Genomic DNA, 576716 nt, shown 5'->3' with positions numbered 1-576716 from the left:
CCGCGAGATCATGACCTGAGCCGAAGTCGGACGCTTAACCAACTGAGCCACCCAGGCGCCCCTGTAACTTTTTCATTTTTTTGTGCAAAATAGTAAGATAGCTTTTTGGAGAAAATGTCCGGACTGTACTTGTCACACATATATTTGACAATTGCCTTTTATAATAGGTTTGCTTTTAAGTGAATGACTAATGTGGATTGAAGTCAGTTTCATAATAACATGACCAGGTAGATGACTTCTGGAACTTTTACTTGGTGGGGTTTGGAAGCAATGCTTAGAAAAATGAGGTAGCCACAAAAATTAAAATTATAATTCATACATATAAAAATGATATAAGAGGCATAAGGAGTTCCCCTGACAATATTGTCAAAAGAACCCACCTTCAACTAGTTAATGCAGAGCTAAAAAAAAAAAAGAGTAAATTCATGTGATACTAACATAAAAACAAGAGATAAGATTTAACATTATATAATATAGATACTAGATATCAGTGAGAAAGGAAAGGATTGTAAAACAAATAATACCTGGGCAATTAGTTAACTATTTAGATCTACTTTTTAGGGCATGCACTAAAACCACTAAAACAAACTTCTACATCATGAAAAAGTGAAATATATTAATAACAATCATTATATAAAAACAAAGCATAATTTTTCATGGATGTCTTATGTCTCAATGGGCACTAGATAGGGACAACTTAAAGTTAAAAAAAAAAAATCACAAGGAGGGGCATCTGGGTGGCTCAATCGATTAAACTTGAGACTTTGGCTCATGAGTTTGAACCCTGTGTCGGGCTCTATGCTGATAGCTCGGAGCCTGGAGCCTGCTTCAGATTCTGTGTCTCCCTCACTCTTTGCCCTTGCTGCACTCACGCTCCATCTCTCTCTCTCAAAAATAAATATTAGAAAAATATTTTAAAAGTCACAAGGAAAATAATAAAGATAATTTGATTTTACTATATAAAACATATAAACATTCCATATGATGATAAGAATGAGCTAATAATTACTGAGCACTTACTAAATATTCTGAGTGTATTACATGAATTAACTCTTAATTATCAGACCAACCCAATGAAATAGATACATTGTTATCCCATTTTACAGACCAGTCAACTGAGGCACAGAGAAATTAAACTTCTAGCTCAGAGTAACACGATTAGAACTTATTGAACAGAAGATCTTAATGTATTTAAATCTTAATGTATTCTTTCTTCATGAGTGTGTGATATCTAACTAATGCTTTTTGAGTCTTATTTGGACATTTTGCCCTCCCCTAAGTCAACAAGATATTTCCCCACAAGTCTAAAAGTTTCAAAATTTTATTCTTGTCACTTAAGTTTAAATCCCCTTGGAATTGATTTTTGTGTGTGGGAGGACATAGGATCTTATTTTATTTGGAATATGTGTATTATTTATCTCTCACCATTTATTGAAAAAGTTCTCATTTTCCCACTAATCTGCTCTGTCATGAATCAAATTTCTACATGTTTATGGGTCTATTTTTAGGCGGCATGTTCTATTGGTAAATTATCTCTGCACTACTCCCACATTGTCTTAATTACTTGAGCCTCAAAATAAGCACTGATACCAAATAAAATACGTTTCCTCTTTGTCATCCTTCTTCTTCTAAAATATGCAGATTCTTCTTTGCTCTTTACTTTGTATCTAAAGAGCAATTTTCAGAGGACAGATATATTTTGGATAGGTATTCTTTTCACTCATCAGATTACCAAACATTTTTAAATATGAGATGATCCGATCTAAATGATGGAAAGTGAAATGTTTACTCTCGTATCCAGCTTGAGAGAGTTTTAATTGTAAGTATGGTTTTTTGAATAGCAATTTGATAAAATGTATGAGGAGCTTTAAAGATTATAACTTTAATCCAATAATTAAAATGTTGCATATCTGTGTATCGTAAGAAAGTATTTGAGAAATCTGTCATGGTTTTATACCTAAAGATATTTACTGAAGATTATTAATAATTGAAATTATAAGTAATCTAAATGTCCAACAATAGGAATGTAATTAATGAATTGTGTTGCATCCATTTATGGGATAACACGGAGTCTTTTTGAAGGATTTTTTTTTTAACGATATTGGAAAACAAATGATATAATGTTATGTGCAAGAAAGCATGATACAAAATTGTGTATGCTGTATGATCTTAACCTTTTAAAAATTCATAGGAGAAAGACTAGAAAAAATATACTTAAATGTCACCCATGATTTTCTTTGGCTAATAAAATTATGGGCAATTATTTTTCTATTTCTTCTATTTTCCTGTATTTCTAAAAGTTACTTTTTGAAAAAGTATCACAGATGACTTTTCGTTCAAGCAAAAGCAAAGGAAAATTTTTTCTCAGTGGCCACTTTTATTTTGATAATATAAAATCCTAAACTGAATGAATGAAAACTTTGTTTCTCTAACAGTTCAGTTAATATCTGGTATCAGCCACTCTGAAAGAGTCATGGCTCAAAGTTGACCATGTCGATGGCAGGTGCCTGGACTTGCCTTTTGATGTGCCTCTGGAATATCTCAGAAGGAAGCTCATTTCTGTGAAGGTACCTTTTTATGCCTCATCAATATTCCACTGCCCCATTTCTTCCAAGATAAAATTCCTCAGGGTAAAAAAGTTCAAGGCTTTGAATGGCACCAGAGTGTCAGAAAGTGTTTCATTTAGAAATCAGACTTGTAGACCTCAGGTGGCAGGAGCTTACATATATGATGAATTTTTAAGCGATGAGGAGAACCCAAGAGAGAGGGTGTGTGCATCTTTGAAGTTTCTATGCCCATGTCATTATGTGGATAATCAATGACGAATGCTCAGATGTTCATATTTGTTACCTAGTGAAGTGATCACTCCACACTGCCTTGTAATAAAGCCACTCTGTTGAGATGAGTTGGTCATATGGTGAATACTGGTTGGATAAAAATCCCGGAGAAGCTGCTTTAAGCACGACGCAAGCAACACCACTGACATCCGTCAGGCTCACAAAACCCTTCCGGGGACTTCAGAGTGTAAAATGAGGTGTTGCAACGTCCAGCTGGTCATGGGTGAGCATGCTGACAGTGAAGGAAGGTCATAGGGGTTGAAATCCATGAAAAATTCAGTCTCCATGTGGCTGGACGAATGGCATAAAAGCAACGATTGCATTGGTTCTACCTCATTTAAAAAAATTTCCTTATTTAATGAACAAAGCGTGGGCTCACCTTTGTTTATTAGCAATCACGATGTGCTCTCTTAGCTTTATTGCCGCTCATGACAGTAACGCTGGGACTCTGCTGGTCTCCACAGTGTTTGTCATGTCGGGAAGTGGGGGCAAGTAAGGCAGTGGTGACACAGAGTTTCATTACACCTGACACACACCTAACTCCCCACCTCTTACTTTCTGTACTAAACAGTATAGGCATTTTAAAAGCCCAAAGTAAAACCGAAGGCAAAGGGACCTTGCAATACACAACAGGCTTCCTTCCTTTGAAAGAATATATTGAAAATAGTACTTTCAGTGGCAAAAGCCTATAGAGTTGCCAGGTTGTCTCGGTATCACCAGGATCCCTCCTTTGGCGGCGGTGAAGGCTCAAAGCTGGGACAGCTTTTACCTCTTCATGTCGCCCCTCTGGTGTTTTCTTCAGAGGAGTGTTTACAACCCAGGTTGGATTGGATTCTCAAGTGTTTTATTGTTTCTGTGAAAAGACTTCTGGGCTGTCTTATGAAATGTAGGTCAAATTTATCTGCCAAAGGGCCATGCAATCGTCCATAAATTGAATGTGTGATGGAAGTGTCAGAACCATCTTTCATCTCAGAACTATATGACAAATCACACTCCTATTCTTTCTAGGATACCCATGTGAAAATCCAAGAGGAAAGTCAAAGGGGAAAAAAAATCACAGCGAGAAACAAGAGCATCCCCACAATGCTTCCTGGCATTCCGCGGCAGATAATTTTGCTATTTAGTTATGCCCTGTCTTATTCTGGAAAGAACTGAGGGAGAGGAGTTTTCTGCTCTTCCTTTCCGCTCTGCCACACCCTGTTTCATTTCTCAGTGAAACAGTACTACTGTCTTTCTACTGCAGCCAAAATCAGAGCTTCTGTCCCTATGTGAAAGAATAACTTCTGGACGTCCTCAAGGTCTACTGCAGGGAGCCGTCACACAAAAACGCACAGGGCGGATCTTAAGCACGACCATATAGGAGAGAACAGACATGTCAGATCGTTCATTCTATTTATTGCCCTTGTCTATTGGCACCTCCTCTCCAAGATGATTTCTTCTAGTGGAGGTGATAGACTATTGGCACTTTTCTCATTTCTACAAAAATGGAGAGTGTCAGAATTTCCTCAGTATTTTCTCAATAGGCGGGCAATGAGGATTAATCACTTTAGCAAATCACTGGATTTCAGTGCAGCAGAGAAGATTGCAAGACCTCTGGCATAATTCATTAGCAATTATGAGTGTCAAAGCCCAGCATCCGTGCATAGACTTTAACGATTGTTAATAAATTTGGCAATTCATCATTCTATTTTATTCTTTCTTATGGTTCAGACAAAGAACCCTAAGTTGACACGATAATTGAAGAGCCATGTAAAGTTAAACTAGTGAAGAAAGCATTGTCATCATCACCAGCACCAAAGTTACCGATCATTTTTGGGCACTGATGACAGGCACTGTTTGAAGATATATACATGTATTAATTCAATCCTTGCCACAGCCTTATGGGATGGGTGCTATTATTATCTGAATGTTATAAATGAGGCCTTTGCGGCACAGAGTGACCAAGTCATGAACTCAGGCTTCACAACTAGACATGGTAGATCCACAGTCTACGCCCGTTCTCTTGAACACTTTACCATATTGCCACCACAGAACCGAGCACGTCACGGCCACTGGAGGTGATCTCCAAGATCCCAGATTCTAGTCAAGCCTTCATGAGGCATAATCAACATAAAAGAAACTGTGCATATTTGGAGTTCATATTTTGATAAGTTTTGCATATGCATAAACCATCACCGTAACAAGATAGCGAATATATACCCCCCCAAAAGGGTATATGTTCTTGCCAGACTGGAGTCTTTCTCTTCTACGCGTTCCACTGCACTCACCTGTTTTCTGTCACTAGATTCCCCAGAATTTGATTTATTGAGAAAAATTTTTATTTCAGTATAGTTGGCACACAACGTTACATTAATTTTAGGTGTACAATAGAAGGATTCGACAAGTTTATACGTGATACGCCACACATGTAGCTACGTCTGTCCCCTACACACTATTGCAATACCATTGACAATACTCCCTATTCTGGGCCTTTCACCCCCATGACTTATTCATTACATAACTAGAAACTTGTATCTCCTGCCCCCGCTTCCCCCATCTTGCCCATCGCCCGGCCACCTCCTCCTCTGGCAACCACCAGTCTCTTGTCTGTATTTATAGACCTGATTCTGCTTTTTGTTTTCTATTGCTGGATTGTATTCCATCGTTTGAATATACTACTGTTTGCTTCCCTACTCATCTGGTGATGGACATGTGGGCTTCGGACAGTTTTTGACTCTTCAGATAGTTTTTGACATATTTTTGACACACAGACGCCGTAGCGATTTGTGTGTCAACTTTGTCTGGGCATATGCTTTCATTTCCCTTAAGCAAATACCTGAAAATGGAATCTCTGGATCACTGGGCGGGTTGGTGTATATATAACTTTTTAAGGAATTGCCAGACTGTTTTCCAAAGTAGTTGACTCCTGTTATATCCCTCTTCCCCTCACTTCCCCTGCCAAGCAGTGTCTGAAAATTCCAATTTCTCTATTCCCTCACCAACATTTGATATGGTCAGGTTTCTTAATTTTAGCTTTTCTAATACGTATGTAGTGGTACCTCATTGTGGTTTTATTTACTTTTCTCTGATGGGTAGTGATGTCGAGCATCTTTACATGTGTTTATTTGTTATCCATATCTTTTCCGAGGTAGTGTCTGTTCAAATATTTTGCTTATATTTTATGAAGTTGATTTCATACTGTTGAGTTTTGAGAGTTGTCTACATATTCTGGAAAGAATTCTTTTATCTGCTAAGCGATTTGAGGATATTTTCCCCAAATCTGTGGTTTGTCTTTTTATTCTTTTTTTTTTTAATGTTTATTTATTATTGAGAGACAGAGACATAGAGCGTGAGCAGGGGAGGGGCAGAGAGAGGGGGAGACATAGAATCTGAAGCAGACTCCAGGCTCTGAGCTGTCAGCACAGAGCCTGACGCGGGGCTCGAACTCACAAACTGCGAGATCATGACCTGAGCCGAAGTCGGTCGCTTAAGCAACTGAGGCACCCAGGCGCCCTGTGTCTTTTTATTCTCTTTGATGGTCATTTTCAGAGTCTTTTAAAAAGTAGAAGTTTTAAATTCAGATGACATCCAATTTTTTGTTTTCTTTAATGAATCATGTTTTGGGTCTTGTATCCAGGTGATTTTTATCTAACTCATGGTCACAAGAATTTTCTCCTATGTTTTCTTCAGAAGCTGTATAGTTTCAGATTTTATGTTTAGTCTATGATTTATTTAAGCAAATTTTTGTATATGGCTTGAGATATAGATTGAAGTTCATTATTTGGTATTTGAATATCCAATTTTTTCTACCACCATTTTTAAAAATGATGTTGTATTTGCAAATCTGTAAAAAAAAATCAGTTGTCTATGTGTGTGGACCTATTTCTGGATTCCCTATTTTTTCCCATTGATCTATTTGTTTACCTTGACATTAATACTGCAGTTTTGATTATTATAGCTTTATAATAAGTCTTGCAGTCAAGTAGCTTAATCCTCCAACTTTGTTCCTCTTGTTCAAAGTTTTTTTTTCTTTTTGGGGGGTGTGTATGGTAGTCCAGGCCCTTTGAATTCCACATATGTTTTAGAATCATCTGAAAATTTCTACAAACATTTTTACAAAAAAGTAAAATTCTTACTGGGATTTTGATTGGATTGCTTTTATTCTATACATCAATTTCAGAGAATTGTATCTTACAATAGTGAGCCTTCTAATCAATGAACATTCTATATCACTATTTTTTTTTCATTTTTCAGAGACAGAGAGAGACAAAGTGTGAGTGGGGGAGGGGCAAAGAGAGAGGGAGACGCAGAATCTGAAGCAGGCTTCAGGCTCTGAGCTGTCAGCACAGAGCCTGACACGGGGCTCGAACTCATGAAATGTGAGATCATGACCTGAGCTAGAATTGGAGGCTCAACCAACTGAGCCACCCAGGCATCCCTAAGTCTAAGATATTCTTATATTACACACTTTTCTGGAAGAAATTGTATAGAATTAATAAGATTTCTTCCCTAAATTTTAAAAAAAATTTTTTTTTAACGTTTATTCATTTTTGAGACAGAGACAGAGCATGAACGGGGGAAGGTCAGAGAGAGAGAGGGAGACACAGAATCTGAAACAGGCTCCAGGCTCTGAGCAGTCAGCACAGAGCCCGACGCGGGGCTCGAACTCACAGACCGCGAGATCATGACCTGAGCCGAAGTCGGATGCCCAACCGACTGAGCCACCCAGGTGCCCCTCTTCCCTAAATTTTGATAGAATTCATTAGTGAAGCCACCTGGCCTTAGAGCGTTCTTTGGACAAAGGTTTAACACATCCTTGCTGTCTATTTCTTCTATCAATTATTGAGAAATGAATATTGATATCCCTGACTATAATCATGGGTAATCCCTGACTATAACCATTACATTTTGCTTTATGTATTTAGAGATTCTATTACTAGATACATAAACATTTAGAATAGTTACATCTTCTTAGTTATTTGACCCCTTTATCATTATGCAATGACTGTCTTTAACTTTGGTAATCTTGTTTGCTCTAATTCTACTTTGATATTAATATAGTCAGTCCAAATTTCTTTTGAATAATATTACCATGGTTTATCTTTTTCCATTATATTCTTTTAATCTGTGAATTCTTTATATTAAAAGTCCTTTTTTTTTGCATGCAGTATGTATGTGTATTCCAATCTTAGCCTTTTAGTTGGGATGTTTACATCATTATTCTTTAAAGTGATTATTGACATGGTTAGATTTACATCTCCTTTTTTGTTATTTGTTTTTAGCTTGTTCCATTTGTTGTTCATTCCTTTTTTCTTCTCTTTCTTTGTGAATTGAGGCTTTGGGGATTTTTTTTTTTTTGTAATGGCATTTTGTCTCCATTTAGCTTATTAATTACCATTCTTATTTTGTTTTGTTAATTGTTGCTCTAAGGCTATACTATATATGTTTAATTTTTAATTTATCACAGTTCTACTGTTAAGTGATATTTTACAACTTTACCTTTATTATAAGAAACTTACAAGAATATACTTTTATTTCAACCTTTTAAGTCTTTGTGCTATTGTTGACATATATTTTACTTCATATGTAAACACCCACATTTAATAAATACACTATTATTATTTGCTTTAGTTTACTGTATTTAAAAAACTTGAACATTATAAACATATCATATTTTTACCTATGTAGCTAACATTTCTAGTGCTTTTTATTTCCATTTATAGATCCATATATGCATCTAGTACCATTTTCTTTTACTTATAGGACTTTCTTTAACTTCTCTTATTGTACTGGTGATAAATTTCTTCAGTTCTTATATGTCTGATAAAGTCTTAATTTCACTTCTGTTTATTAAAGACATTTCACTTGGAATAGTTGACAGTTTTTATCTTTCAGTTCTTTAAAGGTTTTGCTCTGTTTGTTCTCACTTGCTTTATTTCCAATAAGAAATCTATTATCCTTATCTTTGTTTCTCTGTACGTTATATGTGCATTTTCTCTGGCTGCCTTTAAGATTCTGTCTTCATCATTGATTTTGAGCAACTTGATTATGACATACCTTGGCATAGTTTCTTGTTTTTTCATGTTTCTTGTACTTAGGGTTCCTTGACCTCCCTAGATCTACGTGTTTATAGTTTTCATAAAATTTGGAAAATTTTCAGCTATTACTTGCTCAAATGGTTTTTCTAGTGGGTTTTTTTTTTCTCAGAATAACATCCTGAATAGATAATTTTGGTAGTAGCAATACAGTTCAACTCTATACAGTCTAAATTATATACAATCACACACACACACACACACACACACACACACACCGTTGAGCCTAAATGTCCATCAATTGATGAAATGGATAAAGAAATTATGGTTTATACACACAACGGAATACTATGTGGCAATGAGAAAGAATGAAATATGGCCTTTTGTAGCAATGTGGATGGAACTGGAGAGTGTTATGCTAAGTGAAATAAGTCATACAGAGAAAGACAGATACCATATGGTTTCACTTTTATGTGGATCCTGAGAAACTTAACAGAAGTCCATGGGGGAGGGGAAGAAAAAAAACGAGGTTAGAGAGGGAGAGATCCAAAGCATAAGAGACTCTTAAAAACTGAGAACAAACTGAGGGTTGATGGGGGGTGGGAGGGAGGGGAGGGTGGGGGATGGGTATTGAGGAGGGCACCTTTTGGGATGAGCACTGGGTGTTGTATGGAAACCAATTTGACAATAAATTTCATATTTAAAAAAAGATTCTTGTGGCGGTAGGGTTTATAATAGGTAAGAAATTAAGTAGATCTATTTCCAATTCTGGCTTTGTTATTTGCTGACTTGTTCTAGGGCAAAGTCTTCACCATTTCTCAACTTCAACGTCTTTTTCTGTAAAATGATGACTATCATGATACCTATTTCATAGAATTCCTGTGAAAATTAAATACGTAGCTTAATAGCTACTATATAAATTATGGGTGCTGTTATAAATAATATCATTTGAGAAGTCTACTGTCTTTAAAAATATGCTTTTACCCCATTAGGAACCTGGGAAATTTATACAGGCAATGACTAAATAACATTCAACAAATGACTAGGAGTCTTGATGCTAGTGTGGTGAATGATACAAAATAAGCATAAGACATAGTCACACAGAACGAGACCAGGGTAGATATGACTTCTGAAAGAGACCTCAGTTTCTAGCTGTCACCTCACCTCAAGGAGTGGTTGGAGGGCCATTTAAATTTATGCAAATCATTGACTCTCTGTGTTCTGTTAATGCTTTCAAGTTTTTATATTGTGGGATGTTGGATTTTATGACTGATAGAACAGCTAGTTGCCTTTTCTTGGAACCATGCAAACATGTTCCAGTTCAGTGATACAGCAAGCCACCGTTATTAAAAAGAGAAGATTCACAAAAAAATGATACCATGGATTACTTAAAAGCCTCAGGATAAGGAAGTTTATGAGTAAGAGTTAAAATGCATGAGACAAGAAGGCAAGAAGAAACATCATGAGTTAAAAGAAAGTAACAGGAAGTCACAGGTTTTCTTTGAGTTCTTTCTTCTCTAAAGCAAAGAAATTCTACGCGTCAGGATGTATTTTGAGTTAACGATGTCAGGATGTATTTTGAGTTAACGAGTCTCGCTATTAGAACTCTATCACTCTCAGAAATATCCCACACATGGAGTCAGGCAAAGAGGATTATTTTCCTCGTAACATGAATTAAGTTATTTTCTTGAGACATCTTGTTTGAACTCTTGACAGTTATATTCCACAGAACACATTTCCTATTTCAGACAGTCCAGTGGAATTCTCCCAGTGCTATGTCATTTGGGAAATCTCATTCGAATGAGACATTTCTCACATCAGTTTCTACAGCCTGGTTTTGGGCTATTTTCCTGCTGGCCTTTGTGAGGATCCCAGTGATGAGTCTTTGCTTTGGATGCTGCAGGAGAGAAGGAATTTCAAGGGGTCATGGAATCACAGTAAGGCACTAGTAAGGATTCATTGTCCTAGAGTGAAACAAAACAAAAAAACAAAACAAACAGAAAACCTTAGACATTCAGGATCTAGAGAACATTCCAAGACTTGAAAAACTGTATTTGTCCACATAAGAAAAGATTTTAGTAAATATCCTCTTGAAACTTCCCATGATTAGTTGTGGGAAAATGAACACATTTAAAATATAATCATTTTCTTTCTTTAGTCTACTGTTTATGTGGTGTTGTTCCATGAAGAATAATGAGAATGCAGTTTGTGATGCTAATGTAATAATTCTGCCTTTAATTTTTTTATTGTCCCATGTAGGATTCAGGTGGGGTTGGAATAAAATGTTATACAAATGATGTACTCAATCACCTAATATTTGCTTTACAAGATTCTTGCTTAAGTCATATTTCTAGAAAGAAGTCTTCAACAATTTATATCACTGTATCCCTCTTTAAAACAAAGCTATAAAGACTTTTTCTTACTCTATTCATAGTGTAGTGTTGTATCAGGGTAACTAAATATACTTGGACAGTTAAGTTACAAGGCTCAGCCCCACTCCTATCTGGGGTTTTTCAAAATGGTACCACTATATGTCTATGATGCTTTCATTTGGTGTTGGCACATGAAGAATATTAATGAAACGAACTTTAGCAGGCTTCCACAGTGGTCATGACCTCCCCAAATTCCCAAGTATTCCTTTATCCCCTTTGACCTTACTTCTCTACATTACTTTACTAAGACTTTTCTATCTCAAATTATTAAAAGAAACCATCACATGGAAAATATTGGTGAAACAACAATTCCCCTCTATTAGATCTTGTCATCAAAATCTATGAATTAATCATATTTAATGTTTGGTTATTGGCCATGAGCAACGGCATCCTAATGTTGGTCACAATTTATGGAACATTCCTTTATTAATCTGCATTATGTTTTGAAATTCCTCAATGTTTAATTCCTTCTCAGTTTTACATAATGACTTTATATCCATTGGGAAGACACTGCATCTCAGTCAAGTGGATGAAATTGAATAAGGATGTAAATGTCTTAGCATCATAGCATCACATATCCTTGGCATTGACAAATAACTCTATTTTCTTCTCCAGGGAAAGAGAAGTTTTATAGGCTGCTAGTCACAAAATGAAGAGGCGAACATTTGTAAACCAGGATCACAAGCACATCAGTCTTGGATAAGCATCTATGTCTTTTAAATTTCTCATCCTACATTTTCCAGCTACAATTAACAGTGGTTGCTATTAAAGGAACAAGTAGCTTCTGCTTCCGACTTTGCTACTGTTTCTAAGTTTTGAAACTCAGGGGAGTTTCACCCTAAGTCTTGGCTTGCTCTTGTTTAAATTTGAGTTATTTTGAACATGCACAGTAGTCCACGGCCAGAGAGAATATATTTAGTGCATTCCACTATTGTACTTTAATTCAGCAAGCTTTTAGAGCAATTGATTGTACTCAACAAACGTGGTGGCATCTTTGCAATGACAATAATAATAGAAAGAGACAGAAAAAGAAAGAAAGAAAGAAAGAAAGAAAGAAAGAAAGAAAGAAAGAAAGAAATGTGTCTGTGTGAGGCCAGTACATTTTAAGCAAAATGTCCCTGATATATCCTCTTTTTAGAATGCTTTTCCCTGCAAGTCTTGGTCTCACTACTGTGACCTTAGCAACAGGCAACTTGAATGCTCCAGACTGTAACTTGACAATGAGCTTCCATAGGCATTGTGATCCTTTTGTGCACTGGATTTCTTTCTCTATTATTTAGTGAATCCACAGGAATGCAGAGAGAAACACGGAGCCTTGCTTCTCGTTGGTGGGTTACAAATGGGGCTGAGTGACCTCTAGTACTTGGTCTTAAAATTTTCACAGCAGGCATTTTGGGAGCACGTATATTGGGGGCTGGGTGGGAGGCAGCAGGTCACATGTGGAGATTTTCAATCCAGAATTGCTGCTAATTAGAGTGGCTTCCAAAAATGGGCATTACTGTGAAAGGTTTTTTTCCAGGGTTGTGTGGGCTTTGTTTGGGATGAAGAGGTGAGAATGGGAGAGTATATAGGGGGGAGAAATATAGGGAGAGAAAAAGGGGAAATGCTTCCAACCTAATCTTTTGCTTCCAACCTGGAAGCAACAGTCAGATGCAACACGTCTCACTAGATAATTCCCAAATGCCATGGTAAGGCTGATGCTTCCCATGTGGAGCATATGGCCTTACAAAAGAATGCAGGCTGCTTAGGAATCAAAACAGGGGCTTATTTCTTATCAACTGTTCTGATTTTCAGTGAATTTCAGCAGTTTGATGGGTCTTGAGTAGCAAAGATCGGACTTCAATTTTAACACCTTGCAATGATTAGTGGGGGATGTTCAACTGGGAACGGTGTTCTGTTTATTTTTCTATGCACCTTTGAACTGAAAAATGAATGGATTTCTAAAAATTTTAATACATTTATTGTCTTTTGTCAACATGTGTTACAGTAAAACCCAAAACGGTGGTGTAATAAAACGTGCAGGTTAGTGTTTATTATTAAGAATATAAACGTTCTCATCAATGACATCAAAGCCCACAAAGTATTTTCAGATATAGGCCTATGAGTGAGTTACAAGAATATCATAAAACCAATAAAAGATATTGTAACATGCTTTCTAAATCTCTATAGAACTACAAAGAGCACCATCTGGAAAAGAAGATGTTTCCCCAGAAAGTCAGTGTGAGGCTTTCTGTGCAGGAAGTAGAATATAGCAGTTTAAATAGTAAGCTGAGGGTTGATTAACTTGACCTACACACTCGCTTATCCCGGACCCCAGGTAATGTATTTGCATGCACCTGGTTTCCTTTCTCTGACTGCACATAAAGTGCAATATGAACTTGACCTTGTAGCAGTAACTGTGTATATCGGGAACTGGCTAGGTGTCTTTTAAGCAAGAAAAAGGTAGTTTTCCTGGAAAGGTACACATCTTGAACAAGAGACAGTGCCGGGACCGTTTCATCACCTCCTTTTAAGTTACTCCTCCTTACGTGGGTATCGCTCTGAAGTCCAGAAATAGTTAAAAGAGAATGAGGGTATTTTCTTCCCAACTTCCTGCAGCAAATCTCGTGTCTGTGAGCACCTGCAAATAACAAAGTGTGACTATTCCAAAAGTTAGAGGCTGTTTGAAATAGACTGAAATAATTCTATGTCTTTTGTTGAAAATGGTAGCGGAGAAAATGTGTTAGATTTGAATTAATCAGTAGACTTATTTGGCTATTAATTGTATCTATACTCTAGCATAAGCTCAGTGAATTCTTTCTGCTTGAAGGTAATTGTACATTTACAAACATTAAGTGTATGCTATTATAGGAATAAGTTGTTTGGAAGAAATTCTTCCCGTGGTCTTCATGTATTGGATCGAAGAAAAAGATCCGTTCTACACAAATTCTGGGAGGCAAAGTTCCTGGCTCATGTAAAAACCTAGTAATCAGTTGACCGACTGAATAAATGAATGCCTGAATAAAACTGTATCTGCTGAGACTATATGCAATTTAACACTATGCTATTATCTAGATAATTTGGTCAGTGTTGGATGCTGTACGGAGTAATTTGGAGCTAATCTCTTTCATTACGTTAATAATTAGCTGGCATTACCTGGGAAATTACCACAACTTTGTAATTCTCCTGGCCAGCATAGACACCCTTGAAATGAAATGATCTTGATGGTTGCTGCAGTGGCCCCCAAACCTTGCCATCCCGCATCATCGCCAGTTACGCACACAGTTTATGGTTGTAGGCACTGTATGCATGGCCCACTTTAATGTTTATTGTCTAGACCTGCTGTTGCCGTATTTGGATTGAATGCATTTTCGCTCTGTGGGGCAGCTAAGGGTGGGAGTGGAAAAATTGGTTTCTTGGTTTAGTGAAGCAGGTAACCAGGGAATTTGGGAGAAATGCACATTCCATTCCACACCCAGTCAGTACAGATGGAGAAAAACAGAACCTGTTTGTGTTTTCTTTATCACAGTTTCCTATATTATCATTTTATGGAAATAATTACCATCTTGGCCAACAACTTTGCTTGATTACGTCTGAGTCTGTTTTTCATTTTCCTTAAAGGAAGACATTATCGTTAGAAGCAGCCAAATCCCTCAGAACTCCTCGAGAAGTTATGCCTTTCTCAATCATTTTTAAGGCAGAATCCCAACACCTACATTTTTAAGTATTTTAAGAATTCATGCATCAAAGATTTTTATTTTCAGAAACAAACGTGTATAGCACCAAAATACCTAGCTTACCATTATTTCTGTTAACATCCCTGAAATAGCAAAAACAGTGTCCCTCAATTATAAGATAAGAAGTGTGGAATCTATAGTTAAAAGGAATAACATTTTTTAACAGATCATTTAAAAAATTTCTTTAAGAAGTTCTTGAACTCGGTATATCCAGAACCCAGTATATTCAGCTACTCAGATTCTAAACATCTCTATAGAGAATATTGGATTGTGGTGATGACTAGACAATTCTAGAAACTTATTAAAATTTTTTGAATTGTACACTTAATCTTTTAAAACAATTTAATGTCTATTTTTGACAGACGGAGACAGAGCATGCGCGGGAGAGGGGGAGAGAGAGAGGGAGACCCAGAATCCGAAGCAGGCTCCAGGCTCCGAGCTGCCAGCCCAGAGCCCAGCGCGGGGCTCAAACCCACAAACAGTGAGATCATGACCTGAGCCGAAGTTGGACGCTTAACCGAGTGAGCCGCCCAGGTGCCCCCGAATTGTACGCTTAACCTTAATGAATACGTAAATTGTACCTCAGTAAACACGTTAAAAACTATGATAAGGTTATCAATGTCCAAGTGCTACATGTGTGCAAATGTTCTTTGCACATTTAACTGAATTGATAATTAATGCCATTTTGGATTTGAAATGATTCATTCGGTGCAGAGGCTTCCAAGGCAGTATTTCCACCGCTGCAGTGATTAAAACAAAGGTTCAGCTCCACCCTGCCCCGTCCACCCACATTTTGGTATTCTGTAATGATTCATTAACAGAACTTTTAGTAAAAATATCCGTGCTGGCAATGGTTGAGGGCTGTGATCCATTCTGCTTCATTATATCGGCATCTGATAATGAGGACCATTGCCTTTGGTAGATAAAAAGAAAATCAGATTTGCTATAGTTTAGCAGCCTTTCCAGAAAAAAGTCTAAAAGAGTGGGTAGGACTGAACAGGTTTTTCTGATTATGTTTCTTGTCTGTTTGCGAATTCCACAAGGAATAAAATCTAAAACATTCCCTGCAGTGTCGGGAAAAAGAAAACTGTGTTGTGCAGCATGTCAAAGATTTCCATTTATTTATGCTTGTTTTAAAAAAGAAGAAGGAAGCAACTCGACTTGTCCTGAAGGAAAAATAAGTTGAAGTCGGCTTTCAAGGTGAGCATTCCGACATCGCTCTTACCTCAATAAATTATTTCAAAGAAAACTAGGGAGTGAAATAAATATTTTCAAGCTAAAGATTGCATATTCCTCTATACTCGTGCCTTGTGAAAATAAAGACTTTGTACCCAAAATCTTATACACCATACGATTTTATGGTGACAGACCTGGTCCATACCACGATCATGGACTTGCTATGATCATGGACTTGCTGGTGTCCTTTGTACATTGGTAACCTCACCCTATTTCAAAAGTTCTATTGAGGTGCTATTTATATACCATAACATTCATGTATCTCACAGGTATGATTCAGTAATTTTTAGTCAATTTATAGGCTTATGCAATCACCACCACAATCTAAGTTAGAATATTTTCATCACCATAAACCCGTTAGCAGCCACTCCCCATTTGCCCCCTTCTCCCCAGCCTCCCTCCCCAGGAGAAACCACGAATCTGCTCTCTGCCTCTGTAACATTCTCCTATTCTGGACATTTCATATAAATGTGTTCATACCATATATGGTCTTCTGTGACTGGCTTTGCTCCTTTGGCACAGTGTTCCATAGTCCCCGTGTTGCAGCAGGTATAGTATTTAATTCCTTCTGATTCTATCGTAAGGACGTGCGATAATATATTTATCCATCCACAAGTTGATGAAAGTTTAGGTTGTTTTCCCCTTTTGGCTGTTATGAGTAATGCTGCTGTGAACATTCATGGACAAGTTTTTGTGTGGACATATGTTTTCATTCCTCTCGGGTGTTCAGCTTGGAAAGCAGTTGCTGGGTCATGTGGTCAAAATCTATGTTTAGCACTTTAATAAACTGCCAAACTGTTTTCCAAAAGTCCAAAAGTGATTGCACCATTTACAGTCCCACCCGCCATATATGAAGTTTCCAGTTCTTCATATCCTGGCCAAGTAAGTCTTCGTCTGTTGAGTCATATCTATGCCAGTAGGTGTGAAGTGACGCTTTATTGTCACTTTAATTTGCATCTCCCTATTCATGACTTCGGCATATTTTAAATATTCTTGTATATATGAATGAATATACATGATGCCCCCGAAACAATCCAGAAGCACTTTTCAAATCAAGAGAAGAGTGAAATATATACCCCACAGCTCTTTGCAAATAAACTAGCCCAGTCCATCAAACTGTAATCAAAAGAAGGAGATCTATTTAAATAATAGTATTTTTCCACTATCAGGGAGGCCACATCAGGAGTAAAATGTATATAAGCTGTCACCTAAGTAAAGTCATCTTTAAAATATATTGAGATACATTTCAACTGCTGAAATTTGGTGTAGCAAAGCCATAAACAATTGCAGGGTAATAAACTCCAGGATTAGGTACCATATTTCTTCTTTCCCATTGAGAAGTCACATAAAAAGTTAGAAAATATTCATAAATTTTGCCCTGACTTTCTAGAGGCAAAGCTTATCCCTAATGGATAAATGAAGGAGGAAAGCAATTATGCTGTGTTCTCTCGGGTCCAGAGGGTTCCCACTCTTCATACAGCTGCTACTGTCTCGAATGCTATCAGCTGACCCAGGTGCCAGGACTGGGGGAAGCCTATAAGAACTAGGACTATAGGAATTGGGACAATGACTTTCTAATGTGACTATTGCATAACCTCTAACTATGTGAAGTTCTATACACTTCCACACTGGGGATCCCTGAATGCCCACATTATTTGACTGCTGTTGGCCTCCACCAGACCGATCCATAAGAAATACAGGGACTTGGAAGGCAGCAGGTCAGGGCAGATTATAGATATATTGGGTATACCTTCGCATTTTTTGTACATAAATGTGTGTGTGTGTATAAGATGTGTATGTGTGTATATGTGTGTATGTGTGTGTTCTATATTAAATTAATAAGCCAATACTAAAGAGTACACTGAACAACTAGCTTTTTAAATTTCACTTATTTTAGCTAACATTTCACATCAAAACATCTTTTTTAAAAATAGTTGCATAGGGGCTCCTGGGGGGTTCAGTCGGTTGAGTGTCTGACTCTTGATTTTGGCTCAGGTCATGATCTCACGGTGAGCTTTAGCCCCACGTGGGGCTCTGAACTCACAGGGCAGAGCCTGCTTGCGACTCTTTCTCCCTCTCTTTCTGCCCCTCCCCGGCGCTCACACTCTCTAAATAAATCAATACATACGTAAATAAACAAATGAACAAACTTAAAAAATAACTGTATAAAAAACAAAAAATCAAAAACAAACAAAAAATCAAAAACAAACAAAAAATCAAAAACAAACAAAAAATGATGTATACTATCCATCATTTGAATGTTGTACCTTTTAAAAATTATCCCCCATTGTTGGACATTTAGCACATGTGTCACACGTACATACACATTATACTTAACAGGACAGAATTTCAGAAGTGGAGAGTCAAAAGGTAAATGAGTTTTTCATTTTATTTATCTCTTTTTAAAGTTTTTATTTATTTGTTTTGAAAGAGAGAGAGAGCAGAAGAGGGGCAGAGAGAGCGAGGGAGACAGAGAATCCCAAGCAAGCTGTCAGTGCAGAGCCCAACGGGGGGTTTGAACTCACAAACCACGGTATCATGACCTGAGCCAAAATCAAGAGTCAGACACTCAACCGACTGAGCCACCCAGGCACCCCTGAATTTTTCATTTAAAAATATTTTTTTAATGTTTATTTATTTTTGAGAGAGAGAGAAAGCACGAATCGGGGATCCTCTTGGAAGGCAAGACTGTCTTTATATTGGTCTCATGGCTGGGTCTACTGCTCAGCCTCCCTACCATCAGCTTAACTTCCCAGGAGGCAGTGACCCAATGAGATTAAGGTAAGAGCTTCTTTAGCTTCTCCATGGAGAGGAGAAGAACATGACGTGAGCCTTTTCTGTGAGAATGCTCAGCTCACTGACCGCCACGTGTTTACATTGGTGAGCATGTTATTCAGTCAGTTCCCGAGTTTACCATGTCAAAGGTGGCCTTGTCTCGAATATGGGGTTTTCTTCCACGTGCCGTTCTCTGAGAAAAGGCGAGCTCATACAACAAACGGATCTTGCTCTTTTGGGGAGGAACCCTGAGCTCAGCTCCGTGGGTTCAGATACACTAGACTCTTGCATGTGTGTCCCACTGGCTATGTGACCTGGGCAAGTGACTCTAGCTCTCGGAGCCTCTGAATTGTGCTTTATCAAATAGGCATGACCACACCTCCTACTCAGAGCCCTGTGTGTGCTAAAGAGGTAACGTGTACAGAGAGCTTGGCCCAGACCATGTGAAACACACAATAAAACCTTCACCATTCTCTGCTCTCTTCTCTTCCTGCCTCTTGCGGAGGGGAGCCCCAGATTCAGAGGACAAAAATCAATGCCACTTAGGTGACTCAAGGGAACTGGCAAGGATTTCTAGACGCTGTTTTAGGAATTATTTGGCAATAGTGGTGGTTTGGTTGGTGAAAATAGACGTGGAGTGTGTGTGTATGTAGGTGACAGATTTCAGATAAAAAGACAGAAGATAGATTTTAAAGTGATCTTTGAGAACAGATGGAGAAAAAAAAATTTTAGTTTGCTTTAGGGAATAGAAGCTTTCAGGTTCCAGAAAACATAAACCCAGAATTGATCCCCTGTGAGAGAAAGTGTAGCAGATATCCAAGGTTTAAAGATGATAAGGAAACATGAATTTCCAGTCTCTGGAAATAGAGCATAAATTAAATTCAGGCCAGGTAAGGGTCAGCCAGCGGAGTTAGACAAGCCCCTCTATTTCACTCTGACCATCACTCTGAAACACCATCCCGATGGCGATCAGTTTGGACTGGGGAGCTCTGGCTGAATAGTCAGGCACTGATGTGCTGTCGTCCCCAGGCTGGGTGTTAGCAGGCCAGGCAGGTCAGAACACACCAGGGGAACGAGTGAGCTAATCTGATGGGCTCAGACATCAGATGTACAGCCAGGAAAGACCAGGATGTCAGGAAATCCAAGAACAAAGAGCAAGGATGCCTGAACCCAAGCAGAGATTTGGAGTTAGAAAAGACAAGGTAGGCGTGGGCTTTAAGTAACAAACCCAGTGCACTGTCAGCAAGAAAGGAGCTTGATAATACACCACAGGCTTCCTCAGGGCCAGAGAAGATCACATTAGTTCAAAAAGTGTGTGTTCAAACAGAGTGTACAAACTGGGGGTAGAGAGTATAAATGGAGTAAGAAGAAACCTTCTCTATCTATCTTTCTATCTATCTATCTAAAAATATTGCCCCAAAATCAGAGAGAAAAGAGTAAAGTGATAATGAAAAACATCATGGGATACGTCATAGAATTTTCTGGAAGGATTTGACTCTTGAAATGTGTGTCCTAAGGGGAATGTGAGGGAGAATGGGGGAGGGATGGGTAGAACTCGTTGTTTTGGAGAGGATGAGCCATGCTCACCGGTGCAGGAGGGCATGGGAGGTGTTGTGGGGACAAGTGTTGTGATGTGAGACTGCAGTAATATTCAGAACAGATCCCACAGATCAGGGAGGCCTGGCCTATGGGCGAATATCCAAGGACAGAGGTAGGTACCTAATACGGCACGTGTTCTGATGGGACTTGGGCTCCAACCAAAGCTGAGGCCACTGTCACCTTCTTCTTAGAAGAGCTCAGCCCGAGAGGGTCATTCCTGCCTGCTTACATCAGCAGTGTCCAACCTTCCAACAACATTTTATTTCCCTGGGTGCTTACTTCAGGATATTTTTGAGGGCCTACACATAAGGGCTTAGATGGATGTGGAGTCCTCTGACACCCCAGAAGCTTTTCTTTTTCTATTTGTCCCCCGGGGCTCTGCGTCTTTGACCAGTGTGAGTTCCCCGGGTGGTTGGAAATTTGCCAAGTATTGGCTGAGAGCTGTTCAGAGAAGTCACACATCAGAGTGTCCTTTCTCTGAGGAGTTTTCTGTCAGAGTAGTTATGTCTGATAATATGCATTGTCGGTGGTACCACAAGTATCGCCAAAGACAGCAGCTCTGAAATGCGCCAGGACTTTGTTTCCTTATCCATAAGAGGATGACTTGAGCCTGCTGATCAACAGGTAAGTTTCAATTCGAACATTATTCGCTTTGACACAGTTCACACAGAGGCTGGAAAAGTAGCCGTTGGGCATCTCAAAATTGAGCGAGGCCTCACTGCTCGAGACTCAGGGCCAAGATACTTGTCAGTGGCCAGAGACACTCTAGAAGGAGGTGGGGACTTCTGTTCAGTGGGGGAAGCGAACTGCTTGGCTTTCGAGACCCTCATTTCTTTAGCTTTGATGCTCAATTTCTGAGGCTTTAGGAAAGAATGTCAATTAACAAGAATCTTGAGAAAATTTCAGAAACAGAGATGGGCTATTTCATTAACACACGCATCCCTAGAACCCAGGCCAAAGTCTCCGCTGGTTGGACAAATGCATCGTTTGTTGGTACCATTGATGTATACTTCATTTCTTACCCATCAGGATGTCTATATATGCTGAAATCATCCTACATTTGTCCCCTTTTTTGTTGCTGTTAAATCTCCCTAAATAGGAAGCCTTTAAATCATTTAAAACCTATGATTTGTGCTGGCCAAACTACACTGAGTTGTTTCCTTAAAGGTATGGCAACAGACTTCTCAAAGCCTAAATATTTGAAAATAAAAGATATAGAATATAGATGAGAGGGTGTACGTATGTCTGTGTGTGTGAGATAAAATATTACAAAAATCTTCATATACAGAGTGGGTCTTATTATCTGTGTTCCTCAAGTCCTTGCCAACTTGAAGTTATGTAGCAAAACAAAAGTCATCAAAGTGTTATTAACTAATGAGTGAAACAATTATAAAATTGAAATCACTGAAAATTTCCTCCATACCTAACACTTAAGCATCCAACTAGTCAATGCATATAGAGATTGCAAAATCAAACTGGAAATCCTGTTAAAAACCACAGGATTTATGAATCTGATGAAAAGGAAGGTTGGTGAACTGTTTCAACTACATGCCAAATCATTGACAAGTAAGAATCTGGCATAACTCACCAATTAAATTGAGGAAGAGAAAAAAAAAAAAGACACAAAGATGACTACAAAATCGTTATTTCAAAAGGGAATAATTTGATTACATGTGGACTAGGCAAAACTGGGAAAACTGACGGAGCCTTCAAATATTTTTGTAAACATGACCCTCTCTATAATTATGCCGCAAAAAACAAACACAAAGTGAAGGATGTCATCAAGTAATCATACACATTTTTTCTGAGAAGAAAAAAATCATCACTACTTTTATTTTCTAGAATCTCCTAAGAACAGAATTGTAACAAGGTAGTTACATTTGCCGCATAAATTTAGCAAGAACGATCTACGAAATAAATTAATTTTATAATTTATGTCCTACTTTTTAAGATGAAGACTCAGCCCAAACTGGAGTTTTTAAAAAACTATTTGTTATGAAATTTTGGTTCCCATCCAGGTACCAACTATTGTTATATAAGAAAAACCTCCTATATATGATTCTTGCAGCAAAGTTATAACAAATAAACAATGGCCAAACAGAAAGAGAATGACCACTCAGATAACATACTATTTTGGCTTAGAAACTCTCACATTTTTCTTCCACGCAAACGTGTACGTATAAATGTATAGGCTCCATTCCATTATCAGTGCTATTAATCTTTCTAGGTGATAGAAACTAATTTGTTTCCCTAAATATTTTCCCTATGAGATATTTTTTAGCCCTTCATATTTCACAATAACTGTATTTGTGCTCATTTTCTGATGTTCTCCAGAGGAAGCAAACGATCCTGGGATTAGAAAATTTACTTATTCCAACATTGGTTATGCCCCCCCTTTTATGAGACAGAAAAGCTTGCTTGCTACCTGTCAGACCAATGTTCCTCATTGGTTTTTTATTTGTTGGTTTTTGTTTTTAAGTTTTTATTTATTTACTTTGAGAGAGAGAAAGGGAGAGAGGTGAATTTGGGAGGGGCAGAGAGAGGGAGGGATGGAGAGAGAGAGAGAGAGAGAGAGAGAGAGAGAGAGAGAGAGAGAATCCCAAGCAGGCTCCACACTGTACGCACGGAGCCTGTTGCTGGGCTCAAACCCACAAACCATGAGATCATGACCTGAGCCGAAATCCAAGTCAGACACTTAACCAACTGAGCCACCCAGGCGCCTTTGTTTGTTTTTTCATTATTGCCCTGGTAAGGCACCTTTTCAGATTTTTCTTTTCTCCTAATTTCCCACCAATGACTTTTAATACTTCAGATACATCATACATCTGTTTACACACATAGCCCTTGGGAGGGTGTATTAGTTTTACACTGCTGCTATAACAAATTACCACAGATTTAGCAAATTGAACACATAGAAGTTTTATCATACAGTTCTATAGGAATAGAGGTCTGACTTGGGTCTCACTTTGTTACAGTAACAGGGTTGGTGGGGCCCTGTTCTTCTATGGAAATCTATGGGAGAATCTGTTTTAGCTTTTGGAGGCCACCCCCATTCCTTTGCCTTCCTCCACCTTCCAAGCAAACTTGGCATCTCTCTGTGCTTTTCTTCCATAGCCACATCTTCCCCTTCCACTCTGAAGGACTCTAGTGACTACATTGGACTCACCCAGATAATCCAGGAGTATCTATCTCCCCCTTTTGAGGTCAGCTAATTAGCCACCTCAATTCTACTATAACTTTCATTCCCCTTTGCCGTGTCACATAACACAGTCAGAGGTTCTAGGGATTAGGGCATGGGCTTCTTTGATGGGAGGGTGTCCGGGGTGGGGGAAACATTATTCTGCCAACCACAGAAGATCACAAAACATTGCGGTATCTCAAGTTTTCGTGTCCCCCCCCCCCCAAAATCACTTTTCACCCACTTGGGGGCAGTGTTACCCCCACTGAGAACACATGCCCTAGGGATCAGCCCTCCCACCATCCTCCCTTCTCTCTCCACCTTTGGGCTTTCAGGCCAGTGTTCAGTATGCCTCCAGACAAGAAATTCCAGGTACACATGTGCATCTAATGCACAGTTTTCAAACTAAAATTAACAACACCCATATTTTTTTCAACATGGAAAAAACTCACCGTTGACCTAATTCATCATTAGGTCACACCCTTCTTAAAAGTCTTGTATTTATCCAGTTAGCCTAATAATAAATATTCCTTTGTGCATCATTAGAAATACTATAAACCAAAATTTAGATTGGAACCAAAAAAAAAATGAAACAAAATAGTTTTTCCTAGATCGTTTAGTGTTCCTATCTTCTAAATGTACTTTTGTTATATATCTGCTATCTCTGGGACTTTTGAAGCGAGGACTCTAGAAATAGCAGTTTAAAATGTATAGTCTTGAGGGAAATGATCAATCATAGTGTTTTCTTTTCTTTGCCTTTCCTTTCTTTCTTCTGTTTTGTTGTTGTTATTGTTGTTGCAGGTATCGCTGTTGAAACAGCAAAAAAGCTGACGTTTTAAGCCTGCAGGCTTTTCCCCCTTGACATCTTTTCCTTTCAAAAGGGGACCTTGACTCAAATCATCAGGTTTCTGTTCTCTGTTACATCAATTAAGGCTACCTGAAAATTCAATTGAACTTAATGTTCTTGAAATGGAAACCTAGGGAAAACTCCTTCTCTTTTTCAAAGGAAACCTCCCTGAAAACTGTCCCGGCTCTCAAAGCTGATTGCACTGGGCTTCAGGATGCAAGAAACAGACTCACTCACCGGTAATGGCATCTGGAGAATAAGACAATCTTAAAGCACATTTGTATCTATTCAGATAGTTACTTGGCAAGTTAGGCACTGATTCTGGGTATTAAAAATAAAATTACTTCTATTAGTCTGAGAGTTCTCTCAGTGATAAAGCTTCTCAGGCATTTAGAAGTCAAAGGGTTTGATGAGTCCACACCCCCACCTCTAAGGGGATATTATGGGAAAGTCATGACTTCTGCAAGTAAGGATCAAATTCTTAATTAAATTGCACAATAGATCATGTGAGTTTTCAATAAATTTGGCTTGCCAACCCCCTTAAGCCCAATCTAGTTCGTATGGAGCCCCACCCAGGTGGTCCTGATGCAGGAGGTACCAGGAAATTCCTTCTTTTACTCTGATTTGGTGCACAGACCACCTCGAAAATCAACAGCCCTTTGCTCATCCCCTAAAGAATAATCTGATTTCTGAGACTAGTAAGTAAACAGACGACCCATTAAACCCTCTTACTGGTTCAAATAGAAACAGTCTCCAGGTCCAAAATATCCAACCACTTCTCTCTACCTCCATCACAAACTCCTACTGCTAGTCAGTCACTGCTCATTGGGACTTTTTCTATAGACTTCCAACTCCAATGCCAGCTGCCACCAGTCTTCCCTTTGTAGTTCTCCATGGCACCCAGAGGCATCCTTTTGAAGTGAGATTATGCCCCTCCCTTTAAATGCTTCTCATCTCACTCAGAGTAAAATCCAAAATTCTCATCCTGCCTGCCACTTGCCTCCTGGTCTGCCCACCAAACTTCTCTCTGACATCACCTCCAATCACTCTTGGCTCCCTCCTGGGATCACAACCACCCAGGTATCCTCGCCTTCTCTCAAACACTCTACGTATGGTCCTTCCTGCCTCTGGGCCTTTGCACTTGCTATTTCTTCTGCCTGGAACTCTGTTCCAGGTCTGTGTACTGCTCATTTCCTCTGCTCTTCCGCAGATATCTGAATGGCTCATTCTTCCACTCTGCTGGGGCCTCTGTTTAACGCCGCCATTTTGGACAAGCTTTGTCTAATTGCAATAGCATGTTTTTTATCCCTCTCTCCCTTTGCTCACTTTTATTTTTCTAACAGGTTCTTCTCACTCTCTAATATACAATTATGTGTTTGGAAGCTTCCTGTCTTCACTCACTATAATGGAAAGTCCATGAGATTAGGGGTTTGCTTTGGTCACTCCTGTATGTCAAGTGCCTGACCCATGCCTAGCACTGCAGTTCAGTATTTGTTCTTTATAGAGCAGACATTTAACGAGTGTCTCCTATGTGAATGACACAAAGATGGCTCTGCCATGAGGGAGTCACCATACAGATAGTGACATCTGAAGGAATGAATGGATAAAGAGGGTGGAAGATGGTGGGAGAATGCTGACTGAGCCAGAAATCAGCTGACCTGGCTTCCAGTCCAGTTATGCTACTTAAGAGCTTTGGAACTTTATGCAATGATTTTACTGTCAACCTCAGTGGAGTCACCTGTAAAAATGGAATTAATAATCTTCGTCACATCAAATCATTGCAATTATGAAATGAGATCACGCATACAAAAGTGCTTGTCCTGCTGCCTCGCAAACAAAATGTGTCTGCTTAGCAAAAGGGCAAGCCACGAACCAACATGGAAATACCATGGCTTTGCTTACAAGATACCCTTAATGTTCCTCTATTGCAGGGCCATCCTTAAAGTATTCTCATGGGGTGGAGTATGGAATATACTTGGGGCTGAATTACATTTTCTTTGCTCAATTTGTTTTTTTCCCACTGTAGGGGAAGGAAGAGATCCCAAATGTTTTATGGACTCTGGATGAATTCTTCATTGGGAGTTCCACTGTAGCATATTTAGAAATGGGCGGTGGGGGGAGGATTCTGTAAAGGAATAACTGAATCGATCTTAATTTTTATTTTTAAGGCATAGCATTATATTAGTTTCAGATGTACAACGTGATGATTCAGTATTCGTATACACTGCGAAAGGATTAACACAGTAAATCGAGCTTCCCCATTACTATATAAGGTTACAAAATGTGGAATACAATATTATCTACTATAGTCACCGTGCTGTGCATTACCTCCCCTGAGTTGGCCTTTACTGACATAAGGGAAATGATTCAATGATATAAAAAATTTTCATAGCAGGGCTTCAGTTCTCCTTGATGAAGCTTAAACAATACAATGAAGATTTGGTCAGATTTAAGGAAATCTGAATTCGTACTTACAACTACATTATTCTCCTTTCATTATATGCAGATAGAACCTAAGTCACCCTAAAGAATCAAATTTAGCACCAAAATCATAAGAATTTGAGAATTGAGTAATGTATTCGTTCAGACTACTATAACAAAATACCATAGACAACATGGTGGTTTAGACAACATACATTTATTTCTCACTTGGATTTCTTTGTTCTGGAAGCTGGAAGTCCAAGACTAGGGTATAGGCATGGTTGGGTTCTTGGTGAGGGCACTCTGCCTGGTGTATAGATGGCAGGCCTCTTGCTGTGTCTTCACATGGTGGAGAAAAAGATCATCTCTCTGTGTTTCTTCTCATTAAGGCACTAATCCCAGTCATGAGTGTTCTGCCTTCATGACTTAATTACCTCCTAAAGGCCCCCACCTCCAAATGCCATTGCACTGGGAATTAGGACCTTGACCTATGAATCCTGGGGGGCCCCAAACATTCCGCCCATAGCAAATAACTGTCAAGGAATCCTTGCTCTATTCAGAGACTCTGTGACTTCCTGAGTTGGTAGTCGTGATGTGCTAAAGGCATTCAGTGCCTGACCATTTAAAACACACTCAAGTGATGAAGCTTCCTAGAAAACCCTCAAGCTAGCAAGAGGTAGCATCTTCTGGATCTGAACCCACAACTTGGGGCTCTAAATCCAGAGCTTTTATGACTTCTGCAGGTGTTTGGGAGAATCAGACAACTAAGTCAGCTGAGAAATGGTTGAGTCCAAAGCCCACTTATACTTCACATGGTGATCTCTGTTGTTGACCTGAGTCAACATTTCATTCATTCACATAGCATTTCATTCACAGCATCGCCTTGGCTAATGTCCCACCACCGTCACTACCTGCCATAACATGTTATTTCAGTCATGATTATGGGTTAAGTACAAGGCACATTCCACTGCATTCCTGATCTCAACTCGTTCATGTCTTTACTATGAAGTCTTTACTATCACCTCTCTGTTGCCTTTTGTAGCTCAGAATATAAGGGTTTCAAAGTTCATGCCTTCGATGCGAATTTAACAATTAACATCTTGAGGTAATAACTGTTGTAGATTCTCTTTTTGTATTAGGAACTTTGTCTTTTAGAGTATGCAAATTCCAGTTAAGTGTCATTCTGAAAGATCTAGCTGTCAGATCATGACTAAAAATGGAGGGTTCATATTAAGTGGACATTCTAATTTTTTCCTGAAAATAATTTGAAAATAGCCTTAGAAAGTCTTTATGTAAACTGAATGAAATGTCTTATTAGAAAAGATGGCATGCACCCATTTATTTTCTGTCTTCATGCACATAACTGATTGATGATTTCTTACCTCTGTGTGTGTGTGTGTGTGTGTGTGTATGCGTGTGTGTGAGTTGAGATAGCAATTCCTGCTAAGAATGTAATTCTTTCTTTATTATTTTCTGACACTGGCAATCAGATAAGACTTACAGAATCTGTACTATGTAAGTAATATATATTACTTGGTGAAAATTTAATTTCTGATTTTAATACATTCATATGAAAGGGTTTTATACACTTAGGGTTTTGAAGTTACCTTACTTCTTGAAATGTTCTCAGGCTTTTTGCTAGGTTATAGTAACAAATATTAGCTACATTTGCATTTTAAAATGTACCAATTAAACTATTGTGCTACAAATGAATTTTTCTGAATAGAATGATTTAAAATACATCCGCATGTAATTTTCATATGAGCTGTTAGAAGTATCCAAACTTGTTAATATTAACAAATGGCTAGTTTCTTTTTTTGAAACAAAATAAAACATAACAGGATAAATCAAGAATATCAATTACGTTTAATGCTATCATAAAAATATAAGCTTTGTTTTGAGCTATAATATCTGTTTACAGAAGAAAAACAATACCATGACTGGTTTGTAGAACAAACAGCTCTTATTTATAATTTATTGCCATAATTAATCCTTTTTGTTATATACGCATAAAATAATGAATGGTTCTTTCAACAGCGTGGAAAGAGTGATTATGTAAAATTATTCCAGAAAATTTCAAAGCATAGCTCAGTGTCCTGAGTTTGGAATGGTACATGATTCTAAATAAATTGCATTCATTTTACATTGGTGTCTGTGGTTATAAGGGACGAGAAGGACTCTTAAATTTCTTCCTGCTTTCTCTTTTCTTTCAGACAAGTCTAGTCATTTCAAAATTGTCAGACTGTCACCAAGCATGTATCTAAAACCCTTACGAGTCAGTAATAAGTGCTTATGCGTTATCAGCAGTCTAATCTCAAATGTCTGTGCCTGGTTTTCCCCAGAGTTTTAGCTGAAAGAAATACCAAAAAGCAAGCAAACAAACAAACAAACAAAAACCTTAGACACTTTAGATGGCATCACCAGTCTCGGCGGTGTCTCTTCAGGTCAACATCCGTATCACTACATTCCCATTTCCTTTGAAATGTGTTCTGAATAGTTCTGAGTACACTTTCCCTTTGGGAAATATAAAGTGCATTCACACCGGGAAAGGGGGAAGAAGTCTAGTGAAATGTTCAGGGTTTTGAATCTGTTCCAAGACTGTAGCAACTCATTTTTTATCATTTTTGGGATGCCCTTTATTGCCCTCAAGTCCATTTTAAAACTATACTTTATCTTGGTAATGCCCTGTGGGCAGTTCTTAGAGGAATTAGGGTAATGTGCAATAATACAATTGAGAGAATTGTCCTTTCAGCCCATCATATTCTCTCTCATCTAATTCAATTTTTTTTCAATTAGATGTCAGAGTGGAAAATTCTAGAATTCAAATTAGTTTGGCTGAAGCTGCAATTTTATTGGTTACAAATTGCCCCGAAACGCTAAATAATAATATAATGGAAAGATTTTTTGTGTCAATTTACTGCCACAATTTCACATAGCATTTTGGGGTCCCAGGAATCTTGACACTAGTTTTTGGAATCATTAGCCTGAATCTTTTAACCCCTTTGCTCCTGCTGTGTTTGGGTTGGTGTTATTCTGGCTTTAGAGGTGGTAGTAAGTGGAGGCTAAAATCTATTATTTAATATTTTTAATTATGATATTCCTCCCATAGAATGATGTGAAATGAAGAAATAGGCAAATAACCTATAAAGAAAAGGCTAAAAAAAGGTATGTAATAAAATAGCCACAATTTTTCACTAGAGCAAGGGAATGATTTTTCCTTATCTTCTATTATTCTGTGCTTTCTAAATTTTCTATGAAAAGAAGCAATATTATAACAGTAAAAAAATTATGTAAAAATCATACTGTGTTACATAAGGGAACATCTTTACTCTTTAAAGATACACACCTATATATACATAATCTCTGCATATTCCTCTGAGTAGTGTTTAGAAAACAAGAATAGGAATTTCAAACTGGTGAGCCATTTTAGGTTAAAGTAGATGAGAAGAATGACAGCTAAATTCAATGTATGGTCCTTTATTAAATCCTTGATTTAAAAATGTTAGGACGTCAACTGGGAAAATTTGGGAAATTGGAATATGGCTGAATATCAGAAGGTAGAATTGTTTCAATGTTAAATTTCTTGAATGGGATTAATTGAGTTATGGTTATGTAGGAAAATATCTTTGTTCTTAGGTGATAAAGGCTGAAGTATTTTGAGGGGAAGTGTCAAGATATCAACTGAGTCTTAAAAAGGGCATGACACCGGCACCTGGGCGGCTCAGTAGCTTGAGCATCTGACTTTGGCTCAGGTCATGATCTCACAGTTTGTGAGTTCGAGCCCCGTGTCCGGCTCTGTGCCGACAGCTCGGAGCCTGGAGCCTGCTTTGGATTCTGTGTCTCCCTCTCTCTCTGCCCCTCCCCCACTCATGCTCTGTCTCTTTCTGTCTCAAAAAAAAATAAAAATAAAAATAAACATATAAAAAAAAAAGAGCATGACAATTAGGAGAGAGAGAGAAGGAAATCCAATGTGGCAAAATGTTAATAATTGATGAATCTGGGTGAGGGACATAGGGATGTTCATTGTTTTATTTTTTGCAACTTTCCTATAGGTTGAGAACTTCTCAAAATAGAAAGTTGGCAGGCGGGGGCAGGGGGGTGGTGAAGATGTGTTTTTAATTTTAAATATCTTTGTTACCAAGAAGAAAAAATAATAGCTTGTTTTGTTTAAATTTGTAAGATTGCCTTTCTGTTTGAATCAAGATGGATTAATCCATTAATCTATATTAATCCAGGTGGAGGTAGTTCATTACCTCTACTTATTAGCCTTATTACTTTCAATTTCTTCCCCTGACAGAACAGTCAAATAGCGCTATATTAGTTCAAATCACTGGGTTTGAATATTTAGAAAGGGTTGCTCTTTGAGCACTTTCAATTAAACAGAATAGTTTTGGGAGTGCAAGATCTGAGTTTTGCTAATGGACAGGTAATTTCGGATGCTTTAGATTCAAATTACATGCCCCCTACAATGTAGTTTAAATGTATATCTTCTGAAGCAGTGTTTCACTTTTTAAGTGCCTAGAGGAAGATCAAGAAAAGAGAAATGAAAATGGGGGAATATTGTTTTAAAACACTCCATTTAAGGTAATGTGCTTGTGTGAAACTTGAGAAACTTCACAGAAGACCATGGGGGAAGGGAAGGGGAAAAAATCGTTTCAAACAGAGAGGGAGGCAAACTCATAAAAGGCTCTTAAATACAGAGAACAAACTGAAGGTTGGTGGGGGGGGGGTGGCGGGAGAGAGGGGAAAATGGGTGATGGGCATTGAGGAGGGCACCTGTTGGGATGAGCACTGGGTGTCGTATGTAAGTGATGAATCATGGGAATCTACCCCCAAAACCAAGAGCGCACTGTATACGCTGTATGTTAAGTAACTTGACAACAAGTCATATTTAAAAAAAATAATGTGCTTGTTTCTTCATTCAGCTCAAATTTTGGATTCTGATGCAGGGTCCCAGAAATCCCTGAGCTATGCATTACAGCTCCAAGAGTTGGCACACAGCAATTCCAAAGCTCAGTGGGATCCTCTTCCTAGTTATACACTAGTGTGGTTGGGATTTTTCACATTATAAATCACATACCACATGATAAAAGTACTCCATAAAACTGGTAAGCAGGTTTTAAAAAGTGCTGATGGGAAAGGAAGCTTCTGAAACTTTGAAAACCTGTGCAATGCTCAGAACAAGGGAGAGGAAAACGACGTGCAGCCTTCAGTCCCCAGGCTCCCAGAGGGCGGAGGTGGGGGCTCTGCTGAAAGGAAGGTAGCCCTTGTCTCTCTTTGCTCCTACGTAGTTCTCTGAACTCCCAAGTCACTCAACAACTTCCCTGACCGCTGCAGGGGAATCTGGGTGGCTCACCCAAAGTTTTCTTGCTTCTGATGTCAAAATTTGCCATGCCCCTGGGGAGGCCGAAGTGGTGCCATCTTGGTTTTCATTGTGACATCCCTCCCGATGCTCACAGTTGGGGCTATGGGGGGCTCGGATCAGTGACTACTCACGTTAACGTCCCTCACAGGCTGGCTGTGTGGTCACCATTATGTGGCCCTGTTGTCTTTGTCCTTCCTTGGTTGTTCACAGTGATGGACTTCAGCCCCCATGCCCAGTGTCACAAACAGTTTAGTGCATTTCTCAACATGGCGGCCTTACCTCACTAGGTTTTTGGGGTTTTTTTTAATGTTGCTATAGCTTTTATTCTCTTATCATATCTTCAGGTGAATCCTTTCCAGATATTATGGCGAGGGCCATAGACACCTGAGTGGGGAGGGGGTGCTCAGCGTGATCTCTCAAAGCACTTCTTCCCTGCCAAGGCTGAATCTGCAGTCTAGAATCTAGGCTCAAATATTTAACTCCCTCTTTCCTCAGAATGAGTCATTTTCCCACCCCTACTTACAAAAATTTTATTCTTGGGGCTCAGTAATTATTTCCTTTATTCTCTTATTTTTCTAAAGAGACTTATCAGGAACTCTATGAGCAAAGAGCTCCAGGAAGTCTAATAGTTGCATTTATGAAATGGATAACCTTTTCAGAACTCTCAAGAGCAGCCTAGTAAAATTGCTACGATAATTGTTCTTTTGAAAGGACAGAACTCTCAGGTATATATAAAATAATGGACTTAACAAGGTGAATGTTTTTAAGAGATAAGAAAATGTCTTTGTTGGGAATGCTGTCTGCAATGAACCAGAAGTTGAACTTGGTTGCTCAGTTTCTTTTTTGTGACTTTAGGAAAATACATACATTTTTATATTTCCATGAGTTTTTCTTTCTTTTGTCCACCAGTTTGGGGGTTGATATTATGATGATAGTGAAGATTCTGTCATATAGAAGCACGGTTTTCCCTAAGAGGAAAGAATTGGCTATCAGAATGAGAATTACCTTGGAATTGGAATTTTAAAACATTTTTTAATGTTTATTTATTTTTGACAGAGAGAGAGAGACAGAGCATGAGCAGGGAAGGGGCAGAGAGAGAGGGAGACACAGAATCTGAAGCAGGATCCAGGCTCTGAGCTGTCAGCACAGAGCCCAATGCAGGACTCCAACTCACGAACTGTGAGATCATGATCTGAGCTGAAGTCGGATGTTCAACTGACCGAGCCACTCAGGCGCCCCTTGGAATTGGACTTTGAAAAACGTTGATAACCATTAAAATATAATAAAATTCAACATGAAACTTCAGTGGCAATGTGGCTAGTCTGCTGAATCATGACTGGAAAATTAAGATTTTTATTTCACTGTTTTCTCTTTTCTAATCAGAAAAATCTGTTCTAAGATTTTACTAAAATCTTCAGTTGGAGATCCCCAAACATGCAAAATTGGCTCTGTGTTGTGAATTTAAATCTCCTGGCTCCAAAGCCTATACTTTCCACCACCTTATTTTTATTTCTTTTAGCAGACAAGGAAAATTCCCACTCCACCCCCCACCTTGAATGTCTCACATTTTGAATGTACTATGTCCATGAATACAAACAGAATAAAAGAAGGCTAAATGAACTCGCTTTTGTGTTCATGTCCTTTTCCCATTTTTCCTTTGGACTGTTTTTCTTTTTCTTGATATATACGCATACATGTATTCTATATCTGTGCTGTCCACTCTAGTAGTTGAGTGGCACTTGAAATGTGGCCCGGCCAAATTGGGATGCTTTTAAAATGTAAAATAAAGACAGAATTTTAAAAACAGTATGAAAACAATGTAGACTACTTCATTACTAATTTTTATATGGATGACCTATTGAGCTTCTTATATTTTTGTTACATCGAGGTAAGTAAAATACATCACTACTGTTATTTTTATGGGTTTCTTTTGATCTTTTTGAATGTGACTTTTAGAAAATTTAAACTTTCATATGTGGTTTGCATTATATTTCTATTGGACACTACTGTTCTGGCATTATACCAATCTTTGGAAGCAAATCTGTGTGTGTATACGTGTGTGTGTGTGTGTGTGTGTGTGTGTGTGGTTGGTGTTTCACTTTTCTATGGTGTGTTTCGATGACAAGAGATGACTGCGGCTACAGAGACTGTAGTGATCCAAGGAGGGAAATCAATGAATTCCAGGAAAATCTTTGGAAAAACTGCCGATGGATCAGATGTGGTCAGCAACACATAGAATTTTCAGGGATGACTTCCCTGGTTTCTCCCTGGATCGTGGTGCCACTTACTGTAATAGGGAGACAAAGGAAAGAATAGGTTTAAAGGGAAAAACCAAGTGTTTGATTTTTGACCTGGTAAGTTGGATGCATTCAAGTGGAGTTATAAATTGGGTGAATGAATCCGGAGTGCTCATATTCTCGATTCCGTGTGAGCGAGGGAATGAGGCTTGTCTCTATTAGCTCTCGAGGTATAAATAACAACCATAAAAATCTCCACTGGAGATAACCATAAGCATTTATTTCCCTTGCATTTGCGAAACGGTTGCGGTTCAGCTGAATTGGGCTGGGCTGGGCTTCTCAAGACTGCGCTCTGGTAGATTTCACGTGCTTGTTGTAAGCTTCAGTCTGAAGATACAGCAACGACAGATGACCCTCTTTGTCTAGTCATCATGAATGCTCACGAAGTAACTACATGCTTGTGTCAAAACATGCATTGCCTCATTAACCTCACGGGGAATTGGCACATAGTTGCCATTCCGAGCAACTCAGTGGCCAAATCCAGTGTCAGTGGAACTGGGCACTAAACTCTGCTCACTTGAGTATTGATATTAAAAAGTGAAGTGGAGGGGTGCCTGGGAGGCTCAGTGGTTAAGTGTCTGACTTCGGCTCAGGTCACAATCTCACAGTTGGTGAGTTCGAGCCCCGCGTCAGGCTCTGTGCTGACAGCTCCGAGCCTGGAGCCTGCTTCAGATTCTGGGTCTCCTTCTTTCTCTGTCCCCCGCCCCCCTGCTCATGCACTGTCTCTCTTTCTCTCTCTCTCTCTCTCTCAAAAATAAATAAATGTTAAAAAAAAAAGTGAAACGGCAAAGGTTGTAGATACATAAGGCATCAAGGGATAGGGTGGGGGTGAATAAAGAATTGTGAACAATGATTCAATTTACCACAAGCCTTATCATTGTAATATAAAAACATAAAGGCTCTAAAATGCCTTGTTTAAAAAAGATTATCAAGAGTTAGTAGATATTCCAAATAACTATTGTCATCTGACAGCATATAAAGGTAAGTCTAGATGCGAAGAAGCAGAAGAACGAGATTGAGAATATATTAATAATCAATAGAGAGAGTGCTAACAAAATGATTGATGCTTCTGGGTCTGTGTTTTTCTTACCTCTGTATAATTACCCTGATCGAAGGAACAAAGCAGAACGAGTCTCTGGAATGCTACTCGACAGACAAGAGCAGCTACAGTTTTGCCATCAGGAGGGGATCTTGGTTCGGGTTTCTATTGTGTTACATATTAGCTTTTCTGACATTTTTATAAAGTTCCGTAACTTTCCTGAGTGCTGTATTTCTCATTTGTGAAGTAGAGATAGAAATACCTGGTTTACAGTGTTGTTGTGCAGACTGAAATGAAACAATGTATGTAAATCACCTAAACATGTGCTAATAATGTCTTTCCTTCCTTCATTCCTCCCTCTGGATCCTATAAAACCTCTTTTCCAGGAAGACAGCCATTATATTTATTTATTTACATCTTTCTCCTCACCCCTCCCAAACTATAACCTCCTTGAGGATAAATACCTCACATTTGTAATTGTAATATCGAGCAGAATACCTGACACATAGTAGGTGGCATTTAGCAAAATTCTCTTTAACAAATGGAATGAATTATTCACTTTCATGTTGCGGGGACTTGAAGACAAAAGGGGGCATATTTTGAATTTGCTGAACTTCCCTTCAACTGCATTATGAATTATTTTGCTATGTAATAAAATACCTCATAAAGTACCTGGTACATATTATAAGCTTTGTAATTCTTTGCTTTCTTTCTTTTTTATCTGCAGATTTTTAGAAAGAGCAAGAATATGTGACCATGAGCTACGGGGCCATCAGACACAATAATACTATGACACCCTTAATAATTAAGTTTAATAATTTAATTATTTTGCTTTAAAGATAGTTTAAACAACCTGAAACTTCCCTTTTGTAAAGCTAATTCTCTAGAAAAATCCAGCTAGTGCTTCAGAAGTTGGAATGGCCAGAGAAGTTTTATTGCTCTAGTGAATTCTCAGAAAGGTAACTGAAAAATGACTATACCAGATAGTTACATATAAGCTGTTCCAAAAATTTTTTTCTACAGTGAATTTATTCTGAGAAATATTTCTCATTTTTAACCGAAATTGTCACACTAAGTAAACTCATCAATTTATTGATCATTAGATGGCACAGGCACGATGCCTGTTGGGATGTTATATGTTTCTCTTAACGATAAAGACAAATTCTTTTTTTTTTTTAAGGCAAATTCTTACAATAAAGAAAAAGTATGGACTTCATCAAAATTGAGGACTTCAGTGCTGCAAACTATACCATTAGGAATGTGAAAAGGCAGCCAACAGAAAGGGAGGAAATATTGGCAATTAATAAATCTAATAAGGAAATTATATCTTAAATGTATAAAAAGTCATAAACTCAATAATTAAAAAGACAAATAACCCAAGTAAAACGGGCAAAGGATCCGAAGAGACCTTGCTCCCAGAAGATATAAAAATGGCTAATAAACACATGGAAAGATACTCAACATCCTTAGTCATTAAAACATGCAAATCAAAGCCATGATATGCTAGCAAAACAGATAGACGATAACAAGTATGGCCAAAAATGTGGAGAAATTGAAACTCTCAGATATTGTTGGTGGCCACGTAGGACAGTGCAGGATCTTTAGAAACCGAGTTTAGCAGCTCTTCAAAGTGTCAAACACAGAGTTACCACGTGACTCAACAATTCCACTTTTAGGTATATACCCAAGAGAAATGAAAACATACGACCACACAAAAAGCTGTAAATACATGTAACAGTATTATTCATAATAACCCAAACTGGGAAGAACCCAAATGTCCATCAACTGATGAACAGATAAACAAAATATGGTACATGCATACTATGGAATATTATTCAGCAGTTAAAAGGAATAAAGGATTGGGGCACCTGGGTGGCTCAGTCGGTTAAGCGTCCGACTTCAGCTCAGGTCACGATCTCGCGGTCCGTGAGTTTGAGCCCCGCGTCGGGCTCTGGGCTGATGGCTCAGAGCCTGGAGCCTGCTTCCGATTCTGTGTCTCCCTCTCTCTCTGCCCCTCCCCCGTTCCTGCTCTGTCTCAAAAATAAATAAACATTAAAAAAAAAAAGGAATAAAAGATTGATACATACTTTGACGTGGATGGACCTTGAAGATATGTTAAATGAAAGGAGCCAGTTGCAAAACAACACATGTATGAATCCATTTGTATGAAATGTCCAGAATAGACAACGTCTATAGAGGCAGAAAACAGATTCGTGGTTTTCTAGAGGAAGAAGACCGAGGAGTGACTGCTGCTATATAGAGAGGGGTTTTTCGTGGGTGATGAAAATGTGCTAAATTTGTGGCAATGGCTGTTCAACTCTAAATATACTACCAAACACTGAACTGTATACTTCAAATGCGTCAGTTGTATGGTATGTGAATCGCCTCTCAATAAAGTTGAGAAACTAAGTACAGTGAAAACACATGTAGTGTGGGGTTGAGAAAACCTCAGGTAATTATCTGTGGAAAAGGTCAGGTTGGTCTTAAACTTGTATTCCATTAGTAACATAGCAATATTGCTTCCGCGTGCATTGCTGAGTTCCTATCACGTACCCAGCTCTGCTCTAGTTTTGGGTAGACAGTGGTGAATAAGAGAGAGGAGGTGTATGTGTTTACCCAACTTGCATTCTTATGGTAGCAGGAGGAGTAACAGATGACAAAAATGTCAACACTAATAATAATTTCAGATAGTTGTAAATGATGTGAAAGAAAGGGAACAGGACAGTTGAACACAGTGTGACTAGGGGCTGGAACCGGGCGGAAGGGGGCTGGCCTCTCTGGCACCTGAGCTGAGACACAGGGGCTAAATCATGGGAAGAACAGGGGAAGGGCCCTCCAGACCAAGGAAGTATTGTGAAGGATGTGTGGTGAGGAACATTCCAGCAGCGTGTCTGCAGCAGTGAGCGAGAGGAAGAGACAGGACGGGAGCTGGGGTTGCGCGAGACATCGTAGGAAGTTTGGATTTTATTTTCAAGGCAATGGGAAAACATTGAGGAATGTGAAAGAGAGGAGTAGGATGAGAAACCTGTTAAGTTTTTTTCTAAGTTTATTTATTTTGAGAGAGGGGGAGAGGCAGAGAGAGAGAATCCCAAGCAGACTCCATACTGTCAGCACAGAACCCAATGTGGGGCTCAACCTCCAGAACCGTGAGCTTATGACCTGAGCCTAAACCAAGAGTCAGACGCTTAACTGCCTGAGCTACTCAGGCACGCCAGAAACCTGTTAAGTTTTGTTGGCCAATCTGTACCCAGGGGCCTCTTCTACTTCTGGGTCTGATTTAAATATGAAATTCTGAACTTTGATACTGAGTCTGATACTATAATGGATTCAAACTTTGGAAGGAAACAGAGAGCATAGTTTGCACGTGAGAAAAATGTACTTGTGAACACAGGACAAAGTATAATGACTGAAAGACATGACAACAATATTTTGAAGGTTCTTGCCTTAATCCAGTGGGGACACTGCCCAAAGGGAGCCATGCCAAGGGGAACCCTAGGGTGAAAGACAGAGTGGACAGAGTGGTCCCAGCATCCTACCCACCCCAGGGGAGTCCTGGCCCAGCCGTCCTGCCCACTGAATGCAGCCCCATGAGTGAGACCAGATAAGACCTACAGAAGAACAACCCAATCAACCTACAGAATCATGAAAAATAATGAATTGCTGCTGTTTTAAGCCAGTAAGTTTAGACTAATTTTTTTTAATGTAGTAATAAATAACTGACACATTATCTTTCTAATGGCTTCAATCTCTTTCTCCCCCACCCCTATCTCTGTGTTTTTAGTAATTTGTCCTAATCTCCAGCCTCTTGGGTCTTCCTTTTACTCCTAGAACTTATGATCCATTAGTTCATAAATTCATCAATGGATTTACTGTTTATTTTGCTCAAAGTGACTTTTTCTAACATGTTCCTATACCCGCTCCTTCTTACCATTGATGGTCTCACCCAGTCGTCACCTCCCCAAAGAAGACTTTCTTAAGAACCTTGTCATAAAGCCTCCTCCCTATACCCAATTCACTTTCTGCGGCAATATCTGGTTTGATTTGCTTCATAACAACACTACCTATAGTAACTTTTTTTTTTTACTTTCATTTTGCCCATATCCCTCCGTAGAAACATAAGACTTATGAGAACAAAGACTTTGTGAGGTACAACATTGTATTATCAGTACTCTTATTATTAACTGACTTTTACTTATTAAATAAATGAATGGTGGCTGCACAAATGGATAAAGAGAATATTTCTTATAATTTTTATGTCCAAGAAATTCTGAATTAAATAGGTGCTCAGTGATCCCCTATATACTAGCTATTACGCTTGCCATTTTACAGGTGATGGACCTGAAGTGCAGTGAGATTAAATATTGGAAGAGTAAAATGTAAAGCTAGATCTTTCATACATCAAAGACCATTTGATACATTAAGGTGCTCTTATATTTAAAGTAGAATGTCAAAAGATGCAGACAGCTGTGGCCATTCCTAGATTTTAGTGCTTGGATTGTGAAGAATGCATTTTGTTCAAAGGGTCCCTACTTCTCAAAATTTTCACTCCAGGGACACCTGGGTGGCTCAGTCGGTTAAGCGTCCACCTTTGGCTCAGGTCATGATCTCATGGTTGGTGGGTTTGAGCCCCATGTCAGGCTCTGTGCTGACAACTCAGAGCCTGAAGCCTACTTTGGATTCTGTGTCTTCCTCTCTCTCTTCCCCTCTCCTCAAAAATAAATAAACATTAAATTTTTTTTTTACTCCATGTCATTGAGTATCAGTTATTTTCTGGAATCTAGGTAGAGGTTGGTACCTATGAACTGATGTGTATTGATGTATGAAAGATACCACAAACTGGGACACAGACAAATCAGAGTGATATCAAAGGGGATTCTAAAATTTATATGGAAAAAAACAAGGACTTAGGTTAGTTGACACAATTTGGTAAAACAAAAAACAGAGTGTAGGACTTTCACAACCTGTTTAAAAACTCACCATAAAGCTCAAGATAGTGTGATATTGATGTAAGGACAGAAATACAGATCAACGGAACTAACCGGAGACTACAGAAATAAATCTATACAGGTATGGCCAATTGATTTTTAATGAAGATGCCAAAGTAATTCAATGATGAAAGGATAGTGATTTCAACAAATGGTGCTCTCATGACTAGTTTTCCATATGTAAAAAGATGACTCTAGAATTGCCTAGGTAGTTCAGTCAGTTAAGCATCTTACTCTTGATCTCAGCTCAGGTCTTGATCTCAGGGTCTTGAGTTCAGGGTCATGAGTTCAGCACATTGGGCTCCGTGCTGGAGGTGGAAGCTACTTAAAAAAACAAAAACAAGAGGAATATAGACCATACACAAAACCCCAAGTGGATCATAAATTGCAATGAAAAAGATGTCTATTACACGTCTAGAAGAAAACGTAACAGAAGATATCTGTGACCTCGAATTGGCAAAAATTTCATAGATCTGACACCAAAGTATGATACATCAAAGAAAAAAAAATGGTAGCTAGGAATGGAGGTTTATTTAAAAAATCTGTTTCAATAGGCACCCACAGACCAGAAGAAAAATATTTGCAATTACATTCAAAATGTGTAAATTATTCTTACATTCAATAATAAAAAGACCTACTTGCCAATAAGAAAGTCAAAGATAAAAAATAAGTACATGAAAGATTTCTAACATCACTAGTCCTTAGGGAAATGAAATACCATTACACATCCTTACTATAGCTAAAATAAAATCTACTGACTATATCAAGTGTTGACAATGATGTGGAAAGATTATGACTCTCCTACATAGTTACCGGGGAATGTAAAAATGGTACGATCATTTTGGAAAACAGTCTGGCCATATTTTTTAAGTTAAATGAGCACTTACTATATGACTTAGCAATATTCTTAAATGTCTACCTGTGTTAGATTATTAGTGCTGCCGTAACAAACTACCACAAACTTTGTGGCTTAAAATAATAAAAATTTATTCTCTTACAATTTTGAAATCCAGAAGTCCAAAATCTAGGTGTTGGTAGGGGAATGCTCCCGCTAAGGGGTCTGGGAAAACTTTCTTCCTTGCTTCTTCCAGCTACTGATGCCTCCTTCTATCTCTGGCTCTGTCTTCACATGGCCTTCTCCTTGTTGTCTGTCTTCTCTTCTTTGTCTTAGAAGGAGAGTTATCAGTTTAAGGCCTACCTTGCTAGTCCAAGAGGATCTTACCTCAAGCTCCTTAAGTTAATTATATCTGCAAACGACCTTTTCCCCAATAAGATCATATTCACAGGTTCTGAGTAGACATATCTTTTGGGGGGGGGTTACCATTCAACCCACTATACTACACAACAGAAATGAAAACATATATCTCCATAAGATTTATATGCACCATTATTTATAATATTCCCAAATGGATAAAACATATGGAGTAAAACCTTGGATTGCAAGTAACTTGTTTTGCAAGTGTAAGAGAAGCAAACATTTCTAAAATTTTTTTTAATGTTTATTTATTTTTGACAGAGAGAGAGAGACAGAGCATGAGCGGGGGAGGGGCAGAGAGAGAGGGAGACACAGAATCGAAAGCAGGCTCCAGGCTCTGAGCTGTCAGCACAGAGCCCGTCGCGGGGCTCGAAGCCACAGACCGCGAGATCATGGCCTGGGCCAAAGTCGGACGCTCAACCGACTGAGCCACCCAGGTGCCCCAGAGAAGCAAACATTCCTAATAAATTTTAACTTGATAAACAAGCAATGCCTTGGAATATGAGTAGTACGTGACATTGAGCATCACATGATCACAACTAAGCAAATGCTTTTTCTCTCTCTCCCTTGCTACGGGATTGTGGGTGATCATCTCCCATGCTACAATGCTTGGTCTCAGGCCGCGGTGTTTGGCAGAAACCAGTGACTTTTCAGAACATTGGAAGGTGCCCACAACTGGCACGAGTGTGTTTTTTGTCCCTTCAAACACCTATGGACCGTCCTTTGCTTTTCCATACAAGAGGAAGCTTAGGAATCATTTGCTTGATTCTAGGTCATTGGATAGGTTCCTTGTTAAAGTTGCACAAAAAGAAAAAAATTGAGCCAATAGAGAGCTGTGATTCCATTAGCGATAGTGAAAGTTGTCCTATGTCTCCCTCACACCAGCCATGAAGGTTTTCAAAGGTAGGTGCAGGTTAATTTGTTTATATATATATATATATATACACACACACACACACACATATATATATATATATATATGTATGTATGTATACATGTATATGTATGTATATATGTATGTATATGTATGTATGTATATGTATACATGTATGTATGTATGTATGTATATGTATGTATGTACATATATGTATGTATATATATACATGTATATATGTGTGTGTGTATATATTTATATTTATTTATACGTTAGGTATATATTTATATTTTATATTTATGATTTTGTATTATAATACAGTATTATAATCATTTTTAAATGAATATTTTTGGGTTGTGGAATGAATCATGAGTTTCCATTATTTCTTATGGGGAAATTCACTTAGATATACAAGTGCTTTGGGTTACAAGCATGTTTCTGGAATGAATTATGCCCTCAAAGCAAGGTTTTACTGTATGTTCCTTTGCAGATGAATAAGTAAACAATGGGGTACATCCATAGAGTGAACTCACATTAAGAAAGAATGAACTATGGATACACACAAAGCCATGGATGAAATCTTGAAACATTACATTATGTGGTTCCATACACATGAAATTTCTAGAAAAGCCAAAACTATAGGGACAGAAACATATCTATGGTTTTCCTGGGGCTAGTGGTGAAAGCAGAGATGACTGCAAATGGCACACAGTGCTCACTGGGGTGATGGAAGTGTTGCAAAACTGGACTGTGGTCATAGTCGCACCACTTGTAAATTTACTAAAACTCGTTGAACTATTTACCGATAGTGGGTTAATTTATGACTTGTCCTTATAAAGTTGTTAAAATAAACTGACAAGAGGTTGTGAGCTAACACACCAGTACCCATTCTCTTTCATAGCCATGGCTCCTGGTCCTGGGATCACATAAAACAAGACAGATACTTGACTGAGTCTTGGGACAGTTGATTGCACACATACATATGTCACCCCAGGGCAATTGCTAATGTGCACTCTCGTATGTGGGACCATAATTTTACCACCCACTATTCAATCCCATCAGTGTTTGGGTCTACTTGCTTCCTGTCTTCGATCTTTATGTTTATACTCACAACCATTACACAAATAATATATACTTATATAATTTTTCTTAACATACTACATACTACAGCCAAATAAAGCCCTTCTTGACTGTAAATCTGGTCCTGCTTTCTTCTCCTGTTCCTTGAAATCACGAGTCTAGTGTGTTAAACTTTATATTTATATATAAATGTAAGTATATTTATATATGAATATTTATATTATTTTATTATATTAAATATTATATAATAAATATACAAATTATATAAAATACAAATACACATTAATATAAATATATATTCATTAAGTATTAAATAATCGATACATAACTGATTAATAATTAATATATTGTATATAACATGAATATATTTATGTAAATATAAAGTATACATTTCATGTTTTTTAATTTTTTTTTTTTTTTTGAGAGACAGAGAGAGACAAAGCATGAGTAGGGGAGGGGCAGAGAAAGAGGGAGACACAGAATCCAGAGCAGGCTCCAGGCTCCAAGCTGTCAGCACAGAGGCAGATGCAGGGCTGGAACTCACAAACCGTGAGATCATGACCTGAGCCGAAGTCAGATGTTCAACGGACTGAGCCGCCTAGGCGCCCTACCCTTCATGTTTTTACATTCACATTTAGTAAACTATAAACACTTTCTTTTGTGTACGTTTGTGTTTTTAACAAATGGTATCGTAGTTAACTATCCTTTTTTGCGACTTGCTATTTTTTCCCACAAAAGCTCAAGGTTTGGTGCTCTATTCAAGATAGTACGTAATTATTTCAAAGTGCAACATATACAGTTGACCACTTTTAAACTGCTGTCTGCTATTGCATCATATGAAAACATTATGTTTTCTTTATTCATCCTCATTACAACCAACACGTAGGTGGTCCTAATATTTTGCTGCTGCAAACAAGGCTGCAGTGGGCAAGATCTCGCGCATGGCACCGATGTTGTCCAGGAAGCACCCAGACGTGAAATTACTGGATGGCAGCATATGTCTACTTTCAGTTTTTCTCGATCTGGGCACGTTGTTCTCTACAGTACCTGTTAGGTTGGTAGACTAACCTGATTAGATCCAAAGACAAGAGTCCATCCCTTCCTGATCTGTGGTTCACTCTTGTTTCTGACCTGTGCTTCACTCTTCTTTATGCAGTAAATCAGAAATCTCAATTCTTGGGGTATGTGGGTGGCTCAGTCCGCTTAGTGTCCAACTCTTAATTTTGGTTCAGGTCATGATCTCACGGTCCTGGAATCCAGCCCTGCATCGGACTCCCTGCTGAGCGTGAAGTCTGCTTAAGATTCCCTCTGCCCCCACCCCAAAAGAAAAAAGAAATCTCGACTCTTGACAACTTGTGGGTCTGCTACCATTGCATCCAGCTAGTGGAATGGGAACTGAGAGTGCAGGAGGCACACCTGTTTCTGAAAGGTTTTGTCTTTGAAGTAGTACTTTCTGACTTCAGCTGTGAGAACAGTTCTGAGGGCTACCCTCAGCGGCTAGAAAGGCTGGAAATGCAGTCAATGGCTCATTGGCCAACGACTTCCATGCTAAACCAGTGTATTCTGGGGGAAGGCAAGGAATTTGGTCAACAGCTAGCCACATCCTCACGGTTTTGTGCCAACTCTTAATCCCATCAACGTCCTCACTAACACCGGGTATTGGCAAAATATGTTTGCCAATTCTATAGTAAATCAGTGCATCTCATTGGTGTTTTCCTTCGTATTTCACTGATTTTTACTGAGTCAGGGAAGAAACATATTTTTCCTCAAATACTGGAAGACAAAGAGCGCAGATGAAGATGATATTAAGAACTGAATGTTGGAGTCCCCCTGAAATTCTTATGTCAAAATCTAATCTCCATTGTGATAGTATTTTGAGGTGGGGCCTTTGGGAGGTGACTAGGATGTGAGGGTGGAGCCCTCGTGATGAGATTGTCGCCCTTATAAAAGAGGTTAGAGAGCTAGCTAGCAATCTTGTCACGTGCCGTGAGCGGATAAAGATGTCCACACCGAATGGCATTGATTATTTAGTGAAACTATGACAGAATGTCTGTGTCTTATGGACGCCAGCACATGGTGCCATTTTATTTTTTCTCTGTCATGGTAGAAAGAAAGCTCCTCAGGTGTGTGAAATCCTAGAAGCAAAATGGCTGCCATCACGTACCCTGGAGTTTGCTGCTGTGGCTACTGCCTTTTGAAACACAAAGTATTTCTGGTTCCAAAGATGGAGGGCAAATTGGAAACTACAATTGTACTTGAGAGTCAATATGCATCATCCACAGTTTCACTTGAAAAATTAATCCATCTTAACACGCAAAAAAGACTTCGTCATAAATAATAATCAAGCAACACTCAGGCCTCTAAAACAGACTTTAGGGGAGCCTGGGTGGTTTAGTCAGTTAAGCGTCTGACTTCAGCTCAGGTCACAATCTCACAGTTGATAGGTTCAAACCCCCGTGTTGGGTTCCGTGCTGACAGCTCGGAGCCTGGAACCTGCTTCAGATACTGTGTCTACCTCTCTCTCTGCCTCTCTTCGCTCGTGCTGTCTCTCAAAAAATAAAGAAAAATGTTTAAAAAAAATTAAAAAGAAATAACAGAGACTTTAATTGCCAAAAACTAATTCTACCCTAAATCATAACAACAAATGCCCAAGAAGGCTTCCAAAAACAAAACAGTAACTACAGCACTTCTTGGCATTCAGAGTCAACCCAATTTGCCTCTGTGGTGTTGTACTCAGTCAAGGGGGCATATTTGACTGCTTAAATACTATGCCACTTGCCAATATCTATAAATAGCTATTTATTATTGAGTCTTCAGATCACTATCCACACTTCTACCTCATTTCCCCTTTTTTATTTCCCAGTGTGCCATGTAGCAGAAAAATAAACGTTTCTTCAAGTTTCTCGAAGATGTTAGGAATCATTACAACCTGGAATTGGGATTCTGTTGTTTCACTTTTGCAGCATATAGCACATCAAATATTAATTCATGATAATGATCCTCTGAGAAACTTTAATTAAATTAGATTGGCCCGTCTCCTAGATTGCTAATTACTATAATATCAACTATAGTCGAATACGAACACTGCATATGCCAACATAGACAAAGGAATTTTTGGAATACAGAGCATCTCAGGTTTACAGTTCCTGTTTCTATATTTAAATCATAGTTCTATTCCATGACACTTAAGTTCTATTGACAATTTTTACTTCATGCTTAGTTTCTTGCCCTGCTATTCTTTTAAAGGGTAGACTTTCACTCCTACTTTTCATTTTGTGTGTGTGTGTGTGTGTGTGTGTGTGTGTGTGTGTCTGTGTGTGTTTATGTGATTTTTATTTCAGGAATAGGTTTGCTCTCGCTCTTTTTTTGAAAAAAAAATACACTTTATGTTTCAGTTTTAGGTTTACAGAAAAATTGAGTAGATTGCTGGGAGTTCCCATCATACCTCCTCCCTCCTGCCAGGCTGTCTTCCAAAGTGGCTATACCAGTTTGCATTCCTTCCAGCAATGAACGGGAGTTCCTGTTCTCACCAATATTTGGTTCTGTTAGTGTTTTAAATTTTGACCATTCTAATGGGATCTCAGTGTTGCTTTAATTCACAAATCCCTAATGACATATGATGTTGAGCAACGTTTCGTATGCTTATTTGCCAACTGTAGGTCTTCTTTGGTAGAGCTGTCTCTTTAGATCTTTAGCTGATTTTAAATTAGGTTTTTTGTTTTTCTGTTGTTGACTCTCGGAGCTCTTTGCGTATTTTAGCTACAAGGCCTTTATTGGATATGAATTTTGCAAATACTTTCTCCAAGTCTGTGGCTTGTCTTCTCATTCTCTTGACAGTGTCTTTCGTGAGGCAGGAGTGTTCAATCCTAATGAAGTTCTACTTATCAGTTGTTTCTTTTATGGATCTTACTTTTGGTATTATATCTAAACACTCATCACTAAACCCAAGATCACCTAGATTTTCTCATGTGTTTTTTTAGACTTGTATAGTTTTGCATTTTATGTGTATGTCTGTGGTCCATTTTGAGCTAATCTTTATGAAGGGTATAAAGTCTGCCCATAAAGTCTGAAAAGATTCACTCTTTTTGCTTGTGGATTTCTAGTAGCACCATTTGTTGAGGAGACTATCTTTTTTCTCCATCGAATTGCCTTTGCTCCTTTGTCAAAGCCCAGTTGACTATATTTGTGTGACTCTATTTCCAGGCAGTCTATCTGTTCCATTGATCTGTTTGTCTATTCTTTTGTCGATACCTCACTGTCTTGATTACTGTAGCTTTATAGTAAGGCTTGACATTAGGTAGTGTCAGCCCTATAATTTTCTCCTCAAGTATTGTGTTGGCTACTCTAAAGCTGTTGCCTTCTACAAACTGTAGAATCAGTTTATTGCCATCCCCAAAATAACTTGCTAGAATTCTGATTCGGTTTCTTTTTATTTTCTAGTCCTTGCAATTTAAATCTCCTCTTCCATTCACTCCTGTCATGATAAGTAAGTCCCCAACTTTTTTCTCTTTTGTTACTCCATTGGAACAGAAAATTAGCACACATACCCTTTTCTAAGATATTTACAGTTCATTTGGGAGAGGCTTGAGCTTTTCAGAGTTCTACAAATGAATTTGAAAGCTACCCTTACCTTGCTCAAACAGACCATGAGCTCTTTTCAGGCTTACTGTTCACTCTCTATCAATGATTCATTTATTCCAAATAGCTAAGGAATCTGTAAACTTGGCAGGAGTCAAAAGTCGTTGCTTATCAATGTGCCAAAATATTGACAAATTTCCCTTATAATGTTATCTCATCAAACCATTTCTGTTGAAAACTCTCACACACAGAGATAGCTCTTTGCCTATTACCTAAGTCCCCACATGGAACATGGTCATAGGCCTCCATAAACATAACTAAAGGCAGAGGTTTGGAGTCCCCACCCCCCCAGGCATAGTTGAAATTACAGGTCACCTTTTCCAGAGTATCCTGTTTGCCTGTATAATCAGGTGCAAGTAGAACGGTAATCAGGAAAGTATTTTAAATTGGAAATACAAGGCTTATATGGAGCCTGACGTTAGGGGCACGTTCACAACATAGCCTGACGTTAGGGGCACGTTCACAACATAGCATGAAGTGGCATTCTCAAGCCTTGTCAGCTGTGTGTGTGAAGGTGAAATCAAATACGTCCTTTAAAAATGAAACTCTTATTAAGTCAGTACCTGTACAACCTCTGTGCATGTGTTTGTGTGTGTGTGTGTGTGTGTGTGTGTGTGCATGTGCGTGTGCACGCATGCACTCCCATGGGCATGCAGGCACATGTGAGCAGTGTTTCCTCAGCATCTAGCTCCCGAGGGCAGAAAATGTATATTTCCTGTTCGCATACATGAATGAATGAATGAATGAGTGAATGAATGAATGAACAGCTCATGTATGAATGATACAACTGCATGAATGATGAGTTCTATTCACTGTTCTATTTTAACGCTAGTCCTCAGGGTCTTGTTGGGAAAATATTGGTTTTTCTCTTGTTATTCTGCGAATCTCTTGAGGGCAAAGACTGTGTTATTCCAACCTGGATGCCCACAGTCTCTAGTACAGTGCCTGGAACACAGCACTCAATGAATCTTTTAAAAATTAATAAATAAGGGTGGCATCAAAGGGAAATTCATTTATCTCCTACTACTTACAACTAGTTAGCACCTAAAAATTGAAAGCCTCAAGCAGAACAGAAATAAAGAAATGTTTCTAGAGAGTCACATGCCTCTGTGTGTGTATGTGTGAATGTGTGGGTGTGTGTGTGTGCACATATCTTGCTTTACCCACCCTCCATGTGGATAAAATGTTGGGAAAGCCCTCTCTTATATTTTACGTTTTATGAAACTGAAGCAGGAGAAGCAGAGGCAGAGATATTTGGGGTAAAGGGGAAGCCAACGGAGGGAGAAAGGAAACAATGTGAGACAAGAGAATGGAACCAACAAGAAGATACCTTTATTAAGGTATGAATATTGAAATCTTACCTCAGTAAAGTCCTTTTTAGGGTGTTTTGTTTTCAAAATGGACCTGATTCTAAACAAAGCCCAGAGGAGTCAGGAATCATTGCCCAGTTAACCTAAACACACCCAAATCAGGTTAGGCCTGCTTGCCATGATCAGTGGCTCTGAGGAAGAGAAAGGTGACAGCTGATAATGCCACCTGGTTGAAAAGACAAAACAGTTCTTTCAAGGTGACTATTTAATAGAGTCCTCTGCAAACACTTTCAGTGCTTTGTTTGTTGAATTTCATTATAGAGCTTTGAAAACTCTTGTTAACTTCAGTAAGATCATCATTAGTTAGATAAATCCTTGCCCTGGCAATAGTTATAGCGGTAAGAGTAATCTTAAATTTTCACTAAATGGAATCTTGGCATAACAAAGGAAATCTTTTCCTGCGTTAAACCACCAGCCAAGGCCCAAACAACCAAAAATAAGCTCTGTGAACATTTGGAGAAATACATCTTGAAGTACGGAACACAACATCACCAATCACCTGCTATCTAATAGGACTATCGTTTCAATTTTTACAGTGAGAGACACCTTTTTAAAGAGTCACTGTGTTAAGGCTATTTCCTTCGTACATCATTGCCAAGTGTAATTAGAAGTAAGCCTCCCCTGGGAGATGTAAGCCACGAGTCACTGTAGATATTTACACCCAGGTCATAATCTCTTTGGGATTAATTCCATCATGCTTATTACCATCTTTAATCCTTTCTATTATTGCCCAAATTATAATTTTTCTCTTATCATTCCTCTCCCCATTATCCGTTCAGCAGTATCATTATGTTGAGAGAGCAGTTTCTCTAGCCACAGAAAGCATTTATTTTAACTTTAAAAATCTAGTTTTTAAATAGTTTTTAAGTAGAGAATGTTGGGGTATTTTTCCATTATTTCAAAATTTCTCTGCTACTGAATATTATTTGTCACTATCGCTCACTAAATTCATTCACCTAAATTGTTCGGTATGAACAGAACATCATGTGCATGAGCATGAACATCATGCTATTTGCCTTACAAACTAATACGCCAACTCAATAAAATTAAAATAACTGTACCATAAAGTTATACAAATTAATATTTTTCTCCTTATAGAAGCACTTTATTCTAAGTACAGATAGTTTAATACCTACAGTTACTACATTTGTTTCCAACCTTGAATAGATTCTGTGAAGCCAGTATAACACATATAACACCATAAATATATATATATACACATAAAAGAGTTGTGTTAGTTGTGTTATATGTGTCACACATATAAGTCACACGTATAACACAACTATTTTAGCTTTGTCTATCAATTTCTATCTTTCTGTAGTCTATTCATGAAGTATGGAATTTTGGAATTTTAATATAAAAAATCATATCCATGGAATTTGGGAATCATAGCCCTATCTCATTTGACCATGAGAGAAGATATGAGGTTTCTTTCAATATTTAATCCACTTGAATCTTTGCATGTTATGCCTGGTGATGTTCACCTACATTTCTTTAATTCTCAATGACCTATTTCCTATATATTTCCTGTATATTTTTTACTTAAAATTTATTTGATTCGAATTTCAGTGATGGGGCCCTTGGGTGGCTCAGTCGGTTGAGAGTCCAGTCTTGATTTCGGCTCAGCTCATGAACTCACGGTTGTGGGACTGAGCCCCACGGTGGAACTGGGAAATACCACGGGCTCCTCGCCGAGCGTGAAGTCTGTTTAAGATTCTCTCCTTCTGCCCCTCTTCCCTCTCGCACTCTCCTTTCTCAAATTAAAAAGAAATTTAATGAATATGTATCTTGTCTTGAGAAAGCTGTAATTTACTTTAGTGTAGCAACTTGCTTCATTTATTAAACTATTTATATTTTCAATTTACTTTGTTATTACATTCTCTTATATATTATGTTCTGTATCATTATCTTTGCTTCTCAAGGGTTTGTCTGGACCCTTTTATGGACTATGGCAATGTCCTTAACCAGCTAGACAGCATTTCACAGACTTTTCCAACTAGAAACTTACCTGTGAATAACTGCGATGCTTCAGATAAATCTTTGCAACAGTAAATATTTCATTTCAAAGTCCGAGTGGCTCAACACTCCACAGAAAAAGTGATGAAACCCTTCAGCTGTAGAAACCCAAGGCAAAATCCCTTGACCTTTTAAAAGTGTAGGCAGTGTCATTCTATTTCATGAGAAGTTTCTGAAAGTAGAAAACAACTTTCACTCTTCATATGGAAGAGTGGTCCTCAGACTACCAGCATCAGCCTATGTTGGGAGTTTGTCAGAAATGCAGATGCTCAAGGCCAAGGCTAGAGCTACTGAGTTAGAATTTACTTTGTACCAACATCCTCAGGTTGTTTACATGCACGTTACATCTTGAGAAGCACTGGCCTAATCATGAAAATTCAGGCAAATCAAATGATGGACTTTGCGGAGGGTTAGAAACAGGCAGTTAGAAAAAAATTAACGAAAGCTCAAATTTGTTAGTGACACCAGGCCAGTTTACATACATGTCGGAGAAAATGGGGAAGTTTGATCTTAAGAAACATTCCCAAGCGAGGGCAATTTAAGACCCATGTGGGTCTGTCCGATGCCAGGACATGCAGATGAAAAAGGAAAGACTGACAAGTCCTGCGGATGTGCTCAATTCTAGACATCTGGTCTACTTCCGGGACATCCTGGTGACTTGATTTTAAAATAATGTATTTTCATCAAAAATGTTGATGTCCTATTGATGCAGCCTAAACTAGGTCCATAGCTCCCTTCCAGAATTCCCCAGATGACACAACATTTACATATCAACTGCTACATGTGCAGGGGGTGGGGGTGGGCGGGGCTGTTTTCCTGAGTCATTGTACATTTCCTGACGCTTTGGCATTTGACCTCTGAGCAGAGAGTGTCCTGTGCGATCCAGGTGTTAAGCTACTGAATAATGGATGTTGCAGTGGTGCTTTCTGATATAGCACTTCAACTGAAGCATATTTTGCATTTTTCACCGTTGCATTATTTCCAGAAGAACTAGTTGAAAGTTGCACCTCGAGAAGAGACACATTGATTTTACTTTTAAATTTTCGTACTGGAGGGAAGAATAAGTCCTGATCCCGGTTACATAATTGGAAGGACCTAGTGCATCTGTTCCGAAGCAGATAAAGAGCAAGAGTTTCTGAATCGAATTAAGTCAACCATTATTTTGTCACTAAATTACTGGAGTCATCTGTTTATTCTTCTAGCTCCAGCTGGAACATTTTAGGATTAGAGGTGACTTCCTGATAAAGTAAAGAATTATCTTCATTTTACTGATCTAATTTGTTTGTTGTTCCAATAAAACCCTGGCTTATTTGCCCTGCTTTAGATACAGTTATTGGAACTTTCATGAAACCAGGTGAATCCTGATCCAAATTATGTATGAACTGAGCTCTGTTTCTGTGAAAGACAAAGATCACTACCAATTAACCTATTTTCACTGAGACCACATTTCTTCGACTCAGATTTAGCTTCCATTTTGAACCAAGAACTTAGAAATGGTGAGAGGGACAGTCCATCTCATTTCCCAGGGAAGCAAAGTTATTAAAGGATTATATAAATGTTGGGATTGTAACAATGATACTCTCAAAATAAATCCGAATTGTTAAGACTCATTAATAATTTTCTTGGAGGAGAAAAAGTACTCTTGGAAATATTTTTTTCCTCACAACTTTGAGAGTGTGACGATGTCACATATGTATGTTTTCAGAATTTGTATGGTTTCAGAAACCTCTCCCCACTGTTTCTTTAAAATGCACAGATTTTCTCACGTCTTCTGTGAGCTAATGATTAAGGAGAATGTACTTCAGCAGCTTTGTGCATAATCACTCAGAATCCTTTGTCAGGCATGGCGCTAGGCTCTTGGAGAGAAAGTAGTGCCCTTTTAGAGTATGCGTTCTGCTTAATTTCTTCTGGGACTGCACTCAGGTCTCCCCTCTAAGAGCTTGCCTACATGTAAGAACATAAGAATCAGAAGAGTGGATGGGACTTACTGTCCACCTCCAGCCCAGCATTCTAAGATATGGACCCCAAGAGACGTGTTTCTGGAAAATGGATGCTCTTGCCTCCAAGAGCATCCCCTATAAAGGCAAGAAAAACCCTGTGATCGACTAATTGTCCTCTTATATGATGAACTTGTTAATTCCTGAGTTTACTTAAATCATTTCATTTTCCTCTTCCGGTTAGACTCTACGATGCTAGCTCACATTGAAGAGTTTTCACTATGAAGAGTTATATCTCTAATATCAACTGAAAGCTTTCCTCTCTGAAGATGGAAGAGATTTCCTCTTTGCTTTAATATCCCAGGATATGATGAACTAGCTGTTATTCTCCCCTATTTTCGCTTTTTGCAATTTTTAACATCAAAAATAGCCTCACTCAATCTTTACCTTGCCAGTATGGTTCTAAACTTTTTCATTTGTCTTCATTGACAGCTCTGATCATTTTACTTGTCTCCCCTGGACCTTTTTCCAGGTCAATTTTATTTTACCCATTACAAACCGATATATTAAATTTTGTGTTAGTGAGCAGAAAAAAAAGGGGGAGAGATCTTGGCATGTAATAAGTCCCATGGTTAATTTAGGTCAATGATGTTTACATTTGGTAAACTTTTAATATTCGGCTTTTTTTTTTTTTGTATTCTGACACATTTAAAAAAATTTTTTTACATTTATTTATTTTTGAGAAACAGAGTGAGACAAAGCGTGAGCGGGTGAGGGCCAGAGACAGAAGGAGACACAGAATCTGAAGCAGGCTCCAGGCTCTGAGCAAACATTCAGCACAGAGCCTGATGCAGGGCTCGAACTCACGAACTGTGAGATCATGACCTGAGCCGAAGCCGGGCGTTCAACCGACTGAGCCACCCAGGCGCCCCAACTCTGACACATTTTAAATTCCCTTTTAGTTTAACAGTGTTTTTATATTATTTTATAGTACTATTTCTACAATTAGGTATCTTAAACTTCACCTGGTGATAAGTTTTAAGTTGTTAACACTGAACATAACATTCACTAACAGTTGAACATTTATTTCTGATCTCCTACTAATTTTGATGTGTTTTTCCGATTTTTCACATGAAAATTTTTATGCGTATTTTCACCAAAATGTTTTAAGAGTTCATACTACAGTATTGTTCATGTCTAGCCTGAAATATGAATAAAGGGATTTTCTTTTTAAAAAACCATTTCTGATGCTTTTGTTATTTTTTTTAATATTTATTTATCGCGAGAGAGCGCAATCAGGAGAGGGGCAGAGGGAGAGAGAGAGAAAGAGAGACAATCTCACATTGGCTCCGTACTCACTGTGGAGACTGACGTGACGCTCGATGCCATGATGGTGAGATCGTGACCTGAGCTGAAAACAAAAGTCGGATGCTTAACTGACTCACTCACTCAGATGCCTCTTATGATGCTTCTAGTAGTGAGATTTTTATTACTTTCAAAAAGTTGTTTTCCACTGAAATGGACCTTATGAGATGGCAGGATCATGTACATCCCGTAGTTCCATATTTCAAGCATTTTATTACAGGACTAGGTATGACTGCTCCAAAATTATGGTTAGGTCACCGGATATTTTCTGGCATGTTCGCAAATAGACTTCCTATTATTATTTATACTACTGTCTTTTTTTTAAAAAAATTATGTGTCTAATATAATAAATCAGGTGTGGGGAAAACATATTTAGTCACTTATCCTGGGTCATATTTGATAAAGTACAACCGACACATTAAAAACCATTTTTTTAGGATGGATTTTTATTTATTACTAGTTCATTAGCTTTGTCAATACTCAGTTGGAATCTATTAGTCATTTTTGTTGTTGTTGTCCATCCACAAAGCGTGGATCCAAGTGTGGTTTCCTTCCTGGAAGAATTGATTGGCATATGCAAACTTGGGGATTTCCTCATATACGTTCTCTATCGCTTTATGTAAAATATATTTAAAATAGGACTGACCTTAGATCTGATTTTCTAAAGAATTCCATTCTTTACACTCTTTTTTTTCTTATAAAAGTGTTCCCTTTATGCCCTACACAATTTATTTTATTCTTTGGGCTTCTTTTCCCGTGTGGATTTGGGGGAATATATCTTACTTTGTATTTTCCATAGTTCTTAACTAAGCATGTAATAAATATTCATCGAATTAAATGTCAATTTTCTATAACGGTAAAACAGTTTGCTCCTATTTCCAGCGCTATGGTGATTTAATTAAAACATAATAGCCTTGGTGTAAAACTTGCTCCAAGACATTTTCAAAGTTTAAACAAGTCATATTTGCAGTGTCTGTTTTTCCACATAAATATGTATCACCTCAAGAACTCTATTGGATTAGTCAGGCATGATTTATGTTTAGGGGAACCACATTACCTTTTTCCAAATAGATTATGTTAGGGAAAGGGTTCAGTGATTCTGCCCTTATTTTGTATATATGCAATTCATTCCAACCAATCTTCATTGACGCTGGACCCTGGGAGGCCCATCCTGGGATGCCTGGTTTTAGAGAATTTGCAATTGCAGGGGACTCATTCTGTATGTGCTGCTGATTGCAAAGAGTCTCTGGCCACATGGTCCACCTCCCTCCCCCCTTGAAATGTCGTTCAATTGACTTTTGTCAATCGAACACAATAACCAAAAGGTCCAACGACCCCAAGTGCCTATCACTGGATTAATGGATAAACAAATGTCATATACACATACAATGGAATGTTATTCAGCCATAAAAGGAATGAAGCTCTGACAGATTCTACGATACAGATGAACCTGAAATACGTTATGCTGAATGAAATCATCCGTACAAAAAAGGGCAAATATTGTCTGATTCCAGTTACGTGAGCTATCTAGAACAGGCAAGTTCATAGAATATAGAAAGTGGATGGAAGGTTACCCAGGGTTTGTGAGAGAAGGGAATGGGCAAGTTTTGCTTAATGGCCACAGAGTTTCCGTTCAGGGGTAATGAAATTGTTCGGGGTGAATAGATAGCAGTGATGTTTGCACAACGTTGGGAATGTAATTAATGGCACTGAATAGCACATTTTAAAATAGTAACAATGGCAAATATGTTTATATGTATCTTACCACAACTTAAAGAAATTAATAATTTAATAAAAACCATGACTGCACACTTTAAATGGGTGAATTATATGGCATATGAATTATATCTCAATAAAGCTCTTTTTTTTAAGTCAATGAGAGATTATAGGTGGAAGCATAGGGGCATTTAGTGTCCTTGTTATATTTTCCTTAAAAGAAGATGGGATGTAATCATAATAATGATTACAAAATGGCAAGAAAAGTGTCTACCTCACTATGAAATCCACGGAGTCTGGGCTGATTCTGACAAATGTGTGGGAGTCGATACATGAATGACATTCGTTAATGTCCAATCATCATTTATGCATCTTAAAACTTGCAAAATAAGTTTTCCACTGGAAAGGTTTGTTAAATGCATTCTGTTTCCCTCTCTATCTTGGCAGAATTGGTCATATTTCCAAAATGCCTTTAGGTGCCTGTGATACATCATTTCTTTTTCTTTCTTTTCTCCCCCGCCCCCCCCCACCCCCCCATCCAGGAACTTTGCAAAGTGTGAGAATTGCTTTGTAGTCTGAAGGGCCCCGGAGTCCATGAGCCGCCTGGTTTTGCCAAGATTGCCAGCCTGCCAAATTCTCAGCTGCCAAAAGACTAGCCAGGGCTTCCTTGTATAATGAAAGTACAAAAAAGGCCATGTGCTTGGCGGACTTGCCCAATTCCCTCTGCTTCCTAGAGAAAATAAATCTCGGAAGAACTCCAAGAGACAGCTACCATCTGGTCAGACTCCCGGCTTTCTCAACGTGGCTCCCACCACCCATGGCCAAGTGTCAGGAGGGCTTCCTGTGTTGGATGCAGGAGGCCTGCCGCGTTTGGGGCCGATATGCGAAAATCAGATGGGAGCTCAATGAGGGTGGGGGGGGACTTGGCAGACTGGTTTCAACCTGCAGTCGCATCGTTGCTTCTGGCACATTCACAGAAGGGTCAACATTTCAGCGATAAAAATGGACGCATTTTAAGACCTGGCCCAGTAGTTGCTGACTATCCGTTAATTTCTTGAAGAAGCTGCAACACATCCAAGGAAAAACCGACCCGACAACCACAATGCCGTTCATCCCGATTGACTCGAAGGCTACAGCGTTGGAAAACGCTGCGGAACCGTTTTTACAGGGCCGACCCTTTGCAGCTAGTTTGGCCCACTTTCCGCACGCTTAGATCTTCAGGTCTAAATGCCAGAGCTGACATTTCGTTCATACAGCGCAGTTCACCCTACAAAAGTTCATGTCTTGTAAGAGACCTTTCTTTTATAGTAAATGATCATATGAAACTTGTGCATTTATTGTATCATTACACTGGCCTTGGTCATCTGCTTGGCTTAAATAATAATCATGTTTATTCATTGCATTTGTGCTTTTCACATCCCAAGTCAATGGTAATTCATAAAGTCAAGATATTAAACCGTATTCGTATTTCAGATTTTTTATGATTAGAAGTCACTGATGGGGTGTGCAAAGTTTGAGCCACAAAGAGGATCAGTATCACTTTTAGGGTCTTCATGAGAGAAAGGAATATTTTTTTATTATCGTCTTTTAAGCTTATAAGCAAAGCCTTATAATATTTTTCTTCTCCAATGGAAGGCTCTTCTATAAGTTCTCTCTCTCATATTCCTGCTATTCCTCACATATCTTCAAAATCTGGGAGCCCTCTAAGACACTTTCCTGTCCTCTACCTTCTCTGTCTAGTCAGGCATCAGGTTCTATCGGGCTTGCCCCTGTCCTTCAGAACATACCAACTGGTGCCACTTTGGCGTATTGGTTATTTTGAGCAGAAGGTACTTGAGAAACCACAAGTGCAAGAAGGGCTTTCTGTCCTCCTGTTTTCTACATAAAAGTGGGTCAAGAGATTTCCCACGAGAGATGTACCCTCCCTGCACCAGGAAGAGGAGAACGTTCGTATCACCGGAGACTCAGAGCTGACGCAAAATATACAAACCAACCTGCTAAAACAACCTTTAACTTTCATTAGTTTCCCCATGTATTTCTTAGTCACCGGGACTTGCCCCAGCCCAAGCCCCTTTGTCTTATCAGATACCCAACAATTTATCATTCTTTGTTTAACAAGTATATAAGTTCTCAGCCTTCCCTGCTTCTTTGGATCTTCATTTTCCTTATGAAGATTCATGCATGCACATAAACACATTAAATAAGGTCTGCATGCTTTTTTCTTGTCATGCTATGTCAGTTTAATTGTCAGGCCCCGTCACAGAACCTAAGAGAGTAAAAGGGAGTTCTTCCTCCCTCATGCCATTAGTGTGACCCTCATTATGTCATGTGAATGACTACAAAAATTTATCCTTTCCCTTTATACTTGTTACTTCTACATATTGTCATGTTGAATGTTCCCAGAGGTTGCTTTTACTACATCTGGTTAAAAAGAGAGAGAGAGACAGAGACAGAGACAGAGAGAGAAAATGCCCCATTGCCACTGGTATCCTATAGAATAAAATGAAAATGTATGGACGTGTTTCCAGAATCAGTTATGCACGAGCCTCTTCGCCTTGGCTCACACCATCTCTCCTGCCAAGGGGACTCCCTCTCCGCTTAGCTAAGTTGCTCCATTTCTCTGGTTGTCACCTTTGTTTACCAAACCTTGCTTGGCCATCCCAAGCCACAGCCCTCGCTCCCTTAAGTCCTTGTAGACTTCACTGGAAATACAGATTTTAAAAATGTATTGCACCTTTGGTTATTCTTTATTTCAGTGTTGTTTGTACTTATATTTATTTGTCCTGCATGCCCCAATAACCAATGAGAGCCCGCAGATGGCTTCTAGAGCTTGGGGTCCTCAGTGCGGAGTGCACAGCCCTGCCTTTATTCACATTTGTCAAAATGTTTATTGGATCTGTGATGCACTGGCTACTTATTGGCTGGGCCTGAGGATGGGGCTGGTGACCAAAGTACCCTCTACCCTTCCAGAGGTTATAGTTTCTTGAGGAACAAAGAAATAGGTCATTGAAATGGCAGAATGTGGATGAAAAGTTTACAGCACCGTGTATGTGTGTATTACCCGGTGACCCAATGTGGGCAGCGTTGCCCGGGAAAGATTTACGGAAAGTGATGTTTAAGCTGAGACCTGAAGGGTGAGCAGTAAGGGCTTAACAACCAATAATAATTCTCTAATAACGAAACCACAGAACCCACTTTACTGTGAAGAGCAGACAAGAGGTCATGGGGGATTTAGAGAGTCAACCGATTGTTATGACAACTTCAGTACAGGTGCTGGACAACCAGGGGAAGAAATGGCATTTTATTTGATTCCTAGTTTCTCTAACATCTTCCTCAAGAAGACAAAGAACTTCATGTTGGTTTTTTGGGTCTAGATTTGTTTTCTTTTCTTTTCTTTTCTTTTCTTTTTTAAAGTTTATTTTTTGAGAGAGAGAGAGAGAAAGAGAGAGACAGAGTGCAACTGGGGGAGGGACAGAGAGAGAGAGAGAGACAGAATGCGAAGCAGGCTCCAGGCTCCGAGCTGTCAGCACAGAGCCCGACGTGGGGCTTGAACTCGTGAACCGTGAGATCATGACCCGAGCTGAAGTCAGACGTGTAACTGACTGAGCCACCCAGGCACCCCTGGTTTAGATTTTTTTTTTAATACATTATTCTCTACCCTGAATGAACAACTTTAATTCAAGCTAGAATTGGAAACAGGACAGGAATCCTGAGTAAAGCAAAGAAATGAAGTTGAGGTAACTGGATGCGGAAGTTAAAGGAGAAGGCCAAGCAAAGACCGGGGGAAGAGAAATCCGAGTCAACAGACAAATGGCAGAAGAATCCCATGGCCAAGCTCTCAGTCAGGGCACTTGGAACCAGGCTGGCCTGCAATGCTGATAACTAAAACCAATTGATGGTCAAAAGAACAGATGCTTCTTGGAGTTGACTTCTCTCAAAACAAATTCTTTTTAGTGTAACCGTGTCTGTTCCTTAATAGCATCTACTTTCATACCAAAGTGTTTGTGAATTTTGTGTGAATTGACCAACACAAAAGCTCTTTGAGACTTTGCTGTCTCCAAGGATAAAAGGTGCTTTCACTTATGATCTTCCTTTGCGTGCCGCACAGAGGGAGTCTTCTCTTTACAGAGTATATACTAAAGAGTAATGATTAAGCATGTCCTCAAATAACATCATTGTGCACAAATAAATAACTACTAAAATTGCATGGGGGCTCATGAAGGTATTAGTAAGGGAAAGAAATCTCCAGAATCTTTCCCTATGGCCATGTGAGACGCCCCTGCCCCTTGGAGGTAATGTTGCTTTCCTGGTCTTTACCAAAAGGGCACAGAAAGCAAGGAGAGAGTCTATGGATACGAGTATCTAACAGATGCTAATGCAAGACGAAATCGCGTGATCTCCCCAATAACAAGTTTGCCCCCTGCAAAACGTCTGCAATTAATTAATTAGAGTCGAGAGAAACACAAACTTAGTGACTGCAGTAACTGCTTTGACGATTACAGCTAGAGTTAAAAATGGAAGAGCGCGGGTGAATGTCCACAGATGGATCTAGAAAGTGAGCCATCCAAGGACTCCATGAAAAGCACATCAGGGAATGTTGTCACTGCCTCCTGTTTTGTGAGCTGATTATAAGGCAGCACTTTTCAAAAGGAATCCAAGAATAGGGGAACTCCATCTTGAAATGAGAGAGTAAATGGAACTCTCATGTAAACGGAGATAAAAATAAATATGCTCTGATTGAAGCTGGCGATTAAAGGCAAAAACTGGCTCTCTCCCTGGCCAGTCTCCATGATGATGTCATTGCTCCTAGAGTCTCCCTCTCGGCAAACATGGGCCTTCCTTGGGCGGCTAAACTCAGGTCTGCCTCTATCTTCTGCAAAGCCTGGAGTTACATACCCATGGTCTGTGATGGATAAACTGGGCAAGTACAAAAGGAAACATTGTCTCAGAGGGACAAAATTGGACTAGTGGCCTGATCACATCTGTGGATCCAAAGGGGTCAAAACAGGCAGACAACAGGATTGAGTTTGGTTGACAGGGGACAGTGCCAGGTGGAGCTGGGTGTGACGTCAGCTCAAACCAGCAAACAGCGTTTTTGAACCTGGAGTCAACTTGAATTATAATGTATTGAGATGTATCAGGGTATCCGGATTTCCGTGTTCTCTTTTCAGACATCCGAAAAATCTTCATTTTGTATTTCAGGTTTTGGTTCGCGTCATAATGTTCCCAGACACAGGGTGCGTATTTAGAGTTTGGTAAAAAGACATTAAAAGGTATCAGAATTCAAAATCAGACATTGCAGCAATATTTAGGCAGCGACTGTTAAGAACTCAATGTGGAAGAAGAGAAGATAAAACTTTCATGTGTTCGGGATTTATTTTTAATGAAGAGCATTTTCTGTCTACTTAAATGAAGTACTGTAAATCAGTGGATCATAAATTATGGATGCTGATATTTGAAACGTGCAAATGTAAACTTAGTCCACGAGAGTGGTTGCTATCCTCTCATTATGCAAAACAAAACATAATCACAGCGGAGCATTTCAGTGTGGAACAAAATCCCTAAGATTCATTTTTTTGTCTCTGTCGTTCCAATCAGTTTGGAAATAGGGTTCCAAGTTGACAATATTTTATTCATTAAAGTTTCCTATCTGCTGTATGTGGCTCAGATGCTCATGACTTCCTCTATGTAAATTAAAATTTTAGGGCAAAAAAGGAGAGGGTAGTCCTTTGCTCTCTGTTTTGGTATTTGTCATAGGTGTGAGTTCAGCTCCGGGTTTGGTATAACTGTGTAGATAGATAGATAGATATAGATATAGATATAGATATAGATATAGATATAGATATAATGCCTTATCCCCCAAACCTATGTGTTATTTAGCCACGTGCTGTGTAGCGATCCCATTCCATAGTCCAGAAGTCTGCCTTAGCTTGAAGATGGTGAGAAGAGAATCTCCTGGCTCTGGGATGTTTCGTTCCCCCTCAAGTTCCCCAGTCCTGCCCAACAGAAGGTTGGTGTGGTTTAGGCACTGTTAGGTAATTTTATCTTAATTGGTTTATGACCCCTCACAACCTTGCTGAAGGAACCCAAGCCTTTGGAGAATCCTTGAGGACCTAGCCTGGAAAACATGGCTTGACTGCTATCTAGAGGGCCTTCTGATCTTGGGGATTGGCTCTAGAGTCAACCTACGTGGTGTAGACCTGAACCTAACCCTTCAAGACTGACCCAGTACCAAGACTGGCCAAGCCATAGCTTGAGGCAGAGCTGCTCAGCTGAGTTCACCCTGGATCAACAGAACCACAGCCAACCTGCAGACTTATGAGCATGGGAATAAAAGTATGTAGCCTTAAGCCGCTTTGTTTTGTAGTGACTGGTTTCCAGCATTTATTGTGGCAGGGGCTGATCGACATAGACCTTTAACCCATCCTACTCCATTTCTTCCTTTAAAGCAGGGTCTGAAGGAGAAAGTATTCAATCAAAAAGTACTTGGGTTCAAACATGTAGAAAAAAATAGGTGGCGGCTATGTCATTGAAGAGTGCTTCTATCATCCTGATGGTTGTACTTAAAGCTAAAAAGGAATTCGTCACAGGCATCTAAACATGTGGGCTTTGTTGCTCATAACATATAGGATGAAGATTTCCACAGAAAATCCATAGATGAAGTAACTAATGGAATCTACACTTAGACTAAGATACAAATCTAACTCTATGGTGATCTGAGTTGGCATATTTTGTCCCTTTAGAGGGACAGGTTAATCCCATGTCCTGGCAGGATTATTAACATCCTGACTACATTCCGCATGGCTCATTATTCTTCCCGTTCAGTTGGTAGAAAATATATAGCTTTCGCTACCACACAAAGACATTTCACTGACGGAAGAAGAAATTGCAGACAACGTGTGATGGACCAAAAGGGGGAAAAGAAAGGCAGCAATCCTAGGTTCATGCCTCATCTCCACTGTTCTCTAGGTCCGTGGCCTTGGGTATGGCATTCCTTCTCTCCGCTCATGGATGGGCTAGAAGTGCTCGCTCCTCCATCTACCTCATGGTGCTGGTGTGAGAAGCCGGGGAGGATGCTCTGAAGCTGGGAAGAGCCAGACCTATGTTACTATGTGACACAGATGTTGAGAGGCAACATATCACAACATTGCAAGGCACTGGCCGTGCAATCACACAGACCTGGGTTCGGACTTCAACTCTGCCATTTCCTAGATGTGTGATCTTGAACAAGTGACTGTTCCACCCGGAGCCGCAGGTACCTCTGAAAAAGTTGGGTAGTAGCATTTTAGAGTTCTGAGTACTCAGTGAGATAGGGAGTTTAACTCATGGGTTGGCATAGAGTAAGGGCTCAAAAGTATGGCAGGTGGCTTAATTACCATGCATTGTTTTTTTAACACTTGTTGATGCAGTGGCAGTGGGAACAGGCATTGAATTTCTGCTGTCACACCATCCTCTGCGCCAAGAAGAAAGGCCAGAAATCTGCTGATGTCCTGGGCCTTCCATAGCAGTGTTGCTGAAGACTTGTCCCCTTTTCCCGGGCGTCTGCTATTGATGATGAACTCTGTTTCCCAGACTGGAGTTTCTACCAGCTGCCCTTCGGCCATGTTTCCTCCACCAGTTCTAATCTCCAATGGTTCACCTACATGGTAACCTCTGAGCTAGCCTGAGTCTAGGAGGATTGGCCTTGCCTCTCCCCTGACGACCGTACCAGATCCTGCTCTCCGTAATTCATTACCCCACAGTTTGGTGTCTCTACATGTGGCAGCTGGAATGTGCCAGAACATAGCTACGGTTGATTCATATTAAGGAAAACGAATCACTAATTCTGGACCATGTTTTCAGCTTGTGCGGTAAAGAAAAGAAATTATATTATTGATTGTAGCATGAAAACAGAGAAAACTCAGACTCCACCAATATTGGAGATCAGAGGGGCCTAGGTTTTCTTGTTCTCTATCAATAAATAAACATTTCAAGGAGGATCAGAGAATTTAGAAATTCACTTATAAATTTTAGCCACTTCCTAAGCTAATGTGTTCACTTTAGTAAGGAGCCAACATCTTGTTAGATGTGAGGTAACATTCAATTAGAATGTTTAAATTTTAAACATTTTTAAATATTTTAAACATTTTAAAAATATTTAGTTTTATCTCAATTCAACACCACTCACTTGTTTCATTCCCACTGTAGAAAATTTAGGGAAAAAAAGAGAAGTTGAAGAAGAAATAAAAGTCACACATAGTTCTACCTACAAATGGCAACTGTTTATGTCTTGATGCATTTTCTTCTGATCACTTTTGGGGGGACAGTTTTACCTAGATCTTTTCTGGGTGGAACATTTTTATCCTCCTCTTGTGGAAGGCTGGATTTCGGTAAAGAGGATCTGTGCCAATGTCACAAAGCTAGGCCTTTTTCAGAGTCATGCTGGGTATTTAACGTCTTTTGCTTTGGGTTTTTCCAAGCCCAAAATATCTGGGCTGGCTTTCCAAGGCATCGAGAAAGATTGCTTAAACGTGGTGCTGACAAACACTTGTTGCCTTAAAAATTTGTGTCCAAACCTCAACTATTTAGCTAAAAGATCAACAGACAGGTTTCAGCCCATGGAATTGTGTAGTGTTATTCTCGGTCCTGCTGAAAGGGGAATAATAAATTGGAATTGACCATAGCAAAGGCCCCTTGTTTGGATTTGTTTTTCTGAGATTCTTCCGTTTGGGATTTACAAAATCTACACAAGCCCCGAAAAAGCTGCAATTTCCTGTCTAATAAGGCCCAAATGGAAAAATAACAAATACAATGAAAAACAGTAACCTAGTGGACAGACTCATATATATTAATCCCATCACCATGGTTGAGAGATGGAAAATTATTGAATAAGACTCTTTCATCAAACCAAATATTTCCTAATGCTCCAAAGTACATATCTGGCATTGCTTCTCCTTTACACATCTGCTTGTCTCTTTGATCTCTGCTTTTAAGCTGCAGGTTGCATGCAGCTGCACAGGTCTAAGAGAATTAGTTCTTTCCATTATATCTTACGATTGACGGGGCAGACCTTAAAAACATTCAGAACTTGGATTTGCATAAACTCTGGGCAGTTCGAAGTCTTTCCCAAAATTCAGATCAATCCCCTGGAAAAACTTGTACAGTTTCCCAGTGCCTTCCTGGAATCTTTTCCATATCATCTCTCGCTGAATATTTGCCTTTTAGCCCGTTTCTCCTTACTTTTCTATGTAATTACCAGCAGGACTTCAAGATCCTCCTTGGAATAGTTCTGAGACAACCAATCTACCGGAGGTGACCCCCGGCCTGACAAGTGTGGCAGGGAAGCTTTGGGCTGGCTTTTCATATTAAACATGGTGGATTGCAGTGGCCTTGCCTCTAGAGCTTTGGGAATTTGAAAACACCCGTATAAAAGATGTTTTATAGTTCTCTCCCCCCAGCAAGAGATGAAACCCACCATCCAAGGATGCTGACAAAGCCGTGCGTGTCATGTATTCCAATTTCCTTCCACGGCAGGGCAATCATCCGTAGAGAGGGTTCCAGGGCCTCTCAAGAAACAGACTCTAGATGTTCTTGTCTTATATCCAATGCTTTTTTGTGCACTGAAGGAGAGAGGGGAAGCTAGAAAAAAGGTGAAATGAATCCTGACATCCTGAGTGGGCAGGAACCGGACTGAGGGCCAAGAAGGCATACTAGTGTGGAAGCATATTTTAACCAAATTGCAGTGTTCGCTTCCAATAAATGCCAGTCAGCTTGTACTTGTCCAGGAATACCACCCAGGTGGCATCATTTACAAAACCGACTTTCGCGAACATCGTTTGAGGAGGAAATTTCTCCTTGTCAGCAGCATTCTTACTTGATTTATGCTTAGTGGAAATATATCCTATGTCTGGGTTATGAATTTTCCCTGAAGATTGTCCTTCTCCTTAAAAACGAGGAGGTGAATGGCAAAATGTCAGTTTGCTGTTGGTTTTCGGCTCTTCTTCCTGTTTCTTGCGTGTTGCTCCTGTTAGGAATCTGCTCTGCTCGGTCTGTGAGTGTCATGGCTATCAAGTTCATTGCGTTTTTAATTTTTTCCTCTGGAGATTCACATTATTTAAATATTTCCTTTCTTTTACAAAAACAAATTTCACAGCCTGGCCAAAACCCCGCTGGTAATTTTAACCCAGTAGGAAAGTATGCTGTTTTTTATTTGTTCTAGATGGGCTGGCAGGAAGCCTGATGGGGAAGAGCCCTCGTGGCACTTGACCGCTCTTTCTCACTTGCTCTCTTCTTTGACTTTCATAACACCACACTGGCCTGGCTTTCTTCCTGTCTTTGCGAACACTCTTTGTCTGCCTACATTGTCAGCTGTTCTACCTGAATTGGACTTTTTCAAGCATTCGTGTTGAGATTTCTTCTCCTCTATTCTTCTACTCTCTTTCCAGATCATAGAATGCATTTTCATGGCTCCTAGATTTTTTTCTCCCCAGCTCAGAGCTCTCGTTCGGGTTCCAGAGTCATACCAAATGCCAATGTGAAATACTAAACTTGCGTCTCTTGATTTTGGTATGAACTTCTAACTTGAAACCTGCTCCCCCATCGTGCTTATGTCTGGTAGAGTAATGAGGCCTCCAATTTATATGACACCACTTCTATCAAGAAGTGGCATATCTACGTGCCCTTCCTTTCAATCGGGGGAAGGTTGAGCAGTGAAGTTTCTAGGTCCAGGCTTTAAGAGACTGGCAGCTCCCTGGGCAATCTCTTGGAGTTCTTGCAAGGTTTCTGGAACATCACTTGCTACCTGGAAGCCTGAGGCTGCCATAACCAGATAGCTAAACATGTAGCATCAGCTTCAGGATCAGGTAGCAGGTGGAAGCTGCAAGTGAGGTAATTGGTGAGGATGTGAAGGATGGTGAGAAAAATGCTGGAGATAAGATAACCTGTATTATGTAGTGATAAAAATATAGCAAAGCTGTCACCTGTAGAATTTTCCATGAAGAACAGAAAATGTATCTCATGGGCTTGCAGATCTGGATAAGGAGATTTTCAGGTAGATTTTCAGATAGAATGTCAAAAGGGTCAACTATTCCTTTGATCTGTATACGACAAACTATGAAAAGAGAGAAATGAGCTTTAAAACAAATCCTGTTACGTTTCAACCTGAGTGTAGAGAGACTGTGGGAGTATAGCCAGGAATTTCTGGGTTCAGAAAGAAACTATTTCCCACCTCCATTTTCATCCAGGAAAAAATTCTCAGGGTAAGAAATGGATTTTGGCCAAGACCAAATCCAAGGCTGTACCAGGAAAAACAAAAACAAAAACAAAAACAAAAACAAAAAACAAAAAACACAGTCTCAGGGCAAAGTCTCAAGATTGTGTCTTTAAGATCCTTTGTTAAGATTTTGGAAAGATTTAAGAATATGTCTAGTAGGACTTCTTAGAATCAAAAGGTCTGTGCTTTAGAATCATGGATATTTTACTTTATGGATATCAACACTTTTAGTGTTAAGGGAAATAATTCCATACCTGCCTCACCAGCTACCCAAGATACTGAAGGGTCTGTGTTGGAAAGAAATGTGGGTATGACTTGTGTAATGGAATTGATCGTAAATTGATAAATGCGAAACCTACGATTTTTAAAAAGATTGCATCAATTGCGTTTGAAAGGGACAAACAGTACACAATAAAAAGAGGTATTTGGACCCCCAACCTTTCATAGGAGGGAAGCAGGCTAAGAAAGTACTCAGCCGCCAGTATGGGTTATTTCTTATGGAAGGAAGAGGAAGGAAGACCCAGAAGGTAAAACTAATTGCTCAGAGAGCAGAGCCAATCGCTTTGCAAAGGAATTCCCAGGGAGGGGGGGGTTACCCTAATCAAGAAATCATCATTGTGTGCTGGAGTTAATTGTCAAGGTCAAAATTACCAGTTACTGCTATGGGACTGCATTCTGCTTCTTTTTAATGGGACTACTGCTGTTATCCGATGCCTAGTCCACCATTGGGTGTAGGTCTGTTGAGTGGCAGAGGTCTTCAGACTGAGAAGAACCCCACCCAACTAGCTTCATCTACACCTGAACCGATGATGACGAGATCCTGGAATTTGAGTCAGTGCAATAAAGGCACTGGATTTTTGTGGGCCTTGGAAAGGGATGAGTGTTTTTTTTCACATGGCAGGAATGTAAATCATTTACAGCCAAGGGATAGACTCTGATGGTCAGATTCTTTCATTCCATTGCATCTGATTTAGCCTGATAATTAGAATATGGCATGAGTAATCCTGGGCCAAGTTCCAGGTCCAGATCTCAGGAGACTGAAGCTTCCATTTCCTGTTCCTTGGAGTACTAAGTTTTGCAACCTCGCTGCCATTTTGTAAGGACTCCCCGGTCACATGAAAAGACCCACATGTAACGAGATTGAGGTTCTTGACCAACAAAACCTAGCTTGCTTTGGCTAACTGCCAGAACCAACTTGCCAGCCATGTAAGGGAGCCATCTTAGAGGTAGAGTACCTGACCCAGCCATTGCACGTGGGGTAGAAATGAGCCCTCAAGCTCAAACTGCAAAACTTGTGAGCAAAATAAGTGACTGCTGTTGTCCTAAGCCGCTAAATGTGGGGGTGTTGTGCTATGGAGCAATAGATTATCAACAACATCACAATAATTGGTGCCACAACCAACCCTGTTACTCAAGACATTGGCTATTTTCTTTGAGTCACTAACAGGCACTCCCTTCTTGGTCTGCACAACTGTGGACAATAAACCAGAAAATGTAAAGGCTGGGTTTTATAGATTTCAGACTCAACCATGTAACAGATGTGTAACATTGGGCACAGCTCTGAACTTCAGTTTCCTCACCTATGAAATGGAGTAAACAATATTGAACTTGCAGAAATGTGGTAGACATTAAATGACTTGATGTATTTCGAATGCTTAAAACACTGACCTGAGTATACTAAGAACCTCATATCCAGGAGCTTAAGCAGAAAGACCCCAATCCACCTGGGTGGCTCAGGCAGGTAAGTGTCCTACTCTTGATTTCAGCTCAGGTCTTGATCTCAGGGCTGTGAGCTTCACGTTGGGGTCCAGATTAGTCTCCATGCTGAGCATGAAGCCTACTTTTAAAAAAAAGAAGAAGAAAAAAAAAGAAGAAAGAAAAAAAGACCCCAGCCCCATCCCAGGAGGAGACCAATCTGCCCATAAAACCAGCTGCCCTTTCAGTCAGCAAACTTCATCCTTATCTGAGCCCCAGGTCACCTTCCAGCATCCAGTGCTCTTGTGTCCCATGCTGGGCTCAGTTCATGTGGCCCTCTTGTCTCCAACACATTATTGGCTTTCCTGCTTCATTATTAGCCTCTGTACTCCTGCCTTTCCTTTGCTTGGCTGACTATCTGATGTTTGGCCTGTCTCCTGTGCTAACCCCACTGGAGGACTAAATGATTACAGTCCAGTCCTTCCAGAGCTTGCCCAACTTCCTGTGTATGACCCTGAAATGTCTAGTGTTGGATCAAAGTAGAAACTCATTCATTGCTCTAAGGGGATTTTTTGGAACTCCATTAAAGGGTTATATGATGGAGGTGTATATTGTAGATTTTCCAAAATGATGGAATATGTCCCTTTATGGTAAGTATCTTGGCCACTTGAAATAGCTCACTAGAGTCTGAGATAGCTCAGTGACAGTCTCCTAACATCATCATGTCCTCTAACAGATTTGAACACTAGCTGAATCCAGGGGACCAACCGTGGATTTGATAAAGTGAAGGAAATTGCTTCTTATCAAAAGACATCTGTATGATATCATATTAATAGACCATGCTGATAGATATAAATGGATCAAGATCATCTTTGGGGGAATAAAAACAACCTTTCCTGAGCCCACATGCTCCTTTTTCAATCTCTCCATTTCTCTGCTCCCCTTTTCCGCCAACTCTGGGACCAAGTTATCTATAACACACTGTGTTCACTGTCTCTCTCCTCATCCTCTCCTGAACCCCCTCTAGTCAGGCTCACATTTCCTAATTTTATCCAAAATGCTCTTGTCAAGGTCTCTAAGGACCTTCTTGTTGCCAAATCCAAAGGCCAGTTCCTGGTCTTCATCATATTTATCTTTCACTCCCTCTTCTCTTGAAAACACCTGTTTCGCTTGGCGTCCTCATGGCCATTCTCCCCTGACTGCCCTCTACTTCGCTGGCCATGAGCCAGCAGTCAGCCTCCTTGTCTGGTTTCGCATCCTTCCCACAGCCTTTAAACATCAGCGTTCCCCAAGACTGCGTTCTGCTCTTCTTTTTCTCTGTTCGTATTCCCTCTCTGGGTCATCTCATCCTGTGTCATGTCTTTACGTGACATCCATGCTGATAATCCCCCAATTTTTATCTCCAGCTCAAAGCTCTTTTCTCAACTCCAGACTGATTTATCCCACTGCTTACCTGATGCCTCTACCTGGATGTCTAATAGACATCAAAAACCTAACAATCCCAAAATCAAATTCCTGAAACTCCCCTGCTGCACCTTTTAAATGTGGTTTTTGTAATCTTTCCCATCTCAGCAAATGACAACTTCACTATTCCAACTGCTCCGGTAAACAATATTGGAAAAATTCACGATGGCCTTTTTTCCCTCTCTCGTCTCACCTCCAATCTATGAGCTAATTCTATTGGATTTATTTTCAAAATCAATCTGGTATCTCACCACTTCTTACTTCCTGTACTATGACCATGCTATAAGCCACCAACATTTCTTGCCTGGTTTAGTGCAATAGTTTTCCAGCTGGTTTGTCTACGCCTGTCCTTCTTATCATAGTCTAACATTCTTCCGTGGCTTTCTCTCCAGTTTCACTTGATTCTGCTCTCTCCTTCACTCTGACCACTCTAATCACACTGGCCTCTTTGTTGTTCCTCAAACAAGCTGAGCTCATTTCTACCCCAGGACCTTTGCACTTACTCTTCTGTTTTCCTGGAATGTTTCTTTTCCAGATTATTAACATGGCTCCCTCCCTCAGTGTATTCAGGTTTCTGCTTAAATATCACCTTATTGATAAAAAGTCCATTCCTTATGCAAGATAAAATAGCTAGCTTCCAACTCTGAGCTCTCATACTCCTTTTCCCTGTCTTATTTCACTCAATAATTACCTGGCATAATGTGTAATTGTTGTTCATCTATTTATTGTCTAGAATGAAAGCCCCATGAGAGTAAGGATTTGGACTTTATTTGGTGTTGTATCCCCAGTTCCAAGAACAGTATCTGGCTTCTGGTAGTTGTTCAATATAGAAATGAAGGAAGAAATTAATGAATGAAGATAGACTCAGGGACCATTGGGGAAATTCATTTGGTCCAGAGCTGTCAGGAGCCATTTTGAGATGGTTGAGATGGGAAGAGAAGAGAGTTTTCCTTGTTTTAAGAGAGCATCCTTGGAGATCGGACAGAAAACAGAATTCATCATAAGAAATTGTATGTGAAACCAACCAACCAACAAACAAATAATATTGACCCATCTTTCTCCTCCTGATATGAAATGGGAATGAAGGTAGGTGGGGAGGAGGCTGCTGGCTGTTCACAACCGGAGGAACGATAGCCGACAGCAAGGGAGGGGACGGCAGGTTCAGCAGCTGCCATTTATCACCCTAAGTCGCCATCATCAACAATAAATCACTTTTTGCCACCTTTTGTGTCTGACCAGGATATATTTGTAAGATATAGCCTCTGATCTTAAGGAACTGCTAATCTAATGACAGAACCATGGCTTGATGATAACAGTGTTTTGAAGACATTACTGAACCATTTTTCGTCTTGTTGCTTTGGTACCCAGTCGCCCCCAGGCAATAACAAACAAACAAAACAAGTCTGTTGCAGTAAGACTGGATGTGCTTTTCAATGTTTCTTGCAGTTAGCTTACTTTGATGGCTTTAAATTTTTAATGGAGATCCCTGCCTTGAGCCCCGTTTTTATTTTTAGGGGCATTACCATGGGTGATATTTTAAGGTTACTAGCTTCATAATTGGATTAGCAGTGCCTTTCTTAGATTAACAGTTTCAAAATTGAATTCTTGTCTCCTGAAATGGTAGGAGGTCCCCCTCCTTCCTCAGTGTCCTCAGATTCAGCCAACAGGACACCCAGATTACTTTTTTTTTCACTACTCTTTAAAACCAAATTAATAAGTTAATCCTCATTTTCATTTCTATGCTTTGACCTTCCTTTTTCTCCCAGGCCACTCCACGCTGAGGGCCTTTAAGCTGCTGCTTGTTGATGGGGCCTCTGAGGCCCCTTCAGGTCAACACAGAATTTTCCTTCTCCTAGCACATTTTGACCTTATAGTTACCTCCAACCGGTTAGCACTTGCTTGTCCTCAGTGTCACGGGAGTTAACGTCTGTAAGGTCCTTTAGGATGACATCTTTTATGATCCACAGGGCCAGGCAGAAGGGAACACATTACGTGCGGAATAACTTGGTTGAATGCAGTGTGGCAGAAACAGAGTGGCAAACTGTATAAATGTTCATACCTGGCAACATGAAGGAATTACATTGGAAATGAGAGGGTTTCTTTTGAGGGACAGAGGGAGAGAAAGAAAACACTCGGGTGGGGGAGGGGCAGAGAGGGAGGGAGACACAGAATCCCAAGCAGGCTCCAGGCTCCGAGCTGTCAGCACAGAGCCCAGTGTGGGGCTCGAACCCATGAACCGTGAGATCATGACCGGAGCCAAAAATCAATAGTCACGCTTCACCGACTGAGCCACCCAGGCGCCCCTGAGAGAGTTCCTTTAAATGTTAGTAATTCTGTCTTAGGACTTGACTGCCAGAAGTGAGCATGAGTGGAAAACGGAAGGTGTGCTCCCTTTTGAATGGGGGGCAGTACCAATGGAAAATATCTTCAAGGATGAAGAGTGGGACTGATGGTAGCAATAAGGGGTGAGGCAGACTCTGGGCAGCAATCACTACACTTCACAGGAAGTTAAAGTTAATTTAACCTCTATCTTCCTCGAGGCCCAGCACAGCTCTCAGGAGCACACAGCTCGGCCGTCTTACATGCCTCCTAGCTTGCCTGGTACTGGCGTCACGGAGCCTCTCCTGGGCCACCAACTGCACCCTACACAACAAGCCTGTCGTCCCTGAGGAGATTTGGGAGCAAAACCCCAAGGCAACATAAGTGACAACCACGTGATATTCGTGCGTGAGGCCCCATTTCTTCCCGGGTCCTTGAAATTCCCGGCTCCCCCGTGACTTGTCTAGCGTGAACGTCACACTGCAGTGCCACCCTCACTGGAGCTTTCTGGGGTCGTTGTGGTTTTACTACGGATTTGAGTCATGGAAAAAAAAAAAAAAAAAGATTTAGAAGAGACAACCCAGAAAAACAAAATACTCCAGAATGACATCAATTCAATTTGCAGCTTTTAAACTGTCATGGAAATGAATGAAATATGGCCAGCAAAAGAGAAAGAAGAGAAAGAAAGAAAGAAAGAAAGAAAGAAGAAGGAGAAAGGAAAGAAAGAGAAAGGAAAGAAAGAAAGAGAAAGAGAAAAAGAGAAAGGAAAGGAAAGAAAGAAAAAGGAAAGAAAGAAAGAAAGAAAGAAAGAAAGAGGAAAGAAGGAGAAAGGAAAGAAAGAAAAAGGAAATAAAGAGAAGGAAAAAAAGAAAGAGAAAAAGGAAAAGAGAAAGGAAAGAAAGAAAGAAAGAAAGAAAGAGAAAGGGAAGAAAGAAAAAGGAAAGAAGGAGAAAGGAGAGAAAGAGAAAGGAAAGAAGGAGAAAGGAAAGAAAGAAAGAAAAAGAGAAAAGGAGAAAGGAAAGGAAAGAAAGAAAAAGGAAAGAAAGAAAGAAAGAAAGAAAGAGGAAAGAAAGAGAAAGGAAAGAAAGAAAAAGGAAATAAAGAGAAGGAAAGAAAGAAAGAGAAAAAGGAAAAGAGAAAGGAAAGGAAAGAAAGAAAGAAAGAAAGAAAGAGAGAAGGAAGAAAGAAAAAGGAAAGAAGGAGAAAGGAAAGAAAGAAAAAGGAAATAAAGAGAAGGAAAGAAAGAGAAAAAGGAAAAGAGAAAGGAAAGGAAAGAAAGAAAGAAAGAAAGAGGAAAGAAAGAGAAAGGAAAGAAAGAAAAAGGAAAGAAAGAAAGAAAAAGAAAAAGAGAAAGGAAAGGAAAGAAAGAAAGAAAGAGAAAGAAAGAAAGAAAGAAAAGAAAGGAAGAAGTGCCATTCAGTTGATGAATTAGATGATTGTTCTTCCCCACACTGGTATGTTGGCGAGATCAGAGTAAGTTCTTAATGAGTAATTTTAAGTATGCTTGAAGTGAATATACCCAACGAAAAACACTTGAAAATACATTATCTTCAGAAGGAGCAAATGTGTCTGAGTAGTTTCTACACAAATCAACCGCAAGTTAACAACTTGCCTCAGGTTCCTGCTCTCTCTCTCTCTCTCTCTCTCTCTCTCTCTCTCACACACACACACACACACACACGTGCACACACACACACACACACACACTCTAGAGTGCCTGTATTACTCAGGGCCCCTCAGGTTTCAAAGGTCAGGCACACATCAGGTTCCTCAGATTATGAGGATTTACCAAAGGCTGCAAGTTTAAAAAGGGAACAAGATATCAACAATTAAACTTAATTAAACCTAAGATCCCTTTCTACAGAAACTGGCTTCCTCAGAGACCAAGGTTAGAAGTCTTTGACCCTTACTTACCCTCACCCGTCATTTCCAATCCCATGTTCCTATCAAATTTCCTTGGATTGCAATGATTTCTTAACCCATATCCCTGGCTCCAGTCTTTCTACGTTCTGATCATGTGTGAAGCCACTAGATTAATATTTCTCAAGTACTACCTTAGTTATTAATGCAAAAATTTCTGAGTGCCTGTTATGTGTGGTATTTAAACTTGATACTAAAGAGACAATAGGATCAAGACAAACATTCTGCATTTCAGGAGCTCCCTGTGCAGTGGGTAAAGAGAAATGCGCCAACAACAATTACAATAAAATGTATTATAAATAGAGGTAATAATAGAGACTACGAAACGTTTGAATCTATGCCAGGGGGCTTAAGCACTTTATTTAAACTTTTCAAGAAGCCTATGAAGTAAGTACCGTTACCAGACTAAAATAAAACATTATTTTATTATCTTAATAGAAAATATATTATTATACACACCAGGTAACTGAATCTCAAAGGGCTTTGGTAACATAGCAAGCATGTGGAAAAACCAGGATGTGAACCTAAGTCGCTTTAATGATGAACAGTAACTGTGACACTTTCCAGCTTGTCACTCATAAAGTGCTCCTGTCTTCATGGAAGGCTCCCGAGACTATAACCATCAGTAGTCCAAGGATGAAAGCGGGGACCCCAAGCCCCTCCTTCAGATCACATGCCCCTGGAATGCTGTTTCCATCACTGACTTTGGAATTCTGGAGCATTTCCCAGACATTACTTGGCTCAGGTGGGGCAGGCTCCGTTTTCCTTCCTCAGAGACCCTGCCTTCTGTGTCCACACGTCTGTGAGAAGAGGAAACCTTTCACACTCATGCTTTGGGACGTGTGTCCTGTCTTTGTAAACCTGGAGTCCACACCGCTTATCCATTTACATTAATTGTGGAGCTCATGATGGAATCTGAAAGAATGGGGACTTAGCTTCTATTTGTTTGTATGATGTGCACCGGGATTGTGAACATTTCAACACCCTACGAATGATGCACCAAAGAAAGAATGTGTAGCACTGATCCTCAGGAAAAAGGAAGTTCAGTACTCTGCTGTGTACGTGTATGTGCATGTGTGTGTGTGTGTGTGTGTGTGTTTATGGAGTTAAAGAGGCCAAAAAAGAAAAAATTCCATTAGGTTTCTGACAAATAAGTGAATCAATGCAGACCACCACCTCCAATAAGTATATTGGAATGCTAGATAAATACAATAAATAACAATAAAACTTAAAACCTGAGCTGAATAAAGAAATCTCTAGATGACAGAAACAGGGAATTAGGAGGCAGAATTGTGAACTAGATCTGATACAGAGGTAGGCTGACAGTGGTAGAGTTGGGGGGGAAGATATCGGGGTAAAATTCAGTGATTCTAGGGACAAAATGGTGGGGCTGGGATGGGGTATCAGCCTGGGTATGTTAATCTCAACATTAGCAAGTTTTCTGACATTTTGTAAATTCTATTAATGATAGCTGCTTCGGCAGCAAATGGTAAGCATTTGTTACTTCCTTCCCAGTGACCTTACTCTGTATTTATTTCTCTTGCCTTTTATCACTGCCTGGGCTTTCTAGAACAATTTTGAATAGAAAAGGTGATGTAACTGTTCTTGTTTCTGCTATTAAAGAAATGGTTTAAAATATTTCATTATTGAGAATGATGTTTCAGATATGTTTTTAACAATATTCTTTATAAGCCTTAAGATTTTGTATGGAGTGATAAATTTTACCTTTTTTTTCATTTTTGAGACAATCGTATTTATTTTTCTCCTCTTATGGTTAACATGTTAAGATAAATCAATATATTTTTAATACTCAAGTAACGATATATTTCACATTAATGTAATCTAGCTCAACTATTTTATATGTATGTATATAGAATACTATGACCTCCAGATAGAGGAAGATTTCTTTTTTTTTTTTACATTTATTCATTTTTGAGAGACAGAGTGTGAGCAGGGGAGGGGCAGAGAGAGAGGGAGACACAGAATCTGAACCAGGCTCCAGGCTCTGAACTGTCAGCACAGAGCCCGACACGGGGCTCGAACTCACAAACGGCAAGATCATGACCTGAGCCGAAGTTGGACGTTCAACCGACCGTGCCACCCAGGCTCCCCAGAAGAGGAAAATTTCTTAAGACCAAATAAACCCCTTAAAGCAAGCAATATAAGATTGATAATTTGGCTTCATTAATATTTAATTATTTATTTAAAGATTTTGACTATTAATTTTTTTACGTTTATTTGTTTTTGAGAGAGAAACAGAAGTGAGCGGGAGAGGGGCAGAGAGAGACAGAGACACAGAATCTGAAACAGGCTCCAGGCTCTGAACTGTCAGCACAGAGCCCGACGCGGGGCTGGAACTCACGAACCATAAGATCGTGACCTGAGCCAAAGTCGGACACTTGACTGACTGAGCCACCTAGGCACCCCTGGCTTCATTAAAATTAAGAACTTTGTTACTCAAAGGAGAATATAAAGAGCGCTACAAAAAACCACAAGCCACGTATTTAGAAAAGACACCTGTAACACATACAGGTAGAAATATCAGTACCCAACACATTAGGAATTCTTACGCTTAAGAAGAAAAAGGAAAATAATCCAATTTTATTTTTTCTTTTATTTTTTGAGCTTTAAAATTCCAGTTAGTATACAATATTTGCAATATCTGTTTCAGGTGTACAATATAGTGATTCAACACTTCCATACAGCACCTGGTGCTCATCAAAAGTACCCTCCTTAATCCCCATCACCTGTTTCACCCATCCCCACAGTCACCTCCCTCCAGTAACCAGCAGTTTGTTCTATATAGTCTATTTCTTAGTTTGCCTCTCTTTCTTTCTTTCTGATTTTCTCCTTTCCTCATTTTTATTGTTGTTGTTGTTCCTTAAAATCCCACCTGGGGGGCACCTGGGGGGCTCAGTCGGTTGAGCGTCCGGCTTCAGCTCAGGTCACGATCTCGCGCTCCGTGAGTTCGAGCCCCGCGTCAGGCTCTGGGCCGACGGCTCAGAGCCTGGAGCCTGTTTCGGATTCTGTGTCTCCCTCTCTCTCTGCCCCTCCCCCGTTCATGCTGTGTCTCTGTCTCAAAAATAAATAAATGTTAAAAAAAAAAATTAAAAAAAAAAAAAAAATCCCACCTGGTATTTGTCTTTCTCCGACTATTTCACTTAAGCATAATATTCTCTAGCTCCATCCATGTCATTGCAAATGGCGAGATTCCATTCTTTTTCACCGCTGAGTAATATTCCATCACATACATGCACCCGTGTTTATACCAGCATTATTTGCAATAGCCAAATTATGGAAACAGCCCAAGTGTCTACTGCCTGATGAATGGATAAAAAAGATGTAGTGTGTATGTATATATATACATAATGTATACATATACATAATGGAAAATATTCCAATTTCAGATGTGGGCAATTACATAAATAAATGTTTAAAAGAAAAAGAAACCCAAATCCCCAAGAAACATCTAAAAATGATCAATTTCATTAATAATCTGGATAATAGAAAGGAACATGACAGTAAGACAACATTATGTAGCAAGCAGATTGACCAAAAAAGTGTAAAAGTCAAACGACACTACCTAACGGGCAGTATGTTTAAAAATGGAAGTCTCATACATGGCTGCTGAGAGTCTAAGTTAATATAACTGATTTGGAAACTATTTAGCATTCTATAAAGTTGGTTCGATTTGAAACAATTTTGCATTGAATAGTAACTTTGTAGGTGTTTATATCTTTTGCCCATTGTATCTCTTCCATGTGTAATTCCAAAGACCCTCCTTACATAAGTATTAGACATGACTGAGCAGTTCTCTATTTCTCTATGCCTCTCAATATTTTTCACTAAGAATCTATTAAGGTAATAAACTGCATTAACAGTTTAAAAGGCAAAATTAGTGTCATTATCTATACCAAAAAAAAAGCACTTGAAAACCCCAATACTAATACATAATTAGAAATAAAAGAGAGAAAATAAAGAACTTTTAGTCAACTAAGAAATGAAAGGAAGCGTCCTTCATCTGATAAAGGATATTTACCAAAAATTTATAGTACACATCACATTAAATAGTGAACTACTAGAAGTTATTTAGTTAGTTAGTTAGATTTTAGGCAGAGACAGAGCATGCGGGAGATGGACGGGGCAGAGGGAGAGAGAGAATCCCAAGCAGACGCCATGCTTAGTGCAAAGACTGACGTGGGGCTCGATCCCATCACCTGACCTGAGCCGAAATCAAGAGTCAGACATTCAACCAACTGAGTCACCCAGACGCCCCTAGAAAAGCCAAACCAGAATGAGAAAGGAACGCTGTCACATTTTGACTCACATTTCCCCCCATCGTCTTAGCTAGTATGAAAAAGAAGGAGAGAAAAAGAAAGAAAAGTAGGGAGGGAGAGAGAGAGAGGAAAGAGGAACGTAGAGATGAATTTTATTTTACTGAAAATAGAATTCACAACGCAAGGTCAGTATGGAAATTCAAAAGCACCATTTTTCCTCTAAAAGTATAATAGAGAAAATAATCACTTCACAAATGCAACAAAAATGCTTCAGTACATAGGAATAAATATAACAAAGAAGTACTATAAGTGAATAGATAAAAATATTCAATGTTAGATAAGTGTCTGTTGCTTCTAATACAAAAAGATGTCATTTCAATTAATGACCAAATTCCATCCCCTCTCCCCTTCTGGGATGTGAACAACTTATTCTAAAATTAACACAAAAGAGTAAATTAATATGAAGAATAAAGTAATTGGAGAATACTCCAGATATTTTGAAGAAGAATATGGGAGGATTTGCTCTACAGGAAATTAAGGTTTAATGTAATCCAAAATGTTAACAAGACAGTGGTATTGACAATAAACAAAAGACAAAGAATTGAATGAAAAATAGACCCTAACATATGGAAAATTAACCTACGACAGAGTTGGTATTACAAATCAGCAAGAATAGGGGCGCCTGGGTGGCTCAGTTGGTTAAGCATCCAAGTTTGGCTCAGGTCATGATCTCACAGTTCATGGGTTCAAGCCCCACATTGGGCTCTGTGCTGGCAGCTCAGAGCCTGGAGCCTGCTTTGGATTCTGTGTCTTTCTTTCTCTCTGTTCCCCCACCCCCACTCATGCTCTGTCTCTCTCTGTTTCTCTCTGTCTCTCAAAAATAAATAACCATTAAAAAATTTTTTTTTAAATCAGCAAGAATATAATGGGTTATTCATAAAATCACTTGGGACAACATGTAATCCTTACTAGAAGAAAATAAACATATCCATGCCTCCCAGGAATATATAAAATTAAGCCCAAGTATATAAAAGACCTAAGTTTGGAAAGCAAATGTTTAAATAATTGGAAAAACAATATTAGAAAACAATATAGGAAAGGTTTCTGGGTGGCTCAGTCGGTTAAGCATCTGACTCTTGATTTTGGCTCAGGTCATGATCTCACAGTCATGAGATCGAGCTCTTCAACAGGCTACTCGCTGATCGTGGAGCCTGTTTGGGATTCTCTCTCTCCCTCTGTCTCTGACCCTCAATCGCACTCTCTCTGTGTCTCAAAATAGATAAAAAAACATTTTTTTAAAAAAATAAGAAAACAATGCTATTGTCAAGCTGAGGTGGTAAAAAAATAAATAAATAAAAAATAAAAATAAAAAAAAAATAAGAAAACAATGTAGGGAATATAGCCATGACCTCAGTGTAGGAAGGGATTCCTAAACCCACACATATACACACACATGCTGGTAAATTTAATGCAATAAAAATTTAAATCTCTACATACCAAACGACACCATAACAAAATTTCAGGGTTAGAGATAATACCTGCAATGAAGATAACCAACTGGGGCATTCTGATGACCCCAGAATGTGCTCCAATTCCCTAGGTCCCGGGACATGATTGCCCTGTCAGGGACTACATTTTCTAGTCTGTCTCGCAGCAGAGAGGGTCATATAAATCGTCTTCGTCGGTGCCATGCAAGAGAGAAGTGAAATATGTAACAACTTCAAGGCTGAAATGGTTTTGAGGTGGCTCTGCCTTCTCTATATTCTCTTTCCGCATTCCCTGTGAGTGGCGGGGAGCTCTAGGAGGAAAGAATCACAGGATGGAAAGCACAGGACAGGGGTCCTTGGCTGGATGGAGCAGAACGTTGCCTCCCACCCGGCTCTTAAAGGACACCAATTCCTGAAATGCAGATTTGTAAGCAGGTGGATTTTCTAGGCAGGGCATCTGGAACAGCCCTCATGGGGATATGGGGGAAGCCGGACTGGACACAGGGAGAACAAGAGAGAGGCCTCTCCCGATCCCAGAGATCCTAGACATCCTCAGGTTGGGAGACTCTTCAGAATTATCCCCAGTGGAGACACAGGAGACACAGGCCAGGCCTTGGTACTCTTATATCAGCAGATCTTTGGAAGCAGGATGCTCCTGGGAAGCATCCCTGCTGGTGTGGACCATTCCGGGACAGGGACCCAGCTGGAACAGGACAGGGACCCAGCTGGAGCTGCCAGCAGGCAACCCAGGCAGCAGCTGGGGATGTAAGCGCCTGGATCCTGAAGGCGTGATCTAGGTGGCACCCCACACCGTGCTGTTTCTTTTTTAATGCCGTGAGTAACTGCAAAATAGTCGAAGCCCTGCATCATGACTTGCCTATTTGGCATTGCCATCCACGAGGAACCCCGAGAACCATTCCTGCTGTGTATTCACGGGAATGAGAACTCACCCCATTAGCAGAATGACCCCACCTTAACATAGTATGTCACAGTTTGCAAAGACTCTCTAATTTCCATTATTTCATTGGAGACCCAAAACAAGCCTCTGAGGGACTCTAGTTTCATAGGATAGGACACCGAGACTGAAGACCATAAGTGCCCAAGCCGCAGAAGGTTTTTGGCGTAATTCCCCGGCCAGTTCTCCGTTCATTTGGCCCCAGTCACCTGGTGTTTTCCAGCTTTGTGTCCAGAATACCAGGGTGCTAATAGAGCCTCGACTTCCCTCCATCTCCAATTTCTGACAACCTCTGAAGCTTCCCTACAAAGTACAAGCCCAGAACATCCAATGACTTTACATGTTGAAAAAAACCCACCAAAACTGTGCATCACTGCATAAATGTCTGCTTTATAAGTCACCCTTAATAAGGGAGCCTATTAAATTATGCATTTTAGCACAAAATAAACCGATTAGTGTTGACAACCACTACATCTTACTTACCCACACGTTGTACTGAAAACGGATGAAATGTCATAAATATGAATGAACATGTCTGAGGAAAGTTTTTATGCTTAGTATCTCAAGATAAAGTGTAACAGGTCACTTTAAGGTAATACAGTGGGTTGATGGGGAAAAACTATAGGGAAAAACACCCCAACTTTTGTCGTTACTATTTTCTTCTTCCCATGCACATTTTTCTTACAATATGAAGACTCTGCGTTGAATTGGCACTAGGAACTTTCCAGAAAAAAAAAATGGTGGTTATTGGGAGAATCACAAGCAAGCCAATATGTAAGGTATTTTGTAGGTAGACACAGTATCTCTTGGGCCTTCATTCTGGAAAGATGAATTCTTTGTAACATCGAGCCTATTTCTTTACCTTAGTAGCAGGAACACTAGTCAAGTAATAATTTCCTAGGAGGAAATGCTGAGACATAGCTCTGTTTTCCGAGGTAGGTTACAGGGTATGGCTGTTCTGCGGCAATATTTATCCTTGGCAAAATTCAAGAAAGATAGTTTGATTCTAGCAGTTGTATGTTCTACCTTGAAAAGTCCTCACTTTGGACATTTGGGGGGCATTCAGAAAGAAGGCATATAATTCATATTGGAAGAGGCCACGTGATTCTATGGGAAAGGTCACGATGGGTGAGAAGTCTGTGAGGAGGGGCCCCAAGAGGCAGCATCTGGGTCAGGACAGTTTCTTACATGGGTTTCCAGCTGCCAACATCTGCAGTCCTGAATGCACCTGAAGGCCAGAAAGGGGATTTCCAGGCTTTACTAGGGCTGGAAAGACGAGGATATTGTGAGCCAAAGTCAGGAGAAAGAGGCCTAGAGGCAAGGTCTTATGGAAGTAGTCCATGACCCGGATGCTTGACCTTTTCTGAGGACATCAGGAATTATTGACAAAGAACCCTCGCTGTAAGAACCAACAAATTTTGAGGCTCAGTTAAAAGTTAGAAAGAAAGGGTTTGGGGCCTGGGTGGCTCAGTCGGGTGAGCATCCAACTTTGGCTAGGTCATGATCTCAAGGTGCGTGAGTCAGCCCCACAATGGACTGTGTGCTAACAGCTCAGATCCTGGAGCCTCCCTCAGATTCTGTGTTTCCCTCTGTCTCTCTGCCCCTCCTCCACTTGCTCTGGTGTCTCTCTCTCAAAAATAAACCTTAATTTTTTTTAATGAAAAAAATTAGAAAGAAAGAGGTGCCTGGGTGGCTCAGTTGGTTTTGCCTCTGACTCTTGATTTTGGCTCAGGTCATGATCTCACGGTTTGTGAGTTTGAGTCCCACATCAGGCTCCATGCTGATGAGAGAGAGCCTGCTTGGGATTCTCATTCTCCCTCTCTCTCTCTCTCTCTCTGCCCCTCCCCTGCTTGTGCACTCTCTCTTTCAATAAATAAAGAAACAAACAAACAAACTTTTAAAAAATTAGAAAGCAAAACTTTGAAACCAGAGCCTGGAAGATGTGGGAGGATGTGTGGAGAGTGGGTTCTACTATTCAGTAGGCTATGGAGTGGGGACAGAAAGTGCGGGGGGTGGAGGGAGGAAAAGCACTGTGTGAGAAAGAAAGTGTGGTTCTCTGCAGGACAGGAGGAATAGAGGCCAAGTCCCTGGGGATTACTCATGGAAGAAAGGAAGACTGAGTTGGTCTGGCTCTTGGCTCTGAGCCAAAGGAAATCCCACATGTGGATCGGTAACTCCCGAACCTCTGTCTCGGCCTCGTATGTCACCCCCTTCTCACCTCCCGTCTCCTCCAGGTTTATGTCCCACGTGTCTGCTAGACCTATTTCCATGTATGACTCACCACAACCTCCAACACGGTGTCTGTAAAACAGACCGTCTCCTCCTGACTTAACGATAATGGCGTCACCATTTTCTTCCCTCTTCCCGCGTTCACCATTTCTCATCTGTATCTCCTCCTCTCTTCTCACCTGGATTGCTGAAATAGCCCGCGCTGATACTGTTTCACTGCACTCTTAGGTAATGTCCCTCCTCATGAAACTTCGAGTGAGTCTCCATTGTCAACCTAACAGTTTGTACAGGTTTATGGCGACCTCTAATCCTTCCCAGTGGCATCTTTATCTGCACATACTGTTCCGGCCACACGAGACCGTGCCTCCTCCTTAAAGGACCGCCTGTCCAGTCCTGCTTAGTGCACGTTCTTCTATTGCTTCCTCTTTTCTGGAAGGTCATTCCATCTCGGCCTGTCCACATGTAACCTCTCTCCGGGGAACTTCAAATAGTTTATTTGCTGGGGAGTCTCTCCCCAGGCCTCTCCTTCTAACCCTCGTGGAACTTAAAAAAAAAAATTAAACTGACAACGTATTTATTTATTTTTAATTTTTTTGATGTTTATTTATTTTTGAGAGAGAGACAGAATGTGAGCAGGGGAGGGGCAGAGAGAGAGGGAGACACAGAATCGAAAGCAGGCTCCAGACTCTGAGCTGTCAGCACAGAGCCTGATGCAGGGCTCGAACTCACGAACCATGAGATCATGACCTGAGCCAAAGTTGTATGCTTAACCAATGGAACCGCCCGGGTGCCCCTAAACTGACAATTTATTGATAGCCAAAGCACAACCCCTACCTTACAGGAACAAATATGCATAGATTTGCTATCCAAGGACATTGCTTTCCCAAGACTGTGGTACTGAGAAAGCTGAATTAGAAATCACGATGTGAGGGGCGCCTGAGTGGCTCAGTTGGTTAAACCTCCGACCGGCTCAGGTCATGATCTCACAGTTTGTGAGTTCGAGCCCCGAGTCAGGCTCTGTGCTGACAGCTCAGATCCTGGAGCCTGCTTCGGATTCTGTGTCTCCCTCTCTCTCTGCCTCTCCCCTGCTCTCTCTCTCTCTTTCCCTCTCTCTCTCTCTCTCTCTCTCTCAAAAACAAATAAACATTAAAAGAAAGAGAAATCCTGATGCTGTTTGTGCAGACAGTTGTGCAGTGCTGATGGCTATTCCTCCCAGGCTAGAGTGCAGCCTAATTTAATACTGCTCCCTTGCAAAAGAAGAATTTCTCTTACGACCAGGTGTCTTTTTCTCCCGACAGTGTCCCTCTGCTCTAAACGGAAGCACAAATCTAGTGCAGAGAATTGGAAGGGGCAAAAATTCTACCACGACAGCCACTCCATCCTTCTCATTTCACACCACCTCTTTCCTTTCTTGTCCCAGTTCCTAACAAAAGCGCCTAGACAGACAAACGAAAGGCAACAGATAAATGGCCTGGGGTGGGCAGGTGGGGTGGGGACTCTGCACGAATAACACACAGGCCCCAGCTCAGCTGTTGAAAACAAACGGGTGGACACCACCAAATTCTGTTGTTAATGGCCTCCGTTTCTTTTCCCTCTTTACCATTTAAAGTAGCTGTCGTGCCTTAATACAAGGCGCACCAAAGCCTCAGTCGAGAGTTCCCAAGCCTGAACGTGGCCCCTAAGTGCTGAGGTCCAGCCGGGTTTAGCTAGCTGCAAACTGTATGAGTTCTGCTGGTTGGAACAAACCTTTCTGAAGGTATTTCCCTTCGGTGGTGTGACATGTGGCCTGGCAATTCGACTGGAATGTTCTAAATGGAATGCCAGCCCGGCTCTAAAAATAGAACCCACCCCCAGGAGTTGTAATTAGCAGTGAATCTCCATGAAGAAACATGCTGTGTACAGGCCTTCTTTTTTTTTTTTTAATTTTTTTTTTTTTTTCAACGTTTTTTATTTTTATTTTTGGGACAGAGAGAGACAGAGCATGAACGGGGGAGGGGCAGAGAGAGAGGGAGACACAGAATCGGAAACAGGCTCCGGGCTCCGAGCCATCAGCCCAGAGCCCGACGCGGGGCTCGAACTCACGGACCGCGAGATTGTGACCTGGCTGAAGTCGGACGCTTAACCGACTGCGCCACCCAGGCGCCCCAGCAGGCCTTCTAAGCATAGGCGTTAGCCTGGTGTTGGAAGGTCTCTGCATGTTTTGGTGATTTATTACTTAAGGGGCTGAGTGTCCCCCTATTCCACGTACTTTTCACCCCCAAAGAATACCGGGCAATATTTGATCAAAGAATTACCATAGGAACCTTCAGTCTTCGATGTCGACAGTAGAAGAACAGTAATATTCCCACCAGCAGCAGAGGGAAACATCTACGGTAACCCTGTCGTCGCTTTTCACATTGATCTAAATACTAAAGAAGCATTTTGCAAACATCCGTGTTTGTCAGAATAATCCGTGGGACCGTTTTAAAATACATACTCCTAGGCTGTGTGCCCAGCTTAATGTTGCTGATCTGCGGGATCCGATTCATTAATATCCCAGGTTGTTCGGACACGGCGGTATTCAGACTTCTCTTAGAGCAAATAGCTCTAAAGCTATGGGAAGCAGTGATATCAATTGTCATCTTTTAATGAAAATAATCAATTGCTCCATAAAGTAATGAAATGTACGTTAACAGCACAATTAAGGCAAAGTCAGGTGGTAAGGGGAGAAATACTATTTATCTAGACCCTCTTAACATCAGGTAGTAATATTATCATGTGAATATATGCTGCACCTTATAAAGAAGTATACAAATCAATAGTATTTTCTTTAAAATTTTTTTAAGTTTATTTATTTATTTTGAGAAAGAGAGAGTGAGCAGGGGAGGGGCAGAGAGAGAGGGACAGAGGGAATCCCAATCCCAATCAGACTCTGTTGTCAGCACAGCCCCAGTGAGGGGCTCGAACTCACCGCCGTGAGAGAACATGCCCTGAGCTGAACCCAAGAGTTGGATGCTTAGTGACTGAGTCAGTCACCCAGGAACCCCTCAATGGTATGTTTATAAATAAATAGGCTTTTGCTCTTTACTGGGTGTTTCTAATATAAAGAATTAGATTAGGGGCACCTGGGTGGCTCAGTCAGTTAAGCGTCTGACTCCTGAATTTGTTTCAGGTTATGATCACAGGGTTATGGGATTGGGCCCCATGTCTCTCTCTAAAATTAAAAAAAAATCGATTATTTCCAAGGTTGATGATGTGAAAGGAGAATTGGATATTGTGAAATCCCATAAAAACTTCAAATTTCATATTATGAATTTTAAGAAATGCACCTTTCCGCAACTTTTGTAGACACAAAATTTTATATCTTTTGTTTTTCAAGAGGATGAAAAGGAAAAATTTGGGGGATGCCTTTTACAGACTAGATAGCCTTCATATTGCTTCCTGAATCCTTAGAGAAACGAGGTAAAATGATTATCAATTACTCTTCAATTTTTGAGACCCCACTTTCTTTCAAATAGTCTTTACAGCAAGATAAATGTGAACAGATTTAAAATAGATAAAATAGACAAATGTGAATTCTCTCTGATATCCTACTTGCAAAGATGGGAGAAAAAGAAATCCAGAAGTATTTACTTCATACCAAATAAAGTGGCAAAAATTGAACTCTTGCTAAAGTCTGGCTCTATAATCTATACGCCTCTGCTGTTTTATGGAGGACTGAAACTGGTTTTGTTAGGGGAAAATATTTTATGCACATATGTTCTTCCAGTAGAATGCTTCAGGTAATAGGACTATGAAATAAAAAGAAGAGATTATGGGTAAACACCAGCCTTCACCACATTTCCTTGCTTTTCACTTTCAGAAATATTTAGATTTTAGGTTGTTATTTTTCATGCTTTCTCTCGGCCTAAAGGTGATTTTTTTTTTCTGGAAAATATTATTGAGAGCAATGCGTGAATGAAAAATAGTTTTTTTCCATTTTAATCACAGTGTTTTGGCTATTTTTGTATTTGAGTCACTGAAAGGGCCAATTTGAGGAGCTGACATGTTCCTTGTGTCCAGTTTTACTTAGGAAGAGACTGTTGGCACATTTATGATGGAAAAGCTACATACTATGGTTGGTAAACAATTGACAAAAAATGGCTTTTGCATGTGAACAACACGCAGTCTTGGGTTGTAGAATGATTGACTTGTATATTACTGTGGTTTCTCTAGTGTTTCTGTGTAGAATTGGAAGCTTCCTTGCAGGATAATTGAGTTTCCTTTACTTGTTTTTCCTTGATTATGTTTACATTTTTTAATTAAAATTTTTTTAATGTTTATCTCTGAGAGAGAGACAGAGTGCGAGCAGGGGAGGGACAGAGAGAGACGGAGATACAGAATCTGAAGCAGGCTCCAGGCTCTGAGCTGTCAGCACAGAGCCCGATGCAGGGCTCCAATCCACAAAGGGTGAGATCATGACCTGAGCCTAAGTCAGATGCCCAACCAACCAAGCCACCCAGGTGCCCCTGTTTACAGTTTGATTAAAAATATATAAAACTCTTTGCAATCATTGATTGTAATTTTATTTGTTTTTAATTTTTTTAAACATTTATTCATTTTTGAGAGAGCAGAGCAGAAGAGGGGCAGAGAGAGAGGGAGACACAGAATCTGAAGCAGGCTCCAGGCTCTGAGCTGTCAGCACAGAACCCGATGCGGGGCTCGAACTCACAACTGCAAGATCATGATGTGAGCTGAGGTCGAATGCTCAACTGACTGAGCCACCCAGGCGCCACAGTTGATTATCATTTTAAACAATCACCTAAGAACAGTTTTCTATTCTATTTCTGCTCTTCACTGCGGTCTTTTCTCTTCCAGTACTCCACTTCATTAATGCTTTTTAAAAAAACTATTAAATGTCTTTTGTGAAATGATTTGATTGTAGTATTAATTACCATATTGAAAAATTGAAAATGACTTAAAAGTCCAAACATAGAAGAAAGATTTAATAGTCCCTTGAAATACTCAGAAAAACTTGAGATGTGTTAAGATTACTTAGTGCTATAGGAAAAAAAAAAAACTTGTGTTATTAAATGGAATAGCAAGAAACACAATTATCTCAATTTTTATTCTGAAATATATCAAATATACAGAAAACAACATATAAAATATATTGAACAATATGATCAAATCTAAACGTCATGCTCTATTTTTGTACGATTTTCCAAACACAAAAACAAGATTTCAAATACCATTGAAGGTGCACCTGGGTGGCTCAGTCGGTTGAGCATCTGACTTCGGCTCAGGTCATGATCTCACGGTTCGTGGGTTCGAGCCCCGGGTCAGGCTCTGTGCTCACAGCTCAGAGCCTGGAGCCTGCTTTGGATTCTGCGTTTCCATCTCTCTCTGTCCCTCCCCTGCTTGCACTCTGTCTCTGTCTCTCAAAAATAAATAAACATTAAAAAAATTTAAGAAACCGAAAACAAATCCGGTTGAGGCCTTCAGTATCGTCTTTTTAAATCCATGTTCTTCCCTGAATCCTCAGAGTTAACCATTAATAGGAGTTCTGTGTTTATCATTCACACCCACAGTTTTGTAATTATGATGCATATTTTTATATACTAATCATTGTATAGGACTCTGGTCTAGCATTTTAAACTTTATGTACATTTGATAAATGTGCCTACTCTGCAACTTGCTCCCCGCCCCCAACCTTGTATATATTAGATTTACCCATGCAGTATTTGCAAATTTGATTTATTCAAATAAAACGAAAACATGATTAAATACAGGCATTATGAAATAAGCCGTTGTCAACATTAGCACACTGGTCTTTCGTGGATGCATGTTCTCATTTCTCTTGAGTAAATTCCCAGGAATACAACAGGTGGGTTGTATGATAAGTGTATGTCTAACTTATCAGAAGCTGTCAAATTCTTTTCAGAGCGGCTGTACCACTTTGCATTCCCACCGGCGAGGCATGGGGTTACCATCTGTTCTTCATCATGTCAACACTTGGCATCATCGCCTTTTTTTTTTTAAGTTTTAGCCACTTTAAGAAGTGCAGTTACAGAAGTATAGATCACTGTGGTTTTAATATGTATTTCTGTACTAACTGATGACGCTAAGCATCTTTTCATGGATTTATTTTCCACTCGTATATGTTTTTTCCTGAAGTGTCTTTTCAAATTTGTCTATTTTTTCATGGCGTTGTCTTATTAAATGATAAAGCATCCTCGATATATTCTGGATACTAGTCGTCGATAAGAATGTGTTTTGCAAATACCTCACTGTTTTTCAATTATTAATGAAGGCTGATGCTAATAAATGTTTTTTCTTTAATTCTTTGAAATTATGTTCTTATGTCATATGTTTTTCTCCTTTAATCTACTACTGCGGCTGATTATCTTAAAAAATTTCCAAATTTTTGAACTGTCCTTAATAAATTTATCCTGGGATAGACATGAATTGGTCATACTTTTTAAAATATTCTGTTAAATGTATTCACTAATATGTTTTCTCAAGGTTTTGCAAGTGTATTTTAAAATTTTTTTTTATGTTTATTTATTTTTGAGAGGGCGGGGAGAAGCAGAGACAGAGAGGGAGACACAGAATCCGAAGCAGGCTCCAGGCTCTGAGCTGTCAGCACAGAGCCTGACATAGGGCTTCAAATCCTGAACTGTGAGATCATGACCTGAGCTGGAGTTGGATGCTCAAACCGACTGAACCACCCAGGAACCCAGCAAGTATATTTATAGATGATGTCAATCTGTGATTATATTTTCTCACATGTCCTTGTGCACTCGTTGTGTCAATGCCATTCTTGCCAGGTGATAAGAATTGGTTGATTCTTCTTCATGTTAATTTTCTGAAATGGATTGTATAGTTACCTCTCACATAATCAAATATGTCAGGTTGTAAGTCAGTTCCTTTTATCATTATTATTACTTTTTTAGCCCTGAAGATACCTCTCTAAAAGTGCTAATTCCTTTTTCCAGTCTGGATTGGAGGTACCTTAGTCTTGTGCACTGTTTTTCTTCACCATTGTCGTGGGAATTCTTTTTCTTTTCTGTATACCTCTCTCTCTCTCTCCTTTTCTCTCTCTCTCCCTTTCTCAGCAATCTTCCCTTCTCCCTCTCCCTCTCCCCCCACTCTCTCTCTCCCTTCTTCCGCATTTTGGTGGAATATACCTTCCAAAACCTGAGAAAGGATCCACAGGGAATACATTGTTTTGAGAACTGGAATGTCTGAAATATTCCAATCTATGCTTACACCTGATTTATGATTTGACTGGAAATAGAATTCTGAGTTCTAAATCATGTCTTATTCATTTTGCAGGTAACTTTCCATTCTCTTCTACCTTCTAGGGTAGTTGTTGAGAAACTTGATGCCACTCTGGTCCCTTTGGAATGTGACCTACTCCCCACCCTCTTGTTCCTCCTCATCCCTACAAATCCCTCAAATGTCACCGTGATCGTTTTAATGTATCTGTCAATTTGTTATACATAACGTAATACCTCATTATTCATCAAAATCCTGGCAAAATTTCCACTGAAAGGCCAGGAGCCACCTTCTGGATTCTTCTTGACGTGGGGAAGCAAGAGAATCTGTGAACACTAACGTTCTCCCCAAGTGGAGAAATCCACCAGACGTAGGACACTAGTTAAATTAGACCCATTTGTCAAATAGATTGAATTCTGTTCACATTTACTCCATTTATCAAATAAGACAACTCTTCTCACTTAGGTGTGATTTTGTTCCCCACTTTCATTTACTTCATGCCTTAGAGAAAAGTAGATGATTTGGGGTGAATGCCAGGAAAAGCAAGTGCTCGGCACAGATTCCTAAAATAGAGAATTTATATTTAAGCCAAAAAAAATAAGATGGAAAATTAGAAACTGTTGCAGTCAAAACTGATATGACCTTAAAAGAATATATTTTGGTTTTGAGTTGTAAATTACAAACATGTTCTTAAAGTAAAATTTAAAATTATGTTGAAGTGAAATTGATCCTAGTGTACATAATTTGTTCTAGCAATTAATTTTATCTATTTGTTTATTTTTAAGTTTATTTATTTGAAGAAAGAGAGAGAGAGAGAGAGAGCACAGGCTGAGAGAGAGGGAGAGAGAGAGAGAATCCCAAGCAGGCTCCATACCATTAGCACAGAGCCTGAAGCAGGGATTGAATGAACAAACTGTGAGATCATAACCTGAGCTGAAACCAAGAGTCAGATGCTTAATGGACTGAGCCACCCATGTGCCCCTAGAAATTAATTTTATTTATTATTATTATTTTTTTTAATAATAGTCTCTGACCCAAGTCTCTTTTTTTTTTTTTTTCAACGTTTTTATTTATTTTTGGGACAGAGAGAGACAGAGCATGAACATGGGAGGGGCAGAGAGAGAGGGAGACACAGAATCGGAAACAGGCTCCAGGCTCCGAGCCATCAGCCCAGAGCCTGACGCGGGGCTCGAACTCACGGACCGCGAGATCGTGACCTGGCTGAAGTCGGACGCTTAACCGACTGCGCCACCCAGGCGCCCCTAGAAATTAATTTTAAATAGGATGGGGCACCTGGGTGCCTCAGTCGGTTAAGCGACTGACTTCGGCTGAGGTCATGATCTCATGGTTTGTGGGTTCAAGCCCTGCGTCGGGCTCTATGCTGACAGCTCAGAACCTGGAGCCTGCTTCAGATTCTGTCTCTGTCTCTCTATGCCCTTCCCCTGATTGCACTCTCTCTCTCTCAAAAATGAATAAGCATTAAAGATTTTTAAAACTATAAATAGGATAAAGGTGTCATCGGGTGAAGAAATGAATCTGCTAACCATTTTTAGGCAGAGATAATTACAAATCACAACGCCCCAACAAGCAAATGACAGAGTCACATACCCCGAAGTTCCTACACTTGTCTCCCCCCACACACACCTCACGCCCATGCTCCTCCCTTCTCACCCTGCACTGCATGTTCAAGAACACCGGCCCGTTTGGACTCTGGCTTCCAGGCTCTCCGGGTTCTGGTTGGTTATGTCTGAGGAGATGCCCTGGCAGGAGTTGAGACAGCAGAAGGGGAGAGGGGAGTTGACTATTCCTCACCCACACCGTGGTGGTGTCACTGTCACTCACTCCCCACCTGAAGGTGGTGGCATTCCTCTGCAGTGGGGGCCCCTGGCTCCTCTCACAGGGCTGCAACTCGCCCTGGCTTCCAGTAACAGGATTCCTATCTCTTGCTCCCTCTGGACAGGGAAACTTAATGGCTTCTTGCCCTTGTCAGACCTCAGGGTTGCTTCACTCCATTCACACTTTAAAAGGCCTCTTGTTAAATTCTATTCGCGTAAAGCCTTTTGGGGATGCTAACTCTTCCTCCCGGCACCCTCACTGGTATAGCCCACCTGCTAGCCTCCCCTCAGTCAGGTCTGGAACATACCCTTTAGCCACTTGTAAAGATACCTCAAAGCCTCTAAGCTTTAAGTAAACCATGTCTTCTCATTTATCTTGATATCCGTCTTACGATTGTCATTTAAAACTCCCCCCCAGCTTGACCTTCCCTGGAGACCCTTGCCTGGCCACCCTGTGTGTGGCTTAGATGTACCGGAGCGTATGCATTTTTTTCGCCTTGTTCTTACCATTTTCAATTGCCCCGAATACCTTGAATGAACTTTTCTCCTCTCCCCACTCCCAACCCTTGCATTGGACTGAAATCTTCAAAGCTGAGGCCGCGTGTTGATCTTCTCTGACCCACAGGCACTTAAAAAAGAGTCTGTTGGCTCAGATCAGTTAACGGAGAGAGAACTGTAAGCATCACAGCCAATTGGTAGGTTATTGCAGTAGGCTGAACATAGGGGGAAAAAGATGCTAGTGAATAAAAATAAAGACGGTGGAGAAGATAAGAAGGGGTGCCCACCGCCAAGAAGTTAGGGGGTGCGGAGAGAAAATGGCTTAGGGGGAAGAGGAATTAAGGTGCAGGGGTGAACAGAAACCTGGGGGAGAGTGAACTGGGATACAAATAGGCACATCTTTTTCTCTTAGGGGTTGAAGCCAATAGACTGGCTGAGATTTCAGAAGGAAGTGGCTTCGTGTGAGCTGTGTGAGAGCAAAGGCTGCGGGAGAGGAGCCAACAAAGCAGAACAAGTGGGGGGGGGGCACCATCCCTGAGTGCCTCGGAAAAATGGGTGGAGAGTCCCCAGAAACAGGAGGTCATGGACGAAAGCATCAGGATCCGGCAGAGGGAAAGAAGAGGTCTGCAGGGTTAATACGATGAACCCACTGGGTGTCTTGGAGGTAGCAGTCAGACTTGGGGGGCAGGGGCGAGAAAGGATTGGGGTAAAATGGCAGGAAGGGGTTACTTAGGAAGGCTGAGGGGATGGCAATGCGAGCAGAAGGTACCTTTTTAAAAAGGCTAGGAAACAGAAAGCCCACGGAGATTTCTTGGAATTTCTTTCTCAGAGCATCCAGGAGGAATCATTTTCAATCTCAGTGCTTTTTGATTTGCCATTCGTCTTAGCGTATTGGTCCCCACTGTCCTTTGGCGGCCACGTCGCGAGAGGATCATTGGCAGCGACGCATTCCAGAGCGCATGTTTGTGTGACATTTCACTCGTTTCCTACTTCACTCCTGCGTCATTAGACTTTGCTTCGCTACGTTGTCTTCATCATTCGGCAGAAGGCTTCAGGGTTTCCGTCTTTTGATCTCCTTCGTGCAATGACCTGTCTACTCCGTGCAGAAATTCTCACACCCCTTGGCAGTTTCCGGCCACCTTTTCCAGGGAGGGGATTTTCGCAAAGCCCCTGAAGGCAAGTCGGTATTTGAGGGTCCACTCAAGTTGCAGCTCTGGGAATTAGGTTTTCCTATTTGAAACTCGAAAATACCCACCAAAGGAAGCGTTACTAATGGGAAGAGAAACAGCCCTATTTCCTTGATGCAAAACAAGAAGCCTTCTTCCTAAGAAGGCTTTTTTTGCCAAGTCAAGATCCCCAGGATTTTCATTAGGATAGCTATAAGCTGTTGTAGCTTGGGAGTCCAAAGCTCCCGAGGTTGCTTTGCGGGACTCAGTAATCGTGTCTTAACTCCCTGCAGGAAACGCTAGAAAAGGTGGCCACGGATGCTGATGTGGTGCTTCCTCAGAAAACAGAAAGGCAAGAGCAAGTTGATGAGACACAGGATAAAATAAATTCCGTGACTAGACGCATGTGACAGACACAGCCCCACAGGCGGAAAACGTGGCGCGAGTGTTATTTTAGTTTGGAAAAGGGAAGAAAATGGGATTCTAAAATTAAAAAAAGAAGAAGAAGAAGAAGCTGGGAGGTAATAATCCCTGCTGAAATGGAAGATCTTGGCATCTTGCAAATGTGTGTGGAAAGAAAGGACACAGAAGAAGAAAAGATCTGGAGGTGTGGGTGGGTGTGTGGATTTTTCCCCTTTTCTCGTCTTTGCCTTTAAAGATTCCCTTCTTAGTTAGAAGTGCAGAATCATCTGTATTCTTGCTGTGGAGATAACGATCTGTATTGCACTTCAGCTTCTGCGATCCGGAGGACACAAACCACAGAGATTCTATTATCATAGTCCCCGATTCAGTGATAGAGACGAAATGAAGGGCACGTCTTGTATGGTTAACAGAGTAGAGCAGGTTCCTAAATCTTAGTAGACATCGTATTACATTTTCGAGCACCGAGACATAAATTTTAAAGTATAGTACTTGGATATTTGGGTGTAGGTATATAAGTGGTTGTGGCCACTTTCTATCCCTCAAAACCTTACAAGGGGTGGGAAAGCCTGAAGAGGTGAGTTCTTAGAATTTGCAAAACAGGAAGCTGGATTCTTGCTCCCTAGCGAGGTTGGAGCAGGGGTGTGGAGGGGGGTGTCGGGGGGGGGAGAGAATGAGAGCATGAACCGGTCTATTGTGAAGAAGTATTTTCCGTCGCACCTTTATCTGATTTCTTCTTTACTTTTTAAAAGCGTTTCCACCTGACATTATGCACTTGCATTTTCTGATTCTGAATATTTGAACTTTGTGTGCATTCGCTGCTCAACAGAGAAGAGACCTAACACCTGACAGGAAAGATTTTTCTGCAGAATCTTGCGCTGTGTTTCTTCTCAGAGCCCGAAACTCACAGACATCGTCTCTCCTTAAACAGTAAAAGGTATGCTCCTTGCTGCTGGGAAGTTTACAACACAACTGTTTAAGGAGGGTTAATTCAAATGATGATATAAAGCCCCCTGATTAAATAAATTCATCAGGACTCCCAGAAATGATAGAAATTCATACTCGGTCAGATTTGTCTGCCGTAAAGTATATACATTGATGTGTAATGTTCTTTTCTTTCCACATAATTCTTTACCACAAGCACTTTGACAGAGACCTCTGAAGCAAACCCTTACACTAAGGTAGAATCCTAGATGAAGAGTGGATTTGCTGTTGGTGGGGGGAGTGCGAGGGGGCGACCTGCAGACTCACTGTGCTCAGCTTCTACCTTCAAGTACACGTCTCCGAGAGGCTATAAGGAGGGAGCTAAGCTATCCCTGTGCCCTCCAGGACTGAAGGTTGCACCCCTTCCCTCCATTTCAAGAAAAGCAGCTCTGCCCAGGTATTCTTGACATCTACCGATTGAGGCAGAGATCATTGTTTTTGTTTCCAGTTTCCATTTCTACCCCCCACCCCCAATTTTCCTCTGGGGAACCATCCTACTATGCATCCCAGTCCATGTGGAATTACTGATATCAGCCCGAGCTACGGAGATGTGCATGTAACTCAAGCCTGACTGATTGGACTACTCCATTCTCCCAGCCAGAGTGGTGAAGTTCAGACATGGGCCAGGGTCCCAGTCAAAACCAATGTGATGGAATCTTTGGACACTTGCAGGGCCTGTTGAAAGATCTGTTATCTTTTTCTACTTGCCTTGAAGTTCTGGGAATGCAAGCCTAGAGCTGTTGGCAGCCACTTTGTCAACACGAGGGGTGACTGACTGAGCATGGCATCAACACATGGGACTCTAGTGGCATAATACATGCTTATGAGGAACTGAAACAATTTTCAGAATAAAGTAGTAATCTGGTGTGCTAATGCAGGTCTGACAGTCTGGTTCTTGGCTTCTCTTTTTCTCTGCTCCTGCTGCACTTCTGAGAGTTTGTTCCCTTTTCCATGTCTTATGGCTTCTGCTCACTCATGGCTTTTAATAACTACTTTCTCTTTATACGTATATTGGCTTCTGTGGTTCTCTATTACTTGGGTTCCTATTGTGTGTTTTTCCTCTTCAACATAGTCAAGTAAGAAGGTCTAGTTGGGTTAGTTATTCACTGACCCATATCGAGTGTTCCTGTTAGAAAAATATAAACTACTTTCCTATTCTCACACACACACACACACACACACACTCACACACACAGTAGGGGAGGAAAAACTTCTATCCTCTGAGGTTCTGTGGCTGGGCTTGAGAATTAAACTAACATAAGACAAATTAGCAGGAGAAATTAGCAGGTTTTATTTAATATTTTTACATGTACGTGGGAGTCTTCAAAAGGAAAGTGAAAAACCCAGGAAATTGTTGGGTCCAAAACTTATATATCTTTTTAAACAAAGAACAACAAATTGTGTGGATGTGACAAGACAAGGAGGCTGGGGCTGGGGCAGTAAATTGTAGGACGGGGACTAGGAAATACATGGGGAAACCAATGGAAGATAAGAGTTGTTTTAGTGGGTGGTTTGTCCAGACCCATCTTGGTGTCAACTCTGAGTCTCTGGTGATAAGAATGTTCTCTTCTGGGTGCAGGGAAGGCACATTTCTCATGGGAAATACCATGACGTGCTTTTAGGTAGAAAAAAGGAGGACAGAGAGCCCTTTTTCCATCTACGATTTCTCAAGTTCCTCCCGCTTAAAACACAACACACAAAAGTGGAGGTTTGGGGGGATAGCATGTTCTAAAGTCCTTCAGTAATCTCATTATAATATACCAGTAGAATCTATACTTTTAAAATTATTTCTTGTGCACCTATTATGTGCTAGGCATTTTTCTATACACATTACCCCATATTCATGTACTTTGTTCTCATAAAAACCCACCAGGGAAGAACTGTTATTATCTTCATTCTATGGTTGAGGAAACTATAAAATTTAAATGATCTGCCTGAGATTATAGAGCTAGCAAGCAGATGAACAGTATTCCGATCTCTAGACTCCTGCGTCATTAATTTTTCCTTTATAATGACCCAGGCTTACTTGGCCACACCACATCGTAGGCTGTTGGCTCTCTTTGTGACCAATCTGTATATGAGGCTTCCTTTGTGTCAGGGCCGAACTCAGGCAGATCACCTCTGCCCAGTGTGACATAGGAGTCAGTAGGTAGGAAAGGACCTCTGTCTTCCTGGCGCTCTTCCCCAGCATTCGGGAGAAAAACATAGAATTTCAAGTGATCGTTTCCTCTTTCAACAGGAGTACATGGCTAAACAATTACATCCTCGCCCAGGGTCGAGGGCACATCACAGCCTCCTCTCCCCCCCTTTCCCCTCCCTACCACGGCCAGCCCCGTTCACACTCCCCTTTCCTTTTGTATCACATCCATCTTCTTCATGGCACTTATGACAACGCTTACTTATATCTATTTTCCTGTGTGTGTGTCTCTCTAACCTTTATCTCCTCCATTTCCACCAGGGCAGGAAAATGTGATGTTTCATCAACTGCTGAGTCACCAGCTGATTTTGGCTGTGGTAGGCCATTGCATAAATGAACCAAGAGACGAATGGATGAACCCCTTATCTGGGTTTCTCCTTTAGGAAAAGAAAGGTCTAAAACAGAGGTGAAGAGGGTATTGCTCAAGCACTAAAATAAGTCATCTACGAAGACAAAAAAGATGGCCACGGCAGCCAAATCAAGTTGGAGAGTGTCTGGTTAATATTGCGTAAGATAGATGCTGTACAGATAAGGTGACCGTGTGTCCCAGTTTGCTTGGGACAGTCCTGTCTGCCCCTGCTGACCTGGCATCCTGTCTGGTTTAGCCTTTGTCTGGGATAATTTGATTAAATCTCAATCCTTGATGACCTGTCTGCGTGTTCCTGGCTCCTTCCGGGCCCACAGTAACTACTACCTCTCTTCCGAGGGTAACGTGCATGTGGGTTGGATTTGTTGACATTAACTGTGCGCTCAGACAAGCCCTGGTCCCCTGACTCTCAGCCTGCAGTGGCTGTGGGAGAAGCACCCCAACTTGCCCCCCATGATGGCCACTTGGTCTGCCAGCCAAATGTGCCATAGACACTGCCATTTGCTTCAACACGTACAAAGTTTCAGCTGCATTTGGGGGAGCCCGAGGAAAATGAGGGAAAACTATAGGTTCGGTGGGTGCAAAATATCTGTGGGAAACAACAAGTCCTCTCATTCTTGAAAGTAGGAATTGTGCGGACACCTTTTTTAGAAACCTCGTTCATTTTTTATTTTTAATCTCCTTTTCCCTTTATATTTTTTGTAGATGTTTGCCGTTCTGTGATTTTCATTTCTACATGGCCCGTTAAACATTCAGATTACAGGACTCACTCACAGATGCTGAGATTCAATAGGCCTGAGGTGGGACCCAGGAATCTGCATTTTCCACAGGTTTCCTCCAGGATCCTGACCCAAGTGGTCTATAGAACACACTTGGAGAAAAGCTTGTGTCTGCACAGGTGCACAGCACATTGCCAATGGCTAGGTGTGGTGGTAGAATTTCAGGTGTGAGGAAGGATCTAGGTACCCGAGGGAGAGGAAAGATGCAAACCAAACCCTAGTCAGCTTCCTGAACCTTCTCCTCATTGGTGCAATTCTTGGCTCATTGGTTGCAATTCTTTGTAAAATCAAGGTTCGTGAGAATCAGTTCTGTGACACTCTTCCACCCTCCACACTGATCACAGTTGACACAAGATACAGTCCCTCATTCTCCGCCATCACCCAGGCCCGTCTTCAGCAAAGATCCCGTAAGGCTGGTTCAGCCAGAATGCCCCTTACTCCTCACGTTTCCTTTTAGAAACGTCCCCTCTACTGACGGACACCTGCTCCCAGACTATAAATTCCCACTTGCCCTTGCTGCTTTCGGAGTCACATCTGGTTCTGTACTGAGGTCTCTCTTCCCCTATTGCAACAGTCCCGATAAAACCTGTTTTTGCTGCTTTACCTGATGTCCAGCTCTGGTTGGTCTTCAACAATACTGACATCTCCATTGAGGTAAATATGGGCAACATGGGTATGTTTCATCTCAGCGGTTTGGAAATAAAAAACTTGAGTGTGTGTTTAAATACGTAAATATATATTATAGATTTTCTTTTAGAGGGTACATTTTTTCCCCTCTGAGCATCTGAGAACTTCCCGCTTTAAAAAAAAAAAAATCAACCCATCTGCTGTGTTTGCCATGCACAAAAGAAAACGTTCCAAGTTGGGCTGGATTTCACTGAAGCCATTGTACCGAACTGGTTTTCAGCAATAACAGCTACAAAAATCGACATCGTTCCTTTAAAAAAGACCCGTGTGGCATATTTCTTGTGGCGCCCAGATGGTGCAAAAGGGAAGCAAGACGTACAGTCCCTGGAGCTGGGTGCCACTCAAGCTCTCCACGTGCTGATGCATGTGCAGTCGGCGTGGCCGGCCACACGGAAACCAAACAGGCACACATGGCCAGTGTTTGAGAACTCTGCAACATATTTCTGCCTCAGTCGAAAAAATAAAGCAAACCGACCAGTGGTATTTGCTAAATGTCAGCATTTGAAAAGAACAACAAAGACAGATTTCAGTGAAATTCGTAACGTTCTGGAAGCAGCAGGAAGATGCCCCAGAAAAAGCCTTTTACTGGAAGGGAGAAACTTAAGGTTTCCAGCCTCTCTCCATTTACTTCCCTGGGTGTACGAAAATGTCAAATCTTTGAGGGGAAAAGATGAAGAGTCAAATTATATATTCTGTGCGATTGCCTAATGTTCCGGAATTTTGTCCATAATTAAGAATGACCATACCCCTTGTATATCATTGTCCCACGGGGACAAGTTCAACCCCCCGGGGAACCATTTACAAAAGCAGCCTATCCTAGCACAAAACTTTGGGTTAGGGGTCCCCGAGTCCCCCATTGGAAGGGGGTGGAGTGAGGGAAGAAATAATTTATGTGTTAAAGATGGGTCTCGGGGTCTGAATTCCTGGGTTTTTGTTCTTGGCTTCAGTGGCTTCTAGCTGTGCGACCTTAGGCAAGCAACTTAGACTCTGATTCTCTAAAACTCTCTAAAATGGCGATGAATCATATTTACTTCTTAAGATTGTTGTTAAGATTTAGAAATAGCATCTAAACAGGCTAGCAGAGTACCTGGTACACATTAGCACTCAGCACATGCTGAATGTTATTATTATGATTCCTCTCACTGAGACACAAGATGAAAATCAGCAGCATCACACATACTTCATTCACTCAAAACTTTTTGCTTGGCATGTTCTGGAATTTTCTCTTTTGATTTGTGAGGCTTTTAGAATTGTAATCGAAATGCCCACTGCTGACCCCTCTTTTCAACCTTTTCTTTTGAAATCCTTTGTTAAGAGAGTGGATTCAATGAACTTCTCTCTATGGCAGACTTTTTAAGGACCATTTTGAAACGGAGCTGTCTCAGTGAAAGTTACTGTGGAGCAAAGGAAGGAGTGGGGTGGAGTTGGGTGGGAAGGGGTTTCCAAGGCCGAAGAAAGTTTGCGGACACTCTAGATTAATTTTTTTTTCTGAAGAATCTTCCAGAGATCTTAGCTATATAATAAAGACTTATTTAGCACTTCTAAATAAGTGCCAGGCATTGTTGTAAACAGTAACATACTACTCCTGTCAGGTAGCAGATAGGAGATAGCAGATCCTCATTTTACCAATAAGAAAACAGAGAGGTTGAGTACACAGCCCGAGGTTTCACAGCTAAGGAAGGGAGAGCTGCTATTCTGGTCCCTGGCCTCTGCTTTGAACCCCTTGCACATGCTATTGGGCAGTTAGAGGCTCCAAGAGGAAGCCTGGCTCTGTGACTCTGTAATCCCCTACATGTATTTCTACAGAACCCACTCTCTTGCGGAACATCTACGTGCCTAGTTTTCTCCGTAATTCACGAATTCATTGACCTCAATAGGAAAAAGAAATTTACATTTATCGACCAGCTGCTATATGTCAGGTATGGTGCTGGGGTCTTCCTCCCCACCGTGATGGGTAGTCAGTACACAGGCAAAGGTTTCACCTGAAAATGCTGAAGTGTCTTTGGATTTGATTAATGAAGCCCATATGATAGGCTATTGCTATGTAGCTTGTCCTCGCTACTGGATTTTCCTGGTTACTAGACACAACTACTTATGCTATCAGCCAAAAAGAAATAAACTAGGTGTTGGGATCCTAAACAACAATCTCAAATTAGATCACAAATCATTTCCGAAAGAGCCAAGCCCCCCACCCAGCTGAAGGTGTTTGCATTAATAAACACCCCAGGTTCCCACCTTCTCCAGAGATCATCCAACTGCCTGCTCTAGCCCAGCTCAATCACCTCAGGCCCTTTTCTCCCCAAACTCCTCCCACTGCTCCACAAAAGCGATGCTGACTCTTCTAGAAGCCATCTCTGAACTTATAAGCAGACTTTGTTATCTGTTAGTCGGGAATTTTAATCCAAAGCGTAAGACAGAGTAAAGTCAAAAGAAATAAACATACAGCGGTTACCAAATTCTTTGGAAAGTTAAAAAAAAAAAGGCACAACCTGTTTAAATTTAATAAAGTGTTTTTTCATTGTCACCTTAGAAGCTGTAAAATATGAAGGCATCTCTGAATTACAGTGTTCAGTTGATTAAAGATAACCAAGGCTGAACACAGAGGCAGGAAAATGGAAAAATGATCCATGCCTCTACTCTTTGTTATTCCTCCGAACCTACATGACAACAAAGCCATCCTTCTCTCAGCAACTAAATTATTTTTATAACTAATCTGTGTGTTTTGCGCCTTGTGTTTCGTTCAAACGTGGTTGCTAATGATGACGAGTAAATATATCTCCAAATAGTCCTCAATTTCTATGTATCATTTATTTATCTCTTTAAAACTAAAAATAATTCAGACAGACATTTGCATGTTCTGTTTTTATGTAAAATGAAGGATGGATAAATAAATGTGATTAGATTGAGCTGTAATTTTTATACAACAATAGCTTGGTGCTGTCATATCAGCTTTTAAAGCGTCCTAAGATAAGAGATGGTAAACACACACACACACACACACACACACACACACACATGCAAACAAACAAGCCAACATGAGCATCAGCAAGCCCTGAAGATTTAAAAAACAAAAACAAACCAGAAAGCCTAAAGTGTCCTAGGATGTTCACTTTCTTGGAAAATTTTTCCCTTTAAGAAATACTTTGCAAAGCTAATAGGTCAAGAATGAGTCGAGGCAAATTTTCCACAGAGGTGTAGAACTCCAGGAATATGTTTTTATTAGGAAAAAAAAAAAGAATTAGTTGTACAGAACCACAAGTCTGTGATATGTGATAACAAACTTAGTGTTCACACAGTTACTTGGTTAAAAGAGGTTCATTCCTTCCTTTCTCTGGAAACTCAGGGCCATGCCCAAAGTAATTTCTTTCTGGTGATACCTTATTAGGATAAAGGTGATCATCTAACCAAACTAGGACTGTGTGTATCTTTTATTAATTTGTCTCCTATTTTTTGTCCTTGCTGTACTGACTCTTTGCTTCCTGCTCAGTGGCATGTTGGTCTACGTTCACGGCCTCTCGTCATGGATGAGGCAGAGGAGAAAAATCAAATGAAGAAGTAAAATACTTCCCTTTTCACTCTTGTCTTCCAGAAGCCTAAGCGCTCAAGGGCATTTAGATGATTCTCACAGTGATATAAAATGACAAAATTCCTGATTGTAGATAACCAAAGAATCTAGGCCAGAAACACTAGGAAAGCTTTTCACCAATCTAGAACGAGATTTCCCTCACCAGGAAAGCGGGTAAGAGAGTGGGACATTTGGAGCTTATTAGACTCAGGAAGTCCAGTGTAAGTGACTGCATGGTACATCCAGGAAAAAAAACTGACCATCCCCAAGTACACCCATCTGGGGGCCATTAACAGCCTGGCCAAATCTCCCTTGACCCATGGCCAGGGAAAAGACCACCATGAGGGACCCTGAGGGCTATGAAGTCATGGTCCACAGAACTGTCCCTCCCTTGACCCTAGCGTTCCCTTGAACAGCCTCTACTTATGGCCTCTGACCAGGGGGCATGCCATATATCCTTCTGTCAGAGCCAGTGCTGATTTCTAAATGGCAGACAACAGCTTGCTGAGTGAAAGCTAAGCCAAACTAAGCAGTCTATTCATTCATTCATGTATTCATTCTTCACTCATTCATTCATTCATCCACCTCATTGACTTCATCAAACAATTATTACACACCTACAATTGCTGGACACCCACTCTGCACCGGGCAGAGAGAAAAATGAGTCTCTCCCCTGTGGCTCTTCCATTCCTTTGGGAAGGCAAAGTGCCATGAAGAAAAACAGAGGTTGAGGGATTGGAGAGAGAAGGGAGGCGGTTCTGAATAAGGGCCGGTCTGGAGAGCGGCCTGGAGGAGGAGGAAGAACCTCAGGCAGAGGGACGAGCAAGCACAACGCAGAGAACCCGGGGCTGAGCTAGGGGCCCCTGGGGGGGGCAATCAGGAGGCCAGCACGTGGGAAGAGGGTTGGCACAGGCTGGAATGTGAAGAGCAGCGATTGGAGGGGTCTGTGAGTCTCCAGGACAGGAGTGCCATAGGCAGTGTTTACCATATGCTTAAGTGACGAGGTAAGAGGCACAAAACTGATCTCCAGTCTCAGTGAAGGAAAACAGGTTGAAGCCGCCGGCCTGGGCACACTGACTGGAGCCCTCATGGTATACTCTGCCCCCTGTGTGTTTCAGATAATATATATATATATTTTTAATTTTTTTAAATATTTTTGGAGAGAGAGAGAGACAGAGCATGAGCAGGGGAGGGGCAGAGAGAAGGCGAGACACAGAATCCGCAGCGGACTCTAGGCTCTGAGCTGACAGCTCAGAGCCTGACGTGGGGCTCGAACCCATGAACTGTGAGATTGTGACCTGAGCCGAAATCAAGAGTCTGATGCTTAACTGACTGAGCCCCCAGGCGCCCCTCAAACTGAGATATTTGAAAGGTCAACTATATGGTCCAAATTATTGGGAAGGTGTGTCAAAAAACCTTTCTGCTACTGATACCTTAAAACTCCCTAAATTGGGAGACCCTCAAATTTGGAAGTAAGGACTCCCAGTCTGATTTTTCACCATATGGCAAATTTTCCAGGCCCGTGGAAGAGATTAAAGGCATACTTACTCCTTCCTTTGTTGACTCCCTCTGTAGCTTGAACCGCATACTGAAATCAATAATCTCATTCTTTTTCAAGGTCATTGAGCACTGATTCATTTCTGATATAGAAAAGGTGATATCTGTATGTTAATGCTTAATGTTTGAGAGTCACCGATAGAATTCTTGGAGCATTAGGGGCTCTCTTCTTTCATGACTTCTAGATTAGGGTGTAATCCCACTAAATGCTGGTTAGAACCTTGTACTTTTCCTTCATAGCTCTTACCACTGTTTTGCTCATATATTTGTGTATGAGATAATTTGTTTAATAATTTAAGAGCTGCTCCCTGCTTCTAGACTGTAAGCATGAGTAGGGCAGGAGCAGGTTCTGTTTGGGGATCATTTTATGATCGGCATGTACTCAGGAATAGACACGTAGTATGCCCTCAGTAAAGTGACAAGATTGTTATTAGTGACTGGATGTACTTGTGTATTATGGGGAGGAGGTGACAGGTGTGAAGGTGAATGGTCACAGCGGCTCTCAGGTTACCATACTATGAGGCAGAACATTTGTCTTGTCAAACAATCTAAAGAAATTAGCAGTAGAGTTATCAAGTGAGATGAAATGGTGCTGTGAGCTTATGACTAGAAAACGTCCATATTTAGGTCAGCCTGGGGATGGGTTCAGAAGGGTAACCTCTCATAATGGAAGGAGTGAGGGAACTCTCTGGGCTCCTTTTCATAAGGGCACTAATCCCATTCATGAAGACTCTACCCTCATGACCTACCATGTCCCAAGGGCCTCACCTCCTAATAATATCACACAGGGTGAAGGGGTTAGTTAGGATTTCAACCTATGAATTTGGGGAGGGCACAAACATTTAGTGCACTGTTCTAAGCACTTTATATCTATTTTCGATCTGATCCTTACATCACTATTATAAGATTGTGTACTACTGTTATTAGCCCTCATTTTCTAAGTGAGGAAATTGGGGCACAAAGATTTTAAGCATCTTGGCCAAAGTCACAGAGCTCGCAAGAGGGAGATCCAAGCATCACGTGCTCCTGACCACATAACTAAGTAAACTGTATGATGCTCCCTGCTATATACTAGGGTCACAGGCACTCAAGTAAGATGGCACTTGGATGATATTTCCCATGTTAAACTTGTAGTAACTTCCTGATTGTCAGGTATCAGATGATTTTTAGCATCGCTAATCGCCTTACTTCGACCAGTTATTTCAGCTCTGTTTTGTATGGCTGTATTTCAAGTCACTGAACTAACTCCTTACTATGTCCTGCCCACTCTGTGGCCTTCATGATTCTGCTTTGTTGTGTATTCTGTTGTTCTCTGCCTGGAATACTTTCTCTTGTTCTTTGCTGATAACCATCAGAACACAGTCAATGCCATCTCCTCTGTGAAGTTATCCCTCCTTACCTCCTCTTCAAACATTGCTCTGATTGTTGTTGTTACGTGCTCCTTTGTTTATGGCCCTTGTCATAATTGCATTTCATACACACGTGGTACGTTTGCCTTTTGCCTGGGATAGTTAGCTTATCTGGAACTAGGGCTATGACTTAGGTTGGTTGGTTTGTTTGTTTGTTTCCTTTTCGCTTGTTTTAAAACATTTTTATTTTATTTTTTAATTTTATTTATTTTGCTTTATGATTTCTTTCTTTCTTTCTTTTATTTTCAGAAGTAGAATTCAGTGATTCATCACTTACATATAACACCCAACAAATGCCCTCCTTAATGCCCGTCACCCATTTAGCCTACGCCCCCACCCAACACTCCTGCAGCAACCCTCAGTTTGTTCTCTGGATTTAAGAGTCTCTTAAGGTCTGCCTCCCTCTCTCTCTTTAGCTTACTTTTTCTTCCCTTCCTCTATGTTCATCTGTTTTGTGTCTTAAATTCCAAATATGAGTGAAATCATATGATATTAATCTTACTCTGACTTATTTCTCTTAGCATAATATACTCTAGTTGCATCCATGTTGTTGCAAATGGCAAGATTTCTTTCTTTTTGATTGCCAAGTAATATTCCTGTGTGTGTGTGTGTGTGTGTGTGTGTGTGTGTGTGTGTGTATGTGTGTGTGTATGTCACATCTTCTTTATCCATTCATTAGTTGATGAATATTCAGGCTCTTTCCATAATTTGGCTATTGTTGATAGTGCTGCTGTAAACGTTGGGGTGCATGTGCCCCTGTGAATCAGCATTTTTGTATAGTTTGGATAAATACCTAGTAGTGCAATTGCTGGGTATGACTTAGGTTTTAATCTGGTCTTCCCAAGTGTCTTTTCCAACCATCCCAGGAGCTAGTAAGTCCTGGCACATAGAAGATGCACCACCAACAACATTAATGAAGACATTAGAATGTAAATGAACCAATTTTCTTCACGTGGGGAGATAAGTAAAGGAATAAAGCTCCTAAAGAATCTGTTTGAAAAATATGAGTTACAGAGTGAAGGAAAAGAAGGTTGTGTTAGTTGATTAACCCTGGTCTTCATCAAAATACATTTTCCAAAAATGTTTAACTGCTTCATCCTTTTAGTTTACGATTGATCAACTTAACTGCCAGGGGAGTAAGTATGAGACGTTCCTAAAGTCATCCTTCCCTTTATAGATGAGTAGATAGAATTATGAAATTACAAGAAAATTCTTCTTTATAAATGAGAAACCCAGTGCTTAGAGTTTTGTTGTCATTCCTAGTATCCTCCTGTGAGAGAAACTCATAACTGAAAAATTTGCACTATATTCCATACTAGGTAGTTGAAGCTTCTTAGATGAGGGTAAGAAATTGTAAGATAAGTCATCAGATTTCCTTTTGTTTGTGTCAATGTGTGTGAGAGGGTGTGTGTGTGCATACATGCATATTTGAACATGAACATAATATCGTCAAGTAAATTAACTTTTTGAGCCTTCACTTTCTCATGATAACTACTTTATTGGATTAGAAACAATGTCTATAAATTAGCACAGTGCCCTGAACAAAGTGTGTACCAAATAAATGATAACTACAAGTTTCACTATCAATACAAAAAAGGACAGTATCTTATTTCCTCAATTAATGCAGTATCATGAGGACTTTGATATGTCATTAAATATTCTTTTGAATCATCATTTTCCTGGGCCACAATGTCCACTCTATTGACCACTGACTCATAATTTTTTGGATAATTTACCTTGCCCCAAATGTGATATTTCCCCAGGTTTTTTTTTTTTTTTTTTTTTTGGCTAATATAAATAACCCTGCAGAGAACATCTGTGCCTATAAAACTTTGCCTAAGTTTCTGCTTTTTTCTTTAGGGTGCATTCCTAGAAGAAGAATTGACGAATTTAAGTATATAGACTTTGTGTAGAAATTCCTTTCATGTAATGTTACATTGCTTTCCAGGAAGTTCAACCCAGTTATTTTCCCAATCATAGTCTAAATTGTCATAACCATTTCACTGCATTTTTGACAACATGATGTGTCTATTTTTAAACTTCTTCCTGGTCTACTAGTCAAAATAGCATCTGATTGTCATTTCGATATGCATAGTTGATGGTCAATGATTTTGAACTTTTATATCTCCTTGAAATCCTTTGTTCACTGGCCTTCCGAGACACTCTGCTCCACTCCACTCCACTTTCTTTTGGTCCATTATTTGCTCTTCCTCAGCTCCTGAACTTCTTCATGTTGGAATGTCCCATGAGCCAGTCATTAAGCCACATTTTTTTTTTCTCTAGCTACATTCACTTCTTGGATGATCTCACTGGTGCCATGGCCTTAAATACAATATTTATGTCAGACGCTCCCAAATTTATGTCTCTATTCCAGACATCTCTTTTGAACTTCAGACCCATAAATCCATTTTCTGTTCAACATCTTCACTTAGACATGTTATAAAAATAAAAAAGACATTTCAAACACAAGCTGTTCTACGCTGCGCTTCTAATGCTCCCTTACAAACTTGTTCATTTTTCAGTCTGCTCATCTTCGCTAATGGCCGGTCCACTCTTCCAGATTTAGCCTCAGAGCCTGGACTTGTAGGGGACTCTGTCTCTGACATCCCATATCTAACACATTAGCAGGCCCTCTTGGCTCTCCCTTCAAATGTGGCCACCATCCGGCCAATTTTCCACATCGTCATTGCTTCGCTGTAATATTGTTCCTCCCACCCCGTTCTTAATGCCCCTGACCCATTTTTGAGGCCCTGGCTAGAGGCTGGTCCATTTCCTTTCTCAAGCAGTCAATTACGTCTGCTTCCGTTATAAGGCTTTCACATTCGGGACCACTGTACATCGACCCTAATTGTTTCAGGGCCAGGTATCTGACAACTAGCAACAGCCCCTCTCCCCCAGAACCAGAAAAATTATTCAAACTAGCCAAGCCACAAAGGCCCCCATGGACACCTAGCTAACCCCACCCTGCGTGGCCCATATAAGCTTCTTCTTACAGCTCCAGCTAGCTGTTCCCTTGTCCCTGGTTGCAGCCCCCTGTGTGACCTGCCTGCAGCCTTCTCCCCTTTGAAGATGTGAGTGATAGAGTTCTGCCCTTTATCATAACCTCACGGTATTATGTCTCCCATCCCCAAACATTTAATCATAGAGAACCTCCATCCCAGTCCAAGCCACGTTACCTCTCCCCTGGATGACGGCATCCACCTCTCGTCTGGTCTCTCCCAGAAGCCAGGTAATCTTTATCAGCTGGAGGTTAGATCTCGTTACACAACCACTCAGTACGCTTCAGTGGTTTCACCTCTCCCCCAGGATAACACTGGCCTCATTTCCTCTCTGACCTCTTCCTGTGACTGCCTGCCTAATGTAACTCTTCATAAGCCACGCTGACATGCTTGCTGTTTCTTGAACATTCCAGAAATGTTTCCTCTATGTGGCCTTTGTAGTTGGTGCTCCCTTTGAAATACTCCCTGGTCATGACTCAGATGTTACCTTCCCGGATTACCCCCTTAGAGTGAGAAATCCACTTCTCTGACATTCGTGATCTCCTCTCCCTGTTGTACTCTTCCACTTGCCTATATTTTCTAACTCATTACATTAGGTATTATCTAGATATTGTTTTATTGTCTGTCTTGCCCCGCTAGAATATAAATACATAAGGGCAGGGGATATCTGTCATTCTCTTCACTGTTTTATCTGAAAGGCAGCCCAGGGTAGTGGCCAAGAGCACAGCCCCCAGGTCTGGTCTCTGCCTCTCACTTGCTGGGTGGCTGTCGACCAATTGCTCAACCACTAAGTTCCTCCATTTCCTTTTCTATAACGTGATATCGTAATCCTTTCCCAGTGCTATAACAAACGGTAGTTCCAATGGCTATAACACAATACTATAGATGGGTGACTTAGGAACAAACATTTATTTCTCACAGTTCTGGAGGCTGGGAAGTCATGATCAAGGGGCTCACGGATTTGGTGTCTGGTGAGAACCTGCTTCCTGGTTCGTAGACAACTGTTTTCTGGCTCTGTCCTCATGTGGTGGAAGGTGGAAGGAGCAGGGGAGCTCTTTGGGGTCTCTTTTATAAGGGCGCTGATCCCATTCATGAGGGCTTCATCTCCCCAAATCCCCACCTTCACGTCACATTTGGGATTTAGGTTCTAGCCTGATTTGGGGGAGACATAAACATTGAGTCTGTAGCACATGAGGGTAGTAAGAGCACCTGCCTAAGAGGGATAAATAAGATAATTCGATAATTTAATATTTGTAAGGTGCTTAGATGGGTGCCTGGCACAGGAAAAACTGTATGTAAGTATTTGTGAACCAAATAAATCGCTACGTTTTCAGTCCGCAAAACATTACATGGCTCTTGGAAGGTCATCAGTAAATGTTCATTGAGCAAATCCTCAAAATAAAATACACAGCAAATGCAAATCCCGTTCCAGTTCCAGCAGACCAGAGGTCTGCTCATGAATGTGTTTTGTTTGGTATACCCAGGTGAGCCCATGGTCACATTACAAAGAGACATCTGCTTTGAGTTGCTTCCTGAGCAATGGGCCTCTTTGTGCGGAGGCATTCTTATTATCCCAGGCAGGAGATGCGTGTCCCAGAAGGGGGAAGAGAGGATTGGCAAAGGTCTCTGACTCACAAGGTCTGAGGAGAACTACAGGAAACATATATTTGGTCTTCGTTCCTGTTTCCTGGCACAGAGCCTCTAAATCCTTTGGAATTTCCTGAGCGATAGGAATGATAGGGGTGTCTTTTGTTCTAAGAAGGAGGCTCTGGGTGGGCCCTTTGATAGCTTCAGGATGGGGGCTGGTCACCAGAAAGACCAAGGCAGGATAAGAGGGTTGGAACTTTCAACCTCATTCCCAGATCTCCAGGGAGGGAAGAGGGGCTGGAAATTGAGTTAATCACCAATGGCCAATGATTTAATCTTTCATGCCTATTGTAATGGAATCTCCGTGAAAACTCAGAAACAATGGGGCTCCCGGAGGTTTCAGGTTGGCGAACTCTTCAAAATGCTTGGGAGGGTGGGGGCTCTGTGCCCCCAGACCTTCCCCTACGCATCTCTTCTATTGGCTAGTCCTGAGATGTATCCTTCATGATAAGCTAATACTAGTAAGTAGTGTTGTTTTCCCTGACTTCTGTGACCACTCTAGCAAACTGTCAAATCCAAGGAGGGTGTCGTACGAACCCCTGATTTATAGTTGGTCTGTCAGAAGTTTGGGTGGTCCAGGATTTTCTATTGGTGTCTGATGTGGGAGCAGTCAACTGGGATTGAACCCTTAACCTGTGGGGTCTGCATTAACTCCGGGTAATTAATGTCAGGATGGATCGAATTGTAGAACACCCGGTTGGTATCCAGAAAGTCGGAGAATTGGTTATTACGAATTAAAAGAAAAAAAAAAGCAAACACCACACATTTGACGTCAGAAGTGCTCTGTGGATAGAAACAGTTCAGGGGCTGGAAGCTGTGACTTCGTCTATCAGCATAAAGCAGGTTTGCACAAGCTTAAGACATTTTTCAATATAATTATGAATTATATTTAAAACTATTTTAAGATATGTTGGGAGTATTTGCCTTCCTTTGCAAACAGAGAAATTAGAAACAGACACATAAAAATAGTTTTTTGAACAACACTCAGAAGTCTTACTTGATTTTTTTCTGTACAATCGTTAAATAAGCAAACGAATCCGTTTTTTAAAAGGCAGGTAACTTTTAAAATTCTATGACCAGATGTTCTCCCACCAGGCTCATCGTTGTATTTTGGTATTTAATATTTTATTTCTCATCACTCAGATTGAAAGCTCCTTCCTTTTCACTCCGATCAGTCTCTTGGAACAGGGGAAAGACAAAACTGCTCTGGACTGTGTGGGGGAAGAGAGACATTCCAGAGGAGGAAGAGGAGTGAAGGCAAATAACTTTCCTCCCAAGCAATTTCTAGTTTGAATGGCTTACTTCCCAGTCTCTTTTTCCAGGTAATTGTTCCTCCCTACTTTTTTTTTTTTTTATCTTACATTTATCTTCTTAAGGACTAAGACAGCATTTTTTTTTGGCAACCAAAATCAATGCATCTTTCACAGGCGACAATGATAGCTAAGTTTTGTTGAGGGTTACAGCAGAACACAAAGCAAAACTATTTTAGGTCATTTATTTGTCACAATAATTTTAGGAAGTCAGTACTATTTTAGTTCTCCATTTAGAAATGAAGAAATCCGGGCCCGAAGAGGTCAGTCACATGATGTCACAGGGCTTGTCTCCCTTTTAAAAAAAAAAAAAATTTTAACATTTATTTATTTTTGAAAGACAGAGAGGCAGAGCATGAGCGGGGGAGGGGCGGAGAGAGAGGGAGACACAGCATCCAAAGCAGGCTCCAGGCTCTGATCTGTCAGCACAGAGCCCGATGCGGGGCTTGACCCCATGAACCGGGAGATCATGATCTGAGCTGAAGTCAGAAGCTCAACCGACTGAGCCACCCAGGCGCCCGGAGCTTGTCCCCTTAAATGCTACGTGGACAGGTATCAGCGGGCCTGCTATTTCCTAGTATTGGCGCAGAGAGAAGACCTGTCTCAGGAAACTGACATATGTAAACCTGGGAGCCGATGCTCCTCGGGGATGATATGTGGATCCTGGTTTGACATTTATCAGAAGGGCAGAAAGCAGTCACCACTGGACCTTCCTTCCCATGTCAGCAGGGACTGAATGTTTTCATGTCTCTGGGCCGTGACTGCCCGGTCAGTTATCCGTTGTGGTTTTATGTCAAGGAAATCAAACTGACTGCAGCAATCCGTCCGAAGTAAGTGAATTCCCACCCCAGCGCCTCAATAAAGCTTCATATCGAGGCACAAAGTAAAACAATAGAAAATCTACACGCTCCCCTCCCTCTGCACGCACACTCTCTCTGCCAGTTTACCGTGCATCGTCCGCTGGGGAGTCTCTTGCGATAGCCACGCTCTCCTTCCCACCGTTCTAACAGCTGTTTCACTCCCTTCTTTGCCTTACTACTGTTTAACCCGCTGAGATCTGGTTCTGTTCAAATAACATACGTTTCCTCAAGAAAATGACGTCTAATTAAACTCCCAATGCTACCATTTGACGAAAGGGATGTTTTGACTTTTTGAAAATCACCATTTCTTGCCGGGAGTGTGCCCCTGCTTCTTCAGGATCTCACGCCAAGGCATCTCGATGCAGACTTAAAGCATCGGAGAAGGAAATAAGATGCCAAGTTCTCCGGCATTTACAATAATTTATGCACCCCCCTCCCCTAGGCTTGCAGTCAGGCTGCGGCAGGAGAAATTTGCTTCACGTTCTATCAAGGTTCGCGCCACGTTGAATCCTTTTGGAAGGAAATCTAAATTGCAATTGTAAAAAGAAATGTGGGGAGGAAGATAGCCCAGTGTTATTCTGCAACCCCAAAGTGGTTGTAAAGTTCACCAAGAAAAATGTCAGGACGGTATCTGGTAGACGTTCAAAGGGTGTCAGTAAAGTTTCTTGCAGCTCTTAAGAGTAATGCGCATTACAAAGGGGTCAATTAACATTTATCAGGAGATGCTGGCCTTTGTGAAGTGTATTTACTCTGGGCGGCCAAGCATATTTCTGTGTCTTTAAAGTGGTAACAATTCGCAGAAAAGAAGAAGCCCATTAGGAGGTGGGGGTTGGGGTTCCCACCAGGCCTTGATTTGCAAACTCTAAGGGATTGCCACTGGTTTTCTCTCCTTGAGACATTTTTGAAGTTTCCAAAAACTGTAATTGCCCGTCATGGAGACTTGAAGAAGCGGAAGTGTAGAGAACGTTTCTTTCTTTCGTTTTTTAAAATAAATGTTTATTCATTTTTGAGAGACAGAGTGTGAGCGGGGCAGGGGTGGGGGCTGCGGAGAAGATCTGAAGCTGGCTCTGTGCTGACAGCAGGGAGCTCAGACTCTGGAACTGTGAGATCGTGACCTGAGCTGAAGTCTGAGGATCAACCAACAGCCACCCAGGTGCCCCCTGTAGACGACATTTCTTTCCTTCTCTCCCTCTTTTTTGAATGTTTATTAATTTTTGAGAGTGATAGAACACGAGCGGGAGAGGGAGAGAGAGAGAGAGAGAGAGAGAGAGAGAGAGAAAGACACAATCCAAAGCAGGCTCCAGACTCTGAGCTGTCCGCACAGAGCCCAATGTGGGGCTTGAACCCACAAATCTTGAGATCATGACCTGAGCTGAAGTCGGACACTTAACCGACTGAGCCACCCAGGCGCCCCTAGATGACATTTCTTAACATGCCCACCACTTGGATCAGGGAAGTCAGCACCAGCCAAGGCCACGGTTTCCGGTCAGAAATTCTATCTCTTCGCCAACCTGCACTCTCACCTGCCCTCCTTGTATTCACACTAGGGTAGCAGGGTGCATGTATGAAATCTGGCTACATGCCAGATAAACAGGAGGCGTTACGGGAGTGTAACCAAACTGTAGGCTTCTGTTCTGCCGGCTCCCTACCTCTCCAAAGCCCCAGCTTCGCTCTCCCATAATGAGAATGCACTTAAACTGTAAAGCAAAGCTCTCTAAATGCAGAGCCTCCTTTATGATGGACGTCTTCCTAGGTTCCCTGATGACTAAATCAGGTGTTTATCTGCTTCCTCGGAGAGCTCCGAAATGCTTCCATTGGCTCTCAGATTATCCAGAGGCGTCTGCATTGAAGTCCTCTCGCGCTGGACTGCTTCACATTTCTGAGGCTTTGTCTTCGGTGTCTGCCAATTTTGATTTTATTGCTTCCCCCTGGATCTGAGATCTCGTTCTGCCCTTTCCTGACCTTTGACTCTACCCGTGGTGGAAGCTTCTCCAGGCCTCTGATGCCCACTGGAATCTGAAACCATTTGATCTTTCCCTCCCTTTCTTTCAGTAATTCAGATTGCTGAGTTTTGTAATAGTGATAGATAGTCCTCACTGAGCATTTACTAAATTCATTAATCCTAAGGACAACTCAATGGGTCAGCTAATAACATGACAAAAAAATCATTGGGGCGCCTGGGTGGCTCAGTCAGTTAAGCATCCGACTTCAGCTCAGGTCGTGATCTCGCAGTTCTAGAGTTTGAGCCCCGCATGGGCATAGGGCTCTCTGCCGTCAGCTCGGAGCCCTCTTCTGATCCTCTGTCCCTCTCTCTCTCTCTCTCTCTCTGCCTCTCCCCTGCTTGCACTCTCTCTCTCAAAAATAAAATAAACATTTAAGAAAATCATGTGCTCATTTATTTCAGGGACAGCACCTTAAATTCAGACCTCAAATACTTGAAATATGGAGGTTTGAATGATCTTGACCATAAGGAAATTGATCATATCCATCATTTTCCTGTGTTTCCTCATCGCAGAGGAAGGTTACCCTCTACATCAGGCAGTCTTGGTGGTCTGGGAGGCCCGGGACTTACACAAGATGCAGAAGGGAGTTCCTGTCTGAAGAGTTGGGAATGCCTGGTCATTTCCTGCTGATTTCACATGAAAGGGTGTCACATTGTGTTGCACCATTTCTTGGGGAGAAAGGAAATGTATAGTTGGCTGAAAGGGGCAGCTGTGGGGGAAGGGAGCATTTCACACCTGCTCATGGCCTTGGGTTTTACTAGTAGAGGACCAGTTATACGGAGTGTAGATCTGAAAACTAAGGCAGGATAGTAGTCATGGAACAGTAACCAGACTTGAGCGGTCGCCTCCAGAAAGGGCTCCCAGTTTTCTCCCCTGCCAATTCAGCCATGATTTTACCTCCTGGGTGATCTTTCTAAAATAGTTCGGATTATATGGCCCCTCTGCCTCAAAACTCTCAAGGGCATCTACTGCTTTGAAGACGCACTGTGAGGTCCTGTGGATGTCATCGAGGGCTTTAACTCTCTGGCCTCAGCCTCCTCTCCAGCCAGCCTCTCTGCCCCTGCCTGTTGTTTGCTCACGGCCGCTCTACCCCTGATATGCCTGTGCCGTTCCCTAGTGAAGGCCTACTCCCCTTTCAAGACCAAGTTCAGGTATCATTTGCTCTATGAAAGCTCTCTGACCCCTTTCATATGCACATAACTCTTCCTTCCTCTGTGACTTCACAGTACCATGTAAATATTTCTTCTGTCCTGGGCACTATAATACTTGATTTGCCATATTTGTTTAAATGTTTGTCTCCCCCACTATGATGTGGGCTAATTAATAGCAGGGACCTTGTCTTTTTTTGTTTATTTGTTTTTGTAGCTCTGGAATCAAGCACACCGCATAGCACAGGTTGGCCGTTAACAAATATTTGTTAAGATAAACTGAGGGGGGACATTTCCCAAGTGTATGTCAGAAAACTCTGATTCTGAAAAGAGTGGTTTGGAATAGGGGCTTGTGAAAAGAACACCTGGTCTCCAAATTTATAAGGGATCTACCTACAGCTAATTTAAAAGCCGCATGATTGTCATTAGCATTTTTTCTTTGACATGTTCACCCTTTATTTAAAGAAATGGCACACATAAACACTGGCCTTTAATGTTTTTCTGTTGTTGGGGAAAGTTGCATGATTTGCATGAATAATTTTTGCTTTTTGGCATTAAAGACAATTCCCACGATTTAAAAGTGCAGTTCTGGGGCACCTGGGTGGCTCATTGGTTGGGCATCCATCTCTTGATTTTGGTTCGGGTCATGATCCCAGGGTCGTGGGATCGAGCCCCGTGTCAGGCTCTGCACTGAGTGTGGAGCCTGCTTGGGATTCTCTCTCTCTCCTTCTCTCTCTGCCCCTCCCCTGCTCTCTCTCTCTTTCTCTCTCAGAAATTAAAACATGCACTTAAAAAAATAATAAAATTGCAGCTCTGCATTTACTCCATGTTATCAAAGCTTCACTGATACAGTCCAAAAGATCCACATGGAGGTAAGATTTTAGAAATCACTGTTGAGTTGCACAGAGCAATTGCTCAAGAAATGCCGCTGACTGGAATCTCCCACAGCTTCCAGCACTTGCTTCCTGGTGGTCCTGGGTTCAAGCCCTCTGCATACCTGGAGCTGGGCATAGGATGGTCCAAGGGTGGTGGATGAGAAACAGGAAAAGAAGATTTGGGATTCAAAAACATTCCACTTCAGACGTTCTGCACGAGTTAGCTGAGGCACACATCCCAAAGCCCATGGGTACAATCACTTCCAGGTTGGGACAAGGCGGGTGGAATACTAGAGAACCTTCGGTAACTCATTTGAAACACCACTGGAGCTCATAAACCAAGGCTAGTGACAGAGGCACAAGGTGAATGGAAGCACCTTGACTTACTCCAGTCCTAGGACTTCAACGGGCAGCTAAATCCCGGCTGTCTGATCTAGAACTCAGCCAGAGGTTCTGCGCGTGGAGGGGTGGGGGCGGGAACTAAGCCTCTACCCAGCCGCACACCATGGCATTCTAGGTCCTTCCTTTTCTACAGCTCACTCTAGTTGGTATCAGTGCAGAGTTAGAAGCAAAACGATCTCCTATCATTTTCCTCCACAATAGGTAAAACTAGCAGCGGAAAGGAAACGGAAATACGGCGAAAGACGAGGATAAAAGTGTTTAAGAAATTAAAACAAAATGATCATTTATTGTTTTTAATATGTGGTCAAATATGACAGCAGTATTACACAAATTGTCCCCTTCTCCCCCTCCTAAAACCCCAAATTTGTTGACTCCAACGGTACGTGAAACAGAAACAGAAACAAAAACAAAAACAACCGTGATTTAATTCTGAAAACAGCGATCAACAGAGAGAACACAGGTAACATTTGGTCACCACCAGCTTCCAGACCTTCGATGATGAGCTGTGTCACCATGGCAGTCGATAGACTGGCTTTCTTACAAAATTATTACTAGGAAAAGAAAGTTAGGGGTTCCCACATACTGTAAACAGAAGCAGAATGGCAGAAAAACTGGGTTTAAGAAGCCGCGTGAGGAAAACTTTAATGAGTTATTGCAATCATAATGATTCCCAGGTAAAAGAGATGGCAAATTGATGGGCTGTACGGAAATACATTCAAACTTGGATAATTAATCTTACGGTGAAAATAATCGAGAAGCTTGCAGAAGTACAGAGCATCTGAATTATTGAATTTAAACAGTACGTTTCTATAAAGGTCACACCTCTTCTGCCATCAGACGCCATTAGTGCAAATTCATCTACAATCATTTTTACCTTTGCAGGTTCAGGTACGTCAAGCATGAGGTCATCATGAAGAAGGCGTGTGCGATTTTATCATGCAGGAATGCAGCCTCGCTCGGAATGCCTCCCCGACACGGCCCAGGAAACAGGAATGATGCCCAGAGGGCTGGAGGAAGTTTAAAGTGCTCAGTTTTCCAAACCCTGTGTTACATGAAGTTTTGGAAAACCTCTTCCAAAATTAACCTTCACCTGAAAGACGCGTCCTCGATGTGAGTACAGGGCTTTGGAAAACAGTGAGAAACAGGCTTGCAATGTGCTGTGCTCCCTCACATAGTCTTCCCTTTTGTATGGCGTGGACTGGGTTCACAGGGTCAGATTTTCTCCCAGTGTTCTCTTTCAGGAGCACCACGGTGGGCTTTGCGATTCTGACAAAGGGTACAATTATACCCACTTCGAAATGCGTTTACGGCTATTCTGTGTGCTGGTGCAACTGGCATAAAACACAGACAGTCCCCCGGGTGCCCAACTTCTCCTCCTTTCACACTTCAACGTTGCAGATGACTACAAGCAGAATTACCAGAAACAGTAGTAAATTCCTGGCATCGGAAGTTCCCATGATCCCAGCTGGCATGCGAAAAAGGCTGTCTCTTTTTTTCCCCTGAAAATAATGTACTTCCCAGGCACCGTCCAAACGCCTCGAGTGAGACACACGAGAGGTTTGTTTTGACCAATCTCTGAAAAGGCTTTCCCTTGCTCAGTTAGGGCTCTGAGATTTCGCTGTAATGTACACAAAATGTCTGTGTCTAAAGAACCTTAATCCATTTCTCGAAAATGATTTTAACAGTTCTTACCACGGGACAGCACTGACTTCACTTTGATGGTATTTTCAGAGGAGCCTGGTGGAGGACACTTAATTTGGGTTTTTCTTTCTCTGCTATAAATTGGACACTCCGGGCACGCTTTTGTTCAAACCACCTTACAAACAAACGGTTGCTGAGGCTTGACCACATGTCTAGATAATAGCACATGAATCTGGTCCCGAGATGGTCAGATGTCACACAGAAGCAGCTATGCGTCTGCAGTTGAAAGTACCGTTTCTTACCCTTACTTCAGGAAAATTATTTTTATTTTTATTGTACTTTTATTGCCCGTGTGTGGTTGGCTGTCTCATGGTCTCTGGTACCAGGGAACCAAAGAACATGCCTCGCGGGGGTGAGGAATGGAAAAGCCTCTTTTGGTCCTTACTTGACTGCAAGGAACCCAATTTCCTAGAGCAGAGGCCTTCGTGATTTACGATTGTGCCGGCACAGAAGCACAGGTGGATGATGGTTGAGTTTTACATTAACTGGGGACATCCTCTGCTTTCTGTGTCACATGTTTCCTAGGATAACTTGCAGGATCTATGCCCCAGCGTCTGAATGTCTGAACGACTTAATTGTGAGCTGATCTTCATCGAATATTTATTTGTACATTGCTGTGAAGAAGGTGAGCATTTTGACTGATAGCATGTTTTGATATGCTTTGATAGCATGTTTAGTTTTTCCATGAATCCTATCCATCTACCCACTCATATATTTATACCTTTCCCCACCTAGCAAACTTCTAAAATTAGTTTCATGCTATATATCTATTCAATAGGCACAAAGGTTTATAGCTGCATGATCAGCACGTGATATCTGGGTCATGAATATACAGTTTTTGTAATGCTAGCAAAAACAGAGACTCTTTTAAAAAATCAACACTCCAGTGGGAATGAGAGAAACCACTGAGATTTTCAACTGGAGTCCGAATAAATATATCACTCTCTGCCAACTGAAATTTTTTTGCTTTATTCCATTAGGAGATTTTTTTTAAGTAATTCTCACATGTTAGTAAATTTTAGAAATTAGAAAAAGATGAGGACCAGCATATGACTTACATTACTTCCCCCCCCCCCCACCTTTTTATTCTGGATTTACAGCAACAGAATCTTTCAGTGTCCACAGTGATCTGGAAATTCACTTATAATAACAAGTTTTGAGCATTTATTTCTCTAGACATAATTTGGTCAGTCGTATTAAGTGTGTTACTGAGAAGTCAATGATGATGTACTTGATAAACGTGTTTTAGAGAACTGATTCAAGAAATTATCCCATTTTACTGGAATAATTACCATCTTCTTTGCAATAATCACTGTGAGAGAGGTGGTCAGTGGATGGCTTAGAAGTTATGTCAGGTAATAATCAGGCAGATGCACTCTGATTTCAGCTGAAAGTAGATCGGCTTAATCAAAACGTTAAGTAACATCAAACTGCCTGATAGGGCTGTGATAGAGAAGAAAATTACAGATGCACTTGAGGGTCTCCTAGGTTGAGGCTTTCTGGTTTTCAGGATTGTCTTAAGAGAGCTTGCTCTCTGTGTGCTTGTCAATATTCTATAGCCTTAGACTTTGTAATCAAGGCTTTCAATTGTGTTGCCATAGTAACAACTTGTATTAAATAATTATGAATGCTTGCAAAGTCTGGGTTGGTCTGTTAGAAAGGGAATGAAGGGAGGCCTGATATTCCAGTTGGGGGCTTGTTGTGATTTCTAGGAATACTTTAAAGGGGCTGTCTTTGCACAACTTCACCAAGTTTTCCAACTGGTGCACAATAGACCTGTGTGACTGACTTGATCAGCAGTTACCCACGGGAAATCACTCACTGCCCCTACAGGAAAACTGACGTAAGGCACATCACATCAGTAGGAACTTTGGCTTGACACATTTAAACATTCCGACTCTGAAATTTCCAATTTTCAATGACTTGAGGCAGTCAATTTTTTCTCAGAAGCACGATAAAAAATCAGATATAGAAATAGAAATATCAGAACACAGAAATAGAAAGCTCATCCAGATATACTTAAAATTAGATGGGCCAAACTTCAACTTCTGTGCATAGTTTAAAGGCGAAGGTGAAGGAACAAGGTCTGTACATGTGTGAAATGACCAAAGTAGAGTGTGATACTGAAGTCGAAGCTTAAGTCTCACCAGCGGGCAGCTATTAGAGCAGCGAAGCATAATTACCAATTATGCCAATTTCCAAGTTTCCAGAGATAACCAATCTTCTGATCTTCTTTCAATAAACTGGTAAAACTGAGAGATGGGGATATAGGCACAGATGATGTTGGGTTATAACAGAACTGGTGACTTTTACAGTCCCTTCCAGTTCTAAGAGTTTATGATCCCAAGTCTTATTGTAAGAAGAAGAAGAAAAAAAAAAACACCTTATCTATAATAAAGTTTAAGTGACAAGAGAAAGAGAAACATTTCTTTTTTGCTCCTGATGAATTTTGCTCACTAGGTAATCCGGTAGTTTTCTCGACCCCAATCTAGGGACATTTGGCAATGTTGGGAGACATCTTTAGTTGTCACAGTCTGTGTGTGTGTGTGTGTGTGTGTGTGTGTGTGTGTGTGTGATCTACTAGCATGAAGTCATCAGAAGCTTCCAGCATGCTGTCAGATGTGCCCTGCAACGCATGGGACTGTTTCTACCCCACCCTCCCACAAAGAATTCTGGGACCCAAATGTCAACAGTGCTGAGGTTGAGAAGACCTGAGACAGTCTAATAAATGACCTAAACACCACACACATCTAACGAAAGTGCAAATGCTTCTTTAATACACTGGTGCTTCGGGAATACCTTACAACTATAAATGCTGTTAATTCAGAAAGCCACACCGGGAATACTGGAACAAGAAAGTGAACCACTACATCTAGTCGGAAGAAGTTGCAGGGACCTGGCAAGTCCTCCTGGGCGTGCGTGGGACAACTGTGGATGAGGAACTTTTCACCTCGTGAATGAAGCTGACACACCATTTGACACAGAGCAAACAGTACAGATGTGCAAATGATGCATCGTATTTCCGAAACATTCTTCAGGCAGATACTTGATAGTTCCCTATCTAAGTATACGAGAGAATTGGAATTGGAAATTGGACAGAGTAATATGGATCTGGTCTACTTGCAAGGTTGTGTTTGAGAATTCCATCGTATTGCAGTTATCGGTTGACATGCCCAATCTCTCACTATTTGTATTTATCACTATATATCATAAGATCCAGCATAGGAACTTGGTTCTAGTAGGTGCTCAATAAATATTTAAGTGAACTGAGTGGTCGAATGGATGGACAAATAAAGGGATGCATCAAAGTGCTCCACAAAATGTAAAGTGCTTTGCAAACACAAGGTAATATGAGTAGGTCATAGGTAACGCCACAGACCTCATAATATGTGTTCAAGAAACCTTCCTAGGGCAAAAATGTTCAAATAGTGTCAAAAAGCAAATAAAGATTGTGATAATATATGTTGTAAGAAAATACGCTATGAAGATTCTTTGTTTTTAGGTACATTTAGGAAGAAATGAAACAAAAGTAGAAGAATTTTAAATGACAAAAAAACAAGTAGTATTGCTGACAGATGGCCCCAGGTAGGGTTGCGAGGGCCACACAAAACTACATAAAGACACTGCAGTAGTGAGAACTTGAAATCACTGGTTGTTGTAACGATGGCATTATTCTTTTTTTTTATTAAAAAAAGTTTTTTTCAAGTTTTTTTTTTGAGAGGGAGAGAGCGAGAGAGACAGAGTGCAAGTGGGGGAGGTGCAGAGAGCGAGGGAGACACAGAATCCGAAGCCAGCTCCAGGCTCTGAGCTGTCAGCACAGAGCCTGATGTGGGGCTCGAACTCAGAATGACAAGATCATGACCTGGGCTGAAGCCGGATGTTTAACCGACTGAGCCACCCAGGAGCCCCAACGATGGCATTATTCTTAAGAACATATAGAGGAAGATCAGTCCAATGTTCCATGTTATATGACAGCAGATTTCCAATATCACAGATAAAGTTAGCCTTCAAACAGACTGTCCTCCTAACTTGCTTGGTCGGCCTTCATTGCTGATAAAGGGGTAGAGGTGTAGGCAAGATAAGTGTAACATAAATTCCCAGTCAGGAGTTTTAAGTTCAACACCCAGTTCCGACACTGGGAAAATTACCTTATCTTTCTGGGCACCAGTTTTCTGATCTGTACGATGAAGAGCTTGGGTTAGCTGAGCTGCCATCATTCTGGCATATGGATGCCGATGCCAAAAGAGGGGAGGGATGGGAAAGTACAAGCAAGAGCAATCTTTGGGAATTAGTAAAGCTCATTGTAATAGAATATCTGAAAAATGTCTGAGGAAATATAGAGAAAAATAACATTTCGAGGAGGAAGAAACCCTAACCCGTAGGATCTGTTTCTCAGTGAGTCTTATTTAAATATGAATTTCTTGTCATGGAATGACAGTGTCTTGAATCAAGGCATGGATTTTAGCAAAATTTTTTCTCAAATGGGCACTAGACTAGGAGACATAGCCCAACTTACACTCTGTCAAGGAAAGGTAATGACAAGAATTTTTTGCCCCAGAAGCTAATACATTATACTAATCAGAATATATATTATCTGCAGATTAGTAGAATTTAAAATAATGGTAATCCTTTTTTTTTTTTTTGCTTTTGCAAATTTTTACATTTCAGATGAAGTCCCATGTGTTTTTAGATTTTAATGTGGCAGCCCTTTAGATTTGTGTTACAGGGGTAAAATAAATATTCGTGTTTGAGGTATTTCCTTCTAAAGAGAAGCCTACTGGTTGGCTCCTGGGCCTCCCTCTGCCGTAAAGAGTAAACTGGGGCATCCCAAGAAACTAGAGACACTAAGTGACTAATGTAATAAAGAATCGAGCTAGCCGAAGGATACCCACAGGGACTTTGTCATGGCAGAGAAGTAAAAGTTGGGACAGACGTGACGTAGAGGAAATACGAAGAGAAAGTATTAAGATGGGGAAAAAATTTGAGCAATTTCTCCTTTGGCATTTTCTCCAGACATGTATCGATTTGATTGTCTTTGAATGCTTTTAGGATTGATGGACTTGTTTTCCTCTGAATGCAAATTTGTGCTGATGCTGGACCAAGGATGTGCTTTATGTGGGTTAACATTGACATAAGGTCTTAAAAGTCTGTACATCGGTACCTTTAGCCAATCTGCATAATAATAACCTTGCAAGGGAGACAGAACAAAAATATTTTTATTTTCCAAAATTGTAAATTGAGACCTCATGGAAGTTAAAGTGATTTTTCCCAAGAGAACACAGTGGAGACTCAAAGCTGTGTCAGCTGGCATTCTTTTCTTCATACCATGCTGCCTTTCCGAGATCAAAAACACTTAGATATCCCCAAGAACTTCCAAATCTTCTCTTTTTCTTCCTTCTCCTTTTTGTTCAAGGAGAGGGAATGAAAAGGAAAGACCTCTACAGCACTGAGTGGTAGAGTTTTTTTTGTAATGATGGGAATGCTACGTGTTGTCCAATATAGAAGCCAAGAAGCCACATGTGGTTATCGAGCATTTGAAATATGACTAGTGACTGGAGAACTGAACTTTTTTAAAGTTTAATGTTAATTAAACTTAAGTATCCACATTTTGCTTGTGGAGATGATACTGGACAGCACAAGTCTAGAAGCTACCTGTGAGAGAGAAGCAAATGCCCTAGGTATCTCAAACTAAAATAATAATTGGGGGTAAATTGTACTTTATCATTGAACTTTAGTTTTCTGTTTGTTAGTATATCTTAAAAGTCCAAATGCTTCACAAACAAACCAACATTGTGGTCAGTGCCATCTGGTTGCCTTAAGATATTTTTCCTTGACTTTTAATACCTTTAACTAATCACCAAATATTATTTCCTCTGTAGCACCATCTACCTGATTTCTTCAGAAGTTTGTATGTATCTTTTGCTATTCTTACTTTTTAAAATTGTTATTCTCTCGCTGCTATGTTCATAGTATTTAAGCGATTTACAGATGCATCCTTTCTAATACATAATGTATGTAAAGTCCAAAGCATCAATGTCCATTCTGAATTTCCAGAAACATCATGTACGTTTGCTCTTCCTTTGCAGTAAATGGGCACCAGGATCAAACCAGAAATACAAAACAGAATAAAAATTTCAGGAAAAAAAAGGGATTAGCAAGCCTTTTCCCTTTGCCACTAAAAGATTCATATACAGCAGAAACTTCTTACCACCTTCAACTTCTAGTTTCGGGAGGAAGTTTTCTCAACACTTCCAAAGTTTTCCCTGTTATTTGGTGCTTTAGTTCACTGAACAATACAGAGTTTTATGTTTTTGTTTCGTTTTGGTTTTGGTTTGTTTGTTTGTTTTTTTACAGAATTGTCAATTCTTTTAATAGAAAATGGAAGATAAGCTCTGAAGGGAATAAAGAGAACACTGCTAGTTCAAAGAACTGTGTAAGGAGTTGGATATGTACACAAGATTTATAGAACTGTCAATCAACTGCTGTTGGAAGCCACGCCTATCACAGAAGCTAGTGGAAGAAGCGTCATCTTATCCTAAAAGGAATCGTCTACCTGTTCCTTATGTCTTTGTAGAATACCAGTTGCACCAGTCACATTGGCATGTCATTTGGTTATTGCTAGCCGACCAAACCTACTCCACGGAAATAAGCTGGGATATTTCATAGAGACTGAATGCAGCTACAGCAGAGATTGTCATCACATCCTTCAATCATCTTGCTTGCTAGGTTTTTTTTTTTTTTTTTCAATGATTAACTAAGCAGGTTAGGAAAAAAAGTATCATCCTCATCAAGTATTTAAAAATGTAAAGCAAAATATATGTGATGGGAGATGGCACGAGTTTACATCAGACAGCTGTGAAGATAAACTACGATACTCTGTTAGTAGACTGATGTCGTTCAAGGTAGACACTGGGTACAGATGCTAAGCGTTAGTAAAGTGCTACTTACAATACATCTCTGCTTCCGGATACCTGAATCTGCAAATGTGGGACACTGGACCCTATACGCGCCTGCAACTTCTTGGCACAGGATGTCAGCTTCATGGGTCGAGATGTGGATGAAATTGTACACACAGTACCTGAATTTCAACTTTGGGAGCTCAGTATACATATTAACCACTTTCCTCCTCAAGCGATGCCTTACTGTTTCTCATTCATGGAGAAGTTTCAAAATCTGGATTGTGATGACGGGGCAGATGACAGATCCATCTAAGGAGCATTCTGCTTTATTTAGCCAGGGAGGGAAGGGGTTGATATGAATGAAAGAGTGGCTCAAATAGGCAGGAAAATGATCGGCACTGCGACTAATTGAACCAACCACTTTTGCTGAGCGACATAAAAATATTCTAATATTAAGGATTATTTTACAACTCTATGGAAGTATGCAGTAACGCACTTTGCATTTGTTTTGTCTTGATGACAAAATGCACTCTTTGAGTCACAAGAGCCTGCCTTGTGTTAGTTATAAACAAAAATATATTTATATATATATTTATGTAACTACTATGTGCTTTAAAGAAAATTACTGTATGATTCAGCAGGGTTCTTTCATTCTTTTTATCGCCAGGGATATGCTGACTTGAATGGCTTTCTCAGGCAGGAATCGACAATGAAATGGGCCTTTAGTACTGAACCGGCACAGAGTAAAAAGGAAAAAAAAAAGCCAAAAATCCCCATATGTTTAGAATTCCTTAACATTTTTGCTTGAAAAACAATTAAGGAGGTCTTTGTATTGTTTCCTCTTGTTTCCTTCAGCCAAGAGCAACTGTGGCTTCATAGGATTTCATAGTTGGGAAAATGGAGGCAACGTTTCTTTAAAAAAAATGAAGTGTTTTATTCCGAGGCAGGAGAGCTGAAAACCTCACGTGCCACTCCCTCTCTCCTAATCCTTAGCTGAGTTTGGCAATTCTGTCACAGCCCATAGAAAGGACATTCATTAACGAGGAAGAGGGAGGCATAGTGTGAACGTCCTGCACGGATAAAAGATTCATTCTGTAAAGTAATGAACTTGTTGGGACCATTGGATCTAGACCAGAAAAACAAAATCCTTTTGCCACACGTCTGGTGGAAAGATAGAAAATCTCTCGTTTTATGTTTGTTTGTTTGTTGTTTGTTTTTGCTCCTGCAGGAGTCAGTTATTTTTCTTAGCAATCTTGAAACATTCATCATTGCTCTTTTGAGAGAAAGGGTTCAGGCTTTGGAACACTGTTATCTTTGAGACATTAGAGAAGAATATTTGAAGCAAAGGTGTGTAGATCCCTCATGAACTAAAGCTTTATTATTATTGTTTTTCTCGATCCCTTTGCAACCCTGCACCTAAGCCAATAGCACTGTAATCTTGTCATACTTCTGATAAATCCACAGGAGATGTTCTGAGTGAACTATAGATTCATCCCATTAGGGAATTCTATGTTCAGCGGTCAGTGGTACCTTGCATAAACTTTAGATTTTTTTTTTTTTTTTTCTCCCCTTCCTGGGCTGGGCTGGGCTTGTCCAGAAATCTCCTCTCCTTCAGGCTACAGCAGCTTAGGGCTCCTGTGTGTGTGTGTGTGTGTGTGTGTGTGTGTGTGTGTGTGTGTGTGTGTTGTATGTGTCTTAAAGGTATAGGCAAATTTTTAGTCTTAACACCTGTAAGCCAGCACTGGTGCTGTTCTGTCCTAGAAATTTTAGCACTGCTCTGATACAATGAAACCTTCTTTCTCTCCAACTGGTTCAACTTCAGCATAGGCAGGATGACCAGAACCTCTTCGAAACTTCATCGCAGGCCATCTGCTTGGGCGTCTCTGAAACAGAAAATGCAAAAATAATGAATACCAGGGTGATGGGCATAAGAAAAATAGTTGCCAAATATTTTAGATGAACCTCTGAATTAAATTTTGCATTGCACCGAATTATGTCATATTAGTACCAAAGCTGGAATTACACAGGCTTGCATCTTGATTATGATACTGTTGGCACCTCCCCCATAGGAATGACAGTTTCTCAAAGTCACAGTTTACGCCTCATGCATATTTATGTCTAAAAGATTCTATAAGTATCTAAGTACAACGAGAAAACACTGAACTGTATTAAAAAATCTCCTGAAATATATAGCCACTGACATGTCCTCTTCTCTAGAAAAAAAATCACTTCATTTTATTTATTAATTTGCTCGAAAACACAAGGCCATACAGTTCTGCACCGTTCTTAGAAGTGGGCTTCAACTTAGGTGCTAGACTTTCTGGCAAACAAACTAAAAGGAAAATCACATGATACCTTACGAAATTATTTATAAAGCTGACTTCCCATACGTGACTTTTTGTGCTTGAAAATGAACAGATGTCGTGCCCTGAAAACAGAATCCAACATCAGAGGGCGTAGACAATCTCAAGCCTATGAACCGAATAATTGCACAGGTAGACAGTAATCCTAAAATACGGTTTATTTATTCTGACAAAGGAAGTGCACTTCTCCCCAGCGCTCTGTCCATCAAACAAACCTTCTCTGATTTACAAATAGAAGTGCTGAAATGAATTATTAAGTTATAGCAGCAAAAGACACTAAAACACATGTCACGGCCCCAGTGACACTAGAAACGATTATTCCATTTATCAGAGTGCCTGCCATGTTGGAGTATATGAGACAATGAGTACTGAAGGAGGTTTATTTCTGTCTACAATTTATTTCTACCTAAAGAATTTTAATGTGAAAAATGTTAAATATCAGTGTAGATATACTGGCACTTGGCAGCTTTCTAGATTTGCCAGTTCCATTCCACGGGCAATGATTAATGGGTGTAGAAGAATTTTCACATCAGGTAGGAATGAGTATTAGCTCTACTTTCTGGAAAAATACCAATCAAGGCAATTACATTCCGCCTATTACTAATATTATTTACTGCCTATGTAACATTATGTGGTCAGAATGTTTTATATTTGTTAGCCGATGAAGTCCAACAGTGTAAGTGAAACGGAATGATCCTTATTCTCCAGAAAAAGAAGTGAAGACCAAGAGAGGGTGTCTTTGTTGGAGGTAAAACTCATCATCGATGGAAAAACACTGAACATTTTTAGGGAGATGCACACTGTAACTCCTGATCACTCCGGCATGTGGAAAAATGTCAATCTGCTGCTGTGCTCAGTGGTTAGAACCCCCACTTTGGTTTCAGTTCCTTCATAATTGGGCTTCTGGAGTACGGCCGCCCTCGTCCTTCTCTTAGTCAATAGCACCACTATGTCTTTGCCCTTAATCTCTACCTGTCCAGCTGGCAAGTACAGCCCTGTGAACGAGGCCTAATGTACAACCCAGCACACATAAAGACATTGTGCTGTAGGTGACTTAAAAAGGTGCACAGGGGCACCTGGGTGGCTCAGTCGGTTAAGCCTCTGACTTCGGCTCAGGTCATGATCTCGTGGTTCGCGGGTTCGAGCCCCGCATCGGGCTGTGTGCTGACAGCACAGATCCTGCTTGGGATGCTCGGACTCCCTCTCTCTCTGCCCCTCCCCCTCTTGCACTTTCTCTCTCTCTCTCTCTCAAAACAAATAAACTTAAAAAACAAAGGTGCACAGATGATCATCAAAAAAATAAGAGACAACAGGTGCTAATGAAGACGCACTGAAACAGTGCCTTGTGCAATGATGGTGGGATTGTAGTTTTGCGCAGCCACCTTGGAAAACATATGGAGGTTCTTCGAGAAGTTAGAAATAGATCTACCATATGATCCAGCCATTCCAGTTCTAGGCAGACACCCAAAGGAAATGAAAACAGGAGTTTGACGAGGTATCTGCACTCCCGTGTTCACTGCAGCATGATTCACAATAGCTGAGAGGCGGAAATGACGGAAATGCCCATCAATGGATCGGTGAGTAAAAAAGACGTACGTATACACAAGGGAATGTTACTCGGCCTCGAAAAAGGAGGGTATCTTGCCATGTGCAACAACACGGATGGATCTTAAGCACGTTATGCTAAGTGAGATACGTCAGAGAAAGACAAGTACTGTATGGTAACCCTTCCATGTGGAGTCTAAAACGGGCAAACCTGTTAAAAAATGAAACAGTGGTTAATAGGAGATGGGGCTGGAGGGATAAGACTGATGGTGTTTAAGGGTACAGACTTGTAACAACTGTTAAGCTACAGAGATCTAATGTATAGTATATTGAATATAGATAATACTTACTGTAAGTATAAAATGTGCTAATATTGTGACAACCTTTTATTAATGGATCATAGCAGCGTGGTATACAACTTAAATTTATACAGTGTGACATGTCAAATTTGTCTAACTAAAACTTTTTTTTTTTTAAATAAAAGGAGCACAGTTGTTGAAATGATAATGATGGTGCTTGTGGACGTTAGATTTTATTAAGCTCTTGGCTGTACTCCATACTTTACCCTAGGTGCTTCACATACATAATCGCATTAAAATGCAATGGGATCATTTACATTTTGCACAAACATTGCTGTAAAGATAGCAAATGGCAGGGCCAAGATTTAAAATGAGATTCTACCCACTTCCAATGTTAATTCTCCTTACTATAACATGTGGGTCTTCAAATCCAATGGTTTCTGAGTACAACTCATGTGAAACCTGTGACCATGGTTCTATGTTTGTTTCAGTCTTAAACATATAACATTACCAGCAACTTCAGTATCCCGTTAATAAGTCAGAATCATTAAGTTGATAATTTTCTGTCTTAGGTGAAAGACTGGAGGATTACTGGTCAAGTCTGTCGTGTGCTTTGTGAGCTCATCACAGAGGTACTCAAAATAGAAAGTGCAAAAATGTCGGACAGTGAAGTTTCCACTCGTAACGCGGTACAAACTTATTTTCTGAATTAAATGCATATCGTTAAGAAAAAATTCTCTTAACTTGTTACTACTCATTGTAGGGAAAAGAAAAAGAAATACCCCAACAAGATTTAAAATGACTAGAGAGCTCACCATTTACAAGTACTTTGGTTCAACTATCGGTGTATGTCACTTATATCCATTTCCAGGAACATGAAATCACTGCACATAAATCACAAAGATTTATAAAATCTTTTTTTTTTTTGCACTTAAGCACACACTGAAAAGTATTTACAAACTATCCCTGTACAGTATTATGTTAAATATCTGTAGAGCATATTACCTCTAACTGAATCATTTATATAGTCAATTTGATTCTGAGGCTTCCCCCCGCCCCAATTTTTGGCAACAGAAATAATCTTATAATGAGTATTTTTGCTGATAACCTGATGCGAATATCTCTGGTCAGTTCCTTTTATAAATGCTCAAAAGTGGAATTATTGGGCCAAAAGAGAACACACAAATTATTTACTAAACACTTGAAATGTCTAGTATGGTGCTGGTCGCTGTGTCGAAGGACATGTGACCAAAGAAAGTATAGAACACGCTTTCCATATGGAAGACACAACCATTTCAGAAGAAAGGGACTTTCAATGGAGGTTGAAAAGGTAAGATTGAACACAGGTGTCAAATAAACATCCTAATGATGAACAAAATAGAATAGGTATAATCTAGCCACAAAATTACTCAACACTAGTATTTTATTTGTGCAAAAGTGAAAAAATTATAATTGCTTCTACAGACTTCGATTAGATTAAAAGGAAGGGCATTTCTCCCCCATAATAATACCTTAAAATTTATAACAAAATCCAACGAATGTCACACACCAGAGTCTTAAAAATTTGATCTGATTTTACATTCCTTGACAGTTCCTTGATATCTCAATCTTAGCCTTAAAAACGTTGAACAAAGAGCAGTAACGTCACCACAATTCTGCTTCCTTTCTAAAATGCTTTCACATATCACAAATCAAGTAATGGTCTTTAAAAAAATTTTTTTTTAATCCTTATTTATTTTTAAGAGAGAGAGACAGAGTGTGAGCAGGGGAGGCGCAGAGAGAGAGAGAGACACAGAATCTGAAGCAGGCTCCAGGTTCTGAGCTGTCAGCACAGAGCCTGACTCGGGGCTTGAACTCATGAACCATGAGATCATGACCTGAGCCGAAGTCGGACGCTCAGCCGACTGAGCCTCCCAGGTGCCCCCAATTAATGGTCTTAAATAAATCACTTTGTTTCCTCGTCTGTAAATTAATACCTGAAGGTTTTTCCTCTAAAATCACAGGACCCTTGGGGGGGAGCCTGGGTGGCCTCAGTTGAGCGTCCAACTTCGGCTCAGGTCATGATCTCACGGTTCGTGAGTTCAAGCCCCGAGTTGGGCTCTGTGATGACAGCTCGGAGCCTGGAGCCTGCTTCGGATTCTGTGTCTCCCTCTCTCTCTGCCCCTCCCCTGCTCACACTCTGTCTCTCTTGCTTTCTCTGTCTCTCTCCAAAAATAAATAAACATTAAAAAAATTTAAAAAAAATCTTTAAAATCACAGGATCCTCATACCCGCTTGCCTGAGATAACTCACTTTAACACTGGGGAGACAAAAAGGACTTGAAAAACTTTTCCGTGTCATGGTTCTTCTACCGTTTTCCCTCGTGCCTCCCTCCACTAACTTTCCAGGATTCCTAGATTTAATGGAAATCTATACAAATTAGTCCTAGCTGAAACTGCTTTTTTAGGTCAATCTGCAGTTCAGAGATTTCCTTATGAGTGAGAAAAACAGGGTAGTTCTAGGACCGTAATGGAATGACTGATGACTTAGTTCTCACAGAAAAATCTTGAATGTTGCTGGTATAGTATGAGGCACCTATCCAGAAGACAAGAAGTCTAGAAACCTGGGTATGATGTCTGGCTTTGCCATGAAGCATGATGGGTCACAACCTGGCGTTTATACTTCTTACTCGAGGCTTTAGATATGTCCAAATCTGTGTTCTTTTTAGAATGGCTAATTCACATTGTTATAGAAACTAATAGGGGCCACGGGGTCACTTGCTAACAGAGCTGGATGTACGCTGAAAATTGAAAAATTCAAACCAGACCGTAATGTTAATTCATTACAGGGATTCAGGATGTCGTGCCTTAAAACATTGCTGGGTGTAATGCGTGGGTGATCTCTACTTCCATTTCTGAGAATTATTTATGTGATTAATCACATTCAGGAGTACATGTTCATGTAGAGACGTCGGCACTGGCATGGGCTGTGCGAACAGGTATTTTCCCTAATGACTCCCTCAGAACTATTAATTGAACCGTCATCCAGATCGGTCTCAATGGTCTGTGGCAAGATAATTAGCTGAAATATCCACAAACAAACCTGCAGGGCGCCCTCAGTCAGCAGCGTGTACAGAACTGCACGCAAAGCAGAGAGATGTTTTGTGGGTTAGATGAGCTCTGGCAAGGAGGTTACTAGGTGGGAGCGTTAAAGGAAAGGGGCAAACGTGGCCATTCGAGGCCCAGATAGAAAACACCAGTGATGTGTGATGGCGCTTGACAAGCAGTCGTTCCGAAACTGTTAGTGTTTCGGGCCGTTTCCTTCGGTGAACTGCAGGGAAGGGGACAGAGGCTGGGATGGTGACACTGGCACAGCATCACAGACCTGGCACGTCCCAGCACAGCACTGAGGCAAAGCCGTCTGTTTTCGCTGCTTCTCGGTTTCCCCGCTTGGGAGGTAAAAATGAACTAGATTGCTGTTTCTCAAACTTTTTTTTTTCTTTTTTAATTAAAAAGAAAAAAACCCTTAAGCCACTGAGCCTTTGCTCCCATGAAATGTTACCTGGAAGCCCCACCAGCAGCCTGGAGAATAGGTTTCTCTTCCTTGTGACGACAGCGCCCTGCTTGCACAACCCTCCCTGAGTCCCGAGGGAGCCTCTGCATCCCATACTATCTCAGGGCATGTTCTGGCAACTATCGAACTAAATGCACGTTTCTCGAACTTAGCTCTGCATACAAGTCACAAGGGATCTCATTAAAGCGCAGATTCGGATTCAGGTTTGGGGGGAGCCCTGGGACCCTGCATTTCCAACAAGGTCCTAGGCGATGCTGACACTGCTTGTCGGTCCACACCACACACAGTGAATAGCAAGCGGGGATGACGGTCTACAGGCTCTTCAAACAGGAGCATTCTTTAAAAGTGGGTGGTTGAAGAAATATTGATGTTTGATCTCCTGTGTGTCTCCAGTGGACCTTTGTGGGAACTGAACATGCGTGCACACATCTGGGTCAACCTCTCCATACGTATTTAGCTGTGATAACACCGAACTGTCCAAGGGGAGGGAATTTCTTTTTCTTTTTCATTACTTCTAAATGCAAATTATTCTCTATGCCCTTTAATTTGTGTTGAACGTTCTTTCAACACAAGTTCTATTAAGTTATAAATCTGGGCTGCCAGAGTGGGCAAATGAATATTACAAAACACCAGTTAAATTTGAATTTCAGATAAACGGTGAATAATTTCCCAAAACTATACTGCATCAGGCATACTTCTACTAAAAAATACTCGTTTATTATTTGAAATTAAAATTTATCTGTGTCCTACATTTTATTTGGCAACCCTATCTATAGGGAAACACAATGGCTTCGGGCCCCGGCCAGTAAAACTTGTAATCTAATTAAAATAAACTATTCCTATTTGGGGCTGTGCCGCCTTGTTCCATGAATTGTAAGTCACTTTTTCCTTAAAAAGAGTAACTCAAATTGATTTGTCTGTCTTCTGCTGTGGCCAAGAATTACAAGTAATAACTCTTGTATGAAGCAGAGCCTGGGTGTTCTTTTACATATTTTCAGCTCATTTTCATTGCTTTTCTTCACATGGAAGTTGTCTTATTGTCCTATAGCTGCCTCTTCTCCAACCTATAATCACCACTTTCCATGGGTATGTTGCCTTCATTCTAGAACTGTCCTATGGATGATCCTGAAAAATCGGTTAGTATCCTCATAGTGAGTACATGTCCAAGATGAAAATTATCTCAATGCAGGTAGAGAACAGCTGTCCACTGGGATTAACAAAATCATCATATTACTCACGTCATTTTCCCAAAGCTAAAGTATTTATTTATTTATTATTTTTTTTTTTATTTTTTTTTTTTTTAATTTTTTTTTTTTTTCAACGTTTTGTATTTATTTTTGGGACAGAGAGAGACAGAGCATGAACGGGGGAGGGGCAGAGAGAGAGGGAGACACAGAATCGGAAACAGGCTCCAGGCTCCGAGCCATCGGCCCAGAGCCTGACGCGGGGCTCGAACTCACGGACCGCGAGATCGTGACCTGGCTGAAGTCGGACGCTCAACCGACTGCGCCACCCAGGCGCCCCTAAAGTATTTATTTTTTAAGTAGGCGTCATGCCCAGCATGGAGCCCAACACGGGGCTTGAACTTGTGAGTATGAGATCAAGACCAGAGCTGAGATCAAGAGTAGGATGCTTAACCGACTGAGCCACACAGGTGCCCCTAAAGCTAAAGTATTCTTAGAATAAATGTTACGCGACATCTCCCTCCTCTTGAAGACAACATTATTTTTGGTAATAACCATAAAATGAAATGAATAATAGTAATGGCCAAAAGGGAAACGCAGACAGTTGAAAATCTTCCTGTTTTAAATTTCTTAGATATACTCATGCCAGTGACAAACATTACAGATGAAAAATGAAATAAATGTTACCATAAAAAAAGAGAAAACACAAATGACTTAATGTATTTTTGAAAAAAAGACACATGAAGGAATACTGCCAAATGAGTCAACTCTGCAATGTTCAAGAGAATGATCTGTGCTTTGCGGTAACAGAAAGGAAGCAGCTAAAGTTCCCTGACTTCACCTTCTCAACCACAGTGTCATCCTGCTTCACTTAGAATCTGCTGTTTTATTTATTTTTTTGCGTGCGTTTTTATTTTCTTTTTCTCAAGTTCTTATTTGAATGAGAATCTACCGTTTTAACCCAGACATATGTGGCGCTATATGGGTTGGAGACCCGCTAAGCCTGAACACGCGCAAAAGACTCCAGATTCCCATGAGTTTATTCCCTAAATGAATGCATGTGGCTGAGTCTGCGATCAGGGGTTAGGTGTGTGTAACCCGGAGTTCTTTGAATTAACTTCCATATAGAAGACAGTATTTACTAAAGGATATGTCATAAAACTGTACTAACTGGAAGTTTACATATACACTATGTTGGTAAAACTCGACAGTAACTGAATCAACTTGCTAGCGATGAGATGAGCAAAAGATTTTGACACAATTCAGAATTTCAGGCACACGGTGATGATGAAACACTAACCTGGTTTTAGCCAGGTTTATTATAATTATTCCATTCTCTATAGACCATGCACCCCCTTATTACCTGCAGCAGGGACAGATTGGTCTCAATGCCCTTCCCTTGGTTCACCTTGTGGTGCACAAGGAGACTGAAAATAAGTGTTTGTGCTGACTTGCATAGATCTTGCTCTATTGTTTATGCCCCATGAGGGACACAAGCTTCCAGATTCTTGAGTGACAAGCTTTCTGCTTGACTTCCTTTCCTCCTCTTGACTTCAACTCATTATTGGCCATCTTGTTGCCCCAAGCGAGGATGACGGGAGAGAGTGACTATTAGTTAATGCGTGTGGCTGTAAATGCATTCAGTCAGCCAATAAAATTACTATACAAGCACTGATATGTAAGACACAGCCCTGAACTCAAGGCATTTATAGCATATTCAAGGAAAATAAGATATTTGCCTACAAAAGCTTGAATAGGAGCTAACCAACAGTACAAGCTATAAATGCACGGAGAAGAGGTTTGAAATCAAGTATCTGCTTGCTGAAAGTATCTGACAATGAATTCCATGCATTTTGAGGAAAGCGGTCTTCAACTGAATCTGGGTCATCGTAGACGCTTGTGGGCAGACTGACTATAAAGACAGAGAGCAGAATAAAAGTCCCCATCTTTTGAAAATATCCACTTCTACGTCTTCTATACTGCTCATTCTCTATCTCATCTCTAAACAGTTCCCTCCACAGCCTGGTCTCTAAATCCTTCAGATTGTGGGTCACTGCCTTCCATTGGTCTCATCCAGGCTCTACCCAATTTCTGCCGGCCTGAATTCCATGGTGGCCCGCCAGTCACCTTACTGCCTGTTCCCTCCTCTGACGATCAATCCTCCTTGGTATGACAATCAAACCCAATCATAAATCCTCATCCTCTATGTTTTCCCATTCCAGACCCTAAGCAGTCCCAACTCCTACAGAAAAAGGTCACATGTTCAGATTAACCCAGCCACAAAGAATCACACGCTGTTAACTGGGAAGTCAGTGATTACTTTTCTCTTGTTAAATCCTTGTGATACATCCAAACTCCATCCAACCCCATGCTGCCCTCCCTGAATCTGGTAGATCATCACCCATTTCTTTCCTGAGAAGACTAAGCCTTTAGGAAGACGCTAATCCCTTTCTCTTCATTAATGCCTTTACATCTACTCATCTTTCGTCATCTGAAATGAAAAGACGTTCTTCCTCTGCTGCAGTTAATTGCCTCTCCTACTCCATGTTGTCTGTGCTATGAAGTTACTTATCCCTCCCTCCTCCGTTGGCGCCTTGAAACACTCCTTTCATTGTTTCTTTACCTCGCGCCTACGCTTCACATCAAAAAGCCCTGTATTTGATGTTTCTTTGTATCTGCAGTACTATACCTCTTGAGCGTCTGACTGAATCCACTGCCTTCACGTTTCAAAACCATTTTTTACAGGCTTCATTCAGTCTGGCGCCTGCGCCCTTCCCTGGATCTGCATTCTCTCCTGTTACAAATGATCTCATTGCCAAGTTAGTACCTTTTTTTCCCCCTCATTCTGTGGCTTCTCTAGAGCACTTTAAACAATTCTTTTGTGTCTTGTTTATTTTACTTCCCTTCTTAAACTTTCTGCTTTATTTATCTTTTTAATGTTTATTTACTTTTGAAGGAGGGAGAGATGGAGCCTGGGGGGCAGGTAGGGGAGGAGCAGAGGGAGAGGGAGACAGAATCCGCAGCAGGCTCCAGGCTCCGAGCTATCAGCCCAGGGCCCGATGTGGGGCTTGAACTCACGAATCATGAGATCATGACCTGAGCGGAAGTCAGATGCTTAACCTACTGAGCCACCCAGGTGTCCCCCCAAAATATTTTTTTAATGTTTATTTATTTTTGAGAGAGAGAAAGACAGAGCATGAGCAGGGGAGGGGCAGAGAGAGGGAGACACAGAGTCCCAAATGGGCTCCAGGCTCAGAGCTGTCAGCACAGAGCCCAACACAGGGCTCGAACTCAGGAGCCGAGAGATCATGACCTGACCCAAAGTCGGACACTTAACTGACTGAGCTACCCAGGCGCCCCTCCTTTCCTGCTTTATAAACACTAGCTGTTAACGTGCCCTATCCACGTGTTACCCACACATTTATCCACAAACGCTCTAATCTATTTCCCATAGCATTCTTCTTTATTCTCTTGGGTTTCAATTTCTACTACTGTGACTTCCATTTTTGCTTTTTCACCTGACCGCTTTATGTCAATCCATTCTTTCTCTTCAGTTGATTTCTCTGAGAGGGTCATCTGTGATTGGACCATCAACGCAAGACAAACATGCTTAAAGTTCATCCCCTCATTTTCCTTCCTAAACTAATTTCATCTTCTGATATTTCTAAATCTGTTGCTAAAAAATGTAATTTCTCAGTTGCTCAGATTTTGTGCTTTGGAGTTACCTGTAATCCTTTCTTCTTCATCCCATATATTCAGTGCGAAGAATCAGGATACCCTCCCCACCCTTCCCACTACTCAGCTATAGGGGTTTTGGCAATTGCTTCGTTTCTTAGAATCTCCGTTACCTTATCTATAAAATAGGTTTGGAAGAATGCCTGCATTTGCAGACCTCATCGGGACCTCATCGGGAAGTAGGGAGAATCAAAGATCATTGATTGAAAGCACTTTCTGACACAAAGCAGGTGAAAATTGCCAAACCCTATCTTCTTCCTCCATGTGGCCCTCGAGTTGGCCCCATTCTGTTCCTGCACCAGTACCCTAATTCCACCTGCAGCTGTCACCTGCACGTGGACTGCTGACACAGCCTTGAACTCTCCTATAAGGGCTTTTTTACTCTCCTAGCTTCTTCTCCAGTCCCCTCCGTACCACCATTTTCAACTGCTTCTTTATTACAAAATTGATTCGCGTTGTTTGTAGAATCAAGTACGGATTACATAGCTCTTTGTTATTTATTTTATTTATTTATTTAATTAATTAATTAATTAATTAATTTATTTAGAGTGAGCACATGGAAGGGGAGGGGAAAGTGGGGCGGGGAGGGGGAGAAAGAGAGAGATTGAGAGAATATGAATTTTAAGCAGATTCCACGTTCAGCAAGAGCCCGACACGGGGGGGGGGGGGGGGGGGGCTCTATCCCACAACCCTGGGATCATGACCTCAGCCAAAAATCAAGAGTCAGACATTCAACCAACTGAGCCACCCAGGCGCCCCAGATTACATAGTTCTTTAAAGCTTGTCACATCTAACCTGCATCTACATTAAAGTCACCCCCATACCAATGCATAGATATCAAGGTACAGTTGAGTAATTTGCTGCTTCTTGCCCTTTCTTGATTTAATGTTTTTAAAAAATCATACCACACCTACATCTCTTCTATGTGGAATGCCGTCTTCCCTTCCTCTTTGCTTAGGCCCGGCATAACATTGGTTTTTTTTCAGCATGCCCCTTAAATTCTACCCCTTTGATAAAATTGCCCCTGATTAATCTCCCTCTCTTTCCTGTGAATTTTATAGTAATTGGTTACGTTCTTTATTCAGCATGGAACATACCTTTGATGTTCCTTTTATTATTATTAAATTCACATGTGGCTATTCGGCCTTTAAAGTTTTTATGTTCTGTATCTCTCCATATGTAACAAGCAGGGAATATGAGTATACATAGGGCGACCATATGATGGGTTTATTGTTCAAATTAGGACACTTTTGAGAGTGAATGGGAGTTGCGTTAACAGCTCTATCACACAACAGACATAAACTGGGGCAGTCCCATGCAGACTGGGACGGATGTCTACACCAGTTATAACCCCTCTGCGATATTAATACCATCTACCAGATTGCACTGTGCAAACAGGGGCTCTAGTTTTGATCGATTTTCCGTGACACAAGCAGAGAAGATTCCAGTCTTCTTTTGCATTAGTCTTAATTTATGATACCGTGTTGATACTGCATTTGGCAGTATCTTTTTTTTTTTTTTTTTTTGCTACAAGCGGTTGTTTTCTACTAAAGTAGAGTAATAATTTGCTATGAGATAGGCACATCGCCCTGAAGAAGGTAATTTGCAGTGAGTGTGAAAACAGGCCAGTTCACTGGTACGCAGTGACTTGGTTAAAAGGCGAGATGCTGCTGCTCTGGTCATAAATGTACTCAGAAAAGTGGTTTACAACAATAAGCCTGGCTGGGTTCCTCAAGAGGCTGTTCTCATAAAGTTACTTGTATCGGGAGCATCACTGGGTTTCCGAGGGAGGTCAAGGAAAAGCTGGCAAATTGAGCTGTAATTAACCGTGACCTTAGGAATGGTAAACAGTGAGCTATTTTCTGCCCTAGAGGGGTGTGTGCTTTAATCCACATTTAATCACAAGATTAGGAAATAGCCCAGCGGAAGAATTTATACCGCCAAAGCCAAGAGGGGATGCTATTCATTTGACAATTTAGAGTAATGCTTATCCATCAAACCAGGGCAAAAATAGAACTATAATATTTGACTGGCGTTTTATGACATGTGCTTAATGTGTGTGTGTTGAAATGAAAGGAAAAGTTTTAGAAAAAATTTGGAAGGTAGATAGCATACCTTTTCCGTATTTTAGGTACTACATTGAAAACGAATATCCGTCATGAGGTATCTTTTAAATTTGAGAAGCTTGATCTATTTATTTTGGAATTTTGGATACATACTATCTCTTGTCAAACCAATGCAGAAACTGAATTTAAAAATACTTATGATCCTGAGAAGGGGAACAACATAGCATTAGCAAGGCAGAAAAATAAAAGCTAAGGAGTATGTGCTGTAGAAGATGAACTATAAACGTGTTACAGATGCATTTATAATGACGTTTACATACAGTGTTACAACTGAGTAATATCAGTGTTTTATCCTTTATTTAGGGCCTCCAGCAATGTTCACTACTGTCCTTTACAAAGATTTAAGTAATTTCCACAACAACTTGGTTTGAGGGAGCAAGACACTGATACTGCGACAAGTACTGATCACCAATATGATATTACGTGAGCCAGGTTATAGTCCTGGAAGTAACTCCCATTTTTTTCAGTATTTTAAAAATGAAAAAGAGAAACAAAATAAGATGTCTGAGATATACCCATCAGAACCTATAGAAATGACTTTTTATTGCACAATTGATGATATTGTAGCCAGGGGTCGAGAACATGGTTTGTGAATTGTTTATGACGCTTGTTCTTTTCCCCTTCCTCTTATTTGGTAACTCACCCACACTTGCTTAAGAAAAGAGGGCGGGTATGGGAAATCAAGGAACCTTTCTGATAAATCCAAGAAGGTAGGGGTGGTTAATAAATGGCATTTATGCAACTTTTGGCTGAACCTAATGACTATTAACTTTGTTTTTCTTTAAAAAAAAAAATTCCAGCATAATTAACGTACAGTGACTAGTGACAATTTTTTAAAAAATAGTGCTCACAACACTATGCTGATGGAAGATGAAAGAAAATTTGGTTTCAATTCATGGCTGGGTTACACAGAGGGGTTGAGGAATTGACCCAAATTCACAAAGCTAGTAAATTAAAAGCTAGAACTACACTCTTTCTACCTCATTTCGTTGGTTCCTGGTTCCGTTACCAAGAAACCAAGGTTTCAAGCAAGTCTCTTCCCGTCTCTCGTTACCCACGTTCTCGTGTATAAAATAAGAACGCGGGTTCTCTACTTAGTAAGAGCTTACGACTTCCAGTCTGCTTTAACACCTGATAACTATGGGCCAGTAACTGTCAAAAAGGGCAATATTTTTTATCAACATTATCTTCTGCATTTAAAACACTGCGAATGACTCAACGAAAATATTCCAATAAGATTTGCATTAAAAATGTGCGAATTTGTCAAATCTTGTAACTTCAAAGTTGCCATTTAAAGGGCTGTTTATATTTTCAAAGTATACAAATGTGTTTTCCGGGGAAATGGGGTTTAATTTTTCTTTAGGTGAGACAGATGAGGCAAAAAGTTGTGAACTTGACTTTTGTGCATTTGATTTTTCTTTACGTTTCCCGCCACCTTCAACTTCCTATCATTTCATGATTGTGTTTATTGAAGTTCCACTTGGATTATTTCAGATGAGACTATTTATTCAGCAAGTATTTGCTAAGCATTGTGCTTCTCCTTGGGGACAAAAACAATAAAGAAGACAGATACACTGTCCCCTGGAGCTCCCACATTGTCATTACAGTTCACCAAGAAGTAAAATAAAACAATACTCACAATGAGAAAAGTCTGACTTTGTTTTAAAGTTCCCTTGAAGGAACTGATCGGTCAGTTCTACCTATTAACCAGAGTTAATAGAAAAGAACTTAGGTCTTAATATCTGGTTACTTATCTGTTCCACTGAAATGCCATACATAAATCATTTCATTTGAAAAATAGATGTATAGTAAATTTTCCAATTACCCCAATTTATTCTGTTAAATAGATTTTACAGTTGGTAAATAAGAATTTAAATCCAAAAACATGATAATTGTTTAGGTTTTTAAAATATATTTTCTTCTATGTGCTCCTGTCATTTTTCATAAATATCTTCCTCATAAAATTTTCTGTCATTATAGTTTTTTCTCCAACAATTTCATTTCTTTTGCATTTGGATTTGTCCAATATCCTCAATGGTTTTTAATCCCTCTAGCTCCTATGTTTTCTAAACAAATTCTAATGCAATTTTGTTGGTTGTCAAAACACATCCAGCTCAATGATTTTCTTGGATTTTTCATTATTCTAATGAATTTCTTACATGGTTTTACATGCATTAGATGGTAACCATTTTCTCTATTAATAACCCTTCTTTTTAAATTTTGTCAATGGCTTACTAAATTGAAGTGGCTTTCTTGCTCACATAATAATACAAGACAGTTTTTCTTATAGACAGGCACCTTCCTTCCATGCATGGATCAGGCTTCTTCCATTTTGCTTCTCCATTCCCTAGGAATCACACGTATCCAGTGGTGAAACAGGAGGAAAGGTATGTAAAAGGCACATCCAATTCTTAAAAGCCTTAACTTAAAAGTAGCACAAACCATTTCCTGGTGGTGATTAGTAGTCATGGCCATGCTCAGATACAAGACAGAACAGGAAACTTAAATTATGCAATTACTTACCATTTACCACTATCTACTATGGAATTGGAAACATGAATTACCAGTACATAAAAAAACACTAGTTACCTGTCTGCACCACACATACCCATCCCTTTGTAAGGATTTATATGAGGCTGAGAGATTTACAATTGGAAGACACTTAGTGCAGGATATGCCAGATCAAAAACTATACTAAATAAATGATATCTACCATATATAAATTATGCATATTATTATATAATATATGCCCATTATATAAATTATAATTATAACAATTATAATAATTATGAATGTATTATATAAATTATATAAATTACAATGAGCATATATAAATTAGCAATTCCATTTGCCTTTTAATTGAGGTATAATTGATAGAACATTATTTTAGAGGTATACTAGCAACTGCACTTAAAATATATAAATGGAGAAACCTAGAAAAATATTGTAAACATTTTCTAAAAATTTCCAAAATGTTTGTTGACAGGTGAAGCCAGCTGAAACATGAAATGTGAGTTACAGCAATGGCCACCTTCAAATGTACAAAGCGCAGTCATATTGGGAAAGTATACAGATGCATCCTGAGTGGTGCCAGAAGGCTGAACTGAGTTCGCCAGTGCTTGTTTGATATCTCTGTTGTCATTTTGTTTGTCTAAATCTCTCTAATTTTCTCAGGAAGGTGTCATAAAAACAATATTACCAGAATTCTTGTATGTTGATAATAGTTTATGGCACTTTAGGTTGGTATCGTTGAACATAAAGCCTTGGTCTACATATTCTTTCCTTTAATATTTTTATCCCATTTTCCTCTGGCACAAAAAGTGGATGATGAGCTAATTGATGTTCTTTTATAAATCAGGTGTTCCTTTTGTCTGAGGGTACAAAGGATTTTCTTTCTTTGGAAAAAAAATCACTCACTGATTTCAGTAGAATAAATCTTAACATTGGTTGTTTTGGGTCAGTAATCTCAGGTACCCAGTGAGTATTTTCAACATTTAGATTTGTTTTTAAGATTCAAGAACTTTGAAAAAAAAATCATAGTTCGGGGTATTGCTTGATTGATTGCTTTGGTTTTTCTTCCTTAGGGATTCCTATTATCCACATGTTGGATCTTCTTTGCAAATCTTTAAGATTTGTCATCTATCATGAAAGAAGTTTCAAAATGAAGTCAGCATTGATAAGAGAGCCGCCTACGCACATCTCCTGTTTCACTCCTTGGTACACCATGAACTTTTGACATTCGTCATTTGCAAATTGACCACCTCCTGGAACACATCCTTCTACTTTGGACTGAAACAGAGATGATGTAACACTTGTTAGCTAAATAGCCAATCGTGTATTAGATAATCAGTTTAAGCTCTGCCAGCACCAATCATAATGCTTTCAAAACAAGTTATGTCACTTTGTAGTTTTTGCTTTTATAAGCCTGCACTGTCTGCAATTCAATTTAGAGCACACTTTTCATTTAGGTCATCTCTATCTCCGGGACTGCAATCCCTAAGACCCCCAATAAACTCTTTTTGATGCTTTGTAGACTCGGTCTCTATGGACTCTCTCAAATTCTTTTTATCTCCTTTTGTTCTTTTCAACTAAAGGAGATTTCTTCCTTTTAACCCTTTATTTCTGCTAAGTAATTAAGAATTATGTTTACTTGCTCTTCTTGTTATTCATGTTTTTTTCCCCTCATTTCCAAAATGATTTTTTGATGTCTGCCACGATTTTTATTTTTAGTCTACATAATGCCAATTTGAGTTGTTCTTTAATGCTTTGCATCATTTTCTTAATGCTTTGTAGCTAGTTTTGAAATAGTACTTTAGAATTTTTATTAGATTCCTAAAGCATGTCTTTCTGATGTGCTGTCTTTGTCTTAGGAATAGTATTCTGCCCTTTATTTTCTTTAAATTATAGTATCTTTGCATTGGACTTCCACCTCCAAAATTTTCTTTTGTTCATTTTTATGTGAATTTAGTTTCTCTAGACTTTTAGAAAGAGGGTTGGTTCAAGTAACATTGACAGCTTCAGAGTTCCCTCTTCTGTTTCTCTTCAGTGGTGTTAAAAACATATGCTTTCTGAAATTTCCTGACTCTGTTTCCTTCTCCAACTTTCCTTCTCCAACTTTATGATTTTTAAGAAATCTCTGTTGTCCCTATGCTACTCCATTTTTTAAAATTTTTTTACTTAAAAAAATTTTTTTTAATTACATTTATTTATTTTTGAGAGAAAGAGACAGAGTGTGAACGGGGGAGGGGCAGAGAGAGAGGGAGACACAGAATCCGAAGCAAGCTCCAGGCTCTGAGCTGCCAGCACAGAGTCCATAGCAGGGCTCAAACCCACGAACTGTGAGATCATGACCTGAGCCGAAGTTGGACGCTTAACCTACTGAGCCACCCAGGCACCCCTACTCCATTTTTTTTTAATATGAAATTTATTGTCAAATTGGTTTCCATACAACATCCAGTGCACATCCAACAGGTGCCCTCCCCAATGCCCATCACCCACTTTCCCCTCCCTCTCACCCCCCATCAACCCTCAGTTTATTCTCAGTTTTTAAGAGTCTCTTATGGTTTGGCTCCCTCCCTCTCTAACTTGCTACTCCATTTTTAAATGTTTATTTATTTATTTTGAGAGAGAGAGAGAGAGGGAGAGTGGGGGAGGGGCAGACAGCAAAGGAGTCAGAGAATCCCAAGCAGGCTCCCAGCTGTCAGTGCAGAGACCTATGTGGGGGCTTGAACCTACAAACTGTGAGATCGTGACCTGAGCCAAAATCAAGAGTCAGACACTTAACTGGCTGAGCCACCCAGGCGCCCCCTTATCCTACTCCATTTCAATTCCACTCCCAGACTTTTCTCCTAGTGTGGGTGCTATCGTGGCAGATGGCCCCTGGAAAGTCAGTTTTGAGAGTTCCCTAGTCTAGACCTCTCTAGCCCCTTTAGAAACTTGTACACCGGTCCCTTGCACTCACTCACAACTGGAGTTGGCCCATGCCCTTCCCATTTTCTGCTACTGTTCTTCCATTAACCTGTTGTATTTTCCAGTCAATGCCTATTGGCTGTACTGTGGGCCTCCTGTTTTCAGGTCTGCTTGCCAGGTTCTTTTCTCACCTTTTGTTTCCTCTCACATAGATACTGACAACATTCAGTTCTGCGGATATTGACGGTTTGTTATTATAGGTTGTATTGGGTGGTTCTTATTTATGTTTTGGATATAAGTTATCAGCTAGTCCTGTTGTCAGTGTTGTCCGTAAGGTTTTGGTTTTGACATCCCGTTTGTCCTGTTTGTATCTGGATGTTCTGAAAGATAAAGAATTTATGCTGCTACTGAAAGGGCGGGCCTACGCCCGCCGACTCCATCTTGTTCTGTGTCCTTCACCTTGACCACGCCTCCTCCCCTTGAGTAACCTCCCGCTCACCTGCCTAACAGGACTCGGACCCTTCCCCAGCCAATCGGCTAAGGCCACAGCCATTACCTCACCAACTGCCCCTAGGCCCCAATAAAACCTTTTTCCTTTTGAAACTCGCTCTCTCTCCCCAGTATCTCACCACTGCGTTGGTGCAGGTAGGGGATTGAGCTCGAGCTAGCTCGAATAAAGGCTCTTTTGCTTTTACATCGGACTCGGCTCCCTGGTGGTCTTTGGGGATCACGAATTCTGGGCATAACAGCTACCACCACTACAACTTCCTAGAAACTTCCATTAGTACTATCTTTTGATATCTAAAGGACTCTTTTCGCACTTACTGTTAAATTGCATCATTTATTGCTATACATCTATCACCATATTGATTTGAAGGAAAATATTACTGAGAATAATTTAGTGCTGTGTCTACTTTTCATCGGAAAAGAAAAAAAATACATAAGCAATTGTTCTCTGTGCTGAGATGAATGAATATACAAATACTGCAGTTCCATAAGGGCAGCAAGGCAAGGCAGAGATTTATCTGTCTCTCTATAACTTGGAGATCAATAAGAGATAATGATATACTTCCTTAAGTGGAGATGCATGGAGGAGAGCTAACCAAAGAGCTGCCTGGTCTCCTCCTGGCTCCTCCTGATCCAGAGTATGGATTTACATTCTGTTCTACGTCAGGGAAACAAATTTGCACCTGTCTGGAATGTGACTCAGCTTCATTATTTATGGAAACATGGGAGTTTCAACTTGAAGTCTGTGTTTGCTATAGCTAAGAGAATGGGTGAGAAGGGGGAAAAAAAGCACTTTGCCCTTCAGCAGTGATTATAATATAGAGATAAAAATGATCACAGATTTAAATAAAATAGGAATGGGAACGATGCCAAGTTAACTTTCAGAAAGTTTTCTTTAATGCAAATACTGAAAAACTCCCTCAGGCTGCTTGGCAGAACGTGAGAGGAAAGGAAACGAATAGCAGAAGTGATCTTGAGTGGCCAGGGCTTACACGTTACACCAGAAGTTCTCAGAAGAATCTTAGTCTTCCGAGAAAGGAAGAAAAAGATGGGGATAGAAAGAAAAACCACAAAAGCATTTATTTGTACGTGGAGAATGTCAAGGATGCTTTGCCTCTCCTACCTATTTAAAGAGAGCATATGTATATATTTAACTGTCAACTTCTCTTGGTAAAATTTAGGAAATGCGTTTGCAAAGAGGACTATCGGAGAAAGCAAAGGATAGCACTTTGGATTTCTGTGGCTCTTTGTTAGTTTCTTCTGTTTCAAGTTAACCCTTTATCGGGAAAGATTTGTTTGAGGCACTTTATATCAGTTGATACTTTTCTGACAGATTCCTTTGTTTTTATGCCGACTTTTAAATCAAAACAAACCCATGCCTGGCTCCTCCTTCAGTGACATGAACATGAAATCTAAGGCATCACTCAATGCTATGAACTCCCTAAAAAGACAACAAGTTGAGTTCCCCCTGCAATTATGACTTCATAAAGAATTACATTCTCTGAGTAGAGGAGCTATAGGCTTCCTTGCTGTATGGGTATGTTACTTTTTCACTTTGAGTTACTCAAAAAATAACATGTCTTCAGAAACTGTAAGCATGTACAATCATACTTTTTACTTTACTTTGCTATTTTTGTACTGAAACGTATACAACTTTGGGGGCGGGAGGAAGCCAGAACATCCTAGACTTACGGGGACAGAATTAACTTTAAATTCATTCTAGTTTAAGCACTTCTATAATGCTTAGATACCCTCTACTAAGTCTTCAACAAAGGGCCCCTTGAATGCTTAAATATATGTGGTGATGAAGAACTCATCACTCAGGAGCCTCTGAGAAAAGTACCTTTTCTGATTATTAGAAAAGCACTACCTCAGTACCAGAGTACCTGTGATTAACAGAAGGTGATTATATTGAGCCCATATTTGTATCTTCATAGCTTCTCCCTGACAATCCTCATATCCATCTCTCAGATCCATTTAGAACAAGTCAGATCTGTCGTTCACAGGACAGCCCATTAATATTGGTGGGGAGCTAGAATGCTTCTCCTTCTACACTTTCTCTGCTAGAACTTCTCTGTCCTTCGACCATTCCTGCCATGAATTTCAAGTCCATAATATTCTTCATGGCTCTCCTCCGAACCCATTTTAGGTTGACCGTGTACCTCTACAAGTATAAGGTGAAGAATGAAGCCTACCCTATTTGGTGAGATGCCATCCTGCTTTTCATGAAACATACCTTTTTAAATTGACAGCTACATACTATAAATGATACATTTTGAGATTACTTTTCACTAAAATTCAGCGTTCTTTACTTAACCTCATGCTACATTAAATGTTCTCCATATTAAACTATACATGCTCAAGATTCAAGTCCAATTACAAGCTAATGAATCAGAGGTATTTCAAGATCAACAGCAAGGAAAATTTGAAAAACAAGAAAAAAATGATGTGACTTAAATTCATAAAACAAAAAATCTGACATACAATTAGGAGATTCGCCCTTACTAAAACCCTAGTACTTTATAGTGCAGTGAGATTTGAATAATTATCACAAATTTATTTTCTTTAGAGAAGAAAAAGTTTTCTCCTTTTAATACAACAAACATCATTTCTCCTTCAAAGTTTGTGCCAAGGATGATACTTGGCACAGAGTCAGGGTTCATTAAAAAATGTTTTTTTTTTTAACAGATGAATGGCTTTTTCATTAAAATATAAATATTGTAATTAACTGAAAGTGAGAAGGTACAACAAGAACCAATAATTCTGACTCTATATTCCCTTATTATGTGGTTTTAAAAAAAGCTGTTTTAATTTTGAATTAAAAATTATTTTGTTTATATTGAGAAAATTTTTATAGACTTACCACCTCAAGAAAACAGAGCAAAATAATCTAACGCATTTGCAAATTAAAACTACCTTTGGCTAATTACTTAAAATTTTTTTTTAATGTTTTTATTTATTTTTGAGAGAGAGAGAGAGAGAGAGAGAGAGAGAGAGGGGCAGAGCAGAGCACGAGCCAGGAGGGGCAGAGAGAGAGAGAGAGGGAGACACAGCATCCAAAGTGGGCTCCAGGCTCTGAGCTGTCAGCACAGAGCCGGATGTGGGGCTCGAACTCATGAACTAAACAGTGAGACCATGACCTGTGTGGAAGTTAGCCGCTCGACTGACTGAGCCATGCAGGTGCCCCTGGCTAATAACTTCTAATAGAATAACAAAGAGCATGATTATGTCTATTATTTATAATAAACACATTTCTTTACATTTGTATTCCCTAGATTCTGAATATTTTTAACGTCCTAATTCAAAGAGTTTAATTTTCTTACAATTGCAAGTCATTCTAGTATTATTTACAAACCAAAGCATGTCATAATAATCAACTTACGTAGCTTAATTTTGTATTTTTGTCAGAAAAAAAATTTATACTATGTGAAATTGGTGGGAAAGATCTTATAATACAATAAATTCATTATTATTGTGAAGCAATAATTATAGCTAAAATTAAAGTTCCTATTTTCTGCTTCCAGAAATTGAAAAGACGTATTTATTTTTAACAAAGAACAGTTACCAAAGTCACAAGGAAGAAATTACTCAATAGTTGTCACTGTAAGTGGAATAATCTTTTTTTAAAGAGGTAAGGGGGGGCATGTCTGGGTGGCTCAGTCAGTTAAGTGTCTAACTCTTGATTTCTGGTGAGTCTGAGCCCAGCATTGGGCCCTATGCTAACATTGCAGAGTCTGCTTGGGATTCTCTCTCTCTCTCTCTCTCTCTCTGCCTTTCTCCCACTTGTGCTTGCTCTCTCTCAAAAATAAATAAATAAAAACATTTAAAAAAGTGGTAACAGAAGGAGAGGATTAGAATACCTAATACATATATCTTGTACTCAAAATGACATAATTCAGGTTTACAACTGCCCGTGTGAATTATAGCTCTGCAGGTTTTTATTTATTTATTCATTGGATATGTCCATCTGCTAAGAGCTTCCCTGTGGAGATTTTATGTATGTATGTATATATATATATATATACATATATATACACACACACACACACACACACACACACACACATAACAAACACACACATACACATATATATGATTTATTTCATGGCCTTTTGCACCATTAAAAATAACTTAGGGAATGGTAATTAAGAAGGAATTTGAGCAGAGAATTCAGTGCAGTCTAAAACGTTTTATTCAGTATTTTTAATAATTCTTCCCAATGAAGGGAAGAAAATATTTCATTAAATTAGAAACATTATTTTAGTTTTAGGAATTTAAATTAAAATGTTACCCAGAAGAGTAAATTAAAGATTGACATCTGTTTAAAAAAATCTATATTTTGGTGATTACATATATAAGGGAATCACCATGAACTTGAACTGATGTCTCAGAAACATTCAGCGATGTACATGAAGAAAACCCCAGCGTTTTAGAACAGAAAGTAAGAGAAGAAAACCAAAGACATACTAACAGTGCCTAATTTTTTTTTTTTTTTTCAACTTTTTTTTTTTTTTTTTTATTTATTTTTGGGACAGAGAGAGACAGAGCATGAACGGGGGAGGGGCAGAGAGAGAGGGAGACACAGAATCGGAAACAGGCTCCAGGCTCCGAGCCATCAGCCCAGAGCCCGACGCGGGGCTCGAACTCACGGACCGCGAGATCGTGACCTGGCTGAAGTCGGACGCTTAACCGACTGCGCCACCCAGGCGCCCCACAGTGCCTAATTTTTTAAAAGCAAACCAATTTCACTGATTTTCCCCTATATTTTGCTATATTTCTGGAAAGCCGCCATTTAATAAGGCAGCTTTTTCAACAAGAGTGTCAAACCATCTCAAGTTTTGCCTAATCTTTCCTTCCTCATAGCAGTTCATTAAAAGTGAATGCCATTTTCTGCCCCCTTTACGAAACGAAAATAAGAAGTAGTTTGTTTCAATGAATTCTTTTTCTCCTTGAGTTTTCTTTAAGACTATTGAAATAAGACCAAGGAATACCTGTGGGTAAAATTTAGTTTTAAAAAACATGTGACTTCCAGATTAAAAAAAATACTCATGGGTCTATGAAATAATTTGTCTTTTTACTACATAGATTATTCAAGGGATCGTGTCTTCCTGATCCCCAAGTGCTATCCAGCTAGCAGCTGCAAAGCAAGATGCCAAACTTTCAGTAAACACTCCCCAGCAGCAGCCTTTGAATCCTTGCCTGGCTCCTGTCCTCTGGCTTCTTTCCTGGATGTGCGATCCATTGCCAGGAAAAGTTGAGGGCTACAGCTGCCTGTCTTTCTTTAATCATATTCTCCACTGGTCCTTGTTACTCACAAATATTTGTTGGGATGGGGAATCCCTTGAGTGGCAAACTGCTTAAGAGACTTGTTACCTTTTTGCTGTAGGCAGCACAGCCTGCAGCCCAGAAGGAGGAATCCTGGGTTCCAGTCTTAGCTCTGAAACTAGGCTTTCTGTGACCCCAGCACATTATTTCCCCCTCTTGGGATTCTATTTCTATATTGGGTCTAACTCTAATAAAGGTGTAGAAAGGACACTGCCCACTTAGGTTCCAGGGACAGAGAGTTTTAGTGGTTTGGATTTATCTGGAGGGTTTTTGTTTTTGTTTTTTTTAATGTTTATTTATTTTGAGAGAGAGAGAAAGAGACAGAGCACGAGCAGGGGAGGGGCAGAGAGAAGGAGACACAGAATCTGAAGCAGGCTCCAGGCTCTAAGCAGTCAGAACAGAACCCGACAGGGGGTTCGAACCCATCAACTGTGAGATCATGACCTGAGCTGAAGTCAGATGCTTAACCGACAGAGCCACCCAGGCGCCCCGGATTTATCTGAATTTTATAGTATCAAGAGCTATGCAACTGGGGTGTCAGGGGCACACAAAGTTAAAGAGGAAAAAGAATCATCTTTTGGGATGTTGACTTTGGTTGAAGGTTGGGCAAAGTCATTTTTTTAATATCAAACAAACATGTCTACATTATAGAGGATAATGCAAAATTCATACACATTTTTAAGATAAAACATAAAACCCCAAGGAAATGTATTTGAAGTAGATACTTAGGGAATTCATACACTTTATTCAGGAAAAGTTATAGAATCCTGGGTTTGCACACATGCTGAGGTGTCTTTGTTTTCACATCCTATGATTTTGATGATAAAAATACTGGGTACTTCCGCTAAAGGCAGACATTTTGGTCCTCTAGTAATAATATGAAATTCAAAGTATGATGTGAACATTGACTGGTATTTAGACATTTTGTCTTGGTTTTATTGTGAAAGCTATCATGTGACTTCTAATGCAAGTCAGTATGCACCATTTAAGAATGATGAAAATGTTTTGTCCTTCAGGAACATTAACTGTTTGAGAGAACAGTATGTCTGCCTGCCCTTTCCTTCCTCCTTCCCTCCCTCCCTTCCTTCCAAATATATATCTAGAACTCTATAAAAAGTCTTAAATGATAAAACGATGAGGACAATGATTGGCAAATTGAAAACTCAGGAATAAAGGTCATCACACTCATATCCTTGGTCATTTGGTTAAATATCTTACTGCTCAAAAAATGTAACGTTTTCTTCAAGCATTACATAAAGGTTGCATCTTTTGTAAAACTAAACATTCAACTTGACATCCACACCTAGCTTAAAATATGCTTATCTGTCTCTACCCAGTAGAATGTAAGCTTCATGAAGGCAATGATTTTCTCTTGTCTTTTTTGCTTATCTCTGTGTCTTGAGTACCTGGCACCCAATAGGAGGTCAACAAATTTGACTAAATGAATGAGTGAGTGGACAACGTATCAGATAGCTTTATCAGCCATCTCCCTCTTCAAGTTTCCAACCTTCTCCTCTCCCCTGTGTTAAAAATTACTTGTCTTTTTATGTTCAAAAAAAAATATGGAGAGATCCAGATTTTCTTTCTAATCCCCTCTTCTCTGCAAGATTTCCTCCAAAATCAGCATTGTCCAATAGAAACACAGTGTGAGTCATATACATAATGTTAGAACTATCTAGTAGCCACATAAAGAGTAAAAATAAGTGAAATTACTTTTTATTGAGGTATAAGTGACATATAACGTATTAGTTTCAGGCAGACAACATAATGGTTGGATATTTGTCTATATTGTTAGATGACCACAAGTAAGTCTAGTTATGGTTTGAAACCATACAAAGTTACAAAAAAATTTTTTTTCTTGTGATGAGAACTTTTAAGATTTACTCTTTTGATAACTTTCAAATATACAGGACAATATTACTGACTATCCTCACTTTGCTGTACACTATATCCCCATGACTTGATTTATTTTATAGCTGAGAGTTTATATCTTTTGACCCCCTTTACTCATTTCATCCACCTCTCAACTTCCCTCCCTCCTGGCAACCACTTTTTGTTTTCTGTATGAATTTTGTTTTCAATATGAATTTTGTTTTGTTTGCTCATTTGTTTTGTTTTTTAAATCCACTTATAAGTAAAATCATATGGCAATCTGTCTTTCTCTGTCTGACCTGTTTCACTTAGCCTAATACCTCCCATCCATGTTATCGCAAATGGCAAGATTTTCATCTTTTTTTCAGGGCTGAGTAGTATTTGTGTGTGTGTGTGTGTGTGTGTGTGTGTAATATTGTTCCTTATCCATTCATCCATCAATGGATGCTTAGGTTATTTTCATATCTTGGCTATTAGAAATGATGCTGCAATAAATGTAGGGTATTTTCATTTTCTTTGGATAAATACACAGAAGTGGAATTGCTGGATGATATGGTAGTTCTATTTTTAATTTTTTGAGGAACCTCCACATTGTTTTCCATAGCGGCTGCACCAACTTTTATTCCCACCAATAGCATGTGAGGGTTCCCTTTTCTCCACATCCTGGCCAACGTCTGTTATTTCTTGTCTCTTTTTTTAAGTCTAGTTTTTCAGTTTGAAAGAGAGAGAGAGGGTGCACACGTGTGAGCAGGGGAGGGGCAGAGAGAGGGAGAGAGAGAGACTCCCAAGCAGGCTTCGTGTTGCCAGTGCAGAACCCGACGGGGGCTCAAACTCACGAGACGTGAGATCATGACCTGAGCGGAAATCAACAGTCAGATGCGCTTAACCCACTGGGCCACCCACATGCCTCTATTTCTTGTCTTTTTGATAATAGCCATTCTAACAGGTGTGAAAGGATATCTCATTGCGGTTTTGATTTACATTTCCCTGATTAGTGATGATGAGTATCTTTTCCTGTTGGCCCTCTGCATGGTTTCTTGGGAAAAATGTCTATTCGGGTCCTCTACTCACTAATCCGACTTTTCTCTTTATTTATTTTGGATATTACCCCTCTGGTGGATATATGATTTGCAAATATTTTCCTCCCATTCACAATAGGTTGTCTTTGCACTTTGTTGACGGTTTCCTTTGGTGTGCAGAAGCTTTTTAGTTTGATGTAGCACCACTTCTCTATGTTTGCTTTTGTTGCCTTTGCTTTTGGGGTCAGATCCAAAAAACCATTACCAAGAATGATGTCAAGGAGCTTACCACCTATGTTTTCCTCTAGAAGTTTTATGGTTTCAGGTTTTACATTTCAAGTCTTTGATAAACGAGTTAATTTTTGTGTATTGTAAGATAGTCGTCTAGTTTCATTCTTTTGCATGTGGATGTCTTCAATAATATCATTTATTGAAGAGACTGTCCTTTCTCCATTGCATATTCTTGCCTCTGTTGTTCTAAATGGACTCTATATGTATGAGTTTAACTTTTCTGGCTCTCTAGTCTATTCTATTGATCTTTGCGTCCTTTTTTTTTTCTTTTCTTTTTCTTTCTTTCTTTCTTTTTTTTTTGCCAATAACACAGTGTTTGATATGATAGCTATGTTATATAGTTTCAAATCAGGGAGTGTGACGATTCCAGCTTTATTCTTCTTCCTTAAGTTGATTTGGCTGTTCAGGGTCTTTTGTAATTCCATACAATTTTGCTTTATTTCTGTGAAAAATGCCTTAAAATTGACATCATATAAGGATTGCACTGAATCTCTAGATTGTTTTGGGTAAAAAGGACTTTTAAACAGCATGAATTCTCTTAATCCATGAGCACAGAGTACCGATCCATTTATTTGTGGCTTCTTCAATTTATTCATCAATATCTTATAATTATTAGCATATAGGTCTTTCACCTCATTGGTTAAATTTATTCTTAGGGCTTTTATTCTTTTTGATGCAATTGTAAATCTCACTGTCTTCTTAATTTCTCTTTTTGAGAGTTTGTTGTTAATATATAAGAACACGACATATATTTGTGTATTGATTTTGTATCCTGCAACTTGCCTGAATGTTTATTAGTTCTAACTTTTTTTGGTGGAGTCGTTAGGGTTTTCTATATATAAGATCATGTCATCTACAACTACTGACCATTTTACTTCTTCCTTTCCAATTTGTATGCCTCTTATTTCTTTTTATTGCCTAATTGGTCTGGCTAGGATTTTTAATACTATGTTGAATAAACATGGCAAGAATGGGCATCCTTCTCTTGGTCCTAATTGTAGCTGTGAAGCTTTGGCTTTTCACGTAGAATATGATGTTAGTTATGGGCCTGTCGTATGTGTCCTTTATTATATTGAAAGATGTTCCTTCGATAGCCACTTTTTTTGAGGGTTTTTATCATAAACAGATGTTGAATTTTGTCAAATACTTTTTCTGCATCTCTTGAGATGATAGGATTTTTATCCTTTGTTTTGTTAATGTGGTGTATAATGTTGATTGATTTGCAAATGTTGAACTATCCTATATCTCTGGAACAAATCCCACTTCATGGTGCACGATTATTTTAACATATTGTTGAATTCGGTTTGCTAATATTTTGTTGAGGATTTTCGCATCAGTGATCACTGGAGTATTGGCCTGCAGTTTTCTTTCTTTTTTTTTTTTTTCTTGTGGTGTCTTCGTCTGCTTCTGGTATCACAGTAATGCCGGCCTTGTAAATGAGTTTGGAAGCATTCCCTCCCCTTCAGTTTTTTGGAAGAGTTTAAGAAGGACAGGTATTAAATCTTCTTTAAATATTTAGTAGAATTCACCAGTGAAGCTGTCTTATCCTGGACTTTTGTTTGTTGTGAGAGTTTTGATTACTGATTCAATGTCCTTACTAGTAATTGGTCTATTCAGAGTTTCTATTACTTCATGATTCAGTCTTTGAAGACTGTATGTTTCTAGGAATTTATTTATGCCTCTAAGCTCACGTATAATTGTTCACAGTACTATCTTAGGATCCTTTTTATTTCTGTGTGTCAGTTGTGAATTCTCTTCTTTTCTTTCTGATTTATTTGAGCCCTCTCTCTCTTTTTCTCAAATGATAAAGGTTTATCAGCTTTATTTATCTTGTCAAAGAACGAGCTTATTGATCTTTTCTACTGTCTTTTTAGTCTCTCCTTCATATTTGTGCTCTGATCTTTGTTATTTCCTCCCTCCTAACTTGAGGCTCTGTTTGCTTTGCTTTTTCTAGTTTCTTTAGATGTAATATTAGATGGTTTACTTGAACATTTTCTTGTGTCTTGTGTTAGGCCTGTTTCGCTATGAACCTAGAATTTCCCTCTTATACCTGTTTTGCTGCAGCCCAGAGATTTTGGTATGTTGTACTTCCGTTTTCATTTGTCTCAAAGTATTTTTTTCATTTCTCCTTTGCTTTCTTCATTGCCCCCATTGGTTGTAGAGTGGCATGTTGTTTAATCTTCACACACCAATGATTTTTCCAGTTCTTTGTTAAGGCTGCACCCGAGAGTGCAGGGGTGGGGCATGCCTACCGGCTTTAGTGGGGGTGGCAACAAAGTGCATGCCTGCTGGCTTCCCGGAGGAGTGGAGCACGGGACCGGGACTGGGGCATACCTGCGCACTTTTGCAGGGGAGCGGGAGAGCGCAGGGATTGTGGACCCCCACTGGCACCAAGGAGGTAGTGGGAGAGTGCACAAATGGTGCTTGCCAGTTCTGGAGAGAGTCTCAGAGGCTCCTTCCCCTCCAGCAGATGCATTAATAAGATTAGCAAATTAATCTCCTTCGCATATAGTTTAGGTGCTTTTCAAACTGCTGCTTCTGCACTGGGCCCTGGGAAGGGTCGTTCTGCCCTTGAGCCCTTTAAAATTAGTACCTTAGTACCTACAACCTTTTAGGTCTCCTGGATGGCAGCCCCATTGTTTTCCAAAGATAGACATTTTGGGAGTTGGTCTCTGTGGTGCACCTCACAAGAACTGGGGAGTGGGGGGGCTGATGTGGGGCAGAAACCCCTCACTCCTCAGGAAGAAGCTCCAGATTTGTGAGATCCCGCGTGACTCTGAATTGCCATGTGCGGGTGGGGCTTTTGGCGAGACTGCCTCTCTGCGTCTCCCACCTGTCTCCATGTGGCCTTTTAATCATTTGTTATGAGGGAGCTGTTCCGCTGTTTTTCAGCTCTTTTTCATAGGGAATTGTTCAGTATGTAGGTGCAGATTTGGTGTGTGCGTGGGAGGGGGTGAGTTAAGGATCTTCCTGCGCTGCTATCTCGGACTGCTCCCCAAATTAATTTTAATAATATATCTTACTTGACCCAATATACCCAAGATATTTTCAGTTAAACATGTAATTAATAGGGAAATAATTAATGAGCTAGTATATGCTCTTTTCATGTACTCAAATTTCAAAAACTGGTGGGTATTTTATATGCATCTCATTCTAGACTAGCCACATTTCAAGTGCTCAGCAGTCACATAGGGCTAGTGGCTTTCACACTGACGGCTCAGCCGTCCATCCAGTCTTTTCTCCAGTCATTAGGGTAAGAATTATATCCTTTAAAAAATGTTTTTTCCGGGGGGCGGGGGATACTCCTGGGTGGCTCAGTCGGTTAAGCGTCACACTTCAGCTCAGGTCATGATCTCACAGTTGGTGACTTCGAGCCCTGTGTCGTGCTCTGTGCTGACAGCTCAGAGCCTGGAGCCTGCTTCAGATTCTGTGTCTCCCTCTCTCTCTGCCCATTCCCCACTCACACTCTGTCTCTCTTTCAAAAATAAATAAACTTAAAAAAAAAATTTTTTTTTCAAAAATTTTTTTCCGGTGCAGCCTGGTATGAAATTTTTTTCATACCAGTGGAAACACTGGTATGGAAATCACGGGTATGGAAACCAATTTGACAACAAATTTCATATTAAAAAAAAAAAGTCTTTCATTAAGATTGCTAGTCTAAATTATTTTATTTATAGTCCACAAAGAATCCTCTCATAAGAATTCTTTTCCATTTCATTACCACTTTCTAATATTATTTTCTTGACCTTCAATTAGATTACATTTTATGCATTTTATTTAGAAATCTTAAATTATGATATGTAATAGTATTCAGCAGTATAAATATTTATCCCTGTAACCCATATTCATGAAACAATGAAATTTACACAGAATCTATGCCTAGAAATGTTCAGCAAACATTAAATGTAATGTAGAACCTAAGGTGTATTTGATTATTCCAAAGAGACAGTGGTTTTGTTAAAATCTATCAAAATTTTAAGGAGCATGTGAGTATTTGAATATTTGTTCTCTGCTATTTTATTTCAAGATAATAAATCTAATTTTTAGAAAGATTTTAAAATATGTTAGTTATTCTTGTATGATATTATTTGGGTCAAAATCAGGTATCTTTTTGAAAATTCATGAGAAAAGTCAGTTGGGTAAACACAAAATTAAAGCCATCTGGTAAAACGTTAAAGAAGGGGCACCTGGGTGGCTCAGTCAGTCGGGTGTCCAATTCTCGATTTAGGATCAGGTCACGATCTCATTGTTTGTGGGCTCAAGCCTCACATTTGGCTCTGTGTTGATGGTGCAGAGCCTGCTTGGGATTCTCTCTCTCTCTCTCTCTCTCTCTCTCTCTCTCTCTCTCTCTCCCTCCCCCTCTGCCCCCCCCCAAACAAACAAACAAACAAATAAACAAATAAAAGAAAATGCTCAGGATAAAATCTGAAGAGGATGACAGAGGAGTAAAGAAGATAAATTCATGAAAAATAGACTATTCTGCCAGACTGAGTAAAGACTGAATGTCTTAGGAGAATGAAAATCTGTACTTGATCCTGTATATGAAGACACAGGGGATGAACCGGCAATTTAATTGTCGTTTAATTGCACAATATATAAGGTGCTGCTATGCTTTATCACAAGGTTTCTTGACTCTTGTCTACATTTCTCTTTATTTTTGTCATTTTATTTCCTTTTGTCCCATTCACTTAGGATTCCATATAAGGATGTAGTTGTAGAGTTTTAATTCCCATTGTATCCAATTTTTCACTACAAACATTACATTTAAAATCTAAGGCCCATTTACATATTTTTTATGAGGAAGAGGGTTGGTATCCATGAAATGTACAGTAACTGGTGTATATTTTCTGCAAGAACAAAACACAGAGACAACAGTCACTGTCATTATCTTCACTAAAAATTGATAATAGCAACAATAGCTACATAAATTGGTACACAACTTTGGGCAATGATTTTGGCAATATTTAAGTGCCATTAAATAGTTTATTTCCTTCCATTGACTCTACTTTTGAGAATCCTTAGATATATATCCTCCCATATTTTTACATACACTGCATAAAGAAAGCCCCTTTACATACAGAGAGGTAGCATGGCCCAGTGGTTAAGGCTATGGTCTCTGGAGAACCAGGGCTCAAATTCTGACTCCATCAGTAACTAAATTCATGATGTTGAGCAAGTTACCTAAATATTGTACCTCAGTTTCTTCATCTATGACATGGAGATAAGCTTAGTACATCCTACAATCTTGGTGAGAATTAAATGAGGTAATAAGTATAAATCACTTCCACTAGTGAATGTGATAAATGTTCACTATTACCATTATTATTGCCATGATGGGGCTAATTATAATAGAAAAGAAAAAGGAAGAGCCCCAGTGCTCCACAATATGAGACTGGTTGCATGAACTCTGGTCTATCTATTCAAGGACAAAGTCATTAAGTTTCACCACACTACACACAATGTCTAGCACAGGAACTAATTCCTACAAGTGCCGTATGCAGTCTGGATTTCATCGTGAAACACACAAGAAATACACTGGATCACATCTCGCAATAATTGGAAGGTGTCTTATGGTCAAGGACCAGTTTAATGGGTAGTGTGTGATGCATCTTACATTTGATGCAGGTTGTGGTTGGTAGAATGATAGCCTTCCGATGTCCCCGTCCTAACAGCCAAAGCCTGTGAATGTCACCTCCTATGGCAAAACGAACTTTGTAGATGGGATTAAATTGGGGAGTTTAAGATGGGGAGATTATCCTGGATTATCCAAGTGGGCCCAATGCAATCACAAGGGGCCTTACAAGGAGGAGACAAGGGGTTTAGAGTTGGTAGAAGACATGATGACAGAAGCAGAGGTTGGAATGATTAGAAGGGGCCAGGAGTCAAGAAATGTGTGCAGCCTCCCGTAGCTGAAAACGACATTAAAACGACTTCCCCTGAAACCTCTAGAAGGAACCAGCTTTGCCGACACCTTGACTTTAGCCCGCTGACACTAATTCTGGACTTCTGACCTCCAAAGTTGTAAGATAATAAGCCTGTGTTTTTTTAAGCTACTAGGTTTGTGGTAATTTGTTGCAGCAGCAGTAGGAAACGAATACAGTCAAATTGGGTGAAATAAGGTTCTTTTTTACTTTTGGCAATGTCAGGCCCTCAGTACTTTCTAAATACCACTCTACAGCAGAAGAGGCAAATCAATCTAAAGCTTCTGAATGAACGTTGAATGGAATAGTATACAGCCATCACAATGATGCTTACAAACAGGAAAGTGTTATTTGAAAAAAATACCAGTTTGCACTTCAGTGAAATCACAGTTATACTATGTGGGCAAACGTCAAACTATGCATACAAAAATTTCAGCAGAAAATAAAATAGTAATAGTGATTATTTCTGCGTGTTGAGACTATAAATGATACTACTTTTTCTTCTTTCCATTTCTGCAAATTTTCTATAATGAACAGTATTGTTTTCACAATGGGAGACAGTACATCAACTTCATTTAAAAAGTAGATAGCAGAATAGTGAAGAATATGAAAAGCAATTTACACGATACTGGTAAACTCAATTTCTTTATGTGCCAAAGCCTCTAATTTAATCAGTAATTCAGAACTTTCAAATTCCTGGATCTGGCATGTCAGTAACTGTGCAGTCACCAGGGATCTGTGTTTTAAGTTTGTCAACATTTGTGTTTTTTTTTTTTTAACGTTTATTTATTTTTGAGACAGAGAGAGACAGAGCATGAATGGGGGAGGGTCAGAGAGAGAGGGAGACACAGAATCCGAAACAGGCTCCAGGCTCTGAGCGGTCAGCACAGAGCCTGACGAGGGGCTTGAACCCACGAACCGTAAGATCATGACCTGAGCCGAAGTCGGACGCCTAACCGACTGAGCCACCCAGGCGCCCCAACATTTGTGTTTTAATAATAGTAAAGTTATGATTATCATCTTCAAAAACCACCTGCTGACCAGTCACTGTGAGCTACACGGGGACAGCAAGCAGGGGTGTTGAAGAGGAAGGGATTTGAGTAGGAATTGGCCATTGACCCCAGTGGGAAGGAAACAGGCAGAGGGGAGAAAAACCGAGGAACCTGCAGAATGAGTCTGCTTATCGGAGTGTGGAGAGATAAGAGGGTTCTTTATGAAACTGTGGCGTTTTGACCTTGGAGAAATCACTGCCCCACTCTGAGCTTCCGTCTCTTCCTTTGTTTATGAGGGTATAGAACTAACTTATCTAAAAGATGAATGCCAAATGAAAAAACAAAACACCATGCTTTCGCTATTCTACAGTCTCACCTTGCATCCACACGGGGATTGCTGTGAACTGACGTGAACTAGGCCCTCAGCCCTGTGCAATTTGCCACCAATGCCATCACCATTAGGTATTTCACAGAATCTTGTTTATTACAATGTCAGAAAATAAACTTCCCAGTGCATTAAAAGGCTTAAACATATAAGGGGTTATAGCAGCAGCCTGATATCTGATTAGTCACTGAAGGCTGGCAGCTCATCACATGTCAGGGGTTTGAGGAATACATCCACGACCCGGGAAAGTTTTTGGCTTTCTTCCATGAAAAGCATGTTGGCAAAACTTAAAAACAGCTTTCCAACGAAATGAAACATGTGGCTGTTTCTCAATTATTCTGGTTTTAAATGAGGACACCATTTCTGGAATTCATAATTGTGAAACTTGAACGGAAGTTCGAGATGTCGAAGGATATTTTTTCCAGAAAATATTGATAGAATACCTATTTGAAAGAAACTTTGTGATTTAATCCAAATCTTAAGGAACTTCTAAGTCTGTGGGGGGGGGGGGAAACAAATCATGCGCGTATTTATTTCTAATGTGAAACAGAGAGGTAAATGCTATAGAAAGACACGGATGGATTACTGTGGATGGAATTTCAGAGGAGGACGAGAGATTATGCTCAGCTGTCCAGACAGAGAGATGGTTATGGGCATTGAAGCCTGTTTGGATCCTGAATTTAAGAATTGGGGTGGAGAGGGCTTTGTTGGTGGAGGAAACAGAATGAGCAATGTCTTGCTTATGCGGCCTTAAAAAATTTGAAGTGTGTATGGAGAAGAGCACAACATGAAATATGATGGTATCGTCACCTCCAGGTTGAAGAACCATGAGATAAAGATCGAAATGGTAAACAAGATACAGACTGCCAAGGCCTTGAATGCTGACCTCAGGAGACTGCACTTTATTCTACAGACGCTGAAGATCATGTAGGCCTTTTGAGCAATTATTTAATTCATTAGCACACATCTCTCCCTATTATACAGGACAAAGGTAATTCTTTAGTTTAAAATTTATTATAATTATTATAATTTATTATAATGATATAATAATATAATTTATTATAATAATATATATTTATTTTTATATATAATATAACTTATTATAATAATATAATAATATAATTTATAATAATAATAATATATAATATATATAATTTATTATAATTCACCCAACAAGTGAACAAAATTCTAAGCAACCTTTTTGTACGTCACCCAATGAATTGGAAAAGATTTCAAATTTATAGGTTTGAAACTCTAAGTGGGAATATTTCCTTCATTGCTCTAGTATTTATTTGGGGTTGGAATAGGAGTCGCCCCATTAAGAGGCTGGAATGAAGGCTGCACAGGTGGGGTCCCAGGAATTCCAACTGTCTGGGGCACGGAATGTGACATGAACTTTACCCAGTGGCCTCCTGGCATCCCAATTTCAGGCCTTCTGGTCATCAGAGCTTGGCTTGGTCCTCCTACCTGATTGTTCTTGGGAACTGGAACTAAATCTACATTCTGAACATGAAAACAGAACACCAATTCAGCATAGTGTTCTCTTTGTGTCTGTATGAGCGTGTGTGTATGCACGTGCACATTTATATGTAAATATCTCCATATACACACATTACACAAAATGGTGATGGCACATACCATTATCTTATTGTTATAACTGTTCTTCCGTAGCGAAAGCTATATTTTCCCTAAATGGCTTGGGAGCATCTTGAGAGCAGGCCTACCCTATTGTATTGTACGAATACTCAATTAGTATGGAGTACTAATAGTCAATTAGTATTTAATCATCCACATATTTAAGCAAAGTAAGCACATGCTGACTTTCCTTCTAGGATCAGGAGAACAGCTGGTTAACATACTTGGTATCACAGGACAAAAAAGTTATGGTTTCGATTTTTCTTTAGATCTGTGAAAAGCAAGAGGGCTTATTTCTTTAAAAGCTCCTGAGATAAGTGAACTGATCATATGAAAGCAATCTATGAATACGTGTGTGTGTGTGTGCGTGCGGGCATGCATGTGTGAAATCTGCCAGCTTGCGACTGCAAAACGCGGAAATCAGGAGCTGAATATGAAATACAGGTGGTGTGAACAAATGCACAGAGTTCACCAACCAGCGTGGTTTTCATGTGTCATTCTCGACACTTACCTCAATAAAGAAAATGCTGGCTGCTGACGTTGGATGGTGATACATGTAGACTGTCACAAGAATGGCGGCTACTATAATGAGGACCAGGATGAGAATTCCAACAATGAGGCCAGCGTGAAGGGTTCCCCCTTTCTTCTCGGCTGCACTGTCATCTGTAGAAGCTGAAAGAGCAGCACAGCTGTCAGAACATTCATGTGTTCTCATAGGTTTGCATTTCCATTGGGGGGGATGTTTGTATTTTTAATAAAGTACCATTAGAATTTTTCTTTCACTTTCTGTACAACTTTTCCTCTCCAGAACACCGATTGTAGAAAGTTGGTGCTCTTTATTTGGGGCCATGAAAAGCCGTAGTATTAATGATTAAAAATACATTTGTAACTGTGTTTTAATTTATAGTTCAATAAACAAAATTAATAGCCTTTATTCTGAAAGTACTGTGGAAAATCTAAAACTCTAATTAACTATATAATAAATTTAACTTTGCTTTTTCTCATTAAACCACTGGCACTGTTACCCATGGAAAAACTGATTACTTTTTGAAAGCCTCTGTCATTTTCTTCTGGAAATTTTAAATTGAAGAGTATCACGCTTCTTTTGGTGGGCTAGACAGGCATTTTCAGAAAGTCTATACATGAGTTCAAAGGCTAATTTTCAAAATCTGTTTTAAACTGAAATGCTCTTTAAAAGTGTACCAGATGGATGCTAAATGACCCTCAAATAGTTTTATCTCCATCTGAAGGGAACACACAGCATATCGAAATATTCCATCCACTATGCCACAAACCAATGTCATTTTATCAGACTTCTACTAAGATGTTTTCCACTGTAATACCCATCTTCAGAGAATTAGGAAAAAAAATTAAATTTCTAAAGTAATAATTATCCAACCCAAAGTCAGTCAAGCAAATAAGACAAATCTCTAAAGTCTTCTCTTCTAAAATTCTGCAATCTTTGATGACTACTCAGGTATTTAAATAATGTGCAGCAGGTAACTATGTTTTTTGTGCATACTATGATTGATATTTTGAAACAGTAGAAAATAACTTAATATTCATAAAAGTTCTACAGCAGTGATTCCTAATCTTTTCATTACTAATTTGTGTCTTTGTTTTAAACAATTATTTTTCTCTATTAAATCCCATTTATTAAGCACTGATTTATCTCTCTTATTTTAGATTTTTGTTAATAAAAAGCAAACACAACTGCCTATCAGAATGTGTGGTCAATACGAAGTAACAGAATATTCCAGATAAACCAAAGAAACACGACCTTCCAGTTTTTCCTACCCATCTCTTAAATGTTTGTTGCTGGAGAGCCTGGCTCACTCAGTCGGTTAAGTGTCTGACTTTGGCTCAGGTCATGATCAGGTTTGTGGGTTCAAGTCCTATGTTGGGCTCTGTGCTGACAGTTCAGATTCTGTATCTACCTCTCTCTCTCTCTGCCCTCCCTCTTTTGTGCTCTCTCAAAAACAAAAAAAAAACCACTATAAATAAACAAATAAATAGTTTGTTGCCATTGTTTGTTCATTCTCTGCTTGAGACCCATAGTTGGTGTTTGGTAATTCTTCTCCAAATCTAATAAAGCTCAAAATCCTACAGCTTTCGTTTACATAACTAACATTCATTAAGGAAAGAATATACGATATAAACAGTAATTCATTATATGAAAAATCACTTATAGAAAGGATTCTGGGAAGATGGAAGAGTATGAAGTATCAGAACCTGTCTCTCTACACAGACAACAATTGTACTGGTAGAAGGTGTCTGACAACTATCTTGGAACTCTGGACTCTCCTGAAGGCTTGCAACTTTCAGGAGAAAGGCTTGGACTATAAATTGTGGTGAATTTCAGTCAATTTCAGCTCTTAGCCCAGTAGTGGCTATCCACCCTCCACCCCTCAGTCACGTGGCAGGCAGCTGTACATGGGTTCCTGAAGTAGCCTCCAGGAACCGGGCCAGGTGAAAAGTACCCGTCCTCCAGTTAGCAGGGATCTGTGCACTGGCCACTGATTGGTGCTTCTCATCACAGAGGCACAAAGACGCAGCCATTGGTTCTTTGTCTCTTCCTCTGTTGTTGCAAGCCTCTGCCCCTCTCTGGCTTAAGTGACTTCTAAGGGATTTAAAGAGCCAGTGCCCTTTTCGCCCTCCCCCCACTTCATTTCCCCCTTTTCTTTCATTTTTGGGAGCTAGATAGTAAAGACTAGGACATTCAGAAACAACTGCATGTATGGGTAAGATCAGAAAGTGAGTGTATATGCCCAGGGAATAGCTCAGAAAAGACCTGAAAAGACATTAAGATTATACCTCAGGCTGATCCTCAGCATAGACAGTCTGAAGCAACACAAAACCAAAACAATAAACAAAAATAATATCAAAAAGCAGCACACCCTGGGGAAGGGGGGGTAAGAATCTGATTTCCAGAGTTACCCCTTTATTAGATTCAAATGTCCAGTTTTTAATAAAAATTCACAAAACATAAAAAGAAACATGAAAGTATGGCTCATTCAAGGGAAAAAAAATCAACAGAAACTGTCCCTGAAAAAAGATCTTATGGCAGTATAATAGACAAAGAATTTAAAACAATTGTCTTAAAGATGCTCAAAGAACCAAAAGAAGATGCGGAAAGAGTCAAGACAACAACGTGTGAATAAAATGGAAATATCAGTACAGAGATAGAAAACCCAAGAAGAAAACAACAACAACAAGAATTCTGGAGCTGCAAAACTCAATGACTGAAATGAAAAATTCACTAGGGATTCAAAGGCAGATTTGAGCAGGCAGAAGAAAGAACCAGCAGACTTGGAAAAGAGGACAATGGAAGTCATTGACCGAGGGACAGAAAGAAAAAGGAGCCAAGGGGCCATCAAGCATTGCAGATGTCCCGGACAGAGGGACAGAGAGAGAGGCGGAGAGAATATTTTAAGAAATAATGGCTGAAAGCATCCTAGATTTGATGAAAGACATGAATAGAAGCATCCAAGAAGCTCAAGGTATTCCACTAAGATGAACTCAAAGAGATCCACACTGAGATGCTTTCTAATCAAACCTCTGAAAGACAAAGTCAAAGAGAGAATCCTGAAGATAACAACAAAGAAAATAGGTATACTATAAACAAAAGGCAAGGAGTTTAAATATTCCATTACAAAAAATCAGCCAAACACAAAAGAAGACAGTAATGTTGGAAATAGCAAAAAAAAAAAAAAAAAAAAAAAAAGCTGTAAGGCACAAAGAAAACAAATAGCAAAATGATGAAAATATGCCCTTCCTTATCAGTAACTGTTTTATGTTTAAAGGGATTAAAGTCTCCAATGAAAGGACACAGATTGTCAGAAAGAATAAAAACACATGATTCAACTATATGCTGTCTACAAGATACTAACCTCAGATCCAAAGACACAAATAGATAGAAAGTGGAAGTATGTAAAAGGATATTCCATACACATAATAACTAGAAGACAGCAGAGGTAACTATACTAATATCAGACTCAATAGACTTTCAATCCAAAAGGCTGTGAGACAAAGAAGGACATCATGTATAAATAAAAGGTTTCAATACAGAAAGAAGATATAATAATTATACACATGTATGCAGTTAATGACAAACCATCAAAAAATATGAAGCAAAAACTGACAGAACTGAAGGCAGAAACAGAAAGTGCTATAATAATAGTTGGAAATTTCGATATTCCACTTTCAATCTTGGAAAGAACAACTAGGCAAGAGGTAAGTAGAGAAAAAGACTTAACACAATAAACCAACTAGATCTAACAGACATATACAGAACACTCTACCCAACAACAACATACACATTCTTCTCAAGGGCACATGGAACACCCTTGAGGAGAGATCATATGTTAGGCCACACATTAAATCTCAACACATTTAAAAAATAGATATCATGCAAAGTATCTTCTCCATTCACAGTGGGATGGAGTTAGAAATCAGCAACAGAAGTAAGATGGGAAATTCACAAATCTGTAGAAATTAAACAACATACCCTTGAACAACCAATGTGTCACCATCAAATCACAAGGGAAATTAGAAAGTTAGGTATGAATGAAAACAAAACCGCAACATACCGGAACTTTGGGGACACAGCAAAAGCAGGGCTAAGGAGGGAGTTTACAGCTGTTCGTGCTTACATTAAAAACAGGAAAGATCTTGAATCAACAACCTAACTTTACAAGTTAGGGAACTGGAAAGAAAAGAACAAACTAAACCCAAAGTTAGCAGAAGGAAGAAAATAATCAAGACAAGAGCAGAGATAAGCAAAATAGAGAACACAAAAATAATAGAGAAAGTTAATGAGAGTTGGTTCTTCGAAAAGATCAATAAAACTGGAATGGGGACTCACGCACAAGTAGTCTGTCCCCAGAGTCCACACCCTAAGCCTCTGGTCACTAAGCCCTCAACTGACGCTGGACTGTAGGTACTGCCATTTCTTCTGATTTCATGTTATCAATTCTGGCAAAGAATTCTCAGTAGCCTTGGTAATTTCAAATAAAGAAAAACCAGCCCCCAGTATGGTTAAAGGATTAACATTGTGCCCTCAAGAAGGCAGGGGCTGTGTCTGACTTGTCACTTCTCTGGGACTAGGGCTTCGGTCAGTGTCTGCCATCATATGCACGTAAAATCCACGTTTGTCGGAAGGGAAGGTGGGAGAGAGGAGGAAGAAAAATGAAAGAAAAATAAAGGCTACTGAAAATGGGTTACAGGTATTGGAATGACCACTTCTCCAACAAAAATCAAATGAAGTTATAATAAATTACTTCACTGGGTCTTCAGTTATCTCTACAACGCAATCAGTAACAGTAACTACCCCATAGGGGTGCTGTGAGAATTAAACACCTAAAACATATAAAGTACTTAGGAGAGTGCCTGGTATATAATAAGCACTTAATTAATGTGGCTATTATATTATTCTTCATTTTAATATGAGGGAGGTTGAGGGAAATTATGGTGTCAGATTCACTAGACCATATAAACTATGTGTTTGCCCTTAACATTTGTTGCTTTTTGAAGTTTGGCATTACTATTATTTTCTAAATGTTTGTTTATTTTTGAGAGAGAGAGAAACAGAGTGTGAGTGGGGAAGGGGCAGATGGAGAGGGAGACACAGAATCCGAAGCAGGCTCTAGGCTTTGAACTGTTAGCACAGAGCCCGACGTGGGGCTCGAACCCACAAACCGTGAGATCATGACCTGAGCTGAAGTCGGACGCTTAACCAACTGAGCCACCCGGGTGCCCCAAGTTTGGCTTTATTCTTAAGTATATTGTATTGTTGTACTTGGCGCACTTGGCCTTTTTTCTTATTTGTAAGAGTATGATACATTACTGTCATGGGAAAATAGGATTAATTTAAAATGCTGCTTTGGAGAAAGTGTGGCAAAAAATATCTACTTGAGTCAAGCAGGGAAGCTTTGAATGTGTCTTCCAATCCCATGTGTAATTCCGTTCATCTATTCTTTTTTGTGTGCGTGTGTGTGGCTTTTTTTCAAAACTTGTTTTATTTTTTATTTTTTATTTTTAAATTTACGTCCGAATTAGTTAGCATGTAGTGCAACAATGATTTCAGGAGTAGATTCCTTAGTGCCTCTTACCCATTTAGCCCATCCCCCCTCCCACAACCCCTCCCATAACCCTCAGTTTGTTCTCCATTCATCTATTCTTTCATCCCTCCCTCCATCTATCCATCCCCTGCACCCCCAAATCCATCCATCCAGACAGCATCCGGTTCTCTCTCTGATATCAGTAGGCTTTTAAAAGCAGCATGTCAAGATTCAGCCTCACTTTCTTTGTGTGTGTGCAGAAGAGGGAAGGGAAGAAGCAGACACTTGTGAATTAGCCTCAGGCTGCCACTTCCCACGTGAACCAGAACCTGTGGAGGAAGCAGCAGGCAAAAGACAGTCCTTCCCAGGAAGAAAAAAGAAAGCCAGCAACATGTTTTATTCAGTAAGAGCTCCGGTCAGTAAAATTAGCTTTGACTTGTAGGACATAAATTGTCAATCTTTAGAATATAAAATCATAACCAGGTTGATATCTTGAAACCTCTCTCACTGCCTTTACGTAGGCATAAATGCTTACTTTCTCACTTACTACTTATTTACATTTTCAATAATGGTTTAGTTATAGAATCTCCTTTCTAAAACATTCCTTTGCTGTGCTGGTATAGATGTGAAGACACCATTTCATGTCTAATGAAATCTGTACAGAGTCTAGTCTGTTACTAGCCAAGTAAATATTTTAGAACAGTTTTGGATGATGATTGCAACAAAATAAACCATCTTCACAGACTCTCAAAATATTGCTAGCCAAGAGACAAAGTAAATATTTAGGGATCTATGACTGTGCATATGACTATACACTGTGGTATAATTAGGGCAAACCATTTAAGGAGAAATACAACAAATTAAATTCCAAAATATTACAGAGGCATCTTTGTGTCCCAAGCAAGTGCTATTTCCAAATGCTTCAGAGTGGTCATCTTAATGGAGTGGCCAAAATTGCACAAATATTTCTGGAGAACCTATTTTCTCATTTTCATATTATTTAAGCAAGTTTTCTACTTCTCTAGCTGCGTTCTCTACTAACAAGTATTATGATGGCATATTAAAAGGTTGAATTTGGAGATGAAGTGATCACTCCCTTGATGTGTTTTGATTTTAAATTCTTTCACTATTTGGTTTCCAGTTTAATATCACTGCTCCATTAAATGGCACTGGGTTTGCACACTCATGGGTACCTGCAAACAGGTTTCGGGAGATCATTTATGTTAAAAATGATGATCACCTCAAATACAAAATTGAAATGTACAAAGTGTAAGCAAGTGCTAGCAACTTCCATAATTGAAATTTAGTTCATTCACGTAGAGGGCAGACGGCTGAAATGAGTTTCAATCCTTTAGAAGAGACAATAGGCAAAGATGTCAATTTTAGAAATAGTCATTCATTCCTGTGGTTTGACTGATTGTTATTAGACACTGGCATACAGAATTGGGTCAAAGAAAATCTTGAATCTATTTCAGGTACAAACTTAAACTCATGAGAGCCCATGAGGAGTTGGGAGGGATATTCCAAAAGGTCACGAGAAACCTAGTCTGAAGACTCAAACTCTTACTCTATTCTTAGAAATATCTTACCCTCCCCTCCCCCTTTATTTTGGGAGAGAGAGAAAGAGAGGGAGACAGAGGGAGAGGGAGAGAGAGAATCTCACACGTGCTGGGCATGGAGCCTGATGCGTGGCTCCATTTCATGACTGTGAGATCATGACCTGAGCCCAGATGAAGAAGAGTAGGACGCTTAACTGACTGAGCCACCCAGGTGTCCCCATTCTTAGGAGTATCTTATGCTCTTTTGTTCATGTCCGAAAGTGAACAAAAAGCCAAAGAATTATCCTCACACACATACAGTATTATGCATAGGACAATTCAAATCTTTAGCTTTTTTATCTTTAATTGTGTATTTAAATAAGACAAATTAATGATAAAGGATAATAAGATACAATAAAACGGAGCCTCAGAGCCAAAAAGAGGAAGTATATAGATACATGTGAAAAGCCTATCCAATCAAGGCCACTTTTTGCTACTCTACTGAAGACATAACTTAAAACATAAATGAAGCACAGAAATCAATAGTATCAAAGATAATATACTCTCATCTGATCCACTGAATGACCTATGAGCTCCTAGCTTTTTAATACTTTATAAAATGCAGATCAATATTGGCACACAGAAAAGACTGTGAGAATTGTCCAGTTTATCTAAGCAATCTGCTATTTTGGGGTGTGTTTTAGCTACCATGATAGCAAAGACAACAGATTTTTAAGAAGCATTAAATACATATTAAAAACATTCAAGACCTCATGCAAATGTGTTTCATTTGCTACTCTCCAAGAAAAGTTTATAACCTATTAATAAGAGGAAAGATGAAAGAAAGATGAAGATAGAAGAAAGAAGAGGAAAAAAGAGAAAAAAATGGATAGGTTGTCTCTTCAAAGTGTAGCATCAGATTTTAAACCTCTACCTTTCCTTGTTCTATGACTGATTATTTATTTTTTTTCAGGATTTACATGCAGGTGACACTGATATTTGGTATTTAGAAGTATAACTCTTCAATATGTTAAAAATATATTAATACATTGCTAAAATGAGTTGTACCCACTATTAAATCTTGCCAGTAATTAAAATCCAAGAATAAAGTAAAACTAAAATAGAAATACTCCTGGTCTGAAATTTTATTCACTTTAGAACTAACTATTCTCTTGGCTTTAACATCAAACACTACAGTCCATAAATTCCTCAATGTATTAATATCCTTTGGGGACCAAGAGGCTCATGGGTTAGATAAAGTCTTGCACAAGTTTGTGCAAAGTGCTTAAATCTTATACATGTGAAGTCAAAATGTTCTTTTTTAAAACTTCGTAATAAAGTTAAACTACGAGTGCTTACAATGTTAGTGTTCCATTTTTGGATTAAAAACACACACAGAGACACACAATTTTCCCTGTGGAATATTATCTAACCCATTTATAACCTAAAGCATGTAATGGAAGAAAATCAAGTGATAACATTTTTAGCTAAATTGACTTTCCTTTGGAAATTTCCCTTGTAACTGATCTTATTTTGTAGCTCATATATTTTTCCTCTTAACTCTTTGATATTTCTACATCCATGATCATGACCCCGACTTCATTCAGAGTTTCTTCTGGTGTTACTATTTTCTTGATGCTTGGGAATCTGTCGATACTAGTCAGGTATTAAGAATCCATCAGAACTATTATACAATTATTATACATCATCCACAATATGTGTCACTGGGACAATACATTCAGAATTCACATTATGACATCTCCATAGGAAGGATTTGGGTAAGAACTGTGAAAAGATATTAAAATGGGTGCACAGAACACAGCTAAGTGCATTATGTACGGTGAGGACAATATCTGGCAGGGCCAGCTGGCCCGGCTTCTCTTTTGCAGCCTGTGCTACTACAGGGCAGCTGTGAAATTTCATTCAGGCAAACATATAAAATATTCTGGCCTAAAAGAGCTTAGGGGATGACAATCCTTTTTAAACAATAATCCGCTACCTTTTATCTTAGGAAAAGGAAGCTAAATAAGATTCCCGTGAAATCATATTAAAAAAAAAATGCTTGATTCCATCAAAATGAGGGATTTGGGAAAGCAGTCACCACCCAGTCTGCTTGTAGCTTCATTATGTGATTGGTGCTTTAGTGTATGTATATGTGAGAGCAGCTAAAAAGAGGGGATTTATAGTGATTACAATTGCCATAAGACCCAAAAAGTCAGTCTCTGGAATGATCCATTATCACTTTTCACTTCTTATGTGTATGTACTACTTTTTGAAAACAGTCTGCATATGCATCTAATGCTTTCAGCAACCGAGATCTTTATAAAACCTAACTTTTAAGCTTTTCTTACCATCAGCTTTCTATACAAAGCTGTCTTTGTATAAAGTTGTCTTCTCCATCTAAAAATATATTTAAAAATCATTTTTGAAAAATACAACGTGTCTCTACTTCTACAAAGTAATCCAAAGAAAAGAGATCTTAGCACCTAAGTTGCCCATCCAAATGTTAAACTAAAGAGTTTCACAGAAATAGTTTCTCTTTTAATTCCATGCCAAGCCGTTGCAACGGTTAAGAAATCAGGGTTTTAAATTACAGAAAAAAATTTAGAGTTTTCCTAATGAATGTATTCACAGTGAATACGAAATGCCAAAAATACGGCTGACAAAAGTACTTTTAAGATCGGGGTGGGGGGGTACAGGACAGAGTGACTCCTCAAGCCATTAACCCCATCCATTCCAGAATGAGGTCACTTATGTTAAGAAAGGTCATTTACATACAAACCTATGAGTACCATAATGAATGTTTACTTCCCTACCGAATCCATCAGAGTTTCTCAGCGTGGAGGAAAAACTCTCCTCACCTGGCTCCTATCAGTGTGGGAAGACAAGTGTGTGTATATATGCCACTTAGCTAATATAGACCCTAGGATCTCCACTCCTCTTAATCATGGCTGCACTGGCAGGCCAATGCCAGGCCTTCTTGAAATTATTTACGGAAATTGGATCCATTCTCCCACTGAAGTTCAAGTGTATGAATCCAAGGGCATCTCATCAATAGCTTTTCCAGCGGAGAGATCAAGCTCTACCTCCCATGCACCTGCACTGTATACCCACCACTAGGAAAACAGGCCACCAAGGTCCTTTAACTGTCCATCCCCAGACCACAGCAGTAGCTGGTACATGGGGCATGTAAGATAGAACCTGAAGCCATTATTTGAAAAACAAAAAGCCCGGCTGCTGAGGTACAGTATACTATCTAAATGCACACTATCTAAATAAAATCAACCTTTCAGTGATTATTCATAAGCAACTTCTATTTGTAACAAACGTTTATTTATTTATTTTGAGAAAGAGAGAGAGCACACATGGGCAGGGCAGAGAGAGATGGAGAGAGAGAATCCCAAGCAGGCTCCACACTGTCAACGCAGAGTCTGACGCAGGCCTGCAACTCCCGAACCACAAGATCATGACCATAGCCGAGAGAGTCGGATGCTCAACCAACTGAGCCAACCAGATGCCCCATAAGCAACTTCTTTTCAAAAGTGCTGACTTTTAATTCAATATTATTAAATAAATCCCAAGTTCTTTGACATCTGAGTTTATGCTCAACATTAATGAAAATCTTTGGGTTTCCTAAGAAACTATGTCTTAATTTAGTTGCTAAAGATGTCATTTTGGCCTGTGTGTCTGCCCCAGAATTAATAAAAACCTTAGTCCTTCATGTTCTTTTTTTTTTTTTTTTTTAATTTTTAACGTTTATTTATTTTTAGACAGAGAGAGACAGAGCATGAACAGGGGAGGGGCAGAGAGAGAGGGAGACACAGAATCCGAAACAGGCTCCAGGCTCCGAGCTGTCAGCACAAGAGCCCGACGCGGGGCTCGAACTCACGGACCGAGAGATCACGACCTGAGCCGAAGTCGGACGCTTAACCGACCAAGCCACCCAGGCGCCCCCCTTCATGTTCTTTTTTTATCTTTTTAAATTTTTTAAAAATGTTTTTATTTATTTTTGAGACAGAACATGAGCAGGAGAGGGGCAGAGAGAGAGAGAGGGAGACAGAATCTGAAGGAGGTTCCAGGCTCTGAGCTGTAGGCACAGAGCCCGACGCAGGGCTCGAACTCATGGAGATCATGACCTGAGCTAAAGCCGGAAGCTCAACCGACTGAGCCACCCAGGCACCCCTTAGTCCTTCATGTTCTTAACAACCATACAACGCTTTTGTTATTTGTGGTGGTTTGATATAAACAGTCCTCCAGGAGGGTAAATGGGTGGGACTACAGGTATGTGCTATGTATCTTAAAGAGCCAGAATCAGAAACTGGAAAAAAGGTGAGGTTAAGCCTGGAATTTCATTTTAATTTGTGGTAACAGATCTAATAAACAGTGCCCATATATCAGGTAGAAAGAAAAAATTAAAACCTCTGAGAGCCAGTTTTGCATCAGTGCTTAGCATCCATGTGGACAAAACTTTGCGCACATAATGCCCCTAAGAGGGACAGAATCAGGTAGACTGCTTGGGAAGAAAGACACTATGAAATTGTGTTTACCATAAATGCCTGTTCCTGAGGTCCGGGGATATCAAGTTTCTTGAAATATAAAGTTCCACCTGCTCAATGTGGGGTAGAACATGGTCAGTCCGGGAGGTGAGCTCTAGTCTCATCCTAACGTTTTCCATGAAATCAGCTTTGTAAAATGCCCCCCTCTCCCCGTATTGGTATGTGATACTCCCATGAGTTTTACAGTTGCAAGGACCTTGGTCTCAAAATGTTGGGGACAGAGGAGCCATAACACTCGTTGTGACTGTGATGGGGCAGTTGGTGCTGTTTCTGTTTGCTGAGATGCTGGGTAGCTTTAATAGGGGGAGAATGGCAGACAAATGGGTACACAGCTGACTGTACAACATTTAGACCACTCTTCCCTGCAGGACAGGGGGGGCATTGGGGAGCACAGCCCCTGCTCTGACACCAGATCACTTAGTGGTGAAGCCCAGCTGTGTTCCTTACAAACCACATGACCTAAACAGATTGTGTAAATCCCTACGCTCCCAATGCTTCTTGAGTAACATGGGATTACAATAGTACTTTCTTCATTGGGTGCGGAAAAGATTAAATGAGACTACATGCAAAACCATCAGAAAAGTGCTGGGTATACAGAAACAGCCCAATCATTGCTAGACAATTTTACCATTATTAGCAACTACCTGGGAAGTTTCTAAGAATAATTTAAAGCAAAACATGAATCAAATAATCAGAAGTGTTAAATTTAATGTCTACTAATTAGAGAGGCTGGTTTGCTAAGGGCAAGCCTTTTTCCTTTCTTTAGTTGAGAGTTTCAAGAAGCTGGGAAGAATTTATTCATGAGAATTTTCGGAGAACTGTATCTAGTTTATGAGCAGCATATTAAAATTTCTCTTTTCTCTTAAAGGAGGTAAAACTCGTGGCCTTGACATGCACAGATCTTAAGTGTACAATTCAACAAATTTTAGAAATTTCCATGCTCCCAGAATGTTCTCTTTTGCCTTTTCCAGTCAGTTCTGACCACACCCCATCCCACCCCATGACGGGCAACCACTATGCTGATTTCTATTATTGTAGATCAGTTTCACCCGTATTAAATTTCATATAAACCAAATCATACTATATGTACCCTTTAGTGCCTGGATCTTTTTGCCTAACATGATGTTTCTAAGATGTATCTGTGTCATTGCATATATCACTAGTTTGTTCTTTATTTCTGCTGAATATTAGTCCATTGTATGAATATACTCAATTTATTTATTTTTCTGTTGCCAAACATCTGGATTATTTTCAGTCATTGGCAATTACTTATACAGTTGCTATGAATATTCTTGAAAATATTTTTGTGGATATGTTTTCTCTTGGATACATAGAAGTGGATTTCTGGATCAAAAGGAAGGTACGTTTAATTTTATAAAATTGTCAGTTTTGGGGCACTTGGGTGGCTCAGTCAGTTAAGCATCTGACTTCGGCTCAGGTCATGATCTCATGGTCCATGAGTTCGAGTCCTGTGTCAGGCTCTGTGCTGATGCCTCAGAGCCTGGAGCCTGCTTTGGATTCTGTGTCTCCCTCTCTCTCTGCCCCTACCCTACTCATCCTCAGTCTCTCTCTCTCTCTCTCTCTCAAAAATAAATAATCATTAAACAATTAAAATAAATAAATAAAATGGTCAGTTTCCCAAAGTGATTGTACTATATCACACTGATGAACAATGTAAAAGACTTCTGATGCACCATAACCTCATCAGTATTAATGTTTTGTCTTCTTAGTTTTAAACATTCTCGTGCGTGTGAAATGGTATCTCATTGAGGCTCTTGCTTTTTTAAAGTCAGCCTGATAATCTGTGCTTTCAAATGGAGTTTTTATTCTTTTTTATAGTTAATATAATTATTGGTCTGGCTAGATTTGATTTGTTATTTTTCTATTTCTCTTCTTCGTGTTCATCCATTATGTGATCCATTTTTCCTCCTCTCTTGCCTTCTGCAGCCTAAACGAATATATCTTAGAATTCCATTTACATTTAGTTCTACATATTTTGTACTTTTTTTTTTTTTGTTTTTGGTTGTTGAACATAATGTTCACAGGTGCTGAAGTCACTTAGGGTTGAAATTTTATCAAACAAGTTGTTAACTCATTACTGTAACTGAAATAATAACATCTGGTCACAGCAACTTACTGCACTGTTATGGATCAATGTTAAATAAGGACTCCTATCCTCACTACCCAAGATACATTTAAAATCTTGTATCAAGCATGCAGTATAAAACTAAGGTGAAAATTAGTCTTAATGGAACAGCAAGTCATTGAAAACCTATCTATTGAAAAAGACTGAGCTAAATTTAGTATCTAATGGATTAAACTCCTTTCTTTAATCATTCTGTCTTTTTAATTAATTAATTTTAATGTTTGTTTATTTATTTTGAGGAGAGGAGAGAGAGAGAGTACACACACACACACGCACAAGTGTGCGAGTGGGGGAGGGGGAGAGAGAGAGAGAGAGAGAGAACGAGAAGCCGTAGCAGGCTCTGTGCAGTCAGTGCAGAGCCCAACATGAACCTTGAGATCATAACCTGAGCCAAAATCAAGAGTTGCACACTTAACCAACTGAGCCACCCTGTGGCTCTCAAACATTATGTCTTTTTAAAAATAGCATATCTTTTCTCTTTCTTTTCTTTTTTCTCTTTCTTTCCTTCTTTTCTTTCTTTCTTTCTTTCTTTCTTTCTTTCTTTCTTTCTTTCTTTCTTTCTTTCCTTCCCTTTCTTTCTCTCCCTCTCTTTCTCTTTCCCTCTTCTTTCCTTCTTTCTTTCCCTCCCATCGTCTTTCCTTCCTTCCCTCCCTCCTTCCTACCTTCCTTGCTTCTTAAACTAGATCAGCATATTATAGGAGAAATAAGCATCGGCAATTGAAACAAATGTAAGAAAAATAGTACTTAAGTCACAAAACCTTTAAAATGATAACCAAGGTCAGTGGGCTCCAAACACACTTTGGCGTGACCTTTACACATTAATAGGAGGCCTCTTTTTTCCATCCCCCTTGGGAATGTTTTATGGATTCTCTCCACTCGTAGACACCATACTCTGACCTCTCACACTTACTCTCCCCATGTTACTTTGTCTCCTACTACACTGAGACAGCAGGAAGCACAGATGAAATTCCCTCAACTTCTGCCTCTTCTCATCCATGCTGACTGATCCATCCCTACTTGAGGATACATCAAATACTCTCGATCATCTTTTAATTCCTTTCTTTATGTCTTCTTTCTACTCAACACCTATACCATGTAAATAGGCTCCTAAAATAAAACAACATAATTAACAAAAGAAGTCTCTACTTTCTTTTTCATTAAAACTTCTTGATAAGTAGCTTGTCCTTGTTGACTTCAATTTCTTAATTCATAGTCTTCTCAAAATCTATCTGGGGAGTGTGTAACTGTGGACTGTAGAACTGCTCAACCAATGTTAACATATTACTTAAACTAATGGTCACTTTTCTGTTCTTTTTTCTTTTTCTTTTTTCGTCGTCGTCTTCTTCTTCTTCTTCTTCTTCTTCTTCTTCTTCTTCTTCTTCTTCTTTTTAATTTGGCCTGTCTAGAGCATCACCATAATTCACTACTTCCTCCTTGAAATTTCCTTCTCTTTGGTTTTATGATAGCAAATTCTATTGGTTTTCTTGCTATCTCTTTATCTGTCTTTGCAGTTTTCTTCACAAAACCTTGTGTTCTCCTTTCTGTACTGTGTGTGCCCTTTTCATTTTTATAGCATCCTTCAGTGATCTCATTCACTTTCATAACTTCAACTGTCATTTCTATGAAGATGATGATGCCTAAATTTATATCTTTTGCTTGTACTACTCAAGTGAATTTCAGATTTGCAGGGAAGAATGCCCATTATATATCTTCATTTGGATGTCCCACAGATATGTCAAAATCAATAAGTTCAAATTCAATTCATTGCCTCCCCCACAACCCGTCCTCTTCTGGTATCCCCCATTAAACAGCACCGTCACCCACCCAGATAACTAAGCTCAAGTCCTGGGAGACATCTTAGTCACTTTGTATCACATAAGTCACACATCCAATCGGGTATTAGTTATGTAGCTTTACTTCATTCAAAGTGTTTCTCATGCCCATTTTCTCTTCTTTATTCCTACCGTCGGCCACTACTTTGGCTTCTCAGCATTTCTTTTATGGATTACTAGTACAATCTCCTAAGTAGTTTTCCTGGCCTCAGGTTCACTCCTTTCCCATTGTTCCCCACAACCCCATAATTTACTGTCAAATTGGTTTCCATACAACACCCAGTGCTCATCCCAACAAGTGTCCTCCTCAATGCCCATCACCCACTTTCCCCCTCTCCCCCACCCCCCATCAACCCTCAGTTTGTTCTCAGTATTTAAGAGTCTCTTTAAAAAAATATTGATGCCTGAATCAGCTCCAGAGGTTCAGATTTAATTGGTGTGAAGAACAGTGTGACCACTGGGGTTTTATAAGCTGGAATAATAAAATCAGATGAGAATAATCAGATAATTCCAAGGTACAGAAGAAGTTGAGAACCACTACTCTGGATAAAATGTTACGAAAGCAATTCTTAATTCTAGGGGATATGCAAAATAACATTCTGAAGTATAAGAAATGTTCACTATTATGGCATACATATACTTAGAATAGAGTTAGTGCTACCATGGAAAGTAGCCAAACGAAGCAAAAGATAAAACCAAATGTCAAGATACTTTACAGTTGTAGAGACAGAAAGTGATAGATATTCAATAGCCCGTCAAGAGGAAATAACAGTTTCCCTTTGCTTATGAGACTGTGATCTATGTGAAAGAAGTAGGTGAAAAAAATAGCAAGGGAAGGTGGGGAGAGAAATGAAAGATATGTTACTTTGATGATTTATGTATTAAAGTCAAAAAACAATTCGACTGAATGATAAATGAAACACTAGACACTTGATCTGTCACCAGAGACTAGGTAATAAAAATACAACCTTAGAAGTATTCTAGTGGAAAAGTCAGAATAATGTTGTAACACTTTATCTTTGGCTGAAAAGTCTTGGGGTATGTTCAGAAATAAGAAACTAACACGACCAAATCAGAATTTAGACCAGCCATTCCACAGTAGTTCATTCAACGTGTATCTGTCTTAGCTTTGTGAAATCAACCGCTTGGCAGATTTGTACCTCAGAATGAACTTGATCATGTTGATCATGTTCTGCAAACCGCTTAATGTGGCTATTTCAGCATCTCTGATGGGTGACACCACCTTTCTGACTCAAGGATGCAGCCTTTCAGGATCCAGGTTTAGTAAAATGCCCGGCAATAAGAAGAAATGAGAAACACGGTACCACCTGCATAACACATCAGTGCTCTCTGGAGTGCTGTTACTTTAAAAGCTATTAGCAGCTAAGCACTTATATTCAAATATATTCTTAAAAAGACACTCTATCAAAAAGAAGAACATTTAGAGGAGCCAAGAACAAATGCAGTTTTGGTACTTGGAGAAATCTCAGTCAACAAATTTTATTTTTATTTATTTATTTTCTAAAGTTTGTTTGGATATTTTGAAAGAGATAGTGAGAGCGGGGGAGGGGCAGAGAGAGAGGGCGAGAGGGCGAGAGAGTGAGAGAGAGAGAGAGAGAGAGAGAGAGAGAGAGAATCCCAAACCGGCTCCACCTTGCCAGTGCAGAGACTGATGCAGGGCTCAAACCCAGGAAGCTACCGTATCATGGCCTGAGCCAAAACCAAGAGTGGGATGCTTAACTGGCTGAGTCACCCAGGCGCCCCTCAGTCAGCACATTTTAAACAATAAAATCAAATCACAGGATTTTAGAGCTTACAATAATTTTAACATCTGCAGTGTAGCAGAATGGCACGATTCAATCTGCCAAACTGAGCTGAATCTGGTTGGAGGCTTTCCTTCTTAATGAAGAGACCCTGCCATTGATTCAACTCGCAAACCTCTTTTCAGCGCCGGATATAATTTTATCCAGTTCGCATCTTGAAGACATTTACATTTCTGTTTAGGTGGTGAGTGTCATTTGGAAGCAACCTAGTCAAATGCCAAAGAAGGCATTTAATAGTTGTACCTACTCTAATATATAGCTAGGTCATTCCTTTGAAATGCACTCCTCTAATAAGCTTTAGCCAGGATTTGAAAAGCCAAAGATGTGATTTTAAATGCTTATAACCACCATCCACAGAAGTACATACATTTAAAAAATACATCCTAGAAACCCCTTGATGGTGAATTAAACCTGAATTTCTGGAGAAACCAAGAAGGCTGAAAGGATTTTAAATTAGATTTTGAACATAAACACAGCGTAGCCCTGTAGTTTGGAGAATGCGTGCCAGTGATTCAGACACTCCTCAATGACACAGGACAATCGATGTGCTGTGATTTTCATAGAAAGGATAAGATGGAAACTACTGCATAATTACATGGGAAAAGAAAATAAATTCCACTTCCAAATACTTACAAGTATCATCAGTTGTTAGAGAAAAGGGAAAACAATACGGTAGAAGTAAGCGGAATACTTTAGACTGGCATTTCCTGTTCGAAGTTTGACTGTAAGAGAACAGCCATACTGAGAGGCTGTATTAAGGCCCAAAAGACTCATACCCCCGGTCTGCCACGTACTGGCCATATAACCTTTCTGTACCTTTGTTTTCTCAGCTAAAAAATGAAGATAATAATAGGAACAACTCACAGGGGTGTTGTGTGAATTATACGAAGTAATAAATGACAGCATGTAGAATGGGGCCAGGAACATAGTAAACACTCAACAAATATTTCTTTTTCCTCTTCTTCTTCTTCTCCTCCTCCTCCCAACTATTTGGAGATCGTTGTATAGTTGGAGATAAAAGGTCATGTTTATACTCGCTCTTCTGAGTTTTTGTATTCTATCACTTACAACGGTCACTCAATGTTATACAACTTACTGAGGAGGCCTATGCTCATCAGATACCATTTTCTTTGTTTAGGTTTGTTTACATGTTCTTTTCGCCAAATTATTCTTAGGTCTTAGAATTTCCACTCAGCCCATAAGGCTAATAAAACTTTCCTAAACCCAAAACTATCTTGAAACTTCCAGTAGCTCTACCTAGTCTTACTCTAAATGTAGCAGGAAACTCAATTCACAATTGAAGATGCATCAAGAGTGATTTAGCAGACTGTAACTCAGTTTGGGTCCTGTGAGTGAGAAACCCTGTTGTGTGCCTTCGGTGTCCAACTGCTCAGAAGTATTTTATACTTTCATATCAAAGATGAAGGAAAATCTCCTGGAAAGTGAATGTATAATCATGTCAGCTGTGGATTCCACTAGAAAATCAACTATTTTAACCCACAGAAATGTCCCAGAAAGACTCAGCCCAAGTAATCCAATATCTAAAGCCAGCATCACTGGCTTCTAGCTACATATTGACTATTTTGAAAAATGTCACCCTTTTTCATCAAAAACTACAGATCTCTAAATTCAAATGCTTTTTAAAACCAGCCAATTAAATCAAACCCAGAAATAAAATGAGCTAAATTTCTTTGCAACAATATATAGCAATTTACAAACATTTATTAGCTTGCATTAAAAAAATTAACGAATGCGAGAAAACACTTAAATTAGGCATCCTTTTTCATTATTACCTCCATTTTGCAAAAATGTTAACCTGGATGTGGAGGGGCTGGACAATTCTGAATTCTATTCTCAATATGTTTAATCAACTGATCAAGTTAGATTTAAAATGGCAATCTTTCCTGCATCTTCAAATTCGGTAAGATAAAAACAATGACAAGTATGCTATCTTGATGAAGGTGCTATAAAAAGTAATGTGTAATTTCCCTTAAGCACTGCTTTGAAGGAACATTTATCTGAATACTGGCCAGGTTGGTCTGCTCCAACTCTGTACTTTAAGAAAAAGTGCCCTATAAACAATCCTAGACATGGAAAGAATTCCAGTATATAGACACAATTAAAGTCTTATTGTGATATTTTGGAGTCCTGATGGATTCATGGCTGCATATTAATGATCTACATATCATCTGAAAATCCATCAGTCAACTTCTCCAGTATGACAGAAAAGAAAAAAAAAAACCCTTACATTTACATCAGGAATTTACTCCACTTGGTTTCTCAATATCATAAGGTATTCTAATGCACTGCTTTAAGAAAATCTTCAAAGTTTTATGATCCCTTGATGCATTGAATAAAACTAAAGATTTTCCTTAGGATAATTGGTAAGATTCTAGGGAACTACTTCCCAAAGTGTATTTTGCAAAGCATTAAGTCCATGAGATGCAACTTATAAAAAGGTTTTATGACCAAATAATGGAGAAATGCCAGATACTAAATCTTTATTGCCATCTTGAAATTTCTTTAGAATGCATGCTCCCCGAAAGCAGGGAATTTAGCTAAATCTCATTCACTTATCATGGATCCAAGCCTGTGACAATGCCCTCCAATTAGCAGGCATCCAGCAGGAATTAATGAATGAATAAATGAATGAACATTAAAAGCTTTGAACAGCTCTCTAGCAAAGAGAGCTCTTTCATTTTCTTTCACCCAGAGTATCTCATACCTATTTGATCACAGGATTTTTTCTGTTAGCACTACAGAATATTTATTCTAAATAATTAGAATATTAAAAAGAAAAGAGACAGCATAGAAATAATATAATAAACACACATGAAACTACTACCCAAATTAATAATGAAATGTAACAAATACAACAGAAGCCTCTTGGCGACTCCTCCTCCAACTCATTTATCTCCCACTTCCCTCCCTCAAAATAACATAACACCAAATTTAGGACTTATGTTCACATGAACCTAAACAGCGTCCTGTTCTGAGAAATTCTCAACTGGGGGATTGCTAAAGGCCCTTCAAGTGCTGAGATTTTAATTGATTTCTAGCAAGTATATACAGGCAAATGGTCATCTGTAAAGCTGTCCACTTATAGCATTAATACTATGATAAGTAAGAAATGAACGAAATAAAACACTATTATACAGACACAAGACAATGGAGAATTGATGTAATAATGATATATATGAAGAGGCTAAGCAGCTTATCTTTCAAATGGATTGATATGAAATTAAAGATGCATACAGTATGTATCTTATCATACAGTGACCTAAGAAAACATGGATGTATTTTTGTTACTTAACCTGGACTAATTTAGAAACTAATCTCTACAATTACTTAAAAAAAAAATCCCTAAGAATGTATACATTGGATTTTGACTTACAAAATCAGCTGGGGCTGCAAAAGTAAAACTGTGTCTAGATCAATGTCACAGTAGGGCCACATTTACATGAAAGAGGCTGCTAAGAAGAGGCCCCACCTTCCCCCCCTCCCCCCCCCCCCCCCCCCCCCCCGCCACTTCCTGAGTTGAATAAACAGTTGCTGATAAAAAAATCTCTTTTATCAAGATCCAGCAAGCTATGATAGAGAAGCACATCTGAGCTAATATAGTTTAATAGAAAAAGAACTGTCTTCAAAAATTTTAGGCAATATCTTTCACAATCTTATTTTGGTAAAACTTTTCTTCCTCAAATTTTTAAGTATCAATATAGGTTTCTCTAAAAATTGTCTTAGAAAAACCTGAAGTATGCAACTACTTAAAAGTTCTTTTTTGCATGTTTAATTTTTGTCCCCTGCTTGACATAAGAGACAGAAGGGCCTATAAAATATATTTCCATATTGGTCTAATTCTTAATTTTATTTATAAAGAATGTTGAGTAGTCAACTTAGAGAAAAAAAAAAAAAAAGAAAACATTTGAACCCAATACCTGCTCTGTGTAGATACTCAATACACAATTAAACCAAGGAACAGTACACGAAAAAGGAGAGCAAGGTGTGTGGATAAGTTTTCACGTTATAACTGGTCATTGGTATCCTATAGTTTTATCGGCAAATATGAGGGTTAGAATTTCATTCTACCATTGAAACCATTTCAATTTTCAAACCACCCATTGAATTCTCCCCATGTTAAATACCAACAGGGAGTGAAATATAATCTCACTGTGTATTAGAAGCCCACAAATCCTTTCTCATATATAAATGAATGAAATGAATTAGCATCTGAAAATATTTATAAAAGAAAAGTATCAACTCCTACCTCCATTATCTTTTAGATGTAGTGCTATCTTCGTATCATCTGGAAGAGAAATTCAAAGTTATTGTAACAAAAAAAATTTTAGTGGGGCATAAATATGATGACCAGTCATTGTCTCCTAATGCTTTCTCAGAGGATTCAAACCTCAAAAATACTTCACAGGCTATATAACAATCCAAAATAATATGTATTAAAATGCAGCACTGGTTTCAAAAGCAATCAAATGATTTAGCAGCTTCCTCATCTCATTTTATAACTTTAGTTAACTTTTAATATCCAATTAAATTTCAATTAAAAGTAAAAGTTTCAAGTTTAATTTATTATTCAAACGAAAGCCAGGTTTATGACCATAAATAAGTAAGACTATTTTTTCTCCATCAGAGCCTACTCTTGGCCAACTGGTCTCACATTTCTCCCTAGTGGTGTCATTTAGAATAAGTGGTTATATTTTGGCTAATATACCTTCTTCCCTCAATGAGTTGTCCCCTGCATCAATATTCTCTTGTAGTTTTGTCTTCCCTGACAGAGGAAATGTTTTTCAAAGACAATTTCTGTGACATACACAGTGTCCCTCTACAGATTATAGACCAACATATTTTACTGACTGTATTCAGGTAAATATTAGAATGGCATTTAAATAGAATTATCTATTTTCAGAAGCTGAAATCACTGGACATTTTATATGCATTTTGCCTTTCTCTCCTGTGACTGAAATGTTGAATTGAGTTACGACAAAATTTACCGATATAAAAGGAAGTCTGTATTTCTTTTCTATTGAGGAAAGTAGCCAAGATCGCTAATGAAATCTAAGTCTTAAGAAAAGGTGTCATACGTTACAAGAATCCCAGCACATCTTTTTCTTCTGTAATAATTTTGTCTTTTCCCCTTTAGAAGTCCTTTAGAAATCCAGTTTGCCAAAAGATAACTTTCTCTCTAGAGAGCTACTCCAGTACCTGTCAATACAGTGACTTTCCCCTCCTTCAGAAAAAAGCAAAAATATCCAGAGCACCTTCTGTGGGCAGACTGGTGGGCAGCTGGGATGTCGCTGCTCTTCTGGTGGTTGTTAAGACCCTGAATTTTGTGGTTGTTGCTTGTACAGTTGTGGTGGTTTGAGAAGAACTTTCCATTGCCTCTGTGTTCTCACACATCTTCTCTTTTGACTAATAAGAGAAACAAATAGGAAAACAATTTAAGAGTGATCACACGTGTATTTAAAAAATTACATCAAAGAAGTTGGGCTGTGAAGCATTAAGGGCTTTCATATCAAGATGAGGAATACGTTATTTTTTAAAGAGAACAAAATTTATAGATTTTAATAATTTACAAAGTATATAAAAGATGAGAAAAAATTGGATGCAACAAAGCATTTCCATCTTCAGATATTTGGATTTCATCATTTCTGTTCTTACTCTTTCATACTACTATTTATCTTGCCCTAAATCTTGTATCAATCTCTATATAAAAGACATGATGTCATGAGGAAGAAGTTCATACAAGGAGAAAAACATGTTCATACAGATAAGAATTAAAACATGCTTGGGTAAAAAAAAAAAAAAAAAACAAAAAAAAAACAAAAAAAAAAAAACCATGCTTGGGTGTGTGAAGAAGGCGCTTCACACCAATAATGCCAAGTTCTAAAAATTTGGTAAAGTGCTCCATATTCCCTTATTGTTTCAAAACTAACCCACCACACATTGAATGAGTATTTAATTTTTTTGTTTTCTATTACAAAATATTCAAAATCACCCAAACGAAAGATTGGATGGCCCCCATGTAATCACTTAGCCTATTTCTCCCTAGCAGAGCTAGACTGAAGACACCAGGAAAAGATATATATTTTATTTTTATTTATAGCCCACAAAAATAAATCCTACGACATTCACCAGCAACAATTTCCACCACCCAAACTTTCATGGTTTAGAAGCTGGTGTTTCTCTCTCAACCTCTTTGTTCTCCAAAGGACATCATCCCTCTGGTAGGGTCTCAGGTAGAAGATAATCAGTCTGCACATGGGTGGTAGTCACCCCACTTTAGAAAATTGTGATTAAATAAATTCCTTTCTTAAACTTCTCTTGGCATTAATGAAATACAAGGCACTTATTACTAGTTCAGCAAGAGTTCCTGAGATGGCTTCCTCTTTTACAAAGGGTGAGATACAGATTTCTTCTCCACTGCAATTCCCAATATCCTGGGGGTCATTCAATCTTCAACTGTTGGTTCCCACATCTTCTCAGCCCCAGTGACCTAATGATCTCCTTGCTAGCTCCACATCAGTTCTTGCCCCCACAGTCTGGCCCTCATCTGCAGTTGGAGATGTTTGTGTTTTGAGATCATAGATCCAGTTGTCCTCTTTCCAATCTCTCCATGTATGTGCTCACTCAGATTCTGCTTCTCCTTTGACTATGCACAAAGTCCAGTCTCCTATTTTTCCATCACTTCAACCTCTCTTTTCAATTTCTTCACTTCTCTTGCCCCGTTTTATCTGTTTTCCCACAGCATCCTTTCAGAAAACCCCCAATACTAAATGGAGTAAAAAACCTGCCTTTTCCTTGCCTGCAACAAAGCCATGAGCAGCTGGAGAACGATCACACAGCCTCTGACTGGGAGCTCCATAAATTTACCTCCCACCACCTCAGTAGGCCTTCCGTGCTGCCTGGCAACTCTGTCCTACTCTGCTGGTCTCTTCTCCCATTGTCCTCTGTATCAATTTCAAACCCACTCCACTCTACCAAAAACTATAATGCCTGTCCCAATCTTACTCCATGGGCTCACTTTTATTTCTTTGATAAGAATCATAAGCAAGAATTCTCTACATTTCTTTACAAATCAGCATTCTTGCTTGAATCTGTACTGACCTACCCCTCTTCCTTTCTGTTATAATGGAAGAGGCTCAGTATTTATAGCTATTCTCTCAACCTCTACTGTGGCCCAACTCAGCCCACTTTTCTCAGGCATTGTGAACTTGCTCATTTAATACAATCCTTTCTCTTCAATGTTTACAATCTTGAGTTTTCCACTGCCTTGTTCCCATTAGAGCTTAAACACACTCAAGCATGTCCAATCTTACTTTAAAAACTCAGTCCTCCTTCTCTACAACACACCCTGACATTTCCCCACTTTCTCTTCCATTCAGTCATCTTTCCAGAGAGATAGGTCTGTCCTGGTCTTTGCAGACTCCCACTTTCCCCACTTGTAAAAATCTTGTTTTTACTCAATACAACTTACTGGAAACTCCTCATGCTGGTGGTCCTAATATCTTCTTTTGCATGAAATTGTCTATATTCTTGATATCTCATAGCGAGGGGCACACCTGTCCACTTCCCAGGGTTCTGTGACATTTTTCCTCACCAGTCTTCTGATAGGTTTCTAACAACTCCTTTATTTCCTTTTACTTCTGTCTCCCTGTTGTGTGTTGGTAGTTCTTATGGATCTTTCTTGACTAATCTCTTTGCTATATGCATTCTCACTAGCAATTTCCACCACACCCATGATTTCAATTCACATCTTTATATTAATTTACATAAATCCATACCAACATTACATATGTCTCTCTTGGATTTCTGACCCAAATATTCATCTACTGACTTAACATATGCATGTGGATATCACAGACATCTCCAACTCAATAAGACTGAAATGGAACTTGCCACATACTATTCTCCTCCTGTGTTTCTATTGTAAAAGAATACTATTAGTAAACACCCTGATATTTAAGGTAACATCCTGGAATTGTTTTGCTCAGACCACTAAAGGCAGACTATGGACTCTAAATGGTCTTCCTTCTATAAAACAAGGAGATTCTGGATAAAATACGAATTTTAAAGCATTACTAGGATTTGCAGGACACAAAGAAAATCTCCAAGAGTACCTTTCTGTTGTCTCTCCCCCAAAACAAAATAAAGCAAAAGCTGTGTGCAATGGAGTAGGAGTAATATACATTAGACAAAGTAAAAGAGTAGAATTTGCCTATAGGGCAAAACATGTCAAAAATAAATATTTCTCCAAGGAGATTAAGTCTTGTGCCAGCAGTAGATGGGGGAGATAAATCTAAACCTCTCCTCACATATTAAATAGGGACATATGATATCCCCTAAAACTCTCAGGTTCTCATCATCAAACATTCTTTGGTAGAAAGCACCATCTATTTAGGTCCTAGGGATTCCCATGGAATAAAATCGAATAAAAATGCAATTCTAATTAAAGGACACAAACAGAAACACAAAAAGAAGCAGCACACTCTGACAAAGTTAGCAAAAACAATGAGCCATGTATTTAAACTATGAAAATCTTTAGCTTTGTGATCATCCAATAGAAGACAGACAAAAAATCATATATGAAATATCTTAAGGAATGAAAGATAAAGTTTAAAAATTAGTAATACAGACAATAAAAATGTCTTGGCAGATTTAGTAAAAGGTAAAATTTAAATTTTAGAAATGAAAAATACATTTTTTGCAATGACTACTTCAATGGATATGTTAAATAGTGGATCAAAAAAGATGAAGACAGATTTAATAAACTGGCAAACTGATCTGAAGAAACTCCCCAGGATGCAACACAGAGAAATAAAAAGGTAGATGATATAAAAGAAGAGGTTAAAAGATATAAGGAAGTGATAAGAAGGTAACTCTATCTCCAAAGAGTTCAGAAGGTAAAAATAAAGAGGATGGAGAAAAGTCTGATTGAATAGTACTTAGTAAACTTGATGCCTGATCGGTTAGAAAACACACATTTTTCTAGAGAACACGCAGATAATTTGTACAAATTGTCCATGTACTATTCCATGAACAAGTTCCAACCAATTTTAAAGAATCAGTATCGTACAGAATATGCTTTCTGACAATAATTGAATCAATTATTTGAGGTCAATAATAAAATAAATTTTAAAACTTTTCACAAATTGGAAATGTGCTATAATTCATAATTCAATGTAAATCCAATAAACATATTAACGTGTTGATTGATTACAGATCTAGACATACTGAGTCTAAATTTACTTAAAGAACAAAAGTCCCCTAATAGTCAAAATACTTGTGAAGAAGAAAAAGTAAGACTTGTCCTATAGATAGCAAGATTTCTATAAGAGATGATGATAATTAAGACACCGTGACATTAGTGAGGGTTTTGACAAATTGAGGATTAGAAGAAGAGAGACCAGAAAACAACTCCCTGGTTATGTAGAAACTAGGAAAGAGGTGGCTTTGCAAGAAATTGCCAAAAGGAAGGACTATTCAACACACAGTGCTTGAAATTATCTATAAAGGGGAAAGCTCCTCACAAAATTGGATTCCCATTGTACATCATACACAGATACCAATTCCAAATAGAATAAAGACTTTGATGTAAAAAAAGATAAAGCTTTAAGATATTTAAGAGAAAAATGCATGAAAAATGACTACAAAATTTGGTAGGAAAGGGCTTCTTAAACAAGATAATATACCCAGAAACTAACAATAAAAGACTGATTAATGTGACACCTTAGATTGAGAATAGATGTTAACTAAATAAAAAATGAAGTAAATGAAGAGAATCCAAAATCTGGGGAAGATATATATACCTAGAGAAACTAGCTAGAGCAATAACACAGCAGAAATAAGTAAAAAGGTATAAAGAATAAGTAAAAAGGAATAAAGTAAAAAGGTATAAAAAGTAATAAGCAAAACTCTTTTATTTATAGGTGGTAAGATTGTTTAAGTAGAAAGCCACCAAGAATCTTGATATGTATTTTTTAAAGTAGTAAGATAATTTTATAAGGGGGTTATATATCACATGTATTATGTCTGTTACATATAATCAATGGAGACCTATGGTCTAGAATAAAAAGAAAAAGAGAATTACTCAATAGAAAAATGACAAAAAGACATGAACAGGAATTTCACAGAAGAGGAAAGACAGAAGAAGAAACACAGAAGCCAAAAAGAATATGAAAATAGATTCAACTTCGCTGATAACTGGTGAAAGACAAATGGAGTTCCCAATAAGATACCAAATTAGATAGCGAGTAGGTCTGCAGAAATGAAGAAGTCCGACAAAATCAGGATCTTAGCGACCATGAAATAATGGGAACCTGTAAGAGTTCCAGCGTTGTGCTGGTCGTGTACATGGACACACTGGAAAAAAATTGGCATTATCTTTCAAATTTGAACGTTTGTCTGACTCACATTCAGCAATTCCACTTTTGGGAATATTAGAGAAACTTGTGTACATTTGACTTAGGAGACACGCACAAGGCGCTTTTGTCAGAGGAAAAATCTTGAAACAAATGTCCATAAGACTGAGTGAAGAAAACATGATTGTGAGAATACAAGCTTCAGGAAGGCAGAATTTGGTGTTTTGTTGTGTCAGACTATTTTTTTACCATCCCATTCCAGTACCTAAAAAAGTGCCCGTGACATCATGGGCACCCAATAAATATTTGGTAAGTGAATGAATGACATATTAATACCATGGAATATATAGCTATAAAAGTGAATAGATCACCATCACGGGCACCAACAGGGATAAATGTTATAAAACAAAATTCTGAGTGATAAGTTAAAGATTCCAAATAGCTTTATTTATTTTTAATAGGGAAGGGCACAGATGCAATGGAGCAGCACAGACAACCAGCTTCCTAGTCACGGATAATCTAGTTCATAAATTGGGTAGCATGATCCTGGGTATTCATTTTCTTACTGTTTTTCAAAGGTACATTAATGTTATAAAATGTTAAAAAGATATTCTAAAAGCAAAGGATAACAAGAATTTTAAAACACGTTCACGGGCCTCATTTCCATTCACCCAACTACCTTCGGATCCTTCCACCACCCCAGCTGTGGTCACCATGACCCTTCCCACTGATTTAGGCCAGATCATCAGCATCTTTGGCTGGGTTATAGCTACAGTCAATTTATCGGCCTCCTGCTTCAAGTTATCATTCGCCCCATAGCTAGGGTGATTCTTCCAAAAAGGCCTGATTAAAATCCTTTCCCTTGCCATTATTTTTTAATGGAGGTATAATATATACATATAGCATTATATTAGTTTCAGGTGTACACCATAATGATTTAATATTTCTATATGTTGTGAAATGATCACCACAATAAGTCTAGTTAACATCTGTTGCCACATATAATTACAAACTTTTGCTATTGCTGTGATGAGAATTTTTAAGATTTATTCTCTTGGCATTTTCAAACGCTCAATAGAGTATTATTAACTGAAGTCACCATACTGTACATGACTTCCTCAGGGTGTATTTATTTTATAACTGGAAGTTTGTCCCTTTTGGATCCCTTCTCCAATTTCATCCACTCAACCATCAATCTGTTTTCTATCCACGATGGTTTTTTTTTCCTTTGGTTTTTGTTTTGTTTGATTCCACATATAAGTGAGATCATATAGTATTTGCCTTTTTTGACTTATTTCACTTAGCATAATGCCCTCAAGGTCCATCCATATTGTCACAGATGGCAAGATTTCCTTCTTTCTTTATGGCTAAATCATATTCCAGTGTGTGTGTGTGTGTGTGTGTGTGTGTGTGTGTGTGTGTGTGTGTATTCATACATATATGCCACATTTTCTTTATCCATTCATCCACTGATGGACACTTAGGTTGTTTCCATATCTTGGCTATTGTAAATAATGCTGCAATGAGCATGGGGTGCTATTATCTTTTTGAGTTAGTGTTTCCATTTTCTTTGGATAAATACCCAGAAGTGAAATTGCTGGATCACATGGTAGTTCTATTCTTAATTTTTTGAGGACCCTCCATACTTCCCTTGCCTTTAGCATAAAGCCTAAACTCCTTCAACTTGTCACACTTGGGGGTCTGTTGACCTCGCCAATCTCATCTCTCACCACTCCTCTTCTTAGCTCTATTAACCTTCAGGCATCATCTTGAATATCTCCTCCTCAAGCAAGGCTTCTCTTATGTTACTTAACAAGACCATGTGCTTACAGTTATTCTCTACCCAGGTCATTCTCTAAAAGCAGTCCTTGGTTCAGTGGTCTAACTACCTGTTGGACACACTTCTTCCATTTTTACATTATTGGTGCTTAGAACAGTACATAGTAAGTGCTCATATTAGGATTTGTACTTATGGAGTAAATTTATCTCATAGGATCAGAAAGATTTAACTCTAGTTTTAGGCACAGAAGATGGACTGCAGTTGGTGGCTTTGTTTACTCACCTGTAAAAGAAGGTTAGAATTGCTCACCATAATTAAATGTATGCAATTAATATAATGTAAATGACAGTTTAATTACATAATTGAAAGGAAACACTGGATATTAAAAAATGTACTTGACTCTGAGATACTTGGGAATAGGGGGTCATTTTTTAAATTTTTGTAATTTCAGCGCTCAGCACATTCCACAGAACATACTTAGGATATGTTCAGGGGTGTTTAAAGTAAGATGGATTCTTCCTATTTCCTTGGTTCATGGTGGGCAAGAAAAGTAAGATGCCTGAATTACACTTTTGATCTTTGCACAACTACAGCTATTCAACTGCCATGTTTTCATGGAGGCAAATGTGACTACATGAAAGAAACATCAATTGGAAAATACAACTATGGCTCCAGGAATCTACTTTCATTTTGAATGATGTTGTTCCGTAAGTGAAGTGAAATAGATAGATTAGTGTATATCACTCTAATCCCCCAAATGAATGTCAAAGAGTTGATGAAAGCTGTGTTGGCAATACGGCACTTAAAATTCAAGCATATTCTCAAAGATGTTTGTTTCAAGATATTTATAAGACATCATTATAAAACCTTAATTTTTAAAAAAGGCTTTAGTAACCATTGGTCCCCTAACAGTTTAAAGAGAGCACTTTGACATGATTTGCTTTCCTGAATGAGAAAACGTGTATAATTGCTAATAATCTTCATTCAAAATTCACACTCTAACACTTAACACAGGGAGAAAAAACAAGTACTTTTCTTTGTGAACCTGATAGGATATCTTTATAACCTGAAATGACAATGTAAATGCAATTCACTAGAAAATTATGAACAGGATAAAACTGTTTCTGCAATTGCATGCACTTGCTTGAATCGTTTCATTGCATCACTGTCTCTATCAGGCTTGCCTTGGAGTTACTGTTTCCATGTTATACCATTTCTAACTTATATTACATCAATTTGCTGCAATCAGTCTTTTCCTCCAGACCATCGGTTTTGTTATTTGAGCAAAAAAGATGAACAATGGCTTCCGAGATCTTAGAAAAGCTGCAAGTGTTTAAGAGAACTGCCTTTTGCTTGTGAGATTCAAATTCTGGTTCTATTTCCTAGCCACACACCTAACTCTGTTCCCTCAGGGCTTCCCTCCCCACCCCCTTCCCTCACCCCTCCCTCTTCTCCCCTTGATAATATGGGGGCAATAACAGCTCCCAGGAAGGGAGCTCCCTTGTCACAGGAAGGGTAGGAGAATCAATCGAGATAATACATGTAAAGAGATAAGCCCCCTGTGTGGCATATATTAAGGACCCAACAATTGCTGGATATCTTTGTTAAATTAGATGCCATTTTCATTAAGATGTAGCAACCCTATAGGACAGCTTGGTCTCAGGAATCCTGTGGTTATAAAGCACATGTACCTCTTCAGGGCATCCACTGTCCACCCAGTCCTGCCGATGGCGGTCAAATCCACTGGAACATCTTTGGAGAGGACGCAGTGTTCAGAAAAGAAAATACGGGGTGCGGAGTGCGGGGCAGAAATTAAAAGAAAAAGATTGGCAAGTTAGTTAATTCTCCAATTTTCAGTTTAGCATTAACATGAACTTTCTTCTATAGAACTGTTAACTGGAGTAGCAGGGAGGTATGTACGGGGTGGTGAGTAAGGACTCGTTCCTCAGGTAGTTGTGCAATTAGGATCACTCATGGCAGCAAATTACTCCACTGACGCCCACTACTCTCTGCAGGACACCTGGGTCCCAAGCAAAGGTAAAACCAATTGCTATTCTATGAGGTTAGTTTTCTTTTCACTCATATTTTCTTTTTCTCACCATCAAAACCAATGGTTATACACGAGTTTTTTGCAGGCATCATTTTTTAGGATTTCAGGTCTTTTTATCTGTTTTCTCTAAAAAAAATTTTTTTTGTTTTTAAAATTTCAAACCCACAGTCATGCAAACTCTCTACTGTGCAGTAAAGGATTAACTCAGCAGGTTTGGGGTGTTGAAACTCTCACATTCCAAAGAAAGAACTGGCCCTTGTCTGGCTCCTGGGAGAAAACCTCTAAGCCCTTGGAATATCCCACCTGATAAGAGTGTCTTTGTATATCGTGGGTCTTGGATTATGTAAGATAGTTTATTCTAACAATATGATTTGTGTCTGTTTTGATTCACCTGGAGACTGGGGCCATGCTGTATCAACATGACCTCGTGGAGGGGCTAGAGACTAGAGATGAGAATAGTCACAAAGAAATTCATACCTGCGTGACCGACCTCTGTAAAAACCCTCGACACCAAAGCATGGGTAGGCTTTCTTGGTTGGCAACACTTGGGCGTGTGTTTTCACAAATTGCTGCTGGGGGAATTAAGTGCCTTCTGTGCAACTCCACTGGGAGAAGACAACCAGAAGCTTGTCCCTGGTCTCTTGTGGACTCTGCCCTATGTGTCTTTCACCTGTATTGATTTTAATCTGTATCCTTTTGTTATAACAAATGGGAACCTTGAATATAACAGCTCTTCAGAGTTTTGTGAGTCCTTCCATTGAATCAGTGGACCTGAATATGTTCTTGGGAACTCCTAAAAACACTCCAATTAGGTCTTCTCTAAAAGGTCGATTTCAGCAAGCACCGGGTTAATAAGATTTTGTTCACTCCTACTGTCTTCCTTGACTGGGATGATTTTCTGCCCTCTTTGTCCATTTGTTTTTTTTAAGACCCAGAAATTACTATCTGGTGCCCATTCTGATAAAGCTTCAAAATTGCTGTGATCACATTTTACTTTTATTATTTAACTTTTCCCCTTTATATAAAATTTCATGTGCTTATGTATTATTTACCAAACTTGATTGTGAACATTTGAAAGCTAGGATTGGTATCATATAAAATCATACCTAGTATATCTAAAACATAATTTCTTTTCATATTAGAAATTCAAAGTATTTTTGCTAGTCTGTTAAAATTAAGGATTTGCATAACCCCTGAATTTCAATATCTATGTATATATTTATATATAATATATATGAATCCCTATTGATAAATATTAACATACACACTTACACATTTTTCAAAATAAATGGACAGCATTCAACTTTTGTCATATTTTCTTATAGTACTATTCTGCAACTTTTTTTTTCACTTGCTTTGCGATGAGTTCACATGATGACTTTTTCTAAGAATCCTTGCCAGAGATTATGTACCATGGCATGGATGAGCATAATTTAATTCAAGTGGAATGTGAAAACATCTCTGTCAACAAAGAAGACCGTATCTATCATTTTGCCCAGACACGATCCATTAGAGCTCAGCTATTTTATGCCTACCATCTGTGTTGAATAAGCTTAAGTGTGGAATAAACATCAGTGTGTGATCTGCCATCCCAAGTTTGAGAATCCCTTGTTGGTCAAGGCCATCTCCGGTTACCCAAAGAGATTTGACATTTGGAGTCTGTTTAATTCCAGATGAATTAGATGACTGTTCTTCTTCTCCTTTTTTCTTTCACGTTTGTTTAAATATTGAAACGCGTATTGACATTCTCTTTTGCAATGGGGATTATTGATTTTCTAAAAAAACATATTTTGGGAGTCACCTGATCACAAACCATTTTGAGAGCTATAAGTAAGCAAATGGAATAGATAATTTTTAAAATGTATTCACTTACCTCTTCTAGATGTATTCAAAGCCAGTGGGAATTAATAACTTTTACCTTATATATTAACTAGGCACTACCAGATCTTAAGTTACAGGTCAACTGAAATTTCATCTTAAGTAAGTAGCCCTTTAAATTGTTAAATTAATCCCAGGAAAAGTACAGGAACACTGCATTTTGCTTGATTTATTAACTAAGCCCCCAGTTATATTGTGTGAAATTAGGTCCTACTGAAAATATACGATTCAGTTAAGAAATTCATTCATTGATTCACAATTGATTCCCTATTAACTGATCTGCAGTTTACTAATTGCTAGGGTACAAAGGATTGAGAATGGCAAAACACAAAAACATTTGACTTGAAAAGCCCATGCAGTTTTGTAACTTGCAGTGCCTTAAAAATGAGCACAAATGGACGCTGACTTCTTAGTAGTTTGCATCCACAAGCAATTATATAAACAAAAGGGTATATTATATGTGTATGTGGGCATGTGTGTGTTTGTTACAATCACTAAGAAAACCACCCTTACGTTATCTCTGAATTCTTAAAAAAAAAAACCCAAAACCTAAATATCCCTTTTAAGAACACCTTCCTCTCTCCACTGAGCCGCTGCGTTGTTTTTTCTAAAATCCAATGATATTAACCATATCATGCTCCAGCGTATTGATTTCCTGACATTCTTAACAGTGTTCGCAAAGAGGCTCTCTCCTACCCTGGAATCACCTGGAATTCCTGTTGAAAGCAAATTCCTCAATGTAGCAGAATAAGATTCTCTGGCAGTTTGGGTCCAGCAATTTTCATTGCAAATGAGCACCCCAGGTGATGCTTACTACACCGAAATTTCACAACCGTGGACTTCCTGCATGAAATGTTGATATGGCAGGCACCTTCTTACCCTCCCGCCCATCCTCTACAACCTGTTCTCATGCCCCTTGGTGCCCCTGCCTGAATGTGCTGTGTTCTTTCATCGCTCTGCCTTTGAACATGTTATTACTTATGTCTGGAATACCTTCTTTGTCTCTAATTAGTAAATCCAATTCAACTTAAGCTTATCTCTTCTAAGAAGCATCTCCTTTTTTTTCCCACTCAGAAGAGTTAGCAACCCTTTCTCAGGGCCCTCCCCAAAAATCAAACACTAGTGTCTATTCTTACACTCCAGTTGGCTGCTTTTAGTTCATTTTAGACTTCAGGGGTACATGGGTCAAAGAGGGGTTGGAGTCAAACTGCTTGAGTTAGAGTGGTGGCTTGGGCACAAAATAGGAGTGAGACCTTAGGCAAGTTATTTGTCCTATCTAAGCTTGTTTCCTCATCTGTAAAATGAGGTAAGGGAGGTTATGTATGGGCTAAAAGTAGTGTTTGGTACATAGTCAACATTTAGCAAATATCAGCTGTTTTTAATCCCCCTATATGTTTTTGAAGTAAACATGCAGCAAGGTCGACAACTGTTGAAAATGAGTAAGTGAGATTCTCATTTTAGAGTCAGCATTTTGGAAAATGTGTAGGAGTTAATTCTGTGTCCCACATCAATGTGAAATGTGTTGTATACTTAAAGTCCTTCATCATCACCTTTGGGAATTAGTATTACAGAATCTTATGAGAGAACATCTAAGTTGCTCTCAAACATGGGTCAAATCTTTATCCAATATTTATAAATAGAGATGACGTGGTTTTGCAAATATTCCTCAAAAATTGATTTCAATAAAGTCTGAGCTCCTAACTATGATGGGTTTCCAATGTTTTTATTTTCAAGTTATTCCTCTCTTCTCAGCGTTACTTAATTCTAAAACAAATTGATAGAGACCTGCACTTCAAATTGATTGTACTATTCTCCACACAGTTTCAATGGGGTGCTGATTTCAAAGGACCCAGGAACCGTGTTAAGTGAACCCCATTAAATAAGGCAGCCTAGAAAACACACAATACTCTCCTGGCTTGGTAACCAATCAAGAGATTAAAGAGTAAATCTCATCTTTAATTCATCTCAGTTCTATAGAAAGGGTTTCAGAAATATGACTCATTTTGCAAGGGTAATACATTCAGGCAAAGGAAATAGAGTAAGTGTGAGAATGTATACAGAAAGGCTGAGAATGAAGCACATCTCTTGCTGCACAGTTAAACATGTGCCTTTCCACCACTGAGATAAAACATCTGCAAAAGAGAATTTAGGAAAGAAACTTCACAGAATCTTAAGACTTGGTTAGGAGTCAGTTTCTAGATCAGGAGTCAGCGAATGTTCTCTTGAAAAAGCACCAGAGAGTAAATATGTTAGGCTTTGCAGGCTATATACAGTTTCTGTTCTACCAGCTTACCTCTGCCTTGTAGCTCAAAAGCAGCCACAAATTCCTAAAGAATGGGTGTGGCTGTGTTCCAACAAAACTTTATTTATAAAAACAGGAAGTGGGTCAAATTTGGCCCACTTTCTGTAGTTTGCTGGCCTCTGTTCTAGATTATTATATAAGAATAAGGATCTGTAAAATAAAGATCTGAAAACTAGAGCAAATGCCTCATCAAGCTGTCTCATGATTTAAAGGGTCCTTGCAGCTTTATGCGTATTTAACAGAGTGTGCTATCTTAATGGAAAATTCAATTGTACATTTAATAAATTTTCTTGCCACAGTCTTCAAAAGTGTAAAAAATGATCCTCCAGCCTCAAAACATGGAAAGTTGCTTTAAAAAAGCAGAAACATTTCAGCTTATAATTTCAGCTTATAATTATATGGTTATAACTAATAAGACACTTTATCATTAGATAAAATAGGTGATAGGTAGTATGGAGCTGTAAGAGATGAGGAAATTATTTTATTTTGAAATATAAAAACTTTAATTGGAAAACTAGGTCATAAAATTGAAAATGTTGATTATAATAATTATTCTCAATTAAAAAATAGTAAAAAAATCATATTTTATATCCCATATGGGTCATTCTTGTCGTTCCCAATTGCCTCAAGCATGAGAGGGATGATTTCACTTCTAAAACCACTTCTCCTAAAATTGAGAAACCTGATCTTAAAATTTTCCAGAATTCTCATGCCTGAACCACTCATTGCATAGAGCTCTGGGAATGACAGATGAATCTAACTACACAGTAATCTATTACAGAGACAGTATTGTAAGGCAAATTATGAAATTTTACATCATTCTAATATGCAAGGATGTGGAGTTTGTTGTCCTTTAATGAAAGCTCTTGATATTAGGGGCAGCTCAGAACCATAATCCAATGCCAATAAGAATAGCGATCCGCAAAATGCAGACATTTTGTTTTGTAGAGGAGTTTCAGATGGAAAACTGGGTTCAAGTCCTGTCTGATATCTAATATCCATAATTTTGTCTTTCATACATGTGGCAGAGTAGGTGTTATCCAATGCTAAATTATCATTAATTTTATTTCTCACCCAGTCTTTATTGAATATATATTAACTTACACCTATGTATTAATCAAATTGGAATCATAACATGTGATAGCTTGCTTTTCCACAGTAATAACAGAGTTTGGGCATTTTTCCATGTCTGTAAATATCCCTTGAGAGTTTATTTTTAATGACAGCATATACGCCATCATATGGCTTTATGAAAAATTTATTCAACCTACATATGAGAATACCCATGTCATTTTAAACCTTATAAAAATATTCATCATCATCCTTTCTGCAATTTGATAAATTAAAAATGATATATCTTACTTTAGTGAGCATTTCTTCCATTACAGGTGAGGATAAACTTTTAAAACATGTTTACTGGCTCTATGTATTTCTAAATTTTTGAACAGTATATTCATTTATTTTCCCTATTTTATTTGATTATGTTATTCATTTGTTTTTTTTTTTTTTTACAGGATTTCTATGAACTGAGAGCAGTAAACTCTGTTAAATATATTGCCTGTCTGTTATTCACCTTCCTATTCTAAATATGATTTTTTTTTACAGGAAACAGTTTGTATTTTTACATTGCAATGTTTGCTTTTCAACCTTTCCTTGCGAGGTTTCTTTCTTTGCTTTTAGGGTCAGAAAGGCCTTACTACTTGACTTGGCATTAAGTAAAGTTTGCCATACTCTCTTTTAGTTAGTCCATTATTTATTTCATTCCTTAGTTTTAATTCTCTAATCTATTCTAAATTTATTTTGATACATGGTATAAAGAACCACATCCAAATATACAAATTTTATTAATACAGGTGGCTGAGAGTCCCAGGATCATTTGTTGACTAGATCTTTATCCATTGTTTGGAACTGTACATTTTCTCACATAATAAACTCATATGCTAATGTCTACTTTTGAAATGGTATACCTTTCCATCGATTGCTTTGTTCTTTCTTGTACAATTCCTATAATGATTTCATCATTATGGTTTTATATCATGATTAACACCTAATAGTGTAACTGTTCCATCATTGATCTTATTTATATTATTTCTTGAGTAGTTTCACTCATTTATTCTTCTCTGTGATTTTTACAATCACAGTCTCATATTCCAAATAACAGTCCTATTGTGAATTTGGAAGAATATGGAAATAAGTGACATCTTACTACATTCTAGCTTTCCATCCATTAAGATGTTTTTTTCAGGTGTTCTTTTAAGTGCCTCATCAAACTTATTTTTTTTTTTCCTTATATAGGGACTACATATTAAATTTGTTAGTAATTATTTTATCTAATTTTGCTACTGTTAAAGGGCTTTAATCATTGCATTTTCTAAATGGTTATTTCTGACATGGAAAGTTATTGATTTCTGTGTACTTATTGTGTAACTGGTACCTTTATTTACAGATAATGATGTTGCTTCCCCTTTCCAATAGCCATGTCTTATATTTATGTTTCTTTTCTCTGTGCATTAACCAGAAATATAGAGTTCTATTACAAAATAGTAACAGTCACATCTTTGCTTTCTTCTTTATCTGAACTGGAATGTCTCTGGGCTTCAATGTTCAGTATATTTTTTTCATGGTTGTGAAATAATATTTATTATTGTATTAATACTCAGCCTTCTATGTCAGTCTGTTTTTTTACTTAGGAAAGAAATGTTGGATTTTATCAAATATTTTTCCCATCATTTTCCAAGATGAGCAAGTGATTTTTGCCACTAGCGCTCTTAATAGCATTAATATATATCTTTGAACTATGGAATAAATTTATTATTTGGCTATGTTTTCATTATTTTAATTCTGGGGGTTTTGATTCTTGGGTTCTAAAATTCTGTACTCCTAAATAGTACAGAGTATCTATGAATAATCTATAGCTAACATCACACATAATGATGAAAGCCTGAATGCTTTCTTCTCAAGATCAGAAACAACACAAAACGGTTACTCTCACCACTTCTAATCAACAATGCGCTGTGCCGTTGAAGAGGCAAGGAGAAGTTAGTACGCTAGAAAGTGAAGCTTTGGGAGACTCTCAAATCGTAAATTGCTTCCTGCTTTGTGTTTCCTATAGAACTGCAAAGTAAAATGAGAAGTCAACTTGTAGCTTGATTAAGAGGCAAAAACAAGGCAGCCACCAGATTACAGAAGAATTAGTAAACGGCCGAGACTCATAACAACCCTCATTAGAGATACAAAGCAATATACATCATAATTTTGGAAAGTTTAAAAGTAATGCTTTTACTGAAGAATGACAAAATCCGCTAAAACCCAAAGGGTATCTTAGGGTTAAATGTGTAGAGTTAAATGGGTCAACTTTCTAAGTGGGGTGGAAACTGCAGGCTACTGGAGGTATTCCTCTTTTTAAAACCCTGGGATTAGTACATATTACTAAATGAAAGCAGACATCGATAGTCCTAGAGCATCTGTCCACATGGTCAGTTTCAGAAGCCTGCTCTAGGATTTGAAGACGAGAGTAGCCAGTGGGGTTTCCTTGGTGTTTTCCCTTCTATGAGATCTCACCCATGCTGCCTCCTGAGGGAAGTGCCTGGTTCCTTTTCCCAAGTGCAATCAAGGTTGGAGCACCTTGCCTGATGACACATTTGTTATCCAGTAAAGGTTACACAGTTAAAGATGAAGTCTTCAGTTTACCAGGGGTTATTGACGTTTAAGATCAAACTTGTTATCCCAGCACCATGAAGGCGATATTTCTTCATTGATTGATCTTAAATACAGCTCTGGCAATTAATCTGAGTCTGGCCAAAAACACGTTTTGACAGTTTGGCTCCTTATTTATGAAAGACTTTCAACTCCTTTGGAAATACCATCACTCTTTAAAGAAGATAAATGATAATCTGAGGCTGGGAAATGGTAATTGAAGGAAGGCTATTAAGACAAATAGTTTCAATTTGTTTCCTCAAATGACATATGCACGAATAAGATGTCATGTGATTTTTATTTTAGAAAACAGAGATTGTATTTCTTGGTAATTATTTCCAACCGTGAAATCAATAATTTTACAGCTTTTAGAATGTACGCATTCCATTTAAAAAAACAATGGTATATTCCACCCAACTAAATGTGCAGCTTTGGGATCTTGTATCTGGACATCATACTAGCACTTCCCGAAAAAACTGGGAGCACAGCACATTGCATCACATTAGAAACGAGAACTTCCTTTGCCTTACTAAAACTCTCTTTCTGAATCCTGGCGCTAAGAGCAATGGAGCCTCTCGACTTGCATATTAATAATTAATAACTTGATTAATCATTTTCAACGGCTGAGACACTGCCCGAAAAAAACCGCAGCAACACTGTTTCATTTAAAATGGCTATAATGGGGAAAAACAGGGGAGGAAAGTCGAGGTCACCGACAGTGTCGGAGCAAGTTAATAGTTGACGTGTTTTCACACACTGTCAGGTACTCACCCTAACCTGGCAATCCTCCTCACAATGACTTGCATTTGAATACTGCAAAAAGTTATGGTTATATTATTTCGTGGGAAGAGCACGAGTTTTAGAACCGCATACACAAAACTGGGTTCAGGGCTTGACTCTGACCTTGACTGTGAGCCATGGCAAGTAGTTACCAGAGATTTGGTTTCTGTAAAATCAACCTTCCTTGTGTTTCAGCGAGAATTAAATGGGATAATATGGATGAAGCTCTTCTGGTGTTTGACACAGCAGGTGCCTAAAAAACGTAAGCTATTTTATGCTTTTTTTTACCCTCCATGGAACCTAGCCCTGGTCAAAAGTGCTTATTGGGAAAGAAAAAAAGACACTGTAATCTAACATATAATTGAAAATCTATAGGATATTCTCCAAGTCCTGACCCAGCTTCTTTAGCCACTTCTTTTTTAGCTTCTTAAAAAAAAAAAAAGAGGAGAAATCCCTTCAGGATGCACGAATTTTTTCAGAATTTAAAATTCCTTGCCAAACATTCAACTTTGCTATCTTGGTGCAACAGAAGTGAGAGCTGAATCTTGAGGGAAAGAAAAAAAGCTTGCTCCTCCTGGCTGCGAGCCACTGAAGCCAATAGTCACAAATAAAACTCCTGGATGTTTCAAGGATTCCAATTTTTCACGCCCTTTTAAAAATCTTCTTGACTTCATACCAAATGTTATACTTAAATGGCACCTTCAAATGCATAAAGGTGGACAGAAAGAGCAGTGACTTTTACTTTGTTGTTGGCTCGGGAAAAGGAACATAAAGTCTTGGGGGCTTAGGCGTGCTGTGCTTCTGTAAAATGCTATCCTTTCGCCAACAAATTTTTATTCCATGGTGCTCAGATTAATGGCCTCCTGGTCTTTCAGAGTTGTCTGTCTTCCTTAGGAACATCAACGATGCATGGATCAAGTCACCCATGTTCTGGCAAGATAGCAAAGTTAGACTCTGGCCAGGAACTAGAAATCCCATTGATGAGCCAATTGACTCATTAAAAAAAAAAAAGAATGAAAGAAAAAAAAGGTCTTTATCCTAATTTAACTTTTGATATATAAATAGCTTCAGAATTTTACTTAGGATGCTAACATTTGCAGAGAGGTGGGATAAAGGTGGTATTTCTACTTTCTCAGAACCATAGCATGAACTTTACCCCCGTTCTGAACCATAAACGCTTAGGAAAGGACTATAACGGATACAAGAGACCATTCTGTTTGTCACCACTTCTTCAGAAAGAGTAACCAATAAACTGATCCAAATAAATGCCCTTCTCTCTCTCATATTCTCTCTCTCTCTTTCATTGCATAAGAGATAAAGTGTTTCTAATCACAGTGGATTTGGGTCCTTGCAAACGACCTGTAGAAAGGTCGTTAGGAAGGTTAGCATTTCTAAGTAGGAAAACCTGCATTAATCACAGATTTTCAAGTTCTGCTCAGAGGCCAGGGTTCAGTGTTGGAGAGGGCTGCACTGTCTGATGTCATGGGTGAGAAGGAGTTGGGAAGGCATGGCTGTGAAACCTCTACCAGATATAATTTTATCTGTTTTGTATTTGGAGTTTCATTTTTCAAAACTGTTTCTCCTGCTTGAGAAGAAAAAGGTTGAAAATAATTTTATTTAATCATTTGTATACCTCACCCCATTAATTAATCTAGGCTTGTTATCACTGTATTTTACAATGTAATTAAATCTTTCAGACAAGTACTGTGAGCTCATGTAAAATATGATAACATAACATTGACAGGAACTCCAGAGAAGCAATTTTTTTCTTTTTCTCTCTGTATGCCTCTAGAAGATGTAATTTAAGGCATTATAATATCAGATGATAGTGCCTGAGTGAGTCTTATAATGACCAGCAGAACACTGTTTCTTAAAAGGATTTGTTTAATGATTTTTGGATAATGCACTTTTACTCTTCAAAAAATATTATATTTGTGAGATAACTTTTCCAGGATCTGAGCTAAATTAGAATAGCTTTTATACACCTGTAGTGGTCCAAATTCATTAATTTATATTAATCAGTCAACCTTGAAAAGTGTCATTGTTCCATTTCATCTATTTATTTTGGTTAAAGAACATTATATTTCTCCATTCGTATATTCAGCTCATGGTAAATTCAGTATCATCCTCTAAAGTCTTAAGTGTGATTATTCCAAGTAAAAGTAAATTGATTTTGGTGGAAACACTTGAATACTTCTAGGGTTTGCCGCAATATTATACAAGATGGGTTTTCTTATTATTTTAAAAATACATGTGAAAAAAAGTACATGTGAGAGAATTTTGAAAGATGTATGTATATATATGTTATATAAAATACTATGTATATGTTAAGCAGAGGCTTTTAGAATATAGAACTTTGTTTTCTTTTAAAATTTTTTATTCTCTCCTCATTATAAATCTGTGAGCTCACCTGGAAAGGTCTGTTTCTAAGATTGCACTTGGTCCTTCTAGATTACCAACAATGTATTAGTAAATTCATTTCACTTTAGGGAATGATTCCAGTCATAAAACAGTGTGCTGCTTCCTTATTTCCTTGCCTTATTCTACATCAGATTTGCCAGGCATATAAAATATCAAATTACTAAATGCTAATTCTATTAGAGTTTTATGCAGCTCATGTGTACAAATGTTCTATGTCTTATTAAAGGCAGCAAAAAAAGAAGGATTTTAAGAATTTGGGTGTGAAGCAATTTTCTGCTTCATAAAATACAGTTAGTGTCACCTTATGTTAACAGAAATATTCTTGGATACGTAGTTTTTTCTCCTTCAGATTTGCTTTTAATGAAACTGACAGTATTTCAGAGCACACCCCTTTAAGCCCGATAAAAAATATTTATGGCAAAAGCTATGCAAACATACACAGAATGGATATCTAGACCTGAATCTTCATCTTCTTCTTCCAGATCACAGACCCATCAATTCAATGTCTTTAAAAAATTTTTTTAAATGTTTATTTATTTTTGAGACAGAGGGAGACACAGCACAAGTGGGGGAGGGGCAGAGAGAGAGGGAGACAGAATCCAAAACAGGTTCCAGGCTCTGAGCTGTCAGCACAGAGCCTGATGTGGGGCTCGAACCCACGAACTGTGAGACCATGACCTGAGCTGAAGTCGGACGCCTAACCGACTGAGCCACCCAGGCGCCCCAATTCAATGTCTTAAAAATCTTTTTTAGTATTCATTTTAAAACACTAGGATGTTAGTTTGACCTGGTCCTTTATTTCCTGCCCGTGTTTCCTTAGGTGATAATCATCAGAATTATCTCATTTATCTCAGTGTCGCTGTTACTTCAGTTATATGACCAGATAGTCAATACTTTCTTCCAAAGCAATGTATTAGGAATACATATTTTACTTTTTTTTTCATTAAACGTATTTGTAGTATGTCCTCCATTTATCTGGCAAACCTCTCCTGTTAAAGGCCAGATAATAAATACCTCAGGCTTGCAGGCCATTTGGTCTCTGTCACAGGAATTCCTTTATGGAGAATAATTAATTATTTATGGAGAATAATTGAACTAATGTAGGAATTCCATCTCTGCCTCATGTCCTGATTATACAAATGCAGCCACAAGGACTCCTAGAGCTTGGTGTTAGGTAGGCTGACCATACAATTTATGGGACAACAGCTACGCTTTTGAGAGAGGGAGGGAGAAAGAAATGGTGCATGGGGTCAACAGGCGTAGGCCCGTCTGTCCTGAGAAAAGTGGGTATGTCGTTATTTGGAAATGTACCTGATGGTCACAGTTCACGGACCTCTCTTATTTACAAATTTTGTGTTCGACTACGATCAGCCTTTTCAGTCAAGACTTCTTGTAATTTCTCTCTGTCGTGTGGGTATCTTTGCTCATTTTGTTATTTTAGACAATCTAAGTTTATGCTTGTATACTGAAATTTAAGTCTCTGAAATATTTTATGCCCATGCTTTTGAAATATGGCATCGAGGATTACTGCCTCTTTTCGTAGACTGAGTGCATGAGTCTGAGCACACCCCTTTATATTAACACTTTATATTTATACTCCATCTTTGATATAGGAGTATAAAACTTGACACGGAAAAAAAGCGATACAGGACCGATTTTCCTATAAGAAATGAACACTTTATACACCATTTTTGCTGTATGCAGTTTTAAAGGATTACTCACAAATCTTTTGGTTTTTTTTTTTTCCACATTGGAACTCTGTGTGCTAATTTTATTACCTTCTCCTAATTCATGGTTTTTATTTACTTATTTTTTCTGAGGACTTTATCTTGCCAATCGTGCCCTTTGCGCAAATATAACCTCAATACTTGTTAAAGGAAAGTTTGTATGTATCTGTTGCAACAAACTATTCAAGTAAGTGTTGAAAGACTTTAGTGTAAATAAGCTATTAAGACCCTTTTGGTAGGCAAGGGAAGGGCTTCTTCCCCTGTCCTGGTGGCCATCTGCTTTGGATTACTTGACAAAGCTACATGTGCTAACACTAGGCATAGAACCCTACAGAAGAAATTCCAGCCCTAGCATTTATTTATTTTTTCTTCATCCCTACAAGCTTCCGTCCTTCACAAGTTTTTCATTTTAAATCCTGGCTCCACCAAGTTATTAGTTTCGTGACCACCAAGTTATTAGTTTTGTGACCTTGGCTCAGCTCCTCAATGTTCCTAATTTCTCATTTACTTAATCTATGAAACAGGGAACTGAACACTTACCTCCGGATGTGATTGCAGGGGCTGGATGAGATAAAAGAATTAAAAGACTTTAGGGGAAATGAAGGCTTTCCTGTGATGCCTGACACAGGGTAAATACCAAATAAAAGGTAGCTATCGTAATTACGTTAAGCACCTCCAGATGTAAGGCATTCTCACCCTTAAAACAAACCCTGTGTCCTTTCTTTCAAAGCTCATGGGATTGAGCAGCAGCAGCGGCAGCAAATCTGGGTAAGGATAAAATAAACCCATGTGCTGATGAAGTGCAGGGGACGGAGAGGTGAATTCTGATCAGGGCACGGGTCAAAACAGAGGTCTTCTCTGGTGGTCGGAGATGCTATTTTAGGAAAGTAAAATCTGTACTTTAGGACAACCTATCATTAGAAATCGTTGCAGCCAAGGTCACGATTCATGGAGAGAATCATTCCTCCTTGACTATGAATTGTCATTGAAGGAAATATTCTAGAGCTGAGAGGAAAGAGAAAGTGACTCTAGGAAAGAGGGAAAAAATGGGTCTCGCTAATCCAGAATTGGCAAATCTCTCTATGGTATCCCAGAGAAGGAAATTTTGAATGCTAATCTTGTTTAACCAATAAACCTTATTTTATCCTGAAATACTTTCTTCTTTGTTTTCCCTAATAATGGATAGCAGCTCAGTCAGACTGCCCTAAAATCATATGAAAAGATACATCTCTAGAATAGCATTACCTAGATGTTCTTAGAACTAAAGAACAAGATTATTACACACATGACTGATTTACTGGATTTCGTGCACTTTTCCACCAATGATAGCATTCTTATCATAAAATTTCCTTCAAAACTCTGGGCAGGGTAAACTTGGATCTCTGACTCAGGACTTGATAGTAAATCAACTCTTTTAACATTTAGACAATTTCATAAAAATCTTAAGTAAAGGAGTATGTTTGTATCTAGAAATATGACATAGTTATATTTCAGCTTTTCTCGGGATTCGATTTTAGCAGAAAGCAAAAAATCAGAAACTATCGCCATGACATTTCAATCATTTTCTTACATAAGTCTTTAAAGAGCTAGCTTGAGTATGAACATTGTATTTTGAATGTCCTTGTATATTTTCACATTAGATTCCTAGCAAAACAAAACAATTAAACCACAAACTACTAATGAAAAGTTTTCTCTTTTACCATATCAGTCTTTTCAACATGAATGTTAATCTAAGGCTCCTTGATACTCAGCAGTCATGTCAATTCTTTTTAACAGAAGCTAACTGTGAACTTTGTGTTTTGCTTTAAAATTTTTATTTCCTCGTCCTTTATGCATCATATTTTTGTCATAATAATTCAACACCTACTGTTTTTAAAAAACAAAATTGAACAAAATCAATCTCATTCTTGGACAATTAATTTCTAATTATTTCCAGGGGAACTTGTTATTATATTAGTGCAAGCAAGCTAAGGGAATGGAATATATAATTTAGCACTAACATGCTCCCTTTTTGGATACTCCATACATGTTTTTAGCTCGCATGTGTTGACGTTAATAGTTTTCCAAATTATGACCGTATAAAATGCAGTTGCCACAGTCAGTTAGCACATAAGCAAAACTTGAAAATCACTTGGATACTCTTGAAAAAGCAGCTATAAACAGATGTGATACTAAATAATTCTACAGATTTTATTTCTAGCTTGCCAAGTGGTGCTCAGATGGAAAGCAAACACAGCATTCACTGCCTGGAAAATCAAAGACAGCTAAAAAGAATGCCTTGAGATTTCAGGTGGGACTTGGGAATCAGGAGACTTGGCTACAGCACCTGTTGCTTTCGAGTCTGGAAAAAAGAAAGCTGGTTCCTACTCTGTATTCACAACCAGCTTCAAAGACTGGCAGATGGCCAGTGGCAAAAAGGAGACAGAGGCCAAAATGCAAACTAGATGATTGACAGATAGATGAAAAGATAGATAAAACTACAGTTCAAGACTTTAAAAAAAAAAATAGAATTACATGCAGTTTATATCCAAAAGGCTGACGAATCAACACCATTTCTCCAGAGGAAAGAAATGCAGTCTATGTATTCAGAATTGTTAATTTTCTGCTTGTGAAAGTTTCTTTAACTTCAGAGTTTTCTGAGAGAGTATCCAAAATTTCCTAATCTACTTTAATATATACATTTCCTTTCTTTGTTTTAAAAATATATATTTGCTTGTTTACTGATTGATTCAGTGTAGATACTATGTATGCGTGATAAAAATTCAAATGCTACAAGAGAAAATATGATGAAATGGCAATATTTTCTCTTTCTACCAATTTCCAATTTATGGCAGTTTCCCCAAAGGTCAACTGTAACTAGTTTCTTATGGATTTTTTCAAAATTATTCTCTATATCAGAATTTTTGCTTTCATGTAATGGATAAAATAACACCATAGCTCGTTATACTGTTATAATTAATTCACACAAAAAGAATTAGCACACTTTTGTTAAATCTAGACTTGGAACGCTCAAAAAGAAAAAAAACAGGCTTTAATCTTGTATTCTTAAAACACAACTTTGTTTATGTCGCATTTCAGAACAAGCTCATTAATTGAAACACGAAGATTCTTTATTTAGATTTGAAAGGATTATAAATTGCACTAAAATAAATTCAAAATTCAATTAATCTCTTATAAGCGCTGCACACCTAAAACAATTATCTTGGCTGTATGGAATTTCTAGAAACACCATAAGTTCTTTTAGAACAGTGAATCTCTACTTTGATAGCGTAATTTTAAAAAAATTCAGCAAAGATGATCCGATGATTTTAACAAGCTAACAATGTTCCAAAATCTGATTTATTTTATATTCTGTACTTCTCTAAAAACTTCTTTTCTTTTATCAACATCTCTTTCATTAACTCAGAATACATTTTTTAAAAAATTTAATAACGTTTATTTATTTTTGAGAGAGAGAGAGGGAGACACAAAATCTAAAGCAGGGTCTGAGCTGTCAGCATAGAGCTCGATGTGGGGTTCAAACTCACAACTGCGAGATCATGACCTGAGCTGAAGTCAGGTGCTCAAATGACCAGGCACGCCCTGAATAGATTTTAACAAGAAATATTTTTTATCTTCAAAGCACTTTTTCTATATTTGTCTATTCCCAAGTAAAAGTAAGTGTTTCCATGCAACTTTGGCATAACCATTACAGGTTTACAAGACTCTCAGCCCATTTGTGCAAGATCAGCATTTTCACTGTGCTCCTCTCAGATTACCACAGAATCCTCTGAAGAGGTTTATTAAAAAGTTCAATCCCTTGACTCCACTCTGGACCTACTGAATATGAATCCCTTGGTGAGATTCAGGGAAATCTGCATTTTAACAAGCTCCTGTGGCAATTCTTAACTGTACTAATATTTGAGAACTACTGAACATACGACCACTCAGAATTAATGAATATAAGAATCAAATATACCTAGATGAGATATGTATTTCACATTTCAGGATACAAGGTCAAAGAACTTTATTGATTTGTCCAAGATCAGTCAGCTAATTGTTGGCTGGACCACCAGGTATTCAGAAATCTGGTCTAATCTATCTAGGACAACGAAACATGATTGCCTCTCTACTGTGAATTTTGGGAATTGTGATTCCTTTTCAATCACTCAGGATTGCTTCCTCAGTTCTGGGCTCCTCCTGAACCTTAGCTGGCTAGTACTAACAAGGACCCACTAAAGAGAATCTCATTTGGTCTAGATTTGGGCTACTGTGGTCACCAGTTTTAGACCTATGGGAAATTTATCCATTCCTGCTGAGTGTATAATTAAAGCTTAATGTTTCTCTGACACCTTCAGTCAGAAATGACAGCATTCTCTTCTTCCTGTCTATCATGACCAGGCAGCATACAAGAAAGCATTCCAATGAATTTTTCTTTAATTAAATAACTTTTTTGGATCTGATATTTAATAAAAGACGCAACCTTCTATCAAAGACAAAAATAGAATTATGTTAGTTATAAATGGCTTCATATTTTGCATTTAAACCTTACATTCAGTTTATTGAAATTATTACCGTTTTCAGCTATCAAAATATTACTAATCAGTAATTCTGATAAGCAGACAGAAGTGATTGCAACTTGAAAGAAAGTCAGCATATTGAAACATAGATCAATAAAACTTTATGTAAAATTCTTGAAGCTTGGTGAGTTCTAAATTTTTTCACGTATGTCTATCTCTATCTCTATCTCTGTCTCTATCTCTATATCCATATCTATCTATCTATCTATCTATCTATCTATCTATCTATCTATCTATCTAGTTAAAGCACTAGTCGGGGAAGAAGAGAAAGAGGTAGTGAGAATCCCAAACAGGCTTCTGCTGGCAGTGTGGAGACTGACACAGGGCTCGATTTCATAAACTGTGAGATCATGACCTGAGCCAAAAGAGAAAGTGGGACGCTTAACCGGCTGAGCCACCCAGGTGCCCCGAAGCTCAGTGAATTCTAAATGTCCACCTGAGAATTGGTGCATTTCCAAGTAGAACTTTATTTGAGCCCAATCCACTGAAATAAGCCCACGAGTATAATTAATTTTGAATCAGAGCTGCTGGATTTCCCAAATAGCTTCTATTTATTAGATCTGGACTTCACACCTTATCATCAAAGCCAATGGGTTTTCTTATGTGAAAGAATCATATAAATGTGTAGTCTATAAGTAGCCTCAAATATAAACTTAGGTCATAATGTCAGAAGGGTTATGGCTATGGTTTTGCCCAGGATATGAAAGGTACATTTAAATAAGCACAATTATACTCTACTGATTAATCTTAATTTTACAAATTTCAGAGCGTGTCACATATTCCAAGAATACATGATACGTCATTTGACAGTTGTGCGTTTTCTGATCCTCTCTTTTCAATCTTAACATCTTGGACTAAATTAAGACTTACAACTAAATTAGACTAACAGAATGCTTTATATGGCCCTCTAGGGATTACAGTGGAATTGTACCTTACTTGAGGGCTAGACATTGAGGTGAGAAAGTAGGTAAAAATCCGACTGAATCAAAATATGTTTGGAATTCCCTTAGTACAGTTCTTTCAGAAGCCTTTCTTCTTCCTTAAATGTTTATTTATTTATTTTGATAAAGAGAGAAAAAGAAAGAGTGCGTGAGCAGGCAAAGGGGAGAGAGAGAGGGAGAAAGAATCCGAAGCAGGCTCTGAGCTGTCAGTGCAGAGCCTGATTCAGGGTTTGATCCCACAAACTGTGAGATCATGGCCTGAGGTGAAATCAAGAGCCAGGTGCTTAACAAACTGAGCCACCCAGGTGCCCACAGAAGACTGTCATTCTTTAATAAAACTACTTCTTCCAAAGTCAGTATGGACTGTTGGATTTTGGCTGACCCTAGGTGAAGCTGTTGGCTTCCTTTTAGGACCATGTGGTATGAAAACTACTCTCTGTTTCCTTAAACCCTAAAGTCACACTCAATCCTGCAGATGTGCATGTATGTTTAGGGGTGTATAGAAAGGAAACCGAAGGGGATAGGTATATTCAAGTTTCCTTTGGTGCTTGTATTCAGAAGCATACAATTGCTGGTTGTGGAAATTTGGATTGACTGCATTATTTAAATTTGTTCTCTCCATTTCTCTCTCCTCTCAAACTTAGGTAGTTTAATTTCTGTAAGCTAAATGAACAGATGATAATGAGTACATTCTACCTTCAAAACATTAGCTGTGCCTATGTAAAAAGGATTTTTCATCCTTAATTAATTTAGATTGATAATACATTTTATATCATTAGTGAATTATTAGCGACTATTTCAGACTGGATACACTTCAAAATTTTTGAAGCCTAGTACATGTGATACATTTTTCTACTTCTCTTTTTGTTACTGAAAAGACATCCAGTTCATTCAGTAGAAAATAACAGCCAGTGCCATCGTGTTTAAGGAAATGCAGTAGAAATAACAGGTCAAAATAAATATAGAGCAGTTATGCAAAACTATTTTTCCTCATCTTATACATCTTCTTAAGTAAATATGTGATACTACTATTCAGGAGACACATGCCTTTACCATTAGTGGGGATTTACCTATTCTATTCATTCTTTTGATGGATGGAGTCACGGAAAGTATTCATTCTCCAATTTTTACCAGTAGTCTTATGACTTCGATTGGAGCTAATAAAATGTGGAAAATTCTGGAAAAGTGAGACACCAAGAGACTAACTCCCCAGTATGCAACATGCTTGATTATAAATGTTGACACTTTAGGCCAGGCATCAGCTTAGTTCTTTCTAGAACTATTTGGTTGATACTGAAAAAAGCCAATGGATGAAACAGCCAAAGTGACCAATTAGAATTTTCATGAAAGTGGAAATTCCTGGCCTTGATCATCTTCACGATCAGTTCAACTGTATGTGTTGGATTGTTGTATTAGTCCAGGCATGGTGTGCTGTAGAAGACATTAACATGAGTAAGACTACATTTCTACCCTTGAAACAATTTACGTTCTCTTATTTCTCCTTTGTTGATTCCTCCTTTTTGTCTTCAACTCCGTGTGGCAAAAATTCTAATTATGCACAAGAATACATAATGAAAAATCATACTTATTCTCATGTCTGTGTCTGCTCACTAGAAACAAATATTATTATCAGTCTCTTATGTATTTTTTCCAAGGTATTCTTTGTCTATGCAAACAAACATGTAAAATAATTTTATATGATAAAATTAGCATATTTCATACCTCAGACCTCATTACACTATGCCAGAGGCTAGCTCCTGGAATCTCTTCTTTTTTCTTTTTTAAAAAAAATTTTTTTTAACATTTATTTATTTTTGAGACAGAGAGAGACAGAGCATGAATGGGGGAGGGTCAGAGAGAGAGGGAGACACAGAATCCGAAGCAGGCTCCAGGCTCTGAGCTGTCAGCACAGAGCCTGACGCGGGGCTCAAACTCACGGACCGTGAGATCATGACCTGAGCCGAAGTCGGACACTCAACCGACTGAGCCACCCAGGTGCCCCTCTCTTCTTTTTTCTAAAAACACTTTCTCCACAGTTGATCTCATTCAGCCCCATGAATTTAAATACTATCTTTATGATAAAGATTCTCCAATCTGAACCTCAAGCCACAACTTCTTACTGAAATTTCTGTTTTCTATATTCCCATCTACTCAACATTTCTACTTGAAGTCCGATAGACAACTCAAATTGAACTTGTCCCCAGATAAGCTCTTTACTTCTCTCCACCTCTCTATTTCTTGTGTCATCTTACTTCTCTCAGGAAAAAAAAAAAAATGAATGTCAGCATCCACCAAATTACTCAAAGAAAAGTCTACAAAGCAGCCTTGATTCTTATCGTTCCTTCTTCCTTCACTTCTAATCCATTCATCTCTCCCAATCCCCATAATTATTATCCTTGTCTAAGCAGCTGTCATCCCTTCTATAGACTATTGCACACACTCTCTACTATTCTCTCCCTTTTCAATCTTTCTCCACACACACACACACACACACACACACACACACACACACACAAGCACATAAAAACATAACTATTCTCCTTGGAACAGCCAGAGTTTCATTTTTAATTTTTTAAAGTAAACTGGATGCCACACATGGGACTCAAACTCATGGCCCTGAGATCAAGAGTCGCAAGCTCTACCCACTGAGCCAGCCAGGAAACCCCAGAGTTTCATTTTTAACATATAATGAAACCACATCACTCCTCTGCTTAAGTTCTTCTAAAATCTAAAGGCTTCCCATCACCCTGAGAATGAATAAAACCCTTCCTGGCTTACAAAGCCTTCCATGTCTTGGTATTGTGCAACCTGCCTGACCTCATTTGATCCCATTCTCCCTTCATGCTCAACTCTCAACGCTCCCAACTCACTGCGCTTCTTCCTTTCCTCACCAGATTAAGCTTGAACCCATGGTAGGGCCACTGTGCTTGCCAGTCCCCTTGAAATGCTCTTTGCTTTCACCTTGCTATATGTAGTTGGTCCCAATCAGATCTAAATGTCACTTCTTCCAAGAAGCCTTTCTTGGTCATGCAGTCCACAGCAACCACTGGCTTTTTCAAGCTCAACAGATTACTCATCATCAACTGATTTTTTTGCTTATTCATTTGTTTGTTTTCCCGCGTAGTAAGCTGACCTCTACCCTTTATGAGGGCTTTGGCTTTAATACATGATTTCTGTTCAAACTACCTCAGTGTTTAGACTAGTGCGTGTTGTTTAGATTAGTGTAGAAGGTATTCAGTAAATTAAAAAAAAAAAATTTTAATGTTTATTTATTTTTGAGAGAGAGACAAAGCGTGAGCAGGGGAGGAGCAGAGACAGAGGAAGACACAGAATCTGAAGCAGGCTCCAGGCTCTGAGCTGTCAGCACAGAGCCCGACGTGGGGCTCGAACTCAGCAACTGAGATCGTGACTTGAGCCGAAGCCAGACGCTCAACCGACTGAGCCACCCAGGTGCATGAATGAGTGCATGAATGAGTGAATGAATATTTTAAGAGCCAAAATATATTTTCAACTAAAAAATAGACTTTTGGATGATGAAGGCTAATGAAACTAAGGTCTCTTCAAAAAGGCGAGGTTTCTTAGCATGATACCAGCAAATAAACTCCTGTTATTAAGAGTTTTGCTGTATTTTCCCTTATAATGTTCTGTTTTATTTCTTTGGCCATAGAACTCATCACTAGCAACTCTATTTTCTGCACACCCATTTGTTTACATTCTTTCTCATCACACTAAAAATGTAAGCGCCGTGAGCAAAGTGATTTTCTCTTGTTTATCACTGAATTCACAATTTAGGACAGCAACCTGAACAAAGACACATTCAAAAATTTTTGTTGAATGAGTGAAAATAAAAGGTATTAGTTGAAAGTGGTTGATTCGTGTCCTCTCAATTTTTCAGTGAAGAAACAAAAGCATTCTTATCTAGAAGTAATGGGCCACCGATTCTGTGTAAATAGTTTCGATTATGGATCTCATTAAATGTTCTTATAACTCAAATTCCTTCAGACATGGGGTAAGCCATTACAAATATTTTGCCTTAGTTTTTGCTTCCTGAAAAATAGGAATTAGAGGAAATAAACAAACCAATTAAAATTATCTTATCTTTTTAGAGAAAGCCCAACTGGAGAGTTCAATAATCACCACCAACTGATTATCATTCAGGGGTAAATGAGCACAAATGAGAAAGTAAAAAGGATGGAAGAAAAAAAATCTGAGAGGCACTTTTTGTGCTGCCTAGGATAAGGCTTCTCTTGTTTTATTGAACTTGTTAATAAAAGCTCCAAAGTCTGGGGAAAAGACTTCCGGGCAGCAAAAGCAAAGTTTTGAGGCTCACAGGTCTAAGGAGAAATTAATAAAATGCAGTGGGGAAATTAAATTGAACAAAAGTGCAATGAGCCATAGGTAAAGCAATTAATTAAGCAGGTTTTGATATGTATATAAGTGGGTTGCTGAAGAAGTAAAAATAAATCCGAGATTTTAAACCAGTGTTTGGTATTCAGCAGAACACCAAATGGTCACATGTAGAAAACTTGTAGTTTTTAAAGCAGTGTTCTTTGAGGACTTCCTTCCTTATTTATATGCATCGCCACCTTTCCTTTTTCCATTAATCTTTTAAAAAAACCTATGATTTCAATAATATACAAAAGCCTTTTGCTTTTGCTTGATTCTCTTCCGCATTCTTTTTATGCCAATTTCAAAACCAGGCAATTTTCTTGCAGGCTCAATTATAAAAATATGTACTTTTCGGGAGTATGTCCACTACTTTTCAGGAAGCAATGAAGATTAACTTGGAGGTGTCACGACCACAGGCTGGGAGTCACACAGATCTAGTGTCAATTCATGCTTAACCTTAAGTATGAATTAACCTCACTCATAACTCGTAAGAGCTATGAGACCCTGTACAAATAACCTAGCTCCTGTAAGCCTCAGTTTCCTCCATTGTAAAAAATGTAGTATGAGCTAAATACATTTGCTAATTCCTTGGCACAACGTCTGCCAGAGGAATACTTCAATAAAATGGAAGTATTAATATAAAGCAATTTGCAACTTGTGTGTGTGTTTTGATTGCCAAAATTGCTTGTTTATATATATATGTATGTATTTATATATATGTACTATAAATACAAATTTATAATATAAATATATGCACATAAATATTTGTATATTTTTACCAAAAATGTTTTTTTAAAAAATAATGAAATGATTGGTGGGAAATAGGTTTCTCAGCTAGTGTCCCGAATCTTCATTTACAAGTACATTATTACAGTTGAGAATTCGATTCAGAATCTGTCTGGGGCGGCTAACTCTCCTGGCTTTCCTCTGACTCTCCTGGCTTCAGCACTCAGATTCCTTCATCCTCGGAAACCCTTCCTTCTCAGACAAATCTAGTCATGAGTCCTTCGTTTGGAAGGTAATCATTCATTCATGCATCCATCCATTTTTCTGTAGTACAAGGTACATTCTTATTCTGGAGATACGAAGGCCATTCGGCCTTAATAAAGCCACAGCCTAGAAAAGGAAACAAACCAGCAAGTGTCCATAAGACCTATGGTAGCTGCTGCTGATGGAGGTTTGCCCAGGACGTCTGAGAAATGCAGGTGAGGGGCATCTCACGCAAACTCATGGTTTCTGAAGACTTCTCAAAGGACGTGAGCACTGAACTGGAACTTGAATTAGGTTCACACCCTGCCAGGGTCTTCTACTCAATTCTTGTGGGAGTTTTCAGTATCACTTAACTATATATATTAAAGTGCCATCTTCTTGGATTCATTTTGGCTGTTATCTAAGCAGATTTTGAATAGCTTCTGATATGCAGGCAATGTTTATGGAATGTCAACAATATAGGAATATAAATGACCACAAACTGTCAGTTTGCAAGTAGTTCTTCCCAGGGTGTCTGGGTGGCTCAGTCGGTAACGCGTCTGACTTCGGCTCAGGTCGTGATCTTGCGGTTTGTGAGTTCGAGTCCCGCGTTGGACTCTGTGCTGACGGCTCAGAGCCTGGAGCCTGCTTCGGATTCTGTGTCTCTCCCTCTCTCTGCCCCTCCCATGCTCATGCTCTGTCTGTCTCTGTCTCTCAATCATAAATAAATGTTAAAAAAATTTTTTTAAAGCAGTTGTTCGCAACATGGAGATACAGGTAAGTTAAAATCGACTTTTAAGAGTAGTAATCTCCTGCTTGCTTTATCATTATGTGAAATTCATTGCGCAAAGGAAATTATTGGAACAGGCTATGCTGAAAACAATGCAGCGATTATAATAAATAATATTGTTCTATCCACAATACTGTACTGGTTGCCCCAAAGTTAGCAAGTTGAACATGTTTCCTAAAGCTTGTTATCAGGGAATTGACATTCTATTCTTTATACTTCAATAACTTTTAAAGTATTCCTGAACATGCTGCGATCGTTGCAGCAAGTGCTGCAGGAAGATGATAAGACATAGGAGGCTTTCACAACAGAAAGCTCAGATGCAAACAAGCACAGACGGGTAGCTTGAAGACTCGGTTCTTCACCTGCAGGAAGAAGCAGACTTTTCACAGACTCTGAAGGTGGAAGGGAACTTCCTTCTGAAAAGACTGTAAACTGCACGGGGGGGCAGTGATCACACCTATATCATTCGCTGCTGCTTTCCCAGCACTTGCGACATAATTGGTGCGCAAGATGGTTGAGTAAATAACAAAACACATTCAAAAGTCTTCACCCTGCATTTCCGACAAATGATCATTCATTCTCTGAAAAACTCGAGGGACTAAAAACTCCTCTGCCATTCATGAAAATCAAACCACGCACTCTGTTCATGTGGAGGTCAGTTAGTGTCACTTTATTCCCTAACTTTAGACCACATCTCTAATCTTGGCTGGTAACCTTTGAGATATTTCCTGGAATTTACTAAGAATGTGCATGTGGTCACGCATAAACTGCCCTTGTTATAGTAATGATATGTCATACCACGCTTTCTGAAGAATATGGACCAATGGCATCGATTTATAGACTCCTCAGTCATAATCACCCTCTAGTTTAAACCCCATAGAAACTACAAATATATATCAGGTAATGATGTTATTGACTATAAAGGTTCTTGGTAATTTTGAGTGATCAAAGGAAAATTTTAAAACTCACTAAAATTCTGAGCAGTTTTTGCATTTTGGTCACTTCTGCATTTTTTTTTTTACACGTATACATGTGTTCATATATACCTAATCAATATACCTGACACATCTAAAATTCAATGGAAGAGTTGGAAGCAACAAGTCTGTGAAATTTTTACATTTTCTGCATTACTCTTTTTTTTACCTTTGAAGTTTACTACACCAACTGCAGTTGAAGCCAATCTGAGAGGATACACAGGGGCCACAACCATTAAACTGGAGACATGCTAGGAAACAGGAAGAATAGGTTTATCAAGACTAATTGGCAGCATGGAGAGAAATTAAAAAAAAAAAGAATGCTCAACCAAAATTAAAATCCCCCACCCATCCCTATATACACACAGGATCAAGATACCTATGCATAAACAGATCAGATCATGAAACTTTGCACCTAGTTCTGTTCACATGGTAACTTACTAGGTAATGGGGTCATCTCCACAGCTGAAATATTGGTAATTTTTGACATTTGTAGCTCTACTCGGTGGTATTCATAAATTGTTCTTCTCCGGACATCTGTAAAAACACAAATAGAAAAAAAAAAGCCTTTCAAGATTTCTTTGCCTATAAAGCAACATTTAATAATGAATATAAAATGATATGCTTTTCACCCAATGTGGTTTTAAAATGAAGATTTAAAATAATCCCTGTGAAGAGAGTGGTTATTAAAAACAACCTGAAAATCATGTGCTGATATACCCAGAAGTCTTTTTTTTAAATTTTAATTTAATTTAATTTTATCTTAGAGAGAGAGAGAATGTAAGCAGGGAGAGGGACAGAAAGAGAGAATCCCTTTTTTTAAATTTTTAAAATGTTTTCTTTATTTTTGAGAGAGAGAGAGAGAGAGAGAGAGAGAGAGAGAGAGAGAGATGAGTGGGGGAAGGGGAGAGAGAGAGGGGAAGATGCAGAATCCAAAACAGCTCCAGGCTCTGAGCTGTCAGCACAGAGCCCAACATGGGGCTTGAACCCATAAACCATGAGATCACAACCTGAGGCGAAGTCAGAGTCTCAACCGACTGAGTCACCCAGGCGCCCCAGATAGAGAGAGAATCTTAACTCAGGCTCCACGCTCAGGGTGGAGGCTGATGCAGGGCTCTATGCCATGACCCAGGGATCATGACCTGAACTGAAATCAGATTTGGATGCTCAACCAACTGAGCCACCCAGGTGGCCCTCAGCCCTCCAGAAGTCTTTTTTTTTAACCTGTGGAGTTGAAATGTTGATTCTGGTCTCAGATATCTCACTTTGCTAGTGGGCTCCAACCCACTGTTACCCAGAATATACTGAAGAAGTTTTCTTGATGGATTTATATATTTTGAAAGACTTTGACATAAAATCATATGACTTCACTCATATGAGGACTTTAAGAAACAAAACAGATGAACATAGGGGAAGGGAAACAAAAATAATATAAAAACAGGGAGGAGGACAAAACAGAAGAGACTCATAAATATGGAGAACAAACTGAGGGTTGCTGGAGGGGTTGCTGGAGGGGTTGCAGGAGGGGGGAGGGGCTAAGTGGGTAAGGGGCACTAAGGAATCTACTCCTGAAATCATTGTTGCACTATATGCTAACTAACTTGGATGTAAATTAAAAAAAAAAATTAAAAAAAAATTAAAAAAAAATAAATAAATAAACATTAAAAAAAAGAAATTATTATGCTAAGTGAAATAAGTCAGTCAGAGGTAGTCCGTAATACCATATGATTTCACTCATGTGTTGTATTTACGAAACAAATGACTCATCATAGGGAGAGAAACGAGGAAAAGCAACAGATTCTTAACTAAATTAGAGAAAAAATTGATGGCTAGCACAGTGGAGTGGGCAGGAGGATGGTTTAAATTGATGATGGGGATTAAGAAGTGCAATGTGATGAGCACCAGATGTTGTATGTAAGTAATGAACTACTATATTATACACCCACAACTAATATTTTGCTGTATATTAACTAAATGGAATTTAAGTAAAACTTAAAAAAATAAAAAAAATTTTAAAAAGGTAAGATGATACCACTTCTTTAAAACTCAAGCTAAAATAAGTCTTTTAGGAATGGGTAACAATTACAATTTTTTCACAGCCTAAAAAAAAAAAAAAGAAAAAAAATTCACAGCCAGAATAGGAGTCTGATTGCTTTAAAGGTTTAGATGGGTTTCTTTTAATAAAAGTAAAACAGAACTTAGGTCACTTTAAAAAAATTAGTACTGATATTTATTAAATATGCAGCATTGTATCTGAGAAAGGTTAACAACTGGTACTTAGATTGTATGAAGGAGCTTATAATTATTCATCAGCAAATCCAACAGTCTCCCTGAGGAGTAGGCTAGATGGGAGACTTTGACATGAACTTTAATAATTAAATATCAGATAAATACGGCAAACATATTTTATTACAATTAAGACTGTTGACGAAATATATTTAAAAATATATTAAAAAAAGACCTGAGTCTTATGCTCATGAGCTTGCCTGAGTTTGGTAAATTGTAATGGGTGAAGCAATGTTATCAGCATTTTATTTAGCTCTTGAAATGCTTGTGATGAAAGGAACGCATTTCCTGAATGCTATCTTATCGATCAGGAATTATTTGGGAAGCTATCAGTTTATTTAAAAAATATCAGAGTATCTAATCTTGGGAAGTCATATGTCATAGTGGTTGATAGAACACGCTCTTGAACAATTTCGCGTGGGTCAAATCCCAGTGTTGCTGCTTGTATCTGTGTGACCCTGGGCTCCTTTGTTAGCCTCTCCCGCCTCAGTTTCCTCATCTCTAAAATAGAGATAATAGTACCTAGATCACTGAGTTGTTGTGAGAACTAAAATGAGACAGTAAATGAAAATTGGTTAGAACACTCTCTTTCACACCGCAAGCGCTCAATAAATGTTTAATACGGCAACCAGCGTCACACTGGTTACATGCTGCATATCATGGTCTATTTCTACAGATCTAAACTCACTGAAATCACACTAAGGTTCTGAAATCAGGCTTCTAGGAATTTATCTCCCACCTTAGCTTACAGAAAGTTAAATTTTGATTAACATCAATGGATCCGACAGGATGCGGAGCAGGAAGATGGTGTACGGTAGATTTAGTACAAGTATTTAGCAACTGTAGATATACCTACACATCCAGGGGCAAAGTCAAACATCTACTGAAAACCTACACGTGCCTCTACTTTTATCCACTCCTGTCTTTCCACTCATTTCTGATTATTCCCCGTGAAATACTACTCCAGAAGAGTAAGGGAGGTAGCCCCAAAAGAAATGTTTTGGGGCTCACAGAGGTTCTAGAGCCATTTGCTGAATATATGTTCAGGTTTATCAGACTGGAAAACACTGCTTAAGAACCATAATCCAATTAATTTCTTTTTGGTATAAACGAAAATGCATATATGATTTTCAAAGTGTAAACTTTATCAAACATCAGAGAAAAATGCTAATTTAATGGTATTTAGTAAGGTTTCTCAAGGGCAGGGCACTCTTTTCTTAAGTTGTAAGGCACAGAAGAAGACTCCCCAGTTTCTGCTTTATCTAAATAATACATCTTCCTATATACTGGTTTCCCTTGTTTTTTGCTAAATAATTTAGTTCTTGGAAATAAAGACATAACATGACTTTGCCATGAGATTACTGGTTGGGGTTTTAGAGTCTCCTTCATACTAAAGTTCACTCAGTATCTATCATATTAGTAGCTGCTTATTAAAATACTAGTTTTCTGTTCATTTCATATTATCCTTTGAAAACCTCAAACTACTGACATAATGACCGTGAATCCTCTGGAACTTAATTATTGATTATGCATATGGGGTTAAGGGAAAGTGACCTTTTTTGCTATGCTAATTCTATCACCCACTCGGACCCTTCCTACTACGGGGAGGAAATGAGTTTAACAAAATGAAATTAATGAGAATGAGTTTTGTTTGATGACCTGCCAATTAATGACAGCTTCCAAATGGTCATTTTTGTTGAATTTCAGAGATACCCCTGTCAAAAACAAGTAATTAGGAATGTATTTACTGGTAGCGCCTGCCAATACTAGAAGCTTTCATTTGATTCCAGAAATGTATTTAGCTCATGTGTCTTCTTTAGAAAGTCAGCCAAAACAATGCTGTCCCAAAAATTCAGTCTTAGTAGTGTTGATACAGCTTTAGCTGTTTTCTTGCCACTTTACAAAACTAAGTTTGACTAGAATACTCATTAAGGGCTTTTAAAAATTAAAAACAAAAACAAAAACAAAACACCTAAATCTCTGTGCAGACTAACACACAGAGGATAAAGTTTAGTAACCCAAATCTTGAGGTGATATGATTCGAAGTGTGACTAGTGAATTGCATTTTTTTAGAAAGTCTGAGCAAATTAACAGGAGGGATCATATGGGAACACGAGGAATCCTCTCCAATCAATATTCACTCTGGCTGAAATAAAAACAGTTTAATGAGTTCTTTGTGGCATGATTAGCCGCGATCTAGTTTGTCTTTAAAGGTAGCATTCACATAGAGAATGTGTAAGTAATTTTGTAAATTGGCTGATTCTTCCATTTATATGAATATCTTAATATTGTCTGAACTGTCAAATAAATAACTTGCTAACGTTGCCTTACTTACAGATTACTGATGCCTAATGACTGGTCCCAAATGGTTATTTCTTTTCCACTTCAAGTTGAGTCTGCCACCCAGCACCATTCACTGAATACTCTTTAATGTAAACAGCATGTATTGCACAACTACAAGTTCATTCCCAGCATGAAGACTTGGGGGGAAAAAAAGAGACTCTTGAGAAAAAAAGGGCACCATTAGAGCCGCGATAAGCCTCCCACACAATATGTAAGTCACTAACAGAAAGAGCTGGTTGGCGTTGTTAAATACAGCTTCTACAAAGAGAAGATGTTTTTGCTTCAAACATGTTTTATGCCCTCTGTAATTCTATTCTATTAAATAATAATGTAATAGGTTGGATAAGGCAACATAAAATTTAGAGGATCACGGAGTACTAACCTAAACCTCTTAGATTTTCTTCTCATCATTCTCTTGCGGTTCGTGAAGTTTCTGGACACTGCTACAACTTACATGGTCAGATTTCATAAGTTACCTGAGCATGCATAAAAAAGATCAGAAACTTCATCTAAAACCAAACTTTACTTTTCTCCTCATTCCACGTATATTTACTAATGGCTGAAACAAGATGTCCTGACTTCCTTTAGTAATCCCTTTGCCCAACAAGAGCACCAGAACCAGCACTGGGACAGTAAATGGTCAAGGCAGAGTATCTTAGTGAGCTTGTGCGACATGTAGACAACAGCCCTAACACTATGGCTCCCATTGGCCTAAGGACTGTTCTTCTGGATGTGGTGTTTCTCCCAGGAAAACACATTTCTTTATTCCTGAGACTTAGGGGAGACTTTGCGATGTACATTGGCAATGTCATTAAATCTCTACTGTTTTTCTGGGAGAAAAGAAGATTGTGACTTTATTAAATAAAGTTGGGTGAAATGTAGTAAGATACGTTTTAAAATCAAGTGTTTGAAAAGCTTTTAGTGCTAAATTATGCAGATGTTTGGTACTTATGGAAGAAAAACCCCTCCATTTCCAAGAAACTAAACTTCCTATAAAAAAACTCAACTGGAAAAATTAACATGTGGGCATGTTTATAAAGGTATCCAACCAGTATTTGTTAAAAATAGGAATATTCTCTGTGTAATAGGGAAGTGTAGGTTAAAATAGAAATATTCGTGAATAGGGAAAAATAAAAAATAAGGCAAAGTCTAAATTTGAAGGCAAACGTGAGAGAAAAGTGGAAAATTGAATCTCTGAGGTCATAATTTAAAATAAATAAGGCAGACAGAACTTGATAGAAAACTCAATTTAGGTTATTTTTGAGAACTATTTTGGCTCCTTTCCTAGGCCTTCCATAGTAAGGTGACCATTGCAAAGATGAGCTTTTGATTCACTATATTGAATAAATAAAAGTACATTAAGATGGGTTTCTCTTCCTTAGACCAATAAATCCTGGCTTCATAGGTACTCAATAGATATTTATTGAATAAATAAATTTTTAAGTATGTTGAATTTTTAATAATGTATTGAAGTCCTTTCTGTGACTTTTAGTATTTTATATTAGAAATAAATTATTAAATAAATTGAGAGACTATCTCTATAATGGTAAAATTTTACCTTGCCTGATATTGGTACAGGATAAAAAGTCAATGAATAAATGGATGAACAGATCTAAAAAACAAGAATTTAGCTACAAATACCTCTGAAATATGTTATAATTAACCAATCAGTGATTTCTAATATCCAGAAAACTCCTAAATATTTGCTTCTTTTTAAAAATCCTATCTAAAAATCAATCTTTTTAAAAAAGAAGCAAATATTTAGGAGTTTAAATATCTAGGATTAGAATCAAACAAGGGGTGTTTGAAATGTATGTAAAAGCATAGAGTATCACTTTGCATGATGCTTTCTATTGTGGAAGAGTTTTATGAGAGAATATTTATGGGGAAATGTCATGATTTCTGTTACTTTTTCCTTTTGTTGAGCCATGAGTGGGCAAATGCATACTTGGGAACCAAAGCACCTTATGAAGCTATGCTGTAAGGAGAAGCAATTTTTTATCTTCTGAAAAATGAATAATTTGAAGGGCTTTCCATTTTGAGAAGGAAGGTAGGATTTACTAAAGGATTTGTGATCAATCTGTCCTTAAATGAATGAAAAGATCCCGATAACTTTGAAAATAACAAGTAAGGCTGGTGGCCCCTGGGTGGCTCAGTTGGTTGAGCACCTGACTCTTGATTTCAGCTCAGGTTATGATCCCAGGGACGTGGGATCGAGCCCAATGTCAGGCTCTGTGCTGATCAGTGTGGACATGGCTTGAGATTCTCTTTCTCTCCCTCTGCCCCTCTTCCCTGCTGGCAGCCCTCTCTCTCTCTGAAAACAAAACAAAACAAAACAAAACAAAACAAAACAAAAAAACAAGTGAGGCTCAGTTCTTCTAAAAGAGCTTTAATAGAGTATGAAAGAAAAATATCTTAAGTGTTTTCAAGATTATTCATTTCCTCAATAGTCTGTCAACATGTTTTTTTTTTTTTTTTTTTAATTAGAGTTGCTAAGTAATTATAATGGAGCTGTCCTACAAGCAAACCAAAATTACCAATAGTTTTATTTAGGGAAAACTGGTTATAATGGAATGCTTATATTTGAAAATGTATTATTTAATCATATCTAAAATGCCAAGGCTTTTCTGAAAGGCAAAGAGGAAATAAAGAAAGGATGTTCTGTAAATATTACACCTGAAATTTAGTATTCCATTTAAATAGATGATATAATCTACTGTTACTCTGTCCAAGATGGTAACCACTAGTCGCATGTATCTCTTTAACTTAGAGTTAATTAATGAAATCAATTAAAAATTCAAATCCCCAGTGTCACTAGCCACATTTCAAGTGCTTAGTAGCCACATGCAGCTAGTGAGACTAATACTCAACAGTTCCGATTTAGGATGTCCTATCAGTGTAGAAAGTTCTACTAGACAGTACTGGTCTATGGTATTATGTTTTTGAGAATTAAAGCTTAAGACATTTTGAAGAGTAAAAAAAAAAAAAAATCTCTCTTTTTGCTAGGGGTTGTTTTTTTTTTTTCAGTCTGTAAACATAATTTTGGTCAAGTTTCTTGAAAAATTGCTGCCTGGTCTGTGAAGCTTATAAAGAGACCATATATGATGAACTATATACAATGTTCCTCAAAGAGTTCTTTGACCCTCTAAGTATCTTTAAAATATATCTGTTCTCCAAATGAGTTGAGTTTTATCTTTGAAAACGGTAATGTTTCTTATTGAGCTGTGAATAATAATTAATCAACAAGGCCACGGCACATTGTAGCACCAGTGACGTTAATAGATTTAAAACAGCAGATGCGGATGAGAAATAGATTGACGTTAAGAAAGAAGCAGATCATGTACTGCCGGTGGGTGAGAAGAACCGAGTGGTATGTTCTGAAGGATTCAGAAATAGCTGTTATCATAACTTGTAGAAGAACCATTTGAAGGAAGGTCAGCAGCTTTCCAGGTTGCTTTCTTGGACAAGAATTCTGCGCGTGTGTAAAACTAACTTTCACATGACGAAAATGGCATAGCTTTACGTTTCCCAATAAAAGAACCGCAAAGGCGAGAGTGGATTTTCTGGGTTTTCTTGCTGGAAATGTTATGCTCTTTAAGCTCAGAAGGCGGAGAAAAGGTGAGGCGTGAGGGAGAAGGTCAGCACCCTAGAGATTCAGATGGAAATTCAGACTGTTAAATTGGAGGAGCGGGAAACAAACAAGGAGGAACGGTACTAGTGAGAATTATACATTTATCCAGGAAGACCTTTGCACACCGTGTAAAGGATTTGGAGGCACATAAGCTGAGGCTGAGAAAGGATTACTTAATAAAGCTATTTGACAAGAAATTATGGAAATTACACATGACCTACGAGTACATGACAATGTGAAAACCGTCTGGTAATCAACAGAATATTAAAGCAACAATGAAATATCACGTTCTGCTTATCAAATTTTCAGTTTAAAAAATGAGGACAGTGTCTGGGAGCATCTGGGGAAATGGGATATCTAATAAAATGCTGGGGCGGGGGGAGTAAATTGCTACAACCTTTATAGAAAGCAATCTGTCAAAGTGCATAAAAACCCATTAAGAGTCAATGGCTACATATTCGCTTATAAACAATCAGTTGTGTCAAAATTTGAAAACGAAGATGTTCAGCACTGTTTTACTGATAATTAATATGAAAAGCAACAAACATGACAAACTAATGCTCAGACAGGTTACATAAATTATGAAATAAAGGAATTTGTTGCAGCTATTAATGACCACATTTTAGACAGGTATTCAGCAGTGCAGAAAAAAATGTGTTATATATATTAAGAGAAAAATAGGTGACAAAAATATTTTTAACACAATGCCAATTTTCTTAATGTGCATGTGTCTGCGAGTGTATATACTAAAAACAGAAGTTTGGATGCAGACACACGGAAACATTGTTTTCTCCCTGTGGTAGAATTATGGACCATTTAAATTTTTTTTCTGTGCATTCTCTGTAATGTACAGATTTCTCTGAATTAACATGCGTTATGCTTATAATCACAAGTATGTTCTTCCATTTGGGTTTCTGTAATGAACAATCCAAGTCATTGTATGCAGACCTGTGTTTCACATCTGTACCTGTGGAGACTGAAGCCAGCTGATCTCTGTGTTCTTTTTGTTTCTAAAATTCTACAAAATATTTTATGAAAAATAGAAGGTGATGCAGACACACAGGTACACACAGACAGACAGACACAGCAAGACATCAAAAAGCAAACGCTGCTTAGCTAGGAAGAGTGAGTTTCCGAGTGTCAGGTGTTTCCTGATGGGAGTCTCCTGTGGCCCGAGTCTCACAAGCAATTGTTCTGGGTGTGGCATCTTAGCATCAGTGTCTTAAAGTGATAATGTTGATTATGATGAATAAACAATAAATACATGTACAAATACAGTGCTGACTACCTTGTGCCAAATACTGCATGCAACATACCCATTGTATCTTAGGTAGTAAGGTGACCATTTTGTCTGTAAGGGTATAGGAATTAAATAAAATGCTCAAGGCCTCATTATTAGTATTCCCATTAAGGTAACCTTTATACTTTCTGGACTGCTAACTAATTTTATCTTTTATTTTATTTTTTAGAGATAAGGGTTAATTTCACCATGGACTTTTTTTTTTTGTTTGTTTGTTTTGTTTTGGAAGGAGCAAAGGAATTTCCTTTGTAACCTCAGAACTATTTCCTAACAATGCCTGAATTCCCTTTGCTACTTTCAACTGTCAGATCACCTGATCCCTTTTGAAAGATAAAGACTAAGGTAATAAACTATGCTTGAAAGTTACATTGAAATCATTTATTATTTGGAAGCCTTCAAAAACTGAGAAACAAGTTTTCTGTTGTTGATATTACCATGAAAGGGTGCGGAGAAATCTTCATGATAAATAACTTAAACTTACCTAACAGCTTTACAAATGCTTTACCAAAACTTGACCAACTGATAAGAATGGTGTAACGACCTCCAAGAATGGTGGTCCCACCGGGAAAAATTATTCTCAAGGTTACAGCTTGCACTCCGATGTTGCCATGAGATTAAGCTGAGGATCTAAGTGCTACATAAACCGTGTAACCAAAATGCTTAAAAGAACAGAAAATTGATCTTATGAGAACAGGGTCCTATATAACGTACCTTGCAATAGAGAAGAAATGAAACCACTCATTACTTATGATAATGATCAGTTTTTCCCTGAAATTCACTCAGGAGAAGAAAAAGGGGGAACAGAGATGAATGATTTAAATTCCCTGTGAGGATGACTCCTAATAGTGAGGGTTGTTAAATAAGAGAGCAGAATTTTGAAATGGATTTAAATGTTTTTCTAAATTCTGATTGCACAAACAGGTAACATACAGATCTCTAGGAATCATCTTATAATTCTCAGGAAAAAGTACTCGTTTTATAGCTTGTATTATGCTAATCTTGGGTCAGCCTAATCTCTGGCATATATGTGTGCTTTTTTTTTCTTTTAGGCTGAGAATGCTATGTGAACATATCTTTCCCTTTATACAGAAGTTCATGTAACAGACATTATTACACATAAATTTGGGAACAGATTTTTAAGGAGACTTAAACTTTTCTGTTCCTGAAAAGATTTTTAAATTCACTTTTATTATTATTATTTTTATTTTTATTTTTGAGAGAGAGGGGGTTGGGGAGGAACAGAGAGAGAGGTAGACAGAAGATCTAAAGCAGGTTCTGTGTTGAAAGAAGACAGCCCAATGCGGGACTCTTAACTCTGGAAACCAACCTTGAGATCATGACCTGAGCCGAGGTCAGACGCTTAACTGACTGAGCCACACAGGTGCTCCCTTCCCCAAAAGATTTTTAAATAGGACACATCAATTCCAATTTTCTTATCGAAATATGGTCCCATCTACAGGCAGGGACGAGTGGATTAGAAACTCAGAACCTCCATTCTTTCTCAGCTAATATTCTCAGGATGGACCGGTGAGGTCAACAGGAAATGTGAATGTTAGTCCAGCATGCAGCTTGCCTGAGAGACACTTTTCCCTGAACTCGAAGCTTGTGAAATTGTTTCGGATGAATGCTGAGTCTCAACTTTAGACATAATCTGTTCTCAAAATTCATATGAATTTTGCCAATTTATTCAATAAAATTTATATTTGGGAGGAATATTTTTCCTCAAGACATACTGGTTACCCTATTACATTATAGGAAGGGATGCAAAATCGTAATTTGTGAGCCCAAAATTCTACCGTGCCTCAGTTCTGAGACAACACTTGCATATTAAAATGCATTTGTGATTCTTTTTTTCTTTTGTACTTGGGTGAGTCTTTTTGTTAAAACAGTAACATATCAGAACATCAATATGGACCAAGGAGTCTTCTGAGGAAGCTGCAAACAAAATCCTTCTTCAGAAGAAAAGAACCCACAAATAAACTAAAACTGGTGTTTTCTCTTCCTTGTGTAATAACTGGCTCAAGTCATGCTTGATTTAACATCCCTGAAAGAAGGAATGTGAAAACACTCCTCAAACGGGAATCAACTTTGGCTCTCCCACGACATGGCCTCTTATTAAAGAGGATGTCGTTTTTTGTCTACACATGCTAACATATCCTTGCTTTGTTCATTGTACACTTTCCTTTCTGGAAAATCTGCCTTGATTTAACAGTTCCTTCGAATGTTACTTCCCACTAATTCTCCACTAACAAGGAGAAACCGCCATGAAAGACTCACGTTCTTCAGCAAGCAGAACTCCCACATCTGAATGTCATTCTAAATTGTAGTTGTAAGATAATCCCTATAACGTTTCCAGCCAATCCGCTGCTCTGAAAAATCTAAATAATTTCCACTCCATTTACCTCCTCTGTATTTGAGAGATGATATAATTAAACAGAATTAGTTCAAGGGAAGACCAAATAGCAAACGCATGTGATAAATTAAGTCTACCCCTATAGTGGAATATAAGGACTTTGAACCAAACAGGGAAACACATGATCTAATCTTGGTATTTCATGATCACCCCTTGCTTTACATATGCATGTTTAGGACACAAACAAACATCAGTACTAACACACCCAAGCATCCCTCAGGACTCTTCTAGAATAGTGAAGGTTTAAAACACAGAAACTTACAAATGATGGCTATATACGTGATCAGAATTACTACCAGTGGTGGTTTTCTGAATTTCTAATATGATTAATTTCTAATATTCTGAATTTCTAATATGATGAACAGCTGACTAAGTAACATATATGTATTTATTCTACAAATGTAAACTAGACTAGATAAGTAAAAATGATTTAAACAAACTATGTTTCTTCTCTGGTAGGTATAGTCCCACAAAAATTTTTATTTACTTCACTTTGTACTTTTTTCTGTCATCTTCTTTTAGACTATCAAACACTTTTGTATAAACATGATAGACATAAAACGGCGCAAACTGCTCTTTTGTTAGTAAATTTAAGCTACACAAATAAATAAGAGTCATACACCTATCAGTCAAATCATCTATCATTCCTTTATCTTCTTGTTATTAATGATAAAAATAGAGCTGTGTGGGGTGCCTGGGTGGCTCAGTCACTTAAGCTCAGGTCGTGATCTTTGGCTCAGGTCATGATCTCAAGGTTCTTGAGTTCGAGCCCGCATCTGGCTCTCTGCTGTCAGCATGGAGCCCGTGTCAGATGCTCTCTGCCCCTCCCTGCCTTGTGCTTTCTCTCAAACATAAATAAACATTAAAAAAAAAATAGATCTGTGCAACCAAGCTAACTATACCAAAGAATCCAAAATTACACACTCTTGGCTTAGCTATTTGATTTCACTTTACCTAAATTATTAGTTGAAGAGTAACAGAGAGACAGCGAATACCAATAAGAGTTATAAACCAAACAATAATCTACAAGCAGCAATCAGCTAAGTGGTTCTGTTGTTCAGTCACATCTGCCTAAACTCAATCTCCTTTAAATTTACCCCCACAGCAGGCTCAGACTTTGCGATTACCCTTCTTCTACATACTGGGAATTTGTTGGATCCTGTGGACAACGACAAATGCGTCAGACAGTCCCACTTTCACTGGGTGATTGGTTGAACTTATCTGTGTGACCAAGACGGGAATCTGGAAAAGAAAAAGCAGATTGCTACGTGTTAGATTTGAATTTCATTTCGGAGTGGCGGTGGGGAGCATGATCATCTTGTTTACTGAAGAAAATCAGGTGCTGGAGATGAAGGACCAGGGAGAGTGAGCAGGAAATATTAGAGAAGGAAGACATACAATACCAAAAAATAACATCTGTTTAGCGCTTTTGATGGGCTAACGTGACAAAAGAGCTCCTGGTCCAACAGACAGCTACTTGATGATGAAAGTAAATAGATTTTCTGAGGATCTAACTGGTGCCGAATGCTGAAAACATCACACGTATAGGCACACTGTAAACACATTTAGTGCTGGCTTTCATTTCGGGAATAGACTCTTCCTGTACCATTTGTTTTCCTAAAATACTGTATATTACTTTTCATGGGTTTTTAAAAAAATCCTTGTTTACAAGTGGCCTTATAGATCTAAAACCTAGAGAAGGACAAGTAAGTGCACTGCTAAATATATATTTAACAATATCACTGTTGATTAATAAATAGTGAAACTCGGCAAATGTTAATGGATGTTGAACTATTCTGATTGAAACTTACATGGAAAACTTTATGAATTATGATGGGTCATCTCAAGGTCACATTTCCTAAATTTAAATCTCAGTGGAACCCAAATCTGAATATGACAGCCATTTTTAATATTCACAGTTAAAAAAATTAAAACACATTGAGAATATATTAAGGAGTTACAAATGAGACAAATCCTTGGAGCCAATTTTTCTAGATTTAGAAAACAGTCACTGGAGAGATGATTACTATGTTTATTACCAGTTTTATAGAAATAAAAATGGGCATGAAACTGTCTGCAATAAATAAAGGGACAAGAAACAACAAGGGGAGGATGGATGTACCGACAAATCTTAAGGTGGCATAAGCAGACTGTGGGCCATCTGCAGGTAATTCATTCAAGAACCTATTAGATCTGACCTTGTCTTATAAACCATAATAACCAGGGTAGCAATGAGAAGGAAGGAGAAAAACTTGGAGAGAAGATACAATAAGGGATGTACTGCTTATTTTTGCCCATGACATCAGGGAATTGTAAAAAGGCTATTTGGTCAAAATTAACCAATTAAAAGAGGAAATTTTAAGTATCTGAAATTTATGGAATTATTTCAAGTAAATGGAAGATGACGTTTTCTCTTTATGTACTAACTCATCCCTTTCTTAAACAATGTTAAGGTATTGCCAATTTTATCTCAGTATGTCCAGTTCTTAACCAGCCTTATGAAGTATTCTGATATCTGGACAACAGAAACAAACAAAACAAAGCCAACATTTCTGTCCCTAAAGGTTTATTCACTAAATGAAACTCCGACATACTTTATTTAGTGATTAGTAAGCCATACTCAGTATCATATATGTAACTGCTTTTCTTTTAAAATTTTTTTAACGTTTACCTATTTTTAAGAGAGAGAGAGGAGAGCGAGAGTGAGACACAGAGTGGGAGAGGGGCAGAGAGAGAGGGAGACACAGAATCCACAGCAGGATCCAGGTTCTGAGATGTAAGTGCAGAATCCAACACGGGGCTCAAACCCACAAACCACGATTTCATGAAATGAGCTGAAGTCAGATGCTAAACTGACTGATGCTAAACCGACTGAGCCACCCAGGCACCCCTGTAATTCCTTTTTTAGTGGACTCTATACTATTACCCAGTTTTATATGCCATGTTGAGGTAGAAATGTTAATATAAGTGTCATTTATATTTAAGATGGACACAATTAAAGACAAAAAGACAAAAAATTAGTAAAAACATAGAAAATATTTCCAATTCAAGTTATATTTTGTATGTCCTAACAAAACAAAGTCACAATTGCCAAATAGCATTAGTACACGCCTGATCAGGATTAAGTATGAGAACTTTGCTAACTTGTATTCATCACTTGCTTTCATTCTCCAACATCTGTGACTATAATTTTCCTCTGCAAGGTGAGAACTATTTTACCAGATAATTCTGTGTAAGTGATTGTATTCCTCTTATCCCATACTCAAAGCAAAACTTGAGTTCATAAAGCTCTCAACTGGAAAATCCTATTATATTGCCATGAATATTGTATTTTTATATAAGGTTTATTTTTTAGGTCACACGTTTTGTTTCTGCAGACCTCCTTATCATAGCTTTCCCTTCTTTTTAGATTTTCTATTCCACCTCTTCAATCTTTCTTCCTTATCACCTTCTTCACCTAGGCATCTTTCATTTTGATTTTATTGTCTCTCTCTCTTCCTTTCTCTCCCTTCCTTTATATTTTGTCTCTAAGTCAAACCCTCTCCTCCCGTGCTTTATACCTGTGGTGGACTGATTGTACTAAAGGCCTACATCAATGGCCTCCTTCTTTCCAAACCCTTTGCCTTGTCACTTTTGATCCCCTCCCACTTGGACTCTGGCTCAGTAATATGACAAAGGGAGATGACAGCAAATGTGAAGCAAAAGAGAGGATCGAAAATATATTTGTACATTTCCACCTTCTTTCTTGGCCTCCTGCCACTGCCATGAGAATGTATGCTGTTGCTCTGCTGAAAATATAGGAGAGGCATATGGAGGAAAGTTCCCTTTGCAACAGAGGTCCACTTTGACCAGCTAGCTCCTAGCCAATCCACCAGCTAACAGCTGACACATGAATAAGCCCAGTTGAGATCAAGAGAGTACAAACCAGATCAGTAGCACTGCCAAGCTGATCCATAGGTATCTTGTGAGACATAAGATATGGAGTTAGGTAACTACATTTTCGGGTGATTTGTTACACAGCAATACTAACCAATGCATTTTCTATTAGAGATCTAATAGCAGATACAAACTTCTCTGGTGTTTCTACACAAAATGAAGTAGGATTCTTCCTCCTAGATTTCAGGGAATCAGATAAATATCTCTGCACTTCTAGGTACAATTAAACTTGAAAGATTGGAACGTTCCAGTAGAAAGTTCCATTTTCTACATCTTGCTTTCACTCTTCTAGATCTCTTTATTTCCTAGTTTATTCTTTTTCCTCTCGATTCCAAAAAATGAAGACCAATGTGTCTAAGTTACCTAGATTCAGACTCATTTAACCAAAGGAAAATCCATCTGGAACTAAAATGGGTAACCTAACAATGTAGACAGTGTTCTGTCACTGAAACAATCCTATCATAAATTGGCCAAACCCTTTAGGAAGATAATTGTAGATCACCTGTAAAGACCCTTTCAAACCTCAATTCAATGGTTTCACTCTATTGAATGATCTTGACCTTTCCACACTTCAACAAGTAAACTGTTAACAAGGGTGAAAAATTGTACCTGTTTGTAAGAGAACTGAGGTAGGCAGAAATCTTTGTCTGCTTCTAAGGGTAACATTTTAACTTGCTGCCGGTTTTCTAGTTATACTTATTCATGGGACAGTGACTTCTGAGGACTAGGTCAGACAAACCACCATTACCATAAATAACTCTACTATAAGTCTTAATATAATGTGGAAATATAAAGCAGAAAATAAATTTCTGAGAATATTACATACTATATAAAAATTCTTTTCTCCAAAAGGCATATATACTCTCCATGCTATTTGATAAGATAGAATAAATTTGCTCAGTTACTAGATATTAATTGAATATATTCTGTGTATTACTGTAGGCACTAGAATCATAGAAAGGAACAGAACAAAGACGCTGCTCTCATAGAGCTTACATTCTAGAGGGCAGGGGCTGATATTAAAAAGTGAACGTAAGAATTAAACTATGCTGAGCGGTGGTGAGTGCTAAGGAGGAAACTAAAGTGTGGCAAAGAGACTCGAAGGGCATGGGGGCTTCCTGAGGAGAAGGAGTCACAGAGAGGTTCTGTGATGAGATGATTTTTCTGTAGTAATGAGCCTGCCATGTGGATATTTGAAGAAAATTCTGAGTACAGGAACCAGTACAGGCAAAGGCTTTGACTAAATTGTTTTTGGTGACTTTCAGAATTCAAAGGTTATCACTGGAGCATGAGGAGTAGATAAGATAGTTAAAGGAGATGAGAGGAGGTGGGGGCATGTCAAAGGGAGCACACATTCCCTGCAAGCCATGGCAATGACTCGGAATTTTATTTCATGTTATACAGTGATGGTTTAGAGAGTTTTGAACAGAGGAAGGCTGTTCTTTTACATCTGCAAAAGATCATACTGTGATCTGTTGTGTGGTCAAGACTGCAAGAGGCAAGGGGAGACAGAAAAACTAGTTAGGAAGGTATCACGATCGTCAGGATAAGAGATGGGTGGCATGGACTACACTGGAGTGATATGTGTAGGAGGTAGAAGGGATGGAAAGATGGATTCCAGGTGAATTGTGAAGGCACTGCCATCAAGACATGCCATGGGTGTGAGGAGAGTGGGAGAAATAGGAGAGTCAATGACGTCACCACGGCCTTTGGTCTGAATAGCAGGAAGAAGGGAGTTGAGTAGTTCCTTAGGGCCGCCATTTTGTCCACCCGCAGGGAGGTTTTCACACCGCAGGCCATAAGGAGTTGTCTGCCTGTGCAGGTGGCCGCCTGTGCAGCACTGAAGAAAAGTACTGGAATGTCCCGAGATGGACAAAATGAGAAGAGGAAAGTTTGGAAAAGGACAATTTTATGGCCATTCCACTGGCCTCAAGTGCTTTCCTTTAAAATTTTATAGAGTTCATGAATAAAAGCACAGATTTTCTGAAACTATGGTCTTTTATCCTAATTAAATATTAAAGTGAAAATGTACGAGAAGCTTTTAATTCCCTACATTTTCTTAGAAGGCACCCAAGTCTTTTATGAAACAATTACATATCAGGTTTTTAAAAAACTACTTTTGGCAATTGAATTAAATGCTTAATAGTGTAAAAGATTAATGAGGAAAAGATGAACAATTCTAGGCTTTCTCACAGATTCCTTTCAGAAATAGTCTGGCTCTTTCCACCTGATATTGTCATATCCTTTTTACCTCACTTTCTTGGACTGTAATCTTTTTATTTCAAGACATCAAAGGCATGGGGCTGTTCTCCGAAAGGATTGTTCATCCTCTCACTTACTGCAGCCAAAGGAATTGGGCTGCGTCAGCTCTCTGTGAGCAAGTCAGACCAGTCTGCAGGTTTCCATATTAGTATTTAATTAGAGACCATTAAGATGAATCGGGAGTACTGTTAAAAGCCACATTTAACTGGAACTACTTTGCAACAAAGCAATTGTATGTGGTGTGTGTGTGTGTGTGTCTATGTATAAATAAACCATCTAGAATTATAGCTGATATTACACAGAATTAGTTCAAGAAAGGGTGTGTCATATTGTCACAATCATCTATTCCACAGACAACTCTTAATGCACAAAGATACGAAGTCAGAGAAGCCATGGCCAATGAGGATGTCCAAGTATGAGAACTCTAAAAACTTTGCTGTATGGGCAGCTATATTTTTTATTCATTCTACAAATTTACAGTCATTCTCAAAATATTTCCAAAGTTAGTTTCATGTAGCTTCATTATTTTCAAGTGCCTATAATAGTTGCCTTTTTATGACTGAAGCAAAGCTAAATTTTCACTTGGCCTCTCTATGATTTGTACTGAATCATAAATTTTTGAGAATGAGTTTCACAATTACATTCATTCCACAGGATAGTTATAGGAAAGGAACATTAGCACCCGCTAAAATATGCTTCCATTTCAGCTTACACAAGCATTTCTACATTCTTTTCTTTAGGTGTTTGATTTTTGTTCCATTTTTACAGGACACCAATGAATTTATTATTTAAGTAAGTATAAATTTTTCTACAAGTGAAATAGGGAAGCAATATGAAGTACAGACACAGAAAAGATTTGCAGTCGGCAGACAAAATTAAGGCAGGAAAAAATATCAGGGGCGGGTAAAGGTAGAGCAGAGCACCCTGGTCCTTCAAGGAAGGTTCAGAGGCAAAAGCGGCTCTGTTCCATGCTGTGCTATCATTCTGCAGGACACAGTGGCATAAATGCGACACATACAATGTGAGCTTTTCTGTCTGCCTCTAAAGCAGTAGGGAGATAACAGCATGCTGTTTGAGTCAGAGGTAATGGAACTTTATTTTCCTCTCTCTTCTGCACTGCAAACCTTGCCAAAACATTCATTTGTTTCCATTATGGACCCAGCTATCTATCTAATAGGCAGCATAGCATCTCAGCAAGGGCTTGATTGTTAAGTGTGGTGTTCCAAAGTATGAATCACATGCCTATCACTGGAGAAGAATTACCCTAAACTCATTTTCGTTCACTTGCTAATCAGCCACATGGTGTCTAGTAGCTTAATATATATACATTAAAAAAAAAAAATCCAAAGCTTACTAGTTTACCCGTTCTCACCTGCATTCAACCTTAAGCTTCCTACCTCATCATCCTTAAATATCAGATCTGGCTTCTGTGTTACTCGCAGTAGGGTATCCAATTATAAAAAGCCATACTTTCTTTTATTACTATCAAAACAACACGAAGTCCTGAGTATTAGTGTTTAGTTGTCTGAAAACTGCATTTGAATAGAAAGGCTTTCCATTAAAGTTGACAATATAAAAATCCATTTGCTTTCCTGAATATTGTTAGCATTTTGCACAATTATTTTAATCCTGTTTTAGCTTACAGTTACTGAACTCTTTCCATATGCCAGGCATTGAGAGATAAAGTTGACGGCATGAAAACAAAGGAAAGTCACACGCTAAAGATACATTATTAACATCCCTCCATTTCCCATCTCCACTATCACACCCTATAGAAAATCTGGAAGGAGAGAGCATAAGATAGTTCTTATATTAAAATAGGGGTTTCAGACTTAATCTCTACATAAACTGGCACCAGCCTAGGGTAAGAAAGAAGAAATTGCTGTGGGAGGGAACTGGAGGGAACATACCCTGAGTACATTTCCCAGCCAATTGTTGCTGTGTGGAAATGCAGGGCAAATGAGCTAGGGCTTCCAATTTCTCAAGGGGTGATACAAATCTATATTTTTATTTAAAATCCTCTGATATCTAAATGTTGACAACATATCCATTTTATACACATACACACACACACACACACACACACACACACACACCGCTGTGACCTGTGATTTAAAGACTGCCCCTTACTGAACTGACAAGTAGAATTGGAGCTTCCTATAAAATAAGACAATGAGGCAGATGCCTGCCTGTAGAAGGCTGTGAGACTGGGCTCAAGACAATAAGACTATAGTGAGGCCTTTATCTGGGACTACAGCTAGACAAGGGAGCTGGCATACACATGGCCTGGCAATCAAACACTAGGGGAAAAGGGTGGGGATTGGGAAACTCCTTGGGTTTGGAAAGACATGTAGGTTGCACAGACCTTTTACCTCAGGGAGGGACAAGAGAGCTCTTTGGTCTTGAAGCACCGAGCAGGGAGTCGGGCTGATATGGGCAAGATCAACATCTCAGTGACATCTCAGGGGTGGAAAGGAAGAAGGACTTTGAGGAGAAAGCACACCCAGAAAGATCAAATACGTTGCCCAAGGACAATACAACAGCTAGGGGCAGGGCCGGCATTAGAACAAGTTTCTGTTTCTAAAATTACTTCCTCTAGATAGATCCTTCTACCTTGCTACTTGATTGATTGATTGATTGATTCTTACCCACAGCATTTGCTATAGAAACATTATAAAGGGAAAGCGGGTCAGTCTGTCATCTTCTCACACTGTGAAAAGTAAAAAGAAACTAAAACATCAGGAAGTTTTATGTGTGATATAACTAAACCATCCAATACATCCACAAATGCAAATGAGGTAGATCCTAAATAAAGGCATGCTGATACAATTTTACATTTCATGTATTTCAAATACAGGATAATGCTATAATGTAAAATCATCTGTGTCTCCATTTTTTCGTATCATTTCTTGAGAGTTATAATCAGCATTTTATGTCACCTGGGTTTTCTTAATCTCGTATCATAAATTTATTAAATAGATTTTATTTAAATAAAAAACATAAGTATATGAATATATAATGTGCATGTATAGATGTCATACATATATGTATGTGTATATATATATACACACACATATATATTTTTCTACAGGGAGAACTATAAAGTTTTTTGGATGCAATATATTATATAAACACATGTCCAACATTCTCACACACAGAGCAATAGTCATAAAGGCAAATTACTTCATATCAAAGGTAAATGTTTCACTGCTCAGTTCTTATGGCTTTCTCTTACTCTCTTGAATTATTTTTTTCCATAAATTCCACAAGCTCAGCAATTGTTCATCTTTTAATACTTTCGGGATGATTATCATGAATGAAGAATCATTACAGTTCAAATAAGAGAAAGAGTCTTGAAGGAAATTTTAAGAATGCATTAAGGGTGCCATTTAAACCTATACCAAATAGGCAATGCTGATTTATTAGCTATGCCTTCTTCCATGGAAACAGTGGATGTTACACTAAGGTACATTAAGTTTAAATACTTAAATGGTGAAACAGATTAGAAAGTGATTTTACTTAATAAACAATAGAGTTCTTCTATACTGACCTCCTCTAAAATTTGCTGAGGAGGTAGTAAGGTATTGAACCAAGAAAATGGATAGAATAGGTGGACGTGTAAGTAGGGTATGCATTCTCTGTGATTTCCCCACCACCTTATAGAAGGATTATATGACTTTCTTTTTAATTGTGTTGTCTGAAATTGATGACTACCCTCTTCCTCTCATGAGCTAAATAACTGAATTTGCAAAAGACACAGGAAGAACCATGTCCTTCCCTAGTTTGTATCTAAAATAACAGCAAATTCAAAATACAATAGGAGAAATAATGTAATAAATTCAAAATACAAAAGAGAAACACAAGTCAAAGGAAATGCAACTTCTAAATTTTGATGATATACTAGGAAAGAGAGCATCAGGACTGTAAGATATCTGATTTCAAATCCCTAATGTTTTTGGAACAAAATCTTCTTTATGAATAGGTAAGTTCCTTGGTACATTATCCATGATCCCAGATTTTAGGTCTACATCTACTATAATGAAACAAACAACGATCACTATTCAATAGTAACTAAAATAACATAAAGGGGAGCCTGGGTGGCTCAGTCGGTTAAGCATCCGACTCTAGATTCCGGCTCAGGTCGTGATCTCATGGTTCATGAGATGCAGCCGTGTGTCAGGCTGTATGCTGACATGACAGAGCCTGCTTGGGATTCTCTCTCTCCCTTTCTCTGCCCCTCCTCCACTCAGGTGCACACGCTCTGTCTCTTGTTTATGAATAAATAAACATTTAAAAATATAAAAATAACATAAAGAATATGGGTTCTAGGTCACAGCTGGTTATTGACAGAATAGGAAATAGGAATGTGATTTTCCAAATTCTGTTTGTCTAAGAAAGGGTGCATGTTTTATTTTTATTATTTTTTACCTAGGTACAACCTCTTTTCGTTAAAAAAAATTAACAAAATAAATAGGATAATGCTATGGAAACGCGACCCATTCTTACCTGTGCTCTCAAGGGGGCAGAGCTACAGTATAATACTGACCAGCCAGGAAAGATCATAGAGAATATCAAAGTGAGTGAAGCAGTTCAGGCATTTCTTGAAAAGGAAGTCTGGAGGGAGGCAGTAGGGGTCAGTGATTAGGAATACAGGTTCTGGAGTCATATCCAGATGACTTTGGGTAAATCTTTGTTTCACAATTTTGGGACAGTTATTGAATGTCTCTGGGTGTTTTAGGTTCCCTTTCTATAAATGATAAAAGCAACTACCTCTTGTTTTTTGTGAGAATTGTATGAGATAAATGGTAAACACTTAGGTCTCTGCTTGGCATATATGAAGAGCTCAATAAATGTTAGATTTTATCAAATTAGGGGATTGTTGTTAAAAGTGAATGGGATTTCTGGTTATGGCAGACAAACTGGTACGAGACCATTTCTCTTACTGAGATCAAGCAGGAAAGATAAATAACATATGGAAAGCACCCGTTGAAGGCATCAGGTGGCCATCAAAGAGCAAAGACTTGAAAAGCCAAGATTCCAGAGAGAGGAAATCACAGAAGTGAATGCAATACCACTTTTCTGTCAAGGCATTTGGTAATTTACAAGCAAGATTCAGACATTGAGAAACTGAACAAAACTTCAGACGAACCGTGAGATCATGACCTGAGCCGAAGTCGGAGGCTCAACTGACTGAGCCACCCAGGCGCCCCCGAAGGACTACTTTCTAAAAGTAAGTGCTAACCCAAAATTTAACAGTCTTTACAAGAACTAATGCTCAACTTTGAAAGAGCTTAGCCCTGACAGTATTAAAGTAATATGTTTGGTATTAAGGAGGGCACTTGTGTTGAACACTGCATATTATATGTATGTGATGAATCACTCAATTCTATTCTTGAAATAAATATTACACTATATGTTAATTAACTAGAATTAAATAAAAATTTGGAAAAATTAAAAATGTTTGCCAATTAAAAAAAAATAATCTGTTCCATCCTACCTGTCAAACAAAAAATGTAAACCCTCTCTGGAGGAAGAAAACAACGTCCACAACCTCCATCTATTCCTTTAGAAGTTTGTAAACAATGCCCAACATTCAATCAAAAATTATCTAGCATAAAAGGAGACACAGCCGAATAGACACAAAAGAAGACATCCAGATGGCTGACAGACACATGAAAAAATGCTCAACATCACTCATCATGATGGAACTACAAATCAAAACCACAATGAGATACCACCTCACACCTGTCAGAATGGCTAACATTAACAACTCAGGCAACAACAGATGTTGGCAAGGATACAGGGAAAGAAGATCTCTTTTGCACTGCTGGTGGGAATGCAAACTGGTGCAGCCACTCTGGAAAACAGTATGGAGGTTCTTCAGAAAGTTAAAAATACAGCTACCCTATGACCCAGCAATTGCACTACTAGGTATTTATCCAAGGGATACAGGTGTGCGATTTCAAACATTGGGGAACACGCACCCCAATGTTTATAGCAACACTATCGACAATGCCAAAGTATGGAAAGAGCCCAAATATCCACTGAAGGATGAATGGATAAAGATGAAAAGGTACACACATACAATGGAGTATTGCTCAGCAATCAAAAAGAATGAAATCTTGCTATTTGCAACTACATAGATGGAACTAGAGGGTATAAAATGCTAAGTGAAATTAGAGAAAGACAAATATCATATGACGTCACTCAGGTGTATGAGGAATTTAAGATACAAAACAGATGAACATAAGGAAAGGGAAACAAAAATAATATAAAAACAGGGAGGGGGACAAAACATAAAAGACTCTTAAATATAGAGAACAAACAAAGGGTTGCTGGGGGGGTTGTGGGAGGGGGGATGGGCTAAATGGGTAAGGGGCAGGAATCGTGGTTGCACTATATGCTAATTAACTTGGACGTAAATTAAAAATAAATAAATTAATTAACACAAAAAAAGCCAAGACCAATGAATGAAAATCTAGAGGAAAAGAAAAAAAAAAAAATACAGCTGATAGAAAGAGACCCAGAGGCAATCTAGATATTAGTTATCAGCCATGAACTTTAAAGGAACTGTTATTAATATATCAAGTCAGTAGATGAGAAGATGGTTAATTTTATCAGGTAATTAAATCTATGAACAAGAAACAAATGGATACTGTGAAATTGGAAAATGCATTCATAAAGGGAACAGTTGGTAATCTGACAGGAAATTAAGAAAAAGTATGTTTTTTGTGATTTGGCTTCATCCTAAGTAAACTATTTCTTTGAAGTTAACTACAATAAACAGCTGCGTAACAATAACTTAAAACAGAATTTTAAATCTTTGGTTCCAGAATACAGAGTGACAATCAGGAGAGATAACTTACTTCTTTAAATGAATCCATGCTGCCATGACTTCTCTCACTAGTATGGCTAAGAGAACATTGGGACTGTGGTGAAGGACCATCAAATGCCACGAGCAAATCTGTGTTCACTCTTATTTTAAACATCAGTAGTACTTCCCTATCTCAATCATATTACAAGCAAGATTAGTATAAGTGCGAATATATGTTCTCATTTATTGACCATTATTGATCTGGTTTGCACATGAAAAATTATGCTGTTGGAAAAATGACCATACATGGGACATGAGAGTTGAAAGTCATCTGAGTGGTTAGGATGGGCAGTTGATACATTAACAATTAATACAGGAAACATCATTAGCTACTGACATAAATCACTTGATGCAAATAAAGATGAAATTTGCATCAGTAAGTTTACTTGATGCATTACTGATTTTACTCTACGATTTAAACAAGTCCTCTATTGGTAGTTTCTGCATAAATCAGATTTTTTTCTTCTCATTCACACAAAATGAAATGAAATGAGTAACATAAAATAAAATAAAACAAAGTTGGCCTTAGCCAGTTAGTAGCAACTATTACAGAAAGAATTGTGTTTTACTTCCCTATCTATAATGTTGATTCTGCAAGTTTAAGTTGGACAGGAACACAAAACTATACTCTTATTATGTCTTTACGATTTTGTTAGCTCTATACCTTAACTCAGAATACTTCTAACTTTGTGAGATTGTGATTGTGTCACCTGTTGGAGTCAGAAAAAAAGATTCTTAAACACCAAACATTAACCAATATTTTTAAAAAACAAATGAGAAATAGACATGTGAATTGCTACGCATAGTGTCCTTGAGAAAGAAAAAAATTGTGGAGGTATTTTGAGATTACCAAATTAGAGCCTTTAGTCCTGAATTTGTCCTTAACTAGTTCTGTGCCCACAAGAATGCCATTTAACCTTTCTGACTCAGTCTGCTTAGCTATAAAATAAAGATAATTGTGTATGATCTAATTGCACAATTAAGTCACACATATTTATTATTACTTTCATGTGCCAGTGCCTTTATGAATATTAAGAATATAGGACATTGTTGAAGAATTGAAAACTATACTATATGTGAAAACATTTTGTCAAGGGTAATACATTATGCAAACAACTATTTTATGCTATTGTGATTGTAAATGTTTTTCTAGAAGTGTCAGGAGCATCTAGCTTTCCCTCAAATGCAAGGGAACCCTTACTGTGGCAAATTTTGCAAATAGAAATTTGCATCAACAAAATGAAATTCATGGCAATTATCAGAAAAAAAAAAGGTAGAATATGAAATAGAAAATTGCTTTCTAACCAGGACAGAGAAAGGGCAAGGCAAATAATAAAGTAATGACTTCTTTAGAACTCTGAGTTCAGAAGGACTAATGTTCAGTAGGATAATAGTCTGGGAATATAAAGAAAGCGTTAAAATTGCCTACTGGTATAATGTCACCCATGACAAAACAGGAAAACCGTAGTGGAAAATTCTTCTTTGGTTAAAATAAAGAAAATTAAAAAATATTTTAAAAATACCAAACCCCCTACAAAGAAGGAATAGGGAAAATGAACTGCTACTCTGCTAGGTGAGACACCCATGGAGAAAATGTAAATAAAGATGACAATTTTGATAACAAAGACCAGAGACAGAGACCACAGTACAAACACAAACCTCTGCTTCAAAAATGCCTACAGTTAGTGAGATTTAAGACCCTAGACTTACGGACTCTGCATCTTTCCAGAAAACTTCCCACCATTGGTTAGAATAGTTGAAAACTAACATTCCATAATGTCACTATGCAGTTACAGGATTACACTAGATTACACTATAGATACACCATATATATATATATATATATATGTAATATATATATATTCATATTATATATGAATGATAGACTATGATATCAAAACATAGCTCTGGATAAAGAAGCACCAAGCAGACCAGATCCTATATTATATTCCACATGGAAGAATTCTTCAAAGGAGTGGAAATATTTAAAACGATTATAAGATTTTCAAAGGTTGACTTATGTCATTAAAATATAACTGTCCCTCACTTTATAGAAAAGATGCATTTCACATAAGATACTGAGTCTGTGTTATTATGAATATCCATTAACCCACGGGCTAATAATTGTCCATCATCAATTCACATTGTCAAAATTCCTCTCACGTCTAGTGACTACCTAAAATATCGCACAACTGTTCCTGGAATTTTATTCTTGTATTCTTTGTTTTCTTCCCTAAAAGTTTAAGATGTCTATTAGTCTTTAATTATACTGTCAACAGAGTTCTTAAAACTTAACATACTATAATTCTAATTTAGACATTCTGTAAATTTAAGGCTATAATTTAATACATTTCCATTCTTTACTTTGTTAATTTGGTAAAATGAAGCAAACCGTAAGTTTGAGTTCCATTATTCTTTCTGTCACTTAGACCTCTAATTAATTTTTCCTCTCAGGGTGAAATAAATACTGGCCAAAGGAATTATGGGTCCTGATTGCTTTCAGTACTGGGGCATTGAGCCACACAAGCTTTCATGTATACTAATACTTTTGGAATTAGAACCAAAATATGTCACAGAAATAGACAAAGGAAAAACAAACAAAAAAATAAATATAAATAATCAGATTTAGATGAGAAATCCTTCCAAGTTGGAAATTTTTTTTCTTAGAGATGTTTCATTATAATACCACTAGGATATAATTGTTTCATAATTTTATGCAACTCATTGATCATAATGTCAGGATATAAAATAAAACCCAAAGAATTAACAATCAGTGCAACCTAGTATATTAAAAATTTTTTTGTATGAAGTAAAACAAACCAACACATGAGAAAATGATTTGAGGTTCATGACTGTAAAATGTCCCTTTCTTAACACTTGGAGAAAAAGATAGAGGTCAAGATCAAGGGGAAAGGAAATCATCAATATATTACTTACTTCTTTATATCCAAAGATGATGCGTCCATCCATGAGGAGGGTTGCCTGGAATGTGAAGCTTCCCAGGTTGTAGTTATCCTGGAGATGTACGTGGTCCCACTGGACAACAAGTGCTGTGCCTATCAACCCCATCGAAACAGAAGAAACACATTGATAAAAATATACCAATGAATTTGGGTGAGAGACTTCACAAAACCATGCATATAGTCTTCAAATCTAGTAGTTGTGTTACTTGAATTTTATACGGTTAATTGGAATTCTTTATTGAAATTGTATTTGAGATATTTTTAAACAATTGAGTATTCTCTAAATATTCAGTAAAATCTAATCTCATACTGAGGTTAATATTGAGCCCAGTATGAGGGAATTTTGCCTTAGGAAGTCCATTAATGTTAATGGGTACTGTCTGCTTAAATTTCTATGAGCCACTTTCAAAATGCAGCCCAAGTGGATTGAATGCACTTCAAATATATTTGACAAATGCTAGGAAAAAAACCGAACACATTCAGGAAAGCTAGAATCACTTGTAAAAGACCTGAAAATGTCTCTTCCATACTTAGAATTATACTCTTCCATGCTGAAAAAAATTCCAACACTAATGGGAATTTTCTTCTCTGGTTCACAATGCCTGTATTTCTTTCTTTGTTGTACTGCTTCAAAGAGGCTGCAAGGTAGCTTAAAGGGCCCTAGGCAAAGATTTCTGAAGCCCCCTTCAAGTTCAAGTATTCAGTGGTATGTATCATATTCTGATGAGTCAATCTGCCAGTATTTGCCATAAAACTATTAACACGAAATATAAACTGAAACATTAATAGCCACCAATGAGAATTCATAGTTTTGTTTTAACGGACATTGTGTCTTTTCTTTTCTTTCTTTCTTTCTTTCTTTCTTTCTTTCTTTCTTTCTTTCTTTTTTTCTAAAAGAAAACAAATGAGGAGCTAAGGCTTTTGCTTAGTTCTAAGTATTGGATTTTTTGTTTGGTTAAAAAATAGTCCTGTTTCCATTCTGTGAAAAAATGTTTTACAGAAATGAAAAATGTTTTACAGAAAATGAAATTCACAGACCCAAAAGAGATAAGCTTATCTCCCAGGTCAGTAAACATGTGATTAAAAAGGAAAAAAGAAAAACCAAGATCGTACGACAGAGAGCTTGTGGGTTAGTGAAGACGCAGAAGTGCTAGGAGGGTGGTGTGCCCGGGAGTGTCCTGGTGTGTAAAGCTCCGTACCTCTTCCCACATACCTTGCCCTGTGCACTTCATCCATCTGACTGCTCGTGAGTTAATTCCTGTACCTGATGATTGATGTAAAACAGAATACTGTCTTCACTGTGTTTTTGAGTTCAACTTACTGCTGAAAGCTTTTAACTATGATGGGGACATAGTAGGCTTCTGAATTTCCCTCCTCCCTTGGAACACACCTAATGTGTAGCTACACACAGAACAGTTTCCTGTGGGAGAAATCGAAAGCTGAATAACTGCTTTGATTTGGGCAACTGAGAAAATGCCCACATTGAAACTGCATGCATCTGGGTTCTGTGATCCTCTCCGGAGCCCAAAAGAGCCAGTGGGCACCTTCTCCACCTTCTCCCTTTTGCTCACTCTGACAACAAAACCAGGTCACCGACATCCTTCTGGAAAAGAGCTTGCACACATGTCAGGCACCCAGCTTTTGCGGCTGCAGCCTGAGAGCCAGGCTCCCAGATCACCTAGTTCTTACAGACAACTGGATTTGCATTGCAAGTCCCAAGGATGGTAGCAAACAAAGAAGCAACAGGTGTGCCCTTGGGTACATGCCATGGCTATCCTCCCCCTCCCCCACCTAACCCAGGGCTTAGCAGAGAGAGCAGGCAAAAGTGCCCATCTCCTAGTCTTTCCCTGGAAGGGGTGTGACTACCTACTTTATAAGCTGTAGCATGACTGTCCACCTTCTACTTAGTTCATCTAGGTGCTGACTGTTATCCTCCCATGGCCAAAGAGAGCCAATTAGCACTCCCCCCACCATCTCCCTCCGGATAGCTACAACAATAAAACAAAGTTGCCAGTATCTATCTTGAGAGAAATGTTCCATATATCTAGTGTCCCCACTTTTACAGCTGTCATCCAGGTTTTAGGCACCCAAATCACCTTGCTCTGATAGCCAATGAGGCTTATATTTACAAGACCTAGAAGATGATGGCAAATAAACAGTTTCTAAATGGGTAAAGGAGCACCCCCTTATGACTATATATATCCCAGCTTGGTGCAGAAAGACCAGGAAAAAATGCCTATCTCAGTTTCTCCCCAGAAGTAGTTTGCATACGTTCTTAGCTCCTGCCTGAGGGTCTGGCCACAGATAAACCCTGCAGGTAGGTGTTGACTGTGATCCTGCCCTCTGAAACACTGATGGCTTCTGGGCACATTCTCGACTACTGGGAACCACCAAGAACAAAAACAGTATCAGGGACAATCATAGAGGTTTGAGAGATAACCAGGAGCTTGGGTGGGACTGACTGATGTGCTTTGTGTCCTGCATAAGCCACTTTGACAAGATTCAAGGAGTCTGCTATTTTATCTAATGTGCAGAAACTAACACGGCCAAGAAAAATGAAAAAAAAAAAGTAGGGAAATATGTTCCAAACAAAAGAGCAAGATAAATTTCCCAAAACCAATCTTAATGAAACAGCAGTAAGTTAATTTACCCAAATGAATTCAAAGTAGCAGTCATAAAGATGCTCACTGAGGTTACAAAAGCAATACATGAACAAAGTGAGAATTTCAACAAAGATATAGAAAACATTAAAAAGTACTCAACAGAAATCAAAGAGATAAAGAATACAATAACCAAAATGAAAATTTTAAAAGCGTGGTTCAACAACAGAGTAGGTCAAGTGGAAGAAAGGATTAATGCACTCGAAGACAGGGAATTGGAAATCATCCAGTTAGAGAAGCAAGAAGAAAAAAGAAGGAAAGAGTAAATATGGCTTAAGAAATGTATGGGACACAATCAAACAGACCCATGTTCATATTATAAGAATCCTAGAAGAACAAGAGAGAAAGAAAGGGAAAGAAAGCTTGTTCAAAAAAATAATGGCTGAAAACCTCTCTAATCTGGAGAAATAAACAGACATTCAGATCCAGGAAGACCCAAAACCAAAATAAGATGAATCAAAGGAGACTCCTAAATAGCCATTTTTCTAAAGATGATATACAAACGTCCAACAGGATATAAAAGGGTGCTTGACACCAGGCATGAGGGAAACACTAGTGAAAAGCACAATGAGATATCACCTCACACCTGTTGCGATCAAAAAGACAAGAGATAACAAATGCTGGAGATGGTGTGGAGAACAGGAAAACCATGTAGTCTGTTTGAAATGTAAACTGGCACAGCCACTATGGAAAACAGTATAAAGTTTCTTCAAGAAACTAAAATTAGAACTGTAGTATGATCTCGTAGTCCCACTATAGGGGTACCTACCAGAGGAAACAAAATCCCTTTTCAAAGACATATCTGTACTCTGTTTTTCACTGCAGCATTATTCATAATAGCCAAGTAAGGAAACAACTTAAGTGTTCATCTACAGATGAATGGATAAAGAACAGGCACACACACACACACGCACACACGCACACACACACAGTGAGGAATATTATTCAGCCTTAAAAAGGAGTGAAATTGTGCCTTTGTAACAACATAAATGGATCATTATGCTAAGTGAAATTAAGCCAAAGCGAGAAAAAGAAAACCTACATAGTATCACTTACATGTGGAATTTAAAAACAAAACATAGTTGAACTCACAGAAATATATTTTAGAATACTGGTTGCCAGTTGTTACTGGTTTAGAATATTGGTTGCCAGGAGTTAGGGGATGAAGAAAATAGCAAGAGGTTGGTAAAAATGTACAAACTTTCATATACACTGCAAATAAGGTCTAAGGATCTGATACATAACAAGGTGATTGTAGTTTCTAATACTGTATTGCATAACTGAAATTTTCTGAGAGTCAAACTTAACTGTTCTTACCAAAAAAAAAAAAAAAGGCAAATATGTGAGTTGATGGATGTGTTAATTAACTTCCCAGTGGGATTCCTGTTGCCATGTATACATATATCAAATATGTATATTCAATATAGCAATGTATTTTGTTTCTTTGAGGTAAACATTTAGAATCCCAAAAAAATTTTTTTGGATTTTATCTGGGTGCTTTTAAACATAGGGAACACCACCATGAATCCGTGTTCCAAGTGAAAACTCAAGTCTCTTCTTTTATCGGCATCTATGTATCTATACTACACTTTTTTAAATATTAGAAGGTATGAGGATAATAATAGGCAGGAAACTTCCATATGCATAGAAGTAAAGGGGTTTCTGATCAGGAAATGCCTGCTAACAGTACCATTTTTCCTTCATGCATGTTGGCAACTCTCAAACTCTAGTCTCCTTTTTATTTATTAATTTCTATTAGGCACTTAAATGGTACAGAGAAAACACCAAAATAGAGGGCAGAAGACCTATCCTCTGTCTTGCCTCTACAACTTTTTGCAAGGCCTTGGACACACCTGCGTGAACCTGTTTGTTCTCCTACAACATGGTGGGGGAGGGCAGAATAGTTCTTGCTTTCTAGGGATTTCTGCATTAAATACAAGGAAATACAGTTACCTCAAATTTTGTGCCAAAGAAAGATCCATATAAATGGAGTAATTAAATGTCTTTAATGCAAATTCTGATGAAGATATTCTTATTTATATTCATTCATTCATTCATTCATTCATTCACTCATTCATTCATTCAGAGAGCATGTGTGTGAGTTGGGGAGGGGCACAGGGAGAGTGAGAGAATCATAAGCAGGCTCCATGCTCAATGTGGAACCCGATGCAGAGCTTGATCCCATGACCCTGGTTTCATGACCTGAGGCTGAAATCAAGAGTCAGACGCTCAACCAACTGAGCCACCCAGGCACTCCAAGATATTCTTTCTTTTTTTTTTTTTTTTAAAGTATTTATTTATTTTTGGGAGAGCACAAGTGAGGGAGGGGCAGAGAGAGGGGGACAGAGGATCCAAAGCAGGCTCTGAGCTGATAGGCTGACAGTAGTGAGCCCGATGTAGGGCTCAAGCCCACGAACCCCGAGATCATGACGTGATCAGATGCTCAATTAACTGTCTGAGCAACCCAGGTGTGCCGAAGATATTCTTAATATATTGTCAGCAGGCTTTTTAAAATAACAATACGTTATTTTAAAGTAAGTTTTTTATTTTAAGTGGAACCATTATAGCTCTCCCAACATTTATTAATTTGAATGGTTCTACATACATACTGAGTGGTTCATACACAACTGAAAGATTATTTAAAGTGTAAATGTTATTAAATATAAAGCTAAATTATCTCTATCCTGTTTTGTCAAATAACCAATATTTTAAGTTTCCTCTTTTATTAAAAGTTACTGAGGGGTTCCTGGGTGGCTCAGTTGGTTAAGCATCAGACTCTCTGTTTCAGCTCAGGTCATGATCTCAGGTTTCCTGAGTACGAGCCCCACATCAGACTCTGTGCTGACACTGCAGAGCCTGCTTGGGATTCTCTCTGTCCTTCTCTCTGTCTGCCCTTCCCCTGTTCACACTGTCTCTCAAAATAAGTAAATCAACTTAAGATTTTTTTTTTAAAGTTACTGAAATCTAAAACTTTATGATCTACAGGATGGTGGGAGTGGCTTTTGGAGATAAAATCTATTTCTCCAAGTAGCCCCCAACTCACCTATTGTTCTGGAGGGAGCAACTGGGTAAGTAAACCAGGGAGGCACTTTTCTTGGCCAATTATGATGTGAAAGTATATACTGTCAAAAGAAAGCCTTGGGTTGAAGAATGGAATTTACATTTCTAAGGAGCTGAGTTAGCGTGGTCCATTTCCTAGCCCATGACTGTCAACCCTACACCATTTCTTTCACGATGGGCGCAAGATCTAGTGACGTTCTTCCTTAGCTTAAAGATGAAGGTGTTACTTATGTTCATATATCAGACCACATGAGTTGCTACACTGTCCTATGTGGTTATTGGAGAGACTTACTTATGTCATTATGCTTTATGATTTTGATGTTAATATTATGAAAAGTCGGTCATCAGAATTCTGTCCCCATGAGCAAATGTCTCTAACATCATCTAGTAGGTGACAGAGCTTAGAAAATCATCAACTTTCATCAAATCATTTCCTGTTTACTAAGGTGATTCTGGCTGGAAGGTCACGGAATAAGTTTCAGATAAGTGTCTGGTTATAGTTTTACCCCAAGTATCTTTACAATCTATTTGGACACCCTTGTCTTTAGCACCTCATATTTTTAAGGTAGGATAGCGTTTGATAGCTCTTAAAATAATAGGGGAGGTAATTATTATGGCTAACACTCAGAGTTACCCAATCTTGGAACATACCTTTGTGCTACTCAAATTGTTTGAAATGTGTTTCTCAGAGCATATAGCTAACTACATTTAGTTTCCTTCTTTGTTTGCTATTTTGATCTGTAAAATGGGTTCATCGCACTGGTCAGAAGATTGCTTTTAGCAAAATGATCACATTTCCCCAATGCCACTGTCACTATTAAGTCTATACTACCCACCAGTAAATTTCTTCCTTGGTCATTAAGAGTAGAAATAACTGTTCACACCAAATAGTTCCATAATTTTAAAAGATGAAATCGTCATTTGGGCAGTACAGAAATTTCTATCTTCGATTTTTCAAAACAAACTTTTCCTTTCGTATTTTCTCTACTAAAGTCATGTAGCCTTCCAAAAGATAGAGACACAAAATCCATTTATCTGAAGGTCTTCATAACTCGAAATTCCTCACTTAGATTTCAATAGCATTCAGTGATATAGTCAAGGTTTTCGCTATTTTATACGTCCCCAAATAATAAATAGTAAGGATAGATTGTCAGTATACCTGACAAACCCTGGTAGGCTCTATTTCCTATTTTAAAGTCAGGAGAACTTGATTTTCATAAGTGTATTTTAACTATCCGCTATGCATTTTTTTTTTTTTAAATTTTTTTTTTAATGTTTATTTATTTTTGAGACAGAGAGAGACAGAGCATGAACGAGGGAGGGTCAGAGAGAGAGGGAGACACAGAATCTGAAGCAGGCTCCAGGCTCTGAGCTGTCAGCACAGAGCCCAATGTGGGGCTCGAACTCACGGACTGTGAGATCATGACCTGAGCCGAAGTCGGCCGCTTAACCGACTGAGCCACCCAGGCACCCCCGCTATGCATTTTTTAAAAGGTGTGTTCATCTCATGGTACATATCCTTCATAAGTTTTGGAAATTTAATATCCAAGTATTATGCCACTTGCCTCTATCTGAAGATAACCAATTATCCGTATTTAGTTTTTTCAACAGTAAGGACTTATTGCAAATAGCATTAAATGAATCTATTTGCTCTGTTCAGAAAGTCATTGACAGCAACTCATTTATTACAGTGCCTAAGAGAGGTGTTAATAAAGAGTTGTTGAACCAACAAATGAATGAATAAATAAGTGACATGTGACCACACACTTCAATCTACGTATTAACAGTTACAGTATATTTGTCGACTCAAGGCATTTGCATCAAGCGATTTACAATCCAGCTTACCAGAAAAACTCCAGGGCATAAAATATTAATATGAATCTGATGATCGATGTCTGAAAGTACACATTCAATAAAGAACAGGCTAACCAGTACATACCATTATCAAAATATCTGACTGTTGAATTTCTGGATACACTGGGATCGAAATTTGCCATTAAAGGTGCTATGTACTGTGTGGCTGTTAGCATTCGATGTACGACTTCTCCAGTGTATATGAAACCTGTGGTTGAAAAAAAAATAGGAAATAAGTTAAGGAAAATCCCATATAAAATTTTAATTAAAGTACCTCCAACTCCGTTGCAGTCATATTTTGAAAATAAAATATCAAAGTGGCTAAAAAAAGGAATATAATGAATGTCTTCACGTCTGATCAACAACAGTCTGGATTAAGGAACAAAGTCTCATATGATTTTGTAGTACCTTGCAGACTGGTAAATCAGAAATCTAGAATATGTACAGTTTTAATTGTGGGAAAGTGACTGTGGACTGTGGGAGAGATCATGAGGCTAAAAAGGTAATACAGTATGGTGTGCAATTCAAATATTCAATCTGCCATTATTAATCCCTTGTTATTTTAACACTAGCTGAACATGCAAGTCCTTTTTACAAATGAATGCATTTTCATGATGTTTAATTGCATTTTCACAAAGTTTAATTGCATTTCTTCAACTATAATCTCAGTTCAGGACCTTTTAGAAGCCACACATGGATATCTTCAACACTAAAATGCAGAAAACATTCTAAACCTTTTTGTCAAAATTGAAAGAATGTTAAACACCCATAGAAAAACTTGTACATTGCTCAGTTATTAAAATACTAGCACTCTATCGAGAAGAAAAGCATTATATGTTACAGATAAAAGGGTAAAACACTGATAATGCACAAATGACTCTCTTTAGAAAGTTATCAATGGCAGCCTATTCTAGTGGTTGGATAATGAGAGGGAATTAACTACAAAGAACTTCATATTGAATTAACTTTCAATAGGTCTTATGTTATAACTCTGCCCACTTCTAATTATTCACATTGGCTTTATTTACTTTGTGTATTTTCCATGACACATTGTTAATCCAATACTGGCTTCTTGCCTCCAAGGTCTTTTGCTTCCTGAAAAGACGGTCAGCTCAGTGAATGATAACTAATTTTAATATTAAGCTAAGAAATGCACAATTAAGAACATATATGTAAAAAGGCACACACACACACACACACACACACACACACACAAAGTAAAACCCAAAGCAAATTATTTGTGATAACGCAATTGTAATGTTTAGGCGATCACAACTAGACCTGAGACTACTATAGATCATTTTCTATTTTCATAAGAATTAATGAAATAAAACAAGCAAGAGTTTAAAAAACACACAAAATTGTGTAGATTTAAACCTCTAGAAAAGTGTTAAAGTTTTTGTTACTTCACTTCATGGTCTAAATAAAGCTTTCATTGGCATATTGTGGTCATTATTGTTTCAAATTCTCAGTTATGGTTTCTAGATAAGTTATTGGAAATTTAAACCTGCAGTTATTTACTTGGAAATTAATTTCTTTTAGCAATGTCTTATTCCTTTGACTTCCTTTTCATTTTTCATTAAGAGTATAATTAAATTTTAGCTATTCACTTTAAAAAATGTATTTCTAACTATTAAAATCTTTACCATGTATTTTAATCATTGATTACTTCTTGTTTTCAAATGCCAAGTAATATGCTTCAAAATAAATTTCATTTGTCTTGAGCAGAATTTTGTACAATTGCAATTTCACATATCTCAAGTTTACTAAATGATATTAAGATACAGTGACACAGTCATCACTTTAATTTTATTTCCCTGTAAAATTTGAGTCATCATCAATGTTCAAAGTAAATATCACATTATGAAAATTATAAAGGTGAAGAGTAACTATTTTTCAGGATCTATGATGTATTTGTTTATATTTTCACCATTTAGGTAGATACAAAAATCCTATATGAGTATCATCTTTCTTTTTTTTTTAATGTTTATTTACTTATTTTGAGAAGAGACAAACCACAAGCTGGGAAGGGGCAGAGTGACAGGGAGAGAGAGAATCCCAAGCAGGCTCCATGCTGTCAGCACAGAGACCAACGCAGAGCTTGATCTCACAAACTGTATAAACCGTCAGATCATGAGGTCATGTCCTGAGCTGAAATCAAGAGTTGGATGCTTAACTGACTGAGCCAACCAGGCACCCCTGCAGGTATGATCTTTCAAGGAAAGAATTAAATTATACTCTGAGAATGTTCTGTAAGGGACAGTGGCTCTGAATAGTTATTTCTCTATTCTACATTCTCCATGTGCTAATGGAAGAAACTTTGCGTGATTTAAAGAATAAAGAGGGCAGTAATCAAGGCAATATGATAATTGTGACTCAATACTAAATTAATTTTCAAAAACAAGTGTAAGAAAAGCAGCAGCAAGTTCCCAGGAAAACACAGTTGCAAAATGCAGGACCATAAATGATTTCAGATGCCTAATTCTTACTGTTAATGCTTAAAAGATACATATATGTATATTTTTATCTCTGGATGTTTCCACATAGATTTGGCAGAAAAAAAAAAATCATTCCCCATTCTCCATAACCCAGTTTTCAAATCATACAAATCCTTAACGGCTCCTTGCCTTCACCAGGAAAAAGTTTTCTGGAACTACAATTTCCCAAATTGCAGAGGCGAAGTCTCATCTTGTTCCCACAGAAATAAGTAAAAATATGGAAGAATCTGTTAATGAATAAAAACTATCATTATGATTCTTGTTCTTCTATCTCTGTAACATTAAAATAAGTTATTTTTGCTCTGACTATACTACAGTGCTGCAAATACAATTAACAAGCAACAGCTACTCTAACTGCGAACACATCCACCACTGCTCTTAATCTATTTCCACCATTACCACTGCCACCACCAAGAGTGATGTGTAAAAGAAGTCAAGGGTGCAAAAAACCCCACTTACTCCGCAGCGTAAGTTTCATTTTGCGAATTCTGAGAATACATGCTTGTTTCCCTTAACCATGTTGCAAGGCGGTTCCTAGTTCTTGGTGACCATGGAGTGAAATGGTTAACTGTAGTGATGGGTTCTACTGACTTTTCAATACATTTCTAAATTTTGAAAATGTCCTTTCAGCAGTGGCTAGTACCTGAGGGAGGGAAAAACCTTACAGGCCTACGGATAGTAGGGAAATCTGGTTAGGTGTTGAATGAGAACCAGTTATGCAAATTAGAGAGTGCTGTCATGGAAGAAAACTTCTCCAAAGCTTCAAAGGCACTTAGAGCTGCCAACATCCCATTTAAACATTTACCTCTTTTCTTTAGCTTTTTGAGGCATGCTCTATTGTAGAGAAAATATATACAGTAAAACCTTGGATTGCAAGTAACCTGTTCTGTGAGTGTTCCACAAGACGAACAAACATTTCTAATAAATTTTAACTTGATAAACGAGTGATGTCTTGCAATACGAGGTACGTGATGCCAAACGTCACAAACGTGATGCCAAATGATCACAACTGAGCTAATGGTTCTTCTCTCTCTCTCTCTCTCTCTCTCTCTGCAGGATTGTGGGTGATCATCCCCCATGCTCTGATGCTCAGTCTCAGGTCTCGGTGTCTGGTAGAAATCAGTGATTTTTCAGAATGTTGGAAGGTGTCCAAAACTGGCACTTGTCTGTTTTTTTTTTGTCACTTCAAAGCTCCTATGGACAGTCCTTTGCTTTTCATACAAGAGGAAGCTTAGGAATGCTTTGCTTCATTCTAGGTCAGGCTGCCTGCAGATATAGACCCTTTCCTCTGCTGCCTTATTTCCAGTTACATTAAATATAGTATATGACAAGTTTATTAATACTGTACTGTAGTCAACATCCGTGCGAGCATATACAATGGCCGCCATGAAGAAAAAGATTCCATTGAGCCAATAGATAGCAGTGATTCCATGAGTGATAGTGGAAGTCATCCTCTACAATGACTGTCTTCTCTCTTGTGTCCCTCACACAAGCCATTAAGGTTTTAAGTGCAGGTCAATTTGTTTATTTTTCTTTATATTTTGTATTTTATTTATTATTTTGTATTTATTACAGTATTGTAATAATTTTTTTATGAATATTTTTGGGTTGTGGAACAAATCACCTGAGTTTCCATTATTTCTTATGGGGAAATTCGCTTTGATATACCAAGCGCGTGGGATGACCAGCACGTTTCCGGAATGAATTATGTTCCCAAACCAAGGTTTTACTGTATTTCGTTTTTCTGGTTGTTTACATTATGGAGTAGTTTAAGCAAAATATTTGTATTATTTTTTTTCAAAACAGTTGGTAGCCATATGAAGGGCTAATCATAAAATATCTCCTTCGATCACTACATGCTTCTTATTTAAAAGGAGTTTGAGGGAGAAACAACCTGTTTTCTTGGTGAAAATTCTAACACCTATACTTTGGAGCACAGTTGTAGTCACCTCGGATCCTGTTTCAGCCTCTGTTCTTTTAATTGACAAATTTTATGGATAGATTTACATTGGATTCCTCTATTGCAATCCACCAAATGAGCCTTAAGTCGGTAGGTGGATGATATGATTACAGAATTTAGTTAACGGTACAAGCAAATTACATCCTCGTGGTGTGACTGTTACTTGACATCTTAGTGGCTCAGTTCGCTAATCTGTTAAACGGGGGAGTAATCATTGGGTTGTTGTCGTGGTTGAATGAGTTGATGCGTAAAAAACACAGTCAGTGTTTAAAATAAAAATGTGCAGACAACAAGCAATCCATTAAATTCCTTCCAATTTTTACCTCTTGAAGTCTTTTGTGTCTAATATATACTAGTCGATTGGACTTACACTGGGATGTTTATATGATTTTGAAATTGTGCTTCAGACCCAAATGGTATGATATGTGTTTCTCTGCACTCTTCTAGTTTGGGTCAAGGTATACTGTGGACTCTAACTACAGGGCAACAGATAATTAAAAGCCTGAATGTCCAAAGTTCTACAGTCGAGATATCTTGTCTTACATTCTGATGGAGTAAGCACCTTGTAAAAACCTTAACATCTTATTGGTTGCAAACGGTTATTTCATTTAATTGGAAGTGTCATAGTAATAAAGGCTATGTGAAACATTCTATGAAACTTTAATGTGTAAAGGTCTACATAAAGTATTTTATTTCATCATCTTTCAGTTGGTATTTTTGACCCCAGAGGAAACGCTGGAGCTAATGTGTGTGCCTGCAGGGCATTGAGCACTGATAGTTAAATGCTGCCTTTAGAGTACAAAGGCACCATTGTCACCTTTACGATGTACGAACTTGTCTACACGCTAATCAAAGAGATCCGAAATTCATGGTCTTTGTTCCATGAGGATTTAGAGAACAGATTCCCCATTCGGACTCCTCACTAGCTTTACATGTGATCTGGTCCCTTTCTATTCACGAAAGCCTGAGTTATTTCACTGGGTAGTGTTTGTGGTTAATTGTTCTGTCAGTCACTCGATATTTGTCATCGACAAGCTTGCTTGAAGGGAACAAGTGAAGTCTGGGCATAATTCAACGTACATTGTTCAAAAATGCCATTTGATGAATCACAATGCATTCTCACTATGCTGTAAACTACACCCCTTTCAGACAAATACTTGTTTGTAGTTAAGTCAGTCTTTTAAACAAAACCATATGAGGCAGCAACTGCTAATTCGAAAATTAAGTTGTGGTAAGTTATCTGGTAATGGAACTGTCTGCCAGCTGCAACCGTACAATGATAGGTTTCACGTAACGGGTTTCCTCTGGACAAAATTGTTGCGAGTAGACCTCACAGTTCACTGTGAGGATACTGGTTTGTACATGCAACCTAGATGTTTAAGCAAAAAGAAAAAGAAAAAAAAATATTTCTGAGTTTCATGTGAGCTTGCCAACTAGTGGCTCCTTGGAAGAAACCTACAATATTGTCACTCACCAAATATTTTCCCTTTACACTTCCAACCAGCTGTTAAGGTAAAATATATCAAGTGCATTTTCTATAAATAAAAAAACATATATGTTAAAATATATCACATCTCCTAGACTCCTTTATTCCACTGGCCCGAGGCACCATGGGGGATTACAAATCATAGCAAAGCCATTCCTTGGGGGAAAAAAGGCAACAAGTGACAACTTGGTTATTGGCTACGAATTACGTTCATGAAATTACCGATATAAAAATGTATGTTGACTACATAAAGTGCTTCTCTCCAACTCTAGAAGGAAAGAGCAGGAGCCAGAATTGTGTGGATGTGGAGAGAAAGAGAGACAGAAGTCTGTAACTCTTTCATTTTCATTTTGAACCGGTGACAAAATTGTAGCCTGTAGTTCTTGCCTTCTCCAGCTTGTTTCTCAAATAAATCCATGTGACTTATTCTTAACTCATGTTAATTGCCAGTGGCCCCTGTCAACAGCACCCTTCTTCCCTCTGCTCCAAATGTTTCTCATTATGTAGGATTTGCAGAGATGGGTCCATTCACACGGCAGATAATGAATGGCACCCCCCTGGAGTTGTGTGGTGCATGGCTTCTCATGGAAGCACTGACTGCTCTTGTTTGCTTCAGAAACAAGTTCGTCTCCTCTATTCAGATTGATCCAGGTAACATTTCAAAAGTCTTATTCCGGGGCGCCTGGGTGGCGCAGTCGGTTAAGCGTCCGACTTCAGCCAGGTCACGATCTCGCGGTCCGTGAGTTCGAGCCCCGCGTCAGGCTCTGGGCTGATGGCTCGGAGCCTGGAGCCTGTTTCCGATTCTGTGTCTCCCTCTCTCTCTGCCCCTCCCCCGTTCATGCTCTGTCTCTCTCTGTCCCAAAAATAAATAAAAAACGTTGAAAAAAAAATTTAAAAAAAAAAAAAAAAAAAAAAAAGTCTTATTCCTACATGGGGAGGAATGGGAGGGTTGCATTGAATTATTTATGCCTCCCCCTGCCCCTACCCCGACTGGGGATTCAGAGATCCTGCGTCAAATGCTGGACACACATGTAGCAGAGTTTTAGCTGGGAGTTAGACCCCAGTACCTGAGGTCTGTTTAATTTGGGGTTGGTTATGCTGCTCTATGTTTGCAAAGCCTCTATCTTGATTCCCACCTAATCTCTTGGACCCTGCTCCCTGTGGGTAGTCTTTCTAGAAAACAACTACTTGGCTTCTTGACCTGTGAATATCAGTTGCCCCTAGAATTTCTGCCCATTTATTGGGACTAAGTAACCCCTTTGGGAAACTACCTAGAACAGCTCAAAGTTACCAGCTGGCCTTCCATCCAGGCTCTGTCTTGCTCTAGAGAGGGGAGCACATGACCTGCTGTGGCTTTTATTTTATCCCCAGGGTTCCCCCTTACCCTGAAGAACAATAAAAACTATCCCATCCTTTTCAAAGGACTTAACATCCATTTTTTAAATGACCAGAAAGAGCCCTGGAAGCAAGATGGCCAAATGTAAAGGGAGGCCATATTCAGATAGGGAACTTTTTTCCTGTCTCATCAGACCTTCTTGTATTTATTGAATCATCTGTAGTACTGCATATCTTACTTTCAAAATCAGGTAAATTTGAAGTGAAAATATTAGGTAGCAGGAGAATAAATCCTTTGAATTCTTGCCCTGAATAGTGGTCTATGCAAGCCTATAGTTTACAAAACAAGTTTTAGTCCACATTTTTGAAGTTATAACTATGCTTTCCCACATCCATTCTTCCCCAAATGATTTTGTTTCCCTTCATTGTTTAGACATTCATAGGAGATACAGAGATTTCATCCCTAAGTTTTACCACAATCCTTCCAAGTCGGGTCATGAAAGGTCTTGAATGTACTGACCATGTTTTCATTGTCCTTCCCTTTTTTAGTGCAAGAGAAATACCGTTCATCTAGACCAGATAGAAGCTATAAAAGGGAGTAGAAGCGCTTTGCTTTCTCAAAAACCGCCATCTGCCATGCACAACTAGTTCCAAATCAAGGGTTTGCTCTTTCCTTTTTTTCTAGTGTAAGTAAAGTATCCCAGTTGTTGCCTCAGATGGTCTTGGTTTTATGCCTTAGCATTTAACTTCTAGATCATGTCATATATATAGTGTCATATATGCAATGTTTAGATAGACAGTATGTAAATAGTTTGGGTATATATGTGTGCATATATGTGTGTGTGTATATACATATGTATATACATATATATATGCATATATAATACACACACAATGTGTGTGTGCGTGTGTGTGTGTGTGTGTGTGTGTGTGTGTGCATTTCTCACCATGAGGAGTTCAAGTGGACTGCACAGGCCTAGGTTTGAATTCATCTTGTACAAGAGGTATGATGTCCTGTCTTCACTCTCATTGAGTTGCAATTTCCTCTGGAAAATTAGGTTAAAATTAACCCCTTCTAAACAGCACTACTGTGTGCATTGGTCAGGAAGAAATGCTACAGAAATGTAGCTGCAGTCCAAATTCAACATACATTTGGAACATCTGTATTGCCCTGTGACATCCTTTTACAATCAGGGTTCTGGGGAGACTCACTCTGCAGCTACACTGATTCCTCTCCTTGTCCGCTCTTGATCTCTGCAGCCCTATGGTCAGATTCCAACTGTGATACTTCTGACCTCCTTGAGACATGAGCCCTTTCACAGTCACAGAATTGTGACCACAACTACATTTTCTCTGAAGTTTTAGTAGTCTTGTCCCTTGAGAAGATGAATTATCAGTGAGAGGGACAAAACAGCTTGTTAATAAAAGAGCACTGACCCAATTGTACATTCATGTGACAATTTGCACTTGGTAGTTTCAATATGCCCTACAATTTGAACACTCAAAACATTAGATGCCAAAAGAAAACCTCAGTGTATTTGAGAAAAGAAAGGAAAATATGTATTTGGCTTTGTTTATAATGTATACAGGCGTGTGTATGGTGTGTGTATATACATATATACAAATACACATATACACAAACATGTTATATATTTACTTTTTATATATTTTATAATTATATATTTTCTTCTATTTAATTATGGTATATATTCATATTATGTTAATAATATGTTAACATATTCACATTATGTTATGCATATAATGTTAATGAGAACTAAGTGGAACTCATCACTACAGTTAAGCATTTTACTTCTTGGTTGCTAAGAACTCATGTGAAATATTGATAAGAAGTGGCTTTCAACATGGTTAAGGAAAACAAGCAAGTATTGTCTGAATTAGAAAAATGAAACTCATGTTGTAGAGCAGTGGAGTTTTTGTATCCTTGGGTTATTCTTATATTATTCTCTTTTGAGGAAGAGCAAATCTTACTGTATATGGATTTGTAAATCAATAAAAAATGCATATTGAATATCTTAAATCTGAAGCATCATAAAATCCTTACTCCCAGTTAACAATCCAGTTAGTTTGCTTCCTCTGAAAGCATTTTAGACATATTTTTACTCGTTTATCTGACCATGATGCACCCAACCCATCAATATCTTGGCTAATGCCACCTAGATTGAGCTTTTCAAAGAGGCATTTATTTTCAAAAATAGGTTGTATTCTTCTATGAAATTTATCAGCTCCAATTTAGGAAAGACTGTAGTCACTGAGAGCACTGAGAGATTGAAAACAGCCCTAAGAGTTTCTCCCATCCATGCCTTATGTTTCTTTCACGACTCTTACCTTCACACCAAATGAATAAACAAACAAACAAACAAATTAAGTTTATTCAGTCATCTCCTCCTAGTGTTGACTCAGGGAAGAGTTTGTTAGGATATATATTCTTCCGGGGCACCTGGGTGGCTCAGTCAGTTGAGTGGCCGACTTTGGCTCAGGTCATGATCTCACTGCTCGCAAGTTCAAGCCCTTGGTAGGGCTCTGTGCTGAAAGCTCAGAGGGAGTCTGGAGCCTGCTTCAGAATCTGTCTCTGTCTCTTTGCCCCTCCCCTGCTCGTGCTCTGTCTGTCTCTCTCCCTTTCTCTCTCTATCTCTCTCTCCAATATAAAATAAAAACATAAAAAAAAGAATATCTATTCTTCCAGCACGGCTACCTTACAGAATTCGTTATATGGTTGCATTCGTTATATGGTCCCTGAGGCCGAAAAGAGTAGGATGTGGTTAGTACCACCATTTACCTCACAAATTAGATCCTAATTCAAATGTAGGACATTCTACTTCCTATAATCCTATTTGAAAAAAAATTTGACCAAATACTAAAAAAGCATTTTCCTTGACCTTGAGTCTTTGCAAGCGATATTTAGATTTAAAAATTTCTGAGTACATATTCAAACATTCATACACATTCATATGTGGATATTTTGTGGCATTTGACTAATTGCTACTTGCTTTTATATATATATATATATATGACTATGTATATTAATGGCTTTAAAAATAAATGTTAAATGATAAAATTCATAACATATGCAGAGAATATATGCTTATGCATACATGAATAAGTAATAAACACCCATGTATCACTTTATCTACCATCCAGACTAAAAGATATAGAATAAAACATAAATATGACTTTTAAAATTTACTGCTAACCACTTTCATACATTTTTTAATTTATCACTTCCTTCCTTTATGTTTTTACACTTTTTACTTTAAAAAAATTATTTATTTATTTTTTTTGAGAGAGATAGAGAGAGGAAGAAGGAGAGGGGTAGTGGGAGAGGGAGAGAGAAAATCCTAAGCAGGTTCCGTGCCCAGCACAGAGCCCAACTTGAGGCTGCTTTGGATTCTGTGTCTTTGGATTCTGTGTCTCTTCTCTCTCTGCTCCTCCTCTACTTGGGCTCTGTCTCTCTCTTTCTCAAAAATAAACATTAAAAAATAAAAGAATGTGTGACTATCCTTAGTCTTTCACTCTGTCATACTTCTGAATTAGTTTATCAAGATACACACACACACACACACACATAAAATAACTGTGTTGGATTTTGACTGAAATTGCACTGAAATTTTAAGTAAGTTTAGCAGGAATTCACTCCTTTTGATTTTGGGTCTTCCAACCCATAAACATAGTATATAGATTTATTTAGCATTCTAGATATCTTAAGCTGTTTTTAATTAATTTTCTCAAAAATGTCTTGTACATCATTTCTAGGTTTATTCCAATTTACTTATTAATCTTTTTTGAAGATATTATTATTATTGAAAACTTTAGTTTCAATCATATTTTCTAACAGTTTGTGGTGGCATTCAGAAAACTGCCTTTGTATATTGATTTTAGATTCAGAAATCTTACTCAGCTCCAGAACTAATTCTAATAATCTGTACATTTTGGGGGGCTTTAATTTATTGATGATCACTTCATTAGAAAATAATGAGAATATTTTTTCTTTCTAATCATTATGCCTTTTATTTCTTTTTCACTAGCTACATTTTGTATATTGGTTTAATGCAGAAAAAAATTAGGCTTATTGAAAATAGATATCTAAATGGTAAGTGGAAATCTATAGAACATGAAAGAAATATAATTCAGGATCTAACTAAAACAACTATCACAAAGATATTTTACAAGCCTGAAAAAATATTTTGTGAAACATTTAGATGAAATCGCAATTCTGGTTATTTTTCCTTTCTTTTTCTTCTTATTTCTAAAGAATTCTCTCCACCTTAGAGACAAGATAGATAAACTTCTCGCAAGCCATCGACCTGTAGATACCTGAACCCCTTACTTCTCTTGATATCTCATTTAGAGATGCCATTTTTTTCCATTTCTTTCTCAACACGTCCACTTCAACTAAACCTTAACATCTGATTATACAACCAAAGTAAAGCAGTAGGAAATGATATTCACAAAAGAGCCTCATTTAACTTCTCAATACAGTGCCTTCGACCAGAACAACATGCACTGGGAAGAGGTAGAAATGGCAAACAAAGGACAGGAAATAGAACCACAGTCCTGGGACAACCCCAGAAAGGGAAGGAATCATGCAAACCCACCCTTAGGTTAACTGGTATGACCAGTGAAAAACGACCTTCCAAGTGCAGGTACAACATTTTATTGCCTCCCAGGGAAAATAAAAGAGATGCTTAGATATGCTCCCCCCAACCCCATATTTATATCTGACAAAAAGGCTCGGGGGGCAAAACTATCATATCCTAGGTTAAAAAGAGGCACTCCTCAAAGGACACTGTGGGAAAGCACGGAAGCTATACTGTAATTGATAACTTGGTTTTCTCATATTTTTGTCTTTGTGTTGGAGCAGCACGAGCCCGTATCTCGAATGCACTTTTGTGTAACTGCTTCAGACTAATTAGAACTGAAGGGATAAATTTTTTTTTTATTTCAGTTTATATGTGCTAAGGCACAGAATCAAAAGGTCCACCGTGCTGGGAGGAATTCTTTCCCTGGACATTCATTTGAAGTTCCTGTTCAGTGTGTGAATGGAGCAGCGAGGGGGGCGCAGGTAGCATTTGGCCTCAATGACATAACCGGCCACAAAAGCTCATCTCGTTTGTGTGCCCAAAGCTCAATGAAGCCGAGGCAAGCCTGTATTCGATCAGACACGAGTGCTAACGGAACGCCTCTCTAAGATTTTTAGAATAAAAATTAAGAACATTTTAACCTTTGCACGAATTTGGGATACAGGAGACGTGGGGAGATACAACATTTATGAGCATTCGTCGTTCAGGCTTCCACATTTTCTTCTTCATACAATGCCACTGTCAGAAACCCGATGTAGCTATACAGTGGCAATTAGCTCTCTCCCTCATATTTAAACCTTCACTCAGGAGAAATCTGATGAGTTATTATGTGCTACAGTGAGAATGGGATATAATCTTTACCACGTTACCCACTCTCAGGAGTATTTACACGTTATTAAGAAAGATGACCATTCTTAAGCTAAAGAAATGGTTATTTCCTATTGCCACCCACAGGGGCTGAACTATGTGAACGAGTGTCCCCTCACGGCTGACCTTAAATAGAAGGTGAGCACAGGCCCCCCACCAACCCCATGCCATCCTGCAAAAGGTGGGGGCTAAAATCATGCGAACGTGGGTCACCACAGCCCCTCAGGTGGCTGTCACCATCCTCTGTAGGCTCTGCAACTGTGGAGGTTTTTAAAGACTAGTTACTACAAGGCGGTCACACTGCAAGAGTGAGTCGCAGGCATTGGAGTGTGACACTGGCCCCTCTGGTGTGTGGCCATTCAGCTCCTGTCCGATGACTTTACCAAAAAAGTGTTTTAAAAAAAAAATCCCAATTTCATTAAATACAGCCCTTCCAGAGACACTTCTACTGGAGGCAAAAGAGGGGCAAAAACCATTTGCATTGTGGATTTGTTGTGTCTCCTTATGAGATAGGCTTTTAAGCACAGGTGGGTCAAGTTATTCTTCTTCGTATCTGCTGTTCAGCTTGGCCGGGCAGAGCATCTGCCTCAGACGTAACAAACTGGGTTTCAACAATGACAATGGTCCCAATGCCACAGCTCAGTATACGGAGCCCTCCCCGGTCTGGCCGCTGCCCGGTTCTCCTCCTGTTCTCCACACGGACCCAATGCTTCAGCCACTCCCAGCTCCCCGCGGGTGCCCTGCGTCGTGCTCACGTTTCACAAGCTGCAGTCTTCTGCCCGAAATACGCTCTCCTCCTTCCGTGCCCTGAAAAATTCTATTCATTTTTCAAGCTTCAGTTTATTTTTTTTTAATTTTTTTTCAACGTTTCTTATTTATTTTTGGGACAGAGAGAGACAGAGCGTGAACGGGGGAGGGGCAGAGAGAGAGGGAGACACAGAATCGGAAGCAGGCTCCAGGCTCCGAGCCATCAGCCCAGAGCCTGACGCGGGGCTCGAACTCACAGACCGCGAGATCGTGACCTGGCTGAAGTCGGACGCTTAACCGACTGCGCCACCCAGGCGCCCCTCAAGCTTCAGTTTAAACGTCCCCTCTTGTAAGAAGCTGTCTTTTATCCTCTCCAACCCCAGAAGATCTGATTACACCCTTTGGTGTTCCATCCGTGCGCGCATCCCCACTTCTATTATAGGTCTCAGCCTCACTGGTTTACAATTGTTGATTTTCACATCCACCCCCTGGTCTGTTCCCCTGTCTTATCATCTGTTGCAAACCCTGGAGGACAGGGGCAAGAGCTTTTTCGTATTTGTATCTCAACACAGTGTCTGGCGGTCACTCACGTATTCATCCAACTTGCTAGCAATTATGGAGCGCTGAGTATGTTTGAGTGATTACACCAGGCAGCGAGAGCAGGGAGAGGGCCTCCCCTGACCTCATAGAGGATGGTGTGTGGGGAGGCTGGAGAGAGGCAGCCAGGGGACAGCAATAGCCCACGGGAGGCCACGCCAGCCACGGAATAGGTCTGGGGACTAAAAGTAATGGAAGCACGGTGAAGGGCTGAAGCAGAGGCTTAACATGACAAGATTTACTCTACTGAAAGATTCTGATAAACACCACATTCAGGAGAGTGCTTATGTCCAGGGAAGAAAAGTGGGGAACACGTGGAGAAAGGTAAAATTTAATTGTGTTTTGTTTTATACCCCCCCCCCCCACCTTCAAACTGGCTATTGGGTACACAAAGTTTTCTATATTATTATTATTATTTTTTTTTTTGGTACAGCTGCAATATTTTAAAAAAAGTGTAAAGCTTATTCAGGCAGAGTATAGACAAGGAGTACAGAAGACATACTTAAAATAGGGTGAGAGTTCACTGCCTCTTTCAATAATTTGTGGAAAGATGAAATGGGCGTCCACTAGGAATGAGGTGGCCAGAAGTAGATACATCGAAGGTTTTTGAGAAGTCAGTTACTGTGCAGATGTTTTATTGGATACATGAGGAGAGTGCCGAGGAGGGAGGCAAATGAAAGATGATGGTGCCATGTACCAAGATGGGGAGAATGGTGGAGAGGAAAAGCTAAATCCAGGCTTAACAGCTAGTTTTGGAATACAAGTGTGTAAGCGACCCAATCCCATTCCTGTTGCTCAAGTGCAGCGGGGAGCATCCCAACAAAAGAATCACATGGCTGTTTCCCGTCACTGACTTCATTCCCCTGTTGAGTCCGTTGTTTCTGAGTTAAGCCCTTGTGCACCGAAGCGGGAACCTTGGGGATCTGCCATAATCAGATTCCTCTGAAGGATACACACCATTTCGAGGCTTGCAAACGGAGGGATTACCTGCCAATTTAACCATGAAACTGGATTTGTAGCTCTGCCCCAGATAAGGTGAGGATGCACAGACACACATAGATCAACTACTCTTCAGGGAACTAGAAAAATCGCGTCCAGGGTCACTTATTCCACGCTGTCTTGTCATCTTCTGAGGTCTAAAGAAAACTGGATACAAGTAGAGGCTAGTGTATATGACAAAGGCATTAGTTTCCTGCTGACGACGTATTTGTCCACGGCATTAGTATTTCACAAGTGGTATATAAAGAGACACAGCAAATACATTCCATGTTAAGGATTTTCTTTCCAACTTCCACGCAGACCTCTCTTTGGAATAATCTAAGGCAGCATAAGTATTGACATAATGTTAGATAAATACAAGGCAATGAAATCTGTATACTTAAAAATCTATGAAACAGAACTATATAAATGTTACACTCTGACAGAAGTCTTGTTCTGAGGGTTTCCAACCTAATACAGATGACCAAACACGACAGCCAAAAAAGCTGAAAAGGTCACTAAAGATCCCCATGGGAGATTCTCCCACTGAGTTGGGAGGTAATGGAGAGAAAAACATGGAGTCAAATGCAGGGGAAGATTTCTTTTTCAGGAAGAGAGTAATAGAGACTATTCAATGAGCAGCGGAGCTATTCAAAATCCAAAGTCAGCATAGGGGACTAGTGAAAACCAAAACAGAATTTGAACTTCCTTTATTTTCATAAGTGAACCTTTTAAGTTCATACCTCCATACTGTTCAGTCACTGAAAGACTCAGTGGAGACTGTCAAATAAAATTCTAGTGATAATCAGAAGGTTGTGATAGAGAATTAGAAAACATGTAAAGGTGTATGCTAGGATCTGTGAACTTTCTAGATATCAAATTCTTGTCAGATTATTTGCCACCTGGGAACATTCACTTTGTTATGAGAGAGGGTAAGCATGGGATTGGCACTCTGGGATCTCACGGAAAATTTACAAAGACAGTTGGTTGTTCATTCCGTTTTTTAAAAAAAAAAAAATTGTGGTGAGAATGCCTAACATGAGAGCTGCCCCCTTAAAGTTTTAAGTGCACAACACAGTAGTGTTAACTAGAAGCGTAACATTGTGCAGTGGATCTCTAGAGCTTCTTCAACTTTGCATCACTGAAACTTTTCTAACCAGTGGGCACTTCTAACCCCCTCATCTAGCTCCTGGCAACCACCATTCTACTTCCTGCCTCCGTGAGTTTGACTATTTTGGATACCTAATATAGGAGGAGTCATGCAATATTTGTCCTTCTGTGACTAGCTTATTTGACCTAGCATAAAGTCCTCGAGGTTCGTCAATGTTGCTGCATATGTTGCGTTTCCTTTTGTAGGCTATTCGTCCATCCTACGTGTGGATCACTTTATCTTTATCCGCTCATCTGTTGACGAACATTTAAGTTGTTTCTACACCTTGGCTGTTGTGAACGACTCTGCAATGAACATGGGGATGCAAATGCCTCTTTGGGATTCTAATTTCACTTCTTTTGGATACTCACAAGGGAGATTGTTGGATCATATGGTACTTCTATTTTTAATTTTTTGAGGAACTCCATCCTGTTTTCTATAGCAGCTGTCCATTTCACATTCTCACCAACAGTATGCAAGGGTTCCAATGTTACTACATTCTCTCCAACACTTGTTATCTTTTTTTTTTTTTTTTAATAGTAGGCATCCTAACAGGTATGAGGTGATATGTCTTTATGGTTTTGGTTTGTCTTTTTCTGATGATTAGTGCTGTTGAACATCTTTTTGTGTACCTGTTGGCCATCTGTATGTCTTCTTTCAAGAAATGCCAATGAAGACCTTCACCCATATTTTACATTGAGCTATTTATTACTCTGCTACTGAGTTGTGGGAATTCCTTATATGTTTTGGATATTAACCGCTTATCAGGTATAGAACTTGTAAATATTGTCTCCCATTCTGTAGGTTGTCTTTTCATATCACTGGTGGTTTCAATTGCTGCACAGAAGCTTTTTAGTCTGATGTGCAGTTGACCCTTGAACAGCAGTGTGGGGGTTGAGGGGCACCTAACCCCTGTCCAATTGAGAATCCATGTATAAATTTTGACTCCCCAAGAGATTAACTTCGAATAGGCAACCGTTGACTAGAAGCCTTACCAATAACATACATAATTAATACATATTTTGTATGTTATGTATATATTATATACTGTATTCTTATAATAAAATTAGCCAAAGAAAATGTTAATAATATCATAAGATAAAATACATTTACAGTACCATACTGTAAAGAATCTGTGTATAAACGGCCCCACACAGTTCAAGTTCAAACTCATGTTCACAGTCAACTGTAGTCCCAATTGTTTATTTTGCTCTGTGCCTTTGCTTTTGGTGTCAAATCTGCAAGATCATTATCAAGCCCAATGTCATGAAGCTTTTCCCCTATGTTTTCTTCTAGGAGTTTTACAATTTCAGACCTTATGTTAAAGTCTTTGATCTCCTGACTTTTGTGTATGGCGTAAGCTAAAGGTCCAATTTCATTTTTTTTGCTTGTGGATATCCACTTTTTCCAATGCTGCTTGTTGAAAAGACTATTCTTTCCTCATTGTGTATTCTCAGTACTCTTGTTGAACATCAATTGACTGTATATATGTGCATTTATTTCTGGCTTTCTATTCTGTTCCATTGGCTACAGTCTATCTTTATGTGAGTACCATTACTTTGTAATATATATATTTTTAATTTTTTTAAATGTTTTTATTTATTTTTGAGACAGAGAGAGACAGAGCATGAGCAGGGGAGGGGCAGAGAGAGAGGGAGACACAGAATCCGAAGCAGGCTCCAGGCTCTGAGCTGTCAGCACAGAGCCCGACACGGGGTTTGAACTCACAGACCATGAGATTATGACCTGAGCCAAAGTTGGACGCTTAGCCGACTCAGCCACCCAAGTGCCCCGTAATATGTTTTGAAACCAGGAAGTGTGACACCTTCATCTTTGTTTTACTTTCTCAAGATTGTTTGACTATTCAGAGTCTTTTGTAGTTTCATATGAATTTTAACATTTTTTTCTATTTCCTTAAATTGGCTGGGGCGACTGGGTGGCTCAGTTGGTGAAGTGACTGACTTCAGCTCAGGTCAGGATCTCATGGTCTGTGAGTTTGAGCCCTGTGTTGGGCTCTGTGCTGACAGCTTGGAGGCGGGATCCTGCTTCAGATTCTGTGTCTCCCTCTCTCTCTGCCCCTCCCTCACTCATGCTCTGTCTGTCTCTTTCTCAAAAATAAATAAACATTAAAAAAATCATAAAAAAATGCAATTGGCATTTTTCTCTACCATTGGCAGAGATGGCATTAAGTTTGTAGATTGCTTTAGTAGTATGGACGTTTTATTTTATTTATTTTTCAATGGATATTTTTATTATTTATTTAACAGATCACCAATGTTGTCTCCCTATCCCTCTACAATTAAAATTTCATCTTTTTTCCATGATGAGTAGTAAAACAAGGACAAAGTTAATCAGAATAAGCTACTTCAAAAAGAGAAGCTAACATAGCGCAGTTTCTTCTAAAAGGCAGAATAGAAGTATATGCCCTCTAGGATGCATAATCACCAAGTGATTATAAGTTACTAAGGAATTCAAATGGCATCTTGAAGGATGTAGGCAAATCCAGGGTGCAGTAAAGAGGAGCTGAGATGCTGTGCAACTGCTTAAGGGCTCCCGGCACTGCATCTCTTGGCTACTAGCTGAATCTTGACACAAGGGAAGATTTAGTCAATGCCAAGTGGAGATGTGGCAGGTGCTACACAAGAGATGTGTTGACTTAGGGGCTGTGCACAGGAACCAAAAGGCAGGAAAGTATTAAACACTTCTGACAGCATCCACCCCAGGAAGGACTTTGCCTTCCAGGAGCTCTAAACTGGCACCACCCCCAGTGCTCACATGGCTGACTTTATCCTCTGTGTTCCATTTGGCCCAGTAAGGGGCAGTGTCTCCACCTCCTAGGATGGGGATGCATCTCCTGAAAGCGGCTTTCACCACCTCATCTATGAAGGCTTTGGTTCCTTGGCCAAAAGCTTCCCATTCAAATATGCCCACAGGTCCACTCCACACAATCTGCTCAGCCTGAAGAACTGCCTCAGCATACTTCTTGATCCTCTCAGGACCAAGGTCCAAGCCCATCCCACCAGTAGGTGTGCCAGAGGCTACAGTGGCTTGGCCAGTCTTGGCATTCTCATCAAACTTCTCAGCAGTGACAAAGTCAACAGGCAAGGTGATTTTCACACTGTTCTTCTCAGCTTTAGAGATGAGGACTTTGCTGATCTTGCCTCCCTCTTCATCAACAGAGAAGTGCCAATCTCCATGTTGTTGAGCACCTTAAGGAAAGTAAAAGCCATTCCACCACCAATAATCATCTCATTGACTTTGTCCAGGATATTGCTGATCATGTGGATATTGTCTGCGACTTTAGCTCTTCCCAGGAGGACCAGGAAGGATCAGTCTGTGCTCTCCAAGGCCTTGCAAAGTGGCTCGGCTCCTTCTTCCTCAAGAAATGTCTGGCCTTCTGTGGCATACTGACTCCCACCACGTTGCTGTGGGCTCAGCGAGTCGTGCCAAAGCATCGTTGACATAGACGCCCTAGCTTGGAAAGTGAAGCTTTGAAGGCTTCTATTTTGGCTGGCTCAGCTTTAACCTTATTCCCAGAAGCATCTTTTCCCTTCCCTTCTTTCTCCACATGGAGGTGGAGGTTCTCCAGCAGGATGACAGACCCAGCAGCTGGGTCAGCCCAAGCTTCCTCCACTTCTGGGCCTGCATAGTCCCTCAAGAACAAAACATCTCTGCCCAGCAGAGATCTGAGTCCTGTAACGTCTGGCTCCAAAGAGTACTTGTCAGGCAGGGGGACACCTTCACGCCAGCCCAGATGGCTCATAAGAACAACTGACTTAGCTCCATTGTCCAAGCAGAATTGGATGCTTGGGATGGCAGCCTTGATTCGCTGGTTAGTTCTTATCTGGTTCCTCATAGGGACGTTAAAGTCCACCCTCATGACTATCTACTTCCCCTTCACATCCAGCTCGTCCAGAGTCAGCCTGTTAGAAAGCAACATCTTGGCAATACAGTGGCAATGACGCTGACAGAGCTTAAGGGGTGGAGAAGAAGGTGTCTGACGTGCTCTCGAGATACATGCGGAATGCAGAGTGTCCTGGGCCACTAGTATGGACATTTAAAAAACATGAAGTCTTCCGATCCATGAACACATGGCGTCTTTCCATTTATTTGTGTCTTCTTCAGTTTCTCTCACCAGTGTTTTATAGATTTTAGTATACAAGTCTTTCACCTCTTTGGGTAAATTTATTGCCAAACTTATTTTTTTCTTTCCAATGCTATTATACGTAGATAAATAAATATGAATATATATGTAAATAATAATAATAACAATATATAAATATAAATAGCAGAGGTTTTCCTCCCTCTGGTTATCTTTTCAGATAATTTGGTATTAGTGTCTAGAAACTTTACTTATATTTGTATGTCAACTTTATATTCTGCAACTTTACTCAATTCATTTATTCTAACACTTTTGTGTGTATGTGTGTGTGTGTGTGTGTGTGTGTGTGTGTGTGTGATCCTTAAGGTTTTCAACATATAAAATTATGTCATCTGCAAACAGAGATAATTTTATTTCTGTCTTTCCCATTTGGATGCTTTTTATTACCTTTTCTTGCCAAACAGCCCTGGATAGGAAATGTGGTGAATCACATTAACTGATTTTCATATACTGAAGCATCCTTCCATCTGAGGGATAAATTCCATTTGGCAATGGTTTGTGCTTCTTTTCATGTGTTTGTTTGCTAGTATTGTGTTAATCAGGAATAATTTTCTGTATTTTTCTTTTCTAGTAATGTCTTTGTTTTGGCTTTGATATCATGGTAATGCTGGACTTACAGAATAAGTTTGGAAGTATTCCCTCCTTTTTCCATATTTTGGAAGAGACTGAGAAGGATTAGTGTTAATTCTAAAATCTTTAGTAGTGTTCACCCATGAAGATATACGATCTTTTTCTGTGCTGTGAGTTTTTTTTTTTTTTTTTTGATTACTGAATCAATTTTCTTTTTTTGTGGTTGTTAATTGTTTTAAACATTTATTCATTTTTTGAGAGACAGAGAGAGACAGTGTGAGTGGGGGAAGGACAGAGAGAGAGGGAGACACAGAACCCAAAGCAGGCTCCAGGCTCTGAGCTGTCAGCACAGAGCCCAACACGGGACTCAAACTCATGAACCGTGAGATCATGACCTGAGCCGAAGTTGGACACTTAACCAACTGAGCCACCCAGGCACCCCAGTGATTTAATTTTCTTACTAATTATAGATATGTTCAGATTTTCTATTCCTTCATGATTTAGCCTTGGTAGGGTTCATGTTTCTACGAATTTATCCATTTCTTCTATGTTATCCAATTTCTTGGCATAGAATTGTTCACAGTAATTTCTTATGATCCTGTTTATTTCTGTGACATCAATTTTAATATTTCCTTCATTTCTGATTTTATTTATTTGAATCATTTCTCTATTTTTTCTAGTTAGTCTAAAGTTTGTCATTTTTTCTACTCTTTCAAAAATCACTTCTTAGCTATGTTGATATCTCTATTGTTTCTCTGGTCTCAATTTTATTTCTGCCCTAATCTTTATTATACCCTTCCTTCTGATAACTTTGAGTTTAGCTTGTGATTTTCCTAGTCCCTTGAGATGTAAAGTTAGTTTATCTGAGATCTTCTTTTTAATGTAGGTGCTTAGAATTATAAACTTCCCTCTTACTATTGCTTTTGCTACATCCAATAGTTTTGGTATGTTGTGTCTTTGTTTTCATTTGCCTCAAGATATTGTGCAATTTCCCTTGGATCTTTTTGTTTGGCCCATTAGTTGTCTGAGAGTGTGTTTTTTAAAGTCCACATATCGGTGAATTTTCCAGTTTTCCTTCTTACTATTAATTTCTAGTTTCATCCTACAGTGGTTGGAAAATATGTTCAATATGATTTCAGTCTTTTAAAATACATTAAGACTTCTTTGTGGCCCAATATACGATCCATCCTGGAGAATGTTCCATGTGCAATTTTCTTAAGAAGACTGTGTGTTCTGCTGCTGTTGGGTAGGGTATTCTGTATATGTCTGTTAGGTTCATTTGGTGTACGGTGTTATTTAAGTATACTATTTCTTTATTGATTTTCTGTCTGGGTGCTACTTCCATTATTGAATGTGGAGTATTAAAGTCTCTACTATTATTGAACTGCTGTCTATTTCTCCTTAAATTTGTCAATGTTTGTTTTACATATTTAGGAGCTCTTATGTTGGGTGCAGATTTTTTTTTTTTAATACTGGTTATATCTTCCTACTGTGTTGACTCTCTTACCATGATATAATGTCCTTTGTGTCTTGTGACAGTTTTGACTTATAGTGTAGTTTGTCTGATATAAATATAGCTGTCCCTGTTCTCTTTTGGTTACCAATTATATGGAATATATTTTTCCATCCCTTTACGTGTATCCTTAAATCTAAAATGAGTTTCTTGTAGATAGCAGGTAGCTGGATTTTTTAAATCCATTCAGTCACTCTAAGCATTCTGATTGGGGAGTTTAATCCATTTACATTTATAGTAATTATTGATAGAGAAGGACTTACTATTTCTATTTTGTTAATTATTTTCAGTCTATCCTGTAGCTCTTTTGTCCATCTTTTCTTGTCTTGCTATCCGCTTTGTATTTCATTGATTTTGTAATGGTATATTTTGTTTCCTTTCTCTTTTTCTGTTGTGTATTTTCTATATGTTTTATTTTTGTGCTTACCATGGGGCTATCATAAAACGTCTGAGAGTTTTAATAGTCTATTTTAAGCTAATAACACTAATGTTTAAATCATTCTTAACCAATTTTAAAAATGAAGTAAATATGTCCTTCTTACAATGACTACAGTCTGATTCTTTACAACATTTATTGACAAAACAAACATCTCACTTTGACATTTTTGGTTTAGCTTTTAAAATAAACTAAACCAGATGTTAGTTTATAAGTGTGTATAGTTTATTTGGAGAATATCTACAGTCCAAGTGAAATATATTTTTTTTTCTGAATCACAAGGCAATTGTCTTAAAAAATTTAACACTGAATAAAGAAATTTATCTTTCAAATTACAAAACAACATAATATCAATTGCTGGTTTAAGTAAAAGAATTAATTCCATTTTTAAAGCAATCTGATAATAAATTTCTTTTTAAAATGTCATGAAGAATTTACTATCAAGGCTAAAATGAATAAACTTATGTGAGGGTAACAGAAAATGACAGAAAGAATTTTAAGGCATTTTATTACTTGTTCCATTGTGAGTAACTTAGATTTATGTCTATCACCCACACTAAACTGAATGTTCCCCTGCGGCAGGGAATGCATTGATCATTGTTTCCTCTGCCTACTGCTCTGTGTGGCACATAACTGGCTCTCTGCAAATTTTCACTGATTTCTATTGTGTAACTAAGAGGAGGGATGTAGGAGTGCGAACAACGTTGACTCCATCTTTGGTCCTCCGCCCCGTTCGTGCCCACACAGTGACTTCCCCCTTGGGGCTACGTGTTCCAGGCCCTGTGGAGGTTAATGTACGTCCTGACCAGAATGCAGGAAGGCTCGTTCTGATCTTCCCTAAAGTGGTGCACAAAAGACTCCACTTTAGATAACTAGTAGAGACCCTCTGGTGTGCAGATGGTGACCACACCACCATGCCCCTGGTTTTACAAAAGCCGGGGACTGGAGTCCAGATGAAGTGGAGAATAGCTTTGGAGAATAACCACATACTGCCTGGATCATCTGCCTGCCTGATTCCCTTTATGCCCCTATCAGCAGGTTACCCTGAATAAAACTCTGTGAAAATGAAATGGAATGGCTTGCTCTGTTCTCAGTCTTAAAGTGCCTTCTCAGTCTGGAGGATACATTACGGACCCTCCACCTTCTAACAAGGGAGAGGAATAAAAATACATTTTACTTTAGTTCTGGTAGAATCAGACTCCCTGGTGAGGGAATGACAGCATACAAGGAGCCCAGTGAGGAGCCAGAGGTGACAGGAACAACCAGGTGTGAGGCGATATGCAACCTGACTGTTGGCAGTGAGAATGCAAAGAAACAGGGTCTGTGGGGGGAAAGATGAACAGAGCTGATAGAACAGGAAAAACAAAACAAAACAAAGGTACCTAAAAAAAACGTAGATTCTGCAAAACTGGAAGAAACATGTACAGATTGATGAACATGGGAGGAAGATTTAGGAGGAAAGACAATGAGGACTCAATATGGAAATTCCAGCAGCCAGCGGTGTGGAAGCAGGATGACAGGCTGGGTGTTCCAGTGGGCGGTGTGCAGAGGAAGGCCAGGGACAGGCATGCTGGACCCAGCCTTCAGGATGGAGGAGCCTGAGCATGGGAAGGTGCACAGGAGGCCAGAGAAGGAAATACACCAGGTGAGATGTTGTTGCAGAAATCCACAGGGGTGATGATCTCAAAAGAGGAAGAGTTTATGGTATGAATGCCACCACTGAGGTGAAGGAATAGAACGGATATTTCTGATCAGGCCATTCTCTCTTAATTGCTTATGATAAAGATCACAGGAGAGAGAACGGATTTACGCTGCAAGGTGACAGTAAAACACTTCTAAGTGGCATGGTCTGTCATTCTACTGCCCTCCTTGACCCAGCGCTAATTTATCCGTCCAGTTTTCACTCCAGGGTAGGCAAGGTCAGGTCTCCCTGCATCGTTTTTCAGTTTCTTTCATCTTTGTACCCCCTCCTGGAGAGCCCTTCTTCTGCATAAACTACACCTGTCAGAGCTGCACGTTCTCCAGCTTTATGGTAAACACTTCTTCCTCAACGATCTCCATCCCTGCTAGGCAGATGTCTCGTATTCCTTTGAACTTGCATGTAAGTTTTCAATTTTCCCACAGACTGAGGATATTTTTGGTATATATTTACATATATATTGGTATATATTTGGTATAAATATATCAAACATAGTACCAAAAATATATACCAAATATATATACCATATATATATTTGTTTCCTTTCCTAGACATACGAATTTCCCTTTGAGGAGAGAAAGGTTCAGACTCAGCATTTGCTACACTTCTATGACTGCTTGGAAAAGAAAACTGTGCTTTGCATAGTTCGTTCATCCCCCACCCCGCCCCTCGTGGCAATCTGAGGGTTGACTCAGGTCAGATGCTGTTTTGGGGGACCAGATACAGCAATGAAAAGATGGAGAGGCTCCTGCCCTCTGGGAGCTTACTTTCCATGAATTGGCATTACATTGACTAGTTAAGGATCTTCCGAGTTCTAAAGATTTATTACTCTAGGATCATTTCCTAATTAGAGTAGTATTTTAAAAATATATTTAAATATTCTCCATTGAGGGGTGCCTGGGTGGCTCAGTTGGTTAAGCATCCAACTCTTTTTTTTTAATGTTTATTTATTTTGAGAGACTGATTTAGAGCATGAGGGAGATAGAGAAATCCCAAGCAGGGTCCACACTGTCGGTACAGAGCCTGATGTGGGGCTCGACCTCATTAACTGCGAAATCATGACCTGTGCCGAAATCAAGAGTTGAACGCTTAACTGACAGAACCATCCAGGCTCCCCAAGAAGCTGCTTCTTCACTCAAGGAATAACAATAGCCAATATGCTTAAGTTGTCAATTTGTATGGAACATTTAAAACCACTACATGGCAGTGACTCACACTGAAGGCAGCAACACTGTACTTTATAAAAATAATGCATTATAAAAAATGATGACACATTGTCATTGACACAATGCCCAAAACTCAATAGCTATTGCTAAGTACATCCTGGAAACAGAAGACTGAAACATAATATAATAGTAAGATTATCTAGTGTAAGCAGAAATTTGGGAGAATATGATATTCTATTTCATAAAGACAAACAAATGTAAATATTGTAACATCCCTGAGGGTAGGGGTTAGTCATCATAGATGGGAATTCCTCTTTTTTTTTTTTTTTTTTTTTTAAACTAGGTAATTTATTGTTCCAGGGTTAGGAAAGGTTCAAATTTTTCTTTTTGTCCACCAGAAAACAATCAAGATGATTTCTGATTTCAGTTCTGATCGAGCTTTTCCTCCTTTGTATATACATAAACAAACACAAGAAATCCTCAATACATACAACTTCCTCATGATTGCATTACAAAAATCTTAAAAACCCCTCAGCCTTTTTTTTTTAACCCCTCAGCATTTTTTTTATCCACCTGTGATCTGAACTTTGCATCTATCACAAACTTGATAACCAATGAATCTTTCTAAAAACAAAACAAAACAATAAAACAAAACAGGTTCTGGAGATCTACTGTATTTTAACACAGGGCCTATTTTAACATAGGGCTAATGGTTAAAAATACTATATTGTCTACAGAGAAAAAACTGGGGTTGCCAGAGGGGAGGGGGGTGTGGGGAATGGGAGAAATAGGTGAAGGGGATTAAAAGGTACAAACTTTCAGTTAGAAAATAAATCACAGAGATGAAAAGTGTGGTCCAGGGAATATAATTAATATTGTAATAACGTTGTATGGTGACAGATGGTGACTAGATTTGTCATGGTGAGCACCGAACAATGTAGAGAATTGTTGAATCACTGTGTTGTGCACCTGAAATAAATGGGATACCGTATGCCAACCATACTTCAATAACACATATTTTTAAAAAGATAAATAAGTACTAGGGATGTAATATAAAATATGACTGTAGTTATATGCTTGTCTATTGTCTATTTGAAAGGTGTTTAGAGAGTAAATCCTAAGACTTCTCATCACAAGGAAAACCTTTTGTTTTTCTTTTCATCTTTTGTTTTGTTTTGTTTTGATCTCTGAACTTATTGCGGTGATCATTTTACAATATATGTAAGGTAAAATCTTAAACATACATGGTGCCATATGCCAATAATTGCCTTATGCCAATTATATGTCAACAAAACCAGGGTAGGGGCGCCTGAGTGGCTCAGTCGGTTAAGTGTCCGACTTTGGCTCAGGTCAGGAGCTCATGGTTCATGAGTTCGAGCCCTGCATTGGGCTCTCTGCTGTCAGCACAAAACCCGCTTCAGATCCTCTGTCCTCCTCTGTCTCTATGCCTCTCCTGCTTGTGCGCTTGCTCTCTCTCACTCTCTCTCTTTCTCTCAAAAATAAACATTAAAAAAAACTGGGGTAAAAAATACCATATTGTATACTTGAAATTTTGCCAATAGGGTAGATCTTCCATTCAGTCTTCTTGCCATTAAAGAAAAAAAGAAAAAAAACAAAGAATGAACAAACGAATGAATGAGTGAGAGGAAACTTTAGGTGATGGATATGTTTATGGCTTTGATTGCATTGACGGTTTCATGGGTGACTATTTATCTCCCAACTCCTCATGTTGTATTCATTAAATATCTGTAGCTTGCTTTAGGATGAGTCATATACTTGGGAAGCTCTAAAGGAAATAAGATTAGAAGATTGAGGATGAATGATAATTTGGGAACCTATCAAATGATATAACTTGTAGTAAAAAAAAAAAAGGTGATAATGAGGTTTCCTCCAATTTTAATATTGATACTAGCCTAAACTCAAACTTCTCAAACACTGATGAACTGGTATGAATACTTTCTTACCATTATATGATTTTGTTTGATCTATCACACAGAGATTTTCTTAATTGCCACTAACATCTTCCTTCTTTCCCTCACATAATATGTATGAACCGTGTCCAGTGCACGGGACACTGAAGAGAGAATGAGAGAAACATAGGACTATTATACCTGTCCTCATTGCTTTGATTCCCCGCCCCCCCCCCCACCATGCTCTATATTAATTCATTCTACAACAACTTTTCCTAAAAACTGCAGGGTGCCTTAGAGTTTTTAATCTGATGTAAATTCCCAAGAGGAAAATTTGGTAAATGGTAATGCCTAAATTTATTTGAGCAGGGATCCAATTTTTTAAAATTGCTGAGTGTCAGGGTACCTGAATGGCCCAGTCAGTTAGGCATCCAACTCTTGGTTTCGGTTCAGGTCATGATCTAGCGGTTTGTGACATTGAGCCCCGCATCAGACTCTGTGCTGGCAGCGCAGAGCCTGCTTGGGATCCTCTCTCTCTCTCTCTCTCTCTCTCCCTCTGTCTGCCTCTCCCCCACGCTCTCTCTCAAAATAAAATAAATAAACTTAAAAAAAATTGCTGACTGTCTCTGAGCCCTACAGAATACATTGTGGGAAACATCACATTCCAGGGGAAGGGGCAGGGCCAAAGGATCCAGGAATACTCACGGCTGATGTTAACCTGCTATACTCACCAATTTTTCATTCAATGGTTATTGGTAATAAGAAGTAATCTGTCCATTTTGAGAAAGATCAATCAGAGAAACTTGTGTAACAATCAGCTTTTGTCCTAAAGAGATTTTTCTAGACCCTGAATTATGCCCTCCTCTTGATTATGAAATAAGACCCCAAATTAAATTCTTTAAGCAAACAGATGAAACACAGATAAGATAAAGGTTTACTTCAGTGAATTTCTAGGATAATATCAAAAATTTATTTCCTACATTTCAAAGTCTGAGGAAGATATATAAGTATAGAGAATAGGGATCTAAGAAGTCTGATAAGGAGAATTGCAAAGTATTAACTTGTACCTAAAACCATTTATGAAATCTAGTAAAAAGATTAATCTAAAAGAATTACTAACGATAATTTCTTTAGGAATAATCTCCTAGATTAATTTGTTGAATTTTCCTCCTTTTGTTCATATTCCCTGGTGAAATTATTTTCTTTCTGAGAAATATACATTCTTACTCCTAAGAGGTAAATATCTTGAAATAATTTCTATTCTGAGGATAGGAATCCAAACAACAACAGCCAAAACACTCTAAACAGAACAAACTCTAACACTCAAAATACCCTACACAGAATGACCTCTTTCCCAAAGTGGCTTCTGTCCATCAGAAAGACTTTTGAAAGTCACCTTTACACAGTAACTCTTCCAAGAGCAGTTTCAGGACCTTAACTATGACAGTGAAGGAAGACCATGGCACATGGCTATTCTTAGGTCAGTGTTTCACAAAGGTAGATTTAATCTTATCCTGATTAAAATGAAAAACAAAACAGAAGGTTTTTTTTTTTTTAATGTTTATTTATTTTTGAGACAGGGAGAGACAGCATGAATGGGGGAGGGTCAGAGAGAGAGGGAGACACAGAATCTGAAACAGGCTCCAGGCTCTGAGCTGTCAGCACAGAGCCCGACGCGGGGCTCGAACTCACGGACTGCGAGATCATGACCTGAGCCGAAGTCAGATGCTTAACCGACTGAGCCACCCAGGCGCCCCAAAACAGAAGTTTAGATGTCACCTCTCAGGTACTCATTTCTGCTTTTATCTTTCTTCTCAAACTATTACAAACTCTGTGGTTTGGCTCTTGACTCAGTTTGTTCACATTATCATTTAATAAGGTCTCACTCTGACTTTTGCCTCTACATTGGAAGAAAATTACCAGGCTTCATGGCAGAAATTACCCTGTCCGCTCAGACATTCTATTTTCTTCTAATTCAACCTACTAGTCATATGATCAACATGGTCACATGTTAAACTTGTGTGAGGTCATCAACTGACAAATTAATTTTGCAAAAAATAAGACTGAAGGAAATTCTTGGTGCCATAGAAGTAAACTGAGTCAACAAAGCCATTGGTCATCCAGTTTCTGAATATAACATTATGATTCCTTAAAGGCAGGAACTGTGCTTTATTTATCTGTGTCTGATATTTAGTTTAGTGTCTGATATAAAATAGCCCTCAAGAAATGTTTGTGGAATTAATGAATATTTTAAACTATTCAAGGCCAACAATGCATTTTAAATAACCATACTTTTCATGGGTTTAACTCATCAATTATTGTATAATTTAACATCCTAAAATTGAAATGAGCAAATCAATTTGTGGAGATGAAGTAAATGATGTCCCAGGTCACATCACTCAAGAGCAGGTCAGGGATCTGAACTGAATCTGCCTCCGAATGCCATGATTTCACAGAGCACCAGGCTCTTTCTCAGAAGGTTCTTAATGATGATTAATGCGATGCCCAACTATGGTGATAGCAAAGCTAACTAGACAGATAAAGAATGGGGCATTGGGAGATCTGGTTGTTTGACTTTACCGGCGCCTACACAGTTATATTCCCTATTTCCCTGACTTGCTCAGGAATGCCAGAAAGAGACGGGTTGTTGTGTGTAGGGGGTCGAAGGGGGGATGTGGAAGACACTGCAGTCATGTCTTTTGCTCATGGTGATCTACCTTGTGAATTCTCACAGCCCTGGATTTCCCTGCCACTCAGCATCCCTCAGGCATCCCTGCCAATTGCTTGGAGAACAATTGAACTGAACTGCACAATGCATCTGGAAACTAAATAATGACCACAAATATTTGCTTCTTTAATACACATTTCATTGATTCCTGTCATCAATGTGGATAATCATGCTTATCATAATATTCATTTGAAGTCAACAATGTTAAGATTAATTGTGAATCATTCCAACTGAGGCTGAGGACATGTTTTCCTCTGGAAATGACATTAAACATTGTAGTTCATGTGTGCAGGCCAACCTAAAAATAGGATATCGATTTATGTGGCACAAATATTTGTTGCGTGTGCAACATTTCTAGAACAGAATGAAGTAGCATTAGTACAGAAAGAATGCTCGTTTCTCCATATACCAATAAAAGGTTGGCGGAGGCTGAAGTGGAACATAAGGATCATCTTATTCCCAAGGTCAGGTAGTGGGAGTGCTGTTGGTACCACCCACAGCCCAGATCAATAGGACCTGGAAGCTCTTAGGACAGTGAGAAGGCAGGAGGACTGCACAAAGTAAGAGAAGTGATTGCTGCAGATGCACACTGTTCTCCTCCCGATTAATTATGTTTCTTTAACTTCATGTTTTTATTGCTGCCTGTGTGACCCCGACTTATTCACTCCATGAGGGTCAGTTTCCTCCTATGCTTGTTGGCAGCAGAACAGCCACACTGCTAGTTTGTAGTAAAGATTAGAGATAATACACCTAAAGCCCCTAACATAAAGACTGGTGCCTAGCAGGCATTCTGGGAACAGTCTATCACCACTGTTACTCCTGCAATAACTACCATGATGACCACTGTTTCTCTCACCACCACGATTACTTGCTACTTGCTGGCCAACTAAAGGGGCTGGCCCTAGAGGATACAGCTTGATTTGTTTCCCACCGCAGCCTTCAAACTCACCCTACTGAATCTCTTCTCTTTTTCCTTGACATCTTGGGAACACGCTGTATCATTGCAGGTATTAATGAGTAGCACCATTTTTTAGGTATTAGGCTGCAGACTTAAGAACCGAAGGTCTCTACCCCATCTGGTTTAAAGCCAGTTTAAAGGTAATCCCTCCCCATCCAAGCTTAGATTGGACCCGAGGCTCATGGACCCAGAGTGCAGGTGGTCTGCCCTTTTACCCCCACCCCTCTGGCTGCTTGGCTCCTGTGGTCAACAGAAGCAAGACACGGAAGAACAAGGAACTGAGGCTTCTTTACAATTAGCTAGTTTCCCTTGGATCTCTCTCTTGGGTATTAGGCAGGCATGATGTCATGGCAGGTATCAAAATCCATGAGGTGAATTTACAGATTTTTCAGAAAGTTCCACCCCCTCCTCCTGGGCTCTCTCCCACTGCCATTCTGACTTGAGGGAAGCACTCTTGGGTCGACACTCCCCTGCCACTTCCCCACTTCCCCACTTCCCCACGTCTGGTTCTCAGTGGTAAGCCCACAGACTTTTTGTGCTGCACACACCTTGTTCCAGGAGGGAGGGTGTTGATAAGTAACTCGAGCTGGGCTAGCCTTCTTGGCATCTACTGAACAATGGGAACAATGTGACTGTTGCCATATATCACATCTGCCCTTTGTCCTCACTCCCCCTGCAAGCTACTTTACAGCCTCCCCCTTAGACTTCTTCAGTTCGAGTCCATGGCGAAGGAGGAACATTACATGATTTATACTCTCCTCAGTTTTCTGAAGACCCTCCTCTCTAATGAATCAGAATCTTCCTTATACAAGCTCTTTCATACTTTGGTCTCTCTTTAGACTGTAGAACAACTTATTACCCACTGTCTTCAACACTGAGAGTTGACTTTGACCCGGAAGAATATGGTGCTTGTCTTTGCTCTTGTCTACGTACGCTGAAACACATGAAGGAGTGCCACGGGGTGGACGTGAGGAAGGAGAGTGAGCATATGAACCGGCAAAGTGTTCTCTCTCACCTGCTCCTCATTTACTCTCCAAGTATGGAGCTCATGCCCTCAACAAAAGCTGCAGTGCATTTGGAAGAAGGGGAATGAAAAATTCATCTGACTCAGGACAGGTTGGAGATCATGTGGCCTACAGGAAGAAAGCAGGCTTTGCCATAGTACAAGAGAAGGAGAGTCTACCCAGAGATTCATATGTAAGGCATTTGTGTAAACGGATTCATTAAAACTAAGAAATCCTCATATGGGACCTAGTTGTTGGCAGTAAGAAGTTGATAATTTCATTAGGAAAATTAAATGTTCATACAGAAAGCAGATAAAATGACATATAACAATATACATGACAGAACAGCATCATACACTGGAGACTAACTCTTTAGGGAATTTTAACAAGGAGCTGGAGTTGGTCCAGGAAAAATTCCTATAGGAAACTGGTCCAAAAAATTCCGACAGCAAATAGGAACTAAAGCAAGATATAAGGGATAGGAAGGCTGTTGAGTATTTTTTATTAGTATTTTAATAGCTGTTTAAAGCAACAAAAGCACTTCAGTGTAAGACTTTGAAAACAAAATTACAAAAAAAGTAAATAAAAATCAAATTTGATTCTACTACCCTGAGATAACTACTGTTGTTAACATTTTCAACTCTGTTCCATTCTTTCTCCCTCAGAAATCCTATTACATTTCCCTAGACAATCCATCGTCTCAACATAAAAGCGACTATTGCATATTTTGTCCTCTTCTCAAATTGCCCTCCCCCTGCTCGGAACTTGTCACTCTCAGCTGGTGACTTTACTTTTTATTTCACTGAAGGAGCAGAAGCCATCAGGATGAACTGGCTTCCGTCTGAGAGGCCAACCATTCCAACTGGGCACTTTCTTCCCTGAAGGACTCTGCTCTTTCCGTTAGACATTCTAAGATATATCTTCCCAGTTTTCATGCACACACGTGCATGCGTGTACACACACACATATGCAGACACATGCCTCCTCTGACTCCACGACCCACAAAATAAAACACACTCTTCCTTTGGTTCCACATCTCTTCCAGGTGGGATCCTACTTCTCTGCACCCTTGTACAAAATTATTTCAAAGGTTTGTTAAAAATGCCATCTCCCATCTTCACATTCCCCTTCCTCTCCAACTCCAACCACCAATCAGGTGTCTGTTCCCAGGACTCCTTCAAAGCTGTCCTTATCAGTGTAAGCAGTGAGGTCCACACTGCCTGGCTAATGCTTGATCCACGTCAAGAACTTCCAGGGCCCTCTTTTTTCATTAAAGCATTAAAAATTGTTTTATGACTGTGTTGTTACAAAAACCAACGTAACCTAGTCCAGGTTCAGTATTACATATTCATTGTTACTATATTCATATTTTTTTTCTTCTAATTGAAAAAAAAATGAAATTAAAACATTCCATGTGCCCTACAATATCATGGGACCTAGGTACTGTGCCTCCTGTCCCCAGTGGGTAAGATGGCCCTGAGGGTAACTTGTTAGTCCTCATCTTGCTCAAACTCTGGAAAACACTCCATGCAGTTGATAATCTTCTTGTTGGTTTTGTTCCCACCTCACTGGTTGTTGTTCCTCAGCCTCTTCTGAGGCATGCTCCTCCTTCCTGCCTTGCCAATATTGACATAGTCCACACCTGAGTGTGGGACCCCTTCTCTGTCTATGAGAACAATCCTAGGGCCTCTCAACCTGTCCCGTGGCTTTTGAAGGTGATCCCTCCTAAACTTTTATCTCCAACCCCCATTTTCCCTCTGAAATTTGGACTCTGAAATCTTAACTCCTTATATTACATCTCCAGTTGAATGTTACATAGGGATCTCCAACATACTTTGACTAAAATAGAATCCCCTTAATCTTGTTCTTCCCTAGTGTTCTACCGTGCAATAAATAACACTACTATGCACTCAATTGCTCAAGCCCAAATACTTAAAAATCACCTTTGACGTTTCTCTTTTCCTCATATCCTTTACCCAATTCATCAGGAAATGTTATCCTGAATGTTATCAGCAGTACCTTCAAAACATATCCAGAAACCTTCCATTATGGCAACAGAGTAAGACAGATGGATAACTCATTTAATAAATAAAAGAGTGATTAGATTTATGAGCTTGAAGGACAGTATAAATAAATAATAATTGTAGCTTAAGGTAAGGGCTGTGCAACAGAGAAAGAGGAAAGCTGGGGAAGAGTATTCAATCACTCCCAGAGAGGTGGTGATCATTACCCAAACCAAATGGACAGCATTTTAGGGAACACTGAGTTATCCATATAAAAATAAAATATAGATATAGGATGAGGTTTAGGTTTGATGTTTAGTAACGATATGGAACACAGAATGCAGATCTGGATACCGATGGAGAATTTGTGAAATCTAAAAAATGAGCAGTTCGGAGTCACATGGTGGGGCATGCTTATGTACACAGAATGGCAGAAGAAATGGTGACCAAAGTGCATCAGATAAGGATCTCTTAAAAGACTGGTAACAAATCAAGGTATTGTTATTTACTAGAATACAAGGGAAGAAAATGCTTCATGAGGAGGAGATGATCAGTAGAGCCCTATGCCACAAAAAGGTCCAGGAGAATTAAGGTCAGTTAATAATTATGTAAGCTGTTGGCAACTACTTGAACACTTCCATTTTGGTAATGATAAGCCTAGAAAGCAGAGTAAGAACATGAAGGGCTTTTCAATAAGGCATCAATCAAAAACATTTTTAGGAGAAGAAAAAAGGAAATAGCATAGTGACTAAGGGCAGGAAACTGAGTGAAACCAACATTTTCACAATTTGTGAGGTATGAAGGAGGTAACGGTGGTTGAGAAGAAAGTGGGAGGGGTGTCTGGGTGGCTCAGGAGGTTAAGCATCTGACTCTTGGTTTTGGCTCAGGTCATAATCTCACGGTTTGTGAGTTTGAGCCCTGCACGGGATCTGTGCTGACAGTGTGCAGCCTGGCTGGGATTATCTCTTCCCCTCTCTCTCTCTGCTCCTCCTCTGCACTCTCTTTCTCTCAAAATAAGTAAACTTAAAAAAAATTATATATATATACATATATATAATTCTTTATATATATTCTTTGTATATAATTCTTTATAATTCTATGTATATCTGATTCTATATATATATAAGTGGGAAACTTCAGGAGGTTAGGCAAGAAAGGACTGATTCTGAGTGTAGGTTCTTCGGGAGTCTAAATCTAAAAAATAACATGACTGATTGATGGTTGGCAGGAGTTTGTTTTTAGGCTGATAATTCAATCTTTCCTCTGTTGACTTAGAAGTAACACAAAACTTGTGACACAGCCTTCACTGAACCAAAATGCGAGCCACGCATTTTCACTTTGCCTTAGAAGAGTGTGTATGAGTAGATCAGTGTTACCCCATCTTTTAGGGGTTCTCAGACCCAGTTCCAATGTGGGGGGATCCTCCCCCACACTACACCAAGCAATTCTTAGACACCAGCAGAATGTCCAAGATGCAACTCAATTCTGACACTATCTACCCAGAAATAACATCAGATTCCACAGGTTATAAGAGTTCAGTCCCACAAGGCTGACCCTCCCCACCCCCTAGATCAATTGCAATCCCCAGGCTGCTACCTTCGCTCTGACCCACGGGCTACAGTTTTCAGGCTCCAACAACCTCCTCCTTAGGTTTAATCAATTTGCTAGAGTTGCTTACAGATTTAGGGAAAAGTGACTTACATTTACCAGTTTGTTAAAGGATATGATAAAGGGTATGAATCAACACTTAGATCAAGAGATGCGTAAAGCAAGGAATGAGGAAGGGGCATGGAGCTTCTATGTCCTCTCCGGGTGCACCACTCTCCCTGCTTCTCTACCTGGTCACTAACCCAGAAGCTCTCTGAATCCAGTCCTTTTGGGTTTTTTAAAAGGCTTCATTACACGGTCATGATTGACTAAGTCGGTGGCCATTGTCTGATTCAATCTCCAGCCCCTCTCCCTTCCCCGGAGGTCTGGGGCTGGGACTGAAAGTGCCAACCCTCTCATAACTTGGGCTGTCCTCCTTCCTGGCAACCAACTGCCATTCTTACCTAAAGGCTTTGGAAACTTTCCTCATTAACACAACAAAAGCTTTCTTTATCTCCCTTATGGCAGGAAATTCCAAGGGTTTTAGGAGCTATGCGCCAGAAATCATGGATGAAGACCAAAAATACATACGAGAAATATATATTTGGTCATTTCTTGTAAGTCACAATATTGCTCCCCGTCCTCTCAGACGGTTGAACATATTATATTATCCCCATATGCCATTTTTAGAAATCACTAGATGCCATTAATACTTGATATCGCCATTTTTCCTGTGACTTATTTCCATCACTGCAGAAAAAAAAGTTAAAGTAGATGGATTGCAGCTGCTGGCCAATGCCTTGAGACCTTAATGATAACAAGTTCAAATTGAATTTACTAAACTAGCAAGTGAGGGCAACATGCAAGATGATATAGTGATTGCCGTGTAATTGCCAATACAATTCATATCTTGTTTACGTCCTTTTTCCTTCCAGCCCACGGGGATATCATTTGGGCTCCAATACATAGCAGGCAACCCTTATCTCAATACAGATGAGTGCCCTGCAAAAACTGGGTTCTCGTGATGAACAGTTTTGAGACCAACAGATCGAATCAAAAATCAAAATTTAAAGTGCAACAAATTATTGGCAGAATTATTTCACCAGTCAAAAGACCCCACTCCCTCCTCTCTGTCACCTGTGTTTGCTAGCGGTTATCAACTGTGACACTAGGGAGAGGGAGAGAATAGTAACAGGAATGACATGTCCTGAGCAACTGAGCGGCAGCTCTGAATTAAATTAAGTATCTTCAGAGTCCCACAAAATGTCTGCAGTTGGCTGATAACTACACAGTGTTTACTTCCACCCCTTACTTTGGAGGAAGAAGAGGTTTGTATCCCATCATCTCCATGTTATGGATTGTCTGTTACGTTGCTATGGAAACCTACTATTTCCTTTCGCGATCACACCTCCCCCTCTATACATCTTACAAATGGAAAATACGAGCCGGATTACAAATTTATAAAAACTTCATTAGAAACTCCTACGTGCAGACTAAGGGTTTAGTGAGAAAGAACAGGATTAGATTTTTCCTGTGTGAATCATTGGTTTCACCAGAAATCCTTCAACACTTATGGTTCTTCACAAGTGGTGATATTTCCATGGATAGTCAGCCTTTGCTAGAATGAGATTCGCTTGCTTAGCGTGTCCTTACTGTGTACTTCTTCCTAGCGACGAGAAAGAGATAAGCTTTTTGTTTGTCTTCCTGAAGCTCCTGGCTCAGATCCCTCTTATAAGTTTTGTGACAGAGAATTAGCGGTTAGATTCGTGTTTTCAATTAATTCATTTTTTGAATAGCTAACGTAAGAAGTGTTTTATTTTTCTTTTGCATCAGTCTTACATACTGGTTTTATATTTCAAGGCTTATAATATCACAGCTATGCTGTGTTACCTTTTCTATAAAAGCTATTTTGGTTAAAAGAAACACTACACTTGAGAATGTATAACTAAAAGAAAATAGTAAAACAAAGGAGAAGATTCCTCTCAAACATAATTAAGAGAATGCCCTTAGCAACACAGTCACTCCCTCAGTCAAATCTAACTAGATTTCATCTTTCCAGACCTTTCCCCTCAGATCTCTTCAAGTGGGAGATGAAATACTGTGAAAATGGCAACATTTTCTTCTGGCTCAGACGCCTTCTTCACTCAAACTACTTAGCACTGTTTTTCTTATATTGCTGTCCATGCTCATTTTCTATTTTATTACTAAACAAAGAAACACTAAACAACAACAACAATAATGAAAAACAAACCTTGAAACATTCTTTTGGGGGTCTGTGAGAAATAGACTAGAAATGCAACACTCAGATGTTCCATTTTTAATTTTTAAATACATTTTTGGTGAAGGTTATGTAATTGCGGTTTATCAAAATGATGGGCCACCAGTCTTGCGAGCTAACATTTAGTGCCATGGCAGAGTAGTGGTCACATAATTAGATCACGCAAAGCAATTTCTAAGACAGTACACACTGCCGGATCCCTTTGATATGGCTGGGAGAATATACCACAAAATGTGAACAGTGATGATTTCTGGGCGTGGATATTAACAGTGGCTTTTATTTTTTTTTTCATGCTCCTCATTATTTTCCAAACATTTCAGAACGTAACAGTCAGGGATGCTTTTGGCTGCAATAACTGAAAATCTGACTACTCATGGCTTAAACAAATACTGGTTTATTTATTTATGTATTTATTTCTACATTTTTACCCATCAAGAAGACTGGAATGGGAAGTGGTTGGCATTATTTCAGCTGCTTAATAATGATCTTTCAAACTTCCCATCTTTAGATTTGCTTTTTTCCCCTCCTTATTGGCTCTTGGCCTCACGATCACAAACTGTTACCTTAGAAAAAAGGAATCATATAGGATTTCAAGTTAGAAAATGGGGCCAGAAATAGTTTAGTCATGTTTCGTCCACTGAGTCTTCACTGAAGCCCCTTTCTGAAAACTGATTGCCAAAGTGATTTTTCCTTCCACCTCATTTGCCAGAACTGGATTCCAGGGCCATCTAGAGCTACACAGCATGTAGAGACAGACCGCCATATCTTGGTTTAGATGCATCATAAATCATCGCCTACATCTTATGGGAACAATGATGTCTTCAACAAAACCACTTAGTGGGGAAGGAAATGGGAATGTGTATTCAGTAGTGCCAGAGGCTGAAAAATGCCCCACCTCCCAAATATAGCCATGTTCTAATCTCCGGAACATTTGAATGTCACCTTATGTGGCACATAGGGGTCTCTGCAGATCCTTAGCTGTTAAGGATCTTGAGGTGGGGAGATTATCCTGCACCGTATGGGTAGGCCCTAAATGCAATCACATGAATCCATAAAACAAGGAAGTGCCAGGAGATTAGGAGATTAGACACATATACATAGGAGAAAATGATACAAGGATAGAGCAGAGAGAGATTAGAATATACTGGCCTTGAAGATTAGAATGCTGTGCTCACTCGCCAAGCAATTCAGACAGGAAGATACAAGGAACATATTCTCCTTTAGAGCCTGCCTAAGGAGCAAGGCCCTGCCAACACTGATTTTGGGCTTAGTGATACTAATCGCCAACTCCTGACTTCCAGAACAGCATCCTGAGAGAACAAATCTCTGTTGTTTTAAGCTACCCTGTTTGTGCTCCGTTAGTTTCCTTAGTCAAAGGAAACTAATACAGATAGGAAAGTGAGGTTTTATGTGGGCCACCTTGACTATACTATGACTATGTGTGTGTATAATATATACTAAGTAATATATTACACTTTTAAAATAATATATTTTAGAATATATTCTTCTTTTAGAATATTCTAGAATATTCTTCTACTTTTAGAAGAACATTATTTAAAAAATAATTTGTGAAACAATGAATGAACTCTTCCCATATTTCCACTTCAAGGAAAGAATGTATTTTCAGCAAGGTGCTACCCCAGATGTGAGCAAATCTTTATAGGATCCATAGACATCTATAACCCAGTGCCCCTGACTTCTGCAGACACTGCCTGGGCATTTTCAAAAGTGGATCTGGCCACACAAGATAAATTACTGATACTCTGCTAGCTCTAGATTCAGCATTTTTTTTTCAACTATAACCTTAAGTTTAGAAAAAGAAATTTGTAGGTGAAAACAAATAGATTCATGCTCAACCCAAAAGGCATAACTGGGACAAGTTTTTCAGGAATAAATTAAGGAAATGGAAAAAGAGCAGGGCTCTTAATTTTCCTACAGAAACAAGGTGAAAATAGTAATAGTATCTTTAATCTGCCATGGAAAATAAGTGAGGGATGACAGAATATCGGTATTCACTTCAAAGCCGGTTATTAAATTTTTCCTTTTTTCCCTCCAGAACTCAACATGACACGGGCTATTTTCAGACTATGATCTCTCTTTCATCAAAGTCAGCCCTAGCTGTGAAGACCACCTGGTCCACATAATTACCTTAAGCACAGTCTCTGTGTCTCCTGCTTCAAATGACCTCTTTCTTGGTGAAATAAGACGTCTCTTACCTTTGGCTGTGTGAAATATGCTCTCAACTCTAAATTACTTATTCACGGGAGACAAATGCTCCTGGATCAATTCAGAGCACTGATCTCTCTCAGTGGGCCCATGAGAACTCTATTCCCAGGGCACAACAAGAAGGCAATCTGCAGATTACCAGACAGAAATGACTAGGGAGGTCGGAAAAACAGCCAAGTGAAAAACCTGCAGAACTGCGCTTCTCAAAATCTTGCTCAGAGAAATCGAAGAAGGAAGTTAAATGCCTCTTTCTTCATGCATGAAACAAATAGTTAGACCCTACCTTTAGAGAGTGCACACTGCTTGTCCAATGCTTGTAATGATTTTATATTCATCACTTAACACTTTTTTCCTGAGTCCCTTTCCCCAACACATATATCCATAAATTGGCATGAACTTTCAAGTTTTATAATTACAAAAGAAATCTCTGTAATCAAACATACAAAATAATTACTTAGCCTCAGAGACTATCAATGCTTACAGAACGTAAGCTTGGAGTCCTCATGGCATGAAGATTGCTCCTGCCTGATTCTCTACCCCATCTGGCACTGTTGGGCACCACATTTGTCGTAAAACTATCTCCTCCCTTAAAATCTGGGCACTGTGCCTCCTTCTCCTTCCCCTGACTACGGAGTCTGTTTTCTTCATTTGCTCTCTTCTGTCAAAACTGAAATCAAATTCCTTGCTTCTAATCTCTTCTCCTCCCTTCCTATCCCTCTTCTCCATTCCTCACTCCTGCCATCCTGTCCTTCCTTCTTCCCAGCTCTTCCTTCTCCTGGATCTCTTCCCCTCCCCTTCCTTCTCTTCTCCTTTCCTTTCTTTTCCTTTTTTTTTGGGGGGGGGGGGGGAGGAAGGTTCTTTTTCATCCCAATTTCCCCCTATAATATCATTTCTTTCCATGGTGAGGTTGTTATATGAGGTAATAATTCCACAACTGATTTCTCTAGTCCTGATCAAAAAAGGGGGGGTATGCAAAATCATTGAATCAAAACTGAAATGTGCATGGAGGGATTGGTTACCCACAAGTCAGATACTAATTAAGACAAGAAAGTGAGTGGAAAGACTTTTGAAATGTCACACAGTGTTCTCCTTTTATCCCAGCTGAGACTCTACTTAAATCAGCATTTGCCAAATTTTCCAGAGAACATTGGTTGGGCAAGACGGTCCTTGGGGAAAAAAAAAAAAAAAGATTTCAATGGTCAAATTAATTAGGGAAAAACTGCATATCTCCATTATGAATTTTATTTTATTTTATTTATTTTTTTTTTTTTAATTTTTTTTTCAACGTTTTTTATTTATTTTGGGGACAGAGAGAGACAGAGCATGAACGGGGGAGGGGCAGAGAGAGAGGGAGACACAGAATCAGAAACAGGCTCCAGGCTCCGAGCCATCAGCCCAGAGCCTGACGCGGGGCTCGAACTCACGGACCGCGAGATCGTGACCTGGCTGAAGTCGGACGCTTAACCGACTGCGCCACCCAGGCGCCCCTCCATTATGAATTTTAATAAACAATATCATAAGGACTGAAAATTCTTAGAGGAAATAAATTTATCTGTATTTAATCCAATGTTACACAAACTTATTTGACCACGCAACCTTTTTTATAAGTCAACTGATCTTAATGAACATCTCATAACTCCTAACAATCCAGTGGCACTAGATTGTGTGACAATGTCCATAACTCCTTGTTAGAGCGCAGAGGGATTTTTAACAATTCCATCTGAAACCTACTTTCTACACATTCTTTTTTCCACTGCCTTCTCTTCACCTTCCCCTCCCCTGGTGTACCTAATACTCTACTAATCACCAAATAATTTGAAATCTGGAAGATACCTACTCATGCCTGATCTCTCTCCTTTCTATTGCTGGTGTGCTCTCATAGCTCTCATACCTTTTTTTTTTTGTTTGTTTGTTTTTGTTTTTTAGATTGCTCCTATCTGCAACTTTAAAAAAAGATTTGCTTGATCACTTTCCTCTTTATCCAAGTGAATCCCTTGTTTCCCACTTTGTGTTCCCATCTCACTTTGTAAATATCCCTAGAAATACACAAATTCTACTGAACCTATTGCATCCAGTAAATTGCAAATCTCTATACCTACACTGTCCAATAAGGTAGGATGAGCCACACAGTGTAACATCTGAGCATATAAAATGTGGCTGGTCTGAATTGAGATACGCTACATGCAAAAAATACACACTGGACTGTGAAGACTGATGGCCAAAAAATGAAACAAATTATTAATAATTGAAATATTGATTGTGTATTGAAATGTTAATATACTGTATATATATGGTGAAATTAATTTTGCCTATTTATTTCACTTTTTATGTAACTAACTACTAGAACATTTTTAATTACATATATGCTCACATTTGTGAGTGCCATTGTTCCATTAGATGGCATTGTTCTACAAGGCTGGCACCCCCTCTTACCACACCTCCTAGCCGTACTTGTAATTGTCACTTAGCAAATGTTTCTTGAATAAATGCAATTCGTTCACAAGGTAAAAATGAAATTAGAGAAGGTCCTGAACTTCTGAAGTTGTGACATTTTCTTACAGATAGTAAATGTGAATATTCCATAAGCATTATACACGTTACGTGCCAAATACAATATGGCTTTGAGCTAAGCAATCATTCCGTACTTAGCTATTTTATAGGAAGCCCTGGAAAATAACTCCCTCACAAAATATATCCTTACCATTAACGTTCACCACATGTCAAAATTAGTTGAAAAAGCGTACCTTTAAGCAATATTAAGAGTATTAGGAGTATGGTATCCCAATTGCACAATTTCTAATATGAAGGGTTTTTTCCTAGAATATTCAATCAAATATCTATCCTTCAGCGATGGTATCCTGAGGTAATAGGTAATAACATTCCTCTTTTAGACAGAAAAGGAATGGAAACAAAAGGAAAAAAAAAGCTCAAGATCTCACTGGCTTTTACAGATAAACCCTCTACCACCCTAAGATAGTATGCACATAAAACCACATCAGAGCCTCGGCAACTTCCTATGGAAACAATGCTACTGCACTTTGATGAGGGCAGAAAAGGAATCCCAGTTGTAAGGCAGCCCAAGTCCTTCATCATTTCCAGTCATAGGATTTCTTGAATCACTTTGAAGGCACAATCCTTGACAGAAATGTAGTAGAAATCCTGGTCTAACACTGGACAGAAAATTAAACCCATGTGAGTTTCAGTCTTAGCTAAATCTCTCTGTGCAGCCTTGGGTAGACTGCTTACTGTCTGTGTCTCGGGATATGTCAGAATTAAAGAAATAATTCATAAAACTTCTGTCTGTAGTAATTCGCACAAACTGATGCTGAGGATGATCTCAATCTTTTAAACCATATCAAAATAGTTTTCATGAGTGCACAGGATATTATGTTCCTTTCCTTCTGTTAAAAATCCAGTGGTTAATTAAGCAACAGATGAAGACTTCCTTTAAAGAAGATTTAATAGATGGATCAATATTCCGTAAATTATTTGCACTGTTTTGAGGTTTTCTCCAAGTATATTCATGTATACACATGTCTTCTCCACGTATAACAGAATATAAATGTCTGTTCATGCCATTTTTGCTGTTTCCAGTTAATGTGGGGGGGGGGGGGAGCAGAATAAGCCAGTATTTACATAACAGCTTCACTTGAATTTAAAAGCAGAGTTTATTGTTTAAGTTATGTTCTCTTATGCATTTCACAGATTTCATTTCATAATTAGGAGATAAATATGTTTTCCAAAAATAAAACAGGTTAAGGGGCGCCTGGGTGGCTCAGTCGGTTAAGCTTCTGACTTTGGCTCAGGTCATTATCTCATGGTTCACAAGTTTGAGCCCCATGTCGAGCTCTGTGCTGACAGCTCAGAGCCTGGAGCTTTCTTTGGATTCTATCCCCCTCTCTTTCTGCCCCTCCCCTGGTCGTTCTCTCACTCTCTCTCTCTCTCTCACTCTCAAAAATAAATAAAACATTTAAAAATACATAAATAAAACATAAATATCATGCCTATGAGCAACAGTGTTGAGGGAACCAAAGCTCATATGACATTTAACAAGGGTGATGAATCCTCTATGAAAATCTAATTTGCCTATAAAAATGTTTTGGAAACAAGACATACACTCAAAGGAACAGATTAGATTCACATTCTATAATCTACCAATATGCTCTTACATTCTCCTTAATTATAGTCTAATGTAAAGAATGAGGGGGGCACCTGGTGGGTTCTGTCGGTTAATCATCCGCCTCTGGATTTCAGCTCAGGTCATGATATCATGGTTCATGAGATTGAGCCCGTCTGCACTGTTGGTGCAGAGCCTGCTTGGGATTCTCTCTCTTCCTCTCTGTCTCTCTTCCTCTCTCCAAATAAATAAATAAACATTTTTAAAAAAAAGAATGAGGAAGGATGAGGAAACCAGAATAAATATGATTATTTCTTTTTATGCATGAAATTGTTCTATACACGGAAGCTTAACCCAATGAAATATCTATTTTATTCCTAGATTTATTTGTTTCAGTCACGTAGCTATAATCTCAAGTTTATACATTATAATAAGGAATGATCACATGGACATTGTATTAATTTCCTAAAGCTGCTGTAACAAACTCAATGGCTTAAAAACAACAGAAATTTGTTCTTACACAGCTCCAGAGGCCCAACTCTTAAATCAATTTTGTTGGGCTGAAATAAAGGTGCCGGCAGGGTTGTGCTCCTTCTGGGGGCTCAAGGGGAGAATCTGCTCCTTGCCTCCGCCAGCTCCTGGTGGCTCCAACATTCCTTGACTTGTGGCCACATCACTCTAGCCTCTGCCTCTGTAGTCATATTGTCAGCTTCTTCTGTCTATGAAATCCCCCTCTACCTTCTTCTTATAAGATACTTGTGATTGCATTTAGGGCCCATCCTGATAAATCCAGGATAATTTCCCTATTAAGAACCTTAACTTAATCACAACTGCAAAGACATCTTTTTCCCTTATAAGGTAACATTTGCTGGTTCTAAGTAATTAGAAACTGATATTTGGGTGGTCATACTTCATCCTACCACAGATATTAAATGTTTCTTTAAAAAAACCTGAGACACTCACTTCCTGACCTCCTTGTCAACAATCAACTTCTGTGAGACTGTATACAAAACCGATTTCCAAATTTGAGTACCTCATAAGCATTTTAAACATCTTTCTAAGTTTCTAATACCTTTCTAGTCATTGCCATTCAACCAATATTTATTGAGCACTTACTATACTATGCATCAAGCACTGTTAATACTATAGAATTTTTATAAAAAAATATTTATCTAAGTACATTGGAATCTTTATTTTCAAAGTCAACAGACAAAAATTCAACCATTAACTGAGATGTTACCGATTATGAACAGTTGACTTTTGGATAGAGCTTAAACATGTTTTGATTTCTATCATAAGATCAATTTGAGGCTTAATTTTAAAGCTAAAAGCACTGCTCCTCAATCACATATATTGCATCCATAGTGTATTACAGAACTACAATCTGAACAGACATCTATTCATAGAAAAGCATTCATTAAATTATCCATGTGTTAAATTCCCTAGAATATAACAGATGTTAAGTTTTGCTTGGTCAATATTTATCTAAGATTGCGGTTGGAGCTACAACGTTAGTTCATGCATTTGTTCAGCAAATACTTATTAATGGTCTTTACTATGACAGTTACTGGCCTAGGTGCTGGGCTGACAGCTATACCCTCAGGGGCTTGGAGGGGAGTGGAGGAGAAAGGCAGGCGATTGCAGGACGGAGGAATAAATGCTCCATAGTATGAGGCAAGGAGCAGGTATGGAACCAGTGGAGGAACCAGTGGAGGAACCCTGATCTCAGTCTTGGTGGTCAGCGATGGCTTCTGTGAAGAAGCGCATCAAGCTGAGACCTGAAGGACCAGCAGGGATAAGGCAGGTAAAGGACCTGAGAAGGAGAAGCATTTAATGGTCTGAGATAAGGGGACCAGGTTATTGGCACCCAGAAGTATTTAAGAATGGCTGAAACCTCAGTGTGGGAAGGGAGGGCAGAAGTGAAGACAGAGAATATGTGGAAAAGTTGTTGCACTAGAGAAAGTTTAAAAAGTACAATTGTCCAAGACTTGGTAATTACTAGGTGTGACGAGAGTTAGTGAGAAGAGAGAAGTTAAGAAGGACAGCAAGATTTCATATCTGGACAAAGTAGTAGGTGGTGTTCAGTTCCCGGAGGCAGGGAACACAGGGGGAGGGGGGCTCTGGGGTTGAGGACGGGGTGTGGGGTGTTGAATTCAGCACTGCCTTAAGGTTCCTGTGGAGACTCAACACAGAGATGCTCAGAATGCTGATGGATATGTGTGTCCATAGAAGCCCCGGAAGCTTCTGGGTTGGACATATCTGTACACTGATGTTTCAAATCACAGAGGAACCGACAAAGATGAAGTTCACAAGGATACATTCATCCTGACTGCATCCCCGGGAGCAGAATGATTTATTACCTGTTGCCTCAGGATACCATGTCTGAAGTTTTATTCATTAGACATTTGATTGAGTATTCTCGGAAAAAATTCTTCTGTATTAGATTTTTTTTTTTTAACGTTTATTTATTTTGGAGAGACATAGAGAGACAGAGCGTGGGCAGGGGAGAAGCAGAGAGAGAGGGGGAGACACAGAATCTGAAGCAGGCTCCAGGATCCGAGCTGTCAGCACAGAGCCCGATGTGGGGCTTGAACCCACCAACCATGAGATCATGACCTGAGCCGAAGTCAAAAGCTTAATCGACTGAGCACCCAGGTGTCCCAAAATTCCTCATATTAGAAATTGTACGACTGGGGACACCTGGGTGGCTCAGTCGGTTGAGTGACTGACTTCAGCTCAGGTCATGATCTCACGGTTGGTGGGTTCAAGCCCCACATCGGGCTCTGTGCTGACAGCTCGGAGCCTGGAGCCTGCTTCGGATTCTGTGTCTTCCCCTCTCTCTGCCCCTCCTGCCCCCCTCAAATATAAATAAACGTTAAAAAATAAAAATATAAAAAAGAAACTGTACAGCTGGAATACCAGACTCATGATACTCCCAATATTGTTTAAAGGTATGCTTTTTCAACTAATGTTAACATGTGGTGAAACTTTACCTGTTAGAATCTGTTTTGGAGGGAATTATTTTCTAGGGTTTCCAATAAAATAGCTAAGTAGTGACAATTTACATTGAAATCACTCTGTTTTCAACATGTAGCATGTATATAATGTTTCTGGAATGTTCACAGGTATTATATTCAAGAAAATCCACAACTCCAGAATTTCAGGACCTTTTCTGACTTTGTGTTTACCTTATTAATGAGTAACTCTATCAAGGCATTAATTATTGTTTAAATATCACATTGATGTAGCACAAGGGAGGGTGAGCCAGTGAGAAGAATGTATCCAGATGGCAAAGCAAGGGTAAATGCATACACCTGATGGTCTTTACAGCATGGAAATAGGAGAACTGCACAACACATCTTCCTCTGTATTTTCCCTTCCATTTGATACACTCATTCTGCTCATGACTGCCCGGGACCACTTCTTGCTTGGAGTTTGGCTTTCTCACCCTCTGTTGTCATTTCAGATTTTGTTGGTGAACCTAACCATGATGTCAGTTTTGCCTTTTGTTTTATTTCTTGTGCTAAATAGCTCTTGTGAGTTGATTTTGGTAGAAATCATGCCAGAACTTTAAACAATAACCCGATATCCAGAATATATATATGGACTTTTTTTTTTCCTGTTTGCTATTTAATTCTCTTGCCATATTCCAAAAAAGTGATATAAGAATGGGAACGGAACCACCAGTTACGTCTGTGGGCACCGGGCACCCAGCACTTAGGTCAGCTGGTCTACCCAGTGGTGAAGGGTTGGCTGCAACTGCGGTGAGCCAACTTCCCTAAGGCTCAGCTGTGCCCAAAGCAACACTACTACACAAACCTCATGGTTTACAGGGTGCGCAAGTTGGAGGAACTTCAGGCTTCCCTCTTCCTTACCCACATGCAAAGGGTCTTGGAAAAAAAAAAGAAATCAATGGATACAGGTCCCTTGTATCGTTACCAAGTCAAGATGGAGACCATTGAAAGGTGGGACGCTCACAAAATGCATCAGAGTGCTATTTATCCTGTTTTTCTTCTACCAGTTAACTGCTATTCTCTCCTGGGCTCTCTCTTCACTCTTAATTAACTATTAAGTGTGATAGTTCTGACAATGCACTATCCCCCTCACTCCATCTCCTCATTTCCAGTTTTCTGTGTTGGCTCAATTTAACTCCCGTTGTATATTAACCAGACAGTGGAAATGATGACCGGGGCACAGCTTTCTATGTGCCTTTCACAATGCAAACAAAGAAATAATCATAACCATTTCCTCCCCCAAATCTTCAGTGACCCCACCTTAGTGGTTAACAAGTTAAACTCCACCCCTTCCTCACACCAAAGACACTTACATGTAGTATTTCTCACCTACCTTCTTGATCTTATCTCCAGGTGTCTTCTGCCCAAGTCACTGGACCACTCATCGCCCTCCATCCGTGTCACAAACATGGTACCTGACTTTCTACTTCCTCTGCCTGCAATTCACTTTTCCAGCTTCTCAGCTCACCCAAATCCTCCTCTCCCTTCAAGCTTCAAATCCAATCCTACCTCTTCCACAAATCCACTCACAATACATTTGGTAGAAATTGTTTGTTTGTTTTTGAAACCTGGGCCTTCATTGTATCTCTATGGGAAACAGATGAATTGTGGAATATTCCTTAGCAACGATAAAAAGTAGCTAACCTTTACCGAGTGTTTAGTATTTGCCAAGGACTAGTCTATGCATTTGATATGTATCATAATATTTAATTCTCAGAACAATTTGTATGGTAGGTGCTACTGAAATAGCCAGTTTACAGATAAGAAAACGAAGAGAGGAAGGTACAAAACTATTTAAAAAAATTGTTTAATGTTTTATTTTTGTGAGAGAGAGAGAGAAAAAAAGAAAGAGAGAGAGAGGCGGAGGAGTGGGGGACAGAGAATCCCTTGCAGAGGCAGGACTGGAACGGAGGCCATATTACTCTATAGACATTGCACCATTAATGAACATATTCTGACGTCTACCATGTGGTAAATATGAATGGTCCACTATAGGCATACCATAATATTCCTATACAGGTATATTGTATACCTCCAGCTCTCCTGGAGACAGAGATCACCCATTTTAGTCTGCTTTACCAATCATGTCCAGCATGGTTCCTTGCCATAAGAAGGGAACTGCGGGCAGGAGAAGTAGAAAAAATAGCTAGTACTGACAACAGGTTCGCTGAAAGGTTGAACCTCAATAATTGTTTTCAACCCAGAAAAAGATCTCCCTCACTCATAATTTCACTTTCTTCTTAAACACAAGGCTATAAATTCTCATTTGCCTTGGGATTTTTCACTGAAAATGAATTTAATACGTATTGGAAACATTTAGCTCCTTCATTGCAGCTATATAAAGTAAGCATTGGCTCAGAAAGTGCAGCATTAGGAGAAATCTTTAATCTACACTTAGGGACCACTTGTCAGAAACAGAGTTAAAGTAGATTTGAAACACTTCCAGACCGCCTAGGTCCTCGGTGCTATGAAGTATTCAAATTTTCACTCTTTGACCCATTGCTGTTTAGATCATTTTTTGAAAATAATAAAAAAAAAGGAATAATGATTTACAGAGCCTATACTATGGGGATTTATATATTCCATTTCTTTCATTTTATACAGGCTAAAATGCAATTCATTAGCATTCGAGTTAAGGCACAGGAAGGGTCGTGTAACCAAATGCCATAACCAACAGTTATGTCAGAGGTAGTAAAGAAATCATTAACAAAAGGATATTAATGAAATAAAACACATGGTCCAATAACAAAAATGCTGCTTCTAGATGTCCACTACTTATTTTTGTTTTAAAGCAAACTGTAAATATACTTCTCTGAGTTTTAAATTATCTACTTCATTAGGTTAAGATACTACTTTCTCATTGCTACTGAGTGGCTCTTTATCAGGCATAGGGTGTCCAACTGTCAAGTATCAAGGTCAAGATACTTAAACGGTATGCACTGGGGAAGAAAAATCACTTGAGGTTAGAAAGTCCCGGTGACTGCATGATCATTCAGGGTTTTACACGTGTAGCTCAACAAATGACTATCTCACTGGACAACATCAGTTTTTATGGGTTGAAGCCACCCTCTGGCTAAGGCAAATGGAATGAAGATAACGGATTGTACTTTACTACATGGAAATGGACACCTTGGTGAAAATTTTAAAAATGATTCAGCAAACCGAACATTTTCGTGTTGTGTTTACTGTGAATAAATTATCTTAAAACGATGTGAGTTATAGGTAGATTCTCAATATCTTCAAGCCGAGCAGCACATAGGAAGACATCTTCCTCAAGTCGAAGCATGGGGCTTGAGGGTGGGGTCTACAAATCTACACTTGATCTTAGCCAAAAGGCCGAGAAGCGATGGGGGGTCTACAAATCTAATAGGTGGTTCCCAGATAAAATGCTGGGGTCCATGCTGGCCCCTATAGGGTGGGTCAAAAGGAAGCAGCTTTGACTCCCGTCAGAAAGGCTAAGCCATGCACAGATGAACTAACAACCCAAAATAGATCGATATGTCATAAAATCCAGACCCCGATAATGATATTTTTTGATATCTTTTCTTTCTTATTTCTGCCTTTCCACCACGGGGACTCACAAAGTTCCTTCTTCATTATGAATTTATTCCCTGTCCTTTAAAATTTAGAAGAACTGTTTTTTTTTTTTAATATGTCCCTTTGCCTTGCATTTAGGGTACAAAAGGCTCTCGTACAGAACACTTCAATCTTAGAAAAGCCATTGCTTTTAATATAAGCCAAGTGAAAGTGGCGTGGTGGTTATTCAGACTGGCATTTTTACGCCTTCTCTGCCTATAGCTCTGGTGTGCCGTAGGCTCACTTTTTCAAGGAACTCCTACAAATGTTGTTCACTTTCAGAATGACTTATTTGAATGAGGTGGTGGTAACAGATAGGGTCTCATGGAATCCTATCTTGAGAAAGGGAAAAAATAAAGTCTTCTCTGCTATGCCCTTTCTGAGATCTAATCCACATAGCATTTGACTATAATGTTAACTTGAAGTGGCTATCCAAAATTTTGCATTTGCACCCTGCTGAGGGGAGACCGCAACCTGTGCTTTGTTTTGCATTGGGAAAATCCTGATGAGACTATGCAGAAATCCCTTCTTTCCAAAAGAAAACAACATTAAAAAAGAAAAAAAAAAAAAGAATGCGTAGGGGGGATAAATCACATTATAGTTTAGAGCACAGATTTGGGGAAAAGTTAATGAAAGACATCAGGCGCTATCTCTACATACTGCCAGACCACAAGAAAAGGGAGAAAAAGTACACGTCCCCATTGAAAAACTCTAGAAGACAGACACAAAACAGAGGTGACATTGGGCTTTGTAAAGGCAACACTGTGCTCAGTAGTCTAAATCTTGACCTGTCAAACTATTACAAGAAAATAATTAGAGCCGCTACCTAGGGATGAGTAGTGACTTTTTTTTCCTCTTATGGTTTATAGGCAGCTGTAGTTGAATTTATGCCTAAAACCTCTAATTGCTTTCTCCATGGTGCAAATAGAAAGATCTTTGCAAGTTCATTTTTACTATAGAGTCTCCACAGACCAGATATTACATAAAGGCAGTGTGTTTCTTAAAATGTGTATTGTCCCCTTAGCAGGCATAATAAATATGAAAATCACTTGGGAGTTGATGAAACTCAGATTTCTGGGTCCTGCTGACACAAAGCCTAATCTAGTAGGAAATGTGGGTGCCTAGCAGTGGCTGAGGATGGGGCTTTTAGTCCCCAGCATCCACATCAGCTTTGCCTTGTCTAACCTGTAAGATGATAATTAATTAAAATACAAATCTTAGGGGTGCCTGGGTGGCTCAGTTGGCTAAGCATTTGACTGTTAGTTTCAGCTCAGGTCACTATCTCACAATTTCGTGGGTTTGAGCCCTGCTTTGGGCTCTGTGCTGACAGTGGGGACCCTGCTTGGGATTCTCTCCCTCTTCCTCTCTCTCTCTCTCTCTCTCTCTCTCTGACCCCCCGCTGTACTGTCTCTCAAAATAAACAAATAAACCTTAAAAAATTAAAATAAAAATCTTACATGCATTTTGAAATGTGAAATGTTTGAAACTGCTGCTATTTTTATTAGAATGAAGCAGTGTGAACATTGAAATGCAAAAACGGTGTGCATACTTGCAATCTCAGCCTAAAGACCCTTAACTAGGCTCATCCCTCCTGTGCCCTCATCTTCCAAGCAGGTGGTTGACGCTTTGCCCCTCCTACATGGAAATTCTCCATTGGCCCATGTACACAGGTCTGACGCAGGGACCAGATATCCACGTGTATAAGAAACACTCCAGGTAATTCCGAGGCAGTCTGCTACTCATTCCAACATTTTACCAGTTCAGCGGCACCCCCCGGCCAGGCATGAAATGTTGAAAAACACGATTCCAGTTTAGTTCGTGAAAATAAGACTTTTTTTTTTTTAAACAGAATTGAGTAACGGCTTCCCTCCCTCCTCCAACAGGCGAGAGAGCCTGGTACTCATGGTGGCAAACTGCATGAGAAATGCTGCGGGATCAGCCATTGTACGGACAGCCCATCACCTCTTGAGGAAGAAGAAAGGCACGCTTTTGCCTTTGACCGGAAAGGTGTGCCATCTGGACGTGCATAGAAAAGGCAAATCGTTTAAATATTCTGTGTCTACATAGAACAGACAAGCTCTTTCTTGGCCAAGGAATATCCTGAAATAAGGAAGCCACTTGGACAATATTTAAAATGTCACCTATTTCTCAACAGAGACTTTCACAGACCCAGAACTAATGTAATTCCTCACTTGCACCACTGCCTTCCTCAGCACCTTCCAGAGCTGGTCTTGAAATCCCTCCTTCTACGCATTCTTGACCGCATACTAGATTGAGGTATTTGCCATTTGTTCCACGAGGCTGGTCCTTCCTTCTCTGCAATAGTGTATCTACTGAAAGTAGCCAACAGCTGTCTGTTGTCACGTATGCCTGTCCTTTTTGAGAAATCTTGTGGTCTGGAATTCATCCCTTCTGGCCTGCACTAGTCCCTGACACTATGCCTTCACTGAGAAGCAGCCACCTACCCACCTTCCACAATGTCTTGGTTAATGAGAATGCCTCTCTGCTTTGGCTTCAAGAACATATTACTGGCCCTTCTCATTCTACCACCCTGATGTAGCCAATCCTGAAACCCAGCCAAGCTTCTGCTTCCCAGAGGCTGGCTCCTGCTTCTTATAGTTTGGCTAACAGACAGGTTACTCAGAATTAGGACATTGCCAAGAACGAATCACATTGTTCCAGAAAATTTGTATTTCTGGAGTTGACTCCTGCCGAGTTTGAAGCCCAAAGTCACTAAGCCCTTTGGACATCTGTATGAGTTGGCTCAAGCTGACATACAAAAAATACCATAGACTGGGTGGCTTATACAACAGAAATTAATTTTCTCATAGTTCTGGAGGCTGGAACGTCCAAGATCAAGGTTCCAGCAGGGTTTGGTTTCTATTGAGGGCTTTTTTTCCTGGCTTGCAGACAGCCACCTTCCCAGTAAGTCCTCACATGGTCTTTCCTCTGAATGTGCCCAGGGAGAAAATGAGCTCTCTGGTACTTTTTCTTATAAGGGCACTAATCCCATTGGACCAGGGCCCTCCTTTATGACCACATTTAATCTTAATTACTTCCTTAGAGACCCACCTCCACATATAACCACTCTAGGGGTTAGAGCTTCAACATATAAGTTTTGGGAGACACAGATGTTTGGTCCATAAGAACATCCCGATATAAAAGTGTCCCGGGCCACACAGCGAGGAATGCCACTGGTTCTGGCTTTACTCATTTCTAATTCACTTACCCTCTCTCACTGGTCTGCTCTCAAAACCCCAGAATTTCTTGCTGCCAAATCTGCAAGGCTTATGACAACAGGTGCAAACCACTTACATTTTCCTAGTTCTCCTTGGAAATACCCAAGAATTTGTTTCCAGCTTCTAATTATTACATTATTAACTAGATAGCTGCCAATAACATACAAATGTGTTGATTAATTAGACTGGGATATCTACTATTCTTAATATTACTGTAGCATTTAAACCAAAAATCACTAATATCCTTTTCTGCCCCTCTTTCACTGCCACATTCAGCAACTTGATATTAACTCAGGTTTATTCTCAGGAATGTTAGATATTAATCTAGAGTTGCGGTTTCTGTTTTTAGGATGGCATTACTAAATCCTTCAACAAACAATTTAAACAAATATTCTTTTTTTAAGTTTACTTATTTATTTTGAGAGAGAGAAAGAGTGTGCCACCTGGGGAGAGGGGCGGGGGGGGGGGAGAGAGGGGGGGGGAGAGAGAGAGAGAGAGAGAGAGAGGGAGAGAGAGAGAGAGAGAATGAATCTCAAGCAGGCTCCACGCTCAGTGCGAACCTGATACAGGGTTTAAACCCATGACCCCTGGATCATGACCTCAGCTGAAATCAAGAGTCGGATGCTCAACCAACTGCCACCCAGACATTCCTCACCAATTCTTCTAAGAATAAATACTATTAACAGTTTTTTGTACGTCCTTCCAGATTTTTCTACGCACTTGAAAGCATATATATGTTCTTCCAAATCATTTCAGAGGTAGTTTATGTGTGCATAAATACATACCTGTAAATGTATGCATGCATACACGTACGTATATCGTGTGACACTGTTCTTCACCTTGTTTTTTTCACTAAGTCACAGAGAATAACTCACTCTATTTAAAGACTGCATGATATTCCATTCTGTGGGCACATAATCATTTAGATTACCTGTGCCTAACCTGAACATCTTTACGGATGGATATTCAGGTTGTTTCCAATCTTTAGCGATAGATATCCTTATACATTAATTCACACATGTGGGAGTCCACCTAGAGGATACATTTTTAGAAATAGAAAATGACAATGTCAGGTATACATTTTATATTTTAATAGATAATAACACCAGCAACACTTGAGGGTATCTTTTTCTCCATACCCTAAAAAGTGTTTCTGATTTATCTAACTTGCTCTTTTAAAATCTCTTCAATCCACAGGAGTGGAAATTATAATATATTATCATAGTTTTACTTTGCATCTCTCTTATTGGGAGTGAGATTACATGCTGTTCCATGTTTAACAGCCACGTGCATTTCCTTTTTAAAAAATGAAATTTTAATTGAATTTAACTTAATTTATTTTGTTTTTATTTTAGAGAGAGAGAAAAAGAGCATGAGAAGGGGAGAGGGGCAGAGGGAGAGAAAGAATCCCAAGCAGGCTTCACGCTCAGCATGGAGCCTGACACAGGGCTGAATCCCATGACTGGGAGATCCTGACCTGAGTTGAAATCAAAAGCCAGACGCTTGACCGACTGAGCCACCCAGGCGCCCCAAAACTTTTTACTTTAAGATAGGTGTAGATTTAGAGAAAAGTTGCGAAGGTAATGCACAGTCCATAAATAAACTGGACACCCTATTCCCCATATCATCATCACCTATTCATATGGTATCTTTGTCCAAAATCAATGAAACCATGATACGTGCTTAACCACCAAAATTATTAAGTAAACATACTCAGATTTGCTTAGTGTTTACATCGTGTCCTTTTTCTGTTCCAGATTCCCATCTAGGACATCATGTTACATTTTGTTGTCATGTCTCCTTAGGCTCCTTTGACTGTGAGAGTTTCTCAGACTTTCCTTTGATCTTGATGACCACGTCAGTTTTGAGGGGTACTGATTGGGTCTTCTGAAGTAGGGTGTGGTTTTTCTCTGGCTTCTTTCAAGATTTTCCTATTTATTTATTTATTTATTTATTTATTTATTTATTTATTTTTCAGTTTAAAATTATATGCCTAGGTATGTTATTTTATTTGTTTGTTTTCCTGGATGGTGTTTGCAGAGTTCCTGGTTTGATGACTGTCATTGATTTTGGGAAGTTGTTCGCCATTTTTACTTTAAATATTTCTCCTTTGAGATTACAATGATGTATATGTTACATCTTTATATTATTGTCCCACAGTTCTTGGATGTTTGATTTTTTTTCCCATTCTTTTTTTTCTTCATATTTCCATTTTGTTTTTAATAACAGTTGTTTTAACGTTTATTCACTTTGGAGAGATAGCACATGGGGGGGGTGGGTAGAGCAGAGAGAGAGGGAGACACAGAATCCAAAGAGGAAGATAGTTCTGAGCTGTCAGCACAGAGCCCAACGTGGGGTTTAAACCCATGGACTGAGACATCAGGACCTGAGCCTAAGTTGGGTGCTTAACCTACTGAGCCACCAGATGCCCCTTCATGTTTCCATTTTAGAAGTTTCTCAGTTTTTAATGGGCCTATGTCTTTGGGCTGTGACCTTCAAAGCGTGTTTCTAGTGGAATCATTTTCTCCTGCCTCCTGCTGTAGGCTGTAGCATTCCCAGTCTATTTCCTGGAAACCCTGACTCATGTTGACCATGTATTTTTATTTTCCCTTATGTGAGGCAGGAAGGTTCCAGGCAGCCCTAGTGGGAAAAATAAGTGTCCTCTAGCTAGGCTAAGGCCCTAGCAAAACAATCTTCCCCTGAAGATTAGGCCTTTGTTTTGGAGAAAGTTCTGCATGTATTTTACTATGATTCCTCTTCCTCTCTCCCAAAAGAGCCATGAGGGGACGCTTTTCAGATTTTCACTCTCAGAACCAGATAGGGCTCCTAGAGGTCAAGCCCATAGAAGCTTAATAGCGCCCCTAACACTGCAGACTCCAAGAATTCCTTACTTTTAGGCTAATCCACACTTCAACTCTGGAAATTACCATTTAGGTGTTATTACCAATTTGTGGTGCCAGTGGCTTCTGCTCTAGGTAATCAGGTACCCACTATAATCCCTGGATACACTTATCTCTCCAGATGGGGATGGTGATTTGTCCTGTAATCTCAGCTCTCTGTTGGGTCCAATGAAAGTTATTGATTTTCAGCCTGTGTAGCTTTTTCTTGTTAGATTAGTAGTAACCACTTCTAAGATCTTTATAATGGGGAGCTGAAGTCAGAAGTTCCTATAATTCCTTTTTAATAACCTGCCTCTGTCACTTGCTCACTGCTTAGTTTCCATATTTATCTTTTCCTTACACTACGTCTTTATATATTAAGGAAAATACCCATCGAATGTCAGGTGTGTTGCAAATATAGGTTGTTATTTCCTTTTTCTTAATTGTTGATGTTTAAATGCCATGAGTTTTTAATATATGCAAATTTTAACATATGTAGTTTGTATTACTATTTTAGTTTATGGTTTCTGGGTTTTGTATTATTCTTAGTAAAGTGCTCCCAATTTCAGAATTACAAAGTAATTCTTTCCAGTTTTCTTCAAGTGTATTTTATATTTCTGATAGAATAAATCAGTTTAATCTGCATAATATATTTCAAATCCTATGGAAAATAATAGAGTTTAGCGTGTAAGTAGCATTGTATATCAGTGGGAGAAATAAAAAAAAAATAAATAGTGTTAAATTGGTAGCCATTTACATTGAAAAGAAATCAGACTGCTATGTAATTTTTTTGTAAAGTTTATGTAGTTATTTTGAAAGAGAGACAGAGTAGGAGGGGTAGAGACAGGGAAAGAGAGAATCCCATGCAGGCTCCAGGCTGCGAGCAGGGCTCGAACTCATGAAATGTGAGATCGTGTACTGAGCTGAAATCAAGAGTCGGCCACTTAACCGACTGAGCCACCCAGGTGCTCCCTCCTAAGTACTTTTTACAAAAATAAATATAAGAATTGAAATAATTTAATTTTATACTTTAATTTTCAATTTAACATTTGGAAACTAGGAAACAGAAAAATAGCCACTCTTACTGCCACCATTACAGAACAACCAGCATTACCTTCCCTTCTGATTTATTTACATGGTGTTTTAAAATAAATACTATTGTATGTGATTAAAATTTTATATCTTGATTATCACTAAGTGTTGTTTCCATGTTAACACACAGTCTTGTCACTTTAAATTTTAGTTACATAAATGTCTTATTTTTTTAAACTGAATAGTGGTTAGGATTATATAATCAGTTTTATTATATAATTGGTTTTATTCAATTTTATCTAATGCTAAAGAAATAGCTTCAAAAACTTCTCCAAGAGAATCTCTAATTATTGAGAACCAGAAAGGTCAAAAGTGAGAAGAGTAAATACTGTGTACAAGAGTGCACTGGTGTAAAGCTTTGGGGAGTAGCTGTGCTTTGAATGCATTTTTTAAAAATTTATTTATTTTGAGAGAAACAGAGACAGCACGAGTGGAAAGGGGCACAGAGAGGGAGACAGAGAATCCCAAGTAGGCTGGTAGCACAGAGCCTGACACAGGACTTGAACTCAGAAAACCATGAGATCATGATCTGAGCTGAAACCAAGATCTGGACACTTAACCGACTAAGCCACCCAGGTGCCCCCTTGAATGCATTTCGGAGGCAAATTGATAAGTTACTTAAAGAATTACCATTTTAAACAAAGAAAAAAAAAAAGAACCAGGAGAAAAACAAAATGTCAGAGCTGAGCCCAATGACAAAAATTCATAAAGAGTAAACCCATAAATGGTAAATCTTATGCTATGTATATTTTACCACAATTAAAAAAATTAAAGGGTTTTTACTCTTTAACATTTATGTAATATATCTTTTTTTGCAAAATCTAGTTGTTCCAAATTCTCCTAATTTTCTATTTTTTCTAGAGTAATCTAAAAGTACTATGGATTTTTCTCTGCAAGTTATTAACTAAAATGATGCTTGCTTTTTAAAGTAGCTGTTAAAATTGATAATAAACCAATTAAAAGGTGTTTTTTTTAATCTTCTTTGCTTTCAGCAGAAACCTCTCATTTGAACAATAATCCAAGCAGATTAAATGAAAATATCTCTGTAGCCCTCCAGCTAGTCAGACCAACAATGTAATCTTAACTCACCATAACCCTATCAGAAATAGCCAACAAAACATTTAGAATTATTATTTTTAATACTATGTTTCAGCCTTACAGCTGCATCAGTTGAAGTGAGAACAAAGTTCTGAGCCGTTTTCACATTATATCTACTGTTTTTCTGTAAAGTATTAAAAAATAAGGAAGGATCCTAAAAAAATAAAGATTGGCATTGAAAGAACAGGCACACATAAAGGAATCTGTTTCCTAACTCAAAGGCAACACATCACACATAAATTTAAACAAATATTTAATTTTGCATTTGTGGGTGGGTCTTCAATACATTTTCAAGTTGCAATATTAGCAATTAGCAAAACCATCAGTTACCCATAGCTAACTTTATGCTTTGATGATCTGTCCTTAACATTCTTGTTATACAAAGGGTAGATTAAAAAGCATGTGGCCTGCTGATTATAATAATACCTGTTATCCAGTTACTGCCTATCATACCACAATTGGAGGAACATTTCAAGATTCTTCTACCTTGCCTTCCAAAATGGCTACATTTTGTGAGCCTTTCAGACACTCAGAGTCACAGAGTGTCTTTAGAGGAGATTCTGTACTGCAGTTAGAGGTGACAGATATACCTACGCTGATAAAGAGTACATCCCAAGTCATCAAGATCCTATTATACCTCCCACTCATGAATGGGTGAGCCAACCTTTAAAAGGAGCTGTTAGAGATAATGACAAGTTAGGTTCCTGAACACCCTCTGAGCTATGGATAATGTCATCAAGGAAAACAACAAACTACTTTAACAAGCAAGCACAGCTTTACAGAGGAGGTATTTTGTAAAGGATAAAAGAGAAAAGTTACATATAAAAAGGCATAGCAATAATAATAATGACAATAATAATAATAATAATGATATATGCTATTACTGTACCATTTTCTATGAAATAGGTATTGATAACGTATTATTAGTTAATCTTGAACAAAATTATTTCTGAACTAGGTACTTTTATTATGCTATTTTACAGACTGGAAAACTGAGGCAAGAGAGAAAAAGGAATTTGCTAAAGATCACAATAGCTATCACTAGTTTGACTTATGAACCTATACATTCTGGTTCAAATACATTTATCTTAACCTAGATGCCAGATTGTTTCTCCAAAAAAAACTGAATTTCAATTGCTGGCTTCAGGAGGAATTAAGGGAGCTCTTTTGAATTTATTCCTGAAATGGCTGGAGTCCAAAGTTAGTCCCACATTGCTCATTATTTTTTCCCCTTCCTTACCAGGATTGGACAATGGAGCAGCTGCTGTATACTGCGACTTTATTAATTAGTTACCTAGACTCCGTGTGTTTTCAACTGGGTGATCTATTTGAGCATCTGTGCAATATTGTTATTTTTCTGAATTATTGATGCAGTGACTAGGACAGGATGCAAGCAAAATATTTGTTGCCAATGTTTCAAATAAAGTCTGGATCCCCGAGAGGATACATGATGCTTTTTTCCAGAGGCAAATGTTCCTAAGTGAATGTCTAAGCAGTAGTGATGTGTGGACTCCTCTGTGACTGTTATGGCAAAAGAAGGCGCTAAACCTGGAGAATGTGCTTTTCACCCACACTTTCATCCTGGCTGATCAACCTTCCAGATTCCTGTCTGCAATCATGACTTCAGCATCACGCATCGATGGTCCTCTCCTTTTTGTTTTTCTATAATTTTCTTCCTTTGTTCTACCCATATTTCTGCCTCTCGTATTTCTCTTACTCATTGCTATTGACTCAAGTCTATCTCCTGGGTGGTCTCTCTCCGGATCTCCTAAGGCTCTAATCTCCAACCACACTTACCCTCAGTCCCAAGAAGCCAGTGCTAATGACGTGTGACGTGCTGATGCATAGGAGAAACAGAACAGCTTCAGAGCATGCAATTCATCAAGCCACAGAGAAAAGAAATGTAATGTTGGTGCATCTGCTGCATCTACGTTTGGACACTAGACAGCATGGGGAAGAGTCAATCATCTAGGAGGGCTGCTGAGATGAACTTGCTCAGGTTTTCTGAGGTATTTCACAGAAAATCATTTAGATACAGCAAAGCAGACATCACGAAACTTATCTTTCTGTTTAGAATCCCTTGAGCCCTTGTTTGTTACTTTAAATTAATGAATCATATGGGATGGATTTACTTTTGTCCAGCATCCATCCTTTCAGTACTTTCCCTCCATGCATCACATCTCCAGAAACCCATAACTTCTGCTTTCTCTTAATAATAATAACAATAGTAATAATAATACTAAAAGGCAAATAACTCCACATTGACTTTTTTGCTAGATTCAGAAAGTTAATAGATGCATTCTGTTCTGTCCTCTGAGGTTATATATTTGAAAGACGATGGGGTTGGTATTTATAAATCGATCATCATGAGTAATAACTAACTCTCTTCCAGTCTTAGAAAAGCTTTTATAACTGTTATTAATCAAGTCCCTCTAAAACGCATGAAATATTACTTGGGACTGCAATTAAAATATTACTATTTGAAAGTGAGAACAAAAAAGAAGCTGGAAGATTTGCTAATATACTTCCGGAAAACCTAATCAAAACAATTTGCACTACATTTTCATGTTAAACCTCTTTTATTGGGTACTTAAAAGTGAAAAAAAAACCCACCCAAATGATTATAGACCAAATTTAAGAAATTAGTCTAAATTTGAGCAGTTTTTTTGTGGGAAGGGAACAGGTGGAGTAGGAGGCAGGGAAAGAAGGAAGATATAGATTTTACTTTTGCCTTTTGACTTTTTTACTGCCATGCACTGATTCTTCGTATATTAAACACTGATTACATAATGAAAATTTTATATCTTATTAGTTACCATACGGCAAATGAAATAAAATAGATCTAAAATTCAACACCTTCCACTTAAACAGTGCTGCATGTCAGTTAATATCCAAAAAAACTGGAAAAAGAAAGATGTGTGAATACAACTGTTTCGTACCCTGAGAAAAAATTCTAAACATTTTTTTTGAATTGAACCTCCAATTAGAAATTCATGTAGAAGGAAAGGGAGGGCAAATCCTTCATTCAGTCAAGGTAAGTAATACATATTCATCATTATCTTTTAAATTTATATCATCTTTGGTTCCTGATCTCATGTGCAACTGTCGGCAATTCCACACACAATTTTAATTATGAACTGGCATCTGTCTACATACTTAAATTCTGGGGCCCAAAATGTCTGGATATTGTCAACCCTTCTCTTTCCTGTTATTTAAAGTACCTCTTACCCACCCCTGCCTTTTCTCTCATCGTAGTTTTGGGTTCCCATGATGGGCTCATGAAAAAAATGTCATTATAAGTGGTGGTCACAGGAATTAAAAATCAAATCGCCATACTTAAATCTGCTTTTTGAAACACTTAAAATATCACCTTAGTAGCCTAATAATAAAAAATAACCAATTAGAGTATTAGAGAGAAAATGAAGGCAGTGTGATATGCCAACAACACAGCTTAGTGGCGCCATTAATGGAAATATTTTTATGAGATGCACAAAACACTAGTTTTTTAATGCCTGAAATATTTATATTCTGAAGTATTTTTGAAATAGAAAGATAAATGGATGCTTTCAGATTCTGTTACCAGTGAACCAGAAAATAAGATGGTGTTTCTAATTCACTTTGTGCGTTATTTGTATGGATGACTGAAGCTTTTGAAAATTAAAATGCTTAATAAACAAAGATTCATTTTTATAATTTATAAATGAATGGTCAAAGCTTAAGTTTTTGTTTACATTTTTTGCTTGAAACTTAAGTTTATTCATAATGAAATATGTATATTTAAATACAAAGACGGGTCACAATAAATTATATATATGTCTGTATTGTTAAACCATTTTCTGTTTTGAAATGGTGTTGATCTTAGCAATGACACAAGACATCTTTAAGCTCATTTCGGTCGTAAAGAAATTTGGGTCTATGTGAACAGCGAGAGAGAAGAGGGGTGGGGGCTGCATTTTAAGGAGGCATGGGAAACGGGAAAACAGCGTAGTAGGAATGAAGGAGATTGTACCTTAAAATATCCACTTTAACATTTCACTTTCTTTTTCCCAAATCCAATGTAAAAACAGGTTCAAGAGACATCTGTAGATACAGTTGAGGAGAACTGACAGTCGATAGAATATTCATTTCTGTTTCACAGACACCTATGCGTCCCTCTTTAAAAAATCCCAGTCCCGGGTCTATTTAGAATGGTCTGCGGTCAACTGGATTTAACCTCACCCGTGGTTTCAATCTTTCTCCCAAGCCATTCATGGGTAATAACTTTTCAAGATTTCTAATGTGACGAGCATTTGTCAGGAGGGTCCACCTGCCTATCACACCTAGTCAATCACAGACGGCACCCATCAAAAGTCTGTGGTTCAGAAGTCCCCCATTAAGAGGTTCTTAGCTTTACTCGCCGCATCCTAATGGATCCTGTGGCCTGGAAACCTTTGCAACCACAGTGATTAAAGAGCTCAGCGATGTGTCCTGCACTGACTCTGTCTCTCCTTCTTCACTGTACACACCTTGGTTAAGGCGCCACGATCCATGCAGAAATACCAAAAGCCCTGCTGCTAATTGCTTTCTTTGCCTTGGCCGCCCTCGCCTTACCCTGCTCTCCACGGCCAGCACAGGCCAGATCTGTTCTCTACTCAGAAAACCCTGATACTTGCTGGATATCATCAAATCGATAATATTCAAGGTATTTCACATCACTCTTCTCATCTCCCCTCACTAGACTTTAACTCCAACCCTCCAATCGGGATAAACAGATGTACGTGACAGTCCTCCAGATATATTGGCTACAGGTTCAGCACTGTCCCTTAGTTCAGCATCCCTTTGTCTGGAATGCCCCTTCCCTCCCCGTGTTTTTTTCAACCTGCCTCTCTGCCTACTAAAATTCTACCTTCCCTCAAGGGCAGTGTGACAAACCCGTTCTTGACTGGCCCAATGGGAATGGCCTGGGAGCAACCTTCTGCCCCTCCAGTATTTAGAGTCATCGTCCTCTGAAGCTTAGTTATATACTCCTTCCTCTTCTTAAAATAAATTTTTTTAATGTTTATTTATTTTTGAGAGAGAGGGACAGAGAGACAGAGAGACAGAGCACGAGCAGGGGAGGAGCAGAGAGAGAGAGAGACAGAATCTGAAACAGGCTCCAGGCTCTGAGCTGTCAGCACAGAGCCCGATGCGGGGCTCGAGCTCACAAACTATGAGATCATGACCTGAGCCAAGTCGGTTCTCAACCGACTGAGCCACCCAGGCGCCCCCCGCTCCTTCCTCTTCTTAGATTCTAAGATCCTGAGCAGGATCCATATTTTACCCTTCTCTGGATACAGTGAAATATCACATCCTGTGCCTTTCACACAGTAGGGGTTCAATCAATAGTGACTGAATAAATAAACAATAAACGCACAAACAAGCTTTTTATTTAGTCAAAAACTTTTACAGGAGATTCTTGTTTTGTTTTGAAGAAACCCAGGTGAGTGTCTAAATTATCTCAGTTATGCCTTTCTAAACAGGGTGTAGATTTATATGTGCAAGTTCGAGGCTAGCATGTTTTAAGTAGAGAGAAAAAAAATGTTTCTTTACATTAGTGCTTTCTTCAAAGAAGATGGAGATCATTTAAGATACCAGATTTTTCACTTATCTTGAGGATCTTTTCAAAGGAAATTGGTACTTTGAAGCAGTAAAGATGACATAGCTATTTGCTTGGGTTTCTTTCCTACCAACTCAGCTAAGGGAAATCTTAGTTCATATTGGCTGAATCACCGACATGACTTTTAAAGATAAAACAATTTGAGCAGCTGAAAATCAAAGGGGTCCGTATTTTTCCCACCGTGTGTACAGATTTTGAACAAACGTGATTAATAATTCACTGTTTAAAATTCAGTGGAACACTTTTTAAAATTCAGATGTTAGAAAATGTGCTTAATGTCCAGCTTATAAAATAGCCATGTTCATATCATACTTCAAAGATGCTAGGAAGCATGATGTAATTCATAGTGTCGGGGGCCATCTTTCATTTTTACCTTTTTCCTTTTCTCTCAATCCTTCAACACATTAATTAAATGTCTATTAAGTGCCATGCATCATACTAGCACAGAAATGCATGGCAAGCTCAAAAAGACATGGTCCTTGTGGGAATTTTGCTTATATTTAGTCCTTTCTTTACACAAAATTTAATAGTGTCAGAACTGAAGCCATTGGCGTTCCCTAAAACCAGCTCTTCTGCTTGAGTTTGTGATTTCTGCTGACAGCATCATTTCTCTCCCTTGATTTGAAAAAGCCACAGGCTTGCCAAAGCTCTCAATATGTGCCACACAAACTATTGCAATATTCTTCCAATTATACGTAGCAACCCCAGTCTTTCTACACTTGAAGGCATTATACAAACGTCTGGGTTCAGCTTCTTAAAGCTTATTACTTACTAATTAAGGACTAATGACTCACATAGACTCTTGAGGCAATATATAAAATTGTCCCAATCTACCTTTCTCTTCTTAATATGCCACATTTTTTTTGTAAATCTACTCCCAGCTTCTCTCAAACTCAATTATTTGCTATCCTACATACACCTTACCCATTTCTTCTGTGTATTTACTCAAGATGTTCTTCCGTGGGACCTACCTTCCTTCCCTACACAACCACAGAAACTGAGACATCATTTAAGAAATATCACAAACAGCAATTTTTCTATAAAGTCTTACTGGACTTTCACAGATGGCTCAGCTTTGTCATCCCTGGAAACCCATATTTCATCATATGTATTTTCTAAGGAACCCCCACATTCTGCTTCACTCTAATAGTCCCCTAGGCTATATAATCCCAAGGCAGACATAGCTTTATTTCCCATTGTTCAGAGTAGGTGCTCAAAAACTTTTGTTTGTTTGTTGATATTTCTGATTATAAGTCTTATTCTGAATCCTATGTATCTTCTAAATTTTATATTAAAATGTGGCACGAGTGATCCACATGACTTCCTTACCATTCAGAAGATCAATAATGAAACCTGGTGAAGGAAAGGGACTCCTGTACAAGGTGCATTAGACATGGGTGCTCTGTATGTAGACTCCATTCCACCTCTGGTTTTCTTTTAACTTATTTCTTGACTTACGCTTCCATGTTTATGTTTTTCCCTCAGAACACAGGGATATTCTCTGGCCTTTTGCTTATCTCTGCTAGTAGCACTCAAGGATTAAATTTTTCTGACTTCTGGGATATACTAAAAAAAACGATAATTGCCTTTCAAGAGTATTGCTAATCTCTATACTAATATCCAAAGGTTGTGCAGAAAAATAAAACGAAAAGAATCCCAACTGAATCTCAGTGTTTACTTTTAAAATTCAAATTAGTTGCCAGTCAACATAGGTGGTATTAAAGAGTGGGGGGGGGGCAAATAATTAAAGGTAATATAATGAGGATGTGTGTATACATATTTATATTAATCAATTACATACATTAAAAGAAAGAAAAATACCGCAGCAGGTTCCTTAAACACCTTTTTCTTTTCTAGGTCTATTCCCATTTATGCAGTCTTACCATATTACCAAGGATGAATTAAAACATAGAAGGAAAAAGAAGGAAAAAAAAAGTATAAAGAAAACAGATGAATCTAAGCTGAAAATTATAACTCCACCTTTTTTTTCTGAAGTTTTTCCAATAGCTATACTGTTTCTTAGATTTGATTTACACCCATGACTTTGTGATAGAAGGCAATGGTTTTCCCAATAAATGTCCCTCTTGAAATGTAAATTGAAAATAACTATAGTGAAACTGTAGATTATTTAGGGTGGATGGGTAGAAAAACACTTACCCCCAGTTGCCACAGTGATTTCACGTAGGAAATGGCCATAAAATGGGAAATCGAAGGACAGATTCACTCTCTGCAAGGAACAACAACCAGAAAAGAAAATCAATAATGTACATAATCATAAATGTAAAATGAAAGCCTTCCAGTTAAAAAAAAATGATGCTTCTACTTTGAACTGCTACTATTGTAGTTGACTGTTCGACCTTGAATCCCTGGTGGTAATAAAGGATTTCTTTTCTCTGGTAATTAAGTGTTCGAAGTATGTGAGAAGAAAAAAGTTGACTGTGATGGTCTATTGGTCTGTTCTTCGCTTACAAAAAGAATCTGGAACTTTCAACTGTGATTCAGGCTATTCTCTCCAATTCTCTTAGTCGTCCACTGAGAATCAGTTCAGTCATCATGGTGAGCAATTAATTTTAGGATTCTATTTTTAGTTTGATTAGTTTTTTCCAACACAGTAGAACATGTCATCTATCAAGTTTCACTGAATAAGGCAGCAAAAAATTTATTTTATGTAATTATGTATTCAATTTGTCTTCTGTACATTTCATAATGAAAAGCAGTTTCATGTAACAAGATAGCTTGCACTCTGATCTAGACCTGCAGATATTTTTATTTTTGGTGCGATAAACTCTCTGTATTTGGTATATTATGTCCACTTTACAAAGCACAGAGTCAAAGAATAAAAAATGCTGCTCATTGGAGAACTACTTTGTCTACTTAACTACTTTAGAAGAAAACTGGAGAGACTTAAGAAGAAAGCTCATAAATTTCACCCCTCTTTGTTCGAAAAAAGGGACCATATATATATACATATATATGTAGTTTTACTTATTACTGTATTATTTATAAAATATGTATTTATATTTTTATATCATATATTTATATATTAAATACACATATAATTTATATAATAAATATATATAATATACACAGTAAAATAAAAACAAAACACAACAAAGCAAAACAAAAAACCTTAGATTTTTCATATGTTTGAAGTGATACAAACCAGATATATTATTATTAGGCAAGAAGCAAGAAAAAAGTGAGTTATAACAAAAATGACCAACTGAAATAAAAGGAGCCAGAAAGAAATTAATTACCTGGTTTAGAGCCCAAAAGCACACACCAATTACCTACAGCAAAAGGTTTTCATGTTGAAATTCAACAGTCTATATTACAGCTCTCCCAATATACAAATTAAAAAAAAATAGAGAAGTATATCTAGATTGAATTTTGCTCATTCCAATTTTGCAAATGATCGCGTTTTTACATCCATCAGAGATTTCTAATGACTTATTTGGCATGAAATTAATGATTCAAAATTTACAGTAACTTTCAATTAGGTTTTCATTCCCTCCTTTGTAATGAAAGCTGCATCTTCCGAGAGGGTTTATCACCATTTTTATTTTATGCTGACTGATGGGAACAACAAAACCCATTTTCACAGCACTAACTGAAATGAGTGGTTACTAATAACCCTAAAATAAAAGCTTCCAATGGCAAAATTGGGTATCTCATAAAAGACATCCAAAATAATTTTATAAAGGCGCTTGCTGTGGTATATTGTTCTTCATCGTTGTAATTTATTTCCATGCTCATGAGCAAACTGGTAAAATTCATCACCCTTCGGAACCCTTACTTCCAGAGTAGGAGTTTGGTTTAAATATGTATTACTCACAAATGCTATCAATTACTCTCCCAAAGATGAACCAGAGGAATAGGATATTAGTGTCTCTGCCACCACACATTTCAATATTTTGAAAAGAAGAATGAGACACACACATATGTAAGTTTGACTTTTCTTGAGAAATAAAGACATTCTCAAGGAAATTTTGTTAATATATTATTCTGAAGAACAGTATCAATAATTGAAATGCTTCCCTGTGTAAAGGACCAGTTTACCCTAGTTACCACCATGACCGCTTCACGGACACTGAAGGGATAGCAATGCAAATTTAGAAAGATGCCACCTTCTCAATAACGGTGAAATCCACCATTTCTCTGTGGATAATACTTTCCAAATGTAGGTTCCTAAAAACTTCCTCCTAGGCTTGGCTCCAATTCCCCTAGAAGTCATTCTCCATATTATGTAGCACATCACTCCCCCACTTGAAATCATTCAATCCAGATCCAACCCTCTCTGAAATCATGTCAAAATGGTGACAATATGTTCTAAGGCCCAACACTAACTGGCCCCTGCTACCTCACAATTTTCTCTTCACATTTTCTGCTCCAGCAAGTCTTCTAGAGCTTTCTTTTAGTTCCCTTGAACCTCCCACCTTTAAGTGCTGGTTCTGGTACTGCTACAAGCTGTCGCTTATGACTGTCACAGTCTTTCAAACTTGGTTGGCCATGGCTTCCATATTCTTTAAGCCTTGGCTTAGTTTGATTGGCACCCCAAATACCAACTCCGACATAAGGATTTAGGGGCAGATGGTTTGTTTGGAAAGTAATCAGGAAGTATTTGCTCCAGAAAGTGGGAAAAGCCAGACAAGGAAAAGAGCAATCAGTAGTAGATACACTTCTAGGTATGTTACTGTTATAGCTAGTTCTCCTCTTGGAGAGCCTCTGAGAAACAAGAAGGAAAACATGCCTTAGAATCTTCTCATTGGATGTCAGGAGGCTGGGACATTTATCCATTAACTCCCATCTCCTACCGACTGGAGGTTAATTCCCCTCCTCCCCCAGACTCCCTGTGCTTGTGCCTTCAGACAGAAAGAAGAGACACAGCACTTGAGCTGGTGAGTTGCTGGTATATTAGAACTGCCCTCCATGGTTTCAGGTGAACTCAAGGAGGCAGAAGGGATATGGGACAAAGCATCAACAGGGACTAGCTAGGTCACATCCGCAGAAACTCCTACTTTGACTTCTTAGCTCAAGGTATGCCTTCTTACGATATCCTACCTAGCATTCTCTACATATACAGACTCACATAAAGCAACTGCATAAGATTCAGACAGTAACTGCATCAAAGTGAAACTAACTTAGTGTCAGAGTGGTTAAGAACAGCTTAAGAGGAAAACTGGAATTTGAACCCACATGTGGTGGACAGCGATGGCAATGCTCTTAATTACTGAGATGTTAAAGCGATGAGAAGTCATACATAAAGGCAAGTTTTTGAAAATTATGATTATCCCTCCTTAAAACACATAACTGAAAAATATTAAAACATAAACAGGAAAAACAAAAGCTCTGGAATTTTATAGAGTGCTTTTTCTTCCCCCAGGGAGTGCTTTGTGGTTTTTGTTTATTTGTTTATTTGTTTGTTTGTTTGTTTTCAGGGAGTGCCTTGACACTAAATGATTATATATTCAATATCATTACCCCTGGGTAATTAGATCATTATTTTTCCTCAGTGTGGTATATAAAACAGGCATGCGGGTCACTGAAGAAAAGTTTTATTTATTCGTTCATCCAGTTGACAACATTTATTTAGCACCTTATATATACCAGTCCCTAAATCAGAGGCTGAGGATACAACAGTCAATAGGTCCTACCCATTCCTTCCTTTGAGGAGTTCACAAAGTGGTGCAGGAGAACATCACCTAAGGATAAACAATAGGGCTAGGCAGGGGCAGAGTAAGGCCCAAGACAGGCGACCTAACCCAGAGGAGATGTCACTGAAACTCTTTTAAAATGACAAATGGAAGTTAGCCAGATGAGACCTTAAGGCATGGAAGCAGAAGCGATAGGTCAAAATAGGGGTAGAAAGTGAAGCCTGGGTGGCTCAGTCGGTTGGGCGTCTGACTTTGGCTCAGGTCATGATCTCGTGGTTTCCGGGTTCGAGCCTCGTGTGGGGCTCTGTGCCCACAGCTCAGAGCCTGGAGCCTGTTTCTGATTTTGTGTCTCCCTCTCTCTCTGCCCCTCCCCTACTCACGCTCTGTCTCTGTCTCTCTCAAAAATAAACATTAAAAAAAAAGAAAGAAAGCAAAACTGAAAGGACTTTATGATTATTGGAAGGACATTTAAATCGGGAGTGAGGGAGGATAGTCTAGGAAGAGGACAGGTTTCTAGCGGGGTGACTAGTGGACTATTGTGCCATCAATTGAGATAAAGAGCTATTTTGGTTAGGTGTGAGAAGATTAATGACTTAAGGATTCTTTACATAATAAAAAATAAATAAGAATGAACCCAAGTTGAATATGCAACAAGGGACACTTCTGCAACCAGAAAGGCTAACCAGAACCCTGGAATTTGTCACAAAGTCACTGTAAACAAAAGCAAGCATAATATTGAAACCCTGGTGTAGTTACCAGACCCTGAGCATTATCCTATCTTGGATCTCAACCCTTAAGAGATATTCCATGTAAAAGGGGTAAGGGTTTGGGAAACTTGTCACATAACTAAATTAACAGTCTGGGCAAAATACAAAATAAAAGCTTAGAAGTGAAAATTTCAAGAGCATGGGCAACACACCTGGAATCAACTGAATTGGCTACCTTCTTACACTCTGTGGAAAGGAGTGAATTATCTGAAAGGAGAAATGGTAATTTCGAGACAGACAAATGGCATACGACTTCTTCATCTGGGGAAGGATAAATTAACGGAACATTCTTTGAAGAGTCTGTAGAAGTATATGAAGAGAATCCAGACAGTTGGGTGCAGATTTATGGCAGGTACAGCCATGTATGACTGTGACCTTTAAAACCACATCATGCCCTCCTACAACATGCCCCATGAAAATACTCTTGGGAACAGACCATCAGGCTCCATTAGGGCTATCCTCTCAGATTTCCAAGGCACTTCTTGTTGCCTCTTTTACATATTGTTCTTATGCCTATTGCTATCTGTTTTCAGACTAATTATTGTGATCTCTGCTAACTCTTTTTAAATAACAGAGGAATTGTAATCCTAAGTAAACACTATTCCAGTTTAACTTGCTTGCCTATTTCTCAGTGGTATTACAATGATAAATTAATTTGTCAATGCCGGTAAGAACTTGAAGACAGAAACCTAATACAAATTAAGAATATGGAGTGGGCACACTTATAATTCTAAAAGCTACTTTTTAAAATGTTGTTAATAAAAACTTTTTGTTTGAAGACAGCTTCTTATGTACGGTAATAAAGCTACATTTTTCCGGTTCCCCCAAGTCTTTATGTCATTTGTTTAAGACATAATCCTGATGAAAAGCTTGTGGCAAGAAAATTAGTAGTAACTAAACTTTAAGTAATTGCTAATTTCATGAGTTCATGATAGGAAATGGTCCAAAGAATTTAGGGACTATTCATTTATGCAAGAATGAATTCATTAATTGATCATTAATTTCTATCCACATATTTCAACATTCTATTTTTTAAATGTTTATTTATTTATTTTGAGAGAGAGAAAACGAGTATGTGGGTGGGGGAGAGGCAGAGGGAGTGAGAGTGAATCCCAAGCAGGCTCCATGCTAAAATGGAGCCCATTGTGGGGCTCAATCTCAAGGCTGTGAGATCACGACCTGAGCTGATATCAAGAGTTGGCCACCAAGGTGCCCCTTAACATTCTATTTTTAATCATTTAAACAATATTATGTTTGAGGGGCACATATTTCTACCTTGGGTCTCTCAAATTCATGGGATATTATCATTATTATTGGAAAAATGAGATCTGCATTACTTTTTCTAAAAATATTTCCAAAAGTACATGAAATAAATCTTAAGACATATTTTCAGTGTGTTTATTTATGCTAAGCGTTAACTTCGAGAGTAACTGAAAAATTGAAGAAAAAGTATTTTGCTTAATTTACATGGATATTTCTAGTGATACTGACTTTCTTCTAGAATACCTGAATACACGATTTCATTTCCAATAAGATTTATATCTCTCATAAATAAAATGATTGAATAATCATTCTTATTAGGATAACTTTTTTATAGTAATTATAAATAAACTTAATTTCTTAATTGAGATGTGATATGTTCTTCGAGAACGCACAAAACAATTGAGTAACTTTCTTGAACCTGGATAAGGTAAACATAAAACTCACTCACTTATAAATATTTAGAAGAGATTACTGCAGTCTTAGTTCTTTATCAACCACCTGATACACATTTTAGAATCTTCCTTTAATGGAACTAGATGAAGCTTTATTTTTAAATTTTCAATGGTTCTTTCCTAAGTTTTAATGATCTAGCATGGTTTTGGAGTCAGAGACTTGAAATGATGTCCCAGCTTTGGAACTTAGTAGCTGTGTGATTTCATAAATCATGTCACCAATGTAAGCCATAGTTTGCTCATCTGTAGTCAAGACATTTCTTTCGGGGTGCCTGGGTGGCTCCGTCAGTTAAGCGTCTGACTCTTGATTTTGGATCAGGTCATGATCTCAGGGTTCATGAGATCAAGGCCCATGTGGACCTCTGCACTGATAGCACAGAGCCTTCTTGGGATTCTCTCTCTCCCTCTTTCTCTGCCTCTCCCCTGCACATGCATGTGTGCATGCACTCTCTCTCTCTCCCTCTCTCTCAAAATAAAAAAAAAAACATTAAAAAATTCTTTTTTTAAAAAAGAGACATTTCTTTAAACTATTACACGGATTGAATGACCAAATAACATGTGGATCTTCATAAGCATTTAGTCAATGATAGTGAATATTACCTTATGCACATGAAGGTGTCTAGCATAGCAAGAGTTCCTTAAAACTAGTTTCCTAAAGAAAAATGGCTCCCTATTTGATTCCTAATAGTTGGAAGTGATGTAATATGTGTTGTGTTTAACATCAATGAAGGCAAATTGCTTTACTAATAGAATTATACCACAATTCAATAATATGTTTCTGAGCAATGTTATGATGCCCTCATTTCTGTTATATTGAAATAATCATAACTACTATATTTACTGTTGGTAGGAAAATGCAGTTAGCATTTAATATATTAGATGTTCTGCTAAGTATTTTTGCCTATATTTAGCAAGTATGCATGGTAACATTAGAAGGCAAAAGTAAGATAAGAAACAGGAAACTTGCATAGTCAGGAAGTGTCTTGAAGGAAGATATTTGATAATCATAAAAGGAAACACAGTATCTTTATAGTGAAGGAGAAGATTCTAGAAGGCATCCCCTGAAGCAGGTGATCATAGTTAACATCACCAGAAGCCAGGCATAGTGACATCATGTACTTTCTGATATGATGCACAAGTAAGGACAGAATGCCATTTCTGTAATGCCACAAAAAGTAATTTGGTCTGAAAACAGAGACCTGTGTTAAAACACGGAAGAAATAGCAGACAAACACCAAATCAGAGACATTGTATGAAATAACTATCCAATACCCTTTAAAAGTATCAAGTTCATGAATGACAAAGACTGAGGAAATGTCATAGATTGAAGGAGGCTAGGAGACTGGACAAATGCATGCGATGTAGGTCATAGACCGGATTCTGAATAAGAAAAATGGATGGTTTGGGACAATTAACCAATATGAACGAGGCCTTACACTGGTTAAGAGTACAGTACCCGTGTTGACTTCTTGTTATCAACAATTGTACCACAAGCATATAAGGTGTTAACACTGAGGAAAGCTATATGGGAACTCTTTAAACATTTCTTGAAAGTTTTTTTTTTTATATTTATTTATTTTTGAGAGAGAGAGAGCATGAGTGGGTGAGGAACAGAGAGAGGGAGAGAGAGAATCCAAAGCAGGTTCCAGGCTCAGAGCTGGCTCAGCTCCAGCTGTCAGCACAGAGCCCAGTGTGGGGGTCAAACCCATAGATCGCAAGATCATGACCTGAGCCAAAGCCAGAAGCTTAACCGACTGAGCCACCCAGGCACCCCCCATTAAATAAGCCTGAAATTAAAAAGAAACTTTACAAAAACAAACAAAAACAAGTAATAAGTTGAAACTACTAGAAATAACAGAGCCAGAATTTCAATCCACAAATGTTTGACTCCACATCTCTTGAGTTTTGACCACTATATCACACTATCTCCCTTCTTTTATAACAGGTGCTTCTTTTCCTACCTGTTATCAGACTTTCCATAACTGTGTTTTCTCTCTGGGACCCTTAATACTGTCAGTCATTCATGTTTTTGTTCTTAGTAGACAATAATTTCCTTTAAAATGTAGTCATAATAAGACATAGTCAGAAGGCTCCCAGATGCATGAGGCCAAAGCCATAAAAAAAAAAAAAAAGAGAAAATCTGAAGAAGGTACAGTCTTCTCAGATGAAAGTGCTGGGCCCGGACGACGGAGCAGTGCTGGGCAGAGCCACGCTGAGCCACAAGCCACTGAAGCCTGATGGAGCCATGCAGGTGCCCTCTCACCAGATGGGCACAGCCTGGACTCCACTGTTTTTTTTTGTTTTTGTTTTTTTGCACATTTGGGGTTTAGGTGCATCCATTTCTTACCCTCCAAGGAGGGATCCAGGGGCCAGTTTTCTTAACTTACAGAACCTTTGCTTTCTTTTTTACAGTTCTCAATGGTAATTGGCTGTTAACTGGTTTATTCACCTATTTAACTGAAATCGATCTCCTTACACAATAATATAAGAAGTAATATAAACTAAAGGACAGGAGAGTGGTATAAACAGGACCCCATACGTATGCACGTATGTAGCTATAGAAACAGAAACATGTAAATGGACAGGCTTCCACAAAAAGCAAACATTAAAGGAAGAAATGGGCAATGGAGAGGGATATACATGGACGCAACAGCAATACAAACTTCTTTGATATCCCCTAAAGGAAAATCTGGCTTCAAAACCATAAGTGAGCTGAGTGTATTTCAGAAATAAAGTAGCTGCCGTGGGCAGTATAACTCACAATGTTTTTTTTCCCCCACGGAGAATTTTTTTTTTTAATAAAAATGGAATTTTAACCAACTCTCACACCCTTGGAGGAGTGGATGGGACACGGGTCGTTAATCCAGTGACTAAAAACACTGGAAGCCTAATTAAAAGATCACAATGTTCACGAGAAGGGGCTAATCAATACGTAAATATACGGACAAGAGCTGGGCTATTCCTTTTAGGAATAAAGCCCATCAATTGAATTGATTTTCTGAGTTGGAAATTCTAACTGCTTCAGTACTTTTTTGGTAACAGGACCAAGAATTTAAAATTAACCCTGCACATTGAATGATGCGCTGCACGGGACCGTTCACATGCTAGGAAACAAAATGCAATCATTGTGCAGTTACCTGATACTCATTCAGATGAACTGGGGTTAAGTGAACTATCACCATACCTTTTGACCTCTCACATTTCATGGTTTCCAGCAAACACGTGGCTTACAGTTGCTTGCCTGTATTTGCACATTTTGAGAATTATTCAAATTAGTTTGTGGGAATATTTACCATTCCGGCCGGGTGTGGAGGAACACTGTTGAAGGGCACAGAGAAAAAAAATAACAGGGTTTTATAAAGAAGCCTTTGGAGGGTAGGTGGGTGGAGGGTGAGAACCAGAAGCCACTTCTGGATTTTTCACGCTATTCTACAAGCAAGGCAGTGGATTCTGCCAGGCTTCTCACGCTGAAGTGTACATGATAATCACCGAGGGTTCTCGTTAAAATACAGATTCTGGGGGCGCCTGGGTGGCTCAGTCAGATGAGCGTCCAACTCTTGATTTCGGCTCAGGTCATGGTCTCAGGGTTGTGAGATGCAGCCCCATGTCGTGTCCATGCTGAGCTTGGACTCTGCATAAGATCCCCTCTCTCCCTCTCTCTCTCTGCCCCGTCCCACTCTGCTTTTAAGTGTGTGCGCTCCCGTGCTCTCTCTCTCTCGCTCTCTCTCTCAAATTAAAAAAGAAAATAGAGATTCTGATTCTGTAGGTCTGGGGGTAAAGGGGTGGAAATTCTGCATTTCTAACAAGCTCCCAGGGCTGCTGATACTGCCCCAGGGACCCCACTTTGAACAGCAAGTCTCGATGTCACATCATGGTCTTTGAAACACTAAGACCATTGCTGTAAGGAAAGTTTGGCAAGTGTGAAATGTGTTAAAAGGGTATACAGACTTCATTCTGGATAACATCGTCTCACTTCACCTGGTAACAGTTACTTGGCCTGGAAATTTCCATTTCAGCAGTTGAAGCCCAGAGGTACCTACTAGCCAGGACCCAAGCAATGATTTGTGGCCACAGTACGCCTGAGGGCAAGGACACTCTTCTGTTAAGTCCTTGACTGGTGATCTTCCAACGGGGCAGGGAAGGAAAAACACTGTCTTCCCTTCTTCCCCGTCAGTGGAAAATAACTAAAAAAGTTAAATGTTTGCATGGTGACTGTTAATATTAATGGAATGGACGCCACGGAGTTAAGCATTGCACAAATGTTAAATCGTGTAATACTAACGACAACCTGAGAAGGTAGGTACAATTATCCTTCCCGTTTTACAGATGAGAAAAGAGATGGCAGAGCAAATAACACACTCAAAGTCACCCAGGTTGTAGTTCGCAAAGGTGGGGGACTCAAATCCAGGTAGCCTGTTTCTAAGTCTGCATATCTAAACACGTTATCGAGCTGCCTTTTGACTGATATGTTCAGATCTGGAATTCAGTGAAGGCCAAGTTCATCAGGAGAGTAATTCAAAACTTGATGACGGGGTGAAATTGAAATTTAGGCCAAGTTCAATTTTAACGTTTCACCTTTCTTGGTTAATTTCTCTTTTTTAAGTTTTTATTTGGAAATAACTTCAAATTGAGGTTACAAAAATAATGCAAAAAACCCTCCATACTGTTTATGCAGACTCACCAATTTTTAATAATTGGTCACATATTTAATATTTAATATTTAATAATTGGTCACATTTGGCAACTTCTGGATTTTTCAAAAGCTGTGTGAAAATGTATGCCCTCCCTCTTATTTTGAGAGAGAGAGAGAGAAAGAGCTGCTCCCATAGGAAAACCTACCAATCTCTACAGCCTACTCTGCAGGGTATCAGGATTCCGGTGGCTAACTCTTGCCCCATTTATCAGCAGTGAAGCTTACTTGACATTTTTTCTCAGGCGGCTGCTTCATAATAAGAAATTCCTGGCGATTCATCACCAATTGAGAGTGGCTACAGGTGGTTCGCTTCTAGTCCCACTGGCATTTTAACCGACAACCTCCACTAAAGAAAGAGACACCAGCTTTCTGAGGCTGGAAACCCAGGCACAGCAGCAGTTCTAACAGGATGATAATTTATGAACAAACCATGTGAGATTTTGACTGTTTTCCCTAGTAAGCAATAGGCTATATTTTGGTAAGAAGAAATAGACAAAAAGAAAGGTAACAAAAATTGGTATAACCAATATTTTTAAAAGATACTAACATACTAGCTTGTCCAAGCAATCCCAATCCCCAAATGTCTTTTATCTTTTATCTTTTATCTTCTGTACTTCAAGATTTTTCACAAGAATTAAGTCTCTTTGCTTTTAGTTGTGTTCTCTCTTAAAGAGGATTCCATTCCATTTACATTTTGCTAAGTTTTCAGTGTTACAAAATATTTCCCTGCAAAAGAGTCATGTGAAAGCTTTATCATTTTATAACTTCAGGGTGAGAATATGTTTTGTGGTCATTTTTCTAAAGTTAACTGTTATTAAGTCTTCATGGACTCACGGAGAGATCTCAGAAAAGATGATCAAAAATAGGTTGGAGAAGAGAATCTAGAAAACACGAGTAAATGAAATTATTTATCCCATCTGAGATATGGCTGTGGGATCCCATTTTTATAGCTTTATGATTGTAAAAGGCTAATGTGAATGAAATCTTCTAAGATTTCACAGAAGCCTCAAGTGTTTACCTCACTTGTGACTTTGAAAGCTGGGCAGAGATTCCTTTATCTAGAATATTTTACAGCCATCATTGGTAACAGATGATGAAATTAAGGTTACCCCCTATGACTCTAATTTTATAGAAATAATGGTGCCCGTCCACTAAAGACACAACATGGAGAAATAAGATGAAATTGAACTGAAATAGAATAAAATCACGTGTGATTAAAAAAAATGTTCTTGATTTGGAAAACGAAGTCTTGTTATACACATGAAAACTGATCACTGTGGGCTTCATAAAACTATCTTAAAACTCTCCAACATCGCTTCTATGTTTGAGGTCATTCCTAGATTCAGGAAGGGTCTCAAGGGTATCTTAAATAATCACTACTATACATCTGTTTAGATGATGATATAAGTAAAAGGAGTTTACTAAACTCAGCACATTAGGTGAGGAATGCTTAATCTGTACCATTACAACCATCAGCTGGAGAAGGAATAGATCTTTACATGTATTTATTTACTGGCTTTAAGGCAGGCGGACCAGCTCATTTCCCTGGGATACAGAGGAACAGAACTCATTTACTCTAATCTCATGTTAGTTTTGTGGAATGGAACAGAGAGATGTCTTCATTTTCTGTTTTTAAAAACATGTTTATTTTGAGAGAGAGAGAGAGAGAAAGAGCACGTGCATGCGTGCACACAAGCAGGGGAAAGGCAGAGAGAGAGGGGGAGAGAGAATCCCAAGCAGGATCTGTGCTGTCAGGACAGAGGGAGACACCAGGCTCGATCCCATGAACCATGAGATCATGACCTGAGCCAAAATCAAGAGTCTGACACTTAACTGTCTGGGCCACCCGGGCACCTCACCATGCCCTTATTTTCCGTAAGGGCCCTCGACTAATACTTTCTTCAGGACAGAGAGAATTAGTCTCAAAGATAAGTGACTTAAGTAAATAATAATAATAGTAAAATCAACTAATTAAACCTAAAAATTTAGTTAGAAAGACTCATGCAGACAAAACTCATCCTAGTCTGTTATTAAACTAGAGGAAAATCCTAAGAACAAAGGCAAATAAGGCCAAGTTGATAAACTGTAAATGTCTTGGCTGAAACGGAGCAATTCAAACGCTAGAGCGGCAAGTGTATTCAAGCAGCCAAAGTAAAAATAAATAAAAACAACTTAACTGTTAGTTAAGGTGTGAACAGACCTGAGGCAAAAATGTGTAGTCTAGAGAGTAGCCTGACCTAGATAGCAAATTAAGTAGACTTTTGAGTTAATCATTTAGAAAAATCAGCACTTATCAACAGGTTTTCTGATGCACAGGAAAAAAAAGAAATTGTGCAGAATGAGAAAACGAGGCACAGAGAGGCCAGAAACCAAGCTGTCACCACGGACATTCACATTCAGCCCGCCAACATCAGCATTATGCCAACAGGAGACCTATGGAGGTGTTAGCTGAAATGATGTTATTTTCTTGGAAAAAACAAACAAACAAACCCCAGAAGACTTAAGTTTTTAAATGAAGGTTTCTGTGTATATTCACATAGTCTGAGGATCTCCACCAAGAACAGCCCGATTTTTAAAATTAAAAAAAAAAAAAAAAAAAAAAGACCACATCAAAAAACATACAAATCTCACAAAAAACCTTACCTGCATTATGATAGAGAGGGAACAGAATTTCATTTCATGTTGCTGGGGTTTCTTATATAAAGTATCAATCTTCCTACCAACATATAGATTGTTTTTTTTTAAGCTAAGAGTGTGTTTATGTCTGGCCAAAAGCACACTGGTGTCTTCTTGGCCAAAAAAAAAAAAGAGGGGGGGCGCCTGGGTGGCGCAGTCGGTTAAGCGTCCGACTTCAGCCAGGTCACGATCTCGCGGTCCGTGAGTTCGAGCCCCGCGTCAGGCTCTGGGCTGATGGCTCGGAGCCTGGAGCCTGTTTCCGATTCTGTGTCTCCCTGTCTCTCTGCCCCTCCCCCGTTCATGCTCTGTCTCTCTCTGTCCCAAAAATAAATAAAAAACATTGAAAAAAAAAAATTAAAAAAAAAAAAAAAAAGAGGGGAGGGGTTACAATATAGATATAAATATATAGATACATATCTGTCTATCGGAGACTCTTAGAGATCGCTTGGGAATTAACTTATTTGGGGGTTATTTTTTGTTATAAAGAATAAAGACTCTCAAATAGCAGTGCCTTACAATCTCATTTTTATTTGATATTTTCAATGTCCTTTCATATCCATTTCATTTTTAGTCTCAAAACAGCACTAGAGGATAGTCAAGGCAGGCATTTTTCCCCCTTTCTTCCAGGTTATAAAATTGAGGCACAGAGAGGCCAAAAACCAAGAAAATGAGTTTTGGAGCCAAGGTTTCATGACTTCTAACCCTGGTTTCCTTCCACCAGGACAGTGGTACTTCTCTAGAAGCTGTGAATCAGAATTTCATAAACTGTGGTTTCAGAAAGCAAAATAGTTTTAATTTGACTGGCTATTGAATCAAACTTTGTGCCCAAGCAATATATTAAGTAATATGGATATAGAAATATAGAAGAAAATATCAAAACTGTGGAGTTTGAAGGTCCACACAGAGGAGAAGAAATAAATCCAGACTTGTTCCTAGGTTTATAGTCAGAAGCTTCTAGATCTGCAGTCTGACAACTGTGTGACTTTGAAGAAAGGACAAAAATATCCAAATAAGTACCAGTATTTGAATATAAAGCGTCTGGCTCATTGCATGCCATATGGTAGGGACTTATACAAATTTTTCACTTTCCTTTGTCTAAGAAAACATGCTCTTTCCTTTAATCTGTCAAAGTTAAAACTAGGTTTTAACATCTGCTTTTTTTGCAATAATGATTTAAGAAATGTTATTTAAACCTAAAAGGATAACGGGGAGACTATAATCAAATTGTAGCATACATACATAATATAAATACTAATGTGTATGGCTTCCACATGACCCATATATGAGAAGGGAAAAGAAATCAGTGTGTTTCGACATGTGAGGTAAATGATTTCTAAGTTTTCCTCTGCCCTGAAATTATAAGATATTTTTGTGGATAGGAGAAAAGGGAAAACTCCTACTCCAATTCTACTCTCTTCCTCTTACTAGAATATTAATGTAAGATTCCAACATGCTGTTTAGACTGCATTTATAAATGATGGTGGTGGAGGGAAAATATTTCTTTAAAAAATCATGCTTCCAAGTCAGACACTGCTTTTTATCTTTCTCTGCACAGTTCTGAGGCAGCTGGAAGGAGGGAAGGTGCATCTCTAGGAAAACCGAATCTTCTAGCTTTCTCACTTAACTCCTGCTTATCTAGAGCTGGGTTAGTTAGCCAAATGCCCTCAGTATGCCCCTAGCCACATATATCTTTTCTCTTTTTTGTCTGATTTGTTGACAGAATGCATGCTCTTGGGCATGAAAACTACATTATTTGGTGATAAGATTTGAGAATCTCCCTCTTCCCTTAGGGCTTAAATTTAAGTCCTGTTTCCAACTAAATTACCAGAGAGCTTTGCATCAAGGATCATGAAGATTATGACATCAACGAGCCTGATTAATAAAGTGAATGTGTTCTTTCCCATTTGCCATTTCCCCTTCTGCTAAAGCCTCTCAGTAACATCAAGGGAGAGAGTAGCTGTACTTTGGTGCCTGGGTGGTGTGGGGGTAGGAGGGAGAATGTTTATGGACAGTATTGAGCCCCCTGGTGATAATACTACCTTAGCATTACAATTCTGTCATCATCCCCCCAAACCTGATTCTACCCCCAGGAAGGCATAACAGAAATGGAGCAAATCAGGCAAGATTGGAAAGGTGGGGAGGCCAACTGAGGAAAGTTTTAAACACGAGTCACTCTTTAAAATTTGGAAATCTCAGACTAATACTTAACCATCACACTTAAGAAAGCAAGAACGTATGTAGAAAAATATTTTTAAAAGTAACCTATTAACTAAATTTATAAGTTCCTAGACATAAGACTTACTTAAATGAAGGACTCTATGTGGCAAATTTTTCCAGGAAAGAAAAAGGAGACTAAGATATATTATTAATTCTATTGTTGTAAAGGGCAGTGTGGACCTAGGGGTGTGTGTGTGTGTGTGTGTGTGTGTTCTGTTGATAATGACAGGAAAATGGGTACAGGACCGATTTCTAACTCTAAGAAATGTTTGGTGATAGCTAAAATTCTTGTTGTTTTCTTTTTAATTTTTTAATGTTTATTTTTGCGAGAGAGAGAGGGAGAGGGAGAGAGGGAGGGAGGCACAGAATCTGAAGTAGGCTCCAGGCTCTGAGCTGTCAACACAGAGCCTGACATGGGGCTTGAACGCACAAGCCGTGAGATCATGACCTGAGCTGAAGTCAGATGCTTAACCAATGAAGCCACCCAGGCGCCCTTAAAGTTCCTGTTAAAAACCAAAACAAACAAACAGACTGTGACAATGACAGAGCTGAAATAATAAATGTTTCTACCAGTGATACATATTTAAAAATCTGAGCGTGGAATACCAGATAAGTTTCCAAGCTGAAGCTCACGATTTTGTGCTTGGTGTCGAAAGCCAAGTGTCACCCCCACACTAACAGGAAGAAAAATGGACCATTACAGCATCATGATTTATCTTGAGAATAATCAGAGAATTGAGGTCACACGGTAACCAAGAGAACCCTACTCCAACGAGAAAAAATATTCTTCAAGGCAAGACAAGACACATGAGCGGCCGCACTTTCGGGAGAGCACAGCAAAGGAAAGTGAGTAAGCAGAAATCCGCTAACACTTTAACCGATGACCTTCTTTGTCTGCCTAGAGATTTCATCCGTTGTGGCTGACAGCAGAACTGGGCCAATTTATGGAAACTTCAATTGGATGCACCCCACATTTGAACTTTTACAAAGAGTATTAGGTACTGCAATATTGTGAGCAGATTGTCAAATGCAAGACATTTCTGATAGACATTGTCCTAATCTAAAACTTTCTCATTTTCTCTTTGAAAATCTTGTTCTAAACCCAACAGGGAATCATTTCTGAATCTGTCATTTTGTCTGGGGTTGCCCGAATATGGAAAAGAAAAGGGATGATGGAATTCATCATCAGCGGAGATGGGGACTTTGCTTGCCTCTCAGCCTCAGACCACATGCGTTCTACGCGGACAATTCAGTGAATAATCTCATGGTGAGTTATAATTAATTCCATTTTAGCTGTTAGCAGTTGTTCTCTTAAAATAGGAAAGTCTACACATATACAATGAAGGATTTTGGCCCCAAATTTTGATATAACCATCAAATCAGTGCCACTTTATATCTCTAAAGTCATTGGCTCCATCAGTTCTCTCTCTTTCTTTTTGAAATTGTCTTCTTTAATGTTTATTTATTTTTGAGAGGAGAGAGAGAGAGAGAGCACGAGCAGAGGAGGAGCAGAAGGAGAGAGGGACACCAAATCTGAAGCAAGCTCCAGACTCCGAGCTGTCAGCACAGAGCCCGATGTGGGGCTCGAACTCACGGACGGTGAGATCATGACCGGAGCTGAAGTCGGACGCTTAAACGACTGAGCCACCCAAGTGCCCCGTCTGTTAGTTCTATTGTTAAGTCAGTAATGGTCATAACATTTGAAAGGTTAAAGTTGTGTTTTCCCTTTGTCATATCAAACTGAAAAATACATGAGTTCACTGATGGTAAGATCACTGGTATTATCTGTGATAGCAAAACTAAATAACTTTTCACTAAATGTTAAATCAGGTATTTATGAGAAAAAGGACTATCAAAAACTGCTGGGACCAAGTGGGATATACTTTACAGACACATTGTGAGTGTGGGCTTGGCTGCCTAGGCTAACAGCTGAGTTTCATCACTTAGTGGTAGCTGGAGGCCTCTAGGCAGCTTATTTGATTTTTCCCCTTACTCAGTTCTCTCATCCACAATACCTGGATGGCAAGCATATTTAAATCATAGGGTTATTATGAAGATTGAAAAGCTAATCCATGTAAGCATTCGGCCTGACAGGTACAATAGGATACCACTGACCAAGGAAGGTAAGTGAGGCCTGAATTGATATCCTGTCATCCTCACTATACAGAAACTACACCTCGTTACAAGTTACATTACTTGTTTAAGGAGCCAACGCTGGTAAAGGATAAACTCAGGCTGAAACATGTTCGTAGACTTCCAGATTTATTTTTTTTTGCCCTTTATATCAAACTTTTTCACTGAGATACCTAATTTGGTTATCTGAATCATAAATGTTTCTGGTGAAATCTTTTTCAGACCAAGAAAGTAATAAACCATGCAAAATGGCAGATGCCAAATTCATGTGACTTTTTAAAAAATGTTCTCGGGAGGCCTGGGTGACTGAGTCGGTTTAGCGGCTGACTTCGGCTCAGGTCATAATCTCATGGTTCGTGGGTTCCAGCCCCGTGTCAGGCTCTGTGCTGACAGCTTGGAGCCTGGAGTCTGGTCCGGATTCTGTGTCTCCCTCTTTCTCTACCCCTCCCACACTCATGCTCTGTCTCTGTCTCACTCTCAAAAATAAACATTAAAAATTTTTTAAATGCTCTCTAAATTCATAGATTAAAAGAAAACAAAATCATCCAAGAGCAATCTCAACTTTGAATATTCAATTCATTATCTTACTAGAGAAATTAATGGTTAATTTAATTAATTAATAGTTAAATTGATAGTGGCTTCTCAAAATAATTCTTCTTCACTTTCTATAATACCTTATATTCAATTATGAATCTAAATTGCAATTGCAGAACTAAATAGTAGAACGTGATCATAACAAACAACATTTATATGCCAATTAAAGCAAAAATTTTTTCATAGCAGAGAAAAGGAAACTCAAAATGTCAAAGCACTTACCGCAGCTTGCCGGTGAGTATTGGACAAAATTCCATGGATCTTCACTTTGTCTTTTTCCATCTGGTCTATGTTCACCCACAAATTCCGGCTGGCTGAATCGGAGGGACCATATATCCGAGATATATAGTAATTGTGATCTGTGTCCTCCTGTAATAAAAGAATAATGCACATCAAGAACAGAGATAGCATGGAAGAAACTTGAAGGCATTACGCCAAGTGAAAGAAACGCGACAGAGAAAGACAAATACTGTCTGTTCTCACATATATGCAGAATCTTAAAGAGGTGAACTCGGGGTGCCTGAGTGGCTTAGTCAGTTAAGTGACTGACTCTTGATTTCAGCTTAGGTCATGATCTCACAGTTGTGAGATCCAGACCCGCATGGGGCTCTAAACTGGGCATGGGGCCTGCTTAAGATTCTCTCTCTCCCTCTTCTTCTGCCCCCCTCGCCCTTCCCACCAACCTTCCCCTGGACTCACACAGGTTTTTGTGCTCTCTAAATAAATAGACAGATATAAAATAAAAATACAATACAATACAATACAGTAAAGTAGCTGAACTCATAGAAAAACAGAGGACAATGGTGGTACCAGGGGCTGTGGGGTGGGGGGTGTTGGCTAAAGAGTACAAATTTCCAGTTATAAGACAAATACGTTCTGGGGATGTAATCCACAGCATGGTGACTGTAGTTAACAATACTGTATTATATACTTTCAGGTAGCTAAGAGAATAGATCTCTCACCACAAAAAATAAATGGTAATTATGTGATGTGATGGAGGTGTTAGCTAATGCTATGGAGTAATCATTTTGCAGTATATAGTACACCAAATCAACAGGATGTACACTTTATTTATTTAAAAAAAATTTTTTTTAACGTTTATTTATTTTTTTTTGAGACAGAGAGAGACAGAGCATGAACGGGAGAGGGTCAGAGAGAGGGAGACACAGAATCTGAAACAGGCTCCAGGCTCTGAGCTGTCAGCACAGAGCCTGACGCGGGGCTCGAACTCACGGACCGTGAGATCATGACCTGAGCCAAAGTCGGCTGCTTAACCAACTGAGCCACCCAGGCGCCCCAACAGGATGTACACTTTAAACGTATACAATGTTCTATATAAATTCTATCTCAATCAGGCTGGGAAAAAAAAAGCATTTAAGTCACTAATACCCAATGTATATAATTGCCAGCATTATACACAGAGTTCCATTAAAAAGAAAAAAAAAAAAGCTCTCAAAAGGAGAAAAAAACCCCACAAAACCCTAGAGATACTGTCCCTAAAATTCTTTAAAAATCAAACAAAAATGATATTATGCAACTAGAAATATTACTATTCTTCAAAATAGCCAGAGGAGTTAAATAACCTCTAAAGGAAGTGAATTAGATTTAAAAATAAATAAAATAAACCTCTTTAGAGGAAATTGTTAAATAAATAAAACACAGAGAAAAATATACACTCTGTTTACAATAGTCTTTTTACCACAGTAATTGTAGGGATCTAATTGCTGCCCAAACAAAATGTCACTTTTGGAGCTATTTACTGAAAACCTGAACTATAATTACTATTGAGTGACAACAAACCCAAACTTCTCTTCTTTAAAACGAGGTCTTTATATGAAGACCTGCTTTCAGTTAATGATCCCAGAAATGGAAATAATACATTTTTCCCCTATAATTTGGGTTATTAAATTCTACTTTTATTTGAATTCTCACTATTGATTATCACAATGGTGCCTGTCACAAAACCTTTAATTTTTGTGCTCTCACTGAATGAAGAGATTTACATGTTTTAAAAGGCAATTTTACTGAGGAAAACCCAGAAAAATCATATGATTCTCGACTAACTTGGACTGCAGTTAATTTTTTCTAAACATAAAATATAATTGTGCTTATCGATTTGAGGAGTCTGCTAGGTAAAATAAATTTAAAAACATTCATGTCTGATGAATGTTTGTACGAATGTAAGGATAATGTTTGTAAGAATGTATGTAGGAATGTAAGAATAATGTTTGCCAAATACAGTGTATGTGATTTGAATCATAAAGTTTAGAATGTGAATTTTGTCTAATGCATTTGTTACTGAAGTGCTAATTGAATAAAATACGATTATTCTTGAAATCTAGTGAAAACAATTCCATGTACCTTTCAAGTCATCAGGCTTCTAGCATATAAAACTGACTACATAAAGGAAAGGAATTTCCTATGCAGCATTCTAAATAGATTTTGTCCCATGACCAAAAGAAAAAATATGACCTTAGATATAAATCTTGATAACAGTGATGAAATGTTAACAGTAAGATAAAAGAAAAAATACTAGGTAAACGTCCAACCTCCAATTGAACTCTGGGTATCAGATACAAATTATGGGTACAACCCTGATGAAAGATAAAAAAAAGTTCTTTAGAGAAAGGAGGAAAAAAAGGAGATACAAAGAAAGAAGCATGAATAAGATTTCATGCAGCCCAAGAGAGATTTTATATCCTACTGGTTTTCTAGCACTCCTTTCCAGAACATTATGACACTGACTGCCTGGGTTCTAGGAGGTAACGAGCATTTGGTTGTGTCTTCGTCACATGTAGAACTCCTTCCTACTGTCTGGTGCTTCACTACCAGAAGCTTTGTGGCGGGTACCCTCCATGACATTGGGCACAAGCCATTCTGCCCATGTCATTGTTACTGGCCACAGTAGCTGGGGGGCACCGGAAGCACACAACCTAAAAGGAACCAATTCATGAGACATGTAGGAATTCAGGTAAAGAGGAGATAACTGCCCTTATTGTGATTGCTGAGATATGTAGGTATGAGACCTGTGACTACTGTGCCACCATTTGCTACCATGAAGAAACCCTGCCTGAAGGCAAAGCAAACATGGATAGAAACAGAGCCATTATCTCTGAAAAAAATAAAAAAAAAGAAAAAAGAAAAGAAAAGAGAAGGGAAGAGAAGAGAAGAGAGAAGGAAAGGAAAGAAAAGCCAGATCAAGTGCATCTAGTGCATTCTGGGCTTGTACACTTAGCTGAACCATTAAATTTTTTAATTGTCAAATCCCCTTAAATAGACACTTTTTTTTTTAGAAAAAGTGTCTGTTTAAGGCTAACATCCAGATGGCTAACAGACACATGAAAAGATGCTCGACATCACTTATCATTAGGGAAATGCAAATCAAAACCACGATGAGATACATTACACCTGTCAGAGTGGCGAAAACGAACAACTCAGGAGACAACAGATATTGGCGAGGATGTGGAGAAAGGGGAACCCTTTTGCACTGTTGGTGGGAATGCAAACTGGTGTAGCCACTCTGGGTAACAATATGGAGGCTCCTCAAAATATTAAATAAAACCACCCTAAGACCCAGCAACTGCACTACTAGGAATTTATCCAAAGGACACAGAAATGCTGAATCAAAGGGACACATGCACCCCAATGTTTATAGCAGTGCTATCAACAACAGCCAAATTATGGATAGAGCCCAAATGTCTATCAACTGATGAATGGATAAAGAAGATGTGGTATATAGACATAATAGAATACCACTCAGTGATGAAAAAGAATGAAATCTTGCCATTTGCAACAACATGGATGGAACTGCAGGGTATTATGCTAAGTGAAATAAGTCAGAGAAAGACAGGTATCATATGATTTCACTCATATGTGGAATACTAGAAACACAACAGATGAACATAGGGGAAGGGAAGGAAAAATAAGATAAAAACAGAGAGGGAGGGAAACCAAAGACTCTTAAATACAGAGAACAAACTTAGGGTTGCTGGAAGAGAACTGGTGGGGGGATGGGTTAAATGGGTAAAGGGCATCAAGGAGGGCACTTGCTAGATTGCTCACTGGGTGTCATATGTAAGAGATGAATTACTGGGTTCTACTGAAGCTAAAACAACACTGTATGTTAACTAACTTGAATTTAAAATAAACAAACAATTAAATAAACAAACATCAAAAAAAAACCCACCTTGAGTTGGATTATTGTCAACCGAAAGAATCCTACCTGACAAACATGTTTTGGTAACTTTCAAGAGACTTACGCAACATTGAATAAGGCAGTCTCATCTACAGATTTATAGATCTTGATAACAAACATGTTTTCAATTCTGGTATTCTAGCTAATTATACAGTAGGAATGGAAACTTGTACCTAAACTGCCGGAAATCATCAAGTCTGAATTACAAATGATAATGATTCATTTAATTTTTCCATGAATCACATATAAGGGGCGTTTTGAAAAAAACAATAAGTTCAAATAAAACTTTCAATTTTTCTCCCTATTTTTTGTATTATTATAAAGAGTTTAGCAACACAGAGATGTGATCTTTAGGTGAATGATGTAATAGAGTCTATCATGCAGCCAAATTACCATATTACCATATAAATACCAAATAGATATTCTCTTTAAAATTACATACTTTCGGTTTTGAGCTCAATATAATTGTTGCAATCAACATATCTAAAATGATTTTGGTATTTCCCTTAACCCCTAAATCTCTATAGTTAATCAAGAAATAGTCTTATAAGGTAAAGGATATCATTATACTTAAATAATGGATTATCTGCAAAAATATACATGATTTTTGTCTAATTACAATCACTGATATGTCTAACTGAAAATAATGTTCATTTTTACTTAAACCAGAGCTTCTCAAGATAATATCACATCTTTGAAAGTACTGAAAAACTAAAGACTAGAGTTTGATGTTAGACTTCTATAGCCCATGCTTGCCAAGTTGTCATGGCAACTTTCATTCAAAGAGGAAGACAATTTATGGTTTACCTAGGAATTTAGAGGCACGAGTTTATAAATTCCAGGGAGAGGTGTTTGGCTCGATTTTTCAAGGAAAGCCATAAAATAGATGTTCTAAAAATGTGACATTTTAGCACTACTAAATTATTCAAACCACATCTTGTCCTTTATAGGAGTAATGGTACTTAAAGAGTTGTCAAAAGCCACTTCAGGCACAAAGATTTCCCTTTTCTGCTCGAAAGCAAACTATACTAACACCATAGAAAATAAAACAAAACACTACTGTGATATGCCTACTTGCCAATTCATTTAGGAAACCAACTGTTACTGAAAGTGGATGGCACAGTAGGTAGCTATAAATCCTATAAATCCATGTTTCTCAAATATGCCTGCAAATGTGCAGCCGTAAACAAAGAACAAACACCAAAAATACAGAGGGAAAAATCATCATGTCTGTACCTAACCATTCTGCATCCATCAACTTACACAATTCTAACCCAAATGTTGTCTTCTCTTCTATTATTGATGTTACGTTGGTTTTATGATGGATAATTTTTATGGGTGCCTCACCCTGTCTTATGCAGTAACAGCACTGGAATTCTAAATTTATTCCACTGAGAACTTAAAAAAAAAAAGGAATAGATTGTATGAACATCACTGTGCTAGTCACTTGAAATATATAATCAAAGTTCTTAGGTATTTAGCGTCAAATCAATTGGTTGCCTCCCAAAGACTGTTTCATAATGAATAAAGGAATATAATGTGAATGGTTCTTACCAAGTGTTAATATATAGCAAATATATTACCTTGTCACATAACATGAGTTCTCAAGGACCACATAATGCTTATAAAGGTTTAAAAGTAGTATTTTAAAATATTATTTGTGTATATTACATTCCTTAAAACCAGAGTTAAAATATAGTTCTCTAGGATCTAAAAAATTAATGTTCATACAAGAAGCTAAAAGAATATGGTACAATAATAAAATAAGAAAAACAGTGAGCTGATAGCACTCAGGGAAATAATTATGGAGATGAATTTATTAGCTGCAATAAGAACGGAATACGCATGACAAAATTCCTATTTAGGGCATAGAAAACAGTCTTGAGACGTGCACACAAATGAAATGGAAAGGACGAAGAAAATAAGTATCTAGGATACATCATATAAACTATAGAAAAAGATCATATATATGATATATACATACATTACATGTATATGCACACACACACATACATGTAAAGACACAGAAATGTATTTTATTTATTTATTTTCATGTTTATGTATTTTTGGTACAGAGGATCTGAAGTGGACTCTGTGTTGACAGCAGAGAGCCTGACACAGGGCTTGAACTCACCAACCGTGAGATCATGACCTGAGGCAGAGTCGGACGCTAAACTGACTGAGCCACCCAGGCGCCCGAAAAGTTTTTTTTTTTTTCATGTATTAGGAGAACAATTATTCCGAGGTAACGAAGACTAGAATCTATATATCATGTCCCAAGAAAAGATACAATAGAATTTTGAATATTAAGAAATTTCCTGGTGAGGGGCAGCAGGGACTTGCACAAATGGCGGGTGTAGGGAGATCCCGTACTCACCTCCTCAGGGACACACCAATCTACAACATATGAATCATTTCCCTCTGAAAAAGATCTGCAAACTAGGTGAGCTGCTTTTCTGCAATAAAGGATAAAATACCACATTGGGATGGGCTGGAGGAACAGAGACGTGGTCTCACCAAAATCCCACCCTGGGTGTGAGGACACACAACAGGGAAAGGTCTCACCTGCTGGGCGCCTGTCCTGGAGGAGCAAGGAGTTGGTGACCCACATTAGGTGCCCAGACACCCCTGGGATCGGCACCAGAGAAATGAGCCCCTAAAATATCTGGCTTGAGAACCAAGAGTGCTGATGTCCAAGGGGCCCAAAGTGCTATAGGAAACTGAGATTCCCTTTTTAAAAGGTTTGAGTTAAGTCTCACTTGCCTCCAGACTGACTAGGAAAAAATAAATAAATAAAAGCAATTTGGAAAGTACCTGGACTATATGTGAAATTCATTTGCTAATCTAAAAGCATCTGCTGCAAAAATACAACTTCATACATACATACACCTGCTGTAATAGGCGGAATGACTGACTAAGCCAAGGCAGCTGCTGTAGTAGGCGGACAGGTGAAACTCTCTCTCCCTGGAGATGGAGGCACTGGGGGATGCCATCTCCGCTTACCCGGCTAGCACAGGTAGGTGAGCTCAAACTTGGCAGCCTCCTGACCGCTTGCCAAGGCAGGCGGGGGTGAGTGGTGGTGGTACTATCTTGCTGAGGCCGGAGAGGGCAGCTGGTGGCAGGGCCCCCTTGTTCCACGGTTGGGGCAGAGGAGGGCGAGTGGTCGTAGCATTCTCCAGCTCCCTAACCAAAGTCTGAGAGCGTGGGCAGTTGCAGTACTTTACCCCTCACCCCGCTCCCTGGCTAGGGTTGGCGAGCCTGAGTGGTCACGGCATTCTGCCACTCCCGACCTAAAGCTGGCAGACGTGCGCGCACACGCACACGCACACACACACGCACACGCGTGCGCGCGCGCACACACGGACAGGGAACTCTCCTGTTGCATTCCTCAAGCCCACAGGTGTGTGCAGTCAAGACATTTTCCCTGCTGTCTTTATGAAGACCCTACACCCTCTAGCTGCCTAGCTAAAGCTAGTGGGTGTATGCAATCCACACAAGGACCCCGCCCCCCCCCCCCCCCCCCCCCCCCGCCTTTAACTGCTTGGCTCCCCAGGGAAGGTAAGAATCAGAAGGATAGTTCCTGAGTTCTTCTCAGGCCACCGTAACCCAGTCGTCCTGTGAAAAAGGCCTATTTAACTTAGTCCAGAGCTTCAGCCTGAGAAATAGGCTTTGGGTTTCGCACACATTTGGAAGCTGAGGAGGTGCCCCCAAAGGATGTAAGCAGGGAGACAGCATACTTGCACACCCACCCCCCTTCCGGCCTCACTACAGCTCAGCTCAACAGAACAGAGTTTAAATACTCATCTGGAGCCCCAAGTTTTGCAACTGTCACCCAGAGGACACCTCCAGATCCCCTGGCTTGGAGGCCAGCAGGGGTTATGATAATGGCCCCACAGGACCATAAGTATTTATACTGTAAAAACTGCTACTAGAGGGTCTGCTTTCTTGTTTCCAGCCTGAAACTAAGTGCTAAATGAGATCCCTCCACCTTGGAATACTGATGGATCTTGGCACACTCTGAAAATCAGGGACATACCAAGAATAAATCAGGGGGGTTAGAAAATCACAAAGAATCAAGAAACCACCAAGATCTAGGACAAGTTTGAACAAGAAGATTCATCATCTACACAAGGCCACTCCTTCAGACTGAGAGAAGTAGCTGTTTCACTACTACTAGAAACTAGGAGTTTCTGTTTCTAATCCAGAGAAACAAACACAGAGAGTCAAGGAAAATGAGGGAGCAGAGAAATATGTTGTGAATGAAAGAAAAAGGCAAAACCCTTGGGAAAAGACCTTAATGATACAAAGATTTCTTTACCAAGTAGATAAAGAATTCAAAGTAATGATCATAAAGATGCCTGCTGAACTCCAAAGAAGAATGGATGAACACAGTGAGAACTTCGACAAAGAGACAGAAAATGTAAGAAAGTATCAAACAGAAAGCATAGAGCTGAAGAATACAATAAGCGAACTGAAAGATATACTAGAAAAATGGAGAGGTTCAACAACAGACTGGAGCGAGCTGAGGGATGGATCAGCAAGCTGGAAGCAAAGCAATGGAACTCACCCAGATAGAGCAGTAAAAAGTAAAAACAAAACAAAACAAAACAACAACAACAACCCACAATGAAATCTTGCCATTTGTGACAGCATGGGTGCATCTTGAGGGCTAATGCTAAGTGAAATTAAGTCAAGTAGTCCACCTATAAGAGAAATCTAAAAAAACAAAAAGTCAGAGCCACAGATACAGGGAACAGATTGGTGGTTGCCAGAGGGTTGAGGTGCAAAATGGATGAAGGGAATCCAGAAATATAAACTTCCAGTTATAAAATAGGTAAGTCACTGTGATGTGATGTTCATCATTAGGATACAGTCCCATGAATAATACTGTATTAACTTTGTATGGCAACAGATGATAACTAGATTCATTGTGGTGATCACTGCACAATGTATACCCATATGGTGGATCACTATGTTGTACATCTGACACTAATATAATATTGTATGTCAATTATACCTCAATACATTTTTTTTAAAAAATCAAAAAATGAAGAAGTCTCACAGACATTTGGAAAGACAAACCAACTTATCCATAAGGGATTTCTTCCTCCATAAGGAGGAAAAAAAGCTTTGATAGTCTGATACTTCTCCATGAGATCCAGTGGAAACAAGGTCTACACAATCACCAAGTAGAAGAAAGTTACGACTCAAGAAGTTTTTGCCCAACAAATCTATAATATAAATATAAAGGCAACAAACATATGTTTTCTTGCTTTCTATCTTTCTTTTTTTTTAAAGATGTGTCTGGAATCTTGGAAACTTGACTGCTGTACATTCTCTTACAAGTGGACCTTGAGAGCTTGTTTGAAGGTTCTAGCAGAGCACACAGCTACTTGTATACCCTTGACTGCAATACATTCCTCATCTATCGGGGAAGGTCATCCTCTTCCACCTACGATGCAGCTTCAGGAGGGACTCACATGGAGCGCTAAGGGAGGAAGGGGACACCTGCTTCGCCAGCCAGATGAGCCGAATCAACCCTGGCAATTAATGAGGTGACAGATGTCACAGCCAGATCACCCTGACATCCACATATTTTTCATAGGTAAAAATACAGAGAGGAAATACCATAAATGAGACTTTCTTAAAATGTAGTACCTAATTATACAATCAAGGGGTGACTCAAACATGGTCACAGGAATGGAGAAGCTCTCGTAAACATACTGATGGTGAGCACCTACTCAACAGAAATTGCATTAAGGGAAATAAGACAATTTCATTATTATGGTTATAAGTCAGAATATAGATGATATGAATCATGAAAATACAAAAACAGTCAATAATCGTATTTCATGCCAGGTAATAGATACATAAATCTAGAGTACAGAAATACAGTTCTAAAAATAATAAGCCCAAATTTTAAATTTTTTATCCAAATTTTTAATTTTAAGAGAACTTTTAATGCAAAAGTCTGAAACTAGTGGCCTACACATGGCATGCATGTCGCCAAAGGACAGCAGATACAAAGTTAAATTCATTATTTTCCTGAAATACAATACAGTGCAATCTCAATTTTACAAAATTGCATCCATCTAAATATAAATGTATACCTCTACTCTCCTATCTCTCTATCCTCTCTGGTTACACACACACACACACACACACACACACACACACACACACAGAAGTATAAAAGATATTTACCATATACCAATTGGTTACCTCTAGGTGATGAGATTTGGGGAAGTTTCTTTTCCCTTAACTGTATTACTTGAAATTTTTAGGATAAACATTATATATGACCACTTTATTTTCTTTGTCTCCACATAAAGCACTAAAAACATATGTGAAGATGCTTGAAAGTATCAATTATTGATTCCCAGAATTAAATCACCAATATATATACAACAGACACAAGACCACAGTTAGTATAGAATTAGTATGATAGGTGCTCTGAAAAGTGCTTAAGGAAGACTCCTTTAACGTACTGTAAATCAGACACCCACATTCAACGTAGAGCTCCAAGGTCAATAACTTAAAATTGCTTTGTGAAATAGTTGATATATAAATTTCCATTAAACCTTTTCTTTTAAAATACTGGCTTCAGTAACCTAATTGATGTAGACTGCAATCTTTTTCTCTACTTACTGTAAATGAAATTAGCACTAAAAGAAACGAAAATATTCATTTCTACTAAATTTTGAGCGAGAGATACTTACAGTTTGAATCTAGAAAATGATTTTATGTTGTAAGCACTTTATAGAAGCATGGCTAAATCATCTCTCTTTGTTCATTCATTTATGCAGAAGTCAATTGTTTCATATGTATAATGTACAACATATTCGTCATGAGAAACATTGTGATAGAATGTATGGGAGATAATGCTAAAGAATTATTCAACAGCACTGCTAGATCTTGGTAATGTCTACAATTCTTTAAAAAAAAATTTAAAGTTTATTTATTTACTTTGAGAGAGTGAGTGAGTGAGCGAGCAGGGGAGGAGCAGAGAGAGCTAGACATAGAATCCCAAGCAGGCTCCACGCTGTCAGCACAGAGCTCCATGTGGGGCTTGAACTCATGAACCGTGAGATCATGACCTGAGCTGAAACCAAGAGTCAGACACTTACCCAACTGAGCCACCCAGGTACCCCAATAATGTCTAGAATTCTATGAGAGACATTTAAAGAGTCGCTCATGTTTTCCTTTTAGCTATATCCTAGTGTAATCTGTGGGCTTATTTCTAGGACATGTTTTCAAAGATATCAGAAAGACATAGCAGGCTGGAGACACAGTTACATTCTGACAAAGAAGAACTGTGGGAAAGGGAAAAGTGGTGTGGTCTAAGACGTTAAACTTGTAGGCAGGTGATTTGATCTCTGGTTCTCACCAGCTCAGCTACTAGTGAGTTCTGTCACTTAGTGAAGGCTATCATGTATTCTGTTCATTACAGTGGATTGAAACTGTGAACTTCTCTGCACACACAAGTCCTCTTTTGCCAGAGGTAAAATTAGGGAGTAGGACAAGCATTCTGGACCTGAAGAAGCTATCCAGTGAAATGAGAGGGGGTTACCAGTTAGTCCTGGAACATTGAGGATGTTATGAGACATAGAATAGACCACATGGAAAGAGATGTGAGATAAAAATCCTACCTGAACCCCCACCTTTCCCAATTACATTAATTAGAAGGTGATCTACAGGGTGTGAGGTGTGGGCAGGTACTTAAGTTATAGGAGTATCTCTTAACAAAAAACAAATGAAAGTATATCACTTTTTTTCACTGGGTTGCCAAAGAATCGAATCAGACCAATATATTTAAATACAATCGAAAGCCTATGAACTGAATTTATAAAGGGGTATTAAATTAGCCCCACATCATTTCAGCATGATAGGAAAAATTACATACTATCTTCAGAGACCCTTCAATATACAGCAGCAAATACTATAGCAATCCCCTCTTCAGATACTAAGAACAATTGCATGGAATACAATTCAATTTACTGTCATAGTGTCAGAAGAACAAAAATCAATTCCTGTATCTCCTGTTGATTATATCAGATTATTGCCCCGATTCTCATTATGCACATCTTCTGCACCTACCTTCATTTCTGCAAGGATTTTTACCTACTTGGTCTATTTGCAGCATGGTCCATCCCCCTAAGCAATCTCTTGTCTATGACTCTTTATAGGCATGGTTTATTTTATCAATTCTTCACAAGACTTTTGTGAAGTGACCCCCAAAACTGCAAGATTACTTAGTAGAGTGTGAGGTCAGATTATTGTGCAAGACATATAATAAGGAATTCTGGCAATATGTCTGTAATTAAACAGTTTCTGTTTTCCCAGTAACAATTTCTCACACGCACAAGATCATTTCTCGTGCTATGGAGAGAAAGGTAACCTGTATAGCCAAGGATACACAACACCCTTATTTGTGATCTTTCAAAATAATAACAACATCAGGAGTCTACAATTCAATTAAACGATTACCTAGATCTCCAGGTGTTTTGAGATGTGGTGGCGTGTGTTCGTGTTGATGTATTTATTAAATGAAGCAGAACATATTTTCCTCCTGAATATAGTACACTTTCATCTGCCTCTGATAGAAAATTTTAAACCCTTTGCAAGAATGATCCTGGGAGACTATTCCCAGGCTTAGTGTGGTCAGAACAAAGAGGTTAGAGAAGAGAGCTTGGGGCAGTTTTGTGTGAATTATTAACATCTTTTATAAATACAAGCACGTGGTCCCCAATCCAACAGTGGCCACTAAAGAGATGCGTCACCAACTTACAAGACCTCACCAAGGGCTCTGAAAATCTAGCAAAATATGTGTGATTGAAAAAAAAAGATTTAAAATGTGTATGAATGTATAAGTGTCTATTTAAATGCACAAATTAGCATTAAAACAATGTAGCCCAAAGGAGGTTTGGGTTGAAGTACAGTTTCTGCCCCTAAATAGCCACTCTAAGTTCCGGGCTTTATTCTGTGTAAGAAGGAGTTAAACAAGGGATGCCTGGGTGGCTTAGTAGGTTAAGGACCTGACTCTTGATTTCGACTCAGGTCATGATCTCGTGGTTGGTGGGACGGAGCCCCATGTGGTATCTGACAGCACAGTGCCTGCCTGGGTTCTCTCCCTCTCTGTGTCCCTCTCCCTTGTCCCTACCCCCCCCTTCCAAAATAATAAGTAAGTTTTTTTTTAAAAGAAAGTTAAACAAGGTGTCTCTCAAAGTGCCTTTCAACTACGGTTCTGAGATCCTATAGCCACAGGCAAATAGGAAGCAATTGCTAGGTGTGGGTCAGAAGACTCTTTGCCTTATATGATATTCACAAAAAAAGCGTGCAGTTTGAAGAGCCAGTATAGGTAGCTAGTTATATAGTTAGCACTGGTACCATTTCAATAGGTACTTAATCATCCTTGTTGATAAGTTGTAACTAGCTCTAAGATTGAAGGCAAATTCATAGACCCGTTGCAGGTGATGTAAGAATCCCTAGGGACACTGTGTGTGTGTCATCCATGCAAAGTGAATCAATCACAGGTCTTGCATACATTTTTTTATGTATGGTCTTGCACACATATATTTTTCAAATACACAAGATGATTGTGATGGGTAAAAATGTGTGATCATTTTACAGTGTTACCAAATACCCTGTAATTCTTGGTATGGTGTATTTTTTTTTAATCAGCTGGAAAGAACCAACAACAATGGTGTGGAGGGCCTCAAAATGTTCTAATAATCAAAAAAGACCATCATAATTTAAAAGGGTGAAAATTTCCTTTCTAGATTTAGCATCTGTGACTGGGCCAGAACTCAGGAACTATACACGTACTATCCTAGTCAGCTTAGGTTGCTCTAACAAAATATCATAGACTTGGTGGCTTACATAACAAAAAATATTTTTCACAGCTGGAAGAACAAGATCAATGTTCTGGCTGATTTGGTTTTGGGTGGGGGTTCTCTTCTTGGCTTATGCACAGTCACCTTCTCACTATGTCCTCACATGGCAGAGACAGAAATTTTCCCTGTGTCTCCACCTCCTCTTATAAAGACAATAATCTCAAGGATTAGGGCCCCACCCTTATGGCCTCATTAATCTTAATTATCTCCGTCTCCAAATACAGTCGCATGAGGGTTAAGGCTTCAACATACGAATTTCAGCAGGACACAATTCAGTCCATAGCACATACAGGTAGTTCCTTTATTAAGTCTGGATCTCTAAAACAGCCCTAGATTTATTACCTTTGAAAATTCATGTCATTCTCTAGTACTAATCAAAAATTGCCATTCAAACTTTCTAATATAGAAGGACTTTTGGAAAATCCACACAGTTCTCTGCTTTGGCCTGTCTCTTAGGGGGAAAAAACCTGAGAAACAGTAGACTATGTATCATTTCAAAAGAATTATAGACAAATTTACTCGGGAGCAACTTTAAAAAATTATAACTCAGTTGAGAATTTTCATATACCAACATCTGTGGAAAATCTGGATGGTTGCTTCCTATCACCTGGTAACTGGTTCACCAATATTCTCATTTCTAAGGTAACTGTTACTATCCCAAAACTATGCAGTCTGGTATTTCAAATGACAGGTTTTAATATACTTTTAATCAACCAGGTTTTTTTTTCATATTAATACTACTTTAATATCGAAGAATGAAACCTTTCTCCAGTCTTTTTTTTCCCCCTAACTTCTTATGTATTTTGTTTGATTGTTATAAATATCCCAGATAACAACAATGAAATAAACATTAGACATTCTGTGTTTTTATGCTTCAACATTCATTGAAATATGAATTCTCCTCAAATATCAGAGATCATCTTGTCCATAATTAGCAGAGAAGGCAATGTTCTGTAGCCTCCAATATTGTAGAACAATTTTCACAAAGAAGTGACGTTCTGAACAAAAAAGCCCTCTGTTTTTAACAGAATTTTGTAGAACTGTCTTGCCTCTAAGCATACCATTGCTATTATCAAAATATGTCTCCAACAGGATGAGCGTAGAAAGTACAGCAATCGAGAAAATTAATTTCACTATTAATAGCTTATATCATGTTATGCTGGTAAAGAGAAACACTGAGAATTTAACCTAACCCAAGTTTATGAGAATGCTACTACTTGTAAATCTAGTACCCAATTTTATTAATTATCTAACTAAAGGGATTGGTAACTACATCTAAAATGAAATTATGTATATAATTACAATAATTATATATCATATATAATTTCATATATATATATATATATATGTCATTGGAATATTGGAATTGCATTATAAAAAACCCAAGGGAGGACAGGTTAAAAAGGGCATATTATTTTTGGCAATGATTTTTAAACCTAGAAATGGTGAAATAATTTACAGGTAAGTCGTGACAATGTCTCTACTTATTTATGTGCTTCAAAACAAGTCCTCATCATAATTTTTGCATCTTCCACAATAAAATCTTTTCTCTAAATAATTTATAACAAGGTTCATATTAGTTTAGTTCTTCTCACTTCCAAAGTTTCTGGTACGCGTTTTAGGGGAAAATTAATATGCGGAAAAAAGAATGGAAATTAGGAGAAAATATCACTTTAAAGCAAATTGATTAAAAAAAAATACAAATCTATGCTTGTTTGACCTGTGGCGAACATACTCTACAAATCCAATAAAGCATGGAAAGAGGCGATGTTATTTAGTAAACTATGAATAAATGGATATACTTGAAGTGCTAAAATGAAGGGGAAAAAAAGTCCCTTTCTTTCAGCTGCCCTTATGAAGAGGTATTTTCAGTAAGCTTCAACAAACATCTAATATTGAATTAGATTCCCACATATTCTTTCCATGAATTCATTTGTTCTATCCTTGCCACGTATCACTGTTTTTTTTGTAGTTGGTCCTTTTTTTTTTTTTTTAATGTGTATTGATTTATTTTGTGGCAGGTTCGCATGGACAGTGCAAAGCCGGATGTGGGGCTTGATCCAATGAACCATTAGATTGTGACCTGAGCCAAAATTAAGAGACAGATGCTTAACTGAGTTACCCAGGTGCCCCTTAATCCTTTTCTTTAAAATAAGCAAATAGGATATCAGGAAGATGGCTGCGTAGGAGGACGCTGGGCTCACCGCACGTCTTGCTGGTCACTTAGATTCCACCTACACCTGCCTAAGTAACCCAGAAAACCACCAGAAGCCTAGCAGAACGGAGTCTCTGGAGCCAAGAGCAGACAAGAGGCCCACGGAAGAGGGTAGGAAGGGTGGCGAGGTGGTGCGGCTACACGGACTGGAGGGAGGGAGCTGGGGCAGAGGGGCGGCCCACCGGCCAAGCAGAGCCCCTAAGTCTGGCTGGCAAAAGCGGAGGGGCTGGACAGAGTGTGTTCCCACAGCAAGCGGGACTTGACATCTGGTAGGTTATAAGCTAACAGCTCTGCTGGGAGAACGGGAGGGCTGGAGGACAACAGGAGGGAGAGTTGTTGAGCCTGGACGACAGAGCTCAGCTTGGTGGGGAACAAAGAGCTCGCTAGCGCCATCTCCCTCGCCCATCCCCCAGCCAAAATCCCAAAGGGAACCAGTTCCTGCCAGGGAACTTGCTCGCTCCGCGCAAACACCCAACACTGTGCTCCTGCGGATCCATCCTTCCAGCGGGTCTGACTCACTCCCGGTGCAGCAGGGCCCCTCCCGAGGCTGATCTCCGAAGGAAAAGGAGCTGAGCCTGCCCCTCCTGCCCCTGTGCACCTTGCCGAACTGCCCCAGCTAATACGCCAGATCCCCAGCACCACAAGCCTGGCAGTGTGCAAGTAGCCCAGACGGCCACGCCACCCCACAGTGAATCCCGCCCCTAGGAAAGGGGAAGAGAAGGTACACGCTAATCTGACTGCGGCCCAGCGGTGGGCTGGGGGCAGACATCAGGTCTGACTGCGGCCCCACCCACCAACACAATTTATTCAAGACAGCACAGGGGAAGTGCCCTGCAGTTCTGCACCACTCCAGGGACTATCCAAAATGACCAAACGGAAGAATTCCCCTCAAAAGAATGTCCAGGAAATAATGACAGCTAATGAACTGATCAAAAACGATTTAAACAATATAACAGAAAGTGAATTTAGAATAATAGTCATAAAATTAATCGCTGGGCTTGAAAACAGTATAGAGGACAGCAGAGAATCTATTGCTACAGAGATCAAGGGACTAAGGAACAGCCAGGAGAAGCTAAAAAATGCCATTAATGAGCTGCAAAATAAAATGGAAATGACCACAGCTCGGATTGAAGAGGCAGAGGAGAGAATAGGTGAACTGGAAGATAAAATTATGGAAAAAGAAGAAGCTGAGAAAAAGATAAAAAAATCCAGGAGTATGAGGGGAAAATTAGAGAACTAAGTGATGCACTAAAGACAAATAATCCACGCATAATTGGTATTCCAGAGGAGGAAGAGAGAGGGAAAGGTGCTGAAGGTGTACTTGAAGAAATAATAGCTGTGGAACTTCCCGGATCTGGGGAAGGAAAAAGGCATTGAGATCCAAGAGGCATAGAGAACTCCCTTCAGACGTAACTTGAATCGATCTTCTGCACGACATATCATAGCGAAACTGGCAAAATACAAGGATAAAGAGAAAATTCTGAAAGCAGCTAGGGGTAAACGTGCTCTAACATATAAAGGGATACCGATAAGACTCGTGACAGCTCTCTCTACTGAAACTTGGCAGGCCGGAAAAGAATGGCAGGAAATCTTCAATGTGATGAACAGAAAAAATATGCAGCCGAGAATCCTCTATCCAGCAAGTCTGTCATTTGGAAGAGAAGGAGAGATAAAGGTCTTCCCAAACAAACAAAAACTGAAGGAATTCGTCACCACTAAACCAGCCCTACAAGAGATCCTAAGGGGGATCCTGTGAGACAAAGTACCAGAGACATCGCTACAAGCATGAAACCTAAGGACATCACAATGACTCTAAACCCATATATTTCTATAATAACACTGAACATAAATGGACTAAATGCGCCAACCGAAACACATAGGGTATCAGAATGGAAAAAAAAAAAACAAGACCCATCTATTTGCTGTCAACAAGAGACTCACTTTAGACCTGAGGACACCTTCAGATTGAAAGTGAGGGGATGGAGAACTATTTATCATGCTACTGGAAGTCAAAAGAAAGCTGGAGTAGCCATACTTATATCAGACAAACTAGACCTTAAATTAAAGGTTGTAACAAGAGATGAAGAAGGGCATTATATAATAATTACAGGGTCTATCCATCAGGAAGAGCTAACAATTATAAATGTCTATATGCCGAATAAAGAAGCCCCCAAATATATAAAACAATACTCACAAACATAAGCAACCTTATTGATAAGAATGTGGTCATTGCAGGGAACTTTAACACTCCACTTACATGGATAGATCATCTAGACACACGGTCAATAAAGAAACAAGGGCCCTGAATGATACAAACAAACGAAAATGAAAATACAACAATCCAAACGCTTCGGGATGCAGCGAAGGCAGTCCTGAGAGGAAAATACATTGCAATCCAGGCCTATCTCAAGAAACAAGAAAAATCCCAAATACAAAATCTAACAGCACACCTAAAGGAAATAGAAGCAGAACAGCAAAGGCAGCCTAAACCCAGCAGAAGAAGAGAAATAATAAAGATCAGAGCAGAAATAAACAATATAGAATCTAAAAAAACTGTAGAGCAGATCAACGAAACCAAGAGTTGGTTTTTTGAAAAAATTAACAAAATTGACAAACCTCTAGCCAGGCTTCTCAAAAAGAAAAGGGAGATGACCCAAATAGATAAAATCATGAATGAAAATGGAATGATTACAACCAATCCCTCAGAGATACAAACAATTATCAGGGAATACTATGAAAAATTATATGCCAACAAACTGGACAACTTGGAAGAAATGGACAAATTCCTAAACACCCACACTCTTCCAAAACTCAATCAGGAGGAAATAGAAAGCTTGAACAGACCCATCACCAGCGAAGAAATTGAATCGGTTATCAAAAATCTCCCAACAAATAAGAGTCCAGGACCAGATGGCTTCCCAGGGGAGTTCTACCAGACGTTTAAAGCAGAGATAATACCTATCCTTCTCAAGCTATTCCAAGAAATAGAAAGGGAAGGAAAACTTCCAGACTCATTCTATGAAGCCAGTATTACTTTGATTCCTAAACCAGACAGAGACCCAGTAAAAAAAGAGAACTACAGGCCAATATCCCTGATGAATATGGATGCAAAAATTCTCAATAAGATACTAGCAAATCGAATTCAACAGCATATAAAAAGAATTATTCACCATGATCAAGTGGGATTCATTCCTGGGATGCAGGGCTGGTTCAACATTCGCAAATCAATCAATGTGATGCATCAAATTAATAAAAGAAAAGATAAGAACCATATGATCCTGTCAATCGATGTAGAAAAAGCATTTGACAAAATCGAGCATCCTTTCTTAATAAAAACCCTCGAGAAAGTCGGGATAGAAGGAACATACTTACACATCGTAAAAGCCATTTATGAAAAGCCCACAGCTAACATCATCCTCAGTGGGGAAAAAACTGAGAGCTTCTTCCCTGAGATCAGGAACACGACAGGGATGTCCACTCTCACCGCTGTTATTTAACATAGCGTTGGAAGTTCTAGCATCAGCAATCAGACAACAAAAGGAAATCAAAGGCATCAAAATTGGCAAAGATGAAGTCAAGCTTTTGCTTTTTGCAGATGACATGATATTATACATGGAAAATCCGATAGACTCCACCAAAAGTCTGCTAGAACTGATACATGAATTTAGCAAAGTTGCAGGATACAAAATCAATGTACAGAAATCAGTTGCATTCTTATACACTAATAATGAAGCAACAGAAAGAAAAATAAAGAAACTGATCCCATTCACAATTGCACCAAGAAGAATAAAATACCTAGGGATAAATCTAACCAAAGACGTAAAAGATCTGTATGCTGAAAACTATAGAAAGCTTATGAAGGAAATTGAAGAAGATATAAAGAAATGGAAAAAATTTCCGTGCTCATGGATTGGAAGAATAAATATTGTCAAAATGTCAATACTACCCAAAGCTATCTACACATTCAATGCAATCCCAATAACAATTGTACCAGCTTTCTTCTCAAAGCTAGAACAAGCAATCCTAAAATTCATATGGAACCACAAAAGGCCCCGAATAGCCAAAGTAATTTTGAAGAAGACCAAAGCAGGAGGCATCACAATCCCAGACTTTAGCCTCTACTACAAAGCTGTAATCATCAAGACAGCATGGTATTGGCACAAAAACAGACACATAGACCAATGGAATAGAAAAGAAACCCCAGAACTAGACCCACAAACGTGTGGCCAACTCATCTTTGACAAAGCAGGAAAGAACATCCAATGGAAAAAAGACAGTCTCTTTAACAAATGGTGCTGGGAGAACTGGACAGCAACATGCAGAAGGTTGAAACTAGACCACTTTCTCACACCATTCACAGAAATAAACTCAAAATGGATAAAGGACCTGAATGTGAGACAGGAAACCATCAAAACCCTAGAGGACAAAGCAGGAAAAGGCCTCTCTGACCTCAGTCGTAGAAATTTCTTACTTGACACGTCCCCAAAGGCAAGGGAATTAAAAGCAAAAATGAACTACTGGGACCTCATGAGGATAAAAAGCTTCTGTACAGCAAAGGAAACAATCAACAAAACTAAAAGGCAACCAATGGAATGGGAAAAGATATTTGCAAATGACATATCGGACAAAGGGCTAGTATCCAAAATCTATAAAGAGCTCACCAAACTCCACACCCGAAAAACAAATAACCCAGTGAAGAAATGGGCAGAAAACATGAATAGACACTTCTCTAAAGAAGACATCCGGATGGCCAACAGGCACATGAAAAGATGCTCAACGTCGCTCCTCATCAGGGAAATACAAATCAAAACCACACTCAGATATCACCTCACGCCAGTCAGAGTGGCCAAAATGAACCAATCAGGAGACTATAGATGCTGGAGAGGATGTGGAGAAACGGGAACCCTCTTGCACTGTTGGTGGGAATGCAAATTGGTGCAGCCACTCTGGAAAACAGTATGGAGGTTCCTCAAAAAATTAAAAATAGACCTACTGTATGACCCAGCAATAGCACTGCTAGGAATTTACCCAAGGGATACAGGAGTACTGATGCATAGGGGCACCTGTACCCTAACGTTTATAGCAGCACTCTCAACAATAGCCAAATTATGGAAAGAGCCTAAATGTCCATCAACTGATGAATGGATAAAGAGATTGTGGTTTATATACACAATGGAGTACTATGTGGCAATGAGAAAGAATGAATTATGGTCCTTTGTAGCAACGTGGATGGAACTGGAGAGTGTGATGCTAAGTGAAATAAGCCATACAGAGAAAGACAGATACCATATGGTTTCACTCTTATGTGGATCCTGAGAAACTTAATAGAAACCCATGGGGGAGGGGAAGGAAAAAAAAAAGAGGTTAGAGTGGAAGAGAGCCAAAGCATAAGAGACTCTTAAAAACTGAGAACAAACTGAGGGTTGATGGGGGGTGGGAGGGAGGTGGGGGTGGGTGATGGGTATTTAGGAGGGCACCTTTTGGGATGAGCACTGGGTGTTGTATGGAAACCAATTTGACAATAAATTTTATATATTGAAAAAAAAAGAAAAAGTTCTGGGGGTGGATGGTGATGACGGTTGCACAACAGTATGAACGTACTCAATGTCACAGAACTGTACACTTCAAAATGATCCTAATGGTAGATTCTGTGTTAATGTGTATTTCATCACAAAAAACTCCTCAAAATTTGTTAAATATTCTCAATCTCAAATTAAATGATTGGTCACTGCCATGTACAAGAACCCATGTAAAAAAGGACAACCATTGATGATTACCCCCCCCCCCCAAATAAATAACAAATAAAAAATAAAATAAACAAATAGTTAATCACTTATTTATGATAACTGGTTAATAAGTGTAGCTAACACATATGATATTCCAAATTCTCAGACTGGCACGTAATCTACATACACATTGAATCCTTACAACTCCCTGAATTATAAAGAAGCTAACGTTCAGAAATACCAAGTAGGTTGCCAGGCATCACAAAAATCCAAGGAATATAAAAACAGTTGTATGTGACTCCAAATTCTATGTTTTTCCACTTCCACAATACGATTTAGATATCAAATATTTTAGAACCTCAAAAAAATTACATTTGGCTGAAATGTTTCCCTGAAGCTCCTTCTCAGGTCTTCTGTAACAGCTCTCTCACTGGTCCCAGCTTCTCTACAGCGGGGAGTAATCCTTTTTATTTTTTGTTTTATTATTTTTATTTACTTTTTTTTTTTTTTTTTGAGAGAGAGAGAGAGAGAGAAAGAGCATGAGTGGGAAGGAACAGAGAAAGAGGGAAAGAGAGAATCCCAAGCAGGCTCTGTGCTCAGCACAAAGCCCGATTGATATGGGCTCCATCCCACAACTGTGAGATCATGATGTAAGCTGAAATCAAGGATCTGATGCTTTGCTTAACTGAGCCACCTAAGTGCCCTGGGAGCAATCCTTTTTGAAGTAATCCTTTTAAATAAGCAGAAATCTGATCAAATCACTCTCCTGCTCTAAGACTTCTCATTGCACTCAGAACAAAATTCAAAGTCCTTACCAACACACTGCTTTTGACACAGCCATCTCTTCAACTTCATTTTCGCCATCACATTCCACCCCAATCACACTGGCTTTCTTGGTATCCCATGAATATGCCAATATGCTCCTAAATCATACTATGCACCTGCTGTTTTATGCAGCTGGAATGGTTCTCCCCTATTCTGTCATGCTTTATTTCTTAGTCTGTTGTAATTTCCTTTATAACACTTTTTTAAATCAGACTTTTTATTTATCATCCCTCCCACCTTTTAACCCTCCCCCCTGCCCGGGGGGTTAATCTCTATGTTCTCCGGGGTTAATCTCTATATTCTAAGAATTAGGCATTGGCTGGTACATGATAGACATTCAATACATGTTTATTTGTGTTAGAGCTTCGTTGTATTTTGCAAGGCTAGTTTCTTTGGCCTTATCAGTCCTAGAAAAGACGTCACAGTCGTAGATCCTCCTTAACAGAAAAAAAAAAAAAAGTGGCAGATCATACACACGCCCATCCAATTTATTCATAAGTATATTTTGTTTACTTTTTAGTTTACTCTTCTTGAAATTTTTGAACTCTGTTACAAAAACACCCAGCCACTTCTATCAGTAATCTACCGGTGGATAACAACCCCAAACTTCATGGGTTGAAACAACTATCCATTTGTTCAGGAGTCTGTTGAGGTAGATTGGGCTCAGCTGGGCACTGCTTCTGTTCTACACGGTGTCAGCTGGGTTCACTGCTGGTTTGTGCCAACTGGCATGTTGGCTGGGGGCTGGCTGGTTCCAGATGTTGTTGGTCACATGTTCAGGGCCTTTATCTCCATGTGCTGACTCATTCTCAAGGGGCCTAGATTGGGCTTCTTCAAAGTAACAGAATCTAAGAGGGGAAAGGCAGCAGCTGCAAGACCTCTAGAGGCATTCTTTAAAAGTGAAACAACATCACTTCCATCTTGTTCTTTTGATCAGAACAAGTCACAAGGCATTGCCTGCAATCAAGGGGTGAAAAGATCCTGCGTCTTCTATAGAAGGGACTGTGGGAATTTTTGGCCTTTTTCAACCCACTAGGCCATCACAATTTTCTGTTCCTGAATGGTTGAGCTGTTTGGCTAAGTGTAACTATGGTTCTACTCTGCTCCCCAGGAGATACTGTGCCATATCTACTGTGTATTTTGACAATAACATTGAGTAGCTTCCATTTTATTCATCTAAAGGGGCTTTCATTTGGCAGAGAAGTACTTTTTTAAAAAATTTATTTATTGTTTAATTTACATCCAAGTTAGTTAGCATACAGTGCAACAATGATTTCAGGAGTAGATTCCTTAATGCCCCTTACCTATTTAGCCCATCCCCCCTCCCACAACCCCTCCAGCATCCCTCGTATTGTTCTCTATTTTTAAGAGTCTCTTATGTTTTGTCCCCCTCCCTGCTTTTATATTCTTTTTGATTCCCTTCCCTTGTGTTCATCTGTTCTGTTTCTTAAAGTCCTCATATGAGTGAAGTCATAAGATATTTGTCTTTTCCTGACTAATTCACTTAGCATAATACCCTCCAGTTCCATTCACATAGTTGCAAATGGCAAGATTTCATTCTTTTCGATTGCTGAGTAATACTCCATTGCATACACACACACACATACACACACACACACACACACACACACACACACACAAATATATATATATACCACATCTTCTTTATTTATTTACCAATGGACATTTGGGCTCTTTCCATACCTGGGCTATTGTTGACAGTGCTGCTATAAACATGGGGGTGCATGTGCCCCTTTGAAATAGCACACCTGTATCCCTTGGGTAAGTACTTAGCAGTGCAATTGCTAGGTCGTAGAGTAGTTCTATTTTTAATTTTTTGAGGAACCTCCATACTGTTTTCCAGAGCGGCTGCACAAGTTTGCATTCCCACCAGCAGTGCAAAAGAGATCCTCTTTCTCCGCATCCTCGCCAACATCTGTTGTTGCCCGAGTTGTTAATGTTAGCCATTCTGACAGGTGTGAGGTGATATCTCATTGTGGTTTTGATTTGTATTTCCCTGATGGTGAGTGTTGTGGAGCAATTTTTCATGTGTCTGTTCGCCATCTGGATGTCTTCTTTGAAGTGTCTAGTCATGTCTTTTGCCCATTTCTTCACTGGATTGTTTTTTGGGTGTTGAGTTTGATAAGTTCTTTATAGATTTTGGATACTAACCCTTTATCTGATAGGTCATTTGCAAATATCTTCTCCCATTCCGTCCGTTGCCTTTTAGTTTTGCTGATTGTTTCATTTGCTGTGCAGAAGCTTTTTATTTTGATGAGGTCCCAATGGTTCATTTTTGCTTTTGTTTCCCTTGCCTCTGGAGACATGTTAAGTTAGAAGTTGCTGCAGCCGAGGTCAAAAAGGTTTTTGTCTGCTTTCTCCCCTAGGATTTTGATGGCTTCCTGTTTTACATTTAGGTCTTTCATCCATTTTGCGTTTATTTTTGTGTATGGTGTAAGACAGTGGTCCAGGTTCATTTTCTTGCATGTCACGTCCAGTTTTCCCAGAACCATTTCCTTAAAAGACTGTCTTTATTCCATTGGATATTCTTCCCTGCTTTGTCAAAAATCAGTTGGCCATATGTTTGTGGGTCCACTTCTAGGTTCTCTATTCTGTCCCATTGATCTGAGTGGCTGTTTTTGTGCCAGTACCATACTGTCTTGATAATTACAGCTTTGAAATACAGCTTAAAGTCCGGAAGTGTGATGCCTCCAGCTTCGGTTTTCTTTTTCAAGATTGTTTTGGCCATTCAGGTCTTTTCTGGTTCTATACAAATTTTAGGGTTGTTTTTTCTAGCTCTGTGAAGAATGCTGGTGTTATTTTGATAGGGATTGTGGCAGAGAAGTGCTTTCAACAATGAAAATCTTCCTACTGGTTTCAAAATAAGAATTTAAAAGTCCATTTCGAATAATAAACTCTAGGATCACATCTTAGAAGAAGGAAAATCTTGTTGCCAACTCACATAACTCCATGTAACTGATACAGGGGTCAAACAAGGGCAGAGCAAAGAGAGATAAGCTGCACAGTTTCATGAGTCATTAAAAATAAAGAAACAAAAAAGAGAAAAAGCACAGTCCGTTGAATAGCTTTGTTTTAAAATTACCAATGCTAGATTCAAACAAATCTTTTCACAATTTGGTTTTGCTGACTTTGCAGAAAGATTCCCTTTCAGATCTATAAAGCTGGCATTTATATCTTGCAATAAAATTACAGGATAGCTAGAAGAGATTTTATTTCAGTGCAGACTGAGCAGCATGTTTTCCTTTTTTTTTGCTGCTGTCTTACAACATCACACAGGGGACAAGAAATCAGTGTTCTTAGCTTCTCACTTTCCTGAGAACTAGCTGGTAAGACACCAAGAAAAATATATGCAGGTCAAATATTCAAGAGAACATAGAGTCTAATGTAGGAAGATGCTGTAAAATGGCCTATTTATTTACAACTATTTCTTTTAGGTGTCAGTCATTCAAGCTAACAAGTATTTATGATATAATGATTATGTATAGAGGAGGCCTTGAGCCAAGTGCTGTGAAGGGCAAAAAGATGTTTATGATATAGTCCTCATTCTCCAGAAACCTGCAACAGAGTGAGATAATGCAGGTACTCAAATTTCTCTATTCCAAATCAGTATAAGGTGACTACTGTCCTAATGGTAAAATCAGTCCTTTAAATCTTATAAGAAGTAGAAAAATCTCATTTAGTTTTAGTGATTAATAAAAAGTGGGGGCAGGGAGCCTGGGTGGCTCAGTTGGTTAAGCATCCAACTCCGGCTCAGGTCATGATCTCATGGTCTGTGAGTTCAAGCCCCTCAGTGGGCTCTATGCTGACAGCTCAGAGCCTGGAGCCTGCTTCGGATTCTGTGTCTCCCTCTCTCTCTGCCCACCCCCCATGCTCTGTCTCTCTCCCTGTCTCAAAAATAAATAAACATTAAAAATTTAAAACAAAAAGGGGGTGTTCATACAAACAGTATTTAATCTGGACCTTGGAAAATAATTTGGAACTTAGGAAGGGTGATTTTAGTCAGAGGGACTGGTCTAAGCAAAGGGGAATGAGCAAGAAAAACAAAAAAATATGGGATATCATAGAAACTAACTAGAACAACACACACATATTGGGGAGTAATGTGAAGTGAGTACAGTTAGATATGTAGGACTTAGATGGCACAAACCCTTGAAAGTCTAAACTTAATTCTGTGCGAAATGAGCCTTGGAAGTAATGGATGAAGTGTGGATTTAGAAGGAAGAATCTAGAAAATAGGCTGGATTGGAGAAGGGAGAGATAAAAATCAGACAACAGTTTAAAAACAATTGCAATAGTCAAGAATGAAAGCATACAGCCCTAACTGGGTTACTAAGAAGAAAAGTGAAAGAGGCTGTTGTGGGAAAGCTGCCAGATCTCAGGAAGGAAAAGAACACTCAAACATGACTGAAGCATCGGAAGTCAGGATGACTGGGACCACCTGGTAAGTTCAGGGTAATGGTTGCCAGTTAACATTTTAAAAGCAGAACTTGGCATATCTACAGGTCATTTTAGATGGTAAAGAACAAGCAGTCAGACAATGAAAGAAACAAAAGGCATCCAAATTGGTAAAGAAGAAGTAAAACTTTCACTGTTGGCAGATGACATGATACTATATGTAGAAAACCCTAAAGATGCCACCAAAAAACCTACCGGAACTGATAAATGAATAAGGTCACAGGATACAAAATCAATGAACAGAAATCCATTGCATATCTATACGCCAATTATGAAGCAACAGAAAGAGAAATTAAGAAAACAATCCCATTTACAACTACACCAAAAATAATAAGATACTTAGCAATAAATCTAACCAAAGAAGTGAAAGACCTATATTCTGAAAAGTAGAAAACACTGATGAGAGAAATTGAAGATGACACAAATGGAAAGACATTTCATGCTCATGGACTCATAGATTAGAAGAACAAATATTTTTAAATATCTACACCACCTAAAGCAATCTACACGTTTAGTGCAATCTCTATGAAAATACCAACAGCATTTTTCACAGAACTAGAACAAACAATCCTAAGATTTGTATCAAACAAATTATGGTTCTTTTTTGGAACCACAAAAGATCCTGGATAGCCAAAGCAATCTTGGAAAAGAAAAGCAAAGCTAGAGGCATCACAGTTCCAGATTTCAAGCTATATTAAAAAGCTGTAGTAATTAGGGGCGCCTGGGTGGCTCAGTCGGTTAAGCATCCAACTTCGGCTCAGGTCATAATAGTGGTTTGTTTGTGAGTTCGAGCCCCACGTTGGGCTCTGTGCTGACAGCTTGGAGCCTGGAGCTGCTTCGGATTCTGTCTCTCCCTCTCTCTCTGCCCCTCCCCTGCTCACACTCTGTCTCTCAATAATAAATAAATGTTAAAAAAAATTTTTTTAAAAAGCTGTAGTAATCAAAAAGGTATGGTACTGAAACGAACAAAAACAAACATATAGATCAATAGAACAGAATAGAAAACCCAGAAATAAACCCACAACTATACGGTCAATTAATCTTCAAACAGGAAAGAATATCCACTGGGAAAAAGTCTCTTCAACAAATGGCTTTGGGAAAACTGGACAGCAACATACAGAAGAATGAAACTGGACCATTTTATTGCACCATGCACAAAAATAAATTCAAAATGGATGAAAGACCTAAATGTAAGACCTGAAACCATAGAAGAGAAAATGGGCAGTAATCTCTTTGACATCAACCATAGCAACTTATTTCTAGATATATCTCCTGAGGTAAGGGAAACAAAAGCAAAAATAAACAATTGAGACTACATCAAAATAACAGGGAATGAAACAATCGACAAAACTAAAAGGGAACCTATGGAACGGGAGAGAATAGTTCCGAATGACATATCTGATAAAGGGTTAGTATCCAAAATACATAAAAAACTTATACAACTCAACACCCAAAGAACAGATAATCCAATTAAAAGATGGGCAGAAGACAAGAACAGACATTTCTCCAAGAAGACATCCACATGGCCAATGGACATACGTTCATCATCACTTACCATCAAGGAAATGCAAATCAAAACTATTATGAGGTATCATCTCACACCTGTCAGAATGGTTAAAATCACAAAGACAGAACCAAGTGTTGTTGAGAATGTGGTGAAAAAGGAACACTCTTGCACTGTTGGTGGGAATACAAACTTGGGCAGCCACCGTGGAAAACAGTATGGAGGTTCCCCAAAAAGTTAAAAATAGAACTAGCCTACGATCCAGCAATCACACCACTGGGTATTTACCCAAAGAATACAAAACACTAATTCGAAAGGCTATATCCACTCCTCTGTTTATTGTAGCATTATCTACCATAGCCAAGCTAGGGAAGCAGCCGAAGTGTCTGTCGATAGACAAATGGATAAAGAGGTGGTATACATATACAGTGGAATAGTACTCAGGCATAAAAAATGAAATCTTGCCTTTTGCAATGACATGGATGGAGCCAGGAAGTAGAATGCTAAATGAAATAAAGCAGTCAGAGAAAGACAAACACCATATGGTTTCACTCGTATGGGGAATTTAAGAAAGAAAACAAACAAGCAAAGGGGGGGAAAAGGAGTGAGAAAGACAAATCAAGAAACAGACTCTTAATTATAGAGAACAAACTGATAGTTACCAGAGGTGGGGGAGGGAGGGGGGATGGGGTTACATAGGTGGTGGGGATTAATGAGTATACTTGTGATGAACACAGGGTGATGTATGGAATTGAATATAGCTGTACTATATTGTACAGCTGAAACTAATACAACACTGTATGTTAACTGACTGGAATTAAAATAAAAACTTAAAAAAATGCAAAGAACAAATAGAAGAAAATAAATACCATTTGTTTCCACACAGTGCATACCAATGGTCACAGAAACAAGGCCTTAGGGGCAGCCAGAGTGAGAAGGCCTCCAATATTCAAATAACACATGTGTTTCTATCTTTCCCTCACAGAATACTTAAATAAATGCTCAGAGAAGGACGATGCCACGAGGTAACTAATGCCTCTAAACGGCAGCAATGGTTCCCAAACTTGCCTGTACATTAGAATCACCAAGACATCTTTTAAAAATTCCTCAGATCATACTCCAGGCCAATTAAGTTAGAATCTGGGCTGGGGTGCAGAATGGGATCTCATTATGCAGACAAATCTGCGAATCACAGAGCAAGAGCAAATATCACCACATTAGCTGAAATTTCCAATTTGCAACTGAACACGTTCTATATTGACACAATCATGCCCAAACTGAGATCTTAGAAATACATAAAATTTCCACATCTCCTTAGAGGGATTATCAAAGTCTAAGAATTTCACTTCTTTAAATGTTTCCAAACCACAAACGGCAAGGTTTATTATATTCCAGACAAGTGTAGGAATAATAAACAGTCCTTCATTTGGTTTTGAAACGGTGACCCTTACGGTTCTAGTTCAATCTCAGTAAGGAAGGCTGGGTCCAGATTTCTCTTTCTTAATTTTTTCTTTTTTTTTTTTTTTTTTTTTTTTTTTAGTGTTTATTTATTTTTGAGAGAGAGAGGGAGAGAGAGAGCACAAGCAGGGGAAGGGCAGAGAGAGAGACACAGAATCCAAAGCAGACTCCAGGCTCCAAGCTGTCCAGAGCCCGATGTGGAGCTAGAACCCATGAACCGTGAGATCATGACCTGAGCTGAAGTCAGACCCTCAACCGACTGAGCCACCCAGGCGCCCCAGATTTCTCTTTCTCAATGGATATCAGGCCTGGAAAATTTCTTTGATGTTTTCTGAATGTTTCATAGATTGTATTTGTACCTATTATCCCAAATAGCATAAATTTTGAATTCTCACACCATATTTCTGCTGCATTAATTTGATGTAAAATTTTACATGTTTATCCCCACTACGCATACCAGCTTCAAAGCAAATGTCAAGATAAAGCAACATCAAAAGTGCAAGGGAGGGGTGCCTGGGTGGCTCAGTCAGTTAAGCGTCTGACTCTTGATTTTGGCTCAGGTCATGATCTCATGGTTTGTGAGTTTGAGCCCTCCATCTGGCTCTGTGCTAACAGTGTGGAGCCTGCTTGGGCTTCTCTCTCTCTTCCTCTCTCTCTGCCTATCCCCTGCTTGTGCTCTCTCTCAAAAACAAACAGACAAATAAATAAATAAATAAATAAATAAATAAATAAGTGCAAGGGATGTGTTGCATCGTTCTGAAATATCAACACAATTGTAGAGATCATTAGTCAGTCTGTAAGGCTCTGTATAAACATTCAAATTGTTTAACAATTACACATTGTAAGTTGAGTGTGACGATACTCAGATACAATACTAATTATAAACAGTGATCTGTAGAGAGGTTAGATTTAGCTTTGAGAAATTTAACTTTGCGCACTTTTAATCATTATGCTTGATCCACAAAGAACCACAAATTGAACCATTTTCCTGAAATATCATTTCACTTATTTTTTTCTTTCCTTTCAAAAGACGAGTCATGTGACTGACTTGACCAGTTCACTCTTGTTTTTCTTGTTTTTTGATAGCCTGGGGTGGACACTTACAGAGAATAAGCCTTCTTCTGTTTCCAGGTGTTAGCGGTTCAAGTATCAACCAGCTGCCTTTTTAGATTAAGTATCTTTCCCTTTGATATTAGGACACTGAAAACATTTATTCAGGAGAACTTCATTTTTAAAAGTACACAGTAAACAAAAAAGACACAGTTCCTGCATTTATGCAGTTGATGGTCTAGTGGGAGACATAGGCATTAAGTGATTGTATTAATAACATACCCAGGGGCCCCTTAGCTTACTTGTATACCTCAAATGAAAAGTTCAAAAGAAACCAGGACAGCAACTCTTAACTGAATGTTCTTACATTATAATTATATATATATATATATATATATATATATATATATATATATATATTCAAATACTTGCATACACAGAGAATTTCCATTTGCTCATGGATTTCCTCTGCTCTTCACTGATCTGTAACGTAAATAAAAGTTGCTTAGAACAGTCACCACTTAATAAAATGAATTCAGCTAATTTATGGATACAATTCAGACGACTGCTAAATGGTGAAAACATTAAAATCAACCTAGGTAAAAAAATAAAGATAGTGTACGTCAAAGTTATTCTTGGGTTTTCCTCTGGAAGAAACACTATTATCCCAGAGATTAAGGATGAAGAAAAGGGAGGAAAAGATGAGAAAAAAATTTTGCATGCTCACTGAGAGAGCAAGGAATGTAATACTACTCCTTAGAATCAGACGAGTGAGAACAGGCATCAATGTTCTGTGACACTTAGTGTAAAATTCAAACTTCCATCCTGTCTTTGCACTAGATTATTCTGACTTGATGATTTATGGGTAATCAGTCCAATATGTATGACATAGGTTCCCATATCCAACATATATTTGGTACCCTGATGTGGCATAGATTTTATAGAAGTCACGATGGCCTAGAGACTGTTACTGCAAAAACAATGCCAACGTTTTGCAAATCATGTAGAGGAATCAGAGGCATAATTTAAAGCCGAGGATGCAAAACAGATTGCCTTGAAAACTAAAAGTGGTCATTTCCACCCGAATATATTATTAAGCAATTAAATCGTTCATAAGCTAATCTTTTATTTTTATTTAAATGTTATTAAGTTTGTTATTTTAATTCTAGTAAACATACAGTGTTATATTAGATTCTGGTGTATGACATAGTGATTCAACAGTTCTATACATTACTCAGTGCTCATCATAAGTAGGCTCCTTAATCCCCTTCACCTAACTCACCCATCCCCCACACCCACATTCCCTCTGGGTTCCATAGTTTTTCTCTATACAGTTGAGTCTGCTTCTTGGCTTGTCTTTTTTTTCCCTTTGTTCGTTTGTTTTGTTTCTGAAATTCCATATATATATGAATGAAATCATTTGGTATTTGTCTTTTTCTAGCTGACTTATTTCGCTTAGAATAATACTGTCTAGCTCCATCCACATCATTGAAAATGGCAAGATTTCATTCTTTTTTATGGCTGAATAATATTCTATCATGCGCACACACACACACACACACACACACACACCCTTCATACACACACATTCACACACACCATTCACAGATGAAAATGTAGGCTGTTTTCATAATTTGGCTGTTGGGAATAATGCTGCAATAAACATATCAGTGCATATATCCTTTCAAATTAGTGTTTTTGTATTCTTTGGGTAAATACTCAGTAGTGCAATTACTGGATTATAAGGGTGTTCTATTTTTAATTTCTGAGGAACCTCCACATCATTTCCCACTGTGCCTGCACCAGTTTGCATTTCCACCAATAGTGCACAAAGGTTCCTTTCTCTCCACACCTTTGCCAAAATTTGTTGTTTCTTATGTTTGTGATTTTAACCATTCTGATAGGTATGAGGTGATATCTCATTATAGTTTCGATTTGCATTTCCCTGATGCTGAGTGATGTTGAGCATCTTTTTGTGTGCCTTTTGGCCATCTGTATATCTTCTTGGAGAAATGTCTGTTCTTGTCTTCTGCCCATTTTGATTGGATTATTTGTTTTTGGGGTGTTGAGTTGTATTAATTCTTTATATAATTTAGATAATAACTCTTTATTGGATATGCCATTTGCAAACATCTTCTCCCAATTCCCTAGGCTGCCTTTCAGTTTTGCTGATTGCTTCCTTCACTGGGCAAGCGCTTTTTATTTTGATGTAGTTTTAATTGCATATTTTTGCTTTTATTTTCCTTGCCTAAGGACACATACCTAGAAAAATGTTGCTATGGCTGATGTCAGAGAAATTATTGCCTATGCTTTCTTTTAGGATTTTTATGGTTTCAGATATCACATTTAGGTCTTTAATCCATTTCGAGTTTATACTTGGGTATGTTGTAAGAAAGCAGCCCCGTTTCATTTTCTTGCATGTTGCTGTCCAATTTTTCTAACACCATTTGAACAGACTCCTTTTTCCTACTGCATATTCTTTCTTGCCTCTTTGGTGGCTATAACTGTGGCTTTGTTTTGGGGCTTTCTATCTTGTTCTATGGATCTATGTGTTTATTTTTGTGCCAGTACCATACTTTTTTGATGACTACAGGTTTATAGTACAGCTTGAAATATGGAATGGTGATACCTCTAGCTCTGTTTTTCTTTGTCAAGATTGTATCGGCTATAGTTTAGGATTATTTGTTCTAGTTCTGTGAAAAATGCTGTTGGTATTTTCATAGAAATTGCATTAAACCTGTAGACTGCTATGTAGCAATCTATAGATTGTTTTAAACGATATTTGTTCTACCAATCCATGAGCATGGAATGTCTTTCCATTTGTTTGTGCCATGTTCAATTTCTTTGATCAATATTTTATACTTTTTAGAGTATAGGTCTTTTACCTTGTTGGTTAAGTTTATTCCTAGGCATTTTATTATTTTTGGTGCATTTGTAAATGGGATTGTTTTCTTAATTTCTCTTTCTGTGCGTCATCAGTAATGTATTGAAATGCAATGGATTTCTGTACAATGATTTTATATCCTGCAACCTTACTGAATCCAGTTATCAGTTCTAACAGTTTTTTGATGAAGTATTTAGGGTTTTCTACATATAGTATACCATCTGCAAATAGTGAATGTTTTACTTCGTCCTTACCAATCAGGATGCCTTTTATTTCTTTTTCTTGTCTGACTGCTGTAGCTAGGACTTCCAGCACTATGTTGAATAAGTGATGAAAATAGATATCCTTGTCTTCTTCCTGATCTTAGAGGGAAAGCTGTCAATTTTTCACCACTGAGTATGACCTTAGCTGTGTTTTTTATCATGGTCTTTATTATGGTCTTTATAATGTTGAGGTACATTCCCCCTAAACCTATTTTGTTGAGAGCTTTTATCATGAATGGATATTGCACTTTGTCAAATGCTCTTTCTACATTTATTGAAATGATCATATTGTTTTTATCCTTTCTCTTATTGATGTGATATATCACATTGGTAGAGTTGCAAATATTGAACCATTCTTACATTCTGGGAATAAATCCCACTTGATCTTGGTAAATGTTTTTTTTAATGTGTTATTAGATTTGGTTTGCTATTATTTTTTGAGGATTTATCATCTACATTGATCAGAGATATCTGTTGTAGTTCTATTTTTTTTTTTTTTTGTAGTGTCATAGAATGAATTTGGAAGTTTTCCTACCTCTTCTTTTTTGGAATATTTTGAGAAGAATAGGTATTACCCCTTCTCCTCCTCCTCCTCCTCCTCCTCCTCCTCCTCCTTCTTCTTCTTCTTCTTTTAATTTTCAGAGAGACAGAGAGAGAGTGAGCAGAGAGGGAGAGAATCTTAAGCAGGCTCCACACTCAGCACAGTGCGTGATGTGGGGCTTGATCCTATGACCCTGGGATCATGAATTGAGCCAAAACCAAAAATCGGACACTCAACCAACTGAGCCACTCAGGCACCCCAGTATTAACTTTTCTTTAAATGTTTGGTAGAATTCATCTGTGAACCTGTCTGTTCTTGGACTTTCGTTTGTTGAGAGTTTTTTGATTACTAATTCAAGTTCACTGCTGGTAATTACTTTGTTTAAATATACTATTTATTTCTGATTCAATTTTGGGAGGTTATATGTTTCTAGAAATGTATCCATTTCTGCTACATTGCACAGTTTTTTGGCATGTAATTTTTCATGATGTTCTCTTATAACTCTTTGTCTTTCTGTGGTGTCAGCTGTTGTCTCTCCTCTTTCATTTCTGATTTTATTTGAGTCCCCCCACCTTTTTTTTTAAATTAATCTGGCTAAGGATATATTGATTCTGATGGTCTTTCCAAAGAACCACCTCCTGGTTCCATTAATGTATTTTATTGTTGTTTGGGTTTTTTTTGGTTGTTGTTGTTGTTTTTGTTTTGTTTTTGGTTTAGTTTCTATTTTGTTTATTCCTGTCTATTAGTTCCTTCCTTCTATTCCTTTTGGATTTTGTTTTTCTTTTTCTAGATCATTTAGGTGTAAGGTTAATTGAGATTGTTGTAAGGTTAGTTTGTTAGATTGTAAGGTTAGTTGTTCAATTGAGATTTTTCTTCCTTCTTGAAGTAGGGCTGTTTTGCTAGAAACTTCCTTCTTAGAATCACTTTTGCTGCATCCCAAATATTTTGGACCATTCCAGTTTCATTTTCATTTGTCTCCATGCATTTTTAAAAATTTCCTTTTTGATTTCTTGGTTGACCACTCATTTTGTAGTAGCTTGTTATTTAACACCCATGCATTTGTGCTCTTTTCAGATTTGTCTTGGTGTTGATTTGTAGTTTCATAGCATTGTGTTCAGAAAAGATGCATAGAATGACTTTGATCTTTTGAATTTGTTGAGGCTTGTTTTATAGCCCAATATGTGATCCCTTCTGGAGAATGTTCCAAGTGTACTTAAAAAAATGTGTATTCTGCCGTTTTAGTTTGGAATGTTCTGAATACATCTGTTAAATTCATCTGGCTCAATGTGTCATTCAAAGCTACTGTTTCCTCATTGATTTTCTGTTTGGATGATCTGTCCATTGATGTAAGTGGGGTGCAAAAGTCTCCTATTATCATTGTAATATTATTGATTAGTTCCTTTATATTTGTAATTAGCTGCTTTAAGTATTTGGGTGTTCCTATGTTGGGTACATAAATTTTTATAATTACAATGTTGTCTGTTGGACTGTTCCCTTAATGATTATAGAGAGTCCTTTGTGTCTTGTTTCAGTCTTTGTTTTAAAGTCTATTCTGTCTGATACAAGTATTGCTACCCTGGTTTTCTTTTCACATCCATTTGCATGATAAATATTTCTCCATCCTTTCACTTTCAATGTTCATGTGTCTTTAGTTTTGATGTGAGTCTCTTATAGGCAATAGACAGAAATATCTTGCTTTTTTTCTATTTCTTTAAATTCATTTCATCACCCCAATGTCTTTTGATTGGAGGATTCAGTCCCTTTACGTTCAAGTAATTATTGATAGGTATGCATCTATTGCTATTTTTTTACTTGTTTAAAGCTTCTTTTTGTAGTTTTTCTCCATTTCTTCCTTCTCTTGCTCTCTTCTCTCATGATTAATTGATATACTTTAGTGATATATTTGGATTCCTTTCTTTTTTTCATATCTATAATTGGTTTTTGATTTATGGTTACCATTCAGGCTTTTTCTGCACATAGCAGTCTATATTAACAGTTGTTTATGTTTGGGCCTATTCTTTACTCTTCTCCTCCCCACATTTTAGGTATACAGTGCCATAGTGTACATCCTTTTATTCTGTGAGTTCCTTGACTGATTTTTACAGACAGGCTTATTTTTCCTATTTTTGTACTTCCTACTTTCCTTACTCTTGCTTATGGTCTTTCCTTTCCACTTAAAGAGTCCTTATTTAGGGATTGGTTTAGTGGTCATGATTTCCTTTATCTTTAGTTTGCCTGGGAAACTCTTTAACTCTCCTTCTATACTGAATGGTAGCCTTGATGGATAGAGTACTCTTGGGTACAGATCTTTTTCTTTTCAGAACTTTGAATATATAATGGCACTCACGCTGGCCTACAAAGTTTCTGCTAAAAAATAAGCTGATAGCCTTATGGGGTTTCCCTTGTACGTACTTGTTTTCTTTTCTCTTTCCACTTGAACATTTTTCTCTTTATCACTACTTTTTGGCAATCTTCATTACTATGTGTCTTGGTGTGGACCTCCCTAGATTGATTTTCTTGGGGCTCTCTGTGCCCCCTGGATGTAGATTTCTGTTTCCTTCCCCAGATTTGGGAAGCTTGCAGCTATTTTTTCTTTGAATAAATTGACTGCTCCCCCCCCCCCCCTTTTTCTCTTTTCCTTCTGGGATCCCTCTAATGTGAATGTTATTATGCTTGATGGTGTCCTTGATGGCTCGAAGTCTATTCTCATTTGCATAATTTTTTTCTCTCACCTGCTCAGCTTAATTACTTTCCATTACTCTGTCCTCCAGGTCACTGATTGATTCTTCTGATTCACCCAGTGTACTATCAATTCCACCTCGTGTAGTTTAAGTTTCATGTATTATGTTCTTCATCTCTGATTAGTTCTTTTTTATATCATTATTAGGAGTCTCACTGAGGTCCTCCACTGTTTTCTCAAGTCCAGTGAATACCTTAGGACCATTAGTTTAAATTCCCTATCAGGCAATTATCTCTGTTTCACTTAGGTCTCTTGCTATGGTTTTGTTTTGTTCTTTCATTTGAGGCATATTCCTCTGTCTCCTTATGTGTCTCTTTCTGTGTTAGGAAAGTCATCTGCCTCTCCTGCACTTGAAAGTAATGGCCTTATGAAGAAGAGGCCCTGTAGTGCCCTGCGGGGCAGTGTCCCCTGTTCCCCCAAACCCTGGCACTTCCTTGGTGTCTCCTCTGTGTGATGTTCACACCCTGCGGTTGCGGCTGAGCTGCTTTTTCCTTCAGTCCGGTCACACACAGTGGCTCTCTTTACCTGTTGTGGGCAGTGTTTGCTCCCTGTGCTGTTAGTGGGCCAGTCTGGGGATGCCTTTGGCTCGAGTTGAGCCAGATGAGGCATTTGAGGCACTTGCTGAGATGCAATAGCACTGAAGTGTAGGCTGCTTTCTCTGTGTTGTCCCCTCAGAGGCTTTCATGGGTGGGGAGGGCCTGCTGTGAGACCAGCTGTCTGTTTCTAGCCCGGTACTGGGCCCTCCATCTGACTGGTGTGTGTGTTTATATTTCCCTCTCTCTGGGGCAGGAGTCACTTTGGAGCGGTAGTGGCCACCCTGGGCAGGGGCTGCCTGCCCACTGCCAGGCCTGTGGCCCTACCCTGTATGGGTCTGGCATACTGGAGAGGGCAGAGCCACGGAAGCACAGTGTGGGAGGCAGGCAGTGGGGCAGGGTGGAGGCACTAGCAACCTTTGAGTGCTGCCATTCCTCTGTGTGAGGGTCCCTGCAGTGCCCAGACGGAGGCAGGCTGTCCAGAAAGGTGGATTGGCAGAAGCGCGGTGTAGGAGAGTGGGGTAGCCGTAATACCAAGTTAGGTAGGGAGTCCTGCAGGTGGCCCTATGTTAATGCTGGGGTGGGAGTACTGGGGGTGGGTGGGGGGTAGGATGGGAGTGAGATATGGCTCCTGCCAGGTCCTTTGTTCCTGGAGAAGTTCCCCAGTGAGATCTGTGCCTCCTGGATACACTCTGAGATTAGTAAAGAACTATCCTTCCCATATGCTCCACGTGTCTTTCAAACTGCTGTTTCTATGCTGTATCTCAGGGGAGCTATTTGTTGTGCTGTTTCTTAAGTGCCAGGACTCAGTTTCTTCTCACCCATTCACTGGCTCTCCCTCAAAGCTGACCCTGCTGATTTTTTTTAATTCCGGGTTTTTAAGTCCTGCTGGTTGTAAGAATTTATGAAATTGAGCCCCTCTGCTTTTCAAAGTCGAATGCTATGGGGATTCATCTTCCCCATGAGGGCTCCCTGGTATGGGTTTTTTTTTTCTCTCCCCTCTCAATGCCATGGTGTCCTTCCTGCCCGCAGATAGTCCTGGGAGTTCATTTAATTCCTGACTGCTACTCTGCCCTTCATACCCTCTCTGATGGGGCCTCTTCCCCTGCATTTAGTTGCGGAGTTTATTCTTCCAGTCTTTGGGTCATTTTCTGGGTTATTTACACTCATGTCAGTGTTACCTAGTTGTATCCAGAGGTGAGCCTTGGGTCCTCCCATTCTGCCATCTCCCCGGAAGTCTCTGGCAGGATGATCTTTTAAATACAGTTATAAAAGTGCCTACCACAAATTAACATTGTTTGGCTAATTATCAAGGCATTTCTAATATAGAAAAATATTGTAGATTCATAGTAAAGAATTGATAATATGTAGTTTTCAAAGAGTAACATGTGAAAAAAAAATAAGGCTAACTTGGTGAATTCTTTAAAAGATACATTCAGTTATTCACCTAGCCTGTATTCTAACATCATATTCTATTTCTTTTTAATGATTTCTTTTTCTGAAATGATAGGGATTTTAGATAACATGGATTTTTAAGTGCCATTACTTATCAAATGAAAATACTGTGTCCCTTTTTTTCCAGTTTGATTTTATGATGATACCCAAACTCTAGAGGTCACTGCCACAGTGTTTTTTTAAGTCTTCCCCTTTTAAGGTGTCTTAGAATATCTGCAATCAAAAGTGTTGGTGGCAAAATTGCTGAGCTAAATAAAGCCTAGAGAATTTCTTATACTCTGACAAAATGTTGTATTCACAAGGTCTCTAGGGAAGTTACAAGGTTTCCATGTTCAAAGTCAAAACTCTCCCTCCCCCAACCCTGAAAATGGTAATACTACATCTAGCAAATGCGTATGTGCACGTGCTTCCCATTTCTTCTTCTTGGGACAGGGCTCTGAGGAACTCCTAAGGTCATGATGGTTGCCCATGAGTGCTAACGGGATATTGTGCAGGCACAGAGAGCTGTGGCCAGCACTCTAAGCAGGGATGCAGGGGTGTTGATGTTTGTTGGCATGTTTCTGATCTTCTAATCCTTATTCCAAAAAGCAGCTTCTTGGTCCCTTGGGGATCAAGCTATCCGTAGAACAAATAATGCCCACGGAGTACATTAGGCCCCAAAGAAATACAAGCTATTTCACATAGTTTTTAAAGACTTCTGGGCTCTGACTTCAGCCACAGGCTCCTTTCTTCTTGTGCTACTTTCTCTGTCCACCCACCTTGGCATCTTGGCCTTTCCTCAGTTCCTGGAATCTGTCTACCTTCTCCATGTTCGCTGCCTTCTCGAAATACTGTGTTTCCTACCCTGAATGTTCCATCCTGCGGGCTCCACCATTAACGTCTCAACATAAATTTCACCTCTTTGGAGATGTTTTCCCCAAATATCTTATGTTAGAAGGCCTTCACTCCCATCTAATAACCCTTATCTCTGCATACAGTTACGCCTTCAAATTTATGATTCTAGAGTTACGTATTACTTTATTTCTATCTACCCCACTAGGTTTTAAGCTGTAAAAGGTCATGGTCCATATCTGCTTTATTTACTAAAAAAATCATATCACTGATTAAATATTTTAAAAAATATTTTAAAAAATGGATGGATGAAATCTAGGAACCTTATTTTTTATCTTGTATTCTGAAACATCAATTAATAAATTTATATAGTATCAATACATTTATACTGCTTACTCAATATTAATTTGAGGAATCTTTGCTAGTCCACTACTCGATACATAATAGTTCTGTGATGAATTTTTACTGAGTACAATTGTGATTTCAGCATTTTAACAATACATCAAATAAATAAAATGTGGCCAGAGTAGAAAGATCTAAATGGTTGAGGTCTGCAGGTCAAGTCATGTGAGAAATGAATGGGGAAGAGAACCCTGGATAACAAAAAAACTGGCCTTACTGCATGCAGAAGTCAGAATGAAGATACATGAATGAATATTCTGGGAACAAAACAGTTGGCTAAGGATGAAAAAAAAAACACTATAAGAAATTAAGATGTTAAAGATAAAATTTTCTCTCTTAAGACAGGGTCAAATTCCCATTGAAAGACTTTGAGCAACGGCTGTTAGAATACCATAGATAAGATTCATGTATTTGGATAAGAAATGCATTTTATAATGTCTCAGATTATTTGAATTATCTTTAGCTATACTTAAACTATGATTAGTTTAGCTATATTAAAAAAAACAAAAAACAAAAAAACTTCCGAAGTAACTGGTGACTAAATAAACAATTTGCTATTTAGATAGGAAATAACCTGAAATCAATCTGAACTTTATAAAAAAAACTCTGGATTTTCTTCTTTTGTAGTCACCGTCTTTCCAGTATACATTCTATCTCTGGCTTGTACTCATTTATTTAGGTCAAATAGAAACCATAGACCATAAGCAGAGAGACGCATACAAAAAAGTGGTTGAGGAATCACTCAAGTGCCACAAAGAGGGAGTCCATATGAATGAAGAAGACAAAGGTTAGTTTCATAAGTTGAAACGGCTACTCTTCTTCAAGGGAGAAACGATCACAAATTCACTGACAAATGTGTCTATGAGGAAACGAGTGGAAAGAGGATGTAACATGAGATGTGCTATGAGGATCCATGCAGCCAGTCACATGAATGAGGATTAGGATTCTTCTTAACAGGGCAGCCTAGCTCAGATCAGAAGGTCAGGTGTTCAATATTGGAAACTTCATGAGGAGGTCTTACAGAAAGTGTCATGTAATCTGGTACCTCTCCATGTACACTAGGTGTCTTTGTCCATTTGGGCTGCCATAACTAAATAGCATAGACTGCATGGCTCGAATCATAGCTCTAGAGGCTGGAAATCTGAGGTCAGGGCGCCAGCATAATCACATTATGATGAGAACCCTCTCCCTGGTTTGCCAACAGCCACCTTCTCACTGAGTCCTCATATAGCCTTTCCTTGGTGTGTGTACAAGGAGAAAGAGTGTGCACGCTCTCTCTCTTTTCTTATAAGGTCGACAATCCTATAAGATTAAGACCTCACCCTCATTTAAACTTAATTATCTCCGTCAAGGCCCCATCTCCAAACACAGTCACGTTGGGAGTTAGGGCTTCAACAGGGAGGCACAGTTCAGTCCACAGCACTAAGTATCAGGTATCAGGAATCGAGAGAACGAGCTGCAGCATGGTGGTACAGAGGAAAGGGCTAGCTGGCCTCAGGAGCCAGAAACGGGAGAGAGGGGTCCTTATCCTGACTCTGCCAACAATCGAGGCTGCACCCAGTTACTTCATCATACCTTTGAAGCAAATATTTTGTTTATATATATAGGAACTGCTATAAAATTAAAAAGAGATACAAGGTTCTCAGACTAAAAGTTTGCTCTTCAAACAGTTATTTGGTTGAGTTTCATTCTTTTTTTTTTTCCTTCCAAATCTATGTGAAAATTAGGAATGTTTATGGCTACTGTGTATGTATATAAATATATATTATATATAATAAATATATAATAAATATATAATATATGTTTATGTCTACTGTGTATGTATATATATTATGTATATATTATATTATATATATTATATATTTATTATATCTATATCTATTTATTATATAATATATAATGTTTGTGGCTACTGTGTATGTATATATATGTGTATATATATGTATATGTATATATGTGTATATATATATATATATACACACACAGTAGACATAAACATTACACAGTATGTATATATATACACAGTAGCCATAAACATTCCTAATTTTCACACACACACACACACACACACACATATATATATACATACACAAATATATACATACACAAACACATACTCATTACTATTGAATACATGGTGATCATAGGATCACACAGTTTAGCCCATTTGTTATTTATTGTTTTTAGTAAGCTGGTTAGACACAGACCAGACCACACTTCTGTCTTATTAAAAGTTGAATCTTTTGCCAGTGTCTTAAATCACTCTGATTTTCTAAATTTCTTTTGCCGGTAAGTCTAAAGTGTTTCAGTCCTTAACTAACTAAAATTTAAATAAAAATTTGGAAGAAAAAAATTGTAATTAAAAAAAAATGTGTCAGTCTTCCAAGAGAAACAACCACAAAATAATTATCTGAAAAAATGTCGATAGTTTAAAAAACAATATTTACATGAAATTAACAGAATATGTAGAAGTTTTTCTCATTATGTCCGAATGCTTTTGAAACATAGAATATTGGATCAATCACAAATAAGCCAGAGATTTCTCATGACAGCGATTTTGCACACTGTAATATTTTTGAGGAACAAGAAAATAATCTTGGAAACTTCCTTCAAAACAGCCAGTGAAGGCAAGACCTCTAAAACCATCTTCCACTTATTGTTTTCAGGAACTTGTTTCCAATGGAAGCGAGAAGAAGTTGTCCACTTGGATCTTATTTACCTAAAGTGAGTATAGAGGAAAAGGAGGACAGAAGATATCTGGAATACATAACCTAGAATCATATTACATCTGACTGAATTCAACTCAACATATCGTATGCTGCCTATGAGATACACATGAAGGCACCAATGAGGAGCCTCTCAGGGCTTGGAAATAAAATGGCCTTCTGAGAGACCACGTGGTAAGTTTGTATCAATTAAGAATCTGATTAGTCATTTGTTGGGGGTATGCCAGCAACAGCATTTGGTGGTCCATTGGATAGATGGGCCCATAGACATATTTATTTTGTCATCACTGTATTAGTCCACAAGGGATTAAGATAAAAAAAAATTAAAGAATAGCCAACATTTAAGTGTTTTGATATGTCTTGAGAAACTAAGATCGGCCGTCCTGTGCCCATGTTCCAGCACGGCCCCAGTCAGTTGCTGCTGGGTAGTAGCTACCTCATCAACCAGGTATTCTCATTCTGGTCTGCCACAGTCCCCATGTCCCACCATTTTCTACATCCAAGAAGAAATTCCCTTGCAATAAATCATGCCACATGTGCCATTGATTTTTTTTTTTTTTAACACTTGGACTATTGCTGGCATGACCCCAAGGATCAGAACTTGCCAATTGAATCTACATCCCATGATTATCTTTAAATATGGGACTGAATTGTCAGAACACTCAGAACCCAAGCAAGGCAATTTTAGTAGAATCGCAGGAAAACAAACTTGGAGTGTGCTAATAAATTAGGAAGTGAAATCTTTACTATATGGAATTCTGTTTGGAGGAAATCTATGGGAACGAAAGGAAGTAATCAAACAAAACCAAATGGTTTATACAGCCATTTTTAACAACGTAATTCGATTATTTCATGTTAGAAGTAGGCAGATATATAATCCATCAGGAAAATGGAAAGAGAAATTCCAGATTGATCACATCACAGGGGAACTTGGAAATCTGTCTCTCTTGATTCCCTTCAGGAAGTTAAGACATGGATTGCTCTATGGGGAAATGGGGCCCTGGATGATTCACCAAGGAGTAAGTGGGTACACAACCCGGGAGGGTCCAGTGTTTTCATGAACCTTATCCCCCTTTTTTCTCCTTAGATGCCCATGGCCTCTGCCTACCTGGAAGCACTACTGATGCCTGCTGTCAACTGAAAAAGTCCTATTTGCACCCAGGGTGGGTAGATTCACAGCGTGGCTTCAGGTTTTCTATCGTCAGTGGTCTGGACAGAAAGCAGTAAAGTGCATTTCTGTTCTCTGTCTCTGTCTCTCTGTCTCTGTATGCAGGAATGGGTGCTTTTGCAGCATTTCAATTTGTGGTTGTCTGAGAGAGGAAGCGGAGAGAAAGGCAGTAAGGTGGATAGAAACAGCCACATTAGAAGCAAAATGACTGGAGAAGGAGCAGAAGCTGCAGAGGCTTGTTAAAGCCCAGAGGATACTTTTTCTGCAAGGAAACCCTTGCGCCTTGGCAAACCACTGTGGCGTCGTTTGCTCCACTCCAGAACTCTGTAGGGAGTGACACTGCTAACACGAGCACTGCTGTCTCTTACTATGATTTTGTCTGCGGACAGACTCACATCTGTAATTCCTCAAAAATACGGGTTCAGGGATGAGGGAGAACATTTGCATAGGTAGTAGCATGAGCTCCCATCAGGGACTCCAGTGAAACAAGCACCATTTCCAGATAGGTGACGAAGGATGTGTCCCTGTGCCTATGACTGTGCCTGGGGGAAAAGAGGTTCCTCACCACGGCCATGGGATATATACTTTCTCTGCACCTCTTTAACCACCTTTCTTTCCTTCATTCTTCATCTCTTCTTCTGCAGAAGAAAAATGGCACTCAGACCATTTCGGTGCAAAAACAAATTTACTGCTGTGCAAAGAATCCCAGTGGACAAACTATAATTGCACACCCCGCTTGACTACTCATTTTATTGTGCAGATGGCCAACACAAATATCTGGTAATCTACTAGCTGGTAATCTAGTTCTAGCCCTTGTCACATTCTGTCTTGCTTATGGTCCAAGCCTCAAGTGAGTCTTGGTTTTCTTGGTCAAAAAGGAAGTACAATCTTTCCATCTTCTCTGGATTTTATGTTTAACCCTCACTTAAATACCACTCTTCCTGCATCCAAAAAAAAATCTGCTTCAGATCAATGAATGCTTTATGAACATCAAAATAAGATTCAGCATTGTCTCATCTGCTACAGAGGTTGTCATCTGAGGTAGGCTTCTCTAGTCTGAGTCTTTTGAAATAGTCTGGTCATTTCATGCCTTTAGGGTTTGGAAAAATATCCACAGAGTTCCATTTGCCAAACCTTGCTTTAAATAGAGAGGCCTTTGCACTTATTCTAGAAGAAAATTTACTTTATCCCTCTCCCATGGCCTTGCAGGAATGGAGACATGGGAGGATGGATTTAGACTACACAAGCTGTTAGCAGTATGTGAGTTTCTGGTCAAGAGAAATACTTGGTTGAGATGGCAGCTTTGCCACTAAGGAAGAAGAGGGACCCAGTGATTGAAACAAACCAAGGAACAAGCCTCATAAAGGTCTACGTGCATGTGCTGAGAGGGGTCCGTGAGGAAAGAGAGAAATGGAGAGTCCCGTTTGAGCTGCCCCATTATCTTAAGCCTACCATCATATCTCCTTTCCATTTTTCATAATTTCTGATCCCTATTATTTAGAAAAACTCATTATGCTTTGATTTCTTCTACTGTTTCCCCTAATCTTCCAAGGGATAATCTGAAGAGTGTTTTTAGGGATGCCTGAGTGGCTCAGTCAGATAAGCATCCAACTCTTGATCGGGTTCAGGTCATGAACGCATGGTTTGTGAGTTCAAGCCCCTCATCAGGCTCTGCACTGATAGCATGGAACCTGCTTGGGATTCTCTCTCCCTCTCTCTCTGCCCCTCCCCAGCTCATTCTCTAAACAAACAAACAAACAAACATTTAAAAAATAAAGAGCATATTTAAAGTATTCACTGAAGCAAAAGGTAATGTTGGCCAGTCCTCCAGGTAGCTGTTTAATTTTTATTGTGACCACGAAAAAACATGCTAGCTGTATTGCTCCGGAAAATAAGACACTTAATTAAAGTATATAAGTGTAAGGTAGAAGGGAGCTATTCAAGCCACCCTTCATTTTCCCCCACAGAGGGTGACTTTTACTTACCATGATTAGGAATGATGTGCATACACATATGCCTACATGCACATACGCACAAACATGCATAGATAACACAAATAACATACATTTACAAATTACCAAAATGTCTACTTATAAGCTTTAAAAAATCTCCACTGTATAGCAACCTTGCCTACACATACGGAATTTTAAAACTACTACCTACAATGTCAAATTCTTCAATTTTAATTTCGCAACTGCAGATCAAAGAAAGACAATGATACATTGGTGTAGTGGCTATTGAGCAGACAGAAGATCACGAAGTAGAAAGCACTGCTAGAATAAAAAGGAACAAAGTGAGAAAATTAATGTTTGTCCCAGATTTTGCTTCCATGCTGTCAACTTACTCGTTGCTTTGTTTCAGGGACTGTTTCAAAGCAGGAAATCATTTCCTCTTCCTAGATTCTTTATGACCAACATTTAAGAAGTCAATAGGAAATCAGGAAGGACAGTCCCACAGTCATTTACCATTTACTCTAATTTGTATTCACAAGTGTTCACTAACTTAAAAAAATAATTACCTTTGAAGTTGGTTAAACATTTTTCCTAAGAACATAAAAATGCAGAATTTTTTTTCTTTTGTCCTTTTATGCAAATGACTTTGGTTGTATGAAGAATATATCACATTCTTTTTTTTTTAATAACAAAGTAAGAAATACACCTTAACAAAGCAAAATTAAAAAAAAAATCCTTCAAATGGCAGTTATGATTGTTCAGCGACAAAAAAAAACGCTTAAACAATGCATGTCAAATACGTTCTACATCTGCTCAGACCAAGCAAACCTATTCAATGAGGCAAAATAACGTTTTGACCATCATGGCAAAAGTGAGACTGATTTCCAGTTCAGTTCAGTTCTTTTAACTTTTTTAATGTTTTTATTTACTTTTGAGAGACAGAGAGAGACAGAGCATGAGTGGGGAAGGGGCAGAGAGAGAGAGAGAGGCACAGAATCCAAAGCACGCTCCCGGCTCTGAGCTGTCAGCATTGAGCCCGATGTGGGGCTGGAACCCACAAACTGCAAGAACGTGACCTGAGCCGAAGTTGGATGCTTAACCCACTGAGTCACCCAGGCACCCCTCCAGTTCAGTTCTTTGTGGACCAACGAATACCTGAACTGTAGTTGTCTTAAGTCATCCATAAGCTGACTCCTGTTTGATGGGCTGTTGGCAGGAGGGAAGGGAGGGCTCTTGAATGTATTGATTATTTTCTTAGGTTTCAAGCAAAAACACTACTTTCCACAAGGTTTTTGAGGACCAGTGTATATACAAAGCTTTGTCTAAATATTTTGTGAGAAAAATTTCTAATGGGAATTATTATTTTGATCTGGCACATTTCTTTTTTTTTTTTTAATGTTTTTATTAATTTTTGAGACAGAGAGAGACAGAGCATGAGCAGGGGAGGGGCAGAGAGAGAAGGAGATACAGAATCTGAAGCAGGCTCCAGGCTCTGAGCTGTCAGTACAGAGCCCGACACAGGGCTTGAACCCACGGACTGTGAGATCATGACCTGAGCTGAAGTCGGACGCTTAAACGACTGAGCCACCCAGGCGCCCCGGATCTGGCACATTTCTAAACATATTCATAAAGTTGTTTTCTTATTCTTTGGATTGCATTTTTCCTATTTGAATAGGACACTCTTCTATTCTGGTAAAGATTAATCCCATTCACTTGTAAAAATAATAAAGAGATATCTTACTACTCAATGGACAGAGAAAGACCACAAGTCATTCTTTGTTCCATTGGTATTTAAGAAAGAGAAAATAATTGCTACTAATTCATTGTTAAGATAAGAGATTGTTGTATAATACTTTTTATAATGGACAGATTCACTGTTTTTTTAAGTTCTTTTTTTTTAAGTGTTTATTCATTTTTGAGAGAGTGGGGGATGGGTAGAGAGAGAGGGGGACAGAGGATCCAAAGCAGGCTCTGTGCTGACTCAAACTCACAAACCATGAGATCATGACCTGAGCCAAAGTCGGATGCTCAACCAACTGAGCCATCCAGATGTCCCCTGTTTTTTAAGTTCTTTGGGAAGATTTGTTAATGTTCTTTGTAAAAATTTTCAGAACATGAAATTAAAAAAAAATATTTTAGTGTTGTATGGAAACCAATTTGACAATAAACTTCATATATTGAAAAAAATAAATAAAAATAAATAAATAAATAAAAATAAAATAAAAATAAAAATGTGAACTATAAAAAAAAATTTTATTTTTAAGTAATCTCTACCCCTAACATGGGGCTCAAACCCACAACCCCGAGATCTAGAGTTGTATGCTCTACTGACTGAGCCAGCCAGGTGGCCCCAGAACATGAAATTTTAAACAATACTTTACTCTATGCTATTTTTAAGTGATAGAACAAATAAAAATTTGCATTCAAATACGAACACTGTGCAGAGTCTAACCTAGAATATCAGAAACTAAAATGTTATTAGAGAAGAGAACTCTGATAATCACAAATCATTGAATTCATCTTTGAAAATTATAAAATTTTCCAGGCTAGAATTCATGAAACCCTAAAAATTTAGGAAGCGTTACTAGCATTACATTTTCTAGGCAGAAAATCCCATCACCAGATGAGATACTTTTAGTTTTGGAAGTACCTAAAAGACCCCCTTAATGAAAGATGCTGTGACTAAGTGAATGTTTAACTTAAACATACAGAATCTTACTTTGCAAGTTTTTCTTTCAAATCCTGTTGGTCCCAAATGGGATCAGTACTGAGAATCCAAAATAATGGAAATAGATAGATAGATAGATAGATAGATAGATAGATTGTCTAAAAGGTGAATGTTAGTGTTTCCCCTAGCTTTGCTTTTTTAGCTGGGGATTGGGTAAATACATGACGTTTACAAAAGAGCTAGAAATTACTTCTAAAAGAGAAATAATTTCAGCAGTGTTTAATCCATTCATTCAATTTAGTGCCATGGATTCCAAACTATTATTTCAATTTAAGAGCTCAGGCTTGAAATACCATATAGAAAATAGCTCAAACCAACTGTTCCCAAGGGCTTTGTTTCCTCTCTTGTTTCTAGGCAGATCCAGACATCTATGCATCGCTGGGGCATGAACAGAAAGGTTTTCTTTCAGGGATACACAAAAAGAAAATTAAAGCAGCCTCTTTTCATTCTGAATGCTAACCACCCTTTCTTAAAAGGACCTTCATATATTTGATGCATTCCTTAATAGAGTATAGAGTGCCACATTAGCAAATTTCTTTATGACAAATGCACAAAGCAATGAATATGAATATACACAGGCATGCTTTGTTAAAAAGAGGCCCTTCTCTGTCTTAAAACTACTTCAGAAATGCAAGGTGAAGTAAAAGTCTCTTGAATACTTAGCAAAGTGTATTATACATTATTGCTAAAAAATAAAAAAAAAAGGAATTTTTCATACCCTAAGTTGTAACAGTCAGAAAATTTTTAAGTGTCTCCCATATTTGTTCTTTTTTTACATTTTAGAGAAAGAGAGCAAGTATGAGCAGGGGAGAGGGGCTGAGGGAGAGAGAGAATCTTAAGCAACCTCCAAGCTCAGTGCAGAGCTCGATGCAGGGCTTGATTCCATGACTCGGGGATCATGACCTGAGCTGAAATCAAGAGTCAGACACTCAACCAACTAAGCCACCCAGGTGCCCCAGTGCCTCCTATATTTGCAATGGTTGATTATGTATAATGTTTATATGTGACATTGTTTCCATCTGAGTCACAATATTTGGCAAAGACCCATGAGATATCTTTGACAAAGGTCCACCGAAACTTACGGGTATCACATAAAGTTACAGAACGTCATTGTTTACCCAAGACCTATAGTCTTTATTTTTCCAATGCATTGGTGCTACATTGTAAAGTGCATATTAATTTGTTAGGTAAAATAAATGGCAAAGACTTGGTGTGATTTAGTGCATATAACTGGGATTAGTATTTCTAAAAATTAAGTAAGTTTCCATCACAGAGGCTGGCAGATTCATTAAGCTACATGTCTTCCTGGGAAGAAGCAGTGGCCCCAGTACTTCCCCAGATGTAGTCATAAAAAATCATGTTGTTGACATGCCTGTGCCAACTTGGACCTATTTAATCTTGGAGATACAATCACTTTATTATTGTTTCTGATTCTGAAAAAAAATCACAGAAAAAAAAACCTAGTCCTTAAGACATAATCCATTAATATAAAATGGGACTGTCCAGTGAATGACCCCAGAAGTTGTCTCTTTGTTGCCCAGAAGCTACATAGCTGAGGAGATAGGCTATACGCCCTGCAAGGAGATGGGCTCAACCTGAACTCAATCCTCCACTGCACCTGGCAACCCCAGCCTGGGTCCCGGCTCTTCCTAAATAGCTGGCAGGTAAGCCAGGACTGCTTGTGCTTGATCTTTGAGTATTTATTTCCTCTGTGCAATGCCCTCTCATGCTTGTCCAATAAAGAGGAAAAGCAAATGGGACCCAGCCCTGCCTGGAGCACTGTCCCACGGTGGGATACTTCTCCATGGGCTGCCCAGAGAACAGGGGACTCACGCATCTGTTGGCTTTGCTGATCCTGACTGCCAGCCCATACTTAGTGGTCACTGGCTCCTTCACCTTGAGCCCTTTGCTCAACATGTAAAGACTGGACACATTCTGGACTACCAAAACAATTCATCTGTTTTTTTCAGCATGATTTTTAAAAATCAATCTGGATAAAGATCTAGACCTATGACATTAAGCAATACTATGATTTTTGATGTTGAAATAATAATTTTCACAAAAGTGTATTTTAAACGTCCCATGGGAAGTTCTTCTGGATAAAGAGGAAAAATATGATTGCAAGATGATACAATAAAATTTCAACTGCTAAACAGTTACCTGGTGTTCCCTCTATTAGGAGTCTCCCCTTACTGCCCTAGATAATACAAAGAAAGGCAGAAGATATGGCAGGGTCCTCATTAATAGAAAATGAGGTAGGAAAAACTGCAATATTTTTTTTAGTTAACCTAAGGGGTTTGGCGGGGGGGAGGGTAAGTATGGTATTGTTCTTTGTAAATGAAGATCACAAGAATATTATTCACTCTAAAACATAATTCTTGTTCTGAAAATAAATTATATGACTATCACACTTAATAATTTTACAATCTGTGTGTATCACTCCAAAGACTATTTCCATGCCATGACTGCAAATAAACTCAATTAGCTAACAGTGAAGCATCATAGAGATAATTCAGTTATTCCTTATGGAGCTCTTTGAAGGACAGCTATGGCTCTTTTTTCATTCTTGTTTCGATAAAGAGCTGGCATGTCAAGCTAAGAATAATCTATAATTGAGCGAGATCTATGATGCTATATTTTAATCCTCATCATCTTTTAAGAGGATGAGCGATAATTGCAGGTGAATTCTGCCTGATCTACTATTTCCAGTGCATGTTCTTCTTGGAAGACTAAAAATCCTTGTCAATATTCCAGAAGAATCCGAATGGGATTAAATCAGAAGTTTACCGCTAGGTGTTTGTGCCTATTACCAAAACAGAAGGAATTAAAATAGATTTTGTTGTCAGTTATCATACAACCTTTGGCAACACAGAGTTGAAGACCTGAGGCCAATTCCAGCCCAAAGGAGGGGGGTGGTGGCAAGGGTGTAACAGGTCACCCTCAGGGAAGGGAATGACAGGGACCCACAACTGACTCTCAGAGTCAAGGGAGTACCAGAAGGTGGGGCAAGGCTTTGGTCACAGTGGTTAATGATTAGAAATCTAAGTATTTCTGAAATTCTTACCTTCACCCATAACTCTCCTCTAATGGCTATCTCATCTTACCTCGCAACAATTCTCATCTAGATGTAATTCATCTTTCCACCCCCCAGATTTGGGCTTTTGGATGCAGTTCCTTGGCATAGTGTTATGGACTGAACATTTGTGTCCTCCCCGCCCCCCAAATTCATATGTTGATAGCCAATCGCCAATGTGATGGCATGAGGAGGGGTGGCCTTTGGGGCGTGATTAGATCCTTAAGGTGGAGTTCTCATGAATGGAGATTAGGGCCCTTATAAAAAAGACCCTAGAGAGCTTTCTAACCCCATCAGGCATGTGAGGACAGGGCAGAAAGAGAGCTCTCTATGAACGAGGAAGTGGGCTCTCATCAGACCTGCCAGCAACTTGATTTTGGACTTTCCAGTCTGCAGAACTGTGAGAAACGAATGTTCGTTGTTTCAGCTGCCCAGTCTGTGGTAGTTTTGCTCTAGCGGCCTGCACAGATTAAGACACACAGTCTAAAAGGGAGTTTAGATCCTTGCCCCTGCCTATCCGTGCAAAACTCTGTCTAGAAATATCTTGATACTTGGCTACTGTCTAACTCTCTCTTCCTCACATGGTTCGGATGTCACCTTGTCTTTACATTAGTCCCGACTCTCTACGGAATAAGGGTCTCCCTCTGGGTGCTGATTAACTTATTCAGTACTTCTCCTTTTCAATCACACACCCTCACAATGCTTTCTTTCTCATTTCCTGAGGAACCAAATCTGACACCGACAGGGCATTTGGAAAATTTCAATTCACTCTTGAGTCAAATAAGTGTGCTTCTCCAGGATTAATCTTAGTACTTCCTTCACACAGCTTTTGATTCTACAACCACATACTGAAGCCTCTGCAAGTTCAGACCTCCTAAAATGGAAATGCCTCCTTAAAAAAAAAATCTACAACAGCTTTTCACATCCATAATAAATATAGTAGCATAGCTATTCAATCTCAGGTGGCACTTTTCTTTCTTTTGGAAAATGTCACAAATCTGCACTATCACATTCTTCACATGTATAAGTATTTATTATCTTCTCTGAGTTCACTGAGTGGAAAGCGGCCTGAGGAAAGAATGAGCGTGGCAGTATTCTGCAAATTTTCATTATTCTATTTCTGTGAAATGGGATGATGTGTCTTATTATTACCCTGTATTTATATTCATTATTGTGATTGCCAGGCCTCTGAAACGGAGACAGCTTACTTAGACTTGAGACACACAAGCAGTCAGATTTTCATTATCCCAGAATATTCTGATGTATTCTCTATGTTGCACAGATACCAGGAAGATTCTGCCCACATGGGGCATTACAGAATTTGCCTGTTTCTACATAAAACAATCATCAAAGCAACCCCAAGAAAGATTAAGTACCTGCCAGCAACTTCTTTCCTTTCAAGTAGATTGCTTAGTTATGGACTGCAATAAAATATTAGAACACATATAATAGCCTTGTGTGCAGCAGTTAGCAATTGCTAACTTTTTAGAGAAACCTGTTATAAAATCGGTAAACGGAAGGTGCAGACACAATTTGACATGTGCTATCGATGAAGATCAGAAAGATTTTCCACATATGCATTTTGGAGAAAAACAGGTGGCCTCTGAGTTTTAGCCATATTCATCACACACATTTGCTGACCATTCTCAACTGTACCTTCCTCAGATAGGAGCTTTAATGTGAACAGATGATACAACTGCTGGATATGCCTGCAACTTTGAACTTGGTACCAAAATGAGAAATCCGCAAGACATGCTGCTGGTAGGCGGCACAATTTAATCTGAGGCTTTGCAGAACATTTACATCTTCAAAACTAACAGCTAAATCCGCTTTGTGGTCTAACTGTCTGCAACTCAAAGGGTGGCCTGTGGTCCAGCCACACACGCAACACCCGAGAGGCAGTGGACTGGCTCACAATTTCTGAGTCGGTTTGGATTGTGGAGTTATAGGATCCATAATTCCTATTTGTAACTATCCCCTTCTTTAAGTCATCCCAGTGGTTGTGAATCAAGGCAAGGAAAAAAAAAAAATCACCCTTGACAACCCTTTCCAGAAACATTTTCATTGTCCCAAGAGAGGGAATGTGAAGCTCAAAATACCGCATGTAAATTAGTGATAAAAACTACATGTGTGGTTGAGGTACAGGGTATTAGAAAAGAATCTGTGTTGGATTTCTTTAAAGGTGAAGAACTATAGATTACCAGCACCATTACAAGGAGTCAGCTGATGAATCTGATCTTCAGGAAGATCAATAATTCTCACTGCTCAGGGCCTCCCCATTCCATAATGCCACTGATGCTTCAAGAGCTCTGTGCCAGCCAAGAGGAAAAACAGCCAGCAACAAGGTGAAGACTTATGTGCTGCTTGTCCATGCACCTGTCCCTGGGGTCATGGGATTCACTGAATGCTGCTCGAACAAAGTTGAATCATGAACGGAATTCAACCTTACCTGAAAGGCTTGGAAGCCTTATATTCCCAAAGTAATTACAAAAAGTAGCACACGAGCGACTGCTTTTAATACGTACCAATCGTAAGAAGGCATTGTTCTTACCTGGCCACGTGGTCATATGTCCACATGAACAGAGAAAGTACAAGAAGAAAGGTCTTTCATAAATCAACAGTCAGACCAACAGAGGCATTTGCCAACTGTTGAGTTCCTACTCACTCATCAGGAAATATAATCGGTTTCAAAACATCTTTATATCTTCATGGGGGGGATATTAAAAAAAAAAAAAGAAAGAAAATGATGACAACAACAAGAAATTTCTACTGGAAGAATTCTGTAATTGAGATACTAAGTTTTACAGTCCCTCTATTATCTGTTCTTGTGCAGAGCCAGAAAATATACTGTCACCAAGTTTAAAAAATAACAGCCTTTGTTTATTTCTGAATGAATCTGTGCCAGAATAGTAAGTATGCTATTGTCTTTTGTTTTTGTCTTTGGTGAAAGTGGGATATCAAGTCTAGACGACGGCAGAAGTGGGGGACATGTGCTCGAATGCCATTCTGGGTGGTTTAAGTCTCACAGGGATACAGATCATTTTAACAGCCACTGCTACAGTCAGGGCTCTGGGACAAAACCATTCAGATTCTTGACATCAACTTTGGAAGCATCTAAAGGGAAAAGCACACGTAGTCTTTCATGCTCATTGCTTGTATTAAGCGACATAAATCAAAATGTTTATTCCTAAGAAAGACCTTGTCATAATGCCCGGCACAGAGTAGCCACTCCACAACCATTTGGTTCCTTTCTTCCTTATTTCTGTTTAACTCAATCAGGCAAAAATATTTTCCCTAAAAGAGACACAACAATGTTCAAAAATGCCATTTCAAGGGCCAGAATAAATAAATTTTGCAGAGAAGTTTCAGATGTAGGCTTTTGTTTCCAGAACTAGAGGTAGTGTGCCAAGGAGTGACTTATGGGACTTGAGTCCCCAATAATCTCCATCATCCTCAGAACGGCATCAGAATAAATAAACCCTTAAAAAATAAAAGCGGTCATCTTGTTATGAAATCTAGCTTCAAGAGAAGTCCCTTTCCAGCCAGACTGAAACCCCCAAATTACTTTCACATCAATATTCGGGTGCTGCCATTGTCCAAAATCATTACATAATCAAAGTACCATTTACTTTTCCTCGTATTAGAGGAAGCGAAGTCAAGCAGAAACGATAAATCTGGGGAGTTGGGCAGGCCCAGGTTTAAATACCTTTATTCATTAATGGAAGAGCTTAGGAAAAATACCAAACCTAAATCTGAAATTGCCCACATGTAAAAGTCACTGAGATTACCCAGTGAACCTGGAGACACAAATCACACTAGGCTGATGTCAGGACCAGGCAAGATGATATCCATACTGTTTGTGCCTGGCAGAACTTAGCACCGAGTGATTATCCAGCATATACCTCTCTGCACCTGCACTATCCTGCCTCCTTTTTTTTTTTTTTTTAACTGACTCAAAACCATTGACATTATGTGATCTCCCTGTTAAGGCAGAAAAGAGAAAAACTGGCTGAATAACAAAATCATGGGTATAGTAACAATCGGGACTATATTCTGAGGAGTGTTAATACATCCCTGAGCAAAGGCATTTTCGCTTTTACAAATGATTAAGAAGATTCAGCATCCTGCCTAGAGATCACAGAGTTCTAGGAATGCATGTTCTCCTCTTTGAATCTCAGTAGGCTACCAGTTCTGGACAGAGAGTAAACACCTCTGCTTCTGTGCAACTCTCCTTTCTTTAGGTCGCACCCCAGCTAAAGAGTGCTCAGGCAAGAATTATGTTGCCCTCTGCGAGTTGCTATAACAACACTGTTGCCAAAATAGCAGGCACTCTGCAGGAGTCAGAATAGCCTCTTACAGATATTATATGACTTCTGCTCCTGGCACATCCTCTGTTGCCTATTGAGGGGCCTGGCTGGGACAGTCAGGGACCACCAGAGTCACATGCTAGCCAAGGAGATGGAGAGGGGTTTTGAAAATTGCTGGCCTTCTCACATACACAGAATCCCAACGGCCTGTGCTTCAGATCTTCTGAAGATTCCTCTCGCTATGCAGGAACAACATGATGCCTTGATAACTATTTGGAGAACTATGTAGTGTCTGTTTCAGGAAGTGGAGTTCTTTTCCTAAATAATGAGTGTTTCAGGGCCGTAAAAAGAATGCTGTTTGGTTCCTAAAAAGTAGGAACTGGTCACCTAGGAGAAAATAGAACTACAACTACAGTTTGAGAGAGCATACACAAACAGACGATGGCCAGACCATGGATGACAACAGAACTCTTACCCCCAACCTCTGCAGAAACCAGTCCAGGGAAACAACCTCAGCAGCACTCAGCCCAGAATGATCAGGACTTGGTGAATAACTGACAGCTTTCCTATCTTTTGTCTCTAGGTCTAACTCAGTAAAACCCAAATACGGTCCCCAAATCGATCGCCCGAGATGCTCTGCTTCTAATTAACCCACCTCCAGCTTCTCCATGCCAACAACTTCCAATCAGAGCATACCTGAAGCCTCCTCTTTTTTTAAAGGAGAAACTTTCCCAATCCCCTGCCTGCTTTTGAGTCTCTACCAAAGGGAAGTGATGGAAGCTGACTCTTGCTAGGGCAAACTGAATAAATAGCCTCCATTCTTGTTTGGGTGGTTTTTGCTTATTTCCATAAGATTGACCTCTTTGTTTTTGTTCGATCTGGTGGACTAACAGGATCCTATTTTGTGATTTGCAATGTAAGGACAATAGAAACTTAAAAAACGTAATACCACACTTGCGGCCTCTGGGCAACCCTACAGACTGCCTAAAATGTACCCTCAGCAAACTTCCATACTCATCCAACCCAACTCCAACCACCCTCATTCCACTCCATAACTCCAACCATAACAAAGAATTGCTTACAGTCATCGAGTGACCGACCATTCCAGTTCGCCCAGAACTGTCTTGTTTTCAGCACTGAAAGTGCTACACTCCAGGAAACCCCTTAGTCCCGGGTAGAATGGGACAGCTGGTCACTCTATGAGACTCTTCAAGCATGCCCTACTGTTCTAAGACTTAGCCATTGAAAAGGCAATTCACTCTGCCAGGAATCTCCTTTCTTACTCCAGGCAGGGTATCAACCTGGTGAGCTCCTCTCAACTTGCCAAGCCCCTGCTTAAATGCCCTCTCCCAGGCTAAGCCTCTTTGACAGTGGTGCATTCCCCAATCCTAAGCAGGTGATCTCTCCCTCCTCCTTGCCATGCTATAGCCTGTATTTTTCTCGTACGTATCACATAGCCTAGAGATGATCTGGTTACACAGTGACTTCCTTGCAGGCAGGGGCTGTATCGTGTTCCTTTGTGTTTCCTCACAGTCATCACCACATCAAGCTAATATTTGTCTGTTTCTAGAGTAAATGAATACATCTGTGACTAAATAAATGGCTTAGCTATGATGTATTTACTTATTTAATGTCATTACAATTATTTATTCCTGAATTAGTAAATATCAACTGATTATTTATGGATGAGTTAAACTGATCCTTACAAAAAGTCCCGAGGCTCTGGACTGAGCTGAAGGGCCAGTCTATACATACGTGGGAGTTGGGTGCCTTACAGGAAATACATGCACCAATCCATTTCAGTTGCCCAGATTAGTTACCTACCTCAATCTGGGTGGTGTTGTCCTGCCCATCATCCAGTAGCAGGTCTGTGAAGCCTCTGGGCTCTGGGGAGTCTTGGCCCATGCTTGCTCGGTTCGAGTCTACTGCCTTGAGGGAATCCAAGCTCCTTTTCCACCGGTGGCTGAATGCATGCGTGTCCACATCAACTTCCTGTTCTGTTTGTGGGAAGACCTGAGCAACTTGATATTGCCAATCTGTTTGAACAAGAAATACAATGATGAGTTGCCACTTGCTATGCCTCATATACATGCTCGCTAACAGAGCAGAAGAATAAGTCTGCTAGTCATGAAAATAGGAAACTAACTCATAACAGCGGAATCTGTTTAATTGTAATATTTTGAGTTGGTATGAACATCTCTGTGTAGAATGCAATTTTAAAACACGCCATAAGTCATGACAATGGTTAATGTGCAGATCCAGCAGAGTCCCTAAAACAGATGTGCAGCCCTAAAGCAATGCATTTTATTCCCTTCCCTCACCACCCTCTGCACACACACGCTTCATAAACATTCTCTAGTTGTCCTGAGAAAATAAGCTACAATCCAAACAAAAGAATGAAACCTAGTGATTGTTAGCACACTTGAAAATAAAAATCAGACGTTATTAACTTGTGAGTTTATATTCCCTTCACACAAGTTTTGCTGGGCAGCAAGGAGACAACAATGTATTTGAATGTGTTAAATAATATATGGAATGATCTTTGTGTAAATGTGCTAACCTGCTTTGTTGCTCACAAGTCAGATTTGGTTCATTGCCCACCTCACTTAATAAGCAACACCCACAGGAGGCATCACAAAGGCTCTTGTTCATTTGTGCTGATCTCACCTTGGACTCTTGTCAGGGTGGTGAAGGATGACAGTGATAGGCACTTAGAGAAATGGATGGGAAGGCAAAGAGACCAAATCACAAAGGTATTTTAAAGCCATCTGCAGGGACTGGCCTTGCTGACCCAGCTCATCCTGCTACTACAGGAGGGAAAATAAGATTTAATCATTACTCCTAGTCTTTCATTTCAGTGGGTCAGCAGGGGAAGGTATATCGCAAGTATGGGAAATTCGGTTTCTGACCAAGAAGAACAGGCTTCTTCTACACAACTATTACCCAAAGATATGAACTGACAGCCTTTATAACTGGCAGGATACAGGTTCAAAAAGGGCTAAGAGAGCAGTGATTTAATTATAGTTGTGATGTTGCCCTCAATATGAGAACATTCCAAGAAACCAAAATGTATTTTTTTTCCAATATCTGAAATTTATTGTCAAATTGGTTTCCATACAACACCCAGCGCTCATCCCAAAAGGTGCCCTCCTCAATACCCATCCCCCACTCTCCCCTCCCTCCCACCCCCCATCAACCCTCAGTTTGTTCTCAGTTTTCAAGAGTCTCTTATGCTTTGGCTCTCTCCCACTCTAACCTCCTTTTTTTTATTTTCCCTTCCCCTCCCCCATGGGTTTCTGTTAAGTTTCTCAGGATCCACATAAGAGTGAACACATATGGTATCTGTCTTTCTCTGTATGGCTTATTTCACTTAGCGTAACACTCTCCAGTTCCATCCACGTTGCTACAAAGGGCCATATTTCGTTCTTTCTCATTGCCATGTAGTACTCCATTGTGTATATAAACCACAATTTCTTTATCCATTCATCAGTTGATGGACATTTAGGCTCTTTCCATAATTTGGCTATTGTTGAGAGTGCTGCTATAAACATTGGGGTACAAGTGCCCCTATGCATCAGTACTCCTGTATCCCTTGGGTAAATTCCTAGCAGTGCTATTGCTGGGTCATAGGGTAGGTCTATTTTTAATTTTTTGAGGAACCTCCACACTGTTTTCCAGAGTGGCTGCACCAATTTGCATTCCTACCAACAGTGCAAGAGGGTTCCTGTTTCTCCACATCCTCTCCAGCATGTATAGTCTCCTGATTGGTTCATTTTAGCCACTCTGAATGGCGTGAGGTGATATCTGAGTGTGAAACCAAAATGTATTTAATGTGACTTATTACGCTACTGTATCAGCTACTTAGAACTCTAATAACTAAGTTAAGGCTACCACTACTGATCACACACAAATGGTCTAACACATTTCCCTTTCAACTCAGAAAGGTGCTAATAATTCTTCTAGACAGAAAGGATATTCTTTGGTTTCACCGTGAACTTAAAAGATCTCCCACTGCTTGATGCTTTGGCAGATACAGCCCAGAGAGAAATACCACCATATTACCACCATAGTGTTGGTAATTTAGACTTTTTCATGGGCCCATGCAATATGAGCTTAAAAGAACGGTGAAGACAGAAGTGGCCAAGACCTCCACATATAGGAACCCAAGAGCTAGAAAAATGTAGCACCATGCACAATTCACAGAACTGTTGTAAGGCTGAAAAATCTCAGGTACACAAAGGGCTGATCATGGGTCCCCCCCGCCCCCGCCCACCAACTCACAGTAAATGTTCAATCACTACGGCTAATGAGTATTGTCATCATCACCATATAAAATGTTTCTTTTTTAACATTGTTGTCCCACTGGCCATTGAACTGTGCTCAATAAAAATGTTGATGACTGACTGACTGATGGATAAATGAGCTGTTAACAGTCTCTTTGGAACAAAAATGATTGGACCAGGCAGAATTAAGTAATGGAAGAAATACTGAACAAGGATTCAAAAGACCTGGGGTGGAATTCTTTGTTAGGTTTGCTGGATATGGGGTCCAGCATAATTTACAAAACTCCGTGCTTTGGTTGCCCTATATTTTAAATGGGAATGAAACTACCTTACCTGTAAAGGCAGACAGCTTTTCCTGACGATGTGTCAGGCTCTAAGACCTATGGTTCTAGGCAAAGCTACATAAAGCAATTTTATTTGCTGTATTTTATATATTCTGCCTCATTACCAAAAATATATGAGTCAGCATACAACAAAACTAAGCAATACAGTTTTATAACAACCAGCTAAGACCTGCTGGCCCAACACTTAGGTTAATTTTAGAGATGTGTGTTTGTCTTGCACTAAAGGTGGTGGCTATCTGAATACAAATAATCATATCAGAACAACTGAAAATCTATACAAGATTCTTGTTAGAATGTCAATCCAGATAAGAAATGTGGTAAATTCAATGCAGTTAATGGATTACATGCTCCTGGATATAAAAATGGCTTTTAAAACAATCACACAAAGGGAAGAGCTCCAAGCAGAGGTTTTTCCGTCCTCTAAAATGTAAATCGGGAAGTCTACCTAAAACTTCAAAGAATTAATCTTTATTAAAATCTTCAAGACAGAATTTCAAAACAACTCTTGGTTTCTTTCAAATGGGTGCTACTGTTTGATATTAATTGCTTGATATTAATGTTATCACTACCTTTCCAGAGATTTATAACACAAGACAAAAAAATGGTACTTCCCATGATGCCTGGAGGCCAGGAACATCACACTAGCCCCTGTGATCCTGGCACAGGGCAGTGAGAGACAAAATAACTAACATTGGAGGGCTGTCTGCATAGAAAGTCTATTTCTCAACTTCCTTGAGCCCCTCTCTCATTTTTCCCTACCTTCTTACCCTAGAGAACAAATGGAAAGGAACTTCAAAGCTTAGGGGTGATAAAACCCATATTCTCCACTGTTAAATTGACTAAAAGAAAAAGATCATTAGTTCTGTGACTTAACAGCCTTCCCAAGCAAGCCCATACCTAAGCCTGTAAAGGCCTCCAGGAAAAGAAATTGAAACCTAAGGACAACCAGTCTCACACAGCCAACTAGGCTTTTCTGAATCAGGTAAATGCTTAAGCCACTCAAATAGTTTTCTTGCTTTGTGTCTGCCTTTTTTCCCATAAAAGTCTTTCCCCTCTCCTGTCCTCAGAGTGCTCCCATTTCTGGCTCAGTGCTGCCAGACTAGAATTGATCTTTGCTCAGGTAAACTCTTGAAATTTTTAATATGCCTCAGTTTATCTTTTAACACTACATAAGTTGAAGTTTGGCATGTTTGATTAATATGTCAAATTCTTTTCATAGTGTTTTCATAGTTTCATAAGTAATGCTTTAGAAGGGTTACTGGGGAAGGTAAATTGAACAGACAGGGAGGCCTCCTGTATAAGACAAACATTATGCTGACTCTAGTACTCACAAAGTAAGTCCCTAGATAGCTGTGGGGTTGTGGTGGGGTTTCCGCCCCCCCCCCCCCCAATTGTTAGCGATGTTTTACCATTTTTATTCTCTTGCTTCATGGTCACGTTAACAGCTATTACAGCTGCGGAGTGGTTTGCCTCCATTATGGACACGCTCGCTCCTCCTAGAATTTGCTACCTTCAACTTTGCAAACCTATCACTCAATTACTTGCTAGCTCTCGTATTTACAAAGACTAAACAGGATCTAAGGAAGGCACTGAGGGGTTTTTTTTAACAAGAAAATTTGTGAGCTTTAGGGCTTGGCTACTGTGAATTTTCTTTCGGTTGTTATTTTAGACCTAATTCTTTTTCTCTGGTGATGTTATGAATACTAAGAGGAAACATTCCTATATGCTCCTAATTCAGTCCTACATGGTTCATCAAGACTGGAGTATGAAATTGGCTTAGATTTTGATCCCATTTCAGAATTATTTTTTAGACAAGATAAAACAAGTCAAGAATGAATATTCTATAGAAATAAAGACCGAGAAAAATTGGCAAAACCACAGCATGGTCATCTACATTGTAAATTATTCCTGGGCACTTCATTTGCTTTCAAACTCATAAAAATATTTTAAATTATTCTTTAAATCATCACCAAAACGAATCATTCAGAAGCAAGATACAGGGATATATGTAATATAATTTTCCCCTTCCCAGCTGTAGTGAAAACAAAAGCAACAGGAGGGATCTTTGAGTAGTCTGGCTCAGCAGATTGTTTGCTTTCTGCCCACTGTATGTTAATTAAGCCACTGATGGAAAACTTTCAAAGATAATTTTCTCCAACATAACTTGCTATGATTGTTAATCACATGGCTCATGGAAATATTAAATATATCTAAAGACTCTCTTTTGGATATGAGAGAAAGCTTACAGACATATTTCTGTGTATGTGTATGTGTGTGTATATATGTATATATATATATATATATATATATAGACAATACATAAATTAATCAACACATTCTTGAGATATTTTATTCAATTAAAATAGCAGATAAACTATCACTGAAGAAGCAACTTCATTACATTCCAAATTAACGTTACTATGAAAGCCAATAATGTCTAGTTAATCCGAGAGTAAAAACAAGAAACTCATGTGTATCCTCCTATCATTCTTTGCAAACCATGTAAGTCCCTTTTGTGCCATCATATACTGTGAAATAATTTAAAATAAAATAAAAACAAAAGGTAAGAAAACTGTGCTGAGCTGGATATGTTTATAGTTAGGTCTCATCTGAATGATTTTATTAAAATAGTTTACATTTAGCCAATAGTTATACTTTGAAAACATCCTTAACCGTATGTTGTATGTCTTGCATACAGATCATATACACAATACATGTCAAACGACCAAGAAGTAACTACATAAATTGACATGCATCTTATGTAATTGAGGTCTGCCTGTGCCTTTTGATAAGCATTTTGATCTACACTTTACAAGTGAACCCCTGTGAATCCTCTGCAGAAACATGAAGACTGTTCACTGCAAACAGATTTGATGACTAGATTCATGTGAAAATAGATAAAATTATCTGGCTGAGGTAGACCCCTTTATATGGCTTTGCATCTCATTTATTGTGGAAGTAAAGAGGAAATTCTATATAAATGGTTATATCCATGGTTATGTCCACTAATGAACCCGTGACATAGTGGATTTGAGGTTTTGACTGACAGCGTTACAGAATAAGACAGCTACAGAAGTGAAAGCGAGAAGTGAAAGCATTCACAATGTTGCAAGATATGTTGAGAGACATTAAAGCATTTGAGTAGCCCCTAGACATCAGAGTCTTTTTAAGCCTCCCACATGATTATTTGATCCCCCTTGGATGAGAACCACTGCTCCATGCTCTAGTCCCAACATACATGCCTTAGGGTATGTACTCATCACCTCTTGCCTCCAATCTGGTCTTACTGTCTTCAAACTCTTTCTTCTCCAATCTTCTCTATCTGCTACCAGAGGTACCTTTCAAAGTTACTCACTTCCCTCTTTGGCTTAAAACCGCTAATGACTCATTACCACCCACAAAACTATAAACACTCCATGCTTTTGTTCCAATCACCCTCCCCTCTATTTGCACTCCGCCCCCATCATGCCCTAGGCTAGGACCATGTAGAATTTTTCAACAATCTCTTTACTTGCAAGAAGTATAGTTACCTTTGCATGGAAGAAAACCCCTTTTCATCCCAGACTTTGGGCAATTTCACAATTCCTTGAAGATCCACCTCAAATATTCTCTTGTTAAATGAAGCTTCCCTTGGGGCACCTGTGTGGGTCAGTTGGTTAAGCATCTGACTCTTGATCTCGGCTCAGATCATGATCTCACTGTTGTGAGACTGAGCCCTACATCGGGCTCTGTGCTGAGTGTGGAGACTGCTTGGGATTCTCTCTATCCTTCTCTCTCTCTCCCCTTACCCAGCTTATGTGTGCATGTGCACACTCTAAATAGATAGAGAGATAGATAGAGAGATAGAGAGATAGTTAGATAGATAAAAATGAAGCTTCCCTTGACTCCCCCAGGCAGAGTCTTTTTACCTGACTCTTCAAACACACTTTTGCCTATCCCACTTGAATGTATAATTGCATAGTTGTTCAGAAAAGAGTTAACACAGCAAGCCTGGGACAGCTATCCTTAGAAAATGCTGTTTGCAAGGCTGGCTGTTGGCTGGTGTCCGGAAACTTAGATTTAGGGAGGGTTCCTGCTATTCTCTAACAGATAAGAGTGGCTCACCGTAGCTAAACTGTTTGGGCAAATAATATGGTTTATGATGAAAACCTGCCTTCCTTCTGGAAGTCTGGAATCTTGGTACATGCTAGACAGAAGGTGGATATTTGAACAGCTCCCAGTAAAAACACTGGGCGCTGAGTTTCTAATGAACTTCTTGGTTGATGATATTTTACAGGTGTCATCACGGCTTGTTGCTTGAAAAATTAATTGTGTCCTATGTGTTCCTGCTGGGGAGGGCTCTTGGAAAGTTGCCCCGGGTTCCCCAGACATTGCCCCAAGTGCCTTTTCCCTTTGTGGATTTCGGTTTGTATCTTTTTGCTGTAATAAATTACAGCCATAAATACAAATATATGCTGGGACTTATGAGTTCTCCTAGCATATGGCCAAAGCTGGGGTGGCCTAAGAGACTCCCAACACTGAGATGTTTCAGATCAGAGACTCTATCTTATTTTCACTTTTTTTGTCCTATCATCATAAGCACTGGCACTGACATATAACAAGTATCCAAAATCTTCTGAATAACAAATGAATGAATAAGTAAATGAAGGATTGACCAAGTTGCTACTCATCTGAGACAATGACTTAAAAGATTTTATGTGTAATCTCTTAGCTAACTTCTTAAGATTTTAACCACCTTTCTGAGTAGCCAGAGCGAAGGGTGGAAGAAGGAGAAAACCCTGGGAAAACAAATCCAAACAGACAAACTTCATTTATGTGATATGAGTTGGACTCAGAAATAGCTCACTGGTCAGTTAGGTGATGTTCGGCAACACTAGGGTTGCAGTTTATCATCTTGGTTCTTTACGGTTAATGAACTCAGTAAGAAATACAACACCTGTCTTTGAAAAATGCAGTCATGGCCCAGTGAGACTGAAAAATTATGTATTAGATGAAACAAGGACAATTTTAAGTTAAAAGAGGAAAACAGGTTGAGAATGACTCTAGAAGTTTGAGGCATTAATAGTTTTCTAATTTTATTATTAAGTAAAATAATCAAAAATTTTAATTTTATACATAAAAAGGGTATCCTATGGAAACCATTCTCAGTTTTATGAACAATCACCAGTAATATTTAGGACAAGTTTAAGGTAAGGCTACATATTTACTAAAGGGTTAAAAATAAGTACAAAGAATAAAACTTTGTTAGCAGTTACAAAAGAGGTGTTTATGCATGGCTTCTAATAATGAATTAATAGTAATAGGAGTAATATTGATAATAATAACTAACTTTCATTTAGGATTAGTTGAGTACTATGTACTGTTCTACACGTCTGCATACATTAATGTATTTGGCACATACCGTTATTGTAAACTGTGTTACATAAGAGAAAATTGACGCATATGAGGTGGTAAGTGATAGACTAGGAAAGTAAACAGAACTGAATCCCGAGACTTGGTCTTAACAATGATCTAATCTGCCCCTGATTAATCTTTTGGGGGCTCAATTTAGCAATCTGTCACGAACCCTGATGACATGACACAAAGAAACAATCTAAAAGGGGGAACAAAATGAATGAGACAAAATATGCTGTTTAAAAAAGCAAAAATCCATAAAAAATTTAGCACCTGAAAGCAAAAAAGGAATATGATATCCCATCAGGTTGACTGCAAAAGGGAGGAAATGAACCAATGTTAAAGAAAAAAAAGGAGCAGGAAGTAATAGCACACTAATATTAATTATATTTTCATTATATCTTGAAAGGTTGGGACGTACTTGAAAATGAATCATTGATTTTTTTTTTTTTTTTTTTTTTTTTTTTTTTGGTTATTTGAGGATTTTCTATGAACTGCCTAGGAGAAATTGAAAAGAAAAACTGAATTCCTTCAAGTAGACTTCACACGTGTTTTACCGGGTTGCTAACCTCCTATTTTGTAATAAAAAAGATGATTATCAAAGAACTTGGGTCTTCCACTGATGTTTCAGATAAATCTATCAGATTTAGAAAATAAACTCATTTCCACAAGAACCACATTCATTTATAAATAATCTATAAACAGAGTAAATAGCATTTAATTAAATCTGAGAATCTATCTTTTAATGAAGTCCCTGAGATCTTCTGTAGAAAACACAACATCATGAACCCAGAAACCACATGGAAATTTTAGGTATGTGACCTGTGACCTCCTACTATCTGTGAAATGAAAGGGGGAAGTTTTATAGCCTTTCTGGTCCTTCCCAGCTATAAAGATCTGGTCATCTGAAAAAAAAATTAATAAAATAAAATAAATAATAATAATTTAAAAAACCCTATCATCTACTGGCTGGCTAAGTATCTTGTTAACATGTTTTAGTCTATTTGCCATCATATATTAAATAGTCTGCATTTGTTTTCCAATTTACTACTTAAGTTGTGAAAATTCATGTATTACGAGACTTTAGAGTCTCTATAGCACAGTAAAAAAGTAAAACTATTTGGTAAAAATACCTTAACACTTCCGTTTATCATCAGCCGTCCTAAACTACCCTTGCTGCCTATATTCAGAATGGCTGGTTTTAAAATCAGGGCTCTGCACTAAAAAGCTAAGCCTCAATGCATGAAAAGTGTAACTCTATCAGCCAAGGGAAATGGGAAATTCTGTAAACAAGGACTAGTCATGGCCAATAGCTTCTCTTAAAAAAAAAAAAAAAAAAAAAAATTGAGTCTTTTGAGCCAGACCAGGCCAGATGGAATCGATTGGGATAATGGTGCCCAGTGTCAAACATTACATCCAAATGCCTAGGGCCCAAATCACTGAGGGTCTTCGATTAAATTATGGCTGCCAGATGTCTGATACACTTAATCTCACTGCATACAGTCATCCGACCATATTCAGTTTGTGGGGTCAGAATCCATAATGGCCCAATGTTGAGCCCAGAACACAGGCTGACTTAGCCAATGATGACAGATGACAGGCAATGTATGCATTTCTATCATAAGGTCTTTTAAGTTTCATCTGATTTATATCAAATCACACCATTTTCAACATGGTCCCAAATTTCTATAGGTTAAATGCTCTCTAGAGGTTTGTGTGGACTTGGGTAAGTGGTCAATAACGCAATTGTTATAAAGATAACAAAATTATCTTTATTGTTTATTTTTTTTTAAAGTTGTAGCCCAAAGGTTATAAATATAAAGTTACTGTGGGCCTGCATTTTTTTAAAAATTTTTTTTTTTTCAACGTTTTTTATTTATTTTTGGGACAGAGAGAGACAGAGCATGAATTGGGGAGGGGCAGAGAGAGAGGGAGACACAGAATCGGAAACAGGCTCCAGGCTCCGAGCCATCAGCCCAGAGCCTGACGCGGGGCTCGAACTCACAGACCGCGAGATCGTGACCTGGCTGAAGTCGGACGCTTAACCGACTGCGCCACCCAGGCGCCCCAAGGCCTGCATTTTTATTAAAAGATGACTTTAGGGCGCGTGGGTGGCTCAGTCGGTTAAGTGTCTGACTTCGGCTCAGGTCATGATCTCACAGTTTTTGAGTTCGGGCCCGCGTTGGGCTCTGTACTGACAGCTCAGAGCCCGGAGCCTGCTTCGGATTCTGTGTCTCCCTCTCTCTCTGCTCCTCCCCTGCTTGCACTCTGTGTGTGTGTGTGTGTGTGTGTGTGTGTGTCTCTCACTCAAAAATAAATAAAAATTTAAAAAAAAGATGACTTTAGTTAGTGTAAGGCATTCCATATTCTTAGACTCAAACCCAGCAGTATTTTTCTGAAATTTGAATGATTATAAAGTTTAACCAGGACAAACTAACAACTTGCCCCCAAAATAATGAGAAATGCTTTCAATTTAATCCAACAAGTAAGGAATAAACACCAGATCTGGGTTCAGCCCTAAGGTGTGGTTTGTTCCCATTAGGACTAACCACATATTAGTTGTTAAATGTTGAATACCATTCCTAGATAAAAAGTGAAACATACAACCACAAAATCTATATTTTGGGGCTCCCTGTTTTGTGTGAGGGTTGAAAATATAGGGTAAACAAAATACAGATTTAATATATTCAACTTTGAGACTCAGTTATTACACAAAACACAAACACGATAGACAGCCACTTAATGTCAGACAGAAAAAGAAAAGTCTTCTTTCAGTTTTATATAAATTTAAAAGGCCAGCAGAACAAAACATCAATAGCACATATTGAGGTTAATACTATATGCACATCTTTTCAATGTTTTGATCTATAAAATGGCAATCATGTATGGTTTATCTGAATATATACAAATATATCTAACCTAATAATTTTTTAAAAGATTAGTCCTCAAAAAAATAAAAATGTCATAAATAGATAACTCACAGCAAAGGAAATGTAAACACTAATAAATGCTCAAGTACTTAACATCATAAAAACAGAAATTCTGGGCGCCTGGGTTGCTCATCTAACTCTTGATTTTGGCTCAGGTCACGATCCCAGCGTCCTAGAATTAGGCCCTGTGTATGGCTCCATGCTAAGCATAGACCCTGCTTAAGAATCTCTCTCTCTTCTCTCTCCCTCATTCACACTCTCTCTCACTCTCTAAAGAAATAAATAAGAAAAAATAAATAATAAAAATAATAAAAAGAGAAATTCAACACAATTCTTTAATATACTACATTCACAAAGATTTATTGTAAATTGTACTTGTCAGTATTCCATAGAGAATTTTTCTGAAGTATTGTACTCTATTATTGGGAGATTCTAATTTTAATCAAAATTTCATATTGGCAAATTTATAATCTGTAGCAAAAGTTTTCTAGGATTTAATACTCTGGAAATATTCTGAAATGCAAGAAAGGATTTATGAACAAGTATAAAAACCTATATGTAGTATGATTTGAACTAGGTAAAAAAAGAAAAAATATATATATACAAATACACAAAAGGAAAAAATGAGAAAGAAATACATTATAATATTACCAGTACTTTTTTCTGTGCTATACAGGACAGAAGCAGCAAGTTTTTTTAAATTTGTCCTTTTACTTCTATAGGGAGGGAGACAAAACCTAAATCTCTGCTTTCTGAAGGTCAAATCCAAATATGCTGACTTGGTGAAGTCTTTCATCACTACCAATATATAAGTTTCCCAGGGAGAGTTATTTTAAAGTGCTCTCATAGAGCTTTACCCAAACCTATTGCCGTGTTCTTCTCGTTGTCATTATTGATTAAATGCCATTTCTCTACAAACAACCATGAGCTTGTCAAGGAAAGGTGCCATGCCTTTCTTCATCCTTGTGTTCCTTTCTGTTACTGTTCACTAAAACGGCCCAGGGTCATGGCATAGTTGGAGTGGTGACCCAGCGTTTTCCATCATGGCGGCTCTTACTTAAGACAATTTCATTTCTCTGGGTAAATTTTTATCCTTGAATACTTAGCTATGTTGGGGTATTTCTTGAGAAAACTTAAAGCATCCCTGCCAAACTCTGTGCAATTTCCTATACTTTCCTAACCTCTTTTTCTATATATGAACTTCATCAAATAAAACATCAGTGTTACAACACTATAACGCCAAAATCCTTTAAAATTTTCAGATAGATTAATACAGTAAGAGAAAAGAATCTTCCCATTATTCTGTTTCTCACATTGGATTCATATATTTAATGAAATATACCTTTATACTACCTTAGGGCCATAAAGCAATGGGCAAAACTACTTAGCTTTGAAATCTCCAAACAACTTTACAAAAAAGTTCTCTCAAAAAAAGTCACAGGAAAAAGATTTATGCTTCTGAATAGCAAAGGCTTTGTGAAGCAAGGATTCATAAATATTAGTTACAGCAGAAAGTATATAATTCTTTAAACAAAACTGACACTGTTATTTATACTTAAATATGAAATGTTTTATACACAAAGATGTATATCCTTCATGAAGTACTTTTTGAGTATTTACTAGCCAATGACTTGCATAATTCTTGCACTTATCCAGGCCCCCCTTACGATGAACTCAAACTAGTATTGGAGGTGAATTATCTTGAGATAGAAAAAAATGTATTTCTCTATATAAACCTATGATTTTTACTTAAAAAAAATCATATTCCAAAGACCCTCTGTCACAAAAATGGGAAACTACATCAAAAGCTGAGAACATGATGGGAAATTGAAAGTTCGACCATTAGTATAAATTTAGTTAAGATATTTTGGTCTTTCACACACTGTTTCATACTTTCAACATGATATTTTGCTCACTGATTTTGACAAGATTTTTTTTCACTTGTTTTGAAAAAGAGAAATACTTAAATTTGAATCGAAACTACCATTCATTCAAGCAACCATTTTAAAAGAAAGTTCTCAAGAATTTCTAAAATGTTATGAATGTCTGGATTTTGTCATTACTTTCCTAAATAACGTTCCCTAATTAAATTGCATGATTGCATATATTTATGCTGATTACGCAATTTAACTAACATTGTAAATAAACCACAATCAACAAAATTACATTAAAAAGAAAAGTAAGACAGTGAAAACTGTACTAAAATTAGATTTAAATTTCTGTGATAGATTCCTAAAATATACAAACCACAGTTGAGGATTTAAGCTACCAAAGTGAGACAGAATCCGAAGCAACCCTTCAGTCGCTTAGAGATTAATTAGTAGCAACTGCGACTTTTAGAATGCAATTGTTCATTCTCGCGTTTCCTTGAATTTATCTTTTAGTAACTGATTTTTTTACCCGTACAGACAAATTGCAAAAGTCTCTGCTTTAAGTACTTACTGTAATACACATTCATGTAAAACCTCCCTTCTACGGGTGTGCCGGCTTTAGTACACAACCAAAAAAAAATCTGAATTGCATAACATAATTAAAAACCTAAAACTTCCACTATTGGGCAAATGCTACTCACTGGGGTATTGTGAAAAATTACGTTGTGCGTATTCACTAGTGCTCACAACAATACTAAGATAAGCATTCTTTCCTTTATTTACAAATATGCAATGTCTGAAAACATGGATTTACGAAAACTTGTTCCGGTTCAGAAAAAGTAATCCATAAATGATAGAAGTTATACAATTTCCTTATAGTAAACGTCCCCCATTTTATAACAATAAAATCATTGTTCCTAAAAAAGAGTGAATAACCTGAACGACTTTAAAATATTATTAAAGTAAAATATTACCTTTCATCTAATATGAAAATTTAAATCATTAAAAAGAAAATAGGAAAAAAATTTAAATATCTACCCTTTTGTTCTAGGTGCAAGAGGCAGAGTTACCACCTTAGTGAATATCCCTCCCGGATATTTCTCTGCAGGTCTCCTTGTGTCTTTGTACCAGAAAGTGTGTTTGTGTGTGTATGTGTGTGTCTACCTGTGTATAGCTTATTTATTTCAGCACTACAGATTAAATATTTTCCCCTGTTCTTGACTATATACTAAATTTAATTAAAAATTAACGCCTACCATAAACGAATCCTCAATTGTTGAACTTTCACGTTGATACTAAAGGCTACATCATCCTCATTTCTTTTCTCAGGAACAATTTCTGAAAGAGGGATTTTGACTCCCTGGCACTCAGATTGTTATCAGTTTACACACGCACCAGCAGGACATGAAGACGGGTATCCCATGTTTTCTCAATAACTTAACGATATCCCCCCTACCCCCCAATTCTTTTTTTACTTGGTAGATTAAAAAAAATGGAATCTCCTTTTAATTTTGATTGCTAATGAGTCAATATTCTTTCCTGTGTTTCTAGTCTTGATTATCTTATTCAAATCTTTTCTGTGGGATATGGAACTTTTTTTAACTTAAAGAATTGTTTAGAAAAAAAATCTATACGCGATTTTCAGGAACTCATTTATCATATAAATCTGTCAGAAACAACTTTGTTGAAATTGACACAACTTTCCCTGAGATATGAGAGCAGTACGTTGCTCAGTTGCTTTTGTACAGTTTAAAACTCAACAAACATGGTTTCCTATATCTTTATGTTTAGTATTTGTCTTTGGGAAACATACTCCATAAATGGGGGGGGGGGGGTAGTTTCCAAACCAAGAACAAAAGCAATAAACTTATTCATCATTAATAAAGGCCATGAGGAGAGAAAGTGTGATCATTTGATGATGGGAATCTAAATTTTAAACAAGATAGAGCTGGGGGAAAGGAATAAAATATAAGATGAAAGTTACAATTCTAGTTCTTCCCCTTATTTTCTGTTAACAAAAAAATCAAGACAAATAAAAATAATATAACATCAAATCCCAGAGAATCAACCTACAATAGAATAAAGAAGGAGGCCCATGTACCTTAATATTTAAACATTTCAATCAAATTGAAGCCAAACATGTCTTTATGGCACCCTGGACACCAAAAGGAAGGAAGGGGCTATGGTACTAAGGGTATGAAGTTGGCATAAAAATATGTTTTGGCGAACACATCACTCTGAAAAGCCAGACAAGCCTTCTGACAAACTAGCAGAGGTAAAAAGAAAGCAAAGAGGTCTTAATCAGAGGTATTTAGGAGAATGGCCGCAACATTGTATAAAAATTAGTTGGGGAGTTGGTTAAAGTGGAGAGAATCCCTTTGCAGATAAAGTGACACGTGGTTATTTATTCTGTGAAGGTGTGATCTGCTGTGATTTACCACATGTCTCCATCTAGGACCGTTTTCTATGCTCTCTGGGCAAAAAGGTCTTAACCTTCCACTCATTATTGAAACCATCATAATGGCTTTACTCCTTTCATAATTCAATTACTATAAACCCAAGAATGGTAGTACTTGAAAAGAGAAAATTGAGAGATATCTATGAACTATATATATATATATATATATATAGAGAGAGAGAGAGAGAGAGAGAGAGAGAGAGAGAGAGTTATAAATATATAATTTTATATATCTATGAGCTATAAGATACATAATTTTTTTCACCTTCAACCACTTCCCACTTCAAAAATTGGTGATAACTACCCATGAGCACTTCTAACATTTACATACAGAAATCACAATTTGACTTGAACTCCAGTCCCACTCAAACTGAAGACTCCTGCATGTTTACAAGAATAAATTAACACACATTAACATGTTTTTATTCTACACACAAAATTTTCTTTCACATTTCCCAGAGGAAGAGCAAAATGCTCTGAGGCGAACTTTCAAGTCTATTACTTCTAAAGAATGACATGTGAATAAAGAGAAGAAAACAGATCAGCTTGTTCTCGTTTTAACTTTACATAATGTCTCACATCTCACGACATGCTGTTCTAGAGTGAAGTGTTTTCACCTGCCTTTTGCTATGAATTACTTGGCTAGGTAACAAACAGGCAGTCCGGGATTATTTTTTTAAAGCCATCAATATCCTTCCATGCTGTTTAGAATGCCAGGAGAATGCTTTCTTCCTTTCTCACTTATCAATCAAATACTTCATGAAGCTTAATTAAAATTAAGTCAAAAATATTCTCTGTGTTTGCATAAACCTTAAATTTGTTAACCTGTTATTGGATTTTCAAAAATACCTGTTTAGAAAACTGATTTAATTTTCTATTTATATGTAAATTTCTGTCTCTAAGCTTAAATTCAGGTCCACACCGAGAATGCTAATCCTAAGTCTACCATATTTAAACTCATTGTGGGTACAATTAGAAAGATCTAGCACCAGTCTGCAATACATTTACCAGTATCAGACATTTAAAACATTCCAAAGCATTCTACAAAATGCCTATCTAGGTTCTTGTTTGAGGAAAAAATAAAAGTGCTTTCTCTTCAATTCATTGTAAAGGCTTTTATTCATTCATTTATTCAAAATCAGATCATGTGACCTTCTAGCTTCAAACTTTCCAAAGGCTTTCCAGTGGTATATAGAAACAGCAGCCAGAATTAAGGCCCAGGCAAGTATGAGCACCCTACTGGAAAATTGGAAGGGGGACCAGTGTGTCTGGAGTAGAGGCAGCCTAGGCAGGGTAGACGGAGAGAAGGCTGAGGTATAAGCCTTGCAGAGTGTAAGGAAGTTGGATTTTAGTCTGAGAGAGTTGGAAAGGCATTGGAAAGGCTTAACCAGGGGAGAGCATGATCTAACACATGTTTTTAAAAGATCACCTCCACTATGCTCTTAAGAATGGTTTCTAGGAGTCTAAGATACATTTTCATACCCTTTGGCTAAACTGATAACAGTAAAAAAAAAGGGGATGTTTTTATTCTGAAGATGTTCAGTTATCATATAGAAAGACTAATGATGTTCATTCAGTAAGGGGTTGACCAATTCCTATGAGCTCTTAGCAAAAAGAGTGGACTGTGAGAAGAAAAATTAGTAATTAGGTTGACAGGTGACTAACAATTTACCTGTCCAGAGTCATCAATTTCCCATTTCATGTATTTAGTGAGACACATGAAATATTTGACTGTGCATTTTCCACATGTAACATCATCAATATACATGAAAATAGGAAAACAAACAATCTCTACTATAATTCACTTCAATAATCTCCACTACAGTAGAATAGTTGGCTTTTGAAGAAAAAGTTTGAACTGGGTTTAAACCGAATGGGTCCACTTAGATGTAGACTTTTTGCAGTATAGTGCTATACATGTATTTTCCTTATGATTTTAACTTTTTATTCTCACTTTTTATGCTTACTTTATCGTAAGAATACAGTATATAATACACATTATATACAATATATGTGTTAATCAAGTGTTTGTTATCAACAAGGCTTCTGGTCAACAAGAAGATATCGGTAGTTAAGTTTTGGGGGAGTAAAAAGCAATTCGGGGATTTTTGGCTATAAAAGCAGTGTCGATGCCCCTAACTTCTGCATTGTTCAAGGATCGACTGTACACTTAAATTCCATACGTGAAAGTGTGGCATAAGGAGAAGAAAGTAACTCGATTTATTCTGCCCTCAACTCTTTTTGTTTAGTATTCCAGTAGGTAGAGAGAAACACAGTTTTGGGTTAAGTTAAAATCAAAGACAAGAAGTTTAGAGTGTCTTACTGTCCATATACAGAAACTTCATAGGAAATTTACATTTCTACCAGAAGTCTAACCAAAGATTGTTTTCAATGTATTCACTGGCCTAATAACTAGGAATGCAAATAGTTATGAAGTTAGTTTCCTGGACAGATCATAGATCTTCACCGTTCTAGAACATGCTCACCAAATCTTTGTGGAATGAATGAATGAACAACACCATCTCAGAAGAAAAAAAAGGCAGATGTATTTCTTTTTATAAGAATAAATATGAATGGGAGACATTTACAGATAGCTGTTGTAAAAGCAAAAGGCTTTAAGTTGAACTTTAATAAATTTCTGTGTTTTTCCTAACATTAACAGCAAACATCCACTCAGACTAGCTTCTCAAACTTCAGAACGCAACAGAATCACGGAATGCTCCTGAAGAGTCCTCACATCGCATCCCTTCACAAAGATCCTGGGGGATTCTGAGGCAGGTAGATCAGAGAACCATACTCAGAGAAACACTGCTGTCAGTAAAACCCTGCGGAATTCTATTTCTTCTGTGTCTCTGGACTGAAAGGTCACATGTTCATACTTTTGGGCCACCTTCCAAAGTTATGTGTGAAACATGAAGGAAAACATAAAGTAGTCCGTGGATATTGGTTCTGATTCTACTCTGAAATGGAAAATATTTGTTCAAATATTTGGAACCTTGTTTTAATTCCTTATCTGCCTGCATAACTTTGACAAGTGCTTTCTACTACCTACTTTATTTTCCACAATAGCCCTGGACTTACGGAAGGCACTATTACTATTCCAGTTTTATGAGTGAAGAAATCCAATCACAAGTGGGCACAGTGCATGGTCTAAAATTCTACTGCCAGTCATTAGTTGGCTGACACCTGGGCCTGGGTCTTCAGAGGTCAGGTTAATTTTCTGTTCCCGCACTGAGGCTAACTGGACCATTCAGGGTCATTATCCTGTCAGGCCAATATTCATGCCTTTCATAAGTATCCCCACCTCGATACCAGACCTTTCACTGTGGTGTCCATATGCCTCACAACCAGCAACAGTGAGCCTTGAGATACGGGTACATAATGGGAATTAGGGATAATGGGAACCTGAATTATTTTTGGAATTTGAATTATACTCACCCGAATCTCAAAGCAGTACCTTCTACTCTTTCTTGCTTTGTCAATGCACAAGAAGACACAGTTTTATGGCAAATTGCTAGACACACACAACAGTGACAAATTTGTACTGATTTTTTACCCTATAATTGACGATTGTCTTTTCTATTTTGAATATTGGAATTACTCATTGGAGTGATGGGCAAACAAGGTACTCAGGAAAACCTATAACTGCTTCTCAAACAGGCACAAAATTCACGAGGGGGAGGTTAAAATGCAGATCCTGATTCTATGTCCATGATGGAGCCTGGGATTCTGTCGCTGGTCTGTGGACCGTATTTTGAACAACGAGGCTCTGGAGAACTAAGTTAAACCTTGAACTCTGGAAAAAAATAGGAATCACAGGAGAAGCCGTGTAGAAATGGGAGGCAGAAAGAAACAGAGCTGCATAAATATTTTAATCCACTGGGTTTTAGCTGTCCTTGGAACTGCCTAAAATCATTGCCTAAAAGGGTCGCTTTTACATTAAAAAGGCTTAATGTCTGCCCTGCCTTCAGTACACTGTGCTAGTCCAGGAGCCAATTTCTCCACCCAGTTTTGACCTTCAAAAAAGTCAAGCGGCCGTCTGTCCTCCAAAACAACACAAACAAGAATGAAGAACATTAGAAAGCCACACATACCAGTGCAACTGCGTATTGATGCAGTTGAAGAAAACTTCTTCCCTCTCTTTTTGTTGTTTACAAGATAAATAGTGTGTCCTCTTTCCTGGTTTGGCTAGATTCATTTAGAAAAAGGAATGGAACTCAGCAATTACCCACTGCAGGCCTGATTGCTATAGAATCTACTACTGATACTCATATCAAGTGATTTACTAAGTGAAGAGTGAAGATTTGAAATTTTCTTATTATTGATTAAGTGGGAGATTAAGTGGAAGAGATAGGTTACATAGAAGAGAATTTATATCATTAAATGTAATATAAATAATTCTAGATATAAAAATATGCTAAAGCACATACAAGTGGAATAAAAAAGCATGCTCTGGTAGGAAGTTTTTCTAATAATACCCTGAAATTTTAGCAGATTCATTATTCAGCGAGATAAATTGATTTCTAGGTCTCCTGTTCTTTGTTCCATAGCATGGATATTAAGAATACTGTATAATGATTCAATCTCCCCTCTGCAATATAAATGACGTCCATGTAGAATGAAGTTTACTTAGTTTATTTCCTTACAATCCTCTGTCTTGCTTCTACCAATATTAACAGAGAAGATAAAATTTTTTTAAGTACTGATTTATTTTGGGCGAGTGCAAGCAGGGGAGGGGCAGAGAGAGGAGGACACAGGACTCAAAGCGGGCTCTGCACTGACAGGCTGACAACGGCAAGCCTGATGTGAGGCTCAAACTCGGGAACCATGAGATCGTGGCCTGAGCCGAAGCCAGACGCTCAACCCACTGAGGCACTCAGGTGTCCCATAAAGAAGCCAATTTTTATTGCTTTTTTTAAATGTAAAAACCTGCTACTAGATGCTAAAGAGGCATCTCAAAAAAAAATAAATAAATAAAAGTTAAAAAAAACCACAAAAAACCAAGATGTCCTTCAGGAAGTTAATGGATAAGGGGTGGTATATCCAGACAATGGAGTATTGTGCAGCCCTGAAACAACATGAGTTATCAAGCCCTGAAAAGATATGGAGAAAACTTAAATGCCTATTACTAAGTAAAGGAAGCCGATCTGAAAAGGCTGCATACTGTGATTCCCACGATTTAGCATTCTTGAAAAGGCAAAACTAGGGAGACAGCAAAAGGATCAGAGGTTGCCAAGGATTAGAGAATAGGGAGGGACATATAGGCAGAGCACAGGGAATTTTTAGGGCAGTGCAATTACTCTGTTTGATACTATAATGATAGATACAAGCCATTATGTATTTGTCCAGAGCCATGCAACATCAACAATGACTCTTAACATAAACTACGGACTTTGGGTGGTAAGATTTATCAATGTAGGTTAATCAGTTTTAACAAATGTATCACACTGGTGGAGGATGTTGACAGTAAGGCAGGGTATGCATGTTTGGGCACAAGAATATACAGGCAATCTCTGTGCCTTCTGCTCCATTAGGCTATGACCCCAAATATATCTATTTCCAAAAAAAGTCTTGCTGTTATTCATAAAAAATGTAGCTAATGACCAAGATTTCCATTTCTAAGTGATATAAGAAGTGAGTCCCCAATCCTATATAAAAACAGATCAATTCTGTCCTCCTAACAACATGAGATCAAAAAATAAATAAAATAAAATTAGACAGGCATTGCTGTCGCTTGTATTACTGGATTGTGTTGCAAAGAGCAGCGCATCCTTTAGCTAAGGTAAGGAATCTGTGGTATCCATGAAGAAAAGCTATTGTGAAGGTCATGACTGAACCAGCATACTGCAATCATGCACCGGTACACGGCTAATAGAATGGAAGGATGATTCTGAATGTGTCTATCATAAATCAGCCACGAACCACCAATCAGGGACTCCAGGATTAAAATTCGTCCTGAGAAGTGTCATTGTTTCATCAAAAAAGATTCTGAAGTATTACCTTAGATGACTCTCTGATTTTTAAGAAGATTTTACAAAAATTAGTTCTAGGAAAATGAATGCATTTACTCTGTGCAGAGAAAAGTCCGTTGTATAAACCAAAGTCAAATTGCAGTGTCTTCTGCACAGTCAGGAGTGGAGAATACCATGTGTTTTGGAGTGATGATAACACCACTCCAGGTTTCTATGTCGCTCTTTGTCAAAGAGCTGCAGTATTTTCACAGGCATTTTTTTTCACCTAACTGACCCAGCTCAAAGGGAAGGAGGCTCAGGAGTTTATGGATGGTTAATTATTAGAGGAGGGCTTTACAATGAATCAAGGCTAGGGTTTCACCTCCAGAAAGTCCTAAGAGCAACCTTGAGCTCTTTCATTTTGCTGTGGGTCCTCACTATCAATGTCATGCTAATTTGAAACAATCCCTTACTTGATGGGTTGCATAATATCAAACTTTGTGTTTACATGGATAGCTACCGTGTACAATGAGTTGGCTACAAACCTGCAAAAAGAGCCTTGCTGAATTAGCCGCCACGGGGAAATAAAGTTGACACCCACCCGTTATTCTGTGAAACCCCACCTCAGCGCATTAGGTGGTGCAAAGGTGCTTCCAGATTCTGGGTAAACTTACTGAGAGAAAAGGTTTAATGCCAGCACGAGTCCCAGATTTCTCTTGGTAGAGGTCTCTGACACATCAGGCTTAGAATAATTTCACCTATGAAATTAACTGCAACCCAATGAAGTTCAAGTTTCAAGTGCATCTCAAATTACATAAATTGACAAAAGGAAAAAGCGTGTCCCACAGACAAATGTGTCAGGACTCACACCTCTTCTCTCACGCCATCAGTTTCTTCGTCTGTAAATGTCTATGCCAACTACATCATCTTTAAGACCTCCAATGTGAAATATGGATTGGAAAAGGCAAACACTAAATTGTTCAAAATACAGTAGTACTCTTCAATAAACTAAAAAAAGTTTAAAATTCAATTTAAAACACACACACACACACACACACACACACACACACCCCTAAACATACAGCACTGCTGAGGATCTTTGATTGAAGGTCAGTCACATTATATTTTAGGAGAAACAGCTAAGAATAGGAAATGGCACAGTAGTCTTTCTTATACTTCATATAATGTTCATTCCCATCAAAATCCTTAGGTGTCGTTCCTCCCTATTAAAATCAGCAAAATAAAACTGATGATTTTCCTCAAAAGCTTTAGAATTTAAGCTTAGTAAGTTAATCAAGACCAACTCAAAATGATAAATACAACAGATTTCATAAAACCAGATGTTATGGACTGAATGTTTGTGTCCCTCCAAATTTCTTATGTGGAAGCCCTAACTTCTGGTGTGGCCATGTTTGGAGAAAGAGTCTCTGAGGAAGTCATTAAGCTTAAATGAGGTCATCAAGGTAAGGACCAATTTAATAGGATTAGTGTCCTTATAAGAAGAGAGATCTGAGGACACAGTAAGAAGGTGGCTGTCTATAAGCCAGGAATAGAGCTCTCACCAGAATCTGAATTTGCCAGCAATTTGATCATGGTCTTCTAGCCTCCAGAACTGTAAGAAAATAAATTTCTGTTGTTTAAGCCATGCGGTCTGTGGTATTTTGTTATAGTAGCTTGAGCAGACTAAGACACTAGACTTATCAACGAATGTCACTCATCCTGTACTTTTGTGTTTAGCATGTAGTTAGTTTCTGTGAGGGATACAGAGGATATAAGGTTCATCTCAACCACAACTTGCTAAAACATGTCAGTATCTATAACTTCAACTAGATATATCCACTACAAAGATCCATTCATTTAAGCATAAAATAAAACACAATCATTTTGTTATTAAAAAATGCAAAGATAGGCCATCAAATTGACATTCAGTCTCACCTCGTCTATGCTGTGTGTCCACTGTTTAGCAAAATCTAATTGAAATAAAAGCCCGAGGCACTACAAAAATCATCAAAGAGAATTTGAAAAACACTTTCGATACTTTGATATTACTTCACATACACCCAGCATATACGACTTACCAAGAAAAGGAAACTTTTTTAAGAGAGATTTTCAGTGATAAAGATTTGATTTGAAATTGAATCAACTGCCAAGCTCCTAGATCAATCTGGATTGTCTAGGCTTAGCCATTTCTCCATTGTGAATATGCCAGGGGCAAGTTTATTTTAGGAGGTGGAAAAAAGCAGCTGACCCTGTGACATCTTTAGGAACTTAACTAATCCTAATTGCAAAGCAACCTGGATAAGTGGTACCTTCACAGAATCTAAACCAGGGAGGAAAATAAAATCTCTAGCAACGCAGGTAATAATTTGAAGACTTGGCTTAAAAGTGCTGATAAAAGGAAGAAGCATAATTTATCCAAGTTGAGTCAGATTATTTTGAAAGTATTTATTTATTTATTTATTTATTTATTTTTACATTTATTCATTTTTGAGAGACAGAGAGAGACAGAGCACAAGCGGGGGAGGGGCAGAGAGAGAGGGAGACACAGAATGAGAAGCAGGCTTCAGGCTCTGAGCTGTCAGTACAGAGCTCAACGCGGGGCTCGAACTCATGAGCTGTGAGATCATGACCTGAGCCGAAGTTGGACGCCTAACCGACTGAACCACCCAGGCGCCCCTGAAATTATTTACCGAGTATGGTGCCAAATACTGAACTAGGCTCAGAAGATACATAATTGGTTTTACAATCCACCTTCTTTGCTTCTATGGGGATATTTGTTAAAATGTTATGCAGAAGGAGGAAGAGGAGGAAGAAGAAGAAGGAAGAGGAGGAGAAGGAGGAGGAGGAGGAGAAGGAGGAGGAGGAGGAGAGGAGGGGGAAGAGGAGGAGAGGAGGGGGAAGAGGAGGAGAGGAGGGGGAAGAGGGGGAGGAGGAAAAGTAAGGGGGAGGGAGGAAAGAGGAAGAAAAAGAAGAAAGAAGAAAGGAGAAGGAGGAGAACAAGGGCAAAAAAAAAAAAAAAAAAAAAGTCCCAGAGCTTATAAAGTTTAGAAAGGTTTGGTTAAACCAAGTTAACTCTCACACTGATTACTATGTCAAAGTGTACCAAGAATCTCCAGCCCAGAGGACTGCTGACCTGGAGAACTTCTGCCAAGAAGCAGTTCATGTTGTTCCTGTTCCACCTGCAAACATGCATTCACACTCACACACACATATGAAAAAAAACTCGGAAGTAATGCTCGTTAATATTACTATGATCTTGTTCAGTCATTTCCATAGATAGAAGAAACAATAATTATGAAAACTTATCTATTGTAATTGATACCTTGCAGAGTGGTCACGGACCCACCATTGCAATAATTCACTTGCCTATCACACCTCCAATTTACATTATTATTCACCAAATAGTGGGTCCAACTGTAATCAAAAGTTTTGAAGTGCTAAGCTTTATCTGGAATTTGGATTGATTGATAGCACTTTATTTAAAATCTTGTTCCAATGTCAAGTAACTAGTGACGGGGGAACTAGCAAAAAATTGCACATGAGGTTGCTCTGCTTCTGAAACTCTAAGACCCTCAAGTAACACTGAATTCTGCTGGTGCTTTTAATTTTAATACTCAGAATTAAGTTGTAGTTAAACTTAAGCACTACAGCTTTTCTATAGACAGAAGTTTATTTTTTTTTCAAAAAAAAGGATATATAAAGATTTCTACCCAAATAAATCCTTTCTAACATCCCACATTTTGCTGCTCATATGAAGCAACCGTAAATGAAAAAGCTCAGATTTTTTTAAACAGTGGGGTCCAGATAAATTACAATGAAGCAAGTAAATGAGCAAATAATTAGTGTATAAACATAATAGAGAAATTGAGGCATAAAATTTGAGAACCAGAAGAACTTGAAAGATTAATCCACTTCTGGTTAGAGATGGTAAGTTGCATCTGGCCATCTGCTTCTGCTCTTACTGTAAAACCCACTAAAATCAAAGTGTTGGGATATTTTAATACCATAAGCCCGTAAAACAGACAATATGGAAGAGAAAGGAAGAACAGCACAACGTGAGCTGTCAGAAAAATAGAAGGCTGATTTACTCAGAAATGGGATCTACCAGCTACATGAGGAAGTAGGAGCAGGGGTAGGGCAGAAAACTGAGGAGGATTAAGAAGTACCTAGGCAGTCAGATGATCTGCTCACCTTAGCAAAAAGCTAGAGGCTAACAGTCTGGAAAGGGTAAAAAAACAGGGGAGACACCAGGTGCTATACACTGGATATTTGCATCCCCACAAAATTCATATGTTGAAGACTTAATCCCAAATGTGATGGTATTTGGAGATGTGGCCTTCAGTAGGTAATTAGGATTAGATTAGGTCATGAGGGTAAGGCCTTTATACATGGGGTTAATGCCCTTATAAGTGGGATTAATGCCTTTATAAAAAAAGAAAGAGGCAGGAGATCTCTCTTTCTATGATGGCAAGAAGATGGCCATCTGAAAACCGGGAAGACAGATGATGCTGAATCAGGCAGTACCTTGAACTTGAACTTCCCAGCCTCCAGAACTCTGATAAACATTTGTTGTTTAGATCATTCAGTCTATGATATTTTGTTATGGCAGCCCACATTGAGTAGGACATCAGGCAAGGAAGAAAGCAGGGGTGCTGCCCTGTAATCAAGAGATTATTTATTTTCAAAGGTTATATTCTGAATGTGGTAATACCTGCCCTCTGTCCCATCATCCACTAGCCTCCTAGAATGCTGATGTCCAGGTTAGAGTCTCAAAGTAGATGAATGGGAGATTATTCTCTGAGGCATTCTGACAAACACTAGATTCTAATCAACAGCTTTGGGGTAGAAGCCAGAGGTGCTAAAACTAACAAGCTTCCAAGTGATGTGGATGCTGTTGTTCATGGCTCACACTTTTAGTAGTAAGTTCTAGAATCTGACCGACACAAAAGACTGACAGAGACTTATACTGGAGATTTTTCAACAACAACAACAACAACAACAACAAAAACAACAACAATAACAACAACGACAACAAATTCCTAGCCAGAACAACCTAAAGTAAATGTCAATCTTAGAGCACCTACTCTATAATATGGGCAAAAGGCTTTGAGATATCTGAGGAATGACTCTAATATAAAAGAGTGAAACCAAATAGATAAAGGGAACTTGAAGGAGAGCAATAAGATGAACACTATCATTGATACCCTCAGAAGATGAAAGACTATCCTTCACCCATGAAATAAGAATAGGTTTTTTTTCTTTCTTTCTGTTTTTAATCAGAAGAAAAGAAAGAGATCTCAGAAATGCAAATTTTGATAGTAAGAAGAAAAGAAGGCTTTCCAAGAGAACATTGAGGGAAACAATGAGCAAAATTAAAAAAAAAAAACAAATGGAAAAATAAGGAAAGGCAATACTATTCTAGAAGACTCCATATCTCAACAACAAGAACTCCAGAAAGAAAGAACAGGTAAAATGGAGAGGAGAGAAATATTAAATTAATCAGTTAAGGAAGCTTGCCAGAATTGATGAGTTTTCGGATCGACAGAACCCACTGAATGCAATGGAAAGGAATATATCTACATCTGGACACATCATCTTGAAATCTTTGAACATTCTATGAGAAACTAGAAGACAAAACACCAACACCTTCAAAATTGTGAAGGAAAATGAATAAATTCAGTCAATTTTGCATGACAGTAGCACACTTAATCTATGCGAAGATTCAAAAATCTACTTCCCTAGCATTCTTTTTTAAAGTTTATTTATTTATTTGGGGGGGCGGCGCACATGTACAAGCCATGGCAGGGTACAGAGAGAGAGAGAGAGAGAGAGAGAGAGAGGGAGAGAGAGAGAGAGAGAGAGAATCCCAAGCAAGCTCCATGCTTTCAGCGCAGAGCCCAACGCAAGGCTCGATCTCACCAACCGTGAGACCATAACCTGAGATGAGATCAAGAGTTAGACACTTAACCAATTGAGCCACCCAGGTGCACCTCCCCAGCATTCTTTTCCAGGAACTACTGGCCTATATACTGTGCCAACCTCAGACAGTAAATCAGGGAAAAGTGAGATGAAGAATTCGTGAAACAAAAGATCTGACTTGAAAGAGAGATGAAGGGAATTATAACCATATGACACATCTCAGCTCTGGAAAGTGCTCTCATAGTTCTAATAATGTTAATATTGGGAAGCTGGTGGGATGAGACGTATGGGGGCTGAGATCACTTACACATCCACTGTATTTTAAGAGAGAATTATTAAGATGGAAAAAGCAGAGCTATCACTATCAGCACATGACTTAGAGATGTGCAGATAAATATCAAGAGAAACAGTTAAAAAGAAGTGAAACTGATCTCTGGAAAGTGGGAAATAACAGGCTGTGGAAAAAAAAATGATGGTTTTCCAACTCTTTAAACTGTGTGTCCCCACTACTTTTCTTATGAAAACAGAAAGAATAACAACAATTAGTCTAGCATACTTATTTTAATCATGAAGAACCTGAGAGACTCAGAATTATGACCTTTTTCCAGGTCCCTCAAGTTGCCTTTAGGCATCGGGACTAGAGCATTTCATTGTTTCATTATTTAAACTGGCATAATTATGTATTAAACACAATAACCGTCACAAAAGTTTAGATAATTGTTCACTCATTCATTTAACAAAAATCTATTGTGTGCCGACTAGGTTCTCCAGGGTATAATAATGAGCAAAACCAGACCCAGGCCCTGTCCTCATGAAGTTTACAAGTTGCTAAGAGACATTAATATGACATTTATTGCTAACTAGAAAACCATAAGACTTGGAAATGAAGTCCCCCTCATCGTGTGCTCATCTGTTTCTTTGCTACATTCCTTGTGGAAGTTTTCCTCCCCACAAACAGTCTGACTCTTGACTTCACTTACTGACATAGTGAAGTGCCAATAAAATCTATTTTTCCTTTCTTTCTCAAGTCAGGGGTCCAACTGCCATCAGCATGTGAAGTATGGCTTTTAAGCCACGTTAGGTTTCCATGTTAATGTTGCTTGGTCGCCAACTTTGCAGCCCATAGACTGGCTGACAGCCCTCCCGGAGCCACAGAAACCACTGGCTGGTTGGGGAACTAACAATTTATATCTCGTGGTGCAATGAAGATCCAGTAGTAAGTTGATTTTGTTGAGAACTTGTGGAACTACATGAGAAATTGGCCACTTACCTACTTCCTGATGGAAATGTGACATAAGAAATTCTACTGAAAGGAACAGACTCATAATCTAGATATTTTGAACCATTCTCTGACTTCCCAAAAACAACTTCAAAAGCCAAACTCCTGCTGCCCCACTGATGCCTTCTATCAATCTTGCTTTCCTCCTTTTTAGATTCTCAAAAATTAAAATGCTTTAAGATGTTATACACAAGACATTATACGAAAATAGGAAATATTTTAATATTTAAAATATTACATATAAAAGTCATAGGTCTTACCTTCTACGAGTTAATCAAAGAAACTATAATGATTCTTTAGTTGAACCTATAAAACTCCCTTGAGAAAACAAAATGTTCTAATTTGGGTTATTTATTCTTTATTCCAAATGAAGACTACCTCAATCCATTTTTGGCAGTTTCTTAAATACATTTTCATTCATTCTCTTACTGACTGTTCTGCATGTCAGATGGAGGCAGAATGGCGCCCTCCCAGGGAGCTCAGTCCCCATAATGATAGGTGTTCAACCAAAGAGTGCTTATTAATGGTTGTTCTTGGGGCTTTCTGGCTGATGGGCCACCATTCCCAAACCACTTCCTCTCAGACTGGTAATTCATCATCAGAGGGAAAATTCCATTACAGCTTAATTCTGTACCAGCAAAACTGGTGTTTCTCTAAAGGTAAATCTGAAGCCGATGCCCTTTGACTTGATAGGACCCATGAAAGCAATTTGGTTGTAAATTTCTACTTACTGATTCAGGGTTCTAAGCAGAAATTAGAAATTTCTCACTTGAAATTGAGAAGCATGATGTCTTTTGAGCAATATCCTTAGATGCCTACTATGTTCCTTTACAATAATGAGGACATTGAGGTAACGACTGCATTGGCAATATAATAATAACGGGCTGAGTTCCCTCTAAAGAGAAAGGATCGTGTACACAGTAGTCCCCGCTTACCTGGAGGGAATGTGTTCCAAGACCCTCAGTGGATACCTGAAACCACGGATAGTACTGAACCCTATATACACTACGTTTTTCCTGCGCATACATACCTAAGATAAAGTTGAATTTATAAATTAGGCACAGTAAAAGACTAACAGCAATAAGTAATAATAAAATATAATTATAACAATATACTACACTAAAAGTTACGTGAGTGTGGTTTCTCTCTCTTTCTCAAAATACCATGTTGTGCTCTGCTCACTCTTCTGATGATGATGATGTGAGATGACAGAATGCCTACATAATGAAATGAAGTGAATGAATGATGTAGGCATTGTGACACAGCATTAGGAAATTGTTGACCTTCAGACAATATGTCAGAAGGAGGGTCATCTGCTTCTGGACCCTGGTGGACTGGGGGTAACCGAAACCATGGTAAATGAAACCAAGGGCAAGGGGATACTACGGTTATTTCAACTCCTGAAGTATATTTATTTATTTATTTATTTATTTATTTTTTTTTTATTTTTGGGACAGAGAGAGACAGAGCATGAACGGGGGAGGGGCAGAGAGAGAGGGAGACACAGAATCGGAAAGAGGCTCCAGGCTCCGAGCTGTCAGCCCAGAGCCTGACGCGGGGCTCGAACTCACGGACCGTGAGATCGTGACCTGGCTGAAGTCGGACGCTTAACCGACTGCGCCACCCAGGCGCCCCTCCTGAAGTATATTTAGACAATTGAAATATCTGTATCAATAGCAAATGGCAATATGTCCACAAAAATGTAGAAATTAACCATAGGCACAGCTTATTAGGAATCAAATAGTTAAAATTGACAATTAAGGACGCAAGCGCCCAATATAACTTTTTACCTTTGAATGGACAGAGTTCCTGCATTGCCCCCATCATACAAAAGTTAAAGAAATCATACTTACAGGGTTTTCCTTTAGCACAAATACTAATTTCTCTAACATTCCCAACGTTTTTTCTTGATTCTGATTATCCATTCCAGGTAGATAAAGAGTAGAGATATTTTAAATGTATTTGTTTCACTAGCGCAAAAAAATAGCATCTAGAGAACATTAATTAGCTCAATTTCTTCCTGCTGATCAATGAAGTCCTGCTCGTTTTCATTTCACTTTTAATGCTATAGTTCAAGCTTTTGGTGTATCTTTTCTGCATCCTACCAGCTTAACTGTGCCCCTGTGTCCATTCCTCCTCAATCCAGTATCCCTTGTGCAGTCTTACCGGATAGATCATGACAGAGTCAGAGGACCTGATCAAAAACTTCTGCTAGCTCTGAACTGTTCCCCCGCACCCCCTGTCATCCTTGTACCTGCCTACCTCTGTGCCTAGCTCATGCCGCTCACTCCTGTTGGAATGTCTCCCCGTATCTGCACTATTCTTTAAGCCCTAGTTCATGAAGCTTCGCTTGATTTCACATTCAACAAGACCTTTCTCTGTTTGGTTACAGCAACTAACATATGCTGACTTACATCACAGCTAATGCCATCTTTTCTCCCTATGATCCCAGCATTCCTGCATTAAACATTAAACATTCCTGCACTAAAAGGAGTTTAATAAATGTTTGCTAAGAGATGAATGCATGAGAAAAACACAGGTCAAGAAGACATCTAGGACAACACACAGTTACCTAATAAGCCACTGAATGTAGAAAAGCCCAGATGTATTTCTTCTGCCCAGGGTGTGTTCATTTTCCTTCATTCCAGAATTCTGAGCACACCGACCTCTGCCTTTACATTCAGCCCCTTGGCAGGCTGCCATCTCACTGGGCTATGCAATTTGCCTTTTTTGTGTCCAAGAGTATAGCCCCATTTACTCCTTACCTCTGATTTAGGGCACAGTGGCCCTGATTGTCAGGTTGAAACACTAAGCAGCCTCTGGTACTTTCACACTTATGCACGATAACGGAACTGAGAATGTTGATGGACCCAAATATACAGGTAATTATAAAACGTGGCTTTAGCCAGTGACTTTTATCTCTCAAAACAATGCATTCATCACATAATGATCAGCATCTTAAAATACCGGTTTATCTATCCAGTCCTCTTATTCTCTAATAACTACTTGAAAAGGGAAATAACAGGTAAGCAGCGGAATGCAAAAAGGATCAGTTCATCTGTATAATTTAACAAGTTTACAATCTATAAAATAATAAAAAATCAGCTCTACTATAAATTAACCACATTTTTTAAAAAATCATGTAAACCTAAAAATCTTATAAGGCAGAAAGAAAGGAGAAGTGAATAACTTCAAGATGCTGGGAACAGCTGCTTGTTTTAATCCCAACACATCCAAGGGATTTTATACTTTTTAAGTCCAAGCCAACTTCTGACAAATCCTTCTGTGATGTTGGAATGAAGCTCAGAGTGAGACTCCCATGGTAGGACCTTGTCTGGTCTAGATTCTTTGGGGCTCCTTCAGGACTATTCAGGGGCACCAGTGGGATACTAGGCTTGCTCACTTGCAGGTGCCTGCAGGTTGTACGTTATTCTCCAGAAATCTCTTCGCGAACTGTGGTAGTATCTCTGGGGGCTGCCAAGCCATACCAGAGGGTTTAAGAATTTCCTAGTCAAGAGGCTCTAAAATATGTCTTCATGTTTACGCAATGTAACCAATGGAAGAATGCCATGACTGTCGCCTAAATCAAAAGAATAAGCCCAAGTAATGTCTTCACTAGAAATAGAGAAGGTTATTACACGGGCTTTACAGTTAGAAACCGCTCTGAAACATACAGCATTACATGAGGTTATTCCATAGAGTTTTCGCTGTAAACAGAAGGCTTACGTTCCCATTACAGTTATACACAACACAAAGGCATTCGCTATTTCTTGAGTCTATTTGCCTCATATGAACTGTCTTGGAAATGCCATTGTAATCTGCCAAGCAGTTTACCGTTGCTAAATTTTAACAAGAACCAGGCTTCTGATTAGGTAGATAGTTGATGCATAAAAGGTATGAATACCATCATGAGCAGAAAGTTGTTCCCAAACAATAAATCAGCCATTCATTACCTGAATAAACTAATAAAATGCAAACTAAGGGCTTGACCAAAGCCAACGATGCAAAATGTTTTCTTCATTTTGGATAACAGATCAATGCCTAGGAAGAAACAATACAACCTGTGGAGTTGTTTCTGGGGTGGGAAGAGAATGGGGGATAGAAGCAGCATAACGTTCAACTATCGGGGTAAGATCTGGATTCTACCAACTCCATCTCCTATTTTCAGAGATTAAAAATTAATCACTCTTTACAGCAGTCCTTGGCCTTAGACTTTTCCATGCTACTATGGATAAAACAAACAAAAAAGTACAGGTAGATAGACTGCTGGATCATAGGCAGTACATTGTCCCTATTTTTCGAGACATCTATTTTTCAAAAACAAGCTGTTTTGAAACATTCTGCTGTTTTCTCATATTTATCTGTATCCTGTCTTATGGCCAGCCTCAATTATTTTAGTATAATAACTCACTGTTTCAACAAAGTGAATGCTTTTCTGACAAATTATGCACAGTATAATCAGAAGAGAAATTATCTCACCTTATTAACTGAAACACTGGCCAATGACCTACAGGAATCTGCAGAAATGTTCCCATGACATGCTTAACGGACTCCAAACTATTCATTTCTCTCCAAACTGAACAGTCTGGGTTTTTCACTAAATTCTCACTCTCCACCACATTTTCCAAAGAAGCTTTGAAGTATAATACCCAAGACTTGGAAAGTACACATTTTGGACAGTATTAGCAATTTCAGTCTTCGTCTGTCCCTTATCTATCAATTCCGCCAATAATAAATTTTAACTCACTTCCAATCCATCGGGAAGGGGCAGGAGGGCAGTGGAATAAAATGTCAGGAAGGCCAGTAACATACTTTAGAAATGAGCATTTTCAGTTCAAACCACGGTTTGGTTTTTGTGGGATTTAATTTCCACTGAATAGAAACCAAGTACAGATGTATTTGATTTCTCTTTAAGGGTTGGTTATGGATGAGTGGAAGAACCAGAGAAAATGCAACAGAGAAACACTGAAGCAGTGTAGGCAAATAAGTGTATCTTGCCCTCCATCGTGTGTTTATGACCCTTTTGAGTACCCAAATAAAATGTACGGAATAGTGCAACTTAGGCTAACAAAGTGAAAGAGAACCACACAATTGTCAAAGGTGATCAGCTATATGTATATAGTATATTACAATTCCAATTAAATAAAGCTGTGAGGTCCTCTGGCTATTAAAAATGTCATCAGCAATGAAGCTAATTTGTGTCTGACCAGGGCTTTTACAGTAACTGATTACTTACAGATGCCAAGTGCCCCAGGGAACTTTTGCCACCTGTTTCCAATTTTTGGATTGGCAGCCTCACCCTGACAAAGCTTACTGGTCTAACACTGGGCTCTGCCATCTGTTGCAACGATGCTGGTTCTTAATCAATAGTTTGTAAAGAATACCATCCACATTACTGAAAGGCATTATTTTGGCTTTTCCCTTATTCTGCCATCGTAATATACAAAAACAATATGCCCCAAATCAACTGGATTGTTCAAATATCACAGCCCTACATAGCTGCTGAACACGGCCTGGGCGACAGTCTCCTCCAAACCAAACACAGAATTTTAGAAACAAGGGAGATGTGAGGTCATCATACCTAATGTCTCATGTAAGACAGCAATTCTTTCCATTATAAATCCAAGTGATTGACTTCGCCTTCCATTTGAACATGCTTTCTATCTCGCAAAGCAGTCCATTTCTACTTTAAATAGCTGGCTATCTTATGAAACCCTTCCTTACATTGAACGGAGACCCGTTTACGTGTGACTTCAACTGGCTGCTTGTTCTGCCACTGGAGTGACAGAGATGAGTCTGAACTTTCGGCTACGACAGTCTTTCAAATGTTTGGAACAGCCATCAAGAAAGATCAAGTTTTCCTAGGCTAAATATTCCAAGTTCTTTAGCTAATTCACATGATATTTGTTCCCTTTTCCTTGTCATTTTAGTTGTTAAAAATCAAAGATGGTCTATCAATGCCGGCGTAAAATCTTTCTCTGAAAATGAACACAATACCAAACAACAGTTTTAACTGGGATGCGGTTTTGATTTTTCCGGAAACCAAACTGTCAATATAGCCTAATAGTATATTTACTTTTGATACATCTTGCTCCATGTTTTTACTTGTGTGGGTTCCCTGCCCTCTTTAAGAAAGAAAGCAAGATCTTCCCTCTCTGTAAGTTGTATTATCAAAGCTCTGCTGCCTAGCTACCTAAAATTAGGTCAAGATTCTAGGTACACACGAGTGAGGTGTTATCTGCAATTTTTTTCAGTGCACTGAAATGTCACTCTTGTGTGCCTGGAGTCGAATTAATTTTAAGCAGTTAAATACGTTTTTCACATATTTCCACATATCTTATTTCATCTAATAATGTTTATTATTACCATTATCATTTTCTCTTAATATGCTTTTTCTACCTTTTGCGCATGGAATTTCTTATCAGTAAGGAATGCAGGAAATAAATTAAGTGGTTTTCATGGGTTAAAGCCAAAATAATTGAATACAGTATTCTGAGCATATTTTGTTCATTTATTTATTTGTCTTTTCAAATTCCCATATTTTTTCTGAGTTCATCCAGACATAATTCAACTAATATCTTTTCTTTTAGCTTATCTCTGATACCACTGCCATCTTTTCATCTTCTGGATTCTGGACATTTCTTTTCAAAATACGGGAGACTTGATATATTGGTTCCCTAAGTTGCTAATTTTTGGTCAACAAGCTCATTTGTGAGTTTGCTACCTCAACAAAATCTAGAATGGAACAGTTAACAGAAAAAAGTGATGTTATACACATCATACGAAAACATATGTGTAAAAAAAAAGTTTTTGCCTTTTATTTTTTATTTCTTTTTAAAGAGTGTGTGTGTGTGTGTGTGTGTGTGTGTGTGTGTGTGTGTTTAAGCATTTGCTTTTTGGAGGTAAGGGATGCGATGGTGTTTTGACAGTCACATTTCACACAAGGTTGGCTGATCCAAAGGCATATAAAATCTGTGCCATAAAATAAGTTTTGCCATGAGGTTGCCATCTGTTAGCACCGAGGAAGACAGACTGGGATTTATGTCCGAACAGGCCATTCAGAGCTCCGGAATGTGGCTGTGGGTACAGCTACCCCAGCACCAGCTGCCACAATTGCATTGCTCGGTCCTCAGAGCCATTTCCCCCAATATTGCCTCCACATTCCAGGCTAGCCTATGCTGGGAAAAACGTGAATACCAATTGTTCTCTTCTCTGGGAGTCCAGCTCCACCGAGTTGGGAAAGTTTCAGGCCCAATGTGACCGGACTTGAGTGCTAATGTCTTACTTTTCATTCAATAGATTTCAAAAACGACCAAGGGAAGGGAAATGGAAGGAAGGGAAAGGTGACCAGTAAGAGCAAAGCTATATGCTAAATTCACGAGACAAGAGGATGTCATAAATTAAGCTCATGTTTCTCCTGAGTGTAAATGTAATACGTAAACATAAAACAGAAGAAGTCTGATACTCTCTTCTGTCTCTCCACCCAAAAAGGTAAAAAAAGTATGTTCTGAATGATTATAATACTTATTTACTTCAATATCATAGACCTACATAGACCTAGCTATCAATATATGTACAAACAGAGAGATAGATAGCTCTATTACTTAGTTCTGGTTTAATGTCTATGCTGTTTTTTAGTACCTGCAGTTACGTGGTTCTCTGACTTGTAATCACAGTGGTCCCAATGCGATCTTAACAGCCTATCCTAGTTTTCTTTACTTCAAGAAAACTGTTGAAGGTCACTTGTTTCATTTTACTGGTACCTAAAAGAAGCATCTTCTAGAATTGAAAATGGAATCTTATTAGTAAGAAGGGCATTGCAAATCCATTTGAAGACTACTGGGATATAATTAAATAGGAACTTCATTCCGAAACTAGGGCACACAAACCCAGGGTTAATAACAGCTGTTCTGGGGCATGCTGAAGAATCTGAAGTTAATCATCCTGATTTCTGAGACCCATACATTTAGACACTTTCATTTAATTGTGTTAGACAATAACAACAACAACAACAGCAACAGCAACAACATATTTTGCAGAGAAATCTATTGTGCTCTTGGGGACCTGTGGAGTACAAGAATATGCAACGTTAGGCTTCCTCGCTCCTCTGTTTCACCTAAGCCAGGGGATTTGCTGGTACTACAGACATGACTTTATTATTCAAGACGAAGACGTCATGTTGTCCTGGCCATGTGATACCCAAGACATGTGGGGATTGCTTGTACTGAGGGAATCCCAGTCGATGTACTAAAGAATTACGGTGATAAAAAGGTGAGTACAATATGCCTGACTACGTGAGAGGCACACATATCTACAGTTTCAGTGATACCACAAAAAAAGTTGAACAACAGTCTCCCAATTTTACAGAATTGTCTGGGGGGACTTTATGATTGCAGTAGAATTCCTTTTCAAAAGAGTTTGTACTCTATCTTGAAACTCTGTTGCACTAATCACAGCTAAATCAGGTCATGTTTTAAGGAGACTGGCAGAGACACTTTTAGGAGTTAAATAATCTAATGGATCATCTAGTTTAATAGCACCCTCAAGCAAAATGACGCCGTTTTGAATAAATGCAAATTATTTACTGTTGCTCTGAAACGCACTATTGTGGAAGAGTGACCAAATCTTTCATTTGCAATATTCAAAAACTTACATAGTAAGTATTTGAACTAGAGATTTGCACACAGGGGGCTGATGGTAGCATGCTCTTGGAAATGACACTAAAAGAGAGAGGAGAGCAGAATAAAGTGGAGGTAGAAATTCAATTGAAATGCACTTACAACAGAGGCCTGGGCTGATCCCAGGAGGAGCTATGGAGCTAGGAGGACCCTTGAGAGCTGTCTTCCATGGAGGCACAGAACCCACTTACAAGTGCTCATGGTTGACTAAGCACTACGCGAAGGTTTGGAGATAATGAGAAAGAAGTGGTGCCTGCCCTCAAGAAGCTCAAGTCTAGTGGGGCAGAAAGACATGCAAACAAATGATGGCACAATGCAGAGTGATCACGATGGCAATCACGGTGTGCAGCACTGTGTCGGCAGGGGATGGGGAGTGGGGGGGTGGGGAAGCACCTAGCACAAAACCCACAACTCAGAGGCTTTGTTACAAAGACATTACCAGGATGCTGTGTGTTTCTTTATTTTCCCTTCAGTGATGAGTTTTAACTGCTTTTGGTGTATTGCCCCCTTAGACTTTCTGAGTTATTTCTATGGGAATGAAAGATGGCGAGCCATTTAATACATTCTATGGAAGTGAGAAGCTAAGTAGTTTGGAAACGGTTCCCACACTGGAACATTTTTTGCTCACATAAAGGACTGATATTGAAAACCTGAGGGGGCGCCTGGACAGCTCAGTCCCTTGAGCGTCCGACTGGCTCAGGTCGTGATCTCGCGGTCTGTGAGTTCGAGCCCCACGTCGGGCTCTGTGCTGACAGCTCGGAGCCTGGAGCCCGCTTTGGATTCTGTGTCTCCCCCTCTCTCTCTGCCCCTAACCCACTCACATTCTGTCTCTGTCTCTCTCAAAAATAAACATTAAAAAAAATTAAAAAGAAAACCTGAGGATCCTCTTCCTTCTTATCGCTATGCTCACTCATCTGAAAACAAACAATAGAGCTGTAAGCCTCTCATGTGCTGAAGCCAGCTCCTCGGAATCAACCTTACACATCTCTTGCCAACTTCCGTCTTCAGTGATGTCCAGTTGGTAGCTTAAAACTGGCCATGGTGGGAGTCTTTACACCAAAGATAAAAGCAAATGCTAGAAATCAGGGCTATTTTCATTCCTCAGAGAGCCGGCTGTTAAAGATTTATGGGCACACCGTTGCTTATAACTGGTATTATTTTGGCAGTAAAGATTTGCTACTTGCCGTAGTCTCCATAATGAACGTACCGTTTCTGCATGTAACACACGCCTAGTTTTAGAGTCACTGTCTGTGGAAAGTGAAAAACTACCACCACCTTCCCAAAGAACCAGAGATTAAACTGGTTTTCTGACTCCAGACACAACCTAAAACCGAAAGAAACAGAAGCTTGGCTCTAATCGGTGACAATCAAAAGGGCTCTTCAGATATTTCCCATATTATCCCTTGAAACCTGTGTCCTTGGGTCAAGTGCATCAAATGTCAGATGGAAATAACAGTAATGAAAAGTCATCACACACTCATAGGGTGTATGGTGTGTTACTTCTGATTTCAGCGGAGAAGAATGTGCTATAAAATACCTTCCCTGTAATATTTATCTCTGTATTATTGCAGACCTGCTGTATGAGGTGAGTTACCAACACACAGTACAGAAGAATTGGTATAAAGAGGTCTCCCAGAGAAAGGGGAGGGGAGGGCTCTGAGCCATCATCTATTATACAATCATGAGAGAGAAAAATGTTAAAACAATGCACAACTAAAGATAGCTGAAGATATTTCAGTGAAAATGACAAGAAAAGTTAAAAATGAACGCCCTAGAATATGAATAAATCATATAAGCAAATGGCTTATTAACAGTCCATCACAATCGAGCATAAATTAGACACCATACTTCTCAATATTTAAATCTGCAGTTCGTCGTCTATAGCTTGCTCTCCTTTTGTTCACCAAAAAACATTTTTAAATGTCTAATCAAGAACTGCCCAATTTGGTTAATTATTTAGCTAAGGTATATCATAAAAGCTAAATTAAAAATTTATCAGTGTTTTTTCCTTAATGCCACAGTGATGCTGGGCACACAAAATAACACACTTTTTGAAGTTTACTGGAACAGAGACTCTTTTGTGATAGCGTTTATTCAGTGACTTATGTGACCTGTCATTTAATACTCACACCTATCGTCACTCACATTTAAGCAGTTCCTGACCATTTAGAGCTGTGGTTCTTGAAATGTGGTCCCAGACTAGCAGCATCACCTGGGCACCTGTTAGAAATGCAAATTCTTGGGACTCACCTTAGAGCCACTGAATCAAACTATAGTTGATAATATTATTGTATAATCGAAACTTGCAAAGAAAGTAGAATTTATATGTTCTCAAAAAAAGGCAAATATGGGAGGTGATGGATGTGTTAATTAACTTGATGGGAGAGATCCTTTCACAATAATATGTATATCAAACCATCATGTCATATACTTTAAAGATCTTACAATTTTACTTGCCAACTGTAACTCAATAAATCTGGAAAAATGAATAAATCTAGGTATAGAGCCCAGCAATCTGTGGCTTAAAAAGCCCTTCAGGTCATTCTGATCTCGATAAAGCTTGAGAAACACTGGCCTAGATATAAAAGATATATTGGGGTAAATTCTAATTTACACAAAGGCTGATTGACACATAGGACACATGAGGGCACAGACTGCATCTAGCTTGGTCAGGTCTATATCATCAGTAGCTGCCACAGTGTCTGGCCCATAGTCAGGGTCAGTAAACATTCCCTGAATGAACAGCCTCCCTTTGCTGTCCTTATCAGTTAAAGAAACAGCATTAACTGGGCACATCAAAAGTCTGCAGGCTCTTTGTTGCCTTGAATGAAATTCAGTTTGGGGCCCTACCCCCAAATTTATTTTGGTCACTATTTTATCATATTACTATTACAGATAATAGAATCCCTGGTTCAATCAAATGATCCTGAATCTATTCCTTTTCTCCATAAGCTCTCCAGAGAAAAATGTTTGGGCATGAAAACACCTAAGTGCTTTAAATGCAACACGATCTCACTTGCAGCGTCCATCCCTTTATTTCCAGAAACAAGTATTTCCGCCACAAAAATGTCTACCGACTTTCAGCTTTATGGCAGGAAATAAAAAACAATTTATTTCTTTCTACATTTAAACAAACAAATAACTAGTCGCACAAAAGTCATCTCATTTTCACACAACGTGTTCAGTACCAATTGCCTTGAAAAAAGGTGTAGCGGAGGTGATAATCAGAGCAGGTTCTCTGTTCCAGTGTGCAGCGATCGCCACAATAGAAATGGTCCTTTAAATTTGTAGACAGCTGCCTCTTAGCAAGTGCATGATACAAGGGACGATATATTATCCTTTCGAGGAGCTTCCTAGCAGAGTAAAGACGGCACCGATGCAAAGCAATCGAGCTTCAACTCACAAATCGAGGAATCAAAAGGACACCTTTCATAAGTCCCTGCAGTGCTTCCCAGAGCAAACATTCCTCCAAGACCTCTCTGTGTTTAATGTACCACCTGAACATCAACTGCTGGCCCTGGGCATCAATGCCATTTGACTCCTTTAGATAAATACCCACATTGCCAGAGTTGGCTTTGATTTCTTCCATAACTTGGGGGAAGTTAACCTCACTTATCTCACAAATTCCAGAACTAATCACGTCAGATGACAAGGATTTCTGTCATCTGACTTTTAATATGTGAGATTTTGCTAATATTTCTTCTCTCCTGAGGTTTCTTTAAAGACCGTACGTGCCTCGGAAACCTAACAGAGTGCTAAGAACAGGGGGTTTTCAAGTTGCACACATTCAAATGTGCTTGGAGCTCCTTAACAGTCCAGTTGTGACCTAACATTGAACATCAGTGTATCACTACCCCGTTTGGTGGGATTGCTAACGCCCTTGTTGACCCACTCGGTGAGAATGAATGGTTTGTATTTTGTTCTTGAAAATCATGAGCTTATATGGTATACATTGCTGCTATTGAGTTTTAACAATCCATAAAACTCAAAAGTAATCATTCCCTATAAGGTTCTTCACCAGTGTGCAAGAAAATTCAGAAGTACTATCCACAAATGCTGCGGAACTGTGTTGTAAAAACAAACAGGGAACATCCTGCTAACAACAGCTAAGTGAGTTCAAACACAATGCCATGCTGTACAGTCATAACCAGCAGCTTCCAGAACTGCCTAGCAATATAGCTGTACAATTTAAGATGAGATATCACAGCTCAGGGCAAGTAGCTTACCGCTGCTCAGCTTTCTAAGGCACAAAAATAACTGGCCCACTCAAGCCTTCGTCAATTTTATATTCTTTAGTCTTTATGGTCAGCGAGCTGAGTACATTGATGATTTGTTCTTCAATTGATTATGCAAAATGGCATATGAGGAGGACTAAGTTGGTCATACCCCATGCAAATAGACCTTGTGTAGCTCTCATAGTTTAATATAAAATTCTTATTGCAATGTGGTGGGGGAAAATGTGTGCTCTGGCATCACAATTCCTTGGTCAAACAGTAGAAGGGAATTGTCCGCTTAGAAAAATATCTGAAGTGTTCAAAGGTATGAGCGCCTGTTCTTGGGAGTTGGATACCATTCAACTTTAGAGTATTAGGAAAGGAGTGTTCTACCTTCTTGGAGAAAAGAATTCAAGAGACTAGTGGACAGAATAGGGAAGGAAGGGAGAGAGAAGCTAGCCAGATCATCACCCTTACGAATACTACGTAGCTGGGAGTGCCCAAAAGACACAGCAGACATGACCTCTCTTCCAGTGGCCAGTTTTCGCTGCTGCTGTACAAATCCCTTCTCCAGAACTCCTCTTCTACAAAAAGTAGGAGGAAAATCAGTATGTTTTGTTTAAGTGGCATTTGGTGGAGACCCAAGGACGGTGCTGATTTTCTTATCTACACCACATAGCACAGTACACGGAAAAGATGCAGGAAGTCAAACGCTAAAAGCTAGAGACACAAAAAATTTTCAGAAGTCCTAGCAACAGCTCTGTATTTCTATAGGTCACAGAATTGGAGGCGAAGGTATTGAACGAACTCTTGCTAAATCTTCCAGATATGCAGGTCTAGTCTATCACGTTCTATTTGGTTTATCGGATGCTTTGTATTCTAAAGAAACCTGGTACCCCTCAGGAGAGAGTTTTATAAGAGATATATAGGTCCCAGCTTGTGTCTGGCTTAGGTTTAGAATGATTAATCTAAATTAAGACTTGCGATTCACTCTACACCGTGGTACGTTTCAGATATGAATATTACTAAATTTAATTTCAGTAAGCACCAAGGGTACAAGCCTTTTCAAGGTTCATAAATTAAGATGTGAACTCTAACTCACGGATACCATAAATTTAATGAAAGTCTAGACAAGGTCCTCGCTAACAAAGGAACCAAATAGACTCACAGCTATGAGGAAATCACTCTAATGCTCGTTGTTTTCCTTTCATCGATGAATTGGTTTTTAGCAGCTTTTTATCAAAAGGCAAAGTTGGATAAGACTTCCATTCAATCATTTCTAATAACAAGTTCTTGGACTTCATTTTCTTTTTTTTATTAGAAATGTGTTTCTCAGAAACACCGAGATTATCATTTCAGGTATCTTTGTTATCCCTGCCTTAAAAATCATTCAATAATTTTGTAAGAAAAAAAAAGGGCCCATCGGATGGATAGCTGAATGCTTTTTATGGAATGGATGGTAATCCTGGGTAACCTGCTTGACATCTCTGGATTCATTTCTTCATTTATAAAATGAGGGTTCAATGGGATGATGGCTAAGGTCCAGATTTAGGTTAATTTCTTCCCCTTGTTCAGGGATCAGAAAGAAAAGCAACTACTCTGCTTTTAGTTCCACTTCTCATAAGAAAATTGTCTGCAACCGGCCACAAGAAGTGGTTCAATGGTCTGCATAGCAGCTGCAGAGTATTCAAAATTTCCTCTGTTGGCCACAAGATTATATGCCTTGACAACTTGGAATACTTCAAGGTACAAGGTCTACAGGCCAGTTTGGGAGCTTAACTTGAAAAACAACAACAACAAAATTTTTACGTGATATTTGTCTGGTCTAGAGTTAAACACAATTTGTTTTTTGGATTATCTATTGTCTCTACCTAATTGGAAAACAAAACAAACAAACAAAAAATCTCCCCTCCCCAGAATAAATTCTGGGCAAAACACAAAAGGCAGCTGTGGAACTAACTTCAAGTACTGGGCTACATCACTGCCTTGGAGAAGATGTACTAAATCCTAAATGCCCTGGCCAATAATATTACACATACAATTCCAATTAAATTTAGAAAGAGACGAGTCTGGTGACAGAGAGACTTGGCTTTACCAGATACTTTACTGAATAGCCAAAGAAGATACGTCAGTCTTCTGATTTATGTGTTTAGATGTCAAAGGACAGTATAGTGCATAGGTTGTAATGATTTATTTTAAGTCTTTAGGTTTTATTGCTCATAGAAATAAGCACATAGGGAATGATCAGGAACTCTGTCTTGGTTCAGGAGAAGTCCAACAACAACTCTCCACAATAACATGGGGTAAGCGTGAACGATGCCATGAAATTAGTCGTCCATGTCTGTCTCAGACAGGAATTGTATAACAGGAGACTTTTGCTGTAAAATCAAGGTTGATTACACCTTCAGATGATAAGGAAGTGGATGCTTAACCTTGTCTGATCTTTTCTACATGACAAACCAGCAATGTACACAGAAACAATAATTGTCATTTAAGCATATGTGTTAATCCAAGATACTAGGTCTAATAAAAAACAAGTTGGACTTCTAGTTAAGAGCTGAGCTAACAAGAATGTTATAATCTAAGTAAGACAATCTAAACAAAATAGTCCAAATATTTGATCTCCAGTAGATAACGATCAGAAAAACGTATGTATAGTTGCTAGTCTTTCTGGTACCACGTAATATACAGAGAACAAGTACCAAAATTACATATCACTCAACCTCTTAAAAAAAATCTTATTGTCCCACTACATTTCATAGCAAAGACTAGGCTTATATTGGTAGGCAATGTAAACATAATATAAACTGGTATGACTTTCCTGAAGATAGTTTGGTAATATATATGAATATTTACTCATACCCTTGATCCAGCAAGGCCATCTGTAGAATTTTTACTCAAGAGCAAATCAGATCAATGCACAAAGAGGAGTGCACAAGTGACTTTATCACCATGTCATTTGTATCAAAAACTGGGAAACAATGTACATTTCCATTATTAGGGTTGTGGTTACATATTTCATATGCAAGAATTTCATGTAATATGATGCTACCATAAAACTCATAATTCCATGTGTTGAGATGGAAACAAGGTATTTCCAGCATAGTATTGAGCCAAAAAAAAAAACAAAAAAACAAAACAAAACAAAACAAAAAAAACAACAACCCATGCACAATTAATGCAAATTTTGGAATACAATGTAATCTAAATGTATATGTGAAAAGCTGTTTAGATATTTGTGTATGGAAATATTAAAAATGGCTACCTCAAAGTATCAAATACACAAGTCTTTTCACTTGTATGTGTTATACTTTCTATATTTTACGTGTTCTTACAATGAGCATTTACCATGTTTACAGTCAACAACAAATGATAAGGAGCTCGATATCCCTCTTAAAAAGTGACATGTATCAGTACTGGACCCTATCTGCTCTGAAATCCATTTCCACATAGTCCTACTTGAAAGACTAGAACCAGAGATAGAACTCAATTCGTTCGAGTTTGCTTGTGAGTTCCTTAAGTTCCGATTTTCAAATGAAGCATAGTTCTCTTTTTCATGATTCGTAAAATATCCAAATTGGTGAATTTCATATATTGACTTGCCCTATGAGATAAAGAGGTATTCATGCTGATATTTTATAAAGAATACAAGTGTCCAAAGAGTAGACAGAGATCTAAAACTGCTCTTTAATTAGAGAGGATTGTTCCCAGTAGTTCCTCTTAATTACTAGTATTTCGTAAGGTTTCACTATCTGCACTACAAAATAGGAGTAACCTGATGATACAAATATGAGTACTAACGAAATCATGTCACTCTAGATACCCTCAAAATGCGCCATGAGGGACAGGATCCTGCAATTTATATGAAGCGTCACCACTTACAGCTCATATACACTTTAAGAGCTGTTAAGTATTCTATTCTAATTTTTTACCATATTCATGACTCTAGAGTCCTTGGACTTTGAGCATTTTACACATGCACACTTTCCCCTAGTGTTAACTGTGAGTTATAATATTAAAGTGTTTTCAGAATAAAATTCTGGGGTTTGAAAGACAACCCAAGAGAGCTACACACTCCAGCAATGGGACTTGGCCTCAGCAAAGAGATGTTTCTACAGCAGAAAAGAAGTCCATTGCTATGAGGGAAGACAGAAAAGCCAAGAGGAAAACTGCTGAAAAGTACTTAAAATTAAAGAATATTTTCAATGAGAGAGGCTTAATGGCATATAACTTAGGGAACAAGGAGCAGCTGTTTACAATACATTTTTTTTAATGTTTTTATTTAATTTTGAGAGAGTGGGGGGTGGGAGGAGGGGCAGGGAGAGCAGAAGACACCGAATCCTAAGCAGGCTCCAGGCTCTGAGCTGTCAGCTCAGAGCCCAATGCAGGGCTCGAACCCACGAACTATGAGATCAAGACCTGAGCCGTGTCAGATGCTTAACCCACTGAGCCACCCAGGCGCCCCATGCACAATACCTTTTTGTGTTGCTATCTATGTTCTGTTTCTGAGAATTTATGAAAAGTATACCAAGCCCTTTAAGAAATAGGGACCTAGGAACTGCTGATTAGCTCATTTAACTTCATCACCCGAAAACACAGTTTGACAATTTTAAGCACGCACAGGAGCGGGGGAGCCTGTTAGGAATAGCCAACAAATCGCCTTTCTGCATTTGGGGCACTGCACCCCGGTAAGCTTTTCCCAGTTCCTCTCATCGGTATCCGCTGTGTCCCCACTGTACCCAGATCTCTATCACACACTCATGTTATACGGTACCAGGTTTCTGACGTGCCCATTTCTGGAAAGGTCACAAACTGGCAGCCAGCTGGAAGCAACGGAATTACAGATATGTTTTGTTTGTCCAGGATGGTGCCTCAGTGAGATGAACTGGGATGCCTTTGTGTGGGGAACACACCGCTTGTTCTCATCCTCCATTGTCTTATGCTAGGACACCACACACAATCCGCCACCGTTTAGGAACTTGAAGGTCTTTGAACTCATGATAAACTTGAAAGCAAGAACTCTTTCTTAACTCATATTTGGATTTCCGCCACTTAGCACAGTAACTGACTCGAATCAGAAATCTAATAAATTTTTTAAATGAATAACAAAAGTAAGAAATGGTAAATAGATCACAAAAACATAGTGGATGCTGCAGATTTGAAAACTAATTACGTTCTCTCTGCCTGGAATGCTCATTCTCTGAACAGCCACAGGTCAAGCTTTTGTATTGTCCTTCAGAATAACCTTAAATGTTCACCTTTCAAACAATGCCAAGCCCGAACACATTAATGTAATACCATAAATAGTCTTCACCCCTGCTGCGGCTCTCCCCAGGCTTCATGCCCTGTGCTCCCTGGCCTGTTTTTCTTTTCTTTTCCCCCACGCAAGCTGAGGAGGGACAGAGAGAGAAGGAGACACAGAATCCAAAACAGTCTTCAGGCTCTGAGCTGTCGGCACAGAGCACGACATGGGGCTCGAACTCATGAACCGTGAGATCTGACCTGGGCCGAAGTCCCAAGTCCGAGGCTCAGCTGACTGAGCCACCCAGGGTCCCCCTTTGCCTGTTTTCCTAAGTGCATGCTTCCTTATTGATTTGCAATTTATAAAAACATTCATGTGTTCCCTTTGTTCTTTGTTGCCTGTCTCCCCAAACCTCCAGCCTCTACGCTAGAAATGTAAGCTCTAAAAAAGCAGGAATTTTTGCCTGTCGTGTCCATTGTATTCCAGGCAGCAAGAACAGGGCCTAGCAGATGGTGAGCGCTCAATAAGCATTAGTTGCATTCATCAATGAAGGCGTAAATAATACATGTTGTTGGTGGCAGAGTTTCTTCCTAGGTCTTGAATGTGTTTCTGGAGTCACTCATTCTAAGGCTGCAAAGAGGAAAAGTGAGAAAAGTGTACCAATGCGTTTCCTCAAATCCAAAGAAAATCACATCCAGACACATGAGAGCCCAATTGTTGAATACCAAATATTACAAAGAAAAGCTTCAAAACAGAGAAGAGAAAACAAAAGTCAAATCACTCACATGGGGACAATGGTAAGAATGAGTGGCACCATCACAAACTGAAAATCAGAAGATAATGCAGCAACATCTTCAATGAAAAGGGGGAAAACCCAGCCAAGATGCTCCATCAGAACACTCTAGCTAAAGCAAAAATTAGGCCGTATAAAGACATTTTCAGATAAATGAAAGCTGAGAGAAATGGATACATGTAGAACTACAAAATGATCCTAGATAGAAACTCAGATCTACATGAAAGAAAGAAGAAGGATACCTGAGACACTAAGAATTTTTTCTCCTTGCTTAATTTCTTTAAAAGACAATTTATAGTTAAAGAGAAATAATAAGGTATTATGAGTTTTATAACACATTAAGAAATAAAATATATGACGACAATAGCACAAAGAGGGAAGGGGAAATATAAAATGTATGTTATTGTAAGGTATTTATATCTAAGGTAATATAATAGTCATTCAAATAATTCTACGTAGGCTTTGACAAGTTATGACTGCATATTGTAATTCATAGAACCGATAAAAGAATGAATAAAGAAGAATAGCTAAGAGTAAACAAAGAGGACTAGCTAAGAAAACCACATGCCACAGCATGCAAAATAGAATGCTAAAAATAATACTTAATATGAAAGAAGGCAGAAGATTCATGGGACTATAGAGCAGATGGGACATAGAGAACACTAGCAAGAAGGTAGACTCTAGCCAACCATATTAATAACTGCATTAATTTTAAATATATAAATCTTAAAATTAAAAGGCAGATTGTCAGATTAGATAAGAGAGGCGAGAGTCAATGATATGATGTCTACAGGAGACACTCTTTACATATACAAACACAGATGACTGAAAAGTAAAAGGACTCATAAGGATACACTATACAAACACTAATTTGTTGTAGCTATTTCACTGTCAGAAAAAACTGATTTCAGGACTTGGGAGTATAATCAGGAGTAAATGGAAACAACTGCTTAATGATAATATGGCCAATTCATTCAGAAGATACAACAATCCTAAATGTATATGTCCCAAATAAACAAGCTTGGAAATATATGAAGTTAAAAAAATGACAGAACTGGGAGAAAAAAAAATCTAGAATCATAGGTAGACTTTTAGTATCCTTCTTTTAATATTGTTTAGAAAAACTGGACACACATCAATATCATGAAAGATCTGAATAAACTTATTACGCCAACTTAATTGACAATTAAATAACCCTACATTAGCAACTGCAGAATATATATACTTTTCAAATACACATGGGTTATTCAAGACATACTATCTGCTGGATATAAAAAAATCTTAAAAATTTCAGAAATTAAATCATGTGGTATATATTCTTTGACCACAACTGACTTAATTCAGAAATCAAATATCTCAGGGGTCTAAGAAGAAATCTCAAAGGGAATCTGAAATGTTTTAAATTGTATGGTGATGAAAACAGAATGCCAAAATTTATGAAATGCAGTTAACACAGAGGGAAATTTATAGCTTTAAATGCTGATTTAAAAAAAAAAGATGAAATCAATGATGTAAACTTCATCTTAGAAAGGAAGATAAATTAAAACAAAAGGAAAGGGTATAAAAGAATTCAGTCCCAGGAAAACCGTTTTTATTTCAATAGTCATTTGAGACCTTGCCAATATGGAGGAATAAGTTCTGTTAAGAAGTTAAGTGGATCTTTCTAGAGTTCAAATAATAATTTAGGGGTATTCAAAATGTGAATGATATAGTGTAATAAGTAAACATTTCCAATTGAAAAGTAATTGTAGCCTTTTTTTTTTTTTTTACCTTCTAAATGTATCCTAAAAAAAGAGGAAAAGGCTGAGTTTGTACATATACATGAATAACAAAAACTCAGCCTAGAGAGAAATGCCAGCAGCTATGATTATCATGTTAGAACGAGGAGGAGTGTGGTTATCTAAGGGAAAGCTCTAGTCACCAACTCGTTTCATGAAAATGAAACAAAAAAAATAAAGAAGAGTTTATTCTATGCTTTTCCACTAGTGGGTATTGCAAACCCATATGAGCATAACTTTTGAAAGGATAAAAAAAATAAATTGAAGATTTGTGAGGGTAACCCCGTTTGAAAGAGACCTTAAAATATAAATAAATGTTCCACTGGCAAACTTTCAATCACATGCTTAGTGCGTACCAACAAAAAGGGGATGGAAAGAATATCTCTGATATCCTTTCATGCGGTCACTTTATTTTTAAAAATCTCTTACACTGGGAAAAAAATGAAAACAAGATATGGATGTAAGGCAAGTCTCTAGTCACAGATGTTACAGAATTGAAGGAGGTCTATATACTAGGGTGAAACTTATCAAAATGTTTATTTATAATTAAATTATAAATTATATATATAAATTATGATCAAAACTATAATTTAACTAGGTTATTCCAGTATGCAGAACACACACAGAAGAATTCTTAATTGACAGAGAATGTGCTAGATGAGGGGAATACATAAGTGTGTGAGGCTGACATCATCTTTTTGTCCTTTTGCCTGCACATCTGTTCATCATTTACCTATTAATCTAGGTAATAAAGTAGCTAATGTCTATTATCAATCAGCAATTGGTAAATTCCCAAGTCAATGGGCTTGTTTCACAGCTGACGTGTTCACTGAGCAACGTGAACAGAGATTCAAGGACAGTGTTGCACAAGAGAAATAAAATGGGAGCTATACCTGAAACTGCAAATTTTCTTAAAGGTGCCTTTCAAGGTAAAAAGAAACAAGGTAAATTAATTTTAATAACATAATTTATTAGATCCAGCATATCCAAAATGTTATCATTTTAATATGTAGTCAGTATAAAAATGATTGAGATATTTTGCATTGCTTTTAAGAATATTTGTTTCAAGGGGCACCTGGGTGGCTCAGTTGACTAAGCATCCAACTCTGGAATTAGGCTCAGGTCATGATCTCACGGTTAGTAAGATGGAGCCCCACATGGGGGTTCTGTGCTGACAGTGCGGAGACTGCTTGGGATTCTCCCTCTCTCTCTCTCTCTCATTCTCTCTCTCTCTGCCCCTCTGATGCTTGTGCAGGCTTTCTCTCTCTCAAAATAAATAAATAAACATTAAAAAAAAAAAAAGAATATTCAAGTGCTTAGAGCCCCTCTGAGGGTATCACTCAGCATTCATTCACTTCTCCTTCCAGTCAATAAATATTTATTTTCATGTAAAAAGGATTTTATTCTTTGGTGCTGTGGAGATGATGAAAACAAACAAGGCATTCATAGTTTCAAGCAATTTACAGACTAATAGAGTTGACATGCTCAATAATTATTCTAATAGAAAATTATAAAAATTAAAAAAAAAATACTAGGGCAGCTCAAACAAAGTGGGATTACTTCCAGTGTGACAAGAGAAAACGGTTGGGAGTTAAAACAGGAGGGGAAATGATTTTTATTAATCAGCACCCACTGCATACCAGGCATTGTGCATTTTGTATTTCTATTTCATTTAGTCCCCCAAATAATCATATATTTGTATTACCTTCTACAGATGAAGAAACAAAAGCGAAAAAGTAGTTAATGTTTCACTCAACCTGAAGGCAGTCGTCCGGGTGATAGGAATCCTAGGTTTTCTCTCTCTAACCCTGGGTCCTGGTGGCAGGAGAAGCAAGGCACATAGTAGAAAATGAGTAGGATCTATGGATTCCTTGGGGATGGGCTGGGGGTCGTTACTTGGTGGGGGGTGTAGTTCAGCTTGCTATGAAATCAAGAAAGGGAAGAATGAGAAGTAATTACAGAATATCACTGCAGAGAACGCCCACCTAGAGCCCCATCTGGGCTTGATCGAGTTGGTAGTGGAGAATAAGAGATTTCTGAGAGACAACATAATCATGCATTTGCTTTAGGAAAAGTGTCCTGAAGGCAGTTAATGGGATAGTTTATGGGATAGGAAGGGATAGGAGAACAGGGTGATCACTGAGGGCATCCTTTAAGTGACCTACCCCTTAAGGAGGCCAAAATCAGCAGACCTGAGAATTTTCTGACTGCGTAAATTGTGACAGAAACATATTTTTCAATCTTATATCCAACTTAATATAAATAGTTTGAAACAACTTTATAATGCCTACATGTTCTCTATGACAGCAATCTGTATTGAATAACATGCTTGAGTTACAGAAATAAATAACCCAAACAGAATTCCCAAGTGACAGTTTTTCAGTCATTCTAAGCTAATTTCTTTAAGTTAAATTTTAAATAAATCTATGTAAATGAAGTTTTATTGTGAAAACTGAATTAAAGCTCATATGATGTTTTTGTTCTTGCTAACGAAGTCCTATCTAGATAATACAGAATACAGATGGACCATCAGAAATCAGATGTCAAGTGTAAGTAATAAATTATTCCATTCTACAGGATACAAATCATGAAACGTCTGAATGGATATAGTGTGCTACATGTTTGCTCCTAGGTGTTCCCCTCAAATAGCATTTACAATTACCTTAGCTGCCTGTTGTTAAAAGATTGGCTTAAAGGAAAATTTCATTCAAAATGTTAGTAAGGGGGCACCTGGGTGGCTCAGTCGGTTAAGCATTCGACTTTGGCTCAGGTCATGATCTCACAGTTTTTGAGTTCGGGCCCGCGTTGGCCTCTGTGCTGACAGCTCAGAGCCTGGAGCCTGCTTCGGATTCTGTGTCTCCCTCCCTCTCTGCTCCTCCCCCACTAGTGCTCTCTCTTTCTCTCTCAAAAATAAATAAACATTAAAGAAAAATGTTAGTAAGAGTAATAAAGGATAAAAACAGACCAAGTTTTGCCTTCAGGAAGTAGTGTAAAGGGGCTAATGAAGAAAACCGGTCAATATGCAAGGCTCGGTATACTTTTTATTAACTATCTTCAAAGAATTGCTTTCAAAGATAAACCCACATATTTTGCTTAACTGAATCAATTGTGCTTTCTTAAAATTATTATAATCTCTGCCTGTTTCAATGCCTACCTATTCTGTCCATTTTTCATCGGAGTCATCTGGATTTATATCAGTTGCTATAAATTACTAAGCTTCTAAAGACTCACAGCAAGCTTTTAATATGATTTAAATGCATGCTTCTATCACCCCTCCTACACTTCTCAAAGTTATTAGCTTTCTTTTCTGGACTCCTTGAAATTAAAAGACAATCACCAAGGCTTGTAAGAACATCATTCCATCAACAACACAAAGTGCATTTGCTTTCATATTTAAAAGAAAAAAAATAGGCTGCTTTCTTTTCATTCTATATCAAGGATGACTTCTAATAAAAATTTTAAGTCACTCTTAGCGATTATTTAGAGCATGATGATTATAAAGTCCTTTAAGAAAAACAACTTTGGTGTTCAAGAAAGATACAAGATTGACAGTTCTGAAATTGAAATTTGAAATATCTTTTCCCCTTCCAATCTTGCCATTTTAAACCAAATCCAGAGGAATCCATTTTCATGCTAACACTTTTAGATTGCTATACGATTGAACTTTGGTCCAGCTGTAAACAAGCTTGGTATTTTTGACAGACCTGTTCCTTGTTCTATTGTTCAAATCAAAAAATAGAATTTATCCTTGATTTCTCCTGCTGCCTCAACCTCCATTTCGCTGCACACCCTTCACCCCTGAGTGCCCGGGGTACATGCACTCACACTCACACACCCACAAGCACACACACTTAATGTTGCAGCAAGTTCTGCCCCCGATATAGATCTCAAATGCTTTCACTTCTCTCCCTCTCCATTCCACAGCCTTTGTCCAAATCACCAACACCCTGGCCTGAGCTGCCCGTAACAATCTCCATCTCTTTTCTCACAGCTATCTCCCTAAAATTCATTTCCTACACAGTAGTCTAAATGTTTAAAAATGTAAATCTGGGGCACCTGGGTGGCTCAGTCCATGGAGCTTCTGACTCTTGTTTCCAGCTCAGGTCGTGATCCCAGGCCATGGTATTGTGTCCCGCATCCAACTCCACCCTGAGCGTGGAGCCTGCTTAAGATTATCTCTTGCTTTCCCTCTGCCGCTCTCTTTCTCAAATAAAAGTTGTTAAAAATGTAAATCTGATCCTGTTATTCTGTCACTTCCATTCACCCTTGACATTTTTCAGTGGTTTCCCATTGGCCTTCAAGGTCTTGAATAAGCTGATCACTGACTCTCTGGCGTGACCTAAGACCACTCTCATCCTTCTGTAAGTTCCAGTGATGTTTCTGTTCACAGTGTAGAAGGATCTTTCTGCCTTAAACCCATGCAGATGATTCAGGCCAAGGGTCCTCATCTGGCTCTACCTGGATTTTCATATTGATCATGCATTTCCTTTAGCCCACCCTCATTAGGACAGACAAGAACAGGTTAATCTGTTTAAAATTTGCCCCTATGTCTCAGTCCTGTTCCCCTCCTGGAAAATCTGAAGCAAGTGACAACTAGCCAATTCCTCTACAGAATTTACTTACCACTCAGTATTTTTCCAAGATAGCTGCTTTTCTAATAGGTGCACACCCACACAGGTCCTTTCAACCCCATCAATAGAAACAGAAAGTCATATAGTGAACATTTCCCTCTATGTTCTCCGAGTCAAACATGGAGGCGATGCTTTCAGTCTGGAATCCTCTGGGTTTTTGCCTGCTAAACAGAATTTCCTGTATTTCAACTCCCATTAGTTTCATACAGCCAAAGATTGTTTAATTTGAGCTGAACAGTTTTTGGTTTGGTTTTGAGCTCCTGTGGGAGAATCCATATTGTACTTATTCAATAAAAGTTGAGTAAATTTAGGTAGTTGATTATCATTACTTATATTAGGGTCATAAGAAATCAGTGTCATTTCCTGGAAAATTAGCAGTCAGTCAGCTGGTGGAAAGGCTGGCTTAATAAATAACCCACTTTATGGTCCAAACAACAGCTGCTGTGAAGTACCCAAGCAGGCTGAGGTCTGCTGGACACTCGAGTTTATAGATATGTCCACTTGTGACTCATAAATTCTTCTGTTTGAATCAGAATCTGATACTAAAGAGAATATCAAACAAACTAGGCTCCAATCCCTAGCAGCAGAAGTTACTTAAAGCCATACGAGAAACCTAGAGTATGATATATTTTTTCTGTCAAAGATGGACTAGAAACAAGATTTTTAAAATATCATCTATTATTGACTAGAATTTAAAATCACATGTGTTTGTTTATTTATTTGTTTGCTTTCTAATCTTTATTAATTTTTTAGAGAGACAGAGCATGAGCCGGGATGGGGCAGAGAGAGACACACAGAATCTGAAGCAGGCTCCGGGCTCTGAGCTGTCAGCACAGAGCCCAACGTGGGTCTCGAAACCATGAGCCGTGAGATCATGACCTGAGCCAAAGTCGGACGCTCAACCCACTGAGCCACACAAGGGGCCCCCAAATCACATGTATTTTAAAATAAGATATAAATCCTCAGCAAAAACTCTAGCTCATTAGTCAAAGTTTGTGTTATACTCATTGATCTGTTCAGCCTCCTCCTTCATCAAGGATATTGTAGTGGAGACAAAACTCAAGGCAGTAAAAGTTTAGGGGTGCTTTCACTACTGGCTCCCAAGTTCTCTGAATTGGATAAACCACAAAGAAATTGGCTGTGTGTGTGTGTGTGTGTGTGTGTGTGTGTAATTTCAGTTTAACTATAATAGAGAGTAAAAGGAGCATAAATTATCATTTGTCTCTCATACTGTCTACAATTAGCTAAAACTGGCAATTTCTAAATTTGGCGCAAATATTCAATAAGTATTAGATTGTGACTTCTGAAGCACTTGTGTCCAGGGTAAAGTTAAATCTCCCCTTGTAATATCATACACCAGCAAATTCAGCAGACTAATGCCCCAAAGCCTAACTAAAAAAAGTTATCACTATACGGTGCATACATTTTGAGAAATCATAATAAGGCTTGTTCTAACAGGGCAGTATGCGCAGGTAAAGATTCTTATTTTGCTATAAAGGCTGAAGGTCCTGTTAAAGAGTCACTCATTCAACAAAAATTTATGGGGCATTTAATATATGCCAGGTACTAATACTATGCCTTCAAAAGGTAGTTTTGAAAAGAACTGGTTACAGAGACGTTTCGTTCTTAATGAAGCCACGCGATTGCGAACCTGGTTCTGAGTCACTGAGTTAGTCTATAAGAGAGATCCGTTCTTACATAGGCAGTACATATTTAGCATACACTCATCTGTATTCAGTTTTGAGGCAGTCTCTTTCTAGTCTATAGTAAAATCGTTTAAAAACCGCAGGTGTGTGGGATTCTGATAGAGACTGTACGAGGTACATGCCACAGCAACAAGACTTCAGTCTGAGTAGTGTTTCCAATGATTTTTACCACTTACTAACTTCAGGGAAGTTAGTAAGTCTTCAGGGAAGAGTCCACTTGTTTTTCCAGATTCACAGTGAAAATATTAGAAGGGTGCTACCCCCATTTCCCCTGTTTGTGGGGTATCTGAATAAGTGAAGATGGGATACACGAAAGCATGTTCCATAAGTTCAGATCAAGGCTGTTGGCAAGGAGGCACAGGATCGTAGAGCCATCTGGATATATAGAAGAGGTTAAGTTCAAGATATTCCTAATATTCAGACAAAAATTTTTAGAAATTTGGCTTTTGCCTTCTGACAAGTTTTTAATTCAACTCTTGGGTTTTTCCCCCCTTTACTTTTAAGCTTATATTTAAAATTAGAGCACTCAGTCTCCTAGCCAGTTTCCTTGCTTTTCAACGTTGTCTCTCATTAATCTACTATTAATACATCACCAAAATAATCTATGAAACAAACAAACACACAAAACTCCAGTCATTTATGTCACTCGTCTGCTATAAATCCTCCACAGGCTCCGGGCTCACTCAGAAAAATGCCTTATTACAAAATTCTCCTGGAAGACCCCTTCAGAGCAACGCCAGTGTCCCCACTGTTATGGCTGCTGCTGTGTCCCTCATTCACTCTGCCCCAGCCACATTAGCATCTGGCATTTTTAAAAAAATTTTTTTAATGTTTATTTCTGAGACAGAGAGAGACAGAGCATGAGCAGGGGAGGGGCTGAGAGATGGAGAGACACAGAATCTGAAGCAGGCTCCAGGCTCCGAGCTGTCAGCACAGAGCCCGACGTGGGGCTGGAACTCACAAACCGTGAGATCATGACCTGAGCCGAAGTCGGTTTCTCAAAGGACTAGACCACCCAGGCGCCCCGCGTCTTGCATTTCTTGAATAGGCTAGACGCACTCTGTTCCCTCAAGCTTCTGTACTTGCCATTTCCTCTTCCTGAAGTGCACTTCCCCACATAACCCGAGCTTTCTTCAGGTCTTTCAAAGTCACTTTCGCTGCTCATCTGATCTAAAATTTCCATACTCTGTCCAAGTGCTTAATTTCTCTTCCCTACTTGACTTGTCCTTTGCCTCACCCATAGGACCGATTACTCTTTAAGATACTACTTACTTTCTTTTTTGTCTCGTTTATTTATCTGTCTCTTATTTGTCTAATAGATTATCTTACGAGGTAAACTGCATGAGGGCAAAATTTTTTGCCTGTTTTGATCACTATATTTCCCCAGTACTTAACATATAGGAGGCTTTCAACAGATACGTGTTAGGAAAGAAAGAAGGAAGGAAGGAGGGAGGGAAGGAAGGAAGGAAATACCACTTTAAAGAATTTCTCCTTCAATTTCTCACTTTGGTCCCCAAAAGTTGGGTTATAAATAATGTTTCTGCCTACTGAACATGGTTAACATTATCAATACATCTTCTATGACTCAGTTAATGATCCTTAAATGATATCATTAGGCTATGGCCAACGGGACACGTATATTGATATATATACTCATTCTTCCATTCATGTGTTCTATAACTGCAGAAAGTGAAATGTATCTATTTACCAAGATTCTATTTAGTAGTCTAATGTGTATGTGGACCCACTTACAGAAAAAACCTCTAGTATCAAATTGAATTGTCATTTTCTATTAGTCACACAGTAAATCAGCATATATTAAGAAATGAAGATTCTTTTCACATCCTAATATAAGTACCATTCCCGTTATTTTATCCTCGTAAATAGTACTGTGAAACGTTAATCTCATTTACCACATTTCAACTGAGGTTAAAGGTGCATCTCTGATTTACCCCCTACTGTTCCTATTAATTGTTTTAGTTTTCCTCTGCATCTAACCTCATGCACTCATGAAGATATTCAGGCACCTCTGCTCTGACAAGCACTGGAAAAATGATCATGCAGAACAGCTGTTAATTCTTTCATTTCTGCATATCAGAATAGGCCCACTTGACTATTTAAGTCAAATTTTCAGCTATCCTTCAAACACCCAAAGAACTAGTTTTTTGACAGAATGCTCCTGCACAAATTCACACTGTTCAAGAATGAATATAGTAGTGTATATTCGATACAAGACAAACAGCTTTATAAGGTAGATATATAACATGCATATTATACTTTACTAAATAATAATGCAACGCTTTATTATTTTAAAAATACAAAAGAGGGGTGCCTGGATGGCTCAGTCAGTTAAGCATCTAACTCCTGATTTTGGCTCAGGTCATGATCTCACGGTTCATTACTCTGAGCCCCCCATCAGGCTCTGCACTGACAGCGCAGAAACCTGCTTGGGGTTTTCTCTCTCTCCTTCTTTCTGCCCCTCCCCCTCTGTCTCCCTTTCTGCTCAGCGCACTCTCTCTCTCAAAATAAACAAATAAACATTAAAAAAATAAAAATACAAAAGAGATAGGCAGCAGAATGTCTGAAAGAATAGTATCTATTACCTTTTTAAGTAAATTCTTTTATAATTAACATCTTTAGGTAAGAAAAGAGAAGTTAGGAGAGGTTAAGCAAGGCTTAAAGCCTTGGAAAGTCCTTCACTGACAAAGCTGAAATGCGCTTTCAGGTCTGTTTTTCTCTAGAGCTCAGGGAATTCATTTAACTACCACACAATGACATCATTTTTCTGATTCCAACCACAGTTTTCCATTGAAACAATCAAGCATAATTCATAGAGAAAACTACTGGTCATAAATGGGGAAGGGGACCTAGCAATGGTTGGTCACAGAGTTTCAAGTAGAATGGGACATCGAATTCAGTCTTCTTTGAGGACGCTGCATTCTTTCTATTACTCCTGACACAGAGAAAATCATTCTGCGACTCCATCTTCTACCTGCTTGCTTTTAAGACGCTTGTTGATTTTGTTTCCCATTTTCCCTTTGCTGGAATTTGAGAAATGGCATCAGCAGATGCCATAGGACATCTGGACAATAGGAAAGAGAAGGGATTTCTGTTAATATGTATCCTCACTCTAGGCCCTGATAAATAAGATACTGAATATTTGAACCCTTCACTATGTAACACATGCAAAAGATACCTTTGGGTGCTAATTTGGTGAAGAAATGTATCACAAATTATCAGTTGTGAACTTAAAATTCATTTCACAAGAAGTTTTTGAATAAGCTTATTTAACCATTTCAACCTTTAGCATTTTTAAGTGCCTACAAAGGACATGATATTTAATTATTAAAATAGGTAATATAGCCTCTGACATAAAATACCATACCAGACTCTTAATTTCATAAGACTCATGTCAATAGTTAAGTTCAAAGGACTCCACAAAGATATAGGGACATCTATGACAAATAATGTGCTTTTCTAGATCCCAAGAAATATGAGCAAATACATGAGTAAATATGAGTAAATCCCATCCATCCTTTGAAGGAATTTTTAATTTTTTTTTTAACGTTTATTTATTTTTGAGAGAGAGAGAGACAGAGCATGAATGGGGGAGGGTCAGAGAGAGGGAGACACAGAACCCGAAACAGGCTCCAGGCTCTGAGCTGTCAGCCCAGAGCCTGACGTGGGGCTCGAACTCACGGACCGCAAGATCATGACCTGAGCTGAAGTCGGCCGCTCAACCGACTGAGCCACCCAGGCGCCCCAGGAATTTTTAATATTAATGGTGATAACAAAGTAAATGCAACTAACTACAGCAAAAGTTACAACTCGATGTAAAACAAAACACTAGAGTTGCACCAGATACGAGAGAGAGACACAAATCACCCAAGGGGAGTGCAGAAAGTTTGGGGGAAAGAGACAACATTAGTGTGAGATTCAATAGGATAGGTAAATATTTTCCTGGAGGAATTATGTACATAACATTAGCAAAGCGTGGTAGCAGTAAAGCACAAAATGTTTCTGGAGAAGGCCGATACCTAGTTTTCAGAAGCATCAGTGAGTACAGGAAGAGAGCCAAGTCATGGAAAACTTCAAGAAACTTGCCCAGGGACACAGAGCTAGTTTCCGAGTCAAGATTCGAGCCTTGTAATCTGGGTTCAGAGTCTGTTTTCATTAACTACTGCACTACATGACAGTGTATTTGTTTTCCATCGCCGCTGAAACAGAGTACCACAAACATAGTGGCTGAAACAACACAAATTTATTATCGTAGAGTTCTGGAGGTCAGAAGTTCAAAATGAGTGTCACTGGGCTAAGATGGAAGTTTCTGGGGGGCTGCATTCCTTCTGGAGTCTCTAGGGGATAATTCCTTTCTTTGCCCTTTCCAGCTTCTAGAGGTCACTTGCATTCCTTGGCTCAGGACACCCTTCTCCATCTTCAAAGCCAGCAGTCTGGCTAGCATCTTCAAATCTCTCTGGACTCTTGCTCTCCTGCCTCCCTCTTTCACTTATAAACACCCTTCAGATGACGCTGAGCACATCGGACTAATCCCTGATAATCTTCCCACCTTAAGGCTGCTGATTAGCAAACTTAATATTTAATTCCTTCTGCAAACTTACTTCTCCCTAGCCACAAGACATAACTTCGTCACAGTTTGTGGGGAAAAGGGTGTAGATATCTGGGAGGAGAGGAGTATTCTGCTTATCCCAAACAAGATATTATATCTGTCTAGAACAGCAAAGGGATAGAGTAGAAGCTCAAGCTGGAAAGGAAAGTTATAGAAAGCACTGAATATGAATGAATTTAGAGTTTCTAAATGTAAGCAAAGAGAAGGCTCCCTCCCCACAAGCCCACATTATTAGAACTACATTTAGAAGTTAACTCACTCAGGCAGTGATATATAGAATTAATTGAAGAGTGGGGTGATTGGAAGCAGGGGATTCAGTTACGAACCAGCAGATTCAGCTGAACTGTCTTGAGAAAATTCCCTAATATGCCACAACCAATTCATGATGATGCTGACAGTCTTTTCAAAATTGAAAGCATTCTGCCCGATCCAATGCTTATCCTCCGTCAATGGGTGGAATGAATTTGAGTGCCAGACAGTATTAGGTCCAATTTGAATGATTGTTCTCTTTCACGGTCTTGTCCAAAATTATAACACAGGGTTTGAAAGCTGGTGTAAAAATACATTTCCAGTCCTCTGGAAACCTTTTTCAACTCAACGGCATAATATAAATCTTTCATATCTGATTGGAATGAATTAGAAGCTTCGTCACTCTGACTGAAGATGGTTTGTTGGGGTTAGATATAGGCTTTTCTCACTCCCTAAGACTCAGTTAGTTCATCGATATCAATGCGCAACTGAATTGACTCTAAACATATGAGTGTTCTCGTGAAGCACATGACAGGGAAACTGTGGAGTCCTTTGCAAGTCGGACGAACCTGAAGACCATACAGATCGCAAAACAAACCGCGCATAGCCAAGGATTTCACTAGAACCGCAAGGCAAAAGCCATCCTCCAGTTCCATCAGGGCTATGTAAGAAAGAAGAAAAGACCAAGGCTAAGGGAACTGAATCCAGGCCAGCATGGCCTTGGCAAAGCTGACGGTCGCTGAGTGTTGCCAATATGGCAGCCACTTCCAAACAAATTGAAGGTTTGCAGAACGGGGATAAGGCCTAATCATCAGTGCAACTGCATGACTTCAATCTGTTACAAGCACAGCAAGATTTTGTAAATAGTTGCATCCAATTCCCTTGTTAGCCACACAGGACATTGACAGAAACACAGGCTCCCCAGTACTGAGCCTCATGGTACAGTTAGTAGGTCAGCAGAGGAAGCCCTAAAAGAGTAAACAAGAGCAGATATATTCATGCATCTGATGAGTAATATGAATATTAAGTTCACTACGACACACAACAATCTAAATAGAAGTATCTTTTTTTAAATGAAAATTTGACAACCACAGTAGTTACCAAAAATACATATTTCAAATACATAATAGCTGGCATGTTCATGTGGATTAATGTATATTTTGAAGGTTTCATGTCAGAAGTTGGGGAAAAACAGATTCTTAATCTAGACCTTATTTCCATCTCTTTAAAATACATAAAAAAGACGTGATGGCTTTTCAGTGGAATTATACCATCATTTCTCTATTTCTCTAGAGGATATTTATTACTACCGGCTTACAAGGAAATCCCTCAAAAGAAATTCTAACTGGAAAAATTTTTTCTCTACTCTTGCTGGAAAGCATATCATACCGATTTCAGGTTTATGAGAATAATATTTATTTTATAATTATAACCTGAAATCCTTCAAGTCACTATCATATTTACTATGTAGCGACTTCTGCAAAACAGCTACTAGAAAGTTGAAAAGGGCCCACAAGTTTTCAGAGGAAAATTGTTAAGAGTTAACATCCAGCCATTATAGTGGTACAGAGGCTGTATTCTATCAAATATGGTAAATGATTGTTCCAGTGAACAAAGCACAGCAAAAGTCTATCTCCTCCAGAAAGAAACACAAATCACCTTTATTACTACCTGCTCTTTCAAGTAAACAAGTCACTGAAATAACTCATTTTCTTAGGATGGGTCGATTGGATTTCATAGCTCTAAAAGGACCAGATAATACTTGTGCTACTTTAAGAATTACTTTACACGGTACTGTACCAGGAAGAGGGGGAAACATTCAGCAAAGGCTAGGAAGAAAGCCCAGGGACACCGGGAGCTTTGTTGGGTCTAATATTCTAGAAAGCATAGCAATTTTTTGCTTTAATAGATCCTGACCAGTAAACAAATGCTATGCCAACAGCGTATGGCAATACTTATGCAGTAAACCACTGTATGGACTAGATCTTGTGCAACGGCTGCTCTGTTAAAGAATTTATTGCCCTGGCAAAAGGGAGAAGTGAGCTCTCTGTTGTCTTGTTTCTGGGAGAAAGGTGGCAAAGACAGAGAATTCCTGAGCATTAGAGGCTTACAATATTTGTCTAACATGTAAAGTAGATTGTATGGAACATTAGGGAAATGCTTAAATTCAACAGCCATTAGTGTAAAGATGCATGCTTATATTGAAAAAGATCCTATTATTACAAAACACCTGCAAGTAAGAAAAATACCCTATTAAATAAACAAGCAGCAAAGCAGGGCTAATTCTGTGTTATTCGGTGGTTAAATATGTAATTGTGGAGTGACTCCATTCGTCAGCTGCAGCTTCCTCCTTTTTCTGGAAGTTTTCAAGCTATACCCTGATTTTTAGCAACTCTACTTCAAGTGAGGGCATAAGTATGGAAAAGAAGCCAACTCAAAATTGTTACAGTATCTGTAGGTAACAGTATGAAAACGAGGCTTTTTAAGGTGGAAAGACTATAATTAATCAGTAAAATACTGTTTTTGAATTAACTGGGGATGTAATCATTCATAATATGCTTCTCCTTGTTATTACAAATAAGCACTGGTTGCCTTGGCTTTTCTCCTATAAATATTTAAATTTATGTTTAGTTAACTGAGGATGAAACTCTATGATATACATTGAACTGGATCTGAAAAAAAAATAGATTAGACTTTTCTTTGTAGTAATTTTGGAGAACCCAATTAGGTTAATGAGAAATGTTCTGAGTCATGTAAATAGTATGCAGAAACTACAGAATTTGCCTATCATAAGGGAAATTTATGGAATCATTTAATGCAAACTCCATAAGATAGTACTCAGAATTATTAGGAGAAACAACCACAAAATAGCAAACAAGAGAATATCCTGCTTTTTTAAGGCAGGGCAGAAGGTGTTGTATAATGCTACTTAGCACACCAAATGATATTCAACAGCTTTTACCATCTGGACAATCTTTCCTTTTCAACAGCACTTCTAATATTTCAGTTTGAGCCCATTTTTTCTTTCTCTGGCCTTTGGAAAAGATAGAGGATGGTTGCAAAATTACTACCATCTTTACGAAACAGAGACTGTGGATAGTTATTAAATCTTCCTCTTGGTTCCAGATAAATAACACCAGGGCTTTATGTTTTTTGTATCCAACTCTTCAATCACTTTGAAAACTCTACTCTAAAACCAAAGTTCTTATTTTTCTAAATGTCAAAGGCTGGGAAAAAAAAACACGATGCAGAAAAGTCCTGATGAAAGGATAGGTGTACCTTTTCTTATTTAAGATAAAGTATATATATTTGGTTGAGATAAAATAAGAAGACCTACGTAGAACACAAGGCGTGGCACACAATGAGTATGCAATAAATGTTAGGGGAATCTAAAGTTAAAGAGTCAGAGCAGGGGGAGAGAAAGAAAGGTAAAAGAGAATCTAAGATAATGAACCCATAGTTGCCATGTGTATTTTCATGAAATTTCATGAAAGATAAAGCTCTGTAATTTGCATTGCCAGGAAAGGCATTCTTTCTTCTGTGAAGATGTTTAAAAGGATAAACATGGGTTAGGGATCATTTAATTTCAAGTACGACTCCCATTTGAGCTGGCTTAAGAGAAGATTTTTAAAAAAGGAATTTCTGGTAAAGATTCAGTACTGTGTTACATAATCTAATACAGCTGGTTCTCTGGAATGACTAGAACCCAGAACTGAGAAGCGAGTAAGGCTTTGACGAAAGTTTCTGCCCATTATTTCCTTTCTGTCCTCCAAGCAGCTTCTGCTCCAAGAATTACACGATGCCACCAATGGCACGTGCATTCACCGGGAAAGTCCAATAATATGAAATCCACTTTCTGTCACAATTCACAATTCCAGGGGGAATGGCTCCGATTGGCTCACCTCTGTCCAGGGGCCAACCTGTGGTCCGTGCAGCAGTGAGGGCAGGCCCACACTGTACAAACCGTCGGATGGGTGCCCACAGCTACAGTTCAGAGTCAGATACTTTGGTGGACCATCCCAGAACAGAGGTAACACCTTGATAAGAACACATTATCTCTACACAGGGAAAGCATAGCAGACACATGCAATATAGCCTGTATAAATCCAGTTACTTTGAAACTTACTTTCTCTGGGAAGCGTCTTTGGAAGTTCACATATCTAGGAATCAGGAGCATTCATTTTTTAAAATCTTTTTTGTTGTTGTTTATTTTGAGAGAGAGACAGAGAGACAGAGAGGCAGAGAGAGAGGGAGAGAGAAAGAATCCCAAGCAGGCTCCAAGCTGTTAGCGCAGAGCTTGATGCAGGGCTCAAACTCACAAACCACAAGATTATGACCTGAGCCGAAACCAAGAGTCAGACACTTAACCAACTGAGCCACCGAGGTGCCCCAAGAGCATTTATTTTTTAAATAAAATAAAGCAAGGGCAAGGACATCCTACTAGGGATCAAGAGTCCTGTTCTCTCACTGCATAGCTTTGTAAATTCGATCAAATCCTATTTGATTTTGTTTTTATTAGTTTATTTGCATATAAAATTAGAGAACTGAACTGTCATTGATCCGAAATTCTTCAGGTCTACAAGTAAAATTATATTAATACTCTATTTCATAGTGTGAAACCAGCTCCTGAATCCACAACATGATAATTTTTGTAAGCATTAAGTATACACAACACCCCATATATATCACAGATTAGAAATAGTCAACATTGGGGCACCTAGTAGCTCAGTCGGTTAAGCACCAGACTCTTGGTTTTGGCTCAGGTCTTGATCTTGCGACTTTGTGGGTTCGAGCCACACATCAGGCTCTGTGCTGACAGCACGGAGACTGCTTGGGAGTTTTGTTCTCTTCCTCTCTCTCTGCCCCTCCTCCACTGGCACTGTTTCTGTCTCTCTCAAAATAAAATAAAACTTAAAAAAATAGTCAACATTTACAAGTGTGAGAATTTAAAGAAGTATTAACAACTATTGTTTGACAGAACTGCTTCCTGTAAAGTATTGAATTCTAATGCCTCTCTGTCTCATAAATTCTTGTTAAATTTCAAAAGTACCAACATGTCCTCTTATAATTTTTTTTATAAATTCTTTTATAAAATTTTAAGAATACTAGACATTTTTTTATTTATTATTCAAGGAAGCAAAATGATTCTTTTCCATATTTCAGACCAAGAACTCAAAACTGTGGTTTATAAATCTTGTTCAGAGATATTATTATCCTATCTCTACAGATGATGAAATGCAGTGAAGTTAATCACAGAATCAAAAAAAAAAAAACAGTAAGTTTGAGGCTCAATATAATTTCTCAAACTTAAGACGGCAATTATGAGGGAGAATAAGAGACTGGAGGAGGAGACCAAACCAACAGAGGTACTCTTTCCTTCTTCCACACATGTTTAAATACTAGTAAGACCTAAGAAGGAAAAAAAAAGGCAAATATACAATGAAAATGCAATTATTTTCAACAAGCTATTTTAGAAATGGTGCAAAACTCAAAAGACTCTTTTCCCCAACAATTAAATAAGCTTCCAAAAGAAAGAAATGTATGTACCTACCGAAGTAAAGTACCTGTGTTAGAAAATTCAAGTAAGAAAAAAAAAGTACTTGGGGCACCTGGGTGGCTCAGTCGGTTAAGTGTCTGACTCTTGATCTCATCTCAGGTCATGATCTCACAGTTCATCAGTTTGAGCCCCAATATCAGGCTCTGGGATTATCTCTCTCTGTCTCTTTGTCTCTCTCTCTCTCAAAATAAATAAACTTTGAAAAAAAGAAAAAAAATACTTATTCCATTACTATTTAATTAATTGAAGCCAACATTCACATTTTTTAGAGGGATAAATCATACAAATAATTTCTTTAAATCTATGTAATTTTGAATATTCATGTACATTTAAAGTTCATAACCTCCAAGCATTTTTATTTTTTTATTTTTTTGTAATTTCACTGTATTTTTTCAGTTTTTAAAATTTACATCCAAATTAGTTAGTATATAGTGAAGCAATGATTTCAGGAGTAGATTCCTTAATGCCCCTTACCCATTTAGCCCAGCCCCCCTCCCACAACCCCTCCAGCAACCCTCAGTTTGTTCTCCATATTTATGAGTCTCCTCTGTTTGTCCCCCTCCCTGTTTTTATATTATTTTTATTTCCCTTCCCTTATGTTCAGCTGTGTTGTCTCTTAAAGTCCTCATATGAGTGAAATAATATGATTTTTGTCTTTCTCTGACTAATTTCACTTAGCATAATATCCTCCAGTTCCATCCACGTAGTTGCAAATGACTTAAAATTTTACTAAAATATGTATTTCCAGAGTCGAGGCATCTTGGTACAAATCACCTTATAAATTTTTAATATTTGTTTGTTTACTTATTTATTTATTTATTTAGAGTGGGAACGGGTGGGAGAGGGGCAGAGGGAGAGACACACACAGATTCTGAAGCAGGCTCCAGGCTCAGTGCTGTCAGCACAGAGCCCAACGCAGGGCTGGAACCCACGAGCTGTGAGATCGTGACCTGAGCCGAAGTCTGACACTTAACGGACTGAGCCACCCAGGAGCCCCACAAATCACCTTTATATGAAGTAGATCCACCCAGAATGTAGTTATTAGTATGATATCAAACCACGTTATTTTTCAACCTCCCATTTTCACGACAGGAATTAGTTTAATGATAAAACCCTCTGCTCCTGAGAATCTTTTACATGACTGTATTGAATCATCTAAATTCTAACTACTGAAAATTATTAAAATTTAATTTTATTAAAGCAACCAACTTGAACAGATATCTAGAAGTGTACATGTTACATAAAATGTCAACTATACCAATGCAGTTCTCTCCCCGTCTTAGCATTCCAAGCCCAAATGAACATCTTCCAGATTTTAGAAGTTACAGTTGGAAAAACAGAATTTCCTTCACGGCTGAAAAACATTCACATTTTCTGCCATTTGTGCCACATTTGTCACATTTTGCCCAACAGAATGTTCTAGTAGAACCCTATAAATATTGGGTCTTGTTCAGCTACTGTATTGCTTTCTACATCCCACATATCATCATGTGACATTTTCTACAAAGACAATAATGGTGAGGAGAAAAATTTAAATCTTTAACCCCTTTAAACCTTTTTTTGTGAGCTTTCCAAGTTATACAATCTCACACTCAAGCAGGAAATGAGAGTTTTAAAGGGTCACTAGGTAAGTCCTGAAGCTGCGGTTATGCGTATGTTTCATCTTGGGAAAACCATGTCCCCAAATGTTAATTTGATGGAATTTAACTATCATTGAGAAAATTCTCTGACTCAGGGTTGCCCTTAACTCTCTGGGATTCCTTCTTTTAAAATATCTTCTATACATGGTCCTTCACTTCTGGATGGGGGGCAATCTATTGCCCCAATCCTAACCTGGGTCCCAGGTTAGGGATATCGCTTTACACTATTCCATCTCAGCTGAAAAATGGCTGTTTCACCTCATTAATTTATAAAGTTCCCAACACACATAATCCCAGACAGGATGCTCAGATGCACTAATTGGTTAATTTGTATTATTCAACAAATTTGCACCTTTTTATCTTTAGTTCATTTGAACATTCTCAGCCATTAGAGCGTGAAAACTTGACATCTTTTTTGATTCTGCTCTTTGAAGTTATTTCTCCTTTGCCAGTTATACTCGACTGGCTCTGAAATTCAGCGAAGTCTATCTCAGTTATATTTTTCATATCCATTCTCTCCTCACTTCCTACTTGTAATGCTTAATTTTATGTGTCAACTTGATTGGGCTAAGGGATGCCCAGACAGCTGGTAAAACATTGTTTCTGGGTGTGTCTGTGAGTATGCTTCTGGAAGAGATTAGCATTTGAATCAGTAGCATGAGTCAAGATGTGTCCTCACCAACTTCGGTGGGGCATTATTTAATCCACTGAGTGTCCAAACAGAACAAAAAGGCAAAGGAAAGGTAAATTTCTAATCTCTCTTCTTGAGCTGGAGGTTTATCAGAGATCCCAGATCTAGGGCTTTCAGACTTGGATGAATTACATCACCAGCTGTCCTGTGCTCCAGCTTGCAGAGGGCAGGCTATGGAACTTTTGGGCCTCCACACTCATGTAAGCCAATTCCTTTTCCTTCATGGAAATTCTCTCTCTCTCTCTCCCTCCCTCCGTGTGTGTGTGTGTGTGTGTGTGTGTGTGTGTGTGTGTGTGTGTGTTTCTTATTTGCTCTGTTTCTCTGGAGAACCCTACTACACTGTTGTGTTCTCACTGCCACTGCCCCACTTAGGGTCATCATTACTTTTCTATTATCAGGACAATTGCAAAGGACTTCTCACAGAATGTCTGAATTCTGTGTGTGTTTTTTTTCTATTCTAATTTATTATGGATACAACTGCCAGTTTAATCTTTCCATGACCCAACTCAGTTACAACACTCCCCTGATAATCAACTTGCATTTACTTCTGGATGGCTACCCAAGAGGCCCATCTCTGAAGTTTTATTCCAAGGACATCCACAACTCGGTCTCACTCTTTTTCCAAATGTATCTTCCTTTAGTACCAGGTAACTGAAACTCTTGCTTGTGAGAGTCTCTGCCCTAGGAACCATTTAATGCCTTTGCCTGAATTTGAGCCTCAAGCTTCCCTACTGTGCTACTGGCATATGGCAACATAAGATAAGCAACATTTGCTATACATAATGTATCGCAGTGTTGTAAGTACGGGTATGGGATTTGCAAATCAGGACGGCTAGCCATGCCGCCATGCCTATAGGGAGTTTGAGTTCTTCTAACCACTGAGCAGTCAAATGTAAAAGGCATCCAAGGCTGAAGGAAAATGTGTTAGCTACTGGTTACACTGTGCCTAAAGCCACAGTTATCACCAGCATCCCACAAAACCACAACGACGCCACAATAAAAGCTCTCCCAAAGGTGTTCTACAGATGGAACTGTTACTGAGGAGTGGCCATTGCCTCTTTCTTACATGTCAAATCGACCAGGAGCCCTTCCTCATCCAGAGAGAAATTCTACTTACATGCGTCTGCCCAGAGATGGTCCAATGGAATTACTGAAGTAAAGCCACCTCATTAACTTCTTCATGTTTCCTTGTTTTTCTTACATTTCAGCAATCTACTGGTATCCTAACTGATATATTATGGTAGGATGAAAAATATAGCCTGTATCCTCATAGAACTTACAACTTAATAGGAGAGATGGATATAAAAACAACTGATTATAAAGTGATATGTATTATAATAAATGTTCAGCTCAAAGAACCATGGGCGGCATACATGAGGAAATAATTCATCGCACTGTGGGTAAGCCTGCAGGCAAGGATTAGGGAAGGATGGAGAGTGAGGAGGGGTCACGTACACTGGCCCTTATGGATTCAGCACAGTCAACATGGGGAGAAGCTGTGCGGGGTCATCAGCACGGCCAGAGGCCTTGGCATATTCCAAGCATAGGGCAGAACAGGCAGAAGGTCTGGAGACACAATGATGTGGAATCAGGATCATGAATGGCTTGCTCAAGGATGAAGGTTTGATTTCTGGGCGCTGGGGATTATTAACTTGCCCCACAAGCAGATACATGTCACATTTGGGAAAAGATAATCCTGATGACAGGAAGGATAGACTGAAGATGTGGAGGACCAGAGGATAATTGACCAATTCTAGGCATGAAAAATTGAGAATCAGGTGTAAGTCTCAGTGTAATTGGAGAGCAGGGAGCAAATGCTAGAGACATTTCCAAAGTCAGTAAGAATAACAAAGATCCAAAATTAAAAAGTAAAAAAAAATGTTAAGATGAGCTCTCAATATCTGGCAATATACATGGAATACTCTAGAATATGATCATTGTGTTGGAATGGAATATTTACATAATAGCTACCCTGCTAAACATGCTATATACATTATCTCTGGGTGTTTCAATGTCCCCATTACAGATGAAGAAACAGTGGCTAGGAATTAAGTGAATTGCCACTGGGACCCAATTCTGTCACGTTCCAAGGCAAATGGGTTGGGGAGTGGGGGTGAGGCGCATGATTGTAGCATTTGCCAATTTCCACGGGGCAACTACTCCACCACGGACCATTTCAAGCTACCAACAAGAAGTCCCTGAATGCAGAGTTGGTAAGAGATGTGTACAGTTGATCCTCACGTGAGGGCCAGTGAGCCTGTCCCAGTGTACTGCCAGATAATCTCCCAAACATGATGTCAGGCATTATATAAAGCAGAGGTCAGCAAATCCAGCCAGCCATGGGCCAAATTTAGCCAATATCTGTTTTTGTAAATAAAGCTTTATTGCAATGCAGCCATGTCCATATATTGATGTATTGTCTATGGCTACTTCGGCACTCCTGTGGCAGAGCTGAATAGCTGAAACAGAGACTCTCTGACCACCTGAGCCTAAATATTTACTATCTGATCCTTTATAGAAAATATTTGCCCAACCCCTGATAAAAAGTGTAAAAGAGACAGAAGTGATCTATGCTATTAGAAGTCAGAGTCAAAGATCTCGAGAGAGGTGAGGTGAGGGAAAGTGACCAGAGAGAGGACAGGAGAGTTCTGGGGTACCAGGAATGTTCTGTTTCTTCATCAGGATGCTGGTTAGCCAGCGAAAATATCTCTTGCTTACGATTAGGATTTACACGTTTTTCTATATGCAATTATATATCAACACATTAAAAAGTTTGTCCAAGGAAGAACAAGATATTCTGAGAGCAAATCTTAAAATTCTGTTTACCAGTGATTTTTAACTTTTTCTTTGTTTACATCGGACTAGCGCTAGGACATATCTGTTTGATTTACAGCAAGTGCTGATGAATTCTATAGATATAGATCAGTAACAGCAGTGACAGGATCTATCCACTGGGTGTGGTTCTCACCAAAACTTGCCTTCTGATGACTTGTACTAATCTTTCTCCATCTTTGCTGTGTTGGCATAGTTTTCGTGGTTATAACTCCACTGTTCTTAAATGTGTTTTCAGAGTATTAATTCCTTTGAATGTCATTTATGACATTCCGGGTGTTTATGGGTATACTGCACATCTTTGTGGGGGTGACTCTTCACCTCTGTGAATATCATGGACAGGACTCAAAAAAAAAAATGGGAGGCAGGCCAAGCCTATCAATTTTAACGTTCTGTGAGGTGACTGGGCTGAGACTAAGAGATGTGTGGCTGCTGCTAACCATCCATGGCCGAAGTCCAGAAGTGGGTACTGGAGCCAATGAGGAAGCCGCCATCACCGAACCTGAACTCCGAGGTATGGTTCCTGCCCACAGGCATCTCCTCCAACCAACTCTCAGAGCCTCTGTTTTTCTCTAAGATGAAACGAGAGGAGCTGGAGCTCACATCACCTTGGGCTCTTCCACGTGCCAGGTCCCGGCATGGCAACCTTCCAGATGGGAGAGGATGCTCCTTTAAGCTCCGGGCCCACACCACCTGTCAGCTGTCAGGACAGTGTGCAGTTCTGGCTTTAGCAGCTGGCCAGCCTGTTTCCTAATGGTAACGCACAGGAGCACGGGGATGCTCGTAAAGCATGTGGGGAGGCCATCACTCTTGTCAAAGGGCATTGGGTTCCCACTGGCCGCACCTACCACCCGCCAACTCTGAGACAGGCCCAGACCATGCAGTGCATACAGAAGATGAGAAAAGGCTCAAAGGCTCGCGCACAGTCAATGATTTGTCGAGCATAATCATGATTTCTTTTTCAACTAAATCTTCGATGGGAGTATATTTCCTTTTTCTGGAAAGGGGCCAGCCCTGGGGCACTCGTGAGGCCAACACTCACTGATGCAGAAATACTACTGGCTCCAGCAGTCAACAGGTCTCCTCAGATACACAAGAGGTGTTTCCCTGGGGTGTTTTTTAGTGAAGAAGTCACTGTAAGGCCTGCTTCGATTCAGTACGTGAATCACAAAAGGAGTAGAGCACCCTTTAGGTCTGGATGAAGACCTGAATCGTAGCTCTTGTATAAACTCCTAGAGCCCCCCGAAGAAACGGTCCAGAAAGCAAACTAGTTATACACTGCTTTGGATAGAAAACACTGTTAAACCAGCACACCGTACCTCTCTTTTGCGCCAACTGTACCCCAGCATGGAAAGAGTAGTAGAACTTGTGCTGATGATCCTTTTGGCACCGAAACACCCAAGCGAACTGCAACTGAATGTGAGTGGGGAAGTGAAGCACAGTCAGGTCAGGACTCCGACTGGGGTATATCTTTGCTTTCCCTGAAGGTGACCAACACCATTATCACAACAGGTATGCTCACGCTGTGAGCACTCACTTTGGGCCGGAAACTATGCTACCGATCATAAGCACACACACGTGCGGCTGGTACCAGGTCCCGTTTGCTGCAGAGGAACTTGGATTTGATATGGATCGACTTATTCGTCTAAGATCTCGCAAACATCAAGTGGCTTAGCCCACATCCAACCCAGATCTAGCAAATTACAGTGCATGCTCATTACGGCTGTGGTTCGGTTTACAGTGATTTTCTTCCTTAATCTGTCAAAATATTACGTGGGCCCTCTTTGGCAAAAGGAAGTTGTATGTGTGGCAGTAAGGGGGTCTGAGATAAAAGGACAGATGCAAAAGGCAACGAAATGAATAGGCCAAAACCCCTCTTGTGCCTCTCCGAATCATTTTCCACTTGACCCAGAGTCATGGGCTTGATTCTGCCTATCTCAGATGTGATGGATTACCTAAGCAGAGCACAATGAGTTCAAAAGGATATTTGGTTTGGAGAGGTTGGTATTCAAACATGTTCCGAAAGAATGTGTTTTTTGTTTCCATGACATTCTGACTTCAAGCTTCGCAACTAAAACCTCCAATATGAGATATGGGGGTCATCTATCAAAAGATTACAATTTACTTAAAAGTCATTTCATGTGGAAAGCTAGCTTTTGGTCTCCTTCAATTGACAGCACATGTGGTTGGTGTCTCATTGTGCAGAAGGAAACATAATTGTAAAGCAGAGTACCAAAAATGAAAGGAAATCATAAAATGCCATACAGCGAGGCAAACATAAAAATAAATGGAGTTGAAAACAAGTCTTTGAAAGTGCATGTTTATGTTAGTATTTGTCAAAAGGTTTTGGAACCTTGCCAGAAGAGCCACTCCAACAACTCAAGTGATTGCACACAGTCTTGGTATGGAAAGAGGGCGAGAAAGCCTGCGCCCTACTACCCCTGAACATGCTTGATCTCCACTGATCTCAGGAGCTAAGCAGGGTTGGGCCTGGTTCGTACTTGGATGGGGGAAATAAAGACTAGAAGGTAAGAAGTGTTCAAAATGCCTATGTACTACGAGAAAAAAAATCAAGCGAGTGGGAAGACAAGAGAAATAAAAAATGAGTGGGGGGGACAAATAGACCCTTAGTAAAAACATTGGGGAAAACAAATAATACATGAGGAGTAAGCATAATACCAACAATTGAGCTGGTATCTATTACTTTGTCAAAATTTTTATTAAAATGGCAAAAAGCATAATACCGTCTAGTTCCATCCATGTAGTTGCAAATGGCAAGCAACTAGAGGGTATTTTGATAAGCGAAATTAGTCAGTCAGAGAAAGACAAATATCATATGACTTCACTCATATGAGGACTTTAAGACATAGAGCAGATGAACACAAGGGAAAGGAAGCAAAACTAATGTAAAAACTGGGAGGGGGACAAAACATAGAGGCTCTTAAATATGGAGAACAAACGGAGGGTTCCTGGAGGGGTTGTGGGAGGTGGGGTGGGCTAAATGGGTAAGGGGAATTAAGGAATCTACTCCCGAAATCATTGTTGGACTATATGCTAATTAACTTGGAGGTAAATTTAAAAAAGAAAAAAGAAAAAAAATTAAAATTAAAATTAAAAAAATAATATGAAAAAAATAGCAAAAAGCATGTTGCCACGATGCAGGGCAGCAGGGAGGGATGGTGCCTGGGGACCCGCCGGGACCGCCAGGTTATGTGACTAGCATGTGATACATAGCACCAAAACTCTGTTCGTATAGCCATGGAAGTTCTTCAGGCAGGAAGTTTTTGTTTTTGCTTTTAGTTCTTTATTAGGTTTCATTATCTAATTTAAATACACATTCATGGACCCAAACTTCCCAAATTAAAGAAGGTATTTCCTGTTTGAATTAAATGCATGAAGTATATTTCCTGAATTTGTCACCCTCAAAGCCCTAGTCCTTTTGTGTGTAGGGGGCACTTCATCAAGGTTCATTCACAGAAGTAGGGAACATGCAGGAAAGCCTGAAAGGGCCCTGAACGTCAGGAAAAGAGTCAGAAGTCAGACCCACAATCTGCCTTCTCCTCCTGCCAATCCCTCTGACCCTCCTGACGGGTGGGTAGCACAACAATTGCTCAGCAAGCTGGTGAAGCTCAACTTGGACCTCTGCAGGGGCTAACGGCCTGAAAATGTAGCTTAGCCCACGTTAAATCTATCCTACAAAGCCAAACCTAGGGGGGGCTGATAGTTACCAACGTCACAAAGAGATTCCTCCCCTTCAAAAAAGATTTGCTGTGGGATTCCTTTAATGAGCAGGCCCACCAGAGCATTTAAAAAATATTTTTAAATGATTTACTCACACCTCTTCAATAATACACTAACTGTGAATTGCTGAACAATGTGCACCTGTAAAACAGCTGTTTGGCTGAAGCTTAAGGACAGTCATCAAATCCACCTTGGCTCACAGCCCGGGCCTCAGGCAAATCAGGGGCGATTCCCAGCATTCAGAGAGAAGTACGGAAGGGAAGCTTGCAATGGTGGGTGCTGAAGGAAGGCCCAGGTCGAGCTCGAGAGGGGAACGGGATCCCTGAGACCCTTTCTCCTTCTCTGCCCTTCATCGACACAAACAGGGGCATCTGGACAGACCAGACAAGCTTCCTTCCCGCGGGGTTTCTGACACCTGGGGAAGACAGCACTGGCAGCCACACATCCCATCTTTCGTTAAACACAGGGACCAGCTCTCCTTTTGCTTTCTGCAACGCGTCTGTTCTCGCTTGTTTAGCAGTCTTCCCAAATGTAGCTGACACGTTGTACAAAATCAGTATACATCTCTGCTTATTGGGAAGCCACTCCTTTCCCCAGGCATACTATGTATTTGGCACGGGTCCAATGTGCTCCAAATTGGGGGAAAAAAAAAATCTGAGTACAACTATCAGTTTCACTGCATTTCATTGATAAGAGTCAACATATCCTCCAAGTCGGCAAATATTCCTCTTGACAACCATGAATTATGCTAAGATCACAGAGCTAAAGACCTTATTAGGGGTTTGCAGAGAGCTCAAGCAGAAAAAAAAAAATCCCAGCTGTTTTGTTTTCTTTTTTTTTTTTTAAAGAAAAGTTCTGCCCTTCTCTAAATCAGTAGATGTTTGTTCCTGAAGTTCTATTCCAACTGAGATATATCATCCCCATTTTAAAAACTGATTTCAGCCAGTTTCTTAATGAAACAGTCTTCCCACATAATATTTCAGAATTTGGACTTAAAAAGAGTAAGCTTTCTGAAATGTAAATACATTAAGGGAATTTGGGGAACTTAAATTTTACTGAAAAACCAAGGAAAAAATGTGTTGGGAAATGAAGTCCTCGGGGTGGGTGGGAAGAAATGAAAATGTGTTCCTTTATGAGCACTAACCAATGTCCAAAGAACACATCCTTCAGGATACTGCAGAAATTTTCCTTCTGGATTCTCCAAGCAGACCAACTACCCAAAAAACTTAGGCCACAGTGATTTCAGAAGAGCAGTAGCTAAAGCCGTTCTATCCTTTTTTTTTCCAGAACATTTAACCAACAGGCAGTTTCTGCTATTAGTATTTCAGAGTGCCTGGATGGAAAAGCGGATTTGTCTTATTTTATTCTTTCTGACCCATAACTAGGCGCTAGCCATTGTTTATACTCTGATTCTGCCCAAGAGAAGGAATGCTGATCACAAGTCTGTATTTATGTACAAATAGCTTCAAAGTCAGAAAGACACAGATTTAGGGGAACTTTAGAACATGATTTTTAAAAAGACTCCTGTTAAAAAAAAATTGTCAGTTGTTAAAAGGTGAAAACAAATGTCCACAAAGAAATACAGGTTCCTTCAGCCAGTCTACTTAATCTTTCACATTGCTGAAACAGAACTTAATTATTCCATGCACAGAAGGCATTTTTAGAACCACTTAAAGTGTAGGCTAATTCTCCAAGATAGAAATCGGGGTTGAGTATAAATCCAGGGCTCTGGTCGCTCAGGTTCTCTGGTAGAAAACTATTACCGCCTAGAGAGTGGTCCCCTTCTGACCACCAAAGCTGAATCACTTCAGGATGGAAGGTAGGGCCAGAGTCGTCTATACAATAAAACCTGCAAAACCCCATACTGTTCTCCTCTCTCCCTCCCACAGCAAGGTCACCACATACTTCATCTTAAGACGGTCTCCTGAGGGCCCCCCACACTGTTAATGAGTGGGAGTGCTCCTTATTTTCTTCTGCTTACTTACCTGTTTTTCTAAATTTTGTAATACAGAGATTGTCTGCTAAATAAAAAGCGATTTCTGTAAAAGCTTTAATGCAAAAGTGCATGTGGTCCATAACCTATCCTGTTTTACTATGGTCTAGTGCCTCGTGTGTTCTTTCTCCAGGTGAGGTTTATCTTTTCTTTAGTCCTTTTTATTCTCAGAATTCTAGCAGGGCACCTGGAATGTGGTAGGCACTCAAAACAAATTGAATAACTACCGAATAAATGAATAAACATGAGTGAATTTCGTCAGGAACATCAGCTTCGTGGCAAATTGGAGAAGGGCAGAGAGGAAAGGCTGATGTGCCCGAGGCTCGAGCAGCAGAGATGGCGACAAGGAAAGAGATGGAAAAGAGCCGGGAAAACAATCATTATCCAAATTGCAGAAGACTCCTTACGTCAGGAGCTACCTATAAACTTCCCAAGTCTATCTTAATAAATGAGGCAGTGATCAAGATGTCAAGGGCTCTCACTGGTGTTGATGGACATTCAAGTAATCGTCCTGTCTCATTGGTATGCCACATAACAGGTCTCATGTCAGTAACTCTGAACAAGTCCACTCACTACACGCTCTCTCGTTTCATGTGAAGGCCTTCCACAGACCACAGTCCTCAAAGGCAGCGTTGGGGATGGGGAAGGACGTACGTTAAGCAAGACTGACATCTGGATCCCCACTCTCATTACCTTCTCCCCCACAATATGACAACAACGGGAAAACATGAAAAGCAATTCTGCCTTTGCCCATTTCCCCCCATCTTAGATTGTTGAGAAAGTGGTCCCATCAGTCTTTTCCTGTCATTGCCTATGTTATTTCCCAGCCACGAGAACACCGGGCAGCAGTCATGCAGATTTCTGCCTGCAGATGCCTCTCTAGTGAACAACCCTTTCCCCTCTACTCCTCCGGGTGCTTTTCTGACATTATAACATGACAGGTGATAGAAGCCTGCATGTGGGCTGTTTACTCTTCTTGAAGCAAATACACAGTTAACAAGGCAATTGTATCCATTAACTATTTTTCTCATTTGCTGCCACCGTCTCAGTGCAGAACTGTAAATCCCATAAGACTAAGCTGGAGTGGGGACACTGGTCCCTTGAAATGGAGACATAACCTCACCTGGATTCTTGGCTGAGCAGGAGTCAAAAGTCATTCTTTTTCTTGTTTTTATTTGCTACTTTGGGATTAGTATAAAGTCACAGCCTCATAATTTATGGAGAGAGTTATGTAACCAGCAATTTTGCTTCTCCAAATTCACTTCCGGTATAAACCTGCCAGGCAGGGCTGTGCTCTGTGTCATCTCTTTTACCCTCCAAAGGTTCTATATTTACTCATATCCATCCGATCTTGAAAAATAAGGGAGAACACCAGCTCTACCTCCCTCACGTGTTTTGCTTAGGGCACTCATGTGAATGCATGAAATGTCCTCTCTAATTCCAGCAATAGGTATAATGAGGGTACTGTTTAGGCGACAAACTCTGGCATGAGACAGTCACTGGAAAACTTCATAGCTGCATGCTTTCTCACTGCGCGCGCTGTATGGAAAACAGCAGGCAACTCCAGCTGGGTGAGTGTTACTCCTCACCTAACCACCTTCCTACAGAGGCTGATGAAAGCCTGGTTTGCAACGGGCAGATCCTGAACAGAAAAGTTGACTCGTCGGTCTGTGACTTCAAGTACCTTCCTCCCCCACCCGTGCCACTGCATTTTCTCACGGCAGGTGGGGAACAGGTTGTGCAAAATGCAGGCTGGCTCAGTAAAATATAATTTTGCATAAAACTCCATGATTAGACACTCAGACACTGTCCTTATTTTCCAACATGCTTGATGCAGATGCCATTAGATTTCAAACAACATAACAGGCAAAGGTCTGCATGCCCTTCCGTCATCATATACATTGAAGTGAAAAATCACTCACGGCAACTTCCTTAATATTTTGCAAGTCTGTTAGTATGTCTATCAGACTGTCCACATGAGGCCCATTCAAAAGCCAATTGTTTGAATCCTGCAAGGTACCCCCAGGTTGTAAGTTCACTGGTGGGCAGGGGCTACTTGAGTACTCCATGCCTTCAGCTTCCTTGTGGTTCCAGCTGAGCTGGAGTAAGTTTGACAGACTTTCCTGCAGGACCTGGGTGACCTTCTCGGGCGCTCTGATGTTAAATACAGCTCACTGGTGTCACTGCTGGAAGTTAAGTGAGTTAACTGTGCTGTCTAGAGCGGGTCCACAAATTTATATTCTATACAGTAGCAGTTTGCAGACCTTTAACTTGGCCCTGATTTTGAATCCATTTTCTGTCAACCTCCCCAAAAAAGCATAGAGAGGTAATAGATAAGAAATGCACCTTCACTGTCATAGGGAACAAGCCATTATGGTATCTCTATAGACAGTAATGAAATGGGCACTAGGACACTACGTCCGCCACCTGGGAAGTGCAGTACCGTTTATCAGCGCCAGCTCCTAACGCGTGCTTCAAGTGCACTCATGGGCACCAATGCCTATGCCATAAATGCAGAAATTAAGCCGCCAAGAAGTTGAATCTTTTCACCAAAATCCATTCCTTGATACAGAAAATGAAACACGGGCACAAGTTTTCTGTCATCTTTTCGTCTCCTCTAAATGATTTATAACACAGACTACCTGAAGATTAAAAACAGGTCTGGTTATTAAAAGCCATTTTTCAAAAAAAAAAAAAATTCTATTCAGAAGCACGCCAATCACCTTGCTACTCTGAGAGATCGTTCTCCATTACTGTTTCAATGCTTTCTCCTACCAATAGATGAGGAACATTACTGGCCAATATTACATGCCGCTCTGAAGGAATCAGAGGCCTCTACGTATCTGGAATGTCAACATAGTTGCCTGCTTGTACAGAAAATTTGAGGGAAATGGATAAATTATGTATTGATAACTAACTAGCGGGATCAGCAGACTATTAACAGCTTTATTTTATACGAAACTAGAGCGGTATTCACATTTCAATTTTTGCTAGGGGAAAAAATCAGTTTTTTCAAGGGACAGCAAAGATAAGGCTTGTTCAGTCTTTTTTCCCCTCTCATCTTCCATTGACTGCCATGAATTTTTTACAAGTTATCTTTACTTGCCTTTGTGTATCACTTCGGTAAAACACTTTTTCCACCTCTATCAAATGAGAATTGTTCCATTTAATAAATATGTACAATGATGCCAAGCCTTGAGTGTACCATTATATCAACCTAAAAAAGATTATATAAAACCTTTAATTATTTTTTCTCTTATAGAATTCCTCTAGAAACTCTTCTATTGTGTTGAATATAAATGTATTCATATTTTGTTAGGGTAATTTGAATTGACACTGTTCTAGTTAGGCCAGACTTTTCTGACAGTACGCTTAAGAGAAATTTCAACTGTTAACATGATATTTAGGGGTGGATTATCAGTGAAATATATCTGTTAGAAAATTCAGGAAAGCTTATTCTTTCTAAAGAAAGCTAGCACTCAATAACATTACTTTCTGTTTAATGCTGGCAATTTGCAACTTCCTGGTCTAAAGAAGTAAAGCACTGAACAGCTTATAAAATGATTCAAAAGAGTTTTAAATATAAGCACCCTTGGCCAAATAACATTTGGATGAGTTACAAATAAACAACGACAATAAAGACGTGTATTAGTGATCAGACTTCCTTCGACATCCCCAAAGTCTCAAAATTAAGAGGTTAAGAGAGCTTTGTATTTAAGAGGCTCAAAGGATTTGAACAACAGTTCAGTTATTTTTTCAACTCTCAAAAATATTTGGTACCATGTATGTTAGTAAGGAAATAGTTCGATGAGTCAGTGTCTGAGCTTTCGTTGCCTTGAAGCCAGTCCAAAATGGGAATTTCTGGCACTTCAGACTAACTTTATGAGGTTTAAAAACATGTTTTAGTTTTAGACTCACTAGCTGCATTTTGCCATTCAAATCTCTAAGCTAATCTCGTTCGTGTTCTCTGATGTGTCAATCGTTCATCCCTCTTCTTCGCTAAGACCCGTCCCACACCATTAAGCCATAAAGTAGATACAGCAGGACGCATTCAAACTGAGTACTCTTAAGTCAACCTGAATAATGACTAGTAGAGGGGAGTCTCACAGCCAGCAACAGCTCTTCCCTCTGGATCCCTAGGACCAGGGCTTCAAAAAATGCCAAGTGAACAGTTACCACTGATGTGTGTCTAATTTCCTCTCCATTCCAGAACACATACATAACCCTCAAGGTACAGCCCAACAAAAGGATGAATTAGGATGGGCTGTAAACCACACTGGCAAACTGTCCCTCAATTTGCAGTAGGCAGAGGTACAAATCCAGCTTCAGGGCTTCCACTAGCCTGGAGAGCACCTTCCTGTAAATGGGAATCAGGTGTCCTCTGGGTGGGGCACTGAGAGTCAGTTTTCTCGAGCGGCCCTGGGGTATTGGGCTTGGCATGGGCTTGGCATGCAGAATGCAGGCTGGGTTTCAGTCCCTTGCCTCCCTTGGCTAGTGCCTCTGGGTCTAGCACAGACCACCCAACTAGCCCCTCGTCCCCATTAAGCTAGAGCCACAGCTTAAAGAAAAGAGGCAAATAATACATAATGGAGACCTTAGTGGGAAAAGAATGCTAAAATTAACATATCAACCTTTGTTTTTTCCACTTACATATAATGCATGGCTCAAGTCGACTGTCTCAGAATATATGCTCTATGAAAGCGAGAATCGCGTGTTCTTGGAGTGCTCTCCAAGTCCCCAAGTCAGTGTCACAGCTTTCTGTGGAGGAGGCTCTCATGACAGAGTTATGAGGAGGACGGTCGACAGAGATGAAACTACCCCTCTGAAACATCTATAAAGTTGTATATACTCTATACTCGGTTCATTGTTTTACTGACATAGTATGGCTCTGTCTTCTCCATTCTAGCTCATAAAAATTAAGATGATTTTATAAAAGGCTATATCCCAAATCATGCCTTAAAAATTTTTTTAACGTTTATTTATTTTTGAGACAGAGAGAGACAGAACATGAACGGGGGAGGGTCAGAGAGAGAGGGAGACACAGAATCCGAAACAGGCTCCAGGCTCTGAGCTGTCAGCCCAGAGCCGGACTTGGGGCTCGAACCCACAAAATGCGAGATCATGACCTGAGCCGAAGTCGGATGCTTAACCGACTGAGCCACACAGGCACCCCAAAATCATGCTTTTTAAATTATGAAACCAAAAAGGTCTGTTTTTAGTGGTGCCTGGTGGCTCGGTCGGTTAAGCATTCAACTTGAGAGTTTTGGCTCAGGTCATGATCTCACAGTTTGTGACCTCGAGTCCCACGTCGGGCTCTGCGATGATAGTGCGGAGCCTGCTTGGAATTCTCTCTCTCCTTCTCCCTCTGCTCCTTTGCCTCTCTCTCTCTCTCTCTGTCTCTCTCAAAATAAATTTAAAAAAACTTTAAACGCAAAAAGTTCTGTTTTTAAAAAAATCATACAAATATAAGTTAATTGAGCAAAATACTCACTTAAACAAAATACAAATAAATAGACTCTGGCTAGTCATTTTGAAGCATTAAGCATCATAATGCCAGGTACTAGAAGAGACCTCAGAGGTCAGAAGACAAAACTCGAGTGCCTGTAGGGACTTAACAAGCACCATTAGAGAGTACAGTGTGGCACATGTAATGAAACCAGGACGCATGCACAATGATGAACAGTCACTGGCACTGTGCCTCAGTGATGGACACCAGCAAGGAGTAGAAAGAACAAGAGATACATGTCCTGTCTGTCGTGGACTGAATGTTTCTGTCTACCCAAAATTCATATATTGAAATTCTAATCCCAATGCGATGGTATTTGTGAAGTGAGGTTTGGGGGAGGTAATTAAGTGATGACAATGGCACTCTCATGAATGGGATCAGTCCCCTTATAAAAAGAGCCCAGAGAGCTAGTTAGCTCTGTTTCCATCAGGTGGGGATACGACAAGAAGATGGCCATACAACAGGGAGCTGCCTTCATCAGACACTGAATTTGCCCGTGCCTTGATCTCAGAGTTCCCAACCTCTAGAACTATAGGAAATGAGTTTGCTGTTTCAACCATGAGTTCACGGTATTTCTGTTACGGCAGTCTCAACGGACGAAGAAAGCATGTAAAATTGGTGAAGTGATAGCAACTTTCAGCTCCAGTCACTTACTGCTATGTGGGGATGTTACTGTTATGAAATTATTTAAGCGTCTGGGGGTAGGTAAAAATGGCAAGTTATTTTCTCCCTTTAATCTGTTGGTCCTAAAATTAGCTTTTGCTAACGATGCAATACCCCTCTGACTTTTAAAAAATAGTCTTTCAAAAATACATAAATAACATATAGCCTTTCAAGTACTGGAAGTTAGTAGTAAGCATGTCTGTGCCTAATCTCTTCTGCAGACCACACGCTGCTGTTTTTTACAGTCCCCTACACCATGGACCTCACTACCCTAGCTGCTTACCTCCAATTTGCTAATGTCAATATTAAAAGGTAGTGTCTAGAGTGGAATACAAGATCGAATTCGAACACATACTAACCAAAGTGCAGGCTTTAGCAATAAAAGGCTGAAGAGAAAGGTAAAATAAACCAGGTCTTGCGAGCCCAAATCACCACTATCAGCTGCAAGTACATTTCAAAAAGAAAATGTAAAGAACAACCATCTCCATAAGAAACAACAGTGGATGCAATATACATTGCTTCTTTTTTCTGAATTCTTTTTGCTTCTTGTTTTTAATTGGAGAGATTAAGTATCAGCTCCATTTGTTAATTGCTTTCCTTAAAACAATTAACTATTAATTATAGTCACTGTTATTAGCAGTCTCCAATTCTTCCAAGCTGCAGATGTTTTTACAGCAGGCTCCCAATGAGGTTGGCAGTTTAGAATATTCTCTGCCAGCAAGCCGCATTCTTTTTAGCAAGCGTCTACATGCAAGATAATGTCCTTTTTTAATAAGGTTTTTGTGCAAATGAAAATGAGCATGACACTGTAAATGCAAATGCATTAGCAATTAAAAGTGAAGTGCCTATAAGATAGATTTTTATTTTCACTTTTTTGGATAAGAATCCTGCATATTGCATTGGCTAGAAAGCTGTTTTCAAACCACACACTATTAGGAACGATCAGAAGCCATTTACAGAGAGAGACCCTCTCTGCGCATTTCTCCATAATTTATAGCCACAATGTCATATAGTAAATACCTTACATGTACAAATGTACTAAGTTTATTTTTAAGTTTACACGATTCCCATTGCACTTCATAGTCTGTATTAACACATCAAATGTGTTCAGTAACCGTCGAGACCGTTTCCTGTGAGAAATACTCAAAGGACCCTCAGATACAGTAATCCACATTTACACTTGAGTTAATGATGCTTATATGTCCTGCAACTCGACTTGCACCTCATACACGATCTAATAACTTATTGACCTAGAAATGCTTAGCAGAAATGTTACACTGAGCAGAAATGTTACACTGAAAGGGAAGTCACCCTTACATATGCCCTTTAAGAAAGCTGTATTTGTTGTCTGAGGTAAGAAAAGCTATCATGACCAATTTACTTGGTACTTATCCTCCAGGAAGGTTGATATTGGAGAATGGGAAATCAATGCCTGTGTTTATGTATTACTTTTCTTTAATATGCTCTTTCCCACATTTTTTCAACCATCCCAACCCCTACTCAGGCCAAGACAAACCTCTATATCTTGTTGTTCTTAAACACATGATAGCCCCAAACTTACTTTAATTAAAAGATGCCATCACTTTGCACAACTTATGTGGAATATATGTGATATTAGAAAATATTAGTATGCTCGTGGTCCTCCAGGCCCATCTAGGTTTCTCATAATTTCCGCCACCTTCATTTCCCAGATTTCCTTACGACGAGACTATGGAGCCCTTGAACTCTACCTATGCGTGTGCTTCTCACCACTTAGGTTTATCAGAAAACCCACCTCCTCTGCAAAGCTTGTTTTCGATCGCCACGACCCAGGTTAGTTACATTCTATTCTGGAACCAGGACAGAAGTTCCTGGCTCTGCCTTATTTCAGACATAGCAGCTGTCTTGATCTCTCGTAGACTATTCTCATCTTTGGTAAAATGAAGGGCTACACGAAAGGGGCACTGCCTAGTGCAGTTCATCTAAACCCCGGGTTTGACCTTGACATTTCTGGCAAGAAGATGGCCTCTGCAGAGCTACCATACACAAATTAGCCAATGGTTGACACGGAGTGCAAAAGCATAGATGGAAATCCGAAAGGGCTGATTCTAGTAATGGATAGCCTGCAAACAAAAGGGGGAAAATGTCTCACTAGTTCATTTAAGCCCAAAGAGAAACATGGCATACCCAACTTTTCACAGTTCACCAGGAGGAGATGTGCTGTGAATTTGGCAAATCAGGTTCACTGCTTTAATCTAAGGGAAAACTGATCCGGATTGTGTTTTCTTTGTTATCCGGCTCTCCAAGTTTACGAGCTATTCAGAGGAAGCTGAAGAAGTGGAAGCCGAATATAGGCATTTAATTTATTTTATTGCCATGTATTCAGATGAGTAGGTTTTAAATACCCGTCAAAAAGTTTACTCAGCTGTTGACACAGATCAGGGACTTGGGAGAATTAAAGGTCTCTAAGAGACCCAAATTGTCTGAATCCCTTTCTTATTGATGTGAGAAAACACAAACAGCCTGATCTTAAAAGGACAGTTATTGAAATTCAGATTGAACATGTGCATTTAGCAACTAGAAACTGCATGTGCTTCTCCACCGCTGAAAAGATTGAAGCTGAACTGAACCAGACATTTTAAAGAACCGAAAAACCATTTGAGAGTGTCTCCATCCAAAATTCAAAGGAGATTCATAAAATGTGATGAGTATGAAGCATGATCTAAGTTTCTATAATATTTTTGGTGATCAACCTCAGAATGGATCTAAATTATAATGGAGCTACACTTCAGTTGGTTAAGTTGATAAGAAGGCCTGGCTGAACTTAGACCAAACTGCAGACCGCCAAGAACATAAAACATCCTTTAATTTTGTCACAGCAGTGTGTGAATTCCGGTTCCGCAGTTTCTCTGGCCAGAGGCAGAGCAATGCTCAGGGCAGCCGAGTCTGTGCAAGGGCTCTTTCCCACGGGCACTGCTAACCCCAAAGCCTGTGTCACTCTCTGTAGTATAAAGCTGGAGTCCAATTAAGTCAAGCCCGTCCGAACAGACTGCACAATTTTTGAGAAGAGTTGACACATTTGAAGTACCAGGATGCTAACTTAGGTGACGAAAATCAGTCAACAGCCACTCCTGCCGGTGAGCCTTTCATAAAGAAGAAAGGTCTTCAGATTCTTGGGGCGGTACTTTTATTATTGCTAAATATCCCTGTTTTTGAATGGCCAAAAGGCTATCTTTAACCGATGTTGCTGGAAAATACTCGTGTGTTCTGTATACACATGGGATTTTGTGCTCCAGCTTCGCTGCTAGAAAATCAGGAATCTGCTTAGATCAACTAATCATGTAAACTGCAAAATAATAATTATGACTATAATTCTCATTTTTAAGCACTGAATATATGCCAGCTACTTCACAGATTTATTTCGAGTCCACTGCTCTTTGAAGGGAAGTCTGAATTCACTGCAGCTGTATCGCTGTGTGAGCTCTGTGAGATTCATCTCTGAGCCTCAATTTTCACGTCTCTTAAATGGAGATACTAAGAGCAGTCAGTCCATAGAGCACCATACAATTTAAAATACTAAATAACTTGGCCTTGTGCCTGTAAATAACTGTTAGCTATTGCTTCTGCTGCAATATTTCCTGGAGTATTTTCCCAACTTCCAACTGTCATCCATCCATAAATATTTTGAAAAGAAAACAAAGGAAAAAGTTCCTCTACCTATTTTCCCCCTCAACATTTTATCTGCTTTGACACAGCTCACATTTTCACCCATGGAGCATTTGCAAGCCAGATGCACTGTGTTTCAGGATGTGAGAGGTGAACACGTAAGGACCAGCTGGCTGTTAAACTCTAGACTGTGAGCGAGAGCAAAGAGGAAAACGAGCTCTCTATTCCTATGCATGCTGTTGAGGCTACCGGCAGCTGTTTTTTGATTTTACCAGTTGTACTTAAGTGAGTATGGGCGGGGGGGCGGGGTGGGGGTTCCATTCTGGAAACATGGAGAAGCACATCTCCCCCCTTATCACACCTAAAGCCCGGGATGAAATAAATGAAATGAGCAGCAGAAAACTCTGAAAGGTAGAAAACAGATGGAAGACTTTCTGGGGACCCTGAGACACAAAGAACGACTCATTGACCTGACTTAAAAGAACTGTTGAAAGCAGTTCGACAGAGGAAACGACAACAGAAAGAAACTTGGAACATCAGAGTAAAGGAAGAACTATAGAACTAGGTAAATAGATGGGTAAATACAATATACTACAACTCTTATTCTGTGTTGTAAAAATGATGTTAAATGGTTGAAAACAAAATTATAATAGTTTTTAAAGTTAATTTTTTTTTGAGAGAGAGATAGAGCACAAGCAGGGGAGGGGCAGAGGAAGAAGGAGAGAGAGAATCCCGAGCAGGCTCCATGCTGTCAGAGCACAGCCTGATGTGGGCGTTGAAACCATGAACTGTGAGATCATGACCTGAGCTGAAATCAAGAGTTGAACACTTAACTGAGTGATCTACCCAGGTACCTCAAAATTATAATATTTTTAATGTAGTTCTCAGGATACATCAAGAAGACATGTAAAAAAAAAAACCAAATTATAAAATGGGGTGGGTAAATGAGGCTAAATGAGGGTAGAAATCCTACATTTCACTATAAGTGGCAAAATATTGATATTAGACTGTGAATAAATTTCAGAAGTGTTGCAGAATTACTAGAACAACCACTAAAAAATACAAAAAGGTAGACTCAAAAACACTAATAAAACAAACAAAAAAAACCACTAGAAAATGTTTAAGTAAACCATAGGAATACAGGAAAAGAATCAATAATCAAAGAAACCAGACAGAAAAAAAAATATCTAACAGAATATCAACAATTGCATTAAATGTAAGTGTTCTAATTATACTAATTAAAGGACAGGGATTGGCAGAGGGACTCAACTATATGATGTCTATGAGAAACTCATTTCTACTATACTGATATAGGTAGGACGAAATTCAAGATGTACAATGAAAACGCCAACCAAAAGAAAGGTGTAATATCACATAAATTAGATTTCAGACCAAAGAAAATTACCAGGAACAGAGAGCAACATTATATAATAATAAAAGTGTCAAAACTTTAAGAAGTCATAAAAGAGTATCTGGTTTTAAGTAATAAGTATATGGTGACAGACATTGACTATAGCACTTAATACTGGTGACCTTGGGCATCATCAGTCTGTAAGTTTCTCTAAGCTTCAATGTTCCCATCTCAAAAAAAAGAGGAGGTAGAGGGCTAATAATGCTTACGTCATAGGATTATGTCAAGGACATAAATGAGGTCATTACATAAAAGTACCAAGCTCTTTTCCCTCCACTACACTATAAATGTTTTGGCCTAAAAGCTGAAAATGGAAACAAGAACTCCTCAAAGTAATCTTGACTTTTCAACTCTTTACGTAATTATGTTTTCCTCATAATTGGTCATTACTATTATTTGCAGACCACGACCTTTTGCTGTGATTCTTTACAAGGAAAAAAATATCCTGGTAAATGAATAAAGATCTTAGAAAAATAGATTCCAGTTAACTTTAGAGCTCATTTGGTAATGATTCGTGAATTAATGGAAAATCTGTTGGAAAATACAATGATTGTGAATAGTAATGGAGTGGAATCCGGATGCTTATATATTTTCACCTGCTTTTTCTTCCCAGACTTAAAATAGTAAAGAAAGATAAGGAATGGGAGAGATAAATGAGACCATACAATTATTATTTAATATTATGCAAAATAAGAAACATTATAAAAAAGAGAACAAAAAAATGATTACTCAAGTAATCTCATTTGTTGTATTTTCTCTCTCCTCTCTCCCCATCTCTCTTTCTATTTTTCTTTGAAGTTTCTATGTATATGCTGTATCTTCCTTTTTTTGTGGAGAATGGAAGGTCTTACCTTTTGCTTTTAAGCATAATGCTCCTCACTGTGTGTGTGTGTGTGTGTGTGTGTGTGTGTGTGTGTGCGCGCACGCGCGCGCGCGCGCGCACGTGCGTGTTCACCTCTAACTCAGGTGATTTGGATAGAATTAAAATAAAAAGGTTTAGTTAAAATTAACTTCTCTATTTGCGGACTGAATGGTCTAGGTCAGAACTTAACATTCCAAAAGACACTAGAAAAGATTAAAAAAAAAAAAAAAAAGAAAATGTACTCTGCCAAAGGTATACTACCACTTGCAACCAATAGGTGACTTCACAGCATCCCAAAAAGCAGGACTATTATTTTTATCCATCATAATCAATCAAAAGAATAGAATAAAGCAGGAGTGCCTGTGTAGCTCAGTTGGTTAAACGACCGACTCTTCATTTCAGCTCAGATCACGATCTCACAGTCATGAGACTGAGTGTAGAGCCTGCTTAAGATTCTCTCTCTCCCTCTCTCTCTCTCTCTTTCTCTCTCTCTCTTTTTTTTTTCTCTCTCTCTCTCCATCTGCCCCTCCCCTGATCATGCCCTCTCTCTCTCTGTCTCTCAAAAAAAAAGTGAAGCAAATAAATTTACAAATTCATACTAATTAAATTTTAACTTAATTTTAGGAAATGACTCAGCAACAGATGAGTTACTAAATGATAATTGACAATAAATGAATCAAAACATAACATTTCAAATAACCTAATATGAAGTTTGAAGTTGTAAATGTATTAATATGAATAAAACAGATGTTCATATGGTTTTCATGGAGATTCAATTCATTATGTGTCACTGGATTCAAAAACATTCACATACTCTGAAAACTTGTGAGAGTTGGATATCAAAGTTCTCTCAGGTCAAAGCTTCAGAAAACACAGTTATTAAAGATACATTTTAGATACTGAAGCTGTGGTAGGGAAGCATTCCATGTGAACATTGCTCTAGCTCCTGGTTTTCTATACTATATAGTTAAAAGAACTCGCAATTTTTAAAATGTAATCAGAGCGTAAGATGTTTATCAGAAGGAAAACCCATTGTCTAGATTGAGAAAGAGCTAATTAGTTCATAAATTTATTTATTTTTTTTCATCTTGGCTGTCGTGTGTCTACTTTTATGTTCTAAGACTTTATACATCACTAACTTCTAAAACAATTTGTGGCATTTTTCAAAATTAATCACGATGTTAAATATGATTGTTCTAAAAATAAGTAGAACATAGGCCTTTAAAAGGAGCAAAGGAAATAGAGGTTACTAATATCTGTTATCAACAGATGTTACTAACATCATTACTCCTGTTGGCCACAGCCACTGAATTTGACTCTGAAAAAATGTTATGATATCAAAGCCATATGTATCATAAGGTGACTAAGGCAGTAATTAGCTCTTTGCTCACATGCATCAGAGATTTTTGATAAATAATTTTATATTCACACCTAAAGTTCCATTTTTTTCATGTTATAGCCAAATTCCAGCTGTGATAAGGTTAGACAATTTGCAAGAATGTTTAAAGGGGGAGAACCCAGATCGATTTCTGCCCATTTGATTAACTTGATTTCAAGATGAGCTTGTAAAAAGTCTATAGTTACAGACAAAGAATAAAACAAGTTTTTGTTTGCTTATTTTTAAATCTCTGTTAGTTTATGGAAAAAATAGGCAAAGCTAAGACAAAGCATTCACATCTCAGCTTTACTGCCTCTGTACGCTCAGACTGAAACTCTTGTAGAATGTCAAACAAGGGAAATGCTTCAGGGCCGTTCATCTGAAGTCTTGAGATGCTGTGATTGAAAGTAACATGTGGAATCAGTTTGAGAAAAATAAACTTAAGTCGGGGGAAAATGACACAAGTAATAAACCTAGATAGAGTGGAGACTAAAAAGAGGAAATAGCTGCAGGGAAATATTTTGAGATGCAGCAGACAGAAATTTCAAAGCCAGAGAAACAGAATTTGCATACATGAAACATAGTATTCTGGAATATTATGTATCTGTTTATTCACCATATTTGCATGAAATTATTTAAAATACCGATCTGCAGCCCAAAATACATTGTAACATAGCTCATTGATAAAATGCTTTTGTTCCTTAATGAACTAAAAGGAGAGAAGATCATGTGTTTCTTGGCATGATAGGAAAAGCTCTCAAGTGGAGACAAAAGTATGGGTTCTACCTGACTTAGCCACCAATTGCCCTGACTTCAGCGGGGACATTATTTCACTTCTCTGAATCTCTGATTTTCTAACTACGAGGTGAAACGAGATGACCTCAAAGATCCCCCAGGCTCTTACTGTCTGTGAATCCATAAATCTAACAACTCCCAATGCTTTGGATGTTTAACAAAAGGCTTACTGAGGCTGACATTATAGTTTTTACTGTCACAAACCAATGGACTCAAATATAGGGTAAGATATAAGAAACATTTTGCAGGGCAAAACAATAACCTTAGAGAATCTGAATGACACGGTTAAAAAGGTTCTATTTAAAATTATGCCAGAGCAAATGTTAAAATGTTTATAGAGTTAAAGGAGGCATCATGTATTAAAGTTAAGTGAGAATGGATTTGAGAATGTCTATGTTAAAACGTGTATAGGTGAAATATATGTAGAAGAGTAATCTTTCAATCTTTATTCCACTCGACAGACACAACTTTAATTTTTACTCTGTCAAAATGATCTAAAAGTTCAGTGATTCCTCTCATATCTTTGGTTTTATTTTCAAGCAAACGCCCCAGATAATCTGCACATATTTTCAAATGTCACAGTTGGGGGCTGATAAAGATTAAACGCCGGGCCATCCCTGCAGCCTGTTTCCTGGACAGGAGGGAGGGCCAGCGTTTTGAGGGATGATAAGGAGTGCAGGTGGTTGCAGGCAGTTCTGGGATGACGATGGCAGGTAAGGACAGAGGCTGGCATGTGCTGACTTCTCCCTTTGGCTGCAGCTCCTCAGCTTTCCTGCACCCCTACCCAACAACACCCTCCAAAGAAAAAACCCACGGCAACTTGTAAAGTGATCACTGTCAAAGTTTCAGATGACGTAAAGGGGAAAGGTGGTTGTCAGGGCTTTGCTGGGAGGACCTAGTCCTTTATTATTTAGCAGAAGGCATCCTAATCCATAAACTCAGACAGATTCTCTGACTCATTTTCCTTATCTGGACAGTGGATTAAATAATGGTATCTACTTCATTGCATTGTTAGGAAGATCAAACGAGCTAATCCATTTAAAAGGTTCAGTCAGTTAAGCATCCGACTCTTGATTTCAGCTCAGATCATGTTCCCAAGGTCGTGAGATTGAGCCGCATGTCGGTTCCTTGCTAAGCATGAAGCCTACTTGAGATTCTCTCTCCCTCTTTCTGCCCCTCTCCCCAGCTCACACACATATGCTCGCTCTCTCTCTCTCTCTCTCTCTCTCTCTCTCTCAGATTAAAAAAAAAAAAAGAGAAAGAAAGAAAAATATTAAAAAAAATAAAAGGCTTAGTAAATACAGGGCACACATATCACGTGTCATATAAATGCCATTGTTTTTAACATCATCATCATCATCATCATCATCATCATCATCATCACACCCTTGACAATGTATAATTAATTTCCAAAGGTGAAAGAAGTTTGAAAGTACAAATACATCAAACCTGCAGGCAACTCTACACATAAATGGACAGCTTACTAAATCACTCATGCTCTTATCCCTGGGGTTTTCTTGTGTCAAAGATGCTGCTGTTCCACGATTGGGTCTACAAAGATCTGCTGTTCCACGACTGGGGCTACAGAGATCGTAATGTTGCTCTGTACCACTCAAGCCCTGTGAATGTTTGTGTGTGGCTGACTGACATGAACACACACACTTATTTTACCTTCTTCACTGAATATTCCTAAAAAGAGTGGGATTAGGATTCCCCGATCCTAACTAAAAAGGACAGCATAATATGAGAACTCCTACTGAGTTCTCTAGAGCTATGCTTAACATAGACATTTTATAGCACTTAAAGAATTTCAGCTTTGCAGGCTCATGAACAGTGTCTGGCTTACAGTGAATCTTTTGTCATCATTATCACCATCCATTTTGCAATGACTTACAGCTATTTATTCCTCTAACCATGAGAGAGCAAGTTTCCCAAAGCAGGAATTCCTCTTGATAAATTTAGTATACTGAATATTGCTTGACCCCAGAAGAGTTTATTAATGAATGAATAACTGGTGTGAATAAACTAATGAGTGAAAAATCAAGTAATTAAGAGTGAGTAAATCAGAGCCAATAGATCTGTTGGTCATATTCTATTCTATTCTGCTATGGACATCTGGTCATGCCTATAAATCTCTTACCAAGCTGTTTTTAAGTTTGATTTGTCATTTTGGTAAAAATATATGCTGGCTTCTACAAGCTTTGTTAATCTCTTTCTTCTTGCTAACGTGTATGGGGATACTATAATGCTGAGGTGGTAGGAATCTGGAATAAACTCTAGCTTTTCTATGAATCAAAAGGAAAGACTAGCGTGGACCAGATAAAAATGAATCTAAATGGGGAAATTAAATTAGCTTCATGATTTCATCCACATGAGTGTGTATGTAAAAATTTTGCCATACAATACTTACTAGCACCCTGGAGGTTTTGATTCAGGGGTTTTCAGCTTTGATGAGGCTGGGCCACCTTATTCGTAGGTTCAGAGCTTCAGTTCTTACCCATAAAAACTAGGTTACGGAGCAGTAACTTAACACTATGCAAATTTATGATAGGTTGATGTACAAATCAGAATACCAATGTTTTTACTTACATGCATTATTGGAAATAGTCATGGTGGATTCTTTCCTTGAAGGGAACTTTATTTGTTGGCATAATTATAAGTGAAAAGTTGCTTAGTGATCAAGAGAGACAAAATAGATATTCTTAATATAATAACATTCAGCAAAGAAAGACAGAGCTATTTTCCCCACTGTTGAGGTAGCACTTTCAGTGTTGGCTCTTTAAAACATCCCCTTCTCTGGAAATGCGGAAAGAGCTACGGTCAAAAATCTGATGTAGTCTTAATGACTACTGTGAAGAAGAAATGAGCTAATATGTATAAGACACATTGCCAGGTAATTAGCAGTTACTCTAGATCCGTATTCTTTAAATTGGGTTATATGTACCCTTGAGGGAACACAAATGCTTGACATCTTGATTCTAAACTTCCATATTTATCATGTTTTGCAATTGATCTACTTGAAAACATCTTTCAGTCATCAAAATCTTCCTGTGGTGCATTTCTTATACTGCTAAAACCCCATAAGCACCAAGCAAAGAACATTTACAAATCCCTGTGTCCAAGAGCTTCTTTGGTCACGGCTCCTAACACCTCTTTTAGTGATGCATTTTAAGTATTTTGCCTTTTATGTTTAATAATTGTTTATCATAATATAGAATGCACTTATGACATTTTGATCAATTAGGTAATCCTAACTATTGCAGTGATAATTCAGTCCAGACAGAAATAATTCAACATATTGAGAATTATAGTCACAGAATTTTTTTTTTTTTTTTTTTTTTTAGAGCAAGAGAGAGAGAGCGTGAGTAGGGGAGGGGCAGAGGGAGAGAGAGAAAGAATCTAAAGCAGTAGGTTCAGCACAGAACCCAATGTGGAACTCAATCCCACAACCCTGGGATCATGACCTGAGCCAAAATCAAGAGTTGGATGCTCACGTGACTGAGCTACCCAAGAGCCCCCAGAAAAAATTTTTTAAATGTTATTTCAATTTATGTAGATATATGTATTACAAAATTTATGATAAATAGATCAGTAAAAGATTTTAAAATACATTATGTTGGGCTAATTTTTGGGGGGCATTATAATGGAAATATGATTTTAAGGGTAAAAAGAACCATGTAAAACATATGACTTATAAAATATTGTTTTTTTTTAAATAAATAATGGTAAATTACAGATTGCTATGGTATTTTTGTTTATACTGGGTTCATTTTAGAGTGATGTAATACTTTTATAGCCAGAAATTGTTTCTTTTGCAACAGCAGCAATTGAAGTTTATGATAAGATGTTTTCGATGTCAACTTTAAGATGAGAGAGAAAATAAATAGGTTTCCAATTTTCTTTTTGAGGGATATACAAGAAAAATATTTGAAGAGCACTGGAGTAAACTGATCACCCATTTTCTACTGAAACATTTGCCATTAAAAATGTCAATGTCTCTGCCTAAGCCACAGCTTTCAGAAAGCTAATATAGTTAAGCGTGTTATCTATATTCTAGAGGTTGCATTAACATTCCATGACCTCCCTAATCATATTTATATGTTGCTGCCTGGGTAAGGTTACTTTGTAGTTGTTTTGCAGATCACTGACCTCATCCATTTTCACATTGCCTTTTCATAATTTTATTGCCAGAACACCATCTCTTCATGTTCCCATGTTGTCCTGTTGATTGTCAGTGTGCTGTGAAGATGGGGAGATGGTGAGGACGTCATATAAAGAGATTGAAATATCTTGGAGAAGACAATAGAATGGTCAATGATGGCTTCTAGAAATAAGAGACAGATGCATACAGGTTTCATTTTTTAAAGTACTCATTGGACATAGAAATAGTTATATGCTTAAAGGAAATGAGAGTGTAGAGTGTCACTACCATTTAAGATGAGACCTTCATCTTTCAGCTCCCATGAAAATAAAATTCTCGTTCTTGAAAATCAAAGGAAAATTTAATAAACACATTTCCATAGGGCAAAAAAGTGAACATGCTACAGTAAACCTTTCCTAAAATGGCATGCTGCCATCTCTTTGATTGACCAATTTCAATTACTGAGTTGGATGCATGCTTCCTTACTGAGAAAAAGAAGACAGAAGAAAGAAAGAAAGAAAGAAAGAAAGAAAGAAAGAAAGAAAGAAAGAAAGAAAAGAAAAAAAGAAAAGAAAAGAAAAGAAAAAAGAGAAGAAAAAAGAAAAGAGAAGAAAAAAGAAAAGAGAAGAAAAGAAAGCGGGAAAGGAGAGAAGGAGAAAGGGAGAAAGGAAAGGAAGGGACGAGAAGGAAGGAAAGGGAAAGGAAGGGAAAGGAAGGGAAGAAAAAATATAAGAATTGTCTAATAGGTGATAGACAGGCTACCATATATAACTGTGAAGTCCGTTCACTGCCAAATATACTTTTTCAAGAAGATCAAGTGAGCTTGGATTGAAATCCAACTCATGCATGTACCTGCCATCAAACTATGATATCCAGGATTGTAATGTCCATGAGAGAGTCTATTTCCTTATTTGTACAAAGGTGCACATAGCCTAGTGGGGGCCTGTTTCACCCTGGCTCTCTGACTTCTCACATTTTATCTAATCTTCAGAAAATCATGTTGGCTCCACCTTCGAAACAGACCCAGAACCTGACCAACTTTCACAATCTTTACTGGGCCTCAGTCACCATAACTCATCAGGATTATTGCAATCACCTCTTAATTAAGCTCCCCGCTGTGAACTTCCCCCCATTGTAGTTCGTTCTCATCACAGCAGCCAGAATGATCGTGCCAAAATATGAACCAGATCCTGTTACCCCTCTGCTCAAAACACTCCGATGGTCCCATCCCACCCTGAGTACAAGTCCTTACAGTGGACACCACGCCAGTGTGATCTCTCCTATTTGCTCTAGATTCCTGAACTCATGTCCACATTTTCCACTCACTGATTATGCTCCAGCCACACAGGTCTCTGCACTGTTCCCCGGAAACACCAGGCATGCCTCTGGCTCAAGATATTTGTATTTATTGTTCTAGCTGCTTGGAGCCCAGACATCCATGTGGCTCATTCTATAGTCTCTTTAGAGCCTTGGCCTAAATGTCACTCTGCGTGTGAAATCTTCTCTAACCATCCAACTTTAAAGAGCAGCAACATGCACATACACACTGTATTAAGTAAGTCTTTTATTTTCCGTATTTTTGGTGCTTTGACATCTGGAGGTGGCATTTGCTGACACTGGAGGGACTGCCCCTCCCAGGGATGGCCCATTCCCAGAGATAGTGAGCTACTGGTCTGTGAGCACACCTTTCATCTGCCAGCCAACCAATCCAGAGCTCATACCCCTAACAATGTCCTCTTTCTGGCTCTGATGCTCAGAGACTATACACCTGCCTCAATTGCCCCCAGTGCCACATACCAGACAATAAGGGAGAGTATGCCTTATTGCTCTCTGAGATCATTCCAACTATCCAATCCTAAACCCATTTGCTCCGCCTTGCCTGTCTCTTCTCATGAAAACTGCAATAAAGGTTTTTGCTCATGTTTTTCCTTCACTCCACCTGCTTCCCAACTGAACCTGGTGCTTGCCCACGTAGCCTTGTGTGGCACGGCATGGCCCCTGCTCTTGGAATCTACAGCAAACTGTCTTTTTAATGGCACTTGTCTCCAAGTCTGTTGGCCTCACTATACTTGAGTAATAACAAAACCTACATTTTAATGCGCGCGCACACACACACACACACACACACACACACACACACACACACACTTTGGTATCTTTCTCTGCTTTACTTTGCTTTGTACCTATTGGAATGGTTATTATCAAAAAGATAAGTGTTGGAAAGGATCTGGAGAAAAGGGAACGGCTGCAAATTTTCGATGAGGATGTAAATTTGTACAGCCACTATGGAATACAGTATGGAGGTTCCTTAAAAAATTAAAAACGGAACTACTGTATGATCCAGCAATTCCACTTCTGGGTAGAATATTCAAAGAAAATGAGACAGAATTTTGATGCTATATCTGCACTCCCGTGTTTATTGAATCGTTACTCAGAATAGTCAGGATATGGAAACAACCTAAGTATCCATATCCACCAACAGATGAATAGATAAAAAGGATATGATATGTATATTCCTATATATGTATACGTATCCTAGGATATGTATATTCCTATATGCATACAGACATATATGTGCATACATACACAGTGGAATACTATTCAGCCATGAGAAAAAAAAGTAAATCCTGCCATATGCGACAACATGGATGGCGCTTGAGGGCAACATAATAAGTGAAATAGACAGAGAAAGACAAATATTACATGATATTACTTATATGTGGAATCTAAAAAAGCCAAACTCATGAAAACGGAGGGTAGAAGGGTGGTCACCAGGAGCTGGGGGTAGGTCAATGGGGAGATTTTGGTTAAAGGGTATAAACTTCAGTTCTATGGATCTAATGTATAGCATGGTGGCTGTAGTCAATAATACTATATTACATTTTTGAAAGTTGCTAAGCGAGTAGATCTTAAGTGTTCTTAACACACACAAAAATGGTAAGTATGTGATTTGATAAGGTGTTAGCTAATGCTATGGTGGTAATTGTTTTGCAACATTGAAGTGTATCAAATCAACACCTATAACATTGACATGTTATATGTCATTTATATCTGAATGAAACTGAGGAGGAGAGAAAACAGACTGGCTAATATTTCCTTATTTTTAATTTTTTTAACGTTTTTTAATTTATTTTTGAGACACAGAGCGTGAGTGGGGGTGGGGCACAGAGAGAGGGAGACATAGAATCTGAAGCAGGCTCCAGGCTCTGAGCTGTCAGCACACAGCCTGACGTGGGGCTCAAACTCACAAACTGTGAGATCATGACCTGAGCTCAAGTCGAACCCTTAAATGACTGAGCCACCCAGGCACTCCGACTGGCTAATATTTCTCACAGAAGGATATTCCTATTCTACAGGACACCAGCTGGAATGGAGACTTGAGAGCTGACCTATAGATTTCAAAGATGTTACCTCAAATCTAGGATTCTTACTTCCTTAAATTTTAAAATATTTTCCTAATGGCATATATCCTTGGCTTACATTGACAGATCCTACCATAGAAATCCTGAATCTATACAGATGTTTTAGAGAGTTTCATCCTCTACACCCTTACCTGAAGACAAGGGCACACCATTTCATCTTTTTTTTTTTTTCTCCTCTTACTTATCTAAGAAGAGTTTGTTTCTTTTAAAGAAATGCCCTGCATTTTCCTAATGGATATTGTGAATCACGTAACTGCTTATTTCCCTTTTTGCTTTAGTCATCAGAAAGGTCAGAACCAAAGTCTCAACTAAATGATTATTAAGTAATACGTAGTTCATAAATTGTCATTCCAGTGTACCACTTTGCACCCTGTACCTCCTACAGATCGTACGGTATAAAATCTGTCATTTTGTTCCCCATATTTCCTCTAATTCTCATTTTTATCTATTTGTACTTCAATCTAATTGCATACTTTCCAAGCCCTTTGTGAAACGATACAGATATTTAAGTAAGTAAGTCGGTAAATGAAATCCCATTTGCTATGTGCCTTGGAAACAATCATTCAAGGTCAGTGTGACATAGAAAAACAATTTTATTGTGGCCAAGTCGAAATCCCTAGGAAGTGTGATATAGTTCATATTTTTATATCTGTATCTTTTTTCCCATCAAGATGCATCTAAAAGACTTTGAATAAAATTATGCTCTAACTATCTAAGAGAATATAACAAAAGGTCAAATAATCAGAAGTTCTTGGCTCAATAAATATAAAGATATAAAATCAAAATCAGAATAGGTGAGCCACAGATTACAATAAAAATATTGATTTTATTAAAATATTCTATATCATGAATGCAGGTTTTAAAGAAATCTAACATACCTAATAAACACTGTGTTCTTACACAGCACTAATTTAGTATTCTACTATTTTAGTGTTACTGCTATTTGGAAGCTATGTGAAGTTTAATTTTTTCAGATTTAAAAAAAATGCAACTTTTTCCCCAATAATAAGAGTTCAGTGATACTTTCATACTAAATATATTTATCTATCTACAACTACTAGCAAAGTATTGCTCCTTTCTATACGTTGATCGTGGTAGCCTGGCCTTACAAGGTTCTTTTTTGAGGCTACTTGCGATGGTTCCTGAGTATTTATTCTTGTGTAATATGTACAATCAAAAATCCTGCATTTATTCTGTAGAAATGATGGTTTAATTAGGCAGCAGTTGGTACTTTAAAGGCCGGGATGTTTAACTACCAGAACATCAGCAGTTCTAGCAGCAGACTGAGGACAAACAGGTTGTTTGATCTATATAAACTATCTGGTTGGAAAGAAATTAGACATTATGCTAACTTACTCTTATCCCTGAAGTACTTAATGTATCAGTGAAGCGTGCAAATCTTCCATAAGCGTAACACAAAAATTATAAGCAATAACTTTAAGAGCAAACTTCAGAGAAACAACTGGCCTGAGAGGTTTCAACGGAGACTAGGGGAGCCTCTCCAGAGTGAGAAGGAAAAGCAGAGGAGTAGAGGAAGGAGAGCAAAACAAAAGAAAATACCCAAGTTCGCTTCCTCCTTGTGAAGCCTGAGTGAATTCTGCATGTGGTTAAATGGGGCATCTTTTAAGTTTTCCTTCTGTTTCTGTTTTGTAGCACAGACAAGGTGCAAAAAAAAAAAAAAAAAAAAAAAAAAAAAAGAGGGTAAAATTCCTGAGGGCAAGGACTTTGTATACAGAAGTTAGCACAGTGGCTACCTCACAGGTACTTGTCTGGCTCAATCATTCATGCTTTAATTTAACATGAGTTTGGTGAACATCTGCTATATGCAAAAAACTGTTCTGGGTCAAATGCGAAGAGGAAATACTCTGAGGTTTGGTAAGTGCAGTGATCTGACTTGGAATAGCTCTCAGCCTACCCTGAGAAGGAGACTTCCTCATCCTTTTCTGTCCCAGACAAGTCTGCAACATAGAGGCAAAGGGACATCGGTTTGCAAGCCCTAAGTACTAACCCCCAAGTTAAAGTCTGTTTTTCCTGTTGCTGTTAAATTTTGTTGTAGCTGTTAATGTTCTACCAGTTGAGCTCGTAAGACATAGGTGTAATTTTAGACCTATTTTAATACTTCCAGGTATGATATTGTAGCAATATTTTTAAGTGAGCAAGAAAAGAAGTTATGTTTCTATAACCATAACAAAAGTTGATAATTTTTATTTTATATGTAAACTTCTTGATGTCCAGTTTGAGCTATCTACCCTGTTCTTTGTACTTATTGGGTAAATGATTCCAGGCAAAGTTTCAAGGCACTGGCCTATATGGGAATAATGCTATTTATTTTTATTTCTGAAAAAAATCATAAATAGAACTTTAGACTATGCAGTAGTCAAGATAAAATCATTTATTTAATGAGTTTGATGTTATGGAGAGGCAAGTATTTCTTCATTTTCACTGATTACAGAAAAAGAAACACATGGTAAATGATAGAAGAAGTTTCAATTTTGCAAAAACAAAGCTCCCAGCTCATCCTCCTACTTTAATGTCATATTATTATATTACAGATTATTTCATGATGAATTTATATTGCACATATATTACTGCATATGAAAATCATCATATATAACACACATATTCTAATTAGGGACATATAACCATACATATTCAAATTAGGGACATCAATTAGGACCCAACATCTATTCCTAACTCTGCTACTAACTGTGTAACCTTAGACAAATCATTTAATTTTTCAGGGGATCAGTTTATTCATCCATGAAAGTGATTGGAATGGGCTAGATGACTTCTAAAAAAATCACTATAGAATATTCTAAAAAAATAAACAGGTTAAAAAGTTTTTAATACAGTAAGAAGGATATATTTATGCTCAAGTACTTTCCAAATTTTCTCTTGATAATACTAAAAAAGAGAGTCATGAAAGAGATGTGACAGAAAGAAACAGTAGACCTGTGCCATTCTGGGATACAGAGGATTTCTAAATAAGACAAGTCTTGTACTTATTGAGAAGGAGAAATATCATTGTCCTTCTAAAGACAATATGATTCCCCAGGCTCATGACTTCCCCTCGTTGTTAAGAAAAGTAATCTAATTAAGAGGCTCTGTAAGAAGATATGGACAAATGAATGCCCTGAACCATCCCCCCGCCACTTTGCCCTCAAAGGAACATGTGAATTGTGGAAACTGGAAAGTGGTTGATTCAAATGAAATCTCTGATTCATGGGACTATGACACATCAGAGAATTTCTCATTATGTCATGGAAAGGTTTGGGGAGCAAATTAACTTCTTAGGATTGTGCTATAAAATGGAAAGTAGCAGTCCTTTGGTTTCCCAGGGATTCTCAGATCTTGGGCACTTCAGAGCCACCTCAGAAATTACATTTTTCATCAAAAGGTACTTTTTGCCTCCCCCCAGAAGATTTCTCAAGTCCTGGCTCTAGGCTGTGGTGCTGTGCCCGGGCTAGTTTCTCCTACAGAAGGGGCTTTGTCTCCCTGTGGGATCTGGAGGCGTCGGTGCTCCTCTGACCTTGTCTCCCTTTAAGGAATGGAATCCCACCACTTCTGACCCCTGGGCACTAGTGTGGATTCAAAGGGGTTGACCTCCTAGCACGGCTGACCCTTGACCATTCAAGTCATTTACTAAATCCTATTCATTAATATTCAAGTTTCTTCTTTACAGTTCACATATGAGGCGTCAAGAAAGGAAACACTTCTGGGAAGGGATTTGTCTCTAAGATTATTTTCAGCTATTTACTCTATACACTTCCAAAGCATTACTCTTAATTTCAGAAGAATTGCTTCTTCTCAAAGGAAGCCATTATTATGTGGGTCATAGATCATTTTGCTCAGATCGTCTACCTGATTTAAAGCAAGACTTAGAATCATCAGATGGAGTTTATGGCCATTCTTGAAGAAAGGAACACTTCCTTCAATTTATTTATATTAGATGGTTTTCTAGAAGCATTTAGGACTTTGAGGATGAGCATTATAAAAATGTAGGAATTTGCATTTGCTACATAAAAAATTAAGTGGCCCACAGATCACTTTATTATAAGTCATCAACTATTTCTACTGATGAAATACCAGAATATGATACTCCCCCCCTCCCCAATGCTATTTAGGGCTTCCTACAACAAACTTCAAGAATATTAGACATTTCTGATATATATTCAGGCTTGGAAGTATTCAGTGGGACTTAAGATTCAGCATAACGATAGGCTTTTCTATGGATACATATGCAGTTTTCAATCACAAGCACACCAGACTCCTGGCAAAGTGTGTACTTGTCAAAACTGTAACCATTGTGGGTCCTACATCAAATCAATTCCCCACACCTAGAAGTCCTGATAGCCTGCATAAACTGATTAGTAAAATAGGAATATGCAGGTTAGCCCCCTAGATATAGGATTATTACCCTTCCTTGATAAAGGTCAGAGCCAAGCCCTGAGTATTTAAGATAAAATAAATCTAGATCTCTAAATATCTATACAATTGACCTGCCTTGGATGACTCTTCTTCTTGTGATGACAATACTGAATCATTACAATGGCAAAGGGCATTTCAACTAAGTCACTGATAAGGAAGAAAGTCTCCTCCTGCCGTCAGCCTTAGTTGGGTCTTAGCTTGTTCTCTATACCAGGAGTCGTATTTGGAATTAAACAATCCTTATCAAGACACCGCTGTGTAGTCATACGAGAGAACATCAAAACTTAATGCTGCATGAATTGACCATCAAATGCGGAGGCAGTTTTGGGGGAGACAGTGGAAGCAATTTCAAAGTACGAGTAGTCTCTCTTTTTTTATAGAAGCTATCTTTCCTTTAGATCGAGTTCTTACCAAAGGATTAAGCTTTTATGGCCAAAGATGAGGTACCAGGAAGGAATAGCTTGAAGTACAAAATCATAGTAATCAATAATCCTGTGAATGACTAATTATGTACATAGCACCCAGCAACTTTGACTGGAGTTGTGGTTGTAAGTTTACCTCTGAAATTTCCACGAGTAGAATTATTTCAACAAGCATCCTTGGCATGTGACGTCATGAACAGGCCCTTTATCTGTCTTGAGATGGCAATGTACATAATGGGAAGAGGAACAAATCTTGGGAGCCAGACTTCCTGGGTTTGAATCTCAGCTCAACTTTTTACTGCTGAGGGACTATGGACAAGTCAAGTCTCTTAACCTCACTCTACACACATCCTCATCTGTAACTCTGAAACAATAGCACATACCTGTTCAGGTCATTTTGAGGATTAATTTACAGTGTGGCTGGAACAAAGTAAAAGAAATATTTAAGTATTAGCTATTATTATTATTTAGTAAATACTTATCAAGTACCTACTATGTGCCGGGGCATATAACTCATACAGTAAATATTAATGTGAGCTGAAATTTCTTTCTACTGAATTAACATTCTATAGTTCTAACAAACTGTAACAAAAGGAAGGGTTTTTCTTTAACAAAAGGAAGCGTCTCTTTGTAGGGGTCCCTTTTTGCCCCCCGCTAAATAAGCAAATTCATTAAGACAGAACAATCTAACAAGAGAACAAAGTCATGCTACTTTTTTTGTTTCAGTAAGGATCTCTTCACTTATTCTGTGAAAATGGAAATCCAATTTTTTAAATCAAAGAAGCAATTTCACATGTAATATCATTTGGCGTTTACTTTGTTCAGACCTTGAAGGTAAAACCAATTCTTTGTGTTATTAGACTTGAGTTTTACTTCAAAAATAAGTTATAACAACCAAATGGAATTAATCTAGAAGAGAAAAAAAAAAAAGGTTTCCTCAATCATGCCTAGCTTTAAAATCACCCCAGAGGTGACCAACCTCCCAAAGGCAGCAGGTCTAAAATTAGGTCTAATTTCTAGGGAGGGAAGATGCAGGGAGCTTTTAAGCAGGAGGCAGAGGTCGGGACCCTGTGGTGTTCATCTTAAAAAGCCTGCAGGTAGGTACTTGGGGAGAGAGCACAGTTCAGAAAATAATATTTCCCATGTCAGGCTCTGGCTACGCCATTCAAAAGACTATAAGGCGATTTAACAGGTGTGAATGGTAATTATGGAAGTCTGTGGAAGAGACACAGGAGAAAGGAGAAAAGGAAAGAGAAGTGCGAGGGGAGGAACTGAAAACCCAGGTGTGAGTACATGTTAAGTCAGCACGAGAAAAACTGGAAACTGAGAAACAGTGTGCTTTTACGCACACGGCGACACACAGACCTCTCATAACATTGCAGTTTTATTACCACAAAGATAACAGAAATACTAACTACTCAGTATTGTTTTTAAAGGAGGATAAGGCATGTTGTGCTATATTCTAAATCCCTTTAGCTGGAAGAAGGCATGGCAGAATGGTGAGAAAGAAACGAGAACAGAGGTTGGACCCTACAGATGCAAAAAATGAAAAAAAAAAATAGTGAGAAAGTCAGAAAGGAGGAAAGCCTAGAGAAAAGCAGGAAAACGTGTGTTACCAGCAGGAGGACGTTGACAAGTGGCTAACTACATTTTAGACTTCTCTAACAGGGTAGATAGATGTTGGAGATTATCAGAGTAAGTGAGAGAAATACTTAACAATAGTTTTACATACGTTCACCCACATCTAACTGTATGAGGACACTGACCTCTATTAAATAAATCTGTGTTATATGCTTGTACATAGTTGAATTTAAAAAGTGGCACTTAGCAATCCTACATTAAAAAAAAAACAAAACAGCTCTCCATCATGATTATAAAGTTTAAAGGAATTAGAGAAAACCCACTGCTTGTCCCCAAGTTTGGAATAATAGACACCCTGCCCTTCACTTTCAGTAAACTCTCACACTTGTCACACAGTGGGCATTAATAAATTCGACGAGGAGTGGATTGAACCGGACGACTGCACGAATGACACAGGTCCCGGAAATGTGAAGAAGGAGTGGTGACTGACTCTGTTAGGAAGCCAGCCCCACCACGTGCTCTACCTGGAACTACTCTAAGCCTCGACTGCTTCATTTATAAAATCCAAGCTAACATACAATGTGCAACCCACAGTAGTTTTGTGAGAATGCAGAGAGAACATAGAGATCTAGGCTTTGACCAGCGCCCACCATACATAATCTGGATTAGACTGACTACCGGCTGACAGTGGCACAGAGCCCATCTCTGAGCACCAGGTATGGGATCTGTCTTGGTCTATGATCTTCCTGCCCATAGATGTCTAAAATTAAGGCTGAGAAATGCGTGAGGTCTTGAAATTGCAAAATGACAAGCTTTGAGTGAATCAAAAGGTATTTTTAGTTGGTGCCTTAGCAAGACATATAGGAAAAGAAAGCAACGAAGAAAAGCAATTCGGTTTACTTTCGAAGGCTGGCATAGTTGTGGTCACTTAATAAACTCCCTTTTCAAGAGTGCCCGAGTCATTAAACGAGGAGATATTTTGAGGGCACTGGGACACCATTTAATTGCAGGTTCCAGCAAGTTATTAAATGAGACCCCAGTGGTTTGAAAACAATTAATGAATCATTTAATGAATGGCACATTGGTATATTTGGAGGCGCCCAAGAGGCTTGAATGAGTTAATGTGTGGCAGGAGTGTTATGGGCATTAAGAGAAATAAAAATAACTGGCAATGGAAAGAATCAACAGAGTTTGCCACCATATAAATTTAAATATACCCAAAAGGCAGGGGAGGTACCACTTCCACAAAATTTCAAATGGATCTTATCTTAGGCATCTTATAAATGTCTTTAAAGTCATGAAGTAAGAGAAAGATGAACACTAGTGCTGAAACACCTTTCCAGAAAAGCAGAGTCCAAATTCGGGCTCTATGATATTTTCATAAAAATGTTTCCCAGAGCTAGATGGTTATTTTTTTTTTTTCCCCTACCAATGTCTGCAGAATGTTAAGTTCAAAGCATGGGCTAAACTTAGAAAAAAGATTTATGTCAAATTACTCCAGAGCGTTTAATTACTGTCATCGGAGTCTGCGATTCCTTTGCCTGGCACCATCAAAACCACGGCCCTTGTTCAGGTGATACAGCATCTTGCTCGATTTGCGGCAGGTGTCCCTCTTTTGTGGCACCTTCGGCACTGAGCTTTTCATTGATTTCACTCCCCCCTCCCCATTTCCCCGAGGTACGGCCAGGCCTAGGGCAAACTCTGTCATCTGACACGCTTCTCAGATGCCTGTCACTTGGCCACCCGGATCCGTGCAAGTGTGGTCTGCTCCAACCCTGTCTGCGCCTCTGTACCATCTGCCTGATGGGATGTGTCCCTCAGTCTGGACTGAACTTCCCCGACGGGAACTGTCTGCGCCCCACTACCATGCTCTGCTTACACGATTGCCACCCGGCCTGCTCTTCTCCTAATCTCCACAGGCTACTCTCTCTCAATGGACTTTTAGATACCAACCTAATAATAACAGGTCTTAACCCAATTCGTTGCACTCTGCTGCAGGTAATCCACTCCTCTTTGTTTTTTTTTTTTAATCATTATTTTGACAGCTGCCCTACAGTTTGCTGGAGATCAATAATCAGAAAGAAAAAGAAAAAAAGGACTTGGCCTGAAAAATAAAATCTGTAATTTATGCCAAATCCTAGATCCAAGGGAATGATTTCCCAATAATTGTAATACTCCCAGGATTCTCAGGGAGTGAAATTCATACCCCTTTGGTCAATTCAGTTCAAGAGATATTTATTAAGCAGTCCTCTCTTAATCATTTTCTTGGCAAAGCTGCTTACTCAGTCTGCTAGTTTGTTACAAAGTGTAGAGGAAAATAAAGGTAGAAGGAAAGTCCTCCAAGGTGAATGCTTAGATTATAGCGAGCCCATGAATACTTTCTCACAGGTGGGATGCCAAGGAACCTCGCCCGGGCGGAAGCTGGGGATACGTACGCCCCTCCACAGACTGCACCTCAAGGGCTACTGAACAATTTCTCAAGGCAGAACGTGGGACGCGCGGAAGTAATTCAAAACCTTGTTTTCTTCCTTTCTTTGGCTGGCGCAGCGCTAATGTCATCTTTAAATGACTTACATCCTGCTGATGTTGTCTGTGTAATTATAAAAAGCTGTCTACCCTATTTCAAGCAATAGTCTATTTTATTTTTACTTTTGTGTCAAATGACCTGAAGAAGTTTTAACACTTTTACATCCAAGACAAAGGCCTTGACCGTCCTTGATATCGTTGTTGTTTTTGAGTGGTCTGCACAACTTCATTATCTACTGATGAATAGGAAATGCATTTGTAGGTCATCCGTACCGCATACACCTGTGAGCACACATGTGTGTGCACACGCATGCACTCACACACACACTTTTTAGGTAGCCTCCTCACTCTTGAGCCAAACTTTCACTCACATAATTAGTTTTCAAGATTCAATCACTGGCTTCTCTGATGAGAAGAGTTTCACTGAATGCCAATGATCCAGACTAGAATGAACACGTTATCTGTAACTACCGAAGAGACAAAATTAAAAAATTAAAAAATATATGCCTAATATCTAAAGTAGTGTTTTTCCTAGGAGTGTATTCTGGGGACCTATAGGTGTCCCTGAGACCCTTCGGTGGGGTGGGGGGGAGGGCATGAAGTTAAAATTATTTTATAATAATACTGATACCCTATTTGTCTTTTCACACTCATGTTCTCCTAAGTCCACAGAAGAACCTTCCAGAGGTTATACATTGTGCGTGATAGTGTAAGGAACTGAATACAGAAGCAGATATGCAGATCTGGCCATCTACTGTTAAGCTGAATACTGAAGAGATTTTCAAAAATGGGAAACGTATTGCTTCTCTTCTCATTGTTTTTTTTTTTTGTCAGATATATGCTATTTTTTCAGAAAAAAATGCAACTTATATAAACATGTAGTGGGTTTATATATTATTTAAGAATAAAGTATCATGTAAGTATTTTTAATTTATTTTTAATTTCTAATACAGTAAATATTAAGAGATATAACTCACAATAAACATACTACTAGGGTTCTCAATGACTCTTAAAATCTTCAAAGGATCCTGAGACAGAAATATTTGAGCACCACTGGTCTAAATAAATTAAAGATGAGTTTCTGCATCATGAACGTGTTTGAGGTGGGGAAGCTGGATGACTGAGAAGCACAGACGTTGAGGCCAAATGACTGAACTGCTTTTTAATTTTCTTTATTCTCTCTTAGTCTCTAAGATTGTTTTCAAGTCTGAAATTTAAAAGCAAGAGACAGAGACAGAGAGATATTGAGAGAGAAGAAGGGAAGGGAAGGGTAAGGAAAAGGAAGGGGAGGGGAGGGGAGGGAGGGGAGGGGAGGAAAGGAAGGGGAGGGGAGGAGAGGGGAGGGGAGGGGAGGGGAGGGGAGGGGATGGAAGGGGAGGGAATGGGAGGGGAGGGGAGGGGAGGGGAGGGGAGGGGAGGAAAGGGGAGGGAATGGGAGGGGAGGAGAGGAAAGGGGAGGGAAAGGGAGGGGAGGGGAGGGGAGGGAAGGGGAGGGGAGGGGAGGGGAGGGGAGGGAAGGGGAGGGGAGGGGAGGGAAGGGAAGGGGAGGGAAAGGGAGGGGAGGGCATTGGAGGAAAAGAGAAGCCACAATACTGATCGTAGGCAGCACTGTTTAAACTACTTCAATATTCCAGAAGAAAAGAAAAGGAGACATGTGTTCTCAGCATTCCTTTCTTCCTCTTCATGGAAACTGACCAGCCCTTTGAGAGAAACCATTACATACTCATATAGAACATAAAGAAGTTACACATAAGTAAAATAGGAAAAATATATATAATTTTCAGTTTTGAGTTTCATGCTTTGGATTTTAAATGTGAACAAAATATGTCTGACTAAATACATTGAAAAGAAGGTCAAGTTCTGACACCACCTATCATGCTCAGTGAGGCTTTCTCACAGCCTACTAAATACCTTCCATTTTTCTCATCATTCCCTATAAGCCCTACATTCTTAACTTTTTATTGCTTTTTTTTCCTTAATAAAATGTAGTTCCTTTGAAGTATAAGATGAACAAAGAAATCAGGGCTGGAGCTCAAGCAACCAAATGGGGCTCTCACTTTATTTGTTCTTAATTATGTGCTTCTTTTAACGGCTGGTCAAGGCATAATCTTGGCTGGTTTTGTCAGGGTGTTGACTAATATTTGAGGTTGCTTTAAACAAATCTTTTTGACACATGCTACTGTTTATCTACATCTCATCCATTCGTTCACAGTTGTTTCTTTGAATCCACATGCAGAATTTCATACTTGTCCTTATAAACCTTTCACACTTTTAGATTTGATTCATTGAGATAGCTCTCCCACGTTGCTTCATGACATCTATTTATGGAAGCAGGACAGCAGTACTGAAAACACGGCAGTGTTGAAATTTAGGTCCTGGATCTCTAGTTGACCATCTGATTTCTCCAAAGCTTGACTAACCTCTTCGTCTATCTTCTCATTATTAGCCTAAATGGGGATTTTTAAAATCCTGATATTGACCTTCTGGGCTTGTTTGCTTTAATTATAGGATGCAAATTCCCTGATCCCTTAGTCTTTATTGCTATTTTCAGGTTAACATCCCTACTGTAGGATAATGAACTGATGTTTACTGTGTGAAGTTGTACTGGAAATAAATGTAAATGAAAATTTTAAGATCTTGTGAGGAGGGGCGCTTGGGTGGCTCAGTCAGTTAAGTCTGACTTTGGCTCAGGTCATGATCTCATGGTCCATGGGTTTGAGCCCCACATCCGGCTCTGTGCTGACAGCTCAGAGCCTGGAACCTGCCTTGGATTCTGTGTCTCCCTCTCTCTCTGCCCCTCCCTCATCCCCCCCCCCCCTTCCTTTCTCTCAAAAATAAATAAAACATTTAAAAAATTTTTTTTAAAAAGATCTTGTGAGGAAAAGCAAGTAACTCTGAATTTGCGTTATCCCAAACCTTATTATAATTTTTTTTTTACCGTTTTATTTACTTTTGAGAGACAGAGGCAGACAGCATGAGCAGGAGAGGGGCAGAGAGAGAGGGAGACACAGAATCTGAAGCAGGCTCCAGGCTCCGAGCTGACAGCACAGAGCCCGATGCGAGACTCGAACTCACAAACTGTGAGATCATGACCTCAGCCAAAGTTGAACGCTTAACCGACTGAGCCACCCAGGCGCCCCTCCCAAACCTTATTATAAAGCATTCAAATTGCTTCAGTGGGAACCAGAGTTCCATAATTAAGAAGCCATCAGAAAGAAGTCCACTAGTCACTTAACTATGTACTTAGTAGGCACTCAATATCAACTTTAATTAAAACATGTAAAATTTTAACAGACCAACTTGAACTGGAACCAGCAGTCAAATCCTTGCCCAAATAGATGTCTAACAGCGTAAGATGATTGTATAAAGAAGCAACTGAACATTAAGTGAAGCTACGCATTTTTTTCTGTCCAGTCAGAATAACACTGAGAATTTGTAAAATGTAAATATTTAAACCTATATAATAATAAGCTATAAAAATATATAGAAGGTAATGACACAATAATTTAAAATTGCTAATAAATTACAATGCCTTCCACAACACAAAACCAGAAAAGTTTATCTGAACTTATTGGCAGTTTCAATAATTGAGAAATATATAAACCATTTTATTTAGCACAGTAATCAAATACTAAAGTTCTTTAACCCTCTTCTTGGTATCAATAATGCAATGGATTGTCAAGTTTTTTGTTGTCATATCTGCCTTTTCAAGCAAGTCAGAGCAGGCTTCCCAAATATATACGGGATGGTAAAACAACTTGTCAAATAGTAGAAAAATTCTATTAAAAGTGTGTTATCTCGTGTCACATAGATGATGTTTGATCAGTAAATCTGGTGGGTATTTCACTAAGTTGTAAAGTTGCCTCACAGTTACTCATTCAGTAAAACTATTTTTGTAATTTGCCTCAGCCTAAGAGTAAAAAAAAAAAACAAAACAAAACAAAAAACTCACAATGTGAAGGAGACCTGGGTGAGAACATGAAAAACTACATCTTAAAATAAATGATCATCTTCTATGTCAGGCCCAGAAGCATAAGAAACGGGAGTTTCTAGGATACTGGAAAAAACACCCAATTCATTCAAAAACTTAGGCAAGTTCAAGGCTCAATTGAGCACAACTTCATGTTAAATTATTCCTGTGTTAATAAGTGTTCTGGATCTCATAAGACTGTTATGAAAATTAAAATCAGATCATTGATAGAAACGAGTTTTGAACACTCCAAAAAACTATAAACCTGTAAGTTATTTTTTAAAAAAAAAATCATTTTCCCTGATTTTCACAGTATTTTAAAAGGTTGTTGAAGAAGTAGAAATTGGAAAGAAAAAAAAAAAAAAAACAGACAACATTCCAGGGACAACAACAGCATGTAATAATACCGAAACATTAAGGTATTAATTTAGTATGAACTGGATGGGACATAAGGTCTAAAAAGAGAATAATTTGAGTCAAGATCGGAGAGGCTGAAAAAAGACCATTCATGAAAAGCACTGGAAGCTTTATTCATAGAGAATTCCGAAACACCCCCTCCTCTGCCTAACAGCTTGTAAACAACATTACAAATATCAGTAACACATTTTTAAGAATAAACATACCAGTGAATACTTTTATCACTTACTCTAAATAGAAAAGGATGTTTTAAAAGTCACTATTCAAGTTGACCATGTGATACCACAGAATACCAAAAAATTATTCATGAATGTACTTCAAAAAGTGGTCACCCCAGTTTCAAGTACTTATTATCACACTGTATTCTGCATGTTTTGACCCATGCCTATACATCGTAACCTTAAGTTATGGTCTGAAGTGTTACCTCATGCTGTGCTGTCATATGCAGGATGGTTTTAGTATTCCAGAATAATTTCAGTCCACGTAAATCAAAGCAATTAAAATTTGTTTCAAAACTCACCATGAGAAGATTTTTTTTTTAATTTTTCAACAGCACAACAGAATGAAAGGAAAAAACCCCTAGATTAGGGGTTTCTAAATATTCAAAATGGTCGTTTACTAAGTCAATTCACTGGCAGTAAAAATCAGAGCTAGGTCTCGCATTATCTACTTGTCACCTGTATTACCCATAATAAACTCCAAATCGATGTCCCACCTTTACTTTCTTCATATCTCAATGCCTCCTCTAAAAGCCAGCTAAATTAATCCTTCCTGCATGGTCCTGATCTTACGCTTTCAATGGATTCCCATTGCCTACTGAAGTAAGTATAACCTCCTCAGCTTGAAATGCAAGGTCTCCTGTAACATGGCCGTGGAGTGACTCATCTTCCCAGAAGCCCCCTTTCCCCTGTATCTATACCATAGCCCAGCAACTCTGAACTGTCATCTGTCAAATACACCTCACAATTTCCCAGAACTATACTTCTGATAATGCTCTCCCTACCCTCAAAATGGGCACTGAGCACTTCTTGTACTTAACAGCATTAGAACTTTCTTTCCACTTCTACTCATCCCATGTGCCACCTCTTCCCGGGAGACAGATACTCTTCCAGGGCGACCCTTCACTTGGCATTTCGACCATGAAGATGTTGTAATTTCTCCAACCAGGAGTGCTGTCTCGGGCTCCCTCTGCATTCCTAGAACACACTCCAGCTTCTGAAGTGTTTACTTCTCGGTGTTCTATTCTATTTGTCCTACCCTTTACCCTCCTCTTTACCTGCATCCCCAGATCAGGTGTGACTGCTCTGTCCCTAAACAGTTTTTGGAACACAGACGTGGTATAAGTCATCCAATAAGTGCATAATTTAGTTTTATTCTCTTTCAAGCAAAAGACCATGTTTTACTCACAACCGAGGGAGTGTTTTTCAGAGCTTATAAATAACATGGTATCTAAACACTTTCACTGCAGCAGTGGCTTTCTGAATACCAACAGACACTGCACAATACTAAAAGAGCTTAATGAAAAAAGAAAGTTCCAAACAGTAACACGTTTCATATATAAATCATTAAACATCTATATTTGTTAAAATGCAAGCATCTGGTAAAGTGTCTAGCACATTATGGGCAATTAAAATTCACCAAATAAATAACAGAATGATTTACAATATATACTATATATTATACACAATATCTCAGCTTTAAAACTCATGGATTGCTTGAATTTATACAGAAGGGCATCTAAATATCCTAGATGAATAAAAAATTGCCAATCACTCAGCAATTCCTTCCTGAGTACATTCTAGAAGCCCAGTGCTACAATACCCACATAGTATTTCATGGGTCATCAATGCTAATGTGAGGCTATTTTAAATATTTCAAGTGTAATCATGCTTACTTTGCATTTTATTTTTATTGGTATTCTGTAAAGTTGTAATTCTCTGAGTTCCAATTAGCTGTTCTCACCTAGCTTTAATCCCCTAAACAAAGGGATCTTACTTTTTATTTCATTACAAGTGCCTAAGAAATTTGGATCAACAGATTCTGCAGTGAGGCATTGGCTAATACTATGGGCAGAGATAAGAATAGCTCACTCACTTTAAAGACCAGTCAGCACACCTATGGCAGTAGCATAGGAAGCTAAAAAGTTTAAGATTAGACAGTAAGATAAAAAGGAAATATCCTCTATATTCGTGGGAGAGAAACCCTCTGCTCTAGCTTCCCCATGCTATGATTCAAGTTTGCTGTTAATTCTGAGAGAAAACCAAAATGTCTAATGAGTGCCATTTCATAAGAGTATACACCCAGAAAAGGCCAGAGTTCATGTTACATATGCTCTATAACATATAGGAGATGATTGGGTAATTTAAAGGCGAGAAATACTAGCAGAAAAAAAGACACAAAGTAATTTGCTTTGGCAATAAAAACACATTGAGCTGTGAAACTATGTAGTGCAATTAATAAATCAGAAAGAACTTAAGTCATTTAGTTTCAATTAAGTATTGGGCATAAGGATAGCTACTGATGAATTAAATTATCCAAATGCCAATGAGCACATTATATGTTAAAGGAGTTTGCCTAGACCTGAGCACTGTAGTTATCTAAAGATTTTCCTTGGGAATTCTATCATTCTCAGAAAAATTATTCTACTTAAACTTGATTCAACAGTAATTATTGATGCAATATGCAATCCTCGAAGTTTTTTAAATGTCTGTACCCTTTTTGAAGAACATATACTTTTTTTTAACGTAAGAGGGAGGAAAGAGCATTTATAAAGTTAAATAATTTAGGCGAATTTAAAAACCATTTAACTTAAGATGTAAATAAAAATTCAAAAACATTTTTAAAGTGGGCAAGTAGTAGAATTCCAGTCTTCTGTTCTGATGTGAGATATGGCCAGAAAGAATAAAATGTCAAGAGTCTGGTGAAAAGTACATGTGATGCTCATATAATATTTTCCAAATATTTAGATTTACATTTCTTGCAGTCAAGCTTTCTTTAAGTATAAAGTTTAGAACTTATAAGGCAGTAATTCTAAGTTATTTCAACCATTTGACAAATTTTTCTCTGGCTCTGCCCCACTCTAAAGGTCTTTGCCACCCATAGTCTCCAGCGCATCTTCCCAAAAGGTGAGGTTGATCTGAGTGGTGTCTATGGTAGGAACACTACTCAGAGTGGCTTTAGGTCCACTCCCCAGCCACTCAAGGTATTTGCTGGCGTTATGTTAAGTAGAACACATTCTTCCATTGACGCTAACTCATGCTGAAGACCCAGGAAGAGGAAGGAAAACATATCAAGGCTATATGTTGTAATAGGGAATAAGCTAACTTTTTACGATTGTTGTAACAAAGGCCAAAGTACGGTGACTCAGTGGAGTTGTGGGTTTATAAATGTTTCCAGAGCTGGGTAGCAGTCAAGGATGAGCGAGTGGTTTTGCTCCATGAGGTCATCCAGTGAACCAGATACCTTCCACTTTATTGCTGCACTAGGGTAGGGTCCTTAAATTTGTAGTTGAAGCTGATTACCGTATCTCCATTTTCACCCACAAGGAGGGGAAGCGATGTTTTTTTAGGTGATGATGCAGGTTTTGCAAATACCATTTCTCCTCAACGACTGATGAAAACCTGGTCACATGGCCACACCAAGATACGTAAGTGGGTGAGAAAAAAACTCATCACTCACGAGGTAGCTGTGTGCCCAAATAAAAATTGTATAACTCTGGAAGAAATGGCGAATGGGGTTTGCAGGCAAAAAGGCAACCTATAGAGTTGGATTTGAGTGCAATGTAATAAGAATAATGGTGACCCAGGAAAACTCGGTCTAGTCTCAGTTTGCTACTGACTATATGTAGGCACTGGAGAAGTCATTTAACCTTTCTCCCTTTCTTCCTCTCTCTCTGTCTCTGTCTCTCTCTCTTCCTTATTTCAATCATCTATAAAATAAAGAGTTTTAATCAGAATATCACTAATGTAATTTTATCAATTTATGCTTAGTGGGACTCCACTTTTGAGGTCATCTTCATATCCTCAACTGAATTTGCATTTTACATAGGATCACCTGTTGTGTAGGTTTCTTTCAATTTGGGCAATCTACGGTTAATACTAATTAAATTATCAAAAGACCAGACGTGTTTTTGTGTGAGGTTTTTTTTAAGTAACTGTTATGTTATATCCCGGATGAAAAATCTGAGTTTAACAACTTCAACCTAGACAAAAGATAACAATATTTAACTCGACAACGGTTAACAGTTGTTAGAAGCATAAATGTTTCTATCTACTATGAGACAATATGATAATCGAGAATCTGAGAAACACTATGGAATTAAGCGAGAAAAAAAAAACAACAACCCTGATATGTGTTGTTCCTCTAACTAGAAACAAGAGGGATTCTGTCATTAACTATTCAGATTTAGTGATGCTTTGTTTCCTATTAAAGAACTGGCTTTTTAAGTTGTCTCCTTTTATAGAGGAAATAACACCTATCACACAATGTTGGTTAAGAAATCAGAAATCACAGTTTTGTATGCGGTTTGCTACATTCAAGCTGGGGAAGATATGTAGTTTCTACAGAGATTTTCAAATCTTGATGCACACGTTTTTCTTACTGGTTTCCAAATAATCTTTCGAAGTTAGCAAAACTCTCATTTGGCCACAAATGGAAAAAAAAACTTTTACTCTGTAATCCCCAATCTCTCCCTCCTAACCTATGTTTTTCCCTCTGGTTCCTTTACCATTCTCCCAGAACCGTGATGCAAATAAGACTTGAAATAAAAACTGGGGAAGGATAAATCAGGGACCAGTGTTTGGACACATAATCACTACCACTGATTGTCTTCTAATTTTGTAGAGTTCGTCTGAAGAAAATGCTACAGGAAAATGCTGCTACGAGTTTGGTTTTTTCCCCCTAAGGCAAAAGGTTACAAAAATTTCAGAAGTGCATTTGCATTGAGTGTTTTTGCATATATCAAGAAAATCAACATGCTGAGCTTTTCTCTCTAATCAAAATGTCCCATATTTTATATGACATTGAATTAGAGAGAGCTGACAAATCTCTCACCTCTCAGATTCTCAGACAAACTCAAATTTCATTTTATCTTGAAAGGAAACTACATAGTTGAGGTTGAATTTCAACAGGAATTTTGCTGTTGATTTCTTACAAAAGTTAAACTAATTACATTAACTTGTATTTCCATCTTCCCTGTAAACCAGACATTCACAGCAAGATCTCTAGATCCTATTTGCACTCAGCTCAGCATTCTGGGAAAAGACTGAACATTGATCAGTTTGTGCCCGCGCGTGTGCACACGCGCACACACACCCCTATACGGGACCTCTCGTTTGTTTTTTTTTTTTTTTAGAAGATTAAAAAAAAATTTAACGTTTATTCCTATTTTGAGAGAGCAGAGCGTAAGTGGGGGATGGGCAGAGAGAGAGAGAGGGGGACACACACAGAAACTGAAGCAGGCTCCAGGCTCTAAGCTGTCAGCACAGAGCCCGACGCGGGGCTCGAACTCACAGACCATGAGATCATGACCTGAGCTGAAGTCGGACGCTCAAACGACTGAGCCAGCCAGGCACCCCAGCACCTCTGTTTTCACTGCACTTATTCTTCATTTCCTTGACAAATTCCCTATGACTATTACTTACCAATGTTGTTAGCTGGCTTATGCTTAACTTGGTTATTTAAATTTACTGCTTAAAGATATTTCTAAAAACCAACATTATCCCTTTTCATCTTTTTATAGTCTCTCTGGTTATTCCTTTTGAATAATAAAAAAAGAGAACATTTTATCCTCCTATCTCCATGATGTTTAAATGCAACTTTCACTAATTTATTTTTCGTGACACAATGAATGAATAAACCTCAGAAAAAGCGAGCCATTGACTACATTCGGCATTTCTTTCCTACATTTTTTTCTCTATCACTGCCACATTTTCTAAACTTAACTGAAGTGGCACACGCTTTCTCCCTTTTGCACCACCTTTCATGTCGAATCCCAGAAAAGAACATCAAGGCTGAGCTTATAATATGGAACACCTGGAAAGAGCTCTGACATTCTCATTTAATTTTTGGACATTCAGTCTGAAAAGTTTCATTAGAAAAATAGGATTGGCTCAAAGGGAGATACGGGTAGAAGGTGTCCGAGAGGTCATTTAGACCAATCATCTACCCCACGAGGCAATTTCCTCCACAGCGTTTCTGACAGTTGCTTCCCCAGATCATAGAGAATTTAAATTCCGTATCTTGGCTCCAAGAGCAGGTTCTAAGGAACACTCCCCGCCTCACCTCTGACAAATCCCCTAACTCCAGTCACCGAAGAGCCAGCCTTTCCCCTCTCCCCTTGACAAGCACTCTGCTTTTCTAGCCTTGTAATCCTTTAACCTGGAAAACCTCAGGCTTCCATCTCAGCCTGCTAACATCACATCCAATGTGATGGCCTAATTCAAACAGTACTTCCTTCAAGGAGCCTTGCTCCCCGAAAGGAAACTCCCTTTTCTGCACCTGCCAGGACTTGGCACATCGCACCTCGTGATCTGAATGTTATGTGCTTTACTTATCCCTCTCCTAGAGGTACAATCCACTGAGGGCAGGGGGTCTACCTCTGCAGTTTCTACAAGTTACCGAGTGTTCATTTTGAATACGTTCAAGAGTCAATGGCTGTCCGAGGTTGAGGAGACAAGGAGAGCAGGAAAGAGACCGTGATTGATGTGTTCGTGTTGAACAGAGTAAGACTCCTTACATTTCTGAAAAAGTGAGCTGCCTCCCTCGATACTAATGAGTTAGGAGGAGATTTGATGGTTGAAAAGAAATTTGTTTACTTGATTCATGTTTACGTGTTGAACCCTGCTGGCCAGCTATTTACTGGGATAAACTTATCATAGGCAAGAAAAGTTTTATACGAGTGCCCTACCGCTGGTACCATAATTAAGAAAAGGACTGATAGATGTTTTACGACGTGTCCTCATAGGAACTGAAAATAGGTTCCAATTACTGTCTCTCAAACTTTTCCCGACGCCACACCGTTTGAGGCGGTACTGAACACTGCTGGGCTCCCACAAACCCATTTAATCCCATTTTGCGGTAGAAACAGAACTTGGTGACAACGAAGAAATGAAACGGAATTTCTTACATTGTTTAATAAAAGAGGAGATTATATGTTGTTTATATTATGAGAGTTTTTTTTTTTTTTAATAAACGTCTTTGGTCAATTCCAGAATCATTCCGATTAATTGCTAGTCATGCTTTGGAAATCACTGGATTAAAAAGTGATTCTCCAACGCTGGGAAGGAGCATTAGATCCACATTACTTCCAAGTTAGAAAGATTTTCTACAAAACAAAAAAACAAACAATCATATGCTCTGTGCTCGGCGTGCCGTGCAATGAGCACAGAGTCGGCAACAGTCCCTTATCGCTCCCAACACTTCTCCTGGCTCACTCCATCTTAAATCACTAGAGCAAAGAACTCTGGGAACTCCATGGACAAACATTAGCACCGAACTGTCAGGCATTCTGGCACACACGAGAAAAACACTGCATGAACACCCTTGTGTTGAACCAGTACCCACCCTTTTGCTGTATGAGGAGGTTTTCTGTCAAAACAATTCTTTGGTGTCATGTAAACAGCCAAAATGTTCTGTGAGGAGTTTGTGCAATCATTTGAATCAGCAGAAAGATTAGACATGTGGAAGAAGGGAGTTAACAAAACAGTCCTAGACTCTTTGCCGAATACTGGTGACCTTCAAGTAGACCCGGGGAGACTTGAAAAGCATTTCTCAGGGTGCAACGAAATGAAGTTCTTTACATTTGGGTTGACGTAGCCCAGAGAAAATCTGTGTCCTATGGCCACAGACCATCATTGCTGGAGAACATGCTGAGGGATCACACACATTTCCCCACCCCCAACTACCCCCACCTTACTCCTAACTCTCTTCCCAGCACCCCCTCCACCTCCCTCCACCCTGTTTCTCAAAGCCCAACAGCTGCCACCCCCTCCCTTCGGAGCATTCCAGCACTCCAAACCACATTTGTCTAGGTGCGGCTGAGACGCTTGCTTCCATTAGTTGAGCTAAACCAATGTCAAAAATTCTCAGGGAGTTTTACTAGCCATTTCAGGGAAAAAACACACACACAAAAAAAAACAGAGAAATAAGTACAGGGTGTTCTTATGACAAAAGACCTAAAGACTGACACCCACTCTGCTGGCCTGACTCTTTTTATAAGGCCACAAATTCCTGGTCCTGATTCCTGTTCCCGCCAGGGTTAGGTGTTCCTCTGTCCTATTACATTCTTTAACGGGGCTGTCACCATTCTGGGGGTTAGTGGTATCTTCTTTGTGGCCTCCCACACCTCCTTTTCACGTTTTCTTTACATCTGGGCGCTCACCATTATGGGATTGAATTTCACCTTGGGGATGAAGTTGCCTTGGCTATATTCTGCGATTTTTTCCCCCACCTGATCTGAGCTGCCTTCGCAGATGCCTTCATTCGGTTTCAGGGCTATTTTATGGCTAATGGTCCCAGAAACTCCTTCTCAAGCCAACTGGATTTTCTGAAGAAAAATAACTCATCAGCTTCTTCTAAAGGGAAATAAGTCACTCATTGTTCTAGATGAGCATTTGGGCCTTGCTGCCCCTGAAAAGGTGACTGCTACTCACTCAACAAATATTTATTAATAGGTAGTAATAGGTACTAGGCAGGAATCCAGGCCGTGCAGATAGAGGAGTGAATAAAACGGGCAGAAATTCCTGCCTTCATAGCACTTACATGAAAGGAAGGTGACATATTGTTAACAATGCGTAAGGTGACATACAGTTAACATGGCAGAAGTCAGTTATATGTATGCTAGAGGGCAAGTGTCATGGGAGGGGAAAACAGAGCAAGAATAGAATACTGAGAGGGCAGCATACACAGTTAACTGGGAAACGGCAAGACAGTCCTCACTGATAAGATTGTATCTGAATGTTAGACAATTTTAGTTCAAAGATTCCAAGAAGAACTAAGTTGTAATAAATAAAATTTGTCACTCTCGTACCTTTATTCATCCTGTGATTGCTGGAGGGTTTGAAGGTATGATACGTCTGCATGCCAACATAATGTACTTAAAAGCATGACAACGTCTTCATGAATCTTTTTGCCACATACGTGAGCTATTTTCTGCATCAGGTCCTAGGTCTTTAACAAGAAAAAATGGTGCTATCATTCTCCCTTGCCTTGCTGTCCTCCCTTTCTTTAGGATATTAAAATCTATGATGTTCCACCTGTCAAGGGGATTTCCACCTGCCTTTCTATCCTATTTCCAATCCCTCACCGTAAAAACGCATTAAATCAGTTTCCTACTGGTGCTCGGCAGCCGGGCTGCCTGGGTTCAAATCCCAGCTCTCATCTTGGGCAATTCAGATTAAATCTGGGTTTGTTTACCTATACAAAGGAGACAACAGAACCTGCCTGGCTGGGATGCTGCATATATGACATGAGAAACGCATAAAGGGCATTTAACATAGAATCCAGCGCATGGTAAGCAGCAAATAAATGATGTGCGACAGATTTTCCCTCCTCATCTGACCTGGACACCTAACCAGTGTGGTAGAGTAACATCCTAGCAGTGGTCATAGAAGTAGAAGCTGAAGCAGTCGTGGTAATAACAGTAATGAGGGCAGTAGTGATTGCAGCAGATCTTCATTCAGTACTTTCCAGTGTCAGGAAATGTCCTAAGCAGTTTATGTACAGCATTTTGGTTAATTTTACCACCTTCCACCATATTTAGAGATAAAATAACAGACGGCATGTTTTTACGTTCATCCTCTCATAGTCCAACCTTTCCCTTATGAAATGTATTTCTATCCCTTCCTATCTATCTTTTCTGAATTTTTGTCCTATTCCACAGCATCTCATTAACTTAAATAATTTTATAGTAGTCCTTCGAAATAAGACCCCGGGTTCGTTTCCTTTGCCTTATTTGTGCAAAACTTTGTTGAGCCATCCTTCCTCTCTATCTCTGAGTCTGCAGCCTTTCCTCCCACTGTTCCTCTGATGGCAGTCTCTCAGCAGAAATTACCTGTACGTAAAAATCATGTGTATTTCACTTACCTTTGATCACTTCATCTTTTGAGAGATGACTAAAATCACCAAGAATGCTTTTATAAAACTTAACACCAAGGGGTATGCTCATGACGGCTTATTAGATATTTTGGTGACAGTTGCATTATTGCATATTCCCCCAAAATGAATTTTAAACTATATTTTTACTTGTTTTCCTAACAATAGAAATATGATTCTAGCATAATAAAAAATATAATATGTTGCTATTACATTAAAAAATAAAAATTAAATATTATGATTAAATACAAATGAATGCTAGTCAATATAAAATCAATGCAACATTAAGCATTTAAATTTAACATAAAACATTCACAAGTGATATAATAATAATTAGCCATATTGTGTTTATTCTCATTTCATCCTGTCAAGAATCCTGTAATATAATAATTAAGTTTTATACAAATGAGAGGAGTGTAGGTTTAAGGAAATTAAACTAACTTGTTCATAGCTACTAAAGGTAGAAAGGGGCACAGCCAACTTTTGAACACTGAGTTCTCAGACTCAAATACCTATATTAAATTATTCTAATCTTTTTGTAATAATCTGTATGATAGGGCAGAAGGTAGCATATATTTAATTAAAATTATCAAAAAGTGTACTCAAATGTCAAAAAAAACAATTTTTTAAAGACAAAAAATATCTTACATGTTTTAATAAAGACTTAGAGGTTCTTATTCAAATTTGTGAATTAATAACAAGTATGCTTTATCCTGGTGGTTTCTACGCAATTGCTATGTTTTAAAATAATATTTGAAGAAGACTACAGTGTCCAGGTTAAAAAAAAAAAAAGTGTTGGCTGATAAATAAAAACCCTAGAAAAATTACTTCAGTGATAATGAAGGTGTTTCACTAAATAAAAGGGAGACTTTTGCATAAGTCAACGGAATTTTTATTAGCAGTAAGTACACTTTACCTACTCACTGAGCAATTACTTAACTCAATATGAATAAAATAATAATAATGGTTGTATATTTTCTTTTAATGGTGCAATTTGAAACTTCCTTTTGAAGTAAACGTTATAGTCAGAAAATGGGTAGACTATACATTAAATGCAGAACAAACACAGTTTCTATAAGATGTTGCCTTTTATTTTTGAGAATGTGTCAACAGTTGGTGAAAAGTTGTGAGGAAATCCTCAGTACCATGCCTCTTTGTTGATTTTATGCACATGAAGATAATTTAAATAAGATTCCAAATCTGCATGTAAAACCACCAATTATACTTGAGAAGGTTCTCAAGTTCCCAAATACCAGTTTTAATTTCTAAATGGAGCACATTTACAGATGATAAGTTTAAAAGTAATTGAGACCTTCTATTAGTTTTTAATGATAACGTTTACAGATTGTAATAGAATTCTATTTACTAATATTGGCAACAACCAAATTGCATATGACCACCCATTTTGGTTTCTCAGGGATAGATTTACAGATACTAACTGTATTTTTTTTTTCTGGGATTTTCCTATCTTCATCCTGGTCATTATTCCCACAGTTTAGAATAACCTGAGCCTGCGTAGATGATTATCTTTCTACCCAGTTTTCATCCAGGAAATTTCACCTAATTTCCTCTTATTTTAAACACCCAAAGAGCCAAAAGACTACAAAACTTAGGAAGATGATTTGTACAATGTGTTCATTGCAATGATTCCTTTTCTCACTGCCGATGAGGTATAAACAAGGATAAAGGTGTGAATGCATGCAGCTGGCAGGGGAGCGAAAGCATCTTTGCTCTGGCTCAAATCACAATAACCAGCAGGGTGGTAATAGATGCCTGATGCCAGTTAGGAAAGCGAGGGAGGGCTTGAGGGTTTCAACGTGTAGGTGTTCATCATGTGTCTGTTAAATGTAAGTTAAAACTGTGTGAGAGAAGGCTTAAAAGAAAGGTGGTAAGCAACTGTGAAAGCCTGATTTATGCCTACGATGCCATCATGGTTTGTTCTTTCTACATATTCCATTTTTTCTAAGATGCAATTCTTTGTAGAGCTTCCTGAGATTACCAAGGCTGAAACAGAAGTAACAACCCTCAATTATCACTTCCGCAGAAATATTATGGTATTTGGAGGTAAGTTAGGGATGTTTTTCCTCCCCAACGTATTTTGGGATGATAAATGGCAAGGAAGTAGCAAAATAAATGATAACGATAAAAGAAAGCCTCAAAAACACAAAACCAGAGTGAGGACAACTTTTGGTCTGTTCAGTCCAAATGATGAGAAGGCAGGACCTCCTGGACATGCAAAGCTTTCTCTAAATTGGCAAAGTAAAGCACAACTCAGTTCTACCTGTGTGAAATAGAAAAATACATTTCACAAGAAGAAAAAAAAGAGGTAAGGTTTTCCATCAGTCTTCTGAATTCTTATGCTCAGAAAGAAAGCACAAGAGCTTAACCTGAAGTATATAACCAAGCGCCCTGCAGCAAAGAGAACCCAGGAGAGGACTCTTTTGGTTGTGTGGGTTTAACTTTGACCATGGGTAAAGAGCTCTGAGATTTCCAGAGATGTTCCAGCTTTCAGGGAATCCCTGAAATAATTTATATCCACTTTCCTCCCCGCCCCCTGCTTTATCTTCATTGCGTCCAAGGAGAGTACAGCAAAGAAATGATCTAAAAACTGGTCTCAACCCTAGATTCCTTCTCTACGATCTCCTCTGGCCGTGTTGAACTATATAGTCTTTTTCTTAGGCCATTATCCTCTCTGTGTCCCCTGGGCATTATTAAGTCAGCTGCCAAGAATGCCTCTCCCGGCTTCTCCAACTTTCATCTACCTTTGGAACTTGGGAGTAGTGTCACCTCCTTCAGGAAGCCCCTCTTGACTCACCCTTCAAGTAAATTTTAGGTGTCTCTCATATGTGAGGGCAGCCTTATGTGAATTCCTTTCTGAGCTCTTGTCCTACTCTCCTGAAAACAAACAAAAAAACCCTCTTGCCTTGTTTGCTCATTTCACTTATCTGTCCTCTCTTTAAGGTGTCTACATCTTACTTATCCACCCATCTCCACTGCTTAGCACAAAACATATTAAAGCTGGTCAATGAATGATGGCTGTGTGTATAATTAAGTGAATTACCTAATTCTCATGGAGAGTTCACTTTCCCCACTTTTCTAAAAATCAACATTTCATTAGCACTTTCGTTGGAGTGTTCAGCCTTAACAGAAAGGCAGTATTATTTTGATAAAGAGTACTCTTTAAAATTGTTCTGTTTTTTTTGATTTTCAAATTATTTACGCTGTAGACATTGCTACAAAGGGGAGGAGGCTTAATAGAAAATGGCAATTGGCATGCACTGTAAGGATGTTAAAGCAAAAATATAACTTTGTCTTTGGGGGAAAATGCTATTGGTCTGGCATCAGTTGGAATAGAAACTAGTTGGACTCTAGTTGGAATAGAATTTTCTGCTAGAGTGTAAGACAAGACATAATCGTGAGCAGCAGCCTCATAACGAGTCAAGGTGACATTAAACACATGGTCCTATGGCAGAGTTTACAATTATGAATGAAAGTAAAAACAACACCATATCAAATCAATCAAATAAATAATATATCCATAAATAACAAAACTTTATGATAAATTTCAGCAACTAAAATATATAGTGATTTTTACTTCGAATGTTCTTAAAGAAGATACGGTGAAATCAGTAGGCAAAATCAAGTCGAAATCAAGATACCAAGAAGGCTTTGCAAGTGCTATTTCTAGATTTCACCCAAGACTTCATGCCAGATAGGTGCTTGTTTTAGCATAAGAAACAAAAACCATGATAAATCAGATGAAACAATTCTTTCTCATATTCAAATAAAAAAGAGCTATCCGGTTTCATCACAAATGGCATTTTGGGGGCGCCTGGGTGGCTCGGTCGGTTAAGCGTCTGACTTCGGCTCAGGTCATGATCTCACGGTCTGTGAGTTCGAGCCCCGCGTCAGGCTCTGTGCTGACAGCTCGGAGCCTGGAGCCTGTTTCAGATTCTGTGTCTCCCTCTCTCTCTGCCCTTCCCCCGTTCATGCTCTGTCTCTCTCTGTCTCAAAAATAAATAAACGTTAAAAAAAAAAAATTAAAAAAAAAAAAATGGCATTTTGTTCCAATTCGTTTATTTTGGTCCCTCTCTTCACAATATAATGTATATTACATGTGGATAATCAGTTTGAATTGGTCAGAAATCCAACACGTGTTTCATGAGTTATCACACCGAAATCACATATTTAACAAGCCCGATATTCTTTCCCTCTGAGATCAAAAACATATTTTGAAAGTATGCTCGGTCTATATCTTCCACAAAAATCAATTGTTTCCCTTTCTTTCTCATCCAACATATAGCCTAGCACCTTGAACGCAATTTTTCTAAATGCTTATCAATTTTTAATATAAAACCTAATTAAACCACGGGATATATTTCTTGTTCCTTTCAGATACTGAATCGTTAACTCAGTTATACTTTGAAAGAGAAAACAAAACCAAAAATGCCATTATTGACTTAATCCTTAGAAAACAGCCTAGAAACAATTAACTGCTGCAGGATACACTGGTCTTCTCCAGGGCTATTTCAGGTGGGGCAGGGGTGCTCATCTGCCTCCGAGGATGTCCTCCCGGACCGGCTGCCCTGATAACATTACGTAGAATTTCTACGCAGCCCCGCTGTCAGCTGATAAGCAGCAAATGCAAAACGTGTGTGCATGCAGGTACCAGCCCTGCAAAAACTTCTATAATGTAACGTCAGCTGGCAGCTGCTTCTGAACAATTCCCACCACTGAATATTGTTTTGAACCAGGGTCTGTGCGGATGTCTTCGTCAATACAACTTCTATATGAACAGCTACCCAAGATCCAAGATTCATCTAAACAAAACCTGGGGGAAAAGGGTCCGAAACATAATAGCATAACTCTTCACATCTTTAGCTTCTCAGCCGCCATTAAAAATTGAAATCCGACATGAAGACTCAAACGTGAGCAAGGTGAGTTCATTTTTAGATCTCAGAGATCAAAATCACCTTTTCTTATTCTCCAAAGCCAGAAGTGGAAAAGAAAGGCTCTGATTTGTTACTTTGTTCACGTCACTTAAAAAGAAAACCAGAAGAGAGTTACTATAAAACCGTTGCCATTTCAGTGGATGATAGGAAACTCTTCACTACCTACTTCAACCTACTTCTGCCGTTCCTCAAAGCAGATTTAAATGGAGTTAGAGCTTCATACAGCTCACGTCTCTCACTTTCAGATTCTGAAGGAATAAGAGATCAGGGCCCCAGGGACTAGTGGCAGTGAGAAAACGGATACAAACCTACAGTAAGTCTGAGAAACTTGGGCTAGCCCTTGGGAAGATGTAAATAGATCCTACAGTACTGGCTTCCATTTTCCTTAATTGGGAGGTTCAGTGTTGAAAAGAAAAGTGGGTTACCAAAGGGTAGGTGTTGTGTAGTGTGGGTATTAGAAGTGCCTTTAATAACAATACATTAAAGCAACTAAACCTTCGCATTCATGACTAATGAGCCAATTCAAATTCTTCAACTTGAAGAAGACGCAAATGAAAAGAACCCTTTTGTTCTTCCTTCCCAGGAATCTTTTGATATCCTTATTGTGACACTTGGCTATCATTATTGTAACTCTTTAGTTAACTACAGAATTTCCAGTGCCTGGAAAATAGTAAACATTTAATAAATAATATGGCTTAACAAATACTAGCTGCATAAAATCTTTGCTTCCGGATTGAGCGAGACTACTTGTGTAATTTCCTATTTTATGCAAAAAGCACTATGTCTGAGCCGGCACAATATAGTGCCACCTAAAATTCTAAGTCTAAATATCCAGTATATATACCGTATGTTTATATATGTAATTACTATATATTTAATGCTAAATAAATACTACATAAATACTAGTCAAAAAGGAATCCCATAGCTTTGTAAAGAAGACAAAGAGTTAAAGCCATTTAATTAAAACTAGTTGAATTATAATACTTGAGCTTTAAATTTCCTTAAGGAAGGCTATGTTCTGTATTATCACAGTCATTATTAACACCTTGCCACTATAAATTCTATAAAGGGGTAGGTAGACATTTGGAACATCGTTATCATCTCCCATATTTAGGGTTGAGTATCTTTAAATATCATCATTTAATACCATCTCCTATATTTAGAGTTGAAGAAAATGGCCCTAACACTTCTGCAGGAGTTTTAAATAAATACCACTTACTAATCAATGTGAGTAACCAACACATAAAATGTTCTCAGGGTGAAAGACTGAACTATTGATGTAGCTTCCAGGTAGGTAAGGACGAGTGTCTGCTGTTAAGTCCATCATCCAATGGAGATGTTAGCATGAAGCCAATTTATCTTAGAATTCAGAAGACTTATAAGAGATGTGCTCCAGTTCTAACTGAGCTGGAACTGGGGGGTAGGGGGGTTGTACGAAAGTTAAAAAAAAAAAAAAGGACATTTGGACTGAGGCTTAAAAGATGAGTAAGAAACTGCAAAGCAGGAAAGAGGGGCAGAAGGGCACCATAGATAAAAAACACAGGAAATGTATATGCGAGAGGATAGTGCATTGAGCAAATACAAGGTAATTTAAGGGAAGTTGAGAATGGTGTGGCATGAAATGAGGCTAAAAAAGGCTACCTGAATGCTTTAATTAAGGCTTCAAACAATCTCACAGCAACCAGGGAGACCTTAGTGATTTAAGCAAGGAAGTGGCAAATACAGATTTCACTTGTGGAAAGACCAATCAGGCAAGAAGAGAAAGAGAGCAAGATGACGGGGCCCGAAAGAAGCAGAGCTGTGAAGAGGCTATTGTGAAACATAAATAGTCCGGAAAAAGACACTCAAAGGTCCTCCACTTAGGGTGCATCTTGGGGGCCAGGAAGAATGGAACACATTTAACAAGAAGGTAAAATGATCAGACTTTGCCAGGCAGGTGGTTGCACAAGGGGAGTGAAATAGATTCGATTAAACTGACTCATTTATTCTGGCACTGAAGAGTGCATACACATTTGATGCCTCTAACCAATACCAGAAACACTGAAGGGAATACATTTCATTTCAAGCACACTAAATCACACAGATGGAAGGATCTAGTGTATTCAACAAACACTGATTGATCATCTGGTCTGTGCCACGCGCTCTTAAGCATGGGCAGAGTAGTTATTAATGGTGGACAAAACAGGCATGATCTCTACCCTTATGGAAATTTGTTTCTCCCAATGGAGAGAGAGATCTTGACTAGACAGAAAGGTGTCCTCAGAAAATCATAAAATGTCACTTTTGAGCAGTTCTCCATTGGCTTATTTCCCAAGCACAGGCCATTCCCAAACTATTTTCAGAAGAAGCCAGGGGGCGCCTGAGCAGCTCAGTAGATTAAGCATCTGACTCTTGATTTCCACTCAGGCCATGATCTCCCAGTTCATGAGATCAAGCCCCATATAGGACCCCACATAGAGCCTGCTTGGAATTCTCTCTCTCTCTTTCTCTCTGCTGCTTCCCCACTCTCTCTCTCTCTCAAAATAAATAAATAACCTTAAAAATATGAAGCCAGAATACCACATACTTAGATACCCTTCTAATCTCTAGTTCTGCCCTCATTCATTTGCTTTTTCCCACTCATTCCACATGTATTTACTGTCTTTTCTTCATCAGGTACTGTCTTAGACATTGTGCCAGGTGTTCCGACTGCTAGAAAATCTTGGTGCCATAGCAAGCACAGTGCATGGGTGGCTAGATGTGGTCTGCTCTTAACTTATTTTGCCAACTTTCTAAATGTCACTGGATTCCCTTCAGCAGTCAACAAGCGTAAGTGATTAGATCGATGACTACAAATTCGCTGCAAAGCCCAAGCTCTTGGTAGAGGCCAGACCACCTTGAAGGAAAAAGAGAGGGAAGGGAGACATGCTGAGCTGGTAGCATAATCATCTCCAACTTTTATCTGTGTGATTCATTTCACCTCAGAGTAAGATTTCCTTTTTTAGAAAGTTTCTGAATCTAAACTCAGTGAAAAATCCATTGAGTTGGAAGATTTCTAAGATTCCTTAAAGTTCTGAGGCAAATCCTTGGCATTTTCCTTATGGAAAGATTTTAATGGTAATAGGTCCCTAGGTCAACCCACTACAACTTGTTTGACCCATAATATGTCTGAAATACAATACTAATGGTGGTACGGCCTAAAATGTAAGTCTTAGGAATAAGAAAAACATTAGCGGGGCACCTAGGTGGCTCAGTTGGTTAAACAACCGGCTTCGGCTCAGGTCATGATCTCACAGTTCGTGGGTTCAAACCCCACATCAGGCTCTGTGCTGACAGCTCAGAGCCTGGAGCCTGCTTCGGATTCTGTGTCTCCCTCTCTCTCTGCCCCTCCCTCACTCATGCTCTGTCTCTTTCTCTCTCAAAAATAAACATCTAAAAAAATTAAAAAAAAAAAAAGTCAGCAATGAAAGGAAGAGAAAGATGTAAAATCATTTTATGCTAATTCTTGGGCCCACTTGCAATTTCTCTTTGGTATCCTTCAGAACTTCCTTTACCCTTCTCTCTTCCTTCCTAATGGCTTGTATTGCCATTGTGATGCGTTTGGGGGGGGGGTTCCTCTCCCCCTATGGACTACTCTACAATCCAAAATATACTCTATCCCCAAAACTCTTCACTTTCCTTCTTCCCAAGATCTCCCCTGGTACCTCCATGCTCAATCAAAATTCGTATTTCTTCAGCACATCTAATTTCAACTTCAAGAAGAGAGAAATCTAAATTAATTCATCCCCAATTCTCAGCTGCCACCTGAGAGCACCTGATCTTATCAAAGGTATTTATATTTTTATAAGGTAATGACTGCTAATTTAAATAAATGTCTAATTTGGTGTAAGCAATTGCGATCCTAAAGTAAAAATGAGTGACTTTTGAGAACTCATTGCTTCATTTACTCAACAAGCATTTATTGACAATCTATTTTGTCTTGACACTCCATCAAGCACTACAGATGTCACCTGAAAAAATACCTGGCCCATCCCAGGAGCCTACGGTGAAGTGGGTGACAGCAGATGACGTACATGGTACAGGTTCCTGTCTGATGAAGTAGCATGGGAAGAGCGAGTGACAAAGAAAGATGATTTGGGGACCAGGGCCACCACTGGGGAGTCTTCTGCTTGAAAAATTTCCCCCAGAAATAAGCAGCTCTAAGCTGTTTCCACTACTTATGCCTTCTATTCTCACTCCATGTTGGCATATATTCCTCCAAGGGGCCAGCTGGCTGGTGGACTGACTTGTCTCAGTATAACTCCCAAGGGAGCAGGAATAAAGGCAAAGGGAAGGAGGGACAATAATTTGCAATTTCAAGATCATGTTGAAAGTCCAAGAACAGGTAAGCCCAATAAGAAATGTACCCATTAAAAAAAAATTCTAAAAAAAAAAAAATGGGGTGCCTGGGTGGCTCGGTTGGTTAAGCGTCCGACTTCATTTCAGGTAACGATCTCGTGGTCCGTGGGTTCGAGCCCAACGTCGGGCTCTGTGCTGACAGCTCAGAGCCTGGAGCCTGTTTCAGATTCTGTGTCTCCTTCTCTCTGTGACCCTCCCCCGTTCATGCTCTGTCTCTCTGTCTCAAAAATAAATAAACGTTAAAAAAAAAAATTAAAAAAAAAAAAGAAATGTACCCATTAAAAAAAAATTCTAAAAAAAAAAAAAAAATGGGGCGCCTGGGTGGCTCGGTTGGTTAAGCGTCCGACTTCGGCTCAGGTCACAATCTCGCGGTCCGTGAGTTCAAGCCTCACGTCAGGCTCTGTGCTGACTGCTCAGAGCCTGGAGCCTGTTTCAGATTCTGTGTCTCCCTCTCTCTCTGACCCTCCCCCGTTCATGCTCTGTCTCTCTCTGTCTCAAAAATAAATAAACGTTAAAAAAAAAAATTCCAAAAAAAAAAAGAAAAGAAATGTACCCATTAGCTGACTCCTCTCCAACAAATATATTCAAAATACCCAAATTCTGAATTCTGTAGAGAGAGGGGGAAAAAAGTGATTTTAAATATTCAAATAATAAATCCATTGGCCATGAATTCATTAATTCGTTAAAAATTCAGTAAACAATACTTCTTTTTTTAGGTTACTTATTTATTTATGTTTACTTATTTTGAGAGAGAGAGAGCATGAGCAGGGGGAGGAACAGAGAGAGGGGGAGGAACAGAGAGAGAGGGAGAGAGAGAATCCAAAGCAGGCTCTGTGCTGTCAGCACGGAGCCCAATATGGGGCTTGATCCCACGAACTGAACCATGAGATCATGATCTGAGCTAAAATCAAGAGTCGGATGCTTAACAGACTGAGCCACCTAGACACCCCTAAGCTATATTTTTAATGTTTACTTATTTACCTTGAGAGAGAGTATGTGAGCAGGGAAAGGGAGAGAATCCCAAGCCACCTCCATACTGAATGTCAGCACAGAGTCTGACATGGGGCCCGATCCCACAACCCGCGACATCATGACCTGAGCCCAAATCAGAGTTGGATGTTTAACCGACTGAGTCCCCCAGGTGCCCTGGTACACACTACCTCTATACTTTTATTCCTGTGGGTATTATTTGGCCTATGTAATAATACTTCAGAACATAAGTCTGCCTGACCACTGAAGGAACGGAGAACAAACATATAATTAAAGTACAACATCTCTAATATCTTAGTTGGTTTGAAGTCTGAGTCGTGATGTGACATGCTTCTTCAAAGTCACTAGCCATGAATAACCACTTTCCAGATTGGAAGAATAACGGTCTGAAAATGAACTCTTCAGACAATTGTCACTAGAATAGACAATTCTCTACTTCTACTAAAGAAAAGGAGACTTATCTGTCTGTACTGTTCCGAGATATCTTCTGAAGTGTTGAGAAGAATATTTCAGTAAAGGAATGATCCTTAGTAAAGTGAAAAAACATAAGTGATTAACTCCTATTAAGTTCTAATTAATGAATTATCTGATCCATTAAATTGTGGTGCAGTTTGCAATTTTAATATTAATGCAGACTTTAAGAAGTGGATAGTTCATAGGTCTGAAGAAGAGAAGTTGAGTGAAAGACACACACTGAGACTTTAGCCAATTTTGTTTTCTCCTGTTGTTGCAATACAAGAACTGTGTAATTTTAATTACAGTGCAGAAAACTGAAATAACAAAATCACTTCCTATTCTAGTATGGGTCAGCCTGGCTCTGTAACTTGCAAGTTGTAGGAGTTTGGGCAAGTAACTTAATTTCTGGATGCTTTAGTTCCCTCCACTGTAAATTAGGTACTTACAGCTTGTTGTGAGAGTTTAATGAAATAATCCATGTAAAGTGCATGCCCTAATGTCTCTCATATACCAAAATACTTAATAAATCATAACTATTATTTTTGCTCCTAAAAAAAAAAAGTTAGCCACAGTAGAAATTCAGTCCTATTTTGCACACATTTTTTTTTCCTGATGATTTTTTTAAAAGTTTATTGAGAGAGAGAGAGGACCAGTGGGGAGGGGTAAAGATAGGGAACAGAGGATCCCAAGCAGGCTCTGTGCCAACAGCAGAGAACCTGATGCAGGGCTTGAACTCACAAACCATGAGATCATGACCTGAGCCAAAGTCAGAAGCTTAACTGACTGAACCACCTAGGTCTCCCTTTCTTGATGATTGTTAACAAGGAAATGATTTCAGCGATTAGTTTTTTCTTTATCCTCATCACCACAGCATAATGCAATCAAATAAGGTATTTAAGAATAATACTGAGATAAGAAGTAAGGGAAAATAAATAAAGACTGTCAGAATTGCAAATACAAGATGTTTTGATTTCTCCTTTTCGAAAATTCATGCCTACAAACAGTTCATTTTTGGTAGGACGAAAGCAGGCAAAGCATGTGACTGCCAAAGTTGAGCTGTCAGACAGTCAGGAGACATGAGGATATAAAGAGATGAAATGAGCATGAAATCTTGGCACAAAGCTCTAGTTCTCGCTGAGCCTACAGTGACTGACCAATGGTTCTCGAACTCTGTGTGAACTTTGTGGACAAAGCTGCCAACGCCCAAATCTGGTGCAAGTTCATCACAGATCATCAAGTAGGCAGATAATGGTATCTATCAAACCCTGCTTAACTGTAAGATGTGGACACACTGTGTGTGTGTGTGTGTGTGTGTGTGTGTGTGTGTGTGTGTAATATCTTTATTATCTTTTAGTGTATTAGTCTATTTTATATGTTTTAGTATATAGCATTATCATTCTAAAGAGCCAAAAGTAAACTCTAGTTTAAGAGTCAAAGGCATATTTCTACCAAAGAAGAAAAATCCACAAAAGTACATGAAACATTTGTGAAAAATAAACAGTTCACAAAAAAAGATGGTGCTACTAATGCTAAATATAGTAAATTGACAAAATATCATCAAATAATAAAATCTGATATACCCAATTTTTAGATGGCATACAATATTAATAACAGCTAACAATGCTGAGTACTTGGGTTAGGACAGGAACTAAATGAAGCCCATTATATCATCTCATTTAATACTGTAGGTTTTACAAAAGAGGAAACTAAGTCTTTGAGAATTCAGATGAACTTCTTACAGTTACACAGTTTTAAGACACAAAACCAGGACTCAAATTCAGATCTGCCTGATTCCGTAAATATAAATATCTAAGAAGAAAAAAGTAGAGAACTGAACTTCAAAAGCCAATAGTTAACAATAATTTGAAATGAAAGCAGACTTTAATGAGCCTCCTGAGTCTGTTATATTAACTCAGACAAAGAGGGGAAAATATATGGTATTTGAGTTTTAATTACTTGTGTACTTGTATATTCCTCTCCTAAATATTGTCATTTCTACTACCATGGATGGAAAATTATATTCAACAAATATTTGCTATGTGCACCAGGCACAATTCTAGGCTTGTTGTATATATCTACAAATAAAACAAAGATCCCTGCCCTTATATAGTTTACATTTTAGCTCCACTATAGTTGAATCTATTCACAATAACAACAAGTGGTTTTTAAAGAGATTTCTTCAAACTGCAATATGTAAAAACATTTAAATGAATGCTAGACTGATAAAACCATTTTAAATGAATGCTAAATTAATATTTTAAACTAATGTCCCAAGGCCTCAATTTATGCATCACGAGTAGTATTCCAATGGTACATATGTTTGTAACATAGTACACTTTCCTTCCCAATGGAAAACTGTTGTAAATGGTGTTTAGACTCACAGATGCATGCTTATACTACAAACTATCAGAACTCTAGAGACTTAAAAATTACAGTCCAGATTCTTGGCCTGGAGTACAGTGGTCATAAAAATGTACAACAAAAGAGGAGGAAGTAAAGATCACAGTTTAACCTCTCTTTACCACTCAAGAGTTGGCTAAGGATGAGTTTCTAAATGGGTGAAATTTGTCCCTGGCACTCTCCAGCAGCATTCTCTGGAGTTTCTGGGGGCCCCTTTTGCCCTGGGTACAGATTATACCCAAAGATACGAGAGCTTTTGGAAGGCCAGACTAGGCTAGTCCCAACCAGTGTGCGAGGAACAGGAACTGAGAATTTTACTTCAATTACTTAAAAAAATTAAATCAACCCTATCACAAAGAACTACGTCCTTCACCTATATCGGCATTTCTCAAGCAAGACATTTTGGGCTGGATAATTCTTTGTTGTGCTATATGAAGTTATATATATTCTAGGATGTTGAGCGGCATCCTTGGCCTCTACCCACACTAGTTGCCACTAGTGTCCCTCAAGTTACGACAACTCAAAATGTCTCTAGACATTTCCATAGGTCCCCTGGGAGGCACAACTGCCCTGGGTTGATAGCCATTGATTTATATTAAAAACAACATGTCTAAGCCTTTTGGCCACTGTACTTTAGGCTAGTTTGATTGTTGTGGAAAGACAAATGGGTATTTTCTTTCAAGATGCTATCATTTTAGTCAATTATGTAGAGACTGTGCTGAACACAGTTTACATGATGTCCACTGATTTCCCAGGCTTCAGTCACTTATCTGGATTCAGGCCAGAGCAGTCCCCAGCGATTCTTGTCAGTCCAATGGTGTAAAGCACCCAGCTCTTGCTACAGTGGCTTGTCGCTCGTGGTCACAGATAGAGACTCAGCTTCCCAGGGATATAGGGCCAGGCTTCCATCCACTGAGCCCACCATGGTGACAGTCACAACATCTCCGGTGCACAGATCTGACCCAGCCAGACCCAAGGAGATGCTGGCTTCTACAGAGGCCATTCAGAGGGGCCAAGTGCAGAGGAGTCAAAGCCCTTTGGGGCAAGTCTTAACGACAGAAAGACAAAAGATGAGAGAAACCAGGGCATAAACTGATCCAGATAAGTATCTGTTCAAGGTGTCGTAGTGTCATACAACTTCTCGGGAGACAACTTCTGGGACCAAGCATCCAGCAATGTTTTCTTGTGAAACTGTGGCCAGTTCAATAGCACTTTTTGTTGCCCTTCTTGCCCTCATTCCTCACTTTCCTTTTGCCTTCACTCTTGCTTTCCAAAGATTTCACGTCCCCAAAAAGTAATAATTAAAAAAAAAATACCTCAAGCTGAATGTTCTACAGACCCTGAACTAAGAGAGAAACTAAAAAGAAAAAGGGAAAAGAGAAGAAGGAGGAGGAGGAGGAGGAGAAACAGAGGGTGAACTTATGGCAAAGGGATGAAATCTGATTACTGTCAATGTCCATACTCTGCAGTTCTTATTAATTAAACAATGTAGATATAACCAGTATTGCTTCTTGTGAAACACAACACATAACCCAAGAACAAAAGTAGGGCATTACCCACCTTACATTCTATGGGCTCACATAACAAATACTTCTGCACTGGGTATCTTGTACATTCCATTAGCCTTGAAAACTATAGCCTTTATTTAGTTTTTTATTTACTGTATCTGTAGACTTTATCGAACACTTGAAAGAATACAGTACAGAGTAGTTTAAATAAATGGCTTTCTTGAATTGTGTCCAAGATTCTAATTATTCTGATTAGTTCGTATCTATAAAATTAATAAGAAGTATTTTCACTCTCAGCCTAGTGATGATTACACTGCTTATTTCAGTGTGCCAGCTTAAGAGTTAGAAGCATCACAACAATGTGAAGAGATCAAAAAAATATTTTTAACAATCAGATTCTTTTGCTTAATAACTGACTCATGGTCTTTTACCAAACTTAGAAGGGCCCTGTGATATGCACTATTCTGTGGACTAAACAAAATAACAATTTCCCCATAAAACACACAGAGTTTCATTACCTGGAGGGTACAAAGGCCAAATACTGTCTATTTTACTGAATGTGTGTTCTGATATCTTGATTACCCACCACTTGCACATTATATCTTCTAGAATCAACGAACTTTAGATGGACTATGAAATGTAACAGTATCTGGATAGCCAAAAATACCCCCTTTCATTTCTAGAATCCATTTGTATTTCTCATTTTTCAAATGATTTATCCTCTTTATCACTGTATCTAAACCAGTCCTTCTCAAAAGTTAATGTGCTGAGCAAACACATGAGAACCTTTTTACAAGGCAGATTCTGGTTCAGTAGGTCTGGGGAGGTTTCACATTTCTAAAACGCTTCCAAGTGAATCTGATGCTCCTAGTTCATGAACCACACTTTGAGTAACAAGGCTCTAGATTTCCTTTTTATAGCCTGATTCAATCCTTCCTCTTTTACCTAAATTTAAATATTGGGCTATGTTTTCACTGAAATCACCCCAGTGCATTGCTGCTATCATCATCATCTGCCATTTCACGCATGTCTGACTAACTTGACTTTCAGGAAAAGGGCTGAATGAAAACATGGGCTATTCTAGCTCTTTCTCTTGGTCATATGCGCCAGACTGTTTCTCAGTCATAAGCGAGCAGTCACTGAGGAAAAGGGACAACTGGGGAGCTAAGACAGGTTAGGAGAGGTGGGTGATGGTAATTAAAACCTTTGTCAGTGAGTACCAATTGTAAGTGTGACCACTCCTGGAAACAAACAAACAAACAAACAAACTATAAATTCCAAGAACTTTTTTTTTTTTAATTTTTTTTTTTTAACGTTTATTTATTTTGGGGACAGAGAGAGACAGAGCATGAACGGGGGAGGGGCAGAGAGAGAGGGAGACACAGAATCAGAAACAGGCTCCAGGCTCTGAGCCATCAGCCCAGAGCCCGATGCGGGGCTTGAACTCATGGACCTCGATATCGTGACCTCAACTGAAGTCGGACGCCCAACCGACTGAGCCACCCAGGCGCCCCTATAACTTCCAAGAACTTAACAACACTTTAATGTAGGTCAATGGAGCAACATGTGTGGAGCTATTATTACAGGAAAGGCTCTAGACTATGATGTTAGATTACCCTTATGGATGACGACAAAGAAGCAAGAGAAAACCAGTCCTTTGTTTGGGATATGACCATTCCTGGCAAGAATAATTGCTCCCCAAGGATGTCCCAAAACACAGCACTGTGAAAACTCTGTTATTCATTAACATCCTTATTGCTGTCATTAAAATATCTTGTTAATATGTCTATCTTTGTCCATTTATTGTGAAATCCTTTATTTTTAAGTACTTTCAAAAATAAGAACTAGATCTTACTATTCTTTAACTCTTTTGGAGTTACATATTTTAATGCTTGGTATGTTACAAGCACTCACCAAAAGTTTGTTAAACCAAGTTGAACGATATGCAGGGTATTCGGTCCCGGAACAAGATAACCCTCCTCTAGATCCAATGGTAAAGCACTGTGAGCTTTAGGACAGAATCCACTTTTCATTTACCTCTAGGATCTCTGCTTGCCATTGGAGAATTCTGAGTAAGCCATTATTTGCTTGCTTATCAGCTACTCAAAAACGCATTAAAATTCATGTCTTCCCTAAAGTGCAGTATACAGTTTGTTTTATTTAAAATGCATATTTTGGTGGCTCTTCTAGAGAATTTAACAGATAGTAATTCGAATGCAGATTATTTGCTTTAGAATCTCTCAGTATGGGTGTGTAAGTAGTGGTAGTGTAGGAACCGATTAAACTGGTCTTTCATGATTAAACATCCATAAGATATTAATCTCTTCAGCAAATTTGCTTTGTATTTTGCCCCTTAATTAGAATGACCCATAAAAGCGTAGAGCTTCAAAAATTTTAGGACACAGCACCCAGAAACAACTCAGCTGACTTCTCACTGGAAATGTCAAAGTAGAGAGACTTACTAAAGGAAGAATTAGTATTATGTAGTCAAAATTACTGTGGGGGAAAATACATATTCAATTTTTCCTTATTCAAAGAGCATGTGTGTGTCTAAAAAAATATCTGTCAGCTAGGCAGGTGCAGTTTTCTTCTAGGTAAGATAAGGGATGCTTCCAATTTAACTATACAGTGCAAGAAAATTGACAAGGAAAGCAATTATTGTCAGTGAAGTTGAGCAATGAGGTTAGCACCAAGCAGAATCCTCCTCCCCCTTGCTTTGTTTAGAGGCTGCTGAAGTAGGGTGGCAGTTACTGACAATGACCTCAGGTCTATCAAATTACTCTAAAATAATTCAGAGAGTAGGGGGTGCAACTTAGAGAACTACACCCGATACCCCCAAAACTGCCCCATCTGGGTGGTACCCAGTGCCCATACCACAAGTGAAAACAGACCTCCTTTTAGGGCAGAAAGCTGGAAAATTTCTATTTATTAATGAATTTGTTAATTACTTGTTACTATATATTTATTATTTTCTCCTGTACTTTCCCCTCCTAGCAAGTACATATTTCATTTTGTGTATCTTGAACTTCACAATAATCTATCCAGCCTATTGGAATAGGATAACACATATAAACAGGTAGCATATCCTATCAGACTTCATTTTGTAGAACTAGGTTTTCATTAAAAAACTTGACAACTCTGTGTGTGTGAGAGAGAGAGGGAGAAGGAGAGAGAAATGGGGGAGAGGATATTTCCTTGCATACATGTAAGCTCATTTACAATATATATCGAAAAGTGTGCCACTTGGGAAAGAAAAATGCATTTTGATGATTTCATTGTTTTTTTAATCTATGATAAACATGCTTCTTTTGTAATAAAAACACCATTTTTCATTTAACATACTATACATAGGTTTGCATGGGTTGAAAAACGATTTGTTATAAATTCCACAGATGACTCTATTTAAATCAATGCATGGCTATGAAGGATCAAATGGAATGTCAAGAGCATTTCATAGGGTATTAGTAGGGATTCCTTCTTCATATGATAAAATCTTAATTCCCACTTAAAGTCTAAAACCTTTGTACCACTGATTAAGATTATAGCAATGAAATGAAATTGTCTTTTCTGAAAGGTTCTTTTCATGGGATGAAGAATGATTTCATTAAAAAGTCTGCCTGCCATCCTCTCATTCAGAAGCCTCGGAGGCAAACAGAATCACTTCAGTAAATTCAAGGGCAGCTAAAAAGAAGAGCCCGCGGGGGCAACGGTGAAAGGAAGGATGGAGGCAATCCTAGTGGGCACCTTATCTGAAATCCCTCTTAATCTGCACTGAAGATGTTTGGAAATTTAAGTTAAAAACAAAAGCAAAGGTCCCCACTTCTGGTACATTTACTGAGTACTTTTAATCCATTTCAGCCATTTCCCTCGCATGTTTCAGGTGGGCTTCTCTCCCTCTCCCACCCACCTGAGAATTTTAGTCAAGGATGAAGAGATTTTAGAAATATCCTTGTTATTCAGCAAGCCTTGCTGGTTGGCTACTGGGCACAGAGCCCTGCTGGGAAACTGAGAAAAGTCACCAGTAAAAGATACAGTTCTTCTCTTGGAAGAATGTACCATTTATTTGGGGTGAATCCAAGTAGGAGGCATGCGAACAGTGCAAAACCACCACTCTGCCGGACGACGGAAGACGACCACAAGAACTGAGGGCAAATTCCTGAAGAAATGATCCATTTTTCAAGGAAAATTAGGCAACGCTTCCAAGAAGTAAGTGTGTCTTGAGTTGGATTTTGCCTGCAGCCACAGAATTGGATGGAGGGAGAAGGAAAGCAGTGTCTTCTAGATGAAACAGCATGCACAGAGGAAGTTAGCGAAGACAGATTAATTTCCAACATAGAATGGGATAACACTGGGTCTGGGGCTATTTTATTCTAACCCAAGTATTCAACTGCCTTGTATTCAATACATATATTAGAGGCATAGTCGTGTGGTTAGGTGCACGGATGTTAAGACTTACGCAGTCTGGATGCTAGCCCCTGCTATTTACTAACTGCGTAACCTTGGGAAAGTGCATTCCCACAAGCACCCATTCCTCCACCTTTAAAGCGAAGCTAATTAGAGAATCTAGGCTATCGGGTTGCTCCAAGAACACTGCTTGGTACAATCTGTGATAAATGTGGAGCACAATGGATGTTAGCTACAGTCCGTGTTGGACTGAAGTAAGTTGAGTTTGGGACTATTAGAAAATGCGAGTGCGGTCATAAAGGCAAAAATCAGTTTAGGCAGTGATTCTCAAACTTCAGTGTGTATGAAAATCCCCTGGAGGGCTGGGTCATTCACAGACTGCCGGGCGCCACCCCCAGAGTTTGTGACTCAGTAGATCTGGGGTGGAACTGAGACTCTGTACCTCTGATAAGTGCTCAGGTGATGCTCCTGCCCCTCAACTCTGAGCACCACTGAGGTAAGACTTGCAGGTCAGGTAGGCACTTTCCAGCAGAGGAAATGACTTGAATCAGTGATTCTCAATATATGTTGTACGGGCCTGCGTGAAGACCCAAATGGGTCCTCCTGAATTCCTGGGGTTTGTGCCTATATATTTACAGTAGTTACTCAGAATAGTTTCTGCCACCCACGAAAATCAACTATGTGGAGTAATCTGGACTTTTCCACCATCAGGCCAAATAGAAAGCGTGCACATTCAAATACCTGGTGCAAAACACTATAAAACGCTTTATTATTTTCGGTAAGGGCTTGAACCAGAATGCAACAAAATAAGCAAGAAATTCTTTTTGTGGCGAGGCTTGTCACACTTCTCAAATGGCCACTTGAGCAGAGTCAATTATGTGCCTGGAGGTCTTGGCCTCGGAGAGTTTTCCCAGCACTTCCCTTTTCCCCACATTGTGTATCTCAGCATTGGCTCCCTGAGGGGTAACCGATTTCAAACCCTCCAAGAAAAGTATGGGGAGATAAAGGAAGTCTGTGATTCAGGGCTTATTATGAACCCAACCAAAAAACTCTGTTATATTTCTGGACAAAATATTGTTTACAGAAGGGGCTTATCCCTATAAAGAGACAGAAGCTATTTTATGTGCAAAACAAGATGAAGAGACAGAATGAATCATTGACACCGTCTTTTCAAAAGCCGAAAGACTCCAGGAGAAGCTGATTCAGAACCCATCAGTAAGACTTAACTTTCTTCTTGCCTTTTTCTAGATTCATTAACTTCATCAAGCCCTTCTTCCTCTTTCTTCTCTTACCTCCTTCTCCGGTAAAAATATCAAATCATAAGGAAATTAGAAAGATAATTAACATTCTTGTCCTTTCATTTTCTCCTCCTCTTCCCCTGGCCCCCAAATAGCTTTCCTGCCACTACCCAGAGCCAAATTACTCACCTTTGGCACAAACATCAGGTTTATATTTACTCATTAGGGTGGTTGCCATGACTACATTGGAGGTACCAAGCAAGAAGTGAGAAGGCTGGCTCATAAAATCTAGTGCAGCTTTGTAAATCTTTGGCGTGGTCGGGGGTAGTGGGGGGGGGGGGGGGAGGAGTTTGGAAAGAAGAGAATGGACTTGAGGGAATTACATAGATGGAGCACCACTGATGTGGTCACCTTGATGTGGCACTACTGACTGCAGAGAATTGTTTACTGCAGTGTTTTGCTGGGTGACTGGCATGCGGGAATGGAGTCCCCACGGGTTGGAGCCAACACCTGTTCTTCCCTTGGCATGGGCTTAAAATTACACTTTACCTCCTGCTTACAATAAATTGTCGCTACTCTACACAGCTCAGTTTAACATTTCATCTGACAGAAAGTCACCGTAATTGCCTCTCCAAAGGTGTGGCAAAAAAAAAAAAAATCCTACACACTTATTCCTATTTGTCAGCACACCTGTGAGAGCTTTGTGTTACAGCACACCTGGTGAGAAATCCAGAACTGGACTTACACAGCCAGGAGAGGTGATGAACAGAGAAGTTAACTGACTTGCCCCCCACGTTGAGAGTGTAAGACTCAGCACAAAAACCAATCTAAGACTGGTCACCTCACTAAGAAATAACTTGTATCGGGTCCCAGCAAGTACCTATCACACATACGAGATGAATAACCAGAATCAACCAAAGCAAGACACTTTCTGGTACAGTTAGAAACTGAAAGAAAACAAGTGAGCTTATACGCCTAGTTCTGATGTCCGTCTGGAACTCTGTGAATTTGGGATATAATAAATGATACTATAAAATGTAATCAAATGTGATAGCCAAACAGCTTTAGAAAATCCCACCTAGTTATGGCCTTTGGGAAGCAAGATACTCCCCTACTTGTGAGTGTCGGTCGTTTCGTGGTTAGTCACTTGAGTTAAAGCCGGATCAATAGCTACTATTAGTTACGTATAGACTTCCGTTAGCACTCATGAAAATAAACAGGTTAATTTGGCTTTTTCTGTTAGTAATTTGGACTGGAATTTCTCTATCCACAGGATAGAAAATATTGGGTCAAGAGCAAATTTATGAAATAAGCTATGATGTGAAATCCAGTCTCAGCACTAAGAATCAGATTTGTTCCTAAACAAATTATGCTTTTACTCTTCACAGTCATGTCATAAATGACGCCAGAATTGAGAAACTGAGGTAATTGATTTTGGGACTACTGTCTTCTACACATAGAAATATACTGTCATTCTGCCTTATCCATTCTTCAATTATCTTTTCCCCCCAGTTTCCCACTTTTGTTTCCTAATTTTTATCTTTCTCTCCTTGATCATCTCTTCACTAGAAAATATCTTAGGAAGAAGTTCCCAGTGATACCCACGGACGGAGTTCTTATGGAGACATTGCTGGACATAACAGGGGCTGACGCTCTGAAAATCCAGTAGAAATGTTGCAAATACAGAATGTGCAAATACAGTATGGAATAATTATCAAATGACTATGCTAGCTTTACATTATGAAGCATAAAAACAGACATAAAATGTAACAAGTTATTCAAAAGCATTTGTTATCCTTTTAAATACAGCAAAGCGGGGCGCCTGGGTGGCTCAGTAGATTAAGCCTCAGATTTCAGCTCAGGTCATGATCTCATGGTTTGTGATTTTGAGCCCCATGAAGGGCTCTGTGCTGACAGCTCAGAGTCTGGAGCCGGCTTCAGACTCTGTGTCTCCCTCTCTCCCTGTCCTTCCCCTGCTTGTGCTCCATCTATCTCTCTCTCTCTCTCAAAAATAAATAAACATTACAAAAATTTAAATACAGCAAAGAAAATCATGTTTGCCTCATGAACATTTTATTTTCAAACAGTATTCATAAATAGGTTAATTGTGCTTAAATAGGATTTAAAACAACATTGGTGGCACATCAATACCCTTATAGCAAAAATAATACATCATTGTGTAGATATTAAAAGTTCAGTGAGTTTTATAGAAAAAAAAAGTAATATAAGTAGAAAGCATTGCTTAAAGGGGGCATGTATAATACAGAATAAAAACTTTTTTTTTTAAGTCAAGGTATTTAGAGAAACTCTCTCTCCTAACAATCAATAGACACATCTCAGTTCTGCTCTGCTTAAAAAAAAAATACTTCCATCAGGCTTATTTCTATTACATTAGACAATATAAACATGATATCAGATGGCAAAAAGACCTTATCCAGAGAAAAAGAAAGGGCACATTTATGGTATACATTATGAAGAATGAACAACTATGAGGAAGACGCTCATTTACCCATAAATGAGGGAAAAAAAAAAACTAGCCACAAGTTTGGACCTCTGACCTTCTTTTAAATTCATAACATATTTAACTACCTTCAAATTCACCTTGCCTAATGAAGAGAAGAGCTTTTTGTAAGTTAGATTTCACTGATCATCTCTAGGCTGTGGGGTTTAGATCATTTGAGCTAAAGCCAGCATGAGTGCTATTTATTAAAGACGTTCAATATGCTGTGACATAGACATGTAGAAGAATAAGGTGGTTGAGTGATCAAGGTTCAAGTAGGTAGAGTAGCGGAGAAATCAAGCGAGGACAAGATATTGGGTTCTGTAGTCGTCAGGAAACTTGTTATGAAGAAAAAAGTGGAAGTGGCAAGTCGGTACGTTTGGTTAAACCCTGAGAAAATAATCCCAGCATTTAAATCTGTCACTATACATACACCACTGATTATTTTAGAGGCTTTAAATTAAACATTAAGGCATCCTTAAATCTTATCTCCATTCAGTAAAAACATAGAAAGTACTCAGAGAGTACCAAGTTTCACAAATAACTTTGGAGTCCTACTCCAAATCTGAAACCTCCAAGTAAATACAGTCAAAGATACCTGTAAACATTACCATTTATCCTTGTCCTACATTTTCACTTCCTATCTAAAGGGGTCTCCAGTGTGGGGCAGAGCAGACCATCCGCTGGGGTGCTGTGTTCCTTGTCATTTCTATTTTCTTCCTCCTTTATAATGTACACACTGCTATAGTAGTAAAAGCAAAGAAGATATAAATAGTCAATATGGAACACCAATCGTTAGCATTTATTAAGATGTTCCTATGTGCCCAGCATTCCACTAATCATGAATTGACTCATTTATTCCTCAAAGTCACTCTATGAGATGGCGGTTGTTATTATCCTCATTTTATAAATGAGGAAAGGAAGGCACAGAGGTCTAACTTCTTGTTACAGTTAGTAAGTGGTTGAGCCAGAATAGATGCAACAAAGACAACAGGTAGGGATTTTTAAAAACAAAACAAAGAAACACACCAAATTCTAATAATGGTTATTTCTGACCAATGAGTGATGGGCAAGATTCTTCTTCTGTATACTGCTTTATATTTTCTAAAATATCTAGTAATTAACAGGAACTGCCTTTATAACTTGGAAAAAATAAAGAAAACCACAAAATGTTAAAAGATTAACACACTGTAATTTGGTGAGAAAATGTAGAAAACAAAAAGAGACACTGAGTAATAAGGTAGAAACTATGTAACCTGAATAATAAAGAATGAGCGTGGACTTATTCTTTACTTTAATGCACACATTCCAAACATGATCATGGTCAAATAAATATGAACAGATCTTTTTACAAAAGGTCTCCATCTCTGAAGCTAAGCTTTGAAAAGTAATTAAATTACTTTGAAAAAGATGTAAGATTTAGAGAAGGATTCAAAAGCTGATGTTGTTATGTGATACATCTAATCAAAACTGTCTGAATGCACATTTTCTTTTAAATTGTGATGGGTAAGGGAAACAGATCAGTGCCTATTCTATATAGCTGAGAATTTTATTCTTTGCTTCATAAGGATGCTAGACAGGCTTCTAGAATTAAATTGGCAGCAGTAATCATGTTGTTATTAGTGTAATTGCTTTCTGACATCTGTTTCCCTGTCATAATCAGTTCTTTGATAATAGCAATGACATGAATAGTATATATCTAATCAGTAATGTTCGATGCTTCACCAAAATAAAAATGAAATTATATGATACTTATATATCCTCCTCACCAAATTATCTTTAGCCATGTAATATAATATTTATTACATATATACATCTATATATGTGTATAGTACAGTAATGTGGATTCCACTTCTTAACCTTAAGAAGCTCTTAACCTCTTCTCATAGTAATTTATTTTCAATAATTTTTTTATGTTTCTATATAAATGAGAAGGTTCTTTATGAAACTGCAGGGGATAAAATGTATAGATTGTTGCTCAAGGCATAATGAAGTGCAATTTGTTAATAAATTGTGTTTCTATTTACATTTTTATTATCAAAGCTAACTATTCAGGGTACTATGTCTTGGAACTGTGAATTTGATAAGCTATAATGCTAAATTTAACTTAATAACCATAAAATGGAAAGAGCATTCTAGGTCTGATCCTGCCACTACACCCAGTGTTTTGACCTCTGAAAGTCATAGAAACTTCCTGTTTTTTTTTTCAGTTATTCTTGTTACATCAAAAATTGTTAAAAAAAAGAAATCAAACAAACAAACAAAAAACCCTCTACTGCCTAGCCTACTCAAACTCTCTGACATTTTAGACTTCTTGAAGATCTAAATGGCTATTTTTAAGTAAATGAAACCAGGTGAGTACCAGTTCAACTTTTGTCATCATCAAATGCTAATGCATATTCGACGTGTAACAGGAGAGTCAAAGTCCACATTTGGAAGAGTACCATAATACATGTGAACATCCATCCAATTTCCGTAAAAGCTATCATTAATGAACACTTTCTATACACCAGAGTTCTAAGGATTTTCCATATTTTATATTTTAACCCTCACAAATAACAAAATAACTTGGTGAACATTATTATTGTGATTTTACAGAGAAGAAAACCAAGAAATTGCAGGTGGAGCTACATTAGCAAGATCACAGAAGCAATAATTCATGGGACTAGGAAGAAAACCTAAGCCAGATCTTTAAATATAATTCTAATGGAGCTTTTTGAGGAGGCTGCACCTACACTCTTTACTTCTAAAACAGAACAACAATGAAACAAAAGCATCACCAGTGTTAAACGCCAACATGCATAAAGCTGAATTATGTAGTTAATAGTTAAAATACCTCCAAGACTAATGGAAGACTTTCATATGTTCTAGAGTCATTTGTTTTTTTGCTATCCATCCTAGCTGTGAAGGGTCAGCCAAGCAACTACTAAATTTGCAACTACTAAATTTACAAAGTAAATATTGTACGCGAAAAATGTTTTTTACCAATTAATTTTACTCAATACTAACCCAAGACAACCTGTATTCTTAATGAATATAATTTCAATTGGTGTCATGACTAAACCTCTTTATTGGAAGACTCCTTTGGAACCAAAAATACCCATGTTCCTGAATAGAAAATTTTCGAGTAAATGGTACAAGTTATTGGTTTTACAACACTAATACAGTATAATAATTATAGAAAGTTTACCTAAGAGTACAGAAAATCAAGAAAATTAGAATTCTTGAGTCAAGATACACACTTATATAAATAATTGGAAAACGTTAGAGAGAAAGTTCACTACATAATTGTCTGTGGCATAGTAGGAATCACAGGTTCACAACCTGCTCTCACTATCTGTGTCACCTTAGACAAGTCTCTTCATCTCCTAACTTCTTTTCTCTTATTGATAAAAGTGTTCATAGCAGCATTATATACAACAGCTAAAATGTGAAAGGCAACCCGACTGTCCATTGATGGATGAATGAAAAGCAACATGTCAACTATATATACAAAAAGGAAGGAAATTCTGACACGTGCTACAACCTGAAGGGATTGAGGACATCATAAGTGAAATCAGCCAGTTACAAAAAGACAAAAACGAACATTGTATGATTCCACCCACATGGGGTTCTTAGTCAAAATCATAGAGGCAGAAAGTAGAATGGTGGTTGTCGGGGGCTGGGAGGAGGGGGACAGGGAATTAGTGTTTAACGGCTATAGAGTTTCAGTTGGAAAAGATGAAAAGGGTTATAGAGATGGATGGTGGTGATGCGTGTGCATTACAAATGTATTTAATACTATTGAACTGTTCACCTAAAAATGATTAAGATGGTAAATTTTATGTTATGTTTGTTTACTACAATAAAAAGGGGGAGGCAAGTCAATGGATCAGTACGGAGATTAAGGTATTATATGGTGAAATGTTTTGTAGACATACATGCATGTAGTGACCCCTTCATTTTACCTACTCATCACTGCTCTTCCTTCTGTAAATGGAGCTGCCACTAATCCCAGCCTATGTCCATCTGTATGTTTGCAAGAAGAGAGCATTCCTCTAACAAATAGTTGAGAACCTGTTGTGTGCCAAGCCATGAGCAAAGGATCCAGCAGTGGTAATGGAGGGATAATATGTGGAAAGATAAAGAAACAAATGTCTTTTTTTGGGGGGGGGGGAGGGGTAGGTAATTTCAAAAAGTGGCTACTGTCTATCGAGTAGTCAGCAAAGCCGTTAGGGAAAGATGACTTTTGAACTGAGAAACCTGACTAACAAGAAGGACACAGAAGGAGGGCCTGAGTGGGGAGCATATTCTGCTGAGAGGAAGTAAACAATAAATACTCATCTTCTGTGATAAGATCAAAGAGGTAGGCAGGCGCCTGCACATACAGGGCTAACAAGCCATGGAAAAGAGATGAGATTTTATATTTATACTAATGGAAAGGCACTGGGAGTCTTTCAGTGAGGGAGCACCGTGATTCAATTTTTACCATGCAAAGATAAGGTTTCATGGAACCTGGTCTCCTGGCCACAGTGTCATGGTTGAGGGGTACAATGCAGTCCTTTCCCAGAACTTTTGAATTCTAGATTAGGAATGTATCAGGCCAACCCATTTTGGAGTGGCTGAGGCCTGAAGAGGCTATTCACTGTGTGTCCAGCTATGTGGACCAGCAAAACCGAGCAAGGCTGCCTAGAAAGACACAGACAGGTGCAGAAAAGACAGATGGAGAGAATCTCTGAGACTCTCTATCCCTGTGGCCTGGTCACATTGTTCTCCATGGGTTCTGTGAGGCTTCTCCCCAATTCCTTGCTTTGATTAAGCTAGTTCCAAGTTGGTTTCTCTTATTAGAGGTTAGATGTGATCATTATTGATGTTATTATTGTAGTTGTGGGTTTTACCAAAAGTTAGCAGTCTGCATACACTATACATTTATATCTTGCAATAACTCTTTGGTGTTATCATTTAAAGAAACTAAGAACAATGAAGCAGGTGCTCAAATGACAGCCCAAAGAAGGGGGGGGGCTGATTTCAGACCCACGTTTGTCAGATTCACAAGTTTCCACTACCACTAATCACCACTGGTGACTTCCATCTGTAACCCAGACCAGCATGTGGTAGGATGGGACCCGACAGGCATAACGCGAAGGGCAAACCACCAGCCCGCAATGAACTCTTGGCCCCAAAATGGCCAATGTTGAAAACGAAAGAACACTGAGATGCTTATCTTCCAGGGTAAAAAAAAAATGTAAATCAGTACACAGGTATTGACTTGCATTGGGTCAAGTAGGTCAATTGGGTCAATTGGACCCAATGCCTGTGTCCCTTCTTTCAAAATGGTGCGTAGTCACCTGAGAGACAAGACTTACAAAGATAACAAATAAAAAATGAAACGTACAAGTGATTACCAGATTAACAGGTGCTCACAATACATGCAGAAACTAAAAAAAAAAAGGCAAAAAAATGTGACAAGACCTCACAGAGGACTTTCTGGTAGTCATGGAGGCCACAAGCTGGAAGTCACCATGAGTTGTTTTATATTAGTACAATATTTCAATCTTTGCCCTATAAGATTAAGTATTTGACTTAAATTTATCTTACACTTTTCAAAATTGTTTCAAGACTTCCCTTAAGTTAAGGAGACTAACAAACTGATCTTTTTTATTGGGACATAAATACACTTGATCACATAGGTTAAATACTGCATTTATTATTACATGCTGGAAAACACTACAGAGTTGAAGTTATAAAATAACACGTAAAATATCCAAAACTGGTGCGATTTTAATTCTTTCCCACATAAATAAAGCATAACATAATCTATTGTAGACAAACAAGTGAGTATTGAGAGCCTAAAAGTTTTACTAAGTAAATGTCACATAAATTCATGGAATTATCACTATTATTTTCTTCTTTTTCACCAAAATGCAAGTGATACAAAGACTGAATGTTTTTATGATGGTGATATTTTTACTAATATCTTATCTGTTTAAATATTAAGAGTCTTAATTGAACAAGAAATAAACTAAACAAAAACAAAGAGACCTATGTTTCTAATTTATAGGAAAGCATATGACAAAGCAGTTTACATAGACAAACAATGATAAATGACCTAATAAGCTCAGTTATAAACTGAAGTATCACTGTAGATGGATGCATATTTATACTCCACATTAGCATTTCTGCATGTCTTATAAAACGATTTTCATTAATTCTGCATTTTGTTGTTTTTGGCCTTTGCAATCCATTACAAAATTAAAGACAGATAATTTAAGAAAACACAAACTAACTACCTTATGGTGTGTCTATAAATATCATTAAATTATCAGAACTTGACCTAAACCACGCCGTTTTTATCTTTAACTTTCTTCCCCATTCATTCATTTCCTATCTCCCTTCCTCCATCTCCAAACACACACACACACACACACACACACACACACACACACACACACACACGCTGAGGACATGGAACAAAGTTCCAATGACTAAGAAAAACAAACTTATAATCTATCCTGAAAGATAGCCTACAGATAAGAAGGATTTTTTGGTTTTAACTTTTGTTCTCATTTCTTTCTTTTAATTTCAAATTTGCATAAGCCTGATTTTTTTTTTTTTTTTTTTAACTTCAAACTGGTCAGGAATGTCTTGCTGGGTAGCATATTACAGATGATAATAATCACTCCTTTTAAACTCTTCTAACAATTTTATAAAGCAACTGTTGATAAAAACTCCTACTCACCTTGAAGGCAATTATGGACGAAAATAAATACCTCTTTTATAAGAGTTTGGCATTTCTTACTGAGAAGAGAGGTCCCAAGTTTTTTTTTTTTTTTTAAGTTTATTTATTTGTTTTGAGAGAGAAAGAGTGCACACAGGCTGGGGAGGGACAGGGACGGAGGGAGGGAGAGGATCTCAAGCAGGCTCCACACTGTCAGTGCAGAGCCCCATGCAGGGCTTGATCTCACAAACTGTGAGATCATAACCTGAGCCGAAATCAAGAGTCAATGCTCAACCAACTGAGTCACCCAGGCTCCTGGAGTTTCAAAGTTTTTATGAAAAAAAATTTTTTTGACCCTTCCTTCCTCGGTTTCTTATATACAAATAACTGTTAGATTTGCTCACAAATGTTTATTGAGTGCCTGCTATATGCCAAGCACGGTTTCAATCACTATAAAAATTCACCTTGAAAACAGCCACAAAAATTAACTACAGTGAAAAAGAACATCCCTCTTTCCTCACCTTATGCATTTGATTCCTGGTCTCCCTGTTGTTAAAAGAACAATGAAGTCATTACTCCTTTTCCTTCAGGGTATGATGTTGGCTTAAAATTTTTAAAATGCCTGAAACTTAACAAATTGCTTTAAATACCCTTTTCTATAATACAGCTATTATTTATCTTGCTTCAACTGTCTTATAGCCCACATTTAACTGATAAAATAAAGGAAACATTCATTTTTTTCTGCTGCTGCTTCTTAAGACAAAATTCTTTTTGTCTTTATCTTATTTGAGAGATTTCACAGATTTAACAACTTCAGGTTACATAGATGTGATATCATCTAAGCCTTCATTAAATTTTTATTAGATATAGCAGCAACCTTCTTACATCTGATAAAATAAAAGGGTCCTTGAGTCAAGTTGGACTTTGGAAGAACTATGATCATCTTACCAAAGACAACAATTCTAACATAGTATATTATATTTATAGCACACTTCTACTCTCAGTGGGCCTGTCTATCTACCAGCTGCTTCCCTCATACCTATGGGCAGGCTCAAATCCCCAACTCTAGAATAACTCTCCCTTGTCCCCGTGCTCCCCTCTGGCTACTTCCTCTCCATCACTTCTTTCCCAGCCATGTTTTTGTTTTTGTTTTAAGATTTTAGTTTTGTCGGTATTCCCACTTCCTCCACTCACCTTTACCACTTATCCTACTGAAATCTGGCACCAAGTGACCCCCATTCACCCACCCAAACCACTCGTACTAAATTCCCAGATGACCCCTCCTTGCCAATTCCAGTGATTTGGCTTCCCTGCCCTCTCCATGTTGCCCCTTCTCATTCTCCCCCCTGGGCTCCTTCCTCCACTTATTCTTCCCAGACCACTCTCTAGGACTGTGATCTTCACCTTCTACTCCTATTTCTCCATGTTTCTTGTCTGGCTTCCACCACCACTTACATACTGATGATTCAACATCTTAGTCTCATCCAAGACCTACACGTGGTAGAGCTGATCTCTCTACCGTGATGCCCCAAAGCATTTCAACGCTCAACATGTTTAAAGCTGAACCCATTTTCCTATTCCCTAACGCACCTGAAAACTTCTCCCCTCAGTGGAAGCCTTCCTCACTTTCCATTTTTATTAATCCAGCAGTTTCTAAGTCCAGCAGCCTCCAGGTCTGCCCTTTCCTAGGCACTCTTCATACCAACAATAGAGACCTTTCTAAAAGACCTGAGTCTGTTATTCAGCTGACAAAAATCTGTCACTGGCCAGCTGACACTTTCATGACTGAGACCAACATCTTTCTATGGTAGATGAGCCCTTTCTTAGTCTTGCTATTATCCTTTCCCCACAGGCAACCACATTTACCCAAAGAGTGCACGGTTTTCTGCTTCCAAGTTGTTCTCTGTTTGGAATGGGTACCCACCTTCTCCACCCTCCTAGTGCTCACATATACTTCAAAGCAGGACTGAAACAAACTTCTCCAGGAAGTCTTCCTTGACCCTCTAGTCTCAACTTTCTCTGTTAAACGCGTGTGCGCGCACACGCACACACACACACACACACACACACATTCTCTTAGCAAATAGTTAATTTCCTATTTTCAATACTGCACAGTAACCCCTACCTGGCAAGGTCTTTATTTTTTATCTTTACAGCACAATGTTTGGCACGTAGAATATATCTAGTAAATGTTCGTCAAACAAATAATTCTTCTGAGAACTAAACTTCACCATCAACTCCAACATCTGGCATATTAATTTTAATTTGATTCAGTCCTGTCATCTTGAGACAACGATAGGGTAAGTCAGTTTCTTCTAGTTTAGGAATTAATACAATTGGATAATGGGGATATCTTGAAAAATAATATTCATTTCTGATAGCATTAGCAAAAAATGGGCAAAACGGTATTAAAATGGTACCCTAAGCACTACCCACTACACACATATGGAGACAAAATGAACATTGGTTTATCTTTCTCTTTATTCTCTCCCAGCCCCTCTTTGGTATTCCTGTTGCTCTGCATCTATAAACCCTATACCTTCACACACCTTCACACTCACATGCACACACACACACACACACACACACACACTGAGTGACTTCTTGCTGTTCTTGGTCTAACCAGGGACCATGTCTGTCCTAGTCTGAGCAGGAACACTGTAACTATCTCTTTACTACAACCGTTCTAAGTAGGTTGCAAATAGAAAGGATGTGGGTGACCATGGTCCTTCCTTTGGATACTGACATTTCCCAAGATATACTATCTAAACACAAAACATGACTCTAAGCTAACAACCACTAACACATCAACGTAGGAGGCATAGTACATGAACAAAGAGTTGTTCCATTGCTCTCCAGGAACACCATGAGAGCATCCACCTCTATAGCCCGTATACACAGGCCTGGCCTCAACTAAACCACCAGTGACCTCTGGATAGCTGCAAGAAAAAAAAATACTAAGTATGACATACTCAGAGGACTCTAGATTTTTAAAGACTTCCATTCATTTCTTCTTTGGACATTTCTTATCTCCCATTTACTGATACTGATGAAATCTTAGAATAGCTGTCTTGCTCTTACACATATATTGCTTACTTTTTCAGATAAATTCACTAAGACACAGGTAGCATTTGGGGTCTCTCTATAAATAGAACATCATCGTGCAAAAAAGTTAACTTGTCGTCCAAGGGAATTGTGTAATCTCATATAGCAGCTTATTTATTCCTAGAAGCAAGTATATGAATAAGGTCAAAGTATTGTTTTCTTGTGTCGGTGTAGATGACACAGCAGAATTTTGTTTTGTGTCCTCAGGCCAGGCCCAGAAGGGAAAACTGTTTTGGGGAGCTTCATCTCATTTTACACAACATAAGTTTGTTAAAAATAAATTCTTTGAGTGTTCTTTTAATGCATGTTTTATTGGAATAATGTTCTTCAAATCCAAATCGTGCCCTAGGCTATCATGGAGTGAGGGGGAGGCTTCTGAAAAATAGCAATGCTTTGCATTCCAAAACCTAGTCATGCAAGTCGAAGCCTGTCGGAGGTGCAGCCTGTGTGCCATTTAATGTTCACACGGCCGTCAAAAATGCTAACTGGCTGTATTTTTTCATAAACCTGCGTCAGTAGTAATGCCCGTGATGGTTACTAAACCAAAGATGATATGATATTATCTCTGGCAGTTTGAAACATGGGTACCCCAATAATTAATATTTTAAAACTATTAGTGAAAGCCTCCTCAGGCTGCTCACCATGCTGCAGAGAATTCTTGCCTCGCTCTGCCTTCCTTTTTTTTACTCTTGTTTACATTCGTCTCTCAATTTACTGCTTCCATACTTCTTTATATTTCTATGGTAACCTTACCAAACCATTAGAGAACAGAAATTCTTTGCCAGTCATTATGACTGGAGTAGACGGCTAATTTTATTCCCTTATTACAAATGAAGAAAGGAGGTTTCAACGGTTAATATTCTTGTACAGTCATCCAACTGATAAATGGCAAAGCCATGGTTTGGACCCAAGCTTTCCTGGCATCAGAAGCATCCTCTAAGAACTAAAAGACAAGGGAATGATGTCTTTCCCAGAGCCTGTCCCCCATCTCCATCCTCCCAGCCCTCCTCTGGCTTTGCTGCTCCAGGGTAGATCAGGCACTGGTTTGTCCCCTTGTTATGCTCATGCCTATCACAGTCATCCCACATGACTCATGCTATGTGTGTGCTCGTCTTCCCCTGCAGATCACCTTCCTGAAGTATAGAAACCATGTTTTATTTTTACCTAAAACAGTGAACTATGAAATAAAATTGATTTAATGAAAAACATCCTCCAACTGAAATTTTCCCATTGGAAGAACAGCTGAACTAATCTGAAAATTAGGGGATGTGAACTTTATAAAGAGATTTCAAATCGTCCTATGAAAATGTCATATATTTTAAGCACACATCACACTTAAGTGGGGATATGGTGGTCCCCAACTTAGGTATAAAGAATATGATTTAGAAGGGCTAGGTTTCCAATTAACATATAAGAGCCTATTTTACTTTTACCAGAGGCATCAATATAATCCTCCCACACATTAAAAAAATTATTGATTACTTATTGGATGAATGAACGGATGAATGAGTCAATGCCTTCATTAGAAGTAAAGCAGATATTAGTGGGCTCTACTCAATAAGTTAGGCAAGAATATTTAAATTGAAAACCTACCATGCACTGAGTGCTATGTCTGAAAGGTAGTTTTACTATTTTTGTTTTATTTCAAAATTCTTTTTTTTTTATTTTTTTTTTAACATTTATTCATTTTTGAGACAGAGAGAGACAGAGCATGAGCAGGGGAGGGTCAGAGAGAGAGGGAGACACAGAATCCGAAACAGGCTCCAGGCTCTGAGCTGTCAGCCCAGAGCCTGATGTGGGGCTTGAACTCACGGACCGTGAGATCATGACCTGAGCCGAAGTTGGACGCCCAACCAACTGAGCCACCCAGGTGCCCCATATTTCAAAATTCTTAATGGTCTGGAAAATCCCAATAAAAAAGTATTAAGTAAAAATTAAATAAGTATTGGCTGTAGATCAGCTATTGCCTACTTAATGTTTTTGTTTTGTTTTTCTTTTTTTGCCTCTTAATTCTAGGTACAGATTAATGGACTAACAAAAGCTATGATGTGTCACCCATTAAATAGTTAAGGCTTCCTCTTCTCTATTGCCTGGAAAGTTTATCTACAACCACAACAAAATAAAATAATAAGAAGTACAGGGCAAATGAAAGACACAAAATAAAACACACAGAAAGATTACAAAAATAAGATCCAGGTAAGAGAATTTAATGTGCAAAATGAGAGAGGAACAAAATATACCTGAGAAAACCAACTTGAAGAAACTATTACAGTCACAACCTTCCACCTGATGTCTGAGATTTGAATTATTTTTAATAGTTACCGAGATGGCACTCCACCAAATGAGCTTATGCTGAAAATTCATTTAACACATATGTCTTGAGTGCCTTCTATGATACACCAAGCAATATGAGATTGCCAAGAAAAAAAAAAAAGGAAAGGGAAGCATGGTTCCAACCCTCACGGAGTTTACAGTTTAGTGGGAGAAATAGTCACCCATCAAATAACTATTCAAATAGCAACATAATTTTTAAAAATACATATTTACTAACACTTTTCAGGGGCAAGTAACCAACTTCAACTCAAAAACTGGAATTTTCTGGTTCATGCTATTGGGAAATCTAAGACTGCCTACACATGGCTTTAGACTTTTATCTTCCCAATGCAGCAACCCCCAGGGGTGTTTAAAAACAAAACAGAAACAAAAACAGAAGTGATCAATGTGAACCTGGAGAGGTAAGCCAGGACCAGATTACTGAAGGCCTTGACTTTTTCCCTTGACTAAAAGGGAGGGTTGACTGACTTGATGTCCATGACATATGGGTACAACGAGTACTCACCTGAACAGGTGATGAACTGTCTTGGGGGAGCAAGACACCTATGATAGAAGCTCCAAGGAGAATCCCAGAAGAGTCAGAGAGGAGATTCCTAAATGATGGTAAGGTGCTTTCCAGTAGAAAGGGGAAAGAGACATTGAGTAGAAAATATCAGTTGTCCACACCATAAAACTAGTATGGAATACAGAAAGAACTTTGGACATGTTTCTAGAAAAAAAATAAAATAGACAAAGGTAATGAAAATGTGCCTGGAGAATAGCAAATATAACTTGTAGAGACACAAAGGATGCTGACCAAAACCGACGTAAACTTCACCAAGTGGATCCCATTTGGAAACTTGAAAGGAGTTAACTCACATTACTGAGTCCAGAATTAAGAGATATCTTAGACCCTTTTGTTGAAAAAATATTTAAAAGGCTGCCCAGTGATTTGTATTTGGAAATCTTTCAAATATCTAATCTTAGAGAGTATTTCCTACTTTGCATCTTCAGCTTTGAGATAGCTGGAAAGCTGTTTATGCAAATTTCACGGTTCAATCTCTAATTTTGATTTCATTCATTGTTTAACCATATGTTTCTTTTAAACTATGGGATTCCCTCCAGAAAGGCAAATGAACCAGTTTTAATATTTTTTTCAAAAAAAAATCAAGTTGCTGGTTTATAAATGATTAAAGTATTAATTAATAAGTATAATTAACTAAAAGTATCATCATTAAAGTATCTGTTCTCCCTAGCTTAATAAATGACTAGATCATCCCTACACTATCATTTGTAAACAAACTCTCAATTCTTCATAAATGCATAAGTTCCTTTATGCCGAAGTCACTCAGTCTCTGGCTTGTACATATTTTACTCATTGATATGTAAATCTGAGGCATGTTAAATTATGATTTAGAAATTCTTCCCAAAGAAATATGGAGAAACAAGGTAGGAACAAAATTCTTTGCCTGAGTAATAAATCCAAACAAATACAGTATATCCTATAAGTGGAACACTAACAAGATTCTTTTGTTGAACAAATTTTCAAGGAGGACTTCCTATTCTTGGAGCTAGTGATTCGGTGGTGATCAGTCACGTATGGCCTTTCACCTCGGGCAGCTTACAGTCAAATGCAGACAGGACCACACTATTGATGATAAGTGATATCATGAGGACGTGTAGAGTGCACTTTGGCGAGGCATTTGTCTCAAACTAGGAGCTGGCAAACAAACACTAAAAGAAAATTATTCGATGTGCCAAAAATCAAATCCAATACGAGACCTGAAGGGCAAATAGCCAAGGAAAGGAGGAAAGTGTGCTCCAAGAAGGAAAGGCATGTGCAATTTTCCGAGGGGATATTGTGTTGGGAAATTGGTGAGCAGGAGGCAGGAAGTGATAAATTTGAACCCAGGGAGGGAAGCCAGGACAAAATTATCGAAGGCCTTGCCTCTGGTGTGAGAGCAGTAGGAAGGCAGGAAAGCATTTTCAACAGAGGAGTGGCATAGCCAGATTTGCATTTTAGAAAGAGCTTTCAGGCTGTGGAATGAAGAATGGATTCCAGCAGGACAATTTTGGAGGCAAGGAGTGAAGCTGTTGAAGTAAAGTAGGCTAGGAAAAATGGTGGCCTGCCGGAGCCAGAATAATGGAACTAGGGAATGGAGAAAGGCAGTCTGGAGTCAGACATCAGTGCTTAGTTTTAGAAAAATTAGCTTCTTATTGGCTGTGCCTACTTTACAAACCACTCTCCTAAAAACAGTTGGAGAAAACTGACATTGCACAAGTCTGACTTCCTGCATCAAGCTGTTTTGCAATGTCCAGACAATGAGACTATAATCTGCAGGATGACTTTGAATCATTGCTTGTTTTTAAAAATATCTAAAATGAACAACAGATGTTAAAAAGATAATGAAGGCTAAATAACAAAAAAATAAAACAGACTGCCTGCCTTGTCAGTTGACTCCTGATTAACAAATATCCAGACCAGTACGCATGAGTGCAGAGCAACAGCCAGTTTTAAACTGTGCTGAGGTAGAGATGCGGTTAGGATTTTCAACTCCAGCAAATTTCAACCACTTAATTTATAAACGCCTGTAGTCTAAATAAAATCATAAATCTATTATCTTTAAATGGTAGTAATTTGTAAAGTGCACTTTCTTTCGATGTAAATCTCCCATGAAATTGATATTAATTAGCTAAAGAGCAAACATTAAGGAGAATCCTAAATGCAGGGGCTTTTACCATTCTCATCAGAGCTGTTTCTTAGGAAGGAGCAAACCTACGGTCTTGCCTGTAACTGCTCTGCTGGTCTAGAGATGGGTTACGGAAAGGGACACTGTGAAAATGTCACAATTTTCACATATTATTTGCCTAGTGTTTACCCTTCGTTTCTAGTAGTTTCCAAGAAGTTAGGAATTAACATTCTTTCCCTCAATTGAACTCTTTATTTCAATTAACCTATCGTTTCTACCTGGATTTCCTAAGAAACAATTAGAATGTACCATTAGCTTCATGATGCGATCAGGAAAACAGCACTAGCCCTCCATCTAAGGACTTTGTTTCAACTAAAAAAGATAACTGCCAAATAGTCACTATTAACAATTCGTTAGGAGGTGCCAGGGTACTTGTTCTGGCTTTTACATGTTGTAGTAAAGAAATTACATCGTCTCCAAGTTGTTTAGAAATCGAAATCTTTACTAAATGACTGAGATTTAATGTGATTTCAAACAAAGTCCAACAGAGGATTTAGTGAAAACTGAAAAGTTTATTCCAAATAGATAGTGGAAATGCCAAGAGTCTTCTAGAATACCCATGACACTTCTGAAGATCAAAAACAAGAAGGACAGGTTGGCCCAGCCAGATGTACTTATTATAAAGCTAAAGTAATTAACATCCTGTGATATCCACACAGAGATAATTATCAGGGGTCCCCCCATCCCAGCCTTCATCTTTGAAGTACTTAATCTTGGACGGTCTAGTAGGGCTTGTCCTAGGCACTATCTTTCATAGTACAACATCCGTAAGCCAAATAACCCATGAATTATATCTTTAAGTATAAGCTGAGTAACCCCTGCATATGAACATGAAGACAGATGTATGTAAGGATATGGGTAGCAGGCTTGTTCAAAATTTCTCTGATTGATTGCCTGCACTGATTGATGGAAGATGGACAAATCAATGGTGGGGAAATAGCTGGAAGACTGGATAAATCAATTATGGAAAAATCAGGACCAACACAAATGCATGTGTACAAAACAGCAAGTGATGATGTTATTATTATTATATCAAAGTGATGACTTATTACACAATTCAGCCTCAACCCAAATTTTTTTAAAACACATTCATCAGTATTTTGCAAGTCTTGCAGTATTAACAGATGTTACCACAATATTCTGATATAGGAAATATTTTAACTCATACTTCATGTTAAATGAAATGCTTTCATAAAATTCATTTAATTTGAATTAAAGAAATTTAATCTGAATAAAAGACATTTTTAAAACTATGTAAAAATTTAAAACACAAGTTATAAATCAAAACAGATACAAATATACATCACCCAAGATATGATATCCTATGATGTTCAATAAGCTATGAAAATAAAACATCAAGCAGTATCTTTGTAAGTACAGCGAGAATGCTTTCAAACTAATATGAAATGATATTTTTTAAAACAAAAGTCAACTTTATTTTTTTAAAATTTTTTTAACATTTATTTATTTATTTATTTTTGAGAGACACCAAGAGAATTGAGCGGGGGAGGGGCAGAGAGAGAGGGAGACACAGAATCTGACGCAGGCTCCAGGCACTCAGCTGTCAGCACGGAGCTGGCACAGGGCTCCAGCTCATGGAGGGCAAGATCATGACCTGAGCTGAAGCCGGACACAACCGACTGAGCCACCCAGGCACCCCAAAAAAGTCAACTCTATTTTTACAGGGCATCCAGAGTTTTCAAATCGGTATTAAAATAAACTTTTATTGTGTGAACAAATAACTTCAAATGACTCTTTCTAGTCCCACTCCAAACAAACAAGAACCAAAGAACAAAAATGCAAATACATACTGCTATGTTTCATCATTCAGTTTTTGCTTTTCAGTTTTTCATAGTTCAAGTACGTATATACAGTATACTTTAATTTTAAACATAAAACTATGGAATAGCAAAAAAATTAAGAGGTTGCTTTTCTTTTTAATCAAAAGCTCAGGGCAGGATTCCTTTATGTGTTTTTAATTTTTTAATGTTTATTTTATATTATTTTTTAATGTTTATTTTTGAGACAGAGGGAGAGAGAGCACGAGTTGGGGAGAGGCAGAGAGAGAGGGAGACACAGGATCTGAAGCAGGCTCCAGGCTCCGAGCTGTCAGCACAGAGCCTGACATGGGACTTGAACTCATGGACTGTGAGATCATGACCTGAGCCAAACTCAGTGCTCAACCAACTGAGCCACCCAGGCGCCCCAGGACGGGATTCCTTTAAAGAGTAAGAATCCACACGCAGTAAGAATATGATTCAGTATACCAAAAGTCATTTCACATACACTTTTCCATGAATATCTCACAGTGCAGCTTTCAGAGATGTACTGAAGGAAACGGACAGCAGAAGGAGGAGGGGGACGGTGCAGCCAAAAGAAGTCAAGTACAATACTGGACTTGCTCCCCCTGCGCCTGCAGTAAGGTCAGTGGGCTCTTTTGACCAAACAAATGAACAACTTACCAGTTAAGCAATCAGATTTGTTGTGTCAGTGCCAGCTATGGTCAGTTTCGGGAGAGAATTAAGCAAATATGCATAATAGAAATACCCCCTAGAAGACCATTTCACAACTTGAAAATCATGATTATTTGTGAATTTCATATTCTAAAGTGATAAGTTCTGCCTCTATCTTGCTTCTCTTTTAGGGTTTAGGGAAATCATCATTTTATTGGATGTTCGGATTATGGTTTCAGAGAGAAAAAGTCGGGAGCTACCGTTACCAACAGATCCATGTACAAAATTAACAACTGTGTTAACCCAAAAACTACTACCTAAAAAAACGTCAGTGCCTGCTGAATATTCCAGATTCCAAGTGGACCAAAGAAAACATCATCCTTATGGAAATAAATAAGGATGTACTTACCAAGCCTCATGCTTAAAGAAAATATGCAGCTTTATTTACACTTCTCCTATCACTGACCACTCCAGGGAGTATGTAGAAAATTGACTTTTAAATATTCTGATTTTTATGCAGTTTATCCACAGGGCAAATTCTCGACATTCTTTCTGTATTCTCAAAGCCTTGGTGAGCTAAGCACCTTACCTACAGGATGAGACCTTGAGCGATATGAATTCTAGGAAAACTTTCCAATTAATTAGTGAAAAATAATAGGTGAGGAGAGGGAGGAACTCAGCAAAAAGACTCCAGAAAAGTAAAACAGAAGTCATCCTGCAATCCTTGCCTTTATGACCCTCTCAGCAAAGCCACAGGCCGTTCTCTACTCTAACGTCTGAAGCAGAAACAGTGACTATCGCCCGATTTTAATTTAGAAGAGGACAGCTACCCGTGCTCGCATCTGTTTGGATGACCTCGGGAGGAAGGGATTACAAATCTAGATTTCAAAGAAGGCCACATAATCCAACTGCATATTCAGATCTGCAGTCTTTAACAGGCTATACTAATTCCGAACAGGTCCCTGCGGAGAGCTCAGATTCTATTTAAATACCCAAATCTGTACCATCACGCTGTATCTCACCACCTGTTTAATTCACGAGGGCAAATAAGAACCTGCCAAAGAACAAATACAAAATGAGTTCAAAGTCCGGGTACCACATAATGTAGAATATTTTATATTCTGTTCTTCCCTCAGATATTATTGTGCTAATTTGACCAGGCAAATACGTGACACAAGAAAGAGGGGGAGAAACCGGCTTAACAAAAGCATCAGCACTTAGTCTGTCATTCTTCAGGAACTTCCTCAGTTGAACAGAATCATTGTCTGAAGGACAGTGAGGGAAGACATCCCGTGCGAACCCTAGTGAAGAAGAAAGACTTCTCAGAGCGCAGTACTGTAAAGAGATAATTAAAGCTTTGAGAAAATGTGCTTGGGATAAAGGCAGAGGCCTGGAATTAGTCAGATTAAAAGAAAGCTGAAAAGCAACTTAGTAATATACAGCTTTACATAGTGCGGCGATTACTTTTTATTTATTTATTTCCCATCTCTGAAACCAAGACAAGACGAGATTTTAAGTGAGTAAAGTTGGACAAAAATAAAGAAGGGTAGGAAAGAGAAAGGGTCGCCTGGGTGGCGCAGTCAGTTAAGCATCTGACTCTTGATTTCGCCTCAGGGCATGATCTCACAGTTTGAGCCCCATGTTGGGCTCTGTGCTGACAAGGCTGAGCCTCTCTCTCTCTCTCTCTCTCTCTCTCTCTCTGTCTCTCTCTCTGTCCCTCTCTCTGCCCTCCCCCCCCCATGGGCTCTCACGCTCTCTCTTTCCCTCTCTCAAAATAAATAAATAAATAAATATTATTTTTAAAAAAGGAGTATGAAAGACAAGATGGTAAACTAGTCCACAAAAAAGTGAAGTCCAGAAAGTATATATACTTGTTGGAGGGAAGCTACAAATTGTGCTCTGAACTTTCAGGTAACCAGATTTTAAAAGGTAATGCATCTGGTCACTATGCATCATGTCCAGAAAATAGAAACAACCTAATTCGGAAGAACAACTCTGTCTGTTATTAAGATACAAGATTTCTCTCCTTTTCTCTCTCCCTCTCTCTCTCTCTCTCTCTCTCTCACTGCCCTCACCTACTGGGGGAGCAGACACTGCAAAATGCACTGCATGGTGCCACCAACACCCCCAAAACCACCACCATAACACGTTTTATAAGATCACTTTATTTATTTATTTTCTTATTTATTTATTTTTAGTTTTTTAATTAATTTATTTATTTTTACTTTGTTTTCTTCAAAGGCCTCCTTCAGTGTAGGTTAATGGCATGAGGCCTGAGCACAATTCAAGAGTAATTTCACAACGAACTAAACCTGTTAAATTATTTAATAGTGTTCATCTCTGCCGAAAATACATCACCATTATATGTCTATATGTACATATAGGCATATACATTTTCATATATATATGCACACATATGTGCACACATATACACAAACGCACGTATTGTATTTAAAGGTGTTAGGTTAAGAACATGAGTAAAAATTCATTCAGAAACCAGAAGTATAATTGAATGACAGAATGAACTTCTTAAAAGTTCTATTAATAGAAGGTTTAAGGTAAATATTATCCACCACAAGCATTATGACAGTTCAGCAGACCCCTGGATCCTATTCTCTTGTTTTAAACGATCAGTTCTGCAAAACCTGTCTGTATATTCATTTCCAACTTATTGGTGGAAAAAGTCATAAACAGGGTAAACAAGTACTTTTCAGAAGTCTCCCAAGGTGACATTCAAACCAACAGTCCACCTTGAACTACCATTCCATTCAGTCCGGTCAGTTCAACAGCTATTTATTGCATGCCTGTGTGGCAGATGCCTTGGGGGATTCAGAAGTGAACGGACCATGACCCTACAGAACACGATCTATGGTGTAAGAAAGTATATGAAAGAGATACAGAAATGGAATGGAGGGAAACAACTCTTCCAATATCAAGCAGATTCAAACAAACGAGTGCCTTTAAAAAGGCACAGAAGTTCCCGAGGGTTCTGAGATGGCACATCCTTTTGTGAACTGTGTCACTTGAGATAAAAGCCTGTAAGAAAAAGCAGATGGACCAATGGAGACGCATGAGGGAAGAAGGTGAAGGAGGAAAGGAAAAGAGGTAGTAACACAGCACCTACTCAGGGGAGATCAAGGAGCCTCAACTGGGGAGAGTGTTCAGAAACGGGGTGGGAAGGGAGAGCTGAAACAGTAGGTCCAGGCCACATGATAATGATCTTGGAGGCCATGGTGAAGAGACAGTATTTAATGTGATAGGAAACCGCTCAAGACTTCAGATCTCATGATCACAGCTGCTGATCAACTCACTAATCTTCATAAATATTCTGCTTCTACAACAGGAAATATCTTTTAGGAAGCAAAAAAACAGGGACAAAACTAACTGAAAAGAATCCACGTTGTCTACTTCTCTGCAGGCAGAGAAGAAGCCTGTTTGGAGCAAATTAGTATCTTCTGTTACTAAGTTTTACTCAAGTACTTTCTACTTGATAAAAATCTGTTTCTGAAGATCAAACTTAACAAATGCATAAACTGTCCTACTTATAATAATTTCAAATCTCTGTGCAGACATCCATGAACTAAAAATCTTATCCATCCTTAGGCTTCAATTTGTATCTGTTCTCTAAAAGAAAAAAAAAAACTCTCACATTTTGTGTTTTAAAAAATTTTGTATGGAAACACGAGTCACTGATTTATTAAAAATCAACCTAGAGCTCTTGGGTGGCTCAGTCGGTTAAGTGTCAACTCTTGATTTTGGCTCAAGTCATGATCTTGCAGTTTGTGAGTTTGAGCCCCGCATCAGTCTCTGCCCTAATAGTGAGGAGCCTGCTTGGGATTCTCTCTCTCCCATTCTCTCTACCCCTCCCCCTCCCAAAATAAAATAAAATAAAATAAAATAAAATAAAATAAAATAAAGTAAAATAAAATAAAATAAAAGTCAACCTACCATTTGTTCATTAATCTGACCCAGGTCTACTTTATAGAGGATATTCACTTGATTAACCTTCTCTTATAATTTTCTCTTCCAGTATATATGCAAACAGATATACTAATGACAGTATGTCTCAACAGAGATACTCTCATACCAAACTCCACAAGTTAGTAACATTTCAAACTAAGTCTTTTAACTCCAACGAAAGCAGAAAATAATAGAAAAATATCCCACTAGAGAAACAACTAAAATAAATGTAAATGACCTGCTAAAAATAAACTATTTCCCTCCAGTACATAGCAATATTAGAAAGTTTAAATAGCAAAAGTTCCCTGGAGTCCTAAACTATTTTTGCTCTGTATATAGTGGTATTGAACTTCCTTGTTGCATTAAGTCCCATTTAAGAGTAATAACCAGGCCAAAATAACTCCATAATTTTAGGCCTTTTTTCCCTATTTACATTTTAGAAATCTTCAAGACATTAACACATCTTTCTCCTTTGACACGGTTAATAAACTGTTTTTCACTATAGGATATAGGAACAAATGTATAACAATACAAAGAAGATTTCCGATTTCTAGAGTTTAGAATTATTCTAAGTTTATTTTTCTCTAAATATTGGTGTTGATAAAAACTATTTAGTATGGCATATACTTTTCATCTATGTGTAGATTACATTCAATCCTAAAGATAAATTCATTACATAATGAGCTTTTCACTGTAAGAGAGAGATTTGAAAGCTATGCTGTTGAGAATTCCACAATAATTTGCTAAAAACCTCCAGCATTGATACAAAAGAAGGTATTTGAATTTTTCCACTGTACAAATGCACCACAAGAATGTATTCAAAGTATAGATCTTTATGGGGCGCCTGGGTGGCTCAGTTGGTTGTGTCTGACCTCGGCTCAGGTCATGATCTCGCCATTCGTGGGTTTGAGCTCAGCATTGGGCTCTGGGCTGACAGCTCAGAGCGTGGAGCCTGCTTCAGATTCTGTGTCTCCCTCTCTCTCTACCCCTCTCCCACTCATGGTCTGTCTCTCTCTGTCTCTCAAAAGTAAATAAACATTAAAAAAATTTTTTTTAAGTATAGATCTTTACATGTAGAAGGTGCTATATAAATGTTGAATGAAAAGTTAATTTCAATGAACATGGGAAATAAACACTAATTATTATAAATTGCCACTCATTTACGTGTGGTAAGCTGAAATGTCCAAAACATACTGCGCATAGGAAAAACAAAGTATTGAAGATCATTAATCTGAGAGATTTGGGAAAGAATGGGAATAGGAGAAATTAGCAGTTCCTCTGCCCTCTGGCGGCAATAAAATCAACTGCAGCATTTTCTAAAGTAATACATAATTAAATGTCCCTGTTATGAAATCAGATTTTTTTCTCCTGTGCCAAAATGTCTGTGATAAAAAATCCTGATTGCTACATGGCAAATTTCAAGACTGTTGGGCTCTTTAAAATTTTTCCCACAGTGATATTTTAGCATCTTTACAAAGGAAATTATTTTTTCTTCTATTTCATTGCTATATTGTATTTATAGGAAAGAAAATATAACCATTTAACTCCAAGATTACTCAAAAACTGTATGTAGACTGATATCCAGTAAAGAAGCCACTTCAGTTTGCAATACATCTCCAAAACACTTACCAAGAAATTTAAAACTTCATTTTTTACTCAATCCTATAAAAATATGGGTTTCTAGAGTAATTTTCCACCACAGGTACTAGTTTATAATTAGTTTATAATACCTGTACATTTATGTTGGGCAATTTAGGTATTTTATAATCCCCACAGCTTTTAATTATCTGGCCAATTGCAGAGTGAATGTTCACTCATCCTCAATTTGATAACTTAGAAATGTATACATATTCTTTTCTCAGTAACATACCATTAATGAAAGAAGTTCGGAAAAAATAAACATCTGTTGATCTTTTTTTTCTCTTCTGTAAATGCATTATTTACAGAAATTTCAAATAAACAACTTTGGAATCCATTTTGGCATACACGTCTCTCTAACCTCCTTTGGGATGAATTGTTTTCTTTAAGCATTTACTTATTTCATGAATGTGGCCATACCATATCAATATCATAGGGTAAAAGTCTTAGTGTTTTTTTTTTCCAACCAATGAAATGTATTAAACAAGATAATCTACTGACGTACCTAGTAAAGAACAAGCTATGTCCATCTATGCAGAACAAAACTGTATGTGACCAAGACAAATCAACATGAAGAAAATTGGGGTTTTAAAGTGTTTCACAGTTTTAAAAGCGTTGTCATCATGTTGCCCCCTCCTCCCATCCCACACACCCCTCCAATCATAAATTGGAGTGCAGAGTCAGATTCTGTGCGTTCTCTATAAGAATTTACACCAGGGGCAGAGACAGTGTTTTTAGCTGATTTCTAGGTCTCAGATTGGTGAATTTCATTCAAGGACTTTCTCCAAGATTCACCTCACTTGGAATCCCCAGGTGACCTCGGTAAGCTTCCACCTGCGACTTTCATGCTTGACATTTGCGGACACATGTATACTTTCTGAGGAATCGCTTACCACCACCACCACCACCACCCCAGACTTCAGAATTAAAACAAAACAAAATGTTGATTACGCTCATCAGAAAGTTTGTGTTTTCTTTTTTTCTCCAAGTGTATTTTGTTCATTTCACCTCCTCTCCCAAATCTAACCCGAGTTCACAAATTTCTGCCAAGGTTCTCTCTGCCTGCTTCTTCACCTTCTTCCTGAGGGGCAGAAAGGGTGAGCAGGCACCCAGTACTCAGAGGGCAGGGTCGCGGGAGGCACCTGAAACCCCGGCTTAGCTCCCAGCCTGCGAGAGCCAGCGGGTCGCGGGCAGGGTGTTGCTACGCCGGCTCCGCGCTGGCCCCGGGGGCGCGGCTCCCGGCTGGACGCGAACCTGGCTAGCAACGACCCGGAGCCACCACAGGGTAGATGCGAAGGCCGGGTCTCCGCGCGGGGGCAATGTCAGGGCGCTTGGACGAACCCCGGACGCGTTCAGGCCTGTCTGCGAAGGCGGCCGGTGGAGGACAATGGGGGCAGGCATTGGTCTCCAGAGGCGCGCCCACCCCATTTCTGCCACCTCCTCCCGTCCTCGGCGCCGCGCCGCACCTACCCCGCCCCGCTTCCAGAGCCCGTTCGAGCCCAGACTGCGAAAGGGAACTAAGGTGGGGATCGCGTGGGGTAGAAAGGTGCGGCCACAGGAAATTTTGTACAGCTGGGGGGAACCCTGCAATCCCCAGCTGCCACTACGTCCCCCACCCACGGCCCCCATCACGCACTCGCTTAGTTTATCGCGGCAGCAGAGAAGCAGGAGGAGCCAGAGAGGAGACTTCCCAGAGATGCCAGTTCTGGGAAAGGTATCTACAGAAGGTTTGCTCTTACACACCAGAGCCCTCTCTGGGCGACTTGGGGAGACAGTACCACCCCCTGTCGCTCAGGTGAAGGAAGCCCGAAATCCTCAAGAAAACCTCCAGTCCCCTTCTCTAACCAACCCCCTCCTCCCCATTCGGAAAGCCCAAGTTTACCCAAAAGCAATTGCAATAACTTTCCCAAGGGCAGACAGATGAGGTGGGGGGTGGGTTGAGAATGGAGAGGGGAGTGCCAGCGAAATCTTCAGTTGCGCAAAAAAATCAACAAGCTAAAGTGCATCTTACCATTGATTTGGTTTCCAGGCTCCCCTTCAGTGAACTGAAAACGGTCCATTAAAAAGTGGCAAAGTAACACAACTCCTGCAGCGGCCAGGTCTGCCCTCGGGAACCTCGCCATGCCGCCGCCGAGACCTCCCTCCCCCTCCCCGCCAGTCCTTCCCAGGCGCCGGGTGCTTGGAGGCTCGGAGTGGGAATCGGGACGATGGGGACGCTGGGGCCAAGCGCTGCGGACCGGTCTGGCTGAACCTGGAGGCCTTTGTAAATTTCGATGGGATTTCACACTCGGGAGCTGGGAAGAGGAAGGGAGAGCGAGGGGGAGTGCAGTCCTCTCCGGACCTCCGGGTCTCTCTTCGCAACTTGCCACAACACTCGCAGCCCTCACCCCAGACACAGGACACCAACGGCGGGGAGGAAAGGCCACTTGCAGCCGGGGCTCGCAAACTCTCGGTTCCGCACAGGCAGCGCCACCCGGGTGCGCGCAGACAGTGACTTCCGAGCCCCCGCGATATGCTCCACTGGGTTCAAAATAGATCTAATTCCACAGCCAGCGCGGCTGCCTCCTCCAAATCCAAGAGGGCTGTCGGCTCACAAGGAACTTTCCCCAGTGTTGGGATGGCCCTGGCGGGAGGTTTGGGTTTGCGGGAAGGGGGTTAATGTGGGCTGGCGAAACCCCTCCGACAAGTTTTTCTTCTTTTCTTCGCCCTACGCAGGGCGCGCGTCCTTTCTCGCAGCCAGAGGGATGGGCAGCTCTAAAGAGCTGAGCCCAGTGAAGGCTCAGGCTGCAGCAGTCTAAGGTCCGAAGCCAGAAAAAAAAAAAAAAGAAGAGAGAGAGAGAGAGAGACAGAAGAAAAAGAAAAAAAAAAAAAAAAAAGAAAAGAAAAAGAAGGGGAGGGGGAGGAAGAGGAAGAAGAAAGAAATGGGGGGCGGGGGAGTCAGGCCAAAACCTATCGGGAAAGGGTTCCTCCTGGCTAAGGAGGAGGTGGCCACAAGCCCCGCCGAGCCCCGGGAGTTTGGTGGCGGAGGAGGCGCCGCCGCCGCCGCCGCCGAGCTCCCCCGCGCTTCTGCTCCACACTTTGGGGAGGGAAGGCAGCTTGCAATTTGCCAGATCTGCCGCTGCACCCTCCTCCCTCCTCCCTCCTCCCTCCCCCTCGCTCCTTCAGGCTTCTCCCACCTTCCTCCCCGAAACCAGCAGCTAGCACCGACCTGTCCAATGGCTGCACTTTCCTCGGGGCTGGCAGTAAAGTCGCCGAGAGATTAAGCCGGAGGAGAAAAGCAAGGGGGAGTGAGAAGGCAACTCCAGCCCTGCGCGCCCCCAGCAGCCTACTGCCGGGAGAGTCGGGAGAGAAGGCGAGAAAGGCGAGCGAGCTAAGAGCCCAGCGCCCCGCTGCACCTCCGCGCCGCCGGGGCGCCATCCTGCAATCGGCTCTTGCCCTTTGCAGCCACACCAGCGGCGCCTTCGCCCACCTGGCCTCCAGGCCTCCTTCGCGCGGGGCTGCGGAGGGTCTTAGCCCCCCGCACGGTACCCAGCAGACACCAGACGCTGGCGGGATCTCCCTGGGCGCTAAAGGGTTAATTACAGTTCGCCATTCCCGGGAGGACGTTTGTAGCAGTTGGGGTGTGAAGAAAGCAAACCCGAGTGAGTTCTGCTACTGACCCCGAAAAACCCCTTCGGACCCCAGACCCGCGAGACCGGAGGAGGAAGGTAGCGCGCGACAGCGTGGTCCCGCTGCCGCTGCTGCTTTGTAAAGTGTCCGCCGGAGGGAAAGCGAGAGTTTAAAGAAACAGGAGGCCCATTGAATTTCCTACGGGGGCTTTTAACAGGCATTCGCTCGCTAGTTTGGTTTTTGTTTTTTCAGCTCCAGGATGTGCTTCAGCCTTAACCCTTCCCAGCCCTCTCGCTAATTTACATCTTACTTCGCTTAACCTCATTTTAAAGGGACAAATACAAAGAAAAGTGGAAAAGCATTTTGGTTAAAAATACAGATTCTTGACCCAGATTGCCTGGATTGGAATAACACCTCCTCCCACTAAATGGCCAAGCCTCTTCGCAATTACTCTCATAGTGCCTCAGTTCCTCATCCATCAAATGGGGAGAATTGTGGTAATGCCCTTATAAGGTCGTATTGAACTCAATGAGTTATTACTATAAAGAATTGAAAACAGTGCCTGTGCAAAGTACATGACTTTATGTCTCTTAAGAGAGACAGGAGAGGGAGGAAGTCCTGAATCAGTGGAGAGCTTGCATCAGTGTTCTTAAATTCAAAAGTCTTTCAGTCTATTCTTGCCCACCCTATTCCATGCTCTGAAAAGTTTATGGATGCTATTAATGAGCACCTGTGAAAATGAACAAAAGCAACCTAATTCAAAATGGAGTCAGAGGCGATGAAGGCAAGGGTTCTCACCACATATCACTTTTGCAGCCTACTTCACATACCCCAGCAGTCAGAAGCTTACTTTACTTACCCTAGGAGGATAAGGAAGATTTTCTCCTTGCCCAGAAATAACCTAGAAGAAAAACCACCACCACTCAGCCAATGAGGAGCTGCAACCCTGAACTCTTCCTCTCCTCCAATAACCCTTCCTTCAAAACAACCAAATCCCTCTTGTCCTCTCCAAAGGCAAGCCCTTCTCCTTTGTTCTTCAGACTTGCCTATGGTTTGTCATAGCAAGCATGTCCCAAACCACAGTTCCTCTACTATTCCTAAATAAACTTGTCTTTGCTGGTTAAATAACTGGCAATTTCATTTCTAAGACTGACACGCCTTAATTTTGTCACAAAACCCACTGGAAGTGGGTCGGGATAATTAAACTACTCTGCTAATTTGATACAAAAAGAATGGCTCTCTGATGGCTACTTAGCTAGTGAGAAGGGAAACAGGAGGTGTAACATGTTTTTCATAATCCAATATTCAGTTTGCTATTTATATCAGAAATATATATGTACACACACACACACATAAACATGTTGTGCATACACACTTTATTATGCCAAGACCCTTGCTCTCTACTGAGCTTTCTCACAACTTGATTTCCTCACCGTACTTAAGAAATCTGGTTCTTTCATTTCTGCTTAACAGAGAGTTTGTAAGTTCTATGCAACATTACAACAAAATTTGAGTACCTGAGATACTTATCTGTTTAACATTAAGTTGGAAAACAATTTTCTAATCAAAATTTGGTTCTTATTTAATTGATGTTGAGTTTTTTATCTGCATCCCTAGTGAGCTCATTACTTCATAAATCCATGTGGAAAGCTTCCTAAAATGTTCTGCACAACTCCAATTCCCATTACGTGCAAAATTATAAGAAACCTACCAGGAGCCATCTCAGGAAAGCACGACTTCTTTTTAGTCTGGGATATTTCCCTCTACTTCCACAGTTGATTAAAAAAAAGGGGGGGTGGTGCCTCCTTTTTTTTTTTTTTTTTTTTTGAGAACAAAGTCCTATCTTTCCCTAGTATCATTTTGTTCCTTTTATTCTTCATTATGTATGCAAATTAGGAGTGTTTATTTTCTTGTTCTTTGTTGTCATCAATGCTTTCTCCTCCTGATTAAAGCTGTATACCTTAAATGGAAGTTTGATGCCAAAAACTGAAAGGAAGCCAAGTGGTAATTCAGAGTGAGTGTGCAAAGGTTTTTTATGTGTTTGTCTATCATTGGTGCTGTTTAATTGTTTCATTTTACTCATATGATTTTATTATAAACAGCCACCCATACAGAAAATACTTAGGTATGGGAGAAGATATAGGTAAGCAAAACTCAACGATGCATGATATTTTAATGCCGTGAATTAAGAAAAAATATTATTGTAACAAATGTAGGATTAGATGTTCTGCTTTAGATATCAACTGATAATATCTCTCTCTCTATATATAACCAACTAATAATAATATATATATATACACATATATATGTGTGTGTGTGTATATATATATGTGTGTATATATATA

At 38.8% G+C, this 576716-nt stretch overlaps 1 protein-coding gene and 2 pseudogenes across 3 annotated transcripts; all 3 read right to left on the bottom strand.

Annotated features, from left to right (window-relative positions):
• Window positions 1-125437: 125437 nt before the first annotated feature.
• On the bottom strand, window positions 125438-574084 carry PLXDC2 (plexin domain containing 2). Of its 3 annotated transcripts, XM_060659212.3 has the most exons (15): window positions 573971-574084; window positions 572774-573556; window positions 402786-402997; window positions 344239-344385; window positions 325725-325794; window positions 258547-258669; window positions 250862-250980; window positions 235995-236094; window positions 223321-223416; window positions 223049-223130; window positions 197095-197155; window positions 188524-188674; window positions 187518-187556; window positions 165808-165968; window positions 125438-129019 (listed from the first exon to the last, which is right to left on the bottom strand). In XM_060659212.3, the coding sequence occupies exons 2-15, from the start codon at window positions 572883-572885 to the stop codon at window positions 128903-128905; spliced, it is 1590 nt and encodes a 529-aa protein (XP_060515195.2). In that variant the 5' UTR covers window positions 572886-573556; window positions 573971-574084; the 3' UTR covers window positions 125438-128902. The 3 variants fall into 3 exon arrangements, with proteins under 3 accessions (XP_060515195.2, XP_060515194.2, XP_060515197.2); XM_060659211.3 differs by lacking the exon at window positions 573971-574084 and having other exon boundaries at window positions 572774-573864; XM_060659214.3 differs by lacking the exons at window positions 125438-129019; window positions 573971-574084 and adding an exon at window positions 161116-161210 and having other exon boundaries at window positions 572774-573868.
• LOC144616971 (phosphoglycerate kinase 1 pseudogene) lies at window positions 276898-278887 on the bottom strand (annotated as a pseudogene).
• LOC132660540 (U2 spliceosomal RNA) lies at window positions 309147-309396 on the bottom strand (annotated as a pseudogene).
• Window positions 574085-576716: the final 2632 nt, after the last annotated feature.

Source organism: Panthera onca, chromosome B4 (assembly GCF_046562875.1).
Source record: "Panthera onca isolate mPanOnc1 chromosome B4, mPanOnc1 haplotype 2, whole genome shotgun sequence".
NCBI lineage: Eukaryota > Metazoa > Chordata > Mammalia > Carnivora > Felidae > Panthera > Panthera onca.
This window is presented reverse-complemented; position numbering and strand designations above follow the sequence as displayed.

Coding starts and splice junctions, on each gene's coding strand:
- PLXDC2 (XM_060659212.3), bottom strand. CDS start 572,885: ATGGCGAGGTTCCCGAGGGCAGACCTGGCCGCTGCAGGAGTTGTGTTA. Junction 258,670..325,724: donor AATCACTGTGGCAACTGGGG/GTAAGTGTTTTT, acceptor TTTCAACCACAG/GTTTCATATACACTGGAGAA. Junction 187,557..188,523: donor CACCAGTCTGCCCACAGAAG/GTGCTCTGGATA, acceptor TTTCTCTTCCAG/ATGATACGAAGATAGCACTA.